The sequence below is a fragment of the Agelaius phoeniceus genome, chromosome 3, assembly GCF_051311805.1.
Source record: "Agelaius phoeniceus isolate bAgePho1 chromosome 3, bAgePho1.hap1, whole genome shotgun sequence".
Classification (NCBI taxonomy): domain Eukaryota; kingdom Metazoa; phylum Chordata; class Aves; order Passeriformes; family Icteridae; genus Agelaius; species Agelaius phoeniceus.
This window is the reverse complement of record NC_135267.1, coordinates 59,122,536-59,699,251: the sequence shown is the minus strand read 5'-3', so window position 1 is coordinate 59,699,251 and position 576,716 is coordinate 59,122,536. Positions and strand designations below refer to the sequence as shown.

Here is a 576,716-nt window from a genome sequence, read left to right as displayed (position 1 = left end):
ATATCAAGTAATTATTTAAAAATATTTTCCTCCAGATTTGTCTTCTTTCTCAGACTAGTTTGCAAGAACCAACTGAATGATGCCAGACTGAGCTGCTTCTGGCTCCTTGGAATATGAGGCTTTTCTCCCTAAAATTCATAAAAAGGAGTATTTCACCCTTGCTCATATCCATCTTCAAGAAAGCATTGCACAAATTTATTTTCCATTTATACATAGCATTATTCTGCAAAATGGAAGAAAAACAAAAACAAATAATATATTAAGAAAATAAATTGCCATATTTTTAAAATCTGTCTTTTTCAGAAAAAAAAAATGCTGTCTAAATTCCAATTACACTATTTAGTCAGAAACAGGAATAGACATCTGAGTCACTGAGTGTAATCCTTGCTACCAAACCCTCATCACCTGTAAATGTAACTCAGGCAACTTCCAGAGCCTGTTGTAAACAGCAACATGTCCTTGCCTACCCTTCTGATAGGAGGCTGAACCCATCTACTTTTCCAGCTCCAGTCTGAATTTATTCACAGTCACCTGTTTGAATTTATGTTGGCAATTGCTCTCAGGATGAGTGTTCCAAATCTCATCAAGATAAATAGTCCTTCAGCAAAATCATCACCTACAGCATTATGGCAGAAAGAGATTTAAAATAATCTTCCCAAAACACAAGTCAAGCTACTGGTTTTTGCCATTTTTATTTAAAATTATATCCATGTGTTAATATGAAAGGTATTACTTGAATGATCTACACCTTTTATGTGCATTTTATGTTACTTTTTCTATATATTAAAAAATAATTAAATTTTGTTTACTCTTTTCTCTGCTTTCATATTTCCACTTCCTACCCAGTAATCTCATGTTCCCTTGTACCCACCACTCATCAGGTCTCTAGAGTACAACTCTGCATACAGTGTATGGGACTGGGGCCTAATGTTTTTCATCAGCCTCCAAGGGCTCCTTGAGATCTGCTTCTTCCTCCCTTCCTTCCACAATCCCTGGGACAGCCTGTGCAATCTACATCCCCTCCTCAGCTTCTGGAGATGACACCGAGAGATTCAAGTAGAGTAGCGAGATGGGTGTAAGAACTCACTCCGTGTTGGTTCTGTCCCTTTACTTTCTACTTACACTCTTCCCACACTACTTCCATTAATTTTACTCTTTTCTCATTCTCTTTTCATCAGTGTCTCCTCAGTGCCTGAGGAAACAGCAGAAAAAAGACGTGGGATTCAAGACTGCTGCCTGGAGTACCTTGGAGTAGCTGCTCTCAGTGTGCCATCCCTCACTGGGCAGTGACATTTCAGGCAGGGCCATGTGTGCTGGGCCACGGCAGCGAGACAAACAATGGCTCAACTGAGTCATTCAAAGTTGATTCTCAAATGATTGAATGACTCAACCGAGGAGCAAAATGACAAGGTCTGAACTATGAGAGTGACATTCTAAGATTAAAGTCTACACGTGACCTTTGATCTCTCCCCAGAGTAACAGCACTGTCTATGGCTCCAGATGGCAGAGGGGAATTCTGAGACTGGTGGGATCACTGTGGCTTGGAAGGACCTCAGAGTGCCTGCCATGCAGCACAGCCCCCTGCTCAAGCAGGGTCACCCACAGCAGGTTACTCAGGATCAGGGCAGGGTTTGCTTGGGAGTATCTCCAAGGATGGAGACTCCACAACCTCCCTGGGAAAGCTGTGCAACTGTTTGAATGTCCTTGTTGCCAAGCTTTTTACTGTCCACCATCCCCCTTTTTTATTTTTTTGTATGCTCTTTTTTCTCTTTCTGTATGTTCCTTTTCAGAAGCAAAGAAAACCAATGAGCACAAAATTAAGAAAATAAATCAGCAGGGGACAAATATAAAAAGAAAATAAGTGATAACATAGACCTTCTAATTTAACTCATTATATTTCACCTATCACAATTTCTCTGGTTGCCACAAGATTGGAACAATTCTTAGGCTTGTATTCACAAGCCTGAACATTATGTTGTAGGAAGCAATAGGAAATCCAGCTCTCAACTGCAATCTCAAAATTCCCATTGTTTGCACATTGGTACCATGCAAACTCATTAAATGAAAGCAAATAGGCAACACTGGGTTATATATCTATTGGTTTATAATCTAATGGACAAACATTTTTCTCTAAATCATTATAAACAATCTTCAGTCCTGCACATGCTTCACTTTATTATCAAAGACAGCAACACAAACCTCTAAACAAAAGTTCTGTAAGACTGGCTCCTAAATTTCATCTGGTCTGCATCATGAGTATGGCTTTTTCTAATTGTTTTCAGTTTCTGAGTCAGATATTTACAGAGAGATGCTGTTGCTCTTCTGACACTGCAACAATTCAACCAACACAGAATTTGGGACATTTTTTTCCAGTGCCTATGATGATGAGAACTGAACTGAAAACCTAACGTGCTCTTTCTACTTCAGTGTAACCATTACATGAAATTTCTCTGTTCCAAATTAATCTGGGGAAGGGGGAAAGAGAAGAAAGTCTTCCAACAGTCCTTCATTTATTACCTGATTGTTAAGGTATAGATCAGAAACACAAAGAAAAGAAAGCAATGTTCAGTAATGGCCTCTGCACCTCCAAGTGATGTGGTAGGAGGTCCATGCTATAGGTCATGAAGGGAAATAGAAAGATTCCAGCTTATTTCATTACATCTTTTTCCAAACACTCATTCTCCAACTTTTGTCTGATATCAAGGCATATCACTTAGGGACCCAAGTTTAAAATAGGCTTAGCAATACCTAAACACTATCTCCAAAACTTAAAAGTAAACTCCAAAAAGAGCATGTGCAATTTGGAAGAAAGAAAAATGAAAGAAAAACCAAATGAAATCAAAACAAAAGCCAAAACCCCAAAACCAGAAAATAAGTAAAACATATATATCCAACCATGGGGGAGAATGATTTTTGGAAAATCATATTTATCCAAGAAAAAAAAATGCAGTTACAGAAAATCATTACTCAGTAATTACCAAGTAAATTCTACCAACTGAGTTCAGAACCTCTGCTGAGAAATAGAAGGATCAGACTCTTACTTTGTACCAGGAAGCACCCTTATGATAAATCTCACTAAATACATGGTTTCAATATCACTTATGAGTATAAGTATTGCTCAGCATCAGCTGAGATCGAAATACAGTATTTCACTTCATTCATACCAGAAAAACAATACACTGCCTTGGGTGTGACTGCCCTCTAATTCAAGTAAGTCCTTCCCCATTATGTCTCAGCCAATTGGTAAAGGCACTAACATGTGATTTCAGATAATTTTATCTACTATTGTCTTTCTACCTCCATGAAGGATTTTGACTGAGGGGCTGGAGGACGGGACAGGGGGGTCACGTTGTTCTTTCGCAACGGCAGCACATGATTTATGGCACTGTCTATAGCACACATTAAACAGAGTACTACTACACCTGAAATATTCACCTTAAAACACACTTTAGGCAACTTTTGCAATGCCTGTGGCTTGCTTTCTGTTGCTTTTTTAGGCTTCTCAGAGACACTGCAGGACACAGGAAAAAAAGGGACATATTAAGAAAATAACGTCTGAAAGAGTAAAAACTAAATCCAAACCAGAACACCCAACTTCTAAGCATTTCCATAGGTATGACTGGGTGTGCCCAGCAAAGGTTCAGGGTAAAAGCAGCATTTAAAGTTGACTGTGAGGGACAGAAACTGCAAAAACCAAGAGTTTTTTCTGACTTACATTGCTCCCAGCAGGCTGTTGCCATTCCCTCTGCGGGGCTCTCACTGGCCGGGGGATCACATGACACTGGGAACCAAAATAGAAAAGTCTCGGGAGCAAGGAAGCTGAACCAGAAACACATTTTCAAGGAAAGACCTATCGTGTGCATGATTACACGCCCTTAGGAGCAGGAGGTGGTAAATTTAGATGGGAACCTAGGCTCTGCTGAAAAATGCGTAATGCCTTGAACTCAGCAATCCGGCATCAGCTACTCTTACAATACATGGGAAAGATTCATAAATCACAGCCTGTGTCTGTACCTAACTAAACCTGCTAAGTGCTGTAGTAAATCACCAGGCTTTAAAAGAAAATAAGATCAAATTTTAAAATTAATCTACTGAAGTTTTAAAATAGCCTCCCATCATCAGAACCATTTTCTTCTTAAGGCTTAGGTTTCCAGTTGTTTGTAGAGAGGAAGCAATTTTTTTAAAAGGATATGCTCTTAAGATAATTGGGCAAGCTGTAAACACATCTCAAAGATCGCTTTCAATTCTTTCACAAGTGAAAAATACGGTTGCAGACCTATAGGTTTGTAAAATGTCACTGTAAATCTATAAATCTAATAATTTAACCATGAAGATATAAACAAAAATGCAAAGAATTTGAGTCAAAAGCTGAACAGATGAGTTAGTGACAAAATGCAAGTTCCATCCAAAAATAAAATATCCTCTAACTATATTAAGGCTGCTGTTTAGTTATCCCTGTTAGAAGATTAACTCTTTCAGTTTTGTGAATCTTGTAAAAAATAAATTCCAGCAAAATATTATTCTTGGGATTACAGGAAACACAAGTTACCTTCTGTAACAACTAACTTTTTCATCATTTCCTAGTCATTCGAAATTAGATTGTTACAATTTTTCATTCTGTATATTGTCCAAGTTTCCTTGTTTCCAGGACAGTCATTGTAGAAAAAGGCTTTACTGAAAAATGCAAACAGCAGTAGAGAATCTGTGATCAAGGAAAGGGAAATATGCTGCATATCTTAAAAGGACAAGGACAGGAAACAATTTCATGTCCTAACCTTTAGGTGCAATCACTCTCACCTTGCAGTCATAAGATAAAAATATTGCAAATCCCACCCTTTCAATGCAACTGGCTCACAAGACCTTCTGGATAAACAAAGGATAGAGAATATAATTCAAAATCCTACATAGCAGACTCCCAACTCCGCAAGAAAAAAATAATATGAACATGAGTTAAGAAACCAAACTGTTCCCCTTTCATTAAGAAAAAAAGTAAATATAAATAAATGAAAGGAAACCCCCCCCCACAAACACACAAAAGTTCTTAAGAAAATCTCAGTTTAAATTTCCCAGAAGAAGTGTACACATGTATCAAAAGATATACAATATCAGATAATATCTTCAATCAAGAAGATAATTTGGTATTAAAAAAAAAACAAGATCTGCTTTATTCTGCAGGATACCCCAACACATTTTTTCACAAAGTGAAGTACAAATCCACATAAACATGGTAGCATAAAAAGGCTCCTCGTATCTTCCCTTTTCTTGTTAACAAGTGTGAAAGGAAATTTGAGCATTAACTTGAAGTAGTAGTATAGAAGTAGACACCAGAGCTGTTGCCATTGGTTATTTAAATATAAAGAAAACCTTCCTAAAACTACAAATTCTAAACTACTTGGTGGGGTTTTTTTAGGAAAGTAAAAAGAAAAAAAGCATTTTGAAAAGCATATTACTGTGTACATTCTTCCAATTACTCTACCAGGTACATGACTTCTGTCACTGTGATTTTAGGAGAAGTTTTGCATTACTGAAATTGTGCCCTTTTGCAGGTGATGTGGCAGAACTGAAGTGGATGGAAGCTTGCCATTGACCATGGTGAGAGACAAACCAGGGCAATGATATAAGTACACAAAATACACAGAACAATAGATTTTGTCATAGCTCTTAAAATTACTACAGAAAATTGGCTTCAGCTACCTCTTGTTTATTGCTTTCAGAAACCTGCATGAAAAATCATCCCTTGGATCAATTTTAAATGTAACAGTGGCCTGCTTTACCATGTTTCAGACAACGCCTATCTAAGTGGCAATATTTTTCTCAGGGTATTTTCACCGTACATCCCAAGCATAGTGCAAATCATGTCAGGAACCCCTCTATGCTCAAACACATAATTGATTTCATTTGCTTTGTGTTATACTCTCCTCTGTTTCATTTATCAATTGAGACCTATGAAACCTGCAAAACACACTGCGTAGTGGGGGCTATGCTACAGTATTCCATCACAGGTAAGTCAGTGGGCTGAAATGAAATCATATGGGGAAAAAAACTAAAGGCACAGACAGTGAAAATAAATGGCTAGAGGAATGCCAATTTAGGGAAAGAAATGCACCCATGTGGGATAAAAGCACAGCGAGGAGGATGTACACCATGTAAAAGACAGAGTATAAAGCCTTGGATAAAAACAGAAAGAATGTCAATGTATCCTGGAGCTTAATGCAGAGTGAGGGAGACTTGAGACAGAGTAGAATGTCTCTTTACACAGCTGGCATCAGTGTTATTCCACACAGTTCCTTCCTCCAGTTTTCTTAACATTGATATATAGAATCATAAAATCATTTACATTGGAAAATATCTTCACAATCATCAAGTCCAACTGTTAACTGAGCACTGCCAAGTTCACCACTAAACCAAGTCCCTAAGTGCTACATCTGCATGTTTTTAAGTGCCCCCGGAATGGTGACTCAACCACTTCCCTGGGCAGCCTGTCCCAAGACTTGACAACTCTTTTGGTAAAGAAATTGATCCTAATATTCAACCTGAACATCTCCTGGTACAACTGGAGGCCATTTCCTCTCATCCTGTTGTTTGTAACATGGGAGAGCAGACTCACTGCCACCTGGCTACAACCTCCTTTCAGGCAATTGTAGGAGGTCCCCCTTCAATGTCTCTTTCTCCAGATGAAACAACCCCAACTCCCTCAGGCACCAGACACGTGCTCCAGACCCTTCACCAGCTCCGTTGTCCTTCTCTGGACTCGCTCCAGCACTTCAGTATCTTTCTTGTACTGAGGGGCCCAGCAACCACACCAGTGCCACGTACAGGGGGACAATCATTGTCCTGGTCCTGCTGGCCAGGATGCCATTGGCCTTTCTGACACCTGGGCACAGCTGGCTCATGTTCAGCTGCTGTTGACCAGCACTCCTGGGTCCTTTTCTGCCTGGCAGTTTCCACTCTGCACCCAGGCTGTAGCACTGCAGGGGGTGGCACTTGGTAGTGAACTGCTTAAATAGACATGCATTGAATGAGCAATTTGACAAATATTGCATTTCAATACACCACTTATTTTTTAAAATACAGTCCAGTATATATCTCTCAGTTTATAAAGTTTCTGCTGAAAGTATATTTGGGACAACCACTAATATGTTGATCTGCCCTGGTAGTACATTATGATTTCCTAAAAAAGTCAATTCATCGATAGTTAAAGAACACTATTTAAAGCAGTGTGCAGAACAGTTTTATCAATTTAAATTGCTAGAAACATGTATCTCTATTTTACCTTCTTGGCAGGTAGCTTAATTCTTGAGCCAGGAGAAACCAAGTCAATATTTTCAAGCTGTGAGCTCACTTACATGTCAGAGTAGGACTACATTAAACCAATTTTCTGAGATTGTCTCTGTATATTAATAGAATACTTAATAAGAGAAGTAGCAGGGCCAGCAAATTATTCCACATCCATGGATAAACTCAGTATTTGGACCCTTTTTTATTCACAATACTAATACATCCTCAAAATAGTTTTCTTCGCCACCCCCCAAAAATTTAATTTGGACTGCTATCACCAAGTTTCCATATGTTCTAAAGGGACAGTTTGCCATAAAGTTCATGGGAATTTTTAGTATAAATAAACAGAAATAGACTAATAATATTTTTATTCTTCCTTATGCCTTCAGTTTAGAGCAAAAATTTATGTTTTAGTCTTAATTATTCCTGCAAACAGGAATAATTACTTTAATTGCTTTAACTTCTTTAATTCCTCTTGAGTATAATTGTAATTCACAGCCATTTGAACAAAGTGTAGTAATCCCAGTGCTACAATTGCACTGGGATTTAAGAGCCTAAAGAAAATCCTTTGTAACAGACAGTCACCCCAATTCACCACACGCATCTTTGCAAATTTACAAGTGTGTGGTAACACACCTGATCTCAACACTCACATACATACCTTGCTCACAAACCATTCTCCTGGCAAACGTCATCCTCATGCAAGATATTTCAACTCCTTTAGTGACTTTCTATGATTGAAGATTCCAAGTGGTGATTTAAAAAGATCATATTCCCAACAACCAGGAAAAAATAGTTTCCAGCATGTTCTAATGTAATAATAAAACATAACCCTCCTACCCCAGTGATTATTGCTTCTGCTGAAGACTTTTTTCTCCCTAGCAGATACAACGTTTCTGTTTCCCTAATAGAAATACAGACACTGAAAGACTAATTCTGTGCTTTAAGGGGAGAATGAAAATAAGAGATGTTTCTTAAACTGTTTACATGCATGATGAGACTTCACATATAGAAGACAGTAGCCAGTTTTATGCAGTCCCTATTTCTGCTAAGGGAAGTTAAAAAAAAAAGAAAAAAGGAAGAAATGTCAGGTTACCCAGCATTATCCACTGCATGCTGTGTCAGCCATCAGTATATCACAACTACTATTCTACAACTATTCTACCAAATTGTTTAAAGACTAGAGATATACATTCATTTTTGACTTTTTTTTTAATAATGCTACCAGGCTCTTTTTCAGTTTAAACAAAATAAAAATATGCGTATGCAATGTTTGAAATGTAATTAACTGCGGGTTATCTTGATGCAATGCAATTTGACCAAATATTTTGCGATAGTAACTTACATAAATTCAATCTATTTAATAGAAAAGGGCCTTTATTTCAGTCACTTAACATTAGTAGTTAATTTAGAGTATATACAATTGGAATTGAGCCTTTAATGCAGGACTAAAAATGTAATTTCAGAAAAATATTGTCAGAAGTGTAAGCACCAAACAAGTACATGTTTAAGCACCTGGTCAGGGTCAATAACATCACAAATTTACAGAAAATTTGGCACAGATTTATTCAAAACAGATATCCTTGTGATAAACTTAGGTTCTTGCTTGATCGTCAGCAATCAAATATATTACTTAGGCCTCATATTTCCCACATGCCATTCAAAAGCATCCTCATTGCCATCATTACCACCATCTGTTCAAGAAAGGTCAGGATTTATATGAACATATTAAGTCTTAGAAACATAATATTAGAAATGGTTTTAAATAAATTAGTTTCAAAAGGTTAAACAAATTAATTTTCTTGCTATGGCTGTTGAGCATTAAGAGAGACAAAGTACATTCAAGCCAGTAAGGAGATTCCTTTTCCTCACAACACTCTGCAGCAGCCTCAAGAGTACCCAGAAGATCTCTATGCACATTTTCTTTTGCCCAACCCCAAGATCCTTAGGGCCTAGTAGAAAATCAGAAATTTGTATTGGTTTGAGCAGAGGTACCAAAGAAGGTGAATCTGCATGATTTACACTGCCTGGGTTTCACTTATGAAGTGTCCAGTGAGAGAGTATTCCTTTTTCCTTTAAGTGCCAAAACTTTAATTCAAACCAGTTTTAGTTCAAAACTTTCCCTAACACTAAGCTGATGTTCCAGGAAAGAAAGGCCTATTTTCCTTATCAAATCTAGAAATCACCTTACCACTAATGGACAAATCCCCAAGGCTTACCCAATTAGCCACTAGGCACTTAGTGATTTTTTTAGTAGTTCAGAATCTGAGTACACATTCAGGCACAGATTAAATAGGTCTCATTTTCATACAGTTATAAACATACAATCCATGGACGAGACACAGGAAAGAAAGTCTGTAAAGCTGAGCAAGCAAAATCTTACTCTGGAAATATGTATTACAGAACAAAATTAGGGTTTCATTATTATTTACAGAATATATGATTTAACAGGGAATTCCTCCATTTCTAAAAAGCATAAAAAAAGAAAATAGAGAATGTGTTGATTAAAAACCTGCATACCATTGCAGGAAAAGAGACCAGTTTAAAATTGTAGATAATGATCCACCTTCATTGACTTCTCTACTATCTTTGTGTATGTCTCTCTTTCTAATATTAGGAACTGTCTGAAGTCATGAAACTCAAATCTGCTATGTTGAACTCCTGCCAAAAACAGATGTTGTCATTATGAGTGACAGACTAGCAATATATTGAGGTCTCAGCTTACTCAATACCTCCAGGTTAATATGGGACTATTTATTATGACTAAAGTACATAGATGTTTTTTTTGTTATTATAACAAAATATTGTGAACAACTATGTTTTTCCTCTAATTTTTGAACAAGAAAGGAGAAGAAAGAAAAAAAAGCCATACGTTCCTAACAATCAAATAGAGGAAAATACAGCCTAAAGGATGCAATATTTGTAAAGAGATAAGAAAATTATAAAAAGAGGTTATAAAAGATAAAATTTTAAAAATTTCAACTACTGTAGGTATTGGAATTCACAGTTAAACTACAGGAATAGTAACCCACACAAGCCACCAATTAATTAAGGGAAAACAAAAACACAAATATTTTTCAGTTGAAACTCAATGATCACAATTCATTACCTGTCCTTTAACACTAGTAGCATATTTTAATCACAGATTTGTTCTAATTTTGTAGCTAATTCTTAAAAAAAAAGGCTTAGTAAAGTAAAGGGTGTGGGATGGAGTAGAACAAAGAAAGAGGAAAGATCAAGAAAATGCAAAAGGTATGGACTACCCATTTAGTAGCAGGAATTTAGGGAAAAGTAAAAGTATCGTCTCTTCTCTCTTCTGCCCTCACTCTTCCAACTTTTCACTTAAATATGAGCACCAGATGGAAATGCTGAAATGTTAAAGTACAAGAGCGGCTATCAATAGATAATCAAAATATTTTATTTCACAGAAAGGAAGTGGCTACAAAAATATTTGAAAAGGAAAAACTATCAAATATCATTAAAGAAATTTCAAAACAAAAGCTTATTTTCTAACAAAATATAAACCTTTTTAATCATTAATATAAAAATCCAGAAAGTTAATGATGTTTCATAATGCTTTTTTCATGATAAAGTTTTAACTGGAAAAAAATTGATGGGACAAGAATGAATTTTATAAATACATTTTCAGGTCGACATTGGGCTTTCTTGACATGAATTTCATCCCTCTTTAAATGTACTAACCAGCCTAGCTAACTCTAGGGACAATGTGAATGTAAATCAGGCACAGAATTAAAGCATTTAATACTGCATGCACACTATTCCAAGAACAATGTTAACCTGGATCAATGTGCAGCAAGATGATCCTTGCAGAAGCTGCCCATGTTGCAAATTTAGAAAATAAACTCAAATTACACCAGAAAAGCAACAGCACATTAATAGGAAAGCTCATTTGACTCACATTGTCTATATAGGAAAAGGAAACTGTCACTAGCTATTAATGTCAACAGTTAGGTCAAAAGGAATTTTTAATACTGTTGTCATTATTTAACTTAGCCTCAACAAGATCAATATTTAGAGGGCACAATCTGTTTAAAATGAAAAATAGCTTGAGGTTCCAAAATAATATGATGAAGATAAATACAACAACAAACGGTACAACTTCAAGCACATAGCATAATCACCAGCACCTAGCAGAAAAAACATTGGATCTAAATATTTTGATTGTCATGGAACTATAAGCACTTTTAAACATTGATTTACCTGTTTATGGGTTGTACAGGAGCTCCCAAACTCTTACTTCTTTCCCAGCATTAATGGGAAGTGCTGCCAGCTCTTCTGGCCTTAGACCCAGGGCAGGATGGGTGCAGCAGCCAGGGAAACCAGCAGGATGGACACCTCACCTGCCTGGGCACTTTCCCTCTTCCTGGGGAGGCTGAGTTCCATAGCAACCTGTGCCTCCTTCCATTGGCATGAGGCATGTACTGCCTCTTCCACTTCAGATCCACATCCTTTTCCAGACCTATTACTTTTATGTGCCAGAAGTCAGGTGTTAAAGGAGAAGAGAGGGTCTGTAGACAGGGAACAGTAAAAGGATTAATGGAAAAAAGATGTTGTGCCTGAGTTTTCAACAGAGGAACAGAGAAAACTCTGAAAAAGGAAAGCTCGCTGTTTTGCTTCCAAAACTTTGATTCATATTCACTAAATCGGAATTTTACCAGCTGAGAAATTTCTGCTGCCTCTCACTGCTTGCTTATGTCCTGTTCAAAAGGAAGGGATGAGCTGTGACACACACTTGCATCCATGAGTGCAGTACACAGGTTAATCTGTGATTTGCCAAGCAAAACAGCCGCCACCCTACTCCTGAACACAGAGACTCCTGTGACTTCTGTAAGGAAAAATAGGAAATACATTCTATCACTCAGAAACCCAGCTGTGGCTGGTCCTAAGTAGGTTGAGGAAACCAATGCACATAGATAGCCAGAAACCAGCAAACATTCACATTTGTGAATGTTCAGACAGCACAGTGCTGCTAGTTTAATATGCACCATATCTGATTCCCAGTTAGGCAACCAAAAAGACCTCTCAGTCTTGGCCTGCATCTTCCACAGGCCCAGCACTCTATGCCTTAAGTATGAAATAGTATCTGAAACCTTCAGGACACAGGTGAGAAAAACTAAGCACAAGAGTTCAAGTTTCTCTGTTGACATTTCAAGGTTGCAGACCAAGCTCGTAAAAGTATTCTCTTGGTGCTTGAGTCAAACCCTATTTGTAATGATTAGATTTGGAGGGTACATTGGCAGTGGAATGTGCCATGAGATGCTTCTGTCACATCTTTTCTCTTGATAGACTGAAGCTACCAAAGTAATTCAATCATTTTCCCCTTTGAAGACTGGGCAAAATTAATTACCAGCAACTGAGCCTTACACATCCACACCTTAGCGGATGGCTCTCAAGAAAGCAGATTTCCAGCTGGATGCCAGGGACGTGCCATTGCAGCAACCCTCACCCATGAGTCCCTGTGGAAACAGTGCTGGAGAGCAAACCCTGTGCTCCACATTCAGGGAAATCCAGGCCATCAGGCAGTAGATAGGGCAGGCCATGCTGGGTCAGACAACAGCCCAGTAGCAAGTTTCCAACACAGCTATAAGCAGGTGGCTTGGAGGAGCAGGTAAGCTTCCATGGCAATTCCCCCCACACTTAGCCATCTCCAGCTACTTCCATCTGTGGAGGTGGCTTCCTGAGCCAGATGCAGCTTCCAAAAACCAGAATACATGTATGTTTCTGGGAAAGGTTATTCAAGTCACAGGAACCCAAGTACTCCTCTCTTAGCTCTGGCTTAAGATGCTGTATTTTCAGTAAACACTCTTGAGAAAAATCTACAAAAAGCCTAAACTGAACAGAGAAACCAGAAAGATTACTAAAACAAGGATCTTCTGTCCTGTTCTAAATCCTCTTTTGCAGAACACTTTGGCAGAAACTATCAGTAAATTCACCCTTAAAAGCACTCTATATTTAAATACATATTTAAAACTTTTTTAATTAAAAATGAAGGAAAAAAATCTGGCACACCTCTGTTTAGAAAACAGGATATAAGAAAATTAGTGCTTTTAGTTTTTAACATAACTTTTAAAAAAATAAATAAAAAGGGCAAAAAATATTACCACCTTCTTGTTTTCAGATTCCCTAAAAACATCAAAGAACAATTATTTTGAGACTTCAAACAAATAAAAAGGAACATACTGACAAATTTACAAGGACATCCAAACTGATTTCTAAATTTGTGGGACTGGTATTCTTTAACTGGCATGAAGAAATGAATGCTTCTTTAACACAGAAGCCAAGAACATTCCTTGAATCTTGTACCCTAAGAGGTCACTGCTGATGGAAAATGAAAAAATCTTTGTTCTTTATTTGGAGTTCTCTGAAATAAAGGTGAATTGGAGGGGGAAAAACAATGCATTAAGCTTATTAAATACTAATAAGTTAATTCACACTGCATGAACATAATAGCCACCTTGCTCAGAGTTTTTTATGCATTTCTATCCATGCAGCCATCCCACCAGGCTGCTGAGGGATAAACTGATCCAAGGAAGTCCAACTCAGGCAAACTTACTCAATCAACAGCACCACTGACAAACTTACTTTCACAGGACTCTGTCAGAGAGAGTGAATCCTTTAATGGCACTTCACTTAAACCATAAAGCTGCCCTTTCACATAAATCTTACCGAGATTCAGTTACCTGTTTTTCACCACTAACCCTGCACAAAATTGCCTGAAGGCTTCTCAGAAACATGGGCAAGTGAGCTCTGCAAGAGGGCTAAGAGTGCAGCCAGAAGTTCAGCAAGAGAAAGAGAGAGGAAAATAAAGGATAAAGCAAGAAGCCCGGCTGATGTAGAGCCCTAACTAGCCAGCCTTGCTGCTCCCTGGCTGCCTTGTGTGACCTTACCTGTTAGAGTTCAGGCAGACTACAGCTACTGGGACATAATCTCAGAGGTTCTGGCTTATTTATCTGGACAAATTATTACTTCACATATCAGTAAGGTTTCTAGTCTTATGATCTAACTCACACAGAATTCAGAAATACTGTCTTTGCAATCTTAATTAGTGCAGTAGTAAGAGGTTCTTTCTCCAATACTGCCATATTTCTATGTCAGAGGGGTCAAAGAAAACCAAGATGTGTGCACCTCAGCAAGCACTGTTAGGTGATGTAATTCTGTCCTTATGCACTCCTATTTTCATCTCCTTCAAGCATATCTTACTTTAAAACAAAATCCTCAGTCTTCCATGTTTCCAATCTTTGGTTGTTTGTCTCCCAAAATTGTCATTCCACATAACTGCTAATCCTATATATCCAAAAGTCCTCTCTTGTTTCAGGAAAGTTATGTACTAGGGTTTCTGGTGGGTTTGGTTTGGGGGATTTTGTTTTTACCTTTTGGGCAAAATTTTATAACTGATCAGTGCATTTGTGAAGAATAGATGCTCACCTTTAAGAGAAGAGGAACATAATGCAATCATATGACTTTGTCCTTTTTCTAATTAACAAAGTTCCTGTATTGTGAAAATCACAATAAAAGCCTGAGGTAGCTGGCTACAAGGCATACTCTCCAAGTCTGACACTTGCCAGAAGTCCTATCTTCCTTCCAGTTCCTCCACATCTGTTCTCCACAGCCACACCTCAAGTTCATGTCCAGTTCTGAGCCCCTCACCTCTAGAAAGACGTTGAGGTGCTGGAGCAAGTCCTGAGAAGGGCACTGGAGCTGGTGAAAGGTGTGGAACACAAGTCTAATGAGAAGCAGCTGTGAGAGCTGGGGTTATTTAACCTGGAGAAAAGGAGCCTCAGGTGAGGCCCCTACAACTGCCTGAAAGGAGATTGTAGCCAGGTGCATGGTCAGTCTGTTCTCCCAAGTGACAGGACAAGAGGAAATGGCCTCAAGTTGCATCAGGGGAGGTTTGAATTGGATATTAGGAAAAATTTCTTCACTAAAGAAGCATTGGAACAGGCTGCCCAGGGAAGTGGTGAGTCACTATCCCTGGAGATACTTTAAAAATACATAGATCTGGCCCTTAGGGATGTGGTTTAGTGGTGGATTAGAGAGTGCTGGGTTAATGATTGGACTCAAAGGTCTTTTCCTACTTAAATGATTTTATGATCCTGTCCTCATGTCAAGGAAGATAGTCCAGACCTCTTGAAACTTTGATGCCCAAACCCAGAAGTTTTGTCTTCTAATTCCTGGACTGTGCAGACAGTGACTCTGCACTTGCTTGCTGTCACATTTGGGCTAACATCCCAGAGGCTGGACATTTCAAGACAGATCACAAAGCACCATAGTAGAGAGCTTTTCTGGATTTAATTGGGAACAAGGACTTACTCCTGCATAGGTGTGAAGCCCTCAGTGGGGAGAAAACACAAAATATGAGCTGCTTGAAAATTTACTACGTGTGCAGTACCATCTAATAAAAGAGTCTGAATGAACTTGGAGATTAATTAAAATTTACTTTTTTTTTAAAGTAATTTCAAATTTACTTCAAGAGCTTAATTTTAATTAGTGATTCAGCTTTGAACTGCATGCAGCGAAGATGTCCCAAGCAAAGCTGAAAACCAGGCACAAGCAATAGGAAGGATTAGCTTCCTCCCCTGTGCCAAAAAAAAATAGCAAGGGTGACACAGGAACAAGGAAGAGGAAAAGGAAGAGGAATGAAATCGATGAAAGGAATTCTGTTTACTTTAAGCTAATGGGTAAACATCTGTGAGAAATGCAACAGGATTTTAGACTAAGCTGGAAAGGGGAATGATCTGAAATAGAAAAAAACTGGTGCTTGTTCTGCACTCCTCCCTTTCCTTCCACTCTTCCCAGGAGCACTAGAAAATAGTAACAAAGAGGAAATAATTAATTGCATGAAGAGGGAAGTGCAAAGAAGTGCAAAAAAAGTTAAGATCTCGGGGGAAAGATTGTGGATTATTGCCAGATTTAAGAACGTTTACTTTTGCTTGCTTTCCAGGTGTAATCGCAGATGATAAAATTGATAATTAGGAAGAAAAGAACAACCTAGAGAAAAAGCAGAGTGCAGTTCTTGCATAACTGATAATGACAAAGAATTTCCAAATTCATTATTCATTGAGGATAACCCGAAACAACACCTCTTAGAGATAAAGACTTGATAGATTATACCCTAGGGCACTATTTGAGGCAGCCAAAGCAATCTTTGTCTTGTTAATCTGGCAGCAGGGCAGTTGCAAAAGACACTTGGCACTCCTTGGCACTTCACATTAAATTTCCACAGTGATCCAGGCACTTTGCAATGATCTGATCACACCAATTAATCAGAGGTGGGGAAGTAAAAATCTCGGAGTACAACATTTGCAGAGGATTTAAAGGTTGGTCATCAAACATATTTGGATCACTTTTCAGAAGTTATTACTGAAGGCCAGTGCAAAGTATCTAGGAATGCAGGTCAACTGTGGTTGAAGACACGGCTTTGTCCCATCAAATCGTGTGAAAATGTTCGAGTGACCCTGCATGATTTCTGTCACCAGAAAGAGTTTTAAAGAGTCCGGTATCCTGGGCAAGCTTGTTCTTCAGCTCACCCATCTGAACAGCGTGGATTCCCTACGTGTGCTTCTGGCCTTTCCGCTACATTATCCCTGGGATAATGACCCCTACCAGCACGGCAGCTAAAGCTGCAGAAACCGGGCGCATCCATCCATCCTAAAGCTCACACTGGATCTCAGCTTCCCCGAGAGCACAGGACCACGTTTTTTCCCACAACACTACAGATGCTTTCATTCCCTGGCTCTGCAATTAGAAGGAAAAGCCTGCAGGAGAGCAGGAGGTAAGTGGAATTGTGCATCTGTACATAAGTGCAGACAGTTAATCCCATAGCAAATTCTGAGCATTATCTTGTAGAGGAGATCTGCCAATCTCCTAAAAAATTTATTAGTATTTAGGGAGATACTGGAAGAAAGGAGAAAAATAAGGAAATGGCATTAAAAAAAGAGAAAAGAAAAAATGCAAGAGGGTACTTCTGGTAATCTTCCTGTAAATTTATCTTCATTGTTAAACAACAAATGGAACAAATGCTAAAAAATTATTTACTGGCTAGCAATAGGTTTATGTGAATCAAAGAGTATTAAATTATAGAAAAGCTTGCCAGAAATCCATGTCCGTTTCCAAAAAACCAATTATCAAATTAGTGAAAGAAGTGAATTACCATGTGACAGTAAGAAGAGCACTAGATTTCTTATAAAATCATATCTTAAAAATTAATTCCAGCTGGTCTGGATAGCAACGTTGCCAAATTCAGTGAAGTTATCTATAGTTACATTGCTATGACCATTTAACATTTGCAAAGAGCAGAGAATTCGATAATAATATAATAAGGTAAGGTTTAAGGCATGTCTTACTTAATATTCACAAGACAGAAGAGACAGCATGCTTGTTTACTTATTGCATTAATGCCCTCCAACTCTATTAAAAAAAGAAAAGTCTTTGAGCCCTGTGTCAATGGACATAAGTAAATCAAACACTGCATGATGATGTTCCTCCTTGGACCCCATGAGCTGTGCACTAACCTCTTGACATACTAACCTCTTGCGGAAAAAACTCTGTTTAATTCTCCAGTCACCTTCCATTCCTCTTTAGTTGATAGATAATTCAGGCCAGCTTGTCCATGGTTACCACTGACTCACCATGAACTCTGACAATTCTCCCAGTAGTAAACAATAGGGGAGGAAAAGAAAAAAAGGAAAAGAAGCCAAAACCAGGACAGGATCCCATACTACGTCTAGAGAGGACAGTGCGCGCTGTCAGCGCTGGCTGCACACTGCATAGGGTGCCCTGACACGTGGAGGGGTGGGAAGAGGAGGGGCCAGCCACTGAGGTATAAGGGGAATACCTTGTGGAGAGTATATCTTTTGGGCCAGCTGAAAATCCATGCTACTGTGACTCTTTCAGGAATTAGCTAGCCCAAGGATTGCTAAATCAAGAGGTGGACACTAAAGAGGTGCTTTCACTGCGTGGTCTGAGCTGGCTTCTCTATCTACAGCTCCAGCACTGCTCTACTGATGAGCTGTGAGGTTTGGAGGGGAATGATTTGATCTTTTGAAATGTGTAGCAACAAAATGAAAAAATGCTGCATGGACTTCTACAATGGGGCAATATTCTCTTAAAGGCTTTGGGACATGGAGGCATTATATGAATTTGGGGGAACTATTTTTGTCATAAAGATATTGACAAAGAAAATTTCCCATTGGAAGACCAAAAAAAGAAAAAAAAGAAAAAATAAACTTTAAAACAATCATACTTATGGAAAATATGCCATCTGAAGTAGCTTTTCATCTGTTTACTTTTTGTTTAGTACTTTTTGTAAAGTACCACATTACTCCTTAACCAAAAAATTCTAGGAGGATTAAAAAACAGGGAGGATTAAAACACAATTTGCACTGAAGTCTGAAGAACAACTTTGCTATTTCTTGTACCTTGAGTTCTAAATTAGAAAGCTTCCACAACCTCCATGTAATGAAGATCAATCTTCCTCTTATCTGATTGCCAAAGAATAGCCATCCTGAGCTCTGCCTTTTGTCCTGAATTTAAAAATAAACTATTTTCCACAAATTCTGTCCAAACATTCTACCTTGTGCTGTATGGCAAACCCAATCTCTTAGTCCTTTATGCTAGACAGAAAAGAAGGCTGATCCTCTGAATGATTTACTGCCCTCTCTGAGTTTTTCACTGATACAAAAATTACTTTGTCTGTATTTTTTCAAAGAATGTTTGTGTGCAACTCCTCCATGCCCATGAATGAGCTTAAGAAGTGCAGACAAATGCTTTAAAGTGCTATCTGTTTTCCAAGGTCTGAAACACAGATGTCTCTTTTTGGTAATGCTGCGTGCCATTGACCTTACTGCAGATTTGATGTCTTCCACTGGTGCACCAGACAGACATGATTTGTTAGGTAAGGGGGTTGGATTTTGTGAGGGCTTTTTTTAGAAGCTTGTTTCAACTTCCAGCCTTCATTTAAAGTTTATCCTAATGTTGTCTTACTTTTCAACAAGTAATTTATACACAAAGGTACAGACACTTGTCAGATTATAAAGGATCTTAACTAGCAAAGAAGGAAATATTAAAGTTATATCTTTTCAGTTTTCAGTCTTTCAAAATTTTTTTACTCAATTAGCATCTTTCATTTTACTGCCCTTCTTCCCTTCCTTTGTTATTGTATCCATACTTTGCAAAGAAAATTTGAAAGAACAGATTAGAACTTACCTGTATGATATGTATATCACAGCTACACCTAATTCTGAAATGCTGTCCTTTGTTTGAATAAAGCTTGCACAGAATAGAATGGTTAGGTTTTTTCCTCTTCAGTTTCTCTGATTTTTAGTATATGCTTTCTGTAACTTCTTAAATCACAATTAATGAAGGAGAGCCCATTTTCTTTCCTGTTCTGCTAAATCATAATGGTATTTCATATATTTGATTTCATTCTTTGCCACTCATAAATTGCTCAAACACATTCCCCTATGAATATCTCCTTAAAGAAAACATGTTCAGAGGTAGGGAGATAGTATTTCTCCTCTCAGGGGAAAAAAAGTGAGTTTCAAACTCTGGTGAAAAGGCAACACTCTTGGGAAACTGCCTGGGTTCCTGGTAGCATGACAGCACTGGAACTGGTCCATTGGTGCAGACAGGTGCACAGACAAGGCAATTCTAGTGTCATCTTCAGAGCTGAACAGAAGCAGATGCTCAGGGAACAAGTACCCATGGTATTTCTGAGTACTTATTGTGCTCCAGCTATTTCACTCTCAGAGTATTTTGTGGAATGGATCTGGTTTGTCCATTTACTGACCCTGATTTATCCATTTACTAACCATGTACATAATACTTTTGGCAAACTTATTCACAAGTCCTTGAACATATGTAAACTACCACACATATAAATTAGCCTTAACACACTTTAACATTTACTTGCTGCATGACTGCTGCATTAAAAACAAACCCATCTTCTTCTTGTTTTGAAGCTGGCTTCTGTTATCTTTCATGTACTGAAAGAAATTATAAACTGTTAACATCATGCATAACTTTGAAGATTTCTATCAAACACCCCCTAATTCATCTCTTTTTAGTGCGATGAGTCTTAAGCTTTTAAACTGTTCCCTATTTAATCTCAGTGTATGAACAAAACTCAGAAATCTGTGACTTAAGAGACACTGCTAACAAAAGTCCTCCTTGCAATTGCATAATTTTTTGTTAACAAAAATACTGTTTAAAAAAAAGATTATTCTTTTAATACTCAGACCCATGTGTTCTTCTATTTGGGGCAGATATTAATTTCTATGTTTTATATTAATTTTACATTATAGAAAGATTATAGAATATAATCAAATGCACAAACACAAGAGAAAGAATTTTTGAACTAGGCAGCAAAAGCTATTGATTGCTATATTGTCACTGATGGGTCCTCAGATGAAGAATTAATTTTATCCATTCCCAAGAAAAAAATTAAACAAATCAGAATCCAGAGAACTGTAACAGTATTAGAGGATTTAAACAGAAGGGGTGATGAAAAGATAAAAAAAGACCGTGCTAATTGGGTTTCTTTTCTCTGAAGTGAAGGCTGGGACCAGATATGACAGTGATCTTACAATAAGTAATAGAGCTCTATAAAAAGATGCTAATCAACAGCTTGCAGTGTCCACCATGAGAAAAAAAAATGCAAAAATACTAAGGCTGGATATTACAAAGAGTTATCTAACAGAGAAAAGAAATACCAAAATAGTCTAAAGAGTTCTGGAATCTGCTCCTCTGAGGGCTTTTAGTATCTTCTAGGGTGGCATGCTCGATCCTTTCCCAGTCTATGAAGATAAAAAAGCAGTCTTCTAAAATCCCTGTCAGCCCTGCACTTCTATGGTTCCTTATTGATGTGATGTAACATGTGGCTTTAATGGGACACAGCTGCCTAAAAGCATTTTATGAGTTCTGGTAGCTAGCCAAAGGAACAATATATGGACCTACAAATAGCAGGAATAGGACACAAGAGCTATTGTTTGTAGTCATATGGTTTCATTTGTGTGTTACTTGGTTGGAAAAGTTAAATCTTGCCTATTCACATCTTGCTGGTTCTGTCTGTTTAAGGCATGTAAAGTGGGAAAATAACAGAATCAAAGCTCTTATTTGGAATTCAAAATTTCCAAATTGCTAAGTGCAGCTAGCGGCTATTGGCACAGAGCAAACAGAATTTGTTCTTGGGAACATGCATAATCACAACTTTGTTCCAATTAAAATATATTTTTCCATTGTTGTCTCTCCCTTCTTACCATTACAATCGCCATGACCTAATGGGAATTCAAGCTTGAGTTTAGTCGCCAAAAACACAACCATCCACCTTGTAAATTACAAAATCACACACCTTCCACCTGCCTGTGGCTGAATTTGCTCTGATTTTGGGAGGTGAAGCATGTGGGCCCTCTGTTGCAACTGATGAAAGGAAGGCTCATCATTAAAGGCTTCTCATGGCAGCTCTGCCCTGGTGAGAGTGAACAAGACTGACTCCAAGCAGTAACAGAAGACAACCAAAATACATCACACTGTGCACATCTCATTTTAGTGCCACAGCTAACTAGGGAAAGGAGGTGGGTCCTAAACAGCAAATTAAATCCTTTCCATTGAGGAGACAACCAGAGACCATTCCTAAGAGGCGCCTAATTTAGGTGCTCACCTTCTCTGGGCACAAGCTGACAGCATCTGGTAAAGAATATTGGAATACATGAGGGGTTTGTTCTGTAAGGGAGCTCATTTACTGCTTATTAAGCTGGCAAAATCTTCAAACAGAAACAAACTTGCAAAAGGTTAGGTACACAAAACACTTAGTTCTTCCAAGCAGATTCAAAAGTAAAATAAAGCTATACGCACAATATAGTGCATATAGCACTATGGCAATATTGTGACGGGGAGAAAAAGCACCATATTTTAATGCACATAATTTTAATTAAATACTGATCTTTGGGTGAAAATACACCCATCAGAGTTCATGGCAGTAATTCAAATTCACGTGGAAGATATACACAGCCTTTAAACACCTTCAGGTTGTGCCTAGAGGGGCAGTTTAGTGACTCCTGTATTCATTCCTGGGTCCTGATCCAGTATCATCCACTCTGCATGAAATATTATAATATTTTTGGACTGTCTTGTGGAGAAAAGCAAGTAATTTCTCCAAGAATTAGAAGAACATTACAAGTACAGAGGTGTAAACTTGGGCATTCAAAGGAAAGGAACATCAAATCTTAGCCTAGTTGTTGTTATTATTTCTATTTGTAGATTTCTATTGCCACTTTGCTGAATACACTTTAACATAGGTTTCATTTTCCTCTTGGTTCCAACAGAATAGCTCAGATTTAAAAATTATTTATTTCATAATCTATTCTAAAATATCATGTACTGTTTAGCTCAGGGGGACTTTGTGCCAGCTAGTATAATATATTTATCAAAATCCTTTGCTACTAAAATGACTGTGACATGAACTTTCATAGACTATTCCATCCCCCTATTTTGTGCATGTGTTAGGCAAAGGGAAACATTTTCTGGACGTAAATAAGCAAGGACAAAATTAAGGCTGCATGGGATGGGATATTTTATCTCTGGAATCCACTCATTCTGAGGTTTTGTCACTGCAGAATTGCAAAAACACTTAGAATAGGTGTTGTGTACAGTTGTTTTGGTCTGAAAAACAAAGTAGCATTCTTTCAGTTATGGACGTCGTTGTGATCCATCGATTCATGTGAATGACTGGAACCACAAAACCATCTTCTGTCCCTTCTCTTATTTTTTCCTTTCTTAGGCTGGTGCCTTCTCACACCTAAGTCTTCCCATTCTGTCTTTCAGAGCTGATTTTAGTGTTTACTGCTTAGCCTTCTGATTGAAGTTCATCTTCTCATAGACATTACAGTGGAACTTTTTTTCACTATTCCAGTCCCTCCTGCAGTTTCCCCCTGCAGGAAACACCTTCTTTGGCTATATGGCCCACCAGCCCCATTTCTTCTGTTCAAGGGTGGTAAAATAACCTCTGGCTATGCCTCAACTCCCTTCCTCATTTTTTGCCCTAATCTCTTTGTCCAGTTGAACCAAACCACTAAATCCTGGTTGGTTTTACTCAGCAGAGTAACCCAAACAGTGTTTTCACTGTTCCATAGGCCCCCAGTCCCTGTATTCTGTGGTCTTCTACAGCCAGATCCCTTGTCCTAGTCTCTTGCTTGGTCTCTGGACCAAGGTCTCCTTTGTTATTCTTTTAAATATTATAATTTTATATTATAATTTTATAAAGCATTGGCAATGAAGAGAAAGAGCCCCTGATCTTTGTGATGATGTCCAGGGCCAGCATAGCCAGCAACAGTTTGAGAACTTCAGTTACAGGAGACATCTGCTCAGCCTGAACTGTCCCAGCCTGGGCACACAGAGATAAACTATAGGGAATAAGGCTGGAAACATCCAGCAAGCACAAGCATATTGGAATTACGTGTTCTTTAAGCAGCTTACAGCTTTGCCAGATTTGGTCTGATTTCATGGAGATAAAAGCTGTCCTTTAGCCAATAGCCACTTCTCTTCCAAGTGTCAAGTCTCCACTCAGAAAACACAGATGCACTCAGGCAAGGAATGAGAGCCAAATAGGCTCAAACTTTTAAAATACCTTTGACAGCCCACACAGTATACGTGAAAAAAATCCATTAGGGTCCACATTTTCTACATTAATACAAAGCCTACACTGACTCTCCTCAGACTAATGAGATCATGAAATCATGACCTGCAGATCGAAGATCACACAACTACATTTAGAGTTCCACGAAGAGGGGATTATCTTCACTGTGCAAAACAATTTTTCTATTCTTATTTTTAAAAACCCCAAACCAGGGGAACTTTTTTTGATTAATTTTCACATGAAGCACTTCAGCACACCAGTACAAAAAGTCAGATTTCAACTCAGACAGTTATAGTTTGGCTACTTTGAAAACAAAGTCTGTAATGGGAAGTGTCAGACAACTTTAATAGGTGGGGCTGATACAGCCACCTTATCAGAGGGAAGCACACAACACAGGCAGGGAGATCAGCCATAAAATAACCTCCTTCCCGTTATTGCCCTGCAGGTCCAGTAGCTCTCACACTTCAAGCCACTTGAATTTTGGCAGCCCAGTGACTAACAGCCAGAAGCACAATTTCAAGCTGATGATAAAACACGGACCTCTCAAAACAACTCATAACGGCTTTTCCAGCTTGTCATTTTCCATGGGTGAAATGAACAGGAGTTGTACACTTGCTGCTACACTGTATGTTCCAAGTTATCAGTACTTTCTGGAAATTTCTCCAAAGGTACACCTGTAGCTGATAGTTTCCCATATAATCAATAACCCCACTGAATACAGACAAAAAGTTATTAAGCATTACCAAGGGAAGGTTATCTCACAGGTACCTCCCCAGCCCAGTGCACAGTGTAAAACACTGCTTTGGTGCCAGTGGGTATTTCTGCAACGTGGAACTTCACAGGGAGCTGTATACTATGTATTTTACTTGGAGTACAGTAGATAAGCTGTCATTTCTGCTTTGGGAAAAGGGCATCCCACATCTTACTGATTATTGCTCCAAAAGCCAATTCTCCCAAAAGCAGGCTGAGACAGAGTGCTGCTCTCATAGTCTAGAACACAAAAAATGCACAACAGGTATAACACATAAAAATCTACATTGACTTACTGTACATGTAAGTAGAGACATGCAATTAAGTCACAACAGATATAAATCAAAACAGAAACAACAAAAAAAATTAATTACCTACTTTGACAGATTCATACCTGCAGTCTTCTCATTCTAAAGGAAAAAGCCAGGAGAGAGAATATTCAAATTTCTTGTCCATTTGGGTGGCTTCTTTGCACATGTTCCTGAATTTTCAGCTATGATGAGATCCGCTCATTGGCAGTCACCAAGAGGCTGATATGACCATGAAATGAGGAAACACAGGGAATGAAAAATAAGGTACTAGCACCACCATTTGCTGAGGGCTGGGAAAACTAGCAAAAACTTTCAGAGCCCAAGTAGACCTATTTCTATAATGCTAGCTGCTTTTAACTCACTTACCATTGCTGCTAGTGGAGATGCTTGATCAAAACATGCTTTCAGCATTAATTACTTGCCAGGAAAATCTTAATGAAATCCAGATGATGATTTTTATTCCCAGCACTATAAATCTTTATATGTAGAAACAGTTTCAAACAAGGGGTTATTTTTGCAATTTGAGTTAAACAAAGATATAATTGGGAGCTACCCATACATTGAAAGGGAACATAAAGTGGCTGGCAGAGGTGGACTGAGATGGTTTAGCACAATTTCTTTCCCCCTTGAAAACATATATTTTATTGTTGCTCCTTTTCATCCCATCACTAAGAAATATGGGGTTTCTGCAAAGTGACCCTGGAAAGGATGAGCTCTCCTCAGCCAGCATGGCCCTTCCCCACTGTCACATGGTGTTTCCATTTCTGAAGCCTCCTGTTTCCTGAAGGAATTTAAGCTTGCTTCAAGGAAAGAGGAGGCCTATGAAGCAGAAAGGAGCAGAAATCTTATTTAGCAATTTAAAGGAGCACAGTTTGATTTTAAAATGTACTGGTTAAGAAATAGACTGCAACACCTGCATTGCAAAGTGTAAATGAGATTCAGATAGACTTTTAAAATCTAATTTTCTTCTGGCTTCTCTGCTGTCTGCTAGCTTAATCTTGCTTCTCTTGATGTAGATGATATAAACGTCAACAATCAAATCAATTAATAAAAATTGATGTATTAAACTTTCCACAATTTCAAGGAAAAACTGCTGTGGAGGATAAATTCCTTAAAGTGCAGCAAAAATAGCTCTACAATTACTATTTTCTATAGATTTAATAGAAACATTGCTATTGCATTTACATGTTGATAAACTTTTGTGTTATCAAGACATTACTGTTGGGCCAAATGACCTAATGTGTGCCCCTTTTACGAAGTTCTTAGAGTGATATGTTTAATTCCTTACTTTGGTCTTTTCCTCCTTTTTGAAAAATAAAAAAAAATTGACTTAGTTCTGTGAAAAACAAAGAGCAAGAAATAGCTATTCCATCTCCTCAGGATGATGTCTGATATCTGCTCAATGCAAGGTAAGTTCAGAAGGCAGTGAGGAAGAAAAGCTGAAGTGTACCTTCCTCTTTTTTTAACTCTTTCTTGAAAACTATTTAGGCTAGGCTCACCACTCCAAGTTTATGATCGAAAATCTATAGTTTAGTGCATCAACCATCATCACTCTTAAGCATTCTTGCTCAGGAGGAAATCAGAAATCAGGCTAAAAAAATCACATCATTAGGAGCTTCTGTGCTGTTGCTGGTTTTCCTTTCTCACTTTAGGATTTTTTAGGAGAGGCTGTGCGTTCCTGAACCTCTGGGATTGGTGAGGGAAATACACTTGCAATTGGAAAGATGTGTTAGTCAGAGGGAGCAACTTCTAGAGGGATCATGATGAACAAGCCCTTCCTTCAGTGCCACTTGTCCTCTTGGGACAGAAATCAGGGTGCCAACATTCAACTTCTCTACCCACATCCCTCTGGTGACACTAAGGAGAACGATAGGAAAGAAAGAAAGATCACACAAACCCCCAGAGGTCTGTCAGACAGTGGAAAGCTGGGAGAGAGCAAGCTGCCAGACAAGCATGCTCTAGGCACATTGGAAGAAAGAGGTTGATGTGATAGCTAAAATTCGAGGCATCAGGCTCCCCAATACTGCCACCTTGATTCATTTCAAACCACTTTAGAGAAGTCAGCATCTCCTTAGTAAACCTGTTGCTTCACACACACACGTCTCGGTGTGTGTGTCAGCCCCACAAATGTCCACAAATACTGCTAATATGTGCTTACATGCTCCTCTGTGCACTCACAGCACAGAGGCACTGCATAAACTGGGGGGGAAATGCCCTCTTGCTTATATGACATCTTGTGGGTATCAATTTCTTCTCTACAGTAATGCTGAACTAGTGATGATTCTGCTCAAACAAGCACATAAACCAGAAATAGTTCTGCTTATCTCCAGCTTAATAAGGGAACAGAAGTACACAATAACACAGGGATTGAACAAACAACAATAAATTTGTATTTTCTAGCTTCTAAAACTGGCAGCATCTGAGCAACAGAAGAATTAGCAGCCATTTTCGGTAATCGCTTATTTACTGGAATCATGTAAGCAGATACATTCAGCATTATGATTGAGGATTTCTGTGCAGTGCTTTCACTTAGTATTTATGTAATTTATTCTGTAACAAGCTCTCCCATCTCTATAAGGAAATTATTATATCCTACATACAAGTCAGATTAAATCTTAATTCCTTTAAGCTTTCTTTTTTTTGAAAGGTAGAACACGGATGTAAAAAACCATCACCCTTATGAAAGAAGTTACTGCAGATAACAGACACCAGAACTGAGGCAAGTGAGAGGACAAAAGAGATAAGTGGCTAAGACACCTGCAGCTTAGCAGGGGGAGCAGCTTCCCTCTTTCAAATAAAAAATGTACATGTGTGGTACTTTTGAAAAGAAAAAGGGATGTTAAAATACTAAGTACATCATTTACGTATTAAGAGAGAACATCTAATCTGCATGATAGTTTTACTGGCAGATGTGAGTTCCTGAAATTTCTACAAAACCAAAAGGTACCTACACATTGCAATGCTATTTGTTCCCTGGCATGAGGAATGCTGCAACACTCAAAATGCTCCCTCTGGGCAGACATGGCAGGGAGAGATTTAGATCAGTGTGGTGATGCAACTATTCAGGCTGACTCCAAAATTAAACATGTGTCCAGCCGATGGTCGTGCAGGCAGCCACATTTAGAGGATGATATCTTTTTTAATTATTTTCTTAGGAGGGATATAAACAAGACTGCAATAAATAAATCAACTCCTAACCAAGAAAATAAGGGAATTTCTTTGTAGTAACTGATAAACTTTTCCTGTGCAAACTTCTTTGCATAGGAGAGTTACTCTACAAGTTTCTGTGGTGCTCAGTCCTGGCCCTTTCCTTTGGTGAGCATCAGCCATGCGAGAGCACCAGTCCAGGAGAGCTGGCTCCACTGCCAGGTCCCACAGCCAGGTTTGCTCGGCCAGCACTCTACAGAGAGTAAAACCTGCTTAAAATATTTTCATTCTTAGGTAATTTGAAAATAGGTAAGCAACAGTTAAAGTTTCATTCTACAATCTAAAATGTGAATCTCTACACAAAATAATTGTCTATCTTAGGAATAGTGGCCATATTCCTCTTTTCCATCCCTGACAGTTTCATTCAGCCAGTTTCAGTCTTGGGAAGAGTTGTTTGACTAAAATTTAAAGTAAAAAACATTTTGAAGGACTTCAAATATATCATTTTATTTAAACTAAGTTTGTGTTGTCAAGATATCCAAAGAAACCCCAATTAGCAAGGAGTATAATTAAGAAAGTTGATAGTATTATTTCCACCATAAAATTTCATTAAAGGTTTTGTAGTTGATGCAGAACAGATGCATCTATGAAAAAAGTGTACTTTTCTTTCAAAACAACAAATGAACTTCTGACTGCCTAGGTCACTTAGTTTGTGTACTGACAGACTGGGTTTTCAGTAGTTGACCTTTATCAGATTGGCAGACTGACAGCAATTTGGTCGGTCATTCTGTTAAAGGCAAATGTGTACTTCTTTGCCCCAGAATAAAAATGTTAATTGGTCAGTAGAATATCAAGCCCTATTTCAGTTCTGTACTCTTCTGTTGTTGGGTTGTTGTTTGGCTCAAGTACCTTTATCTTGCTATTCAGCTAAATCACTAGCAATAAAATGAAAGAAAATTTGAATCAATAACTGTGTTCAGAAAATTTGTACTAAAGCTATAAATAGAACGAGTTGCTTCCAACAGGGACTAAAGCTTGCAGAGTACTCAAAGAAAATTTCTACTCCATTAATAACTCGGCTGTTCTTGTAAACAGCCACATTTTCTTAGCATAAGGAAGAAGATTCCACAACAGGACTCTTTTTGATGCCTACATTGATACCGAACACAGTATAATGTTCTTTACAGGTCAAACTCACCTGGCCTTAATGGGGCAAATTCTGATCCTCTTGGGATTGGATGTGTTCAGCTCTTCAGGATGTTGCTTTCCAGAGGCTTTTGCACTGAGCAGGCAGCAACTGCTGGGTAACAATGCTGGACTCACTTCTTTGCATCTGACAGCTGACCTAAACCAAATCCCATTGGAAAAGGCAGCCACTTGATCTGTCATGTGAAATAGGTTGATTCTTTAGCTCTGTGATAGTGACCAACTGATTGAATTAGTTTGTCAACCTTTTGAAGCCCTGACAGAGCATCTTCACAGGTACTGACACAAGACCGTTCAGCAGCAGGCTGCACATCCCACTGCGTGACAGCAACAGCACTGGTGGCATTTTGCCTCCCAATTCTTTTGGCCATTCCATGTTTACACAGTCAATATTTTCCCATCACTACTTCTGAATTTGCATTCTGTCACTGACAATTTCTGCCTGCTTCACAAAAAAAAAAGCACTATGCTAACTTTTACCTGTCAGCTGCAGCGTTTTAGTTGCAAATTGCTGGAAATGTGTGCATCACATCTCTGAAAACAAATCAGATAAGAGTTCTCAGGCTTTTTCCTACAAAGGCAACTCCTAAATTATATTATGCACTGGCATTCACCTTTCTTTATTATTCTTACCTTCTTATGTTTCCCTGCTTCACACTAGCCTAGCCAGTAAAATACAACATCTGCAGTAAGTACCCATTTCAGTTTCCTGCTAGTATTTAGTAACAGACTAAAACATACAAGTACACATATAATGTAATTTGTTAAAAAACTGCTCTTGAAAACTTCAGGCTTTTTTATACCACCTAATTTGGACTACCTAGGTTTCTGAGAAGAGCAAAGGACGCTTAGAAGCAGTTAAACAAGCAATTCCACAGTAGCCAAAGTATTTAACTTTTTCATAGAATATAATTTCCTTAAATTTTAAATTGTCAGCCTTTTTTGTTTCTCTTTTAAAAGCTACAGTGTTACGCTGTTATGGATACAGCTTTAAAAACAATATAAATAAATACTTAACTATAGCTTCTATCTGCAAAGCTGAGGATATAAACAGGATGCCAAAATAGTGCTATAGCCATTTATGTCGTTGAAAATATTACCAACCTTGGACAGATCTCTGATACATAACTATGTACTTCTGGATGGACAAAAATCCCCCTGAAATCCATCGGTTCCAGTCCTTTCTTGTAATAGGAGTGATCAAAGTCTCTCCAGACTTGTGCACATATGATTGCCCCACTGATAGTCCTGTCAAACCTTGATCGCAGGTACTGCCATGAGTTTGTCAGATCTTCCCAACCTTATTTACCTTATTTCAGCAAATAAGCCCCTCCTTTTCTGCCTGTGTGTTGCTGACCTACCCATGTGCTTTTTTTTTGCAAGCTGTTGCCATTGCTCTACTACAAGAGAAACAGGAATTGACACTTAGTAAATGAATTGCCTCCAGTGGGAGGATGAAGCACTAGAAGGCACCACAATACCCAGAAAAAAATGTCATTTGTTTCAAGCAGGCATTTCAGCTGGATTTCAAGAGTAATCAAACAATCAACATCAAATTGACCTTACATGTGAACTGCCTATAACTGAGGCAATGGCAAATATCAATATGGCAAACATCACTTCATCTTACTTGATGAATGCACACCACAGGCTCAGGACTGGGAATTGTTACATACTAGAAAACAAAGACTATCGTGTGTCTGGATGTGTATAAGGAACATACATCATAACTACATGGAGGCTTCAGTAATTTGGGTAATTCTTCTACACCAGTTTGCAATTTGGTCCCATTCCCTTATTGCACACCTCTGTGCCAACCAGCATGCTGATCCCTCAGACCAATCATTCCCACTCCCTCACAGCACTTGGCTCCTGCTGGCTGATATTTTGGGGCTTTTGCAACTCTTCCCTTTTTTTTATAGACATATTTTGGTGTGAAAGAGGTATCCTTTTCTTTAAATTGAGGCTGAAAGTTTTGCAAATGTTTTTTACATCTCCTGTTGTTTATCATGTGGAACTAAAACCAACATGCCCATCTGGAAAATTACGGTAAGCTTCCAGGAGAGGCAAACCCAAATATATTCTGTGGGAATTAGAAGATCTGGGATTCTTGTATTTTGACTACTCTTAATTATAATTTCAAAGTCCCCTGGTGTAAATGAAAACAGGTTGCTCCAGAAAAATCCCACACAGGGGTGTTTTCTCTTTGCTGTCACTTCCTGGTTTTATTTCTAATTTCTCTTAACCTACTAATGCCAAAAAAGCACCCTATATTTATGATCATTTAGAACTATTTGTGGCAACGATATTCAGATATTTTACAAGAGAGCGTGAAATCAATCTTAAAACCACCAAACGTAATTCCTGCATGATTCCAACCCGCTTCCTATACGGTCCATCAAACAGCCTGGAGTTTAAGTGATGGCATTCAAGCTGCAACTGAACTGAAATGCTTTTTCCTTTAGCAACTGTTAAATTGGAGGGATTAGTGTACTGCAGGAAGATCCATACTTTGTCCGGAAATGCAGCTGAGAAATGAGCCCAGGAAAAGCAGGGAAGTATCAGGTCCAGCTGCAACACAGATGTGCAGCTTGGCACAAGGACAGAATGAGAGGATACAGTGATCCTTCTGCCTTGCACTTTATTGCATTTTTCAACAAGTTACTTCATAATGGGACTGCTGAGATGTCCCATCTTCCGCTGGCATGAAATGCTGGGAACATTTTGTACAGTTGATTCCATCCTACATTACCTTGCTTCCTTCCATTCTTCCCACTTTATTTGGAGATGAGAATGCTGATTTCTCATACTGCTCCTGGGTTTCCTGTTACTGCACCCAACAGACTCAACCTCAGCCTCTTGCCCTTGGCTTCTCCTCTGTCTTTCATCCTGGTCTACGACCAGGAAGTTCTGAAGTGCTCCCATCCTCACCATTGCCTGCTGCTTGCTTGCCAATCATCAGCTCTCCCAAACACTTGTTCCCAAATCCCTACTCAGCTACTCATACTCTCTCCTTTTATTTTTAATTTTTTTTATCTTACAGCATACCTTTACTGTGCCTTTCCCATTGAACTTCCCTCCCTCTTCTCCTCCCTTCCCTGTGAAACCTGCCATAACTTCCTGAGTCGGTTCATTTTCCTTCTGGCTTGGAGACGGTCCCCTCCTTCCACTCCTGTTTATTTTTAATGAAAAAAGCACTGGGAGAAGTAAAGTGTGTCAACCTTTGCTCTGCTCCAAAGTAAGCCAGGAACACTTGCTACAAAGAAACTTAGTTTTGACTCTGGCCTGAATTGCTCCAAATTGCCACATTTTTTGTTTACAGATATAGGGAAATTATAGGTTTTCCCTTAGTCTTGTTCTTAGGAAGGGCTGAATCATTTTGGCTTGAATTTTGAAATAAATAAATTCTTCCATGTGGCAAGGAAGACTTCCATCCTCCTGTAAATAAAAGCAAAGCATCATATTGCATTACAGGCAATGATACTACTTCTACAGATACATGTGAAAACTGAACTTCCAAACCAGCTCAGTCAACAATTTCTTAGGAAAACCACAGAGAGAACATTTCTTGAGAAATACAGCCTCTTCTTTGACTAGGCCAGGAAGTCACTATAAAGAGCTACAAAGTATTTGAACGCTCACCACTTAAGAATAAAAGAGCTGTTGTGAAAGACTGTTATCCTAGCTGGGGGGATTTTGGATCTCTATCACTTGCTGGTGCAGACATTGCCATTTGTAGAGCTTCGGGAGACTGTGAAAGGAAGCTTACCTGTCTTGATTCGAAAACCAGCTGGGCAGCAGTCTTCAGGCACTTAGCCAGTCTTTCCTCCCATTCCAGCTTCCTTTTTTCCCTCTACATCACCAGCAGATTTCCAAGGGCAACTAGCTCCTCTTGTTTCTATCCTGAAGTTCACCCACAAGTCAGGAGAAGTTTATAAAGCCTAGCAGTTAAGATTTATCACCAGAGGATTAGTCTGTGCAGTTCTGAACCCATGACATTATTTTCTGTTTAGGTCATTAGTCTAAATCCCTGTCTGTTTACTGGTTGCTTTTTCAAATATTTATTCTTTTTGATTCCTACACTCTCCACAGCCTCCTGTCTCGAGCTGTTGAAATGAATAGTTCCTAATTGTAAATACAGAAAAATGTCTTCAGGCATATTTTTATCCACTTGGATCAATCAATACATTTTAGCTCCATGACTTTGTGAGGTACATCTCAGACACTCTGTGTTCCCAGCTCCTTCCACAACCCCTCAGGCAGCTAACTGTCATCAATACATGCTGAGATCCAGATCCCTGTGTCCTATGTGAGTCACACTGCTTCTCCACTCCTGCTGGACACACCCCAGTTCTGTTGTCTGTCCTCTGTTCCCAGTCCATGTTTTCAAAGGCAGGCAGGACTACATAGTGGTGTCATATGCTGGAGCTAATACCATGAAAGTATAATTCTAAATATCTCTAATACCAAACAATATCAAAAATAGTAAGCATCGATATTACTATGATAATGTCAGTACCAGCCTAGCACTTTTCTGTACAACTTTGCTTGGACTGATCTCTAAGGAAAGCTCTTAGGGACTTGTACTCTATAATCTTCAGTATTCCATCCATCTACATTGAGGGCTGCAGTACTTCTGCTATAAAAATCACTGCAGTCCGCTTCACAAGAATCTGCACCTGTCCTGGCTTGTCTGCTGCCATCATTTCACCCTCGTGTTATTTCTCCTTCTCGCAGCTCCAGCTCCCCTGCAGATCCCGCAGTACATATCTGTCCCCTTGTGGCCGTATGCCTGACACAGCCCTGTTATTTCATAGGATCCTCTAAGCTGACCAAAACCTTTCAGCTCTTTCTCCCACCCACACAAACATGGACTCACTATCCCTGCCCTGGCAGCTCCAGAAAAATACTTAAAAGGGATAGGAAGCATCTAAAAGGCACTGCAGTCTTATACAAGAGATTCAGCTGTGTCTTGGTGTCTGCCGAGTGCCACACAGTGTGCAGAGATCACACCCTGGCTAGAGACGACGTGCAGGAGGAGGCTGCCAGGTCTAAGGGATGGAAAGTGGCAGCAGAGCAAAACTGTGGACACATTTCTCCAGCAAACCTGCACAACCCAGCTTGACCCATCCTTGCAAGGTGCAGATGTGAAATCTTGCTGGATGAAAACAGGGCTGAGCACTTGCTGCAGGCAAGTGATCTGGGAAAGATCCAGGTGAGAAAGGTACTGTGAATGACAACAAATCCAATACAGCATGCAGAGATGAAGAAAAAAAATGTCTTCAGATAAAGGTCTGAGAGTTGTTGCCAGTCATGTTTTTCTGCTAGTCCTTTGGGATGCCTGTTGGTTTAATCATGAGTCTCTGACCTCCTCTAAGAGCAAGAAGTCAGCCAGAGTGGCTGACCATATCAATTCATACAGTTACTTTATAATTCATACTGCATATTTTTACATCGTTGCTGCAGTACGAAGGGTACACAGAGGAAATACTTTGAGATATTCAGTGAAATAGTCTTAGTGCTAGAAATACTCTTTCTGTTCCTTACTGCATGCCAGCTTAAGCCCAAGCCATCAATCAAAGCACGTTTTCAGGCTGCAGGGCAGTCCCTGTTGGGAGCAGAGGTGCCTCTTTGGTGTGCCCAGATCTTCATTTGCAAGGCTCCCTCCGTGCCCTGCCACAGCCCCCAGAGCTGCTGTGGTGGCCATGCTCTTCCTCACAGTGCAAAAACATGACCAGGAGGGGAAAGGGCTGAGTCAGCTCTGCTGGCATGTTGCTGCCAGCCCCGGGGAAGGTCTTCCAGCATTCCAGGGGTACCATCACTTGTTTGTTTTGTAATCAGAGCTCCCAGTGTTTTGTGGGCAAGATTTTTTTTTTTTCAGATTAAATTGCATCCATTGGCCTGTTTAAAAACTGTATTAATAGAAAACTGAATGTTTTGTTTATAACCAAGCACTTAACCTCCCCACCCAATGTACTAACATTCCTTAAAAAAAAAAAAAGCCCAAATAATTTCACAAAAACACTGAATTATAACAAAAATTATAGAAGGTGCACATAACCTGGGGCTGAAACCTATCCAGCCCCCAGAGAATTCCTGCTCTCCAGCCCCATCCCCAGCATTACCAGAAGCCATCTGATACTTGGAATCTCTACCTGGAACCTATTTGGAGTCCACTGGCTCACATTTTGCAATCTTCTTTGTTTTATCCAAAGTGTAAGTAGTCACAGGGGAAAAAATGAAATAGCATATCTCAACTGTTTTATTTGTTCCCTTCTGAAAATAAGTGGTTTTCATTGTCTCTGGACTCATTAACTGACTTTAAAACTGACAGAAAAGTAAACTATTTTGTTCAAACACATTGTTATGTTTCATAGATTTTTTTTTTCTGACTCAGTTATTCCTCACTAATTATGAGTGCAATCTAATAAATTCATCTGCCTTCAAGAAAAAAAAAAGTACTTCCATAGAGGATTCTTACTTGTTTTGACCAAAAAAAAAATCTGAAATCTTCCATTTGAAAAGGATTATCTTTGAACATTCTTTCCAGTTTCTATTCTGGCAAGCTATCATTTTTTTATTTTCCACATAGTTAATTAATTTTGTTTTGTATGCTTCAGTGATACAAGAAATCCCTTTTCTCTAATTTTCTAGAGAATTTCACTTCATTTTGCTTCATTCTTCACCCTTTTTATTTTAGATGGTCAAAAGAAAAAGTCACAACCTGTAGTCTTACAAAACACTTCAATTTCACATGAAAAATTTGATAGAATACATTACTTTTTCTCTCAAAATGTACCTGATTCCTCATCTGCTATTTTTAAACTTAAAATCCATTATGATTTGGGTCTTTCATAGTTCCCTTCTCCTGCACCATCATAATAGGCAAAATTATGCAGTAACAGAACAGCTGCAGGAAATTGTGCATGATGCACTGAAAATGTGAAAAAGAAAGCAAACTGCTTTATTCTGTAATAATAAACCACAGAGCAACAGAAGTCAAAGAGTAATTTAACATGATCTGTCTTGATGCATCTTAATTCTAATTTAGCAAGTACTTGAATCCTTTTGTACTTAATTTCATTGAGGAACCATGGTTCTACTATATTAATATCCTGATATATGGTTCTGCTGTGTTGCAAATAGTGTACTATCAATAATATGATGCATAGGCAAAAATTCAGTTCCACGTACTTTATGAAACTAAACACTCATTTTTCTATCTGCTTTGTGATTTTATTTTTACTCTGTTTATAGCATATAAATAATTTCACTTTAATATCTACAATTGCAACATTTTACTTTATTGAGTTTTGCCTTGACACTTAGTGAAGTTGTCTTCATTGGAGTTAGTTCAGCTGTTATTGTAGTTCTGTAGCTGTACTTTTCTGTGAGTTAACATATTACTTCTATTTCAGAATGCATTCTGTTGATAAGTCAAGAATTTTATATACTTTACCACAATAAAAGAGTAATTATGAACAGATAGTAAATTCTTAATTCCACACCTTTTTAATACAGACAAACCTAATAAAAATAACCTATGGGAAAAGGGATGTCTGCTGACATAACTTTAATACACATTTGCTATGCCTGTCTTGTCATGAATGCATCTTGTTTTAAAAAGAAGAAAACATTTGAAACAAATGTTCAAAACATTCATAAACCTCTTGGAATTTTTCTATTTTTCTCCCAAAAGAAAAATTTACTTCAGTGCTGTATGGAACAAGCCTTAGAAAAAAAGTGAAAGTCTGTGTTTTCAGGGCTTACTTAAGTTATATAGGTCAAAAATCACCTGAACTTTGTTCAAATCAAATGGCTTCTTATTTATTTATTTTATTTATTTTTCTTTGGCTAAGTGGAGAAATATGTCCACGCTCTTCCAAAAGTAAAGCAAATACAGGGAATATTAGTAGTCAGATAATAGATCATATTCCTTTGTGAACATGATGAGCATTAATACTTGAGAAAATATAAATCTGTTGGGTTAAAAAAAAAGCATTAGAAAACCTTTATTACTTATTCTAACCTTTATTACTTATTCTGGCTTAACACGCAAACCCCTGATCAAGCATTGCTGTGAACTTCATGTGAAAATCTGCCTCCTTTGAAATAATTTAGAGACCCATGTTGGTGGCTTCTGTGGGGCTGGAGCTCCACTGCTGGTGCCAGGGGATGAGGCTCATGGACCTGACAAAAGACTTCAAGTCTCATTGGAGACATCAGGAAATCATTTTACAATGCAACCTTACTTTATATTTGTCACTCTCAGAGACTATTTCTTAATGTTATAAATGTATTATCTAGGCTGCATGGACCTGAATTTGTAATTCAATTTACTTAACTTTCAAAATATGGTAAGTCATGTTTCGTATTATATTTATTAATGTGGATGAAGAAAATGGGTTTTGTTCTTTAGTAACAAATCAAAAAGAAGTGCCAATAAAAACAACAAAACACAAAGTGAAACTACTTGTATTATCTCACAAAGAATTAGAAAATTATTGTATCCTTTTCCACCCTCCAAATCCACAGTCAACAGATCATGCCTAAAAATTACATCTCATCCAGCCTTGAACACTTCCAGGGATGGAGCATCCACAACTTCTCTGTGCCTCACTGCGTTGCTACCATATTGCAAGAGTTCTATTGTGATTACATTGCAAGGGTTCCATATTGCTAGAGTTTCATACCTCCTTGATGTTTCTCGTAGGCAGCTCCTCTAGGCACTGACTCTTCCTAGTCCTCACAGCAGGCAACTAACTCCAGTTTCCCCCCTCAACCACCCAATCCACTCTTTTATAGCACTCTTCTTATTATTGGCTACAGCTGCAGCCTGTTAACATCAGCCCTGTTCCCAATCTCTAATAATTGGCTCAGCTGCAACTCCTTAATGGGGTAAGATTACTTTCTATACTACCTTTACTTTCTTATATTGTATCCCCCTACATCACTGCCCACACAAAAAAGAATTTTTTTCTAATATTTAATCTAAACCTGCTCTCTTTCAGGTTGAAGTCATTCCGCCCAAAGCAATGTTACATTACAAAACAAAAAATTAAATTGATTTTGATCCAGTTACCCACAGGAGTATAGGAATTTATGCAACATTTATTTCTATCTTCTCAAATGACTGATTTTACAAAAGCTTGAGTGTTTATTTCTTTATTTTACAGCAAGTCAATGAGAAACAACTCTTCAGAAGCCAATGAAATAAAAACATGTTTTGAGTCCCCAGCCAGATACCAAAATTACCACTCTTACTTGAAAAAGTGTCATTTTTCTTAAAATAGTGTGTTCGGTTTTACTGAGTGGGTCGTCATTTGCTGAGATGCTGTAGAAAGCCCACAAATGGTCAAGACAAAAATAATTAAGTCATCTTTACTGTTCTACACAACCATACAAAACATATAATGGGAAGAGAAAACTAAAATCACAGAATCAAGTTTGAATGTACTATTAAAGCAGATTTATTGTCTATGTTTATTTTTTTAAAATCATGATGTTTAACAACACTCAGAAAGCAGTTTTTACTACCAAGAGGTAGTTTTGTACACCTCATCATCACTTCTCTGAAAATAAACACTTTAGTAGTTCAGCTATTTTCTGTAGTGAACAAGAATTCTAAAATAATTTTTCATTAACCAAGAAGAATTGCCACTGTGGATTAATTGCCCAAGGAATACAGCAGCTGGAAGCAAACTTTTCAAGACATCATGACCAAGGCCAACACTCAATTTTACCAAATATATTTATATGAGGCACATGATGGGACCCTGTGACAAAGCCCTTGCCGCAAAAATTAAATTTTTTGTTTTGCCATACAAGCAGACAAAAGAAACCAACAGAAGAAAAAAAATCTATTGTTCCAAAATTAAGATAATCATCTAACTTGTAGACAATTATCTTGAAGCTAAAGCCCTTATGTGTAAAAATGCAGAGATGTCCCAGGTGGCAAGAAGAATAGCAGCAGAGCAACCCCTGCTTGATTTCATCCTTGTCACCTAGAGGTAAAACACAAGGAATGCCACTTAAGTAACTTCTCAGTACTTCTCAGTAACTTCTCAAAACTGTGAGCTGACCTTGGCTGACCCATGACTTCAATGTCTCTGCACTGTAACTTGAGGGCATTGTTGATGTGTTGCCTATCATTTTCATAAGTGAAGTATTAAGCTGCCCAGGGATTTTCTGTTTGCCATCTCCAGGCTGTTGGCTTGACTCTACCCATTCCAATCAGTCTCCCTGTTGAAGTTCTAAAAATCAGCCCTAGATGGTGTCTCTAGAGTAGGGAACAGAAATAGGGATCTGTTTTCTGTGGAGGTCCAGCAGGTAAGGAAGCAAACAGAAAATTTTACTTTGTTCCATCTCGTTCAGTGAAGAAGCTGGAGGTTTCTTTGCTGCTCCTCTGGGGTCCTTGCCACATCTCTGAGGCAGACACAGGGGAAGAAGTGGTGCTGATGGGAGTGGATCAGCCCTTCAAGGCGTGAAATAATTTCATAGTCAGGAAGAGCCAGGCTGGCAATGTTGAGGCCCAGCATGCGCGAGACCACCTCTCGGAAATCTGCCAGCTGCAAGGGCAAACAGAGAGGAATAAATCAAATGGGTAGCAAAGGAGATGTCAGGGAAAACATGGACATATAGGCATATGGACAAACACAAGCACTTGTGCTATCAGTGCTAAATATAGGCATTTCAGCTGTTGCTCAATACAGAGAGCAGAAGAGGGCAGAAACAGCCCTTTGGGGCATGCATCAAATCACAAAGCACAAACAGATGAGATGTCAAGTATCTCAAACACAAAACAGTTTCCAAGTGTTTCTTTAGTATCTTTCACAAGCATATCTTCCCTGCTGAGTGAACTCCAAAAACTGAGGAAAACACACTTTTACTTGACCCAGATGACCAAAAACTATGCAAACTGGAAACTCTGGTGGGCACTTCCCAGAGCAGAGGTAGTTGCTTGTCCTTGACCACCATCTGCCAACTCTCCCCTCTACCCTGCACTTTCTTGAGAAAAAAGAAAGGAGGAGGTTAGAAGAAAGGTGGACGTTTTTGGCACATCCTGCAGTCTGACTTTGATTTGAATCAGGATACAGCCCAAATTCAAGATGCAGCTCAAGAAAATGCTTGTTTTTCTTCTGTGCATAGCTGCTGAAAATGTCATAGGAATAGTATTTGGTAAAGTAATTAATTAAAGACACCAGCTTTCTCTTTGCAGTTCCAAATGGATAGACATGCACAAGTGGCTGTCATCACTGCTTATTTACTCTTCTCAGCTCACGATATGTACCATTATCAAACTTCAAGGCCTCTTGAACAGACAATAAATTACACAGGCAAAATGACAAATGCCTTAATACTCCTTATCAACACATAAAAGAGGAAAATGTTACTATTTTAGGAAATATGCTTTTCTTGTTCTCTATTTGAATGCCAAGATCCCCATTCCCAAGCAGGAAAGAGACTCAAAATGTCACAAAATCATCAGAACCATTAAGAAACTGGACTCATGTTCTGATGTGGCAACATCCTCACTCCACCAATCCTGCCAAGGGCTAAGGTTAAGGAGAAGATGGACAGTCCTGAAATGTCTCCAACCCCAAGAACACTGTGCAGAATTCTAAAGCAGTTAACTCTGTGAGGAAAAGGGTTTGCAGCTTCCCTGAAAACAAGGTCTCCGTTTCTAAGACTTGGCCAAAGGCAGTTTGTTTCAAACTCTGAGGAGCTGCCATTGATTCAGAAACACACCAATACAGAACAGAGCTGAGGTCTGGGGTCCTCAGCACAACACAGACATGGACCTTTTAGAACAGTTCCCAGGAAGAACTACAGAGATGATCAGAGGGCTGAAGAACTTCTTCTATGTAATCAGGGCTGAGAGAGCTGGGATTGTTCAGCCTGGAGAAGAGAAGGCTCCAGGAAGACCTTATAACAGCCTTCCGGGACATCAAGGAGGCTTACCAAAAAAAAACAAAACAAAAACAAAAACAAAAACAAAAAAAAAAAAAAAACCAAAAAAAAAACCAACAAAAGGGAAAGCAACATTTTACACAAATATACAGGGAGAGAAAAATGGAGAAGGGTTTTAAACTAAAAGAGGAGAGATTTAGATTAGATATTAGGAAGAAGTTCTTTACTGGGAGGGTGGTGAGACACTGGAACAGGTTTGCGCAGGGAACTTGTGGTGTCCCATCCCTGGAAGTGTTCAAGGTCAGACTGAATGGGGTTTTGAACAATCTGGTCCAGTGGGTGGTGTCCCTTCCTGTGGGAGGTGTGTTGGAAGTGGATCATCATTAAGGTCCCTTCCAATCCAACCCATTCCATGATTCTGTGATTTGAGAATTCAGTCCCAACTATCTGTATTAGGCAATGAGAAGTCTTGGATCAAATGTTGGAACAACGTTACACCAAAACCCCTAAGTTCCTGTATATTATATTATATTATATTATATTATATTATATTATATTATATTATATTATGTTATGTTATATTATATTCTACACTAGTTCAGGAGGTCACTGATGCAGGGGTTTCACAGTGTGCTAGGCAAGTAGTATTTAGCAGAAGGTAAAGATTTTTTTTAAACATCTGGATCACAGACAGGATAAAGAGGCAGCAAACCTGGAATTTGTTTCCATACAGACTTTACATTGAAAGATCAAGGCAGCTCTCTGCAAAGATCCAGCTTTCAGATGAAGGAGAGAAATAAACAGCACTAAAGACTCAAACACAAAGGTATGCTGCAGACAACAACACTCCTGCTACATTTTCTTTGCACCTTCCATTCAGTCAGTAAAATTAGCAGAAGTAAAAAACAGGAAATTAATGCAACTTGGAGCATTAACCCAAGATATTGGGGTTTGAGGAAGTAAAAAGCAGATGCTATATTTAATTTTCACACTGTAACTACAAGAAAGTAGAAGAGGTCTTATTCCAACAGAAAGAGACCAAAAAGAAAAGCCCAAAGAATATTCCAACAATATTCAAGTGTTTTGAAACCCCTTGGATTCAGATGGTAAAAAGTTAACATTTGTATTTGTGCTTTTAGCACAATACTCAATGTATAACTCCATGGAATAATTTCCTGCATATAATTAATATCTTCTCTATGCCAGATGCTTTGTTTCCTCATGAGATGTATGAAGAAATTAAAACTTCCTTTCAAACTTCTAACCTTTGTTATAAAACAAAACAGTGTTAAAGATTTCCGGGGGGAAAAAAAGATTCCCAGATTGTTGGTCTTCTCTTCACAAAAATAAAAAATTTTTTCTAGACTAATTTTCTCAAATAGCATTCTTAAAATTCATCCAGAGTCACTGTTAAGGCCAACATATGCCATAAAATTTTTAGCTGGGAAATCTAATAAAGTTCTAGGGAGAGAGGGGTGTTTCTTGTATTTTCCAACACTCTTTGAATTTGTGGCCTAGACACAGTAACACAGGCTTGTTGCATCAGTTAGGCTGGAAAGGACCTTTAAGATTCTAGTCCAACTCCTAACCTGCATTGCCAAGCCCATCACTAAACCATGTCTAGGTGTCTTTTAAATACCTTTAGGACTGGTGACTCAACCACTCCCCTGGGCAGCTTGTTCTGATGCCTGACTATGCTGTCAGTGAATAAATTTTGCCTAATATCCAGTCTAAACTCCCTCCCCCCCAGCACAACTTGAGGCTGCTTCCTTTCATCCTATCACTTAATCTGGTTGAATCTCTTACAACTGGCAAAGAGAAAGTGCAAGAGATGAAATGTGTGAGAAACAAAAGGAAACAGATGAGAAGTCGGTAAGTTTTATACTTATGATATTTGGAAAAAGACATACCTTAAGAGAGATGCTAGGATTTTACAGCATTTTAATACTTCTCTAAAAGGTGATGTAATATTTTGTGATGAGCAAAGAAAATGATGCCTGTATTTATTATTCTCGTGCAAAACTTAACTTGCAGAATAGCTTTGCAATCACAACTGTCACTGTGGTTCACAAGTGTGAGCTAAAATTTCCTTGTTTGATCATGTTTGGAACAATTTAAAGCACAGCTGGGTAGCTGCTCCAGATATACCATTTTCCTACCCTCTAAGGAACACCTAGCACTTGTCAAATACCTATACACCTACCTGTCTCTCTCTTTTTGCTAGTTCTGCAAGGGTTGTTTTAAGCACCTTCATCTCACTGGTAACTGCTTCTAACATATTTTTGTTCTTTTCTTTATCTTCAGTAGCTTTACGGTCCTTTAAAAGAAGTTCTGATTTGGCAGATCTAAGTTGTTTCTCAGCTTTTTCTTTCATTCTTTCCAATTTATCTTGAGACTTACTGAGTTCTTCTATTGTTCTGTTCTGCTCCAAAGTTTTGATCTGCAATAAGATAAGGAAGTGTTAAATTTGTCATACTTTTTCATCTAACTTGAGCAAACAGTAAAAATATCAGGAGTGATCACAAATAAGCACTTTAGTGTGGTTTCTTTTGGGTTCTTCATTAAATCATCACATGTACATGTGAACTGAAAAGTTATTTAAGGAGACAGGCCTATTTCAACACAATTAACAAAAGGATTTTTCCTTCAAAGACAGTTAATTCTCCGCAGGTTTTGTGAAGAGAGGTATCTGGACAGAAAAGAAAATCCACAGTGAAGGTTCACTCTCTTTCCTGGAGAAAGAGTACTAAAAAGAGTTGTCAAAAGTTTTGCTGGTAAAAAAAGCCCAAAAATTTACATTGTGCTTTGCAGATGCTACTTAGCATATCAAGACAAATTGTAAAATATTGTAGTATTATATTTGTTTTTGCCACCTAGATTTGAGCAGTTCTCCATGAACACATTTATTTTAAATTAAGTCCAGCTGTATCCAAATGGAATAGAAAAATGGATGGAAGTACAAATGTAATCTTTTAACTCACCTTAAGTTCACTGGTTTCAGACAGCTTGGCTTTGAGATCAGTATTTGTTTCCTTTGCCAGATCAAGCTGCTTCTGTAGCCTCTCTATCATCTTATGTAACTTTCTGACAGCAAGATTGGCCTCATCCCTTTCCACAGCTAAGGCAGCCCTTACTTGCTTCTCTTCTTCCAGCTGGGTTATTTTCTGCCGCAGAAGGTTCATGTGCAGCTCTTTGCTTTCAAGCTTTTCTTTCTGAGCCTTCAACTTGATTCCCAAATACAAGGGCATTTGAAAAAATAAATGTGAGAGACTGTGGTACTACATAATTGCAAATTTAATCCTCATGTTGCATTTATAACCTGAACTCCTTTTCCTCTCTTGAAAACTTTGTGAAGAAGTATCAACATATATACCCTAACTTGATACTCCTTGTATTACAAATTCATTGTGCTTCTCTATTGTTTTAAACCTCAAACAGACCCAACTCACAGCTCTATACCAGTCTGACATGCCTGAACCCAAAAGATTTCCCTATGTCATAACAGGATGATAGAGGGTTGTTTGACCAAATTTGAACAGCTTTGTTCCTGTAGGAACAACTGCATGAAGGAACAGTTCTTGTTGGAAATGTTGCAATTCTTGGTGAAGTACAACCAAGACCCTACCAGTTTCTAGAGAAGTTTGTGTAATGTGCCTCCCTCCTTGGCAGATCCCTTTAGATTTAAATATTACTGGCAGTTGTTTACAGAACTATAAATGCATACTAAAAAGTAGTAAAATATACAGATATAAACATCCATTCATTGTTCTTTTCTTAAGAAGTTGTGAAAAGCAGTACCACATTCAACTGACGGGTTGGTTTAGTTATTTCAACATGCAGTCTTTTTGCACAGTTTGCAAACATTCACTATCTTCTTTTTACATCATGGATATCTTTGAAATTCCTTGCACATATACAGTCTTCTGCCTCTAGCAAGCCACTACAGAAACACAGCCATATGTTTATCTTTGAATGGTATGTCTTTTTGCATACCTTCCTTCTGAGGCTGTATGCCAGAGTCTTGTTCTCAACCACTGCATCCCCTTCCAGTTTCACCAACTGCTCTACCCGGGCCAGAATCACATCCATGGCCATATCAAATCCAACCTCTGCTGCTAGACTGTCCAGCTTCATCTTCTCATTAAGTTGCTCCAGAAATTTCAGATACTGAGACGTGGGAAAGTGGGCAGAAGAATAATAAAATTTCATTGAAAGTCGTGAAGTACAATTTAAAAGCAATCTCCACTATAGTGTCAGCCAACAATATGTACAAGTACACCACAAGAAATAATACACTGAAAGGGTGTAATTGGGCACACTCCTGACACAACTGCAAACTCTCCATATGTTCTTTTCTTAGTCAACACTTACTTTGTCCATAAATCCCTAGATCTACTGTATTTATCTTCTTAGCAAGAAAAATTGGGCTTTGCTTCTCTGCAGCAACAGGCAGGTCCCTGCTTCTGACTCCAGTTCCTGTCTGGAGCTCTGTTGTTTTACATGGCTGTGCATGGGCAGGGAGAAGTCAGAATGGGCAGCTGTGTCCTAACTAATGCTGCAAGTGCTGGGATTGCCCCATACTGTGAGGTTCCAAACAGAGGGAACCATAACCAGTGGTGCCATGAATGACATAAGATGTAGTCTGAGGAGATGCAGGTTAACACCTGCATCAGCCTTCAGCCCTTCTTTGAAACAGCAAGAGATAATTTACTGGTTTACAAATTGCTTTTAAGGTTATTTTAATTGAATCTCTATCTGGTTTACTGATGTGAACACATACAGATATCTAATAGCATTTAATCCAATTTTTCCTTCTTTCATCCTGCTCTTTAAAAATTGCTTTAGTCTCTTGCTCTCAATGAGCTTCTCTTGCAAAATCCAAAACCCTCCTCACTAAGAACTGTTTCCCTTTGTCTCTTCTTACTTCTGGTGTAAACCATTATCTTTGCACAGAACCAACAAAATAAATAAAAAGAAAAAAAAAAACAAAACACCAACAAAACAGTTTCACCACTTGTTCATTACCAAGAATACCTTTTTGTTTCATATTTATGATTCAAATAATTAAAAACAGCAGCAGCAGAGACAAGCACTGCAGTTATTCATTGACAGGAAAAAAATTGCAAAAAAATCATTGCAGCAAAATGTAGAGAATAATTTAAGAATCTAGGGCCACATGTTATTCACAAAGCAGAGTGGAAGGAACAGCTCCTTTTTCTAGTTTTCTCCCAATGTGATGGATGCCTCATTCAAAAAAGTTATTTTATCATAGTCTAAGACAAAACAAATAGCACAAAACTGTTGATTCCTCTAAGCACTAATCCTGGCCTGGCAACATGCTGCAACTTTGCTTTTCATAGCTGTAGTGTTTGGCTTTCCAGGTACTATGTCATTTTTCAAACTCTTTGGTATGTGAATGAGTTATAGGCTAACAGTGTGTTCATTCACAGAATTAGACAAAAAACCCTAGTAGTCATAATTGCCTAATAATATAAAAGAATCAAAGACACAAGATAAGATCTTGAGAGACTGCAGACCATATTATGGTTTAGAGAAAGATATAAAGATGAGAGAAATTTTGAGATCAAAGATAATTGAAGGACTTCTGATGGGGTATTGACAGGGACTTCTTTTAAACTGGTTTTGGGGTTTAGTTTAGTTTTGGGGTTTTTTGCTTGGTGGGTTTGTTTGGGGTTTTTTGGGGGGGGGGAGTCGGGTTTGTTTGTTTTGTTTCACAGTAATGAACTCAAAGGCTTAGCTACATCTTCCAATTGTTGGTCAAAGACAAGGTATTATTACTCCCTACACCTGACTTTGCTATTTCACATTACTTGCACTGCTCCAGTAGACCAAAGTAATACAATGAGCTGTGCCTCTGCCTTTAGTGACTTCCATTCAAAAGTAAATAATGTGTGCAACTACTTTTTGTTTCTCAAGCTTCAAACCATCTTGCATCAGGTCTCCATTTAATAATTCCTCTTCCAAGTGCTTCAGTTGATTGTGGAAATTCTCAGAACATTTTTCAGCTTTCCTGCTCCTCTCCAGGGCTTCATGGTACAATCTGGTCTGATTTTCCAAAGCTTTAGTCAATTTAGCTAATTGTGTTTCAAGCTGAGATACCATCTAGGGAGCAAGCAAAACAACAAAGCATATGGGCTTAGGTGGGAAATGCTAAAAGGATATGAAAGATAAATCACCAAATTATTAAAAATAGGGCAAAATATCTATCTTTAAAATATATGCCTTTAAAAATCAAAAAGAAAAATCTGTAACCACCAGCAAAAATTGTAGAAGTGGAGACACCCAAAAATGAACAGCAGATACTATAAATAAGATGAATCAAATACAATTACTTTGTATTAAAAAATCAATACAAAGTAATTCAGACACAAAGTTTCCAAAGATGTGGGCGCAGCAGCAACACCTGGTAGTCAGCTTTCATTCCTTGAAATAGGCCAAAGAAATCACTATTCCATTGAGGAGTTGATTAGAAAAAGAATGTAAGTTATTTAGAAAATACATGCAGCATGTAGGGGAGAATGTACGTATGGATAATTAGGTCTCAGAGGAGTGTTTCCCAACTGGTAACTGTTAAGCAGTGTTCAAAAGATTGTGCTTTAAAAAATATTAGTAATAATAATTTCTGTAATCTAGCCAGAGCCCAAGGATAAAAGGAAAAAATCTCAAAACAAGCAATTAGAACAATTTTGAAAAATTTCTAATTCTTGTTAACTTTACAACACCTGCATATAATGAAATGGATATTAAATTGTAAACTATTTATAAATTAAATACTTTAAAGCATCTGTTTACACTACTGCCAAATACTGAAAGGCAGTTCTATACACCAAGTTGCTTGTTTCCCTCTGTATTCTTCTTAATGTCATATAATTATTTGGTTACATAGTTAACTATAGTGCATTTGAAACTCAGTGTTCAGACACTAATCTCCAAGCAGCCTCTTAATTTTAAACATCTTGTTGGCTCCTGTTAATAAAATTAACAGTAAGTACACAGAGCTCTCATTCATTTTAATGGCACTGAAAGGTTTCCAACTCAAACTGCAATTAAATACAGTTTGCCCCCAACTTGCCTAAAACCACTGAGAAATTACTGATGCTTGTGCAGTAGACAACACTAAACAATAATAAATCTGCAAGAACCCACAAACATATTTTATGCTGTTTTGCATTTCACATCAGCCAACAGGAACAAGAATTTGTGACCACAGATGCACTACTGCCAGGGAACCTAGAGCCCCTTTATCAGGCTGCAGAGGGGGTTTTAGAGGCTTCAAAGATCCATAAACATGAGAAAGTGAAGGACTATACCACAGAAGCAGAGTAGAAGCTGTCATTTTATGATCCTGGGGCATCATGGTGTAACTTTCATCCTTGGCTTAGGGACAACCCACAAGGTAGGCATTTCCTAAAATGAGCTTTCAGCTTTGTTACCCACCCATGCCTAATCCATCATTTTATAAAGGCTGCATTTTTGGTCCTGCAGTTCTGACCTCTACAACTTCTCATTCCTAGGACTAATGCAGCTTGATCAGTCAACCTGCAAAATAAAAACCCCTTTCCTGCTTTTTGTTTTAATGTGGCTACTAGATAATTTCAGACGACAACCATTTTACATGTGACACAAAGCAGGGTCAGAGTATGGATCTGCAGGAGGGTCGGAGGGCTCTGCAGAGGGATCTGTGCAGGCTGGATCAATGGGCTGATGCCAATGTATGAAGTTCAACAAGGCAAAGTGCCAGTTCCAAGTGCCAGGTCCTGCCCTGGGGTCACAACATTGCTGCAGGCTGGGCAGAGTGGCTGGGAAGCTGCGTGGTGGAAAAGGGTGTGTGGCTGCTGGTGAACAGCTGGCTGAAACTGAGCCAACAATGTGCTCAGGTAGGCAAGAAGGACAATGGCATGGGGTTTTGTTGGGGTTTTTTTGTGGTTTTTTGTTTTGTTTTGGTTTTGGTTTTGGGTTTTTTTGTGTTTTTTGTTGTTGTTGTTTTTGTTTTGGTTTGGTTTTTTTTTAGTACCTCACCAAAATTCACAGAATATTTTCAAGAACTATTTCCAGCCTTGGACAGAATACAAAACCATTTGCTGCTCACATTAGCAGGAGATGCTAGAATTTCAAAATCTAACAAGAATATTAAAGCTGGTTTTTCCTGGCATTCTGATTCACCTTCCTCCTGAGCTGTCCCTTCTCTATCTACACATTCAAACACACCTTTGCAAACCACCAGCCCAAATGCCTCAAGCCAGAGACTTCCTTTTGCCTTCTTTGGATGCTGAATAATGTTTAGATGTAAGTGCAAAAAGAATCTTTATTTTTAGGTGCAGGTTTTTAGGATTGGAGGGAAAGAAGTTGCCTGTGGCAACTCATCAATTATATTTGCTTTGAGAAAGAAGTCAGTTCTTGAAGTCACCATTGTAGCAGCAAATCCATACTTGTTCACAGGTTTTACTAAATCATAGCAACCAAATAGCCACTTTTGATGTCTGCTGGCACAGAAACCAAATTTCAATGTTGCAACTGAAAGACCACTCCAAGTCTTTTCTTCTTAACATAATCTATTATTACCTTAATTTCTGAACTCTTCCTGTTTAGTAAAACATGGATGCTTTTCCCCTATTAACTTAAATAAATAGACAGCAAAATTAAAGTTTTCTGTAATTCCAAAACCTAAGCAGAAAGAACCAACACTCTACCAGATGAATAAAATTAAACAGAACCCAAACAGAATAAATACACACATTGGGCAAGTGCAGTAGTTGCTGACTTACTATTTCTTTATTCTTCTCTTTGCAATTTATTTCTTGGATCCTCTCCAAAATGGCCTTCTCAGAAGGTTTAACTATTGCAGACCCACAGCTGAGCAGGGTAGCAATTTCTTCTTTAAAAGCCTCTAAAGAGCTCTGAGCAGTCCTGGCCTCTTCTCTGCTACTCTTCAAGCTTGCATCCAACTCGCTGGAAGATTTCTTCAGATTGTGCAGCTCCTGCTTTGAGGTGTCCAAAGCTTTCTGGTTAACAGTCAGTTTCTCTTGGAGGTTTCTGTTCTCCATCTCTAAACTCTGCCTCTTTATTATAGCCCTGTCAAGATCCTAAAATGCATGAAAAATTAAACAAGATTTTTTTAGAATCAGTTATAAACCCTCTCCACAACACACAAATTAAGGAATTAATTGATTAAAAATTAACTCAGGAGCAGGTACTGCAGACAGAGAAACTAGGACCCATATTCCTGATACTTGCTCAACATAAGGGTCTCATAGGGGAACTGCCACTGAAATTGATGAAAACCTTAAGTCTGCTGTAATCACACTAAAGACTAACCCCTTATATTCGTTTGCAAAAAGGAATACATAAATAAAATTTTCAGGTGAATGAAACCAATTTTTTTTTGTAAAACTATTGAAATCTTACTTTTCCATCCAGACAATATGGCCTGAAAAACAAGCAGTGAAAAAGATGCATCACAAATAAAGCCAAAGTACTAAAACTGAGAGAGGAAAGGATGGGATAGAACAGAATATTTCAGTTGGAAGGGACCTGCAGTGATGATCAACTCCAACTGCCTGACAATTCAGAGCTGACCAAAACCAGAGACACAATCCCTGAACACGGTGATAAGAGGTGACCTCTGAGATCAGTTTATCTCACAAAAAGTTTATGTGACAGAAATTCCTGAGATTATTTATTCACAGAAATGAGAAGTGAGGGACCAGACAAACCAAGGCTTGGTTGGGAAGGAATAAAATATAGCCAGTACATATGTATCTATATCATTTGTATATAAATATTGACCTAACAGGTCAGACCAGACAGAAAGAACTGTGCATCCTGACCCATGACACCAAAATGAATTATGACAGAAAAAATAAAGAAAAATAACCATCTAAACATAAAGAATATTGTGTGTCTCTCCTTTCCACACAATACCAATATTAAGAGTGCTTACACATACATATACAGGAAAAATATTTGCAGCAAGACCAACTAAAAGTACAGCAAAGACTAGGTCTTCATTTCTCAGGGCATTTATTGATTGAGAAGAACAAATGGGAAAGAATATTATTCCACACATGAAAAAAATTACTACAGAGGATGGAATATTTACAGAGAGGGACTGGATTCCCCCGGAGGTCTCAGTGATAAGTAGAGGCTCAGTAAGTGGACTGATATGAGTTAAGGTTGTGCACACTGGAGTTGGAGAACTGTTCCTGAGCAGTTATGAATATGGTGATTACTCAAGGGTCTGTGTGTGCTTGCTGTGGAGCATAGCATGTCATTTGTACTAATGGTATACCTGCCAATCAAGCAGTTAAATCTGGGAGCATTTCTGTACATCAGCAGGGAAGATAGCCAAAAAAAAGGAGTTTGCAGGGCACTTTTAGTAAATAAAATATAAAAATACAATACTAAAACCACTAAAATTTTTAATAGCAGTGAAAAGGCAAACATACAAAAGCATAAATAAAAACAACCCCTGTCATTTAGGAAATTATTTGTTATTTCACATTTCTGAAGTAATTTTAGAATTGTTTTAGAAACAAATGTTGGCCTGATTCCTTGCCAATTTCTCTTTTTTATTCTAGACATGTCCTCTTAATAGAAAATTCCCACCTGTGCTCAGAACTACATTATGGTAATTACAGCAAAGAATAAAGAGTCATTTATTTCAATTACAGTTTTCAGCAGTGTGTATTTTTCCTTTCAGAAAGGCAGTGCTAAAATGGCTTGCCAGTACGAGGGAGCTTACCTAATCACCATCTTGTTAAATTGTGAACATCTGAAAACAAACATAGTTCATTAAAAAGATCAAAGTCTAAAATAAAGAAGTACAAGCCACCAAACAGTGGCTAGGAAACTGCCTGGCATAAAAGCACCTGGGGGTGCTGGTCAGCAGCAGCTGAGCATGAGCCAGCTGTGCCCAGGTGGCCAAGAAGGCCGATGGCATCCTGGCCTGGCTCAGCAATGGTGTGGCCAGCAGGAGCAGGGCAGGGATTGTCCACCTGTACTCAGCACTGGTGAGGACATACCTTGAGCCCTGTGTTTTCTTTTGGGCCCCTCAGCTCAGGAAGGACACTGAGGTGCTCTGGTGTCCAGAGAAGGGCAATGGAGCTGGTTACAGGTCTGAAGCACATGTCTGATGAGGAGGACCTGGAGGAGCTGGGGGTGTTTAAACTGGAGGAGGCTCAAGGGAGACCTTATCACTCTCTACAACTGCCTGGAAGGAGGCTGGAGCCAGGTGGGGGTCAATTTCTTCTCCCAGTTAAGAAACATAGGAAATGGCCCTGAATCGTGGCCAGGGGAGGTTTAGATTGGATATTAGGAAAATATTCTTCATCAAAAGGGCTATGAAGCACTGGAACAGGCTGCCCAGGGAAGTAAGTGGTGGAGTCACCACCCCTGGAGATATACTTAGGGATATATAGGATATTAGGGCACAGGATACTGTATACAGGATACTTAGGGACATGGTTTAGTGGCAGGTTTGGCAGTGCTGGGTTAACAGTTGGACTCCATGAATTTACAGGTCCTTTCCAACCCAAATAATTCCATGATTCTATTAATACTGACACCCCAATCAGCAGCATGCTCTCAATAGACTAAATTCAACTATGTATACATATACAAAAAAGAGCCCAGATTACATTAGTAGTAATAATAAGGTATTAAAAGAATGCAGGTATTTTCCAGATCAATTCTTATACCAGCTGCACCTCCAGTTACTACTGTTAATACCAGAAGGATTGCAAGCTAGTTTGCTCTTATCTCCTCTCTTCTCAAATTATTGTCTGGAAATATCTGTGATTCCTGCTGAAACCTGCCTCTAATATTTTTTTAATGACATCTTATAAAACAAAAACAAACAAACAAAAAAAATCCAGGTTCTGAGAAACTCATTCCTGTATTTATCTGTTGGGACAAGAAAAACCTAAAACCATTTGGCTCTCTCTCCTACAATCTAAGTATTTTGGTATATTCAAAATGTAGCCATGTTTCTCAAGTGCAATCAAAGTCCTTAAATAAGGTTTTCATATTTTAATTAACTCTTTTCATAAAATGGATTTTATTTTAATATGTTTATATTGATTAGAAACTACTTAGCTCTATTTTGTTCATTAACATAACAATATAAGCCAATATTGAATACTGTAGAGTATTTTCTTGGTTAATTTTGCATCAGTAGTACATGCAGATACATTTGTATTAATTAAAATTGCTTGCATACATTTCAAGTATGTTCTTTAAAGGTTTTGCACAATGCACATCTTTGCAAAACAAATGTTTAAAATAACACTTCAGAGGGAAATCACAAATATTTCCAGGTTGAACCATCAGCAAAAATGTGAAACAGAACAAGAAGGTTTACTCGTTCTTATGGTTCATCTGTGGCAATGCTGTATTTAAATTAATCTGGAAGAACACATGCATCCTCTTCTATATCTTAGGTAAATACCATAGAGGAATTTATTAAATATTAAAAAGAAACTTGCTTAGAGTAAATAAGACATTTTAGAAGACCTATAGACACTCTCAAAGAATGCTATAATTCTCTAATTATTATTAGCATAATCAGTAATCGCTCTCTGGAAATACAGAAAGAAAGTTTGGGTATTCTGATCCTCAGTCTAGAAATCTGGGCAGGATTTAAAAGTTGTTTTTCATCAAATGCAAATTTGATATTGAATGCAGCCATAATAAAGGTATGCACAATATTTACAGATTTCCAGAAGCAAAATTTTGCAATATTCTATCAGAAGCATGAGAAATTCAGAAACAAATAGAAGAATATATTCAGAAATAAATAAAAGTAATGGATTACTTATTGAATGTTTGGGTTTTTTGACTTTTATTAGCTTCAGGAATTATTGGCTTTTACTCTCTGCTGCTTGATATTGTCATGCATGGAGACTGAGAGGGGAACAGATAAAATGATTGTTCACTTGTTAATGTTCCTCAAATGAAGCCCAGCTAACTGCAACAAATACTCAAGTATTAAACATGCTAAAGAATATTTTAAATATATTAGCCTTAAAATGGAATTAACTGGCTTTCATTTTATTCAGTAAGAATTTTTGCATAGAGGCAGCTACTTCCTCTTGGGACATTTAAAAAAAAAAAAAAAGCACCTGATCAAGAGAAGGAATTCATAGAATTCCTAAGGAATGGGAGTGGAGAACTACCTGGCAATTAAAATAGGCAATTATTCAGAGGGGTGGCAGGGAACAGTGTGATGGCCAAATCTTGGTGGAGATGACAGACAGAACAGTGTGATGCTCTCTATACACTCAGGAAGAATTTTAAGAGAAAATTGGGGGAAATAGTGAAGATGGCCAAAATGTTTGACCCTGAGAGCTGCTGGTACACACAAGCAAGAGTCACTTGTACTCAGCCTTTGCTGGGTAAATTCACCTACAGGCAATTCCATTAATTAAGTCCAAAACCAGCCCAGAAACACTCAGCCAAGTATGAGTCTTCTGGCACAGGAGCAGTATGGATTTCTGCTTCTCACCTTGACAGGGGAACATGTCACAGCACATGCAGCTCCTTTCATGTGCTTAAATTGTGCTGCATGAGGTACTTGGTGAAGTCAGACTGCCTTATGCCACTGGTGCCCCTCCTGTAACCAAGCCACACACCCATCAAGGGAACAGAGGATCTCACACTTCACATGTGGGATCAAAGCATTTTTTGTCTTTTGCTTTCTTTTTCAGTACTGAACTTCTTCATATGATTTTGTGAACACAAAACCTCCTCAATAGATTTACTCAGTGTCTGCAAATCTGAGTTGCTAAACTGAAATTGCACTGGAGGAATCTGCAGCCTCTATGCAGATGGGGCTTTTCAAAGGCAATGCTTTTGAAAGGCAATGCTAATAATTTAGAAAGATATTTCTGTAAAATTGGTTAAATAAATTATGTATTTGGCACATGCAAAATAACGATAGGAAAATATTTTTCAGAAAACAGCTCAACTTGGTAAATGTTTTCAGAGTCAGAGTAAACTTGAAAAACAAGCCACAAATGGAGCCCTGATCTTGATTTAAAACATCTCCTGATTCTGGTTTACTGAGAAAACTACACGCTGTTCTTCCTCACACACCTGTGTTTGAAGTGAAGCATGAAAACAAAATGTTCGCAAAAAGGACCTATGTAAGTTTTCGGTGCAGGCTCTCTCTCTGTTCCATTGAGTCTTAGAAAATTGCACACAGCTTGGTAAGAACTATTTTCAGCAGTAATAAAAATTTATTACCCTTGCGGTACTTACATTTATCTTACGCACAAATTCTTTCTTTTCCAGAGCAGGCTGCCAGCTATTTCTCATCTCCGAAGTATTTTGCTTACAACCAGATCAGAACACTAGATCCTTCAAAGTGGATGGTGGGTGTCTCTTCTTCAGGAAAAGAGGAATGCCAGGGGTGGGGAAAATGCTGTACTACTTTGGAAAACTCACTTGCACAAGGTTGTCTTTATGTTAAAAATTCCTACAAACTCAATCACACACAACTCAGCTATGCATTTGGCAGTCTGACTTTCTTATTTTCTCACGTTCTGGCCATCAGCTTTAACTGCTCTATTTCACCTGCAGGAAATCTTCATTCTGGCTTCACTAAACTGCTTCCTTTCCACAGACATCATCCAAAGTGCAGAGCAATAAGGAAAATTTCTACAGAAATGCACTTTGTTCATCCATCCTTTGAAATATACGAACTCTTAATGGGGAGTGCTCCTGGAGCAATTCAATCCTTAAATCACATCCTTCACAAATCATAGCTAGGTGAATTTGGAATACCTGACCTACAACTTAACTTACATTTCTCATCTGACCATCCTTCCTGCTGCACAGATTTCCTCTAAGGCTTCCCAACAGTGAAACTTCTTGCTCTCCTGCAAGAGCCATTCTATTGCTACAACTTTTGGGCTATGGTTATGAAATACAAATTTATAATGCAGTGAAAAGATAATCTAGGGTGTATGGAAGCCAAAACACTTAACCTGCCAGTGCTTTAAGAGAAAGAATAGTGTCCAATCAATTCCTTTTAATTTCTCATTAGAATTTTTGTAAAACTGAGTCGAAAAATTCTCAGAAGACTTGCAGTATCAAATAAATATTATTTTAAAAAGCATTTTTCACCACTTCATACTTGTGCCTGAGATATTAACAATATACACATTAATTTATTTACATGTGTGTGCAAGCACAAAGGTTACAACACTAAGAAGACAGCAAAAACAGAAATTTGCAAACAGCATTGAAAGCCATCAAATCTACCTCAGATCTATTTTACAAATTGTTATTGTTTAATCTTCGTATCTCACTTTCAAAAAGTTGAAAATAACCTTAGAAAAATGTCCTTTTTAGGAAAGACCCTAATCAACGTAATTTTTTCTCATGTAATTCCTATTGAAAATTAATTTGAAAACATTTGAAAACCAGACAAGCATACATGCCATGCAATTATGTACCTTACTAAGTTTTTCCATGTCTTGGTAGTGTCCTGCTGCCTTTTTCTGCTCCTTGGCCACTTCTGAAACCAGCCTCATGATAGTTTCTCTGTTAGCTTTAGACTCCATCTCATGGACATTCACAGCTTCTTGAAGAGCAGCAACCTGGTGTTTTAGTGTCACATTTTCTTTACATATTTCAGAGACCTTGAGAAATAAATCAAATATTAGTAGCTTCTTAAAAGCTCTTAAAAATTAAAAATATTCATCCCAGTTATACCTGCTCCTAATCATGCCAATAAAGACTCAATGTTTCTGGTGACCCCTAGGTCGGACTTATAACTGCACTCGACTGCCCCTTTAGAAAAAGAGTAGAAAGACAATTAAAATAATAGAATTATATTCCCACTATAAACGCCCACCTTAGCTAAATGTGATTCAGATTTGCTCCCACACAGACTTTATGATGTATTAAACAGGTGGAGAGCTACTGCAGCTGCATGTCCATGCTTGACACGAGGCAGGTCAGAAAACAGACCTTGCAGCTCCTTCATGGGAAAAGCAAACCATTCCAGCCTGGCTTTCTAAGATGTGTGCCTTTCATTTGGAACAAGAAAGCTGCAATTCATGCTCAAAACTTTTTAAGCACCAGAGGTTGGAGTTAGTAACAGATATTTCATATGCACATTCAAGGACGGGGCCAAACCTGGTGCGCTGACATTATGAGCAGCCAACACCTTGGAAAAAGGAGTCCTTTCCAGGAGGATTCCAGGGCTGTTTTGGTACACTATGCTATTTCCAACCAGTGGAATAGACAAATGCGGGCACTTCAAAGAGCGAGCAAAAAATGTACCCTGATTCCTGCTGGCAAGACATTTGTTAAGACTAAAACAGATCAATTCTGTCTTAAATAAAACCATAATGTGGAAAAGAAGCTAAATAGATGTGCCAAGACCCCAGGAAAACTAGTTGCTAAGGTTTCCTAAGGCACAGCTTTCAGCACAAATTAGATTTCCCAACTAGATTTATTACTACTTTGTTAAAAGACATGAAAATATGTTTTTTAAAGCTCTAATGATTAAGTTATTAATTAGTAAAGCATGCAAGAGTGCATCTTGCGTGGCAATGTTTTTACAGCATCTATTAAAATTTCAATGTGCTTGTAATATTATGAGGGCGTACACTCACTGGGATACATACCTAGATAATCTTGATTTATTAAGACTGTAATCTCACAATGACATGAACATTATGAAATAGAATTTCTCCAAATATCTATTGTGCTCCAAAGTAAAGAAAAATCGAGATCAAAGAGTGGACAGAAGATGAGTCAAATGCATAAAATTAGAATAAAATTACTTTCAGCAGCACTGACAGATGTTAAAAGAAGATACAAGCAACTTTCTTTTCCTAAATGGAAGCTTAGTTTTGGAACTTCAGAAGTATTCTGAAGAGAAATTATAAATTTTTATTATTAAGTCTCAGAAGCACCACAAAGTTATTTACAGCATTTTATTACAGAACACAGAAAAGGTTGTTTTAGGGCATGCCATTTCAGATGTTTGTATTTAATGGCATGTCAGCTCAAGATAAGAGATAAGATCTAGCACTACAGTTTACACATCACCTGTTGACCCCCACATTAATGTTTTAAGGAAAGCTTTTAACCAAGTATCTAAGCAGGGCTGTATGTGGGAACTACAGGCTCATAAATTATTTATGCAGATAAGGGAGACTGAGTTCACTGAGGCCTATTAGTCTTCAGCACCTTTGAAAATTAGCCCAGTAGGAAAAAAAAATTCATCTTTAAATGATAGCACTGTCTGCAAACCATAATTAAATACCAAGATCTTTATTATTTGCTTTACTTCTGTGACAACTAAATATTTTTCTGTTAAATCACTGTAGAGAAACATTTGCCTACACAATCACCTTTGATGTTAAATCTTCTTGTGGTTTCTCTTTTTCTCTGATGTCTACGTCCAAGAATCCAGAAAGATGTGTAAGGAGCTCTTCATAGTTTTTACTGATTTTAGAAGCTTGAGTCATGTTTTCTTCACACTCATTCAAATATTTACTAACCAGACAGAGAAAATATACACGTCAGGATGAATGTTCCCTGAAAAAGAATTCTAGGCAAGATACATTGTCCCAAGACTATTGCTAGCTTCTGCATACCACCAAATGAATTTTAAAAGTTACATTTAATTCTCTATATCTGTTATGTAATACATATAACTTTTGCAGTTGCCTTATGTGTAAACATCTCTTCATCATTGCTTTTGATAAACACTTAAAAAAATCTTCTATGATCCCAATCTCATTCTCAGCATATTTGAATAAAACACAAGAACTAAGTGACATGAATAAATAGTGCCCTCAAGATACTACAAGCAGAAATTGCAAGTAAAACCTTAGAAAAAGTAAGTGGGGGGAGAGAGTGATCAACTCATAGCAAAAATATGCAAAAAGCACATCCCCTCTCTCTAAAGAAGCTGACAGAGATGATTACCAAAGTTCAAGTAAAGAGAAGCCTTTCTGGACCAATGGAAGTGTAAGACATCCAGAGTACCTGTGAAGGGAAGTTTACCAGTAGAAGCAGAGATGGGAGACACTACTTTGCTGTGCAGTACTCTGAAGCACTACTTATGAAAGGGATGTATTCAAAAAGCATCTTTTGACTACCACAAAGATATTAAGAAAAGGGAACTTTTTGCCAGCAATTTCATCACAATTTTGCCATCAATTTCACTCAACAGGAGCCTATCACATGGATGCATATCCCACATGAAATGCGTTCTCAGCCTTAAGAGCAGGTGTCAGTTTGTAAATACTCTACGAGAACAACAACAAATAAATTAACAGTGAGTTTAATATAAATGTGGTTACATTCCTTCCCTTGCCAGGGACAACAATGGGTCCAGCAAACAAGAACCACCACAGTCTGATTCGGTAGGAAATGGAGGAAAAAGTCTTGCTCATGCTGCTGAAACACACATCACTTATGAAAAACTACAAACAGGATAGCAAAACCAGCAACCAAACAGAGCTCAAAACAACCACTACTGTAATCCAAATGTCAACTCCAGTACCTCTCACTAACACCCACGAGTCAGGTACTTAGTGGAAGAGTGCAAGACATGGTAGATTGGTAGTGGTAAATTTGCAAGACAAGCTTCCATTTGAAAAATAAGGTTCTTTCTAAAGCAAGTTCTTCACTCTAGAATAAATCAAGACCTGAGATGTAACCAAATGCATGCCTAGAGCAAAAAATATTTTATTGAAACTCATTTGCTTATCAGAGTGTAGCACTATTGTCAGTTTTTAAGGTGGGTCCAGTAGTCATTGCTGGACTCATTCTTTTCCATGTCTGATTTCTTACTCTCTCAGCTGGCATTTAACAGGAGCCCACAAGACTCCAACAGGAGATGCAGTGAGTGCAAACACAGTACATTGAATGCTTATAAATCAGTAAGCAAAACAGACAGTCCATGAAAAGATTTAACACATAACCTTAGGAGGGGGATCAGCACAGCTGCTGAAACCTGCTGCAAAGTGAAAGACAGGGGCAGAATAAAGAGGGGAATGGAAAACATTCATTACTGCTCTGGGCACTGTGAGGGCAGTTCCACATAGTGCTGCACAGTACACACTGTGAGCCAAAAGAGCTCTGCCTTCTGCAGCAGACACTGTCACCCAGAACACAAGCACCCTCACAGCTTCCTCACCTCTGGGCACCTTCCTTTCCTCTGTAGCCCCAACAAAACTAAACCATGAGATGATTGCTGAACTGTTGTTGTGAGGAGGGATATATCAGAAGTGAAAAGGTATTAGGCTCAGACGTGCCATATATGCATGCCTATATGTCAGAATATTATGTAAGATTGACCACCCACAACTGTTCTGTGGCTCTAAAAAACTGAGGTATCCACTAACAAAACCATGCCTGCTGCTAAAAATAAAAAATGTGAAGTACAAAGCACTCATTTGATAACTTTACGAATAATCTAATTACCTGCAGTAGGGCCGCAGAGGTGTGAGCCCCTAGAAAATAGGCAATCAGGTACAAAAAAGTAGAACACAGCTTTTTCACAGTTTTGCTAGCTCTTCAGAACTAATGAGCAAAGAGAAGGGAAGAAAAAAGAAGAAGAAAAAAGCTTTTGACAGTTCACACTCTAAAAATACCATGGCAATAGACATGTCGAGCAGAAAAGCACCATTTTCAGTAGCAGAGGTGCACATCCTGGAAGCCAATCAGAGAATTCACCAAACATTTCTTACTGTATCCCCAAGGTATAGAATGTAAATATGCACTTCATGTGTGTTGGCTTGCTCTTCCCTCTCATTAGTGGTTTTCAGTGAAAATCTTTTTTGAACACCTAATTAGGACTAGTCATGTGCCAGGCACTACCAGGGTGGCCAGAATAAGGGACTGAAGTTCACTCAACACATTGGTTAGTGTGAAGTGACACATGTAACCATCAGCTGAGGACAACAAAAAGCTTTGGAAGCAAACACTGCATATTCATGATCAATCCAGCATGTTTGTTCCTTCCAAATGAGCAGAGTCACTATCCCTGTATCTCTTCCCCTTTGCCAGAAGTCCAGTGGCACACTCCAGGTGCACAGTGAACCAGAGCTGGGATTGGTAGAGGTGGAAATCAAGCTTTTTTTTTTTTTTGCTCACTTCTCTCTTCGAGCAGTCCCCTGATCACCACGCATCAGCACAAACAAAACTGATTACACAAGTATTGTATGCCAAAGAGAGCAGCCAGGACTGCTCTGGGAGTGACAGCAGAGATTTATGCCCCTAAAATTGATTGTATCACTTTAATTGCAGGCAAGTATGAAACACAGTATTCCAGAAGTTTTCTCCCAGTGAGTTAGGCAAGCAAACAGGACAGGAGGTTTTTCTTCCCTTTCCTTCTTCTTCTTTTTTTTTTTTTCCCTGAAATAGCATTTTAAAGAATCTTAACAGCCATTATGTAAAACTGCACTCTCCAAGCAGGGCTTTTGGCAAATTCAAATTTCAGCACCTTCCACACACACAGGCACTGTAACAGAATTCAGAACTTTTTCTATATCGACAAATTCTTTTTCTATATTGACAACTGTACCATTCCATCATCCTACCCAAAAAAAAGTTGTTTCTTATCTCACGTGACTCTTACTTTAGTTCTGCACTTTTCTCATGGAGCTCCTCCTTCAGCTCCAAGTTTTCCTTACATGCCACCTGAGCTGCCAGCTCAGCCTGGTTTTTAGAAGCAGCGAGCACGCACAGCTCTTCTTCCATCTCCTGGATTCGTGTTTGCAAAGAAAGGAGGCGAGACATCAGCCTAGCATTGTTTTCCTTATGGCTTTCAGCTTCAGCCTTCAGCTCTTGAAAAGAAGCTTCTTTAGAGATCATGCTCGACCTGAGTTTAAGCAGCTACAGATAGAAAAGGAGAAAATTAATAAAGAATAGTTTTCTCAGCCTGAAATAACATGACTGTATTATAAGCTTAAAACACATTTCCATCACTACAAGACTGAGTAGAGGGACACAACTTTACTTTCACATAACTAGGAAAAAGCAATGGAAGAGGTTTGCAAAAACAAAAGCTGCTGTTGGGTAACACAATACAACTTTTCAAGACAACATCTTACAGGAAAATAAGTTTATTTACTAATTCAGAATTTAGGAAAAGTCTAACTTAAGTTCTGCTGCACAACCTTAACTCATGTCTCCTATGTATCTGCATTACAGCAAAGTTATTAACACCACTATTCCCTCTTTTTTGCCTGCCGCCTGCATGCTTCCAAATCTGGTGTTCAATTCCACAGATAATCTAGAGCCGCAGGGAGTTGTAACAGCAAAGTATGCTGCTGTATGAGTGTGGGGCCTTTTGATGGCTTGAGGCATATTCAGAGGCAACTAAATTTTTGGAGCATTGTATGGTAGGCACCCCCTTCCCATCTTATGCAAATAGTTATTTTTGGGTATGATAATCCATAGCTGTATTTACACAGAAACAGCAACAGAGCCTTTTAAGGAAGGGTAGGAGGAGGAAAATCACCCTAAATGTTAGAGACCTCTTACAGGGATGACGTTAGAGCTTTCCAAGAGCCCATGGAGTTCAGTAGATTTTTCTCTCTCTCTTTGTTAGAAATACCATTTTCCATTGAACTATTTCTATTAGAAGCTTCTCTAGGAGACTGCACTTGAGGGAGACTCACCAGACAAACAAAATTTCCATATGATTTTTTGTTATTAGGAATAAGTAATTTAAAGTGGACTTTTTTGTCACAAGAAGTGTTAAGGCATGTTTCAGCTTTCCTGACAATTCCAATTAAAAGCAGCAAGATGCAACCTGAAGAACTTCTGTCCTATCATACAAAATTAACAGGCAAATAGTTTAGCCAAGTTAACTGTTCTTTATGGTGAATGACCGAACTTCTAAACTGTGGCAAACATTTTAAGGGGAAAAAATATTTAAGATATTGAACTGCAATCCAGAACAAGGGGAAATTCACTTCTCTGTTGGGAGTCTTTCAGTATGACCCAAGATACTCAGAGAAATTTGAGAGCCAGGTGAGCCAGCAGAACAGCAAATGCCTTGGAAAAGGGAGGTCCTGCTTCTCCTCTTTCCAGCCACGCACGCTGTCCTCATCTCCCTCACACCAGCTCTGAGTTTGTCTGACTCCCCTACAAACAACTTCAATAACAACGATAGAAAATAGCTCACTTCTTCTCTTGCAGAGGAGAAGGAGAATCACAGAGCAAAGGCTAACACTGAGAAATCAGGGAGGAGGATCAGCCTTGCAGCAGCAGCAGCACAGCCTTCAATAAGTTTATGCTTCACGTGCAAGCACAGCTCTATCAGACACTCTGGAGCAGCACTGAGTTCAAGAAAAGCAGCTTGGCTTTTTCCCGGGTTCGTGGGCTTCATTTCCATACTCCACCCTCCTCTTAGTGCTAGAAGAAGCACTTATATGGCTACAAGGTGAAATAAGATTGGCAAACTGATCTGGCTAAAAAGCAACTCAGAAGGAAAGGAATTATTTCTCAATTGCATGGACACAGCAGTGCACTGTAAAAACTAAACACACATCTGTGCTGGGACAAGGGGTGGGGCAGTGTGGGGAAGGAAATGAGCAGCTGAAGGAACAATAGCACTGCTTTGCTTGGCAGCTGGACCAAGCTATGGTATCTTAGAGTGTTCATAACCTTAAAATTTCTCTGTGGTTCAACTCCCCATGTGATATTTTTTCATCTGTCCATTGTCTTTGTGGTCAGTTCCAATAGCAGAAAAAGCAAGAATAATCCCATATCATGAGTTTTACAGAGCGCTCAGCAGAACAAGGCTCTGACCTCAGCTGGGTCATGAAGGTCTTTATTAACCAGAGCATGAACAGCTGCTTTTTTGACTATGCTTTTGCAAGCACTGTCTTGAAAAATCTATAAATCAGTCAGATGTTCTGGCAATAAAGCCATTCAGCATTTCCAGTAATAAATTCTTCATATGAGAACATTAGATTCTGTATGGCTTCTTAAAATTTAAATTTAAGGCACCAGTTCTGGATAAATGTTAAATGTAGGGGAACCCTGCAGTGACTGCAGGATCAACTGATCAAATTAAACCTTAGCCAACAGCCACTTATGCCTGTAGTTCTGTATGTGAATTAATGTAAGCACTTCATGCCTTCTAAAGGCACATTTTACTCCACTTTAAAACTGACCACTGCCCACATTGCTGACTCCAATCAAATCAATTTTAACCAGTTATATGTTTAAAAAAAATCACTTGTGGAAATAAGGCAGCTCTAAAAATTACCCTGTAATAAATCCTCTCATTAGAAACACCATCTACAGAGCAGGAAGAATAAAAAATTATGTGTATGTGTTCTTCAGCCTCTCTAGCTACAATCAACCTCATTAGTACAAACACAATTTCACTGGTCACAAAAGCAGAGCACATTTGGAGAGCTATAACTTGAATAAAAAGGAGACATGAGTAAAGATGAGCAGCTAGATCTTAATTCACCAGCAGGAAGAGGAGGATATCTATCTGAATGTTTATACAACCACAATTTAATTAATTTTCAGCTTTAATATAAACAAATTGCATTTAGATGATGATAAAAAGCTACACTGCTTCAAGTCTTCCAAATACAAACTGTAATCAGTTCTCGATCACAGAAGGAAACAAAGTAAAACTCACACAGACATTCTAAAAACAAAAATCCAAAAGTTCTGTAGGAAAAGCAAGTTTTGGAGTTTCTGCAAGCTTTCTATTCTCCACATAAGGAAACTGCAAAATATCCTCAGGTTTGGAGAAGGATTTGAAATTATTTTTAGCTGTACCTCTGACTGGGCACAGTCATACTTCACTGAAAGTGCTGCAAGTTCACTTTGAGCAGTTTCAGCTGCAGCTCGATAATGATTCATCTGCTCTCTAGTGACAGGAATATCCAAAAGAACGTGATCATGAGATTCCTGTGAAGACAGAATGAATACAAAACCTTTAGACATCACATTTTTGGAACATTTCTCCTTCAGTGCTTTTTCATTTGATTAAGCTGTTCCAGGGCATTATTCCAAATGTTGCCAAGTATTATTCCCAGAGTAACACACACTTACTGAAAAATAGGTTAAAGACTCGCTTTTCTATGAGTCTCCACCTTCATCTCCAAGTTCAGCCACCAGCACCAGTGCTAAAGTAAGATGGTCCCCCTCAACACTCCCATGACCTCCTACTGCTTGCAGCTCTGGCTATTTCCAGCAGTTTCTGTATATTTAGTAACATTCAAAAGGCCCCTTTTCTACAAAATTATGAAGTTACTCTTTCAATCTGTATTAACTTTAAATCCAAAGGGAGTCCTCAGGGGTCTCTTATGCAAAGAATCACTTTGGTTTTTAGACTTCAGTTACACCGCACATCCCCTCATTTTTCTTTCAGAAGAAATGTTGAAAAAAAAGCAATGGCTATCCATCCTCTCTGTGCCACTCATGATTTTTCAGATTTCTATCATATCTCACATCCACAGTCTCTCTACCAGGCTGAAGAGCCCATGCCTACTCAGACACTTGTATCTGCTCCTACAAGTCACTTTTTGGCTTGCCATTTGCTTTCTCACTTCTAATCCTTCAAGGTTAGAGATCCTTTTGAACTCCATCACTTGGACACAACTTCAGCTTCCTGACTGATGCTTTCTCATTCCCAGCCACCACCATAATGACTACCTTTCATTCTTTTTCAAGTCCTGATTCCATGGCAAGCACTGCCTCTGTCTTTCTAGTACAGTCTCCTTCACACCACTTGTACAACCCTTTAGCTGTACCCTTTAGATTTTATAGTAGGCTTTCTCCTTTTTGTGATGTTCTGCTCTTCTGCAGTAGAGAAGGAATGTGCTGGATGTCTTGGCCTTTGTTACTTAAGTCTTTCAAGATGAAAATTCAGACCTGAAGTCTTGGTAGAGTTTCATTAGACAGAACTTTTTTTCTTTTTTCAATCAATAATAACTAAAACCGATGAAATGTAACCTCTTCAGAACAGAACTAAGTTTAGGCTATGCTGGAAGCACACATGGCAGAGAACTGAACATGAGATTTGTTCTCCATCAGCTTTCACACAGGACTAAACCAAGACTGCAATCCTGATACATTTGAGTATTAATTACAAAATGCAAAACACCCCCAGATAATGACTGCTTTTGGAAAAAGGTATTGCAATGGAGACAAAAACATCTTCTCTTCATGTTTTAATACATCAGCATCAATTTTAAAGGTGAGATAAATTACAAGTTCAGCCCCTACCCATTCCAACTAGGAAAAAAACACCCTGAAGAACTTTCCAAATATGTGAACATCTAGTAAAGTAATTACCATGCAACACATGGAGAAATCCCTGAGGAATAAGGAAAAACTACTAGCTTAGACCGCAGCAGAAGACAAATCACCTTGGATTAGTTGCTATAATATCACCAGCTCTATTCTTTAATCTTTCCTCCCTGTGTTAGTTGACATTAGATTAGACCCATCAAGTTTAATTGCATTCATCTCCTTCAAAGACACTGAGCTGTGCTCTTCCACAAAGGTGCTGCCACTCTCATCAAGCCAGACTGACACACGCAGAAAACTCACGGCCACATAGAACACAGCACATTATCTTGGAGATAAAGGGGCTGCTAATTTTCTCAACACTTTATCATGGTTCTGAGGGAGTGAGGGAAAGCATGTGCCATCTCCTTGCTGCTCCTGTCTTACTTTTGTTTCACTCTGCTTATTTCACATGTACGACCACATAAAATTCTTTAATGTAGAGGGCATTTTTCTTGTTCTGTAATACACCAGGGCTGCAAAAACATGGATGGAGATTGCAAACAGTAACACTGGGTATGATGGTTATGTATGTTATTACATTTATAGTACTGCAGGAATGCTGGTTTTTCCTTTTCTTCCCAAAAGAAACACAACTTACGACTTTACAGAAAGAAGGCGTACATCTCAAAAGTGGTGAAATAAATACATTTCAGAGCATAGCTGAAGAAAAGAAGCCCTGGTTCAGCAGCAATAATCAATGTAACAGTTTTAGAGCTGAAACTTCCAAAATCTATGCATTTCATACAAATTAGATTTTTAAATTATGAACACTTTAAAATGCAGCTACACATCCAGAAGGATTTAAAAGAAGTTTAAAAGAAGCCAGGTGCCAAGGTCAACAGGATTACTGTTTGCCTCATCTATAGTTTTAGCGAGATTTGCAGAGGCAGATCTCTGCATCCTCCAGTGCCTTGGTAAATGTAAAACTAATCATGGTAGCACCACCCTAGGAAAGTTGATATTATCATCATACTTTTAGCAGGAAACATGCATGCTCTAAAATTAATAGTTTTCTATGTTTCTGTGGGTTGCCATCAGCCAATCACAAATCTGATCTTTAATCAGACCTATCACAGAACTCAGTTAAATTCGCATGACTTTACTATAGGGGTAGAATTTGTAATGCAGATGTGGTATTTTTCTATCTGCGGAAAAAAAATCAGATTTTTGATGTTTCATGAGTATTATGTAATCTATACTGATTTTTGTTAGGAAAATAGAATTAATGAAGTGTTAAAAGAATTAGAGAGAGTAGACAGAAGGAGTCTTAATATATTAACACTTAATCAGCTCTAAATAACCTAGGTTTTGGGTGTTTCTCCCACTCACATTAATTTTTTTGATCTCTTTCCACTTATCTGCAAGAAAATAAAGCTTTCATCTAACTTCATATGCTAAACAAAAGCTAAGCCCATATTTACAATACTTAAGAGCAATATCTCTCAGACCTTCAGATTTATTAGTAATAGGTGTTCTTTAGAAGATCAACAATATATGGTGATTTTTATTATTGTTGACCATTTTGTTTTGACATTTTTTACCAAATAACTGCTTTTATCTCCCAGCCTTTAGTTGGAAAACTTCATTTGATTCAGAAACAACAAAACTACAGCACTGTTCAGTAGTTTTATACTTATCCATGTACTTTGAAATCAGCCAACTGTTAAAGTCACTCACTCCCATTCTGCTTTTGGCAGCTTCTCCTTTATTTCCTGTTGTATTTCCCATTTCAATGCTGCCAAACGCCACCACCACTGCCATTGCCTGCACACAGCCCAGAGCCCTCTCCCAAAACATATAATTTTTAAAAACCTTTTTTGAAACTGAAAGCCCCCAGTAGGCATTTAAACACCCATCACCACCCTGAGTGAATTGTCAATGCCCTGTCATAGACTGTGCTCAGGGCAGGGATTTCTTCTTCCCATTCCCAAAGCACCAAAACACATAAGGGTTGACATACCAAAAATGATGACTCACGAACCTTTGTTGACTTCATTCTTCCTTTGTTTCTACAGAACAAATATGGGGAGGAGGGAAAAAAGGTTGAAAAATAATGATTGTAATACAATGGCATATGACATTCTTTTTTCACTGATCTGCTTTACTAAACTGTATCATAGGTTACCATCAGCAAAATTGGGCATGCAAGCAGAACACCTTGGGAAAGTTTCTCTAGTAGCCTATGAGCTCTGATTGTCTCCACAGTATTCAAACACACATCTAACCAAAAGAGGCACATTCACGTTGGTTTGTCCCGGGTACATTCACCAGTTCAGCTACACAGGCAGCCTTCATGCAGTGATTGCTTCCTTTGCCACTGCTTTCCAGGTGCTCCAAGTTTTTATATCACCTCTCCTTTTGTCCTGCACCTCTTCTATACTGATACATTTTAAAAGGATCTGAGTGATAACACAGGATCTATCTTAACTGAAATACATCTTTTTTCCCCCTCAGATGTTAAGGTAATCAGTGGGCCCTTTTTACCTACATATTTGTATAGGAATTGGTACAGTGGTTGGACTCAGTGAGCTATTCAATGATTTTTATAAATCCCAGTGTCATAACTTTTCATATTCTGAAATCAAACAAAATCAGATATCCCAAATCTGCAATGTTTTTTCTCAAGACAATGAATATTCATGAGTGTATACGTGCATAAAATTGTTCTAACTTCTGAAAATAAAATGTAGCAGCAGATTATTATTATTATTTGTTGCAACCAGAAAGATGACATCCAGCATGAAATACCTGGAAGAATGGGTAGTTGAAAAATTTTCACACTTGGCTGCTGCAGATTTTTCTTGGTATCAGCCAGCCAGCATGCACATCATCTCAGAAAAGCACAAAGCTACAAACAGCAATGAGTATGAGAAGGTTCAGACACTATTCCACAGTGACTCAGATTTTGCTTACATCTATAAAAACAGACTAAAATGAATCATACATAACTGATGAGGCTGGAAAGGACTTTTGAGAACATCAAGCCCGACCTGTGACCAAACACCGCCATGTCAAACAGATCACGGCACTGGGTGTCATGTCCAGTCTTTCCTTAAACGTGTCCAGGGATGGTGACTCCACCGCCTCCCTGGGCAGTCCATTCCAATGTCTAACCGTCCTTTCTGTAAAGGAATTCCTTTCAATGCCCAACCTAAAATCTCCCCTGGCACAGCTAAAGACTGTGTCCTCTTGTCCTGTCACTGGTTAGCTGGAATAGGCCAACTCCCTGACTGGAGTGACTTCAGGGGGTGGGAAAAAATGGGTTCACAAGTTAACTGTCTTGTATGTATATTCTGGGGCTTCTTTATAGATAATACTTTGCCCAATTTGCCTATCAGGGATCTCAAAATTATATATTAACAGAAATCAAAATTTGCAAGTAATATTTCATAACTATTTCAGATCTGTCTTGCTTGAACATTATAAAGCAAGAAACACCCAAATACTTTTGATTACTACCCACTCAGTAAAGTCCTATTTCCTCTTGTTGATTCCTTCTTGTAACTAGGCCAACTCACTCTTTGCAGCATTTTTTTTCTTATTGTTATATACCAATGGAGTTTTTCTGCATTAGTGTTAATGTAATCTTCCAGAAACATGTAAAACTAACTTAAGTGTTTTCAGCAGCTCAAATAAATTACCAAAGAGATTTTCTAAATTCCTTTCAGAAGGGTACTGCTCAGCTCTACCCTCCTCCCCTTGCAGTAATCATTGAAAAGTATTACTGGAAAGATAAAAATCACTCCTGCTGTTCATTGGCCTCAAAGAGGCCAATTTTGAGCTTGATTAATGGGCCCAAATGAGAGCTCCATTACAAGCAAAATTTTAGTCTTACCTACTGCTACTACTACAAGAAGCAGTTAAAGCATTTCCATCTTGTGTTTTTCTCTTAGGATGAGGTGACTTTGCATCTAAATATAATAAATGTATTTAATGTGATGAAAGACAACAGTCATCTGAAGGCAATTAGAGAGATACATCACCTACTATAAACATTACTTAACATGCTTTCTGGTTGACTTCATCCTTTGTCTGTATGAACAAATTAAGGAATTTGGAACTCCCCTGACACTTTCTCTCACAGCTTTTCCAAAATGATTAACAAGGAGCTGCTGTGTTTATTCCCTAAACAATAAAAAAGGTAATTGCTAAGACAAGATTAAGTGCTTATGCAGGGATTTGTGCAAACAAATTGTTCTACTGTTTTTACTTTATCAATGCTAAATAGAGTTAAATAACTTCTGTAATAGAACTACTTAAATGGTAGATATAAAAAACAGACCATCATGCACTGCCAACAGCTGCAATTTTCCTATAACGCCTACTATACTTTACTGCAGTCAACAAAATGAAAATATTTTAGAAATACTTAAGTATATTGGCATATACACAACTAAAAACTGATTAGTGCTGTAGCTTGATTTAGCAGTTGTAGCTTACATTTTATAAACATGTAATTTCTAGCGTGTTTTGAGTCCCAAAATCAACACACAAACTATTTGACTTCTGGTTGGTTAAAACGTGGAGCAGGTTACTGTCAACTCTGTCGCTAAGCAGTGCTAGCAAAAAGTTTGTAATTGAGTCATAACAGTTGTATTTAATATAATGGTGGTTGGTTTTGCCACCACAAACTACCAAAATTCTGTATTTTTTTGTCTCAGAACAATACAGCTTCATTACAAAATTGATGTTCAACTAAATGAACTCACAACTAAATGATGCTCACACAAATAAATTGTTTATCCTTTGGAACACAAAACTGTTACAAGGTTCCTATTATATCTTTAGTACAAGGGTTTGATCCCTCCAAGCAATATACTCTAGTGTCTCCCTTAAATTCACATCAAAGCCAGAAAACCCCTTTCAAAGGAGGAAGAAATGCAAAGAAGAAATTCTTAAGATAACTATAAATTCCTGCTCTGTGAAAGCTACTCCCTTCTGCAGCACTTAGTAAGAAAAATCTTTCTGGCCTTGAACCTGCAAAGATAAGCTATAATGATCAGCTGGAGTTCATGGGGCTTCCATCGCACCAGCACGGACCACCGGGTACAGCTCTGCACCTGCAGGAGCTCTGCTTTGGGGTTGGGGCTTTTTGTTTGTTTTGGGGTTTGGTTTGTTTGTTTGGGGTTTTTTTTGGGGGGGTGGGGGAAGGGGTTTCGGGGCGATGGTGTCTAAAGGCGAGAATCAAATTGAATGTTGCAAAGATGACTTGCAAAGGGTGGTTACAGCCAGCCCGTGTCAGCCTCTACAGCAACACCGACAAAAAGGGGGGTAGGAAGGGGGTCACATTTCCAAAATGGGGGCTTTATTCCCTAATAGAGGAACTGCCAAAACAACCCCAAGCCCTATTTAGACCAACAACCCTCTCGGCCCTTTCTGCCTCGCCCCGTCCCCGGTTACCGCGGTTCCGCCGCGCCGCTGCCCCTGCCAGGCCCGGAGCCGCTCCCGGCCACAGCCGCGCCCCTGGCAACGCGGCCCGGGGGAAGGACCGAGGGCGGCCCTGCTTAGGGAAAGAGGAACAGGGCTCGGTGGCTGAAAACGAGCAGTCTTCACAAGGGGAAGCTCACAGAAACGCCGGGGTTTGTTGTTTTTGTTTGTTTGTTTGTTTTCACTTCAAATAAACATTTAGCTGAGAATATTTGCTCACGTTTTCTCTCAAAAATAAAAAGTCAGAAGAGGCGAGCAGAGCAGATGGCACCTTTACCCAGCCAGGGTTTCCTTCTCCCCCCAGAAGCGGCCAAGGCAGCACCCCCGCAAAAGCAGCCTTCCTTGACGGCTGCTGAACTGCCTCCAGCTGAAAGAGCACCTCCTCCTCTTCCTTCTCACCTTTCATCCAAACAAAGTGGATAAAAATGGGAAGAGAGGAACTGAAGGTTGCAGTAGAAGAAAGTTAGACCTCTGGGTGCACGGGAGCTGCACGTCATTTTCTCTGAAGACCCTGTGAGCTTCAATCAGCCTCTGGGGACAGTGCCATTGTGCACCATTTCTGTACTCAAAAGTCAAAAAGTACTTTACCTTTTTCAGGAATGCTGACCTAATCGTGTTTTCCAGAGAAGAAAATAAAGAAACTAGGGATAGTACTAATTTTTCCTGTCCTTGTCCCTGTGTGCCTGCTACCATTTCACTGCTGCTGCCGAGGACACAGAAACCCCCAAGCAGAGGGGGGGGTTTTGCCAGTGTGGATCATGCTGCTTCAGGGTAACCTCATTCTGCAATCCCAATCTATTATTTTTGATGGGTTAGATTTGTACTGGGCAGTCTTACGTACACCCAGAGGAAATTCTGGCACGTTTTACTATCCACTGCAAATTTGAACAAAAATATCACCTTGGATTTGTCCAGCATTCGACTACAGCCTAATCTGTCCTACTACTGGAGTGGCGTGCAGATGCAGGAGTAAATGCTTGTGAAACTTTGTCCGAACTCTCCTGAGCGTCTGCTCAAGCACACTTCCCCATCTCTAGTCCTGCAGTGCCACAGCTGGTTCGGGAGTTACACTTTAGCTGCTTCTACACCCTTGGTGATGGGGAGGGAGTGCTTATACAGCTCTGTACCACACATCTCTGAAGTTATTTGCCCTTTAGAAAACACACTTTATTCTGATGAACAAGAGTAACAAGAAAAGAGACCAAAAAAAAGGATGAAGTAAAAACATCATGTAACACTGAAAAAGAGCAGGTGCAACACCCACTCTTCAAGCCATTTGACTGAGGAAAAAATACCTTATTACAAAATCCTCACACTTTAAAATGCTTTACTCTTGTTTGCTAGGATTTAAAAGTTGAGTTCTCAAAAGAATTTCATGTTTCTTTTTCCTTAACAGGGACAGGAAATAATTTGGGAAGGGTTAATTTGGGATTTTTACTTCTAAATAATTTCAAGGAGTCATTTTCATTAATCAAATTCTTCATGTTGTGTTTCATAAAATATGTGGAAAGGATGTTCTCAGCCTTTCTGAGCAAATCTCCTGAATCTAAGGACCTAATAAAGCTACACCAACTTTTGAAAGAAAAAGTAATTTTAAAATTGCTACAAACTTTCCCTTCCATGAAAATGCTCAGTGTTGAGAAAAGATGCAAAAATTGATGGGTGTTATGAAACCCCAATTCCAGCATCCAGTATATTAAAAACTGTACCAGCCGATATTCTGTGTCTATATGAGAATGGATGTGTAAAAATAATTTCAAAACCAAAAGTCACAGGATGATGTCCCTGGGATCCACAATCTTCTGAAGGAAATAACCTGGTTTTACAACCCTGGACTTCCCCCCTGGACAAAGGGAGTGGTGAAAGTGCAATGCACATATGGGGGAACTAATCAGGCTTGGGAAAGAAGTGGGAATCTGTGTAAGGGAAAGCTGCTGGTGCTGATGTATTAGGTTGTTTTCAGTTTGAGGAACTTAAACCAGACACAGAGTCCTTGAAAAGTCTAAACTCAACCCATGCAGCTACTTTGCAAATCCACTGTATGTGGATCTTAGGTTTCCACATATGTATGAAAACTCCCTGATTTGCCCCAAGCAAGGTAGTTCCTGCTAATGCTTCCATCACAATCCAGCAAAGCAGCAGCAAAACTTCCAAGGCCCAATCTAACATCATGGAGGCAAGTCAAAGTTGCATATCCAATACATGACAAAAGCACTCAAGTGTAGCTCTAACTCAGGATTACCTGAAAACAAGACTACAACCAACCATGGAAAAATGGCCCTTCACTGCAAGTTGTAGGCCCTTCTCAGTCTGGAGGAATTTACCTGTCTCCTAATTCCCTAACCTTAGCCCAGGGGCACACACACCTTGAGTGCTCCTTGAGGGAGCGCTCCTGGACCCAAACCCTTTTTCCTAATGGTTCTGCCTTTTACATAGGTCCTAGACTAAAATTAACAATTATATGTTATATAAATCATCTAGGACCAGAACTCAGTGCACTTCCTCACCTATGACAATTAATGATATTTTTTTGGGAAGTGGGAGATAAGAGATGAAACCTATTCTGAATGCAACTGCATGAAATGCATCATCAATCAGTCCCTTCATAAGAGTCACTTGGAAGGCATCAGCCTTACCATGGTAGTGTGAGACCAATCAATCAATTAGTTAACATTACGAAAGCAAATTAAAAAGCCCATATCTTGATGTATCTTACCTCAGCTTTTAATCTGTTACTTCATTAGACTTGGAAGAAGTAAGCAGAATCCCAGGAAAAATAAACTTCTACAAGGATGAAAATTTTTCTTCACAGGGAGTTTGAAAGATTATTATGATGTCACTCTACTGAAAAGTGATACAACAGAAGCAGCACACAAGTACTGAATATGTTTATTCACTCTAAGTTATTGTAAGAGGACATTTTATATTTCTTTCACACTGAAAACAAGGTCAGATGAGCTAAACCTCACAAAAGCACTGTAAATAAAAATCCTTCTCACAACATGTCTGAAGAATTCACAACTGCAAAGCTGAGGCAGAATGTGGATTAATCCATAAACTAACTCATAATTCAAGTAAAAACACATGTAAACGGACTTTTTATTTTCAGGCTGTTAGAAACAGAAGTATATCAGCAAGAATAGAAATGTACAGAAGTTTTCAAAACCTTTTTTAGGAAAAAAAAAACCAAAACAGAAGCAAACAAGAAAACATAAACAGTCCATGTTATAGGATGTTTTCCCTCACATGTGTTCTGCCACTAGCACATGAAAAAGAAAGAAAAGGACCACTTTAACCAGCACATTCTCAGTTTTATTTTAAAATCCTTAGATAAGTGTTAGGTGAATTTCAACTTACATTTTGCTTTAAATAAAAATAATTATAAGCTTTTGTTCTGTAATTTTGGGTAAACAGAAAGCTGGTAAGCAAACAAACTTTAGTGAAAAAAACCCAATAGTTCTGTACAAGATTCCATTTTGGAATTTTTATTTTAGACACAATTAAGGGTTTCTTTTTAGATTAAAACCATTTCATAGAGTAATTTTCATGCAACAGAGTAAACTTTTTTCCTATGCTGTTTGACAGCACAGGAGATAAATGTTCACATAGAACAAGCTGTAACCATGAATGCAAATAACACAACTTTAAAGAAACTGTTTCAACAACAACAGTTAGGGTTTATGGGAAATCAACAAAGTGTGTAAACCAAAGTGTTTTGGAAATATTTTAGTTACAGTACGAGTAAAACCAAAATATTTCCATTTTTACTGGAATACATGAAGCATCTATCAGTTCTAGAAGTGGCTTTGGAAATGACATCATTTGCTGCACCAACCTTAGTAAGTAAGTACCAGATACATTGAAGAGATACGCAATCATTTTTAAGGTTTTGAAATTTTAACAGGAGTACAAGTAGCATAAAAATTAGAAAATTCCTTATTATTGTCCTGTCTTGTTACAGAAGTATGTTTTATGATACCTATCTCTTGCATCTGTATCTTTCAAAACCTCATTGAATAAATACACTTTAGAGGTTTATGCATAAGATCCATTTCCTAAGAAAAAAATTCAGGAACTAAGACCTGAATTACTTTAAATTGGTTTCCCCAGCCACTGAAATAGTATAACAATGTCTGACTTGCACAAAATTATATAATTTATTTCAATATTCTTACAGTCTTCTACTCATACAATCAACTTATTTTCCACATCAAGCAATTTATTTTAAGAAACCTTATATACATAAGAAATTATTGTAGATGTCTTACAGGATAACTTACCAAGTATTCAGACAGATGTGTGTACTGCTTTTCACTGTGCCTGTGGCATTATCTTCCTCCTATTTCCTCAACAATGAAAGTCATCATCAAAAACTGACTTACAAATACAGTTGCTCAAAAGTTAAAAGACAAAAATAAAAAGTAAAAAACATTTTTTTGTTGTGGTCCTCAGAATTACTGAAAATGCCTTTGGCTTTTGCCATAAATATTCAAATGGCATATGAAATGAAAATCTCAAAAATTTGAATGTACAAATCAGTAGCTCCTGAGTTATGCTGTAGAAGCATTTTGGGCAATCAGTTGTAACACAGATGTATAGAAGGAACTTTCAAGTAAAAAAAAAAGTTATATTACAGCACATGCTAGTTTTCTAACACATGCTTCAGGTTATGTTTTTAAATTCCACCTAAATCCAATAGGTTCACGTTGGCATTTCATGAAGCTGTATTACAAAAGGTAATTAACACTGAATAACTACAAAGAGTTTCCTATTTTTAAGTAAACTGTAGCAAACCCATCAGAAAAGCACTGTGCCTCACTGGAATATGTCTTCACAACTTTGTTGTGTCATGGGAGACTGTAACATTGCATTTCAGCAATACTGATGTTATTTTTTCTTTTTTTCATACAATCAATCAAACTTTTACAAAAATATAGCTAACCAACAAACATAAAAGTATGCTGCATATTTAGTTCTGCCTAGAGATAGCACTTTGCAATTACAGCTATAGAAGTCAAGCATTTGGAAGTTATGGCTGTACATTCCTTACACAGCCACATAGTCACACTGTATTACCACATAAACTTCTCTTTGAGAGGGGCAAAAGATGTAAAGTGCACTTTTAATCAACAGGAGAATGAAAGACTTTTTTTCAGTATGACATCATGTCATACATTAGCTTTCATATGCTAAGCTAGGAATTACATGTCTTGTAGTAATTTTCATGACTCGGTAATACTGAGCAAACACGACTGCATCTCCTAATTGATTTTGGATTTTGTAGGACTGTATTTGTTATTAATTCATATTATTAATTTACCCCAATCTGCATTGTGAGTTCCCAGAAGTAACAGCATGAAAGCAACCTGGGCACAGGGACACAGTAACAACCAGTAAAAAACTATATCAAGTTTCTCAGCATGTGTAAGGATTGTGTAAGAGGCAAATCTATTTGTCAAGGGTGGCCTCAACAGTGACTTTCTCTTCTTGTTCATTATATTCCCTTACACCTCTCCAGCAAATTAAGTCAGCACTTTACAAACAATCTGAGCACAGGCAAAGCATATTCCGTCCCCAGTTGCTCTCTGAGCAAGGTATGATGTTCTCACTCCACATATTCCACAACTTCCATCTCTCTGTTCTTGACCCAAAGTTGTTGCTTCAAAATGCATTTCAAACAAGCTAACAGCATTTTCAAAGATGAGACACTGAGGCTCCAGTGCACAGACTCATCCTGTCGTTTACATATTTGATCAAAGCACTAAAGCTGGAGTGCTGTTGAGCTCTCTCCAGTCAGAAACCTTCAGCAGTCTGACCTTCAGCCTTCTTGACTAGATTTTTCATTTCTGCAGTTCAATCAGGTGCCTAAGGATGAGGATTAATTCACCCTGGAGGAGTACTGTAGGAGTACTAAGCCAAAGACACAAAGGAGATAAGACCAGTAAACCCAGGCCTCAAAATTATAACCCTCCCTACAACTGCCTCATGAAATTCCTTGCATCTTTGTTTTTGAATACTTGACCTTGGAACCTTAAAATACTCTTTCATATTTAGGAAGAAAATAAACACAAATGATCAAAGTCATCAGCATTTGAAACATATTTATCCACTGTATAGATCTTTGTTCTATGAACATAACAAGCAGCAGCTTTTGAGACCAGAGTAGAAGAGTAGAAATGAGCACCTAACAACTCCAGTTAACAGGAACCTGTATGGCATATGCTTCTCTACCCTGTACTCCTGTGCAAATGGGGTTGTGTATCCTCCCTAAAAATTAAGGCATCCTTCTTAAAAAACAACCAGCCAAACAAAAACCCCCAAACAAATACATTTGGAAAACAAAGAGAATTACCACAACAGAAGGAAGCAGCAGGGCTTGAACCTCATACTGCTGACAGGCCACCTGCAGATCAAGTCTGCATTAAATCTAAAGTCCAGTTAATGCAACTGCTTGGGTTTCATTATTATTTTTTTTGTTTGGAGAGGCTTTTCTCTGTGCTTCCTTTTTGGTAGAGCTTTGTAAATAAACAGTATCTTCAATATTCTTAAAATGAGATTGTCCTTTCTCCCACTAATCTTCCTACCAGATGGGACAACTCTCCCACAGGCAAACTGGCTAGCAACATTCACTTGTGCTTTAAGACTGAAATTCAATTTTCAATTCTACATGAATGTTTACAAGCTGCTACCCAGTAACTTATTCCTTAATGTAACGCAAACTATCCTCAAAACATCAAAAGAATCTGTCTGTAATTAACTTCTGAATTCTCTAAAATTCTAGCTTTCATGCAATGCATGAAATTACATGGAGCACAAATTATTCCAAAATAAGTAAATTCATGCTAATGTGGCACTGGGGAAATTGTTTCTGAAGCAAATTTTTCACTTGTAAAGCTTTCACTCATTAAACTCATACTCACTGATGAAGAAAAAATATTATGGACAACTAAATATTCATCTTAAAGATCTGCTGACTTTGGACAATAGGAAAACAAAATGTATTGAAATGCAGATTGAATTATGTATACAAAGACCGTTTATAAATATGTGCACAACATTAAAGTCTTCCACAGGACAAAACCAACAAATCACTTGGGATGAAAAAGTGCAAACAAAAGAGAATCTTTACCGAAGCAAAGCATGGAACAGAGAAAATAGTTGAAGTCGGACTTAATGTCTCTTTCAGAATATTACAAATCATTTAACTAGAGACCAGCATCAAACTGAATTACCCCATATTTTCCACTTACCATCCACTCAGGTTCAGAAGCCTGAATTTGCTCACCTTGTCCAGGTTTCAGGCCAACCTGAGTGTCACATTTCAATGTTCTCAAACTACAGAGAGGCGCAGGATGAAACTTATTCAAGGCTTGATGAAACGGGACACTGTATTCCCATTTTCTATCTCCTGTCAATTTTCTATAGTTTAGATCACCTTTGAAGAGAAGCAAGTTTGACTTCTGTAGCTCAGCATACAAGTCAGGAGCAACTTCACTCATATTGGAAAAATCATGTGGTAAAGTCCAAAACATGTGGTCACAGAAAACCCAAACTCCCTTTTTCAAATTGCCCTCCCAGTTTACCCCACATCTAGACATCCACATATGATTAGCTGACCCCAGTTGTTTAATAGTCCAGTTAAAATCATGTTTTGTGGTATCTGATACATACCATGGAATACTTTTTCCATGAAAATAGACTTCATCAGCTAGCTTTGACGACAACAAGAAATCAGCCAACACAAGATCACTTACAAGTTCAAATCCAGCATTATCCAGGATTATGTCAACTCTAACATTACTTCTTTCTGTTCTATTTTTTTTGGCATTTACAAGTAGTGACCAAACTTTTTCCATATCATTCACTAAGATGTAAGGTACCATGTTTTCCAGGGATTGCAAAGGACTAGATTTCTGAGAGCTGTCTTCACCAGCTGAAAAAGAAAGGTCACACTTATTGCCCCACAATGACACCTAGAAGGAAAAAGAAAAATAAGAAAAAGAAAAAATTACTAAGTCTCACTGTAGTTACATTCTCAACTTCACATACACTGAAGATTTTGTTTCCTTGTTTTTGTTTTAGGTAATAAAGGCTCTAACTCCAAATATTCTTCCAAGCTTTAATAAAACTCAACTTCTTGTACAGGTATATCAACATAGACAAGATTTTGTGGAAGAAACCAAACAAAGGTCTGTATTTATACAAGCATCAAAAGTGACAAAGATGGAAGATTTAGATCAACGTAAACACATTGATCACACAGCTCAAAACAGAAATATTCTCCATACTGCAATTCCAAAAAATATCAGCGGTAACACAGGAAAAGGAATAAAAAAAAGCAGATTTATTTTTTATTGCATGCAGCCAAATAATTATTTTAGATATATGTATTTTAAGCACTCATTAATGGGCCCTTTGTGAAGATCCATCAAATACTTGGAGTACACTGTTGCCAGCTACTGGACTTATATGTAATCCTACCATACTTTAGGGTTTCTACCCAAAGGCACTGTATTCCAAGAATAATGCTGTAAAAAAGCTTTTAAACGACTTCTGACCCAGACTGACTTCTAATTTTTCCTCCAAAGAAGTCAAAAAACATTTAAATTGACAACTAAAATTAACTGTTTTAAGAAATAATAGGTAAATATCAAAAAGGTCATCTGGAATTTGACTTAAAATGTTTAAGAGGTACTGGTTTTGAAGGAAGAATTGCTGGGTTTTCATATACACAATGAAGACCAGCAGTGAATTAAAAAGCATTGAATTTAAAACAAGTACCCAAAATATAAATATTTTCAGAATAGCAGCAATAGTAGTAGGGTATAATAGTAGCAAAAGTAGGGCTATCAGGACTTCATCACATTTTTACAAACAAAAGATCTATATTTTAATTCTCATATGAAGTTCAAATTCTTTATAACCTCAAATTCTTGTTTGTGTCATAGGAGAGATATTTTCAATTCTTGTGGTAAGCACTATCAGTTTACCTGCAATAGCTTAAAAAGTTCCTCCTGAAGTTGCTTTTCATCTAGATCCTTGATGTTCTTAAGAAGTTCCTGAAAGTAAGTGCATAAGGCAATAATAGCTTCTTGGGATTCAAAGAAATTTTGAGCCTTTCCTTCCTTAAATACGTCAAAGTTGTCAATAGGTGGGCTAAAAAGAGAAGAACAAATATGTTGACATACTTCCCACATTCTTCATTACAGCACATGCAAAGGAAGCTCAAAGGTCAGCCTCTTTAGACTGTACTACAGGCCTTAATTAGATTTTCCACTTCTAATTTGTCATACTGGATTTTCACATATCTCCATAACAGCCTAATATTGCATTTTGGTAAAACAGACGCTATGCAAGGCATCTTTATATAGCAATATATTCTGAAGGTGAACAAGTATTCAATCACAAATACTCTGGGAACTGCACAGACAGTGAGCATTTTGAACTCCAATCTTCAGACAAGAGATTTAAAACTGTAACATAGAAGTGAGCTAAAGTCAAGAAAAGCTGGCCTGATTTTAAATGTGTTACTGTGTGCTGGAGTGTACTTCCCATACCAAATTCTCATCCAGTTAGGAAGTTATTCCTATGAAAGTCTTAACTGGGATTCTGGAAAATTACCATGACAAATGACAATGTTGTAATATATAAAAATTATAGGCCAACCTATTATGAGACGTATTTGCAATATGACCTTTCAACAAATGACTGAACTTCCATCCAAGCATATGCTTAAGAGCAACTAAACAATGGAGATCAAGAAAGTTAAAAGTTAAAAATGAAAAGTGTCTGCTCAGCTTTTTAAGTGCAATTCAGCGGATCAGCCTCATATTTGAAGCTCTTGGTTCAAGAGTTCAGATTACACAACATACCAGTGGAAACTGAGTCCCATTATTGTGTTTGCATCTCCACAACACTAAGGGTAAATCCGGTACTCGGGGAGCTTTCAAATTTTTTTGGCAGCAATGGGATCTTAAACTGTTCATTCCTACCCCATGACGTTGTACTGGCACATCTCCATGGTACCAGCACGACAAGTTTTTCCTGCCCAGTTATTTTTAACCAGTATCAGCTCCCAAAGTTCGATGCAACACATGGGCTGCAAGCACTGCTGTAACTAAGAAGCTGGTGTAGAATGAACAACAGGGGCTGCTTAAGATGGGTCTACTGCTATAATAAACAATTCTCAAATGGTAACTTCAGATTGCAAGCAGCAACACAAGTTAGAATACCCAACAGATTTGTGGCTCTCATATTCTGTGTTTAATGCTGAAGAGAAAATTCTAGACCAACAAACCATGTAGAAATGCTACATGGTTTTCATATCTCAATTTACATTAGTCTGCAAAATCAAACTGTACAGTCAAGCTCAAGAGTTTTCATGTAGACCAACTACCAAAACTGAAGCATCAAGCAAGGTTCAAATTCTGCTAAATATAATAAGTAAAGGTATTAATTTTAAATCTGATGTGTAAGCTGGGGAAAAGGCGGTATGGCAAAAGCTTAAGATCTTCCTTTATCTTACTCCTCAGCTGTCTTTTTCCCAAAATAAAAACGGGAAAGAGCAATGTTTTGTGAAGTAATATACCAAGCCAGTAAATACTTACTTCTGTGCTAATGCTGCATGAATTCTTCTATACATGTAACACTCTACGTACAGCCAAGGGGACTGAAACCAACTTGGTTCTCCATTTCCATTTGGTAAATTTCTTTGGTAGTCCAGGTATTGGTTCCACAGCACAGCATCGGGCAACTCATCTTCCAAAGGGGTCACTGGCTTGTCTGTTTGCAGCTCATTCCGCAGTTTGGAGAGGAAAGATATAGCTCTCTTCTCTGCTTCAACACCCTTCTGAAAAAGTGGAGAACAAAAGTTCCTATTCTGTACCTTTATTCCTGTAAAAGACACAGATCAACTGTTCATGGAATGTGCAAAGTTTTAATTGCCATATGAGAGTCCCTGACAAATCACAGCTTGATTCAACGAAATATATTTTGGTGAATAAAGCTCATTTCAGATCCAAGATCCTAAAATGAATTCCATATGGAACTTCTTTTCAGATTGGACTTTTTGCTAATTAGAGGTGAAGAGAGTGTTGAAACACAGTCATGTTCAGAAGGTGTTACTGTCTATCACACACTGCATCAACACAAAAACCCAAGTAAGTGATGCAGTTGCATAAGTGACAGATCAGACGCAAAAGGTTAGACAGAAAGGTGTGTTACAGAACTAATAAAAAATAGCTACTAGAAAGAAATTATTTTTTTTTTAAATCAGACAAAAAGATTGAGACAAGCCTCACCAGTAAAAACAAGGCAGAGTAAAGTTTTCAAGGGCTAGAGGGGAATAAACATCACAGCAATAGGGACCTTACTCTTACCTCACCATGTTCTTCAAAAAATTCATTTTTATGTCGATGCAAAGTATCAATAACTTTTGTGAGGATCTGGGGAAGTCTGTCTTTAATTGTAAAATATGCAAAGGATCTAAAAAAGAGAGGATCAGTATTTTATTATTGCAGCAAAGGATGAAATTGCTTCAATTTTTAAAAACAAATGCAAGCTCTTCGTACTACTTTGGACTGGGGTAGAGTTAATTTTCTTCACAGTAGCTGATATGGGGGTTGTGTTTTAGATTTGTGCTGGAGACAGTGCTACCAACACAGGGATGTTTTCCTTATTGCTGAGTAGGGTTTGCACAGAGCCAAGGCCTTTTCTGCCTCACCCCACCCCACCAGCAAGGAGGCTGAGGGTGCACAGGGTGTTGGGAGGGGACACAGCCAGGACAGCTGACCCTAACTGACCCAGAGGCTATTCCAGACCATATGGTGTCATGCTCAGTGGTGGAAACCTGGAGTAAAAGTTGGCCAGGGAGCCACTCCCACCAGGGAGCCTAGGCATCAGTAAGTTCATGGTGAGCAATTGCTTTCATTTGCCTTACTTGGTTTTCTTGGGTTCTATTCATCTTTGCTCTTTTCATTACGATTTATTCTCATTTCAATTATTAAACTGCTCTCAACGCCCAAGTTTCCTCATTTTTACCCTTCTCATTCACTTCTCCCCACCCCGCTGAGCTATGTGGTGCTTTGCTGCCAGCTGGGATTATAACACAATTTGTATTAAAAGTCACTTGATGTGCCCTTAAAGCAGTGGACAGCAAAAAAAAAAAAAAAAAAAACCAAAAAAAAACAAACAAAAAACCAAAACAAAACAAAAAAAAACACCAAAAAGAAAAAGATTTCAAACTGGTCAGGTTCTTGTGCCTACTTTTGCAGAAGATTATAAAGAGCAGCCTTTTCAAGGAAGAAAAAGCTATATGACTGGCCCTGACATAACAGCAAAAAATTACACTTAATCCTAGGCTAAAACGCGACCTCTACTGCTAAGATACCCAGATGCAAAACCTGGGAAATGTAAAACTAAAAGCACAGATAGCTGCTCGAATTTTATCACGTATCTCATCAACAAGAAACGCTGTCTCCATTATATACTTGATTTACATCTTCTCCAAACGCTCTTTATGTACGAGGCCAACAAGCAGAACGCGGCCAGCGGCACAGAGAGCGCACACCGCCCCGGAGGACGATTTTTTCTGTGACATTTCTATGCGCCGGGTTGGAGCCGCGGAGCCGAGCGGCTGCACAGGGAGCCCGGCACCGCCGCCGACCCCCCCTCAAGGCCGGGCCGGGCCGGTGACTGCGACGGCAGCGGCAGCTCCGCGCCCACAGCGCCGCCTACAGGCCCCGCCACCGCCGGCGCTGCTGTCCCCGCCCGCCTCCCCGGGCCAAGAGCCGCCCCCCGGCCCCACCCGGCGCCCGAAAACCTCCGCTCCCCGGCAGCGGGGAGCCGGACGGCCCCTCAGCTCCCTCCTGCCCCCCGCCTTGCTGCCGGTGACGAGCGCGCCAGGCCATGACGAACCCCTTAAACCTGCCCGACAGGGACACCGGGAGCGCCGGTACCGCCGCCATCTTGCTCCGCCCCCCCTCCAGCCGGCGCACCGCCCTGCCCCCGCCCCCTCCCGGAAGCGGCCCCGAGCGGCAGCCGGACGTTATTGGCGCGCGGGCCGCGCCCCGCCGCGCGGCGACGGACGGGCGGGGCGTGTCGGCCCGCGCGCCCTGGCGGGGCCCGGCGGGCGGTGGGCGGGGCCGCGGCTCGCGCGGCGGAGAGCGGCGCGCCCCCTCCCCCAGGTCAGTGCTGGCGCGCGGCGGCGGCGGGAACCGCCTCGCCCCTCCCGCCGCGGCGGCGGCGGCGGGCGCGCGCGCGGGGCGGGGGAAGGGAGGGGAAGGGGGGCCGGGCCGGGCCGGCGGCGCAGCGGGTGCCCTTGGCGGCCCCGGCCGGAGCTGCGGCGCAGCCCGCACTGCGGCAGGGGAGCGGGGCGCAGCCCCTCCTGGGACAATCCCGGGGCCGCGGGGCCTGCCGCAGCGCCTGCGGGAGGGGTGTGGGCGAGCCGAGACGGCCTCGCCCGCCCTCCCCGCCACCTCCGGTCGGTCCTGCCGCGGCTGGGAGGGCACCGCTCCTTTCCTCGGGAGGAGGACGCAGTTTTGGGGCGAGCGCGAGCCCCGTCCGTGGATGTGAGGGGCGATTCCCAGTCCCGTGCTTCCCCCCACCCCAGGATGCCGCTGTGGCGGCCGGAGCGGGGCGCCCGCCGGGCGGCCGCCCCGCCACCCCCCGTATTTAGGTGTCGCCGCTCGGGGGTGACGCAGCGGTGGAGGCCGCGGGCCGGGGGTGGGGGGGCCCGGCCCCCCGTGCGCTGGCGGCGCTCCCTTCCGCGCCCGTCAGGGGCGCCCGTGAGTCGCGCGGGGCGGGGGCGGCCCCGGCGGCCTTGCTGAGACCGCGCGGGATGGGCGGCCTCGCCTTCCGATTGGTCGGCTTGCTGCCCGCTGTGCCCGCCCCCCCCGGCACACAGCCAATAGGAGCGGAGCCCTGGCGCCGCTGGCTCCCTTCCCCCGCGCTTGCCGCAGGGGCGGTGCGGGCGCTGTTTGCCTTGGAGCCAAGGACGGCAGGGAAGGGGCGGAGTGTCCCCGGCATCCGGGGCTGGCGGGCCCCGGGGGCAGTCTGGAGGCATCCGGACTGCGTGGGCCGGGCGGAGCTCGCGGGCCGGTCTGTACCGGTCCGGTCCGGTCAGCCCGCCGGCGGAGCGGGCCCGCCCTGCCCGTATATGTCGGTGGCTGTGCCGCAGCAAGCCGGGCCTCCCGGCCGGGGAGACAACGGGCGTGGCTAAAGTGTGCCGTGTGCTGAAGAGACGTTGGAAAATAAATCCCAGTTCCGTGCCTGCTGCTCGGAGGTGGCGCCTCCTGCCCTGTTGTGGTCGCCCTTCGTCCCGCTTTCTTCTTGGATTGCTGCGTTCCGCTCCTCCTGGCTTGGCGCCTGTGGTGCCGCAGGTCTGGCGCTCAGGCCCCTCGATGGAATTCGGTCTATATGATCTCTCTTTGCTTGCAACTCACTGTAAGCCGGTACAGTTGAAAAATCATTCCTGGCATTACTGATCCAGGATGAGGTTTTGTTGGCTAGGAACGGCAACAAAACCATTTTGAATCTCTTTCTGCCACTTACCACACACTACTGGAGACTTTACCCCTTGCACCAGCTCTCCACCACCTGGGTTGCAGTTGCTGAGTTTCAGCTCTTTTTTTATCCAGGAGGTATCAGGCCTTTAAAAAGGTAAATATGCCTTGTCCTGGACAGCATTGCTTTTTAAATACAGACCAAGTTTAAAATAATATTTTATCCCAGTAAGTATTCCAATAACAGGCTTCTAAATTGGGCAAAAAGGTACAAGTGAAGAGCACGTAAAGATACAAAGTTAAGCCCAATATCAGTTCGTCAGGGTATCCTTGTCAGGATGGAGGGCTTGTTCCACAGCACACACTATGATTTGCTCTTTAAATAAAATGTTTATTTGAACTATTATGTTAAATGTATTTTTAGTATTAAAGATCCTCCTTCAGTTTTTGAAAAGTATTCTAAAATGGGCAGGTTTTTGAACTAGGCAGCTTGAGGACTTTTTGTTAATAACTTGCTGAGGATGGATTTTGTGTTGTAAGGGAAATGTTCTTAAGAAAGCCAGATGAGGGTAGGGACTAGGGTAGGTCACTGAGCTTTTCCAGCAAATGAAACATGTCCACTGCAGTATTGAGTGTGTGAATATTTTTATTTTATTAGCTCACACAATGTAGTGCAAGTATAGAAGGGTTGCTCTTAGTCTGAGCTGCCGGCATAAGGACACTGTTGTGTTTCAGGCTGCCGGGTGGCTCTGCCGGCAGGCCTGGTGGTCCCTGTAGCACCAGGATGTACTGGCAGGAGCAAGGCTGTGAGTCGGCTCCATTCTCTGTCCTGTGGTCAGGACAGATGGCTGGGGCTGGGTCTGTGCTCGGCTGTTCATGGCACAGCAGCTGGAGCTGGGGCTGAGCAGTGTGTGTGTTCTGCAGGTGACATTCCCGTACAACCACGTAGTAATCTAATTGTTGCTTTTATTATGTATCACAGTGATTCACAGCGTCTGCTGTTCTCTTTAACTTGTGTGCTTGCTCACAAGCAGTGGAGTTACTGAAAGTGCAGACTGCTGCACCAAATGAGCAGCCAAAGGAAAAGATGCCCTCTTGCATATTGATACAGCAGCCAGTTATATTTTTTCACCACTTGTTGCAAGCACACAGATGTGTTTTGATCTTAGAGTGTTTCCATAGGATCAAAAAAATCTTTTTATTCCCACCAGTGTCGTTTGCTGAGGAGTTCTAACACATGCAAGAGTAGTATGGACCACCTTTTAGATAAGAGGGAAATAATATTATTTCTTTCTGCAATGTTGACGGATTATTTTGTTTGTTTTAAATACCGTTCAGAGGGAAGAAATGAGACTGAAACTTCTGCACCTTCAGATGAGATCTTTCCACTCTTTAACAACAATATGCCAGTGCCAAAGCTTTAACAAAACTGGATGTCTACTATTAAAGCTGGATAATGAAGTTGAAAGAGCAGCTCACAGAACAGCAAAGTCTTGGGATTTGTATGCACTGAAACCTGCGTTCCCTTGGTTGACAAGTCAACGTGTGCAAGTCAGGAATCAGCATTTTCTCCAAGGATTTCTGTCCACTTTGGAAAGAAATGTTTATTATCAGAGCGGGGAGGGTTTTTTCTCATCTTGGAGACGTTTGGGGGTGACAGTGATGGAAAACTACAGGCTCAATACAGAGTGGATCAAAAAGCTTAGGAACACGTCATCAAGATTTTATGCAGTTGTATCAGCTGGTAAAACTGTCCCCAAAGCCAATAACCAGCCAGTTAAGAGGCCACCAAAGGCACCGAGGACCAAGCAGCCATCCAGAGCGAACCTGCCTCTCTCAGACATGGAGGTGAAGTATATCATATACAGTCTATGTGACATTAAGGGGGGTGCATCAGTTTAATTTCCATTCAGATTTGGGTTTAGATGAACATTTTAATGAAATCAACATAATTATTTGGTGAGAAAGACTTCATTATTTACACTAGTGTTGGAGCTTTGTAAATAGAAGCAAGCTTGATAGAAATTTGCATGTTTGGTATTTTGAAGGCAAAATGGAAGTTTACTTGCAATGTGTTAACAAAAGTATAGGAAAGATGAGTGGTTACTATAAAGTGGAAAGGTGAAGTGCATTAAAAATAGTTTTGACCAGTGCTTTCAAATGACATTTTCTATTGCGAAACAAAGTCTAGCTGTCAGAATAATTTAGCTTTCTCTACATCTCTTTGTTTATCCAGATCTACCCAGTTTTAAGGTTTCACTCAGAAATAAAAGTGAAAGTCAATAGTATAAAGCTTATATTCAGATTAAGTTTCAGACGGGTAGTGAATGTGCAAGTGTAGCCTGTGTTACCTGAGAAAGATCATTCCATGTGTAGAAATAGCACCTTGATTATCAGACTCTGATGTCTACAGAGGAAATGCAGCAACACACTGTTTTAGATACTGTGAGGTACAATGAGGAAGAACAGTGCGTATTTGCAGCCAGATCTCCTCAAGATAGTTCTTAGCCAAGCCAAGCCTTAGGTACACTTGAATATAGGATTCCCATGGTGAATCCTGGTGTCAGATGTGTTACTGTTCTCATCAGGCTAAAACAACTGACTTTCAGGGTATTGTTAATAAAATAGTACGATAGGTGAGACTAAAACAAGGACTGTGTCTTTAGAAATAGTTTCCACATTGCAAAGTATACCTGTTACATGATCTACTGAATGTGAGCAGAGAAAAATTTTAGTGCTTGCCTTCTCATATCTAAGCTAATGATGAGTATTTTGTGTGATAAGCAGGTGCATGCCATAGTGTAACATAAAGAGATAGTTATAAACAATTTAGTTCCCACTAATATTTTCATGTTGCTTTGGAAGAGGAAAGTGAAAAATATTAGTCCTGGAACACTATGTAACGCTTCCAGCTTTTTAGTCATGGTATAACATTACATTCAGAGTTTGATTCTCCTTGGTTTTGGGTGAAGTGACAACATTTTTGAGGCTTTTAAATGACAGCATAGAATGCAAACAGTTTCTTTGTTTGACATTTTCATATATATGTGCAAGTAACATACAGTGCTATTTTAAATTTTTTCTGTTGTGAAGAAATGGAGAAAATACCATCTGATGCCCTGACATAATAATATACTTCCTGAGGAGGCTTTTGCATGGCAAAATGCTGGGCCAGAAATTACCTCTAGTGTAGCAGGGCCTAGCACCAAGGCCATTGCCTTAGGGACATCTCCTTCCCATCTTTTCCTGCCTCTGGAGACGGCATTTGCAGGCCCATTCCTGAGGTTCTCAGTGTGAGAGCCCTGAGGATCTGTGGTGTTTTCCCTCTGGGAGGGCCTGACAGCTGACACCTTTCTTTTGCAGAGCGCTTGGTGAGCGAGGTCCTTCCCATCCTCCCCAACACTGGTCTTCATGTGTTTTTACAGGCAGAGGGCAGGGCACCAGCAGTGGTAAATCGTTGTACAGCCAGTTTTTCAGGATAGATAGAGGATTTCCTTGGAAGCAGTTAAGTAGTTTAGTCAGTCCATCAGTGAGTGGTACCACTACTTGGATAACCTGGTATGATCTGATGGCAGGAAAAGCCTCTGAGCTAACTCTTAATGCTACAGCCATCTAGCATAGAAATAGTTTGAAATTCAGGCATAGACACAGTATTTACTACACTTCAGATAAAGATTGATTCCTGTGGTGATATGAGGACTAAAATTCATCCTACAGGCTTTCTTTTTTAAAATTTTTTGTATGCTAAAATTGGAAGAGATGGGCTAAGGGGAGTTATGATTCCATGAGCCTGTACAGTTGTTGGGGGCAGGATGATACAGAAAATAAGTTGTCAAGGTACTTAGCTGTCCTTAGGAGCAGCCATGCTGTGTGCTGCTCTGAATAAAATCTCAATAATGCCATAGGCAGAAAGGAGAAGGGGGTGGTGAGTAGCTCAAGTTCCTTTCTAGCACCAGTACAGGTGCTGTATTCTGGGGTTTTTGAAGTTTGCAGGTGAAAGTGATGTAGCAGAAAACATGGCATTAAGGTTGATCAGCCAGTTAAAACCTCTATTTTAGCATTAACTGAGTCACTGATTAGAGTAGATTTTTTGTCTGTGTCTACACCAGCACCCATGGACACGTATTATAGGTGTCTTAATCACAAATTATGCCTAAGCCAAATGTTCTCTATCAAACATGATTTTTGTAAATATGTAAGTGAAACAGTACATGGTAAAAAAAAAATCCCCAAACCTGAAAGTAGTTAATATCCAAAATGCTTTTTCAAGCATGTAGCTAAATGGAAAACCTCTGGTTGTAACTAAATGAGAAATGTAGCCATTGAAACTAAAATTGCAGCTGTAAGACAGAAAGTCAATCCTGTAGTGCCTTGAAATGGAGAATAGCCCAAGTAATACACTGTGCAAAACACAGAGCAGGATAGAGGTTTTCAGATTGTATACTAACTACAAGATGAGAATTTGCTCCCTTAACTCTTGACAGAAGAGTTTCATGGCAGAGCATGCGTACTTATTGTAACAGGAGCTTTTTGGAAGAATCTTCAGATTCAGATGTATAATTGGCACTGGTGATTTAGTGATTGAGAATGGATTTATACAGTTGAAATTATGATAATGAAACGATACTTTGAGGGAACTGAAAGCAGAGTTCTGTTCCACTGTTAGTTCAACCTTCTAGCACAGTTATGGGAATATGCCTACAGAATTGCTCTCTGAATATTATAATTACTTTGGAAGCTTATTTTCTGCTAGTGGTTGCTGAATTAAGATGATGTGTAAGCAAAGCTTTGGCTGTGATGGTAGAATGTTGACATTAGAAAAGAAAAGTTCAAATGTGAGGTGGTGATTCTAATGATTGCTGACAGGCCCCCCGCAGGGAGCAGAGCCCCTCTTGAAGCCTTGCTATCTGACAGTGTATGAGTGCTGCAAGAATGTAACTTGTATTTTACATTCAAGTGTATTGTGGACCTAAATGCCTGCAGATGAGCACAGTTCTTTTGTTCATTTGTTGTTAGTTACATCTCCATTTGTATTAGTTACAAAAAGCTGGGAAGTGACTGATCCACAGTGAGACATTGCTTTCTGGATGTTTTCCACTACATTGTACTGAAAAACAATTTTGTAGGTTATACATGGTATCAGAACAAAGAAATACACTTCAGATGAGTAGTAGAATTTGCAAAGCAGTGTATTGTGACTTGTTTGATTAGTCACGAAAATCTCACATCTCCTTGCAAGTCAGCATCATTTTTCCATTTACTTCTTTGAATAGGACATTTTAGTTGTTTAGATTGTGGGATATTGGGGCATGCTGGCCATGTGTACTGCTCCACTGCTGTTAGTGCAGGATGCAGCTCAGGTTGGGGAGAGAGGCTGGAGCTGTGCAGCACCTGCAGCTGGCCCGGAAGGTCGGTGACTTTGGACTTTCTGTGCTGCAGTGGCTCAGCCTGGGCAGTAGCTTGGTGCATGGCAGAACACAAAGCTTGTGTTTCGAGCTTCTGCTTGATAAACACACTGGGGTAGTCAAACTCCATTTATCTTTAAAACACGGTATTTTAACTCTTATCAGGGGTGTCCTGCCTCTGGTTTCAGTGATCAGCCAAGTGTGTCATAAGCTGCGGGATGGGAGAGCAGCAGCAAGTGCAGCTCAACTGTTGAAGTATTTGATTGGCTCTCAGGGAAGAAGAGTCGTCTTTGAGGCTCTGTCATAGAGATTTTGTTGTGACTTCACTCATGCCACCTGACTTGTTCTCAGTGTGTGATTTGCTTTCCCAGTTAACGAGCAAGTACTCTTTGTTAGTATATGTATACCAGGTAGAAATCATGGCAATGATACCACAGAACAATGCATAAATGAAAATTGTCACTCTCTTAATAAAGTCAAGCAAACAGTTGTCTTATTACCATCTTGCTTCAGCATTGCCCTAACTCAAATCTCTGTTCCTTTGGCACAGAATCTGATGCAGTGCACAGCCTTTGCAACAGCAGATGAATATCATCTTGGTAATCTGTGTCATGACCTGACTTCACATGGATATGTTGAAATAACAAGTTTGCCTAGAGGTAGATTTTTGAAACATATTAAATGCAATGTTATATCTGGGGAAATAAAATCTGGGTGAGGGATATAATTTTTGTAACTTTATATATTCTTATTCTGATAATATCCGAGAATATATCATATTGCCTGTAAAATTATTGCTTTGCTTTAAGATTCTATTTACCTAAAAGTCCCCACAACAAAACCTTTCAGAACAGCAGTGTGAGTAGCTCTTGCTCTTACCCTCTGATAATTTTTCCCAACATTACAATTTCATTAGAAGTATAGAAAAATTACATGCATGCATGAGAAATAACTTTGGAAATTGACTGATACAGAGAATTTCTACAGAAATTTACTAACTGAGTGTTAGTTTTTGAATGTTTTATTTTAATTAATCCTTCAGTAGTGAGGTAGTGCAAACTACAGAATTGTTTTGACAGACATCAGTTGTCAAAACAATTCTGTAGTTTGAAGTGTTGCATCTCCTTTCTGTACCTCGATTTCTATTAATGTAAATCAGATTTGGAGATGAAGGCTTGCAAGAGAGAATCTTGCTGACTAAGTGAAATGAAAAAGATGCACACATAAGTGTTTAGTTCTAGTAAAGAGAATGCTGTTGATACTTCTTTATTGGGCCAAGTATATCTGAGCAATTGTTGAATGCTAAACTTAGGCTTCAGCAAAATAATTGATTCTGGTTTCTATATGAAATATCTCTGCAGACTTGGGAAAGTATGGCTTGGAAATAGCTGCAGTATGCTACAAAAGAAAAACAAATTGATCTTATTATAGCTTAAGGAACTTTATGCCCTGGAACAGCTGTGATTTTCATATGTCAGTAGTAGAATACCTTTTCTTCTTCCTTTGAAAGAACAGATTATATGAAGCTAGGAGAAGCACTGGCAGTTCATGGGCATTTCAGTAGGGGTTATCAGGAGCCTGTCTGCCTGTCAAATAATAATCTAAGTGCAGTGATACTCCAGTGGGTTTCTTTCAAGCACAAGACTTACTAATGACTGTCTTGTTCAGAAAGATGAACATGAAAGACAATATCCACTAGAATATAGACTTCATGTTTCTTTGTAGTTTCTTTGTATTGAAACTAACCCTGGTTTCACAGCTTTGGGATAGAAACTTTGTACAACCCCCAGCATGACTGTGAATTAAATGTTACTGTTGACATTATTTTACCCTGGGAGTGTCAGTTTTGCCAATTCCTTTTATTTCTTCATGGTGTTTTTGACTCATGAGTACTGTTTATCAAAGGTTTGGAGGAAGTAATGATGAAAGGATATTGGCTTGTGCCAGCAGATCTGAAGTGTTGTGATGGTTGGCATGTACATGTAGCAGTGTTTGGTTACCAAGCCAAACACTGAATTTGGGAGAATAATTTTTAAAAATATTTCCACATAGAAATCTAAAACAGCAGTTATGGTGTGAATTTGTTGCTTTGCAGTGTTTTTCCAAAGCATTATTCTTGGTTTTGACCTCTTTAAAAACATTTTAGAGGCAGATCCTGCACCTCCACATAACGTAGACCAAATTCTCTTCAATTGTGTGTGTTTTGGCTGGAGTGGATAAATAAAGATATGGCTGGTATTTGAAAAGGCAAATGAGAAAATGTAGACAAATGTCACTTCCATGATGAACTCAAACTTCACACCTAAAATCCCTCTAGTTATTCATCCAATTATGTGTTTCTGAACTGGACTAGCAAGTGGAAGAAAAGTCTTTAAGGGCTCATTCAGACCAACCGTGGGGTCCCAGTTCAGATATTAGCAAAATGTATCTGGTACTTGGTCATGTCTCTCTGCTGCCTCAGTCTACCTGCCCTCTATGGCCTGAGCAGTAAAGGTAGAATTTGTACACAAGCAGAAGTAACAACTTTTGATACTACATCACTTGACTTGTGATTTTCCTGAAAAGGCATTTAAATTTTTAAGGCTTAGCTGTTAGGCCCTGCAAAATCTTTGTGAAGTCTCACTTTAAATAGAAGTAGGGGACTTTCCTGGTCTAGCTTCCACTAGTGCTGCAACAAAACAAGTCATGCTGGTTTGAAACCACATCAGGACTTACAAAACTCCATCTGTATTAGTGAGTGGCACAGTGGAGAAGATTTGTAGAAGAATCAAACCCCTGTTTTGAGAACCCAGCAACCACATTTTTTAAGTTTGGAGATATTCTACTTGGACTAGCTCTGGTCTAATCCTTTGTAACAAATGCCCAATTTAGTGGTTGGAGTACCACAGCAGCATTTTTTTTATCTTCTCTTTCATTTTGATTTAATGCAAAAGCCCTCACATTTTATGTACTGTTGTGCAGTGCACATCAGAAGTGTGGTAAGGGAGAGTGGGTGGAAGATTTATTTCAAAAGCACACTTCTGATGTGCAGGGAAATGCAGGTGTAGGCTCTCCTGTCTTGGGGGTACTCTTTCAAGTTTCTGACTGGCAAAGCAAAGTCAGCACAATTTGAATGTAGATTAATCCTTTAGTGTATAGAAATGAAGAGCTTCCAGGCAAGCAGATTTGACTGGTAATTTCTATGCAACTGTGCAAAACTTCCACAGTTCTCTCGCATTGTATGTCCATTTCTGTGTTCTGTTCCTGGTTATTTACAATGTCTGCATCAGTTTTCTCCTAAGTCTTTTGTTCTTTAAGACTACTATCTTTCATTAGCTGAAGATCTGGTGAGGTTCCCAGCTGAGGCCCAGTCAATCTAGAATGTGTTCTCCACTTCAGAGATGCAGTGTAGTTTGATATTGTAGTTGGTCCCTGGCAAGCATTTCTATCAGAAAAATAAAATGTGGAACTGGCTGATGTGTTAGTATGCAACTGTTGAATTACATGCTTACAGCTATCAGCTGCCATGTTTAGAAGTTTGACTAAATAGTCTATTTTTTTCACTTATTTCAAACCAGATGCTGCAAATGTTTTGGTGGTCAGTACTGAGAAATCTGCAAAAGAAGATGATCCCGGCATGATTTTTTTCTTCAGGTAAGCAATAAATCATGCTCAAAATATTACGTCATTAATCACAATGGTGTGAAGGAAGCAGTGCAGCTTGCTAGATCTTGCATCATATTACCTCATGAAACTCAAGGAATAACTGTCCAGTCAGAATGATTTAAAAAAAATCAGAATTATTTAAATGATTGAAAAACACCTTCTCATGATTTTTCATTGAAGTCTGGTTAAAAAGCAACTAGTATGTAATTTCTCTGAAGATAGTTTTAAGTTTCTTGATTCACAATGACAAAATTTGCCACTGTACGATTTGAGTATTCCATTAAAATACATTTAAAACAGTATGATTACAATCAGTTTTTCCTTGAATTCACAGGGAAGGGGCTGTTGTATTTTGGAATGTGGAAGAGAAAAGTGTAAGTAAAGTGAAACTTGGTTAAAACTGCATAAGCAGGTATTTTGTCAGTCTCACAAAGCTCAGCATGCTAGAGGTTTGTTTGGGAGATTGATCTTTCTGTGAAGGAAAAAAGCTGATTGATTCTTCTCCAATGAGTGCAGGTTCTTCCCTGCTGCTGCCCTCAAGTGTGTGGGCTGCTGATACATCACCTTTGAAATTCATCTACTTAAGACAAAAATCTGAAACCTTAATTTAGTGAGACTGACAAAAAGAATATTCTTGCAGGTCTACATCCTGAAAGAGTAGATCAGAAAAATCTACCTGTGAATGATTATTTAAAAAGTACTAATGTAACAGAAAAAAAGAATTATAAGCAACTCATTAATACTGTTCTGTGTTTTTTACCAGCCAGCAATTTTCCTGAAGGAAGCTTTTTATTGATTGGTATAATTATTAAATATGTTGCTGACATATTATATTTTGGTGATCTTTGCTGACCTAGAAGGGTATGCCAGAAGCATATCTATTCTAATGAATACATTTATAGTTATTTAATGTTTTAAATGTATTTTTATTACGGTGGTTAAGCTGGATTCTAGATCCAAAAGTATTGACCTTATCTGTAGACAGACTATGTGAAATTAAATGGTGTATTAAATAGATGATACTGAGATGCATTGAAGTTCACAGGAGGATTTTTCATTGGGGTAAATGAAAACACAGAGCAGTTGTTTCCAGATGTGAACAATTTCTGGATTCTTCTGTTTCAGAGCTGAAATATTCCCGATTTCCTGTCTGTTTTGGGGGGTGTCAGTGTATCAGGTGTCCTAAAAAAGATACCAGTTCTCCCTTGCCTGTTTAGATGCTATGGCTGTAACTACACTACTGATTCACAAATATTACTGAAGACCAGCTGCTTTAACTCCTGATGATCTTTGAGATGAACACCTTAGCCCACCACTCTGAAAACTCTCCTTTTGTTGTACAAGCTTAAATACCTTTGAAAATTTGATACCATGTCTTCCTGGTCAATACTAGTATCAGTAATTGGCCCCTTTCTAGCTTTATTTGTAAAAGAGGAGGAAAATGCCTCTTTCTGTTTATTGAAATCATAGTCAAAGCTTTAACTGCCAAACAACTTGCTCAAATACAGGAAGTGTTTTTATGGACATGCTTTAATGAACTGAGATGAAAGGAGAAAAATCTCAAACTGGTCTGTAGAACAGAAACTGAAAGTAATTCAGTAAAACAGAATGTAGAGTGTCACTGCAAATGGACAAAAGTACCCCAAAATTACTAGTAGGAGAAAAAAAAATTAACAGACATTTACCAGAAGAAGTAACAAATACAGACTGATCACAAAAAGAAACTTAAAACAAAAGAGCAATTTTAAATACCTGAGTAGGAAGGTTGCACAGCAGCTTCCTTACCAAAATAGCAAGGGCAAAAAGAAAAACCAGCTCTGAGGTTTTTTTAAAAGGAAACTGTGTGACGCAAGTGCCCATAATAGCAAGAGTTTGCAGCTAGTGACTCCAGAACATCTCTTCTAATTAATTTTACTGTGTCACAGCTAGTCCCTTCTATAAAATTTGGCTGGGCCTAGAAGCAGTGTGAGGTTTGCACTGCTGAACTGTCCCTGGACACTGCTGTTTTGCTGAGGTGACTGGCCTCAGAGCAGATGCTTCCTATGTTCTCATACCCTTTTTTATCACAAGACTTGAATTGTATGGTAAGTCTTAGTCATGCCAATATTGAATTCAGGATTATGAAAGGAGCTGTTTCAGCTGTACAGTTGAGGGGTTTTTTTCAGTGAAAAATGTTACTGTGTTACATAGATAGTATCACCAAAGTTCTTGAAAGCAATGAAGAAAGGTAGCAGTGCAAAGAAAATCCCTCTTGCAGGTGATCCAACAGATTTTTTTAGAGTACATAACCTGGAAAATATGCTTTATGAAAAATTTATAGGGTACAGTTGTGTGCTAAAAGATGAACTATGAGCTTTTATTTTAAAAGGAGAGTGCTTTTAAGTATGACTTAGTAGAAGATTGAACTCTAAAGAATTGAGGCATCAAAAGTGTTTTGTGGTTTTGTGGTTTGGTTTTTTATTGGCTGTTGTGTATGTGTAGCTAAATGCCTTTTAAAAACACATAGGTGAGTGCTTTTTTTAGTTCAGAATTTGTTCTAATTCCAGATGATTTTTTTGAGGGGAGCCTTGTAGCATATAGAAAGGAACAAGGATGAGAGATCCTAAGTCAGATGTCAAGAGGAGAAAGTTTTGTGAGAGGAAAGGACTCTTTCTTCCTGCATCAGGTTTTAGTCTGCTGGAGAATAAAGGAGCAGCGAGATTACTACTGCAAGTAAAATTGCTCATTTAACCACTTACAGGGATGAATGTGGCAGCTGAAACAATTTTTCCAGATTTTTGTAGTGGTAAAGGGTTTCTGTAATACAACTGACCTCTGGTAGCTGAAACAAGACTACTGATTTAGCAGCAAACTAGTAATTTTATCAGAAACATTCACCTAATGTACTTCTCCTAAAGATTCATTCCCACACTCGGACATCTGCCAAAATCTAGTACAGCTCATTGTTATAATACTGAATATATCCATGTTGCCCTTACTGCTGCCGTGGTTAATCCTTACCCTGTTCCATGTGTGCACATATAAAATGACATTTCAGTTTTCCCAGATTCCTTGCAGTTGTTTATAGCTACAAATTCTTCTCAAACCACAACTAGTTTCAGATGTAAACTATGTTAATAATAACTTCATTATTTAGCACACCTCTTCATTGTTAGGTAAATAATTTCAGCATGAAGGTTGCATTCATCAGCCTGCCCTGTGCAAGTTCTTTGCAGAGTGATAATTTGCTGCATGGTAACTATTGCTGCAATTGTCTCCTTCTTAGATGAAGAATATCATGCGAGTGCTAGAGCAGCATGAAATTCAGCCATACGAAGTTGCACTGGTCCATTGGGAGAATGAAGAGCTGAACTATAGAATAGGAGAGTAAGTATCTTCAGGTGGTCTGTATATAAAAGCTAACAGACACCTAAACCAATTTCAAGCAAAAGTAATTCAGCTAGTAAAAATATACTTGTCCTTACTTTTTTTCCAAATGAGTAAAATAAAGAAAAAACCTATAAATCTGTGTGGATAAATGTTTCTGTCTTGGTAAACTTGCAAGTAGTGGCCTTTGTGATTTGCTTATATGATAGATCTTGTAAATAAGAAGCTCCCTGCCCACACAACTCTTCAGCAATCTCAAACAGAAACTATGTATGTCACAGCAAAAAAACTAATAAGCATTATTGAGACGAGTTTGATTTTAAAGAGGATGCTTTCTATAAGCTTTCACCTTGTCCTTGAGATTTGTATACGAAGATGTAATTTCTGCATATACTTCATTTAGTAGGAAAGTTACAGCTTGATTATTATGTAATGATAAACCTGGCAAGTTATCTTTCCTTGTTAAATAATGTTTTCTCATCATAGAAAGAAAATTATCTCTACAGAAATATTTCACACTGAAAATGATTATATATATTACCTGTAATTTTCCAACAGCACCCAAAAGCAACCCCTAGACAGGACACTTTTAATAGGAATAGGAACTGAATGAATGATGCTCAGCTTATTTAAAGTAACTTGATAAGGAGACGGCTGTTTGGTTGTTCCTGACCATTTGAAAACTGCATCTACTATTTAGTGTAATTTGCGATTCTTGACATGCTCCATTTCGCTTCTGCGTGTTTCATAGTGAGATTGACACGAAAAATTGAACAAGTCTTTTGTCCCCTTTTCGTTGCTCCTTGCCCCCTATGCAATAGATGTTTTAGGGAAAGCAACATCATAGTGGGGAGGGAGTAAGATTGGTAAGAGTGACAGTGGTAAATGAAAACAGAAAGATAACAGAGGAGCTAAAGAGCAGGAGGGAGGCCAGCATCCTGCTTACTCTGAATAATCTGTGTGTATGCAGCAATGCTACAGTTACCATCACAGTTTGCTGCACTTGCATTTACACCTAGAAAATTTGGCCATATTTGTCTTAGACAGAGGAACTAATTTTCAGTGATTTGTTGTGAATATTGTCAGGTTGAACATGAGTAAAATGCAAACATGGGGATGATACCATACAGACATGGCATCCTTTATCTAAATAAACAACCAGCCTTTCTTGCACTGTTGATTATTCTTTAAATGTTCCTATGCTGGTGGCTCGATCAATGAAGATGCTTCAATCTTGTCTTAACAGAGGTCAGTCAAAGCTCCATAAAGGACAAATATTGTTAAATTCTGAGCTGGATAGTGATGAAGTTGTTCTGCAGAAATTTGCCTTTTCAAATGCTCTTTGTCTTTCTGGTAAGTTAATATTGTTCGTACTATGTAGTCTATGCTACAGATTTTGTGAAATGTCATTATAAGTGGTACTTGTACAGTGACAGGCTGGAAAAAACTTGGTATCTGGTTTAGACAAACTTTGTAAAGAGTGATTGTGCTTTAGATTGAGAGGATTTGTTTTCAATGCTTTTACCATGTTTTCTGTAAATTGGAATTGCTTTATTGAATGGAAACCTTTTTAAAGCTGAACAAAGCACATTAACAAACATGCTTTGCAAAAGATACACATTCTACTGGGCATCCTGTTCCCCACCTTTGAGAACTATCCTAGGATAACAATGAGTGTAGAGTTCAGTATTAGAAACCTCTCAGTAATCTTGAGTTATTCATACTGACATCATTTCCTCTGACAGAAAAAGCTAGACGCCAGCTAAAGACAGGGCAGCTATTCCCAGCTGGGGAGGTGTATCAGTAACACATATGTGGACCAGAGTCTATGTTTTGCAGGCTTATTAGCCATGGTGGCAGACAGTGTGAGGCACTGTGAAGAAGTCAGGTTCACCAGTCATCCTGCTGCTTGAGTAAATAACACCTGTCTACTGCTTCAGACCTTGAATGATGGAGGGAGTGGGAGTTAGGAACCAGCAGCAGTAAGGCTGTCCTCAAAAAGGCCTTTTAAGGGAAGTCTGGTCTGTCTACTTCTACTGCCTTTAGGGTAAATTCCAGGATTCCAGTAGTATTTTGGGGAAGTGCACCTTTACACGGGAGAGAAACAGAATGCACATTTTTGAAGTGCTACACCATTTCATCAAGGAGTGCAGTGTAAGTAAATGGTTCTTGACTGTTGAAGGAAGAGCTGTTGAGAAAAAGGCATATTGTTCTCTATAGTTTTCTTATTCATAAAGGCACTGTATGGAAGAGTAGTGCTTCCTAAAAGGGAGCAAGGGATTTATTCCCAGGAGATAATGTTCAGTAAAAATAAAGGATGCAGTATAGTCCCTAGTCAAATTTATGAATGGCAGAAACCAGCCTCTGTCAAACAACAGGTGACAGATGAAATGCTTACTGGCTGTTGTTTTTTTCAGGGGCTAAATCTGAAGTAATTTAAGTCAGTGACTTGGATTAGGCCTTTGTATTCAAAAGATGAGTGTGCAAAATGCTCAGCGTTGGGTTTACTGGCAGTGTCCTAACCAGATGATACTATTGATTACTACCACAGAAGAGATCATTTTGACAATTAAATCTCCCCTGATTAATTTTTTCAGATTGAATGGGGTTTAAGTTTTGATCTGTTGCTACTTCTTTCTTGTCTGGGAATCTGTGGACTAAAGAACAAGGCCCAAGTTATATTATCATCTTGCAGAAACATTTTACTAGGTTCAAGCTGAGGCATAGCAGAATTTGTGTTGCCAATGCCAGTGCTGAACTCAAGCTTCCATAGAACAGAAGTTAGTATCTTCAGTAATAGTACACTCACCTAAAAACAAAGTGGGAGATTGCTCAAGTTTGGATTGAGCTTCAACAGGAACAGGTGGTGTGTCCATACAAGCTAACTCTGGTTGGAGCACAGTGCATCAATACTGCACAAATGGAGAACGAGAGCTGTGCAGGACACTAGAAATGCAGTGGAGGCTCTTGAGGTACCACATGAAGTCAGCCTGACGCCAGCATAGCTCGTTATCTCTGGCCTCCTTGGAATGTAATTTGCAGAGGGCTCACACATCCAGTAGAGCACTTGGACACACAACTTGTGAGCTGAAGCAGAAACTCTCCAGGATCTGAACTGATCACTTGGAGAATAAAGGTGCACTCATGGTGAAGCTAGTTCTGTGTCAGTGCCCACCCCAGATCTGCCCACTTGTACATGAGCAGTGATTGTATGGTACAAACTGTAACTTGCAAATAATGTCTGTAAGCATCGACATGTCCTGAAGCAGCCTGTTGGCAGATGTAAAGTTAGAATTACTTGAAAGCATATGTACTTCTCACAGTCTTCTGCTTTGTTGTCTCTGTGTTGCAGTGAAGCTAGCTATTTGGGAATCATTACTGGATAACTTTGTGGAATCTATCCAGTCAATTCCTGAGGTGAGGTCTTGTTCCCCTCCTTTTTTCCTGTGTTTTGTAAAAAATCAGTCCATATGTAGCTGAGGATAGGGAAAAAGCAATTGAATGTTGAACACATTTGATCATAAATCCATCAGTGTAGAGAAGCTCAGAACACCTGCAAAGTGGTCGGACAAGAAATCATCAGCCTTTAAAGGGCTGGGAGTGTGGTTCTGCATTGTAAAAATGTTTCCTATGTTGTGCCACTGTCACTTGCTACAGGTGAAATGTATGTGTAACAGGAAAAGCAGCATTTAAAAACCTGGCCAAACACAGAGTGTGCTAACTTGGGCTGAAAATAATGTGCTTTGACTTGAACATAATGAAGAGTTTGAGCAAATTACTTAAGTTTTTCATGAGATGTAATTACAGTACAAAGCTCATATAATGTTGTATATAAAATTGAGAATTGTAGGGTTCAAAAGAGAAAATGTTTGGTTTATTGTTTTTATATGAAGGAAATAAATGGTAATACATTGATTGTTATAAGGAGAAAGTCTATCAAAAGGCTAAGGAGTGGCAACAAATCATCTCTTGTTCAGGAAATCACTTACAGAAAATGCCCCAGTATTTCCGTAGCTACTGGTGACGTACTCAGTGATTTATTGAGAAGCCTGGATTAACCAGTTGCACGGTGATATTCTTAGAAAGCTAGAGAAGCAAGGCACTAAGCAAACAAAACTGTTAGTAAGTACAGTATGCATTCTAAGATACTTCAGGCTGTAAAACTGTGGACTTAACTACTAGTACATGTTACTTGATCAAGCAGTGAAGAACTTCCTACTTTTCAGATTCTAAAGTCACGAAGGAAGGTAAAACTCTCCCATGCAGATGTGATGCAGAAGATTGGAGAACTCTTTGCACTAAGGTAAATTCTTTGGTTACAACCAAGACATTGTATTACACAGAATGTAAAAGTTACATTGTGCAGTATACAAAGAGAAGAATACACACTAAGTAGAGCAGGGTGAGACACGGTGGGAAAATTCCTTATTTTGACTGGAGTCTGTGTGCTATTTACATTAGTAAGGGGACCCACTGTTTCACCACTCACACTGGCATTTTAACTGCAGGCATTAAGTAGGCAGTATATCATAAATGACCAAATGCCACACCCTTTTCCTTTCCTGAGTCCAGCAGTAATTAAACCAGTAATTAAACCAGTAATTACAGTAGATAATCTGAAAGGTGGGTAAGTGTAGAACTGTTAACTACAGCCTAGAGTCGGTAAATATCTTTTGAGTTCTGTTCTTCCTTTGACTTACTCAGAAACCACTACTGCTAAGTCATTGTATTTAATGTTTTTTCCTCCCTCAAGTGAAATTTGGCCTTTGACAATACAGTCCATTACATACTCAAAAAATAAAATAAAAAAGGAAAAAATCCCACCAAAATCTCCAAGGTAAAATTAAAAAAAAATTCCTGTTTCAAACACTGGGGTACTTGAAGGACTGATCAGTAATCAACAATGACATTCCAGGTATCCAAAGGTTTGTTAGCAATATGTTGAAGGCAGGAGATTTTAGCTTTCAGCCTTTATGATGCTTAGACCATTGCCTGATTCTGAGGGGTGTGCTGCACACACATATCCAGCATGCTGCACCGTCACATTTACGAGTTCTGTATTGTTGCTTCAGTGAGCCACCAGCATAGTCAGGGACCTCTCTACAGGTATCGAAAATTAAGGAAGGTCACAGGTTGAGGAGGCAGTGATGGCATAAGGAAAAAGTCATTCATGTTCAAAAGAGTTCCACAGTAGAGTATTTGCAGAAAAGTTTCAGGAGATGTGACCAATTTGAAGTAATCACTCCAATTGTATTTTTACTATGAAAGGAGATTCTTTTCATAGTGTATGTAGAATTACAGGAAAAATTTCTTACTTCATTTAACTGCATGTAAATATTTGCTCCTATATTCACCAAGAGGAAGCCTGAACTACAGTAGTGCCCATTCTTTTTAGACACCGTATAAATCTGAGCTCAGACCTGCTAATAACACCAGACTTCTACTGGGATAGAGAAAAACTGGAAGAGCTTTATGACAAGACTTGCCAATTTCTCAACATTAATCGCAGAGTTAAGGTGAGTGTTTTATTGTTGTCTGAATCTTCCATGCTCAGATCAGTTGTCTTTGGCTCAGCAGAGTCACAGATTGCTCTGTAAATGTGCTTTTTTTGCAGAAAGTGAATAAATAAGGTATTACATACTCTCCCCTTTTCCAGGTGTTATTAGCCCACTCGCACCTTTACCTGGTTTGGGTTAACCTGCCTCACATAAATGAATTATTTCCTGAGCCACTAAATTAAGCTTTAAATAGAAGAACTGAGAAGTAGATTCTTCTTACTGACATGATTGTTGGTTCTTGAAGGGTGACATAATGTTTACTGCTGAACCAGAATAAGAAGCATGAAAACTACCTCTCCTGGTGGTACAGCAATCATAAATAATCAATTTTTAGGCATTCCAGAAAGCTGTATCTTCTTTTGCTTATGACTGTTTTCATGAGTAGGTATCACCCAGAAACACTTCAATACCTGTAGATGCATATCTAAATTTGTATTCTTTGGGGAACCCATTGAAATAACAGGTTCATTTATACTGAAGCGTCTGTTGGTTGTGCATGTTGTCTTACAGAATTTTCTGTTCTATTAATTTTCTATTCTGTTTTGCAGAGGTGTTAACCCTTTCTAGTTCTGTGGAGTATGTTTCCCTATTTAGTGATCTGATTCCATTGGAGTCCAGATTTGTGATGTTTGTAATTGCTTGCAGGTAATGAATGAAAAGCTCCAGCACTGCATGGAGTTGACAGACCTAATGCGAAATCACCTGAATGAAAAGCACGCACTGCGCCTTGAGTGGATGATAGTAATACTGATCACCATAGAGGTTGGTGGGGCTTTTTTCACTATTAAGGACATAATAACAGGTGCAATTTCTATACTTCATACTTTGAGAAATTAGATTACTGTATTAATGTGATGTACACAGGGATTAGTATTTGTTCTTTGCAACTTTCAAATTGCAGCTACAGTTACTTTTCAGATTATCTGATTTATACTGTAAAGTGGTTTAAAGGTTTTAAAATAAAAATTCACACCAATGTGTTTGCTGTTCCACAGGTTCTGTTTGAACTTGCAAGGGTAGTTTTCTGATGACAGAACAAACTCAGAAAGAAGAAAACAGACAAAACAATAGAAAAGACAAGACTTGGAAAATTCCGATCAGATACTTCTGGAGAATAATGAAATTTTGTCTCCTGATAAATCTCTAAATCTTCTGCTAAAATTAAGAAAAAAATTCAAAATCAGTCTGTGAACATTATTCCCAGCCACTGTACTAATAATGGTAGAGAGGGCTTAACCTATGGATGAATCTCATGTGTGCTGACTGTATTTGGAGAAAGACTCTACAGCTTTCCCCCTTAACAGTTAAAATGATGCTGAATAAATGGCTACTTTGTGTATTTCTGATAAGATGTTTTCTCCCATGTTTACCAGCTCACTCTTGGAGAGCTGCAACACTGTCCCAAGCTTGGAGATGGCATTACCACTTGTTCTGGCATGATTTTAATATATGTGGCAGATATATTTAATGTTATGTTCCATCCCATCAGAAAGTGGTGTTTGTATACTTGAACGGGAATACATTTATTGAGAGGTAGTACTATTTTCATTCTTTTTTTACATTTAGTATTTATATAGAAGGGGAATCAGTTGATCCTAGAAGTCACAAGGACCTGTAGCAAAATGGTAAACTAAAGGAAGATTCACAATATTTCTCTGTCCACCTTATCATGCTATCTGATTTTCATCAATGTAAGTTGCAAGGAGTGAGTTAGCATAGGGCGAAATGTCTTAATTATCCTTTAAGGTAAAAGTTTCTTCATTTTTATTTTTAATCTGTTCCTAATCCACAGCGTGCTACTTGAGAGGATGAACGGAATTTTTTTCCGAGCAACTTCTTTTTCTAAATGTATTTTCAGAAACTGGTCCACAACTGCTGTTTTATCACCTGTTTCAAATTCACTTTAGTCCAGTGTATTGAATAAGGAACAGAACCTAAAGATTCTGTTAAAAGTTCCTGGAGCATCATTAACAAGCCATGATGACTAAATTCTGGCTAAAAATGCAACTACAGTTGCAGTAGCTTACTGTTCTCTGTTCACCTGAGAGAATTATTTCTGAGTGCAATACTGGACTCCTGTTGAATTCACCAAATAGACATAATGGAGATAAAAATAAAGTCAGACACAGCTAGCAAAAACATCTGACTACAAACCCATCCTTTTCCCATAAATTACAATACAATGCCATGGGTGCCTCTGAAGAACCAGCCACTGCTCTTAAGTGGAGGCTTTTTCCACTGGAATCAGAACAGACTGTAACTGGAGGTCTTGGAATACCTCAAGTTCCTCTTCTCTGAACAGTCAGGTCCTGCTCAGGGAAGTGAATTGGTCAGAACAGCAGGGTGACAAATACTTGTCACTGTGGAACTGCTCTGCATCCGTAGCCTGACTTACAGTGTTGTTGAGAAACAGAACATTACATCTTTAATGCAGCAGGAAAATTTAGCAAGGACCACTTAATTTTAATAACAGAGAATTAGGTTACATTTTAATTCTAATTTTTCCAGCAAATATTTTTCAGGCTTCTCCCTCCCCGGCTTTAAGGTAATACTTACACTCAAGGACATTACTTCCCATTCATCTCACATGTAATGTTTCAGTGTTTCAACTAAATTGCTAAAATGTAAATATGCAGACCAACTGCATCAGTAAAAGTGGTTTTCACAAAGTCATTGGAGGACTCCTGAATGCTCTTTAACAGCATGAAGTGTCTAGGCTTGATTATCTGAAGTATTGTCTCAGGACAGTAAGAATTACCAACAACTCAAAACAAAAGAAGCGCAGTTACTTTTGAAACTGTAAATCAGTTTATCTTGGCACATAAAATCACAGGCATAAAGTCATACTGTGCTTCTTGCCAAGCCCTCAACCCTGCTTACTCCATTGAGTGGCTAGTCACAGTTTTAAAAAAAATGCAAAAGCTTCAGTTAAACCTGAACAGACCTTTAAAAGTTTGTATCTGTTTTTTCGTGGGGTACGCACAGGCAGCTGCATCCAAGCATGAGGGGCTTTTGTATTAGCAGCTAACTCTTATAGAGAATCCTCTTGCTATATTACACATAGAGAACCAAGCTGGGAATTGAATTCACCAAGAATGTAACTTGAGCTTTCACTGCACGGTATACCAGGGAGTAGAGCCCTCTGCGACCACACAACACGTGGGAAACTCTCCCTGCCTACACTCCCTGCTTCTGCTTCAAGCCAGAGATCCCCTGGGGAGCCTGAGCACATGGCCTGACTAGGGGGAAGTTTTATGGCACAGGCAGGATGAGACTCAAGCTCCAGAAGCAACACAAAACTGCCTTATTTGTGAGAACACACCCATTTTTGCCTGCCTCACCCACTCCATGCTCTCCTGGTGTAATTGAAAACAACCATCATCACTACAGTTTGCACAGTTTGAATCTCCATCAAAATGGGTCTACTCACTTGAGGGGAAAAAAAAAGATGCAATAGCAATAAATACAGAATATGCAAGGAAAACCAGCGAGGAATCCTAAAATACCCAGGACTCTGAAATTTTAACCTTTTTAAAAAAATTAAGACTGAACAGTAAAAATCTGTTCATATGGAGCCTTGTTAGGCCATTCTTTGTAAGGATCCCAACTGTGCAAACTGCTTCTATCTCTGCTTTTTCTGTCACATAAGGTAAAGGATAACTTACACATGATTTTCTTTGGCACATCTGCTGGGAAGTTGTCACAAGAGTAGCTATTTGTAAAACAGCAAGGAATGCTGAGAGCTATGACTCAATTCCAGACCTGTTTTTCTGGGGTGACAGCACTCATGGTTACAGAGTCAATCTCTGCTCTCTGCTGTGCTGTTCACATCAGCTCTGCTTGCTGGATGCATACACACACCTCCCTGGAGCTCTGTCATTGAGAGCTGCTTCCTCTGGAACACCTCACCTGCATGGGCATTAAAAATGCACTTGGAAACCACTGCACTTTGAATCTTTTTTTTCTAAGGAAAACATATGCAAGTACATATACTGCTGTAACTTTATAGGCAAGCTCCACTAAAAATGTTGCTCCAGCCAAGAGGACATGGTTATGTTTGATTTTACCTGTTAAAAGTGGGCAGGGCCCATGTAAAAGGCTCATTTCAGACTAAGCCAAAGGCAGAAACAGATGGCTAATCTGCACTGCAAGAACTGTGTTAGTTGGGTTACACTAAAAATTTCTGACAGAAAGGAGTCTCTTAACAAGAAAAACTATACACACAGTTAAACTATTTCCTTAAATGACATATATTGTACTGACAAAAGGATGGTTATAATTATTTACCCTGGTCTAAATTGCAGCTACTCACATTAGGTGTAGAAACAATTCCTAATATCCCAATACCAGAAAACCATCTTAGCCTACAGAACAACAAAGATCCATTTCTTCATCTTTTCACCTCATACAGCCTACACAAAAGGTGGCTCCCACACCGTGGATCTCCTTCACCTGTCAGACCACCAAACCTACTGGCAACAAAAATGTGAAAGCTCAGATTTCCTTGGGGATGACCACTCACCTATTAGAAATGTATCTCAACAGCAAGGCAAGGAAGAGTACAGAAGCCAAGGCAAAAAAAGCAGAGCCATTCCACTACTGCTGCTGGGCCTGTACATCAGTTTTCCCAGGGATCACTTTAACATTCCTACAATGGTGTCCAAAAGATAGGTGAGACTTGGACAAACTATGTGCACAATTCTAACAGGGGAAGGACAGAGTCCTGGATGAAAAGACTGGAGACTCTCAGAGGTACAATGTTCTAGGAAGAAGCTATTGCAGCTGTCACACTTGCCACCAAGCCTTCTCACCAGCATAAATCCAAAGCAGAAGTGTTAGAAATGGCAGCTGTGCTAATAAAACAGATTTGCAGCATTGACATAAACTCTTGGTTTACTACAGTTGTACCCATGTGAAATAGGGTCCCACACCTTCAGGGAACAACTCCCACGCATTGCCTAGGACATGCAACTCCCAGATCCCTGCGGCTTCTACTCCTCTGGGAGTGTGTCAGCAGTGCTGCAGGGAGCAGTGAGCAAAGAGCTCTTCAGAACAGACTCTGCTCTGTTATTTTTCAGAAATGCTGAGAAATTTGAAAACTCACAAAAAATCTTAGCACTTTGAGCCTAATTAACATCACTGGAGCTGATGAGGTTTTGACTATAGCAACAAAAAAATCTGGTATTCCACTCCAGATTTCAACTGAACTCATCCAAGAAGACACACTTGCAGGACTTGAGACTGGATCAAGTTCCTCCCACTGCTCAAGTGACTTTACTCAGATTAGCAGACACTTCCGTCATCCTATTAACACTTATATCATCAACAGCATGCTCATTTACAATGTAAAATATGATCTTATCAGACAAAATGCTGCCTCTAATCCAAGTACGTGCAGACTGAAGTAAAACCCAAAACCTAGGGACTGATCCTGTCATCAACAGCATCACACCTAACTAAGAATGTGCTCAGATGTGTGTAGCACTATCTCAAACATTCTGAACAGTCCTTTCAAAAAGTCATAAAAGTGGGAAAGAAATCCTAATCGAGTACACCTCTAGAAACTCAGGAGGAAACTCAGCACATAAAACTAAAAGCAAGTAATGCCACTTAATGAGACCTGGATACATTTTTATTAGAATATCAGGTGCATGGATTGTAACCTAAGACAAACCCAAAAATCTGAAGAAGAGATAGAGTAATATTTTAGATTCACATGATAAGTTAAGTGTCCCAAATTCATCAGGTGAATGCTTATCACTCCTTGTGACACAGGTGACACGTCCCAGGTGACAGTCAGTACTGAGGGTCTGAAGTTTGGCAACATTACACTCAACACAGCCATCTTTCTACAGATTCCAACAGGCCTTGAATCCAACAGGCTTAGAAATTGCATTATTGCTGGATTCAAGTATTTCAGTCCAAATAAAGGTGATTTACAGCTGAATTATGAGCTGTTAATAATACAAATAAACCATAGCTAAGTTAATTTTTCTCCAGTTTCAGAGACAGCACAGAGGAGAATCCCACACAAATGCCAACACACAAGTAAGCAAGTGCAGCATAAAAGAGAAAAAGAGGCCAAAAAGCCTGCCAGATATCTGCCAGAAACACACTGGTTTTCCTAAGTAGCTCACTCAGTTATATTAAAAATTATATCACTTTTTCAATAGCTTCTAGGAGAATGAGACAGATCATCAAACCACTAAGTGACTTGAATTCAAATGCCCATCTACTCTCTTTACTTTGTATTTAGCTTGCAAAACTGAACTGCAAGGGAAACCATTCAGGGGAAAAAATTGCCAAGTAGACTGGTTAAATACACTCTATAAACTTTCTGACACATGCTCACATAGCAGAACTCAGAGAGTTGTGCTGAACTACAATGGACATGTTTTTAAGATCTCTGCTATTTGAGATGGGTCTTAAAGATTAGGTTCTGTTCAGATGCTTATTCTAAGTATTGGAGCAGCAGCAGACAGTTTCAGCTCCATTAAAATTAAAAGTTGTTGGGTTTTGGGGTTGGTTTGTTGGGCTTTTTTAAGACTTTGCTAGTCTTAAAAACCTGCACTTTTCAAATGCAGTTTAAGCTGGGTAAATAAATTAATATTCATGAGCTATTTGATGCAAAGACTCAAGATGTGCCTATCAAGACATCCATTAATTTCAGTGAGAGATGGCTTAGTCAGATGGACTCACATAAAACTGGTCTAGTCCTTTATCAATTTAGATCCCATAGAAGTTGCAACAGTCTGGGATGGCTGCAATCATCTGTGGATATACAAACCAGACAAGATACAAGAGTCCTCCCCCCCATCAGCACACCTGCTGTCAAGATGCAAAGTTCAACGTTTGGGCCTTTTTTTCCATAGTATATCTTATTAAATTTCCACAGAAACAACATCCCAGGCACAGCTAGGTCCCTAAATGCTGGCTTAAATAAGTACCCTGAAAAAGGTAATAATCATCTGGACCTACTACAGACAGTTGGCATTGCAGCGTGTGCTGTTCCCCATGAACAACGAAAAGCACACTGGAGGACAGCAGAAGCAGGGCTCCAGGGCAGGGGGTGCAAAGGAACCCCTTTTACCTATTGCTGGCCAAACATCTTCCCACAAGGTATTGAACAACAAAGTTTCTCTGAAACTTGGTTCTGTCCATGCCACTGCTCTGCTTAGCAGATGTATCCAGGCTGTCCCTGGACTGACTCCCTGCCCGGAGAAATCACATCCAAGGGCCTCCCAGCCTCTTGTAGAAGACGGCATCCCTGCTCCATACTAACAGCTCTGACTTAGTAACTTCTGCAAGACCGACAATTTTTTTCCAGGTACGCCTGCTGGTGTATTTCTTTATGCAGTTTTATAAGCATTCCAGCATGCCCTGGATTTGGGTAAAATGAGGCCTTGCTACAGCTACCGTCCCTCTGCACTCCACCACAACCAGATCTGCCACTGTGGGAAGCTGCAGATGTGATTTTTACATACGGCAGCTATATCATCCCTTAAAAAGGCAAGTTAAGAATACCCGCTTCAAAAAACCTGCGTCCAGCTGAACAGACCGCCAGCAGACCCAACCTTTCCACGTTCGTACTCTCAATCACTCTTTTTGACAACTGAACTTGCAACCTCCCATCTGACAGCTAAGCCACGGCGTGCCCAGGGCAGTTTCACAGAGACCGGTCCCACGCCGCCCCTTCCCGACGCACCGGAGCGAGACTTGCTATAAATGACACCTGGACAGCAGCCAGGGTGACGCGGAGGAGGGCACCGGCTCTCAGAGTTCGTGCCCGATAGGCCCGGGACACCGCGTCCCGCCGCTGCCGGCCGTCCCCGTCTCCCACAGCCCCGGCGACTCCGCGGGAAGCGCCGGGACGCACCTGCGCCCGTCACTCCTCCCCGCCGGCATCCATCCCTCCGTCCCACACCCGCCACCAAGCACCGCCCGGCCGGAGCCGCTCGGGGCCCCCCGGCGGCGGCACCGAGCAGCCTCTGCCGCCACGGCGAGGCCGGTCGGGCGCCGGGAAGGCGGCGGCGGGCGCGGCACGGCACAGCACAGCACAGCACAGCACAGCACCGCACCGCACCGCACCGCACCGCCCCATCCCATCCCATCCCATCCCCGCACGCCGCCACGATCCCCGTTATCCCGCAGCGCTGGAGGCGGAGGGGGTGCAGGGGAGCTACACCGGCCTCCGCCGCCCGGGAGTTTTAAAGGGGCAGCGCGCCTCGCTAGGACGGGAGCAGCGGCTCTGCCCCGGGGGTGCCCGGAAGGCGGGAGGGCCGCTCCCGTTCCCGGTGCCGGCGGTGGGGCGGGCGCAGAGGGAGGGGCGGGGGCTGGGTGTCTCCCGCTGCCGCTACAGCGCTCGCCGCCTCCCCTCCCCCACGGCGGGGGCTCCTCGCCGCAGCCTCTGTGCTCCGCTCCCGGTCATGTGACCCGAACGTAACCGGACAGGAAAAGCCGCCGCCGCCGCCGCCGCGCTGACTCCGTTGTTGCTGCTGCCGGGCGCGGAGACGGCGGCGGCCCCCGCGCGGCGCCACCCGGCGGCCCCCACGCCCCCCAGGTGAGCGAGCACCGGCCGCGCCGCGCCCGCCCCGCGGGGCAGCCCGGCCCCGCCGCCCGCACGTGCGCCCGGCCCCGTCGCGCCGGCCGCGGCCCGGGCTGAGGCGGCGCCGGCGGGGGCGCGGCGGGGCCTGCTCGGCCCTACCTCCGCATTGTGTGTGAGGGGCTCCCCGGGCCCCGCCGGGTCCCGCCGGGTCCGAGCGGGCCGAGGGGCTTGCGGGGCGGGAGGTGGAACTGCCCGGTGAATCCCCGCCGGACCGGGCCGGACCGGGCCGGGCCAGGCGGCTCCATCCGGGACACGGTATGGGGTGGGGGGGGATGGGTGCGCACCGAGGGTAGGGCCGGGCCGAGCCGGAGGGGAGTGGGTGGGTCGCGGAGAGAGAGGAAGAGAGGGAGGAGGCCGGGGGGGCCGGTGCCGCCCGGCGCGGGGCTCGGCTCGGCCGGTTGAGGCCCGCGCTGCCTCCCTCCCGCCCCCTCCGGCGGCGGCGGTGGCGGCGGCAGCAGCAGCAGCAGCAGCAGCGGGATCCGGCGCGCGCGGGGCGGGGCGGCCCCGCCTGTCCCCCGCCCCCCCCCGGCGGGTTGGGATGGGCCGGCCCTGGCGGCGGCGGCGGCGGCGGCTCTTCCCGTCTCGCGCGCCCTGGCGGCTCCGCTCGCGCTGCGTCTCGCGCGCCGTCTCGGTCCCGTCCGTGCGCGCGTGGCGTGCGCGGGGGGGTGGGCGGGGCCAGCAGGAGGAGGGAGGGGCGGAGCGCAGCCAGTGAGAGCGGCGCGCGGCCGCCCGGCCTTCCGCCCCGGCGACCAATGGGAGCGCGCCGTCCGCTCCCGCACTGGGGCCGAGCGTGCTCCGGGCATGGAGCGGGCGCGCGGCCGGACACGCCCCCGGCTCGGACAAGGCGGGAGCGCCCCGGCCGGGGGGGGGGGCTGGGAGGCACGGAAGGCCCATCCCGGCTCCCCGCCCGCCGCCCGGGCTGAGGGCGAAGGCCGAGCGGGCGCCTGCTGCCGCTGCGGGAGGTGCGGCGCTTCCGTGAGGGGCCGGGGCCGCGCCGGTGCCCTCTGCCGTCGGAGCGGGAGCAGCGCCGCGGGCTCGTTGCTGTCCAGGTTCGCTGCCCGGGGTGCGAGGGCAGAGCGGGAAGCGCCGTGCCCGAGCTGCTCCCTGGCAGCCCGGCTGGCTGCCCGTGCCCGGCCCAGTCCCTCGGTGCGGTACCGGCGCAGCCCCGGTGTTATCCTGGGCTGGTGCCGCCCCCGTGTCCCGGCGGGGCCTTCCGAGCGAGCGCCCGGCCCGAACGGGCTCGGCCCCGCGTGGCGGCTCCGGCATCGCCGAACGGATCCGGTAACTTGCACAGGCAGAGCGGGGCCGGCCAGGGAGGCACTGTCCCCACGGGTCTCCGGGCACAAGAAGTGTTTCACACACTTGTTGAATCGGTCAGAACTGAAATACGGCCTTGCCAATGTTAATCACCGCTTCATTTAGCTAAGGGTAAAATTCCTGAGCACACACATGCCTGTAATGTGCAAAGTGCTTTTCCTCGCTCTTTTCATCTGCCCTGTCATTTCCTTAGAGTGTAATTACTGCAGTGCTTTTAGCTAGAGCGCTTAGATATCATCCAGATACATGCAAAACACAATGTTGTGCACGTGTATCATTTTTTTAAAAGTTCAACTCAGGTCTTTAAGGAAGGGCTTGCTGTTCGGGGTAAGAGTGAAGCTCCAAACTAAATACACTTAGGACGGTAATAACTAGAAAGAATGCTTGTCTGGCTCTGAGTGCCTTCACATCGGTGGTTTGCTCTGCTTGGCAAGTTTTGTTCTCCAAGCGCAAACCAGACTGATTTTTAAAAATTAATGTGTAGAACACATTAATAATCAAAATTAAAGGTTAAAAAAAACCAAACCAGTGTGTTTTCTCTAATATCACCTACATTGGGCATCTTGCAGAATTAAATAACACCAAACATGACTTTTGTTCCTGCTGACAGCAAGTATTCCCTCTTGTGGAGAGAGAGAGAATCTTAGCATATTGTATCTACAAACTTAGTTATCCAAACATTCATTGAGGGAGGAGAATATGTACTTAAAGAGAGCTGAAACCTAACTTCTTTTTCTCTTATTAACTGTAAGAAAATAATCAGCTGTATCTTACACTGTATTTCTTTCTTTGTCTTTACACCCCTGTCTCCAATGAGTTCTGATCTCATGTGAATGCAAGGGAATGCATTTGGTCAGCCTGGTTATTCCTTTAAATACGAGGGAGTTCTTCCCTGTCTGGCAAGCAGAAATACTTGCTTCTCCAGTGACTAAACATACTGGCGTATGTGAAATACATTTCTGTTCTCTTTCCCAAAAAGCCATGCTCTCACTGTATAAAAGAAACTAGCTGCTTAAACCTGACTTAAATTCCGATAACTTGCTGTTCAGTTTAGAGGGGAAAACACTTTTTATAATTTTTTTGATCCACTTCTAGTTTCACCTTCTCTTTCTGTTCTGGGCATTACATGGCCAGGAATTTTGTTGGCTTTTCTTGCTGTTTTATACAGATGTTGGCTTTTCTTGCTGTTTATGTACAGATTTACATTGCTTCATACTTTCACTTTTGCCCAAAGTTCTATTTGCTTTGATTAAGTTTGTTTCCACTTGCTGATCTTAACAGCCCCATATTCATCCATCCATCCAACCATGGGTAACTGTCCTGATGTGTTTTCCTGTCTATTTTTTCCCCCCAAAGTTACCAATTTTTGCTTCCAAGACTGCCCTTGAATCCTTGAGAAAAAGATAAAGCTCTTAGGTAGTTCTTTGTGGGCAGCCTCCAGCATCTGGTACCAGGAGGTGCCCAGGAGAGCGAGGGGCAGTGGAAGCCCTGGCCTAGGGGGGCTTGGGTCAGTGCCACATTGCACCCATGGTTATCCTACCTGGTGTGTGGCCAGTGGCCAGCCATGGACAGAACTGCACCTCCCACCCTTTGAGTTTCTTGATTTTCTAGGCAGGCATGAAGACTTTTTAAAAATGCTGTGGTGGCTGGTCTCAATAAATAGATCAATAGTTATTAGGTGAAAAGGTTGACCCCTCCTGTATTGATAGTCCAGAGGGCTTGCCAATACCTAGAATGAATTCACTGTTTGAGCCTGGGAAAATTCAGGTATGTATCTGGTATTTCCCAGGAGAGGGCATAACCATAACAAATGTTCAGTTATTTAATGCTGGGCTTGGATTCAGCTGGATGGACTCATAACTTTTAGGTAAAAGATACACAGAGACACTGAAATTCCAGGTTAAAAGTATCTAACTTGTCTTTTATTGGGTTGTGTCACTCCCACTTGTGTGGGTGAGTTGACTGACATCAGAAAGGAAGATCAGTTTTCCTATTTGAGCAGACAAGTGGCAACCAAAACACTTCCTTTTTCCTACTCTGTATAGGTGTTTTTACTACTTGTTAATATATCTTACTCTTTCTTAGCTATTTATATTTCTATATCCAAGTACCCACACCCTGCCTTTCCAGAACACTTTGGTCCTGGTTCTCCTTTGCTCTTTAAGCCTTGGCAGATCACTCACACCTTTGTGAATCACATTTCCCATCATGAAAGAGAAATCCTTGCCTATGTGTAAGGTATCTTTTATACAGTAACTTAGGATTAAGATGTGTTACTAAAGTATGACATCTGGATATTGGAGAAAATATCTGTTATGACACAGCTACTGTTGCATCTGTGCATCTACTGTAAAGTTTTACATGCAAGTCATTTGCTTTTCAGAGTGTAAAAAAATGGATTTGGCCAACCATGGACTTATTCTGCTGCAGCAGCTAAATGCTCAGAGAGAGTTCGGTTTCCTGTGTGACTGCACAGTTGCCATTGGGGATGTCTACTTCAAGGCACACAAATCTGTCCTCGCTTCTTTCTCCAACTACTTCAAGATGTTGTTTGTTCATCAAACCAGGTAACTCTAAAAAGGTTCACCATTTAAATGTTGTTCAGTTAACTAACCTAAGGGAGTCTAGCAACAAAATGTTCTTTTTGCTTCTTGTTATGACATAAAGAGCGTCTTAACTGCAAACAGTCGTAACTGCAAACTAGAACCTCACTTTCAAACATATTAAAGTTGAACTGTGATTCATTAACACTAATTTTATAATTTAGCACAAGTTCTTTATCCTTAAAAAAGCGTAGAAAATTGAATTTCTACTATTGAATACTTCAAGAATCCTGTCTTCTCTCCTGCACTTTCCTTCCCCCACTCACTGTCCTCTACTCTGTCTTGACACTGCTCTTGACATTTGTGCAATGTTACATACAATCCAATAAGTACTTGCTAGGAGATTTTGAGAAATAAACTTAGAAAAGAAGTAATGTGTTTCATTTCTTTGCAGTTTATTGTCAATTAAATAATAGAATACTATGTAATGGTGGAAAATAAGGGGGTTTGTGGTACCTTTCTTTCAGTTTTTTTTTTTAATTATTTCTGTACCACAGGCTTACATTGAGGAGATGATTGAAAAGATCACAAGAGTGTGAGACCACTTTAAAGATTTTTTGGTCTTTTTCCAAAATACTTTAACTCAAAAAGTTAAAGTGATTCACACTTAACTCTTTGGCTAAGAGTTCTTAGCCAGAAGTGAACTGCTAGGAGAGAAGTGCATTTGCACTTCTGAAACAGGACTGCAGGCAGATGTTATCAGCCTTGGTCCACCCTCAAGAGCACACAGTCATCTTTGAAAGACAGCATGCAAGTTTACTTTTGAGTCATATATCTGAATTCAGAAGCGGTCACAGAGAGAGCTCAAGAAGGGTGCACCTCAAGAAACAGAAGAATTGGCTATAATTCCCTCCTCAGCTTGGTAGCTTACTGTAGTTAGAGCATTCAGACCGCAGCACGTAATCATGTCCATTTCTGAATTTCTGTGGTTTATTTATGTTTGTTTTTAATAGAGGAGCTACAAATACTTATGAAAAATAATTAGAATGCCAGTTCCTCTCCTGTTAACTAACTGATCTCACAAAGATGTTCCCTGTTTCCTTTCTTCTTCTGTGAACCTTGCCTTACTTCTTGCACAGAGATACAGCCTCAGCTAGAGCAGTGGTAGCTGTCTCAGTCCAGAGCATCGTAAAGGTTGATGCATAGGGCACTCTCTGAGCTGGAGGGTGATGTTGGTTTCAGTCCTCTTGGGCTGAAAAGGGAGAGCCAAAGCATCTCCCTTTGAGTGCTCTAATCAGGGGACTGCTAGGCTGATCAGGCAGTCCACTGGTGCTGCTGTTTTTCCCTCCGTATTCAAGGAAAAAATCTGCTGTTCTGCTGTGTAAGAGACCAGGATTCCAGGGGTTACACCTGTTGCATGAGATCCCTGGGTGAATTCGCACTCTGTACTGCATGGTTGCTGGATCATAATGCACTTGGGACAAAGCAATACCTCACATTTGCAGAACTATAGCTGTAAACCCTAGTAGGACATAGAATCCCAGCAGGCAAGTGCCAGATGAATTAGGTGTTTTCAGGACTAAATACTGAGAAAAGTTTATTGGACTGTGAATTTAGAGTCCCGTGCTAGCAGGTTGTAATTTAGCTACAGATGTGTTTGAATCCAGCCAACAAAAGAGGGAAAATGTCTTCGCAGTTTACAAAATATATTAATATGTGACAACACATTTACAACATAACAGCAATTTAAAATGGTATAGGTCACAATGGGACAGCTTTTCTTTCAAGCCAGTTACTTCACTGAGGAAAGAAGTAATCTTTCAAGTAGCTCCTAAGATTAGCTCTTTCACAGTAAAGCATTTCCCTTAATATTTATTGCAGATTCTGTCTTTTGAATTTAAGTAGAAACCTCCTATTTTAACAAGGCTTGAATAACCTAGAACTGGGAAAAAATCTTTTCCTTATGTCTTATTTATAATTTTGTTTCACCTTTCAGTGAATGTGTCCGTTTGAAAGCGACCGACATACAGCCAGATATCTTCAGTTATCTCTTGCATTTGATGTACACTGGGAAGATGGCACCACAACTCATTGACCCAGTTCGACTAGAACAGGGAATAAAGTTTCTGCATGCATATCCACTAATTCAAGAGGCCAGCCTTGCAAGTCAGGGAACTTTTTCTCACCCGGATCAAGTCTTTCCATTAGCATCTTCATTATATGGCATTCAGATTGCAGATCACCAGATAAGGCATCCCACTAAGGTTACATCAGCGACTGACAAACTTGGGCGAGAACCACGGCCTCAGACGTCCCGAATGAGCCAAGAGCAGGCTTCTGACGGCTCACAGCTCTCGCAGTTGGGTGCAAATCTGCCACAAGTGACCCGGACAAATATGTCTGCTTCTGACCCATTGCCATCTTCTCTCTCTCCGGAATTGGTATCTGCTGCTGGTAATAATTCACCTTCGGGAGAGGAGGCCAATATGGAAGCATCTTCTTCAGATGAACAGCCTGCCTCTCTCACAATAGCACATGTCAAGCCAAGCATTATGAAAAGGAATGGAAGCTTCCCAAAATACTATGCCTGTCACCTCTGTGGTCGCCGGTTCAACCTGCGCAGCAGCTTGCGGGAGCACCTGCAGATCCACACAGGAGTTCCCTTCACATCTAGCCAGCAGGGAGAAAGTAATATTTCTTTGTCTCTCTGTAACAACACAGCTGATAAAGATGCCATGGAAGTGCCTGAAGCGGGGATGATTAGTGACAGCGAGCTGCAGCAGATCTCAGACTCCCCAATAATTGACGGGCAGCAGCAGTCAGAGACGCCTCCCCCCTCCGATATCGCAGATATCGACAACCTGGAGCAGGCAGATCAAGAGAGGGAGGTAAAGAGACGGAAATATGAATGTTCCATCTGTGGTCGCAAATTTATTCAAAAAAGCCACTGGAGGGAGCACATGTACATACACACGGGCAAGCCCTTCAAGTGCAGCACTTGTGACAAAAGCTTTTGTAGGGCTAACCAGGCTGCCAGACACGTGTGCCTAAACCAGAGCATGGACACATACACGATGGTGGATAAACAGACTCTGGAGCTCTGTACTTTTGAGGAAGGCAGTCAAATGGACAACATGCTAGTACAGACCAACAAGCCCTACAAATGTAACTTGTGTGACAAAACTTTTTCAACTCCCAATGAAGTAGTCAAACATTCGTGCCAAAATCAAAACTCTGTCTTTACGCTAGAAGAAGATCGCTCCATTCTGTTAGGTGGTGGGGACACAGAAGCCACAGAGACTGATAACGCAGTGTTAGCCTCCATCAAAAAGGAGCAGGAAGCAGTGTTGTTAGACTGAATGTGAAACCTATATCAATTTTTTAAAGTTTCTTTACTCATTTTTTATTAAATCAATTTTTTCCTCCCCCTACCTCTTACCTCACTTACCCCTACCATCTTTTCCAGCAACCTCCTTCCCACCCTTTGTCTTCAGCAACCAGAACTGTACTGGCACATTAAGGAAATTGGACTTTGCCTCTCCCACCAAAACAAACAAAAAGCTCTTGCATCAAACCACAACAAAATTGATTTTAATACAAAGGAACATGTGGAAAAACAATCCAGCTAACTATGTTGATAGTATTAGTTATTCCAAATTTAATAGATTTTAAACAAAATTTAGATTGCTTAAAAGTGTATTTAGATACAATGATGAGTGTAATGAGAAACAGAGTATCAGTTTGGTAAGCAAAGGATATATGTATTTTAGTTTCCCTGGTAGAAGGCATTTTGAGATCTGGCAGATTAAACACCGTGCTCTTTACAAGTCCGCATGCAAGTTGATTAAGGTTATAACCTAAGCCCTCAGAGCTTTTCCTCAAAGAATGCAGGAATCTCTGTTCATTGAGTTAAAAAGAGCTGAGGGTGTTGGTTTTCTTTTAGCCATATGTTTTCCTTCAAGTATGCCTTTGGGTATCTGTTTCAGAGTCAAGCCAAGTCGTTACTTAGTCAAATTCTGACTTAAGTAGCTGTAATAGTAATGTGATGGCAATCTTTATATATATATATATATAAATACTGTATATGTATAAAGATTTATATATATATAAAGTGTCTGTGTGTATATTTGGTACAGGTAAATAAATGCACACATCCTTTTTAAGTAACTGGCCGTCTGCTCTCAGATTCAGCCTGGAATGTCTTTTAGTTGTTTGACAAAGCTAGTCATTGCACAGGTTGCTTTTAGCCAAATTTGAAATGTCCTGAGCTGTGTGCATTTTTATTGACCTGTTGAAGCCAGTAGGTAAGTGTTGTCACCCAAGCTACCAAGGAAACTAGAGAAGTGGCATACTGGTGAGCTCTGCACCATCATTAGTGCAGCACATGTGTTGTTAGCTATACAGAGCTTTGAGTCATTCTGCATGAAAGGAGAGAGAAAAAGCTTTATTCCCTTACTCAGGCAAGGAATGTCCATGATTTCATTTGGTCTAATGGCATGAGTTAAGAGGAAGGAAAAGCGGTGTTATAGCAACAGGTGATCATGGTTGTTTTAAAATGAATCTGTAGTGCTGGCTGGGAAATTCTGCTCTATGAGAGTCCTGTTATTTTGAAAGCCAAGACAAAGCCTGCAAAAACTGAAAGGGTGAATTCTGTAGTTTTAGTTACTGCTGATGGTAGTACTGCATCTTTGTGTTAAAAATCAAGTTGTTGATTTTTATTATTTTATATAGATGCCCAGATTTTTTGCTGGTAGCCTAAAAACCTAAACTGACAGCAGCAGTGAAGCCCACTGAGCAATTACTGGGCCAACAGAAGGTCTAAGTGGACAGAAAAAGTGCCCCATCATAAATGGAGACAGTGTGTGTTTGGGGGGAGGGGTGGGAGAGGGCAAGTCACAAACCACAGCTCTTCTCTGTGTATACGTTTAAACTGAATATCATCTTTTTGTGTATAGTTAAGTTCTCAGATTTGTAAGTTTTTATACATCATTTCATTGAATAAAAACTGAATTAAATGGGATATGATTTATTGAGTTGAAGGTGAAAGGTTGTTGGTGTTTGGTCTTCCTGGATGAACTCTTGCTGAATCAGTTTAAAAGCCAAGCAGTGTATTCTGTTTATCAGACTAAAACCTCCATCACACAGGTGAACAATGAGCTTACTAAAAACTCGAGGTGGATTTAGCACAAAAGGTCTCTACATACTAGATTTTTTTCCCAGCTTATTATAATGTGACCATTATTGTAAAGTTTATTGTAAGTGCTATTGATTTTATTATCTCTCTTTTATTAGAGTAATAGGTTTAAAATCAATTGACTTCAAAATATAGAAGTCTTTTGAGGTAAAAAAAATAACATCTTAGAGAATTATTTTAGTGCTGCCCATTTTAAAACTTTAGGATCTTCATCTACCAGTGTAATTTCCTTAAATGTGGGTTTTATTTCATCTTTCTTAGTCCAAAATGCTCTGAGAATAGAAAAAACAAAAGAATAAACCTTTCCTAGTTCAGGGTAATGTCCGCTTTTTAGGTATCTGTGGTTTAGGGGATAGTCACAAGTTCATTTCCAAAATGACTGAAGCTGCTAAAGGTGCTACCACGTCAGCTGTTAGTTACTGCTTAGATGCTTTTATTTTATTTGTTTTTTTAATCCAGTGCTCCAGTTCTGCTGTGGGGCAAAGTACAGCAGTTCAGCTCAGCTCCCCAGATGGCTGGTTGTGTAAGGGTGCACGTGGCCACAGCATTTATTGTGAGACATTATTCCTGCTCTCACTTCTCCTTCTCCACTGTTTGGACATCATGATATTTTCTAGGTCACATGTTGAATGGACTCAAGCAAAAAACAACCAGTCTTAAAAGAAGCTATTTTTCTCTCAAACCTGTTCCTTATTTTAGCTCTGCAGAAGGTTTTGAACAACTCACAGATTGTGCAGAGACAGAGATGAGCTGGGAAGAGCCTTACTGAAGCCAGCGTTGCTGCTGGCAACATCTGGGATGTAGAAGATTGGAAGTGGTGACTCCCACTGAGGCAGGTAGCTCCTCTGGAGGGCAGAGTGGCCTTGCAGGCTGGTGTGCTGCCCAGCAAGAGTGAGCAGGGTGGGGCAGGGAAACAAGCAGCCATGGAAGGAGTTGGTTATGATGGTCCTGTTGCTACAAGGAATGTGAAATTGCAGGCTCAGCAGAGATACTTTCACCTGTTAATATTTATTCTTATGAAATAACACTGTCAGGTAAAGAGAAAAAAAAAAGCCACAATAAAGAGACTGTTTTAATATGTGTTGAGCTATGATAATGGTTTCTTTTAAATACCCTTTTATTGTCTGATGCTCCATTGGGATATTTAAGTCATTGCCTTTCAACTTCGTGAGCAGTTTTGTTCCTTTACAACATATTAGAAACAGTATAATTCTGGTTAACAGCTGCACAAGAATTTGGGAAATTGCAGCACAAATGCAGTTTTGCTCAAGCTTCTTTTTCTAAACCCTCTGCATTATTATTACAGTTAGAGATAACTCTGGGGTCTAATTTTCAGTTTGACTTGGAGATTCGTGACTGAGTTGCTCATTGCTCATTCAGTCTGCTCACCTGCTGAAGTTGGGAATTTTCTACCAAATAAAAGCAGACACCTTAGCAAGAACTGCTGAGAAGTTGGTGAAAATCTGCCATCATTCAAGGCCGTGGGCTGGAACTTCAGCTCCATGTTTTTCCAAAGGAGTATCTTCAAAGGTAATTTCCTAGGCATGTCACTTGGCATCTCTGCCTTGACTTCAAAAGTACCAAACACCTACAAATCTCTCTGCTCCAACAGAGGATTATCACTTCTGAAAGTGAAGTTTGCAGTCCATTGCAGTCAATATTTTTCCATCAAGTATCTTCTCCATCACTGGTCTGATAATCATTCTGCTTCAGCAGAGGGAGAATTTATCAGAAGACACTTGTTTTACAAACATTGGATGCTTAAAATTGCTCCTGTTTGTACTGCAGAGCCTACAGTTGCTGTCTTGATGTTTAAAAAATCTGGCTGGCTCTTCAGCTCCAAATCCCATAAAATAACAGCCTCAGTCACAAAAACTTGTCAGTTGCAAGAGGAAAAAAAAAAGAAACCTATTTCATTCTGTTTACTTTAAATAATTTCTTTGGCATTGCAACATCTTTTGCATCTTTTTTTAAAGGAGACCTGGTTAGACTTGAGCAGGTGCTATGGTACCTGGTGCCTGCTGGCATCACAGTCTCTCAATGATTTTTTCCCAATCTGCTTAACTGGAGGATTACCTTGATTGGATATTTTGCCTTTTTGGAGAGTAATACAATTCTTTAGATATTCTTGTACCAAACACTTAAAGATCAATCAGATTCATTCTTGACCAAATTCAAGAAATTGTCCTTGATTGTATTTCCACACCTTTTAATCTTGAAAAGTAAACACATATAAGGGAAGTTAATTTTGGAGTTCTGTCATTGATTCTCCTCTTTATTGCTTCCCAAATGTCAACAAGTGTTTTAAGATACTTCATAGTTATGAATGACTAGGAGTAAAATGGTTACTTTAAAAAAAAAATTAAAACCAATTAGATTCCTACTTCAACACCATAAATGTTACACTGTTAATTATAGCAGCATACTTTGGTTAATGAAATCTAGGTGACAGACTACCAGTGGTGATGGAGGCTGGCTGTTCAGGTAGTCCAGCTGTTACTCTGAGACAGAATGTTTCCACTTCTACAGCTCTTGGTTTTTTCACTTGTTTTTATTTGTAAAAATGCCCATTCCCGCTGGATAATGAAATCCCACTCATACCAAAAGTAGAACAAAATAGAGAAGCAAGAAATCTTTTGCAACACCATTAATGGGCATTTGCCAAATTATCTGTGATCATCTCTAGAAATAGGAGGAATTCACTGTCCTTAAATATGGGCTCCTCTCAAGTCTGCCATTAAGAAGGACCTATTTAGATGGAATTTGGCCAAAACCACATAACACATTTCCTGTGCAGTACAGCCCTGGTGCTGTGATGTTGGTGCATCCATGCTTTTGAACAGATCATGTGTGCCAAGATGCAAGAGCTCAGCATGGCCTTGGAGCAGCTGTCAGTGACTTGTCATTCCTTGAGGAATGAGTGCCAGTGTTTCAGTGCCAAAGGAGCTGCCAGCAGGACTTCCTCATATTCAGCCCATGCCTATTGCCTTGGCCAAAGCTGAAGCCTTCCTGAAACCTTAGGAAATCTGCTCAGGGAAGAGAGAAGCAGAGCCACAAAATGAAAGTTAACACAAATGTTCACTTACTGTACTGCTCTGTGCAGTGTGGAGGAGGCACCCACCACTCCACCATGCCTCAGCACAGATCCACAGCCTGTATCCAATCTGCTCACTGTGTCAGGACTCATTTTGAAGCAGCTCATACACTTTGTAAGGGAGCTTCCTGATCAATCCATTGTCTCCTTCTATCCTTAATCTCTCAACCATATGGTTAAAGCACTTTCTATTTTGTTACTATCATATTGTGCAATTCCAGTTTCAGCAGTGAATTATTTCATATATTGCCATTGTTTATTTGGGTCTCTCAAATTCACAGAGCAATGTACTCTGTCAATCAAGATTTATTTCATGAGCTTATTAGGTAAAAGTCAAACCAGGCTTCAATCCACTTTTGAGAAATTAGTCTGATCTTTCATTGTGTTGCTTCAACAATTCACACATCCATTAACTCAGGAACTGACTGAAGCACATGCTTATGAGCAAGAGAGTTGCCAGGGTGAGGGTCAGGGTGCTCATCCTTCCTTTGCCTCACGCTGCAGGTGTCCCCTCCATCACCCCGGGAAGCAGGAGAGCCTCAGCAGCCTGGCTTCTGCTGGATCTGCTGCCAAAGCTGGCGTATTTTGGGGTAAGCTGGTGTATTCCTGTATTCCCAGCTTCAAAGCCCGGTCTGTACCTTCCCTATGGCTTGTTGCAGCTCACTCCAAAGACTTCCAGGCTCATCAGACCTGCCAAGCAGTCACTTGTGCCACTGTTCCTGCAGCCACAGGCACTTCTGCCAGCAGGGCTGGGCCTCGTCAGGGGCTGTACATGGGGGAGCACCGAGCAGGAGCCAAGCCAGAGCTGCTGTGCATCCGGGCCCCTTCTCTGCTGCTGCCCTCTCATCACCTGACTTGAGCCAGTCTGGCACCAAATACAGCAGCGATCTGGAACTCTGCTGCAAGCACAGCTCTAGATAATGAAAAGTTAACACAATTAACAAAAGTTAAAAATTAACAAAAGTTAACACAATTTACAAAAGCACAGGCTTTAGGGCAGCCCTGAATATGGACACTGGCCACAGCCTCTCTGTTGGCCTCTGACAGCATGAAGGTCCCAACCCAGCAGGAGCAGGCCTTTCCTGAGTGTCCCATAAAAGGGTAAAGTCTAGAAAATGTGGAAGGTCAGATCCTTGCACCCCAACAGTAGTGCTCGAAGGATGGGAAGTGAAATAGTCTCTCAAAGCATGTGATTGGCAGCTGCTGAGGAAAGGAAGGGATGTCCCATCACCAAACCAGCACTGCTCCGGCTGCTGGCACACAGACAGACATATAGACAGAATATAAAGTAATAATTGTTCAATAATAATAATAATAATAATAATAATAATAATAATAATAATAATAATATTGTTCTTCGATATAATTGCATTCTTACGCCAAATTAAATTTTTTTAATCTCATTTTGAGGCACCTTTGCAATACTGATAACAGAATGGGGACCCAGAACAAGTCCTGATTTGTAGAAACTTTATCCTTGTTCGCTGAGTTTATTAATGTTCAAAATTTTCACGCCCTTTTTAATAAAACTGTAGTATGATATTAATTTTTTAAAAACCCTACTACATGCATGACTTGAAGGATGTAAGTGTTGCTGTGCATCACTCTCCTGTCATATAGGAAATGTCTCAGAGCAAAGGGCCACAATATCACCAGTTTTTTCTGAGTTTATCTGCTGCAAGTGAAGCAAAAGCAAAAATCAGCAGAAGGAATCAGCTGAAATATGGATCAGCTTTCATCTGTGTGCAGAGCTGTGCCACATAGAGTGGAAAGCCAACGTGGTGAAACAGCAGCTCAAACTAAATGGGGAGAGTCTGAAAGGGCTGAGCAGTTATTCAGGAAGCAGCCACCTAAGCTGTGAAACTGTGATCATGCCTGTAAAGACACCACCTTTCCTGTTTTGGGGTGGGGTTTGGGCTTTTTGTTTTGCTTTGGGATTTTTTTGTTTTGCTTTGGGATTTTTTACATTATATTAACTATTTCCTCTAAGAAGAGTGGTACACTTGTCCCAGGGAATGGGAGCACTACCTTCAGTTCTCGTTAGCTCAAGAGTCAGAAATCTCTTAGCTTGGGATTTGCATTTGTGTCTTAAAAGAGCATATTAGGAATTTGGAAATGATGGCTGTATTAATGCTTTTTCCACCCTTCCCCCCACCATAGATAGCTCCTCTTTCTCCTAAAGGAGATGTTTTGTGCTTCTAAAAAGAAGTTGACCTACAGAAATTAAAAGTAATCAATTTCTGTATCAATGGTAGACCCATGAGAAAGTCATCTAGTGTTGCAATGCCAAAGAAAACCTCTCCCTGCTTCTGATACTACTGCAAGGGAGCGTGAGCTGATGGTTTACTCTGCATCTGGCCATGCTGGTGGGCTCCCTCAGAGTGCTTACAGGAGCTGAGGTTTTGCATGGTGAGAGGAAAAAAGTGCAGCTGCTGCTGCCAAGAGGATTTATTTGCTCTGTCATGCAGCTGCCAGTAGCGGTACTCCCTTGCAGAGCCACACCTCCGTGGTGACTCTCACATGAGGAAATGAGCACATCTAGTTCCTATTGCTGCCAAGGGATGTGATTAAACATGGCTCTGAGAGCTGGGAAATAGAGATCCAATGACAGTGGCACTTAGCACTGATGTCTCTGCCACTGAGCACAACCAGGGTTTCCAAAGCAGTGACACTCCAGGCTTCCAGAGGTCTCCTGGACACAGCTGAACTGCTCTGCCTGAAGTGAAACAGGAGGTTTTGCAGAAGGGCCAGCTTGCAAAGTGCTACAGACAAGGGCAGTTCCTCAATCTGTGTTTGAAACCTACCAGCTGGGTGGCAAAATGCTTTTTCAGTGTCTAATGGGACCAAGAAGACGCATTCATTTCTTGGTACCATCCTGCAGTGGGAAATGTGTTAAGATTTCACAGATGAGTTGCTCCAGCTCTCAGGAACCCAAAGGAGATCCCAGGGAATTCAGGCACCCGCAGAAGTGATGGTTAGGGTCCAGGAATGGCACTGCCTCTGACAGGGACTGTGGTGGCAAAGTCGCTCTGCAGCAGCCGTGCTGGGCCTGTCAAGAGGGCCACCACCCCAGGACTCTCAGGCAGTTCCTGTCCTGGCCGTGCTCCCCCTCAGCTCCTCGTGCTCCTCCTCACTGCAGAGCGAGGGGAGCTGGGATGTCCTTGACTTGGGGCAAGCACTACTCGGCAGCAACTTCGTCACCCCTGCGTTATCAACATTATTCTCACACTGAGTGCAACACATGGCACTGCACCAGCTGCTAGGCAGGCAATTAACTCTGTCCTAGCCAGAACCAGGACAAGGATGAGGGTTAGGGTTGGGAGAGAAAAGAGTGGTAACCTCCCACCAGAATGGGGTTGCAAAAGAGCTGCTGAAGGAAGAGAGAGGCTGTAGAAAGTCAGTGTAACCACAGGTGGAGAGTGCAGGCTCAGGACACTGCCTGTTCAGGTGGAATGACACCAAACAAGTATTTTAACCACTGCAGCCACTAAACAGAATGTGATTTTCTCCCCTTCTCACTCAGTCTTCTCTAATTTCAGCTTCAGTTTTCCCTTTCACTTGAGAGCATGTGTAGGACATGCCCTTGTTTCTCTCCCTGTCTCATGATAGGAAAAGGGAGAAGGAGGCAGAGGAATCCTTGATGCCCTCCATGAGGGGAGTGGGTTGAAATATCTTCCATGATCTTGGCTCTGTTGTGCAGACCATGGCATGGAGCACACATCTAGCTACACTAAGCATTAAAGGCACTGCTTTTTATGACCATGACAAAAAGGTAAGGTCTTCAAAGAGTAACTGTCAGCACTTCTGAATGAAGCCTCATGGATAAAGCTCCTGACTCTGCCACAACCTTGGCAGTTGTTCTCCAAGACTGGCATCTCTCCAAATGGCACATGGATACCCAGTGTATCTGACAGAAAGAAGAGAATTATTAAAGTTTTATTAATGACAACTTACTCTCTCAAGATTATCTTATTTTCCCAAGCAGTTCTTAGAGATGAAGATAAAAAGGTCTCAGTTAAGCAAATGCAGAAAATGGTCTAGGGAGCAGCTACACCTACCACCTTTTCTGATGCAGATTTCACTGAAGTGTAAAAAGCTTTGGGAGTGAGGCAGCCCATGCTTACCACAGAAATAAACACTCATGCTCTTTGCTTTTCAAAAGGCTTTATTAGAGGGTAAGTGCACTTGCCTTCATGATGACCCCACTGCCCAGCTTCATGACCTTCCTCTAAAACCATAATCTCTGGCTTCCTATTCAAAATAATTTTTCTTTTCATAGTTATTTTATAACAATCTTATTGTTACATATGATTGCATTCTTACATTCTATTTGGAACCCAAAGTGGCTTGATGTTGCATGTGTCACTCTTGCTCCAGTCCCCAGCCATATCCCTGGATGTATGGTGAGGGGGGCCACATAGGGCAGATAAGTCTCAGTGGCTGAAACACATTGATGCTTTTCTTCAACAGCACTAGGGCCTTCTTATGTTGTGGGCTCCATTCCCAGATTGCGTTTTTCCTTAGTAAATTATGGAGTAGTCAGATTATTATACTGCATCCTGGAATATGCCTCCTCCTAATAGTCTCTGGCACAGCACATAACTAATTTCTTATTCTGGGACAGGGATAACCTTTGGATTTATTGTAGCACCTGTTTGTCTCCCACCTGTCCATCTGACTCCCCAAAAAGAGTTTGTGACTGGGCCCTTTTTCCTGTGCTGTGGTATCTCTACCCCAGCTGACTGTAGCTGTCTTGTCAGAAGCATCCATAGTCTTTACAGGTTTTGTGAAGCAGCCTCGTCCTCCATCACTGATGCACTGCCTCACAGTGACCTCTTGTGGAAATTTTAACATTTCCAGCTCTTTGGGCAATGTAGCATGAGCTACACACATGCTAGGACTACAGTTTAAGCTTTGGAATAGACAAGTAAATGTACAGTGAATTCTCTGGCAGATGAAAGCAAACCTCATCTGATCTGCCCCCAGTGCTGGGGTCACAAAAAACATTTCTTTCACGTTGATAGTTGCCATCCATCATTAAGAGGAGTGACTGTATCAGCTATACTGGGAACAGATGCAGTGAGTGCTTTGGCAGCAACTGCTGGGCCTCCATGATCTGCTGTTAGTTGCTACTTGCCATGCAGGTGCCCAAGAGACCACATCCCTAAAACCCTCTGCCTTGGCCATTACTTTTTTTGAAGTTGTACTTTGAAGTTGTACTTTGTCACCACAATCCCTGGGTATGGATACCAGGGGATTATTATGAAGAAGGAAATTTAGCTAATTGATATAAAACTGATGTTGTCTGTACATTTAACTGACTTAGAGTTTGCTCTTCATCTAGGTACATTTTCCACAACCACTTGTATTCAGTAGTGCTTCTCTATTTCCCCAGTTTGCTTTCTCTTTTTCACATAGAGATAGGCTGGCTCTTTTCCTTTTCCATTACCTTTATTTTCATTGAGGTTCTCCTCTGGTTTTTACCATTTATGGTACATACTGGGTGTATCTGCAAACAGGCTGAATATCTTGAAAGATGTTGCCACTTATCCTTGGCTAATGACTCCAGTGCTCGCTCACCTTCCCTTGCATCACACTGCAGGTGTCCCCTCCATCACCCAGGAAGCAGGAGAGCCTCAGCAGCCCAGTTTCTGCTGGATCTGCTGCCTAAGGCTTTTGGGGTAAGCTGGTATATCCCTGCCTCCCAGCTCAGAAGCCCAGTCTGTACCTTTCCTGTGGCTTGCAGCCCACTCCGAAGACTTTCAGGCTCCAAAACCAGCAGCCATCTAAAAATGAGCTTGCATTTTCCCTTCAGAGCCCATTAAAGCAGCTCATCATTTCTCACGTGTGTTTTGTGCACATACATCACTAATGCAAACTAATACTCTGCCCTGCTTTTTACTCTTCAACAGAGCAGGGTGGAATTTCAGCTAGCTGGGAAGAAAACAGCTAGAAGTTTCTTCCTTTGCCACATCGATTTCTCCCCCTTTTGGGATTTTATGAAGCAGGAGATAATGCTTCTACGCACACGGAAGGTGCAGCCTGGGTCGGTTTTTCCTTTTGGTTTGTTTTTGAGAGAAGCCCCAGCTGAGCCTCCTCCCGGCCGAGCATGCAGCGGTGGTGTGCAGGGACAGCACTAGATGGTGCCGTCACACCAGTGCAGCCACCCGGCCCTCCGCGGGGCAGCATCCCCGGGCAGCATCCCCCGGCAGCATCCCCGGGCAGCATCCCTGTACAGCATCCCCGGGAAGCATCCCTGTACAGCATCCCCCTGGCAGCATCCCCGCACAGCATCCCCTGGCAGCATCCCCCGGCAGCATCCCCCGGCAGCATCCCAGCACAGCATCCCCGGGCAGCATCCCCCCGGCAGCATCCCCGGGAAGCATCCCCCGGCAGCATCCCCGTACAGCATCCCCGCACAGCATCCCCGCACAGCATCCCTGCACAGCATCCCCCTGGCAGCATCCCCACACAGCATCCTCCTGGCAGCATCCCCGGGCAGCATCCCCCGGCAGCATCCCCGGGCAGCATCCCTGGACAGCATCCCCGTACAGCATCCCCGCACAGCATCCCCCTGGCAGCATCCCCGGGCAGCATCCCCGCACAGCATCCCCCTGGCAGCATCCCCGGGCAGCATCCCCGTACAGCATCCCCGGGCAGCATCCCCCGGCAGTATCCCCGCACAGCATCCTCCTGGCAGCATCCTCCTGGCAGCATCCTCCTGGCAGCATCCCCGGGCAGCATCCCCGTACAGCATCGTCCTGGCAGCATCCGCCTGGCAGCATCCTCCTGGCAGCATCCCCGCACTGCATCCCCGCACAGCATCCCCGCACAGCATCCGCCTGGCAGCATCCCCGGGCAGCATCCCTGGGCAGCATCCCCCGGCAGAATCCTCCTGGCAGCATCCCCGCCCAGCATCCCGGGCAGCATCCCCGCACCCAGCGGCTGCACTAGAAAGCCAAGGAGAGGGGCAGGAGGGACTCCGGCAGCCCTGTCCCGCAGCGGGCTCATCCCGGAGAGCAGAGCCTTTTCCACGGCGGGCTCCAGAGGCGGTTCCGCGGCTCCACTGAGAGACGCCAAGTCCCGAGGCTGGCAGGGGCAGGTACACCAGGGAAAACACGCCTCGAGAGGATATTTTGTGTCCCCCACAGAGTGGCAGCGCTGCCAGGAGAGACCCGAGAGCTGATAAGCAGGTGTCAGAGAAATTTCAGTTCAGCGGAAACACCGGCATGTCCCTGCACACCATGTTCCAGCTGCGCCAGGGAAGTGCAAGGCCAAGGGGAAGCAATTGTTTGAGCTTCAGTGCCGCTGCTGAAGTTCCCTGTCCCCAGGTCCAGAGAGGGGACAGAGCCTGAGCACGTCCTCACCAGAGGGAGGGTGCATGTATGCACACGTGTGTGTGTGCACACGAAGTACACAAATGTCCATCTGCTCCTCCAGCCCAGAGCGCTGGCTTAGGAAGGGATGAAAAATATTAACTCCCCAAGCATCACCAGTAATACTCCCTCTGTTTAGTCTGCCTCCTCTCTGCTTAAAAGCACTTGTTCTCACTTTATGGACACTCTGTGCTCATCGTTTGGTTACATTTTGAGATCACAACAGAATCAGAAAGAGCCACAGATTCTTCCCTGGAACATTAAAACAGTCTAACCTCAGCACTGCTCACTTGATAGTCTATTTAAGGCTCTTCTAAGCTGAGGAATCATTAATATTTCAGTCTCAGCCCATTTAAAATTCAAACATAACCTTCTAAACTTTGGTTTGTGCGCTATATTTAGAGTAGGAGCCAGGTAGAGGGTTTTGGTTTCTCCCTTAAGAAAATCGGTAACAAGCAGGAAAATTGAGCTTTACACTTCAAAGATCATTATTAGTTAACCATGCACTTTCATGTTTATTTCTAGCAAATTTTTAAAAGCCCTCTTACCTGTCTTTCCTCTTGCAGAAAGGAAAGCACTACCTTCACACTCTTTGGTTCATTGGTAAGTGTTATGTTAAAGCTGTCAGCTTATCTTTAAAGTGAAGATACTCTTACTTCAAATGTTCATATGCAGGTATGAACATGTTCTTTAAAGAGCACTTCATCCTTGAGAAGCCACAGTGGCCATATTATCTGCATTCCTGCACACAGGTCACAAATTCATGTTCAATAAAAGCAGTCTTTTTTTTTCTACTCAATTAAATCTTTTCCTGGATTTGCAGATTGTGGAACCTCTCTGATTTTTTTCCTAATTCCAAGTTTGTCACAATAAACATTCTGTTTCCAGTAGCAGCAATCTCACATCACTTGATGCATGTTGGTCTCTGCTCCTGCAGTCCTCCTCTCCAGGGAAGCTCTTCTGCTTCCCTGCTTGTTGCCAGTGCCACCCACTACCACTTTCCTGCTAATTTTACTTTGTCTCAATGGGAAAAAATAATCACTACCCTGCCTAGTTTACAATTCAAAATTCAAGTATTATTTTTTCAGTGATATGTCAAGTTTCCTGATTTCTGTGGTATAATATAGAAGTATAGCAGGTTGCTTTGTTATAGCACATCATCCCTGTGTTCCCTGTACATTAGTTAAAACTAAAATAGGATTTTGAGAAGTTTTAAGCAAAACAATCTCACCTGCTTAGATTGCAAGGTTTAATGCTACCCAAGCGATCCAAGCTCTTAACTGGAAAGTGAAAACAAAATGTGATGCCTCTTCTATTGGAAAAATAAATAACTAGTAACAGGAACGTCCAGAGCCTTGAGACGGTTCAAGGGATATTTACAGAAAGAAGTATTGTCTGTTCTCTTCATGAGCAACTACTGCCTATGAGTGAAAGAAAACCAAACAGTAATTTCAACATAGTCAATATACTGCCACGATTAATATGAGCCCAGAATGAATATGAGCCTGCTTCTACCAACTGGTGCCAATAATGGCTCAAGGGATTTGTCTGTTTGTGTGGAATTTTTAAATTAAACATGCTTTTGTATGACAAACTGTAAGCAATATGCCCAGCCTTTGCCACATCATTCATACCAAGGCAGGTTCCCCCCTTGCATCTGCGAGGCATTAACTGGCTCTGCTGTGGGGAGGAGAGAGGATGTATGAGCTGGAATCCAATTGCAGGATCAAGACAGATTATGCAAAAATCCAATAAAAGCATTTTCCCAGCAGGGAGATGTATGCCAAAGAAAATAATGTTATTTTCAAGATTATTCAGCAAATACTCTAGTTTAGAAGAGTTCATGTCAGTTCCAGAATAATGGACAGCTCATATTTGTCCTTCAAATTCTTAATCATGCTCACGAAATGATAATGAAAACATTATCTGGGAGATTAAAAAATAAATGTAATTGGGCTAAGAAAACTTCCTCTGAATAAATAATGTTTCCCCCTTGCCCCATCTTCACCCAGCAGACTTTCCTTGGAGCTGTAACCTCCCAGCCTCCTCTACTATAAGTGAACCAGTCTTGAAAACTTTACTCCTTTTTGGCCCTGGGCATACACTACCCTCAAACACTGGCTGAGCATCACCTCTGTCTGTCTTTTTGTTACCCTCATGGCTACCCTGGAATAGTGAAAGGAAGACATGCTAGTCCAGGTGGTTGTGTGTCAGGATTTCTGTTTCATACAGCTGCTTTTATGGGAAATTACAGGTACCGCTGACTGTAACGCTGCCTCTGGGACTGTCCCATGAAAATCTCCCAGAAATTCATTTAAAGGTTCACCAGGAACCTGCTTACAGAGCAGACACAGCTAGCTCGGGTAGGGAGAGAAGGCCATAGTACTGCAGCCTGAGGGGACACAGAAGAGCCTCCCAGGGGAACACTTCTGCTGGGGAGAAGGCAGGGATTGCTCCCAGGCTGCTTCCTGAAGGCTTCCTGGGATGTCTGCCTTCCAGGGCAGCAACTGGCTTGCAAATGCCTTGCAGTTCTCCACAATCCCCTCTTGTCTAGCTGCTCAGAGAAAAGGCATCACATTGGTTATCCTTCCTGTCCTTGTAGGAGGGACAGAGGTCTATCTGTAGAAGAGATGAAGAGGACAGGGTGAAGCTGGCACAGAGACCATCCCTAAGGCACAGCTCCTGTGGCATATCAGACCTCTGCTCCCCTCATGTCATCAAATCATCACTCCTTGCCCTGCCCATTGCAGAGGGGGTTGGAACCAGATGGTCTTCAAGGTCCCACCTGTCCCAAATCATTCTATGATTATTCACAGCCTTTTCAAGCTCTGGAAGTGGATGTCATTTTCAAGGGGGAATAGGACATGCTTCCTAAAACCCTTCTTCCTGTTCTAACGAGTTGACAGTATTTTTTCAGGAGGATGTTGAAGCAAAACAGACACATGCTAACTTTACAGACAGCAGAACAGACACCAGACCCCTGACTTTAATTCTTACTTTTATAAAGACTACATGTCGTGCCCAACTAGAGATGACAGCAGCCCTGTACCAGGTGTTGGCATTGTGGTGGCTGTTCCCACCTTGTTAGGAGTATCTCAAAATGTTCACAGAGCAAAGTCACCCCTCCTTTATCACATCATTCTTCCCCCTGCCAAATTAGAACTCCAAACCCCATGTTGCCAATTCCACTGGCCTTCTGCTCCACATTGCTCCTCATTCCAAGCCACATCCTTCCTTGTGAGCCTCCTCAGGCCTGCTCCCTTCCCATGTGGCAGCTGCGAATGACAAACATCCAGCGTTCAGCATCCAGACATGAACATCTCAGGAATCCTCTCTGCTTTTGGCAAACCTCCTGCCCATCCCCAAGCACTTGCTGTATCCAAGCTGTGCAGGTTCCTCAGTGAGCACAGCTGCCTCCCATATGCTCTGGATTGCATGGGAAAGCCAGATCCACTTCCATAGCCTGAGCTAACAGGCAGGATACTTGAGCAGTTGCCAATAAAACAACCCTGCAAGAGGAAACAGCATACAAACTTCCTCGGGGTGCAAGAGGCTTGAACTCCAATCCCTGGTTAGATGCCTGTTCTGAGATTTCACTAACCAGTATAAACGCACAAATCTTGCAAAGGGGGCAGCAGAGGCTGTGTACACCTTGAGCACAGTGTCTGGCAGGAGATGCTGGTTCAATTTGTACCTCCAGATGCCAAAAGGGGACAGTGAGATCAGTCCCCTGCGGTGTGAGCCCTTGACATCATGCCAAAGCAAGAAGAGAGACAGGCTGCATGCAGTGCTCCAACATCCCTGCACTTGCTGCAATCAGCACAACTAGGTATTGGCAGATACAGGATTCAGCATTTTAGCTGAGGATAGGAAGGCACCAATTATTAAAAAACTAGTTCAGGTGTGAATCTGTCTTGAGATACAAACACTGCTAATCAGCTTCAGCCACAGAACATGAACAGCTGGAAAAACTTTATGTCTGAAGTCCAAGGTTTGCTAAGATAATTAACAGGCACACCCAGATTTCTGGTGCCATGAGTATACCCTTGCTAAGCAGAGGTGAGGGAGCCTAAAAGATACCAGTTATGAGCCTAAGACCCTCAATCTGCTAATCTATAACAAAGGTTTTGTGGACATTTAGGTTGTTGCTTTGTTGGAATTTTCTATACTTAAGTCCCACCAGCAAGGCATATGATTTACTAATTTTTCATTCTGGCTCACAGAATGCTGTTTTCTATCTTGAAATTAATTGAAGTATTTCAGTCGTCAGGAGTACCCTATTCTTATTCCTTCTGAAATATGCACATTTTATTGAAACTTAGAGCCAAATCATAGTTTAATTCTGTAATTAGCTTCTGTAATTCATGTCAAAACCTGAATGTGAATTTTCAGGAGCAAATCCAACTCCCTGAAGATGAAGCAACCAGCAGAAAATAATTTACACTAAGCAAGGTGAAAAAAAACTCACCACATACACAAGTTAGAACAAATTTGTAGTTGCATTTTATTTAATCAATGAAATCTACCTTAAAAACACAAAATCAAATTTAGTAACCCAATACATTGGATTAGAGGAAGCTTCAAGCTTTTAAGCACAAGCCAGAAGTCACAGTCTCAAGGAGAGTTTCAGAGGCCAAAGCAATACACTGGAACAAAGTAGTGTCTTTTTGTGGAGACATGCTCCCTGCACCATTAGCGTGGTTTTGGGTGCAGCAGGTATTTTTAGCTGTCAGTTATAAAAAGATTTTTTATTTGTTTTATAGTTAGGTTTGTTGCATTGCTTACCTAGGCCCTGGATTAATGAAGAGAACAGGCAAGTTAAAAGCCCTTGCCTGCTCAATTACTACCAACAGACAATTTACATTGTGGTAAAGCTAGCTTTATTTAAATGAGGATCAGACAAGAAGTAACTTTACATATTATTAACAGCTTTGGAGCTACAAACGTAAGAATCAGGATTACACAGGTCATGCTTTTGTTATTTTGTTTTACCTGCTGCAGTTATTGCAATATGGCTTAAGGTACATAGGTATACAATTTGTACAAATTCAGCCAAGTTTGCACTTGTGAGGTGTTATTAAGAGCATCATTACCTTGCAAGCCAATCTAAACGCGTGGAAACCAACTGAGGTTTTTGGAATCGCCCAAAGCTAAGGGGGAAAGCTGCCACTAACAATGGACAGAGATAGACTGGATTGTTTGAAACCACATTGTTTGGCTTTAAATATTTATATAATTCGCTCTGAGGTAAGGAAAAATCTTTTGATGCTTCCACGCAGGGCAGCACCAGATGGTGCAATCACACCAGTGCAATCAGTCACATCGCTTGCTGGATGTGCAGCCTCGAGGAGAGGCCAGCACCTGCCGTAACAAGAGCATCTGTACACTAAAATTGATTTTAAAATAAATTACTATACAGGTATGAGAGTGAGTTATTGTTCAACTTGATGGGCATTGGTTTCACAATGTGTGATCTGTAACCTTCACTTTGGAAATCAGAGCTGAAAGTACTGACTTGTACCCCTTGTTCGATTTTAACGTAAACAACAAAGGAGAGGACCAATTCCTGTTGGGGACAGACATCCCAGGACTCTCAGTCCTGGGGCTTCTAAGCATCTTTATATCACCCTACCCATTCTGGTCTCACCTGCTGTCAATCCAATCCACCTTTCATGAAGCTTTTTAAGACCTCAGGACCCCAAAAATCTCATCAGCTTTTTGAAATTCAAGGCAGAACTCATTACCAAGTCCCTTTTTTCCTCTTTTCTACTCCTGCCTCAGAAGAGACAGAGAATTATCAGGAGTGGGGATAATTTCAAAAAACGGTGAGGTGGGAAAACAGTTCAGGCAGGGATTGGGAAAGAAAGTGTGTGTGCAGGGAAGATGTTAAGACATTATAGGGCAGGGAAAAGCTTTGCATCGGATGGGGCAGTCACCAGAAATTAGCAGAGCTTGGAATCAGAGGGATGAGATACAAAGTGGCACAAGAACAAGTGGTGGTGTCTGGAGGGTTCTCAGAAACCGGGGAGGGCTGCAAGTAGAAGTGAGCAGTGGGTCAGGTCAGGGTTCTCCTTTTGTCATTAGAAATATCATAGTTCTACATTAAAATCAGAACTGGGTTTAGGGTATACATATAAATATTCAAAGCAAGACAGCCAAATTTTTTGAAAGATTTTACAGGGGGAAAAACCTGGAACAATAAATAGGAAACTACATGTTATCAATTTCTGCTCCAATAAGTATCAATTTCCTCTCCAGGCTACTCTACAATATTCATTTAAGGGAATGCCTAAACAGTACAGAAGTATCATTGCTCTACATTAAAATCAGAACTGGGTTTAAGACATACATATAAATATTCAATACATTACAGTCCAGTCCTGAGACCTGAAGTCTGGAACAACAGAGGAAGGGTATTTTCCATCTCCTTTCAAAGCTACACTGTAGATATAATTTCTGACTGAATCAGGCCTGCACAAATACAACTGAAAGATGGACAGAGATACCTGAATGGGACTGAAAGGCAGCAAACTTGAGCACCTTGCTCAAACAATTTGTGCGTGATCCAGTTCCTGCTGTTTGACAGACGTATCCAGAAGTCTCGTGTGTTCTCATCAGTCAGCCCTCCTCTTCCCCCTCACATACAAGCTGAGTAGCACCTACAGCCATTCACAGGTCAGATCAAGGCAGCTATAAAAGATGTGATGGGAAAGGGAGACTGCTAAAGAAGGGAGGGAGACTCAGGGACAAGTGAAGGGATTCAAGGAGATTGGACAGTCAGGACACACATTAAATGAGGGGACAGTAATAACCATGGCAAAAATTCTAGTGGTCTGCCCAGTCACTGAGTGGTGCAGCTCCAGTCCTAATGGATTATTTTGGGCAGAGACAAATAACCTTCATGGAACACAGGTATGGATACAGCCAATATTAAAGGCATTGTTTTTTAACAAAAATGGCAAGGCGAGGTCTTCAAAAGAACAGACGTTAACATCCAAGAATAAAGGGTAGTGAATAAAGCTCCTGGTTCTGTGGCAGGATTGTCAGTTGTTCTCTAGGACTGGCATCTCTCCACATGCCACATGGATGCTTAGCACATCTGAAAGAAAGATGACAGTAAAAAAGCTTTAGTAATGACTGCTTACTTTCTCAAGAATACATTATTTTCCCAAGCAGTTCTCAAGAGATAAAGGTCTTATGACTTAGTGAAGCAAGTGCAGTATATATCCTAGGGAGAGACTGTACTTGTAATTTCTGACTCAAATTCCTCTGAAGTGCAAAGAGCTTTGCACGTGAGGCACTCCAAGTTTACCATGGAAGGCAATACTGACATCCTTTAGGATTTTAAAAAGAGCTTTGTTACAGAGTGGGTTTGCACATTAAATTGAATATATTAAATGTGTCATGTGAGTTCCTACCTAGGAAAACTGAAAAATACATTACTACCTCCCAGAAATACCACACCAAAATATAGGCCAAGTCCAAGGCCACTGAAGTGAGGGCAGCCCTTCAGCAAAATAATTAAAAACAAAACTAACAACCACAACACATTAGAGAGGACAGTTTAGAGATCCTCACAACTATCTTAGAAAAAGAAATAAATTACTGGCTAAAAATGCTACTTACATTCAAGGCGTCAGAGCCACTGAGTTCTGACTTTGTCTATCACAAGATGTTCCTTCTTGACAACTGTCATCCTCCCACATTTGTGTTTTCCCATCTTCCACTGGAGGATGATATAGTTGTTCCTCACTTTCTCTGCATGTTTGCTGTCCTGTATGTTGGTCTGAGATTTCCATAATGTACCCAACCTCTTTTTCCCTTAATTTTGGTGTGTGTATGTCTAGGGTGTCTTTGGTTGAATCTTCTGAAGTACTTTGTTCTAGGGTTGATTCCTGAAGTCTCACACTTCCCCTTGAAATTTCTTCAGGGCTTGTCACAACTGTTAAAGAATTCTGACTTTGCCCATCTTTCAGCATCTCAGAAATTAAAGGTATGTCCTTTTTTTCCACAGTTGCATGGATTTCTGCAGACTCAGTTAAGGTAGCAGTTTTCACTATTCCTGTTTGCTTGAGCTCTTGTTCCTTACTTTGCATCTCTTCCTCTTTTACTGGAAGCTGTTGATCTACCTGTGTACTTTCCAGAAGTTCAGGTACAATTTTATCTGATGGGCTTTTCCCTATGGACTTAATGCTCTCCTCTGACTCAAGGGCAGCCGACTCTTCTGTTTCTGCAAGTTTGTGAACAGCTGACTGGATGGCATTCAATACAATTTTTGTGCTCTGGGACTCTATGATCACAGACTGAATAACATGCTTCTGAAATTCAGGGTGGCTGGGAGACAGACTGTGACTGGAAGGAATGCCATTGTGTTCAGCTTGCCCTGTGCTCTGGGGCCGCTCTTGCTCCTCTGATACTCCATTCATGGAAGCACAAGTTACTCCAGGCTTGGGTGTCTCCACACTACCAAGCTCTGCAGTCCCACAGCCTGAACAGTCAGTATTAATAACTGGGACCTCTTCAGAAGCCATTTGCTCTGGTGTAGTGGCCAAGTGTACAGTTTTGGCTGTCACATCTGTGCATGTTGCAGTTTCTGCCACGACATGCTCTCCACCTGCTGCAGCTGCTAGAGCCACAGGTGTTTTCAGAGCCCCCACGCCTTCAGCCTGTGGAAAGGCTGAGTCAGAGCCTTCCTCTTGCTGGACAGCAGTTGAACATTCATCATGTCTCACAGCTTCCTGTTTTCCATATTCAAATACTTCTTTGGCTCCATCCAGCAATTGCTCATTTTTCTTATCTTCTTTCTGGAAACCTTGACAGTTCAAGGTTTCTACAAGTTCTTGTCCTTTTCCCACAGTCTCTTCTCCAGCCAAGCTGCTGGGTGTTTCACATTTCTTAGGACTTTTATCAGTGATAACAGCACTTCCATTTTCAACAATCTCTGGGCATGCTGATGATAAATTAGATGCCCCATCTGCTTTAATCTGCACGGGAGCCTCAGCAACGATGGAAGTGCTCTCCAACCGTGTTTCAGATTTGAGCACAGCACCTTCCACTTCATCACTCTTGGAGGGGGTTTCAGTTGTTTTGTCTCTACATTGTGGCTCTGTGACAGGCACAGAATCTTTTGCTGCAATGTCCCTGTCACACCCATTGCTCATGCTCTGCTCAGCATCTGCAGCTGCTTCTGAGCCAACTGTTTTTGAAGGAAGGGCAGAGGCTTTTCCCTGGCTCTGCAGGAGAACCTCAGGAACAGTGACTTCTGTGCTTTTTACTCCACTGTGCACAGCATCATCTTCCTCTCCCCGGGCAGATGTCCTGCTAGGAACTCCTTTAGTACAAACTTGCTCTTCTGAGTCAGGAACTCCATCTTGTTTCTCAGTTTCAACAGTGACAACTGCTTCTGTGCACTCTGATCCCACAGTGAGCGTTCTGCCCTCTCCTTCAAGCTTTTCAGCTGTAAGCCCCAAGGATGAGGTTTCGTCTTCTGTCTTGTCCTGAACCTGTGAAGAATTGCAACAGATCTGTGAAAAAAGGTACAAGCAGGGAGTGACCAGCAATGTTCTAGGTGAAAAACCGCAACACCCAAAAGGACAAGTGTTATGGGAAGAGCACACAGTGAAGACACAGGGATTAGTACCTCATCAAGATCCCATCTTGTGTCATTTCTGAGGACATGTAGCTCATTAAACAAAGGGCAACCTAAAATTAACTAAAGGAAGGGACAGCTGGCAGCACTTGAAACAAAGACTAAGCCAGAAGATGAGGAGGTAGGGAAGAAGGTGGGAATGTGCCAGCCACAGCAACTACAGCATTTAAAGCTGGAGATAGTGGTGTTGTTTCCATGTCTTCCCTTTGCAGAGGTACCTCATCCTCACCTGTATTTCTGCCCACAACTGAAGATACCATCCAATGTGTATGGTGTCACATGGATCACATCTGTATCTCAGGTGTTCATATAGTATCTTCAGTCACTTTGTGCAGTGCAGGAGCCCTAATGACAATCATTTCAGTACCTCTGCATCTATGCACACTATCTCCCACTCCATTATTGCATCCACCTCACTCTGCACACAAGCTGCAGTGCCTGCTGCTTCTAGACATCAGTGTATCTCTCACTGGAAATGAACTTCAGTAGCCTCAGGCTACACAAGGAAGGTCCTTGACAGTAATATACCCATAACCTGGTTCTAAACAAGGTATCGTACCTAACACTTGCTGACTTTTACTTTGACAAATGAACCTTTGTGTTATATGCAATACTTACTGCAGGCTTTCCTTCTGGAGCACATTCATCTCTTGTCTCATCCAGTGTCAACTCTGTAATGGGCAGTTTCTCTTGCTCTGAAGGCTCCTGGTTTGCAAGCAGCTCTTCCTTGGGAGTGGTGGCTTTGATGCTGTGAAACTCTTTGTCATGTGATAAAGTTTCCTCTGTTGTCATCTGCACTTCATTTCCTTCTTTATGGTCTTCTACATATCCTTGACATCCATCTGTGCTTTCTTCCATCACAGAAGGTATTTCACTTTTCTCTGAACCTTCAGGTAATACACTCTCTTCAACTCTGTTTTGGCCCTGAATGCTCCCTGCACTTTGCTGGGGCTGGGAGCCATCCTCTTTGTGTTCTTTTTCCAAGGACTGTTCAAGCAGAACGGTTTCCTGGCTGACAACATTCCCATCTTTAGTAGCACCTTTCGCTTCTGACTCAGGTCCCTGTACTGCTGTAATTATAGTTTCTGTCACAGCTCCTTCAGTAACAGCCTGTGTTACATCTGATTTTACTCTTTCAGCAACTTCATGAAGAACTTTTTGTGTCTGTTTGTCCAGTTCTTTCAAATTTTGTTCAGTGGCCTCTACTTCTTGAACTGGTGTAGCTTCCTCTGTAGTATCTGGGGTTTCTAACAACTGTGAAACAGCAGAAACCATCTCAGTTGTCTCCTCAGCAAGGGACACTTCCATAGTTTCTTCAGCACAGGAAGCTTCTGCTGTCTCCAGAGCAGTCACAGCTTCAGAGGTTAGCTCCAGCTCACTTGCTGTGGTGTCATCACTTACATCCTTTCTAGTCTCTGGCACTGTCTCAGCAGCTGCCACTGCATCCTCCACAGTAACACCTGGTTCAGCTGTTTTCTGAGTTTCTTTCTCTTCCTCTTCTCTCACCTGCTCAATGCACTCTGTCAGAGCAGCAGATATCCATGATGGTGACCTTTCCTCAATGCTGCTCACTGCCCTTTCTTCTTCCACAGTGGTAACAGCAACTGCATGTATCAGCCCTTCTGATCCTTGCCCCGTCTTCAGGGTCTCCTTTTCTGCTCTCTCTTCCTCTGAGGTTTTTTCTCTCGTCGCTTCAGCATCTTTTGCTCGTTGAGCTTCCATTTTCTCCTGTTCTGCTGCTTCATATTCAGATAAAGGAACAACAGCTGGAACATCAGAATCTTCCTCAGCTGTTTCTGCCATGTCTTCTCTTGCTTGTTTAAGATGAGCTGGTTCTGGCTTTCCATCTGACTTTTTCTTCCTGCGCCCAGGCATCAGTTTTCTAAATGGAACCCATGATTCATCTTTTCCAGGCTCACCATCCGATGTTGAATGCTCCAGGCTAGAACCCACAACAGAGTCTTCACTTCTCTCCTCCATTCTGGTTTTGGATCTCCTTCTTGGAGTAACTAACCTTTTAAATGATTCCCATGTTGAAATACCTTCACTTTCAGATGGACTTCCAGCCTGTTCTGGGGAAGAATTCCCTTGTCCTTGGTCACTCTCCTGAGAGCTAGTAAGAACTGCATCTGTTGCGGTTTCTTTGCTCTGTCCAGACTCTTCTACTTTTTGGCTTTCTTCATCAGATGATGATGACTTCCTGGCTCTTTTCTTTGAAGAACCTACACATATAAAAGTTTCCCAGGAGACAGAGGTATCAACTTTTCTTCTGGGCTCTTCTGTAATTTTCTCTGGTTTCTGGTCAATCCCATTTTCTTGTATTTCTCCCTGATTTTCATCAGCAACATTTTCAGTTGCAGATACTGCAACATTCTTTGTCTTATCAATTTCTTCTTCTTTATCACTTTCAGAGGGCCTTCTGACACGTTTCTTGGGAGTCACCATCTTTTTAAATGATGCCCAAGGTGTAACAATTTCTCTTTTTCGCTCCATATCTGTAATTGTGGCGTCTTCACTTTCAGTGACCTGCATTCCATCTGCGGATTTTTCTATAGAGGGAATTTCATTCATCTCCTCAGGAGAAGAAGCAGAACTCTCCCCCTTTTGCTCCTCTGGGCTATCTGGGGAATCTGATAAGTGCTGAATTGGTTCACCCTGTTCCCCTAACTTAGATTCTTCTCTTTTACCTTTTTGCTTCTTTCCAGACAGTTTTTTCAATCCAGTACCTGTAAAGAGTTTCTTTAAAGGGCTACCTTGTAATTTAGTCTTTTCTTGCGAAGACAGGAGTTCTGCTTCATTTGTGATACCTTCTGGAGCTCTCTTTCCAGCTGCCTCTTCAGAAGTTACTTCCATGGTTGTTTCATCTTGTTTGACAGTATCAGTTGTATCTGTGCCAGGTTTTCCCTGTAGTCCTTCATCAGCAGGTTTGACTGACTGTTGATTATCCTCTGTGTCAACGGGTTGTTCAGAAGTAGAAGAGAGTAGAGTTGACTTTGTTTCATGTTCTTTGCTTTCTTTCTTCTCTGTGGTTCTATCCAGAGCTTCTCCCTGTGCAACATCTTCTGCTGTGGGTGACATTTTTAATTCTGCTTCCTCTGTTTTTTCATCTAATGTCTCTTTCCCAAGTAGAGCATGTTTACTTCCTTCTTTTCCTTCAGATTTTCTACACTGATCACTAGAAATTTCCATTGCCACAGATCCAGTTTCACATGTCTCTTCAGAGGCTATTTCAGTTCTGTCATCTCTTTCACACTTTTCCATTGACTCCAGTTTTTCTCCCACAGGTAGGCCTTCTGAGGATGCTGTCAATTCTCCGTTCACACTGTCAGTGACAAGAGGTACCACTGACTTTGTTTTTAGTGGTTTCTCTGTCACCTCACCTTCTTTCTCTCCTTCTTCAGTTTTTTCTTCCTCTTTACCAAGATTTTCTGGGACTTCCACCAGTTTCCTTTCTTGTTCATCTTTTTTTACCTCTGCACTTTCTTTTACAGCTGCTGGGTCCTCTTTTTGTCCCTCCTCATCATGCTTGACTACCTCTTTCTTTTCACTTTCTTCTACTCCTGTGGCTGCCAGAGTCTTTTCTGACTCCTGCACTTCACCTTCAGTTTGCTCCTTTTCATGCGCTTCAACAGTTACTGCTGTCACATTTCTCTCTTCATCTTGCTTCTCAGACTCAGGTTTCTCCTCCTTTTCACTGATTTCAGTTGTTAATGTTGTCTCCTCTTTTTCTATCTCCTCTTCTTTCACAGGAGACTGTTGTTCATCTTCTTTAGGCTTCCTAAAACTTTTCTTTTTTCTAAATCCAGTCCACCCTTGAGTAAAAAGTTTTCTTAATGGTGATGCAGTTTCAGTGGCTAAGGCAACTGGCTGAGAACAAATCTCAGTTGCTTCTGATATTTTAGGAGATTCATCTTCTGTTTTTTCGTTTTTCAGTGTATCTTTGGTATTGTCTTCTGCAGAGAGTACATCTTCAGGCACTGCTGTTTCTTCTGAGGCAACTTCTTTTTCATCATCAGCTCCTTCAGGGACCTTTGTTTCCTTTTTCACAGTAAGCAGCTGAACTGGTTCTGATTTTCCTGTCTTTTCCTTCTTCACTGTGAATCTGAACCCAACAAATTTAAAAACCTTTTTAAAACCCAGATCATAAGACTGTGGCTCTGCCACCTGGTCTTCTGCAACTTCTTCCAAAGCTGGCAACTGCTTAATTGAATGAGCATCCTCCTTCTCAGCATCTACACTGTCTGTGGTGCCCGAGTCAGATGGATTTGTCTCCATAGTTTCAGTGTCTTCCTTCACAGTTACACTGGAATGTTCTGTTTGTCCAACTGTTTAAACAACAACAAAACCCCAGTTAATTTCCTTCTAAATTTAATGTTATAATATACCTTTATATATTTTTCATTATTACTAATTTGCATAAGCATACACGTTCTATTATTATCGGCGTATCTTTTCTATATGCTACTAGTACATTTTTAAGAATTTGTTTCTGTTCTATCCCTATTATAATTATTTTCCTTCTTCATATCATTCTACAATTCTTTCCACAGTTTATTTGCAAATACACCTTTCAAGCTTATATTCTCTTATTCTATACCCTGATTTTGCAGTTCTTGTTGTGTGGCTTGTGGTGTTTTTTACTTTAAGGCAAACTTAAGTAAAAAAAAAAAAAAATCATAGACTATACCGAATAATATATACAATTATTCCTGAAGCAAAGCTCAATAAATACTTCCATGCAGACAGACACATCTGAGGAAACCCAACGAACAAAAAAAACCCTGCAAACAAACAAAGCAAAACAAAACTCAAAAAAGCCTGTTGACCTAAAATGATGACAAAAAAAGAAAGCTTATTTTACAGCTCTGTCCCAAAAGAATAGTAAGATGTGAAAACGCCCATGGGAAATCACCTGTTTTTCTGAAAACTCACAATCCCTACAAAACAGGTAACAATATATTGCTTTGAAGATCATGAATCTTTGGAATTCTTCTATACAATATATGTATGTATTCAAAACATACATAGCATCACCATCTACAGCAATTCCATGTTGTTTAGAATGAATAAGGTTGTCACTATGCAAGAAGGTAAAATCCCCCACTGCTCACATGTCTGTTTGCATTATCTTTTCTTTGAGGACAGTTTGCATTTTTCGTTCAGGTCACTGGCAACCCCCTCTCTCAGTCTTGCCAGGATAATTTAAGTATTATTTCTCCTCTGGCCAACTCAAGTTCAGAGACTGGCATTGTAAATTACATCTATGGCATATTCAAGACACCAAAAGATTCTTGGGCTTGGATGCTGCCAGGATTTCAGTTTAATATTCTCCTTGACCCTAGATTTTGTGCAACAGGCAAAAGTGCAAGGCCATGAAGGAACATACTCTTCTCTCCGACCAAACCTGTTAAGAGTGCCAATACAAAAAAATAAAATTATTTTAAAATGTTAAATGTTGAACAGCAACACCCTAAAAGAAGACATGGTCCCTTTCTTTTAAGCTGTACATGTGCTACTTCAATGTTCAGAAGCAGGAGGAGACAGCTTTACAAAGCACGGAATCATCAACTTCCCCGAAGTGATTTGGTTTTTATTTGAACCACCTTGAAGCTGCCTCTGACTCTGCAGCTGGCCTTACTTTGCTGGAACACCGCATCTCCAGAAGTCCCTCAACGCCTCTTGCTTTGCCCGGTTCTCCCTTTTTCAAGGGCTGCTTCTTCAGAAGCACACAGACAATGCAGTCCAGGTAAGGGTGCAACTAACTACACAATAAGCAAAACAAAATCTACAAGGATAATGGCTTCTAACTGCTATGTAGAGGGCAAATTATGTTTCGCTATCAGCAGCCTACTGGTTGTTGTTTCCAAGTCAACATAAGCAAAGCTTTTTGTTTTTCATTTATCTAACAGTGCAATATTATTTACCTCAATTGTTAACTCCTAATTCAATTAAAAGCCTGACCTCTGCTAACATGCTAACTCCCCAAACATTTCAGACCAGAGAAGTTTGAACTGAGCCATTTGTGAGGGCAAAGGGCAAGACAAAACAGACATTTTGAAGAAGCTGCCAGCATTTTTAGTCTATTGGTAATATACCTCTTGCAAACATCAGTACAATCCACAAGCAAAATAACTCTTATCAATCAAACACTTTTGTTTATTTCAAACACATTTTGTTTATTTAGTTTTATTTTGAGACTATAAAATGATAAAGCCAAGGAACCACTCTTGTATTTGTGTTCATTTATTCTTAGGTCTGGAAATAAAGTCCTTGTCATTTCCATAAAATAATGTAATTTAACAGAAAACCATCAAAGGCTTAATGGGAATTCATCAAGTTAGAGGCACTTCTTCAGAGACTATCTTCAAAACATCACATATTTTATAATTATTTGGTAACAGGTACTTTAATATATTCTTAAGCTTGTTTACACTAAAAATTATTCTTTTGGCTTAGCCAGCTATGAATCTGAATGCTGATCATTAAACATTGAATAAAAATTTGCTCAGGAGCAAGGCCTCTTAGCATCTCTGCTGGAAACAAGGTCCATAGAATCTTTCTGTTTGTCCCAGCCCTGCATTAATGCAACAAGTTTATTCTTAGACACATGAAAATCTCCATCTGACACGAGTTAGATAAAGGTAGACTGAAATACAGGGCTGAGAGCAAGTGGGGAATTCTGGGTCTAAGTGGGAAGGACCAGAAGTGCAGGAAGGCAGAAGGGAATGGAGAAGTCAGAAGGGCACCTGGGACTGCTGAGCAGCCAGAGACATGGACTTCTACGGGCTCACCTTTCCTCTTGCAAACACTCCCTGGGAATGCATGCCCTTCAAATATTGAAAAACCTGAGGTTTCAAAAAATTGTAAAAAGGTGACATTTCTTTTTTAATTTATTCATAATGTTTTCCTAATTCCCTTAAGAAAACATCCCTTTGGAAGTTTCCTTCCAAATTTCCTTCCAATTCTGTCCAAAACCAGAACAGGTGTTTAGTGTAAATTCAGTGTTTAAAATGAGTTTCAGGTATTACAGATAAATGGAACTACTCTAAGAGTGGAATGATAAAGAATATGAATAAATGAGGCATTCCATTTCCAAAGAAAGATAAGATGTAAAACCAGTATAATAAAGGCATCTCTTCATATTTAAGATAAGTATTCAAAGGGTTTTTGCTTATTTTGTTTATAAAATGAGGCGTTCATAACACCCAAAGATAAAGACCATGTCTCTGTAAAATGTTTTGCAGGTGAAAAGAGCAGTGACTATTACAAAATCTGCAGGTATGGGTATGCATTACAATAGCAAATGCAATCATAAAAATAGAGAACACCTAGTTTAGAAGCAGTGATAAGCTTTCAGAACTGTTAAGTCAAGCTGACAATAATTAGGTCTTCCTTGTGAGTCCATCCACCAGACATGCTACCTTGCAATACTTCACTAAACACAGTGCAAAAGGAAAAACTAACAGAAATATTGACAGACTGAACACACTAATACCAGTCTGGAAATCACAGCTATGCTACAACACACCACACCTGAAGTTAAAAAACCACACCACACCTGAAGTTAAAAAACCCTCTATCATGGTGCACAGATGATATACTTAAGAGACCTTGCCTGAGCACTACTCCTTCAATTCCACCAAACAATTTAACCTGTCCAGAAGGTATTTCATCCCCAAGATAACATTCCAGTGTCAGCTGTTAAGTGACATGCTGCTGCTGCACCCAGTCTCTACTTTGTCTCCTTCTCTAACATTTTAAAACCCTGGAAGATTCTTTAAAACTGAATTTCTGATGCCCTTCCTCAGCATTTGAGGAAAAAGGTGCCATTCAGGAAATTTGCCTGCATGTTGCCAGGAGGCTGCCACTGTTGTGTGACAAAGCTCCAGTGCCACAAATATCCAAGCTGTACTGTCACAACGTAAACACCTGGAACTTTGTATTTAGCAGTTGAATTCTACAGTCATGTTTTTATTAATGATACTTCAGTGCCCAAACACTGTGAGGGCAATTCTGAATGCAGAAAGGTTTGGAAGTTACTTACACAAGGCATTGCTGGTCAGAGTTCTGTAGCATGTCACTACCACAGGTATTCTGGCAAGACAACCAGCACTTTCTGAATTAATTCAGTGGTTTTGAAAGCACCTTTAAGAAACACCAGACAGGTTCATCCAAACAGCTACCAGAAAACAAAACAAAACAAATAAAGTAAAATACTGATATGAATAACATTTCCTTAGGTTTCTCCTGAGCAGGGCTATACGTTACTAGCTATGTGCTAGCCAAGGAATAGAATACAACAAAAATATACCTAGAGAAGGTGATAAAGATCAGGGGTGATATCATAAAATTAATACACTTGGCTGTTTAAAATCCACTGTGGCTAAGGACCAACACTGAAATTCTATTTTAACTGCTTACATACCAGTTAACTTTTCAAATATTTTTAATTGAGTCAAGGTGCTGCTCGTGTTTTATTAACTGCAACTTTTATTCTGAAAGAAACCTTCAAAACTGACAGTCCTGAGGACTCAAAGGTGCTTCATTTCACAATTTGATAGGTACTTAGTCCACTGTAAGAATTTATTTCTATTTTATTAGGAGCATGCTGATCAGTTGTTGGAAAATTAATATTTTCAGAATGACTGAACTCCTGTCTCATCCCATTAAAAATAAAATGAGTAATTAAACTCTTTTTTTTTTTTTGTAGACTGACAGACATAGTTGGCAGTGCAACTTAACTGCTCCCAGCTCTCGTCTCTCTCCAGAAGTGAAAATGTGTTTCTCCCCCGGTAGCTGCCAAAGAGTTAAAAAAAAGCACGGTGACTGCAAGAGTTAAATCTGCAGCACTTCATGGGCTCGAAGTCAACCATGTCAACATCTGGAGTTGGTTGACTTTTCCCCCTAAGGATTTGCAGCACAGCGCTGGATTTTTTCCATGAATTCCCTACATTCTCAATCTCTCAGATGGATGTGACACACACCCAGCGCCCACCTCGCAAACTCCTCTGGCCACTGCAAGGCTCCAGAGGACTTTGTACTGTTTTCATTTATTCAGTGTTTAGGGCCAAATCATGCTGCTGGTCACATACACAACTCTCTCACTAGGTTTGCATGAGCAAAAGCAAATGCTGCAGCCCTGAGGTGTATTTTACAACAATTTGCCTTCATTGTGTCTAGTTTTGCTACAAATACAACTTGTAAAAAAGCCACCGACAAACCACCAGCTACTGCTCTAAAACTCATATGATACAAACAGAAGGCTGTTAAAAAAATCTGAACCAAGCCTGTATTTGTCAAATGCAGTTTTCTCTTAACTGCACAATTCTTCTAATTCTCATTAGAAACATTAATGACAATATAAAGAAAGGACAAAATTGATACAAGTAATTAAAAAACAAGACACAGCCTGAAATTACAATATCTGTGAAAAACCTACCCTGAACAGATTTATTTAGAATAAAGTAGTTATTTGGAACTACTTGTGAAATTGAGCACTTTAGCATAATAAAAAAAAGAGGGAGAGCAAAAAAAAGAAAACTAATCTGTGCTTTTAAGTTTCCACTGCAGAGTGTACAAACTGGGCATTATATCACAAATTCTGATTATTTTAATCACAAATTTCAGAAGGTTGAGTTTAATAAATCACACACACCCCTCACTTCACAGTAACAAAATAACACAGAAATATGATTATGTTTTATCCTTCTAATGATTCAATTTTTTTAAACTACAATTGTGACATTGCTGCTTCTTAACAATGTATTTTTCACAAATTCTTCCTTCCTTTGCCTGCCACACACCATATTTAATTCCACTTCGATGTACAAACAATTCTTCCATAGAAAGCACATACTACATCCTTCTCCCTTCTATTCACTCAATTTTCCAAGGACTGACTTGTCATGTTCATTGCAGGGAACAGGTTCTTTCAGATTAATTAAATAATGAGGGAGGATTTACAGAGATTTCTGCATGCTAAATCTCAAATGCATATCCATGCAATTCATGAGCTTTTTAACCATGTTGTTATTTCAAAGCTTTTGAAACAAGTACTATTTAGTCTTCAGTTCTCTGGTACTTTGGTGGCAACTGAAGAGTTAGGTTTTAAAATCTCACATACTTTTGTGATTATTTTTAAAAACAGAAAAAAGGAACAAGCTGCAAAATACCTATTATTTTTTCATGGCTTAGAGCTCCTTTAGAAAGCAAAAGCAGCATCCCCAGAAAACGACATCATAGAAAAGTAACTGAACAAACAAAAACCTCAAACACACAATCATTTTGACTATGATACTGTAGCATTCTAACATTCCCCCAAAAATCTTTATTTTTAGAAGATTTTGATTTAGCTGTACTTGTCTGCTCCAACCCAGAGCTTCTCAAATTCCAATTCTGAGCCCAGCTTCTCAAATTCCAGCAGGAGAAGTTATGTATTTCCTTTATTCAAGATTAAGATATTTCTTTTTTCATTTCAGTGTTTCAAGAAACAGCCCTAAAAACCAGAAAACACTGTAGTTCTTTAAAAACAAATAAAAGCCTTTTAAAGCCAGAAGTGTCACTAGCTATGGCTTGGGTATAGTTGCTGTAGTTAAAAATTCTTCATTAAATACACTCACAATAATAAACTGCTCTCAGACCAGCACAGCTGTTCTGTTTGGGAACCAAACCAGCATGCTACAAATATTTATGAAATTTCATGGTTAGACATGCTGTCCACATCACACGTTCAGTGACTTGGTTCTGCTTCTTAAAATAAAATTTACTCACTAAGCGTAAGATAGACGCAACTCTAGCACTTGGGTCTTTGAGGGGAAAAAAATTCATGGCTCCATAAGCAACAAGGATGGGATAAGCAATACAGGCCAGTAAACCCTGGGACATTTTTGAGAACCCCTAATGATTAATGAACAATGAAAAGCAGATTGAAATTTTTTCTTTATCAAAACGACCACATAAAGCCTAATGTAAACATCACAAACTCACCACAAAGGAGATGAAGCTGCATCTGCACTAATTAGACACATGACAGCTTAATACACTCCTGCATACCAATAAGCAGAAGTTCCCTGTCCCTTCCAAGAAATGGTAACACATACCACAAGCTAAATGCAGTTCTTGGGAAATGTACTATAGAAGCAGCTGTGCTGCAGTGAAAATCTAAGGTTCTTCCACAGGAATTATTAAATAAGGAAAACCTCAAACAATCAAAACTCTGCAAACCTATAAAGACATTGCTTTTGAAAAACAGTTTAACCTTTAATTGCTAACAATAAAAGGAAATAAAAAAAATAGAGAGCCCTTGAGGAAAAAGACTCAGCATGTGATAAGCTCATTAAGCATCGTGTTTAATGAAAACCCTATTGTAAACAGCAGTAGGATATCTCCTCCACTACTCACTGATTCAAATCACGTACAGTCCTCCCCAGGGCCCGCTCCAAATGGAGCCGCACTTCTACAGGCTTTGTTGTCCATATGTATTGTAAAGTTAGAGTATTTTGCATGAATAAACTCCCCCTGTTTGTTGAATTCATTCACCGGCTCTAGCAAACAATATACAAGAGAGTAATTATTAATACAATGAAATAAAGATTTCCTAGATAGCTAGAGCCATATATCATCAATCTGATGAGAGAGAAATTGTGGTGCAATTTAGCTATCTTTAGGGAAAAAAAAACAACATAAAAAATCCGGGGTTTGTTTATTTAAATTTAATAATAGTACTTTGTCTCCCACAGAAAGACATGTTTGTCTTTCTTTGACATAAGTTTTTTGAAAAAACGTAATGTTTTATCTTTTAATTCTTTGCTCCTCCAAAAGTCATCTTTTCAGAAAGTCCAATTAGTTTACAGTATGCTTCAGTGGCTTGTGTGCCAATTCCTTAAGCAAGATGTGTGGAGTTCAGCACACACAGCATTGAGTTTTTGGTACTGCAGGCTGGGATCCCGCTGCCCCCCCTACACATACTCCCCTTTGCCACTGTGCTAATCCCCTCTGAATTTTGCTTTGTTAAGATAAAACAGCAATAGAGCAACAGCTTCATTTCTCTCATGCAAATATTTTTACAACATATTAACGATGCTAACTTCCATATTCCCTCCAATTTCACCAAATTTAGCTCTTAAGGTATTTTACTGCCTTATTGCCTGACTGATGTAGCACCATCAGTGCAGTCACTATCTTTTCTATCCATTCCTCAATTTCAGATACCAGGTCATAGCCCCGTCCCGCAGAAAAACACTCAGTCAAGACCTCCACATTCACAAAGCCACCATCACAGGTACCACCACATCGTACGTCCGACTGAGGCGATATGACACTTCCTGAAGTTTCAGCAGCCTTCGCTTGGAAGCGATTCTCACCGAGATACAAGTACTTAAGGCAGACCTTTTAACTCCTAAGGCCCTGCCAGAATTCCAGAGTCGGTAACGCCGGGGGCTCGGCGCTCCGAGGCTCTCGGGCAGCGGCGCACGGCCGCAGCCCCGGGATGGGGATGCTGCTGCCGCCCGCACAGCCCAGGCGCTGCCGAGCGCAGGGAGCAAACCGCGCGTGCCGGCAGTGCCACACCGCCTTACCCGCCATCGTCACTGTCCCCAGCATGGCCGAAGCCACACCGACACCACCAACTCCCGCTCCCGCTCCGAGGTTCCTCCCAGCGGCGCGGGGCAGCCCCAGCCCGCGGCAGCGGCGCTTCCAGCCCCCGGCACCCGGCTGGCTGGACGGACGGACGGCCGACAGAGAGCCTGCCTGATGCAAGTCTGCCTGTCGGAGGGCTGGGCTCTCCCCCGAGCCCCACGGCCGCTCCCCCTCGTCCCGGACAGCCCCGGGCCCCGCCCGGGACCGCCCCCCGCCCGCCCGGCTCTTCCCACCGCTGGCCGGCACGAACGTGGTATCTCTCGGGGTCCGGCTCGGAAATGCCGCTCCGAGCCCTCATCTCCCTCTGCCCCGAAGGGAACAGGCGCCGGCCGCCGCTTTCGAACCAGCCGCCCGCTTCAGTTCCCGCTGTTGTAATGCCTTCCCGATGCAGCTTCCCACAAGGCATCCACACCCAACCTCAACAGATGCTGCTAAAAAGCCCCATGGATTTTGTCCCTTATAAACAAAACCATACAAAAATCACTTCTGTTCTTCCACACTGAAATACTTGCTCCTTTGCCTGTTACTATGGGATTGGTTTGGGTTTGTTTTGTTTTCATTTGTCTGAAGGGTTTTTTTAATTGGAATTCTCTACAACCTAATTACTTATAAATTGCCTCAAATTCTGCTGTCAAGAGTTTCATAGACTCCAGATACTTGTATAATAATTTAATGCTCCTACTGATAGTAAAAAAGGGATGCAATATAATAAAATAAAATGTAAAGGCTCAGTATCTAATACAGGTGCCCTCCTATAATAGCAATAGTATTTCTCTTTTGATTACAACTGATTATGTTGAATATTTCCAAAGTTCTGATGATACTTTGAGCCTTCATCTCTCTGACTGTCAGAGCCAACTTCCCAGCAAATTTACCAGAATATCTGGTTAATTTAGTTTTACAGTGGCAACTTTAATGAGTCTAAGTCATCTCTCAAGTGGTCTTCTGAATGCAAGATTCATATAATGATGACAAGAATCAACCAAACCAAAAAACTTTTAATCATAAACACTTATTTACTGTAGGCAAACACTTGTGTTGTTTCAGTGCTTGGTGCCACAATACTTCTGAGTTTAGACTTGCAAGCAAGGTGAAATAAACAATGAGTGTAGAACATGAAGCGTAGCATTAAAATGGGAGATTTTTCTATGTGGAAAGATATGTCTGCATGAAGCAACTAAGAGATACCTCTTCTCCACCTTTATTCATCTGCCTAAGGACAGATGAGGTGGACCAGACTAAGGTTCAGAGGAGTGGACAAAGAGAAACATCTGAACATGACCTTTATTTGAAAAACTCTTTTCAGTGCCCAGTTGGGCATGTTTTATTTGTCTCTATAGATGATGTCACCTTCATCTATCATTACCAGCAAATACATGCTGCATCATCTTCATAAAAGGATTTTTCACTTCAAGAGCAAACACATAGTACTGTTTTTCCTTTCACATAAATAACGCTACCATGTGGACTTGGCTCCACTGTATAGGAATATCACACAACCACAGAGAGATGATTCTCAAAACAAAGCCAAAATTTTTCAGGCAGCCTACTCAAATCCAGATTCCTAATGTTGTGTATGTTCACATCATGCCATGCAACTGGTTACACATAATTACCTGCACTCAGAGGAAGCTTCTCACCTCTTTTTTACATATCCTACGAATGTCATTTCCGAACAACTGAAACTACCCAGGATTCTTCAAAAATAATTATACTCTTTGACTATTGACTTGAAACTCATGCCCTTTTGATGGCCTTTTCTTTTACTTGATCGAGAAGCTGAGTATCAACACAAAATCTTCTGACACTACTTCCAAACATCAAGTATTTTCCTTTGTGACACTGTTTGGCAAGTATCCTCCCCCCCAATCCCTGTCCATTTAAGAGTAAAATTTTAGAGAAGTGGAGTTTCATGAAAGATAAAACAAGTTGCATTCTGTTTCTATAGTGTCAAAAGTCCCTCCTGATGCGACTTTTTAAAAAAAGGCACAAAAGCTCAGGATAAAATATGGTAGCCTTCTACAGGGATAATAGTATTATGGTAATTAATCTGAAGATGTGACAAAGAATTGCTTTTACCAGGTTTCAAACCCTAGAGTACACCACAGGTTACACAGGTGTCTTAAGGCACTCTGCAGGCTGATGCTGAAGATAGTGCTCCCCCTGTCACCATCCTTTCCCAGCTCACCACCAGCAGCATTGGATGCCTGCTCTGACTGAAAAGCCCTCCCTCTTGCCATCCTGCCAAAAAGGCAGCAGGACTGCTGAAGCAGATCTCTCAACACATGCCTGTGAACGAAGCAAGAAGAGGCTGATGAGAGCAGGAAAGGTGCGCTGCCAGATCACACAGGAGAAAGAACAGCACATTCCTGACTGTGCAGCAAGGCAAGGGAGACATTACCAAGACAGAACACACTGGGATGCCTATGATGAGAAAGGTTTTGTGGTCCCAATGCAAATCCAATTAAAAGCTGTAGGAAAGGGAACTTTAATCAAGGTAAAACCAAAAGATTAGCAGCCTGTCCTTTCTATGAGTACTGAATCATTTATCATTAATACCACTGATGAATTAACATAAAAAGAATTTCTGCCTTATGAAGGAAGGGACAAGCCTATGCAGCAGGAACAAACACAAGAAGTGGAAACTGAGTTGTTCCTAACAGGTGGATGTCCACTACTGACACCAACACCTCCAGTCCGCAAGCCACTTGTCATGTTAACTCTGTCCTACAGCGAAAACATCTCCCACAAAACAGTGCCCAAGAAGCACCTGAGCAACAACAGATCACTTGAGTAATACCTGCTCAGCAGCAGACAGCTAGTCAAGCCCCATTTCTATTTCTCATCCCATTCAGCATGCAGGCCTCTATGGTAGGTCCACTGAACACACATTTGTACTCACCATTTGCTCCAGCAGACTCCGTTTGCTCTCCGGGTGGTTCTTGGAGCAGTGAAGCCACCTCTGACTGCTGCCCACCCTCTTCCTTAGATGCTGTAACAGCTCCCAGCTGCACTGGCTCCTGTGGTGAGGCATCATCCTTCAAATTGTCTTCACTAACATCAGGTACTGGTAAACTTGCATTTAAAGCCTGTGTGGTCAAATATTGATTGAAGGATGGTAGTACAGAAAGATAGAGAAGGAAAGAAAAAGAAAATGTCAGTGTTAGGCTAGATTCCTCCTCAACCCCCATAGAATATTGTTCTTTCACTCTCATTTTGAATATATACACACAAGCAATTTTAACTTTATTAAATAAAAGAACTTCTGTGAGGGAAAAAAAACCAAAACACATAATCTGGGACTATTTATCTATTCATGCTCTCCTGCATGAAATACACAGACGAAGCAGGTCTTACAGACAATGGCTTATAACCTTGTGTAGAAATTGGTTTCTTCCATGAAGGAAAACTCCAGGATAAGGTGAATCTAGCTGATGGAAAGAAATTCTTCATTCAAAGTGTCTGGTACAACTGCTCTGATATATGAATGAATACTCTCTACAATATAGCTTTTGGTATTGCTCCTCAACTGATGTGCTTATCTTATCACCATCAACAATATAAAGAAACTGAACTATTCAGGACACAAAGCAGAAGACATATGGATTTCCCATGAGGAAATGCAGTGGAACTGAGATTAAAACTAGAAATTTTGGACCTCTGTTATTAGGCAGAAACTATTCTTACAGGAGGAAAGAGCTCTGCAATTCTTTGGGACTCAGCCCTATAGCATTTGAAATATTTTTTCTAGATTTGCTAATATATGCAAAAAGAAGAATCTGTTTTTCAGCTTCCACACTTAACACATTCTAATTATTTTCAGAATCTGTATTGGTTTCCCCTATAAGAAGAAATATACTTTCACAAGCATTTTTTTTAAAGCATGGAATGTGTTGTGGTCATTATAAGATACTTAATTACCCTTTAATTTATTGATTACCCTTTAATGAACTAGTTCTCCAACTGATTCTATTACCTTCCAACAGAAACCATTTCAACTAATTAACCATTATTCCTGAAGCGAAGGTTTGAAGTTCCTCTGGTGGAACAGCAAACTTTAATTACGTATCATTGTCTTATGATTTGTCTGTACTCCCAAAATACTGCCACTGAAGCCCTGTTAATTAATCAAAGGTACCACAGATACATTACACCCAAAGATGGGATCTAACAACCACAAAACCACATGCCTGAAGCACCAAACTGGGATCAGGAAGATGCCACATTCCTGACAATTGTCTTCCAGCCCCCTCCCCCCGCCCATAAACCTTCTGAATGGGGAAATCTATTTATTTCTTTTTACTAGTAATTAGCCTGCTGCAACAGAATTTCAAATCAACAGACAGAGTGCCAGGAAAAGGGCTTTCCTCTTAATCATCAGATTCTTTTCACATGCTGGGTGAGATCTGGGAGAAGCGCCGTACCCCACTTCCACAGGCATTGAAGTGTGTGCATTCAGGTTCCCAATTTTCAGTTCAGAAGCCCTTAATTAAGCCAAATTGTTTCCACCCGGCGTTGTTGCGCTCCTCAAAGCTGCCTTTCACAGCCACATAATCCACCTCACGAAAAAGGATCCCATTCTGCTCCACTGCCAATACCACAGATGGAATAATTTGGCTTTAGAGTTTTCACATGCTGAGACCAGATATTAAATAGAAGAAATACGGAATGGCTCAACACTCAGATTACATTCCCGCTTCTCACATCATCCTTCCCATAAATCTAAAACACAGGAACTCAGGAGGGATAAAGATACCACACTACTGAACAAAGGCACGTAAACCCTGGGAAGCTCCTCTGCAGTTGCACACAGCATTAGCTGAATGGGAGTAACCAATTAAAGACAATCAAGAAAATCAAGACATAGAAAACAACAACCTAATTCTGAAAGGGCTTTAAGATTCTTCAGTACAAGTTCAGTAGAGGACCATTACTATTTTTTAATAAATAGTAAGTTTTAATGATTCGTTCTTGAAAGACACCTGCTAGTCCTGCAAACACAAGAACAACCTTGATTTGACTGGCTCTCAGGAAACTTGTCTATCTGAAGAAAAAGCCATGGATGACTATTTCAAGATGACACTCTCAGAATTAGCACCAAAAATTCTTTCAAGTCACAAGAAAGGCAACAGCACTGAATATCTTAGCATTCCTCACGTTATTTAAAGATTTCTTTGCCTTTCTTTCCAAACCTCCCGTGGGCAGCACACCATTTTAAAGCCAGACCCATGTATAGACACACATGTACAGACACAGTCAACCATTTGCCTGATAAGCACCAGTGGACTCTGCAAAGAGCCAGAGTACAAAGGTACTGGGTACCTCAATGTAGTACAGCTTGTCTCTTTTTTAAATCGAGCACAGACTGTTAGGATAAAATATTAACAATGGTAGTACTTGCTATTACCCCAGCTCTGAATTTATTCTATAGTTTTGGTGCATTCAGGAAAACAGTGACTTTATATAATCCTAAAGATTGGTGATTTCAGACCAAAATTCAGAAGTCACTGGGTCTAGCAGATAACCCTTTGATCTGTTAAATCTGCAATACCTTCCAGTATGAAAAACAGAATTAAATATAAAACATCACTAAATTTAAGACTATAGGCAGTTTTTACAACCAGCCAGTATAATTATAATCCCTGTTCACCATGTACATAAATTCAGTTTTGGAAACAGGATCCATCTGTCACAACTGAGTAAAAAATGTAAATACATGGAAAAACCTCAATATTTTCAAATCTGACCAGACCTGTAATATAACCCTACCTTTTTACCCCAGTCTCTTGGGAAAGAGTTTGATGTGATTCTTGGCCTTGGGAAGGCAAACTTAGATTTTCAAATCAAGTGTTCTGCTTTAAATAATTGAATAATCAAAACTAATAAAATAGTATTTTTTCCAAACATGCAAAGGAGAAGAAACCTTTGGGGAGTTTGTAAAGTGAAAGGAGACATAACAGCATCATTAGCTTAAATAAAGAAAAAAAAAATTGTTCTAAAAAAAGTTGCTCGGGCTCTTTATGAGGGTCAGTGCAGTCTGTCCCACTGCATTAGTCCTCAAAAGAAACTAATTTCAGTTTTCCTTCACATTAACTGCTTCATTTCTCTGAAGGGATCTAAACTGCAGTTTAGTCCAATTATATCTAATTTGGTGAGCAGTGCTCTTAATTCCATTGAGAATAGTTGTAAAGCCTAGACAAATACAACAGAGTTTAGAGAGAGATGGGTGAAAACAAAATTTAAAAAGACAAAAATTAAGAGTATTAGGAATCTTTCTGTTCATCTTTACTCATTTATCTACAAGTAATGAGACATTACATTTGGCAGGTTTACCAACATTTATCAGCTTTTTGTGGCACACATTCATTACACTCCTTTGATTATTAATTTATGAATGTGTTGTCTCATGAACATGGGAGAAACCAAGGGGAACTGGTTATCCAGTTCACTGATCTTTCAGCTTCTTCATTCCCAAAACAAAGGGCCGTTAGCAAAGCAACACTCCAGTTTCTGTCACGCCACTACTGTACATCCTGCATATATTTTTTAATATTTGCCTCACATTCACCACAAAGATGGAAGCAAAGGGCAGACACCCAGCTAATGAGACTAAAATGCACAGGGCTTGTTGCCCACATCACTCTAACCAAGAGCAGCTTCTGCTCCATCGTGCATCCAGCAGCAAGCCCAACTGTTAGATCCCATTAAACGCACACGAAATTGAAAATGGATAAATTAACAGGACAAATTGAATGAGATGTGGATGAACTGCAGGTCCCTGATCTCACTATACATTAGTGGATGCTTCCTTCAGGCACCATTCCTGAGGGGTTCACAGCACCCAGCCTCTTCCCCCACCAGCTATCACCATCATTCCCAACATTCCTTGTACCAGACCCAAATCATTCCAGGGATTCCTCACACCAGGCCCAAACGTACCAGAGTTAATTTTGCTTCATTCTGTTAATCCTGCTACACTGATTCTACATTAGATTACTAAAATAGCCAGATCCAGCTGTCTGAACAACTGAGCAAACTAACATAATGGTCTCTAATATTTTTCCTGAAGTTTGATTTTGAAACTCTGGGAAAGACTGTTGCTGTGCTCAGGGGGTCTGCTTTTAGCACATGCTGCTTCATTAAAAAGAACTTCAAACACCAACACTTGGGAAAAGAAAAAAAATGGATCATTCTAACCCTTTGTTCACAGCAGTTTGTCTTGTTTTGCATTAGCTAAACATTAGAGACTTGTGGGATACTGCAAGTTCCAGGTGAAGAAAACACAAGGCCCTTCCTCTATAAGGCACATAACAGCACACTTAACTTCATTACCTTATTTCTGCCTCCTGCAGACAAAGCCAAGAACTTGCTCCACACCTTTCAGCTCCTCATTTACCCTATTCTCCCCCAATTCTCAGCTTGATTTCACTGTGACACCTCCTTACGGATGACTACCCTCGAAATCCAAATGGATAAAACAAAAGTCAAAACACCAAAACGTTTCTACACCCAATTCATCCCTGTGATCTCTTTTTGCAACCTGTGAAAGAAACACTACCCCCAGTCTGTTATTCTGAAGCCTGATCCAAACGGAGCTCCTTCACAGGTCTCCTACCTTTCAGCTCTTTCAGACAGCACCTTATGGAAGCATTTCACAGGTACAGCTCAGCCAGGCTCTAAGGACCAGTCAGAACAAGGGCTGAGCACGCAGCACGATCCTCCCCTCTCAGCAACCACACCCAGGCTTGCATTTCCAACCTGGAGGACTTTCAAAGTCCCGACGCTCCTCTTTGCATCTCTTCAGCCTCCACCACATCAAACACAAGCTAATTGCCTCGTCTTTCAAAGTGCCCGGCCACTCCCTCCACCACCTCCCTCTTATCTCCTATACTACTAGGGGGCTATTTCACGCTTTTGGTGCCGCTACGACACCAATTTCCATTGTGCATTTTTTCTATTACACATTTTTATTCTTTCACCCCAGCCACTCCACAGGCATGGTCAGCCCTCCAAACCTTACCACTGAATTGTACCAGTCTCTTCCTCCCCAGATGGAAAAGAAGCATCTAATGGGAATCAGACCCTGCTGAACCAGGGGAACCCTGCAGCCTGAGACCAAATGTCTCAAACTGGGCTCCCAGAGACACAGTCTAGGGACTTTCCTTGTATAAGCTTCGTTTCACCACTGCTAACATAGTATTTTCAGGCTGACTCAGCTTCACTCACCAAAACGCAGTTGTTTAAACAGCAGATGTAAGTCTGCCCCAGCTGTTATTTGTCAGGCACTCGGACAATAAGACACTCTGACATCTCAGCTGGTAACCCCTTTAGAAGAGACAGTTCCAAATATTTACTGTCTAGCACACACTTGCTCTCATTACAACACAGGTAGCATAATCAAGTTACTACTCAGAAATGGGAACCATCACGAAAACACTGTTTGAATGACTTGCTGCTCAAGTGGGCGCCCTTGCATGCCAGCAATCCACCACACTACATCTTCAAGCCATCAATCCCCATGATTGATTTTGATGTAAGAATAGCTTATAAGCATGCCCGTATTTTTCCAAATTCTCTCTCTGAAAGCTTCCCTACACTGTTTCAGGTAGCTGTTCCAACAGAGCTTGGCTCCTTCCACAAGGCCATGGAAAAAAAAAAAATAAACTGTATTAAAGCTGGCACCTCAGACTTCTAAATAAAATGGAAGTGGCACATGTGTGATTGTCACTGTTAGCTGCAATGCTGGTAGGATGACACTGCTATCCTGGCATTGCCCACATGGCTTGAAGTCACCTTCTGTCCCATGGGAGGGCACCATGCCGGCACTTTTTCCTATCTCTCCGATGCTTAGCATCAAAAATGGAAGTTGGGTGAGAGCCACATCACTGCTGTGAACAGAGAAGGTGCTCACAAAATGGAGATGCCCAAACCAATCCAGTCACATGCTGCCACCAACCGAAGTGTGACCCAGCTTCTTGTTGAACTCTGGACACGAGATCTTGCCTGCTCCCCTGTACCTGCAGCTTCTGCTGAGTCCCAGAAGCTAACACATCTCGCTCAATCAGTAGAGAATGACCTTGCCAAAGAACTGGAACAGTTTTCCAGGGGCTTAGCTCCTTGAATGAGCTCACACAGTACCAGATGCAATAAAGGAGAAGATGCAGGTGCTCTGGAGAGGAGGCAGGAGCACATGAACCACCTCACCAGACATCTCCATGGCTTTTGTCAGTTCAGGACATCAAAGTTTCGTTTGGCCTTCTTCAAGACCAGAAAGATCTTGTTCCTACTTCTATCACTAGTAAATCTAGTAAATCCTTCTCAGGCCAAGCTTCAGGCCTCCATGCTGTTCAGGACAGTCTGCCCCTGAGGTTTCAATGAGTTTTCACCAGCTCACTGCTACCAACAGGAGAAGTTTTTTTTCATTTCACCTCCTGCCCTGCTGCAAATGCTTGCCTTGTCCTGGCTCTTGGTCTCACCTCTACAATGTAGGAGTCAAATGAACTCACAAGCAGATCAGGAAAATGGTCCAGCAAGAATAAATTTCAGTTTCCTGAAGGGTTAGTGAGTTTAATCTGCTTATAGAAAGGCAAGGTTAGGACACAACACAGCCAAGTGAGACTGTGTCATCTGAGGCAAAACAAAGAAGAACAGGGGAGGAAGAAAAGGAGGGGGGAAAAAAGCATCACTGTCACAACAGCAAGGAGGTAACTCCATCACAAAAATCAGCCTTCTGTAGAACCATACCCTGCCTCTTGGTTTCAACAGGACCTCAGGGGTCAATTCACAGATCTGATTAATTCAGTTCAGGCAGCTGAATGGATTAGTACCACCAGGATCTCCCACACCTCCCTACAGAGGTGGCTTCCCACAGTGGTGGCTATGCAAGATAAGGAGCAGCCCCTCCACTGCCAGAGTTTAAGTCTTGTCTGCTACAGTAAAGAAATCTGCCCATTTCAAGTTCTACTACTGTGGCAGGCTGGAAACTTTGGAGCTGCTTTATGTGTAACTCACCAGGAACTTTTGAGAAGATGGGTCAACAGCTGAGGTACTCACCACAGGAGCCCACATTTAACCCACCGTGTTCACAAGCCAGGGCCCAAAGCTCTGTAGACCAAGTGCTTTCCAAGGTCCCTAGGCTGTAGAAGTGAGCACACTGAAACGTACACCCTCCCTTTTTTTAACCAGGACACTCAAAAACTGGTACCTGGCCAAAGAGTCACACGTGAGTAACAAAACGGCTTAATGACTATAAATTTTTTCCTTTCTAGAAGAAAAGGCGAAAAGGTTTTCATCTTGTAAAAAATGCAACTACATCATGGAAGAAATTTAATTAAGTATTTCAAGGATTTTGCATCACAAAAGAAAGCACAACTTCTCTGGGATTTTATATCCTGTATAAGACTAGTTGCTTAGATAGTTTATTTGTAATTGCCTTGCCAAGGCTCACTCAAGATGGATTCCACTGAAGTAATTTTCCAAAGTTTTTTCTTCTAAAAAGGTTGTAATAAGCATTTTAATTTGGAAAATGCAAGATAGAAGACCACCCTCCAAAAGATTCCCTATTTTCCACAAACATATTAGTTATCTGACAGATTTCTCCAGGGACATTGCAAGACCTGGTAATTTTCAAATTCAAAGAGCTGGAAGGAATAATGATGAAAAACTGTGTCACAAATCTGCACAGAGTTACTTTACTTTAGTAAGACAGACTAAATGAGACACAAAAAATGTATGACTAAACTTCATTAAAACTGATTTTTCTTTTTATGTAATGTAATGGAAGGCAAAACCAGCTGTTTTATGAGAACAGCAATAATAAAACTTCTTATAGCAGTGAAATGGTAATAGAACCTCCCCAATTTTAAACAGTTCTACTTGGATAATCAGGCAAAAATCTACTACAAGACATTTTTCCTAAAGCTCAGAAGACATAAAACACAGTATTAATAATAATCTGTACTTGAGAACAGTATTACCGTGATTCCCTTTTTTTAGAAGGCCTTAGTTCCCATAACTGGATAAACATGGCTATGAATATTATGGCCCTTCTTCAAAGTCGCATTATCTTAAATTTTAAACAACCACAATAGCCAAATGCTTGCCTGATATAAATTCCCGCTTTTCTAAACGTCAGCATCTGAATTCTAAAATTGCCCGACAAAACTGCTAAATACTTTGTGAACCAACATCAACCCCCAATGCTTATTTAGTTAAAAAAAACATGAAATACATCTTAGTTAATTTAAAGTTCATTCGCAATGTGGTTTTCAAATCTGTCAAAACACGCACAAGGAGGTCTAGTGGCAGCCAGGAACTATGGGAAATTCAACTTGAAAGTTAAATCTGAACCACAAGGTCAAAGAAACAAAGTCATAACCGGTTCTCAAGCTCTAATACACCCACGCACCAGTCACAGAAACTTCGGAGTCTCCCTGCTCTGAGCACCCAAACTCTGAAGAGCCCAAAGAAGGGGATCTCGGTAGAACGTGGCATTATTTCTCCCCTCACTAACTCCCGAAAGCCACGTTATGTAAACACCCAGATGCACATAACCTCCCTTTCAGTCCCAAAATCCCCTAAACGCGCCTATTCCAGAGGGATAAATGGGTTCATTCATAATCTATTTTTAAACACCAGACATGTTTTAAAAGAATTTCTTTCAATTCTTCAACGTCTTTATTTTAAATCACACATACCTAGAGCTCCTTCGCTCCCCACGGGCTGGAGTTCGGGAGTCCCTCCCCCTTTGCCCCCTATGCGGTACGACAGCGGGCCGCACCAAAGGCATGGCTCCAGCCCTCGCCGCCGACACCGCCGCCCCTTCCCCGCGGCGGCGGCGGCCGGGGGGCGGCGGCTGAGGTGAGCCGAGCCTCGGGGTGCGGGACGGGGCGAGAGAGGGGGCACAGCGCGGCTGGCGCCCAGCCGAAGGCACTGCCGAGCCGCGCCCCGACGCACCTCCCACCTGCTCCCTCGGGAGGGGAGAGGATGGAGTGGGGGGGCTGCGGAGAGCCGCGGGAGCCGCGGCGATCCGGCCGCAGGACCGCAGTCAGGAGGCTCCTTGGCGCAGACCTCGCCGCGGGTGGGTGCGGCTCCTCTCGCCCCGGCCGCACACAAAAGCGGCGGCGCCCCCGCAGCCGCCCTCGCCCCCCGCCCCGCCGCTGCTGCCGCCGGCGGGAGTTTTATGACTGCGGCGCCGGCCGTGGCGCAGTCCCGGCCCCGCCGCGCCCCGGCTCCGCGCCCGGCCCCCGGGGGGTGCCCAGCGCTGCGGCAGGTGGCCGCAGCCGCGGCGGGAAAGTTTCCCCGGCTCGGGGGTGCGGCGGGAGCCGCCGCCTCGCGTCCCTCCCGCCACCTCCCCGCCGCCCCTGCCTTACCTTGGCGGGCTCCGCCGGTGGCTGGGGTTCCGCCGCGTCTTCTGCCGGCAGCGGCTCTGGGGGAGTGCTGGGGGGCTCGGCGGCGGCCTCGGCCCCGTCCTGCGGGGCGGCCGGCTCGGCAGAGCTGCCGGCGCCCATGGCGCTGCCCCGCGGCCGTGCGGAGCCGCGGGCGGGGGCTCGCGGTGGGCGGCGGCGGCGGCACAGCCGGGAATGAAGGACCCCGGTTCTCCGCAAACTCCTTTAGGGCGCGAGAGGGGGGAAATTTAAAAAAAAAAAAAAAAGAAAGGGAAGGGAAGAAAACAAAAAAAAAAAAAAAAAGCGCGAGCGAGAGCAGCGAGGAAAATCACCTCCTCCCCTGGTCCCCCCGCCCGCCTGCCTCTTGCTCCATCACATGAGCAGATCCCCGGACACGCCTTGCAGCATCAAACCGGGCTGATAAGGAGCGGCCAAGGGGGGCAGCGCCCTGCCCGCCGCCGCTGCCGCCTCTCCCCGCCCCTCCCGGGCACCGCCAGGGCGGGGGCGCCGCCCGGCCCCTGGCCCTCCGCGGCGGCACCGCGGCGCTGACTCAGCTCCTCGGTCCCCTCGCCGCTTTCCCGGGGCCGGGACGAGCGCCCACCCGCCGGCACCCTCACGGGCTCCGGGCCGGGGACCGCGCCCCCCGCCCGGCCACGCTGCCCCTCGCCCCCCGCGGGGCTCCTGCCGCCTCCTGCCCCGGGCGCTCGGCTCCGCGGCCAGCAGCCCTCAGCGCCGGCTCCGGACCTCAGCCATGCTGGGCCTGCCGGAGGGAAGGACGTCCCGGTTTCAGCTGATGCAGAAATGTAAGGTCCCATGTCTTAGGCAACTTTGAAGAAACAAAAAATTCAAGCCGCCTGTTTGTTTTTAGGACTTCTTTTTGTTTGTGGGTGGGTTTTTTTTTTGTTGTTGTTTTTTAATTGTCGTGCAGGATAGATTCCCAGTTATTAATTCATGCCAGATCCTGGCACAAGCAAGGAAAGCCAAGAAGAGGGTAGTTTCTCTCCTGCCCAGAACACACAAAGCATCTTTCCCGTGCCACAAATGCAGGACCAGCATTTATGTAGGCATGCTCTTAAGGTACTTTCAAAGGTATCATCAGCGAAATAGTGCACAAATTAAATTAAACTAATCACAATGTGCCCAATGGGTAGCAAACAGATTCATTAACTGTTCTTCACCACAACTATAAATTTTTTTTCTAAACATGTGCATGTACCTACCCTATACAGAGTTCATGGTTAAAATCAGGACTGGTCTGAAGAATTCATAGTACAGACATGATTTCTTTCAGAACATTTAAACCTCACCCACCATAACACTGTTTCATTCAGAAAAAAAAAATCTGAAAAAATTCCATTCTACAAAGAGCATAATCTTCACGTGCTAGTCAGTTTTTTCCCTAAAAAAATCAACACACATCAAGTCAATGACTGAAAAAGCATTTTCATCATCTCCTTTAGCTAACGCAAGAACCTACTGGAATTGTTTGTGTTCAGCTGACCGAAACTGGTGTTGTGGGTCACAGAGTTGGGATAAATATCTCCCTCTTTCTGCTTAGTCTTCATCATTTTCAGAAGAGAGAGGAGATATAGGTCTGAGCTTTAAGTAGTGCCTAAGCCCCTGTAGTGGAACTTACCCATAGCCACCCAGTACTTCTGGATCATCCACCATCCAGCACTCACAACAGGGAGCAAGGAGCCTGTTCCCAGCCTTTCCTGGCTGTCATCCTTTCTCCACTTGGTCTCTGGTGGAGAAAGAACCAGCACCACCTCCATTCCCCACCCAATCTGCCTTTCTCCCTGCCTTCAGCTGCTCCTTTGCAGGTGCAGCTGAGAATGGAGGCCAGCCCAACTGCTGCAGGGCTGTCTTGGCTTCCCCTTCAGCCATGGACCCTGGGCATAGACACAGAGGACTCCTGGGCTTTGGAGAGGGGAGGGCTGGCTGTGGGGCTCAGTGGCACACAGAGAGGTTGGGAACGACCTGTGCCATGGGGAGATCAGGGTTTTGCCAGAGAGTTTCTCAAGAAGGGAGATGTGACATAATTCAAGGTCTGTGCCGCATCATTTCTCTTTTCACTGGTCATTGACCACAAAATGCTTTCTCTGCAAGCAACCAGAGCACTGCCTCCTTCCTCCCATGTAAACTTGCTCTCCAGTCCTTTTGCTCTTGCCTGGCAGCACCACCTCTGTGCCCAGCAGTCTCAGAGCAAAGATGCTGCAAGCACTGCAGCTGAGAGAGACATCCCTCAATGCCCATTCACTGGCCATTTTCTGAACACAAATTACTTTCTTTTGGCTGAAAGTCTTTGGTTACATCTCTTCAGTGAAATAAAACGTGCTGGGGATGGCTTTCTGGTGATAAGGTTGAGCAGCACAGGATGGCTTGTGTGTACACTCCACTTGAACCACCACAGTTCTGCAAACTTGTGCTGCAGACAGCCATGAGCTGTTGTCTATCCCTGTGTAATCCCTGAGATGGGCACAGCTTCTGTCTCCTTTCTTCTTGCATTTGCTTTTGTTTTCTTTCCTGGAGTACATCTAGCATAGGAACTTTTAAGAGAGATATCCAGAGGGTGGTCAGTTCCCAATTTGCCATTCTTGATGGTCTGCACCCTGCCCATACAGAAAGAACCATGATGAATTACAGGTGTGACTCTGGCATTTGCCAGCCTGTTTCCCTGCCTTCTGCCTGTGTGCTGAGGTGGTTATTGCCCAGACCTTTACCCTGAACCCTGCAACTGCCTCCTGCTGTATCAAAGTGTTGTTCAGGCACTATGTCTGTTTCTAATGACAGACTTCCCAGAGAAGTGCAGTCACATAACCTTCCTCTGGTCCTCTTGCAAAGTCATCAAGCATTGGTGTTGAGGTAAGAATATTCAAGCTATTGACAAAAGTATGCATGCACACTTTTTAGGATGAATCCAAGGAATCAAGAAAGATAATAATTAAAGCTCTACTGGCATGTTATCTAGAACTATTCCAGTGAAACATCTTTGAGGAAACTCCTACTAAGAGGTGCAAGCACAGACCTTCCAAATGGCAGGACAATCTTTCAGCATTGCAGCTAGCGCATGACTGTTTTAAAACTCCCCTGAAACCTGGATAACTTTCATAATGATATTTATAATGCAGAGTCTGTAGACAGGGTTTCATTTATTTACTTTTAAAATTGCTTCTTTTCCAAAAGCATTTATGATTGATGTAACCACTGATGCTTTTGTACAGAAGAGATGAACCAAATGTCTCAGGCTGTGAGCCTGTGTTGATGAAATATTTTCCTGCTGTCTTCTGCCCCATCCATGATTTTCCCCATGCACTCCTTCCAGCCTTGACTCTGTTAGTCCCTGCAAGTGGCCACAAGCTTTGCTGCTGTTGGCTGCTCTGGCTGATCCTGAGGAGCAGCAGGGTGGATGGAGAGCCAGCAGCAAGGTGGGCATGGGAGGACTAATCCCCAGCATCCACGATGGGGAACAGGGCTGCCTGCCCAGCTGGCATGCCAGGGGCTCCTCCATATCCCACCCAGGCTGGCTGTTCACAGGTTTGTGTGAGACAGTGGCTGGGAGCACCAGCAGCTGCCTGGAGCCCTGTTTACATGAAGGCTCTTGCTTCCTTTATCAGTGGTGGAGCTGCATTGGGATATTTTTGGCATAAAAGCTAAGTGGAAACATATTGTGTAAGTGTTCTCAAAATGGGAAGCTCTCAAGAACATACCTTAGATCTGGATAGAGAATATGGTGCTCTGACTGCACCTCAGCTGTGTTTACTGCAATCTTCAGCTTTTTCTCCCCTCTCTTTTGTCCAATTATGATAGGAAATTATAGGATGCTGTTAGAAATACATGGATATGCCTAAGGAGCTAATATGTATCAGATAAATAAAATAGTAATGAGTGTAAAAAGAAGAAAATTACAAAAATCTGTGTAAAAATACTTGTTTTGCAAGCAGAATTGATAATGCCATAGTAAGAAATAAGGAAAAAGGAATAAATTTTGCTGGTAGAAGACTGTTTCTTTACTTCCCAGGAGTTCACATATCCCAGAAAAATCACAGTAACAGATAAAATGAGCAGAATCTTTACATCTAATAGGTTGACATCACAGAGGTGATCTGTATCAGAAAAAAATCTATTCATGGATAAGGACACACATCTATGTGTTGCACAGAATAAAACTAAATTGGCTCCTCACACTGTGCAATTTAAAAATAACGTTAGTAGCAGAAATTGACTTCAGTCTTGAATTTGATGGCTATTTCAGTAAAGGCCACATATTTGTGTAGCAAGTGTGTCATTCAGCGAGTAGTTGCACATTTCTGTAGCACCCAGAGACCCTTGTTGGACAACTCAGAGCTGTTTCAGGAGAGAGAGACCCAGCCTGTAGTTTTCTCTAGTACCAGTCTGTCTCTACTACCACCCAGCCTGTAATTTCTGATTTCTCTGTAGTTTCCCTGTGGTTTCTCTCCTTACCAGTTCTTCCCAGGAGGTGTTGGACAGATATGTTAAGCTTCAGGAGCCTAGCTGTTGTCATCTGCCCACAGACAGTTCTTCACTGGGGCATGGGACAGGGCAAGAGACTGCAAAGGTCCATCCCATTGGGAGTTTGGCTGAAGAGATTCACAGCAAGTCCTGGGCACAGCCCAAATGGTCCCCTCTCAAACCTGTAAGAGCTCTGGTTACTGGACAGGCTCTGATCTGTCTGTATAGTTATATTGGTGTTTCCAGGAGGCAATGTTTGGATCTGGAAGCTTGAAGGCAACAGTGGATGAATTTTTTTTCTTAAATGAGGAAGAAACATAAAATTTGGCTTTATAAAGAAGGAAAAAAAATACATTCTCCATGAGTACTCTTTTCATAAGAAAAGAAGGAATAAGCTCAAAGGACTGTGTTTCATCATACCCCTATAATGCCAAGTGTCCACTTTCCAGCTAAGGAGGGGAAAGATACAGTGAGGCTGTAATTTAGTTTCATGTTATCAGTATAATAGCCATGCAGTGCCATAGGAGAATAAATAATGTGGTGTGCTGGTGCAAGGGGACACCAGCTTACAGGCAAGCTTAGTCACAGTGTCAAAGATGGAAGAATGTGACCTCCACTGCAGTGTTTTATCTGCTGCACAGATAAATGCATCTCACCCAAGAAGCCTTTCAGGCAGAGCTCTGAGGAAATTCCTCATCAAGGGAGGAATGCCCGGAGGAGAGAGATAAAGAGGCATAGAAGGTCCCCCTAATGCCATTATCCCATTGTCCCAGCAGCAGGTGAGTGAGGCTCTTTTGTCTTCAGGAGGAGACCCCTGTGGCTTGGGACTGAGCCCAGTGACTGTTTAGAAATGCCTTGGCACTACTGATGTTATCAAGAATGGCAGAGTTCAGAGCCAGCAGGTGCTAAAGCACCACCCTGAAAATTAAACTGGAATCTGGAGTGGACTTAGAGAGTAAATTAGACTGGGGGGGATGCTCCAGAGGTCATCTAGTCCAATCTCTTGCTCAAAACAAGGTGAGCTTCAGGCTTAGATGAGGTTGTTTAGGGCTTTGTTCAAGTGAGTCCTTGTTCCTGCTCCCCTACCACCCACTGCCTGCCCCCCGTGTGCACATCAGTAGGTAAAGGAAACACCTTCTCTCTCTCACCAGCAGCAATATGCATCCAGTCACTGCTGCTGAGGGGTCCCCATCCCTCACAAGCTTGGCTGTCACCCTGGGATGCCCACCCTTTGCCTGTGGTCTCTGCCAAGCCTCTGTATCCCCATCTGCTTTCCCAAAGGCTTGGTGGCACAAGCAGGCTGTATCTCCCCAAGGGAAGACACCCACGGCCACCCCAAAAGGCACCCAGCTCTGCCCACCTGGACAGACACATCCCCCTCAGGAGCCCGGTCCCATAACTGCGAACCAGGCTGTGAAGCTGCTCGGTGTGCTCTCCAGACTGCCTGCCCCTCTGGCAGTTTCTCATTGTGTTTTGTGTGAAACTGCATAAGCCATGAAGTCCTTCCTCCCTCCTTCTACCCTGAGCAGGATCTCTGCACCTGGGAGACCTTTATAGCTGCACATAGGAAATGGCAAAATGTTTGAGAACAAACACAGACCACTGAGATTGTGTCTCAGTACTGTCACATTCTTTCTCCGGCCTGAGCAAGCACTGTCCTGCTCTGCCAGTACCCACCCAGAATAATTTCCCTAGACTGTCACCTCTTGATTTGTCTATTTGCATCTTGCCTCTGGATCTCCACCAAGTGTGATTTACTTATCTTTGGCTTTCCCATCTAAACCGATCATATTTATAAGTTATCTTTCAGTTCTGGCAATGGTCATGACTATCCACCTCCTTCATTTGCTTTTGAGATTTTCAAACGGGAGCATCTGTGCTATGTCTTATGCTGCTCCTAATGCCTGGAGGCAATGTCCTTCAGAATCTTCATTAAATCATGCCTTTGACATGTCATCTACAGAAAATGGGACAGCAGATAGGTAGCAGTGTGGCTGACCTATGACTACTGATTACTCAGTAATGTTATTTTTTTATTTCCTTGTATTCCTTCATGGGCCCATCCCTACCTATTGCAGACACATCAGGTTTCACCTCTGAGAGTCGGCCCTTTTCCCTTAAGCCCTCACCTGCATGGTGTCTGTCAGCCCAGGCTGGCAGGGGGTGTCCAGGCATAGAGCAGCCCAGTGTCCTTGTTGGCAGAAGCGTTTCACTGGTGAGCCCCTCATGTCCAGGGGTGCAGAGCCATTGGGTGGGCAATACCTCCTCCCTTTCCTGGACTGATGCACATGGCCACTGAATTGAGGGAAGCCACAAGATGTGCTGTTTACACTACTTTGTAGTGGGATTGTAAATTTTCAGATGCAAGGAAAGTGCTTTTGTTCTGGCCAATAAAATGCCAAATGTAAGGGGGGGTTCTGGTGTGACTCAAAAAGCCTATTTCTGAATCAATACAAACAAATACCCCTTGGTCATTCATAATTTTTGTTGTGAGCAATCCATGGAAATTCTAGTCTGACCACTTGACTGATAAAGTACAAATCAGCGCTTCAACTTTTAACCAGAGATTTTTAACTTTCTGCCAACGTGATCAAAAATAAGCTCACTCCCAGAAAAATAGCCAGAAGAAAGATAGCCAGAAAGATAACCATCATCATTCAGACTTCTAAATAATGCCCAAATTGGGACTTGAGCTCAAAGCATTTTTAGCCCCTTTGTTGTCAAGGCACATAGAAAAATCTTACAGATGCAGAAAGGATGCAAGAAGTAGAGCAAACATAGGTCATTTCTATAGTCCCGGTTTTGTCTTAGTTTGTAGAAGAAAGCACTAGCACACCTGACAGGCAAAAACATTCAGCAGCAGTGAGAACCATCTTCAAACTTTGTGTGGGTCTGTGTCTTGGAAAACAAAAAGTAGAGAGCCTCTGGTATGAAGACAGGAGTCTTTCAGTAAGGTACCACGTACAGATGTAAAATTTAGATCAACTTTCCCAGTTTTTACACGTAAAAAAGTAACAACCTTTTCTCTCTGGGTCTCCACCTTTATGAATTTATAGCAATAGTAGCACAGATTTAGCCCAGCCAGTAAATGGTCTCTGCACCTCGGCTGTAAGAGGAGGGACAATGACCCAGCTGGTGTCATTTCTAGGGCTGGTCAGGCTGCCACTGCACTTGAAGTGATCCTTGATAAGATTTCAAGTGAAAGGAGGGAAAGACAGAAAGAAAGGCAAGGAAGCCTCCCCCACTTCAAATTCTTCAGGCTGACCTGTCAGCTTCTATGTTACTACATTTGGACTTGAATTTCTTGCCAAGGTCAGAGCAGATTAGAAGCTGCTTTCATATCTGACAGAAATACTACTCCCTGGTGAACAAGGGGGTGTAGCTCCAGCATCTTTAAGTGGAAAGGAAAGTTCAGTCTTCTCCACTCATCAGCGTGGAGTGCACAGGGGCCTCCCCATATTAACTCTGGTCAGCACCAGCGGGTCATCTTCTCTCTGTAATCCCACATTCTCCCCCTCTCTGCTTGGATCTGAGCTGCAGACTTGAAAAGCATGACTGAAAATACCAGAAAAACAGTGAGATTTGAAGGATCATATGATCATCTCATGATCACCAGTATTTGTTTCTTTTTATGCTCTTTGTGGGAAATATATACTACTTTTGTCTAAATCACCCTTAAAACACAACAGCAGAATTATGTGCAGCCAGGCAAGAGTTTGATTTCAGGACTGACCTCAGGACTCACATTTCCTCTTGCCTGAAGCTCAATTCACATTTGTAGGGAACTTGCTCAGTGGGAGACATGTTTTTCTTAAATGTTCAACAGCTGCATGGAAGCTAGGCAGCAGGAAAAACACAGGGGCAGGCAAAGGATAAAAATAATAGTGTATTACCCCCTTGTCTTTTAAAACTTTGTTTCCCTCAAATAAAATGTAAGGAAATCTGGAAGTCCTGATGTGATGAGACCAAGGCACACTGGATGACTGGCTTGCCAGAGGTTATAAAGGAGCTGAACAGAGAACAACATGCATCATTCAGCCATGTTTACAAAAATGTCTAGCTCCACCAGAATTAGTAATTGCATGCCAGAATGCTAATTTTTTTTCAGTACAGAACTAAAGAACACAGGGCTGAGAAAACACAGTGTGAAAACAAAAGGGATTATAAAATCTTTAGAGCAGACTGGCAAAAGTGAGAGGGTTTGCTGAGGAAAATGTCTGGAGAAGATTTCAGTACCAGAAAAGGGAGGAGGCTGTAGTAGTCAGCAGGTGAGCACAAATCACTGAAGATCAGTGTTAACCAGAGTTCTCCATTTGGCCACTTGACTTCCCATATGTCATTTTACACATCACAGACTGAGCTTGCACCCCTTTTTTTCTCTGCCTCAATGATAGTTTGCAGCAGTGAGAAGGGCTGCTCAGAATAATTCAGAGGAAATATTTCCCTGGTTTACTTTCCCTGTGTGGGATGCCTCACTTGGCTGGAAATCAATCTTTGTGCATCTCACAAGCAGGAAGGAAGAGGAAATTGAGAAAGAGAAGATACAGAGAAAGCAAAGAGGAAAGAGAAGCAAAGAAGTCAGGAGTGGCAGAAATCAAGAGACACAGGGATGATGGTTATGGACTCCAAAGAGAGCAAAGGGCAGGTAGGAAGAAGCAATCAAAATCAGTGAGACCCAGAGAGAGCAAGGAATGAGGGCAAAGGAAACAATTTTTTTCAAAAATATAGTGTTTGGTTGAAAACTGAATGCAAAATAGTCACAAAAGTTTTACCCTAAACTGGTATCATATCAATAAGCACTTTTTGCACAAAATCAGGAGCTATTATTGCCACATCAGTGTGCCCATAGCCCTTTGCTGGGTCTGTGGGCTGACCCCTCTCTCTGTGCCTGCCCATGTGAGGTGGTGGGGAGGCATGAAGATAATGCTGACGGAAATTAGTCCCTCTTTATCTGGCCTGGCTCTGGCTGCAAGACTAAACAAGCTGAAAATACTCCTTAAAGGTGATAGGTCTTCACAAAACACAATTAACAACTTCAAGATGCCCTTCCAGGGACCAGCAAGACAACTTGGAGCATGCAGGGTTGGTTTATCCTAAAAGGAGTCAGTCTCTCAAAACACATAGAACTCAAAAGCAGGCATGTCTGTCAGGCCATGGGGAGGAGCATCAGCAATGTTCCTCTAGCCCCATGGGGGAATAGGTGCTGGCAAAAGCCAAGACTGGGGGGCAGAAGGGGGCTTTATCCTTCAAGTGGTTCATAAATAATTTCCACCTGATGCTGCAGAGGCAATGACTTAGGGACCAGAGATCTTTCAGAGAAATACTTCTTCTGCATAGAAGTGCTGCATATTCCAGCCATGGCAGCAGCCCTCTGAGGAAAGCCAGACCAGGCACCAGCACGGGTGCTAGCCTGTAGCTTGTTTCTTATTGAATTAGAAGTTGTAAAATCACAGCTGTAATTGTCAGTTGTTGTCATTATAGCACAAGAGTTCTATTGTCATTACATTGCAAGGGTTCCATATTGCTAGAGTTTCATACCTCCTTGATGTTTTCTGTAGGCAGCTCCTCTAGGCACTGACTCTTCCTTGTCCTCACAGCAGCCAACAGATGCTGGGTCCCCTCAACCAACTCACTCTTTTGTAACACTCTTCTGATTGGCTACAGGTGTGGCCTGTTAACATCAGGCCTGCTCCTAATCTTTAGTAATTGGTTCAGCTGCAACTCTTTAGGGGATAAGATTACATTCTCTCCTACCTTTATTCACTTATGTTCTATCCCCCTACAGTCAGTAGTGGCTTGAGTCTCATTCTGTGATGGTAGCATAAAAAAATCTTGCCAGAGAAATATGAACCCTCTTGAAAAACTTAAAAGCAGTCCTTTTGTATGATTCTTCTCCTTATTTTCAGACCTGTCCTCAGATTTAAGTGGCATTATGCAGAAGCTTGGTAAATCCCTTTGGCCACTCTATCCAGCAACCTGCAAACTGCTAATTAAGAGTACAAGCAGTTAACATGGACACTACATGATAACAAAACTCTGGTGGACTTTACTGAAGTTCACTCTCAAAAGCAATCAGTCCTGAACTGAATTCCTTCCCAGAAAAGCTGAGTGTGGTACTGGAGCATTCTCAGAGGACTCTCAGCTGCATTAGAGACATGGTCTGTGTCTGGCAGGTGTTTCTTAGCATGAGCTCTTCACAAATGGGTGCACACATGACATGGAAGCCCATCAGTGAGCCAGTGGGTCTCCTGAAGTCTATTCCCCATGTGGGCAGAGCTGTCCCTGTCACCTGGGCTGTCCCCTCTCCACTGGCACCAGCACAGGTCCAAGTTGTCCTTCTAGCTGGAGGCTGGGAATTTAATGCCTCCTTTATTCACTAGCAGTCTCTTCTCAGTGCTAAAGTTACCCAACCTATATTGAAATAAGTTATTATTAAAACTTGCAATTACTCTTTTCAGGTCTGAAGTGCTGGGCACACCAGAAAATCAGAGATGGTAAGTCTTGCTTTGTGTGGAATTTTTATTTTTATACATCTTTTCAGTACCAACATGGGCTCCCACACCATGCTTCAGGGGCTAAGCCCTGCATTTAAATGATCCCTGTGAGCCTCAGTGTGGCTACGTGCTGCCCATGGAGCTATAGACAGGGATCAACCAGTGTGACAAAAATTACAGGTTAAAGCCAGCCCCTCTGTCAGCTTGTGACTGTGAAGTCAGGAGCGATGAGAGCAGAGGCAGTGTCTGATTGGATCACACTAAAGTCTCTTCAAGTCCACAGTGTGACATCGATGCTGCTCAATACCACATTACTACAGGGGAAAAGATCTCTTAAAGAATGGCTATGAAATTGCTTTCTTTTTCATAGGGTATGGTTTTGCTAAGCTCTGTTGTGTAGTGGCTGACAGAATCACTAGGTTGCTTTTATTTTTTAGCTTACTGTGGATTTTAAATCTGATTTCCAGAAACAATAAATATATTTGGAAGCTACCCCAGATTGAGTTTTTGTGGTATCTGGAAATGAACCTGGCATTAGAAAAAGTGATAATATTTTCTAAGGTTTTTACTATCCTCCATCTAACACTATGTTAGGTGTGGGGTTTTTTTATTTTAATCTCTATTTCAGTGACTGCTACATCTGATTAAACTGCTTTGAACATGACTTTAATTTCAAGTCCATTGAGCATTACCCCAAAGCACTACCTGCCATACCCCAAAAGTAATGTGAAATGGGGGTATAAGCCATGTTTTTTCTGTCTGAATATCCACACTGCAGTATCAAACAGATATTCAGATAACTCCTCTGTCCCAAGGGGTTTTTCCCATGATTATCTGATCCCTTTCAATCAAGCAGGGTGTATGCATCAGTCTCAAAGGCAATGTAAAGCTGACCAGAGCCATATTTCTGCAGATTCCCCAAAAGGCACATTCTTTTCCCCTCTGAGGATCAGAAATGCTGCAGGAGTTAATTGACTTTATATGGATGCTGCAGGCTTCCCATCCATCAGCAATAAGAATATTTTTCCAGGGATGGATGGTGGTGCAGAGGTAGAAATTCCCTGCAAATAGGGTAGGGCTGGCAAAAGGATTCCCTTCTCTCATGTTCCCATTCTCCATGACAGAAGTACATGCAGCATCAGTGGCACCTTCAGTATAAAAGTATTTTCATATAAATGTCTTAATTCTCTTGCATTGTCCTTGTAAGCATAATTTTTTAGCTCTGTGAATTTTTATGTGAGGGAGGCAGTACCCCTAGCTTTTGTAAGAACTGCTTTTTGACTATGAAAGAGAAGTTTGGTTATTTGATAACTTTGTAGATGTAGGGTAATACTGCATGAAAGAGCAAATGCAAAGGGCCAACTCAGAGATGCATATGATGGTTAACTGTATGTAGTGTTGGTTATGAGATGTTAGTTAACTGTAGTGCCCTGTTGAACCATGGTCCTACTCCAACCATGGAATCACAGGAGTGGAAAAAATCATATAAAATCACCAACTTTGCCTCTCTGACCCAAGGGAGGATCAACTATAACTGAGCTATTCTTGACTGCTGCTCATCTGTCCGGTTCTCAAAGACCTCCAGAGATGGAAACATTTCAGTTTCCTAAAATAATCCCTCCACACTCCGCAGTGGAGCCTGGAACTTGCACAGCACCCCATCCACTTCTGTGGGAGGCCAGAGATCCACCCCAGACTCCGCAGAAAGCTTTAGAGAAAGGGAGTAAAAAGGTTTTCTGCTCCTGGACTGTGCTACAAGACAGTACCACCACTCTTGTTCATAGCTTTCACTCTCCTCCTTCCCCTATCTCCTCTGCCAGAGCCCCCCACAAGATGATATATTGCTCCCCCTCAGCTTCCTGTCATGACTGTGATATGAACTGGATCCCTGAGACCACCTGCATAAGGAAAACACCTGCAATTCCCCTGGCCAGTGGCAAATAGGGGTCATGGCCAGGAGTAGGGGAAGGGAATGGTGTCCAGAGAAGGATGGTTGAAGTGGTTTCACTGCATTTGCTGCCAGGGTAAATGGTCATGGAAGGGACTCTAACATTTCTCACTAGGTAGCCAAGAGCAACTGGTCTTAATTGGAATGATTCAGAGATATTGTTACTCTTCATCCAGTCCTCCAAAAAGCCCCTACACTTGTGCTTCAGGGACTCCTTCCCCATGCACGTGTACAAGGATCAGTCTGAGCCTCAGCCTTGATTAAGCCACTTCACATCCCTTTTACAAAGGATGCTAGTCTGTGTCATGAAGCAACCCATTATTAAAAATACCTTAAATTAACTTTGATCACAGAAACTCAAAATCATTGAGGTATTTCTGAGTACCCAGATTTGCTATTTTTTCTTTTTCTATTGAACTTTGCATAACCTTACAAAAAACAGAACTAACTTAGTTTTAGGAAAGTGAGAAATAGTACTGCCCTCAAACCCCTCCTGTGGTGCTTTCTGGTGATGTTTTGTTCTGTAGGAGTGTTTCACAGCAGAGATCTGATCCTCAGCATTGGTGTTTACAGTGGAAGAGCTGCCAGAGCCATAAATACAGAGACTAACGAGCACAACTGTGCTCAAAATGTTTCTTTGTGAATCACACATAATTTTCTTATCCAAACTGAGGGAACATCGTGTTGCTAATGCAGTACACAAGGTCACCTCAAATTGTGAAGTAAAACTTATTTTCCCTTTGCTGGTTTTGCTTTCAATGCCATCATGTTCCAGGTCTGAACATTGTTCTACAATGTCTCTCTTGCTAGTTTTTCAGGTATCCTTGATGGGAGACATTTGGGAGACTATCCCTGACCAGAAACAAATAGGTTTAGTCAGAGATTATCAAAACAATAAAGATTTTTTATTTTTTTAATACCACAAAATTTTCTGCTTGAAAGGAAATATTCCAAGATGCTTTACATGCATCAGGCATGTCCCTGCTCTTCTCATTAACAGCTGCAGCATAGCTAGAGGAGTTGCACAGGTGAGTGAAGCTAATGGATGGGTTAACATGTTTATTTTTATATCCCTTCACTCTTCAGCCGCTGGGTTGTATGAGATGGAAATGAGGGTGGATTCAGCAAACGTTTTCTCAGTTTGAACCATTTTTCCAGTATGTCTGGACTCGATAGGAGTATCCATGGCTCTGTGCTTGAGCACATGAAGCAGATGAATAATTTAGTTGTTGGTTATTGAAACCTGATGCAAGATGCAAGTAAAATGGTGAAAAACCAAACAGCTGAGTACCCTGTTTTTCACAGGACATCCTCAGTTACACTGTCCCAGTGTAACGTTCTGTGGTATCTATCCAGGGAGGAAATACTTCAGAGCATTTCATTAGATAAAAATATGCAGCCAAGAAGAATTCCAGCAAATGGTAATGCTCTGCTACAGATATGTAATATGAATAAAAGGCATTGTTCAGGAGGGTCTCTGCAAGAGCAATCTAAATCCTCTTAAATTTTCGGGCTCTTGATACCTCTTCTTTCTATAAACTTAATAATTTTTTTTTAAAGTATTTCCAGTGTTGTGGGGTAGGATCTCTGGAGACAGTGGAGACATGAAATAATATGGGGCTACTACAGATGCTGTTAGTCTTCAGTGCAAGGATTTGATTAGTGCCTCTAAGAGCTCTGATTTTATAATGCTGTCCATTTTTCAGAGAAAAACCCTTTCATAAGCTCTGACCCAATTGTTACAGAAGCCAAAGTGGAAAACTAAACTCTGAATGCACAGAATAAATATGGTTCTGTGTATTTTTTCTTGAGTGACCATTAGTTTCTGGAGATTTTCCTACCAGTTTTTCTGTCTTGTGTGAACAAACATGGTAAGGGAGTGCCACATAAAATTTAACGTCAGTATGATTTAAAAAAAACCCAAAGGTTTAATTTTTTTATCTCTCTTTTTCTTTGGTTTTGTTTTGTTTTGTTTAATTTAGTTCTATTTGTTTAGGTTTCAACAAGCTTTGTTGTGCTTGCAAATGCTCACACTGAAATACTGTTGGGGCAAGAGAGCCAGAATTGGCAGGGACTGCAAAAAGTTCAGTTACAAATAAAAATTAACCTGATGTCTGTTTACAGAATCTAGGCAAAATAAAAAAAGGAAATGCGGAATATTATGAAATAGTAATTAAACTGTCAGATTAATTCACTTTTAATAGTCTAACAATATAAAGTTTTTTAACAGAGTCTTTAATCTGGCACCTTCTCTACTCAGGAATGTACTGCTGCAATCCAGAAACGCAGAAAAGCATTACATGTGTTAATAGTTTAACCAAATCAGGGAAGATGTTTGAAGATATCTGAAATATTAATTACATGAGATCAATCTGGCATTCCAGGCAAAGCACAATGATCTTGTGTTGCTGGAAATATTAGGTCTTACATCTTGGTCTGAGAGAGCTACCTTTTGCACAAACTTGAATATAATCACCTGTGGTTCACAAAAAATAAACTAGAAAAGAACATCTTCTGAAAAGGTGAACAGAGGGACAACTATAGGGGCAGAAGGGGGCATGAGTGTTTCTACAGCTAGTTTCAGGCAACAGTTTGAGATGTATGAGGAGGATTATCGTATGATTTTGCAGATATCCTTCAGCAATGTCTTTCCATCTCATAAGAATTTGTCTGTGAGTCAGTTTACTTTTATTAGCTTGCCCAGATAAATATTACTCTAATACTATTATTCTACATACATTTGGATACTCTTGTTATACTCTTGTGTGCTGTGTAGTGGTTTTTATGTTATAGTCATGATAGTTTTAAGAGTTTAAACAAACTGTGGGTTGAAGGGCACAAGTACAATTTCATTAGACTAAGCAGGTCTTTCATCATATAAGCTCCTCTTCAGAGCTACATGATTTTTTAAATTAAAATGCCATTTGCAGTTAAATGTTTCTCTTCAGCTCTAGTAATTATTATATGACCCATGTTGACAAGATAAAATATTTACTTCTGTTCCTTGCATGTTTATGGTTGTAATATTCTCATGCCTGTCTTATATCTTGCACTGATTCTATTGTCAGTTTGACCTGAAACTACATAATTAAGCCTGTGCAAAATTGTTGTGATCTCTCCTTTGAATTGGACTTACTTAATTTGGACAGGTTTAGGTAGATGTTGGTTAAAGCTGAAGTGAAATAAATCACTCTCATCTGATTTCATAAAGGCTTCCTAACAATGTAACTGCTTTGGTTAGTGAGTCTTGGAGTTTGTTTTCCCTTTTGCTAAGATACCGTTTTCATACAAGCTTTCTGGCAGGTGTAAGCATGCCCACTGTGATGTGCTTGTGATGGTGGCTGTGCTAACCCAACGCTCCTCTACACCTGCAAACTCTGTCCCTGGCACTGACCTACTCAGACAGTGCAGATACAGTGGCCAGATCGGGTTTTACTGACGCAAGAGAAGGTGAAGGGAGGTGCCACTGCCCTCAGCCTTCTCACCATGTGCTTTGCCCCTGCAGCTGATAAAGGAGCAGCCTCATCCCCAGCATTCACTTTCAGTCATATCTGGCCCTGTGGGAGCTACATCTGCCCTGCAGACATGGGGGATGATGGCTGTGGCAGCCAAGGGGTGTGAGGAGCTGTGAACCCACATCAACATCCCTGTGTCAGCAGAAGCATCTCACGCAGACCAGCCACGCTGCCAGATCATCATATTTATCATCATATTTACTGGGGTACTTTCTTCATCTTAGGGAAGGACTGCTTGTCTTACCCACAATGTCATGCATGATTTAAGAAAATGTTCAAAGCTAAAGCAGCTTTGGTAGTGAAGCTGCCAAGGATTTAAAACATTCCTGTGCTGGCGAAGCACTCCAATTGGAAACATATCAGTATATGGAGGAGTCCTGTGCACGTGCTCACACAAGTTAACATTGATCTACTTAAATTGATATAGCATGTGATTTTAGCTCACTCATAGCTGTGTCACGGCTGAGACATCAGAACCATAATCACTCTCCTCTTAAGAGCATCACTGGCAGCATGAACTCTTGGTGAGGAGGAGTCTGGTCTGTCCCTGGGGAGACCTGGATGCAGTTCATTCCCAAAGTGAGACATACACATTTGTTAGCTTATGCTGTGATGCATTGCTGCTCCTGCTCTTTGCATGCAGCTTTTGCAGCCATCAGTGTTCCCTGCAGCAATGCCCAGCACGAAGGTGGCCCAGCTCAGAGGAGCAGTGTCCCTCCCAGCAGCTGCAAGTACTGCCTACCACATTAAACAAATGAAATCTCACCCTTTATCATGCAAATGAGCAAGGTTAATTCCCTACCACGGGAAAAACGTGAAATTCCCGTGTGACATCCCTTTCCCTCCTCCCTTCTCACTGCAACCAAGTGGTGGAAAGGGACAGCCCATTTGGTGCAGCATCTAAGAGAAGGGGGGAAAGCAAGCACACCCTTGTTCTCCCACGGGAGCTTTCCCAAGGGCCTGCCCTGTTCCTGGCAGCATCCCAAAGACCCAGGCGCTGCAGACCAGAGTGCCTGCCTTTGATCTCTCCATCTTGACCTCAGAGCAACCCTGCTGCCACATCAGCCAATACTCCCCACTGGAAATGAGATAAAGAAGAAGCTTTATAAAATATTTTTCCAGCTGAATTTTTGTTCATCTAGAGTAGGGGCCATTTGGTGTGTCTGCCTCCTGATATCTTCAGTCTCTTTTTGGCAGCAGAGCAGGTTCCTGGGCCACAGCACAGTGAGAGAGTGTCAGGAGAGTGCTGCAGAATCAGCAATCTGCCTTGTAGATGACACGGGGATCCCCCAGACTGGGAAATGAAAGTCCTACCTAATGACATAACCCTATTTTCACAATTGAAAGAACAATGGCATTTGATTTAAACATAAATCTGCAGTTCAATTACAAAGAGTTTCAACATGTCTGAATTCAGAAGGTGATACTTTCATAATGGAGCTGCAAGGATCTCAGCTGTATGAGAATATGGCCCCAGGGAATGCCATCATCTTCATTATTCATGTTGCCTGGCCTATTTTCTCCCCTCTTCTGGAAAGAACATGGGAGTGTATATGCACATGTGTGCGTGTGCAGGCGTGTGAGAGACAAGATGTAGGTAAGTTAATGTTTTTCAAATAAAGTAGCTGGAAATTGTTGCTGATAATTAACTGTGTATTTGGCTTGTCCCACCCACCATAGAGTGCAATATCCCCAAGCAGAGTTGTGGCTGCATGACCTCATGCCATAGAGGCATGAATTCCTGGCAGCTCCATGGCATCCACATATGCTGCCATGGAGCTGCTGCTGATGGGAAGATTACAGACTCCTCTGCTCACGGAACAGGAGGGCCACATCCACAGGTATCGTGGCCACTGGGGACTTCCAGGTACAGAGCCCTGAATCCAGACATGGGGAGGAGCACACTCTGGGGCTTGTCTGGGCAGACTCAAGGTCTGCTAGTGGGGGAAGGGTCCACACAGGTACCGTGAGGATGTGCCTCCCTTTTTCCTGGGGGCTTATTGAGCCCTTGGCAGGGCAACAGTGCTGTCACGGAAGGGATTGGCCTCTCAGCAGTGCCATATCTGGGTGATAAAACCTGTAAGCAGATAAGTTATTGCATCCTGAGGGGATAGTGTTATTAAATCTATTTAGCATCTTGTTCACAGCTTTGAAAGGTTTCACAGGTATGAGTTATGCTGAAACAGTTTCTACCCTCTATGCTCTGGAAGCCAAGGTGTTGTCCTGATTCAAAGATCTCTTTTTTTTTCCTTATTCTGCATTCATCATGGGGACTAAATTAGCAGAGATAAACGGGTGGCAAACACTCCTCTCCTCCCCCCACCACACCACAGCTGTAGTTCTGTTTCTGCTGGGTGCCAGCAGCTCATCCCTACTGACAGCTCCAATTTCTTGCTCTTGACTAAACCATCCGCATATGAAATGGTGGCACTTAATGGTTCTCTGCACAACCTGCTTGGCTTTGACATGAAACTGCTTTTTAATGCATGTAGTGGAGATGTCTAACATTTCTACATGAAAGTATTGCACTTTTATAGCATTTCAAAGTGACACATACATTTATATTAAAAAAAAAAATCCACAAGCTGTAGTTCTGAGAGGAAAACAATTCCAAGCCATTATCATGCTTGTCAGTGGCAGCTTTTTATCTGTAGGGGCAGTGGGCACACACAGGTTCTGGTGGGGTGTCAGTGGCTGCAATGCCTCTGGGGTGCACCCATCCCTGGGCAGGTCCAAGGGCTCACGCTGTGCTAGCAGTGCTGGCAGCTGGGGAACTGTGTGTGTGTGAGAGAGAGAGAGAGAGAGAGAGAGACACTCGGACCAGTAACTCAATCTGATGTGAGGAGTCACCTTTCTGTTTCTGAATCACACCTAAACCCTTTGGAGAAAGTAATCATTAGGCTACTTGCAAGGGCAGGGGCCACTTAACACAACGGTTAAACACAAAGCTGGAGAGATAAGAGGTAAAGATAGCGTTTACTCATCATTCAGCCCATCTGGATTTGGTTTATGGTACACATTCCTCAGCATCTGTACTAGAGACCAGATGATTTCCTTGTTTCCCTCAGCCTGTATCTCAGCCACCCACCACTGCAGATGCAGTATGCTGTGTAAAACCTTTCTTTAAACTCTGTGTCCAGGGGAGTCACTTCCAAACACTGCTGGATAAGGATTCATGTAAGGACTGAGCACCATCCTGCCTTCTTCCCTGCTGTTGCTGTGCTTTTTCTGCCTTTATCCACACGCACACACATGTACATTGATCAGGGACTAAAATCTAAAGTAGGGAGGATGCATCCCCAGTGCTGTCCCTGGTCGGAGGTTTGCCAAGGCTGGCCAGCTCCAGGCACTCTCTGCCTGCTTCTCTCCCAAGGTGGTGTAGCAGAGGCTTCCTGCTGCAGCTTCATCAGTGGCTCGTTTGGTGTTAGAGCAGCTGCTGCTGGGCCAAACACCCTCAGTGTCCTGGTGCAGGGCCCTGAGCTGGTGCCTGTCAGTGCTGCCAGCTGAGCCTTCTTCAAAAGCTTTCTCCAAGGGGCGGCGGGCAGGCTGTTTGCTGGATGGTGCATTGCCTCCAGGAGCTGACAGAGAGCCAAACCCAGAAAAACACAATGTGCTCTGACTAATGTGACACAAATACGATGCCAATAAAGTCTCACATCCAGGTGACCCGGCAGTGCAGGGAGGTAATGACTGAACCACGGTGGACCCATGTTCTGACCCGCTTCACAAACACACACCACAGATAGTGCTGGCCAGGGACCCCATCGAAATCCAGGAGCAGGGGAGTGGTGGTTAATGCCTTCCTTCCCTCAGCTATTGGCAAAGCAGGATTGCATCCACCGGCAACATTTACCCTGAGTCTGCAATATGCAGATTAAAGGGATGATAGCCATCGTAGGAGTCCTTCACTCCTTGGGAATACTCTGAAGCAGTGACTGACACACCCACTCCCACTTACTGCCTGGGGTACTGTGGAGCACTTTTATCAGCCTGCTCGTGTTGTTTACAACTACTTGAGGTTTGAAAATGCCCTGCTAAATGAAGTACAGAGCTAAGCTGAGAAAATGCTAAACAGATTCCTATTCTGTAATTGGCTTTATCTATGGAAATCTAGATCATTACCCTAGCCAAAACTTTTTCAATAATAAGATTAAAGAACATGTTTATATTTTGAATTTTTACATTTAAAAACAAGCATAAATAAATGTTAAAGGATAATACATGAAAGAACATATCTGTATCTCTGGCCAGAGATGGAGAGAAGGCATCATGAAAGTGACCTTCCCACTCCTGCAGACCTAAGGACACTGTTACTGTGTTATTGAAACCCAAGGTGTCTGAGACCAGAGAGGCTCTGTAGGAGCTGTAGTCACCAAGTGTGGGGGTGGTTCGTCCCAGTGGCATAGCACAAGCTGGTCAAAATATGGCTTAGGATCAGCAGGTTAAGTGATAATCACATCTACACTTATTTAAAAATAGCAAAGTCTGAGGTCACTCTGCAGAAACTGGTGTTACAAATGCCACAAAGAATAATAAAGACCTGTGAGTCTGGTTATAAAAAGAGCAGTGGAAGGAAAGAAGGCAGCAGAAAGGTGGAGATTTATGAAGACTTCTTATAAGGCATTATGATGAGAGCAGGGAGAAAAAACAGAATATAGGTAGAGACACAGAGGGTATTTTTTAATCTCATATCTAAAGATGCATGTGCCTTACAGACAAGTGATTGCTCCAGCATATTGGTAAGGTCACATGCAGACAGGTACATACATCTGCAGGCATCCCTTCCCATTCAGTGCTATGAGATACATGTGTACCTTTCCCTGTAAATGCAGCATCAAAAAGCAAGGCTCTTATTGGTACAAATCAAGATTGCTCCATTTTGCAGATATGGTCCTTTGTGTCTACTTGCAGCAATGCCTGTGTTTTATTAGGCTGTTGTGTGTGTTTTATAGAGGCTGTGGTGCAGAGATCTGTGCCACTAGCAGCAGGAGATGGGGGTGCTGTCCGTCTGTATGGCCAGCATAGCAACCTTAGGTAACTGAGCACTAAACTAATCATCTTTTTCCTGTCCTCGGGTGATGTAGAGCAGGCTCATCACACGATGCAGCAAGCAAGCAAGCACTGCTGGCTTGAAAAGAAGGAGAAGAGATGACATGGTGGCGAGTTTTTCTCACTGAGGTGAGATGGTCGCCTATCTTTGCTGTGTTGAGGCAGGAGATTTGGTTATAAACCTAAGTGAGAGGTGGTGATTGATTCTCAGCTGGTGAGGACTTGCTGTTCAGCCTTAAGCAAAGCATTTACCCTTTTGTTCTTGCTTGTTGACACAGCAAAAAGGGAATATGGGATTTTTTTTCTGGTCTTAGACACACTGTTAAACAAAACTGTCTGTGAGATGCTCTGAGAGGATAAGATGTAAAATGCTTCAGGATTGCCATTGTTGTTAAAGCATTGCCGAAGGACAAGGTCCTCCTGGCTGGGAGGATTTAAAACTCCATTGTGAAGGCTTCAATGGAAATTAAATACCATCCCAGCATTTGGGGTTTGCCCCCCCTGCTTGAATGGTGAGCTCGATCCTGCGGATGTGTCAAACATTAAAGCATGGTGGGGCTGATGCCGAAAGCCCAGACAGAGGTGCTGCCTGCTGACAGACCTCTCCTGCCATTCCTCCTCATGGGAACACGTGGAACAGCCTGGTACCAAACTCCAGTTGGGCTGGAGAGAAATGGGGGGCGGGTGTGGGGGGGAGTGGGAAACTCTTCCCCTGTCTGTCTGTTAAGGCAGGATGTGAGAGTGCTGCCTACGCTTTGTTCTTGCTCCCTGCCCGAGCATCTTTGCATAAAGTCCCTGTGATCAATACTGATTAACTGTCTTCAGAATAAAGGTCCTTCCTTCCTTTGTTTCTCCTGAGATAAAAAGCATCCCGATCCTGCCAGCCTGCCCTGTGGGAATTGTTAGATACTTTGCAGACTGTAAAACCAAGCGATAGGTTTTGCACTGGACAGTGCACAGCTCCTTAGACAGGAGCAAGGTTTGTTCTTCCAACTGATACAGATGAGAAAGAGGATGAATTATTGAGCTGAGAATCTTTTTGTTTCCAGATGTTGTAGCAGATCAGGTAAAAAAATATCTTTGCTGCGGGTCTGGCTTTTCTTAGTCTTTAGGCTTTGTTTAAAACTGGTAGCACCCCTGGGATTAGTTAATATTTAATTTAAATGGGGAAAGAAACTAAAGGCAGGCCACAACAAATGGTTCTAGTGCACAAATCTCATCCAGTGACACAGCAGCTGAGAAACAAAGCCAGTCACCCAAGAGCAGCAGTTAAATGGTGAGGGATGGAGCTGGAGTTCACTGCCTCAGTGAGATTTATTTCACCCTCCCAAGGAAAGCTAACCTTGGGAAAAAATAAAACAGTAAATACTTATTTCTCCTGGCTGACAGTTTACAGCTTCTGAGAAGCAGTGGTTTATGGACAGCAAGAGCAGTGGACAGACTGCAGCAAGAGGTGCAGCAGAGAGAAAATGGGAGCTGCTGTCAGGAGAAGGGAAGGAGAAGGAGTGGGCAGGGCCACCCTTTCCAGCAGGAGTGATCCTGCAGCGAGGGGAGAACATGATTTAGGTTAAATTTAACATGGCAGACAACTACTTCAGTTTGGAGGGCTGTGCTAATGTGGACCTAGAATGGGTGATATCATTCTCCCTAATGCATCCCCCCACTCTTGCATGCACACAGCTATGAGCACCAGCAGGGTTTTCGTCTTGATTTTTGAATGCAATTTTTTCCCTATGAACTGTAATAATTTTTCATATGGGTGTGTACTTTGTTTTGTCTTTAAATGCTGTGTTTATTTGATTTTCCATCTGGAAAATCATCCATCTTGATTTTCCTCAAGTTAGACCATTATTTTATGTATTGGTTGGGGTTTTTTAACATTACAGCTATAATGAGACCCTCGTGAACCTCACACATGCTAATACAGAGGCTTTTTTCCCCAGTTTAAATGATACTGTAGCATCCTGGCACATTTGGAGGTCAGGCAGTGTGGCAACACGATGAAAACTCCTGTTAAATGAATCATTTGTCCTTTTGTAATTGGGCTTCTTGGCACATCTTGCTGAGAAAGTGAGTTGCTTCAGCCCTGAAAAACTCAAGTTCACAATGTTCACTCAAGTATCAAATCAGTATCTGTGCAAAAGTGGAACAAGCATTTGTGATATTAATTCCCTTCTGTCTAGGGACAACTGATACATCTTCTTTTTATTTGCCTTTTTCTTTCCCTGCAGCAATATGTTCCCTGTTACCTGAGTAGGGCAGAATGAATGGGCAAGAAATTTTAAATCATTACCCAAACTTGCAAAAAGGCTCAAAACCGCAGTGTTTAACTGCCACTGTTTATTTGTGAGTCTTTGCACTTCAGAAATTTGGCCCAAATTTAAGGGAACTCAGTGTGAGAGGTCGCTCGTGGGATACTTTTGACGTAAGAAAAGACTGGAATTTACTTAGAGCCCTCTGCTATTGGAAGAAGTTGTATAGGTATTTAAAATTTCATGTCCTCAGTCAACCTTCTGGGCCTTTAGAAGCTTGCCAGAACTGGAATATGGGCTGTCACTCTGTCAGAGAACATTAAGCCAAAGTGCAAGCTATTTTCAAGATAGAAATAATAATTCACCCCCAGGATATAGCAGCTTGAGCAGTGGTTCCATTAGCAGCATGCCAAGCTCTTTGGGTCTTGTGGAGGCTGTGTACCACCCTGGGTCCTAGGCCAGCTCTGGAGGATGCTGCAGCCACAGGTCCTGTGGATCTGCCTCCTCCCTTACAGTGCTCTGAACAATTTTTAGTGGTCATAAAGAAATGGGTGGGGGAAAATACCAGAGAGAGAATAATGCTGAGTGACTCTTTGCTTAGGGTATTCATTGTGAGTAAGAATAATAATCCATTCGTCTTTTTTTCCCCCCTCAGTGACTGGAAAAACAAGTGGTATTTCAAATGTGATACCAGATGTTTGGAGTCCCTTGTTCAGAAAGATTTCAAGGTTTTTATTCAGTATTTTTCAGAATCTCCTAAGGAAATATCTCTATATTATTAGGTTGGAATTAAGAGGTACCGCTCACAATGAGCTAAAGTTTGGCTTGCTTATTTATATTTCCATTAGTTACATTTTTCATACTCCCATTAGTTACATTTTTTGTACTCCCTTTTTTTAGTTGCATATTAAACTTGGGACCTTTAAATCCACTTTTCCATCACATATAGTACCTTTTTGTTACTTATGTTTTTAGGAAGCCCCAGACTGACTTAAACTTCGGATGTGGTGCTGCAGATACAGCTCATACAGTGTTGGTGCAGCTCATTGGGTAAATTATTATGTGGCCTTAGTTTCATATTACGTTAGACTAAAGCCATAATTGCTGGTAATTCAATATGACAAAGGAAAGGAAACATCATATTCAGCAAATTAAGCTTCACATGACGGCATTACTTACGAAATGAACAGTTGGTCAAGGACTTTCAGGGACTATAAATAGCAGGAACCTGTACATTCAGAGTGGAGTTTTTAGTGATGGAAAGCAGAAGCATTGCAGCTATTGCCATAACAAGGCAGAAATAGCCCTTCAGGAAGTATCCTTCAGGGCTGAAGGGTGAAGTAGGTGGATCACATTCATTGAACATATCAAGGGATGGGTTTTGTTTTAAAAATTTCTGTACTTCTGATCAGTGAACAGCAGTGCTTCAGGAGTCACGGGGGTTTGCTCCCAAATTAAAGTTCAATAATATTTCTGGGTGAAAATCTGCCTCTGCTGAGAGCAGCAGAGGAGCTTTGCTAATGATTTGGCACGGGATAAGGTCTCAGCAAGCATGGCAGGGGAGGGAAGATCTTCTTGACCTTTCTTTTGACAAACTGAGAATGTAAAGAGGGCAGAACAGGTCTGCACCAAGACCCTTCCCAGGACTGCTGAGCTCAGTGAAAATTGCTTTCCCTTTGTTCACGTTTCTGTGTTGAGGGCTCACTGGGGGTGTGGAGGTGGCAATGCAGCAGGATTTAGCATCACCAGGGGTCTCTGGCCTGAGCTGTGTCCTTCCAGAGAGCTGCTCTCACCCCCCACGTCCTGCTGCCCACTGCTGTTGATGGGAACTCTCGTCATGCCTTTTCTGAGGAAAAGGATTAGGTTTTGCCACACTGTGGATATTTTAATCCTTCCTGATTTTGATGTAAAAATGAAAATCTAAGTGCTTGAGTTCTGACAGAAAATTTGGCTCTATTGTGAATTTTAGGGTTTTTTTTGGTCTCGTTCAATTATTTGTCCATTAATGTCAGGCAGGAAAATGTTTTTAAGACTATTCAAAAAATGATAGAAATCCAACCATTTCCTATCATTTCCCTGTGGAAAACATAAAAAGCTGAGAAAATAAATCCTCTCCCATTTCAAAATGAACATTTGGAGATCTATTTATTTCCATTTTTCATCTTGAAAAATAAATTTCTGAAATGTTTTGTCCTGTCTGCCAGATGCTTTTGCTTGAGTCACACATTTTCTCTAAATAAAACCCCCTCAAACATTTGACACATCCTGTAGAAGCAGCAGCGCTTCTTACGTGCCTTTGATAATGAAGACCTCTTACCTACCAGCAGTGACTGAGAAATCTCTTGGAAAGGAATCATTCCCATCTTTCAAGAACAATATTTTTTTTATCTTATCTTAGAGTCTTAGATCAATAGGATAAAATCGACATAAGTCTTTTATCAAGCCTATACATTTTATCAAAGGGCTGATCAAGAACTGAAAAGGGTTTGGGTCAAAATCTAAGCAGAAGGATGAAAGACCATGGGTTGTGACATGTCTATCCCTGCCAACAACGGTCTATGTTCAAACAAAAGACCTCATTCCTGGTAACCTTGCCACTGATTTTATCTTTAAGCACCTTGTCTGTAGTCCCACCTTCCTTTCTTCCCCGATCCCAGCAGGGCTGGGTGGGTGTCAAGGCAAGGGCTCCAAACGGATCAATAGACTTTGGATCAGGGTATTGGTGATTACAGGGCTGTAGTAAAAGATTTTAGGTAACATCTAGGGTGTGTTCAAGCCAGCTTTCTTACAAGACTAGGCAAATAGGATAAAGATACAGATAATTTACCATCTTGTATTTTTATTTCAGTATGAAAATGTCATCCAAAACTCCAATTTACCTTTGCCTTTCAGTATTTGAGATGTAACTGTTTTATCTTACAGTGTATAGTTTTGAAATGTACTTTTTAAATTTAAAATACTTTTAAAAATTCTCATTTCAAAATTTCAAAGTTTACACACATATTTTTTAATTCACCAGAGTATTTTATATAGTTTAAACTATTTTAAACAGCATTGAACCAGTCAGAAGTACTGCTGTATTATTTCTTTTGAACTGAAAAATCAGATGTGTAAACTTCTGTAATCTGAATGCAACTATTTCCACTGATGATGGTGCACAGCCCATTTAGCCTGGTGTCTCTTTTCCCACTGTTCTCTTGCTTCACCTCTGCTTAAGAATTTTGCAAATTTTGTGGCATTATTTGAATTCTTTTCTCATCTCTCAAACTGTGCTCCAGCAAAGACACAGAAGTACAAGGAGAGTTGCAGATTTCTCTTACTCTCAGCAATTTCAACAGGCACCTGAAATGAGCTATTCTTCTGCCTGGCATTGCTTGGTACACACAGAAACGCCAATCTACCCTGCTGTGCCTCTCATCTTCCCACCACATAGAAACAGCTGCAGCATTTTGTCTCCTCCAGCAATTCCCCTCGGCCTAATTTTTTGCTCTTCTGTCTCCTCAGTCCCTCAATCCTGTGAACAGTAAGTGTTTGTCAAGCTGGCTTTTACAGTCACTAAATGGTTTTGCAATAAACATCAGGATTGTAATTAAAATGAAAATATTTTCCCTTCTCTGTGTCCTCAGTAAAGTAATAGCAATGCTGTAGGTCAGTGTAGAGCTACACAGCACACCTGAACCAACCGTGCAAACAGAATTTTCCAAGTCTCAAGTTGTGTGATGGATCTGCCTTTTCCCACCTTGCTTTGTGTGCAGCTCATATACAGCAACATTTTTCTGTAGTAGCAGCAGCAGTAGCAGTAATGAAGACCTCGGGGGGTTCAAGTGAAAGGCACAAGTGTGCCCTGAAGAGCTGCCAACGTTTGCTCACCCACAGGTGCGGAGGCAGTCTGTCCTCTCTAAAAAACAGCTCCTGAGCCTTTCACCAGAGGCAGCCAAGACATTTCTCACCACTGCAGCTCTTGAACTGCTGGGCAGCATTTACCCAGAGCTCTGAGAAGCTGTTCCATTGTGCCCTAATAGTGCCCAGGTATTGATCCCAGGTAATTGCTAATTACACACATTCCCATGATTAAAACGTTCAGGCTGAAATGTTGTTTCTAAATTATTCTCTTACACAACAGAAGCATTTCCCTGTTGCATCAGACCAAGGTGCTCCCTCCCCAGAAAGAGAGTCCTGCAGGGGTATGTGTCCCTGGAGCTGCCCAGTTCCTCCAGGGGCATGGGGAATGCACAGGGCATGGCTGGGGCATTGCAGAGGCCAGTAAGCAATAACACCAGCTCTGCTTTCCCAGGCACCACGGAGCAGATAAACAAGGATGGACCTTCTCTTACGTGCCAAGAAAAGTAATGTAATTATTAATCTCATTTCCTCACAGAGAACAAGGGGTGATTTATTTGGTATTTTACTTCTATAACACATTCAGTGTGTGAATTATCCCTTTGATTTTACACCTTTCCCTCTGCAGCTGCCTTGCACCACAGAAATACTGTAGAAGTCTCATCCTGGCCACAAAGATAAATGACTAGGAGTGAAAGTCTGGGTCTGATGATCATGGAGTAAAGCATGACCCAGCAGCCCGTGCTCCTGGGGGAAGAAGAAACCATGGGGACACAGGGAAGTCCCCTTGCTGGGGCATGTGAGAGGGACCAGCCCTGGGGATAGCACAAGGCCACAGGTCTGGGAAGGTGAGAGTCAAATCTCAGTGGCTGAGCCTTGGCAGGCTCCCAACAGTGGTGGGGAAAACAGTAATTTGAAAAATGATGCCAAGATTAATTTTTCTTATTGTTCCAGGAAAGTATAGTTTCTTAGTGTCTGTCCAAGGACTTGCAAGAGAAGTCCTGCATTTGTCCTTCCAGTATGGGCAATTAATAGTTGGAAACTGAGACTTTTGCCATGCGTTGTTGAAACTTTGATGGAGAACTTTCCTTGCTAAAATAAAGTTGATGTGATTTGAGTATCAGAGTAGCATTGAGGTCCTGAGCTTATTTTCTCCTCTAAACTAATTTTTTGCTGACTCTCAGTCTGTACAGTTTAAAAAGTAAGTGAAGTCAGCTTGCCCTATTTTGAGTATTTTCTATTCATAAGATGCAATAAAGAGCACTGGCTCTATCCCCTGTTCAAACACCCATTTTCAGGGCTGAGTAGGGCCCTAACATGTGAGATTGTAGCAATTTAGGATTTTATGAATATTATATGGCTTTGCAACAGATTTACAAACTTAAAGCAAAATGACTCCTGATTCTAAAATACAGCAACAGAACTGCAACCAGAATTATGAGTTAGTTAAAATATTACATCTAACGAAAGCATAGCCTGGCAAGAAGTGAAATTGCAAAGTTTGTTCCTCATAAATTTCTATATCACCACGGAAAAGATCTTATCTCTCTCCTGTGTCCATTCCACTTAATCTCTCACTGTCTCTCTGCTTTCATGAAATCTACAGTCATTTACTTGTCTGTCAATTTACTGCTTAGGGACTGATTCAGTATTAGGGGATGGACAAACATGCAAAATATCATGGTCACATAAAATCAATTTCCTTGAGAAAGAATAAAAATAAGGCTAGGAAGCCCCTTCACTACTTAGTAAGCCTTGGGATAATTTAATATATGCAAATGTATACAAAGTGCCATGGAGGATATAAATTTTATTGAACATTAATTGGAAGTGATCTATGGTATCACACAGAGGTATGAGTGGGCAGGCCATTTCCAGTTTGCATTTATGTGTGTGAAATGTGTGTGTGCACACAGCCCTGGCAGTGATTACCAGTGCTGAAAGCAATCACACGCTGCAGCTGACAAGTCAAAGATCAAGTAGAAGTTTTTTTGTAAAATGGGGGAAATCCTGCTTTGAATAACCAATGACTTGACCTTTGTCAGCTGTTAGTCTAGTTGGTAGCAATTATCCAAAGGAGATTAAATTATCAGTCTCACGGCAAGGTACTTTGCATTTTGAACAAGACCGGGGATTAAACACAGATACTTTCTGAATACCAAGGGAGTTTCCAGCAGGATAACAATTTCAGAGGAAAAGCACACTACTGGGAGTAAATTGCAGTTTTCTTCCCCCTTCCTTGCTCCTTTTCCTTAGCTTGAGAGCCCTGAGGAAGTCTTAGCATGGGCTGGCAACGGCACTGCTGGCTTATCCAGCAGGCTGCAAGTAGGACAGAGACGGCAGCACTTGCTGTGCTTGCAAACCAGGCAGGTGGTGTGTGAGTCCTGCTGTGGGTTCACAAACACCTGTGTGCCAGGTCATGGTATTTTGTGGTTGGATGCTGATTTCTAAGGCCTGACACCCATTCCTGAATACCATCTAGAATCCCAGCTACCATCCACCTCCTCAGGAGCACCAGGCATTTCCCCAGGGACACAGAGGAACAGGGACACAGGCTGGGCTGAGGGACAATTTGCCTCAGGGCTACCTGTGGAGCTGTGACTCATAGCACTGCCAGGACAGGTGGCACAGTGGGCAGAGCTGGCTGCATGGCAGGATTCAGCCATACCAGCTATTCCCACCAACCTTCCTCAGCAGTGGAGTGGTTCCTGCAGCATGGTCCCACCCACCCTGGGGCAAGGCTGCCTGCATGGGCTGAGGCACCCAAAGCTGGTGGTTTAAACCCATCCATCTGCTTTCATAGGAGGGGGCTGTGGAGGGGCTGCAGCTTTGATACCTCCTCTGGGCAAGGGTCATTCTGGCCATTGATCCAAAGACCTAAGTCCATCAAACACTGTGAGACCAAAACTCCCAGGTAAGGACCTGGTGTGAGTAGGTGTTGCAGCAGGTGCTGCAATTGAGATGGCCACAATGCACAGAGCATCATCATACAATTTCAGAAGGCTTCAGCCCATAGAGAGCAACACCATACTACTTCAGAAGGGTTCCAGCATCTGCCCATACAAAAATAACACCACCTCAGAAAGCTTCATGTACCTGCTCTTCTTGTCCTTCAGCCCAACCTTTCATACCCCTGACCTTATATACATTGCACCTGTGTGTCCCTTTTGAGATTGGTCAGTGCACCTGGGCACTCCATGTCTCATTGCTGTCAATATTGTTCACCTGTCCTGCACAGCTGCAGCCCATTGGGGATGAGGCTCAGGGCACCTGGGCACTCCAGGTCTCATTGCTTTCAACACTGTTCACCTGATTTTCACAGCTGCAGCCCATTGGGGATGAGGCTCGGCTGCAGCCCCACTCCCAATTACTCCAAACTCTGCACCTACAGGTAGGCAGCACCTGGCAGACCTCATTGTTACAGAGAAACTTATAGCACCTGAGGGCTGGAGTGAGAGTTGGTTCCTTTGAAGGTTCAGGCTTTTTCTTCTTGCTTTATTCAAGTGCTTTGAAATAAGCAATTAGGCCAGTGCTCTGAAAGTCTGCAGGATGTGACTTGGACTGTGATAATTCATCCAAGAGAATGAGCAGGTTAGTGGTCTTAATGTGGCTCTTTGGGGGTTTTAAGGGAATAGCTGTGCCATGCTCCACAGTCCCGGGCACTGGCTGGTTCTGGCTGTCCTACCTTTGCAGCAAGCCTTTGGTTATTCAGCAGCATGCATGAATGAGCAAGTCCTTCAATTTACAGCTGCTAAGCAGCCCTATGGCATGTGAGCTAGTTCCTAAATCTGTACATGAAAACACAAAATTACTTAAAGAAATTTTGTTTAGTAATAAATACAATGTTGAGCATATGGTGGTACCTGGTGAGCTCCAGAGATCCTTTCCATCATGAGTGGTTCTGTGTAAGCAGTGTGGATAGGGCTAGCATCTGTACTCAATCTGAGTGAATTTTTAGATTCTAAAACATTTTTATTAGAAAAAATACAAAGTTATAATCTGCTGGTTCTATACTGAATTCCTCACCTCTACTGAAAATATATATATAAAAAAAAAATCTATTTGCCTGCTGGGAGCTGATATTTAAATAAATCATGTAGAATTTAAAGCATGTGCTTGAATTTTTGAGTCCAGCATTTAAGTTTATAAATCTTGGGAGAGGTGTTTTTTTGGGTTTTTTTTTTTTTTTTTGTTTTTTGTTTTTTTTTTTTTTTTGTTTGTTTGTTTGGTTTTTTTTTTTACATCTGTCATGCACATCTTTCCACATAGTAAACACCTACATCTTCACCTGGTGGTGGGCTGCAGGGAGCAGGATTTGCCCTGTTTGTAGGGTGAGGTGCTCTGGCCAGGCCTTGGGCTTGGTGGCATGATAGCAAATGTCTGCAGTGAGTCCAATGATCCAGTGCTGATTGTGTCTGCAGCATCCCCAGACATTGGTTTCAAGATCCAGGCAAGGTTTCCTTCTATCCTGCTGCAGCAGATGGCTGTAAACATTTCTGTAGCTGTTCAGGCTCAAGTCAAGCTGGTTGAGGCAATGTAGAATTCTAGGTCAAAAGGTGAAATGCTGCTAAATTTAAGGTTCAAGTTTATGTAGATGAGTAAATGGTTACTTGGACTGTTTCCATTTCAGTTGCACTAAGTAAGGTATGGCTCTCCCAGCATGTCTCCCTGCCACAGCTGGGTTTCACAGCCACTTCAGGAGTTATGAAAAATGTCCTCCCCAAACATGTTTTCCCAAGTATGCAAGCCTAATTGCTCCTGTGCATCCAGGCTTGTCTCTCTAAATGTTTGGATTTGGCTTTGTGGGTTCACTTTATCATCCCTTATACAGGATTAAACAGTGTATTCTTCTGTCAGTTTGTTCCTACCACTTGTCTTCAAACAGTGGAAAAACCTGAGCATTAGAGAGGTTTGGGGCAAGAATCCACTTGCAGATACACAAATATATCTGATGGGATCCTCTCACTGGGAGAGAGTCAGGTTTTGGGACTTTTTTCTTTTGTCAGAGCTTAAAGGGACAAAACTGGAATGCCAGCAGAAAAGCAGTGTTTTAAGGAATGGTTTTTGCACTCAAGTACTCCTTCCCTAAGCACAGTGTTGGATGAGGATGCTGTTGGTCCTTTCTGAAGGGTTAGAAAAAGAAACCATCTGTCTTTTAAACAGCTCGTAAAACTCTTGGTTTGATAATTGCAGGTTGTCTGCGCAGCTCCCAGACGTGTTTAAATCATACTGGGTATAACTCTTCCATTTCTGCCTCCAGGCTGGTGTGTGGTTTGTTTGTTGCTGAGTTACTGCAGTTATGGGATAGAGATGTCCAAATTTAGCCAAGGTGAGGTTATCTGTTGCAGTGACCTGCCACAGAGAGGAGGCACGTATGAGGAGGACTCAGTAAATACAGGAATCTGTTCCTGGAACCTCCCTGTCCCTGGGCTCCATGGCAAATGCTGCCACCCCTCTGATCCCATGCAGTTGCTGTGGGTAATGCCAGGCACAAGCTCAATGCAAGATCTTCCCGTCTCTGGGGACCTGGTAATCCATACTGTGAAGAAGAATTGATGGGAAACAGCCTACAACACCTTGCTATGAATTGACTCTTGGTCATCTCCAGCAGCATTAACTTTCCAAGTGCATTATTATCACAGAAGCTATTTTAGACTTTTTTGTTTTTAACTGTCAACATTTTTCACTCGCTGGTCATCTCTTTATCTACTATTTCCTAGTTACACTTCTATACATTGTGCTGATTTAGTGTATTTCTTTAATATCAAATTAGTATTAAAAGTTCCTTTTTCAGCAGCAATTTGCAGTTAAATGCACTTTTGCTTTATATATAGCCTTCTTCAGAATTGTTGGTGCTGAGTTAGATACTGCTCCACTAAAAGGAATTTTTTATGTGAGATTTAGTGAAATTACTTCTTAGACTCACCTTGATTTACAACTGCTTTCATACAAATCTGTCCCAAAAGAGTGAACTTGATTCCTATGCTTTGTTCCTTCATTTACCATCTTCATCATTTTTCTTCTTTTATTATTTTTCATTTCCCCCATACTATTGAGAATTAAATAACTTGGATACTTGGTTATTACTGACAGGACTGAGGTTTAAGGTCTGCCTGACTTTCAGTAGTTCAAGAAGCAGACTTAGATACAGGTTTCATCCTGGATGACCAAGCTTTTGCCAGGTGTTAATGTCTGACACTGAATGACAGCAGTTGAACATTCTAAACATAGGGGAAAAATCAACCTCTGTATGGCACTGATGTGCAGGGCCTTGTTCATTAAACTGCCACCTCAAGCTCATGTCATAAAGAGCAGATGGGAGTTAAGATGTTGGTTTTGTTGCTCTCCCCAGAAACCTCCCTCAGGGAGAGTTCACTTACCTCAAACACTTGGAAAAAAACCAACAGGTTAGCAAATAGAACTTTTTCTGACTGCAATGGAGACAGAAGGTGATGGAGATGAGCTGGAGCTGAGTGGGAATAGGTGTTGCACCCAAGCAGAAAACCAGTCAAAAAAGGGATTTTGTGTCCTTGCAGATTGTCTGACTGAAAGCTGTGTAGGGGCTAGTCTGCTGTTCCAATTCAGACATTCTCCTCCCCTTCAGGCTTTCCTCAAAAAAGAAAATGGAAGGAAATATCTTGGAGTTCATATTGTGGTGCAGCTACATGTCATGTACATAATACACGTTTTGTATAAATACAGCCATAATTGTATTTTTCTGGAGAATAAATATAAGCTGTGTGTGTGATAAGAACATGCAGGGCCTGCATTATACAGGCAACTAACAGGCTGTATCCTGAAAAGCTGAAACTCTTCTTTGGCATTAAGAACATAACTTTGACCAGATGTTGATGGTAATTGAGTTGAAAGAGCATGATGGAAATTGCCCAGTGGGAAACAATTTAGCTTTTAAAATGTCATAACTTAAACCTTGATTTAGGGTATTGCATAGAAGTGGGCATGACTTGTATTTGATACATGCTATTTTTTATTAGTAGTCTGCAAAGTGAAGTTCTTAAGGTGCCTGTGTTGTGTGTGTGGTGTATTCCAGCCCTGGGCTTCCTCAGTACTAACTTTTTCTGCTAATATCTCAGCTCATAGGAGCATAGAACAGTTTACCTTGGAAGGAACCTGGAGATCACCCAGTGCAGAGTTGATTTAAAAAGGTTTGTCAAGGTCTTGCCCAGTTGAGCCTATGCTGGTATGTAGCAGTTGTCTCCTCCCAATCATTACTCAAAAGGTTTAAGTTAAAAATTTTACTGGGGAAGCAAATATTGAAGATTTTACATAAAAGCTGCATGCACAAATTGATTCTTGCTCATGCTTATGTGTATGTAATACATGACACTCAGCTACATGGAGTAGGGGAACTATTATTATGACACACTTGTGAAAATATTTGAAATTAGCTTACTTTATGTAAACACTCTGGCCTTAACTCCATGGTGAATGGTAACATGTATAGCACAGCAGTCCTGTTCTCAGGACAAATGCCTGAAGGAGCTTTCAGTGTTTCAGTGTTTCCAACCCTCTCAAGCAGGGGGTCATATCTCGGCCTAAAAATTTTTCTCTAAAATATTTTCTCCAAAGAAAATTCTATGAAAACCTGCATGTTTGAAGGGGGAACACCCTCCCTCACCACCCTAGCAATTCAGTGGAGGGGAGAGTTTGCACATGCCTCCCACACTCACCCCTGGCTGACTGGGTGGCTGTCAGCAGGGCAGACCCATGGGCCACCAAGAACAAACCCAGTGCTTGAGACCTCTTCCATATGGGTAAGGTCCTGGCTGAAACACTGCAGAGAAGCTGCTTGGAAATCTAGCTAGGAGAAGCATGTTAAAAACCCAGTACTAATGCAAACCACATGGCTGGGACTTCATTTAGCTATTTAGAAAACAGGAGCACTGTCCACTATGTGCCTGCAATGCTCGATTTATTCCTCCACCTTCCCCATTTTATTAATTTGTGCTCCCAGGATGTTTTCTGCTCTGCTATGGCCTAATGATTTAGCACCCAGAATTCCTGAAGCTTTTGCATCCCTTGTGTTTGAATCCTACCTTGAGAAGCCCACAGATAATATTCCTGTACCTGACACCACTTCACACAAATCCAGCTGACAACAGAGAAGTGAAAAGTGTCCAACTGACCCTTGCATCTGACCCAGCCCTTCACGTCAACGACCAAAGGCAGCAGCAAGATTATTTTGGGACCAGGACAGGATGTTAGCCTAGTGTGTCCTTCCCCAGGCACAAACCAACTTCAAAAGGACTGTACTGATGGAGAAGAACCCATGGACAACCTCTAGTAAGAGTCCCATGCTTTGCCCACATCTGCCTGAGCTCCTCTCCTTGGCATAGCTGTGTTTAGCTGGAGACATGGGCATGACAAGACTAAACGGCTTATGAGGAATTACAAAAAAAAAAGGAAAGTCACTATTTAAGTAGACAAGATCATAGAGAGAGAACAATATTAAATAATGGATGTATTTATTAATGAATTCAGACAGGCAACCACTTGTGCAAACTAAACGTTAGCACACAGACTTTATTTTCGTGTTCATAGCAACTGAAATTCTGGAAGCTTGAATTTCACACTACAAATGAAGAAACTTGTTGAATGTATTCTGAAGTATTTCAATGTCATTGCAGAATTAGTTCAGCAGTAGCAATAGCAAAGTATTCAGTCACTACAGAAAGCAGATCTTCTGACAATAAACAACCACATGGTGCTAAACACACTTCAGCAAACGCAGGGATAAGCTTGGCAAGCTGCCTTATAAAGCTCTGGTTCTGCCATGTGACAATGTTGCTCAGAGTAGATGCAAAAAACAAAGGAGTTCCACAGTCACATCCATGTAACAAGTGACACACATACCAGTAACACTGATCTTTAAAAGTTTTCATGTTAAACTGTCCCGGAGGAAGCAGCTCAGCTGGTGGCCAATAGCTCAATCCCTTTGGATCAAAGGACCAAAAATGCAATAGCATGAGAGATTTTGGAGCTAGTTAACTAGATGGGGTGGGGAAAAAGCTATGACAAAAGTGGCCATTTCAGCTGTCTTTGAATTACTGAAGCTATCTAAACAATATAACAAATCCTGTGCACATGACAGTAGAAAAATTACAGAATGTTTGCAAACTCTCAACTAAATGAGCTGGAATGGTGTTTTAGGGAGAAGCTGCTGGGTCAGATAAATGGTCCCAGCATGTGTGGCCTGAAGGGATGAGATGGAGACAACACTATAGAAAGTATCAAACAGCAGCTTGAGATAATTTATAAAACTTGTTGCTCAAACATCCACATCCATACAGAAACTTCACAGGCAATCAGACAGTGCCACATTTAGTATCCCACACTGCATGGGGACAATTCCAATGCAGCTGCAGGGGAACCACAGTGACTCCAAAAAAGGCAAAATTATGTATTTTTTAATTTCTCTGGACAAAATAGAGGGAAAACCTTGTTTATTTTTCTTGTAAGAAAGCTACTAGAAAACTAAATCTTGAAACCACACTTATTTTCTTCCAAAACTCTTTGGCTATTTCTTGGCTAGAAAGATGAGTGTGTGCAAGACCACTTTACAACACTTTTGTGTGTATGAATAGCATTGAGTTGTATTTTGTGGCACAATTTAATAGAAAATATAAGAAATCTCTCTTCCCAGCAGCTCTGAGAGCTTGAATCTGACTTTCTACTTATCATGTTTGTCATGCCCCACTGTAATTAAAGCATCCACAGTCTAGGCTGCTATGAGCTCTATCGTCTAGTAAGGATAAAATATTAAATTGCTCTAGTTTTTACACTTCTCTTCACAGCAATCCCTGTGGTGCTGGAGGACCATGCTATGAATAGCACTGAAATGCAGTCAGCAGACATTTCCGTGCTACTCCAGGGAAGGCACAGACAATTAATTGTCCCCAGTTTGCTCTACTGTCCATAATTATAGTTTTGAGTTTATAAATAACGAAGCATGATTTTAAGACCCAAAACAAACCCCTCAATTACTACAGAGTTCCTGAGATAATTAAGTCTCCAAATGTGGCTCTGTAGAAGGGAACCAAGGCTACACTGCAAAAGCCCGTAACATGCAGATGTGCGTAAGCAGAGCAAAGCGACAGGATGGAAAACGTCATCAGGAAAATAAACTCTCTCATCATTATTTCACCGCTTTTTACCTAAAAAAACAATGGCCTATTGTCTCGATTCACCCTATTGTTCTGTCGCATTTTTTGTTATTGAAGGAACCAACAGTCAGTCAGTGAGAGTTTCCTGAGGAGTAGCAGTTTGGAAAGTTCAATGCAGTATCCTGTGCCTAAGGCTTGTTTTGCTACAGGTTTTAGGAAAAGCCAGGAAAGTAAAGTTACTGAGACAAATGGAAGCACGGGGTTTGTAATTCAACTTGTTTGAATGCCCCTTCAAATGGAAATACTCTCCACTTGTACAAGTGTGGCCGTTAAAACCTGCAAAATGAAGCAGAAAAAAGCTGTGCCCTGTCTGCATCCCCACTTGATGGACGTTCCTCTGTTGTTACTGGGCCGTTGTGTACTGCCAGGGAAGAGCTCTAGGTCGGGAGCCAGCACAGCAGGAGGCTTCATTAGCCACGAACAGGAGCAAAACAGCGCTTCAGAAGGAGCAGTGCCCTGTCTGAACAACCAGCTTCACCACAACAAGCACATAATCAGCTGGACAGCCTGTAACACACGCTTCGGATAAAGACAGACCTATGGATACAAGACAGGCACGGCTTAAGTGTTTCAAAAGATCTTTGCCCAACAAGGAAACAAATTATACATTAAAAACTTTTTACAAAATACATGCTCTGTTCTTTCTCTGTTTGATATCTTCCTTGCTTGAAGCTTGGCTGTTGCCCAAATGCATCCAGAGCAACGCTTGATGATAACTCAAAAATGTGCAGTTAATCTGTGTGTAGTTTCAGCTCTTGAATTCCAGGAGCAAAAGTGTACTTTTCAGAGAGAAATAGGCTTGGTCACACAGCATAATCATGTTTATGCAAGGTTTTAGTAGATAGCCAAGATAAAGGAAATAGTTCTGTACACTCCTCTGAGAAAAGACAAAAATTCTGAGTTGAAAAACTGCTCTTTTTCAGTGTCATTTTATCCACAAACAAGCGTAAGCCCTAGTAGAGAGCTTCCTGCATTACAGAGAGTAAAACTTTAGCTTGCCATGTTTTTTTTTTTTGTTTGTTTTTTTTTTGTTTTTTTTTTTGTTTTTTTTTTTTTTTAACCGTACAGCTATATTTCATCACAAAAACTAGTTTGAAGAAAGACTAAACTTTTGCTCTTTGGTCTATCTTGACATTGCTCCAGAGACACATAACAGGAATATTTCAGATTCATTTTTTGTCTCCTACTTGCAGGAAACGGGAAAGTTGGAGTTCTTAATTTTCAGGCTTCTGAAATGACAAAGATAAGAAATTTATATATTGAAACAAGATATCTTTGCTTCCTTTAAAGAAAAAAAAAAGGCGTCACATTCTCAAATGAGTGCTTCAGTGAAATGGGATATTTTTGCCTTAACTATAATAAACAAAAATGTATAGTTATGCCATATGCACCTCCTATTTATTATCTGTGCAGCCCTACTAGGTGAGAAACAAAAATCTGTACTAGTACTGCATGATACAGACTTCAGAGTGCACATTACTGTAGTAATTGTTGCTGACTGAAAGCTAATACTGTGGAATGAGGCTAAAGGAAGTATTTTTTTGGTCCATAGGCTCAGTTTAATGGATGTAAGGGAAAGGTCTTAAAACACTTTCTATTTGTGTTTGAATAAATTAAGATGAAAACATCTAACAAATAGTTTGCAATTTTAGAACACCAGTTTTGGTCTCCTCTCTCTTTAGGGACTTCTTTATGGCCATGAAGATGCTCACAGGCAGAGCCCTGTGACTCCTCTCAAGTTCAGAAAAGCTCAAAGTATCCTGAGCTTTTTTTTAAGGCTGTGTATTCAAATAATTCTGATGCTGTGCCAGTGTTGAAGAGTGTGAGAATACATGTGGGCAGTGGCAGCCTTATGAAGTCACAACCAGCTGAGGAGAACAATTTCCCCCTGCTGCCATCAACCCAGATACTCAGAGCCTGCACAGTAAGAGCAGGCACCGACTGCCACAGATTAAACTAGAGGGATCCTTAGAGCTCACAAGGGTCCTTAAGAGACTTTACTTGTGGAGGTTCAGTTTGGGACTTCCCCCCACTGAGCAAATATTACTTTTTTTTTCCTATTGGGAGTCTTGCCTCCACGTAAGTCTTACTCTGACTGGTGCTCTCTACAGACAGGTCCTAAGGAAACAATAACAATTTCAACTTTCTTAGTGTATGAGTTGGGCAGTATAATTTAAATAGGACAGTGGCCAGTGACAAAGGACTGGCCAGATTCCTTTGGGTTCATTTCTGTATATTAATGTTTCATTTTTTTGATAGATCACGTTGCTCCTACACAGAGACTGCAATATTGTCTACCCATTTATTGGCTATTTGTCAACAGAGGAAAAACAGAGTTGACTTTTATGATAAGGTTTTTGCTTCTATGACTTTTTAGAGCATGTTCAAATGACTGGTGTGAAGTGGTAGAGAAAAATCAGTGGCAAATGACACCCAGTGTTTTAGCTCAGCCAGAGCCTCACACAGCATCCTGAGAAGCAGGAACTTCTGCCTGTATCTCTTTCACAGGTCTGATGATAAGCATTGCAGAGGAGGATATTAACTGCACACTAAAACAATTGTTCTCAGCTCTACAGGCATGTTTATAATGAAATAGCTGCAGCTCTTCCACAAATTTCTAAATATTTTTCAATTAAAATGTCTTAAAGATCTGAATCAGCCCTAATGACCTGGCAAAACACTATATTATTGATAATATTACATCATACACTAAAATGATGAAGAATTAAAATTAAATGGAAAAAAATCCCTTGATTTGCCATCACAGAAACAAACCCACAAAGACCTCAAAAGCATAATATCACCTACAGTGTGGGTTCACTTCAGTGTGTATGTGAAAACAAAGGATACTACTAAACTTCTCCCCAGAAAGTTGGGAGTAAAGACTACATGGGAATATTATTTCTCTCTTCTTCCAAAATTAGCAATGTACAAATCTAGCACATGAACCAGATGAATTCTAGAGCTAATGAGCACTTGACTACTTTGTGTGGTGCTCACTGGGTATTACCATACTCACAAGGCATTTATTTAGATTCTTAAAGGTAGGAAGACAGGTGAGCATGTGCCTATATTGGTGAAATATATATATATATATAGTCAAGCTGTTTTTTTATTTAAAAGGCTTAAACTTAATGAATCATTCATCTATCAGATGCCAACAATACCTCTGCAATGAAATTAAAATAATTTATTAACAGTTTGCTATATATGTTATTTCCTACCTATTATGTTTTTGTGACTTCATTAGCATTTCTTTTTATATCTGACAAAACACCATCACTGACTAAAAGCTAAGTTTAACATTTTTATTTCATGCACAGCTTCCAATGAAAGGTCTTCACAGTTGGAATGGAGTATTTTGTCTGCTTAATTACTGTTGTTCTTCCAAACTCATCAGTCCCTGGTTTGGATGGATTTGTGTAAGACTAGGCAGTAAACACCCAATTAAGCAGGCAATGTGAATCTGCATATAGATTTTACATTAGGATTCTACAGTCATTCCAAATGATTCAGAAGCAATTACATGGCTGACACATGATGAATCAATATGTATGCATGAAGCTGCCAGACATATCATGTGTATCAGTAACAAAAATGGGATATGTGCCAAGGAGTGGCATGTGCAATGCCACCCAGCCACAGAACAGGCAGGGATGGTTTGCATACAGCTAATTACCTGTGCATGCAGGTTAACTTTCAAGGTAGGTGCTTTTTACTTGTCCTGACTGGCACACACACACAAACTAGTGGAATCTGCTCTCAGAATCTCTTATTCTCATGAATATTGTGGCATTCACGTGAATGTGTGAGCAAGTGAACAGTTCACTTGGTCTGGTTGGGTTGTGCAAACCTCTCCTCTCCTCCAAACAATCCATCAAAACTCAGAAATAGAAAAGGAAAGCCCTTTCCCTCAGTCCACAGTAAGAAAGGACTGGTAAAGCAGGGTTGAAGCACCTGGGCACATTCACCTCAAAGCTGTGGCTGATCTGGGGTCCCATCACAGTCCTATTAGCTCATAGTAATAGTGTTGTTCTGTCTTAAAAAAGAAAAACCCTTTTGCTCTCCAGACCAATCTATTGGGGGAGAGAGCTAAGTGATGAAAGGAGAGAATCCCATGACAGGCACACATGGTTTGTTTCAGTCAGGGTTACATTCTCTCTTACTCCACTTATTATGTTAAAAGGTTAAAGTGGAGGAGCATGAAATATTTTCATAACATCTTGTATTTTTAAGTGAGGAACATGTGCTGCACAAAATTAAAGCAGGACACCAAGAAGATTAAGTACTTAGAGAAAGGGAGGAGGTGGGGGGGAACTGCAACCTTCGAGGAAAAGGGAGAGAATCCAGCATGAAAAACAGGCTAAGAGGAGAGCTTTGTGTTCCTGAAATGCTTATTACCATTTGAGAGAGATGATAACAGTTATGAAAACAAAACATGAACAAACAAAGCAGAGCTCATGAACAAACAGAAATATCTTCCTTGATACCTAGGTGGTGACAGATACACACTGCCACGTGAGTGCAGTATCAAGGAGTATTTCTTTTGAGGTGACTAAGTTGACATGGTTCCTTCAGACTGCCTTTTTCCATAGCCAAGAGCCATACAGTTGCAGAGCTGGCTCCTCCTGATGCCAAACTGACAGTGCCAGGAAATCCAAAAGGCACCATTAGTGGACAACAGCAAAGTGCCAGTCACCATTCAGCAAATGAGAAACCCACGTGATAAATTACACATTATGAAATACACCTCCAAAGCCTCTGAAATCCTTACTGAAACTAGAGCCCAGATAAACTCTTGACAACCTTTCTTACACACATGCTAGGCACAAACATCCTCCCCCAAGCTGGAACAGGAAAATAAAGGCTGTTGACTGACCTGGATTTGGATGTCACTCTCAAAACAATCCTTTCACTTGCTCTGTGATGGGGTCAAGGTCAATGTCATAGAAGCACGGCCTTGTGGGCAGTCCTGGCATGGTGCTCATCTGTGGAAACAATGACATTCAGTTATACTCCTGCACCTGTAAGCAGATAATCAGTCTGCCCTTGCATGTAAACCTTAGATTAAGAGAAAGGTTGGATTGTTCAACACAGGCTTGACCACAGATGTGATCTGTACCACATTTTTTGTTTCTGTTAAAAATGTCAAACTTGGTACTTTTTTTGATGAATTTTTAAGTATGAGCTTCTAAAAGACAAGAAAGAGAAAAAATCACAGCAAAGGGCAAAGATGTAATTGTCTGACTTTACCTGGTATATGAAGGTGTTAAACTCAGACCTCTCCCACAGAAAACCAGAATACAGAAGCAGAATTAATTACAACATTTACCTAATGTCAGGAGCAAATTGAAATAGTTCTACTAAACATACAGGAATTACAGCTGAATCCTAATTTAGTAGTTAGAATTAACAGGTTGAGATAGTGAGCTAAAGCAACCCAATTATCTCAAACTATGCATAATTAAGATCCTGATCTAGCATAAGACGCTAGCATCTGCATACTTTTAAACATGTCAATAGTTTCATGGAATTAAATTACATAGTTAGCTACAGCTCTGCTCAGGCTATTTATACTATTATTTGAAATTGGCATTTTTAGCAGCAATTAAAGGCACATGACTGACATTGAAATCTCGAAGTGCCCCACAACAGTTAAAGTCCCTTTAAATCAGAGGTTCCCCCATTTCCCAACTCCCTGCCTCAGGATTCCTCGCTTCTCCCTTGCAAAGGAGATGTCTGGAGAGCAAGTTTGGCAGAATAATGCTGGTTTTTGATCTGCTTCATTTTCTCCTGTTTCAGCCCCTTAAGCCAGGAAGGGCTTCCCTACTCTGAGTGCCCTCACTGGCACAGTATAAATAAAGGCTGTGCCTGTGGGGCAGTTTTAAAACAGGACCAGTTTGGATCAACTTGGGTCACTTTGGATTCACACCCTGAATATCTCACTATATTTCCACTAATTCAAGGAACTCTAAAAACAGCATTTGGGCTTAATGACTCCTTAAACCCTTTTGATATCTTAACCTCATAAGTGGACAAAATGGAGAATGCCCCTGCTATAATAGGCCCTATGTTAATACCTAAATTGATGAAAGACCTTACAATCTCTCAAAACAAACCTGGAATTCAACTTTGCTTGACTGTTGGCTGAGAGTCTTTAAGCATTAAAACTTATTTCCTAGATTTTGAGGAACAAACTTTTCACCAGAGCAAGTCAGCAGAGTTCATGAAAACTGGTGGTTATCCTGACCACAGGAGGTAACCTTAAAACATGGCTGTGTAGGAAAACAATTATGCAGACTTGAGTACCAGAAACACTCCAAACACAATAATCTACACAAAGGGTCAGATTAGGGTATGTCTTTGTGAGTGAGCTGAAACAGCTTGCTGGAAGAGGGAAATTTCACCCTGGGAACCCTTTGAATGATTCTGCCTCGGAGCTGGCTCTGGCACTCGTCTTACTGCAACCAACCTTGTTCAACACACTGAACTGATGTCAGTACATGTTTTTCTGGCCAGGGCTGGTTGGCTGATGAACTAAATCTGCTTACCACATGACCAGATCACCTCCAGGCCCCAGGCTGTACCGGGGGGAGCAGCCAGAGTACACTGTGGCCAGCCATCACCTCCCGCTCTCCAGCAGAGAGCTCAAAGCCAGGCAACCTCCTCCCTCTATCCTCCCTAATTCCCCAACAAGCACAGCTCAGCTACAGTGTTTGCTCTGGCCAAAGGCAAGCCCTAACAGGATAATTGGCCTCCAAAGAGGAAAAACTTATGACCACCATCCTAGCAGCTCCAGAGTGCCAGGCCCCCCACGCTCTGGGTCAGACTGTGTTTCATTCTGTCAACCCCAAGTGCTGCATTCTCGGTGAGGGGTCAGCATCTCCCTTATGCTTCAGCCTTGCTCCCAACACTCACGCAGTGACTCCATCATGGGAATACAAGTAACGTGTTAAACCTCCCCAGCACAGTCCCATTTGCTCCAGGGAGGAAATGCTGCTGCCATTTCAGAGGTTAATCCCGTGCTGAGGAGGGGGAAAGGCTCAGTGCTGGCGCAGCCATCATCTCACTTGAGATCTAGCTCAGAGGGAAAACAATGCAACAAGCTCTTCTAGTGGCTCAGTACATTTCCTCTGTTTTTAAATATAGTTCTTCCTGATGTTTTGTTATCGTACGTAGTAGGATTAAAAGACAAAACTGTCAGTCTTTAACCCTGCCTCTGACTGCATGACATCATTTATTGGCTGACATTACCCTGGCATCTTAGCTAAGTACTAAAACACCTTGCTACTATTCTTTATCCATTGGCCACGGTAGTTGGACTACTACATCATTAGGGTCACTTAATTATTTTCTGTCTCAGATTCCTTCCAGTTTCTGAGTTAATGTTTTACAAGGAACTGCCTTAATGAAATTCATCTCACTGGGAGGGGAATGATCAAATTGCCAAAGACAACTTTCTGGTTACTTTGTGTATAGCAGTTCAACATCTGAAAGCAAACTCCCAAATTCCAAGGTGGTGGCTTTTTTTTATTTTTACTTTTATTTTTTGTTGGATTTTTTTTTGAAACAATAGCTAATTTATAAGAGTTTTCCTTTTTTTTTGGGGGGGGGAGGGAGTTTGTGGGTGGGGTTTTTTTTTGTTTGTTTTATTTATTTTTGTTTTCTAAAAGAAATGTTAAATACAAGTCCTACATATCTATTTTGTATTTTGGACTTGTTTTTTTTTTTTCTTTCATATGCACAGTTCTACACCAGTATAACTCTACTGTATTAACTAATGAAAAGTTACTACACTTAAAAAAATGAAATGATCAAACCAGTTTATTGCTGGTTTGGGAAATACAGCTATTCTCATATTGAAAATTGAAGTCAACGAAATGGAATAGGTTCATTTGAATTAAAACCACTGCTGCATAAAATGAAGTACAAGGCAAGAAAAAAAACCACCTCTAGAAGAAACACTTTGGAACAAACACTTATGTGAATTACAGACTGAAAATAAACTATGTACTGTCATTTTTCCCATGGCCCAGACTTTCAAACAGGCAAAGCCATGCAGATTTATGATCATTACTCTCTGCTCTCATTATCTGTACACACAGAGGTAACCTGCAGAAGAATCTATCCCTTTTTCATTGCTTCAAGGTCAGTAGGAGGAGATGGCTGCCTGGCTGAGGAGAGTACTGCTGATTATTCCCTCTGCAGCCCTCCATTTCTCTCCTTCAACCACAAAGGCAGGAAAGAAAAGAGGGCTCAGTCTGCTGCAAGGCTGCAGAGAGGCTTCACCTGACTGGCTTTCCACAAGGCTGCAGGCTCAGGATCCTCTTCCCTCTCACCACTTTCTGTGATGCTAAATGAAGGCTTTAATAAGTGAGTTGGTCTTTACTCCAGCAGGCATGATCCAGAGGGATCTCTCTCCCTGACCTCAGTAACCAGAGCCCAGATTTTTCTGCATGGAGAGGGAAAGCCAACCACCCCTTGGCTGTAGCACTTTCTGTACCTGCACGGTGCCCAGCAGACCATCTCCACCTCTCTTGCTGAAATAACTAATTACTAAAATTACTTCAGTTTTCAAACTTGAAAAAAGCAGAATGAACAACGAAAGTGAAAATATGCTTAAAATGTAAATAACTTTATTAGCAGCTATGTACAGCATGAGAAAAACCCACAGAAATTTATAGTCATGCAGAGCTTGCTTAGCATCTCATAAAATATACATCCTCTATATATTGCCCAGAGAGCAACAAAACTCTCTCCACTCTATTGCAACAACATTTGGGTTATAGATTGGTAGCTATGCAACATTGCACAGCGTGGCTGTGAGAAAAGAACAGGGTAAGAAGTGGAGAATGACAGCACCTTATCCACTGAAAATCACAAACTGGATTTAGATGGCTGAAATAATCAGTACTTAATTTGAACAAAACTGCTCCTATCACACTTTTCCTGGGAGAAGGATAATATAAGGAATAAGCTTGGTACCTTAAGGCTTAATGCCATTCATATGAATGTTTCATGCATGGAAAAAAAAAGTTATACAAATAATTTAGGAATTAATAGGAACTAGCTTTCTAGGAACAGACCATTTTCTCTACAAACTGTGCAACTGTCCATACATCCATGAGAGCGAATCAACTGCAGAAAGATGATGTGAAAAATACAATGCTATTTGTTACTATGGCTCTCTGTGTTTAGAGCAGCAAGTCTTATAGCCAGCTTATCCTAAGGATCATTTAGACTCCTGGAAATGCACAGCTGGTGGAAGATAAAATACAATTTTAGTTAAGAATGCCTGAAGACAACTGTTATATTAGGCATTTATGATCCTCCAGAAGTTTACTTACATGACTGAACAAAAAAAGCATAATGAGCTTCCTTACGAATGGAGAATGCCAGTTATTTTCAAGAAAGCCAAATGAAAGTGTTGCTCCACACCCTCTCCACAAATGCTTCCAAAGTTACTGGAAGAGTAACTAAGTTTCATTTAAATTACAATTGTGTGGTGACTAGTAATTTGAGGTGGCCATAGATAACAGTTGTACACAGTCAAGCACCAAGACTCTGCTCACCAGGTTTGTTGTGGTCCCATGAGGAACTGTGCTGCTTAGCTTCCTTTTTTAATCATACCTATATGCCTATCAGTGCTTCACATCCTGCCTTTGAGGTGTATTCATCCATATATGTATCTGTATTTTTTCATTTATCTATATGAAAAGATCCTAATAGAACTTGAGGTTGCCTTAACAGGGTTAGCACAATGGCACAATTTGCAAAACAGATGGTCCCAAGGACCACATCCAACTCATGCTTAGTGTCTTTTTCACCTATAAGACAAGAAGTGTCTGTTTTACAGGCATAACATGGTTTCCGTTGAAGAGAAAAAGAAAATCAGAGGAATCTGTGCTTACATAAAGTATGCCAAACAACTTACTAGAGAATACAGAAAAATCAAAAAATAGCTTATAGAGGAAACCTCCCTTTTCTGTGGCTTATGGAGTTAACATTGTGTTTGACAAAAAACACAAGTAATTCACATTTTTTAATTGTATCCTTTGTTAATTAAATGAGCTGTAACAACTCAAAACCGTTTCAAACTTGAAATACTGCAGAAAACAGATGTTGTTTCTCAAGAGAATCTAGCATGCACATGACTGCGGATAACTCCTCAATAAAATCTGATGGGATGAATTGCATATCCCACACTCCCTCAGCAAGAAACAATACAAGAGGAAACTCAAGAGATTTATAAATAGTGCTATAAACCTGTATGCATTATGGTCAGCATGCCAGAACTTGCTGGAATCCTGAGGCACAGCACGAAGGAGCAACGCTTCAGGGTTTCCTAGTGTGAGTTAGAGCCCTGGAAGACAGATCCACCACCAGAAATTTGCTCAACTTCAGTGCATCTGTCTGTCTCAGGGCATGCAAAGGTGAATGGAATAACTTTCTGAAGAAATCCTTCCAGGTCTCCAGTCCTGCCTGCCCTTAGGTGTGCTTTGAGTGCCCATTATTCCCACTGACACGTGTGGTGCTGGCCACGCACTGGGAGCTGGCACCAGGGGAGCTGCAGTCCATGGAGCAGGAGAGAGAGATTAACAGTCACCTCACTGCACTGCATGGCTGCAGAGGTGACTGCAGATCTCTTTACTGGATCCCTTCTGGTCCCTGCACTCTCCAGTTCAAACCTGTACTTGGAAATACTTCATGAGACTCTACAAGCAATGAGGGTTGTGGGTAGGGCTCCAGCACTCTGAAGCAGGCAACTGTGCAAACACCTCCAGTGAGCACTCACTTATTTCATCTTCAAACTGGACTGTCCTACAGCACACAAAGGCACTCGGTGTGAAAAGGTCACAGAAAAATTAGGGAGCATGCACTAAGCATTTCCAGAATCATCTTGAAGTCTGTTCCACAGAACTGGAAAGTTCCTCCAGTCTACAGAGCTCTATCACTTCAAAGGTAGCTCAGGTTTTGAATGATGGAAAAAAAAATGCATGAAAATAACAAAAGACAATAGTTAAGAAAACAGCATTTCCACACCCCTCCTGCCCCCCAATAACTACAAGAACATCAGAACCAAATGGCCAAAACAAAAAAATGCACAATATAGTCTTCATCTCATCCACCCACCACATTTTACAGAGGGGAATGATACCATACCAAAGCCTGAAGTGATATTCAAGTTACCTTTCACCACCTCTTAAAAGCAAACAAACCTCCACATCTCATATTAGGAAAAGCAGATGCATAGTGGAGGCAAGTTCGTGCTTCCTTCAAAAAATATCAACCTTTACAAACTAATAAATTCAGTTTTGGAAATGGCAAAGTTTTTTAAAAAATTACTTTAATAGCTACATAATGTTTAAGAAAATATTATCTCATTGTTTTTCATTGCCTGAAGATAACAAGGATTTCTGAAAGCAGCTAACCAATGTTCTTTAGTTACTGTTTAAATAATGGTTTACTTTTAAGTTTTAATGAAAATTTGCCAAACCTGATGATGGCAACAGGAGTTAGGGAGGGCGAAGATCCTATTTCCTTCTCAGGAAATCTCTAACAGGAAAGGATCTTGCTGCAATGTCTAAGAACAACCACAGCAAGAAACTCAACACTTCAGCAGCCTTCAAAGTGGTTAAAATAATGTTTGAAAAGATGCTGATGCCACCCTGACATATGCTGTAGTGTTTCTTGCAGTAAACGTCTCTTTTTCACTGGCATGCTGACTGATCTCAGGTGCAGAAGTCCATCTGGCATCAATTACTGTATTGTAATTGCCTCTTACTTTGATGTTTTACACATTCTTGGCAATTGTTCGATTTTTGTGAAAGGATTTACAACAACAAAATGTATGGACATTGCTCCTCTGCTCTCAGCATCTGGATGAAGTTATAAAAGTTCTGAATATCGATTATACAATCCAAATTGGCCTTGCTGCCAGGTGCTCAAGTTAGGCAAAAGCAACTTGTGCCCTGCTACATCCTCTGAAGGATGTAGGACCCAGGACCCAACAAATTACTCATCGTGAATGGAGATGATCTGAACCCAAAAGTGACCTCCTGGCCACCCCAGGGAATAAATAAAACCCACACAATAGTCCACATCTATCCAGTACAACTTTTGGAGAGATCTTTGGGTGCATATCCCAAAGGAAGCAAGGAATTTCTTGGTGAGTCAGTCAGTAGAACTCAAATGCTGCTGTTAGTGATGTGCTGAAGGACTAAAGACCCAGAAAGGACATTTTTCTAGCTATTAAATAAAATATTTAGGAATAGATGTAATCTGTAACAAAATGAGCAATTTCCCCAATTAAGTAAAATATTTATGACTCTCATATATGACTGCAGTTCCTCTTGGCACAGTTCTCTCAACTTATTTTCATCTTAGAATTTATAAAACCACACTTGAAGCAGAAGAAAATGGTCCCCGTTATAACAGCACAATGGAAACAATATATTAAATTTAAATTGAAAAGTACACCTCACTGAGGTAGCACATCAGATGGTGTTAGTTGAGTGAACTGTATTCTATACAATCTACACCATGTTTCACAGAGCATTCTGCCCTGCACAGGATAATTGATAAAAAAAAAAAACTACAAAAATGAAAGCTACAAATACTACAAAAATGAAAGCTACAAATACTACAAAAATGAAAGCTACAAAACCCAACTTAACCAAACAAACCCTCAGAAAAAAACCCCAAAAAACATTCATGAAGGAAATGAAGGGGGTGAGAAAAAAATGAGACTACAAATTCCAGGTGACTTGTTCCAAAACACTTCCTTCATCCCAGCCCACTCAAATCCATTTCCAGAAGTAATTGCTCCCTTGACCAAGGCCTGCATCCTGATTTTCCTTTCCCCCTTGGGCTTTAGACAAAATCCCTGGCAGAGGACTATTGCTCCCTGCCTTCTGTACAAAATCACCTCCTCATCCAGGAGAAATCCTTCCCTGCAGCTCAATCCTGATGTCAGATGCTCCCTGGGCTGTTCCCATTCTTGAAAAGTGTCCAATATATCAGACAGTGCTGGAAGTGGGCCTCTGAAGGAATAAATCCAGAGGATAAAGGTATTTTTCTCAAGTGCTTTAAATAATATTTATTATTAAATTTAAAGCACCTGATGTTCATGGGTAAATAATTCTCGTGCTTTGTTCAGAATTCGAGTCTCTTGGTAAAGAGGAGGTCTCCAAACTTTGCCAGCAGCTCCATTTCTGCTGAAAACAGAGCAAGTTTTGTGGTATTTGGAGGAGAGAGATCTTGGGTGACCCATCTCAGCTGCCCTGTATTTGCTCAGGGACTGGGCACCCTTCCTTTCCTCTGAAACCCGTTTATTTTGTACCAAGTGTTTCTTTAGAAGTGCTGCTCTGCAAACTCTGGGAGCAAGTTACACTTTGTGCTGCTGATCATCACTATGACATTTTGGTTAAAATCTTCTGAGAAAACCTCAATTACAGCCCAGAAACTGGAGATGGTGGCAGCAGTAGATTATGTGAAGCAAATGTGTGTGCTCAACACGCAACAAACTTTAGCCTTCTCAGCACACCATACTAGAAGAGCACGAGGAGCATCATGCAGTCATTTCATGGCTAATTACAATGTGGAAAAACCAAAAAAGATTCTATAACTGTGGTGAATAAAAGCACATTAAACTGCTGCTATACTAGCCCTTTTGGTTACAATTAACTGCACCCACTGATTCCTGAGTAAGTAAAGTTTCCTAGGAAATACCATCTCAGGCAAAGATAATGTGCACGCGTGTGTGCATATGTGTGCGTATATACATGGGAAAAACTGCTTCCAAAGATCATAGAGCTACAGTGAAAAACTCCTTAAAATCAATTCTTTTTAACTGTTAAATTGCCAAACTGGCTTGGTCTCATTACTTGATTTAAACTAAGTGCCAGCGGTGACCTTTGTGGTACCAAAGGGTATTAGATTTTTGGAAATCACCTCAAAACAACAGAAGTGGAAAAAAGTGGTAGAGGAGGTGACTATACTTTGCTGGTCCCAGCTAGGTAGACACAATCTAGTTTTCAGGGCTGGGAAACAATAAAAGCTAGCATGTGCACTTCACAGATGCAGTTCTGCTTTCTGGTCTGTAGGTATCACGGGAAGAGTCAGAAAGGAGAGCCTGGGAAGCTTGTCTCCAAAGAATAACCAAGCATGATGGGCACCAACAGCATCAGTCACTATCACTGGACTGTCATCATGAGGCAACCTTGACTTGTGAACATCTCTAACCTCATTAGTTCAAGTTTCTATATCTACTTTCTCAAGTCACTTGTTTGGATAAACAATCTAAATTATTTGCTCTTTACAAATTAAACTCACCACACACTATTTCATGACAGACTGAAGCAAACAAGAAATAGACAATGACAAAAAAGCACTGGATGTGGCTTTCTCACCCTACACAGTTTTGCTCTCCAGACAAATTATTGTTTTGATATGCTTGGTCCATGCATTCCATCTTAGGAATGATTCCACTGAGGAATTAAAAAGCTTTCCCCTTCTATTTGTTCCTAACCCAGAAGATCAGAATGGATCCAGCTTGGATGGATACAAGGATGCCAAATTGTTAAACTGTCTACGTAAATCAGATAGTCTGAGTCACAATTCCATTGCAGACCTCTGGCATTACACACTATTTAATATAGTGTGTCCTCTAGAATCATGCCAGAATGTACTATAGTCTCCTTTGACAAGGAACAAAATAGAAAAAATAAGGATGTCACTTAGATCAGCAATTTTCCTCCTCTAGTCTATCAAACCACTGTTTTAAGAAGTCTTCACAAGGCTGCTGAGAAAAGCAAGCCTTGAATAACCTATGCTAGAGCTCACACTTCTTCTGGAAAATAAAGGAACATAGAAATACTTTGAAAAAGGCTGAAAGTTACTGCCTTGTGATGAACTCGAGTGTTCAGCAGAGCCAGCTCTTTTGTAAGCCATCTTAACAGCACTAATAGTTGTAAGGAGAAAGGAAAAAATTCTACCCATGAATGTGGGACTTAACTTTCTTACAGCAGTACAGATTTTCAGAGTTTCTCTAAGATACTAAACCCCTAACTGCTGCTCACTTTCTGTTAACCATGAGTTAACAAGCTGTCAAGACAGATTTAATTGTCAAAGGAAATACAATAAAATTTTCTTAACTGATGGAGAGCACAATCTTTATCCCACAAACATGTATCCTTACATAATATAATAAAGATTTATGTATTTTTTATTTATAAATATAATTCTCCTCAAAGTACTTACACATATGAATGAAATACTTCAAGTACATCTGGGAAATAAATAAAATAAATCACGAGTTTAAATTGTTAGCTAGGAAGCAGAGAAGGTTAAATGATTTGCCAAAAGGAGCTGAGGTGCTGCCAGGATAATGGAACTTGAAATTGGTAACTGATTCATATCTTAGTCTCATATAACTGAAATTCAAAAATAACACTGCATGCAACATCTTCTTCTATTACATAATGAATGCTGTATCAGCATTTTTATACAACTTTCTCAATTTCTCACAATATGTTCTCTATGAACTTGCAGTAAGTCACTTCCCTAACCACAGTTTCAGCAATAAAACAAGGGATAACAATATATTCACAAAAGCAACAAAAATGTTGCTAATCCATCTCATTAAAATCAACTCTATTTGGAAACACATTTTTTCAGTCTGAAAAACAAACCAACCCCCAAACAGATGTTTTGTGGGTAGTATTTTTCCCAAATGAAGTATATGAAAGGACAAAGAAGAAAAGGGAAGGTAATGAATTTCTGCATCCCAACACAAGTTAGCACAATAGTTTTTTTATTCTGACAAACATCTCGTACAGTATATGGGAACTTCCTTCCAAGCACTAGAAAAACAGTAAAAGTGTCACCATCATGGAAAGGTTTTTGTGCACGTACAGAATAAATTCTAAAAAGACTAAAAGCAAAAAAATTTTAACACAGAAATCAAAAACCAGTTAAAATATAATCCCTTCAATGCCAAAGTGAACAAACTAGCAGGTAAAGCCATAAGCTTTATTTACTCTTATGGTATATCCTCTCAACTCTTCCTAACCAAAACAAGCCCAGTCTGTAATGAACTTTCATTTTTGGCAATGAAATCATTTACAACTCCACTACTCAGCCAAGGCATAAAAACCACAACCCGTAACACAGCCACTAATGTCCAGCCTTCCTCCTTCCCTCCTGGCAACCCCACGAACACAGATCCCCCCAGGATGGCACCCCAAACTCACCTGAAGAGCTGCAGTGCCCCAGCAGTGTGCTGCTACCCACCTGCCTGGGCACTTGCCTTGAGCAGAGGCTGCTGGTGAGCAAGAGCGCTCTCCCTTGAATGCAGCCTGCTGCAATCTCATCAGCAGCATCCCCTCCAGCAACTGGAATTCATGTAGTCATTCTCATTTGAAAATTGCTTGTTGTTTATTTGTAGGAAAACGCTGCTTTATCTTTGCTTCCACATTGCATTTCTCAGACTGTGAGAATAAATACTGACAGTAAAGCTACTTTAAAGTTGATTTTATTTCTGTGAGTTATCAAGAAAATTAGCTTTTTTCTTTTTTCCATAGAAAATTAAAGAGACAAAGAGCTTCACAAACTCAGAGGGAGCTTATTTGTGCTGTCACAAGCATTCCTTGATCCCATTCTGGACAGATTACCTGCAGAGCGCTTATTTTCCGTGTCTACTCTCTGCATCACATCTTTTCTACAGGTGCCAAATACAATGGCATTGATGTTCTTTCCTACAGTCTGGAGCAGAGCTCTGCAGTCAGCACAGCTCATTCAGGGTCTCAGACACAAAGCAAATCTGACATAGGCAGTGCCAGCAGTGTGATGTTTCTCTCTGGTGCATACAGACAAGGCTTTGCTCTGCTCCCTGTGCACCACTGCATGTTCCCTCTCCATTTTCCTGCTGCTGTGCCTCAACTGTGCCTGACCCTGCAGGATAGTGCAGAGCACGTGCCTGGCCACAGCTGAAACACAGGAATGAGAAAGAGCTGTCGAAGCTAGTAGAAGGAGGGGAGTCTATATCCACTTTGCTTTATTTGTCTGTCAGCATCAGCTTTCCATTTGATTCAGCACAGTAACAGAAGCTCCCGGTGCCTTGCTGCCTACAGGCACAGAGCAGCAGGGCGCTGTGCAGGCTCAGAAAGCTGTGCAGTGATCAATGGTGCAGGAGCTGCACACCTCAGAGCAGCCAGAAGGCTGGCAGGGAGCGTGTCCCTCCCACGGCACGGCAAACGCGCCTGTCCCGGGGGGCCTCGTGCAAGGGCTGGGGCCAGATGCTGCACGGAGAAAAGCTGAAACTGTGGAGGTTGACAAAGCAATCTCTGTCCACCTGGGAGCTGACAGATGAAGAGCAACTGAATCCTTGAACACCGTACTTAGCATTTTTTCCAAATTACTTACTTGTTCTAATTACAACCCTGTATATTGTTGATGGCTATAACCTCTCAGAAGTCCTGTTAAATTCTTGGACTCAGTGGCTTTCCTGTGTTAATGACTTCCACATTTAAGTCACATGTGAGAAAGTATTTCCTTCTTTTATAGAAGTATTAATATAAATGCCTGGCAGCATCTCTTCACCGACTGAAAATATTTTTAAAGAAAGACTAGTTTCCAGGTGCTATGGAGACAGCTTCAGATAACCTTTAAATTATGTATAACACCACAGGGACACAATACAGGTATAAACACAAGTCTATGAAATTCACAAGACTTTGGATTTACAGATACAAATTCTATGTGAACATGACAACTTAAAAATTCTTGGCTTTCTCAGTACTTCAAATATTAGAAACATGGTAACATGTCAAGTGTCTTAAAACTGTTTATGTGAAGAATGAACCAAGAAGTTTTCATTAAATGGAGAGAAAGAAAGCAGTCAAGTTGCTAAAGAATATGAACCTTTTGCCAAATTGATTCAGGGATAACAGCAGAGCTCTGATAACATCAATCAGCTCTAAACACACATTTTAAGTCAGCAAGCCTATGCAAAATACTACATGTCATACTGTGTGCAAGCTGATATTTAAAACCCAGTTCAGTATTTTGTTTTCAGAAGGGAATGGCCACATATTAATGTGCAGCTGCATGACAGTCTCTGTAACGTTGTGCCTTTCAAGATTACTGTCTAGATACTCACCCACCAATTCAAATTTTAGCTGAAAAAGGTACTTTACATGAATTTTAATTTTTGTGGGATCCAGATTATAATGTAGAAGTAACCAGGGTTATGTATGCCTAACATATGTGATGACCTTCACAACTGAAAAGTTTCTCTTTCTTGTGAATGGGGTTGCATTGCTCCTCCAGTTATAACTTTTGAGTTTTAACAAGCCAGCTGAAGTGGCTGCAATGTCACACAAATAAGGATCTTTACTTTTTTGTGGACCTGCTGGGATTACTGGGGAAGGTGATGAAAAGCCTGGCAGACACTGAAAAAACTAGCACAGGCCAGAAAGTAATTTCTGGGAGCAGATGTTTGTTCTAAGTGCATTTACAGATGGATGCCATACAAGGGAAGCTGGCATTTAAGAGGTCCTGCACTCATCCATTTCACTGTCATTGAGGCTACTATTAAAAATATATATAAATAAAGAAGATTCAGTGAGAGAGAAGGGAAAATGATGACATATCCAGGGCACAACTCCAAATAACGCAGGAGATGGTCTGTGACGTCCTTATTACTCATTTCCTCTCATAAGATTTTGACCCTTGCCTACCTCATGCTGATGTTTAAGGCTGATGGTCTCTTTGCTAGTGAAAACCCCTTAAAAAGAAAACCAAAGGCAGCCCTTCCCACTGCTGTTCCTCCAGAGAGGGCTGAGGCAGGCAGGGCTGGGAGCCTGGGCTCCTCCCCAAGGCAGCAGTGATTTACAGCTTCCAGAGCACAGGCTCCGACACCCAAATTGCTGCCAAGAGGGACACATCTGCAGCCTGTTTGACCACTCCCCCGATCACCAAAGGACTGCACCAGCTTTAGGACTGATCAGGGGACAAGGACAGTGGCACCTGGAGCTGAGACAGACACTCCTGCTATCCCTCCCTTAGCTCTTGTTACTGAAATACCTCGGCTACATCTCATCCCGGTTTCTGGACAACCACTTTTTTTTTTTAGAGTGATATAAAGCAAAGTGAAAATACCAGAGGCTTACCTACAAAACACTAAATACAGCAAACTGTAACCACTGTGGAACTGATTCACAAATAAATCAGATGTTCATACACCCAGGGCATTGCCACCCCTCAGAGAGACAGGGGCTGACACAGCTCCAGCAATATGATTTTCATTTGTAGACACATGTCTGTCAGAACCCTAAACCTCATACCATATTAGCTTTGTGACTGATATTATGTGGGTCTGGAAATAATCAAAGGGCAGTCAGTTGTCTTGAATTTGATAATATGTAAGAATTTTTCTTACTCAAGTGTCAAAAAATATTAACATAACTTGTACTTTATAGAGGGGAAAGATTCCAAAACCAGGCAGTGTTCCATGTACCTGCAGTGATAAGTAGAAGAATGGTTAGCTATAATATAGACCTACAAAAAATAAAACTCCCTTGTAAGTTTCTTTTCCATCTGGGAGAATACTGCAATTCTCCATGAAAAATGCCAGCAGCAAACTGTCATGATTAATTTTCCTCTACAGTATGTATTTGATTCTGAATCAATCCCACAGAGGACAGCAGACAACATCAAAACAGAAGTCTTTAACTGCCCCATAAAATGAAGATTACTTTAGACCCCTAAAAATGAACTTTTATGAGTATATCCCTGGAAGATGAAACCACTAGACATTACACTGCAGTTATCTGGGATTCATCTCATATACTACTATTTTTTTTAAGCTTTACTGGAAATCATACTGAAAGGCCTACAAGAAGGCACATTTTTGGATTTATCATGGCTTTTGTGTCTGGGAAACACACTTTAGAACATATCTTTAATGAAATGGCCCATTTGGTCTAAACAATCCAAGGAAAGAAAAAAAGTTGCTTTCTCTTTAGAAAATGTGATTTTAAATGTTTTCCAGTTGCAAAAGTAAACGTAGGCTGAGCTAACATTTCAGAGCAGATTCAGTTTACCTAGAAAAAAGCACTTCTATCCTGGAATAAAAATGCTTGCAGACATTCTGTTTAAATTTTGAAGGTACCCCATTCCAGCATGACCCTTGCATGTGTGTGGTAGGTGTCTGTGTCTATATTCACCAGATCCCCATCATGGTCCTCCTGACTGGGGAGTAAAGCAAGTCTCCCAGTTGTGCCTATTTTGTAAAGTGCATGTAAACAATTAGGAAATGGCATTTAAATGATTTGAAATGATTGCTGACATTTCCTTCAGAAAAAGGTGAAAGAATCTGTTGTTAGTGCAGACTCTGCAGCAGCATATTTATCAGTAATATCAGGAAGTGTGGTCACTGACTGACACAGCTTGCTCACCTACCAAGTTTCTCATGGCAGATGGTTTTTCTACATTCAAATTAGGATAACCTGCTGAATAAACCAAGGGATGGGAGCTCTGGAAGACAGGCCACATTCACTAAAAGGTATTTTTTAATGGAATTATATCAGTGTATCCTACCAGCAAGTTATCCTAAAACAAATTCAAAAGGGATCTGAAGGGGCAACCTCAGGAATACCAAGAACTCTCCAGCTCAGTGCAAACACAGCTGTGGGACTTGATGATCCTTATGTTACATGGGCACTTTGTGTTACTGAACATCTGGAGCTATTAGAAAACTTTATTTGCTTGTGGTCCCCACTTTTTTATGCCCACCTTTTAGGGATTTGTGGGTCATAATGCCACCATGGCTCTTTCTCCTGAAGGAGCCTTCTCTCTCTCTCTCTCTTCCAGTGCACAGGCATTAGGATAATTTTTATTTTATTTTTGATCGAGTGTCTGGGAGAGGGAAGCGGAGCCACTGCACTTTGGAGGCACTCATGATTTCATGTGTTTGAATTTATTTTCTTCCTTTTCTACTGGCTTTGACCACTTGAATAAGTTTCAGTATTGCTCTGAGTATCTTTCTCCCTCTTACACATAATCCTTTACAGATTACATGTCTTGCTCAAGAGCACAGGGAATATTTGAAACAATACATCTATTTGTATAGCTCTGCCAGACATTCTTCCTATGCTCTTCCTGTGCTGTGTTTGTAATTTTATCTGTCTTTCAAAAATTCAATTAAGGCACTGTTAATAAAAATTAATTAAATTAGTCCTCTGACAATACAGAGCAGCACCACATAGATGACATATTACCAGTTCATGATGGTGCAATGAGAAGGAAGCAGCAAAGTACCAGTAAGTCTCCTGCATCCCTCAAAATACTGAAGAAGGATGCTCTGAAGTGGCTTGTTAGAAAGGATGCCATGTGATACAGAATGCAAAACAGCTGCTGCTTTCTATAAGGCAGGAGGGAAGCTAAAAATAAAGCAAGCAGAAAGATAAAATGGATGAATCCTGGATGCATTCTCCTTATTCCTAATGAAAATAATTCACATCATTTTTTTGAGAAACAAGGGTGTAAAATATACAGAGGAGGGTTAAGAAAGACTATGGGTGAAAACAGCTAAAGGAGGATCCAAATAAGTAATAAACAAGCAAGCAAATAAATAAATACATCTGCAACATCACAGAAATAATTCTCCAACTGTCCAAAGTGTTTTATTTTCCAGCAAAGATGCAAAAATCCTAAAATGCATTACACTGTGGATCGATACAACTTTTGTATTTGATTCTAATCCAGCACGCATCCCATGTACTGGGGTGGGGAAAAGAGATGAAAGGAGGAGGAAGGATGAAAGATACTCTTATCTGTGCAGGGTATCTGGAAGGGAGCCACTCTGAAGGATAACTAACTTATTTGCCAATCAAAATGAACGTGAGCATACACAGAGGAATTTTATCCCATGAATGCTTATCAGTTGCTTCTGACTGTAGTCAAAGCATACAGATTCTTGACAATGTAACCTACTTGTGAACATTTCTGAAATTTGGTCTTGATTTCTCCTGAATATGCAAATCCAGAAGTGGAAGCATCCTTAATTGCATACTACAACTAAAAGTGTGTAGTGTGCAGGTAGGTGAGTATGCCCATATGTGTGTTCCCACTATTCTGAATTCCTGTGAAGGAAAAGTTTTCTTGTCAAAAGGAAGCTATTTAAAAATAATGGTATTGCTGGTTTTATTCAATATTTTCTGTTGTTTTCCCATCTTGTTCACATAAGTCTTCAGTTTATGATTTGAATTTATATGAGACTTCTACTTTGTTTCTTTCTTCTGGAAAGCAGCTATCCCAAAGCAAAATGATGAGTGACAGGCTGAATTGACAGGTTGACTAGGTTGAAATGCTCCCACCATTCCTGGCCCGCAGCACCTGCAGTTCACAGCACATTAGTCACAATCTGTGCTGCAGAGTCCATGCATGCCCCACCTCTAGGTTCCAGCACTATTAATTGAATTTGGGGATGCAGCCAAACAGCTTAAAACTTTCCCTTTCATATACAAGGCAGTACTTTGTCTTGTTAGGACAGGAACCTTGGGTGAGCTTGCTCAGGCGCTCTGCAGAGAAGTAGCACTGGGAACAGCACGTGGGCTGAGTTGGCCCCAGCCCGCCTTCCTGACACTTACAGCAGGTCTGCTTCAGCAGCCACATTTCCCTTTATGGTAGGGCCTTCCAGAGCATCCAACTGCAGACATGTAACCTGTCTGCGAGGCAGGGCTGTGTCCAACACGGCCTTGCAGGGAAGCTGATCCACCCCTCTGGCACTTGTCCTCCCAAGTGATGAAAACAACTTTATTTTAGAGTCCAATGAAAAACAATAAATTTTGACACTTCCATTCCACTCTTCATATGGTCTATACAGAAAAGAGGAAATTAATATGGAATATAAATGTGCCAAACCAATTAGAGTTGATCATGCACATCAGACAAGGACCTTTCAGCATTACCTGCTCCTGGATTGTCAGCCAGACATCTTTCTGCTTAGCTCGAGAAGAGGACTGTGCCCAGCACAGCAGCCATTCACAGCTAACCCAAGGGATGAAAACAAGGAAGAAACATTGTGCTTTGAGCTACTGCTCTTAAAATGCTTCAGAGCAAAAGAACTACTAATTTGGGGTTGAAGAGTGAAGGGGGACTGAAAATCTCAGAACTGGGTATTTCAAGAAAATGATAGTCAAATAATGCATTTAAATACAGTCCAGTACAGTTATGTTGTAAGAAATCAATTAATCTTCTTCCAAGTATCATAGGATCTAAGGATTCATGAAATCAGTTAATAATACAATACTTCATGCTAGTTCATCAGGTGCTATTAGTAGCACACTGTGTTCTACCATAGTTCCATTTCCACCTTACCACAGACCAGAATTGAGTATCAATATTTTTGTCATTTGGGTTAAAAACAGGATTATATAAAATTGTAACTTAGTGTTACTAACACTGACTAAAAGTTATGGACAGTTGTAACTACAAAAAATTATGGAACCACTATAAGCAAAGCAATTGTTACTAAAAAAATTAAAGCACTTATTTTACAGCTGCTTTTTCTCTGATCCACTTTGGGTGTAAATGGATAATTTCATCTGAGCTCTAGTCAGAGTTGCAGCTTGTTGGTTTACTGTGGGTAACCAGCAATAAATTTATATGATCAAACCCACTGAGACACAACTGTGATAATTTTGATCATGATGAAGGAAAACAGCTAACACAAATTTTATAGCTTTCAATAATCCTGTGTGCTTCACAGACCAGTCATATGAAACTAATAACTGATGATGAAACTTTTTATTACGGAAAATCCTTGCCAAAGTGAAGGAAGATCTACTAATTCAGGAAACAACCACAGGGGGAAAACCCTCCACTAAAAGCATATTACACCTGAGACTGAAAATAAATGGACTTCATAGCATGATGTGAAAGTCAAAAACCCCATTCAGCAGACAGAAGGTGTGAGTTGCCTTCTCAGCAGCACAGGCAGCATTCCCCAAAACCAGAGGGAAGGCTTGTCCCTGGCTGTATGCTGGTCCAGAACTGCCTTCCTCCCTGCTTGTTCATTGTACCCATGCTGACAACACCCAGCTCAACATAACATAAACGTGGCAAAGCACACCCACAGTATCTTTGGAAGCAAAAGCTAGTCATATATATGTGTGTGTGTGTGTGTGTGTGTACATATATGTGTATATATATGTCCTGCTCATGGCCATCCTACCAACTTGGAACCACAGGCAATCCTTCCCATGCCTGGTGTGCCATCCATTGTACCGTCACAGATCTCCATGCTGCACTGCACAGCATGCCATGGGCTCCTCCCACTCCACAGCCTAGTAAAGTACCATCTTCAACGCTTCTCAAAAGTATCAAAAAGTTAATCAAAGGAAAGATTAAAAAAGCCTAAACACAGAGCTTTGGGGAAGTTTGTGCTCTAGTGATAAGATTTTGGCCACCTCCTTTAAAACCATTGATGTCTCTCACACTGAGTTACCATTATGTTAATTTAACATAATTTTTCTTCAGTTCTGCAAGCCAAAATCAATATCATAGCAGTGGCTATAATTCTCTTTCTCACATCAATATACTTGCAGTCCCACTCCATGAGCTGGGAAACCAAATAAGAAACCACAGAAAGAACTGTTTCATTGCCAAATTGGAAGGACACTAGTAAACAAATTCTTGAAACTATCACCTTAAAAACAGACTTTCAAAAGCCTTAGAAGCTTTGGTTCAGTGACTAGACTACAGATGCTAAAAATTTGAGTCAGCTTCTGAAGCAACCAAAAATGTCCGTGCCTATCAGACTTGCAGGACCACACTCCTTCTTCCCCTGTTCTCCCCATAAAGGCACATATGCCTGCCCACTTTCGTGTCTAATACCTTGGCCCCATTCCCAGAGCAGTGTGTGATATCCTCCTTCCACTCTTTAAAGATGTGACACAGAATCCAGCTGCAGCTACCCCGAGATTTGGATACAAATACCATGTGCAGCATATCAGTTGCTGGAACTTTCAGTCTGACATACAAAGCAATGAGTTATGATAGCTAAATAAATAAAATTGTAAAACCAACCTACTTCCTTACAGGATTGTGCAAGCTTCAAATGAATGCTGCAAAGTACTTTGTAAAAAAGAATCATTGTAGGAGTCATAAAGAAAGAAAATGGATGGGGATTGTGATGACAGAACCAAGTCCTTTGTCACACTGGCCATAGTTTTAAGAACTAAGAAATAGAAAGGTGCGTTCCAGGAATAAAATTCAAATGTTCAGCAAGAAGAAGATTTTCCAAGCTTTGTGACATTCAGATACTGAGCTGCCCCTAAAAACAACATGAATTTTATAGTCATTAATTCTTACCTAGCTTTGTAACACATGACTCTATTTATGCTGCTCATTACAAGAATAATTTCACCTGTATGCTACCAAATCAAATTTCAATAATACCTACTTTAATTTCATTAGACTTTGAGGGGCTATGAAAAATATTTTAGCTGGGAAGAAGCCAGAGGAAATCTTGCTAACTCTCAATGTTAGCAATATCCCCAAACAAGACACCAAAAGATTTGCTTCTTAATTGTGCTATGCAGTTCCTTTGACTGGCAGCCATCTCCTTCCCCACCATTTCAGCCCATCCCAAGAGAAAAATTTATAGTTTTCCTGAACCAGTTGTCCCATGATGCTCACTGGAGGTTCAGCAGCAGCAGTATGTGCACAGCTGTAAAACATCTGGCACACAGGTGTATGAAATGGCATTTGCTTGCTGTCTGGCTAGTCACATTTTTTGGAAAGATAACAAACAGTTATTGTGCAAAAAGACAGATAGTACTGCCGTGCTCACTATTGTAAGTTGCATTTATCTTCAGTGGTGTAATTTCCAGGGAAAGGAATAAATGTTAAGAAAGAGAAATTTTATGGAAGTTAAGCATGGTCTTTCACGTTGGTACTGATAATCCAGCTTGGATCCAGGTTTATGTCCAAGCAGCAAGTGAGTGGGCCTGGAAGGCACACTCTAAATAAACCCTCTGACACTGTCTGAAATGGAATGGGAGCAAATGCTTTCCTTTGGCAGCTTGAACTTACAAGTTAATGCCAGCAACATTACAAACATTAATCTTAAATACAGCACCAATGACAGACTAAACACAAACCTCTACATAAGAAGTAAGCCTGTATAAAAGCAAATTTGTTACACAAAAGGCAGCTTACATAGAGCAAAGAAGAAAATGCATTGCTTTCAGCATCAGACATTAGATATTTGGAAAAAATACATTAAAAAATGCAATCAATGTCACATTTGCCAAAGGTGTTGATTGGACAAAATTGCTAACTCCAGTGTTCTACTTAAAATAGCACAAGACAGACCTACATGGCAAAACTGAGGAGGTAACTCATGCCCAGTGCCCACCATGAGCACACAGGCACACCTGTGAGATTTAACACAACAGGTGCAACACTAGCAATGAAGATTTTAGCATGGGCTGATTAAACCACAGTGAGAATCCCTCAACAGCTTGCCCTACAAGTGGGAGCTGCATCTTCATCACTGGCACCACTTGGGTATGCCTTTGCTTACTCACAGTACAAACATCTTCGATTACTCCTCATGTATCGGCGATGGACATACAGTGGCTCGTGTTGTGGATAAATGGAAGCAGCGCCTGCTACATGCTTCTTCTTTCCCCACTAACTCATAAAGAAGCTTGATGAGACTCTACTGGCAGTAGGGCTCTTCCTACCTTCCTACCTGGACCAAGTTTTCAAACAGCAGTCCAAGGAACAGATTCTCTGATTTACACGCTATTAAATATAAATTACCAGGTCTATATGACATGGCAACATCATGATTCAGCTTGCAAACTCAACGTCCTTACCATTGCAGAACTCTCAATTTTCCTCTGCTCTTATCCTTTTTGCATTACAAAGAGAATATTCTTAATATTCTACATATTCCACAGCAATACAGCACCAAACTCTCAATGTGGGCAAGGCACACAGAAAAAACAACTGTGTAATCCAATCAAATTATCCAAGCAATGTTGAAACCACAAAACACTGACTGGTCTTTTCCATGCACTGTCATACCCAAGAAAATGTTTGCTTTTTCTTTCTATGTTAACTTTCTTCAGAAGGTTTTCTCCCTAAAAGAAAAGGCTCATCACATCTCTCAAAAGCCTACAGTTACTGAAATGAAATGGAACAAGGATGATTAGATAGATAGTTACGAAGACAGGAAACATGAGACAGGCATTTTAGAAGGAAGGGCAAATCTTTGCTATAAATCAAAGCTTTCCAAATGTTTCCAGCACCAAAATGGATTGGCAGCATGAGGTGATAGGTGCTTTGGCAGAGATAAAACTGACAATGTGAAATGAAATATGTGTAGGTTATTAAAACAGTGAGCTTTGCTGGCAGCTGGGGTTTGTTGAAATTCTAATCAAGTTTCCAAAAAGAATTCATATTTGAAATTAGAAAGGAATGTCTCATCTATTGGCAGAAGCTTTAAGCCCATTTAATTAGTCCTGAAAACGAATGGGTGCAATATTTTTCTTCAACTGATGTTATGCAAATGCAGGTATGTTTCAGTTTACCTGTGCTTCTCAAGACTTCACACTTCTCTATCCTTGCTGTTGAGGCAGCTGGAGTCAGTGAGAAAATATCTACCATTTTGATACTCAAACAGCAACTCAACTGTACCCACAACTCTTTATTTACACTGCCTCCATTCTCCACTGAGTTATCAGTACAGGACCAAACCCTCTGAGCATGTTATTGGCAACTTTCTGATTCAAAATAAATGCTAAAGATTTACTAGGAGAAGTGAATCTATTTTTCCTCTTGCAAATACTCTGTTCCTAAGGTGGGAAAGGTCCCTCTTCAAATACTTCCAAAACAGATGAAAAACAACAAAACCCTTTCTTTTTGCTTAAGAGATATGAGTAATATTCTGAGATATCACCTACTGTGCTGAATCAGCAGTTACCTTTACCTTTTGATCATCCATAAAGGACAACCTACAAAAGATGAAATGAAGACCTGAAAAAGACTTAGCTTTTGCTAAATAAGTGGTAAGGAGTCAGAGGCAATATTCCATGATAATCATTGTGCCCTAATGCATCATCCACACCGTAGCAACATTTCATAAACCATTTCAAAACCAGGCTTTGCAGCTGCTTGGCCTGGAGGGGAGCATCATGGGATCAGTAAACAAAACGAAAGCAAAACAAATACCTCAGTTGCTGCTAAAAATTTCTCCTGGAAAATACCAAGATTTTGTTTTCTGTTTTGTTAAGAGATTGACAGATCCCTCCAAAAGATTGCAGATAAGCAGCTAAACTTTAAATTACTACATTTAAGGTGGATGTTTTTAGCTGTTTATGGTCTTCTTTTTTCTAGTTACCGTAACTTTTTATTATTTTATTAAAAATAAGTGAAAACCCAAACCAACAACTTACACATTCCTGTGTTCAAGACCATCTGAACATCAGGGAGTGGGAAGGGTTAACCTGTGTACATTAAGATAAACAGGCTGGAAAACAGTACTAAAGAATAGATACTCGGTACAAAAATTAACACAACCCTGCCTTCCTCACTTTGGTCTCTTTCCTACCCTGTACTTAAGTCTCCATTCTGCTCAGGGACTCCATCTCCTCTCTGGAAGGAGAGGACTGCAGCTGGAAGGGGATGAGGCTGTCCCTAGGCACAGGTCCATGTACTCATGTGCAGACTGCAGCCTTGTCCTTGCTCATCCATGGCCAAGGGGATGGTCCTGTGGGACTGCAGGAGCTTTGTCTTAGCTCTGTGTAGGCTAACTTGGGATTGGCCATCCTTCTCTGATGTGATAAGCTTGAATTTGTATACACACTCAGGCCAGCAGCTTTCTAATATCTGCACATTTGTGGCATCTGCCAGTTAACATGTGGGTCACTAAATGTGCCCTGAGTATTAAGTGGTTAATCTGTGCCTATGGAAATGTTTTGGTATGAATATAACCAGCTTCAACATCTCAAAGGATTTTAAGACTTGGGTTGCATCGTGTTTGCGGGGACCCTTGCGGCGGGAAGGAATGATGAATCTGACTCCATGTTCTCAGAAGGCTAATTTATTATTTTATGATAAATTAAAGAATGTTAAACTATACTAAAGAATACAGAAAGGATACTTACAGAATGCTAAAAAGATCATAATGAAAACTCGTGACTCTCTCCAGAGTCTTGACACAGCTTAGCACTGATTGGCCAATGAGTGAAAACAGCTCACACCAGAAACCAATGAAACAATCACCTGTGGATAAACAATCTCCAAACACATTCCACGTGAGCAAAACAGAGGAGAAGCAAATGAGATAATTATTTTTTTCATTTTTTTTTCTCTGAGGCTTCTCAGCTTCCCAGGAGAAAAATCCTGGGCGAAGGGATCTTTCAGAAAATGTGAATGTGACAGGGTTGCACTGTCATTCAACCAAGGCCTCAAGTGGCACATGCTACTGCTAGCAGTTCTAGCTTGATTTCCACAGAAGCCAGGTAATTTCCCAGTTGTGTTGCTTTTGATGGACAATTTCCTTCTCATCCAAGTACAAGGATTGTACCTAACTTGTGCCTCCTCTGTGACGCGTCAGAAAATTAGTGGTGAAAAGCACTATAAAAGAGTGTATTACTGCAAATATACCACATGATAGCCTATCAAATGGGAAAAATGGCACTGCAGATTGATTTTGAACAGCACATTTGGGAGCTGCTAAGGATGTCCATTGTACAGTAAACATCTACTGCCTGACATCTCGCTTATCTGTCACTGACGACAGATTTTGTTCCCATTAATGAACAACTCCCAAAATACACTTTTTGCAGCCTTTATCTAAGAGTATGTGAAGTAACTTGTGATGTAAGTTAAATAAACCCTTCAAAATATGCAGCCCCCCCCCCCAAATCAGTCTCCTTAATGTAAGGTCATTTCTGACATAGCTTATTTATCTTTCATGAATGCCTCATGGCATTAAGTAGGTACACTAAGAAATCAACAACCACTTTTACAACTGGGTAATTGAGTCTGCAAATTGCAGTTAATATCCTCAATTCCTGGCTATCAGCTGAAGGCATTATTCAGAGGAGATGCTTGATCTGAAGGGAACAGATGAGAAAGACTGAAAAATGGCTAAGTGTGCATGTGGCATTCAAATGAACACAAAAATTTCTTTCAGAAGAGAAGTAAAACATTGCTTGGAAAATTTTTACATATTTTGATCAATGGAGATGTAAAACAGAATTATTAAATAAAAAAATCAAAACTTTTGAAATCTATCAGCTGGAAGGAAAAACAAAGATTGAGAACATGACTTTGGAGACAAGATAGAAAATAATATGGCACCTATGAAATGATATGTAAAATGGGCAAGTAAGAAAGGGGCCCTTCACAGCAAGAGAAACAACCAGATGCTGTGAATCACAGCGACTCTGAGATGCCAGCAGGGTGGAGGGCCAAAAGACTATTTGTTACCTCCTGCCAAAGGGTATAAAATAAACCAGCACAGCTAGAACCAACACTTGGTGCCTACTCTGAGCACACCTGTCTTGATGCCTGGATGCTGGAGGTGATGTGCACAGGTGTGTCTTGGTGCTTGGCAGTATGTGGCAATGACAGCCAGAGTAGCTGAAAATTAGTTTATTTTCCCATCCTAATTTTGCCTCAACATTTGCTGTACTGTTGCAACATTATTTTTTATATCTAGGAAAGCTATTTATTCTTTGAAGGGACATGTGGGAAAACAGTACAGGGAGAAGAAACAAGTGCTGTGAGGTGAATGAGATGGCCTGGAAAAAAATAGGGGAAATATGTCCTGTGCAAACAGGGATGGTACCAAAGCCACTTGGGAAAACATAGCAGGAAGCAGAGAAAAACACTAGCTGAACTAACAGACAGATCTCATCAGCAAAATGCAAAGAACAGAGGCACATGACTTCAGAAGATAGTTGCTAAAAGATAGAAACAATGAAGCAGCAGTAATGACATTATAGAGTCCTTATAGCTCTCTGAGACCTGAGAATAAATACCATTTATAATGCAGTACAAGCAACATCCATCTCTGTAGCCTGAACTTCAGGAACAATTTTGTCCTGGTGCCTGTGAACTAGGAGAAATTCCAGTTTTGAAGACCTCAAAGTCTAAATAGCCAAAGTAAACAAGGAAAGGAATTTAAAGATACTGAGGGTTTCTGAGAACTGCATTTTTAAAGCTGCAGTAAAGAACTACTTATTAAGAATTTATCATATGCATCTTAAAACCCATTCTCAGTGGAATTAGGAATCAATATGCCATTGCATCCAAAGCCAGATAATTTTAAATGTAATTAATCTTTTCTTCCATGGAAATTATATAGAGCTGTTAGAATTAGGTAGAGCTGAAAATAACATTATTTAGAGGTTGTGAAAAGGCAGAAACAGCTGATTGCCTTTCCCCCCTCTTTTTTGGAAATGGTTTTCTTTCATTATTTCTACAGATTAAAAAAAATAAATTTCAGCAGCTAATTTCCTCTGAAAGTCTATTCCTCCTACAGTTTCTTTCACAGTTGGACTGAAGTACATCACAGGATACACAAAACAGAAAAAGAATAGGCCCCAGATGCATTTACCTTAGGCATGTTCTTTCCCATTTTATCTTTGAACACAAAAAAGTCAATTAATTCTTAACTTAGTTATTTTTCCAAATACCAAAATCCAGAGAGTTTTTTAGTTTTCTGTTGGTTTAAAACAGCTCCTCCAGCTTCATTCATCATTTGTAAGAAACTGCTGTCCTGTAGCAGCTGCTTTTAACACTTCCTCAGTAGAGTAGATTTATCTTGGGAATTTCTCACTGCAGTAAGTTGCATCAGACTTATTACACAGATGGAACAGAACTAATACAAACTATTTGGCAATGCCTCCCCATGACCTGCACTAGAGATGAACACACTAATCCATCTATTTAGAAAAGCAGACCTAATGACGGCATCACAGAGAGAACAGATTCAGATTGTCTTCCTCTGAATCGCTGGGGGTTTCTCCTCAATTTACAAACAAGTGTAGCAATTTCAATTTAATGTGGTTCTGTAGGTAATTTTACCTCATGCAAAATGACACTAATGCAACACAACCAACAGCACTGGCCCAAATAAGAGCACTTCAGTTAAAATTGATTTAGCTGAAGGTATGAATTCATTTTACAATTAAAGCAAATGTATTTTATGCACTTGGCAATCTTTCCTCCAAATTTTCCTTAAATTTGTCAACTTTTTCTATGAATTTACCTACAAGAAATTCTTTGAGGCTTCACACAAATTGCCCTTCTGCTTTCTTTTTGTTGGTTTTCACTAAACTGCAGAGTAAACTTTACTGGAGGGCAAAGTACAATTTACCAAAACAATTTTAAAAAGTGGGAGCCTATTCTGCGGCAAAGGCTAAATTATGTCTTCCAAGAATCACATTTGGCCGGAGCCTTAATACAGCAGACTGCCTTGGTTTCCAGAGGTTACGTCTGAGTTAAGAGAGAGCCAGCAACACCAGCCCATAAACAGCAACACAACATGTGAAGGAGAGCTGGAGCAGAGAGCTGAAGATCACGAAAAGTTCAGGACTTACAGAGATTGAATTTAGGATGTAAAAGCTGCTTACTGCTCAAGCAAGTACTATTAAGAACACACCTTTCATTCAGTACATTCCCTGGCTCGCTCATGCCTGGAAGAAGCCAGAAGTCTCCTAACTGACCTCCCTCCCCACCCTCTGTCCTTTCTGAGGAGCCTGGAAGAACAAGACATAGTGACACTAATGGAAAGGGATGTAGCACTTCATACTCAAGGAGTAAAATGGGGATTTGAGTGACACAGAGATGGGGCCAGCAAGCCTCCCCTTTACAACTAATCAGGCAGAAGGAAGGAGGCAACAACACACATTTTGAGGGTATTCACGCTCCTGCTCTTCTGCGCAGGTGTTGCTGGCACATGGAAACACCTCCATTCCTCAAATGAACTCAGGAATATTGGCATGCACATTTTGAAATTCTGACCACACAGAAAAATCCCACATTTGGATACACATGCTTTTCAGTGCAGGACTGATCCCAAGAAGTGCATGTATGTGGTTATTGGGTGGTTTTGTTGTTTTCGGGGGTTTTTTTGGTTTTTTAATATACAGCTTCCTCTTGGCTGGATCCCTAAAGTTGTAAATTACACATTCTATGTTTAATGTATGCCATAATCTTGTTTGCCATTTTGTTTCCACAAAATGTTAAGTTTTATGGTTCCAACAACATAGCTAAATTCTCTCCACTTAAATAAAGCCCTTTAATTGAAATTTATTCTCATGCATATCCTGAACTGAAACCGAAAACTATTTATATTTGAAGAACCAGAAAGAATATTCTTAATTTCTGCAATGCAATGATTCAATTTTTCTTCCTCCACTAGCTTTTCTGCTTCCCAAACTGGACACATCCCATCCTTTATGTCAAACACATCAAAATAAAAACTGCCTCTAGGTGCCAAAACAGCTCCCATGGGAAAAAAAAAGAGAAAAAAAAAAAAAAAGAGATGGAAAAGGTGGAATAAAAGAAGGAAAAAGATTAGGCTTTTGACCACTACAATGCAGATATGATAGTCATCTATAAAATCATATAAATTTAGACATGTACTAAAACTGAACACAACAAAGGCATGGTTTAATGGGTAAAAAAATGCATACATTCAATGCAGTCCACAATCCAAACAAAATGTGGGTAAACAACAGAATGATGACTCCTAATACTCTCAACTGTCAGCAGAAATCTCTCCAGTTAGAGAGAAATTTTCCACAAATACCTGATTATCAAACTAAAAGCACCCTTCTATCAACAAATTCATTCCCACAATTTACATTTTTCTGTACTTATAAGGAAATTCTTCTTACATCACATGTGACTGCTTCATTCATTGCACTCCACCTTCAGTAATAACATTATGAATTAAGTCAAACATGTATAAACCAATGGGTGGAAAACTGCCTTTTCAACATAAATACACAGAAATCCTTAAAACACTTCCAACAAGAAAGAGATACCACTCAAAAAATGCTGGTCAGTGGCAAAGACGAATAGGAACTGATCTGTATAGCAAATACATTTCCTCTGAATAGTGATACAGTGCATTCAAGAGCAGGAATGCTCCCTGTTGAGGCTGGGTGTGAATGGGCATTTACAGAAGTTCAACAAGGTTCAAGTGCCGTGTCCTACACTTGGGTCACAACAAGCCCAAGCAGTGCCACGGGCTGGGGGAACAGCAGCTGGAAAGCTGCCCAAACAGAAAGACCTGGGGGTGCTCATCAACAGCAGCTGAATGTGAGGTGGCCAAGAAGGGTCAGTGGCACCCTGAATCAGCAATAGTGTGGCCAGCTGGAGCAGGGAAGTGACTATTCCCCTGCAGTGACGCCACACCTGGAGTGCTCTGTCCAGTTCCAGGCCCCTCACTACAAGAAGGACATTGAGGTGCTGGAGTGAGTCCAGAGAAAGGCAACAGAGCTGGTGAAGGGTCTGGAGCACAAGTCTGATGAGCAACTGTGGGTGTTTAATATGGAGAAGAGGAGGCTCAGGGATGACCACCTGTAGCCAGGCAGGGGTTGGCCTCTTCTCCCAGGCAACCAGCAACAGGATGAGAGGAGGTAGCCTCAAGCTGGAGAGGTTCAGTTTGGGTATGATGAGAAATTTCTTCACAGAAAGGCTGATTAGAAATTGGATTGGATTGGACTTCCCAGGGAGGTGGTGGAGTCACCATCCCTGAAGGTCTTTAAGAAAAGACTGTAAGAGGCACTCAGTGCCATGGCATAGTTGACAAGGTGGTGTTAGGTGGCAGGTTGAAATTCATGATCTCAGAGGCCTTTTCCAAACTAATTGATTCTGTGATTCTATTAAAACTAAAATTATAGGAGAGCAGAAGCACTATTTATATATCAACATCCTTTCAAACAGGCACATATCCTGCATAGTAGTAACACTTTTGGAAACTTTGAAATTGGATCTGAGCCAAAACGATGAGCTGGATGGTGAGAAAAATCTGCAGAACAGCCTTCTGAACAACCACTGGCTGAATGAAGCCTGAAGATGCTCACAAGGGAACTCTACTGTGAGCAGGGAAATCGGGCATTTATAATATAATATGAACAGTACTTCATATAAGATACCAGACTAGCTTTTGTTTTCCAGGAAAATAACCACAGACCCCTGTATTTTGGGCTATTTCATGAATCAAAGAAAGGTAAAAGTCACAGCTTTTGTCATACAGCTTTCTTGCACAAACTCTCAGATTAGCAGTGAGCCCCAGCAGTTTTTGAGAGCTGTGCAAATGCAGTAACTTCTGAGCAGCATGAGGCAAATGTTGCAAATGGAACTGGTAAAAAACAACTCAGTGGTATCACCTATGTGATGTTAACCACTTCTTTTTCAGGGGTGCATTTGTCATATTATGTTATAAATACCATTGCCTAAAAGAAAAAGAAATGTAATATAAATTAACACCACTGAGATTCCACCTGTCTCAGGTGTCCCCAAGTACACTTCTCCAGAAGTACTTCTGCCTCTCAGAGCTGACTGAAAATAAGGAGTCAAGCAGGAACTCTTAAGTGGTGTTGAACTTCATGCTGTTTTGTCAAAAAATATAAGTAAAAAGTAAAATCAAGCCAGGAGACTTATTTTCACTTATCTAAGTTAATCTTAAAAAAGATTAGGAATAGTACAACAGGTTTCTACAGGTGACAAATTGTCATAGTTCTTCCAGTCTCAGTCTACTGGTTGTTTTTACTGAGTGAGCAAGTAACAAACCCAGATCATCTCAGTGTAAGAGCTTACTGATGATTTACTAAAAGGCAAACACATTTTCTACATTTCTCTGCTGCTTTTGCTTTTGGTATGTTCATTTGATTGCGACAGTGAGACCAGAAAGTCACCTCAAGACACACTCAATATTCAGTGTTTGTAGGGTGTCAGCCTGGTAGGTGCTTTACAAGATCCAAAAGATTTGCCACTTCAGTGAGAGTTATGAAGCAATCCTTTCCCATGCAACAATGCAGCTTTCTCATCCACACACACACAGTGCTCCTTTATACACTGCTTTTGAGTATAAAACCAGAATTTAAGGAGATTCAGAGCAAGATTTTCTGAAGATTGAAGGGGATATAAATGATATTTCTGCAAGTATCACAAGCCTCCACATATTTAATCATTGATGTCTTGGTTGCTAAATGATCATTGAAAATTAGTATCTTTATGTAATTTTGCATATTTGTAAAAAAAGAGAAACAGTTGATTTGGACTCAACCATGCTTTTAAAATTGCTGTAGACATGTAGTCTCCAACTAAAAAAAAGTGAAGTAAAAAAACTGTAAAAAAGTGACATCAAAAAATAGTCCCTGAGCAGCTGTGCAGAAAAGGAACCATGACCTGATTACCTAATTCTCACTAGTTTTCCTGAAAGCATGTACTCTCACTGAGGTTAACTTTAGACTCAAAGTCTTCAGAGCATTGCTGGTCTTGAAGTAGGACAGCTCGTGCAGAACTTCAACATTTCTAAAATACTTTCTTTCCAATTGCAACATTCTTATTTATGACTGAATAGCTCATTCTGAATTTCTTCATGTCACTACCTTTTCTTATTAAGCCTAAAGCCCAGCTCCTTATGTTGTCTAAAGAAACATGGTTATTAAACAAAGATGCTGTGGTCAGGCACTCCAGCCTAAAATATAATGCAATTATAGAATTTTACCTTCTGAAAATATGGAGTCCCTAGAGAGAAACCGTTTAGCCTACTAGCTCCAAATTTTGACATGTTATTAAAAAACATTATTAAAAATGTGAAACCAGTTAAAAAGACTGTTCCATTTGTATCAGGCATTTCTATATGACTTCAAGAAAAGCTGAATGTCCAGTTGCCAGGCATTAACCTGTAAAGTGTCAAGCACTGGTATAGCTAGCATGGGATTATCATCCACTGGATGGTTATGGAGGTAAGAGTCAAAATGATCTCAAAGAAGCCAAACTTTGCTGTCAAAGTGAACACCCACCCATCTGGTGCCACATCTCAGATCTTTTGCAGTTGTCCCAGATGGCAGCACTATCAGGCACATTTCATTGGGAACACTCTCCTGACACTCCTTCCTGCCATTCCCTCGGGCCCTGGCACTGGCCACCAGAGAGAGGAAGTTGTAGACTGCCATGAGGTCTTCCCCTCAGTCTCCTCTGCTGTTCATTTCAGAAACCAAGTGATTTCAGCTGCTCCTCAAAAGGCTTCTGCTCCATACCCATCACCATCTCTCCTCTGGATGCTCTCTAATAGCTTTATAACCTTTTTTTTTAATGTGGCACCCAAAACTGCACACAGGACTTGATGTGAAGCCAAGTTGGTCATAAGGTAATGCTCTATTCATGGCCTTTCATCATTTCATAAGTAAAGAAAGATAGCTCTTTTCAAAGCAAACCCATTACCACTTATCAAAAGGAAAATTCAGCATGCCAGCATTTGTACATTTTGTATTTTTTAAAATAAGGACACATGAGAAATATCTCAGGAAATACTTTAGGATTTTTATGTGGGGGTGTGGGTGGGTGGAGTAGGGGAGGAGTAGCAGCATAACTTTATCTTTTAGCATTGTGCACAGAATGTAGGTCAGCCTACTCCAATGGAAACACCCCATGCTGATTCTTCACATTCTTAGACATAAACATCTCATGATTTTGTAGGCCAGGAAATTGTGAATTTTATTCATGGTCCTGTCCCAGAATTGTCAGGGGGACCTTACTCTTTGTACCTCTGGACTCCTTATTTTAAAATAAAAGTAAAAATTTTGCTTGTCTAGCAAATTACTAATACAAAGAGAAAGTATGTAAATGTTGAGTATTGCAGCTTCTATAGTCCATGTCACAACATAATAAATCAGAGAAGCTCAGTTTCTAATTTCTCAGTAAATACTATTTTGTGCATAACAAATGCAGGATGCATTTATTTCAATGTAAAACAATCTGGAAAATGTCCTTCCCTCCCTGTAAAAGCTATTTGTTAACTAATAATAGATATATATTTTACTGTCTAAAATTATAACCTATTTTTAACCTCACATTGTCATACAAAGTTTATGGAGAAAATACTTAAAAAAAGGAAATCAGAGTCCATTTCCTGTTTTAACAAGGATAATCCCTTGACCAGAAGGCACAAATATTCATTCCTCTTTTATGTTAATTAGCACACTGTTTATTTTATATGTCACAATTTAACGAAAGAAAGCAAGTTGCTGGGAACATTATTAAGTTCAAAACATCTTTCACCTTATTTATCCAGAACTCAATAAAACTGTTCACTCACAGACTTGCAGCCTCCAGCTAGGTTCCTGCTATTAGCCCTAAATCATTTTTAGAGTTTCAGTAACAGTAAGTTGCCAAGCTCAAATATACAGCTATCTACATCTGCTAGATAGTTTGTCTTACTGGACAGGCTGGAAAAATTTCACTCACTTGATCCAAACTGTAAAGTTTCTTGCTGCTATCGAGGAATCAATCTTTTTAAAATTTGCAAATCAGCATTTGAAAAGTGCATCTGTATGAATGTTGAAAGGATGATGTTTTTTTTTTCCTTTAGGTGAGCACAAGATAGCTTCTCAAAAAAATTGCACATAGTTTAAAAAAGTAACTACTTATTCCTTAATGAATGGCTGAATCTCTAAATTTTCCATTTGAGCCATAGAGAGCCTTTTCAGAAATTTCAGTTTCTTCAACTGAGGAAGCTAATCAGGATGAACAAGCAAAAATAGGGAGCATGAAACATAATTTCATTTTTTCCCTATACAGAGGAACAGCAGAAAGCTGGAAGTGACAGGATGGCTGCTGCTACCACACTGAACCATGACAGGCAGCAGCAATACCCAACCTGCCCCAAAGCAATCAGATTCAGTGACTCTGCTGTCTGGCAGCATCAGCCTCTTCCCACAGCAAGTCACCCAAAATATCATGAATGGGGGAAGAAATACCTGGCTGCCCTCTCTAATGCTTAAGTCTGTACATCTTCCACATGGATAGCATTATCTAACCCTTAACACCGCTGTTTCAAGGCATTCCATACACTGATTTTTGAGCTCTTCACATCTGATCAAAGACCACACGTGCCAGGCTGATTGGATGAGCTCTAAAGCAAACCCATTTATCTGCTCTGGACACACATCAGGTGTGCCAACCAGCAGGGTCAGAGCTGCAGGCTGGCACCAGGGTGGGCAGGCAGCACTGCTGCACCACAGAGAGGCTGCCACGATTCACCCACCTGCTTCTCTCTTTGCCCTGCAGAACACCCAGCAAGAGGCATTCACTAACTGCTCAGACTTGCATGTGCCTGCACTCCCACTGCAACATCCCTATTTCTTCTCTGAAGTCATGCATAAAATCCAAGGGCAGTTGTCCAAAATTGGTGCTGGCTTCTGTCCAAATTGCACTTCCCACTTTTAACTGATACATCTTTGTTACAAGCAAGCCCTGAGCAAATAAGCTAATGTACATCATTTAAAGAGCCCTACTCTCCATATGGAATATCAGCATCTTGTTTTTTCCTTAACTGATGCAGCCATATCCATTGTTACCGAGGATCATGGACTGTAAATCAGAGACAAAGGAATGAAACAGAGAGAAGACATACCCAAACTGGTTATGATCACAGGTAGGATCTTAATGACTCCCAGGCCCCCTGAAGGCCCTGAGCAAAGGATGCCTTCCCAGAGGTGTGCCTTTGGCTCCATGTGCACTCCAGGTGATTCCCATTTGCCTGCACCGATGGCATCTGCAAGCCTAAGCTGCACTGAGTTCATTACATACAACTTCCCAGCTCTGATGAGAGCAAGGCATTCATAACCACCATGAACAAAACTGTTCCAGAGCACAACGAGCTCTCTTGGTTCCTGCATTGTTTAAACTTGTCTGCACTGGCCAGGCACTGCCCGTGATCAGTGAATCCGTGCTGCCTGGGCTGCTGTGCCGAGTCAGCTCCTCTTAACTGAAAACATCTGCTCCAGCACTCCTGAGCCTGGCACACCAGCTTGGGAAATTCCTCTGCAGCTGCTCTGAGCTCTGATCCACCATGCCTTCCATGCCCTTTCACATGTAAAGCAAAGGAGGTTAGGTAAAATTCCCTCAAGAGATGGGAGACCATCAAAATGCATTTTCAGGGGATCAGTCTGAAACTTTTTCTGGCTAAAGTGAAACATGAAAGTCACCTCTTGTACTTGTAAATAAGTTTTAAGTTTACCTATTCAGATAAACTACTTTAGGTTAACACTGACATGTTTAAGAGCTTAAACATAACGTTACATTTCTATGGATGTATTTAATATAAATATACTTGGAAAAGATGACCAAGGAAACCTGATTGATACAAGAAATACACTTGGTTCATTTTTGTCACTAAAAAGTAATTTTATTTAAAATCACATTTAACATTTGCATAAAAAAAACCTCTCTGACATGGTAAGATGGGAAAATTATTTTGGAAAATAGTGGACACTGGATACAAAGAAATAATTTCACAGGAGTCATACAAGAATTGCTTAAAATGGAGGTTGTAGTAAGAAAAAATCTCATCAAAACTAAACGTTAAATAGCTTACCAAACCACAGGGTCTATTTTCTTATTTGATACGTTATTTAGTGATTTCATCCTGTCCCAAAAAAACAGGTTTTCCTTCAGCAATTCAGTTCACTGAATAACACACACACACCCCTAAAAAACTTTTTTCTTCTTGGTAGAAAACAAATGAAAACCATTCATTCATTTCTCTAACTAAAGTGCTGGCCCTCAAGGAATGTAAGATTAGGTGGAATAAAGCAATAATAAACTACAAATTTAATCTGGCCAGCAATGGGACATGGACTTTCATTCAGAAGAGGCAATATATGGTACATTATTATGATGTAGGTTAAATAATGCTTACTAGCAAATGAACAGCAGTCAAGAGTGACAGCATGAACTATATAGGATCTAAGTGTCTTGTCTTTATTATCTGTCAAGACACTGCAGAGGAGGAAGAGAGGCTGGTTTGTGGGGTTTTTTGGGTGTTGTTTCAGGTTGTAAGAGAGTATTTTACCATATGCCTGTGTCACAGCCATGGCATGGAGGTACAGTGATCCAAAGCAAAGTATATTTACTCTGTATTTCCAACAAGCACTGGCTTATCCACATCACTTTAAAACAGGTGAATTAAACAGTAAACGCACAGACTATATGGAAATTTCTACCGTTTAAATACATTCTTTTCTATTCCCTTTCAAAAGTTACAGAAATGATAATGATGTTTTCAAGCCAGATAAACTCTACTCTTTTCCTCTTAAATTTAAAAAATCCTTAGTCATCAGCAAGGCATGTTCTGCTCTCCTGTAACTACATTCATTACTCACATGACTTCTTCCTGCCCAGATCTTAGATCATCTCATTGTTTTAACTAATGCTTTTGGAACATCTTCCAAGCTCTTTAACCCTTGTGGCTTTTATGTCAGTGTCCTCTTCCAGTTCTCCATGTACATCTTGGATGTGTCTCCAAATCATTTCACAGGTATCTCTTCCCATCAGTACAACTCTCAGTTTCTTCCTTTCCAGCCAATCCCAACTCTCCAATCCTGCCCTCAATCTTCTATTCCCATCTTCTGATCACAAATGGACACTGCCATCCTTGAATTTTAACTGCCTCATAGCACACACAGGTGGGATGTTTGCAAAAGCAAACCATTCCGTTATAATCTACAATTTTTTTCCTCAGCCCTTCAGCTAAATCATTCACTTAGGACTATTCCTGCCTCATCTACAGAGACCATCCCCTCTCTGGCCAGCCCAATACCATCACAACCACATCATGCAATCCACCAAGGGCCAGAAGTGGATTTCCTGCCATTACACTAACCTCAGCCTACTAACTAACCTCTCAGCCTTTGGCTTTTAGACACAACAGTCTGAAGGTGATTGTCCCCACCCTCACTTCCAGCCATCAATCATGTCTATCTGGTCACCCCCAGCCCATCAACCCTATCCTGAATAACCCCTCAGCCTTCCCCCAAGTAGAACATCATTCAGCATTTCCATGTGTGCATAGCTGGTCACTGGACAGGAATGATGCAGCCTTTGTAATTCAGAAAACCCCTCTCCCTCATCTATCACCTACTGTGATAGATACAAAGGCACAGCATCTAACAGAGGGCAGCTTTTCTTTCCCTGTTACCAATTTCCAATTTAGGACTAAACAATTGTTAACCTACTTTCCTACATGAGTTGAATTTCATGGCTTTCCTTTACTCTCACTGCTTACACACTTCTTGCAGTTGTCTCAAAAGCTGCCCACAGAGTCTGTGAGCACCTAGCTTTCACAGCTAGCTGTTCTGAGCACTGCTACAGCACAGCAACTATACAACACCAAAGGCATTTGCCAAATGCCACATCTCCAAGAACATTTTTTGGACCAAGAGTGGTCAGAATACCTAGCAGAGCTTAAATCCTTTGTAAACAATACAAAATTGAACTGTAAGCTAAATGTTTTACAAAGCAAATATAAACCTCACCGTCATTTATGTTTTTGAAATGCTACCCTGTGTTACAAGATCACCAGGATGAGTTGAGCAATCAGACAATTATTATTCATCTGTCCCATAAAAGCACCTGAGAAAAGTGACAAAATGACAGTTTGGAGGCAATCTGAGCATCATGCACTACTGAAAACCTGCAATTTCACTTCAGGTGGCCTGGACTCCAGCTTATGTTCAATAGACACTCTCAAAACTTAATATGCTCCTAACCACTAAGAAAGAAGAAATTAATTCAACGGGGAACAATATTTTCCTTCTGCAAGTAATAATAAAAATATTTACTTATGAGGTCTTTTCCCTCTTACAATATCCAGGTAATATTTTGGCAGGGCAGTCCTGGCTCTCACCCACAAGTGAGCTAGAGCTTTGTTCTTTCCATGCACTGATTTCAAACTGCACTGGGTCACCCCAAGAGTTCCTTCCAAGGGGATATAGTTTCAGCACTAGCTCCAGAGACTTGAACTTCTTTCTCTACGAGGAGAAAAATATTTCTGTAATAGGTTGACCTTTCTTCAGATATGTTGATATCTGAAGGATGTCAGTTCATTGTGAGAATTTGGAAGCTGGCCATGACTCCAAAGGCTCCACATATTTTCAGAGTGACCATGCCTGTAATTTTAACCCATTGAAATGAAAGTGCATGGCTGGAGTAGTACATGCTTAAAAATCTCACTGTGACTCAAACACTGATTTATTTCCTGCAGCAGTGATTTGGTAGCATCATTTCCCAAAGGCAAAAGGCAACAGGTTTTATTTCTATGACCTTCCTGCATTCTTGCAACTCACATGAAAAGGAACAATGGAAATGTAGCTGAATGTGAGAAAGCACCAAACTGCTATGGCTTTTTGGGTGGGTGTGGAGAGAAACACACAAACTACAAAAAATCTAATAACTCCCCACCCAAGCATTGCTAGTGAATGACCTCACTGGTTTCCTACATGTACTCCAGCAGCTTTCCTGCCATCACTCTGTTAAGCCAAGCAATGATGTCAACAGTCCACCTGCGAGAGTGATGTAGCCCTCTGGGTCATGGTCTCAGAGAACTTGGATAAAAGCTGTGCCAGTGTTAATTAAATGCACCTCTTGTTTCACTGCTGATTTCCTCTGATAAGACTCAGCTCATTTTTCCTGGAAAGACTTCCATGCTGTATGGGAACTGGAGCCAACCATAACACAAACCAAATATTGCTTAGAGAATATGAAGACAACATGCTAAATATTTAGTTTAAAAAAAAATCACTGTGTATCAGAGCTGGGATAAATACAAATCTCATTACTTTGCATGTGCTAGTGACAAGGCTAAACTACAAATGCTAGTCACTGTAGATAGTTTATTATCTTTCAGCAGTACTTACCTCTCTTATTTGTAATGCTCTTACCCATTACATTGGAGCAGAACTCTTAACAACCTGCTTTACTGATCAATTCTGACAGGTTGGAATATGAGAAGTTTGCCTGGTAAAAAATATGCTCTGAGAATGGCGTTTGACATTTAATTAGCATCAGAATTATCACTACAATTTTAATGAAAAATAGCATTTTTTTCCTGCCATCAGAAAAGCCTTAGCTGTAAGAAGGTTCTGAGCAGCTTAGGTATTAAGGAGCCTCTCCATTAATACAATTAGCCAGCAAGCAGTGGAAGGGAAAAAAATTTTGTACTGCTCCTTCTTCTTTTCCTACATAAAGAAATCTAGTCCACTGTCATGACTGGATCTTTTCACCATAGGCTGTCACTGGGATTTCTGTAATCCCTCTACTCACAACATTGACTTCCAACCATTCTAAGCCTTCAGGACGTGCCCTTTTATACTTGCTTTGTTCTTGTAGACATTTTCAGATAGCTTTATTAAGAGAAGCTATTATCAGATAGCTTTCTGTAAGAGAAATGCCAAGGGAAGGTTTTCAGTTTTGAAGCTAGACATGAAAAATATTTCTTCTTGCACCACTTAAAAAGTAACACTAACCCTAAGACATAGTTGCTGACAACAACGCACACAAAAAATCTGAAGGCGACAAATTAGAAAAGTGGTTTCAAAAGTCATGGTGCAACTACATTATAAAAGTTTGTTTCATGATGCTCACAACTCTCCACTCTGAAAGGCAGCAAGTTGGACCTCTTGCTATAAATTTAATTCTAAAGAAAGAACTGTGTGTTAACGATGTTAGGAATACATTCAAATTCATTCATTCATTCTGATTTGTAGCAATTGTGATGGTTCCAAGAACTGTTCTGTCCCACATTCCTGAGCATTACATTCCTGAGCATTAGCAATATTTTTCTAAACAACCAATGATCGATGTCCATGTATTTACATTTTTACCTCTTGGGGATCTTATGTTTATACAATACCTCGCCTACAAACTCTCTTGGAATACATAACACAGGCTATACTGCCTTCCCAGCTCAGGATATGGGAGAGGTTCCATGGCTAATACTGCTTCTCACCAAAGTCAGGCTAACTAACTTAGACGTACTTTTTACACTCTCCTCCAAAAAGAAATCTCATATACAAAATATCCTTCAAAAGAACTTAATTTTTTGGTTTCCAAATGGTAACAGAAAGAGGTAATCCTTGAACTGGTTTAGTTTATACTGCTCCTATGGACAGTTTCTATGGATTTATGACACCGAACTGCAGCTAGTTTATAGCAAAGCATGCAGGGTGTGACTCATTCAGAAAGCTCAACCCAAGAATATTTCATTCTGACATCCAACAGAAAAGCTCCCTCATGGATTTGAATTAGTTGTTGCCCATTACTCACATGCACTCCTTCTCATAACTTCATGACACACAACTTGCAGTGCAAACTTGAATCCAGGCCATGAAGGAGATACTAGAAGTTCTGACAAATTTTAACCCTGTCACCAGTAACTGGAATTTGGTCTTACACAATTTAAATACACAGCTGTGCTCTGCTTCTGGAGGATGTGCATAATGTGGTCATGCAGAAGGAAAGCGTATCCCCAAGTCCAGTGACTTAAAGTGACACAGTTTCCTGAACTCCAGGAACCCTCCTGGTCAAAAAGTACTTCCTTCCTCATTTCAAACACTTGATTGTTTTGGAGGGAATTCAGGACAATAGATTAGAAACTTTCAACCTTTCCTAAGTGTACTGCTGCACAAGGAAATCAGGCCGTGCTCTGGGAAGATGAGATAACATTGGGAGAGTACTCTTTCCGGAAACGCAATGGCTTTTACATCCCTTCTCCAGCACCATCCCATGAATCAGCTATGTGTAAGTAATAACTCCAGCTAGGAGATGTCAGATGCAGTTCAACTGCTGCTTGGATTAAGATGTACGTGGTTGGCAGAAGGCATGAGCCAACTCACTTCTCAGCTATTTCGATAAGGCCTGCAAGGGAAGAAATATCAGGAGCTTCCTAATCTGAGTCTGTACTTGTAAGGAAGGATAGGAAGAAAGGATGATGATTGCCTCTTTTTATCACCTCATTGCTTAAATCTCTAATAAAGGAGAAGGAATGTGCTATTACTTCTGCAGTTAAAAATCTACCCCTTCCCACCATAACTTACTTTTACAGCACCACTAGTGATGTTCATAAAGATTGGGAGCAGAGCAGGCTCATCAGCTGAAGAGCAATTATTTTAAGCATACTCTATTCCCCAACACAATTCCTTCAATCTAAATGCATTGAAATGGTTTGTAATGATGGATAAAAGATTTAAAATTTAGAATAATATCTAGCTAGTTGTTTACAGGCTACAATTTGAATAAGAAAAGGCAACGACAAGTAAATTAATTTTTCTGTGGCATTAGGGTGCCTAAATACCCTAGACTAACCTACAAACAACAGCAACAGAAACAACAGCAAGAGCCATTCTCTCAGACCTGACAGTCAAAGCTCTTATATGACATTGCATTTTCTTGATTATCTTTTCCTATCAATGCAGATCTACATAAAGTTTGAGGATAAGATTATCACACAAAAGCAAGAACTCACATGGTTCTACACATTTATTTTTAGAGGCAAACAGGAAATGCACTTCCCTGTCAAGCTGGGTGAAAGGGGAGTTAATGAGTGGAATGCTTTGCACTCACCGTTCCTACCAGAGGGTAGATGAATCCAGCTCCAATGCTGGCTCGCACATCGCTAATCGGCAAAATGAAACCAGTGGGAACACCCTTCCTCTCAGGCTGATGGGAGAGGGATAGGTGAGTCTTTGCCATGCAAATGGGAAGATTTCCAAATCCCTAACAAAAAAAAAAAAAAAAAAAAAAAGGAAAAAAAATAAAAGGAAAATGTTTTTAAAATCACAGTAAAGGCACATTATGTTTTTGTTTTGTTATCAGTATCTTCTAGAAACCTCTCATACAGCAGTTCCCTTTGGGCTCTAATGACCCGGTTAGACAGCAACTTGACACCAGGATTCAGAGTCCAAAATTTTCTAAGGGTATTAATGTCTTTGTGGGGGTAAACACAGATGGTGCTCATGATGCTTTCCTTTCCTTTGTTTTTAAACAAGAAAAAACCTGCATGAGGCGATGGCACCCCCTTCACTAATGTCAGTGCACTAATTACTGAAAATGTGGGAGAAAATCAGGAAAAGTGCCTCAGCAGCTCCCCCTGCCCATAATTTATCTCCAAGTTATGGATTAATCTTGAGTCAGGCACCTTCCACTCTTCTGTTCAATTCTTTTACAAACAGGGCAGGAGGAGAGGCAGCACTTCAGGGAATTGTCTCTGCAGCCCAGTGCTGACAACTCTTTAGGTGACATTGTAAGAACATTTTCTAAAATACTAACACTTAGACTGAAAAACGGATTAGAGAATCACAGATGAAAAAAAAAAAGGCATGGATTATTTAGCTTCAAGTACACTAAGAAACCTTCTTTTCCATTTAGAAAAATCAAATTAATTCTCAGGAAGTTTGCATTTTAGGGAAGATGGCTGTCCACCTGTCTGACCAAGGACTTCTGCTTGTCTGACCAAGCTGCTGAAGTTTACTCTGGAATTTTTCCTGGACATAACATATTGTTTCTATTTTCTGACAGAAAGGCTCCAGCCACATTTATGTTCAGAAGCCATTCCACTACAAAAAACACATTCACCTCTCCACATGGTCTCAAAACTTTTCAAACTGTAACATGCTCTCACATGCTTTAGGATAGGTGATGTATTTCATGTTCTAGTATTCATAACTCCTTGAAAGTAATAGGAACAGAAAGAAATCAGAAGATTTTACAAATATTGGGACCTTTATTATCAATGTGTATAGCTGTGCACAGGTCTTACTGTGTTTGCAAACTCTTTTTTGAAGGTAGAAATGAACACTCTCATGCTAAAATTGGTTACATTTGCTAGCAGCAACTTTTGCAGATACACAGTTGTCAGGTTTAGGAGAGTAACCCAAACTGCACAGAAAGTACAGTTTCATGGACAATCTCAGAAGTATTCTGAACTCCATTCATATCTCACAGGAGATGGCCTTCAAGGTTAAAACCATTCTGTTCTACCAAATCCAAACCAACCCATACTGACCTCCACAGTTCACCACCATGGGTAAGCTCATGCCTTTCAGCAAAGCTTGACTTAACACTCCAGTCTGAGAACATTTACACCCTGAGGTTTCCCAAGACTCACATCCAACAGGTACCTGCCTGCACAATTCCCTGGTGCTCTTACCTGCCGGGTGTAACGATCAACCTGAGACTGGGCAGCAGGAGACAACTCGATATCCTGAGCTCCATACACCTTCTGAGCAATGATCCTTATTTTTTCAACAATAGGAAGCTGCAGAGACAAGGAAACAATACAAGGATGAACATTGGCCAAGAGAAACTAGGATCTTGTTTGCTGAGTGAGGTCTCTGAATCTCTCATCTATATTCATCCCTGTTAAACAGGCTTGCTAAAGCACAAGAACAAGTAAGGAGCAGTGGTGATGCGTATGATACACAGCTACAGGTACATGAACTAACAGCTGTGATTTCAGCTACTCCATCATTTGGAAGCTGCACAATTTTTGCCTTACAGAGTAGACAACATGAACTTATGCTCACCTGAAGTGGAGGGAGAAAATTACTGCCATCTAGTTATGAGAGTGAAGAGATAACCTGCACCTCAATCTCCACTGGGTTAACAGGGATCACTAGACAGAAGAGTTTCATTTCAGAATAAAGATAACCTACATGAGTAGACAAGGCAAGGTAGGAGGCAGCCAGGGAAGGTTCCCCTGAGAAGTGAGGAATTGTAGCAGAAAATTCCTGATCACTGCTCCTTTGATTGTGATTTTCTTTCATTATTATTATTCTTACCTCCCGTCCTTTCTAACAGGCATATTTTTAATTGTAGCTTTGATATTGTAAAGCACTTTGGACACTTGAAAAAATAATATGAAAGAATTCTAGAATTCATTTTGAAACCCCAAGTCACTAAGTTTAATGCCAGTCTCCAAGAGTAGTCACATCATGTTATTCAGCTCAAACTGAACAAGTTCTGTCTTCACAGTTCTATTTGAAGGCAGAGGCAGACTCTCACATTCAATCTGTTACAAAACCCTTAACATATTTTCAAGAAACAGGTTTTTGTGGTCAGATCAGGCATTTACTTTTTGTGCCATCATTTTTGTGTATTTAGAGTAAACAACTCTTTCCTATTTCCTTGTTCTCTTTCCTTTTGTTTTTAATGACCCAGAAGACAGCAATTGTGACTCCTCTGGCCTATTTTAAACAAGCCATTCTCTGACTTCTTTCAATAGGAACAGGATGACAGAGGAGGGATCTTACCATGAGTTCAGATAATTCTGTGCTCACTATAGATGGCCAGAGATGTGTGCAATATTAAAGGGAATATCTCATCAGTAACTTGTAGAATATTTAATTAACAACACCCGTGGAATAAGTGCTAAACAAAGTCTAGAGAGATAATCACTTGGGGAAGAAGACTTGGTAATACAAATACAATCCAAAAAGCAATACAAAAAGCACCAGGACACAAAATAGAAGTGTATCATTTTATTCTAACAAAGGCAAGAAATTAATTAATTTGTGAATAATGAACCCTATCTGATGCATTTATAGGAAGTTCCATAGTTAACCATATTTTTGCAATACCTGTCTGGAAGTAGTTCTTTTTCTGCAAAGATACACCAGTTGAAAGGTTTGTGTCAGGCCAATCTTTTTTGTATTTATGATTAATTTTAGAAAAATTAAAGCTTACATTAATAAAGAACTTCAGTAACAGAGGTATCACAAGAAAAGAATCTCTCCAGACTTCCAAGTACCTTAAATGTAAGGCAGTTAAAAGCTACTAAGGCTCAGATAAAATTCCCCCTCAGATCTGAAATTACAAAGACAGGTTTAAAGAAGCTTCACAAGGCACTTTCTGAACATGCTCACGATACAATTACTGCACCTTAATTGGGTGGAATAATGTCACTTTCCCAACATCAGGCTTTTTACAGGAATCTAAGCAGTGCAGGAAAATCTAATCAGGACTGGAGACAGCACATTGCAAATATCCTGGGTATAATTCCTGGCAGCAGCAAGCTGAATGGAATATTTAGTGTCATGGACAGCCATCACAAGATGAAATTTGTCTCAGGGTGATTATTAAGTACGTTCATATCCATGGCAGTTTTCAACACAGTGGGAGAAATGCAAAACATGTCTGCTAATTTGACTTCTGGGTGCTGTTTGCTTGCAGTAAAGGACTAACAGCAATGGCAAATGGAAAGGCAAAAGGAATTCCATTCCTTGTTGTCAGCAGGCCAACATGGAAACTAACAGCTTTCTGCTTAAACCTCAGTAAATTCACTGAGATGGAGGTGGACATTTAGATTCAACTTGCATTTGTGTCAAAACATTTTAAACTAATTTGACAGCAGTATAACTACTGCGCCTTCAGCCCCCTTCCAATGACCACAGCTGTATTTTCCAAAGAAACCCCGCAGGGCTCTGGATAATATCAGAGGAGAATGCTTTAATGACAGTGGTGGCACTTTGCTTCTCCTGGGATATGTGCAGTGTTGCATGGCTGAGTCTGAGCTGGACAGTCAAACCATATCCCTGTGGAATTATGGTTTGTGGTTTTTTCCTGGTTTGTTTTTTCTTTAACCAGAATTTCAGATACTTTTTGGGTCACTACCCACACCTCGAATTTTGCAAATGTAACCTCAGAAGAATCATCAATGAGGAAGGGGTTGTGGGAATGTGAATAGCAAAAAAAAAGTGGTTTCCTGAGCCTGTCATGTTCTTGCCAGGCATGCTCACACAAACAGGTGAGACAATGTGTGCATGGTGTCAGAGGAGAGTTTGAGCCTCAGCAGAGGCAAGATCAGTCTTGGCTGAGCCAAACTGAGACAGAAACCGGCAGGAAGGCACAGATGTGCTATGGACATCAACATAGCCCATGCACATGCACACTCTAAGATATGCTTCCTTCCTGAAGTTTCAGGAGTAGGGAAAGGAGTACACTACACCATGGTAAGGATCCACCTGTTTCCTAGTATTTATTGTGATTTATTGTGATTTTTTTTCGTAATTTATTGTGATTTTTAAAGCATTATCTATTTAGAATCACAGTGTATCAGGGCATTTCAAGCGAAAAAGTTTCCTGTGTTTCCATTATCAAATAATACTGCTAGGAAACTTCATTTTAATTTAAAGAAATGTTTTCCAAACTAAAAAAAACACCAATGCTTTACACAGGAAATAAAAATCAATTTTGCTCGAAAGTGCCATAATGTTATTTTAACAGAAAAGAAGTTCTACTTGTTCAAGAGGCATTTTACATAGCAGAAGCCTGGATTTACAAGACACTTGTTTAGCTTTAGGTTTTCAAAAAAACTGTTGATTATTCAGCACTTCACTATCAAAATAGCCTCACTGATGGGCAAAGACATCCACTGTATGTAGCAACAATACTAATTCACATGGAGAAGGGGGCTGAAAAGTTAAACCCCTACTGCACAAGTAGATAAATCATTAGGGGATTTTATGCTGGATTTTTGCTCCACCTGATACCAGACTTACCTATAAAAAAAAATCACGTGAACTACCTGTTTGTGCCTTATATACTTTGGTCAAATGTCTGCCAGCAGAAACCACATATCTCAGATACTTAAAAAAAAAGAGTAATTTCACATCTGCTGTGGTTTGGGAATGGTACTCTCCAATTCTTGGTGTCCCCACCAAGACTCTCCAGGAATTCCTTCTCCCAGGAAGCAACTCCTTTTCCCCTGCCCCCATGATGTGACATTGTATAGAATAACCTCCTGGTCTGCCCCCTTTGTACTGCTGCAAAAAATTAACCCTGTCCAGCCAGAAGTAGGACACCATCTCTCACTTTTTCTTTCGTCTGAGAATTTTTTACAATGGCCTTAGGAATTTCCTGAACTGGTTGTTCATTCCCACTGGCAAACTCCAGTGCTGCACCCTTAGCTGTGCTGATGCAACCACTTGCAGGCCATCACCAGAAGAGTCTTAAGGAAAGGAGGATTAAAATTCTTAATGGGGACTGTTGATGCACCCATATCAACAACAACTTGATTCCACAGCACCTCTGCCACCTGGAGAGCTAGGGTGAGAAGGAAAGCTGTAAAATGTCTAGGGTGTCAAAAGCATGAATGATTTATGTTCAGCAATAAAAGCTGTCCCTCTTCTCAGTTCCCTTATGTAAAGTTGTGACTGTTGCACAACTAAGTAGATTTAGGTGAAGATTAGGTGACAGATAGACAATAGACACTATAGATTTGGATACAACCTGACTTTTATAGATATGCAACTACCTATCAGTACCACTGCTGAAGGAATTATGGCAGCTTCAGAGAATTCGTTCCAAATTCAATTTCAGCTTCCTGAGAAAATGATGTCATAAAATACTTATGTAAATTTACATTGAATATAAGAGGATGCTTCAGGGCCACACAATACAAATATCTGCAGACAATTCATTAGGATTCTCTCAGAAACAACCAATCTTGCCACTCCTGCCAGAGAGAATGTTCACTTCTGAAATCTCACACATTTAGAGCTACCAAAGCCATATGCTGCTTTTCAGGCAAGCACAAACACACATGCTTGCTGAGGCTGCCAAGCACCCACACCATAAATGAGATTATCTCCTAGGCTAAAGTATAACAAGTGCTAAAGCACAAACTGCTTTCACAAAAACAGTATATATGTACCTGTACATTTCATTACTTGACAGAGAATAATTAAACCATGAAATCAGCACTGATAAAGGTGAGAGCCTGTCATTCCCAGGATTGTTTGGAGTATCTAAACTGAATCACACCGATAACACTGATAACACACAGTGTTATCATCCAGCCATACTGCCACTTCCAGTCCATCTCACTTGCAACACATGATATTAGTGCCAAGTGGTGGTGCTTATTACAAAATCTTCTTTCTTCCCTTACTATTGACAGCAATGTTTTCACTAAAACATAATTTATTAGTGCTTAATTTCTGCTAACCTTTTCTCACATTTCCTTCATCTCTTCCTTCACTTCTAACAGCTGACTTCAGATTTTCTGTTTTTCATGTAGGGCTTGATAAGGATTTCCATGGACAGCAGACCAGCTACAATAGATCTTCCTTTCACCCTTGTATCCTCTGCTGCTCACACTCACCCAAGTGCCAGTGCAACCGAGGCAGCAGCGCTGTTTGTGCAGCTGCACATACCAGAGACAGTCAGCCTGGCTAAAACATAGCCCAGGGAAAAAACCCTATTGCAACCCCATATCAGTTCACACATCCACCTTATCATAAAGGCAAAGCTCATGTGCAGCAGGAAGAATTGCTCAAACTGTTCAAATCTGAGCACTGAAATGTACCAGCAGAAAAAGTGAGCTGGGGCAGGGACACACACCTTGGCTGGGATTCCTGAAATCAGTCTCACTGCCAGAAGTCAGTATTAAGTGAAACAAAGCATGCATATTACCAAGCATCTGGTCTGAGACTATGCTCAAGATTTCCATTTTTGCATCCTAATTTGGACACCTGACTCTTTAAGCTCTTCACCTACTGGAGAAAAGAGTTAATCTTTTTAACTCCCCACAGCCAGTCCCTGAGACTGCTGAAAACAACCCCTATTTCCTTCCTCCTTAATTTCTTCTGCTTTTAAATATCCTCCTGACTTCCTCACCAACAGAACACATCTCTGTAAAGCCAGAGACAACAGCAGTGAGTCCCTAGTCATACTACATTCCACTAGGTTGCAGGTAAGTCCCACTTCCAAGAGAAGCCCTAGTCTAGTTTAAATTGAGTACCATAAGTGAATACCCATCAGTGCAGCACTGTCTGACAGGATCCCTTCCCATTTATACAACATAAACACTTAAAACTACTTTATTCTCCAACAGAACTGTGATTCTGTTGAAAAAACATGCATTTAACCAAAAATATACAAAAGCACTATTTATTTGTAACTTACACATCTAATACTTCAAGTATCTCAAACATTCACTTTAGTCTCAATGCTTATTTTTAACTATGACATCACCAGTTTAATTATAAGGTGAGAACCTCTGGGCTCACTGTTACTAAGCTGTTTGTGTTTTAGCAGAAATTCTTAATATAATTTGAAATGCAAGGCAGTGGCACTTTTTTTTTTAAACTTACACATTCACTGAAAGCAATAAAGAAGAATCGCTGGCTGGCTAAGTGAAACAGTATGCAGACATCACTCATTCCTCTTCTTGGGAAGGCTGCCAAATGAAAACATGATGGGAGTATGGCTGAAGGTGCTGTGTGGGGTGACAGAGTGCAGTGCTAAAACAATAGCTGACTCTGCACATTCAAACTCCTACTTCTAGCTTTTCCCTTGGATAAAATAAAAACACATTTATTAAAGTATCCGTATATTCTGGTTCCAGAAGATCTGTGGCTGACAAAAGGATTTCCAAGTCTTTAGCACTCCTCTTCCTTTGCTGGCACAGGACAAGAGTTGGTTTTTTTAATTAGTGGAAAAGCATTTTCAGTCAAGCTAAACAGTTTGTGAATCAACACCTAAGCCTGTGGCCTTGGAGATTTATTTTCCATTTCCCCAACTTTGAAATTCCAGCTGTGTGTAAGAAAATTGTTCTAAGCAAAGAATAGGGAAATAATGAAAACAAACATGAAAGTACAGGGCTGTCAAGAGCCTACATCCACAAATAAAGACATGGAGTGGCAGAAAGACAGCTTCCAACCCTAGAATACCCAATTCAGTGAAACAAGTGTCCAGACTCCAGAGAAATCTCTTTGATGGGAGTGGGAGGAGTGGGTGGTACAGACCTATGGAATTCCTCTTTAATGTGGCTTCATTGCTAGATGTCTTACTGGCAGTAGAAGGGAGGGGGGAAATAGTTTCAAGCTCAGTATAGGGTGCAGGGCAGCACAGCCTGCATTTCAGGATGAGAAATGATTGCCATCAATTATTAGGAAAAGTTTCAGTAAGGATAATTTCATTTATTCCCACCCCAGCAGTACTTAAGGACTTTCCATTAGGTCCATACATGACTGAACTCTGTGCTGTATAGAGAACAACACAGAAGCTATTTGCTTCCTGGACAAATGAGCAGAGGTCTGCTGGGCTGCTCTGACAGCAGATGCACAATGGATGGCTTTCCTGGCTTAGCAGTTCCATGATATTAGTAGAGGAAGCAGAAAATACTCCTGTTTACACACAATAAGAAACCCTCTGCAGGTTGGTAGCCTCAAACCACAGGCCCCAATGAGCCCTTCTTGACTGTGCCTTCCTCTTTGAGCTGCTCCTCCTCTTGCAGTACATGCACCAAGGAGCCTTGTCCTCCACTGATGGGGCTCTTCCTCCTCCATCACTCACAGCTCATTCTTGCTTTGGGAGACCATGGATTGAAGAGAAAATAATGCACAGAGAACAGCTGCTGGCAGTTTTCTCTGTTTCCATGCTACCCTTAGACCCCACTGAGTGATCCATTGTCTGTGACAGCTGAAGCAAAGACTGGAGGGAATGAGATAAGTGACAGCCCACACCATACTGCCACAGCAGAACAGAGGCAGGGGCAGACAAAACTCCGGACTCAGATGCTCCAGATTTGCCCAAACTATTATTATGCTCCCAGCAGGGGAAGAAAAACACCAGGGCTGAGGCTGCTAACTGCTTGAATGCCTCTCTGAGAAGTGCTGCTACTCAACCTTGCTCCCAGTGGATGGTCCCAAGCTAAGAAAGCTCTCCTTTGTCCTGCAGGCTGGCCAGGCAATGCACTGCACCCTGCCAAAATATTTGTGCAATCAACTTTCACTGTATAACCTGGAAATATTTTCATTTGTCACAATATTACCTAAAGGCATAGCACTGTCAAAAAAAGTTGTCATCTGACAAATTTGGAAGCTGGAACAACCCCTTCCCTCCCATTTGTGACTTTTAGAGTCTCCAATTTAGTTTTCCAGTGCAGCGCCAGCATAAATCTGGTGATTTGAGGCTCTGCAATAATATTTGTCAGGTTACCATGTCATTCTTTTAAGAGGACAGTGCTAACTCACTGACCAGCCAGATGTGCTGATCCTGCCTCATGCCAAATGTCTGTCCTTCTCCTTTCTTCCATCTCCCCAGTGCCCACTCCACTCCAGCTGCTTGCAGGACGGGGCAATGGATCTCTTTAAAACCCAACGCCTGCCTTTCTCAGAGCTATTCTTCCCATGCCAGGCTGAGGAGGGCTGCTCTAAGGCAAGGGAGAGCTCACCACAGCAGAAGAGAGGAGACCAGGAGAGTGAAGGCAGGTCACTCAGCAGGCATGCATTAGTGAGGAACACAGCTTCCCCCTTCTCCTGATCAAGAACAGGCACTGGAGCCAGGGAAATTTGGGAACGGGATGCGTTTCCATCCTCTCCTTTCCTCCCCCTACTTATCTAAACTTACTTTTAATGGTTCAGTCAACTTTATTTTGAGTAATAGCTTTCTGCTGCAACTTAAAGACCCATACTTCAAGAAAACTGAACCCAGAAGGGAAGTCAACAGCGATAAGAGGATTGATATTTTGATATTTTCCATATGTAGCAAGAACATATATTAAAATAAACCTCCACAGATGATTTCACAAAGAGTTCAGGAGGCCTTTTAAACAAACCCATCCTTCAAACACTGAAGAGAAACACTCTGCAAGAAACCAACTCAACAGTAACTTAATAGAGATTATTGTGCAGAGGGGGCAAAAATCCATACTAAAACCACACCATGACATAGAATTTACTTCAATTACTGCCAATAATATTTTAAGCTATGTTATAAACTCTGAAGTCTATGATATGAAAACTCATTGTAGCTCCTGAACCAATCCCCCTGACCTGTGCAATTCCTAATACTGTAAGTATTTCAGGCTACTCTGTTTCTGTCCTCTTCTTACACTTTTACAGTGGAGATGGCGCAGGATTTACTTGTCATAGGTCATGTCTTGTATTTGTCCACGAAATGACTGCCACACATATGCACTCCCAAAACCATATATGAGGTATTCTGTTCTCATTGGAAGCCCCCAAAAATATTTGTTCATCTCATACCAAACGTCCAACAAATCCTTGCTATAATCAAAACTAAAAAAATGTCAAACTACAAGCAGCTGCCACTAGGATAGAAAAAAAAATTGCCTGCTTAGAGAAACAAATAAAGAGAACCTAAAAAGCCATCTAAAAGTGGGAGTATAGAAGAGTATGTCATGGAATGACTCTCAAGGAAGTTTAAAGAGACCAAATCAGATGCTTCAAGGAATAAAATGAGCACAGTCTTCTACTTAGACTGGCTTGCTATGATACTGAACAGGAGCAGAGCCTGAGTCCTGAACTCACACAACTGTGTTGTGTCCAGTGTCCAAAATTGCTCATTTGGCACATGCTCAGGTTTCACTGGACAAGATGGTAAAAATGTATAAAGATACTTCAGAAAAAACATCTGATCCTCAACTTTTAACCAGCATTTGACAGATCTAGAAAATACTTTCTTCTAGTGTTCTTTTCACGCTATACACATTTGAAAACACCCTTCAAGGAAGCTTTTGTTTTTAAAGATATATTTGGATATTTCATAAAGCACTACAGAGATTAAAGCATTTGGAAAAAAAATGAAATAAAGAGAGCCCACTTGACATGGGCTATCTTCTAAGTATATGTCTGACTGCACACTAATAAGATAGCTTACTGCAAAGTTTGTTTGAACTAGAAGGAAAGGATATAAACCAGTTTTACATATAAGGGTTTGAAGCTTTTTTTTTAAAATACCCTGGGTGTTGTTTTCTAACAAAAGATCAAAATATTGAATGAATCTGTTACAGCTACAGTGGTCTGTGCTGTTGGAAATTTTTCTAATTATAGCCAGTTCTGGAAGCAAATTCTGATGAAGTTTTCCAACAGGAAAACAAGGTGCATAGACATCACAGGATTAAATGGGGACGTGGAGTAAAGGGAACTGTAGAGCAATCTCATGAAGACAGACAGGTATATGAATGAAGTGGTAGTGGTTTTAAGCAGAGTATTTCCCCTCTTTGACCTTCCAAAAGGGAAAGAAAACAGAAAAAAACCCCAACCACAGTAAATCCTGTGTAACTTGAGGCAACCAGGATTTAATATTATTCAAGTAACTGGACAAGTCTGACAATCAGATAAGGGATGGAACTATGTCCTTTCACTTACACCCCCTTTAGGCACAATGAGGGGGGAAATAACCTGTCTGAATCCCATTTTACTGCTTCCTATCATCCTTTAATTTCTTAATTTTACCCCTTTGAACAGCAGAAAGCACACCTCAAAATTGCTACAACAACCCAAAAAAAAAAAAAAAACCAGGGCAGGCTTATTTGGGAGAGGTGGCTTTCCTTCACTTCTCTGTGAGCCTAGTAACCAATTGACCTACATACTGTAAAAGTGGCAGCATTGCTGTTTCACTCTCCTACTTCCAGCTGCTTCAATTCCCATCCTTTGCACACTAAGGATGAAACAGAAGCCTGAACTTTATACTTCACTGTTTTTGTTGGCCTGAATGTACTTTTTTACAGTATTTAAAAATCTTTATATGTTTTTATAAAATCCCTTCAACGTATTTTTGAGGCTTAGAGTACTTGTGTGAAGTTACAGGATACTGAGTTGATGTAAAGATGTGATTCATTCCCTTTGTGCTCATGCTGCTTATGCAACACAGCATAAAACGATGTGTCTGGGAAAGACATTAAAGTGGAAATCAATCTGATTTTCTTTATAGGCAGAATCCACCCCTACCAATCCTTTTTACTCACTTGAACCACCAGATTGTAAGCTACACAGTGGATAGTAACACCAGAGCTTTGGTATGAGCCTTGTCAAAGGTTAATGCACGATCCCTCTAACACAATTGTCCAGTGAGGAAAACTGTAACAAGTATTTCTCAAAGAATTTTTTTCCCCATTTTATTACACAAGCCCCATAAGATGACAGCTTCAGTTTTCAGAGCATCTCAGTAGAGACAAACTTAGAAAGGCTTATACATTGTCCATTTGTCAGCTGTAAAATTGCTGCATGGGCAAAATGCCTTGAATACATGCTGCAGCACCAATATTCCCAACTCATTTCCATCTATTCTGTCAGGGCAGGGGTTAGTACTGATATGGGTTGGCTGGATTACTGACATTTTGTGAAACAGCAGGGAAGGTGGAAAGAACAAATAAAATGGGGGCAACAGATACAGGGTGCATATCAAAGAGAAGAGAGAACTAAAGATGACCATAGGGCATATCTACCTCAGGCTGAACTTTTTTCTGGAGAGAAGAATCAAAACAGGAACTTCCAGCCATTTAAAAGAATGAAGCTAAGGTTCTGTTGTAAAAAAATAGCACTTGAACATTTTCTAAAGGAACTTAAGTAGCATGGGCACAGGATCTGAAACTTGACAAGGGCTTCCTTGGAGCCAGAGAAGTCTGTTTGGCAGTTCAGATTTAAACCCACCCACATTTGGATAGCCAGGAAGGCCCTGAGAAATCATTTGTATAACCTCCTTGGCAATATGTCCCTCCAAATGTTCTGCCAGCACAGTGGTACCCCAGCACCTCCAGTGCTGCCAGGGGTCCAAGCTCCCCTTGACAGCTCACATCCAGCTCACAATGCTGGGATGTTACCTTGCAGACAACTGCAATAACAGTCTCCAAGGCATGGAAAAAGAGTCTCTAACTCTGGCAGACAGAGCATTGAAACTTGGACCACACTGTCCTTTGTTAGGTTATCTAAGGGCTAAGCAAATTAGCCCTAAAGCCCCAGCAAGGATCAGAGGAGCAATGATAGGTGGAGGAACCTTCTGTAATGTAATCACTGGAAAAACCTAATCAGAGAAAATTAGAGCACCCTGAGCCTGCTTCCTATGACAATCCAAGGGGAGGATGAGACCATTGTCCTTGGTGTGAAATGCACCAAGATGGGTCAACAGGGAAACTCTTTGATCAAAAACCCTTGCAAATGAAAGGAAGTGATTGTGTACAGCAGCATAGGACTCTATGGGATGTATGAAAAAGCAGATTTTGGGACTGTGTGAACCTTATGATGGGATTTTCAAAGAGGATAGTGGGAATTGTCTAAAGATTGTTTAGTGGAAGGAGCAAAGATGGGAAAAGGGAGCAATCAAGGTGGATTGAAAAGATGTAAGTGAGGAAGGAACATGAGAGAATAGAGGAAGAAGGGGTCAGTTGTGTGTAAAGTGTCTGGCCAGTAGTCTGACTAACTGAGCTATGTGCTTGAGGACCTCTCCATTCTTATTAAATCTGGTTTCTGACTGCCTTTTGTGTGGGTGTGCTCTCTGCTCTGCACATGAGGACAGAAAGTGTGAGGAAAGGGCTGTGCCCAGCAGCTGTAGTGAGCTGCAGTCCTCAGGGGCTTGTGGACTCTGGTGCCATCAGCTGGAGCAGGACAGAAGCCCTGGGGACTGCTCCTGCATAGACTGAGGGCCTGGGGCCAGCAGCAGCAGCAGTGACCTGTGTATTGTGTGTACCATATTGTACTGGCAGACTCCAATCTGATCATTGGAGAGAAGGAACAGGACTGGGTCACCTTTGTGTTCACCTGAGAGCTGGCTGTGCAGGGAAGGGCAGGTAAGGACAGCGCCTCCTCTCTGTATTGACCTGGCTGGGCTGGGCAGATGTGTGGGATGTGCTACCTGCCACATCCTTCTCAGACAGACAGTGAATGCTTCAGGAAGCCACAACCTGGTGCAGTACCTGTGACTGTGGGACAGCAACTCCATCTCCTGTTATCTGACCAACAGGACAAATACTGTCACTGTGACATCTTTGGAGAAGTCTCCCAAATTAATCAGTGAGTGTTCCATCTGCATATGTACCTTTATGTTAAACATACCTTTATGTTAAACCTTTACGTTAAACATACATATCTTTATGTTAAAATATGGTACATGAAAGTATCAGATCAGTGTCATTCAATGCACTAAGTAACAATCATTACCAGGGAGTATCCTGCTCCCTGATTAGACAAGCCACAGATTGCTTGCTCTCTCCAGCTTTAAACCAAGGCAAGTTCCTTTCCAAGTATTTTGGATAACTTTGTTTCAATGTTCTCAATGTTCTTCTTGTTTAAATCCAACTCTGATACAGAATGCATTCATTAAAAAGAAAAAAAAAAGAAAGAAAAGAAATCTTACCTCCAAGCTGTAGAGATATTTGAAACTGGTTTTTTGATTGGCTGCCTTTTCCACAGCTTGAGCTAATTTTACTGCTCCTTTACCACCAGCCGACCAGTGATTGCAGGGTACAGCATCAAATGCTCCAGACTCCTTTGCAATCTTACACACCAGATCAACCTCAGCTGGAGAGTCAGTTCTGCCAACCAAACAGTCCTGTCTCATTATTTTGTTTCATTTGTTCTCTGTTACAACCTTACAAACTTACCCTTATTTTACCATTAGCAGTGGTAAAGTAGATGTATATATAGAAATTGTACCATATACATAATGTTTTTATGTCCAGCATATATATTTACATGCTTCAAGAAAATTTTGTAATTGTTATAGCTAATTAACATGGAAGATTATCAGCTCTGTACTTCTTTTTGTTGGTTTTAGAACATTACAAACAAGCTAAAAACTTAAATATCTTTATATTCATGATGAAAAAATGAAATTCTTTAATAGCTTCTTTGTTCACACCAAATAGAATAATTTAAAAACCAAGAAAAGTGAGGAATTTGAACAAGAGTAATGAAAGAACAGACTTACTTGAAGACATTCAGAGCAACCACAACAGGAACTCCAAAGAGCTGAGTAATTTGAATCTGTTTCTGTAGATTACAGCAGCCATCAGCTACCAGCTGGAGGTTCTGTGCAATTAAATAAAAATTAATGGAAATGGTAAGATACATGAAGTCTTCTCCAGCCAAAGATATTTCCATAAATGTAAGTAAACATAAACAATGCTGATCATGACAGTTGCAGGCAAGTGAAATTCTTCCAGACAAAAGTGTTCTGGCACTTATTAATTCTCATTCCAATTAATAAGCATCAGATATATTTAAGTAACTAAGCAGTGTCCAAAGTTTGTACATGAACCCATTGCTCTCTTCTGAGACACAGGAAGATGGTGCAGCTGATGAGTTGTTGCTTGTCATGATTGTGAAAGGGATGTTGGTCTGCTGTTTGCAAAGTTTATAAACAGACTGCAGTAGTGGGGTGGGGTTTGACATACAGATGTGTCAGGTGCAGAGTTCATATATGCACATACATAGACTACCCCAAGCACATTACTGGATTTCCTTGTTTACTCTTTTACCTCACACTTTGTAGGCCTTGTCTTAATTGTAACAAAACACATATCCTTAGCCTCACACAAGCAGAAGATCAGAATTTGTCTGGAGTGAAGTGACAAAGAAAACAAACCAGCAGAATTCACTCTTTGTTTGAAGAGTCACATCCCACCCCATATGTGAAGCATAAACATATTAAACTTTCTTTTAATGAACAGGTTATGCTATCATTAATTTCAGGGAGTGTCCTTGACCCCTACACCATGCTGCTCTTGTGCTTCTATAAATGCCTGTACATTGATCAGTCTGAAAACTTAGTGGCCCTGAAAAAACTATTGAAAAAAGGTTATTTTTCAGTTATTTCAGTTTGTTATTACAATCCATCACAGAGTCACACACACCATACATCTAAGAGGGGTAACACAAAGGGGCTGAGGGAGGATGAGGTGGTTTTAGTTGTTGGCATGCCCATGTTCGCTGAACATCAGCTTTAGAGCATGCTGTTGTCAAACTTGAGGCTGCACACTCAGCCAGAGCTAGGAGAAGTTCTGATTCTCTGCACACCATATTATTTTGTTCCTTTAAACAAAACCCTCTGTAAAGTTTTATAACAGTTCCTCTTACCTCTTCTGTGTATTCTTTCTTCAAGGGGGCACCAGCAGTTACCTGGGATCAAGTAACAATAAACAAGCAAAATCATCACAGGTTGATACTTGTCATAACCCTAAAGGGTCTGAAGTGCAATTTTGCTGGCTTTCTGTACTGCCAGTTAACCCATATCAGTGCACACAGCATCACAGCCTGACTGCAGCTTGTGTTTTATTCCCAGTTGCACCAGCACACAAACAATAGCAACACCTCCTATTGTATTTGGGTAGCAGGACACAGGTAGTGCCTCAGCAATTAGCTGCAAAAGCCTACTAGGAGAGGCAGCTGGATCTCATTCCACATGTTGTTACAGCACACCAGCAGTGCAAAGACAATAGGCAGCAATTTGCAACAGCTGAAGAAATAACAGCAACACAGAAGAACATCATCTTTGATGTTCTTTAATTACTGCCCATGGCAAGGAACTGTATGCAAGTAATTGGTTGGAAAGCACAAAGGTAGACATGCAAAGTGCATCACAGGGGTACTGGGATACTGTGCTGAGTCTCCAAGGAGCACCTAACGTCAGTCCCAGGCACCAGACTTACTTTTGTCTCTAGCATTAGTCCTTTTTATAGTTAACCTCCCAGTAAAATTATCTGGCACTCTACATGCCTCACTGATGAATGCATCACATTTGTAAACAAATGAAACCTTTAAACTTCTAAGGACACAAGTGAGACAGAAATAGAGACAGTTATTAAGACATATTTAAGTCCTATTTTTGCTAGATTGAGTGATAACACATGTGAAAATATACCTCCTTTGATAGCGATGGAGAAATATAATTCAAAATAAAGAAGACATCCATGAGAAGTGTACTAAAATGATAGAAAATTGTATCATTACATCAGCCTGAAAGACTGAAAAAGGGTAGCTCAGCTTTAACTCTTCGAGAAGATTAACTGTAAGGGAAACCATGCCTTCTAAAATTTTGTGGCTGTGGAAACAGCTCTGGTATTTTCCCCCAGTGTGACTGTTTCCCTGGCAGCATCACTCTCCAGCATGCTGCTGGGCAGATGAAAGTGCTCCTAGGAGTTAAGTGTCTCTCTGCTTGGCTAGCACAGTCTGATCTGACTGCACATTCGGGGAGCATTTCTACAATCAGTAATCTGTAAAATCTCTTTGTGGCTTAAGACAACAAAAAATTTCTTGGTACACCCAGAAAACACTTGCAAAATTTCATCAGTTACCTCAGCATCCCCGAGGGTATTAATCTGAGCAAAATAAAAGGACATAAGGAGTACCCATTACTGGAGTGAAAGAAATGTCAAAACCTTGACAAACAATGTTCTCTGTTTCCACTCACAAACTACAGCTCGAACTTGTCTCATTCCTCCTTGGCTGTCAAATTTCCCAGCCTGTGACGACTTCAGTGCACTTACAAATGCTGTTTCAAAAGGCAGGGAAAAGAATATCTATCTCTTACAGCTTTTTTTAAAATGCAACAACCTTCTCTTCCTCTGCAAGATATAGTACTTCTTCAGAGCTCTTTTGTCCCTCATCTTTCATTTGTGGCTTAATTTTAGAGACAGCATTAACTTTAGTGATAACATCTATACTATGAGGTATCTCAGAAGGGTTATCTAAATACTGCCCCATAGACTACCCCAAGTATTTCTTAAATCAAGGTCTTTTACTTATTTCAAATATTAGCAACAATTTGATTTTTCCAAGAAAGGTGCAAAGACTTACATTTGGCCCACCTCCATGCATCTTCAAAGCCCTCACTGTAGCAACAAGCACAACCACACTGGGAACCAAGCCAGATGCTCTGCATTTGATGTTGAAGAATTTCTCCATCCCAATGTCAGCACCAAAGCCAGCTTCAGTTACTGTTAAACATTAAAAAAACAAAACAAAACCACACATTAAACATGCTTTTGGTTAAACACTGGAGGATATTTCTACTTCAGCATACAGTGCACTTAAAAATACACACCAGTACTCAGTTTTGAATGAACTTTTAAATAGAGGTCTATTTACATTACTGAGTCTGATTAAAAACCAATTCTCAACTCAGAAATAAGTTCTCTTATTCTTATATGGACAATATGCCATCAAAGGCAGTTCCATGGGTGGGGGGGGGAAACCAAGCAATCTAAATTAGTTTGAATCAAAGTACTTAAAAAATACATGGTCCTCTAAAATCACTGTTTTGGTGCAATTATGTGTAAAATGATTGCAAATTCTCAGATATAAGACTTTCCTATATTATTCCTTCTCCTTTGATTTCACTAAAGATGTGCTTTCATCACCATTAATGGACCTAAATTCTCCTAGGTTTGCAGAACTTCTGGTGATCTCTTGCTTTTGTGGAGAGGATGTTTAGTTATAAACACAAACCAGCAGTTACTGCCACATCTCAGTGTTGAATATGCTGTTAAATAACTAATTTAATAATGGGATTTTGCACCAAAGAAGTCAGACATGAATGTAACATGACTCAAGAGAAAAATCTGTGCAAAATTAGGATACACCTGGCAAAGCATGTTTAGAGGACGTACAAATAAAGAGAAGTAATCTGTATTAAAGGATACCAGTCTCTTCAGAGTGAATTTGTTCTGATTTGTCATACAGAAGTTATTTTGATTGCTTCTTTTAAAATCTAAGTAATTTCTTTATATTAGACAAAGACAAGCACAGAGCAAATAAAAAAAAAAAAAAAGGGATCAGATCTCCTGTTGGCTGAAAATTTACTGATGCAACGATTTCCCACCAGAACACAATTAAGAGCTGGGCTCAGTGCACACCTCTCAAAGATGTGAAGGGACTTTCAGGTAGACAAGTCAGGGCAGGAAAACAACTTGCTCCAGAGGCTTCTGGACCTGACTCCATGCAGGGCTGGTAATATGTTCTCATAGCCCAAATCAACTTGCAAGAACTCGTAAATTCCCTTCTCTTTCCCTCTTGCCAGAAGTTTTGTTTCTCATACTCAGGAGGGGAAGGGACCACAAATGGTGAACATTTCAAAATTGGCAACCTTCAGCAGGGTCAAGTTGGAGGACATACAGATCTGCTCTATTGCTGTGGCAGAAAGCATCTCACTGTTGGCAGCTGATGTACTTTAGGATGTCCCAGCATTTGTCCTAACCCCACTGGTCCCGTTCCACCTCTTCTTCATTTTGCACAGGCTGAAACAATTGCCTGGATCTGCTCTAGGGAGGAAATGGCTGCTGGGGCTGGGAGAGGAAGCAAGTAGTAGCAAACAAGGGGGAGGGCCTGCCGGGGGGAGCAGGGATCTCTTGAAACAGTAACATGGCAAATGTCATGATTAACGTTCTCTTCCATCACTGTAATAACTATATCATCTTTTTCTAAATAGCCCTGAGAAAAACAGACACACCAAACAAAAAAAAAAAAAGATGTTTACACAAATGCAGTAATTCATAGGAGCAAAGCTAATGCCAGGATAAGTCACATTAAAAGCAGAGCCAGGGATCACATTTCTGCTTTCCAGTAACCCTCATTCTTCTTCTCCAGTCTCTTATGTGGCATAGGGTGATTAATGGGAACCCTGAATTAGGAATATATAACCACGATCAATCTTTAATATAAACAACAGATAAACTACCAAGTGCTTGAGAGGGTGGGAAAATAATTTGTCTCTTACAGAGATTGCCAGCACATATACATAGCAGTCTCCTAACATTTCCAAACAAAGTTTCCAGGGAGTTAATCCATTTCATGCCAAGCCTTTTCAAGGGTCAGCTTCCCTCTGAGAAAGGGGGGATTGCAAGTCTGCCTTTCAGTGGGAGAAAAGCAGAGATGTCAGCCTTCCACAGCAACTGCTCGCACAGCAAGCCACCCTTCGGGCAGTCCAGGCAGCCAGGGCTGTGCATATTCCATATTCTTTGCAATCTTCCCTTTGATACAGAGGATAAAATTCACTTTTGCCTAAAGAACCCAAATACTGTGTCAGAGTTCACCAGAGTGGGTGCTACAACACGGAGACTGGGATTTTTTCATTGGAAGTGGAGGAAAGGGAGACAGACGTCAGTGCTTTCTCCAGCGTGCGGAAGGAAACAGGATGTAGTAGAAAAGCTGCCTGGATGAAAGTTGCAACTTCATTTTATTTCCTCCAAGGAATATTAAGAAGATAGAATAACATGCCAAGCTATTATATTTTAAAATCTTTGTGCTGAAACACTTAATAGAATTACTTTCAGATTGTTTCCTGCTTTCAAATGAAAGCGTCAATGAAAAACACAGACTACGAATGGGAAGTTTCAAACTACTCTACACTTCATGATCATGAGATAAACCAGCTAATCACTTTAAATGTAGCAACAGAAATTGAAAGTAGTACGTGGTGAGCTAATCACTTTACATGTAACAACAGAAAATTAAAGTACAAAGCAGGTCCATTTATTTTGACAATAATTTCTCATACATAGTTTGTCAATAGAAAAGAATTACAGGTGAACTCACATAAATTTTGGGCAACAAACATGTACTTTAGTAGCTGTGGCCTGCTGTACTTCAGCTGAAGAAAAGTTTGTGACTCAAGCACCTCTACCTGCCTCTATATTTTTGCCCAGTTTCAGCTCCCCCCCACCCCCAGATGCCTCTTTATCCCATGCCCTGCCAAGCAACCATTTCCCAGCTCCATGAAGCACAGCTACCAGGGCTGCTGCCCTGAAAGCAGGTAGGGGGTTTGTAATAGGTACCAGCATGGTGTTAATTGCTTGCTTTGATTTCCAGGCCACAAACACAGTTCCAATGCAGTTTTAATGAAAGTAAAGAGGTAAATGATTTGCCTTCAGCAAGCTCACAGAAAACACACACAATAATTTGTGCTTCCAGGCTGAGAACACAACTCCGTGGCAAACATATACTAGATCAGTGTTATTATAGTCCCTTGTTTTGCCTTTTGAATCTCCTCTTTGCACTGACAAGACTCAATGATGAGCTGGACAAGTGCTAAAATATTATCTTCTGAGTACAATCTTCAGTCAGTACAGTTCTCTGGACTCTCACTGTGTGGTCATATAAAATACAAAACCTAAAGTGCAAACCTGTTGTTTGATTTTGTACTTCAGTTTTAGAGCCTAAGCATCATAAAGAATATTGGAATGAGGATTAAAAATTAAAATTTCATGTATCAGCAGTGCTGTTAGGAACATAGGAACTGAGTTTGTGGCCTGGAAATCAAAGCAAATCAAAGTATCAGCACTAGCATTGCATTACTGTTAAGAGTGGGCTATAGGTCAAACCTAGCAATTAATTTACATATATATCAGAAATAAACTGCATCAAAATGGTCAAATAAGGTCAAATAATTTGTTCTCATAAAATATCCACATGAGTGTGACCAAAAGCAGCTCATTCTAACACATCTGGGTAACTGTGGGATCTTAGGTCAAAAGCCAGTAAGCAAAACAGAACACACAATTGCTACAGGTCTTTCTAGAGATAATTTATGTGACATCTACTTCACCCACTCCTGCTATCAAAATCATCAATAAACCATAGTTTTCTCTCAGAGCAAGAACCCAAAATATCAAAATAAGGTAAGGGGAAAATGGGGAAGAAGAAGCCCATAGGGGTGAAATTGGGCAATAGAGAGAAGTCTGTTGGGTGGTGCAAAGTCAAAACAAACTCTTTTCACTGGAGTCTTTAATTCTACTTCAGGGTTCAGGCAAATGAACAAATCACTCTCATGGTTTTGTTTCTTGTTTATAATTATCATAACCTCCTTTATGTAATTACTGTCTTATCAAAGACATCTGGGAATCACCTACATGTGACATTAGCTTAAATAGACAGTGTCGTGTGTTAAGCAGCTAATCAGATTTCACCATCATTCTTAATACAAAATCTAATTTTTCTCCATCTAAAAATACATCTGTCTTGCTAAAGCTGCACAAAGTGGTTCCACATTACTCTTACATTGATATAGTGCTTAAAAACCTTACAGAAAGTGATGCTTAGAATATTTTTCAAAAAGCTATTTCACCCACAATTGAACTTGATACGAATTGAGGGTAATTTCTAATGAAAGTATCTTTTCCCTAGTCAGCCCTTTGTATCAACAAATCAATGTCAAAATAAAGCATTTGTGCTATAAAGGGCCAAGTCAGACGCACACACATGAGGCGAAGCTTGAGGACGAGTTGTGAGCTTGGATTCCTGAACAATGTAAAAGGAAATGGAAACTCTGAGCTGCAAGTTGCCATTTACTCCCTGCATGTAAACATATCTGTTCTAGTGCAGCTGTCTGCTGGTAACCTCAGGAAAGGAAGAGCTCAAAGTCACAGAAGCACATGAACTGTGAACCTGGAGCAGGAGATATGCTAGCTATAATGTACTGATATGTTCTTTTTAAAGTGAAAAATACCAAGGTGCGTTATCGCCAAAATAAACCAGGATGATCAGTGATTTCTCTAACAGGATATCATATTTTTGTTAGTATAGCTAGGGATGAATAACCAGATGTTTGCCCATTCTGACTCTAGCAATTATTTGCTGTGAACTTCCATTATTATGACTGATTTTGGAATGTAACAAATACTTTCTTCTCCCCCTCCCCACCCCCCTCAACAGAGGGAGTTTTCCTGTTCATTTTTCTTTCCATGCATTCTCAGATGTCATGGAACACAGGAACTCACTGCTACCACTACTGAACACAAAGTCCAGCAGAAAACTACACATGAATATGTTAAGCCTGAACATTTTTCCATGCCATGAAGAAAATATTTTGCACCGGTTGTTAAAATTTTATGTTGTTGTTGTGAAGTCTAGAAGAAAAGGTAATATGAAAAATATTTGCCCCTAAGTTTAACAGACCATAAGCTAATTGGATGTAATCTGTACTTTCCATCTTTTGCTAAAGAAAGATGCCAGGGCAGTATTTGCCCTGCTGACATCAGGGAGGTTTCTGATTGTTGACACCCAATCCATGCTTTTGACTGAACTAGCAGATATGGCAATTCATTCTGCCTTCCTTCAAGGGAGACTTATTATCTCCTTTGGCTGAGCCTCAGGCCTCGGCTAACAGTCACTGCCTGCTGGCAGCAAGGGCTGCATAGGAAACTTGGCTCCCAGGAACACAATTTAAGTGCTGGTTCCCTTGGGACTCCATAACAAGCTATTTCAATCTTTTCCTCAGAAACATTTATTTTCCATAAGAAAGTAATTTTACCATTGAAATGCAGGGCAGCTTTAAATGAGAAACTAAAGGTTACCTCATAACCTCTCACAGTTACTTACTTCTAATATCAATTGCTGTTAACTTTCCAAGAGCATCCCATACATTAAACAAAAGAATATTCACAATGATTCATACAGATCATTCCCAGACTAAAGACAAAAAAAGAAGTACAGAAAATTAATTTATTTACTCCAAGCCAGACAGGTGAAGAAAACTTTTAAATCTCAATCCTCTGACAATTAAGGACACAATTCCTTTTTGTGGGTGTGAAAGGCCTGTTTATGTATGTATGCTGCAGATGTTGGACTCTAAATTCAGGGTGGGAATCAAACTGAAAACTCCAGGAGCTGGCAGGAGTAGCACTGTGTGACAGAAAGCATGCTCTGAACATCTCCACAGCTCTGCTTGCTTCCCTGTCTTGAAAATATGCAGAAGTGCCACTGCAGTGATTCCTGCCTCCAAACCACCAATTTAGGGCATGGTTTTACACCGTGGCTGAACCAAATGAGCACCCTAACTTGCTGAAAGGGTAATTCTTTTCTATTCTTAAGTCTTCTACCTTTCCCTCCTGCTCTGTCCCCGGTGCCCAGATTTTTTTGGCATCCATTTAATTGGAAGGTAAACTGTTGCAATTTGCTAAACAGAAAGCAAAAACATACAAAAACACACAGACAAAAAAAGTTGCCAGTTTTTCCACTAGGCTATATTTGAATTAGTTGAAGTAAGACCAGACAAATATCTGAACATGTTCAAACAAGCAATAGAAGCAAGGGAAGGAAGGAAGATACATTTCAGCAGCGGAAAACTTAATTCTTCCCTAGCCACCTTGTCAAACCATATTCTGATACTTCAAATGTAAAATTTGACATTTTCTTGCAACTCACTATAGTAATGAGCTCATTATTTAAATTTATTACTAGAGATTAAAAACAGAAGATGTCTTACAAGTCACAAATTATTCATTCTAATAGAAACTAAGTGAGCTGAATATGGCTTCATGGCTACACGTTTCTTTGAATGGCTCTGCTAAGCCTGCTGGGTTTTACAGTCACTTTCTCTTAATTTCTGTGTCCTATACTCATGTAAAGATCTCTTAGGCTAAGTGTCATGAACTGCAATGCATAGCTGAATACACTAACCAAATATACACAGTTCCCCCCCCGCCCCCCTTTTGTAACTTCCTTCTGTTACAACATTAATCAGAAAAATTCAAACAAAAGAACTGTGAATTTTAGGTTGCATCCTTTCATCATTCATAGCACGTTTTCTTTGAGGTAATGGAGTAACATTTGCTCATAAGACAGATGACCACGTTTGGAGCACAATTAATGGCACAGGAATAAGGCAATTACATTACATACTTTAAAGATCACCATGGTCTTTGGCAAAAGAATTATTAGTCTTCTGGTAATTACAAAATTAAAACCTCACCACCTCTCTATTTAGAGTTGTGTGGAAGGAATAATTAACAGCAGCACTGATGGCTCTTCATTTAAGACCATTCTTTTACAATTCTGCAAGGAGTACATTAACTTATGGTACACACAGTGTTTCCCTATGGGCTTAAAATAATTTCATCACACTTAAACCATGTTACTCAATGCATATCTCACTACCAGACTTTCATTTACTTCCACTTTTAAAAGATCCAGTTGGCTGAAGCACCTTTCATCAGAGTGAAACTGCTTTCTCTTGAGCTCTCAGGTTTTGGGTCCTTCTACACTCCCCTTAAAAAAGCTACTGAAAATGGACTTCCAACATGCTTTGAGAATTCGTGTTACAAGCATCTGGAAAACACTAACTTCAAGGGGCAGGCAGAGAGCCTGAAAATTTCCTCCCTGGAAAACTTCTAAGCATTTCATCAAACGGTCATGAAGCAAAATATGCTTTAGCACCAATACTGTACTGTTTTGTGAGAAAGAAAAGAAGGGATGCAAAGAACCCTCTTCTTGAGACAAACCACCATTTCAGCACATGCTCTGGAAGAAGACATTCTGAAGGGCAGCAGAAACACAAACGGGCAATGAGTGATGATACAGGTCGTGATGAGGAACACAGAATTTTTGCAGCCAGACAAGCTACCATCAGAACCTATCACAACTCCGAGACAAAATCCATTTAGGCAGCATCTCCCACCACATGCCGGGCTGCGGGTGCCCAGGAAATCCCTCTGCCGACCGCCCGCGCCGCTCCTGGCCCCCGTCACAGAACAAAAGCATCTCTGCGCGGACAGCACAGGAGCGGCGGGGCCGAGGCTGCTGCGGCCAATGCCGCACAACAAAGGGCCGCTGAGCCACGATGATCAATGCTGCTGTCACTGGCGCAGCCACCCGAGGCACGGCAGGCATGGGTCATCCATCACCGCCCTGTGAGCCCACCCTGCAGTGCACGCAGCCACCCGCCCCGGGCAGGACCCCCGGCTCTGCACACACTCTTGGAGAAGCATTCTCCAGTCTGCCCTTCTACAATCCGGGAGCACTTGCTTACTGTGATAATGATTTTGCCCATGACTTAGGCACTGTCTTTTCTGTGTACCCGTGTAGTGCATCCCTCTCCCAGAAGGACGAACAGGTTCTGGTTTTATTTCATCCCACTTAAGTCTTTGCTAGGAGACAGAATGCCTTCCTGGCATGATTGGCCTGGGAGAGGACACCAACAACACTCTTGACAGCACAACTACATCTTTTAGAAATTCATGGGAAAGGGCATCTCCTGTTATGTATCCCCAGGAAGAAGAGTATTATTCCCCTGCATGAGCAATTTGTCTTGATGTAAAAATGGCCTAGTGAAACATCTGATGCAGAGGCTGTAAATTACTCTACAAGACCACCCCAAGAGCTTTGCTGGAGAGTTCTTTGAAAGTGGAAATTATTCTACAAAGAGTGCAATATGTGCGTATTAAGCACATACAAACTTTAAGATATCAATAAACAGAAAGACGTTCCATGGAGACAGAGAACACCAGGTACTGTTAGTTGTATTTTAGGAGACAGGAAATGCCTAGTGGTGAGAACATCCAGCATAAGCCACAGGAGAGCAGAGGAAGGTAAAAGAAGAAAAAGAAGCAGGCAGGTAAAGCCCATGGTGCTGCACAGACTTCATGCAATAGCCACAGACATGAAGAAATGCAACAGAAGCAACTTCAGAAATCATGGAAGCTTTTCATGGAAGCTCTCCAGTACTTTTTGCGGGTAGGCGTTAGTTTGGTTGTAATCACCTGCATTTTTAAAATATAATATTCAAAACTGGTATTTGAACCTCTACTCAAAGTGTAAGATTGATGATCTGTGTCAAACTTATTAATATATATTTGCTGTTTTCCCTATAATTTTTGGATAAGGAAAAAAACCTCAACTGGGTCAAACTGCAGTGGAAAATAATTGTGTCTGTTAAATAATATGATGTCATGTGTAATTTATCTTACAGAAAGAATTACAAGCTGAGGAGAGAGACAGTACTAAGGTCACACACCAACAAATCCCATCTTCCTACATGGAATTACCAATTAAAAAAAAATGCAGTCAAAATCAAAATCAAACCAAACCATAATTCTGCTGGTTTACATGACAAATCCTTGCAACTGCTCATGGCTAAATCAATTCTTTAATGCCTATGGTGAATTTATCCACTTAACCACAATCCATGTAATCAGGGTAACAGAATTGCCATTGCAAACTACCTATTACCATTTCTGAAATATTTCTACATTATTAGTTGTGCCTCCTTACTACAGATTACAAATTTTTTTTTTTCAATTCCTCTTCATAATTGCCCATCATCTTGTCATCTTAGCTACTCTATCTTCCTTTAGCCCTCCCCCACATTTTTGTGCTTTCTTGCTCCTGGTGCAGTGAAGAACCCCAAAACGTACACTGAATTCCTAATGGGCTTCTGGGCAGGCTGAACCTGCAAGCCTTGATTTATGAAGCTGTTACTCAGTCCCTTGGGAGCTCTGTTTGAGATGCTGTAGATGGAGGCAGCACAAAGATACCATGTCCTCATGCATGCAAAATATCTGTTTGTCCCTGAAGCTTCACTCCCACTCAGGGCTTGCAGCCAGTGCCAAGCTGAAAATATTTTAAAAGCATGTGCCTTATTCCTGCAGGTAGCAAAGTTGAAGAGCTTGAGACTGTCAGCTTCAATAAAGCTGTCAGCATAGAAAGACAACAATAAAGGGACCAAAAAATAGGCCCACAATGTAAAAGAGAGGTAGGCCACCCAAAATTTAAAAAAGGCTGTAACCTACATTTTCTCTTACTGTAGTAATCTAATCTGTTTCCTCAATCAAATCAAATTAATTAAACAGCAGCTTTATAAAACTGCAAAAATTAAATTACAAGGTCAGAGCATTAAACTGACCCTGAGATACCATTTTGGATATTAATCTTTTCTTTTAATGTATTATTTTATAGAACCAGACAGCAGCATTCGAACACTTTCAAATATTGTCAGCAGCCGACCTTCAAAAGCACCTTGCCTCTTTGCCAAAACACCACTCTTCCCATTAACAAATCATACTGGCCATACATAACCTAGCATAATTTGCAATCTCATTAACATGTTTAAAAATGGTTTAGAAACAAATTTACATCCCTAGACATGAATTCTTGAACTTTTCTTTAAAGTTAATCCAATTAGATGATAAAATCAGATATGTAAACAAACATACTTTCTGTTCTGAAAGAGAAATAACTATTTTTCAGTAATTATTTTCTGTTAAAATACCCAGCATACAATAAAACATATAGTTTGTTGCCTGAAAACTAGAAAATCCCAACAAAACAACAATTTAAAGTTAGTATATTTTCAGAGAAATCACAGTATTTTTCTTTTACATTGTATTACCATAGGGTACTTCATTTCTGAGGAAAAAACAAAACATCTGTAAATAAAAATATTTGGAGCCCTTAGCATCTGCACTTTTCTTCCAGGAACATCTAAAGACATAATCTTAAAATAATGTGGTTTGGGGAAAAGGTTAATTGGGCTCATAGAGAGGGCAGCACAGGATGAAAAGAAAACATATCAGAGTTCTGATCCTGAATAAGAAAACGTAGCTTTAAATAATGGTTTTTGAAACCCCTGTTAACAGAGCTCTCAGTGTGCCTGAGCTTATTGAATACTAGAGGAAAAGAGAAAATCAACTCTGTAAAATGCAAATTTGTACTAGAGGCTATGAAAACTTTGCCTACTATAATTCTTGTAATTAGAAATGGAAATACATATATTTATGTCCTTTTCACATTCCATGTTTGTATTGACTTCTCTGGAGCCTTGATGAATTAAGTCACCCGTTCCAAAAGTAAATATACAAAACAAATAAACAAACATTGCAAACATTTCAATATCTGTACATTATTAACAACTTTAATTATAAAAGCTTTCAGAAAACAAAACACTTCTGCCTGCAGATTCAGAATGAGTCAGAAAATGAAAAGCAAACACTGGTTTCTCCAACATGATGTAGATGTCTGAAGAAAACTAATTCTTACACAAGTTGTGCATAAAAAGAACATTAGGTTTCAGGATCAAAAGGTCAGTAAACCAAACAAACAAAAGTCTAATAAAGAGCTAGCATTTTCAACTGATATTAAAAATAAACCATCCACTAAAATTAAAATTCAGCCTTTGAAATGGGACTTGAACTCTTTATGCATACTCTGCCCTGCTGACCCTTGCTAAAGGGTGTAAGTCAATATGAAATACTCACAAATGGAGAGAGGATGATGGATTTTCTGCCAAATAACCCTAAGCAAAAGTAACGCTGTTAGCTGGGGAGCCTGCTTTTATTTCCTTTGCCAAGTGATGAATTAAAAGAACTTCCTAGCATACATGATGTTTTACTGCTTGCAATTTTTTTAAACCCTGGTTCTTTTCTTCTTATAAATAAAAACAATACAACCAGTTGGCAACAAGAGAACAAAAGGAACTGCTTCTTATGTGTTGGGAGTTTTAAAACTAGGTAAGATTGCTAACTTGGGGAGGGAAGGAAAATGAACAGAAGTTGCAATGTCATCAGTTTCTACTCACTAGAATGGTATTTTATTTATCAGGAACTGGGCAGTGCCTCTACTTTCTGAATGAATGACAGATCCTTCCTATCTATTTTTACCTCTGGGTAACTATCCTGAGACTGAAAATAATGGATAGCCCTTAACAGTTGTACACTCCATTTAGTTTATGAATATCACTGCCAGAGGAAAGAGTTGTGTTAATCTCTAACATGTTGCAGAAGAGGTCAGCATACAGGACATTAAAATACCATGTCAGCTTGTAAGAAAATTCCTGATGCATGTTTAAGTACTGGCAGCTGCTATGGCTCTACAAAAGCCCTGTTACCTTAAAGTTCGTGTTACAGCAATGCTTGTCATCTCCCCTTTTGCCATGGCATGACAGTTTTTGCCCCCAAGAAAGTTCATAAACTGAAAGAACACATCGAGAAGAATGGGATTACATGTGCAGCCACAGAGGCTGAAATTACTTGCTTAAGGCCAGAAAGCCAGTGAAGGATGGAGGTGGGAATAAGATGTATGGCTCCTGTCAGGCACTGCAGTGCCACAGCCTCGTGACAGACCAGGAGGTCTCCAGCAGAGACCGTGTGCTGCTGGTGGCTGGCGATGGACTCAGCAGCTTTGTCTCCTTGCCTTCCACTGGGCCAGAAAGAGGAGACAGAACAGGTTTCCTCATGCATCAGCTCCTTAGGAGCCCAGCCAGAAGGAACACTCACATGGCCCTTCCTGCCTCCCCACCATCATTGCAGCACATTGCCCAGGTGTGCAATCCCATCCCCATCTCACCGCATCTCCGTTCTGCTCCGAAAACCCATGTGAAGGGAAGAAAACATGGAATTCTCAAATAAGCTACACACGTCTGGTTCTCTGCTTGTCTGCAACCCAGTCAGCTCAGTGGTGGTGTGACACTTCATCCAGCATACAGCCAACACACATGTGCCCCTGCACAGCTCCTAGTCTGTGAGAAAACCATTTAATTCCTTTTCCAGTGAGGCACAGAGCAGCATCCATCCACCCAGAAACAATAAAAGCTCCATTGAAAATAACTGTGAGAAGGCCACGATCTCTCTTAATTATTTTCTGTCATGTAGCCATTAAAATTTCTTTCTTCATCCTGAAATAACCCATTAATTCAAAATTCTCTAAATGTACAAATTAAAATGCCTGGTCTCTCACATGACATCTGGCATGAGAACAGTGGTAACTCCTGGTCACTAGGAGGAAAAGCAGTCAAATAAACAGCTTTGCTATCCTGCAGGGTTAACTTCTTGAGTAGAAGATAATGTCATTATTAATTACATAAGCTCTAAAAGGGAGGAAAAGACAGAGTGAGCTGCTATGCTAGGGAACAAGTGTCAGAACCTGCAAAGGAAATGCAAACAAATTACAAGGGTCTTCAGCCCCACAAATTAAAACAGCGAAGCTAATGATGTGAGGATACTGTAATATATTAAAAATGGAATTAAAAAACCAAAATACACAAGAGCTGAATGCACTTCTCTTAATAAAGTGTGAATCGGAATTTTCAAAATCCCGGAAGAAGAAGAAAATACAAACCACAACGCTTGTATCAACATCTGAAATAAATTCCCTTTCTTTTGGTGCCTTGTGCCTAAAAAGTATCAAAACCTATATTCAAGTAATGGGGGAAAGTCTGAGTGACTACAGACTTGATGGTTTTCTAACAGATTTTTAAGAAAAGAATAACTTTAAAAAAAATGAAATAAGTAAGAAATATAACTTTGTCTACCAAAGGGAGGCCATGCCAGATTGAAAGCTTTCTCCTGTGATGAAAATACAACAAAATCTCATCACTGATGAGGAACAAAAGAACCTGCTACAGCAGTACCTAGGAGTCTGTTAACCAGGCTAGAGGAACATTACTACATGATTAAGGGGAGAATAGGCAGCCACCACACAAGAACTGTGGGACAGGAGAGAGGACCAGCCCCAGGGCTCCCATTTAATATTTGTTAAACCACGTCCACAGAAAGACTGAGGAACACTGATGGAGTTTATTGGCAACAGCAAAGCTTGAAAAGGTATCACGGGGAAAAGGTTTCTGTGGATTTACAAAGAAGAGAAACAGAATAAAAACTACTTGCAGTAAAGAGTTACTGCCATTGGAGAAAAGTGACAAAAATCTGACCTATGATTTGGGAACTTCATACTTGCAAACATCAGGGAGGGGTTGGGGAACCTAGCAGTATTAAGTCAATCACGGTCATGTATGGAAAATGCGTGCTTGAATAGTTAGAGTCAGTATTACTAAAAAGTATCACTTGAGAAAGAGGGGACTAAGCTGTAACACAGTATTACAAAAAACAGATCAAATGAGTCCCAATTGGCCATGGCAAGAGTTAAAAATCCTTGCTGGTTTCAAACTGGAGCTAAGTCAGTTTATGAAGGAGACCACTTGATATGCTTGTCAGATAAAGCAGAGAACTCAGCTAAAAGGCTGATGATTTATAATCACATGTTATTTTATTCCTGTAAATTGCCCCTTGCAATTCTGGCTATAAACAGCAGATTTGGGAACAAATATTTACAAATATGCTTTGTAGCAAGGAAAGACTAAGTGAATTTCCAACATGTTTTTTAGATTTTTTTTTTTAATGAAGAAGGTAAAATCTCACTACAAGACAGTCCATAATTTAGGAGGCTTTGTCTTCAAAATAGCACCACCTCCCTGCCTGGGAAAAACATAACTTTTTTATGCCAAGTGTGATATTTGTCAGACATAATTCAATTGTTCATGATCAATACCAACTTTCAGTTTTGAGTCCAGCTTTGCATAATTTATAGGATTTCAAATTAATTCAGCTCTGAAATACAGTGATATATGATAATGAAGTCAATGCTAGGATGCTTCCTTATACACAAAAACATTCAGGACAGCTCTCTTCTACTCAATCTTTCTTCTGAAAAGAATTATATTGCAATGTATGCTAAAGAGCAGAAGAAAAAAATTATAGAAAACTGCAGTGACAAGGTAGAGTCAGAACTTTCTTAAGGACTCTGAATGCACAAAAAGATAAGAAAATATCTGTTTCTCATTTCACATGATAATTAATAAATTATTTCAAGACTGTTTTAAGCACTAAAGCATAAATAGGTAAAATTTAAACCATTGTCACCTGATGTCCAGTTGCAGCAAGCTACAAGCAAGCATGATTTGCATCTAGATTATTTGTGACAAGGCAGTAAGTAAACTCAGCACCCAGGAACTCTGACTTCGTGCCAGTGAAGAAACACCCATTGCACTACATCTCATCTCTGAAGACTTTCCTGCTTACTGGCAAGAAAATTTGCTAAGATTTTAAAAGCATGATTTTTTTTCCCCCACTTTACAACAAGTGAAAGCAATTGAGTTTACTTTTACCTCAGCAGCTGTGAGGAAAGTAATAAAAAGGGCAGCCTGGATGTGAATGGCACCACCACTCACAAGTGAAGGGCACAGATTCACAGATCTTCTGGCAGTAATGGCACCTTATTTTGCAGTTTGTGGTACCACTGAGACTTGTATTATTAGACCATGACTTTAAGAGCCTCACAGCAATACCAGCTAACACAGTATCACCTTCCCTCCCCCAGCCCACTGTCACAGCTGTGCCCAGCACAGCTGCTCGAGCAGCTGCACTATGAATGGGGTCAGAGAAAGTACTGTAAAGTTCTGAACATCCTTCTTCTAGTTTGCAGTACACAAACTAGACCAGAGTACACAAACTAGGTCAGAGTAGGCAAGCAACAGCTACACTGATAACGCTCTCAACCACCCTGTACTATGAAACCTTAGCTTTGCTTTAACACTTTAACAAGAACAGCCACATTGTTCAGAGAGCAACATCCTGGAATGCAATCACACTAAATTTTGGGGTTTTTTGTGAAAGTAAGAGTGAAGAAGTCAGAGATTAAATAATGCAAGCTAGAAAGATGTTGGGCAGATTCTTAAAAATTAAAGCTTTCTGGAGGGTCACTGCATGGAATCCTCTTCTAATGATATCAAGCAAAAAAAATATTAAAAATAAATCCTTGAACTTGACATTAAAATGTAATAATATCACATTACTAGTGGCGCCAAGAGAAGTTTAGCCAAAGTATTTGGGCTTTATTTCCTTTTTTGGAAAAAGAGTACACAAAAAAATGGATTGAAGTATCTTATGACATTAAAAAAGAAATCTACTGAAGATTATTCACTTAGTGTATTAAACATATACAGTTTTTATAAGGTGCTTTATAAACTTGTTGAACAATGTCTGCTCTGAGAGTATGTAAAATGGATAGCCTTTGAAATAAAACTTTGTATGTACTGAGATACTTACAACAGCTAGCATCATTAGCTTACTCTAACCAACAGAGTACCAACACAATAAAAAGAGTCAATTACTTGGCCTATAAAAATTTACTGTGTCTACAAATTCTTTCCAATTAAATCAAGTGTACCAACTAAAGAAAGGAATAGAAAGTGGACTTTTCTTAAGTCAGCAGCAGTTTGCAATAATTCCCCTCTTGTCACCTGATAAAAAACACCAGGACAAAGTTGCCCAGAGCATGCTCTCAGCATCAAATGTAATATGCTTCTCGAGAGTAGCAAAGAAAACAATCGACAACCGCAAAGACCAAACCTGAAAAACAAACTTGAGAAGAACTTTGCTTTGGAATTCCAAGGATCTGCTCATGCTTCGCTTGTCTTCTGATTTACAATAAACCCTCTCTTCAGCTGAACACGAAGGGACGAAAGAGATGGAGAGGGCAATCTGCTGAGTTGTATAGCGCAATAATTTCTGACAGCTCAGGAAAAGCCCTGAGTTCAGAGAGCCACAAACCCTACAGTTTGTAGGGTGTGATGATAGGTACATTCACTGTGCCTCAGTGTGGGTGCTCCCCATGCAGGAATTGCCTGCAGCCCTCCTCAGTGGGCCACTCCTGCTCTCAGCAGGGCCAGGGGGAGTGGAGTTTCCCAGCAGGGAAACACCAAGAGGCTGAGAGGACAAACAAGTGCAAACCAGGCAGTGGCAGCTACAGCATGGCACTTAAAGTTCAGGAGCAAAACGCATACCAAGAACTCACAATTAAAGCAAAAAGGCTGAATTATTGGTACACAGCAACAAGGCTCAGGAAAGAGAGAAAGGAAAAGATGAGCTAAAAGGCATAAGCTATTTAAACCTAATGAAGACCTGTGATTCACTTGGATAGCTGAAACTGAAGCAGGGAATGCCTTCAGTTAGGGAGAGTTCACAACAGGACTCAATGGTTAAACGTCATTTATATTTTCTTTAAAGCAGACTGCCTACATCACTGTTACCTGACACTACTCAAAAGGCACAGCACGATGCCATTCCAGCTGAAAGGCAAGCAGAGAAACAGGCAATGCAGGGTAGAGAGAAAAAGTAAGGTTTAAAAATAAATTTTAAAAGAACGCTTTGAGAGTGTTTCTTTTTTTCTTTTTTTTTTTCCCCTTGGCCGTGGCACATGGTCACACAAGTAATTGGATCTACACAACAGATTGGTTTCTCACTGCTGGCTGTCCCAGCTCACCCTCTCCTGCACCAGCTCTGGTGTTTTTGTGACTCTGGGCTGAACTGCTTCTGTGTTAAGTCAGCAGAAACCTAAGCCAACAAAAAAGGCAATAGGTTTCTGCTGGGATGTCATGCAAAAGCAGTTGAGCATAGGCTGAGAAAGGAGACAGGCTTAGCTGCCCTGGCAATGCAGGCTCAGTCTGGTCAGCTAGTGCATCCACAGTAGCTTTACTGGCACTTGAAAGCTCCAAATGAAGCTTTAATACTATAAATATTTATTTCGGCAAAAACACCATCTTATGCGGCATTATCTCATCTTCCCCCTGTCACACAAAGCTGTTTGCCCAGACACTGTCTGTTGAGGGGGAAGGAAAGGCTTTTTTTTGTTGTAGCTGTTTTCAATCGAGACCAAGCCTCCAGCTCAGCTTGTCACATGGCTCTGGGAACAGGTGTGCTGCTGAAACAGAGGGGCTGCAAAGGACTGGAAACAGGCAGCTGCAGGAAGGAGGGTGCTCAAACCAGGACAGAGAGTTAGAAAAGTCTGTGTTTGTAAAACTGTGCTGCAAATTCAAGCCATGCTATTCTCCTTAGTACTGTCCACACACTTAACAATTCTGCTCTAAAATAAATATGGTGTAAGTGGAAAAAAAAGAATTAATAAGAAATAGATATAAACACTAAATATATAAAACAAATATATGAATTATATATTTTCTATATCATCATCCCATCTCACAGTGAGTGAGCTAATGTATGTACATTAAGATATTGATTCTACTATTCAGGAAATTAATTTAATTGCTGAATATGTCACACATTTCTAATGTTCCTGCTTTGGATGCAGCTGAGAGTAATCTCATAGCCTGTGGTCCCTCAAATGTCTCTCCCAGCCACATGGTTCTGCAAGATACCTTACTCTACTCCTAGCACCTTTTGAATTCTTTCCTGAGCTTATACAACTAAGCGACATGGCAGGGCTGTAATCACTCATACAAGATTTAATGAGTGCCAGAGCTAATGCAGGAGAACACTCCCAAAACAGAAATGTGGAACAGGGAAAACTTCTACTTTTAGCAGGAGTGAATAAACTTACTCAGCTACTTCCCTAACTGCAGCATAGCTGTCCTGCACCCTGGCTGTCTGAATTAACTAGAGGATCAGTTTTCCCCTTGGAATTTCAATGGCCACAGAAGGCTCAGGCAAACTCCTGTGAGCAGGAATGCAGTGGATTTTCTTGCTACCTGCTTTGCTGTGCAGATTCACAAGCACTGTGCCCTCCATCTGTATGGATGCCACCTCAGTGTGGACTGGTGAGCACTTTGGAGCTGTCATTTTAGATTTCAGTTGTGTAGGGTAGGACAGGACAGTATTTAATAAACCAGTGTTGTCTCTGCCCAAGTGCTCTGACTAGTTACCAGAAAAAAATGTATTTTTTTAAACCATAAAGCTTATGGTAATTACAACCATTAGAACCAATATTTACACTTGTGACTACCTGAAAAGTTTATTTAAGTAGGCCACTCTAAAAACTATTGCTTTTAATATTCTAACAAAGGACCACAAATCATGCTGAAGTTCCTGGCTCTGCAGAGCAAAGCCTGATGGCAGTCTTATTCTGAAGCCAGTTTCATGGGGATTTGTGTTCTGTGGAATAGAATCTGAACAAGAGCCTTTAGCTGGCAACACACAAAGGTTTTCCTATATTGAAGCTACGCTGCTTTGTCTCCCAGCAGAGAAACTGGAGCCAAAGACAAACAAAGCAGAAAAGAGCGTTAAAGACAAACAGGTGGATAAGACTGAAAAAAGCACAAGAAATACAAGGGCATGCTCTCTGTGCCTGAGGGACACACTCAATGGAAGGGAATCCAAATCTAAGGCAATACATTTTGGACTCTGAAACCTGGATCAAGACTCAAGACTGTCGCCAGCATCCCTTCATTCAATTGATACACAACCAACTCCTCACTTGAAAAGATTGCACACTACAGAAACAGTCACTTCACATGGCTTATGAAAAATGTTAGCTACCCTAAATTATTTTGCTCTTCATTCCACAAAGCCATATAACAATGAACATGGCCCAATGAAACAGGAATTCAACTGTCATTGAATAAATGTATTCAGAATGCAAAATGTTCCTCTTTGAATGGATGTTTGATTAATAGAGGGAAATAAACAGACCTTTAAGCTGTACAACACTGTAAAAAACAATCCTTTCCTGTACGTAGGTATGACATAAGCATATACATGCATGTTTCTCTACTAGTTTAAGGGGACTAGCATAATAAACCTCATTTTTCACATTGCTGCATCTTTTCAAGAGCATTTTTCCACAGATACTCAAACCTGTTCCACAGGTACTAAAACTTCAGCTTTAGGATTAATGTAACCCAACCTCGGTGTTCAGGACTCAGAAAAGAATGGCTGCAGCAGTGCAAAGGCATCACCAGTGAAGGGGCTGCAGTGCCCCCTTTTATTTAATTAATTCTAAGGTTTAAACACTCGCAACAATTTTTATAAAAGCTAGTTCATTGTTCAGCTACAAGTTTATTTTGCCTGCAACTGTAAGCTCTTTGTGTCTATTGTTGCTCGTGAAGGCTGAATTCCCAATATAAAAAGAGTCAGCCCACTCAAATGCTTTCATGGGAACATAAGGGCCTCACAGTGAGGTTTGACAATGCAGCTGGACCAACCGAATGGCTCACAGCCACCAAAATGAGGCAGAGTCAATCTTTTCTCTACCTTGCCTCTGCACTGGCTCAGGGACACCTGACCTCTGATTTGGCTGAGTTTACTGAACTGGTAGAGAAATAATTCATCAGGAAAAAAAGAATGGTTTCTGTTGGTTTATCAAGTGAGGCCAGATGAATGCTAATAGAATGAACAACAGGACACCTCTTTCAATGCAATCCAGTCATTTGACTGGTTCAGCCACCTTGTGCAGTGAACAGGTCACTTGTGAGTCAAACATGGTGACAGGACCACAGTGACGGGACTTGAGACAAAAGGCAGGGTAAGAGAAGTGGTTTTGTCTTATTACACATTAACTTTAAGATTATTTTATACTGATATTAATAATGAAATAGCATTCTTACCTTTAATTGCTAATTTTTCCATTCATCTGCATCATTGCCAATTTACTAACAGATCATAATACAATAAACTGAATATTTACTTACCCACAAATCCTTTCTCTCCAACTAATTTAAGAGCAATTTTATCTGCCAAAACAGAAGAATTTCCATGTGCAATGTTAGCAAAAGGCCCAGCGTGGACAAACACTGGTGTTCCCTGGATGATAAAAAAAATATATGTAAGTATAGAATTATGGTTTAACCCCAGCCAGTAACTAAGCCCCACACAGCTGATTACTCACTCCTCTATCAGTGGGATGGGGGAGCAAATCAGAAAGGTTAAAGTCAGAATACTCATGGCTTGAGATAAAGCCAATTAAAAAGGTAAAGAAAAGACTGCACACACACGACCAAAGCAAACCAAGGAATTCATTCCTGCTTCCCATGGACAGGTAGGTGTTCAGCCCAGGAAAGCATGTGTAATCATGTGTAATTGTTACTTGGGAAGACAAATGCCATCACTCAAAATGTCCCCCCTTCCTCCTTCTTCCCACAGCTTTGTATGCTCAGCACGATGCCACATGGTTGGGAATACCCAGTTGGGGTCAGCTGTGTCCGACTGTGTCCCCTCCCAATGTCTTGCCTACCCCACAGCCTGCTTGATGGTGGGGTGAGAGGCAGAAAAGGCCTTGACTCTGTGCAAGCCCTGCTCAGCAATTACAAAAACATTCCTGTGTTACCAACACTGTCTCCAGCACAACCCAAAACACAGCCCTGGACTAGCTGATGTGAAGATAACTAACCCTATCTCAGGCCAAACCAGCACATTATGTAAGCAACTCAATAATTTTTCAGACTTATCAAAGTCACAAATAAATCAAAGCACATATAGCAAGGAAATGCTATTAGACAATTTAGGGGAACATCTCAGGTGCTTGAGACCTCATTTATCTGCTTCATTCCTAGAAAGGTAATAAACAGTAGTGCAAACCTACACAACTTCCTCACCCCACCTTGTACTAGTTCATGTTTCATATTTCCACAGCTCTAGTACTGTGGTGTGCTATTCTGGCACACATCCTGTTACAAGCACTAAGTGCAGCACTGCAGATACCCAAGGAAGAGCCCAGCTCCAACCCTGTGTGCTCCTGTTTTCCTCACTGGCTGCAGCAGCCATTCCTGCACTGGCAGAGGAGCCAGCAGAAGCTATGAGGGACCAGAGTCAAGGGTTAAGGAGCTGGAGAGGGAGATGGCAAGGGACATGCTGGGGTGCAGTGGGGATACTGACCCAATGGAAAACACATTTACTGCTGCTGGAAGCCCAGGTCTGCACTAGACACATACAGGGAAAACGGACAAAGTTGATTTTCCCTGTGTAAATACAAATACATGTGTCTATGTCTAATGGCATACTCCTTGTCTTTCCTTTCTCTGGTTTAGATTGGTTTTCCAATCTAAACCAGAGAAAGGAGAAGCAAGGAGTAAGCAAATTAGCTATGTATATGAAATTTGTGAGGTAGAAAGCAGTTCTCAGCCTCCCTCTTATATTTTTGGCAGGGATCCAAAGGAAAGGAGAAATTAGAAAATAAGCATTCTCAGAAAGGGATTAGGATTAGGTGAGATTACATTAACTGCTGTTTTTTCTCTAAAACAGAATACACAATCAGACAGAAGAATGTCACTTCCGCTGTTCTACTACAAAATAATAAGGCAAACAAATACCCATTGCTGTGTTTATGCATCTTAAAGCACCCAGCTGGTTAAAGAAAAGGTAAGCAGACAATTTCACATTATTTCCATTGATGTCCTTCTCATATTCTGTACTAGGAAACACTGCCAGCCCTCAAAATTTCAGGCAGCCTACCAGGCAACCTCCTTCAAGTTTTGACCAGAAACACCAGTTAAGGAGGACAGAGTTCTATGGATCAGCTGCAGGGCACATCTAATAGTCCCCTGAACCACAGCTTGGAAACTATTAACCATAAAATACAAGTTGATTCTTCCTCCTCCCTTCCCCCATCCACCAGTGTCTTAAGGAAACAACCTACATAGGAAAATCTCTATTTCATTACTATAATCTAAGTGGTGTTTTACAGAAAACATGGACATTTTAGTAATGATGACTAGAAATCATATACAAAAATGATATATCAACAAACAGCATCTCTTCTTACAGCTTCCTTTGAAGTAATAGCATATAATTAATTGTTTTGCTCAGAGGAAAGACAAGCAACTTTTTAGCCACTGCCACATGCACACACATGGGTGGGGGCTATTCTCCAGGAACAACATAATTAAGCTACAGCTCAGATAACTCTGCCTCGTACATGTCAGAGTAGAAAGGGGAGCCAAAAAAGTAAATGAAGGAGAAATCATGCCCTGTAACAAGAGAATTTATGTAGATCACTATAATCATAACATAGTGCTTACTATGGGTTAGCTTTTTTTTCTCATTTTCTATCTGCTAATGGACACATACTGCAAAATCAACTGAGATTTTACACAGGTACACAAAAACTTAACATGAACTACAAGTGCCTTCAAAGCTTTTAATTTGGGCATCAGACTAATAGGTGCCATGCAAAATATGTTATCCCTATCCCAAAGAGCTTGTAACATAAAAAATCAAATGCAAACAACTCTCACCAAACTAAGTTGAAGGTTTACTTCTACTTTAATCCACTATTTGGCATTCAAATAAGTCATAAGTAGGACTTATGAGTCAAATAAGTAGGACCACAAATTTCCAGCTACCAGACTCAGATCCATAAGGTTTATTCCAATTTGTCTTTTATTACTCAGTAAGACTAATTTTACTCTTCCAACCCCTAATTTCTTGTGGCAAGAAATCACAGGACTGGTCTTATGAGAGCCCAGAGCACACACTGGGCAGATGTGATGCACGACCCACAGCCACTGCCAGTGACTGGGCAGCCCAGCACACACTGCAGCACCCATGCAAAGAGAGGTGCCAGAAGGGTCTCCTCCCACATTCCCTGTGCTACTGTGCTTCCAAGAGTTCATCCACACAACATGGATAGGAAGGGAATGTGGACTGCAGGATCCAAAATCCAGAATATTGGAAGTCAAGAGGCTCCCATTACTAACTTGAAGTCCAAACATACTACTAAATCACTGGCATAGACAGATGATCCCCTGGAGCTCTGAAATCCACCAGAAGGAAAGGAAGAGCAGTTGGAATGTTTTCTTACAAGAGCAATGCTGGAAGAAAAGTACAGTCTAGGTACTGAAGAGAGTGAACTCCAGCAGGACCCTGGGAGCCTCAGGCACACCATGGAACAGGGACAACAATGTCTTCTCAGGCCAGCTTTAGTGACTGTGCCAGTCCATCTGTCCCACTTATTTCTGCTACACTCTTAACAAACTATATGGAGAACCCAACAGTGGCACAGGGATGCATTCTGCTGACTGCTTTCAGTACAGAAAACATTATTATCCAAGTTTCAGTAAAAGAAAATAAACCCTGAATGTCAATAAATATCTGAAGTTATCTGGCCGCTAGCAGGATGTTTATAATACTTATTACCATTCTTCTCTCATCTTTACTATGAGTGGCACTTCAAAAGTAACACAACAAACCACCCCAGAGCAGCCAGCCTGCAACTACAAAGGGCTGTCCCATAGAGCAGCTGCTCTGTTACGCGTGGTATAAATAAAGGCTGAACATTAAGGGATCAGTCGACAAGAGAACAAATCTGTCATGAGGAACAGAGATAAACACTATGAAATCATTATGTACATTCCAAACAAAGTAATCTCAATTCTACAGCACTGGATATAAGTAAGCTCCACCAAAGTCTGTGGTTATTGTAGATGGAGTGCTCCATGTCTCCCATTTTTAGATTTTTACTGTCATTCCTGCATATAAAACACTGTCAATCACTAACACTTCCAGGCAGAATTTCTGGTGTCAGAGTAGCAGGACTGTGACAAAAAGCAACTCACCACGAAACCTCTTTAAAAAGCAGCAAATTAAACCACACATCAATTCACATATGAAAAAAAGCACTGACATAAGTTGCCAGTTCAGTTCCACGCAGGACTGACTTTTGGTAATTTTTGATTTATGACCTTCTAAGCCCCTTCTCCAGTGCATGCAGACATCCATATGAAGTTGGTGCAAATCTACTGAGCGTGTTGTTCTTCTCCCTTTTCACAGGCCCTTAGAAGCAACTCCCCAGACTTCCAAGGCTTAACACAATTCTCATCCACAGGCTTGTGGCCAGACCACAGAGGGGTGCAGCTGCACTGGCTACTTCTATCTGGCTGCTCTCTCTGCAATGGCTCCTTCCAGTCACTGCTACCCACAGCCACTATGGCTTACAAATTATGTCAAATCAACTGTCAGTTGATTGTCAGTTGTCATCCAGAACTCCTGCTCTCCCTCATCCAGCAGTCTTTTTGCCATCCTCCAAAGTGATCTGGAAGATCTGCTTTGGTGAACAGATTAGTTTCATGCCTAATTGCCAGACACGTCCATGGCACATTCTGAGCTGTATCTGTGTTCTCTGTAATCATATTATTCTGTTTTTTCACCACCTATGTGCTGTAGGATTATTTCTAATTTTGCTGTTGTCAAATCATGGTGCTGTTGCTAAAGGTCCTTACACTTTTATGAAGAACTCGTTCTCCCTAAAGGGATTAGGATTATGTTGCCCAATTACTACTGGTAACCTCTTTGGAAACTTAAGATGCTAACTTTTGGATGCTACTTATTAGGTTTATTTCAAGTGTAATGTAGGCTTCCATTATCCTCATTTCTGATTTGCAATTCACACATTCATCAGAAAGATGGCATTATCTATAGCAGAAGAAATACTACTACATCTACCACCCCAGGGTATACTAGGATAAGTTTGGCTTAAAATCTGCCATGCTAGAGGGCTCTAAACTCACAAGTGGAGCACTGGAGTACATTCAAGTGTGTGGGGCACAACATCCTCCTTGTTCCCCTCCTTTTTCTTTTTTAAACTGAAGCTATTGAAAGTAGCACCTCTTACAGTTATTCAGATGAAGAATTAAAAATAATGAAGAGAGCTCAAGAGCAGCAACAGCACAGGCAGTAGTAGAGTGGGCCACTGCATCCCTAGGAAGGTGAAGGGTGTCCTGGGGGGCATCAGGCACAGCATGGCCAGCCAGGCAAGGGAGGGGATTGTCCTGCTCTGCTCTGAGCTGGGGCAGCCTCACCTCCAGTGCTGGAGGCAGTTTTGGGGGCCACAATGTAAAAAAAGACATTGAGCTGTTAGAGAGTGTCCAAAGGAGGGCCATGAAGATGATGAAGGGCCTTGAGGGGAAGTAATTTGAGGAGTGGCTGAGGTCACTTGGTCTGTTCAGCCTGGAGGAGACCGAGGGGAGACCTCACTGCAGTTACAACTTGCTTGTGAGGGGAAGAGGAAGGGCAGACACTGATCTCTTTTCTGTGGTGACCAGTGATAGGGCCTGAAGCTGAGTCAGGGGAGGTTTATGTTGAATACTAGGAAAAGGTTCCTCACCCAGAGGGTGGATGGGCACTGGAACAGGCTTCCCAGGGAAGTGGTCACAGCACCAGCCTGACAGAGCTCTAGAAGTGTTTGTCCCAGGCTCATGGCGTGGTTCTTGGGGTTGGTGCTGTGCAGGGCAAGGAGCTGGGCTTGGTGATCCTTGGGGTCACTTCTAACTCAGCAGGCTCTGTGATTCTACATGAGAGCAATGACACAGCCCAAAAGGACGTCAGCCAAAGCACAGCACTGTCTTGGAAAATATTTAGATAAACTGGGGATCTCCGTTACTTTATTAGGTGACTCATATTAGCCTGGAAGCCAGCAACTATCCAAAGGGTGACAAAAATTCATCTTTAAGACTCAAAGTGGAGGAGTGGAGCATGAAGCAGTCTTCTGAGCTGCTTTGGTCTGCTGTTTTAAAAATAACTTTGTGAGAAGAATATAGGGGCAAAACGAATCTTTGGGTAATGTGGTCAGGGCCCTGCTAACAAGCAACAGTGTTTGATGAAAGGTGGCAGATGTTTCAGCCATAGCATAGATTAGACTAGAAAAGAATACCACATAAAAGGCAGGAATTTTATTGCATAGAAATGTGAATATAAAGAAACGCAGGGAAAAAATAAATGCATGCATGTCCCAGAACCAAATGCCTATCGATCAAAAGAATCTCTTCTGACATTTATAATTGTCTTTCAGAACACTGCAACAAAACCAACAGATATGCAAAGTGCAAATAGAGTGACTAAACAGTCAGAATCAAAGCTACCTTGTCACTGGTGCTTAACACACACAATGTTATCTGAGTGGTGATTATAATACTGAGCTTTGGCCATGACATTCTCAATGCTATCTGACCTCCAGTTTCTGCTATTGGATGTTATATTAAAATTATCACACATATACATACATTCTTCAGACAGCCACATGAAAGAACAGGTTTCCTTTGCAGGGGCAAATAATTAAGATGGTTATAATAAAATAACATAGACTTAAATTCTGTTTTCCTAATATTCCCCGAGACTAGGAAGTTGTTCCCGTCCAAACTCAAAAGCAAAAAGTAGTTATCACTTCAACATGCTGTACAAAATGAGACATTTTTATCAACTAGTGATTGCACTGGTATCTTTCTGCATTCTTCAACTTTTCATCATATCAAGAATCATAGTGAAATACTCCAGCTATGTAATTTTGACGGTCAAATGAAAAAAAGATAGACACTGCTTTTTCTCCAAGTGCATTTTTTTCAAAGATGCTTCATTATTTTCTCATTTTTCTTTCTCCTTCTCCCCTTGACTGTTGCTCATCAGTTTCCCATCAAAACATCAATACCAGACTGCCCAGGCACAAGGTTAGCTTGCACTAATTCTACATTCTTTAAACTCATGGAAGAAAGCTCACTAGCGTAGGTGTAAAACATCCCTCTCAGAGCCCATGAAAGCTTAATTTAGTCCATGAAGGCACTGTGGCAAGATAGGGTGGCTGGGAGCCATCTTTCGAAAATGCATAAACAGCTGAAAGGACCCTCCTGTGACTTTGAATGGCACAAACTGTAATACAGATTAGAACGGCCACAGCAAAGCACCTTTTCTCCACACAAAATGCTGGGCTGTGGGAATTGTCATGAGAACATACAAAGAAATACACAAAAAAGGACACTTCCCCATGAGAACAAGGTGGGAAATAGTAAATCTGTGACTTAGAAGATGAACCTGCCTCCCATTGTGCTCAGAAGCAGCTCAACAATGCACTGCAGCTTGTTTGCAGCACTAGGTAAAATTATGACTATAGCCAGATCTCAAAAAAGGAAAAGCACCACAAAAATATATAAATACAGGCAGAGTTGAACAGTTAACATAAAGAAATGGATGTTTGCTAGAATGCCTTTATGGATCAGACCCTGGTTTGAATGTTGAAAGTCAAGCACAGCTGCTGAAGAGAAGCATGATCAGCACAGTATGGAATTTGAAAGTTGGAGAAGGGCAGGCATCATAAGCCATACTTACCTCTAATGTCTGCATTAGTGTGGGTTTAATTGCATCTTTCATCAAAACTGCCAAAGCACCAGTTACTCCCTAAAAGACAAGAGTCCACATTTTAAGGAAGTCAATTCTAAGGTGAAACATTTCCAAGTTATATTTATAGTTTAAAAATCCTTACAGTTCAAAGCAGTGTTGCAGTGATGCATAAAGAATTTATTTAAATATTACCTCAAGACTTCTAAAATTTTGTATTTACAGTGTGTCTAAAACAAAAATTATTTTATTCTGAATACACTTAAAAGGCAACAGGCAACTTCTTTGTCCTATTTTATGGAAAGATCAAAAATAGAATTAAGTGATCAACATGAGGATGTTCAAGGTAACAAAAGATGAAGTGCCAAAGGCCACTGAGACCTGAGAAAGCAAGAAGGCAACAGTTTGCTAAATCTACCTAAAGAAATGACAGATGTATTTCTTTCATGACATTATCTACAGCATAAATCAATAGCTAGCAACAACCAGAAAGAGTATTTTTCAAGACATGTACAAATATATACATAGCAGATACAGGATGAAAGCAGCCACAGAGTTTACTAGGGTCAGATAAGAAATACATCACAAGTTAAAAGTTAGAGGTGCCTTACTGTGATGATGAGATCACAAAAGGAATTGAGCAAACTCCTGAATTTTGGTTGCGAAAAACTTTACTCCTCCCTAAAAATTCTGTTGAAATATAAATTTCACACTGACTGACCTTAAAAACCTTAAAATAAATAAAAGTCATAACAACCTCTACACCAAATTTCAATGCTTATTCTAGGGAAAAAAAGAAAAGGCTACAGAGTGTGCACATCACTATCAGATTTTATGAAGAGTGATATCTAGAAACCAACAGCATATGTTCAAATTTATTCTTGTATTACTTTGATTTTGAGATGATGGTTTTCGTTTTGAAAGAACTAGATCATGCTTCAAAAAAACCACAGTAATGTTATAAAAGGTGGCTCATACAATTGCCAGAGAAGAAGAAAAAATATATTCTTCTTTTTTACACTTGCAAAAAAGAAGAATATATTTTTGCATTGAAAAGAAATATGAAAACCAAACAAAAATCCTAGCTGCTGTAAATTGTTTAAACTGAAGATTAAAAAACATGGGTACAATATCCAAGTTGCCTATAAAGAGATGAGCAATAATATTCAAATAAAGAAAAGCAATAGAAATAGTGCCTTTATAATTCCCAACACAGCTTTTGTCAACTAACCCCAAATTTGAGAAATCTGCATGAAAATTTTGACGGCAACAGATAAGACATAAAAGTATGTGATGATTAAGTGCAGTATTTTATAAAATACAATTTTCCCCTTTCTGAGCATCACTTCTGAGCACAGACTTTAGAGGAAAAAGACACAGAATATTTGGCCTCAGATAAAACTGAATTGAAACCAAAACAGTAAAACTGGCTCCTACTGATGCATAGATCAGTAGTAGTGCAAGTGTTTCCTTGGAGGGCTGTGAAGCAGAGAGAGGGAAGGAAAAGATTTTTCTTTGCACTCTGCATCTTCCAATTTTTACAAAACCCAATGGATCCACAAAGATATGAGAAGCTGATAGGAAAACAGCATGGTTTTTCATCTTCTGAATTAGATTGCTGCTTCTTAAGATGTAGATTTTAGAAGCTAGGATTAAAATGCAAGGAAACATAAGCACTCCAGCTCTTTCAAAATGGTGAGACACCACCACCTCCATAAAAACAGCCTGGTGCTATGTTGTTTATAGACCCAAATACTCTCATTTCTAGAGGAAAAAAAAAAGCCAAATCCAAAACTTTACATCTGGTCTTTCAAGTGGTCAACAGCAGGAATAACTACCTGAGCAGCCACAGATCAGCCCTACTGGAAAGAAGGCTTGGGGGAAGAAGAAGTGAAAAATAAAATCAGGACATTTCTCACCTAGCCTCCTCCCCTGCTTGTTTTCTGATGTCTTCACCAATCTGATAAAAACAGTGAAGTAAAAAACCACTTCCTCTGCATTTGAACTTTTTGGGAGATATTACTTATGCTTTATTTCAGAAATACTAGACACACCTTCTGGACACAACAACTCATTTTATCTGAAGCTGAAAGCAAAGAAAAAAGATGTAAATAGTCCAATAGGCATATCTTGTGCCTCCCATGGTTCTTAACCAGGTTGGGTGTCAATAGCATTCCTTAAAAGCTAAACAAACTTTTTTCAGGTTTTCATACCTGACACAACTGAGAATGTTTTCATTTCTCTGTATACTCAATCCTCCAAGTATCTAATATACAATTCCTACAGCTCACTCCAAGTCCTGGATCTGATTCACAAAGCTGTTTAAGGAATCAAGTTCCTATTTCCAATTCAGAACAGGTAAACTTCTTATAAAAGAATTAGGGGCTTTGACACTTGCACACCAATTAAGCTTGTGAGAGCCCAAAGATCATTAGATTCCCACTAACTCACTGTCAGAGGAAAGAAGCAGGGCTCTGAATCAATTGTATACAGATGTTCAACTTTTCTGGGTTCCTTCCTGGAATTGATCACAGGTATTCCTGAAAATAATGCTCCTTCCATCTATCCAGCAGCCATCAGGGCAGGTATGCTCCCCAGGACAGCACAGATCACAGAGCATAAAATAAATTATACACGACATAGGAAAGGCAAACTTAGATGAAAATCCAAAATACTTTCAAAGCAACTTCCAGTGGAGCAGTCTCTGAAGTCTATCAAGACTGGAAATGAAAGCCAACACCAGATGACAAGGAAAGTGATTGAAAGTAACTACTATGAAATGAATAAAGGCTACACAGACTGAAGGGCAGAGAAAAACCCTTTTCTTTAAAAGGAAAATAATGAAGTACTTGCAACTTCCCTTCAATTGAAACTATAGTCTCTAACAAAATAATAATACTTTCTATAATTTCAGTCCTATAACAAAACTAAACCTTAAACCATAATGTGAGAAGAACTGCAACTCCTTTTGTTTGAAGTGAACACTGTACACAATGTTTCTGACGAACCAGAGAACAAAATCTCACTAGCTGACAGATCATTTACATAAGCAAATACGAAGCTATTTATTTTTTTCTTATGGTTCCAGAATTACTGAAAGCGAACAGTATGGCACAGCAAGTAAGCTGAGACGAAGTCTTATTTAAAAAAAAAATAGTGACATATTTATTTAATATTTTTCATATCTGCTGAAATACTGATCTTGGTCATATATTCTGATTTAGCTTCACATAAAAATATGGTATGTGTCCATCAGAATTCTACCTCACTGTAAAAGCCAAAAAGCAATTAAGTCTTCAAAATACTGTACAATGAGCACCACATTTTGGCAAAGAGTTCAACATATTCCATTACAGAGGATAGACATTTAATCCATTACTCTTGTGGAAAGAGTCTTCTCAATTCATGAAATATTCAATTTATCTTTTTTCTATTATTCCTAGCCTGTCTCTGCATATGGTTTATATCTGCCAGTGTGTATGTTAGGTTTTACTATTGTATTATGATAAATATATTGCATATAAAGTCAAAATTAAGAGCAATTGTATTTTTGTGAAGTATTTTGTGTGTACATCTGGAAACAAATCACAGAGAAAGGTTTAGAGGTTTTGGTTCACATTGATTTCAAAAAACTAAAGACTACTGTCAAATATTTAAACTTGCATAAATTCAATCTGTGTAGGACATAAACATGAACCCCAGATTTTTTTTTTTTTTTAAGATAGGTAGAAGTGACCCACTATTCAGGCTGTGTGGTATTTCTCATGATAAAAGTGCCTTTAAAGTTTCTTAGAACTATATGCAATTGCAGTTCTTTGGGCTAAAATGTTCCATGTCAATGGACGATAGATGATAGATGATAGATTCAAGCTTTTGAACTTGATTTTGTTTTACAAAAATAGAAGTCAAAATTATTGAACCTGGATTGAGAGCATTCTAGCATCTTGTAGAGTGTTCTCCCTTTGTTCAGCTGTCTTGAAATCTTCCCTTACTGAACTGTAGAGCTTTACCTCTTCACTGACCCTGACCTGAAAGAAGGACGGAAATTCAGGAGCAAAATTGCTTCACATCAAACCTCTTGATGAGTGTGAAAATTTTCCCAAGAAATAATCCTTGGATTATATCAACAGAGGCAGCACAAGCTGCAGGGGAAGAGGGGAAGAGTAGAGACTGCATTTAAAGTCTAGAAATGGTAGGTTTAGTTGCAAGCTACTCAAACAGACTGACCACCTGTGGGAAGAAACCAGCAAAGGAGAGAAAATGCTGCATGAAAGAACAGAAATTTATCTTCTTCATGTATATGAATTATGACTTGTTACGGTTTTTGATTATACTTCTCCTGCTGTTGTTTCCAGAGGATTCAACTTTATACAGTAGACTTTCACCAGTGCAGTATGGTTTTTCATAAGATCTCTCCCCCTGTACAAAGTAAGCATTATTTAATTTGGTACAGAAATCATAGAGACCCCACTGCTAATTTCTTTTGACATTTTTTAATCCCAACACCACAGCATCTGACTTCTTCAGCAACATTAGTAAGTCTTCAGAAATAAACAATTGCTCCTGTTTTTCAAAAGAGAAACCTGCACACACAAGAATCAAGCTCAAAAATATTCACCAATTTTGGATGCTCAACCTGAGACAACAGAAAATAATTTCTCCTGGTTCAAAGTTCTTGATGGAGTTTCACTCTTTCCATAAACTTCAGTTGTTAAGCTCCCTAGTATTAAACCAGACTGAGGAATGCCTAACTCCTTATGTACTGTAAGAATCAGTTTGTGTGGACAGAGCACCTCATGAAGTTTTGCTAAGAACAGAGGAATAGAGCTCTCCAAAGAGATGCTTTACATCCTTAACCATGAAATCATATTCCTCTTATTCCCATGGTTCTCATACTCATTTTTAACACACTGCACAACAAAAGAGGTAGGAGTTCCTGCACTTCCCAATCATGACATGCACCCAAGTCTTCCCTGTGCATGGTATGGAGAACCTCCAGAAGGAAAAGAATGCAGCAGCATAGCTGCAGATGCTCATAACACATGTCCTTCAGACTCTGATGACTTTTTCTTTCTAGGCAGGTTTTTTTGTTTTTTTGTTATAATACAAAACACTGCTTTAAAGAACAACTAGAAACATATGTTCAGTACAAGAAAAACTATCAAATGATTGAGACACTAAGCATAGGAAGTTTGTTTTAAAAAAAGCCAAAGAAAACTGAATTAGTAATAGACATTTTGCTGAGAACTACTTTCATTTTAGGGACATGGTGGAAAAGTTCTAAAATTCTTTTGCCCCAGTGGAAAAGCCATTTCTTTCATTCATCAAGCTGATTAGCATTAAGTGTTAGCAGGTCAAATATTTTGCAGTGCTAATAAATAAAAGTACCTTCATACAAAAGAAGTGTCAAAATTAAAATCACGCACTACAAATGCAGTTTTAATTCTAACACTAAATAATTTTAAAGTATTTGCATATGCCTTATAATGTAACTTATTCCCCATTCCTTCCCCACTTGGCCCAGACAAAGTTATACAATTGAAAAGCAAAAGCAAAACTTCAACAGCTAGAATATTAAATCCAGTTCTTCATGTCTCCTGCATAATTGGGAATAGATGATTTACTTTGAATTTTAATGACGACCGAAGTTGAAATTTTTAACCTTATCTTAATTTCATTCTTAAATCCAGGCACTCTAGATATCACGTTTTCATTTCTTTATTAAACTGGAATCCACTAAGGCCGTGAAGGTGCTCCTGACTTGCAGATTTGCTATCTTTGCTGACAGGGCAGGATACTCATTGCTTTACTCATTCATTACTCAGTAAATTTGAGCAGATGTTCACAAAACAGGGAGAAACAGGAGAAAACATACAGAGTCTGCATGATACAGGCAGCCATCAGAGATGGGCTGCCATCAGACTGTTCCTGGCATGCAGCTGATTACAAACATCAGCTGGTAGCTTCTGGCTGCACTAGAACCTGCCACACACAACCTCACGTGACCTTCCAACCACTGTTCAATGACTCACAGCCCAGATACAAGGGATAGAATGTGATTTAAAGAAAAAACATACTGGTTTTTTTTCAGAAGCTGAAATAGGGAATGAGGAAACAGCAACTAGTGAAGGTAAAGAAGAAAAAAAAAAAATCTAATGACAGATAAACCTGTCCCAAGCACTACCAGCAACCTTTGAATTAAGAACAGCTTGTTTCCATTCTGATTCAGTGGTACAGGCATTCATGTGGTAACTATCACTGCAACATCTGAGCAGACTCTAAAAGCACAGTAGCAAACATTACCAGCTCTCTCTCAAATAAGAGCCCACACTTTGACTCCCTCCAGCACTGAATTGTTTGCCTTAAGAATTGCAGAAAATGATCCAAGTAGGTTATGGAGACCAGAGGCTTTCTGAGCCAGATGTTACCAGAGTTGAAGAAATGAGTTCTACATCTTGTTCTCATTCTCAAGCAGGTTTTGGCCCAGAAGATGATCTTACTTTGATATCTGACTGTGCTGTTCAAAGCAAAATCTTTGGCATGTACCTGCCTTTTTAATGCTTCAAGAGGCAAAACAAACATGTCTGAGGTTATTCACAGGTCTCTACAGCACTGAACATACCAAATCCTCTGCTGTTACTGGTTGTCCTTTCTTGTCATTAGCCACCACCATTCTCCCCAGTCTTTCTTTCATATCTTGAAGGCTTGTGGTAAGTGCCAGGATGGCCATAATCTCACTTGCAACAGCAATATCAAACTGAGCCTGTAAAGTAGAAATGAGAATCATGAACCAAATCAAAGTCAGCTGAAATACTCACAGGGGATCATCAGGAATAAACTCAGGAAAGATAAATTTCACACCGACATTCAAACAAGTTCTAAATGGTAACTTACAGCTTTTGAGATTACTTAATGTAGACTAACTTTACATACAGACTGGGCAATGAGCTGTGGGAAAGAAGAGCTGCAAAAAGGCACCTGGGGGTCCTGGTTGATGACAAGTTGAACATGAGCCAGCAGTGCCCTGGCAGCCAGGAGAGCCAGCCCTGTCCTGGGGAGCATCAGGCACAGCATGGCCAGCCAGGCAAGGGAGGGATTGTCCTGCTCTGCTCTGAGCTGGGGCCCGCTCACCTCCAGTGCTGGGGGCAGTTTTGGTGCCCTGATACAAGAAAGACATAAAAAGATGGGAAAGCATCCAAAGGAGGGCTAGAAAAATGGTGACAGACCCTGAGGGAATACCATATAAGGAGCAGCTGAGGTCACTTAGCCTGTTCAGCCTGGAGAAGAGGAGACCAAGGGGAGACCTCATCGCAGTCACAGTTTCCTCATGAGAGGAAGAGGAGGGGCAGGCACTGATCTCTTCTCTCCTGACAGGACCTGAGAAAATGGCCTGAAGTTGTGCCAGGGGAAGTTTAGACTGGATATTAGAAAAAAGTTCTTCACCCAGAGGGTGGTTGTGCAGAGAGTCCCAGGGAAAGGATCACAGACTCAAGCCTGACAGACCTCAAGAAGAATTTGGACAATGCTCTCAGGCATTAGGTGTGACTCTTGGGGATGGTCCTGCACAGGGCCAAGTCTGACTTTGATGTATCCCTTTTAACTCAAGATGTTGCATGATTCTGTGAACTTCAAACACTTTATATTCCCTGGTTAATATTCTCCATTACACTACATTTATTTGAGGACCAGTGTTGCAGACCGTTTAGCCCCTTGGCTCACATTATCCTTAGAGAAGCTCCCTGAAGGATCAAGAATTTTCTTTTTTTGTGGCAGAAACAGGAAATCATTAGATGTCTTTTGAGTTTTACTGGCCTGAGCAAAGGAACACTGCATTGTGGAGGGTTTTTTAATTATTTTTTTTTCTGTAATGATCTCCAACATGTTTTTATTCTGCTTTCAAAAACATTCTTGTTACATTTGATCATTCTTTTTCTACTTAAGCTCAAAATTTAGAGTCTATGCTGTTAAGTCTTGTGCTTGACCTATGAAAACATAAAATATATCTCTGCTTTTTTTTTTTTAATTAAATGAACAAATATGTAAGCCAAAAAGCACAAAGAATTATATGTGGCATCAGTTCTATTGCTCTTGTAGAAACACACCCATACTGTGCAGCATTTCAGCACAACATAAGCAATAGTTTTTACTTTTCTTGAAGAGTATAGATTAGTAGTACTTGTACTTATGCACTATTAGTAAAGCTCAGGCCACATGCTGTCAGAACATAAACAGAGAAGAACAGAAAAGCCACTAATGCATTATGTGATAGGAATGTAGTGTTGGCAGTGATCAAGAACTGCAATTTCTTTGGTAATCTCTCCATCTCCAGCAATTAAGGACTACATAAAGTTTAGTAACTGACATCCTACTGCTATCTATGTAAGAAAAAAGCCCAGGACTGCTTCTATCAGACCTCTGGCAGATGTATGCCATACTAATACCAAAGGAATCTGTTCAAATTGAGAGCTTTGTCTGTTTTTAAGAAGCATCTACATAGAACATACCCCCTACCACTCTTGTGCATTTGACTAGTACTTTAAGAGCTTCTGCCCTTTTTAAATCCATGTTCCTGCTTTTAGTTTTTGACAGCTACAGTCCAGAGCAGCCCTATTCAGACTGACCTCTATGTACCCACTTGTTTAGTCAAAACATCTGAAGACACCTGAGCACTCTTCTGCTGTGGACATAGGGAGAGAGTCCTACATACCACAGAAAAGAAAAATAGTTCTGTAACTGAGATTTTCAGCATAGTGATTCAAGTGAAATGGTGAAATCACAAAACAGATTTTCTGCATTCTTTGGAAGCAGTTCTAAATGCAATGAACTTTGTTAGCATTGTGATGACATGGACTCCACTATCTTTTCTGAATTTGAGAATGTCCTCAGTAAGTCATTGCAGCATATGTAAGACAAGAAATAAGCCTGAGAAATCTATGTCCAACCCATATGGTGAAATACTTCTGATTTACCAGAATGTTTATTGGAGGACCCCAAAAAAGTTTTTATCATTGTTTCTTTATAAAACCATAAGGACAGGAAAAACATTCCAGGTAGATGCTCAAAGAGTGACATAAAATTTAATTGAAGAAACAGGCACAAAAGATTGTAGTAGCAGGTGCTATTTTAACTCTAAATAACCTTTATACACCTATGAAGTGCTGACAGAAGTCTTAGCTGCAAAGTCAGTTTTTTATTGATGAAAGGATCCACCCACATGGATTCAATTGCAGGATCAAGGGCATCAGTCATGTAATACTCTTCAGAAACCACAGCATCCCTGTTCATTAAAATGCAGACTTTTGTGCCTGCTGTGCTCTGCCATTTTACACAGGTGTCATTGATTTTAAGAGTGCTAGAACATCACTCCAAATATTTATAAAATGCATCTGTTAACCATGAAGCCCTGTTTTCTCTGGATCTCTAGCTAGGCTCTGAAATGAGTTTTCCTAACTGCTAACTCTATTTCTTGAGTCACTAAGTCCATATTAAAATGTGAATGGATATGCATCAGTCCAACATCTCAAAACTGAAAGCATTAATTTTACCTGAAAAAGTACAGAAGCAATGTTTGACAGCAATATTGTCAAGTACTACGCTATAATAAAATAAGTCACATTTAACTCAGTAGTACAATTACAGTGGTAAAACACAATAAGGCTGGCAGAACCCAGCTTAAGACTAATAATCATATTGAGTCACTGAAACAAATCTAAAAGTATGAAAAGGTCTCAAGTGTTGAAGGAACTCACACCAAACATAATGTTTTGTAGTCCCAGTCCTTTATCAGAAATGACTATTAGCTAATATTGAATTTTCTGTGAGCTGCAGACAGAAAAAAATCTATTTTGTGCATTCAAAACCAAAGAAAGTGAGAGTTTCTAGTGGAAGGCATCCCTGTTTAGGGCAGAATTGCTGGAACTGGATGATCTTTCAGATCCCTTCCAACCCAAACTGCTCTAGGATTTTATGATTTCTCTTTGAAGTTCTTCTCTCCAATTTGGCTTTGCTTTACCTGCTGCAAAAACACAGCACTATGTTTTGGTCTCTTTATTTAGGCATACGTAAAAGAAAATGTTGAAGAAATGGTAAAGAAAAATTAAAGCTAGAAATTCCAAAAATGTGAAAGCCTTATCTCTACCACAAGAGCTGTTCACATCAAAATAGTCAGAACCTCATGAATTTCATGATCCAGGATGTTAAATTACAGGATCTTCATCAAATTAAGAGCCACACCACATCAGCACAATGAGTTTACTCCTCCTGATGCTGCTGTTCCATGCTGGGCTGTTCCAGAAATTCATTTACCTACATTACACCAGGAACACTTGTTCAGGTGGTGTTGGAAAAGTCTGGCTTTCAATTTATCAGTAAGTTCTTTAATAAACTTCCATAATTCCCATTACTCAACCTAGTAAGGCAGGTTAGCTTTTTACACCACTGAAAAGTATGCACATACTCATTTGCTGAACTATCCCTTCAAGCCCACACAGCAAAAGCAAGCACATGCTCAAAGTTCTTACAGCTCAGCTTCCAAAGCCAAGATGCATGACAGGCAAATGAGAACTCTGAATAAAAAGCTTATTTTAAAATAATTTTTAAAATGAAATATAAATGTAATTTGAATTATGTATGTCCTACATAAATTGTTACAGAGATTTAAAAAAGAAATTAAAAGTCATACAAATTAACTTTATGAGGGCATAAAGGCATCTTGTCATAGGACAAGGTTAAACCCCCGACACATGCAGTTTTTAAAGTGCTTTTGACACATTGTAGAATATGCATTGGTTTCTGCTTCTGAAAATTCAGATTCACTTACTCACTAACACGATCAGTTTCACTGCAGGATGACTATACAACAGCAACAGACATCATTATTGCAATTCAAAGTATGCTGAAAGAACTACAGAAACCCTCAGCCTCTAATGCAAAGTCTGTCCAGAATGTGATTTATTAATGCCTTTACATACCTGACGGACAAATCCCTTCTCCGTGTTTGCCTGCCCGACTGTTATTCTGCGCAGGAATCTGTCATTTGTATCCACCACTGAAAAAAGGGAATGGCAAAAGCAAAACATGTTAACAAGGCCTCAGGAACAGGGGTTTTTCCAGGCATACCTGTATTCTTTGAGATTCAATGCATATGAGATTCAACTGCTCCAACAGTGTAACCAGATGGCCACACTTCTGCCCATCAGCACTGGCACTGACTTGGTTGCTCCCTTCTAGTTGATACCATTTGATGACAGGTTGAAACAACTCAAATACAGTTTATTTGAACAGCATTTGAAGCTAACAGATTCTTAGTATTCTAACATACTATTTAGCATTTTACCTACATGAGAAAAATCAGTCTTAGTAGATACAAAGCACCAGATCTACTTCAAATCGCCTGCTTCATTGCTGATTTGTTAAGAACTGACTTTAAGGCTGCATGATGTTGGTCAGATTTGGTCAGTTCCTATTTTGAAGGATGATTATGCTGTCAGGTTGGTTCTTCCAGACAAGTATCTTCCACACACATCACAGTAACTAACTAACTCCACACTCAGCTGCACAGCATGAGGATGATCAGAGGGCTGGAGCACCTGTTATGAAGACAGGCTGAGAGAGTTGGGGCTGTTCAGCCTAGGGAAAAGAAGGCTCTTGGGAGACATTATAGCATCTCCCAGTACCTAAAGGGTCCAAAGAGGGACTTTTTACAAGGGCATGTAGTGATATGACAAGGGGACATGTCATTTCCTACAGAATGAAAAAATGGACTCTCTTTTTCTTAGGCTCTGTAATCCTAGACATGCTTATGTTTGCACCAAATCTAAAACAAGGGGTGCAAGGTACTAGCTGGCAATGAACTCAATCTTCTGGTAGATTTGAGTCCTGTTCATTTATAAGTGGAGACTCCAGAGAAGCTGTCAGCACTCAAGGTGAGCTCCTTCCACTTTTCCCGCTGCTTTTGGAAATTAAAAAAAGTTCTCTCTTCACAGAAAAAGATGACATAATTACCCAAGAACAAGAGGGACTTTGAACGTTAATTAAACCCCAGTTCAGGGTTGTGAGTGAGCTGGGAGAAAACCAAGATTTAAGCCACTTTCCCCCTTCCTGGGCATTTCCCTTGGGGCTGTTATAAATACCACACATATCTTTTTCCCTATGCTCAGTCTTTAGGCCCCTAATTTCTTCAGGAATCCCATTTAAGGGATGATGCAACACAGATTCGGCCAACTCATTTTGCTTTCTACATATACACAGCCATACTCTAAAACACTACACTGCTGGCAGGAATTGCAGAACAGAGCCTGGTAGATGGAAGCTGTAGCCTTGCACCAAGCTGTGGTACCATATGGCACAATGAAGCCATATGGCAAGCTGATCTCTCCTGCACAGACTTCTCCCTTCTCTTCCTTGGAAGCTCAGTCTCACACCTAAGCAGACCTAAATGTCTTCCCTGTCTACACAGGCACTCCTAAGGGCAGGAACTTACCTTCCCACCAGCCTGGACAGCCAGTGAGCTGATTTTTTATCTGCACCTTCCTCATGAAATCATGTAACCTAAACACCCTTACCATGAAATTGTAACTGCTCCTGCAACTCCTGGTCACTGAGATATACTTACTGTGGTCACTGTGACCAATTCTCACTGTGGTCACTCACTCTCCAACAAGTTTCCAATAGCTGCATTAAGTAGTAATAAAATAAGATATAACTGGTTTTGCCATAAAAACGAATTTTCCTTCTCCAAATCTTCCCTCTTCTTTACCCAAAGTAAAGCTTTCACTAAGATTTAGGTTCAAATAAGTGTTAGGTTTAATGTATCCACTTCCTTATCCTCTAGAGATGTAAACAGAATCTGACTATCAGGGAAAGACAAAGAAGGGGGAAGCTTTCCCACTTTTCAGTATATTGTATGTTTTCAAGTCAGTGTAAGCTGACCATGAACTGAAAGTTTGTGATACTTCTATGGAAACAGGTCCTGACTAAAATTAATTTTCAGAAGATGTGATAGCTTAGCTCTTTTTCCTTACAAATTTCCTGGTATGTAACAAGCTTCATAGACATATGGACTGCAGAAACAGTCCTAAATAAAACATTCTCCAAGTTATCTAAACCATTCCTAAATCCAGGGTTTTTTTTCTAAAATGTTTAAGGTATGTACATCATATAGAGCTGTGTGGAATAGAAATTTCACTAACATCGTTTGAGATTAATTAAATACCTCCCTTGAGGTTAACAGCTGTTGAGCAATGTTGCCTTCTCCCAAACCCATGCTGATAAAAAAGAGGAGTCATATTACACTAAACATTTATATTACTTCTTTATCCTAATACAGGTCTCTTCCAGACACACTGTGTGACTAATAAAAAACATCTTACGCCACATCCCCAGAACTGTCTTGAGAAAAATATCCCAAGCCTGGGATGACATGCACACAAAGGGCACACCAAAGCATGGCCAAGACCCCTCCCTTCTCAATAGATTCACCCTTTTTTCTAAGCATCACAATACATTCCATTTAACAGTGATAACTTCATTGTTTGAGAACTAAGAAAGAAAATAAAATCCAGTGGTATTTATCTCAAAACTTTATGCAGAGTTTATTTCCCTAAAGAAGAAAAAGATAGGTACAGAAATTGAGGTAAACACTGAAATTTGACCCAGCACTACAACTGGAAAAAGCAGAGGGGAGTTGTCTAAAGGTATCAGAGTGGGTATCAGTTTGCTTGGCAACAGCACCACATCTTTCATCTCTTTTTCCAAATGAAGCAAACAACTCAAGAGACTTCAAAAATCAGAAAAACACATAATCCCTTAAGCCTATTAAGTCTCTTGAGCTACCCAGGCGTCTGAGCTTGGGAGGATGAGGGACCAAAATCAAGAAGGATAAATTCAAATAATCTAGAACCACAACAGACACAGTTAAGAAAAGAATGGCTAAGATTTGAAAAATGCACAGAAAAGATACTTTCACATGTCTGGAGAGGTATTACCTAATGTGAGAGTGACTGGGAATGTCTTTAAACTGTCAAAGAAACCTATCTTTCAGAATTCTAGCAAAGTCTCTTGAATTATTGCAGATACTTGACCAAGTTTAAAGCAACATGCTGCACCTGCATTTTTTATGAACCCACACTTCCCACTTGCAAATTGGTTACTCTTGCTGTCAGCTCTGATTCAGGTGACATTAAGCAAACTAGGAGATAAGTTATGATGAAATCCAAGATAAAGTGAGGCTTTCTGACTACATACCTCTTTGCCATGTTATGGTGGATGGGTCAATACCAAGGCGCACAAATTTGCTGATCTCCTCTTCTGTTAAAGTCTCAGGATCAGTCTTATTTATTCCCAGCCTCTACACACAAAAAGTTCAAGAAATGCAATGAAATGGCTTATTTGTTTCAAATGGTGTAGCTGCTCTGGCTTATCAACCCCACATATGTAAGTGAGGTGTTTCAATCTTAGTAATCCTGTTTTAAGAAAAATGCAACCTGATCCCACAGTGATTTCTTTACAACTCACATCTTGTTAGATATAAGGAATCATTACACTGAGAATAATTCACAGCAAAATAATTCAATTATATTGGAAATTATGATTCATATATTTGAATGTTATAAAGCCAAATGTTTATTTACTCAGTTGCAGCTCATGTGAAGAGAAAAATCCATTTCAAATGTAGAGATAGTTGGTATTTCATGAATAAAGCAAACACTCCTCCTCTTTCCCTGACCTGTTTTCTGTAACAGCGTAAACAAGAACAAACTTAAAATATCCCAAAATTCCGATGGAACAATCTCTGAGCCTGACTCTGCCCTAGAGTCAAGCAGGTATCAGCCTCATTTTAGTTGACTGACATTCAACTGAGCAGCACAAAAGCTGAAAATGTTATGAGGACTCTTTTACCCCCCACCAAAACAGAAGCTGTCACTACCTCTATCCTTCTTTCCACCCCCAAATTCCAAGTGTGCACGTGGCAGCTGCCCATTGCCATCCCATGACTGAAACACGGTCAGTCAGAGCTCAGAAGCCAACAACAAACATGGAATTGGCCACAGAAGAACTGGAGCTGTCCTTAGGGGTCATATCTGAGAGGTTCATATTCTCTTTCTCCTACACTGGTGGTCTGTGTTCCTCTCTAGGTTTTTATCAGAATGGCACTCTCAAATCCAGACATGTTGAACACACATGAATTGCACAGGAAGCTCTTCTGGAAGCATTCAGGAAGCAAGATGGGATGCAAAAATACACTGAGCATACAAATGTATCCCTTGAAGGAAAAACACTGTCAAACTGACATCAATAAAACCCCAGAAGTATATGCTATATTAGACTTTCAAAATCAGAAAATATTGCAAAACCAAAGAATGTGAGCTTTCAAATGTGCCTATACCATAATTGGAAAAGTATTTAAAAAACTCTGACTTTAATATTTCATCAGAAAAGACACAGCATTTAAAAACATTACTGGTTTATTTCAGGAGAAAAGAATAGCAAAAATGTTAGTTATAAAAATAATATCAGACCCAGATCCTATTACTCCAAGGATGATGCTTTCAGAAAAGAGTCTAGACTTGATATATTTATGAGAGTTTATACAAACTCAGTCCCATACATCAAGTAATTTTAAACAAGTTGTGTAAGAGAATACATTTCATGAAGAGGCACCATAATAGAGGGGAGACAGAATGCACAACTTACTCTCAGGCGGGCAAGCTGAATAGCAGAAAATCCTCTCACGCCATTAACCACTGGAACCAGCCTGTTATACAAAGACTAGAAAAACCACACAAGAAGTTGAAGGGAAAAGTTATAAAAAGCTAATGCTTTTTTAATTTATTCCACCTAATTTCAGTAAGAACTTCCTAACCACATAAGTTGTGGACTTCTGATTAGAGACTTGAAAAACAATTCTGAGAAGGCAGCAGGCTTCTGAGCCATGTCTATGATTTAAGTCTAAAATCCAATTACCAGAAATCATTGGTTTTCTCTGTTTTGGCAAAAAAATTATATATTAATTTTGAAACTGGGAACCTTTTAAAACTTCAACCAAGATTCAAGAAAGTATTTAAACTACAATTAAAATTTCCAAACTGGCCTAAAAGTACATTGACCTAAATGTACATTGTGTACAGATGTACTAAGCAAAGGGTACAACCTTGCTCAGTTTTAATGCTGCAGACAACAAAAAGAGGCTCCTTCTTTGATCTTCTCCCTTCCCTTTAAAGCCCCAAGTTAAGATTTGTTTAAGGTCACAATATATTTAGCAGAGGGACAAGGATCTAGTTTATTTTCCCCATAACTCCTTCTTCTTAAGGTATATCATACTCAACCACACATCAGAAATAACAATTTGTAACTTTAAAATGAGTCTTCAAATTACTGAAAAGAATAGGACTAGAGGTAGGGAAAATATGCTTTATTACAGTATTTAGTACAGTCAGAAATAGTTGTCAAAGTTCTGGGCACGGGATCCTTATCTTAAAGACTACCTTATGATAGCTATTTGCCAGAAAAATACATTGTATATGGAAAATTTCCCAGCAGAAAATAAAATGGCTTCAGCAACACTTACTGTTCACATAGTGAAAATATAAAGTGATAAACAACATGTTTTTCTCTGAAATGCAGTTTATTGAAAAACAAAAAATAAAAAATGTCATCTGGATAGGAGAAAATAATTCTCACCTTATCAGATTGAGTATTCTCATGCAAGATCCTAGCATCAATAGCAGCAGCCAGCAAATTATTTGCAGCAGTTATAGCATGAATATCTCCAGTCAAATGAAGATTGAACTAGAAGGGGGAAACAACAGGATCTTTTTATAAGAAAACATATAATTCAATTCACTAAGACAAATTAGCAGCACAAATCATGGCTATCTCCTTGAGACTGCAGCTCTGATTAGTCAGCTGTCAGGGCAGGCTAAAGAACTACAGGTGAAAGTACACTGGGCCATATGAAGGACTTGTTTTTATCTGAGTACATGGTAAACTACTCTAAGTGTAGCCAAACAAAGCCAAGAACATCTTCATTCTTTGCTAAATGACTCAAGAATAAGAAGCCAAGAGTTACAGTTCCACATCATGAATATGGAATCAGTTTAGCATTACTAACCACTAACTGGCCTGGAGCAGAGGTGTGCATTACTGCTGAATGTGCCCCAGAGCACAGCCTGCATCCTGGCTTTGGGGCCATAGCCCAGCTTTCTGTTAGCTGCAGAACAGCCCCATACCTCACAGGCATGAACTTTGCTGATACAAAATTTGACAAACAAAGTTTTGTGAAAACTCTGAAATGAGCGTCCCAAATTAAAACTTGTGTTACACAGGTACTGTATTTTTTATGTGTCTGACAGAAGGAGTTGGAAGGTCAGTTTTAATGGCACTTCAGGGCTCACATTAGGACTCTGCTTGGACCAGCTGTGCCCCATCAAGGTGGTTTCTCACCAGTTCTAGCCATAGAGAGGTTTCACTGAGCTCTAAATTAGACTCTCTCGGGGTGAAACAGCCACACATTTCCAAACCAGCACTGTGAATGTCATAGAATCATTAGGGTGGGAAAAAACCTCCAAGATCATCAAGTCAATCTTCAGCCATGAACACCACCATGCCCATTAAGCCATCTCACAGACTGCAAGCTGAGGCTGTCTCACCTCCTCCATGGGGATCACTTGAGCATATCCACCTCCAGCTGCTCCACCTGCACAGGGAAGCACACAGTCACATCAATTTTGGAAAAAACCAACCATCTTTAAACACACTAAGTGAAACACACAGCAATGATGACACATTTTTGGCTTTTTGATTTCTATTAGAAGATCAGTGATGTACCCAAATAAACATGATTTCCTTAATCTTGCTGGCTTTTTTTTTTTCCCCCAGCAGATAGCAAAAAGGGAATTCTTGCTCTGAAATTAAAATCTACACATGATGATTGGTGCAGGGTCTGGCTACGTAAATCTGCTCCTGCCCAGATTTAGGACACAGTCATGCACATGCAGCTGCTGGGTGGAAAGACAAAGCAGTCACAAGCAAGCACTGCTTCTGAATGAAACCTTCACACCCTCGCCTGAGCACTCCTTCCTCTGGACATGGTACAGGCAAAGAAATTTGCTGTTGCCTACACACAAGTTGAGTGGAGGGATTAAAGCACTCACATGCACCAGTCTTAGCTGAGAAGCACCAAGCACCAGGAGCCTTCCAGCTGAAACAAAACTTGTTAACTTAAACTTCAGCAAAGCAAAGCAGAGCAGCTGGGGGTGCTTGCCCAGTTAGGCACCAATTTCAGCTGAGAAATGGCAAAAAAGAGATTGCATTACTTCCTATCATCAGCATTGAAGATGGGCTTGAAATCTGGCTGGGTCTTACCTGGCCCTCAGGCTCTTACAGGGTTTCTAGGCAAAAAGGCAGCAGCCCACGATTAGAGGCGACAGCTCAGGAGAACAGAGAGAAGAGGTTCAGACCTAGCCAAATGTGTGCTGCTGACACAACTGAACCACAACTGCTAAATTCCTTGTATTGCTTGTGAATATCCAATGTGGACTCTTTCTCAAGGAGTAATTAGACAGTAATATTTAGAAATGTATTTTAAAGAGTCTCCAAGTAGAGGGGTGGCTGGAAAGGTGTGTACTCACATAAAATTCCTCATGGCTAATTACATCCCTCTGCCTTTCCTTATGTTTAGGGTTTATCTGCATTATCTGTACATGTTAAGTGCAGGAACAGGGGTATGAACCTTGCACAGGAAGTCATGTGCAAGAAACCTTAACCTATTAGTTACATATGTATTAAAAAATCTAATATGCTACTACTGGGACAATTCATTGAGTGAAGCAATTAAGAAAGTAAAAAAGAAGAAATAAATTTAAAAATGCAGAAAAGCAGCATTTCCTTTTAATCTGAAAGAGGTCATAGGTTCTGCAAATATTATGTACCTTTCACTCCAAAAGTAGGTCCTTGAGAAGGTTGTCTCAGACAAGCAAAGGAATTAATGTTAAGGTGTGCAGTAAGCGCCTGAACGAGACCAACTGTGACTGTGCTTTTCCCCTCTCCTAGGGGGGTAGGGGTTATTCTAGCAAAACAAGAAAAAAGATTAATCAAATTCTTTGCTGATGTCAGCCTGGCTAAGGATATCAGAACTTAGAGCTTTTGATTTCAATGAAGAATATTTGTACAGCAAATTTCAATAAGATTACTTTATCTTCACAAAAATACTGCCACAATGTTAGTCCCTAGCTCAAGCTGGAATGCTAATATACATGTGTCTTCTATTTAAGCAATTTACTATGATAGCAGAAAAAGAGAAGATTATTTTGGCAAAAGTTCTAAAAAGAATATATTGAATTTAGACATTTTTATTACAGCACAAAAGTCTCACCAGTTTCATTAACAAACCATCCATCATGATACTCTAAGCATGTATTAATATTTTTCTGCAGTAATGCATGAGATCTTTTATTCCCACTGTTCAAACTTTGAATGAAATAATAGAATATTTTAAGTTAAATAACCAACGCTTTTCTTTGTAGAACTCAGCTATGCCTCTCCAGCTTCCATGTCACCATAACCCTCAACAATGACAGAGCAACTGCTTTTAAAATATAACAGGACACAAAATCCACTATATTCAATTGAACATGACTCATTGTACACTTCTTTGTACACTCATTGTACACATTGTACACAGAGATTTAAGGGCAATAGGGGACAATGACTATCGTAGTCCATACAAAAGCTCAAAAGCCTCATGCTACAGCTCCCATATTTAGACCATGACTGAAACAGGACAGAATTTTAAAAATACCTGCAAACTCAAATCAGAGACTGTAACCTCCACTCTATTCTTGTCCCTAGAGAAGACCCTATTCTTGCCCCTTTAATAAAGGGACAACAACAGCTGATTTTGCAAGCAGAAAACTTCATCAGTCTTCAGTGAACAAGAGACACCTCAGTTTAAATGATCCTCTCTCTACTTTCAACATCAGCACATTTGTTTATGATCCATCTTAAAAGTGTACGTGGTGCTAGGGTTTTTCTTCTCTTTCTGTTTTTCTTTCTTGATGTATGAACACATCTCATGGCTCCAAAATGCACTTCAATTATTCTTTTGAGGCAGCATTTCTTTCTCTGATTGGCAAAAGAAGAAAGCCCCAGTCCTTTTTCCATTCACATCACTCTCACACAAATCTTCCTTTTTGGCAAAGAGTAACCATTCATATCTTTGGTGCCTTTTCTACCTGCAGAGAAGTACTTTAATGAAGCTGATGTAAAAACTAATGTTCATTCCCAAAGAACTACAAGCATGCACATGGATCTAGTCAAAGGGGAACCCTTATCTTGTGACCTTTTCAAAACTTGAGCTGAAACATCTAGCTCTAATTAGAAACACTTCCTTCCCCAACTAGTAATTTCTCCAAGATATTCCTATCTTCAGATCACAATTCAAATGGCACAAAAACATTAGATTAATTGTAAGAATCAGCTTAATTCAGTCAGTTCACAGACTGGGAAAAGCACTTCTTCGTCCCACAAAAGAAAATAGATGAAAACTGTTAACTTTTCATAAATCTATCTTTCACAGCATCATCAGATCCTTGGCTTTTACTTTAAAAAAGATGCCCTGGATAGATATGTCTGGAAAAATGTGAGCAGTTTGGAAGCAAGTCAAATCAACATCTTTATATTGTTCTAGGGAAAAAAAAAATTCAGAAAAGTAGTCTTTTAACTAACATTTCAGTGAAATCAATGGGGTTAAGCACATCTATAAGAGATTCCCTGAATTCTTCACTTTGAACTACTCTTGTGTGACCATGGGCCACTTATTTGGGCACTTGGTTTTAGCAGTTTTCTCCCACATTTTATAACACTGTGTTCACCAACCATCAGATTCTAAAACATCATCAGTAACTTACTATTCATTATCCTAGACTATTTAATTATCCTAGAATGGCACTTCTTTGACTTAAAAAAGAATTCACAGAACTCTAGCAAAGTATCTATGTAGAGCCAAAAAAAAGGTGAGAGATTTAGAGCATATCCTTTATCTCAAAAGCAGTTTTGGTCCCTGTCATTTTTTTTATCCATACTAGGCCTTCTTATTTCCTTCTGATCTACTGCAGAAGTACAGAATGCTACCTAATTTCTTTTACTTTTAGGTTTGCAGCCCCTAGAAGAAAGGATACTTTTAATCTCTGCATTGTCAGGACAAGGAGCCCTCAGGGTTTTACAATTGCCACACAGATAGCTTCCTTTTTTCCCACCACTCTCTTTCTCACCTCCTTTTTGTCCCAGGATCCTTACTTTTGTACAAATGTGTTTCTTTCAGAGGATCACAGCCAGGTTAACTCACTTTTACTACTGGTTTCACCTTCTGACTACTGTTCTAACACTGGTTTCCCCAAACCCATTCAAGTAATTCTTAGCATGGTTTCTCCTTACCCCTTGTTCTCCTGTACTATCTCATTCACTTTTGTCTATTGTCCTAATCTCTTTTACTTGATCTTCTTATTCCTGTGCATTAAAATCAGATTTAAAGCATATATGAGCAATCCTGAGGCATTACTGTGTTAAAAGCCTTAAGGTAACAACTCATGAAGCAATCAATTATTTAAAAATAATAACAACAAAACAAAAAGAAAAACAATAAAGAAATACCCAAAAGAAAAGTATTCTACTATGAAAGAGACACTTATAATTGCTTAGTGGAAGTTAGCAGTAAAGAACTTTCCAAAAACTCAGTGCACACACTGGCTGCACTACTAACAGATAAAATTGCATTTGAAGGGCATCCTGTTGGTGGCTACCTCTAATTTTGAGCATCAGGCATATGAAGTTCACACTCAAGAGAATTCAGAGACACCATCCCTAGTTATTTACTTGGCTTCAGCTCAAGATGTGGCAGGTGGCTGACCTGGCATGCACAGCAACACAGGGACTCTTCACTCTTATGAAACAAGTAAAATCAAAGATGCAGCCTTCATCCAGCAAAGGAAATGAAATTGCAATTGACAAATGCACAACCAGAATGCATGTTGGTAGCATAAAAAAGAATATCTCCTTGTCACAGAAGAAAACAACACACAGTCAAGTGTCATGTTACTAAAATGCTCTGGTAACTTGACTGGCCTACTCTAACATGACACTGTAATATGAACCAGAAAGCACTGAGAGTTTTCTATGAGACAGATCTTTTTCCAGAAAGCAAAAAGAAACACACCACTGCTCTTTGATTAAACTGGGAGGAAACCTCAAGAGCTAAACAGTTATTTATCAGTTTCAACAATTACCAAAATCTCAGCTTTAAACATTAGTTAAAAGAAAAAGAAAAAAAAACACCTGGAATTTAAAGAAAATCCTATTCCAATAATTTTCCTTTGAAAGCTTATTTTAAATATCTTCCCTTTTGTACCTGCTCTACTTTGATTGAGGTTCATAAATAAAATAATCCACCTAATCTGTTTTGTGGACATTGAGCTGTTTTTGCTGGCTACACTACTGAGCCTACACTCTTGCAGCTTAGGTCACTTGCTCACATGGGTATAAAATTACAACTGCCAATGGCTAACTTTAGCTCAGTTGTGCAATTCTGTGCTTTAAACTTATGCAAATTAAAGGAAAATCTCCTTTAAAATGCAATAAATTTTAATGAACTTCAAGAGACTTTAACAGCCATTTGCATTATTCTTCAAATTTCTTTAGTATGTTTTCAATCAAAACACAGAAATCCCAAAATAATTTTCCACCTTAAACTTTGCCACCTACCAAGCAGTCATCAGCTCCTTGGCAAAGTAAGTTTTCCATAACATTGGAAAGCCTTCTCTCTTTATGTATATCAAAACAAAGATAAGAATATGCAGACTTTTTGTTTGTTTGTTATACATCACATTAGCTTACAGCAGAGCTGTTTCTGTGGGAAAGCTACTCGAGGTCTCCCAAAGAGAAAATAAACAAACAGGGAGACATACACTGCACCAGCTGTGACCTCCTCACAGCTACACCAGCCACTGTGACTCCAGCAAGAACTTTACTGCATATGTGACAATTCTCTTTCAGACTTCCTACATTCAACTCATAGGTATCAGCAGATTCAAAGATTTTAATGAGTTCATAATTCATGTGATCCACATTGAAACCTGCAAAGCCAGGCTATGGAGGGCATGGGCAACTGAGCTCCCACCTACAGACATCTCCCATCCTAGATTACAATTGTCAGAGATGTATTTCTGAGCACAGAAGTGCTGCAACTGCTGTCACCTCATCGAGATGAGGTTATGACAATATTGCAGCGGCATCCTTGGGTTGGGACTGGAGCTTCCAAATACAAAAGCACAGAGGTCACTATGAAGCTACAATGACTGAACAAAGACAGGAACAGACTGAGGAATCCTCCACTACAAACTCTCATAATCCACTACAGACTCGTACACGACAATCCCAATCAGGAGCTGTGTAATGACATGACCAATACATGACAACTGTCTCAACTATGACTTTACCTTGGACTGTCAGACAATTCAGGGCATCAACACAGGGGTATTTTTCCCTCTTATCCTTCCCTGCATCTTTCCTCAAATTTTTATTGTCCTTTTCTCTTAGCTTTTAAGCACCTTGCAGCCCAAGGGACACAGTAAAAAGAAATACATTTTTTTTCCCTCCATTTTTACCTTACTGAAAAGGTAGTTCATCACGGAACAATCTATTACTGTTAGGAGAAAAGTACTGATTTTAAATTTTCCAGCATTCAAAATCCAACACACATCTTGTTAAAAGCAGAATTGTATTTCATAATTTTCCCACTTTTTATTCTTCCTCATCTTGCATTTTTGAAGTGAACAAATTTCCAGAATTTTCCGCTAAAAGCCACAACACTGGAGCATTTAGAAATAAGACACTGAAACATAAACACACACACACATAGACATAGATTCTAACAAACTGCAGCTGTAATTTCATATTGTGTCTGTAAATATGCCATGTACATGTTTGAATACATGATTAGGTTACCCTGAACACTAAACTTAGCTCCTAGGTCAAGCACAAGCTGCATTCATTTGCATGCTCTCAGCTGGCAATGAGTGGAGGCAGTTTGAGTTAACAGATCCTGTGACATACTATTTAGCACACTAAAATCCTGTTTACAGGCAGTTGATGCCCAAGAACCAATTACTCCATGATAACTTGTGGCTCTGCCCCCACAGTGTCTTAACATGAGCCCTAGAGCAAGCCAAACACAGACAAAGAAAATAAAAAAGCAAGAATGAAAAAAAAATAAAAGAATGGTCTCCATATAGAGGTAAATGGAATTTATGAAGAAATAAAGTCTTAACCTTATTTTCAGGTGTCATGATCTGTTCATCAAACTGCATACAAAGTTTATAATACTTCAATATACAAAGTTTATAATGGATGAGACACTTAGCCATATTTGCTTGCATTTAGAAGGAACAAAAAAGACTTTGCAGTTAGCAACTTTTTAAAGAGCCATAAACTGTATGTAGAGATTAAAAGGTACATTTCAGTTGCATTTTCCTGCTCAAAACAAGAAGTTTGGTCTTTAGCATATCAGGAATAAACTAGACATGCATTTGCAGCAAATATTTATAAATTCCTAGACATTGTGAAATATTTAAATCTGAATGTGCAATTAAAGGCACAAATGTTACTGGCATCATGGATGGAAGTTGGAGGTTTTGCAGTTTCTTGAATAGACACACACACTTTACACTCTTTTCACACACAAGAAGTTCCCATCATACATTACAAATATTTCCACCAGAACTGTAAGTATAAGCATCTTAAATATTTCCTCTGAAGCACTGAAAATTTATTCTGAAGGCGTACACTGCATCATTCTAAAAGAATTTTTAAATATCTTTGGTTATTGTGAACAAACATAATCCAAGTAGCAGGTTTTGGTTGACCTTGCCTTGGCAAAGGAGAGAATGAAGGCAAAGGAGGATACTATTTCACTCCCCAGTTTCCACACTTCAGTGATATTTGATTTTCATTGCATTGAACACTTCCCCATCAGACAGAGTTCCCTGCTTTTCTTAAAAACATTGTCATCTGCTACAGCCATTTCAGCAAGGGAGAGCAGCTGAGAGCATATAAACACACACTACATGTATATTTTATATGTACTATATTTCAAAGTCAAGCTTTGAACTCTCCCAGAAGAGAATGTTCCCACTATTGTAGTTACCCTGCCCAGGCACTCCTCCTGCAGCAGATGTGGCTTTGCACTAACTCCACAAGATGCAATGACTTCAGAGATGTTGCAAATAGCAACATATTGCATCACCAGCTTGGCTAGGTACCAAACCCAGCCCTTTGTTTCTGAAACACCATTCTGTATCGGTACATTTTAATGTAAACTTAGAAGAAGATACAATTTTCTACTTTTTGCCAGTTTTTTATATTGATGGTCAAAGCTTCTGCATTTCTTCCACATGCAGAAACCAGCACTTCTTTCTGTGACAGCTGCTTGAGATACCTTCTTTGAAGGAGAATGGGAGACAAAGCAGTGCGAAGAAATGCACTGGTGCATGCAATCTGACACAGCTAAACTCCACCCAAATGGGGCTCTGCAACTTGTGCTATCTTTGCACCTCCAGACATCTTCAAATAACCTCTTCTGAGAGGTTTGTTGCTAGGCAAGCCTGGATTGGTCTGCAGCATGATGACCAGCTAATGCTGTTGACATCATGAGCAAGAAAATACATGGCAGCAACTTTCTTCAAACTCAGTCAAATGCTGAACCTGTTTTTGTTTCTCTAATGCCACAAACATCCAAACCAAAATAAAACTATACCAAAGGAAACCAAACTCAACAAGCTATTATTTCCTTCTCTTAACTGCTTCAGCATCCTCCAAGAATATCTTTAATGCTGGACTTCCATCACATAGCTTTGAGGAAAGCATCATATCTTGCCTGCCTCAGCTTTGTGACATCAAGTCAGACTACAACAGCTCCATCTCAGTGCCAGAAATCCAGGTTGTTCCCACAGGAAGACAGTAAAGCAAACAGTTTGAGAAACATCAGCCAAGGTGAGGAATCAGTAGGTCAAGGCGGTTAACAACAGCCTTCTCCTTCTGGATCAGCCAAAACTGCATTTTAAACCTGACTCGGTTTAGCTAAAAGGAAGCAACCAAAGATTAACTCAGAATATAAAGACACACTGCAATTTAAATATTAATGAAAACCTTCACATGTCTGTTCACAAGTAGAAGTTTCCACTTAGTAAACCAGGTGAATGAAAAATTGTGTCACTGAATGCAAGAAAAACCTGAAGCTCTTCAGAAGAGAAGTGCATAATTCCTGCTGAGCATTGCATTTGCAATAATCGTGGGAAAAGCAAACAGGATAAGCCTGCCTGGAGACATGTCTACATTTCAGAGAAATAACATGGCTTTTTAAACTTTGCAATCTGTTCTTCAATAAGAGAAGTATTTATTGTTAATATGAACAGATTAGCATCTAGCTTCTGTTAATGTTTGTTTATAAACAGCCACAATGCAAGCAGCCTTAAATATCCAAGTTAAACATTTAAAATTCTGATAAAACAGTAAGAAAAACTCCACTCACCAACATTTCACAGAATCATAGAACAAATTACCTTTTATAAAATATACTTTAATTCAGTAATAAGAGTTTGGAAGAAAAGCTGTGTTACTTCAAAGGAGTTAAAAACCTGCTCACTGTCAGAAAAGAGCAACATACAGATGAAAACATTCAAGATTCTTATTTGTACAGAGTATAAAAAAGATGTAAGTTGCATGTTTATATTAATAAGAGTGGAAACAGCAGACATTAATGACATTGCATAGCATTCTTACCCAGCAACTAGAACATATTTTCCATCTGGTTGATCCTTTAACCTTTCCAGCAGGGACAAACGTACTTTGGCTTTGGTTTGACCATAGATCTCAATTTCATCTGTAAGCAATCCTATCTCCTTGGCAAGTACATCAACAGCTTTTGGACTCTGTGCTCGGGAAATCTCAATATCACTGGAAAAGAAAACAAATAGGAGCCAGGAGATTTCTCTCAGCTTAGGTGGTCGACAACAGAGCACAAAACAACAGCAAATAATCCAACAATGGAGTTATTGTAATGAGTTTTTTAATTCCCTCTTACATTTTATTAACCAAACCTAAATATTAACTAACACCTAATATAACATTGAAAATCACATACAGAGTTTGTTAATTGTTACAATTTCACAGAGAGCTCTCCTTTAATCAGATTCCAAATATTACGTAATGCTTTCATATCAAGCTAGGAACGTGTCTGCTGGATGCTCAAGCATGTCCCACTGGAATGGATGTTTCTGGATTTGTTTTTCCCTTTTGTTCTCCTCCCTCACAGCATATTTCAGCACATACAATTTACTAAAAAGTGCATGCATTCCTTGGCCAACAAACGCATTTGCTAAACCCGAAGCTTGTGCATGCAGTGCCTTTCATCCGAGGGCAATGCCAACATCGTTGCTCCCCATGAGGGCACCAAAGGAAACAAGGCATTTGAAGACCAACTCATGCACTTCTAAAACACAGCTAAACTAAGAATGGCCACAGAGCAGGAGTCTACAGCACAGGGTTCAATCGAGACATCCACTGAGCTTACGAACTACCCCCAGCAAGGGTGAGCAGTAGCTGAGGCAAGCCACAGATTCCTGGAGGGAATGTGGCTGTGGGGGACACTATTGTACCTGCAATTCCTGACCTGGACAACCTGAGGTCTTTGGATTTAATATTCCATCATGGATTTTGCATTTGTGAGCTTGACCTAGTTGCCCATTATGTCCACATAATTGTGTGGAAGCTGTAAGCTCCTGCAGCATGGAAGCCCAGGGGCTGGGACACAGGATGTGAAGAGTTGTCTCCTTGGGCTTCGAATTGCTCACATTACCACAAAAACAACTTCAAAAATTACTTTCAGCCTAACCAGGCTAAATTTCTTCCTGTAGTTTCAGTTGATCACAGTATTTTTAAGACAGAATCTGGCAGTGGATGAAAGCTCATGTCCTGAACTTTCAAACATTCTGCAAGACCTTAAATATCGACCAATGAACATAAAACTACAACCAGATCTCAACTCTGTTTGTGGACTTCAGCCATTCTGCATCCACCGGGCAAATGATCAGTCTGTGCCAACTTAATGGCTTGGAATTCTTTGAGAAAATCCTAAACTGGCTCCATTATTCATTTACAGCTCTCAGGTATCCCCCTTTTGCACCCTGCAGCAGGTAAGTGAAACCCAGAAACCACTCACCCAAGCAATGACATAATCCAGTACTACAAGACAAGGAGTTAATCACAGTACTAAGCTGGAACTTGCTTTCTTTCAAAGACATACTAAGTGCATCCTCTTTCACAGAAGGATATACCTTTGGCTTCTTATGTGTGACTTCAAACACTGCTAGCCATAAAAATTAAATGAGAGCACAAGACAGAGTGGCTTACAAACATCACATTGCAAAGACCATCTGAAGGTTTCACTTAGAACTTCCAATATATAAACAACTTAAGTCCCAGAAAACTCTTGCTAAGTTGGTGGTTGTGTGGTCCTTTAAAGATCTAAGAAAATTTTCAGGGTGACCATTCTCCTTAAAATAATTGATACATTTAGCAAGAGGAGAAAGATACAGACTAATACAACAACATTACTTTACATTTTTTTCCTCCTCCTAAATATATTTTCCCAAGACACAGAAAATTAAAGACTTGGTTATGGACTTTAGAAGTCTATATTTGTTGCTGACTCTTTTAGTCTGACAAAATATTCTCTGTATTGGAAATACCAGAATTATTCAATATGTTATGCTATTCAGTATTGCTGGAGATGTACAAAAGTGGTTCTTCTGCATTAATGAAAAGTGTTAAGCAAGAAGTCCACCACTGACAATGCTAAGTGATAATTTACAAAATACAGAAAAATTTAAAAGACGGAGGAAGGCTCTACATCTACTGACCTGACATTTCTTTTTTACTGCATACTGTAAGAAAATTTTCCATTCCATTTCCAATATATTTGGAAATACTTCAACCCAGATCTCACAGAAATCAAAAAGCAGATGTTCTTAGTTTTAGTGCTTAAGCAGCTTTGCCTCACTTTCAATGAATACTCCATCTGTTTCCACACAACGTGGTGTATTACTGAAAGCTTACATTTTATTACAGGATACTTTCCATCTGAAGGGATTTTTTACATTTAAAAGAAAAAAGACAAAGCTATAGAGTTAGCAGATAAATGCAAGTCCTATTACTAATTATATAATATTTATTATACTATATATATATTATATTATGGTGTGTGTGTATATATATATATACACACACCATTATTTATTAATGATGTAATTATTGATGTACTAAACACACAATGTCATAGAGAGAGGGTTGGGAATACCTTTTTGTGAGGTTTTTTTTTACCATCACCCTCATGACATCATGTACTTAAACTTTTAATTGTATTATTTAAGGATAGTTTTTTAGGCTTCAATTCTAAAAACTGAATTCTAGAATTCCAGAAAAAGCTCAAGCATTTCTGCCTCCTTGTGTCCCTGGTCACAAGAGAAAACTCATTCTTTTGGCATCTCTGGTTTAAATTACATTTGTGTTCATTCCCATTGAACTGTTGTAAGAGACAGTGAAAAATAAATCAAAATACAACATTTTGTCACAGCTTTCCAAAACGACACCAGCAGGATTCAGAATTACAGAATCACAGACTGGCTGGGGTTGGAAGGGACCTCTGGAAGTCATCTGGTCCAACCCCCCTGCTCATGCAGGGTCATCCAGAGCTGGTTAGTTGCCTATGTCCAGGTGGCTTCTGAATGTCTCCTAGGATGGACACTCCACAAATACCCTGCACATCTGTGTCAATATTTGGTCACCCTCACAGTGAAGAAGTATTTTCTGACGTTCAAATGGAGCTTCCTGGGTTTCAGTTTGTGCTCACTGCTGATGGTTCTGTCCCTGGGCTCCACTGGAAAGAGCCTGCCTCATTCCTGTTTGTATTACTGTACATTGTATTTAGACACATTGGTAAGATCCTCCTATCCTCCAGACTATGGAGTTCCAACTCTCTAAGACTTTCTTCTGGTGTGAGGTTCCTTCAGCATCTGCAGAAGCGGGCATATCAATAAGCACAAAAAAATGTTGACACTTTCCTCACTTTCAAGCCATTGGTTCCTCTCTCTGTCACCCAACACAACCAACACACAGCAAAGCACTTTAGTGCAGTGAAGAGCTCAGACTGCTTTAAATATCAGAGATGTCAGCAATCATGCCAAGGCAGACCTGAAATCCCTGAGACCCAGACATGGGCCTTGGGAAGTGAATGACAGGAGCTGATTGAAAAGATCCTGGGTATGAGAATAAATATGCCTCCTGCTTTGCACACCCACACAGGAATTTAAAAGTCTAATGCAGAAGAAAGTACTTCTGCTGAGGGAAGAAAATAAATACAAACTCAAATGCCACTGAAATCACTGAGCCTTAACTAAACACCTTCCTACATCAGGGTTCAGCCATTAGGAACCTCTTGTCTTTTGTATTTCTGTTGGTGCTGCACAAGACTTCTCATCCCTACATCAATGAAACCTTCCAGATTTAGGTCTTCACTAAATAAAGCTTGGCTCCAATGTAAAAGTCAAAGTAAAAATTAATATCAAACAGAAGCACATGATCACGATGAAGCATACAAGAGAATGGCACAACATATAGTCCACATAAGATTAAAAATTAATTAGGCACAGCACATTTTTAGGTTGTCACACTTGCTTGCTCTTTTTAAAAACATTTTTCACTTTTTTTTTTCTTTAAAAGCACTTATTACCTTGGCACTGGGGAGAGGGGCTGCAGTTTCAAGCTGTGGAGGTCCCACTTCCTGTACTGCTGGGACTGGATCCATCGCTCCATGTTTTTTACCATGTTCTGGTTTTAAACAAGAAAACAGCACACAACAGCTGCATCATAAATGCTGAACAGCAATTTCAAACAATCTCTAGAGTATGTTGAAATAACTTCCACGGCAAAGGCTAACAAAAAGCCCCAAACTTAAAAATTTTTCCATTTCATGGTTTTAGAACAAAGTAAGAACCACTTTTCTATGGTATGACCACATTTCAAAAAGAAACAACCCCACTAACACATAAGTGGCAGAGAAGATTCTCTAATTAGGCAGTTGGACATTTTATTCTGGTCAAGACAGAGAATTATTATTCTTCTCTCACACCTTAAAAATAATGGAAGATACTGACTGACTCATGCTGCTTCCAAAATTAAACAACATACTTTTGGACCCTCTATCCATTGTAATGCAAAAATGCAGATACAATTAATCTTCTCAGTCTTACCAGAGTGAGTGACATTAGCCTATTGACACAAGTGCTTCTGGCAACCTTTATGTATTAACCACAATTATGAGATGTCTGATTTTTAATTTACCTTTCTCTAATTAAATGCAATAGGTATCACTCTATCTGATTAAGAGCTGCTATTAAAATGGAAGTCATGTAAGATGGTGAAATGAGTAAAACAAATACAAACTGTAGAAGCAATTTCTGCAACTTACAGAAAGAGCAACAAAGCTGCAACATTGGTACAATCTACAAACAAAGGTACACTAACCTGCATTCTCATTGCTACTGCAAGAGAACCAACAGTCTTCTCAGCAGCAGGGTTGTTCTGCTGACCATAGCTGTGTTTCTCTGAAAAATATAAGTATTGCAGTTATAAATCACAAATCTTCTGTGAGTGGGAGCATGTGTATTTGAAAGTTACATCCAAATAAAAATTTTCAGAAGGTTGACTTGAAATTTAACAATATTACTGACAAAATTATAAGTGGCTTCTCTAATACTTCAAATGAAACCACCCAGAAGAATGAATAGACTATGAAAATCAGAGAGTAACTGTATGCTCTGAAACATATTACACAAACCCATACAAATAAAATTCACACAGCTGTATTTGAAAAGCTACATATGTTCTTAAACAGAACACCTAAATGAGCATGGTAAAGACTGTCTTCTCTTCGACACACACATTACAGTGAGCGAGAGCAATGAAATGATCACAAATACCATACAGGATCATTATAACTTGGAAACAGTAGATGAAAATTTTTCCTGAATAGCAACAGTTATCTTCATCAGCATGATATTAAAAGAAGGTATTCTGGAGAGTCTACACAAATCAGAGTGACTTCAACTTCAGAGACAGTTATAATTGTTTCTAGTGGCAATATATCAAATGATAATCATACATTAGCTACCCCAACTAAACATTTTGCTGTTTTGTCATTTTGCTGTAATCCTTCTTCTGGCTTGTTCTTCTGTTGTTGCTCATTGACTTTTATCTAGACACAATTTCTCCAAAATTCACATCCTGGTCTCTGTGGGCATATCAAGGCTGTAGCTACATTCTGAAGGGCGTAGATATAATTGTAATAAAAAATAACAACTGTACGCTGACAGCTTTAACCTTTCTGCCACGGGGGAACTAAAGTGCAAGCCCTGACCTGGTCAAGCTCTTGCTCTGTTCACCCCTTCTGTACTGGTCATAAAAGGCTCACGTTTCCTTGCACAATCACCCCTCCCAACAAGGTTCCCAGAGCAGCAGGGCACAGAACCCTCAGACTGGAGATAGGGTGGCAGCTACAGCCCACTCTCCCACATCCACTGCTGAGAGAGCAGGAGACCCTCTCTGCAGAGCCCTCAGCCTCACTCCATGTGTTTCCTGACCCCTTCTCAAACTTTCCTGCCAGCAGGCATCCACACATCAGTGACAGAGCTAATCAAGCTGAAGGCAACAGTCCCCATATTAAACTCTAATTAAGAAAGTGTCTGAAAAGTCCTTCTTCTTGCATTAACACTTGCAATTAAAACAAACAAACAAACAGACAAAACCCCAACAATTTCTTCTGGAGATGCTCAGCTTTAGATTTAGACAGCGGAGTTTTACTGGAATAGTCTATTACAGTCATAAGCTGACTCTTGTTGCTTTGAGACCAGGATGGGAGAGCTGCCAAACAGACAAATGAAGTAGGAAGAATGAAGTTTAAAATCCCCTTTCAGACAGCTGTGCTTTACAGAAACATTTTGACTTTTTATGTTATTTGGCTTAATACGACTATTTTTATCAGGGCAGAGCTAGCATGTGTGTAAATACATATTAGAATTAGACAATTCCCTTCAATAAACTATTTCTCTCAGACTGCCTATGCTACAGTCACCCCCACAAATGACTAACCAGGCTTTTACAGGGGTGAAGGTGAAGCTAGAGGTGAAAGTCATGCACACATGGAGTTAGTAAGACAATCACAGGATTGCAACAGCTCTCCTACGATAAATTTTCCAGATGGAAGCTGCAATAGCACTCTCTGCTTCAGACTATGGTCAGATCAGCTGAAATTCAGATATTGTGCTCCCTCCTCTGACTCATACCCTATTGTACAGATGAGTGAGAGCTCCTGTCAGGTGCTACCTGTCTGCTCAGGCAGCTTAGAATAGAGAAGAGGTGGGGAAATGATTGAATTTACCACTAACATACTTAAACCATGTGGGCTTCAGCTTTCAAGTGACCCCAAAGGAGTTGGACATCAAATCTCAAATAATTCTGGCATCCTTAAGTTTTGTTCAGAAAGTTATTTTCATTTCCATAAATTTACATATAAAGTATATTCCTGCAAGACTCTACCAGCACTCACCTGATTTCAAGATTGTCAGTGCAACAGAAGCAGATGTTACTAGAAAATTGCAGAATGTTTTAAAATTGTGATAATTTAAAAATCTTTGATTAAAAAAAGCCCTTGAAAAATAACTGTCACTTTGGAGTGAGCACTTTTATCTCGACTCTCCTGATTTACAACATTACATTTCCCCAGTTCAGCTACATCCTTGCAAATTCTGAGTGCTTTTAAAACATGCAAGTGTGTTAGACAACACGTACACCCACACAAGTTGGAAATCTAGCCACCATCTAGCAAGAACAAATGTTACTTCATGGCCATTATTGCTTTCAGGCTTCATTTAGCTCCTGAGACCCCACAGATGTTAAATCGGACATTTCTAAAGCAAGAAAAAATCCAGAACAATTTCCAAGCACCTCAGCCAGATTCCATGGAAGTCAAGAGACAGTTATAAGACTCAGTTGTTTCTCCAAGGTCACAACTACTCCACAACGGGCTTTCCACAAACATCTTGCATCTAAACTAAGTGCATTCTTCCTGTCAGACACCTGTGTTTCATGTTCCTCTCTAGGAAGCCTTGAGACCAACATTTTTATAGCTGGTGAAATGCATTTCTGCTGTAATTTTGGAGTTTCTCCAAAGTTCTGACAACCTCAAAAGCATTACCAAAAGATAGATAGACATTTGGTAGATGAGTTCTAGCTAAATTATCTTGATAAAAATCTCATGCTGCCTTTCCAAAAAAATGCAGTACTCAACAGAGCACGTTGCTACAATTTGAAAAATGCAAAAAAATGTATATGCTTATGCAAATCTTACATTTCCTGCATTAGAAATGAATGTTACTGTGGTGTGTAATGCAATTTTTCTAACACTATTTCAGAGAAGGGAAACACTAGTATTATCTACAGTTCTTTAGAGCAACTAAGGCATGAAGACATTTAAGTCTTAAGATGTAGCATGCAGTTATACTGCATAACTTTCAGGCCTATGAAGGCTCAGACTCGCTTCTCAATGCAGAGAATTAGGTGTCTGAAAGTGGGACTTGCACCAGGCAGCACAGAGTGCTGGGAGAGTCCAGTCACTCCTGGAGTCCACTCCAGCTGCACAGACTGGCTTATCTCACCCTGTCAGAACTGCCCCAAGTCTGTCACATAAGAGGTTTCTACCTTCAAGATTAAAATGAGGAGGGGAGATTCCTTTTTATTTATTTATTTATAGGTATGACTGCTGTACCACCACTCCCTCTCTTCTCTATTCCTTTCCCTTTCTCCCCCATTCCTCCTTCATATAAGGCTGTGTCATACTAGTAGGCTGCTCAAGAGACCTGTGTGCCAAGCCCTGCCCTACAGATACTTAACAATTATATCCAAAAATCCCTAGGGGAAACAAATGGGCATTAGAGATGCAAGGAGCCTCTTTGTCACTAGTCCAGGAAAAATATAACATGTATTCTTTTTGGACAACTTGTGCAGCATCAGGAAGGGAAAAGGCTTGGTACCCACCCTTGAGATCCTCAGCAGGATCAGAGATCTGCTTTGGGAGGCAGACAGTGAATGTCCAAATGCCTTCAGACAATCAAGTGAATAATAACCCAGATCTCCACACCTGCAGTGTCCGTTCAAGTCAAGAGTATATCATGAAAGACAAGGAAAGAAATCTATTGCTAAGGCCATGCTTTGCATGGGAACAGCAGCTGCTCTTTTATGAGCCTGATCTTGCATTAGCTCTGCATGGAGTATCTGCTTCATTTGCCCTTAGGGAATATCCCTAGTTTAAAATCCATGCAATTAGGTTTTCTCAGCTTTATGCCCATTTCCACAGTTTTGGTCAATACATGTCAATCTACTGCACTTGTGATAAGATTTTAAAAAACCCCAGATTAATCAGTCATGCTACCCATGTACTTCCTCATTTTCCTATTCATTTGCAGCATAATCTCATTGGGATGCTGAGCAGTCAAATTCATATACACACCAAAACTCTAGAAAATATCTAGAGATCTTCACAGAATTTTAGAAATTTTACAGGAGACGTAAAATTACATGTTTATTATTATTTCTACACATTATTCTAGCAGCAGAGTAACTTCTGGGAAGATTTCTTAATTTTATTCCCAAGAAAATTCTGTAACATTTTTTCAACTGAGAAATTATTGAACCCATACACCCTCCACAACAAGTTAGGGGAAAAGAAAGGAGATGAATCCAAACCCTTTTTTGTTGGAAAAATGACTGCAGGAGACGTTCTGCCTCTTCTTAACTACACATGATTTCTGTACTCCCTCCTGCACCACTCTCAAAGTTCCACAGCACTTTGCAGTTGATGTTTCTTCCCTTCTTCTCCTTTTCCCATATTCCAGGTGAGTCCACAGAAGTCATAGGATAAGACACTATACAAAACAGCACTATGTAATAGCTCATCTGAGGACCCAGATGTCTTCCCTGTGAACTCTCTGGATCCATTGGGTCATCACTTATCTAACCATCTTGGTATGAAGAATCTGTTCCAACCTTTCTTCTCCCACCTAACATCTTTTCCCTATTTATACACCGGAGAAAGGTGTACACCTGCCCCGTGCCCACTCCTTTAGAGGCCCTCCCAGGGATGCAGCTTTTAACCGTGCTGCATTGTCACCAAGATGCCACACGCATCTCAAAGGCTCACTGTACACCTCTTGCAAGAACTGTTACCTTTTGTCACCTCTTACCTGGCAGAGGATCGTGAGCACAGTTGATGATGGTGGCCCCAGGCTTTGTGCAGCTCACAGGAACATCGTGGGGTTTCGTGCTGCCCAACACCACCGCGTCTGCGTGACGGAGCTGGGCACGGCCCAAAGCACCCCCAGAAACAAAACAAGCACTTCATCTTAGAAACACACACTTGGATATGCATCTTAAAAATATTCAGACAGCAATAGCCTTTTGAGCAAAGCTTTTACAGACAACAAGAGCAAAAACTGATCCAAATTATCCAAACTGATAGCTTGATTCTTACCTGCGACAAAACTTAATAGCATTTAAAATTAAGTCAGGTAAACAAAATGTGAGATCAGGTGAATGAGGTCAAAGTATCAATATTTAATGGGAATTATATCCTTCCAAATAAAAAGTCCTACAATTATCCCAAAGTCCAAAATAACTTGGAGTAACTTAAGAAGGGTAGAAAGACAGTAAATAGTCATTTATAAAGAGTACAGTCAGATTGTCTGACAGTAGAAAACCAGGCCAGCTGACAGGAATGCAGGATGACACCTTCTGCAAAGATCAGTGCCTTTGAATACCAATTAAAGCACTTTTTTCCTTCTCAGCTCATGTCTGCTAATCACTGCCCCTGATTTAGCTCAACCCAGCAGATGCTGGAGCAAAAACGGTTACCACAAAAATTCTTATAATCAAAGACCCAAGTGCCTTTCTTTCCTCACTTCCTCTGAAACAGGGTCCTTTCCCAGTTATTGGAATCACCATGAGATAATAGACAGCACTAGAGGCAGATGTATTAAGATACACTAAAAAAGTAAAACACAGACACAGCATTGCATCAAGCCTGACTGCAAAAATTATTTCAGAAATACAGCAGCTTTGGTAATATTTTGGATAAATGCAAATTAATTCCAAGTGTCACAAACTCAGTGAGCCACTCTGTGAATTGATTTGTGACTGATAAGAGTTCCAGCTTCTTTTTTGGCCAAAAGTGCTCTGACACAACCCTGCCCACCACTCTTGCCAAGAAAGAACAGCTACAAATCTTGTCAGGATAGCAGGTTTTTGGCACAGCTGAGCATCCAGGAGGGGAGAAGAACGTAACTGCTGCGGAAAAGGCAGAAAACTAAAAAAACTCCATCTTCCCCTCAGAGGACCCAAGGATGGCCTAACCCTCCTTAGAGATCCCCATGTGGAAACAAAGCCAGCAGTGTGGGAGAAGATTTACTTGCTTGACAAATGACTAATGCAATGAGCTGATTCAGGCTTCAGTCACATGTCCAGCAACACTCCTGTGATTGCCTGTGCACAGCCATTCAGCCTGATTCAAACTGGTCACACTCCTGAGTCTGGTGCAAATATCAGCTTACATGCCACTCCCAGAGGGGCACATAAGTCATAATGCTTGCCCAGTGTCAGGTCAAATGATACTGGGAAATCTGCAAGGAAATCTGGATAAAAAGATGCTTCAGTGTCTCATGTACCAAGAATACCACGTTGAAGGCACACTTTGCCCTGCAAAAGAAGGAAATCTCTGCTGTAACAATCAACATCAACACAGAGAAAAACAGTGATTTTTCTCAGTTACATGATCACAGCCTTTTCTTTGCAAGGAAAAAAATAATTCATATTCTAGCAGTTATAAATCATATACTATAAGTCAAGATGCCTTTCCATGCAAAGCCTCTGGGACAAGGACTAAGAGCTTTGCACAGTGCTTAGCATCGTGAGTTGATGAACAAGTTGAGAGCTGTATGCAACAAGTAATAATTCTGATGAATGTTCAGCCAACATACTTATGACAGAATTGATTCAATGTAACTGTAATGTCAGAAAACAACTGATGGAACCAAATATTCATCTCTATGACTACCGACCCTAATGTTGAAAAATGTTCTTAACAGCTGAACACAATTATTTTTGTAGCCAACATTAACAGTGGTTCGGATAGCTAACATCACACATACCCATAAATTTTAGAGAAAACCAGCTGGACCTTTCATCTCATTTCCCTGCCCCACCTCCTCCATGAAAAAAGTTGTATCACATGGCAGCAAAGAGTTGTAACACAGGTTCAAGACACAGATTTCTCAGAGCCTTCTCCACTGTGATTTCCTTACCCTTATTTCACAAAGAAAACAATATTTTATGTGCAACTATTGAAAAAAGTTCCTGCAGAGTCAATAAAACATATATATCACAAACATTTTAGAGATTTTTTTCCCCTGTGAGTATTTTTTAAATGCATATCCAGAAACTGGGAGAGCAAGTCCACTGAAAGCAAAATACTTGTGTACAGAATTTTGGGTATCCTTGGAAGAGATTTATGTGATCTCCATCAGGGAATTTTAGTTTCACTTGCAAGAAGTTGTACCCATGCCTCCTTTGCTTTTAGATTTTTCTCTCTTGCCATAACCTACCCTTTTGACTGCCTGTTTAATCACTAAAGCAAGAAGCAAGCCTTGGCACACGTGTTCAGGGTCAACTCCTACATCAGAAACCGATCACGGACGTGAGAGAGGGAAAAGTCCTATGAAATAATCACAATTAGCCTCCCTTGGCAAATGCACCAGAGTCCCTGCACAGAGGACACAGAGGACACATCTGACAGGAAGCAGATGTTATAGGCAGCCATAGCAGAAGGTCAAGGAGATACCCATGAGGGAGAACATGTGGCTGCCTGCCTCACGCTTCCTGGACAGCCAGGCTCCATCCCATCAGGCTGGCCAGAGGAAGGAATGACAAGCAGCAGGCCAAACCCTCCCTAATGCACTAGGCAACTGGCTGGAGACAAAGTAAGCCAAGAGTCCAGTAGTATCCTGCCTTCTCACCGGTAAATATTTTTTCAGTTGGGAAGAGCTGTGCCAATAAATAATCTGCAACCTTACCTCATAACAAAATATGATCCCCTCCACCAAGATTTAAGTTGAAGCAGATTAAGAGGCACCACCCATTCCCAAGACAGAACACCAAATGTTAAAACAACAATACAGACTTTCCAGCCAAGTATTAAATGATAATGGCACAAAGTAGCTGTATATTACAGATCACTGAAACTCCATTTTGCTGTGAAGACTGCATAAAATTTTCATTTACCCATAGTTAAAATGGACTGCTACAAAAGCCATTTTTAAATGCATGATCAAACAAAATAAAAATTAAAATTACAAATTGAAATTTGTAGACCCTCAGAGTCCTGGGTATGAAGCTAGGCCATATAAAATTGAAGAGATAGAACAAGGAATAGGAATTTGATTAAAAGTTTTTTCACAACTCTCTTTATGAAAGAAGTCTCTTTGCACATCAGTTTACAGATCAGGTTCCACTTTAACCACAGCAATTCTAATTTCTTTCTGAAATCTTGACATTTTTTTCAGTCAGTGACTAGTTTCAGGTACTTTTTCCACAAAGGCATGTACATTATACAGTTGCTTCCAGCTTTCCCTGCCACATCACCCTGGATGCACTTGCCCTACACAGTGCATGTGAAAATCAAGCCCACACCTTTGCTGTGGGCTCAAGCCTGCCACTATGACCCACACTTTAGCAACTGCTCCTCTAGCTTGCAGACAGGGGATACAGTTCAAAATTGGAAGGAACAGAGATGATGTGCATAAGATGTTGAAGTGGAAATACTTTGTCTACATCATCATCATTAGAAACACTCATGGAGCTTCCGTCTCCTCACCTCTTACAGGATCCATGTGCCTGGTCTCCTGTTCCTTCATGCTTACAATACAAAAAGTGTTTTTCTGCCCATAACAAGAGTATTAGCAAGAAAGCAAAACTAGGAGAGCAAATAGCTAAGAGGTGTCTAAGAGTTTGAAGCTCAAGTGTTGGCTCTAAGGAAAAGCATACTGTGGCCAAAAGAAGCTCTTTTTGAACCTGAAAAGGAAACTCCCATTCAGTACTCCAGCTGAACTACTCTCATACTTCTTAACCTCACTTTTGCAAACAACTTTCCTATTCCTAATTATACCTAGACAGACCAATGCTCACTTCTTTTACAATAAAATTGTAAATGATAGCAGCTCTCTTAAAATAGGCATGATGTGGTTCACACATGGGTAACATTAAAGATGATGTGCTGAAATAATGACTGACTGAATTTAGATGACTGAAACAAAATTCTGTTTTCTTACAGGTTCTAAGTATTACCTATATTTTGGCAAGAAAATAATCAATTTTTTTCAATATTAATCTACTTGACAACCTCCTTTCAAACTAGAAAGCATAATTCTGACATAAAAAAGGATTCAAGACATCAGCTCCTATTCTTCACATGTAATACAGAACTGACTTTTGGGGACTCCCATTTTAAAATTACAGGGGACATGTCCCTAAAAGTATGTCACTAGGTCATATCTCAGGCACAATGCAGTGAATGTGCTTTGAAGAGCTATCTACACAAAGCTTAACATAATCAACATCAACACAGAGATAACATCTTAAGTATTTTCTCTAAGATGCTTCTGTCTTTATCTCTCACTTTATAACTTCTTTTACATTGAACCTATCCATGCAAACAGAACAATGTTTCTTCATGACAACTTTGCACGGATGTGCCAGAACCTTGTAAAATGCTTTCTTGCATTTGTGAACTATTAGAAAAACCCAGGAAGCTCAACAGTTCTGAAGGACACGGCTCAGCTGTGCCATGAGAACTGAAGGCAAGCAAACCCAAAATGGAACAAAAAGAAATATTAATAATCTGCTCAACTTAACAAAACATGAAGTGGGGAGGGAAAAGAACATTGAGACTGTGTCCATTATTTCAGATCAAAGCAATCAAATGAAAATGTACCATTATTTATTTTATTCCTTTTTCCTGCCATAAGACAGAATAGACTTGCTTTAAAGGAGCACATTAAGTCAGATGGTAGATGGCATTATGCTGTTTGTTAGGAGATCTACCTCTATATTTTCAAACTTTTCCTAAGGTGGATTAAAACACAGTTCCTCTTGATCATTTTCAAAATATTTTTGCAAAAGTGCACAAATGAAAAAAGCAATAATAAGTCCATAGCAATACAAAACCTCATCCAAAAACCCTACAAACTTAGTGTTGTGTAACTCATTTAAATTAAAAGAATTTCCAAAGGAAACACTTGTTGTTATGCTGTCCTTTTTAAAAAGAAGAACAAATTAGCAGAGCTAGTCTAAGGTAATGCAGTAACCACTTAAGAAATGCATTACATGGTTAGGGTCAGGATTAGTGCCTCAATGCAAATAGGCCTGGCCAATGGATTACAACAAATAACATTCCCCTACCCTTAAGATAAAATTGTCCTTTCCTGTTATATATTGCAAAACAATGCATCTCAGTGAAAAAATCGTACTCTTCATAAGTTTATCCCTCAGTTCCTAAGTGAAGTTATTATGCTACCATAGGTTATACTTCCAAACAACAGCACACAAACTGCCACTGTAGAAGTGTCCTATTCAGAGAAAGGAAAAGTTAGTGTATTGTGTAGGAAAACAAAACATGAATTCTTGATTCTTTCAAGTCTTTGAAAAACTTAAACATCAACTAACACATTTTCTTACTTGAAATTCAAATAACAAAAAAAAAAAAAATCAAGAGAAGAAACCTGGTGAACATTAAACCTGTTTTTCATAATCAGCATTTTAAACAAGCAGAAGAATATAATTTCTATAATCATGTTATCTAACTACATTGTCATTCAAATACAGGTTGCCACAGTACTTCATTGTTTGGTTAGAAACTTGTGCTCAGTTTCTGACTCTCCAGCTTCTGGGAATATGAAACAGGATATTTTTCCCTGCATGCATTAGATTTTATCAAGGAACTAGAGTTAACAATCAGAGTGACATCCAGACAGGTTCAGCACAGCTCTGGGATTACTGGTGACATGCTGCTCCAGGCTCACAGGTGAGGAAGAGGAAGGTAGGTTTCCCCTGGGCTCTGCTGATTAGTCCCACAGGCAAAGTACAAACTCTTTTACTGCCAAAAGTTAAAATGAACCTGGGAAGACTTAAGTGCACAAAGCCTCAAACTTAGGCTTCCCATTCTGTTTCCCATCAGTGGCCTGCTCCAAGAGGTAAGCTATGGGGAATGCCAAAAAGCAAAGCATGATTATGGGAAAGCATCTGGATGGAAGGAAGCAGAATTCTCTCCAGCTATTGACAGCACTGCACAAGCAGCTCCGGGCCCAATCCAGATTTTTTGCTGTGAACCAGTGGAAACACCTCTGGCCACCCTGTCACCCACCCCATCCAGCCCAGAGCAGTCCTCTAGCACAGCCCCAAGCAATGAGAAATAGCTGAGGAATGAGACATGGCAAGGATCAAGTTCACAGCACTCCATCTCCCAGAGCACCATATGTTTCCTAAGTGCTGTCAGTCACTTAAAAGCCTAGAGCTGAGACAAGCCTGACAAAAACATCCACAGCTGTGAAAACACGGGTGTGCCAGAGAACTTTCTATCGCAGCTGCTCGCATTTGTTTCCTCCTCCTGTCTGCGCCTCCCAGGCCCGGAGGTCGGACACCATCGATTTGCCTTGGCTGCCACCCTGTGGGCTCGGGCTGTCCAGCACAAGAGCTGTCCCCAGCATCGAGCCTGGGCCCTGCTGCACATGCCCCCACGACAATGCCACCCCAGCTGGAGCGTGTCTAAAAGCTCCGCAAAAAGCAGCCAGGGAGATCGTGCAAATCCTTTGGTTTAAGGCTCCTGAATTTCTTTGAATTCTTTTACAGTTCTCTTCAAAGATAAAGATTGGGAATTTCAAAGATAAAGATTGGGAATTTCTTTGTCCCAAGAGCAGCAACACTTGCAAACCTTTAGGACACAAATCCAGTGGAAGTAATTTCATGCAGATGACAGTATCACAGGACAAGAAAAAAAGAGGGCATTTCTCTTGGACAGTGAGAAAGCAAAAGGGAGAGCTAAAACATTTGTTTGTTGGATTCCCTTGGTGTAAAATAATGAAGTTAGAGCAGCTGCTGTTACATGTAATATTCTGGTAGAGGTCAGTATTTGCACTATATCTGAGCAAGTAAGAAGGAGAAAAGACCCTAACCCACATTGGCTACCAGCAACCCCAGTGCCACCTGTGACTGCAGCGAGGAGTCTCCCTCTTGGGAAGGGCAGCTAAGGGCAGGATTGTCAGGTGGACAGCTGCCAGGGATGGGCAGGTAGTGGGGATGCAGGATGAGGCCAGGCAGACAGAAGAGCACTCACCTCACTCTGCAGCTGTGGGGCTTCCCAGTGGCAGCTGAGCACGGCGGCTCCGCGGCGCTGCAGCACGCTCTGCAGGGCAGCTCCCTCTGCCCCGCGCGCTCCCACCAGCAGCACCTTCTTCCCACCTGGGTGACACAAGGCACATCACTCAGCCACCCCCTGCACAGGGCACCAGCATCAGCAGCTGCATGGAGCTCCCCCCAGGCTACCCAGGGCTGCAGCACTGCAGAAGGGGCTGCAAAGGGGCTCAGAACAGGACAGTGTTCTGTTCTCTCAGTGCCTGTACAAGCACAGCTGGCACTTCTGGAGCCCGTGCAGTGACAGCAACCACAGGTCTTAAGGAGTTTCCTGGTGACTCTCTAAATTCTAGTAGGCAAATACTGTTCTTCTGGCTTTCTGGTATTTTGCACAAATCCTTTCATTCATGTTTGTTATTAAGTACATTTAACCTCCTGTTTACAGTTCTGCTACAGAAATCCTCGCTTCACCAATTATGAATCACTGTAAGAGTGACAACTTCTGACACACTGCCTTAAACCAACAGTGTCTTCAAACACAATAAACCTGCTTGTTTAAATCTGCCATTTCAGTGTCAGCACTGACACAGCACAATCCACACCAAAGGATTTGCTCAGCACCAATTTACAGGCAAACCTGGGCTTCTCCAACTCCTCACACTAATCAAAACAATCAAGTGAAATCCCCAAGTGATGCCTGTATTTTCTGTTTGGAAGACTCTCATGTCTTGTGTGTCTTCAGTGAAATGAGACCTGCTGATGGCAGCTAACCCCTGTCTAACACCCAAAATCTGTAGGCCTGAGACCTGTTTCTACAAATACAGCATTCAGATGTCACTGAGCAGGAGGACTCCTCCTCACTAGCAGGAGACAAATACGTGTCAGGTGGGAAAGCAACACAAAATAGAAAACACAACAAGGTCGGATTATACCTGGCTCCCAGCCAGGATTAAAACTGAGTAAAACAGGCCAAAATTAATGTAATGATTGTGATAGAAGTGCTCACCTATATCTTCAAGAAGTTCCATCACAGCACACACTGTAGGAGGAACTAGACAGTCACAGACATCACCATGTACCAAACGTCCTAGGTTTACACTGGATAATCTGCAGTGGAAGAATATGGCAATTTAACAAATAAAAAAAGAGCTTGTGTAACATAAATCCCCAGCAATGCTTGTAACATGGCTAAGAACTAAATCCCAGGAGCAAACATCTCTCACAAAAGCAAACCCTTTGATAGTCATGTACTGCAGCTAATTTGTATCATCCCACACCTCAGTTAGACAAACACTGAGCCTCAAGAGAGGCCAGGAAAGGGATCTGAGTAAGAATGAGTAACACAATCCCAGGATACACAGGCAGCTCTTTACTTGTCACCACGTCACCCACAGCACATTGGCCACAAGCATTTCAGTGGCTGCAGTGAGACCAGACCAGTGCTGCCAGAGCCAAGCTGGCTTAGGAGGGGGCAACCCAGGTGTTCCCACACTGCACTCCATTCTCTCTCACAGCAAAGGATGCCCCAAATTTCCCATTCTCTGAAAATCTCCTGTACTCCACATAATGGAAAGGCTTTTGAAGGATTTTTAGATATTTTTCCTTACATGAAAAAAAAAAAATAAGAGAGTGGGATAAAAAAAATGGTAATAGCCTGCAGCTAAGAGCAGGAAGGCTACAAGAGCAGCAAAATGATAACTCACAAACCTAAATTACACCAGTGGTCTCTTCTGAGAGCAGTACAACTCAACACTGATTGGAAATCTGTGCTAATGGGTCCAAACTATTATAGCTTACTCTCTCACCACAAGAGAGTGCTGTAAGGAAGTTAAAACCTCTCTGCAATTTTTCCATCAATCCTTCTTGTGAAAATTCAGTACTTTGTACCACTTGTATTACTGAAGTGCTGAAATACCTTAAGTATCGCCTGTAAATCAAGATTTCATTTTTTATTTCTTTGAAAGGACTATGCCCTAAATGTACATTATGTAAAAAATAAAAAGATAATGACCAAAACTACTTCAGCAAAAGATTTCTCATTGATTCAGAGGCATCTTTTATCATTGCTCAATAGCACAGCTAGACACATTGACTGAGGAATCCATTAATGAAAAGAAGAGGAGAAAACTGATTTTACAGAGCCATCAGGCTTGTGCCTGCTAAAATTATTTCTCAGTGCTCCACTTACCCATCCACATCCTTCTCTGGTTTCACAGCATTTAATACCTTACTGCTATATAAGCTTTCTGGGAGGTCAAGAGCAAGGCCCTGCACGTTAGGATCCTCATTGAGTCTCAAGATTTCACTGACAATCTACAAAGTTAATAGAAAACATTAAAGATCAGAACAACAGATAAAAGGAGAATATGATTAGAATGAGGTAAAAACTGTAATTTTTTTAAATTACTTTATGGCCACCTTGGCTTCCCTTGCTTATTACAGCAAATTCTAAATGAAAAAGCTCTACTCAGTTTATTATCAGTGGCTGAACAAATTAAGCCACCCTGACTCTATTCTAAACATCTTGCGAAGCAAATACATATTATGTGACATTATGCTGCCAAAAGCAGTTTTGGTTTCAGCACTCCAAACCTCAGCAAAAGCTTGTCACTGTAATGGCTTCTGAAGTTGCTTTCAGACACAGGACATCTGAGTTAATACATAGTGCAAAACACCACCAGATCACATCCCAATAAAAGGACAAAAAGCTGTACCACTTGAAAGAACAATTATACAAGAAAAAACTCATTTTATTATACCAGCTTATATGGTTACCAATTGTCCTTCTCAAAACACCCTGATCCTAAGAGCTGGCAATTGCCTTGTGAAGAACTGTTATGTTGAAAAGGCACCGCAGGGAAGTTTATCAAGTTCAAGTACTGAACCACATGCAAGTTCAAGTGATTTGTAATTGGGCATATCTGACATCTGAGACTGTCCTACCTACCCTTGATTCCTTCCTCTCTCCATTCTGCTGTGACCAGAAAGAATACAAAGGAACCAAACATGTCAAAGCTTTTTAAGGTGAGAAATATGTCATGCAAGCATGTTTTCCCATCTCATCTATAAAACCAGTGTGCAAGCATCACAAAGCTTTATAATAGAATTGGATTAACATCCAACAGTAAAGGATTATAAGTGGTTTTTTTTCCCCTCAACTAATACTATGCCTTTTTAAAATGCTTTTCTTGTAAACTACTCATTGTAATTGTGAACTCTATTACCCGAACACTTGATATGCAATCAACATTAAGCTAGGGGAAATAGGCAGGAGTTAGATTAGCTGCAACTCTGAACCAAGAGAACAAACCACTTTCATGCTAAACACAGATTACATGAGCATGTCACTGGTACAGAAATGCCTCTTCAGTTTCCTGACTCCTGAGGCAAAACCAGGCATATCTCTTAAGGTCCTATGGCACTTGACAGCAACAGGACTGGTATACATTGCACTAGAAACGATGAATGTATACGGACATGAAAATATCTGAATTTTTCTTTAAAAAAAACCCCTTTGATATGCTACAAAATGCTGAGGGCCTACAGAGCAATTAAAAACTCAAGCTGCATTTCTGCTTCCTGGAAAAGTAATTCAGTTTTCCATTTTAATTGCATCTTACTTTAATTCAGCTTCCCATCATCACAGCATTTAAATTACTTATAAGTCATGCAGGGTAAAGCAGTATAGTATTAACTTGCCCTTGTTGTACACAGGAAGTTATGGCAAAACCCAAATGTGCATGGTATTGAAATCCCTCCCACCTTCCCACACCAGGGAACACAACTGAGATGTGGATTTTAGTAGATTAAAAAAACCTGCCATAGTGAGTAAGCAAGACAGTCCGCAAACCATGATAAATTTTATTGGAAATAACTTCATTTAAATAAAAGAAATACCCCATTTTTCTCTTTAAATACACAGCTAAGCCACTTCTAAGATACAACTTCAAACTAACTGCAACTACTGCTGCAGTTCTTGAGATTACACTGCAAGGCAGTAACATTTTAAGAACAAAGTGTACCAAAAAACAAAAGAGTACACAGAAATCACAAGCCTGCAGGATTATCAAACAAGGAGGCCAGCTGATAACAGATTCATCTTCTACTACACATTCCTTCACTGGTTTAACTTTCACATGGTTTTCTGTATTTAAAACATAATTGATATTAAGTGCTGCACCTTCAACAAGGTAAAGAATTCAGGCCTCTAGTTATTTGGGGGGATGTTTGTTTTTTAATACATAATTGAAACATTAAAAGATCAATAGACAAATTCAACACCCCCTTCTTCCCCCCTCCCTTCCCCATACAATCATGTAATCTTTAATTTCCCTGAATAATCTGGGCAATAATCAGGTACAGTCACAAGAGAGACTGCAGGAGACAGGATACCTGAGCTGGTGTGGGGTTAAACACCAAGCACAAACCCATAACATTACTCTTGATTCTACCTCAGCTTGCCAGGGAACAGCAGACATGCCCATTAATTCTCTTTTTTCACTCTTGCCAGTAAGAGGATAATATTTGCTATTTAAACCAAGGCAATCCTAAGCCTAATTTGAGTTACCAGAGGTCAGTCTAAATAATAATGAATGTCAGTAATAAATAGAAGTTTATGACAAAATGGAAAAGGAAGGCTCTTTCAAGTGCTTCAGTTACCTCATCTTTGGTGCTGCCTTCAGGAAGACAGATGTGAATAACACGTAGACCAATCTGTTAAAAGAAAATACTTAAAATTACCCAAGGCAAGTAGCTCATGATTATTAACACATGTATCAGCTAAAGCTTACCTCTTTGGCAAAGTTCTTGTTTGCTTCTTGAATCAACTGGTCATTATGTGCCTTGGGGAACAAAACAGTAATTGAGTTTTAAAATAATGCATTTTAAAAATGAGTACACTAATGCACATGTCTATGCAAGAAACATCATGACAATGTCTGTGTCTAAAGGTATTCAAACTAATAAGATACAATTCTAAGAAAGAAGCAAAGGCCATCCCTGTTAATCCCAGATAGTTCAAGACTGCTGACAGTGAAAAAAAGAGTATTAAAAAGCACAGGCTTCATGGAGAGGCACAACTCCTGTTAGGGAAGGAGGGCTTGCCCTCTATCCCTCCCTGCACTGCCAGCATTCCTGGCACTGCACTGCCAGCATCCCACTCCCCAAATGTGGCACCTGGTGCTGAGTGGCAGAACAGAAGCTGCTGCACTGAGGACACTGTGCAGAGCTCACACTGTGCCAGGGAAGGAGAGACAGGTCTAGGGACAGCCCAGCAGCTGCTCCCCTGTGACAGTAAATGTGGGACTGTGTCCCCACACTGACTGCTCGAGAAGTTTAACTGGGATGGAGCAGCCAGTGGTACCACACTGCCCCCTGTAATGTCCTGCTGCTACAGCACTGGCAGGTGAATATTTACCTTGTGTAAGTGCAGACAGTCCCTGCCATAAACCAGCTCCTATCAAAACCCACTGAGCAGCACAGGTGAGGCCAGAGCTCAGCACATGGGCTGGCAGAGTGCAAGGGCAGGACAGGAGGTGCAGGGGAGCCAGAGGTGCTTTGCTGAGCTTTGCAGGGCAACAGCTCCACTGTTGAGCATGATCCTGATGCTTTATTTTCCTTTTCAGCATCAAAAAAATTAAGAAGCACCCCCCCCAATCATTTTTTGCTGTTGCATAGCTTCAACCAAGGTTCAACATGGATAATAATAAGCAACAGAGGTATCAATTTTGGCATTGATTCAGATTTAGTTGACTCAAGAGGAAAAGGACAGTCCTAAAATCATTCCACTGCAGGTTCAACCTGCAACTCCTCATTCCCAGTCCTGCAGAAGAGGCGGTGCCCTGTCATGCCAGCTGCTGTTACCCACAAGTAAAGGAGGTAACTTCCCTGCCCTCCCTCTGCTCCTCTGGGCAGATGTGGCACATGGGGAGCAGCACACATCTTAAGGCTCTGCCCACATTACTGGTAGAGCAGTGCATCACAAGAACATCTGTAGACCAAAGCAAGTTTTCTTTGCACCAACAAATACACATTTTAAATGGGCTCTGCTTCAGTCTTCGCAACCAGATCAGAGGTAGGGTGACTGGAAAGCTGGAGAACAGAGCTTGGGTGAATTTTACCCAGAGGGATCTGGGCCACATGTTCCTAGAGCCACCTCATGAGGCAGACCAAGTGAGGTAAACAGGGACAAGAGGGACATCCCTTCCATTGTGCCAGCACAAAGCATGCATGTGGCCATGCAGAAAACCAGATCCAGGAGACAAATGTGGTTGAAAGGAAGCCTCTTTAAACCCCTTGGGCTGGAGTAGATCCCAGTCCTAGTCCAGATCATGGTGCAGCTGGATGGAAACTAACAGGAGTGAGAAAAAACAGGTCACTGCTTTCCTATCAAACCTTAAGCTTTAGCCTTAGAGGGTTCTGTGAAAATGCAATTACCAGGAAGGGTGAGAGATGAGAGAGACTGTTCAGATATCCTCACTAGAAGACCTTTTGCTGCTGCTTTACTTAGATTCACTATTAGTACTTAAAAAAATACTTGCAACTGTGTTTTAAACTTAAAACCTACTGGATCAGAGTTTCTGTGTGTGCCCACTCAAAATCAATACCACCATCCTAGGAAACAGGACAATTACATTTTTGCCAGCATGGCAGTGGGTCCCCTCTGAATGATAAACATCCCTAGTTTTGTGGCTTTCAAACCTTCAGAAATCTAAGGATGAACATCTTTCAGCTTTGCAAAGATAGCAATCCTCATCTCTGATTTTGATTGCCTATCAAAATTGGCACCATCAGTGAAATGGAAAGCTCTTCACAGCATTAGTGAAACAATGCTTCTCAATTACTGCAAGATTCCTTCACATCAGAAAGTGCTGCTACTCCTACACGATGCTGACACTTTACACTTATTTTACACAGACCCTTGACTGGGACTTTTTAGTGTGGTTTTCCTCTCCTTAGAAGAGCAGGAAGACATTGATAAGCTGTAGCTAACCAAAGGTAACATGGCTGTCAGGAAGCAAAAAGGTCTTTCATTAATCCTGGCATTGTTATTTCAGGGTTTCAGGGGTGGGAAGTGAAGGGGGCCCACATTTTCAGGAACATAAGGACTTTGCTCAGGATTGCAAAAAAAGCTTCAAGCTAAATAGAGGTTTGAGAACACTAATTCAACTATTAAGTTAATCAACTTAGACAAGCTGTGAGAAAAACTGATCCATACTTAAAATTAGGAAGACTACATTGGCAAAAGGAAGAAGAGACAAAACTGTTCCTTTCCTTTGCAAAGCCTTCCCAGTCTGAAGTTTGCTGTGACTGTTTCAGGCCTGAAGAAGGGCAATCCACCATCTAGTGGAGCTATCTCATCCTATTGCTTTGCTTTATAATAAAGCAGACAATATTCTTTATTAAAAAAAAAAAGAAGATTAAAAGTACTTTCTGCAGGGTGTGCTTCTGAAGTTTCAGACAAGTAACAGTACCAAAGGAGATCTCTCACAGCCAGTGAGTGCACAGACATACTTTACCTGAATAATGGCAAGCGTTGGCTCAAGCCGAGGGTTTTCTCTCTTAAGAGAGGCCAAGGAATTCTTTGCATTGTCAGTAACTTTGCTGCAACACAGTGACAAGCAAATCTTTAACAAAATTAATCCTCCCAACATTAGTGGGCAGAAACCAGTATTAGTCAACAATGTAACAGAAACGCTTGGGCTTGTGAATTTTCAATCTCCAAAATTATGGTTGGACGTGAACTGTGAGGGCTGGTGCTCAGCAGGTAGGTACAGAAAACCTCAAAAGGCCATTTTTTTTTTTAATAGGTATGTGGGGCATTGCTCTGGCATGCCCAAAACTTTATAGCTAGGCTGTGCTAATTCATGAGAAGGCTTGTCCAGCCCCACCATGGGAAGCACAGCAGGGAACCACCACCCTGAGCTGTCTGATCAGCTCTGGGGTGAGGTGGGTCCTTCACCTCCATACCCGCGGCCAGGGCAGTGAGAGATGCAGAGGCCTTTACAGCTGGGGCTGCCACAGCTTAACACGGGCTACACCAACCCCTGAGCAGCAGAGCAGCCACTTTCATGGATGTCTTTAAAAACCGCTGGCAGAAGGGAGACAAGGCAGCTCTGTTCCCCACACTGCTTCTTGGAAAAACTAGTGACAGCCAGGCACTGGGAATGCTTTCTGGAAAAAAAATTCTGGGTAAGCGGCGGCCAGCTCTCCTCCGTTACCTTCTGCGTGTGCAGGTGATACTTACCCAGCTGGGCAAAGAGGAGACCCCCTGAAATATGTCTGTCTGTCTGTCCCCCATAGCAAGGAAGACAAACAGAGAAGAACAGCCTGGAGTGGATTTTTGACAGTTCCTACTCTTGCAGAAGCCAAGGACCAGTTCCATTCAATGCCGTTGCAAACTATCCCGTCCAGGGCTGAATCGGGACGGGGAGGGACCAGGGACACGTTTTTCCAGGCACACATCTGCGCACCGCCTCACCTGAGCCACCGCCACATGACGGCAGCTCTGCCCGCTCTCAAAACGCCACCAAAACCAAAACCCGGAGCAAATCCCGCCACCGCTTCTGGGGCAAGGGGGGCAACTTTACTACGGGGTACCCCAAAAATCCCACCTCAAAAACCAACCCGACGCACCCGGCGAGGGCGCATCGCCCAAATCCCCCTCACCCCTCCTCCCTGCGTGCCCACACCATCGCACCCCCCGGTTGCATCAGCCGGCGCTGCCTCCCCACGTGCGTCTCTTACCGGGCGGCCGCCGCCGCGCTGCCGGCCCGGGGCAGCGGCGCGCTCAGCCCGCGGCGCGGCGGGAGCGGCGGGGGCGCCGCGGCGGCGAGAGCCGGGGCCAGGCAGCGCCGCAGCGCCGCGCTCCTCATCGCTCCGGGGCGCTCCGGCAGCCGCGGCGGGCACGGGGCAGGGGCGGGAGCGAGGCCGGGGGGCGGGCGGGGATGGAGCGCCGCCTGCCCCCGCTCCCCGCCCCGCCGCTGCCCCGCTTTCGCTTCCGCTTTTTTTTTTTTTTGCAAGAGAAAAACTGCATCCAAATCACCCCCGAGCAGCAGCTCCGACAGGCTGAAGCCAATAACTTGTTTCTTCCGCGCCCCGCAATGAAAAGCACCCAAAGCTTTTTGTATACTCAACGTTTATTAAAAATAGTATGAAATGGTCCCTGGGAGAAGTTACAATAGTAGTAGAAGTCCCTTTTTTCTGGTTGGTTGGTTGTTTTCCCCTCCCTCCCAATTCCACTGATTGCATGAGTTGCGAGTTAAACATTCTCCTAAAGCCGTTTAAACAAATCTAGATGTTCGCCCACAGATTTACCTTCTATCCATATTTACAATACTTTACAAGCTATATTAAATAAATATGGGCTCTGCTACACCTCGGCGTCTTAAATATGTACAACATTATTTTTTCAGTCGGATTTTACTAGATAGATAGGGGTCCTATCACAGGGGTTTTGCTGACTGTAACAAGTATCCCTGTGGTACGAGCTAGTAAGTACCATGACCAACCAGCCCTCAAAATAACAATTCCTAGCCAATGCAAGATACGTGTGGTAAATAATTTAGCCAGTTCTAATAAATTCAAGTCCTCAAATCTTGGTCTACAAGTAGTTAGCTGTACACTGATAACTTCAGTTTTTCCTCATGGTAACCTCTGTAGTAAATAATCAGCTGTTCTGGAAGTACAGTGCTCTGTAACTGAAGGGAGTGATATGTGGTTAGTAAAAACAGTATTTCAATGAAATTCCTTTGTTTATTGATATGTTTAACTCGGTACTGGCTTTATCCATGTAATCTGAAAAATGTAAGCACCAAAAAAGAACAGTCACACAAGATGATCAGTGTAGCTGTATCTAGGCTTTCCTTTCGGTACAATGTTTTCAAGTAACAGAATCCAAAACTGTGCAACAAAGATGATGAAGGGGAGTTAAATGTCGATGGTACTGGAAAGCCTGTCCTTGCTCTAAATGGCAGCTTTTATTCTATACACTATTTGCAAAAGAATGGAATGTATTCTCATTTTTAAGCTACTTTTTTATTGTACATAAATTGGATTAGAGTCAGCACTGACTGATTTACAAAAGATATCTTTTACCTCTCTCTGTCAGGAAGGGTCACTTCCTCCTACAGGAGATGCACGCCCTGGGGACTGCAGCTCATCACTCAACCAGCAGTTTCACTGAACCCCTCTATGGGCCAAACATGCCCCACAATTGGTATTTCACCCAAGAATCTGGCCAAACTTCATTGTCTCACAGGGTTACTGACACTGGGGCTTGAACAAGCGCCTAGCAGCTCACTGCATGTAACACACAGCTTTGTTTCCAACTCTACCCAGCAGCTTTCGACTGCTGGGTGCTGAGCTACAAGATACTCAGATCTGGCTTGCATGTCACAAACACCACCATCACTGGAGGTACCAAGACTGGCCTAGCCCTCTTGACAAGCAGTGCAGCTCCCCTTCTAATGCCAAAACCATTCCCCAGGCAAGGACTGTGTCACATCCACAGGTTCTCATAGAGCCTCCACTGCCTGTCTTCTGCCTCCTACGCAGTTCCAGTAAGTAGAAAAGAGGCTTCAGACACAGAGCTATCAGCCTGGCACAAGTACTAGGACTAGATTTTCTTTAAAACATAAGAAGCTTGCTCTAAAATAATGTAGCATATGCATTGGTCCCACACACTTGGAATCTGCCTGATGAAAAGTAACGTGCAAAAAGGTGTGTGCAATTGCACACGTAGCCTGTTGGTGTAATCGCCAGAACCCTGCTCAGAAATCTGCACAGTCACAGGAGCAGCTGCCCAGCTAAATGCTCCTGTATGTAAGCAGAGTAATCATACAGGTATTTTGGATGCAGAACACTGGACACCAACTGGAAAGTCTAAATACCAAGGTTTCCAAATGATAAAATGGCTTAAGAATCAAATGTTATTACACCTGGTTCGATGGCAAGAATCAGGGGGTATCACACCTAAGAAAGGAAGAGATGTGAAGGTTCAGCAGGAGATGAGAAGTTCACATGTTCTACAGAGAGACCCCAGACAGCGCACACGTGGCCTTTTTCACATCCAGGATTCTAAACCATTTTTGAAAAGATACGTTTTGCATCTATTTACAACATTATTGCAATACAATGCCTGATAGTGTAATATTATGGAAATACGTGATGCCAGTACTGATTGTCCTAGTATATATTCTGTCATGATAAGGCAGTACAGCTAGAAATTACTGAAAGCATCAAGCAAAGCTACTTGAACTGAGACACTGAAACTTTTCCCTTAAAGACTGGACAATATTCTGCTGATTAGGAGATGGTACTCTCCACAGGTAGTCATTCAGTTTATCTGAATCACTGTAAGCAGTCAGATATGGGGTAAGTGCGTGTTTGCTGCTGGCAGATTTTGCAGGAGTACAGGAGACAGTTTTGCCACAGAATATGTCAGAAGGAACAGCATCTGTGTTACGCAGTTTAGGATCTGATTTTCTTGTTTGGTTCTGAGAAGTCTCTAAGTCAGATCCCTCATCTTCAGACTTTATTTCAACATAGTCATCATCATCCCCTTCTCCATCTTCAGAATCTTTGAAATTCGAGAAATAGTTCTGAGTAGCCATTTGTGCTGTCAGAGGGGAAGCTCTGTTCACTCTCAGGACCTTTTGAGAATCCTGCAGAATCATATCTGAATAGCTTTCAGGGATCTGCTTTCTCATCTCTGGCGCTGTATACCCTGAAGCAATTCCAGGAGTTTGATGGCTGTTGAATCGAAAGTTCCTATTCAAATGGAGCCTTTTGTTATCAATTTCATTATTATATACAATTGATTCTCCAGACCTGTTGACCACTATTGAGGATGAGGACTGTGACCTGCTGTATGCCTGTGGTTTTACACTGCTCACTCTCCTCCCCAGCGAGTTATAGACGTGATCTTGGTGCAAGTTTTCTTTGTTTGGCTGGCTTATAATGGCACTCCACCTCTGCGCCGGGACATGCAAACGGTTGGAAATTTGAAGGGAAGGCACTGAGCCAGCTGATGGCAACTGCTTCGAATTGCTTTTTGTACCAGCTTCTGTAAATGAGTTCTTGGACTTTGGGTCCTGGGATTCGGAGCACGGAGAGAAGTCGGCCAGCTCGCCGTTACTGTAGGTAGAATGCAAAAGCCAATCTTCTGCTCTTGAGCAGTCATAGGCAGGCTGGCAACGGGGAGGAGATGTGGGGGTGGAAAACCTCCCAGCTGAGGGCTCCTGGGGAGCAGCCCCGGCTTCCTTTTGGACCTTAGGCGTACTGTCTCTGAAGACAATTTGGTCATAAAGCTGGGAATATTCAGCTATTCTGGCACCTAGAAAGAAGATAGAATTAACTTAGCAGAGACGAGGAATCCATTTCAGCAAATCATACAGAAATTTAAAAATCTCAAAACGCTTAGTATTAGAAAGCTCTTGGAGAAGAGCTTTCAGTTGTGTCAATAAACAGTTGGCCTCTGCAAAGTAACATGAAACACTGGAGGCCTTTGCATCACATTTCTGTACACTTTGTTGAGAAAAAGAAGCATAAAATATCTTGCTACAGTGAATAGCCATGAAGGACACAATGCAGCACACGGTTCCAATAATATGCTGCTTGTTTCATGTTAAAATGGAAAAGAACACTCTAAAAATGGCCTGGTAAATAAGATATTTAGGGGATTTTAAAAATATCACAAGAAAGTAAGAATGACACTCTGGTGCATGGAGTCTGCTGGCTCCACATCTTCCATTTGTTTTAATTGATCATGGACAAAAATGGTTCCAGACCGATTGCATATCCATGACTTTGCACATTCATTAGCTAATAGAAAGATTATCAGCTCTTTCTTATTTGACCACATTCCTTATGCTTATAGGCATGATTCTGAACGAAACCTGAGCAAATGTATGTGACTTGTTAGAAGGCAGACCGACTTGAAAAAACACTGGCTTAGTCAAACTCTAAAGATCACTCTATTAAAGGAAATAACTGCTTTTCTGTAGGGAGGCCAATAGTGCTTCAGGCATGATTTCTACTTCCAGCCTCAGCCGAATTGCTCTTTCCTGACACTGCCCTGCTATTTCTTCCCAAAGTTATCAAGTAACAAGAAATGAGATATAAAGGACCATTCATGTTAAAGCAGTCTGAGAAAATTAATTTCTGTTGTAACACAGAAAATACAATCCTGATACTCAATGATCAAGGTGAGAAAAATTCATAATCTTCCAGTTCAGAACACAAGTTCACTGAAAGTTACTGAAGAAATGTATCTGTACAGAAATGTTTTTAACATACCAATAGCAGGACCTCCTTGTTTTTTCTCCTCCAGAATAGCAGCAAGATCTTTGTGTTTCAGTTTCTGTTGTCTGCTAGCTGGCTGTTCCTGCTCTGGACTTTTAACTTTCAAAAGCTGGTTAGCCTTCTTAATTTTTTGACTGTACTGTCTTGCCATCATAAAAACTCTGTTCTTTGTTTTATCCATAACAGCCAAGTCATTTTCCACGCCCTCTGCAGGTGTGCTGGACAGAACACTACTGACGGGCTCATACGGAGTGTCTACAAAAGGCATCTCACTGGAGAAGGAAGATCTGTTCAAACTCATGAAAGAGTTCTCCTTGCACGGCGTAGTGTCTTCAAGCCTGAGATTAGCCTCACTTATGGTGGCAGCCCTGGGCTTCACAGTTTTAGGGAAAATAGGAGTTTCTGGCAGAGAGAGAGTAGACAGTGAGTACTCTACATCTTTACTCAGTTCAGGTGTGCTACCAGCATGCAGCCTTTCCTGCATGTCATCTTTACAAACAGGAAAGGCTGCAAGGACACGGTCTCTTGTCTTTTCCTCATTTTTCTTGATGTAATTCTCCAGGTCATTCCAAATCTCATCTACTTCTTCTGAGAGTTTGTCTGCCACAGACTTATGTGACAGTGAGTCAGAGTTGGAGGAGCTATCAACTAAGCTCAAATAGTCAGTGTCAATGGGCACACGATGGTAAGGGCTTTCATCTTCACTGAACTGCAGACTCTCTTCAGAAACAAAATGTCGTAGATTGTCACAATATGCAAAATCTTTTTCCAAAAAACTCCTCCTTTTAGAGGATTTTGAGGGGTCACATTTAAAACTCAATAGAGGTGTTTCTGGAAGCCGTATGGTGTCATAGATGTTGTCTTCAATAATTCTGAGCTCATCCAAACTTGAAGTTGGTGCTTCTTTGCTGAGCAGTATCTCCTCCCTGCTAGCATGAATGGAGGTCCTCTTTTGATTTGCTGTTTTCTTTTTGGAAGTTGAATCTGAGCTGCTTTTGTTTTCAGCCTCATACAGAGAGTCTCTAGCTGATCTCCGGGGACCATGGTGTGTCTCCTCCCTTCTTGTCAGACCCATCAGTTTTAAGTCTTCATAGCTTATATTATCATAAACATGTTCAATATCATCGATAGTCAGCTCCTCTGAAGATTCAGGATACACATCCTTACTGCTCCCCTCTGCTGTCTTCACTTCCCTCCGAGAACCACGCTCCCCTGTTTTACACCTGGCGCTGGCTGGACATGTGTTGCTTTCACCAGCACTGCTGGCCCGTCTAACGATTTTGTGACGAGTGGGGCTGGAAGTCTCGTTTTGCTGCGCTTGCCCCAAGTGCCAGCTGCATGGACGGCCAGAAGAACTCCTCCTTTCTCCACCAGGAGCTGAGCTTGCGGTGGATGTAGACACTGATGGTACAAACATCTGGTAATCGTCTTCATCGTCCTCGTTCTCATAAGGTGGGCGCCGGCTGGGGAACAATGCCTGCCTGATCTGATGGTCCGTCCAGATGTTTCTGACAGAGGTACTTCCCCCCAGGATATTCATGATCAGAGAGTTGCTCTGGGGTGTGCTGAACTGTCTAGGAGACTGTGGCTGCCTAGCTGCGCAGGAAAATGGAAGATCGGTATTCAACTGCATTGACTCTTCATCTGAAGGGTCCTTGGAGCTCTGTGGAGATTTGAAATTTGCAGGTAACATTAGCATACCCCTGTAATAATACAGCAATTCCCTCTTTTCACAGGACTGCCACAGCGCCAGTCTGTCCTGCAGCAGAGAATCATGTGCAGATGGGCAGGGCAAGTGCTCTCTCCCAACAGAGAGTGAGGGAGCCAGGGTGGCAGTGCCAGACGGCTTTGCCTCCTAATCCTTACCATGGCTCAGAGTTCACTCTCGGTGTTTAATAACATCTTACTTCAAATACAAGACAGTAGCTTATGTTAATGCATGAGTAATTAAAGGCAAATCTGTTTGGCAGGAGTTGGATTAAATCTTTTATGCTAACTCTGCAGTTTCACAGTTGGATTAAGCTAATCTGACTCTGGGTTTGTGCCAAAAGTTTTGTTCTTCTCCTTTTCCTTGCCTATAACCCTAGCAGAAAGGAATCTTATGCTCTCTAGCACATGCCATTGAAAATGTCTTTTTTTTTTTTAGTGTAAGTTTTCACCCAGATCTAATTTACAGCAAGGCCACGTGCTCCCTAATGCCAACATAAAGGATGCTTTAGATGTTGCTGGCCAGAATCTGGGGGAGAGAGGGAAAGATAATTCCTTTTGTCTTCAGTTAATGCTGATTGGTTTAGTTAGCTACTTGTTTTTCCCAGCTACCAAAAGAAATAGTCTTTTGTCATAGACATGAATATTTTAATGATATGAACACTGATAAACAGAAGATGATGTATCTGTCAACCTAGGGAAAACATTTCTTTGCAATACCCATGATGCATAGCAAAATAGAAGTAAAAAATAATAATTACTTACCTGCATTTCACATTTATTGAGATTGAGACTTCTTCGTTTTTCAACATTTTCAGCAGCTTGACTATTAAGTCTTTTTCTTCCCCCTTTTGATTTCTGCAGTGAGTTTTGCTGTGGTTTTAAAGAAAAAAATATGAGGGGTAATAAAACCTACAGTTCTTTGTACAGTCTGGTTCAGAGGAATTACTAGAAGCTACAACAGTTCAGGGACCTATACTGGGAGATGAAACAGCTTATGAGTCGTTAGCACTCCACAAGAATTATTCAAAGCTTATAAAACCTGTAAAAGTACAATTGCCACATCTAGTAGTAACCACTAAGCTAATAGTATCAATTGTTTTGTGATAGTTTTTGTGCTTACTCATTCTTTCGTTCTTACTTATGTTGGCAAGAGGGGGAATTACAAGTCACTGCACTACACTGGTACAAGATAATACTATTTAATGAAATATTTATAATGCAAATATTGTCATTTCAAAGAGGAAATGCAATCAGCTTCAAAAAGAATCCCAATCACTGGTTTCATATAATTCACAAAATAGATGAACTACACAACGATATGACCTCAGTATCCACTAAACCAAATAAACTTAAAATCTAGATTCTTTAATACAGCTGCATTTTGAAGTTGGATTTTTAGTCTTTCAAAGGTACTGCATATGTGTGGAAACATCATACCAAGTAATAAAAAACTATAATCTGTGCAGTAGTAGGGGATAAAGACTCTCATTTTCATAAATAGTACTCAAAACTTCTCATATTCAAGTTCACACATTCATAGCTACTGCCAGGGGGTCACAGATCAAGAAACATCCCATGACATGCAGCAGTGTCTGAATCTCAATATAATATTCAAGTCCTTGCTTTGAAAGCACTGTATCTGCATGAGGCCTAAAAAGTTTTTGCATGGCATCAGCTGAAGAAACAAGGAAAAGCCAGTTGTGTGCAACAGGTAAAACTTTTCTGTAACAACCAGGTTGGAGGACTGCCAAGGAGTAAGTAAAATTCAAGTAGTGGGAATTTCTCCCTCTGTGTAGGGGTTTTTACATCTTCTCTGTTAAAATGAAAGTGAGTATTGTGTGAAGCCTAAATTAAAATGTTTCTGAGGAGAGGAAGTTGTAAACATTTGCAACACAAATGCCTGTTTTACATATAATTTTAATCCTTCCATTCTCCACAAAAAAAAAAAATATTTTTCCCCACTTTTTCCTACCTGTTCAGACTCTTCTTCATCATCAGCATCAATCTGTTCTGTTGCAGAAGTCTGAAGAGTTTCATCGTGATCACTACTGTAGGCTGGTTCAATAGACTCTTGAAACTGGCTCTCCAGCCCACTGGATTCCAATGAAACCTTTTTCCTAGAATTCAGCAGGGCTTCACTTGATCCTAGTTTGGTGGCTTGAGATAACAGGGCTCCTTCAATGCCCATCCGCTTTAAAAAAAAACCCACGAAACTTTGATTAGAAGTTTTTAGAGATTCTATATTTTAGTAAGATCCTCTTACATCAGACTCACAGGCAATGTTTAGCCCACAGTCAGTTAGCTGCACTGAAGTGAGATTTATAAAGAAGTAAGTACAACAACCAGTACTTTTCCATGTAATATTTAGAACTGAAAAAATATATGCAAAAGACCCCATTCACATCGAATCCTGAGCTTCAATATTATGGCATGACAATGAAGTAATACCTAATGTACTCTGTTTATAACAGACACACACTTTTTAAAATTCCATCTTAAATAAAACCCCAAGACCTGAAATTCAAAATGAGACTTTCAAATTGCACTGGGAATTTCCATACAAATTCTTACAGAAAATGTAAAAATTACAAATGTTTGTTACAATCTGCTCAAGGTGCATGTGCTCTGTTTGGTGATATATCATATATATCATTACATAAATATATATATATATATCTACATATATATCTCTACATATATATATATCTATATATATCTATATCTCAGACTAAGTTGAAACTTTCCAGTCGTATTTAATAAGGTAATATGAGCCAAAGAATAAACACTATTTTTATACTATTTTTATACACTGCACTTCCTTGATTCTAGTGGTATTTTTAAGTATCCTGTAGCACTACTAATTGATTGGACTGTATTATAAACCACAACCATATATGGATTGCTGATTTTCTTCTTTATTAAATATTCCCAAAATAGTAAGCTGTATTTCTACTTTTTTCATTCCAGTAATCTTATTTGAGATGCTAAATAACATTTATTTGTTTGATTTCATTCTTAAGGTCAACACAACCAAGAAGATACAGATTCTCCAGTAAACACTGGTGCTCTAAAGTCATATGAATGGGCTAAAACAAGGAATTTAAGAAACGGCTTACCTTCTGCATGTCTGGGCTTACATCTGAAAACAAAAACACATCAATGAATAATCAAACTGGTGTGAGGCTATGCCCGTTTTAATACTACCCCAATTATGAATTCCCCAAAGGGGGCTGAATGAAGCAGCAATTGAGCAAACAGACTATATGGGGATTTCTGATAAAGCAGAGACAGCATAAGCTTTACCAGAGCTCCACCTGAGGCCCTGATTTTGCAGCACTGCTGTGATTTGAGGAACTGTTCACAATCGCCAAGACTTGGTGTGTTCAGTTCCTAGGATGTTTACAGGACCCATCCCCAAGTGTGGAAAAGAAGATATTAGATTTAAACACTAACATTTTGGGTTTGGCTTTTTTTCCCCCCAAAATTCCTCTTCATCCCCTTAATGTATTTAGGGACAGTTACAAGAAAAAAGATTCTGTCTTCAGTTGTTTTACAAAGTACAGGAGCACCAGGTCAGTAAACAGTACACAAAATATCTTACCATTTGACTTCAAAACTTTATGGACTCTAGATGAGGGTTCTGAAAAAAACAACAACATGTTTACCTACTGTGGTATTCCAAAGAAAGCTGTGGGCATCCTGAACAACTTTTTTTAAACATGTATATAAAAATTTAAGTTTCTGAGCCCACACAGTGAAGCCAGATTTTAATTTCTTTATTACAAAATTTCCTCACAAAGATGATCTGTTGAAGTATCAAATCTACAGCTGTTACCAAAGCATATACTTGTTTCTTAATGCAATAGCAGTTGTCCTCCATTCATCTAGGCATACATACATTTTTATCCCATGCAAAGATTCCTGCTTTCAAAAGACCGTATCACCTCTATTACAGCTCTGCAGTGTTAGAGGTTTTCTATTTGAAATATGCATAAGGTACCAAAGTCTTAGATGGGCTTAGAAAGTGTAAGTAGCTGAAGGTTACATAGGAGGCCCTTTGATCAGTAGAAACATTTTGTATTCTTCCTTTCACAGAAAGAGCAGCACCAATGCAACAAAGGTGTGCAAACACCTCAGAAACAAAGGAGAACATACCTCAAACATAATTAGAACTTGATTGCTTCTCAAGCACAAATGTTGCTGTATGTTAAATCATTACATCAATACTCTCATGAGCCTTGTTTAAGTTATTCCCAATATCCAACATTACACACCAAATTGGAAAAGTCTTTAAGGACACAAAGAGGGGAACACAGGGACTGCAATATGAAGTCACCCAACTACAAAGACATTGGTAGTGTCTTTGAGAATAATTATAGATAGATGTTTGAGCTACGAGGGGACAAAAACCCCAGACTCAGCAAAACCACCTCTCAAATCTCTATTATTCATAAGGCAAACATGACACTAAGTATAGATAGTAAACATGTTTTGAAATAATAAGCCTTTCATAGTCAGGATGGACCACTTCTGAGACAATAATAACTGCAGTAAGGAGGGATGTCAAATTTAAATAATGTGACAGGCCTTCCTGCATATGCACTTTAATCTATTAGAGAGTACCAACTGTTTTTTATACATTCACAAATGTATATTCCTTAAATTAAATCCAAACAGTAGGTAAAAAAATAAATTACAAGAACAACAAATGGTTAATAAGATACTTCATCCACCATCTACTGTACCACTTTAATATGGTACAGTATTGGAGAGATACTGTACCATGTTAAACTGCCTGAGTGAAGATTAAAAACCAATTCCATGTACCCCGCCTAATCCAGCCCTAAAACAACCCTGCTTGTTTTTCCTTTTGTCATCTAGGGTATAAATTCGTTAATTCACCTGATTTCCGTCTCACTCTGTGAGGAGCAGTGCCTTCCTTAGGCTGGTATGATGATTTCATTTCTCCCTCAGGGCTATAGTGGAAGCCTGGGTGATCTGTGGAACAAGCAGAAGCACAGGGAATAAGAGAGTGACAAGGATGGCACTTCACACACCTTGGCAGCTCTCTTTGGAGGCAGTGCCTTCATCCCTTTATGCCTAATCCAGTTGCACCCCATCAGAGCCTGAAGCTACACAAGCAAGCTATGCTGCTAGGGTAGCTGGCTCCCAGGCAGCCATGGGAATGCTTTACCCATGTAGCTGGGCCTGGCTCCAGAGGGCTAACCCAGGAACATTTATCCACCACCATCAGGTTTGTCTGCCAGTTTCTCAATCAGCCTTCCCAACAAACTCCACAGGATCTGCATCTAATTTTGCCTTTTCCAGGAGGGTCATAATTCAAGGAACATAAGCCTGGCATTCTTCCATCTCAAATGACATCAACAGCTAAAGCCAAAATGTTGAAGATGATTTTATTAATTTTTAAAACAAAAGGGAAAAAGAACCAACTTACGTATGGCATCCATTTCGAGAATTGCCTGCTTGGCCTGCAAGAGAAAAAATAACAAATGAAGAAGTTAAAACTGTTCGTAGCAGGGCAAGTCACATTGCATATTACAGATAGTAGTGAACTTATATGAAAATAACAGCAATTTTAATTTGGGAATTAATAAACATGGTTAGCAGCATTATTTTTTTGTTTGTACTTTTTGTTCTTTTCTGTGTATTGGACATGTTTCATATGGGGAGGAAAATTTTGGTGGCAGGAACTCAGCAGAGTTTGTCTCCAGGTCTGCACACAAAACCTGTTGTTCACTGCCCCCAGAATCTTTGTCTTGCGTGCCCACCTCTGCACAGGTAGTGCGAGGAGAGGAAGAGCGTGTGCCAAAAAAAATTCATAATTTACTTTAAGTAAGATTGATGCAGGATAAAGAGCATCTGCTGATTGCTTAAAATTTGTCCCTTCTTTAATAGGAAAAAAAAATCTGGATGTTTTAGGAAGCATATCAGCTACTAAGTAAGAAAACAACCTAAACTGAAATATCCTGTCTAAGATGCTTGCCCTTGTACAGGTGCAGTTTGGTAATTTTCCACCAGGCGTCACATGTGGACTACTATTGCATTCTCCAGAAGCTGGGCAGACAGAAGCCTCACAACAAGCAATTACCGGTTCGACAGGGAAAAAAAAATTAAAATGTGCAGATAACCTCAAAGATTTATTTCATTAGACTTTTTCTTTCTCAAGTGAAGTTATTTCTCTGAGAAGAAAATATTTTTGATTTCACAGTTTTTTTTCTACAGATAAAATAAAAATTGTGTAAGAAATAAGAAAAAAATTATACAAAGGCCAAGATCATGCTGTATTTTTTTAACAACCAAATAGAGTATTTACAGTGTAAATATGGATACTAGCATAAACATTATACCTTCAATAGACTTTGTTAACAAAAAGAGGAGAATTAGCAATAGGACCTGCTAGTGCTTTTTTCTTCCCTAAGTCTCTTTTTGTCACACTGTTGAAAATGCATGTTAGTACAGTATGGTGCATGTCAGTCACAGGTAACATTTTTTAGCCATTACAGCATAAAACTGAGTGAAAAAACGGTCAGGGAAACTGGAAAACCAAGAGTAAACTCAGTGCGAAAAAAAATCCTGTTTCCACACCAGTCAATGTCTGCTGTGTCTTGGCAAGCATTAACACGAGTTAACCCACTTTGAGAGGTGCTGTATGTTACACTGGCAGACATCACCTGAAGCTCTAAGAGTGGATTCCATAAGTAAGAGGAGGAGATTTCCTCTTTCCAAGATATTATCGCTATGAATATGATATCAGTGCCTCATTTTTTCTGCCATAAAGCTCTCTAACTATCCCACTAACAAGGGCCAGATGCCCCAGCTAAGGATGCTGGGTTGAGGATGGGTGTGTGTAGTTGCAGTGAAGTGTGTGCTGCCGATGGCTTCACTGCTATGATACCTAACCAAGTCTGATTAAAAAAACCTACAGTACTGCAAATACTGCACCCCAGTGCTCTGCAGACAGGCAGCATCAAGCTAAAATGTGCTCCTAGAGTAAAGCTTTCTGACATTGCACCTCCATTACTTATGCCTTGGCAGGCAAATGCTGCTAACCCATTCTTCTATTCCCATACCAAGCCCTGAAGACAATTACAGTGTAACTATATCATTAGTTCTGAGGAACTTTTAAAGATATAAGGAAACAACACATTAATTAACATCCTGGAGTCTAAACTCTCTGTATATTGCATGCATCTTGCAGCTAACAGTGTTTTAGGTTAGTACCCATACAAGGAGGGGGTCTTGTGATTTTGTTTGCATTTTTTGTTTGGTTAGTTTTTTTACCTTGGCAGGAATTTTAGCAGGATGATTTTCTAGAATTAACCTTTTCAAGTGAAGAATCCAAAGGCGCTTGTCTTGCTGTGACTTCGCCTGATAAAAAAAAATTGGGCACTATGAGAAAAATGCATTCCTGTACTATGCAGGGCCATAAACACCATATGACCATGAGCCACATTACCCAGTGGGTAGGGGGTTTTCTGTGGTACCTGGACAGTATGTTGCATCTTAGGATTTTTGTAGTGGAAGACACTAAAGCTAAGTGGTTCCTTTGGTATTACTTCAACAAGCATCAGGTTTCCACACTGCAACAAAGAGACGAAACAATGTGAATAACAGAGGAGTTTTAGGGAGACCTGTAGACAGCACATTACCACCTGCTCTCTGACATACCAGTATGTGAGCTTTGTACGCAAACATTTCATCTCTCTTTTTTGTAATTAGCAGCATCTTGTCAAAGAGGAACAGCGTGCGCTCATTTTTGGCTCGCTGAATGCGGAACGTTCCTTCTAACACCAGCTCCCCGTAACTCGTAAGGTCTGGCCCTTTCCAGTTAGTGAGCAAACTCTGTATCTCCTGCAACAGATCAAAGAACAACAAGCAAAATTAATTTCAGAGATCTTGCTGAAGCAAAAGACCCAAATGATCTGCTGAAGCCATTCACACTCTCCTATTTAACGTTTAGCATCCAACAGTGGAAAGTCACCAGACACCAATCCTGAGGCTGGTAGGTTATGTGTAACATTGCAGCCAGGTGCTTGGAGGCTCACTGCAAAGCCCACATTAAAACATGCCCTGAGTCCTGGTTACTGCCATTGCACGGACCCAGCAAAAAGCCCTGAACTCCCTGGGGCAGCCTGTAATGAAAGAGCACAACCTCTGCTCCCCTTGCTCCCAGAGACAGAAAAATCTGTAATTCAGTCATCAGTCTCTCTCACACTCTCCTTCATGTCCCCAACCAATCCCTCTTAACACTTCCCTCTCACCCTGGGTATCCTCCTGAAGTTGTGTGGTCTCCCACTGAATTAATTATAATGCCATGTCCCATAGGCCCATGACAGAAGACACTTCTGTGAGGCGTTTGGATTGAAGAGATGATTCTCAGAAGACTAAACAACCACAAGTGATTCAGTCAACTGAGCATCTGAATATTTGCTTGTACATTAGTGATTTGTATAGATACCACAGATATTTCTCACCTTATTTATTATTTAGGGAAAAAAAAAGGTTGGAGAAATATCTAAGAACATCTTCACAAGACTGTGTCACTTAGCTATGACTATTCTGTTTCCTTAAACTGCTTATGTTTTCTGTCAATGGCAATGACATAGGACTTAAGCATGGGACATCAAATTCTAAAAGCAGGCTAAACTTTTAACTAGGGAACTATTTAAAATCATCCATCAGACTTTAAGCCTGCCAGCATTAGCAAAGCAGGGACAGATTGCCTCATCCCGGGCTGGTCACTCTAGAACATTAGACTTTAACAGAGCTTTCAGCTAGAAAACATCCCAGTCCATTTGAAGCTCCAATGCTGGCTAAAGCATTCACAGGAATAAAACTCCAAAGCAGCCCACCTTGGACTATAGAGACAGTTGTTTAAAAAAATAAAAGGCAAAAAAAAAAAAGATTTAAAAAATGTTGCATTGTATCAGATCTCTCCAGAAGCTAGTTAATAAGTCAGGATATAACACAGGGATCAAGTCCACCACTCTTGAGGGACACTTTGTGCAGGAACTGTTGTTGCAGTACTTGCAGACCACATTGCAGTGTGAGAGCCCACAGAAGGCCTATCCCTATGGCTGCAGAAGTAGGTTTTACTTTTTTAAGGGGGAACCATGAACATAAACATTTTCCACAAACCCAAACATCTGCCAGCTGAGCTCAATAAATAAAAAAAAGCTTTTGTTTTTTTCCAAAAGCATTTAACCCCTATTTATTTCTGAATATAATTACTCAGATTTATAGCAGACTGTTGTTAAAAGTCATTAGCATGCATTTCCAGCAATGCGTGGCAAAGGTTACCCTGCTGCGGGCAAGACATTGTAAAATTTTTCTTACACATAAACAAAGGCAACACAAAAAATAAACAATCATTAAAAAACCCCCAAAATAGAAAAAAGAAGTAAACCACAAAAAGGGTAAATAAATTTAATGTATGTTACAAAAAATGGGCAAAGAATTACATTATACCAATTTCTGAAATGGGATAAGCTTATAACTCCATTTTATAAACTAAAAAATCCCCTAAATTTTCTTAAAGTGATATAAATATTGAAAATGTAACATAAAAGTGTGATTCACTGGGAACCAGGAAACAGAATGAGAGCATAAATTCTACAAAAGAGCTTGCTCCTTGCTCTTGATGACAAGAACTACTGAGGGTGTAGCTTTTGTTTCTTCTCCCCACAAAAATCTTCATTTGAAGTGAAGCTAGAGTTTTTCCAAGTATCATCTTTCTAGGTTTATGCTTTTCACAAAGCAACTGATAATGAGTTTTCTAAAACCCAAGAGGAAAGTACTTAAACAAGAATCAGCAAAAGAAATGCCTCAAAACAAAATTAATCAGCACAAAGGGAAGAAATCGGAAACCACAGGGTTTCTGAACAAAGCCATGCCCTAGGGTTGTACAGCAGTGCTGTACAATTGAGGGAAAGGAAGAAAGAAGAGTTATCTGAAGTTCCATATTACTGCAAAATAAATGCTTTACAGGATGCTGCTTGTAGGTTAGAGATGTCTGATATTTTCCTGCAGCAGTTATGACCGTGGTTTCCAAGATCAAACAGCCACAGGCATGCTCAACAGGAGTCTAAATTATGACTGACAAAGATTAAAAGAGAAGATAAACTAAAAAATGTTAATTGCATATATATTGACAAAACCAGCTCACAAACACCCATAAAATCTCTCTGGGAACTCACCTGGAGCCTGATGGCGTGTTCATGTTTCCTCTTCATGTCATTTATATGCCATGCCACTCTCTGCATGGTATCTATGGCATCCAGCACCACATCATAGCCCTCCGTGTCCTTGTCAAGGTGGTTTTCTATTTCCTAAGACAAAGGGAAAATAACCAGAGTCCTCTTATTCCTAAGTGAACTTTCCCAGTCAAATGCAATACTGTGTTTTTATCTGTACTGTTTTGTCTGTGCATCGCAACGTTCCTGCCTTTGTTAGTGATGCATGTTGCTATCAATTTAATTAACACAAGATGACAAATGAAGTCAAGCCTTTGGGGTCAGTTTAGCAGCAAGGACACTTGAAGCAACTAGTGTGACCAAAGAGGCACAGAAAGAGAGCGCAGCACACTGACAGGAGAGCTTTCAGACAGCATTTAATGGCTTTCCTACAATGCAGAACATTTCTACATACTTACAAAACCCTGATGGAATTACACCAGGCTTTGCTTTACCATTGGAGAGCAGAAAAGCACTAGGCATTTAAAATAAGGATCAGTGTCTTTACACTTCACTAGAACATGACTCTCTAATAGGAAACATATGTGGAAAAATGTTAACAATAAAGCATGAATTTCTGAAACTTGCTTAAGTCAATTGACTGAATGTGGAAAGAGTTCCCACTTCCTCCATCATTCCTCTCCACAAAATTCTTAGCAGTCAGGGTGTTTATATGTATTTAGTCCTACTTTCAACCACCCCCAGCATTGCAACATGTGGAAAAACATTGTTCTCCATTGGAACAATAAATTTGTGTACCAAATATTTAATCATGACAAGAATTTTCCAAACAACTTCAGAATTACAGACCAGCATTCAAAAAAAGTGCTAATTATTTGGATGCAAAGACTGATGCAATGTGTCTAAAATAATTACCATAAATTCTCCACTCCAAATAGATGCATATGGTGTGAAGTGACAAAGACAGAAAGCCTCCACATGTTGAAATCAAATACCCACAAACGGATGAGCATTTAAGGAAAACCAGAACCTTTCTAACCACCAAGCCTCCTACCAGAGGAAGGAACCCCAACGTGCAGCAGCCCAAAATGAAATACATTTCTTACGTGCAGAAGCAGGTGGTACTTGAGGATGCGTTGGACAGGTTTCAAGAGGTAAGAGCCCAGGGGCAGAGAATGCTGCAGTGCTTCTTGCCGCTCTCTGAAGAACTTGGCCAGTGCCTTGTTCCTCATGCACTCTGTCAGCACAGCCACAGACCTGAAAACATCCACACACGGCTGTAAGACACTCTGTTTCCTTAAGTCTGTAGGTAAAGAATTGCTTCCCTTTCAGCTTGTAAAAAGGGGCAGAAGGTTCCCATTCCAATAACTGCTGTTTCTGCCGTTTGGTTTGGCTTTTTAAAAAATTATATTGTGCATTCAGCTATGCTCCCTCTTGACATGCAACCAGTCTCTCTTACTGGAAATTCTATAAGCAGCATTGCAGAATAAGACCATCATTTTCTAAAGAAGGGTAAAGCAGTGAACCACAAGATTAGATGAAGCAAAACTCCATTGTTTTTTTTTTTTTCTTTTTTACATAAAAGGTAAATTCCCTCCAATTCCCTCCCCCTCCAGGAAGGGGAGAAGGAAGAAAAGGAACCCGTAATTCCTACCTTGGGTAGTTGGTGCAGTACTGTGTATATATGTGGAAATCTTCACTCTGCACAGGGAGGAAAAGTTTGCATATATTGAGATTTTGTCAAACTAGCAGCTAACATGTGCAAGATAAAGATGATGTCAAGACAACACTTCCTTCAGCTCCTGATGCTGAATTCTCTATGTTCACTGTGATAGTCCTAACACAACCAGAATTTAATTTCATCTTTTTGTGGGAGAGATTTTTCCTTTACTTGAAAGAAAAACCAAGAAAACCTACACGGAGATAAAACAAGTGACTTTGCAACAAAGCCTCCAAGGTACCCTATGAAAATCTATGCATCTCAAAAAAACCCCAAAAACCCAAATTCCTGACCAAAACACCATCAACACACTTATGTCCTCCAAACAGCTGGTTGAACTTATCTAGTTTTTTTGTGTGCTGAAGCACACCCATATCATAGAATCGTAGAATATCCTGAGTTGGAAGGGACCCACAACCACCTCCTGGCCCTGCACAAAACAACCCCAACAATCACACCATGCACCTGGTGTATTTACTGGGAGAATTAAGTTCTGCAGGTTATGTTTGGTGTGCCATTTCCAAGCAATTATAAATACTTTCACATGTGAGCACAGTCTAAGCATGAAATTAGAAGCCACAAAAGCGATTTTTTTTAAGAAGTAAATTATGTGAAAGCAGACAGCTATTACCCCAACAAGTTGTAACTAGATCTGGGTGGGTTTCCACACTTGCCTGTCACACTGAAATTACTCAAACTTAATGCTGATAAGCTTCTCAGAGCTGAAGTCTGAGTTTCAAGTCTTTCTTCCCTGGCCTAAGATTTTTTCTTAATAATCATAATTTAATTCTATGCAAGAACAGATTTCCAGAAGTATTCCCATGTGCTCTAAGTCCACAGCTGCCTATCAACTTCTATCCCAAACACAATTTCTGCAGCTTACTGGAGTCCTAAAGGCTAAGAAAGCACTGCAGAATGGCAAAGTGCTCCCCGTATCAATCACTTTTTCTTTCATAAGCCCTCAACAGATAAAACACAATCCTCCAGCAGTGAATAAGACCCCAGTTTCCACTCCAAGCATCTTCAGAATGGGCTCTGGCATTCTGCAGCACAATAGCTGTGCTCCATGAGGGGCTGCCTCCCAGGGACCATTGCTGGTGAATGGCGAGACCAAACATCTGCATTCACAGAAGGCACAGTGCTCTGAGGAACACCACCCCTGGGGAGAGGGCTGACACAGGCTGTGGCTTTTGTTTTTCACTGTTGGGGTTTGGCTGTTTTTCATTCAGCCATTCATCAGAAAGAGCCATCTCAGGCAGTGCCCTTTGCCAATTCCAACAGCACTGGTCCCGTCCTCCTCTCCTGGGGGTAATGCAGGTTGTGCCATTCATCTCTGCACTGAGCAGTGATCCATAAGGACCCCGTATAAAGTAAGATGTTACCCTGCAGGAGTACAAGTCATTGCAATTCATTTCAGTATGTCCTATTGGATTTCAGTATTCACTGTTCTGAGAAAAATAACTCAAGCAAACTTCTAATAAATGTTTCCCCAGGGGACTGTGATCCCCATTTACTCACTGGTGGGCTGTAAGCTTATTAAACTGCTCTTCTCTTAGAAACCAACAAATCAACTAAAAGGAGTCTTGATACAAATACAGTTAAATAATTTATCTTGGTTTTTCACACTTCAACTAACTTTGTCATCTCAGCTACGTTTTGTCATGGTGTTATCTATGGCCCATGTCCACATGCAGAGGAAGTGAGCCTATGTCACAGACAGTTCCTGTCCATGCTTGGAAACATAGCCACAGCTCCAAACCCTCTCCCCTCAAAATGAAGAATTAACAAACCTCAGAGAGCTGCAGATATTACACTGTGTAATTTTCTTTGGCAATCACTACCAAACTAGCCAGCACTCATAATAAGTCAGGGTGCTTAAGAGAGAACACTAAGGTGAAATTCAGTATGGAGAAAAAATGTAATTTATTTTATATATGCATATATTAATTCAAAGTTTTCATTCAGGGGATTTTGATAAAATTTTAATATATTCCCAAAGCTATCCTAGCAGAATAATACAATTTACAGAATTACTTCATAAGCAGCGTGAAGAACATTTTGAGCCAATTTATTTTTATGTTTTTATTCTGCTCATATCACATGATTAGTCTGCTTTTCAAACAAAAAGGAAAAGAGTATCTCTTGTGAAATTTTAACCAATGAAAGTACTATCTGTAAAACAAACAAGGCCAAACACTTCAGGCTTACAGAGTAGGCTGTGTGCACATTCCCCTCAAAATCAAAAGCATGTCTGAAATCCCCAGGAGCCTTTTCACACTCTCGTTCTTTGGTTTGGTTTTTGGTTTGGGGGTTTTTTACACAAGGTCAGAACTAGTTTTAATGGGGATTTTTTTTTTGTTTTAAAAGAACTTTCGTCTAGCTATTAAATGCAACAAATTTGTATAAAAAAAAAGATAGTTTCTTATGCCCTTGATACCTCTAAACCTTAAGAATGGTTTCACTATCACCCCTGCTTTCTGAGCAGACATAACACCAAATTCCACACTGCACTTAGGTGTGTACTCACTCCAGTGAGCCACAGCTCATTTCACCACACAGAACCATCAGAGAGCATTTACTTTTACTGAGCAATGCGAGCATAGTGCCAGGAGAAAGTCAAGTACATGTGTTTTGCCTCCAGGATGAGATTGTTGATACGCACTCAAACTTGCAGATCTCTTGTGAATCAACACCATACACCTTGCCCAGGCATTAGCTGGATTCATGTGTACATGTTGGGAAAGTGGCCAAGAGAGCCACTTCTAAGAGAAGTTCTTCCTCATCCTGACAAAACTGCACTGCTCAGAACAGGAGCAAGAGAAAAACCAAGAACTAAGATGGTTTTATTATTTTTCCAACTACTTTCACAACATAAGGAAAACACCAGCTATGCTCACCAGTATTTCTTCTGACATTCTAAAACTTACCCAGCTTGAAAATAGTTTTTCACATCATTTTTTTTTCACATCAACTGTCTTCAGACCAGATTAAAACTGATCTCTGCATGGAGACTGGAATTGCTCCAGGGATCAGTTTAAATCTGGGGGCCCAAAGCTGTTGTGGTAGAAGCTGCAAAAACCTGAGACTCAAGCTGAGAGTTTGTTCACAGACTGGAAGTTCCTCTCAAGAGCAAAGCCAAGTGTGAGCAGACCCCAGCTATACTTAGACTGGTCCCTCACACTGGAATCAATTCACTGCACATCTCCTCTACATATATTCCAGATCTTCCTTCAACTCTTAGTTGTGCTTTTATATATAGCCATAAAAGGCACTTGAAAAGAAAATGGAGACTGAGAAAATGAGTGGAGTCAGTGTACAAACTGAAGCCAATTGCCTGGATCTCTTCTTCACTAATGAGATGCTAGATTAAAGTAATTCTCCCTTTCCCCCTGGTTAAGCTGTTAAGTGTGCCTTGCAGAAAACATATGTTCTGAATTTCTGGGGTGCTGAGTGAGAAGAGTGATGTGCCAGAATTCAGCTCTCCTTTAAAACAATTCACTTAAATGTAAATGTACAGAATACTGAAGTCAATCTTTTAATTAACACTGGCATCGTTACTATGAAAATGAAATGGACTGGCAAAAAAACCTTATAAACAGTCTTCTGTGTGAATAATTAAGCCATAGCTAAGCTTGCACTGGAACCTTTTTATTAGTCTCCAATTAGTTATCAGCAATATGTCTCCAAGAACTTTTACATCTAGTGCTAATACAGTTCTTCTAGACAAAGAGAGAGGATCAGAACTGGTATAAACTGAACTAGTACAACACTACCCTCAGAGGCAGGTTATTTCCCTGCAGCAGCCATCCCACTGTAAAGCAAATATCCATACCCATACCATCTGCATCTTCAGGCAGAAAAAAAGACTGCAATTCATTGGACAGCAGGTTTTAAAATAAGTGTGCTTTTGTGCCTTTGTGTCTATCTGCCTGTGAGTTATTAATATATTTAAATATTTGGAAGCAGAGGAATTCAATACAATGTTGTAAGTCGATATTAAATATTTCCATTTCCATAAAGTCATAGCTTTGCATCATTATTTTATTGGTTAATGGATTTTATGTTACTGGCTAGTTTAGACTAAAAACATTGCCGAAGTCTGTTAATAAATCAAAGCTGCCATTTTAGGGGCTATTTACTTTGGGCTCTCAGCACAAAAATGTTAAGATAAAGATTCAAACCCACAATGATGTGGTTTTTGTTCAAATTACACTGAAGTGTGTTTTGATAATCCTTTCCCTTAAAAGTTACAAAGCTTTTTACTACTGAAGCATGAAAGTTATACATAGGAAACACAGTCATGTATGATTGTGTGAGAGAGGTATAATATGCTATACAAGAAATTTTATTGAGCTAAACCAAATAACAAAGTTCAAAGAGAATGATCTAAAACTTCAAAAATCAAGCTCCCCACATCTTCACAAATATAAAACATTTTATACAACAAGCTCCAGAGTTACTTTAACTGTAACTGTTGTTACACTGCAAACCAAATTCATGTAATTTCACATGAATCCTAAGAAAGAAACAACTTTTACTTTATGCAGTTACTGAGCTTCTTAAGAGTGGAAAAAGCAAACACAGTAACTACAGTGAAAACTTGGTTACACCTTAAGATTTGCAACACCTACAATATTCAGTTGGGTGAGAAAATGGCACTAGGTCCAGAGCTTGTTGGACCTAAGCACAGTTCCACTGGAAGCATTCAAGAAGCTCCAGCACAGCCATATCCATTAGCTAAGGCTGTGAGCTATGACTTCAGCATGATAATATCCCCGTGCTTAACTCACAGTGAAGATCTAACAGAGCAATGAAACAATAAATGGCCAAAGTCCCATAAGACTTGAAGGAGTCCATGCTGCCAAAAAAGGCAGTTTTATTTCCACTTCTCGGCGCTGGGAAGACACAAGCAACCAAGAATGGACAACTGGAGTTTGTTAAGGCAGTCAGCAGTTGCTGTAATGAAATCCTCTCGGCCAAAACCAGAACTGTGGGGTATTTTGGTATTGTTTGATTTTGCTTTTAAGTGTTTGCACTTGTCTGGATGGAGCTAAAAAATGCTTGTTAGTACTGCAATCTCTAGCAATTTCTGAGCCATCAGGCAGTTGCCTGCCAATAATACAAATGCTAAAAGCATTTGACAAGGGAACAAAAGGCACAAGCAATGATATGCAGATGGGTTTTGGAACTAATGGCCAGAAAGACTACCAGACAAGCCCTTTCAGTTGGCCAATTTGAAAGAGAACACAATCTTTTCCTGGACTTCTTATTATCAGTTGCACCATCTCTGTTCTGCATCCCAGCAGGAGCAGTCCCAGCTATAAGCAAGCAATACAGCAGAAATATCTACCAGCTCCAAACTGTATTATCTGTAAACACCCTGAAGGCCTCCCAGTTGGCCTTCACTGCACAGGCACTCTACTGACTTACAGCTTCTTGCCCACCAGGACCCCGGATCATTTCTACTAAGCTGTTTTCTAGTCAGCCAGACTCAGCAGGCACATGGGATTATTCTGTTCCAGAAGGAGGACTTTGCACTTGCCCTTATCCCATTCTCTCTCTCCTTCATTTTAATTCAATCCAGGCTATCTGTAGCAATAACAACATGCCATAAACCCCAATGCAATGGGGCAAAAATGCATCTTACTTCTGCATTAGTAGTGCCAGCACTAAGGTCTCTCAGTGCTTACAAAAGACCAATTACTAGATAAATTACAGCTTTCTCAAACTCAGCTGAACCAAGAGATCTGGTGAAACAGCAGCAGTTAGCTGGTATCATCACTCTAATTTACTATAATATCCCTTATGTCACAACAGTGCCAAACAAATTACTGAATTAATGAGAGGGTGGTCCTGTTAATCCTAAATCCATGTGTTAGACTTATTACATTGAGTGCTTGGTGCTGACAATGCTGAGTTCAGGACAAAGTATAAAACATGACAGCCTTTGGCTTTTTGGTTTCTTTGGAGTTTTTTCATGTTTGTATTTTTTTAATTCTGTTTTTTGTTGTTCTTTTTTTTTTTAATACAAAAAGGCAAACACACCTATAAAGCAATTATTCAGCTTTTGACAACTACATGATCTCTCTTCTTCCAGAAAGACCAGAGAGATAGAATTAATTTTTTAACACATTTGGGCTCTAGAGATTCAAGACATGTTGATTCTCTGGTGAAGTCTGCAGTGAACTAGCATCATGTGTAGCCCAAATTATTTAATTTCTTGTTGTCCTACTCATTGCAGCCATTCCTCTTCTCCCTGACTGGCTCTATGTGTTTCCTACAATGAAGGTCACCTTCTTCCCTGTATTTCTGCTGCATCTAACAACTTCCCATACTCCATATTTTTGGCTTCAGTATTGTCCAACAGAATCAAGATGTCCTATCAATGTTCAGAAAATTCAAAGCATTACAGAGAGAATGGGATGTGAATCTTAAGGCTAGACTTTGGGCCATTCCATTTAAAAAGAAAATTTAAGGTATAGTTGTGGGTTTCAGGAAAAATTCTCAGAAAACAATATGGGCACATTTTGTATGTTAATGGTATTGCCTTTTTTAAGAATGCAGCCAAGTTTTACTCTCTGTTTTTAAGCTGACAAGGAATAACCAGAGTACCACTTGATCATCTACATTAACAGATGCAAGTAAAACAGAGAACCCCTGTAATAGTTGACAAAAAAACCTAAATCCTAAAAATGAACTCAATAAATAGCTCCACCAGCTCACATACACTTATTGAAGAAAATGACACCTTTGTCTTATTTTTTTAGAAATGCAAATAAGAGGCATATCCCTATCAATTGCTAAGAGAAAATCCTTCCCTTTCCATAGATTTGCTGACTTTTCTTGATTAACATTACACAAGCTGTCAGGATTAGGTCTCAAAAGGTCTCTCTTATTTCCCCCACTGCACTCTGAATCTGGTGCTGCAGACTTACCTTGGAAACAAAACAATCTGCTATAGCCACAGGATCATTTTCACAGTTTTCCAAATCTTGCAGAAGTTCACTAAAAAAAAGAACAGGACAATGTAAGGCAATTATGGCACACTTTAGAATAGACACAATTGTATATTCAGAATCAGACACTGCTGTGCTATTCATGGCAGCACTTAATGATGCAGGGAGTCCTACAAAGGGAACAGAAACACCTTTGATGCCCTTCCCCCCCCCCCCCCCCCCCCCAGCTACTGGGTATTTTTATTTGCAGGCAGAGGAGAACTATAAGGAAATTGTATTCCCACTATTTTGAAATTAAAGTCATCAGGTTGACCATGGATTGGTTGTTCTGCTAAGCAAAGCTGAGCCCCTTCCTTCAGGTAGATGAAGATCCTAGAAACAATCAAGAGCAGGTTGGATGGGGCTCTGAGGAACCTGATCTAATTGAAGATGTCTCTGCTTATTGCAAGGAGGCTGGGCTAGATGACCTTTACAGGTGCCTTCCAACCCAAACTATTCCATGACTCTGTGACTGACAGTTCTTTAACAATAATCTTAGTGGTGCAGTCAGACAGTTGTGTAGCTTGTATATCAATTAACATGATATCAAACTAATTAACTAAATAATTAAGAAAATTTAAAAGCTACTGAAGCATGTGCACTGTCCTATAAAGACTTTTTGTGTTTATAAGCTTTACTTGACCAAGGAAAATGAGGAACTACTCTGAAAAATAGTGGTGAGAACTGGGAACGTATTTCTCATACATGAAGAATGTTATGTAGCTCACTCAGGAAAATTAGTCTACTTCTAATGTGTTTCTCCATCAAAGATAAAACGGTTAGCCGGGAAAAAGTTTTAAAGTTTTCTGTGAGGGACTATATATGCATATATGTTCTACATGCATAAAAACAACTCATGAGAGGATTTTATAATTTTTACATGCCGGAGAGAAGATTAATTCATTTGAACAGGAGCAAAGCAATAACGGAGCCTGTCTGCTCTTGAATTAAACTCAGTTATTGAAACTAAATTCAGTGAAAGAAAGAGTTCAAGTAGAAGAAGAAAACCTCAAATGTTATCTCATTGATGCAAAGAGTTTTTAGTCTTACTGAAGGACATACTCAGAGAAGAAATTGAATTTTCTGCCAAATTGTTCCCTAAAAGAATTTTCTTCTTCTCCTCCTCCTCACCCTCTTCCCCCCCCCGACCCTTCCCCCACCCCCCACACACACTCACACAGATGATTTTCCATTTAGGGACACTTTTCTCTCAATTCACAGCTGGTTCCCTGAACAAGTTTTGTCTAAGAGTTCCTATGCCTGTATCTAGGGATCTACCCTTTTCCCCTGTAAGCAGACACAATTTCCCTCTGCATGTACAAAAAAGAGTAAGCCAGAAGAGTTTCCTGACTTGTTCCTTGCTTCTCTAATTACTAAAGGAAGGAAAGGGAGAAATCAACATGCAGTCACAAGGAAGAAAGACAGGCAAAGACCTTGGGTTCAGCAGTCACTAAGTCACTTTGTACAATGACAATTTAACCTCTACACCTCAATTTCTCCCTTCATCAAAATGGGAATAAAAATATGACCCTTGCTTGATACCCCACCCTCATGACGCTCATTTACATCAACAAAAGAAGCAAGCTGTAGCAATGGTGACCACAGCCACCAGTTATACTGATTGACTGTGTCCCACACACAAGTTTTGGAAATAACATCAAACATGCCGAACAGGCTCAGAGTCAGAAGTTCTGTCTGGCAGTCAGAAGTTCTCCTGATGGCCTAAAGTACACAGCATATATATATATATATATATATATATATATATATATATATATATATATATGCTGGACTGTCATTTTATTCCTACTGGTCTTCTCCGATGAAACCACATCATTTCTCCTTCATGATAGAGAAGAGGAATACTTAAAAGATTGTATGTATTCATGCAATTGAATCCATGTGTATGTGTTAAATGCACTAGTGGTTTGTGTCTTCAGCACAAGCCCAGAGTGTAAGGGCTGTTTTTGAATGAGTTTGTTACCTATACTGCACTCTGCTCTGTCTCATCAGGATGGTATGAAAAGGATTGGTAAGAGCAGTCTGCTACTGTAAAAACAGTAAAACTGTCATGCTCAGGCACTCTGAAAATCTTAAATAAATTTGTATAAAAGGAAGCTGATGTGAAAAAGTATGGCTTTTGTTATAGGCTGTATTTAAGTACCTGGCAGGAGGCAGAAAGAACAAAGGAGAAAAGTGCTGGTCCTGTTCACCTGAATATCCAGAGGTTTTCTGCTGGTCACAGTTCTTGGCCTCAGCAACTGGCTCGTGCCAGCCAGCCAGGCAGGGAGCAGGAGTGAGCACTGCTGGAGGAGCTCTGTGCTCTTTCAGCTGAATCACTAAAAAGATTCAGACTGAAACATGACACAGGAGCCAGGGCCAGTGAAGACCATGTACTGAGCTATATATCTTGGAAAATCTGAATCTGTACGAACATCATTGGGAGCTTATGCTAACTCCTTTGGGATGAGAGAGGGAAGCATAAAGACTGACAATTTTGCATACAGTGCATTCATTGTCTTTTCAAGTCAAATGAATGTTTCAAGTCAAATGATTGTCAAATGAATGAAAGTCTTATTACAATGCCTTTTAGGATATTTTGATTTTTTTGATGAAGCTTTTATGATGGCTTCTCTTCAGAAGAAGCCAGACCTTACCACCATGAAACTCAGAAAGAAATAGTTTTTCAAGAAGAGATCATAATCATGAAGTAGCTAGCAATTACCATGATCACCACCATTTTTGCCATTCAACACACCACTTGAAAATCCTAGGTAGTTTAACTGAGAGAAATTCCCATTCACTGAAATGAAATTTCTCAGATCTGCAAGTCTGAAAAAAAAATCCAGACTGAAACCTTTGATTATGATTAACAGTCAAATTCAAAATTGAGAAAAACAAGGTAATTCTAAATCTATAAAATCATGCTCACAAAAATGACTAACACAGAACTGCCAAGTGGACCTTTTTCTGAAGCTAAGGATAAATAAAAAAGGCTCTAGAGTATGTTTAGGACCCAAAAGCTACATGCCAAATTTCACACAGGAGTAAACTTAATCCTTGAAGCTATATTGCTATATTGGGATCTACAGTGAGCGTTCAGTTTTAAGAACTCACAATTTCCAAGCAGAACTTTATATCAGAAGGCCTGAAATACATCAGTAATTTACTAGATGCTTTGGACAACTTTCCAGTAGGTTTTAACCATTCTAACATATCTATCTTTAAAATTTCCCAAAACTGCTTTTCTTTTTTTTTTCTTTTTAACTGCTGCAATTTTTTTTTTTACACAGCTCAGTAATTCTGTATAACAGCTGATCATACTTGAAAGTAGTTTTAGTAAGCAATATTTGCAATGAAGCTGGCATAAATGCATCCTAGCTATCACATCTGTCATTTTCTAGCACTTGAAGGTTCAGAAAATATATAATGGCCAGGACTGTATTTTTCCGCTCTGTGACCACTGGGAATCTGTAAGCTCACAATCATTGTCTCATGGCTCTAAAACAGTCCATGAGCCTGTTTTAGCATGCTCTCACTATGTATTTTCCAGCTGTTAGACATTCAGTAAAGTCAGTTGTTGTAGCTGAAGCAGGACACAGCAGCTTTCTAGTTAAGCATATTTCCATTACCCTGCAGTAGCTATTTTAAGCTTCAGGAAAAGACTTTAGATTTCATCTTTGTCCATAAATTCTGAATAGATCCATTCTCACTCTTTCCTTTGACACTAAACAGCAATCCCAGCGGCTGAAGCCCTTAAAAGTAACTTCCCATGATGATGGAAAAACATTGAAGATGATCTTTGACACAAGTGCTCCGCTTCAGAACCCTCTTTTGATTCAATTAAATTATCTGTTGCTCTTCAAAGAACACAGAGGTTTGGGAGATGTTTTGTCAACTAAAGCAAAGCTAAGAGAGCTTTTACAGGAGTATTGGTATGTAAAAGAGGTGGGAACTTTATGTCAATATATTTCCTGCATCGGTTGAATAGTCAGGTTTTCCTTAAATGCTAAGTTAATAATTTTTTATAGTAACAGAGGATTCAGACAGAAGTAGCAGTAGCATGCTCCTCAAACTGCAGATACTGAGATCCCACACAATGTGGCACTAGCTATGCAAGCAAGACATTTTACTTCAGGCTCCCAATACACACTAGAATCCCATCTGCAGAGTTTTAGAGAAGGCTGGAAAGACACTGAACAAAAAAAGGAAAAAAATTAAGGAAAGGTACTTGAATACAGGCTTGAGAAATTAATTCAGGGAGCACATAGTAGCATAAATCACTACAAAAGCCAGATCTGGGTGATGCACATAAGTACACAAAAGGAGCTGATATAATAGGAATAAAAATCTCTTCATTAAGGAAAGAATTTCTTCTACAGTGGTCTTGCATTAAGATCAGTTAGAGCACAGAGCAGATTAAGCTAACATTCATCTAAATACCCAGCATAAAAGCAAAAATTAACATGGAGACCGTCTTGGTGCATCAAATAAACAGCTAAAAAAAGCTGGTGTCAGCAAACCAACTTTGCTTAGAATTAAAATTAGATAATTTCTTGATTCATAGATCTTGGCAGTTTAAAAGTGATAAAAGTGAATTTGGCTGGTTTCCTCTTTGCTCCCTCTCGTTAACTCAGGCTATTGAGATGTTTCCATTCAGCTAAAAAGGAATTTACCTGTTGAAATGGTAGATATCCCGTATGTTTCCAAACAGGGCTGATCGCTCCTCTGTTCCCAGGGAGAGCTTGGTCTGATCAGTGATACAGTCAAGGTAATCCTACAAGAGAAATGAGAGGGAGGTCTTCAGACATTTCCTCCTTTCCTAGATCAGTAAACAGAGCTATGTTTTATTGTACAAGATGAGTCTCTGAATATCAGTTTCACCTTATTATTACAATAAAGCCTTCAGCAGCCCCTCTGAGAACAGTCACTCTATTATGAACGGTAACAGTACTTACTGTTCCCTGAAACCAAGAAAATAACAAAAGGCTGAAAGCTAAGTTATACCTCTTAGACGGCACAGCCAATGTTTCTCTCACTACTGATAAACAAATGTTTTCAAATTTCATTCACAGTGACAGTTTAATCGATCATTTGTCTGGCTCAAAGACAAAAAAATGTAAGAGATGAAGAATGTCATTTAATGCAGTCTTAGTAACAGAAAAGCTATATAATGAAGAACAGAAAGCACACAAACAAGAGAGGCTCAAAAAAGCAACCACTGAATAAATTTTTAAAAAATCACGGTTACCAAAGAATGCAGAGTATGTAGAAGACAGATCTCAATGTATCTATGTCCATGCAATTTACAAAGCATAGAGTTACACTGCAAATTACATTGCTATATACTCTAGCATAAATTTCTTTTTGCCCTTACAAGACTGATAGATTCTCATCCAGGGATTTTATTTGAATAAGAACATGACAGGTAGAAAAGCTCAGATCAGCAGTGTTCTGGGAGAATAACTTTCCCACCTCTTCCCTCACTTCAATAAGAGCTAAATGTCACCTTTTTTCTGTTGCTGCTACAGTATTAAAACTCTCTCATAAGGGCAAACAAATCCAGCAGGCTATTTAACTACAGCTCATGAAACAAGAAACCTGATGTGCTGCCACATTCACAAAGAAATTCTGCTGGAGTATGGAAATAAAAGTGAAAACAGCTGAAACAATGTGAAATAAAAATAAATAAAATCCTTTAGCCTGTGGCTAGACAATGTGGTGTGGCAACCTCCCAAAAGCAACACAGCATTCCAGGGTGCTGTGGGGAAGGAACCCAGTGAAATGCCAAAAAGACCATGAAAACTTCTAAGATGTAACTGTGTTCCTGTGTCACATAGAAAAAGGTATTATAGAACACATACACTGGCTAAGATTTATTCTGTTCAAATTCTGTGCAGACAAAGGGTTTGAATCAGCCAAGGATCTGACTTTTGGTTTCAAGGTGTCCTCATAAGGAAGGTTAAGAATTACAGCATTTAAGCCTCCATGCCCATATCATTCTGTTCAGCTGAAGCAGTGTCAGCAAACTCAGAGGTGTCGCCAAGATTCAGGTTTAGGTATCAGCAGAATTTCCTGTCCCCTTCCCCTATCAATAATCCACACTCCATCATCACCTACAGTTAAAGGTAGCCCTCATCACTCCCAAAACTCAGTATTTTTTGCCAGGGCAAAGCAAGTAAGTCGATTCCAAGGTATCCTCAGTGTCTTTAAGAGGAGCAATGAGTAGCAATAGACAGGCAAGTCCCTGGAGATCTATGTCATTTCTCCTGTGATAGCATCCAAACTTACTCTACCTTCCCTCCTGGCTGGCAGCAGCCTCAGTGCCCACCCCTGACCTTGAAATATATTTGTGCAGGAAGTCTTTGGAATCACATCCACACGCTCCCTGAATTTCAGCTTTTTATTTATACTCAGAAGCTGCAGAAGAGTAAGAAGGTTCAGGATGGTGAGGCAGACAGGACTGCAGCAAGCATTACATTGGGTCAAAGGCAGAAGCAGATAATATATTCAGGTCTACTCCAGTAATAGTACTAAACAAATAACCGTTTCTGACCAGAGACGCATCTTCATCATATAAAAGCAAAGAATAGAAAAACTTCAGTGTGATTGTGACCCTCTGAAAACATTTTCAGCACTGCAGGGACACTGCAGCACCCTGAGCTGATATGACAAGGCTGGCCTTCAGAGGAATGGAAATCCTACATTAAGTAACTCCATACAGCACATTTAATGAATAAAGAGGAGTTCTTTTCCAATTCATTCATCTCAACATAGCCAAAGTTTGGGTTTCTTCAAAATAACAAACAGTCCACAGTTATTTCCAGTATTGTAGACAGTGTTACATGCATGACCTGGTTTCTGCTCCTTTTGTCCTCTTAGCCTGATTTTCCTCCACATATACCTACTCTTCTCAGTCTTTTACCAATTATTAGTAAGAAAGAAGGAACCAGGTACCCTTCTAATGTTGCTGCCAAGCAGCAGCCTGCAGGTGCTTTGGCAGTTTTCCTGCACTCCTGTAACATATGCCAGTATCAGCCTGCAAACACCACACACCCACAGTCTGTGCTCCCTTTTGCTAGAAGTTCCTTCAGACTGTGCTTCAGGCCCCCTTCTTCATCCAGCCTCAGATCAGAAACAAACTAGAAACAACTGGGTGGATTTGTGCTTCCCTAGGGTAAGGCAAGATGGCTATTTGTTCAAAATTCTTGGGATTCAGAGTTACTTTATACATCACCTCATTTTCCTGCTAGGAAATGACACAATCTGGGGACTGCTGTCCTGGGTTAGCTTTCTAACTTTGTCAATATTACTGACTTGGGACTACTGACATGTTTACATTGCTGTTATTGGTGTAAGCAGATAGACACACAGCAAAAAGCTCCAGGTATTCAAGTTTTTGTGAAAAAGGTGGACTTGGACAGTCTTAACACATTGGTGTCCTGCAGATCAGGCCCTGCACAGCAGCACACTGCTTGCACTGGCTCAGCCAGTGGGACCTGTCTGATTATACTGCTTTATAGGGCACGTGTGCTCTCATAAAGGCTTCATGAACTCATCCAGGAAACAGATGCAGTATTGGCATATAACACCTTCTGCAAGGACAACACCACAGGCAGATCAAAGCTACCCAGACGTGGGGGTTTTCCTCATTATTTCTTAGCAAATGGTACTTTACCCCCATGGTAGTCACAGCCGTGTATCAACAGCTGTTATCATCTGGAGCCATAATGAAAGGTTTGGAGCTACAAGATAACAACAGGGCAGGCTGCAAATGTAATGACATGGTGCAGAAATCAATGAAATTTATCAGAACAGAGTACTGGCCTTATTCACTTTATTTGTTTCTTGTCAGCATCTATGAACCCTCTGTCGGCACCGAATGATTTGTTTATAACCTTTGCCTTTTACTGCTTCTCTGCAGTTATGGCATAAACATCTAGCTTACTTTACAGGAGAAAAAAAAACCCTCACAAATGTCCATCTCCTTAGATTGATTTATGGACCATGGTTTGCTCTCATGGTATTGCACAATTTTCTCCTCCCTTTTCCTTGAAACTCTCCAAAAACTAGGAGAGTCTTGCCAGACTGCCCTGCCTTTCTTGCCGGGTTTGATGTTCTCCCCATTTGTCTTTCATCATACCAAATCTATCAGAAAGAATGTCTGCTAGAAGCTGCACAGCCTAACTACCATCTCCTCCTCCACAATCACAAAAAAAAAAAAAAAAAAAAATCTCTAGAGGAATAAAATTATGAAAACACTAACCTTAGAGGCTAAAAAATATGAATCAGAAATGAGAGAAAACTGTCAAGAAAACCACAAAATGAGCAAAATATTTTCACATATTGATTAATGTTTTCCATGGCTAAACTTTAGAAACCAAATGCAAATGAATGGGACCTCTTTATCTAGCCACCCTGATTCTCCTTTGAACACATACACACCCCTAACTTTAAAAACTCCATCTATTGTTGTTTAGACCATAGTATAAATCAGTCATTACTGCGGTAATGTTAAAATTGCACATTAAAAGGGATAATGTTAATGCTAATATTAACATATTAATTCTAAAATATGGGTAAAAAAACAGACTGCCTTGTAAAATGAGAACCAATTTTTATCCTGCTCTGCAAGAAACATATATACTATATACGTTCATAGTAATCCCTTTACAGGGCAGGAGTGTGCATATAGAAATATTACAAAAGATAAGCAAAATTGTTAAAAGGGCAGTGTAGTGGCACAGGTACACCTTTGCCAAGAGGCAGGCCCACAAGGCACGCAGGACTGAAAATCTGATTAAATATCAATACCAAAAAAGAATCAAAAAAGGATTCTATCCACTAGGAAACTGCTTTCTAATGCCTAAACAAGTTGCAGGAGAAAGCAAAGCTGCCCTATGTCTCTGATTTCAGCAACACACTCTGGGTTCAAGAGCTGAGGACTTACATCACAAAACCTCAGTCTCTGACCTAAAAATATTTAAAACCAGGTATTTATCAAAACTTCAGTGGCTTCTAGTAGTGTTGCAGACAGAGGAAGGATAGGTAATATTAAATCAAGCAGGACATGATCCAGGCAGTGCCATAGCATCACTCAGACCCTCAGTTTTCTTATACTCCCTAGATCTGTGCTACTAGTACAGCAGATTTTACTCCTAGGTACTACCCCATACTCATGGCCATATTTTTTCCCAACTCCACTCTACCCAACAACAATGTGTTTGGCCAAAATCAGATGTCTGTGGAGAAGAGGAACCACTGAAACAGCTCAGCAGCCTTAGCCACCTAAGCACTACTTCTACACCACTCGGAGGAAAAAGCTGCAGGCCAGAAGGAAAACATGCCACAGAATGGATCCTATTTGTAGCCTGCCAGCTTGAGCCATGCTGCCCCAACCAGCCACACACTTGTACACTGAGAAAGCTGGGCAACAGATGTACACTAGGATAGACACTATAAAATGCTTCCCAGTGCTTATTCTGCTAACTATTATAGGTAACTATAATATAACTTTTGCCTGATTTTTTTTTTCTGTTCTTTTTTCCCCATTATTTATTTTATTTAGTAATTTATCCAGCATGCATAGCAGCATACGCTGAATGTCTTGTGGTTCAAAGAATAGCATGCTATCCACTCAACAGGTGGCCAAGGATGATGAATTTTGGTCAGGGCAGCTCATTGAAGCTCTTTTCAATTATTTAAAGTACTGCTTTGCTCTGCAGAGGCAATGTACATTTGTATACTAAGCATACTTTGCTATCTTGCTCTGGTTCCTTTGGCTATATGAGTCCAAGGGATTGAAACCTAAAAATGCTTGCACTGTCCACCCTACAGATTCACTACAAGCAAACCCAGAAACCTGAATAACAAAGAAAATTTATGTGAGCATGTCTTTCTACTTTCTGCTTTTACTGGTATTTGGTGGGGTTTTGTATACAAACATCTGAAGCTGGAAAAAGCTCACACAGACCAAAGCATGGACAGGTCCGAAGGACCAGCCCCTACCCGGGGCTATGCCCACTAAGGCACAGCACAGTGCTGCCACTGACCAACAGCCTCAGCCAGGGTCCTTCTGAGGACAACGCAGGCTTGGAGACACAGCCTCCTCTGCTCCCTTCAGCAGTGTGAGCAGAAAGCTCCTGTGCTCTGTGTGCTTCCTCCTCACCTTTTCCATTTGCTTTATATCCCTCTGTACCTTGCATGTTAGACTGCCACTTGTCAGCAGCAGCAAAGCTCTGCCCTGTGGGAAATGGGCATGCCAGGCCTTGCAGGCGGGCTTGGGAGGACATGCCTACACATCCAAGGACGTGCTTGGAGAGCACTAACTCTGCCATCAAGGGAAAAGGACATGGAGGAGACCTCCCAGCACTGACAGCCAGCCCCCCTCCAAACGGAAGCAGCCAAGATAACCCATCTGCTTTACATAATCTGACACTAGATGTGGTTTGTGATTTCCTCTCCAATATCACTGCAGTAGAGCTGAGTCTCTGAGCTGGCAGAAGGCCACCTCACCAGCACCAGCCCTCTCCCTGGGCAGATGGTGGAGGGTCCACACCAAGCTCACAGCTTCCTGGGAAGTGCCAAGTGCCAAAGTGACACGTGCAGCTGGCTCACACGCAGCCCGCGGGCAGCGGCAATAAAGCGTGACACGGTAAGGTGATACTCTGCTGACTGACTGCATGTAGGAAGGGCAAAGATTGATGGTGGGAGCACTCAGGAGAACAGGGCATGAGGAAAGACTAAAAATAGAGAAAGCACATGTAAGTTTTATTTCCACTGTTTAACACAGCAGAGTAAGGTGACCATGACAGAGATCTCCCTACACTTCACACAGTTAGGGGCTTGTAAATAAATTAAGTTAACAGTATTAACTGAAATTTTTCCTAGAGAAGTGGATTTTAAAAAAAAAAAGTACTTTTTTCTATGTAGCTATTCCTGAGGGGCATTGAACTTCCTCACCTATATTATAGATATTAAAACACTGTCCCATTTGCTTCTACTAAGGCCTGGAAGTAGTGACCCCTAGTGACCCCTAGTAGGTCCCCTTGGCTTCATCCACATGCATGGAAAGCCACGGGGGGAGTTATGTGTCAGCCAAAATTAGCAGTGAGAGATTCCTTAGTCCTAACACTATGCCTTGCACCTTGGAAACACACGCTTTCTTTGGTTTAGGCTGCCTTTGAACAGTTGTGCCCATGCAGACATGAGCACAGGCACAGTCCTATACAAAGTTAGAAATTTCTAGGGCACATCAATGTCAACAATTTAACAGTCAGGAGATCTTGTCACAGGACTTCAAGCTGCCAGAGCACAGCTAATCTCAGGAAATGAACTAAAGAATTTGCCCTGGAAAACTCTGTCAGTGAGAGGTCCCTCAACATTGTTGCACTGAATCCATTCAAAGGGGCCCTGGGCAAGGACAATTGCCTCGCCAGCGAACATGGCTGGGAGATAGCAGAACAGCTTCCTGCAGCTCTGGGTTCCCCCTCACTGCTTTAGAGCCTGAGCCTTTAAAGCAAGCTCTACACATCCTCTTGCCCCTGCCCCAGTGTCAGAGGATGCCTGTATCAATTTCCAGCTCTGTCCCACAGTTCCCTCCTAGGACTGGGGTGGGGCGACTCACATGTCCTACAATGCCTACTCCACCAGTCAAGGTTCTTATGTCCTCTCTTTCTGCCCAGTGTATGCTTTCTTCTTGTGTCCCATGAGATGTTTTAGCACAAATGCTGTGCCTATAAAGCTCTCTGGGAGGGTTAAAACTTGACAGCAGCTGATCCAGCATTGAACTGTCAGCCTGCCTGGATGGACTGCCCTCATGGATTTTTGCCTTCTTTGTTGTAGTGAATTTTTGCTCTAATGAAACATGGTCAGAGTTTAATAATATTCCCTTGTTCAACTGCAGGAATTCCATGCTAAAATCTCCCATCTTAAAAAGACACCTTGAAAGGCAGGCTGTCAATTAAATCAAACTGTAATTTTACAGATGCATTAAAAGCACTCACATTGAAATTGTGATTGATGGCTTGTACATAGACAAGTCCTGTAAATGGTCCAACATCTGTAAAGATGATTATGGGTAAATCACCAGGAACAGAAACTCATGTGAAACCCCACTTAGACACTTCAGCACACAAACTTATTTAAGTTGAAACCCACTGATTAAAACCATGTCCCACATTTCTCTTCAGTTATCAGGCAGCACCCACTGCCACATCAGAGTTACAGGATTTTTTTCCCAGAAGGCGGCACTCAAAATTGCTGCTCAGAGGTGTGGTAAGGAACAAGTTCAGAGCACAGGTGGAGATCACGGAATTACAAATGCCATCAGTAGTTTACTGACATGTCATTAAGGAGTAATGTGATGCCCTCACCTAATGCCTTTCTGAAGTTAAAAGGAAACACAGAAGAAATAAGAACAGTAATGAAAACAGCCAAATGAACACAATAATAGTAATATTAGTAGCAGTAATTAGGATGTCAATTAGTTTGAGGTTCCCAGGCAGATGAAGTGCTGTAAAGATTTCTAGATCTATATCATTGGTGTCCATCACCATCATCATTCAATAATCTCAATCTTACTCAAAAAAGAACCAGCTGGAAGTTCTTAGTAATTATAAATTTAAAAAAAATACTAAACTTCATCAGGACATCTATAAATTATTTTTCACAACGCACTTTAGTGGGTCTGATTATAAGGTAATTGAACCATAATCAAACAAAACACTGAGAATTATTTAGGCATATTTGGACTTCCAATATATGAATTGCCTAGGAAAAGAACCTGAGCCTTGTGATGTAGACCCTTGCCCTGTTAAATAAACTTTCCCCCAATTTGTAAGGCAAGTGAATGATAACATTTTTAAAAGAGATCTCAATATGCTTACAAGTTAAATGAGACATTCCAGAAGAGAAATGTTTATTTTAAAACACAAGAAGGGAAACTGAAAGAGTCTGTTTTCCAAAGAATATGCAAACCCAGCAAAATGGAGAAAATCTGCACACATCCTAAACACACATTTATCTTAACCCTAGTAACCACATGATTACCAGAGACTTCTGGATGGCTTTTCTTATGAATATATGAAGAGCAATGAAATGGAACTTTATAGTGGGTGGTTTGCAAGGAAAAACTTTGTTCAAGTGTCTTATTTGCAAAATGGTCTGCTCATGAAACCAGGAAAAATAGCAGCTACCTCCACACCTTAATTTGCAGGAGTGGTAAGAGCAGAAAAGAGATACTACTATGTGGTTTGTTAAGCATTCAGGCTTAAAGGTCATGGATCACTAGAACACTCTTCACTGACAAGTAATATTTAATAACAGTGATACAACAACTTTAAAAGTAGTCAAATGTTTCCACGGACCAAAATGGAAATGAGTATATACACAAAGAAAAGTCCAGAAACTATGGCCTGGGTGGAAATGCAGAAATTTTTGCCTTTAAGATACCACCTCCACATGATGGAATTTCTTTACAGAAAATCCCAATTATTCTGCAAAAAAGATATAATCTCATTAAACATTGTAATGCTTACTGAAAATTTTGCAGCATAAACTGTACATCCTCTCCCTGCCTCTCCACTCTCAGACCTCTTCTTCACAGTTTTCCTGCCTATTCTATAAACTTTTGTAGAGCTGCTGCTGCTCTGCTCTGTGGAGCTCCTTATCCACGGCCAGTAAGCAACAACAAGACAGAGGGCAGAGGTGAACAGATCTCTCTTTTGTTACTTCCTGAATCCCAGAAGGGCTCCATGCATCCCCCTAGGCAGGGATACAACCTCCTGCTCCAGCCTCAGTGCAGTCACAGGAAGGACGTTTCAATCCTGGAGTCCCCTGGCTGCCACCAGCACTCCTAAATGGCACACTCCATATTTAAATTACATCTTCCCCTTGCCTCCCTGCTCCCAAAAGAATAAAGCTTTCTGGAACAGAAGATTAACTTCCATCCTTTAATCTATGTTCATTCATATTCAGCAAGTGGGTAGGAGGTTGCAGACAGCACGGGTGAATGATTTACACCCTGCTGCCAGAAAAGGGAGGACAAGAGCAGCAGCAGCCAGGCTTTTTGGCAATTCTGTGGCTCCCTGGAAGAGCAGCAGCCCTCCCTGCTGCTTCTCTCCCACCCACAGCTTAAGAAAGGCTCACTGTACATTTATAGACAGCTCATTTATTACTGCAGTGTAACTCACCCTTCTGTGCTGTCCAAACACAGAGCTGACCTTAAAACAAACCCAAAGCTATGGCTATACATTTGTGCTGTCTTAATGTCTGCAGTCCCAGTCAACCAGTGAAGCTCTGCAATCACCTGACAAAGACAGACTCTGTCCCAGCAAGTTTCTACAATGCAGCTGTAAGATAAGAACTGGATGCAAAGTACAGGTGAAGGAAACAGAAGGCAGCAATGATATTTTATTCAGTGTCTTACTTGGGAACATGCTGAATGAAAGAAATTTATGAATGTTGCCAGCAGAAATAAGACCGAAGTAGTGATAATGCAGATAAGAAAAAACGTGAATCGGTATATTTAACCCTGGCTTTGTGTATTTTCTGTGAAGTTAGTTTACAAACAGCTCCCTGTTCATGCCACAGCATAAGCAGATGCTTACACCACACAAATTGTTTATTAGGTTACTTCTGGTTGTCCACAACACACAATATTCCTACTGTACAGCTATAAAACCTCTTTCTCCAAAACCCAGAACCATTCCCATCCTGCCCAGAAGCAAAACGAGGTTTGGGTTTTGCCTCTGCTTTTGTTAGGCATCATTAAAGGGCACATATGATGAGGAGTTTACAGCATATGTAGCTGGCAAAACACTTCTGTTCAAGATCTCAGAGCTCCAGAAACAACCGCATCTAAAACTATTTAAGACACAAACACAAAACCCAGTTTGTGTATACTTCCACCACTTTAGGTTGCTTAAGGATGTTTAATATGGCTCACATACAGGAAGGAAGAAGTCCACAGGGAAAACTGAACTATCTCTGAAATGCATCAGAGAAAGAAGTCTGATTTGCTTTTATTTAAAGGTAGCCAGAACAGCTATTTACACCTGTTTGGTAACTTACCCTGTGATGTTCCTAACTACCTCCCTTCCCAGCAGCCTGCACTGGTCCTGATTCATAACAGCAACTCCAGAAACAAAACACAACATTACTGCCCTCTAATAAACCTATTTACAAATTCATTACAAATTATTAAGTGGAACATTTTTCTGCTCTGATTTATATGGCTCTGTTTAAACTTCACAAACTTCAAGAAGGCCTCTTGGACATGTACTGAGATGCTTCAGTTTCAGCTGTGATATCTCAGTATCACTGGACAAAACCTCCCTTGCTTTTAAGCCAAGCTTTCCCTTAAGGAGGTCAATCAGAATTTGACACTGCTCTTTCTTCATGTATAAAAGAAAAACAGTGAGAAAATTCAGCTCAAAAATTTAACAAATACTAATCACAATTAAACTTATCACTGTTGCATAATCATACTGCATTTATACAAAACATAGTATTTGTTTTTCACGTAATTTAAATTGTTTATCCAAATTTTCACATGCAACCTATGTCAGTGACCCAAAGGTGTCTTTCTCAGGGATGCAGGTTAGCAGGCATAGAAAAAGAGGTCACGTGTAGAAATTAACTATAATGTGGGAACAAACATTATGAGTTGCCTTAGCTATATGGCAACTCCCAGAGAATTAACTTTCAGAGCTACATTACCCAGCAAACCCAGAGCACAAGCAGCTATGCTTTTACTAGCACATCACAAGTGACAATGTGCACACTGCAGTCTTCAGAGTGGTCTTTTTAACTAACTGCTTACAACAGAGAGGGAGACGTCCTCTAGCTGCAGCACCAGGAGACAGGAAACAGGGAACAATAACATTCCGACACTGACTTCCTCTCAGAAGGGTTTCCCTTCATCACTGGTGCCCCAACACGTATCTACCTCAAACATCCAACATTTCCCCTTGCAAGGCTTGCCCCCAACCCCACAAGGGGTATACAGCTTCAACAGACATGTTCACCTCAGATGAAGCTTTCCATGCCAGAAACCTGCCTCCCTGCTGAGCTGTTCCAGGAGATTTCAGCAAAGCCCTTCCCCTGGGGCTTTTTGAGAAAGAATGCCCTTTTTTCACTCATGTTGAAAAATTTTGGTGACCTTTCCCCTGAGAAGACAAGCACCCCCAGGCTGACTAGCAGGGACATGAACCATATCCTCGTGTCTCAGGGAGAGAACAGCAGCAGATTCAACATAATGGAGACTTTGTTTCTCAGAGTAGTGCCTTTTGCTGCCTTAATGTAAATTCCCCTATTTTTGACCATACTGGGGTAGGGGGGAGAGAAACCCTCCAAATTAATGTATCATCAACAGGAATCTCTAGCAATGGTCCTTTGCAAGGTTCAGCTCAGGCTTCACAAGGCCTTAACCCACAAGTGCCATTCTCAGGTGCTGCCAGTGATATCTGGCTCAGACCTGATCTTCTGAGGCAAGAGCATGGAAAGGATTGTTCCCACATCTCAGTGACTCTCTGCAAGCCATAAACAGTATAGAAAAGCATGCTGTGCAATTTCAGGGCAGAGGAGACATAAAGGAGTACTACAGAAAGATAGGAAGGACAAAATGGGAACCAAGGAAAGCCTGGTGGACACCCGTCTTAAATTCTGTGTACTTAAGAGGGCAGAAAAATTAGGAATGGTGATGAAAATGTTGTCAGGCCTGCTGAGAGAACTATGGAGAGAGCTCTGGAATCAGCAGAAATGAAGAACATGAGAAAGTTTAATACTGAAAAGCAAAAGATCATGTAAGGAAATGAGACAACATACTGATGGGATGCAGGTGGGATTTACTGAGAGAAGACTTAGGACAGAGAGGCAGAAAGATCACAAGCAGGAGATTGTGCAGAGGGGAATGGGACTTTTTCAAATAAGGAGACTTAAGTATAAGAGGAGGGGGCCAGGGACCAAAGATCTGGAGAGGAGAAAGGACAAAGACTTCAACTGGTACAGTGGAGATGCTTTAAAAAAGGAAGTCACATTTGGGATTAAAGTGTAGAGGAATCAATTCACATAAGTGAAGTCTCCCAGATTTTAGACAGAGTTCAAGATTTCTGAAGCTCAACCTATGTTTACATCAATATATGTGAAATACACTGACAATGCACACTTTAGCCCCTTCTAGTCATTCTATAGATACCAATGACCTTTTAATAACATTTTTATACTGACAGGGGTGCAGATGCAAGTATTGTAATAGTGCATTTGCATCGTTCTTTTATTTTGCAAAGGTAAAACAGAAATGTCTATGTCTTTCTACAGTTGCAAGCATTTATACACATTACGAACGGGGGCTTCTGACACCTATGAACTGCAAGGGCAAAACACAGATTTTTTTATAACTTCAGGGACTGCTTTTTACTCAGGGGAAAATAAAATCACTTCAGTAAGTGACTCTCTAATTGAAGTTTAGGTCTATTATAACTACATTACAACTTGAAAAAGTCAGGCTAAGTCCTGAAGAGGAAAAGGTCAGTGAGTTCTGTTCTGGCCAGTACACCTGTCAGCATGACACAAGCAGGAAGCAGAGGTATCCAATTTCTCATCACAAACTTGCCCAAAACAAGCTTCAAGCTGCACTCATACAAAATTGTAATTATCCTTAACAGATCATCTGATAAAACATAGCAAATGGTGGTAAAGTTCACTCTATCCTTGTTGCAATGCTTGCCTGTGCAAGAATCACAGCAGCGTGCCTCAAAACAATGCTAACCCAACTGTCCTTCCAGGTCACAGGCAAAATGGCTGTACTGGCTAGAAAAGCAGTTGGTTTTTAATGCTTATCCTGGAACAAAGGTGCCAAACAGCACCTGTACAGCCTCCTCTCACTCATCCTAAGCCTGCCAAATACTTCTTGTCAGCAGTTGGAAAGAAAACTGGAAAACATCAGCAGCTCTCCAGGATCACTTAAAAATCACATTAACCACATCCCATGAAGTCAACTTCTACTTCTGTGTAACAACCTCGCACTGTTAAGATCACCCAGATATTTAAAAGGCAACAGAATTTATGACTTTATTTACTAACCAATGACCTAACATCATTAGGTCAATATGGGCATAAAAAAGGATGAAATTCTATTTTGCCCTATTCCTCCATAGTATTTTACTTCAGGCATGACAACTCCATGGTCTAAGGACAATATAGGCTGGAAAGGACACTGCCCAAAATACTGTGCTAGGCTAACTCTTAATGAGCTGACTTTTGACATGACTAGTACCAGGATCCTACATGCAATTTCACAATCATCCACGTTAGTAGGTCATTTGTGCTCAGCTAGCCCTGGAAACCAGTTCCTGGCACACTAAAGACAAAAAGGTAATGAGCAGTCATCAGGTATTCACCAGGGGAAAGTTGACCAGTCTGATAACCTTTTAACTATGAAATGACTGGGTTGGTAAATGAATGGAAAGCAGTGAATAGTGTCTACCTTGACTTCAGGAAGGCTTTTAACTCCCTTAACATCCTCATGCACAATCTGGAGGAGCAGCAGTTGGATAAGCAGACAGAAAGTTTGACTGACAACTGGCTGAACTGACAGGACCCAAGGGTGGTGATCACAGGCACAAAATCTGGTTGGAGGCCAGTGGTTAGTGGCATACACTAGGGGCTTATTCTGCCTTCCATCCTGGTTTATGTATTCATTAATGATCTGGCTAATGGGAAAGAGCGTGGATATAAAAAAGAAATGATCAAGAGAAATAAACGAAACCAACACCCCCAATACCACCACTGAAACTAATACAAAAAAGCTCCCACCCCCTAAAAATCTAAAAGCCAAACAAATAGCACTCCCACCAAAGGAAGGGAAAATACATGCAAATTTGCTTTGCATTTTTATACCAGAAATGTAGAGAATGTAGATTCATGGATGTGAGTGTTGACACCCTTTCAGTTCCAGCCCTGAAACCTGTTTGAAAGTCCTGGAAACAACAGTGAGAACATATTCTTTTTAAGTATGTTTCTACTGCCTACAGAGAACTCAGCAAATCCCTCTACTAGAGGACAAAAAGCATTAGATTACATCTCTAATGATAGTTCTTGGATGGGGTAGAGGGTGATTAAAATAGCACCTATTGATTTTTTCCTTTTTGTTCTTATGCTGTTCTCAATCTGATTCCTCTTCAGCTTTTAGCTCTTTGTATGTGGGTTGCCCCCCTCCTCTTTCTCCCTCCCTCTGCCAAAAAAAAACTGCACCCTGACACAGAAAAAAAACCCCAGCCCTCCTTACTACTTTTAGACTCTGCACATAAGCTTCTGGGGGTCCTGGTGGACAACAAGCTCTCCATGAGCCAGCAGTGGGCCCTTGTGGCCAAGAAGGCGAATGGTATCCGAGGATGCCTTAGGAAAAGCATTGCCAGCTGGTCAAGGGACAGGATCCTGCCCCTCTAATCAGCCTTGGTGAGGCCACACCAGGAGTGCTGTGTCCAGTCCTGGGCTCCTCAGCACCAGAGACATGGAGCTCCTGGAGTGGGTCCAGTGGAGGACAATGGATATGATTAGGGCACTGGGGGGGTCTCTCTTACAATGAAAGGTTGAGAGAGTTGTGCTTGTTCAGCCTTGAGAAGAGGGGAATTTTGTCAAGCAAGCACCTGAAGAAAGAGTGTTAAGAGGATGCTTCCAGGCTCTTCTCTGGGGTGCCAAGCACTAGGGTGAGAGGCAACAGGCAGAAACTGATGCACAGGAAGTTCTACATGAATATGAGGAAGGGAGACTGAGCACTGGAACAGACTGCCCAAAGAGGTTGAGGAGTCTCCCTCACTGGAGGTATTCAAGGACCATCTGGACACAATCCTGTGCCAAGTGCTCTAGGACAGCACTGCTTGAGCTGGGAGGCTGGATCAGACAGTTTCACATGAAGCTTTCTAGATTCTTTATCAGTTGCTGCAGGAAACAGGCTTGGGCATTTCACAGGTTCACAACTCCTTCAAGTTCTTCCATAACTAAAAATGCATTTGCCTTATTCACTCTACATCTACTGTAGTGATGCTTGAAGTATTTTCCAGAAAACACTTATTGGTATTCTTGCTTGTAATTGGAAAATCTGTTACAAGATATTCATTTTAGTTTTCAGTTTCTCAAGTTGTACAGTTCACAGCATAGGAGGATGAGTGAGGGCTAAGGAACCAAAACCATGGAAGTCATGCCTAATGGGTGGTTACTATACACAGAAACTGACTTGGTTCTGCAATATATGATAACCTTAAGCACTCCAAAATGAAACTCAGGCAACCGTTGAATGTAGTGAAACAGCACCAGCTATGGAAACCAATGAAATCTTGGAGAAGCAGCAACCTTTCTCAGAACTTTGCAGGGTGGGGTGCTGCTGTTTTAATCACAACATGCATTTTAGTTATCAAAGCCTTCACATTTTTCCCCTGCTATTGTGGGACCATGCAGCTTAGAGCTGAGGGTGGGGAAGAGTGTCTCCAGCTGGCTGATATTTCCTATCTCAGATGGCCACATACACCTACCTGGAGCTCCAGGTTCTACAAACAGCACACTAAGCACTTCTTTGTGTGTTAAACATGTAGGCTACAAACAATAGCTAAGGAAATCAACTGTCATCTTAAAAAATGCAAAGCAGAATGATGCTGATGACACAGACACAAGTACAGAGTGAAAAGAACAATCCACAGAAGGACTCATCCATATTTTTCTCTGTACTAGAAAGAGAAAATGAAAGGTACTGTTAGGCTAGGGATTGGACAAAAACTCTACTGCTGCTAATAAATGCTACAGCCATTCAGAATAAGCATTAAAGAAAATGTGATTCCTTCATATTACAGCCAACAATCAGTATTTTCCAGCAGATACATATGCCATATTAAACACTACATGCCAAGGAGAGAGAGAGAACAGACTGCAGCTGTGAGCTGTATGAAAGGGACAGGGAAAAAGGCAGGAACTTGCAGGGCTAGGACTCAGGGAAGACTGGGAAAAATCAGTAAGACCCTTCAGATAAAGCATATGAAAAGCAGTTAGATCCCTCTTGCTTCTTACTATATATTCTAGGACATTCTAATTTTTTTTTTGTAAATATAAAAATATTATATTTTTTTACTACAAAGCATTTATCACTCTTTGTTCACTACTGCTGTCAGCTGTAGGATGTTTTTTTCTGTTACTTCTTCATGAACACACAGTAACATCTCAGATTTATCTAATCAAATAAAAACTAGAAATACATTTGAACAATGATGTTACACTAATTTATAAAGACCAGCAAATGCCAATTCCATTGTCAAGTCCATCTGGCCCACTGTGAAATCAAGCAATGTAAAAAATGGCATTATGGAGCAGTCAACACTGTGTTAACCAAGCACCCTACCTTGACAATGCTTTTTAGATCCTGCACATACATCCTCTCTGTCTCCAGAATCTCTTGGACGACTCTGTCTACGTAGAGGAGCTTTGGACTGGTGGGCTCTGTGACCAGGGACATTGCACAGTTCTTGCTTGCTCCTTTTGGTTCTGCTTTCCTTGGCATGCTTGGCCTTTTCTCAAGGCTTCCCTCAGGATCCTCTTGCTCCACAGCAGAGTTTCTGCATGTCTTGCTGCTGGAAAATCGCCTGGCTGGGACCAGTTCTAGCTTGATGGCACCTGTTTCTTTATCCTGGTTAAACAAACCCAAGTGGCTGTTTGAAACCAAGGTCATTCTGCTTCCAAAGGAGCAGTGGCTGTCCCTGGAGGATGTGGAGGAGGAAGTGGAACTAAAGCTGACAGGACGGTCACTGTCTGACAGGTCCATGGTGTTTTTCTCACAGTAGCGGAAAGTTCTGCTCTCCTTGTGCAAATCTTCCTCCTTCTTCTTGGAGTCAAGGGCCTCTGTCACAGCTGGTACAACATCAAGAGGTAAGTGGAAGTCATCTAAACAAACAAACAAACAAGAAGTGGGTTTATTGTTCCTGCTCCATGCAACGCAAAAGTTGACGGCAGATACTTTTAAAGCTTTTTGCATAGAAAGCAGCCAAAACTCAATTTAAACCAAAAGACAACCAGAACAACATGGTTTGGGGCACACTGTAACTCTAATGCTTTTTAGATTGTGGGGATCCCCCAATAAGGGCTACAACACCACATTCCTCCCGCTCACACTTCTGCCTCTGGCACATCCTTCTTCTGCCATTGTGCTGGGCTTGTCGCTAGCACATCCACTGCTCAGGCTCAGCACAGGAGAAAAACAGAACTCAAAACATTTTCTCTAAGGTTATAAAAGACCCACATAAGTTTACTGGGAGCAGTCCCTGCTATCTCCCAGCTGAGCCCCGACCCTGGCTTGGGAGGTTTGGAAACCTCAAGAAACAGACAGTGATTCCAGAAAGCATCTTTCATTTTGAATCCCCTAAAGCCAAAAATCTTAAAAAACCTAAAAGCAGTTATCAATTACCAGCTCTGTGGCTTGCACAAAAATACTAAAAGCAGAATGATTTCCCAAAGAAAATAATGTAGTGTCTGAAGAAAGAGTCCCCACCGGAAAGAATGCTGCCAAATAATTCAGTTTTCTATTGGGAAAAATAAGTAATTCTAAAACTGTTCTGCTCAAGCCAGAATATTACCCCCTGCTGAACTGACCCTAAGCTGTTTTTCAGATCATTGCAACAACAAAATAAGATGTCTGTCTTCCTGTTGGCATTTCAATTCTGCTTTATTTTCCTTGCCAAACTGCCCTGCAGGACACTGTCCACGATGCAATGCAGATTTGTCTCTGGCCAAGTTGTGTGTAATACAGCATAAGAATCAGCAAAAGTAGCTGCAGGTAAATTCAATACTTCAAAGTTCTGTTTCAGTAAGAAGTGTCATCCCCAAAAGAATCTTTCCACAAACTCATGGAATTTCATAATGCCTGTCCTGTGAAAAAAGGGAAACTTGCAACAATTTAGGAAGAAAAGCAATACTGAAGCTACCCACAGAACAGTAGCTTAGTCCTTATTTTAGTCCAGTGACAACTTTTCAAAAATTCATACAAGTAATTACAGCTCTTGACAGCAGTTTCAGTAAAGAAACCATAAAGCTGCAAATCAAACCCGCCCAACCTTTAAGGTGGCCCTTCTTGAACTGAGTCAGACTTGCTGTGCAATTACAAGCAGAAACCTCCCCGACACACAGCTCCTGCAGCTGTCAGAGCAGGGGGAGGATTTCATACAAAGCTGAAAGCAACTCTCCCATTTTTCAAAATAAATCCAAAACAAGCAGAAATAAAATACCAGAGAAGAATGTTTCGATTTATTTGGCCTATCTTGAATGCATAAGATTTCATTTGTATATGAGTATTACTAAAACCATTTCAGTCATGATGGGATTAGCTTTCTATTAAGAAGAAGTATTGCCCTCAAGGTGTTGCAAAGAATTAACACTGAGAGTAATTTGCTCAGTACAAGGGTTAGAAATTGGCCATGAGATTAAAAACCTAATTCAGAAGGTCTGTACCTCTGGTTTTATCTTGTAGTCTGAAAATCTATAGCCTTTCTTTGTGCCAGTTTCTTCTAGTTTTGAAGCACAGAAGCATATTTTCATACCCTTTTTGAAAAAATCACATCAAGTACCAATTCAAAAATAAGATATAAAGCAATAAAATCGGGGAAAATTAAAACAGAAAAATGCAGAAGAAATAAAAGAGAAAATTGAAATTCTCTTGTTTCTATGTGGGTACAGAAAATGATGTGTGCGTTGCTATTACTGGTGATAAGAAAGAATGTATTTTCGTTATCAGCTTTGGATCATTTTTCACATTCAAGTTAGAAAGCACAACACTGCTGAACGAAAAATGCCCCCTTGAAAAATGTGCAGGATAAACAAGATAACAGGAGCAGCACTTCCGGTAAGTTACTTCAAGGTATTTTACTAAAATTACATGACAAAGAAACACCTGATTAGCTACATTTAGAAGGGAAGTAAAGGTAAAAGTCTTATGAAATTCCATTACCTCACATTCTTTTCTTCCTGTTTCATTGACATATGGTCTGCCTCTCAGGTAATAATGCAAAGGAATTAATAGTAGTATTACAAAAATGCTTCACAAAAAGAAGAATTTTTGTAATATTATAAAAAGTAGCTTCACAAAAATTTTCAGTAATATAAAAAATAGAAGCAAAATACAGTTCACATCAATGACAGTGGAGTCAGAAAAAATGGTAAGGTAGTTTTACATAGGACACACTTGTAGCCAGAAGCATTAGGAGAACCTAACATGTTTTAGAAAACCAAATTAAATCCACTTATTCTCTTGTTTAATGACAGTGTCATTGCTTTCTAAAAAAGCTGAGGATTAGTTGGAATAGTAAAAATGGGCTTGCTCTTTAACACCTGCATCCCCAGTGACCTTGGCAAACCCCAGGCAACTGCAAGGCATGGCTAATTAATTGCATGCAATATGGTTGATCCAAGTTCCTCTATTTTTTATACAAATTGCTATACCTGTATGTTTCTACATAAATTACACCAAACTAGCTATTTTCTACTTGGTCTGTTGTGTCCTCAGAGCCTCATCCTGACTCTTAATCTGAAAAGTTACTTTTTACTTCATTTTTACTCCTTTCCCAGGCGGATATAAATTGTCATTTGGCTTCTCTGTAGAGAGTTCTGTTACAATTTTGTGCACCGTGTCTCCAACCAGTAAAATATGTTTCTCAGGGTGCACTGTGATGGTTCCTGCAGAGCAGCAGGTAGGCACCTGGGCAGCTGGCACACCTGGAAGAAAGGCAGGGCACAGCAGAGTGGGGATTTCAGCATGGCACGGAACCAGGAAGCAGCTCCCTTCCCTCAGCTGGCAAGTGCTACACCAAACACCCTGCTCATGGAAATCAGGGCTTGGGGGCACACCCTGCTTCTGCCCAGCTCTCAGTTCCTGCCTCAGGTATAGGGAGCTGGGAAAAACCTATAGCCCTTCCCAGTAACACTGGATCTGTCAATCTTCCAAGGCTTCACAAGTTTGTCTTCAGAAACCCATCTGAACATTGTAATTGGCACTGGTGAGGCCACACCTCAAATCCTGCATTCAGTTTTGGGCCCCTCACTGAAAGAAAGACACTGAGGTGCTGGAGTGTGTCCAGACAAGGGCAACAGAGCTGGGAAGGGTCTGGAGCACAAATCTTATGAGGAGCATCTGAAAGAGGTGAGGGTATGAATACAAAAGGAGGTTCAGGGGAGACCTTATTGCTCTCTATAACTACCTCCCTAAAAGGAAGTTGTAGCCAGATGGGGTTTGGCCTTTCCTCCCAAATAACAAATATTAGAACAAGAGGAAACAGCCTCAAGTTGTACCAGGGGAGGTTTATATTGGATACTAGGAAATATTTCTTTACCAAATGGGCTGTACAAGAATTACTGTCTCAAGTGCCCTCAATTCAGACCCAGAAAAACCAATGACTGTGGTACCACCACAACTGCACTGGAAGAGGGTACACAGGGAAAAATGGTGGAGTCACCATCCCTGGAGGTATTAAAAGGATGTGTAGATGTGACACTTGGTGACATGGTTTAGTGGTGGAATTGGCATAACCACTGGGCTAACAGTTGGACTTGATCATCTTAAAACACTTAGGTAGGAAAATAACCTCTACAATTACCCTTGCTGTTAAAATTAGGAAGAGTTTTTAGATGATTTCTGCAGTCACAAGGGCATCAGGACAGAGAGCAGTTGAATGGAGTTCACTGCCACAGCCACATGCTTATCCTCTTTTCTCTTGTCAGCATCTGTATTTGGCTTTTCAGAACTCTGAAGAGTAGTTTTACTCTGCAGTTGTACCACTAAGTAACTTCACCCTCGCACCAGCTACCTAAGGTCTGTAGCAAATGCCTGGTGAGAAATTCACCAATGAATTAATGAGAGTAAAGAGAGAATAAACAGCCTTCCCCAGGATTGCTCTCTATGAATCATAACTGACCCAGTGCCTTTGCAAACCCTGTAACCTCTTGCAAATTTCTGTCTTTCATAGAAACTTACTATAAAAAGCAAGTACTTTGTCCCATACCCCGTGGGACTGATTTACAAGCCCAGTCCACCCCAACCTCCCAGTTTCAGCAGCAGCACCAGCAGGTAGGTGCATACATCAAAACTCAGTCTGCAAATACTGTGTGAAATTGTAGGTACCCCCAGAGCCCACAGAGGCACACACTCTGAGCAAGTCCTCTATACCCTGACCCATGTCTGGCGTGGTTCACTGCTTTTTTTGTTAGGCTTTCTTTTGGTTACTGAACCTTTTCAAGGATGAACCAAAATAATATTGAGAACTTTTGTCAGTTGTGAATAACGGTATTTAACTCAGTCTGGGGAGAAAAAAAAAATCTTCAATTTGCATACTTTAATTAAGGAATAACAGTAATTACTTGTTAGTTCAGCACTGAAAGGAGGATAATTACTACTTGTCCCTACTCATAAGGAAACGTGCTCCCCAAACAAGGTCATTTCTTGTTTGTGCCTTTGCATTAATTCAGTTACTCTCTCCCCCTTCCCAGCCCCTGCAAAGCTCCCTGCTCCTGTGTCACACACACACTGGAATGGCACGACCCCAGAGTGCTCCCCAGCAAGAACAATGACACGTCCCTTGCTCCACAGACATGCAAGGGCAAGGAATACTACTGTTTCATCCCAACAGGCAACTCTAATATTAGTTACGGGGCTGAAGGCACATGCAAAACAACCAGCTTGGCAAGTCTCGGGTTTTCACTGTGCAGTCATAAACAAGTTCTCACCAAAAATGCATAACCTTCTTCTATCACTTGCTTTTCTTTAACAAAAACCTCCTTCCTGTAATTATATTCATAGTAATGATAAATGGGTTTCCATTATCTCTGCAGCTTTGGCTATGCTAGAACATTAGTATACAATGAGAGATAAAGTGCTTTGTCTTAAAATATAAAAGTGACTTAAAGTTATCCAAGTCCTATCTAAATATACGTGTTTATTCCTCCAAGTTGTTTACTGCACATGAAATTTTACGACATACTGCATAAGTAAAAACTCCAAAGTTAATTTATATTCATGATTAGCATTGTTGTTGCCTTTCTCCTGGCAAGAAAAAGAGCACCTCAGGTGTTATCTACAAAGTCAACATTACCAGAAATTACAGTCCTCACAACCTCTGGAGTTTAGCTACCAAAAAGCAATGAGACTACAAGAAATATCTTTCCTGGTTTTTTGCCCTGAGATATCTTCGTATTTCAAATAAAGCATTCATACTGTGGATACAATTAAGCAAACTAGTTGAGAACAATTTCTACATTCAGTATCAAATCCAAAATGCAACATTGGAACTGAGAAACAAAAACACTCTCCAGCTTCCTGAGAAAGATTAAAATCCATCCACTAACAATCCCAAATGATCTTAAACACACTCCCTATCTTCTGCTCTGAATCCTGTCCAAGTGAAGGTCAGCAGATTTTTAATCACTAAATTTTGTATATGAATACATACCAGTTCTAAAACTAACACCCTCTGTGAAAAACAGCACACTAGAGAGCTGCAATATTTGCAGGATTAGATTTCTAGCCTGGACTGTCACAAACGATCCTCTGCCAAGTATTTTAAGTGAACTTTGAGGAACCCCATTTATTAGAAATCTCACAACGAGGGAAAAGAGTCACCAACTAATGTGCTTCTCTCAGTCCAACTGCGGTCCCCCCACCCCCACTGCCTGCAGTACGTAAAGCAGAATAGCCTCTGTCACAACCCAGCACGCCAATACCCGAGAACATTATTGCAAGGGAAAATCCTCTGCGACAGTATCTCACCGCTGAGGAATGTCTCTGGCTCCTCACACCCGGGCTGAACAAGTCCTCTCTCTTTTCCAGTCCTCCCCGAATGAAGGAAGAGCCCAGGACCTACCTGTGCGGCAGAGGGGAGAGAGGCGCGGGCTCTGACTTCAGCTGCTCCCGAATTAGCTCATTGGGCACTCAGGTAAAATGAGAAGCTCTTACTAGTCTGTACAGCTCCTTCGCCAGAAATATTGCATGAGTCAGCTTTTATCTATCAAAACCCTAAACACAAAGGCTTTACAGAAACCTGATTCACAACTTTCTCGTCGCTTTTTTCCCAGTGCACTGACAGCCTTCGGCATCACTACAAGCTTTAAATGACATATGACATCATGCAATTCAGGGACAGGACAATGGGCATCGCCGTGGGTAACTTTAAAATGCACACTTCACTGAGCAACACCCACTAACTTCCATTTTTCCAGGCACAACACAGAGAAAACATCAAATAGAGCCCCCACTTCCACAGCATTTGTTTGCTTGATTTGTAGACAATATTGATAAGCATGTAAAGCAAATAAATCACTTGCTGTTACTGTGAAATTTCTGTGTTTACGTTAGAAACTTCCATGAACTTGCAATATAATAGGACGATGCTGGGAAATAGAAGCATTCTGGATCTTATTCTGCCCTAACATAAACAGGAACAGGCTTTTGCAGAGTGCTTGCTAAGCTTCAGTGGTTTTGGGTTTTTTTCAGGGCAAAAGAAATTAATTTCAGAAGAAAATGTGAAAACCATACCATCAAGTGTTCTGTGCTAAATCACAGCGAAGACAAGTAAAAGGAAAAAGAGAAAAAAAAGGAAAAAAATGAAAGGAGAGGAGACAGTGAGAGGAGAAGCAGGAGAAAAGAAAAGATGAAAAACAGAAAATAAGAAAAAAGGATATAGGCTGGTGCTAACCTGCTAACCCATGAGAAAGCTGACATCTCCTTTGCCTGCAGAGGGTGTGGTGGCATTTCCATCTTGGAGCTGGGAGGCAAAAGAAGTCAGAAGAGCTCCCAGCTACTGGCACCACTTTCCAGGTGTGCTCTCACAGCTGCATGCTGAAATGTAGCCCACAAAGAGGCATTCTATCTTTAAAATTATACTTGAAATCCACTACCTATGTCCTTGCACATGGCACAGACTCAGCTTCATTCAGAGTATTCCTAAAGAGCACAGTCCTTGAACAATGCCTTACAGCAGGAAACTGGAGGTAGAAAAGGAAGCCTTGAGACCATTGGCAAAGCTGTGAAACACTTTGATCTGAACATCAGCACTCTTGGGGTGAAAGTCCTTTTACCCAGGCTAAGAGATCAGGTGTTTACAGCCTGCCATGTTGACATCACAGATCACTGAGATATGCTCCCTCCTGTATTCTCTGGATTCTCCCACAACTTCTGAGGATTTTTTTAATACTTACATATTTACATTAAAAGACCTTTTTGCAAGACCTGTGCAAAATACTTTACAGTGAGCTGCCACTCACTGTGGCATCTGTAAGTCCTGGACACACTCAAAGGCACAGCAAGGACAACACTGGTGCCAAAATTTTCATTACATCTACAGTGCAGCACCCAGCTACTCAAATCACTTTAATATGGCAAATATACCATACATTTGCAATGTTCCACATGCACACATATTTCTGGCAGGAGCTAATGATTTACTCCTCTGGACCTCTGCTTCCTCACACCTTGTGCCCACCTTGCCTACAAAGCTTCTATCACCTCCGAGTCAGAGGTTTGAACTAATTCCTGGACAGACCTGTAGAGCATTAACCAGACATAGAGCACTACTTGGTCAATTCTGTGAAGTCCTAAGAAATACAAGTAATATAAGCAGCTTCATCATTTAGTGGTGACAAAGCTCCTGAACTCTGAAGTCTCAATGACAGAAAGTGCCCTACATCTGTTTCAGTGGGCTGGGTAAAATCAGGGGCTGCAGCTCTGCAGCATGAGCTTCAGCTGGTTCAGTCTGAACCGGCACAGGGAGCTCTCACGAGCACTCCTGGGGGTAGAGGAAGAGGGAAACAGAGCTGAGATCATTACTTTGCTCTGTCTTGGTCTTTCATCTCTGCACACCCACACCTGACCTTAGCTCTCCCTTTCATCCCCATGTATAAATCAGCAGAATTTTCCCCCACACGTAAGAATTTCCCCAAGAACAACTGCTCAACCTCCATCACTTTAAACATGCACAGCTCTGAGAGCTGTCAGGGCAGAAGACTGGAAAGCAAAAAGCCTCTTGTTTTACTGATGTGCATCACAAATGGAACAGTACACAGATGGGTCAGAAAAACAATGGGTTGGCCCCACTTCTCATTTTCTGATATTTCATGCATTTTGTTTATCTGCATTATATTTTAGGAGTTGCATACTTTTCTCTGCCCCATCTCCTGCTTCCTTCTATTGTATGTACAGTGGCATAAGATCACATTTTTAGTGTATCAGGATTAAGATTTGAGAAGGGTGACCTGTTCTTATTTTGGAACAAGGCTTTGATTTTTCTAAACTTCAACAATAAGTGAAGTTTATAGATGTTAAGAATGACGTTATTTTATAGTTCCCAGCTGGCTAAGAATTTATTCAAAAATAAGTTATCCTCAGTAAAAATTTTTTTTAAAAAATCACCCCTAACTCAACCACAAGGTACATTCAGGCTAAAGGACACAGTGACATCTTCCCTGGAAGTGCAATGTAATGTATTAATAACTCTCTGCAATGCAGTAGCTATTTAATCTGTACACAGTGCTGCAGAGACACCTAACAAAAGGAACAAGCCATCACATGCTGCTGATGTACTGCAACACAAACAGAGCATATGGATCCAATCGTCCATTTATAGGCCTTTTAGAAGAATTGTTTTGCATCTCCTTGTCAATTTTGAAGGCTGGCTTTTCTCCTCTTTAAAAAGAATTTTAAAAAGGCACAGTTCAATTGTTTTCTAAATAATTGTGCTTGGACACCACATTTGGTTTTTACTTCTTCCTGGACTAATCTACTGCTCTGGGCAAATGTCCTGTCAGGCCAATATATAACACATTACTATTTTCAACTTCATCTAAGCAGCCTAAAGCTGCTACTGAAGTTCACAATTTTTCAAAGCCCACTGCAGCATGAGCACACAGAAGGTCTTGGTTCAGCCAACATAGCACACAACGTTTGTTGCTTTACCAAGAACATTGGGAAGTTTTTAAGACTAAAAGACTCTCTCTCACTTTAAAGCAGGTAAAAGAAACTTTAGAGAGTGAGACACAGTTTCAGAAGGAAACGTAGCATTGATGAATCATTCTTACTAGTTCCCATGAAAAACTTAATTGTGTGACTCTAAAGAAGACATTCTTTTACAACTCACCTCTTTCAATTTCAATTGTAACTACAGTGTCTAGCACAAATAGATTAGTTCTTTTAAACTAATTTTAACAGTTTTTTGTTTGCTTCTGCCTCCAAAGTCTCTGTTGACTCGCAAATCTCTCAAGTGAAAATCCTGCATGAAGCAAAACATATTTTATAAAAGCCACTTCTCTGATACAGCAGACAATGTTAGATGCCAAATAGAAGTGAGTTTCAGAAGCTTTAAATAATTGATGGTTTTCTTTAAATACAGCTAAATGATCTCTCCCATTTGGTTTCCAACTAAAGCCACTTACTGGAACCTCCTCTGCACCTCAGGAAGCAACCAGGATTTTGAAACAGAACTGAAATAGTAACAGCAGGCTCCTCCTAACAGATGTTCACATTTACAATGAAATGAAAACTTTCTTCTGTGTTTCCTCTCTTGAATAAAAATGTAAGCTGTAGAAAGCACTATTCATGTCTGCGTCTTGGAGAGAAGAATCCTTAAATTCTACACAGGTTGGAACTAAGACATATTGGTGGTCTGGCTGCACCACAGACTGGCTCTGGCATTTCAAGTCAGTTGTTTTCTTGTGCTCATCCTCCTAAAAGGGAACATTAGGTCTTATTTTTAAGGTGGCATTACAACAGTCAGCTAACAGCTCTTTCAAAATCCCAGTTCAATAGGGACATACACAATGACAGTTAAAGGACTCTGGATTTAATAAATGACTGCAGTAGATTTTTACAAAATACAATAATCAGTATTTTGACATCTCACAAACCTTTAAATGAAAAGAAATAAAAAGAAACCAAGCAGATGTTCAGGTTTAAAGGAGTTTAACATATACAATGTCTTTTCACTGTATTGCTTCTACAGCTAAGTGTGGAATTTTACATAAATAAGGTCAAGTAGACTAAGACTGCTAAATGGCAGAGAAATAACTGGTCACAGCAGAAAAATCAAAGGTGTCTTGTTGCTGCCACAAACAACAGATCCTTAAAAACGTAGCCATCCCAGTTCTTAATTTTTTATTTTCTACTGATGACCCTATCTCATCAGGACTGCTGTTTACCTTGATTTGCTCCTTCCAAATTACCCCTTGCAGCATGGGGAGAACATCTGCATTTTTAAATTATGGGAATCATGTTTTACACCTTTCCTCTCAATGTCCTTGCCTGTTGCAATACAGAGAAAATACAGTGCTCCATGAAAATGAAACTTCCCTTCCTTGTCATTCCCTCCCCTTCCCTTCCCTGCCTTGTCAGCTTTTCAGGCTTGTCTATGAAAGCCACTCCAACAGATCCAGGTTTGTGATGAAGAAGCCTTCACAATGCTTTCAGAGTTGCTTTAAGGCCCTTCTGCAGCATCTGCAATACCTCCTACTACTTCTTTGCTGTTATTTCATGAAGACAAACCATTGAGTGCAAAACTCCTATCCCAACAAGCAATACCTTCCTTAGAGTTTTTGTATTCAAGAAGCAAAGCATGAATTGAGATGGAAATCTCTGCAATGTCAGTGTACAGAGCAGTGCAGCCTCTGCACCCATATGGAGATGGTGTTAATGCCTGCAACACTTATTGACATATCAGAATTCAAGATTAACAGTGACAACAATCACACTTCAGAAGCCACAGGGCAAGAAGCAAACAGATTAGAGGCCCAGACTTGGTTACAGAGAACATTTGGTGCATAATTCACAGCAACTGACTTCCTGAGTCATAAGGCTTTCTCTGTGCTTTCTTATCAGAGCAATAAAAAGCTTAATTTGAACCAGACAGTCATTTTATTAAAGCTATATATATTGCAGAATCCCTGTGCCTTCTTTACTAACAGCTACAGAAAAATAATCCTATTGACTTCAAAGTACCAAAACTCTCTAACATTCCTATTCAGGGGTATATCCATTGAATTTTATAGACATGTAACACCATACAAAGAAAGTTAGTAAAAAAGGGATCTTCAGATTTCTTCTGACCATTGGATTTATTATGCAATTTTTTGTCAATCTGGAGGGAAAAAAAAAGCCTTGACAAATACAAACAAGAGAGGGGCATGAAACCTCTTAAAAACGTACCAATTTGTGGTTCACAGCAAGGTAGCTGAAATTTAAAACATTCATGAAAAGACATCAGATAACAACAGTCTGCTACTATCTTTCTGCTTTTTTGGCTTTTATAGCCAGTACCATTCTACTTCTTTTTTGCAGCCTTCAAGCACTTCTATATAGGCCAGCTTTCAGAGTTCTTGTTAACTACAATAAACAACATCTAAACCCATTGGTATTTAGTAAACAACTCAGATGAATCTTCTCAGTGTTTAGATCACAGACAGGGAAAACAAAAACTTAGACTCCTATTTAAATCCAGTTAGTACAGCTAAAGCAGTTACTTTTCTCAGATTTTTCCTTTGCATTTTATATTTCTTCCAGATAGGGACATTCAGTCCCACCACTTTCCTAGTCTGGGTTATCCACTTGCTTGTTTTCTATGAGAAAGAAGTAGCAAAGCCTTCCTTTTTAAAATATTAGAGCCAGAATCCAAATCAAATTCTCAAATCCAAAATACACAGACTGGACTTGGAGAAGCTTGGCCACAAAGGCCAATTTTGTGGTCTAAAACAGGTGAGGGTGGGGGGCTGAGAAGGGGAGGATGTATTAACTCTGTGGTGGAACTGCAAGAACTAACAAGCCATTCTAAACCCCAATTCTTTTTGTTATTCCTGTTTATAGAGAGAACATCAAAGCTTTCTCAATTTCGTGGCCTACACACATGGGAACTTACCAGGTAATTCTAAGAGCCATTCTCATGACTTATCTAGAGTCTCTTTATTTAAGAAACATCCAAACCCCCACACAGTTAAACATTTCTCTTCTTCCAAAACCTATGACCAAATTCAGACCATTAAGGTGTAAATCCTCAATAAAATAACTTCTGTTACGTCTACGCTTTTCCTTAAATTCAAATGCCGTCTTCCAACTTCCCTCGGGGAAGCTTTCACTTAATCAAACATTAAACGCATCACAAGGGGGAAAAGATCCTTCCCCTCTCTTCCATGCTGTCCCACGGGCACACTGCTGAGCGGTGGATCCCCGCAGGGGACCCGCACAGACCAGCACGAAGCTGGCAGAGCAGAGCAGCCCTGAGGAACGGCCAACTGCCCCCAGGCTTCTCCCAGCCCTCTGACAAGGAGGCTGCAAGTTGAAAATCAGTTTCCCTCGGTCTGCCCTGCCATCCCCAGCGCCCCGAGACTCTTCCCAGCTGAACAATGCTGCGCATTCACTATTGAGCTCCGCGGCACAGACACACCAGAGACGCACCGAGAGGCCGCTGCGCCGGCATTGTTCCGTGGCCCTCAGCCTGCTACCACAGCTATTAGCTGGCATGCTCACTTTTCAAACCCTCATCTCTTTGGAAACCCTGACTACCATTATTTGATTACAAAAGAGGCACAGGTTAAAAGAAGTTTAGCTGGGCAGTTCCCTACTCTTCCCTCTCTGGCATTACTTATAAAGTGTGACTCACAGAGGCAGAATTTCATTAAGAAGCATTCACTTTTACATTTATATAGAAATTCTGTCACTATTGAAGTGTTCCCTTAACAAAGATCTTGACAAAAGATTTGTGAAGTTTTTGTAATTAAGTCAGTAAGAGAATGCAAACAGATGACCAGCCATAACAATTTAGTAAGATGATGAATTTATTTGCAAGCCAGTTCAGTTCAAGTAACTTTATTCAACAAAAGAGAAGGATGGTGGGTTTACTCAATTTTTTCTTCTTTTCCAGTAATTTCTAAATACAGCCACGGATGAAATCAGCTATACTTATTTCTGTATCCAAAACCATGTATCTCTTAATACCACAGGCCATAAGGATGGCTATATTCTTTGCCAGACCAAGTTAACATGAGAGTACAAGTCCCTTTTACAATTGATCAGTATCACTTAACAGAACAGCAAAAGATACTAGAATTTCCTCTTCAATGATTTTTCAATTAATACATGTTCTTTATAATGTAAAACTAACGGACTTGAAACACTTCAAACCTTTAAACTACGCACAGACCCTGCCAATTACAAATTCATTGCAAAATATTTTGAAGGTTAGAAAAACAATCTGGGAGAAACATTCCCCTCCTGACAAAATTACAGCAAAGTTCTTTGAAAATAATGACAAAGCCATCTTGCACTGAAGGCCTGAACATTTCATAGCAAGAATAGCCAAAGTGACTGTGGTCATTTTGCTGCCTTTTGCATGGCAATTGTTACAGCTGATCTTGACTCAAAAAAATGCAACATCAGAAACTGAAGAGTGCCACAGCTAAAATGTAACATGAACGTGCACATTGATGGAAAGAAGGGAAGCTGCCAGAGGACCACATGGGTAAGAGATCTTCAATGGCAAAATTAGCAGAGAGAGACTGGTAAAAAGCACCTCCCAACAAGCACAGTACAGATTCACTGAAATTATTAAGAAGAGGCTTCCCTCTTTGCCCTTTAAGGTGTAATAACATGAAGTCATTTTTAAGATTCAATGAACAGCATTGACACAATCTGTTTCTAAAAGTATCTGCCAGAGGATTGTACAAAATCTAACCCAGTTTGATCACTACATTTAACATATATTGATATATATTGGATTTGTGATTTATTTACAACTTGTTCATACCCAGGGAAAAAAAGAACATTCAAGAAAAAATCCTGATACAGCTGACAATGTATTGATCATACTTCTGCATCTGCCAATAACTCTGAAATGGAAGAATACTGCACAGGGAGAAATGTGAGAGGATGAAAGCCCAGGAAAGCAAGAAGAGAATGCCTAACCACTCAACAGTGTTAGCCAGTCACCACTGCCAATTTGTAAGATTCTGAGTTGCCATCTTCCATTTTATGGATTTTCTTAGCAGTCACAATAACACTGACATACAGAGATGGGAGCAAACTAGTATCATAGGGATTTGGCAGATTTTTAAGTGGAAGGATCATGAGGTTTTTTCATTATCAAGTTCTATTTACTATGAAAAGGATAGTTCAAACTCCAAGCCTCACTATGTCAGCACTATCTCTCACATCCAAAGGTGGCAAGAAGCATATTTAAGATAAAAGACCTGATAATCACCATTAGCAAACAGGAAAACAATTATGCAGTATGCACTGAGTGTGTTATACTGGAGCCCACCATTCCCCCCTCCCCCAGCCCCTGTATTGATACTCCTTCCTCTTATGTTTGCTTTCCTCTTTTCAGACTAACACAGTTGGTTTAGGAACATATCACTGATACCAGTGGTTCTGCTTTGAGCCTGTAATATTACTCTGCACATAGTGATGTAGCTAGGAATCCCTCCTTAGCACTCCCACTTGCCCCTTTCATTTATCCCCTTTGTTACAGAGATGAATGGGTGTGGGCCGTGACAGCTTATACTTTGCACAAATAAAGGTAGTTCACTATGCAACTCCACATTCTTATCTGAAATAGATTCATTTTAAGGAGGGAAATAAAAAAGAAAGAAAAAAAGAAACATTTGGACTTGCCAAAGCAGTACAGAAGGGATGCACATGCAGCATATCAGGGTTTTCAAATTTCCAAGTGCTTAAACATGGACTTTTTCCATGTGAGTTTTAAGGAAACATTTACTGCATTTAAATCAGAAGCTAAAATAGCCACTCTACTAAAATGGGGGGGGTGGGGGAATGATACTTTTCATCTTTTCATTAGTAATTAGTTGCCAGTAACCCATGAGAATAATGTTTTACACACTTAGCAGACAAGCTGGATTGTCTGCATAACCCAGAGGTGATGCTGCAGTGTCTGCCATCAGCCCTGTGGTGAGGCATAGCTGGCTCTCTGCCACAGATTCCCAGTCCCACTGGTAACAGAAGCCCCAGCTAGTGCCTCTGTAGGGTCCAGAACAGGACTGCACCCATTCTGGTACTTTTGCTGCTGTAGATAGACCCTTAACTGTTCCTCAGCTCAGTGCAGAAGCCATCTCACACGTGCTTGTAGCACATGTAATCACTGTGGTGTCCTTTGGCACTGCAACACATTCAGATATGGCTTTTATGACATAAGGAGAGGGAAAAACCTTTCAACTTTATATTTTATATATATATATATATGACATAAATATGTGCATCATTATCTGTTGCCAGATGATACACCTTGTTTTGAGAAAGAAGGACAAAGCTGGATCTGTTGTCACAATTACAACTCTCCACTCTTACTGGAAAAACACAGGCAAGGTTAAATAGTTTTGATATAATGGTTATGCTTGCCAAGTGTGATAAGAGTAGGACTGGCACTGAGTTGCTGAAGCCTGAAGGTTTGATAGATGTAACACTCTGAGACAGAAGACAGAGCTACTTCTTTCTTCAGCACCTACATGCACCATCAACTTGGGACACTCCTGAGGCTAGGGTCAGCCATGAGAAAACACTTAGTGTGCAGACCCTGTCAACTGATTCCTTTCTGAAATCCTGCATTTCCCTGCTTGTTACAACAGCAAAGGCATTTTAGCAACTTCACACAGGGCTCTGTGGTCTTGACTTTTCAGACCTGTCTCACTTGCCACATGAACAGAAGAAAAAAACAGTTGTGAAAACTGTTTGTTAAACCTCCTTTTATAGTGGAGAATCAGTGGTCTAAACTTTTTGCAAGTCAATTTTACAGTCATATGTCCAAGAAATGTGAATAAAACTTTTAAAAATGAACTTTTTGTTACACCACATGAAAATTCAACAGAGAATCGCGTGAAGGAAGAAGAGGGTCTCTTATTTTTTCTAGAGTTCAAAAATCTTGTGTAAACCAGTAGGTTTATAAACCCCTCACTGCATTGGGCTCAGTTTACACTCTGATCATAACAAGAGATGTTTCCTTCTGTTGTTGTTACTCTATACTTCAATTCCCCATCACAAACAGCTGGGCTTGTAAAAACAGACAAGTCAAAAGGTTAAGAAATGAACAAATAGATTTTCCCCAGCTGTAGGAAAGTAGCTGACAAACCCAACCTTTTGGACCACAAGAAAAAAAGTATTATTTTATACTAAATGTCTGCTATCGATTTAAAATGGAAATAAAAGAGCAGATTAAATTAATCTAGCAAGAAAAGTAAGCAACTGCATGGGGAAATATTTTCAGTTTGAGAAAACTAGATGATTGTTAAGTAGGAAGAAAAGCATCTTAAGAGATTATTGATCTGGTGTGTGCTTTATTAATCCAAAGCAAAATCCATTATAAAAGTACCCTGTTTAAGAGACCATTATTGAAATATTAACTACAGTATATTAGTAATAATCATGTATCAGCATAAAAGTTGTTCAGCAGGGACTAAAAACATTTTATCATCTATTCCAGAGGTTTTATCAAATTTGTAATGCTCCTGAATATTTGATACTTTGCTTTCAACATTTGGCTTTTATGAAGGATGCAAAATGATCTGTATTTTTTCCTCTGCTTACAGCCTTTAAACCCAAAGAAGACTTAAACAGAAAGTTACCTTCTTCTGCAGGGTGGGGAAAGGGATTTCCTAAAGCCTTTCTTTTCTCCTCTTTCCTCTCCACCCTCCAGTAAATGTAATTAAAGGTCAGTAAGTACTCAGTGCAGTGGAAAGCCCCAGGTTACAAAACTAAATGAATTACAAAAAGCTATCCAAGATTACAGTAACTGGACATGTATTCTCTAGACTATTCCCAAAATCCAGACACAGCTGTGGAAATGCACAAAGTATCTGACATTGCTAGCAAACATGATTAAAGTATATCTACATGCATTGCAAAAAAATCCCCACCATACACAGGAACCACATACCTCCCCAAATTTTTGCTCTTGTCATTCAAGACATTAATTCCTGAAGGAAACAATAATATAATGCATTTTTTATCTGCTGTCTGTCTGTACTCTAAAGGCACAGGAAAAATGTATCTTTAAAAAATATTTTCTTAATAAATAGTCTTTAAATATTTTCTTACTCCTTTTGACAGACTGCAATGAAACAGTTATCTGGTTTATATGCCAATTAAAATCCTTGCAAGAGGATTAAATGCTAACACATAAGGATATAACTGACAGAAAAATGTATTTATGATCTTAATTTTCAGACAAGTTTAGTCTCAAAGCACTCTAAGGGAGTCACTTTAAATCCCTGTTAAGCCCACTGGTGGGCTTGCCTCTCTCCTCTCACTCTGGATCACACACCCTCAAGCTCACTAAGAGCTCACTCCAGCAGTAATGGTCCTGTGGACACTCAGCTCCTTTCCACCTGCATCAGGCTTCTGCTCAAGGTGGGTTGCTGCAGGACTGTTCCTGCCATAGCACAGAGCCCAGGGGCTACAGGGGGAGGAGGAATTATCCCCTCTGTCACTGCAGCAGAGCTTCCTCTGTGTTTGGAAACCTCGGGGGGAACAAAGGTGCCCGCACTGCGGAGCTGCACAAAAACCAGGCTGAGCTGTCCCAAAGACTGGACAGATGGTTTTGCAGGTTCAACTAGAAAACATGCCCATGCCCTTGCCTATCAAAGGACCTCTGGGGAGGTGTTGTGGGTTATTAAAAAGCATAAGAACCTGATGACAGACAGACAGATAGGCAGACTGACAGACCATATCCTCCTTATATCCGCATTTAAATACAGACTTCGGGTTCAGGCATGCAGTGTCATTGATTAAACTGGAATTAAGAAATCTAACAACATGTGTGTGTGTGTGTCTGTGTGCATGTGTGTGTGTGAAGAAATGCATACATGGCACATTAGTTTCTGGATAGACATCGCTTCATGTCAGCTGATTCAAACAAAACCAACTTGCAGTAAGCCTCAATGGTTTCACGTGCACTTTTCAGGACTTTCTATCTCTTTTAGAGGTAGTGCCTTTGGAGAGTGTTAAATATACCCTTTTCCTTTTTTCCCACATTCTCCCACAACAAGCATAGTTTCACTTCCATCCATCCTTTGTAGATCACTTACATGGAGGCCAAGACATACAAGTTACTTATTCTGAACCATAGAAAGGTAAATTGTTGAACTTAAAAAGTCAGCAAGCTAAAGGAAAAATGCTCTGGAAAGCATTTTTCTCCTGTAGCTATCAACTTTTAGAGAGAGCAAATCTTTCAGTCACTAAGGGAAACTAGAATGATATATGAGGCAATGATCTCCTTAACCTTTAAGTAAAGACAACAACTACTTGTGTTTTCACATGTCTGCATATCACACTTCCACAAATCAATCTCTAGAGATAAAACAACATCAGCAGTGACAGGAATAGGATATCATGCTGACACCCAAAATAAAAAAGACTTTGCACTTCTATGGTTTATGTATAAACACGTCATGAAGCATCTCCAAAACACTCCAAGTCTGCAGTGTCTCTCTCTATCTTCTGCTTCTTTTCCCCCATCTCAAAGACAAATGGCAAATGAAACATCCAGAATAATGCATTTTGGGTTGTAACACAGCTTTTCATTCTTATACAGCTATGTAAGCCCATACAAAATACAATTACCATGATGACCAAATCAGTCCCACAGCTGATTTGACATTTGGCACTTAGGTAGTGAATTAAAGACATTCAGGTGCTTGACTGAGATGACAGAACACAAGCACACAGAGATGGACCTGCTTCAATGGCCACAGTGACTGGTCATCCCAGAGATGCTCAACTCAGTGACTCAAAGACCCTCCTCTCAAAATTTAGTCATGAAAATACAAGGTGTCACTATTTGTCATTTTTCTTGCTATTTCATTCTTAGAAATTAGCTTTTCATTGAAATAGCACAATAAATCTTCTATTTTAAATGACTCAACACTCAATGCTTATTGCACTACATTATATAGCTGGTACATGAAAAGAAAAGATTAACAAAAAAAATGCCACGCATAGTTTTAAAGAACAGCATTATCAGAAATTTATAAAATATTCTGGTTTTAAGATCTTCTAAGAACTCTAAATATTCGTGAAAACTCTTAGAGGAAGCAGGCAAAAGAGAGAAAGATGGAAAAGGTGAAAAAAATAGGAAAAGCTTACCCCAAAAAACTCTTCCTACAGCTAATGCAGATTCATTTTCTCTGGAAGCATAACTATACACATCATGCAGCCCAATTCAGCCAAGAAATAGCAGATAATTAGGTAGTGTGCTTCTCAAATATCCTAGAAATGTTATTGTCCAGAAACACACTTGCAGAGTGAGCTCTCCGCGCCACCCCGCCGTGATTACTCGGGCACTTGTGCAGCCCCGGTCACTCTCCTGGAGACCTTCAGCACAGGATTAACGAGTGGCTAAGAGCCATACTTTCATTCCAATTTTAAAACCGCAGTTTTGATACTGAGCTGGACATCTGCCATCACTGCAGGCCTCAAAGAGGAATAAGGTTAAACAAAAAAAAAAAAAGAAGAAAAGCGTATTTCATTCTTTCGGGAAAGTTCTTTTTCCATGTCTGCTGCTCTGCAGCATCTTCAGCCTCCTCGGGGAGTGCGTTTATTCCACTGCCAGTTTTACATTCCAATTCCAGAGAGCTGCAGGCACAGCAAGCTGTATCCTTCAGTTACTTAAGTTTGGGAGTCCTCCAGGATTGTTTTCCATAAGCTGTCTAGGAAATGCTGCTTGATAAATTCACACTATGTTTAGGAGTCAAGCTCCTTGTATAGACTGCAGAAAAGACTGACAGAAAAGACTTTTTAAAACAGTAACATCCCCACCACATCACCAACCTAGACCCATATAATCTGGCAACAGAAATAGGAAAAAAATTCTATTTTCTGCCAAAATAAAATAAATTAGTTGTATATTAAATTCATTATAATAACTTAAGGACAAAAGCAGAATCTTCTCAAACTTCTGAAATGCACGTCTTTACATATACAACATCTCTTTCTTTATTCTCCCTTCTAGACACATGGTTAAATTACTGAAGTTACCAAACAGCACCAAAGCCATAGTGGACATCTCTTTACTAGAAACAGACTTAACTTCTTTTCCATGGTGTGCATGAATACTAAATTTTCTTCTCTTCAAATACAGTCATGGAGAGACAGAGCTATTTTCCATTTTGTTTTTGGGGGTTTTAATTATTAATTTTGTAAATATTATTTTTTCCTAATCCAAAACTGAAAGCTTGCAAATCTTTAGAAAGAGCAGAAACAACAGGAAAAGAGAGAAAACACTATAGCCATGCAGCTATGTAAGCAAGAGTCTTCCTTTTTTCTAAAATTATTTTGAACAAAAACACTTATGGTATATGGTACCACTTGCTAGCAAAGCCACACTCACACTAATTGCAGGAGGTCAGTTTCACACATAAATAATGTCAGTAGGTAAGCAAAGGGTAGAGCACTGTGCATAATAAGGAACCCACACTGACGTTTGAACAGTTGACTCTAGTCCTTAAAGAGTACAAGAGTTTAGGTCCCAGAAGTACCAATTAGCTGTTCAAAGGGCAGGGCCAGATGTGCAGTTACCACATGTTCTAAAACACCTATTATTGCTCACTATCACTGGTTATATTCACTACTGCTTGTATTATCAGTAGTACAATGCATGCCTCAGTAAAGTTGTTCATAAAGAGTCAAAATATTACTTGAAGTTATCCTAGCATTAAAAGATAAATTCTAGCTGCTTTGGAGGGCAATACATACACTAAGTAAGTGCTAAGCTGAATAACAACTACAATTGCATGCTCCATCAGTGTTTGTCAAACAGCTATGTGCATGCCCAGCAATAAATTTGCAAGAAAGCTCACTGTATTTTCCAGAACCTAACTTCAGCTGTTATCACAACAGCAACTACGTGCTTCCCAGCATTTATTAAAATACACCCCACAAACCTAAATAATATATTTCATGGGTGGGGGTCAACAGCCTGCTCATTTGAGCTCCAGGTAAACTACCTGTCCCTTCTTTCATGTGTTCTGACCAAATTTTGCAACAAGGAAGCTGCAAATGGAAAGAGACTAAGTAATGAAGGTTTTTCATTAATTCTTTTTCACAGCTGTGAGAATTAAAGATAAAGCATGTTTACTCCCTAGAAATCATATTAAAGTATGAAGTGAGTCAGGGCCCCTACAGATAAGAAAATCATGTCTTCAGATAAGCTTTACAAAGCTTAATTTTAAATTGAAAAGACTGACAAATCCTGAGATTTAATTAGTACTGGCAGGTCTGAACCACTGGGAACATTTCCATAATTTCAATCATCAAAGTAATTATTGAAGGTTTTAGGGCTGGATGGGGGAAAAGGGAGCTGGGATAGCAAAGAGGAAGGAGCAAAGGAGGCAGCTCGTTTCTCATCATCAGCACAGCAATTTTTAACTTTGCAGTTCTGCACCTAACCTTGATCAGAAAAGAAAAATAAACTCAACCCAATGATAACACTTAAAGCCTCTGAACAAACAAGCAGAAAACTACTTTCATCATCTTCCAGCTCCCTCCCTCAAGCAGCACTAAGCAAATGAGCTACATCTTCCTGAACTAAAATTCACGAGTAAATACATTTGTCTTTTCAGCTCTTTTCTGTATGACCAGGAACAGATTTGTTCCTTTCATTACTGTAATCAGCATCCAAAAATTGGAGGTTTTATATCACACTTGTTCAAAAATGAAGTTATTTGACAAATTGCATGCACCTTTTGAATACACATGAAGAATTTGGAGAAAGGAGGGTTTGATTTTCAGCTGCACGTATCAAAAAGTACTACTGTGTCAGGTAATACTCAATTTGATTCCAAGTTTCCCATTTTTACAGGCTTGGCTTTGGCCACTACATTCAAATATTAATAGTGGCTCCAATTCACCAAACAGCAATGTGTACTTTTATCTTTATCACATATGCTTAACTTTGTTCTTCAGAGCAAAGAATCAAGGTCAAAGCAATCTCACTTGTCCTCTTAAGCAGAGCTCCTCATTTAAATATTAAGCATATCTTACTTAGAAGTTATATGTCCATGAATTCACTCAAAGCATTTCCTACTCTTTTTGTTTTGTTTTTTATTAAAAGTTCTTCCATCACAATTACACAACCTGCTTAGACTGTGACAATGTCACTGCTCTGTTGTGGAATGTATCAACCTACAGAGAAATTTTAGTTCTTTATGTAAATACGCATTTTTACAGAGTCGTGTTAGAGTGAAATTACAAAAGGGATTTCCCTAAAACAAATAGAAAGGCCAGAGACCAATACATTAAAGGCAGCACTTTTAGACACACCAAGGAAAGGACAGATACAGTCACATGACCACCTTAGCTATCGATTTTTGAGCAGGCACTGACAACACCCTGTTGCAAATGTAGCATCAGAAGGGCCACCAGCTCTTTTGACATTACTCAGCTTAAAGGAGGAACAGCCACAGGACCACCAAGCCCCCAGCATCACTGTTGGATTATATTCAATGCTAAATAAAAGACATACTGCCAGTATGGTCCAGATATAGAATCTAAGTGTACAATATAGATTACTTGCTGCCTTGGTAGTATGATTTAGAAGTCTTTTCACAAAACTAGGATCAAATGCTAAGCAAGGCTTTGCATTTTTGTTCACTTGCTATATTGATTAGAAACACCTCATGTTACTTCACAATTTATCCTTACATAGACCTAGCAAGTACAAATAGATGAAAAATAGTCAGTGTTGTATATGGACTGTAGATACAGTCATTATATTGGGCTAACATGAAGAGAGCTCAATGATTTTATAAACAGAGGAAAGTGTTGAATTTTAAGCATTTACAACATTTTCAATTTTCAGTAAGTTAAGGATCTAAGATCTTTTACTGTTTGCCTTCTATAACCTAGAGGAGTAGAAACAGAAACTGCAGTAGGTATATCCTTCTAAACAATGTCTTTGTAATCTTAGATTAAGAACTAGTTCAGACTAATGACAGTAACATAAAATAAAACCTATTCCCCGACTTCCTCATAGCTTTTATCTGCCAAAAGCAATTAAGAGTACTGCACCTTTGGGGAGTCATGAGGAAGGGAGGGAATGCTTGATGAGGTTATGACCCTTTCTCTGATAAAAAACAAAGATCTGACTCCATTCCACAAGAGACTGGATACCAAAAGCTGTTATGCTTTCGATTTTCCCCTGGAACCTGTTCCCTCTTAAAGTCTTACCAGCAGGATCAGCATTACATTCAGATGTGCAGATTGTTACATTCAAATAACAGTAAAAATAACAGCAACATTAAAAAATTTAAAAGTTGAGCTCTCAAAATCTGAGTATTTTGGTTGAGTTTCGCCTTTGATCTGAACAAGTCAACCCTGAATTCCGAGTTAAATGCCTTTGAGCAGGCATATTCTGTACTACCGTTACACGTTAAACTTGCAGCAGAAATAACATATTCATGAGCACTTGCTTTTATTGGACCTAAACCAGCATTTTTCTTGCACTCTTCTGCCAGCTGGAGCCTGGGTGATCACTTTCAGTTCAAACACCTGTGCCCATGGCCATGACACCTGCTTGAGGGTCCATTCCCACTAACTCCCCCCTAAAGCTCAAAAAAGTTTTCTGCTATGGGCATATGTAATCCTTCCTTCAGAGCCTAAATGCAGGGAGTATGAGAGAAAAAACAGGCAAACACCCTCCATTCCACCAGGGAGATATATCAGAGTCTAGCCCAATTTACTCCATTATACACTAATAGCTATATTGCTGTTGCTGCAGTATCTTGAATAAGAGCAACAAAACAAACTCAAAACAGATCAGAATTTATTTTTATGTTGTAAGGAAGGCCCACACCATGACCTAATCTGAAATGGCGGGTTACCTGACTCTTGGGTTAAAAAAAAAAAGAATACGAAGGCAGCTTTTTCAGGTATGATGTCTAGAAGCTTCTTTTACCATGTAGAGTATAGTTAAGCCAAAATTATGATTTCTTTACTTCTGTTTATTTCAACTTCCCTACACTACTACCCTTCTTTCAGTATGGGACAGGAGAAAGCAGTAACTTCTGCCATACTCCTTGTTCTCCTCCTGTGATGGGATACTCTCAACTAACCAGTTGTCAGTGCAATCATATACTATTATAGAACCAGAAACCTGAGAAACAGAATACAATGGTTTTACAGATTTTCTTTTTCAGCCACCACTATCAGGATTCTCTAGGATTACCTTTAATCCTGTAATCAGAAAGACCATTTCACAATGGGGCTAAGAATTTACCAAAACCAAACTAAAATGATACCTTTTTTTTTGCCAAGGGAGCCAAGTTGAGCTAGTACGATCATTGTAAAAATGGAAATAGGCTCCCATTTTGTTCATGCTGAATTGTAGCATACACTGTGATATCAGCTTGCTTTAGACTAAGAGATCCAAGTGCCCACTAGGATTTCACATTGCGATTGCTATCGCAAATTAGCCATTGTCATCGAACAATTCCCTCCTTTGGAGCACTGAAAACACAGCCTTGGACACTTGATTAACAAATTCAGTCCTCCAATGCATAAACAAAAGAAAAAGATTCCTTTATAAAATGGTACAACAAAAGGTAACAAACCATATCACAGGCATAAGCACATCACTGGCACTCCTTCGGAGGTTAATCACAGGCATCCAACCTGCCACCAGTGAGAAGAAATTTACATTCATCTGTATTATTAATTTGCTTACCAGCAACCTCACTGTTTACCTGACACTTTGTTCACTTCCATTTATACTTTGGAGAGGTTACAAAAAGGCATTTCGAGGGAAATTCCAAAGCTCAACATAAATAAAGGATTAGTTGGTGGACACTACTTTCAAGATAAGGAGGTATATGCCAGCAGTAAAGGCACCTGAGCTAATTAAGCCCTTCTAACCACAGGATGTTTACTCTGTACAAAAATTGGCTTCACATGTTTTCAATGTGACACTAGCAGCAGAACAGCCAACAAAAGTACAACCTGTTTGCACAAAACAAAATGAAAATGGGATGACAAAAAAACCTTGTCTGGGTTTGAAACTCCAACTTGTTTGACTTCAGTATTAAGTTACTCAGTTATGAATGAGGGATGAAACAATGGTAGCCAGACAGAACATGCCCAATAAGCAAAAAAAACCCTTTTAAACAGGATTATACCAACCACTGAGCAAATATTGTAAAAAAAAATTAAAACCCACCAAAAACACACCTTAAAATCAGAGCTCCTGTTTGCTCTCCTTCAGAAAGATTAGAGATTTGAAGAGCACAGATCATAATCACAGGCTTTATTTAAATATCAATGTACAAAGAATAGTCTGGGCACTGCATTCCAAACACAACCAAGTAATTATACCAAATAATTGGTAAATATAATCCCAGGACTTTGAAAATTAGCACTTACTCCTAGAAAGCCCAGACATTTGTGGTGTATTTTACAGGCAAATCCATTTTTCTACATCATTTTCCAACCCTTCAAGTATGGATAAGGTCTCTTTTCATCCACCCTCAAGGGATGCAGTTTCAGAGGAAACCCATGGATACCTTTTTTATTCTTCTTGGTGTTTATGTGCACATTGACCCCTTCAAACTGTCAGTAAAATGACACTTGCATTTCTCCTACTTGTGACATTGAGATTTTAATTTTTTTTTTTAAAGAGTATGTTTCATGCTTTTTGTTTTGGATTGTAATCTGCAGTTCAGCAGAGATCCTCCTGGATTCTAGAACCATGATGCTTTTCCCCTTTCATTTGAGTGGAAGAGATCTGTGAGAGCTTGAGAGCTGTAGTGTCCAATTATCACTGTAAAAATATTTTTAAGATTATATTTGTTTATGATAACCATCCTCTGTAAATCCATAACCAAAGGGTAATTATCATTGTCATTTAATCTCTCAACAAAATCTGCCAACGAGCTTGTGTTAGAGTATGGGTGAAGCTTCACCTGAAAAAGAGCCAGCCACTACACCTCAGTTCTGTGTCTGAGTCAGAACTTACATCCTTCCAGCTCCAACCAACTACCTCCTGTAACAAAACAAGCAGTAGTCATTAAAGAGCCTTACAGCAGCAGTGAATAGTTACTGCTTTATACAAATAGGATTATCAGCAGCATCTTTTTTTGCCTTAGGATAAAATCTGGGACTATAGGGACAAAGAAGAGTGGTAGGCAGAGTGAAACATTATTAAATACTAACCATGGAGGAGAAAAAACAAAAATTCCCCTGAGATGACAGCTTAAATTCTTCCCTTTGGGTTGCCTAGAACACTGTCAAGTTCCTATCAGGTTCCTTAGGCAAGTCAGGGACTTGTTTAAGTACTACAGGCAAGGAAATAAACAGACCCAGATTTCAAAGTCTCGTCCCAGAGCCAACAAAAACGCCACTTTCCCTCTGCAAGCTGTGCCTGTTGTTCTGTGTAAAGCTATCAATTACATCCTTTCCCAACTTGGCATTAAAAGTATCAAATTGCCCTGGCTGGATGAGAAACAGCCTCTCATCTGCTTCAGAAGTGATGTTTTTATTGCTTGAGTCCAGAAGTTCCATTATTTCATTAGCACAGAGTTAACACCAGAGTGAAGGGAAAATGAGTTACAGCCACTTTTTCAGCATGCATGAAGCAGAACATCTTACTAAGGCCTGAATAATGTTGAACTAAGCCTTCACATTTAATAAAGCTGGGCAAATCCACTGCACCAAGTATGATTTACCCTGCAAAGCATTTAAAATGAACACGGATGTTTAGCAGCAAAGCCCAAAGGTAAATGGGCTCAGGCATGGTTAATTGGTTCACATGAGAAAAAAAACCCTCAAACGAAAAGAAAGAAAATTACATTCCTGCTGGTCTTGCTCCTGCAACACCTTGCTCCTGCATGCTGGGTGAGAGCAAGCAGAGGTAAGTGAATATGTAACTAGACACAGGATGGGACTGTTCCTTCTTATGGTACTACTGATAAATCTGCTTAGCTGTATCAAGAAATCATAGCTCTTTTCCTGCAAGCTGGAAATTTTAATGTGAGCACTTAGCAATGAGCATGCCAACTTCTCTATATCTATGAATCCTTCATGAAGTTACTCATTTGCTTAAATGTCTTGTTCTGAGAGCTTTGTATCACTGAGTCCAAATATACTGATTTCTGATTCAATAGGCACTTTAAAGTTATGTTTTCTCTATGCTAATATTAGAATTGCTGCTATTGACAGCATAGTTTATGGGAGGTGTTTCACAACTAACTTATTTTGGTTTTTGTGCAGAGGAATGGCATTCAAAGTACACCTAAGCTTTCCAGACATTCCACCCCCACACCTAATTTAAACACAAAATATTGCTATGACATCTTGACATGAAGATCTCAGAGTATCTTAAACATACTGAATAAACTTCTGTGATACTAACCACAATTATTCTGTAGTTACAAGGACACAGCACAGTAACATGAACTGTGAGCCAACTACCTATGACCCAAAATAGAAAACAAATCGATTTTGTCTGTCTGCGCCTGCGTATTTGCTTCAGGACACAGTTCTTCAGGGATTGTTTTTGTTGATGTCAAACTGGCAGTCCACAAATCAGCCTAAATTACTCACCTCTCCAGAACATACTAGTGTTTCAAAAGGGACATATTTTAAGCAGAAATTTAGCATTAAATGCAGAGTCCTTAGAACTTTTAACCATAACCTGTATTTATTTACCACAGTGGTAAATAAAGCCAGTGAATCACTGTATATTTCAGTTTCTTTTGCATTAGGCTGTTTGACACTATACTGTTTTCAGTATTCAGTACTGATAAAGAGGACTCTTGGCATTTTAGAAGAGTAATCTCTTGTGAGAATCTGAAGAGTTGACAAGGGATTTCTCAGTAATATATCATAATTACAACCATGCCAGCAAGCAAATTTGTGAGTCATTATTTTGATCCCCAAGTCACATGCACAAGGTTAGTAGACATAATATGCAATAACACACTTGAGTACCTTGAAGAAGCAGATACTATTGTGTGCACCCATGTTGATAACTAAGCAACTATTCAACATTATAGAAGAGGTAGAGGATTTTTTTGTGTTTCTGAGAACAGAGCTCTCTTACATAACTTTTAGGAAATCCTTCACTGATGACTTCTGAGCCTAAATTACAAAATCCCACTTTGCTTGAAACAAATCCATTTCATTTTTGAATGTTTCCTAATGTTCTTCTGGTAGGTAAAAAAAAATAGGAAAGAAAAGAACCCACAAACCACCAACATTCAGGGTTGTATTACACACAGGAACTAAAAACGTATTGCCCTTTTGTTTGGTAAGTAGGCCACAGATTTCTTTTTCTTAATTCTGAAACCCATCCAAGCTAAAAATCTGAGCTCTTTTTGAAGCTTTGATTAGTGGTTAGATTTCAGTGGCACATATACAAAACCACCCTAGAGCCCTCCCTTGCATATTAATATTTGCAATATAACACACAAAGAAAGAAAGGTGGGCACCTAGGTAAGAGAGAGACCAGCCCTTAGCTTCCTTCCAGTCTACTTTAGCAACAGCATCTCTCCATCAGGAGGTACTTCTTTGGCAAGGAGCTACAAAAAGCAGTCCCAATCCTTCTCTCCTTTCTAACTCTCAGCCAATCTGATTATCAGAGTTTTCAAGTACTCTGCCAAGGTACTGAGAAAAGATCACAGGATAAAGTCTAACAGCTACAACTGTGTGATTTAAGAACGAAAGTGACTTTAAGTCATCACTTCAGTACTGTTTCCTCTAATTACTGGATCATTTCCTATCTGGACATTTATAGTTTTTGATTATACAGCTGCTAAGATACCTGTGATCACAGATGACTGCTATATTCAACAGCATCCAAAGTTCACAGCAACAAAGTGAGCTCAAAGTAGCTTTTATCTTCCTTTCTGCTTAACCCTTCTAACACCCTGCACTATTATATGGTAATGCAAGTTACTGCTTCTCTGCAAACTCACAATACCAGGGTGGGCAGGGAAGAACATTACAAAAAAACCCACCCTGGATTTAAAAATTACCTGTAAAAAGGGCTCTGTTAGCATAGTTTTACTCTGTAACCTCAATGCCATTCAAAACATTTATTATAATTTTGGACTAGCTCAGAGATTTAAACCAGGGACTGCTCCCTTTTCCCTACCAAGAGAAAAAAAGAATAGAAATGTAAAAAAAAAAAAAAAAGGAAATAAATTAAAAGAGAGATTTAAAAAGAAAAAGGGAAAAGAATGTGCATTAATTACAAGGTACTGACTGACCTGGATTAGCCTTTATTCCATGTCAGCAGAAAAGAATTCCGAACATCTGCATCAATTACAAGGACTGCTGTTCCAAGTGAACTTCTTGTGAGAAATAAATGAAGAAAATCAACTTTTGGCTTGTTCCTGTGCCTAAGTTTAACCCTGTGTAGTCTACTAATGAGATAGTACCTTTCTTACAAAGTCTTTCACATTATTTTAGGAACAGAGCAAAGAAACTCATCAAGTTTCTGTCTGTATACTTTAATTCCAAATGGCAGGGGACCAGTTTTCCCCTATTTATAAATAATCCTAAGCATCTTAATCAAGTGGGAATAGGGAAAAAATGCCTTCTAGACAAATGAAAAGATGTGCAGGATTTCAGTGCACTCAAGCTCTAGCATTTCTAAAAGAACATCCAAGAATTGTAAAGATTGCAAAAGAAGACATGAGAAACATGTGCTGTCAGAAATCCTACACTGTGACAACAGGCAAAAGAAGCTCCTCTGTTCAATTTACACAGTCAACAGGTACCTGTCTGAGGGTCACAACCATTTCTTCAAACAAAAATTTAATAGTTTAAGCTAAACACACAGACATGTTCAGTCTAGGAACAGGATTGAACTGATGTCACAATTAGGGATAAAAATCTTTTTGTCATGGTTGATTCTACAATATGTTATTGCTTAAGAGACTAAATCTCTTTCTAAACAGTATAAGATCCCAGAAATAAAACCTTTGCAATTCAGGTCTTCAGCTTCCAAAGATCACATTTTGCAGGGGATAGGCTCACACACCTATTGCAGTACTTCCAGGTTTTAGAAACTTCTAGACACCTCTCCAACAGGTGCAGATTCAGTGTTAATTCTCTTCATCAGGAAGTCCACAAAACTCCTGTGAGGACACAAAAATTCCCACTTTTCTTCATACACTAAATCCAATAGGTAATACGTGTACTGACAAGCAGAATTACTGCTGAAATCAGCACTGGCCTTAGAAGAAAGACCAATTAACATCTACAATCAAACCATACAGTTTTCATTACTTTTACTTTTATCATTTTAAATTTCAGCTTTATACAAGGGATGGAACCATCAAAGATATTCAAATACAGGAAGTCTCATATGTAATGGTTTTGCAGTTCTTCATAAAATCAAAGTTAAGACAACAAAGATGTCATCTCTGCAGGGACAGACTGTGCATTAAAGCCAGATGAAACACTTAGAAGCCAAGACCTGGAAGATGTTGCTAATTTGAAAAAAGGTAGAAACAATTTAGTGACTTGCCAAGTGTTACTGTACTTTGTTCAGTAGAAAGAGCACATATTCTGTAAAACTATGAAGTGTTTCAGGTAAAATACATAGTAGCAGAACTTGCTTAAATGGAAAATGTACTTCCAAATACATAATGTACTGGTAGAAAAATTATATCTGATGTATAAAGTGAAATATCAATTAGTTGTGCTTCTTGACAGATTGTAAAAACAACTATGGGCAGAAATGTTTGAACTGGGATTTTCATATATCTTTACAAAGTAACAAACTAAGTCAGACAAAAGTCAGACAAATACAGTACTTGAATACATCCAGACTTGAGGAAGCTTGCCAGAATGTCGAACTTGGCAGAAAAAGATTAAGCAGGATCAAGTCTGATCAACAGGCAGTATTTTCAGCTCTACGAGACTCAGGGGTGTTTTTGGTTGGTTGGTTGTTTTCTTAGTTTTCTGGTTCTTTTTTCTCCTTTTAATATGCATTCATTTTAAAGGAATTTTAAAGGCTTAAACTTGGAACCAAGAAGCTTTCCTGTACATCAGTGCTTACAAACACATCTGCTGTTTTATGTCAAAGGCAACCTAAATTTATTTTCTTTAAATTTAAAAATTAAAAATAAAAAAAGGAATAGACATAAACCCTATATTTTTTCCCCTCCATACAGTATCTTCAGTGTGATTTTTCCTGCCCCACAAGCTTCCCTCCTCCCCATATTCTCTGTATTTCACATTAAAGATTTCCTGGTATGACATTATCAGTGTGGCCTTTCCAGCTCTTTTATTCACATGCAGAGAAGGGTGTGGGTAACTTATAAAAGTAGCTGTAAAGTAAACATGCCTATAAACTCTGACAATTTTATAAAAGGCAGTTATTTGTCTGTATTCAGAAGTGACAACAATGCAGTGACATTCTCCCACAATAGGTAAGTGCAAACTTGGTTTTGGGTATCGTGGTCTTCAGTCACAGCAGTAATTCCATGACTTTTAAATTTGTGAACTTAAAAAGCTTGGGCAATAATTTTTATTCTTAGTAAGACTTTGATTTCCCCACCTCTCAAGAAAAGGGTCCACAGAAGCCAGCCATCCAGGTAGCCCAGCTGTCTTCTAAAAATGTGAAAATCTAAATACAAGTTCAGCACCAACAAAGAAGTAGAAAATAAAAAACCAAAAACAATCCCAAAAAACTTCTCATTTATAAACAGTAAAAAAAATTCACCTCTATCCAAACAAAGTCTAAACCACTATCTTCAGGCTGTTCACAAGAAAGAGGGCTCAGCAGTTAAAAATGTGTTGCATTTCTGGTGGTTTTGGCTCACTCTCCTGCACCCTGATTACACAAACACAGCCCCAGCTGGGGCCAATGCTAGCTCTGATAGGGTCATACCACTCCTCCCTGGTGGCCAGGAGAGCTCAGTGTAGCACAGGGCACAGGAACACGCTGGGACAGCTGGATTTAGATCACAAAACTACTCCAAAGGCATGATCTGAATCATATCCACACGTCTGCATCTGTCTGAAAGACGTGTGGCAAAAGGAACTGGAGCTGCTGTATTAATACTGTGGATTCCAGGCAGGCCTGAAGTGATGAGCAAGTCATGGTCTGTGATGAATGCACAGCATCCATGTAGGATACAAAAGTTTAAGTCACAACAGAAGATTGCAGAGGTCCAGCTGTATACAGAATCAGTTGTTCTGATTCTAAAGCAGAAACTCTAGCTTTCTGACTTGACATAGAAGTTTCTGGAAGCAGTGTACAGAGCAACTTCCCAGAAGCATAAAGCACTGTGAGTTCCCACTGCTGCTTCTCCAAATCAAATGAAGCTTGTCATGTCATCACGAGCCCTTCAGCTTTGGGTGTTGGCCAAAAAAACAGTACTTTCAGTACACCTGAAGCCTTGGAGAGCAGATAAACTTTATTGCTAGAAAACCTTAGGCATTAATGTAAGACCTGTTCAAAAAAGTCATCAGTCCCTGTCACCCTGGTTGTAGCCACATCTTGCAATAAGAGCTGAAGAACTGTGACAAACACTGGAACTCAGGTTCTCAACAGCATTTGATTTCTTCAGCATGTTAGATGGAGGCATCATTTTTCTTCAGCATTTCTCTTATGAAACACTTAAAATATTTCTAGGCACTTCATTAAATGCACAACATTGACAGGAAATGTGCAAAGAGACAAATATTTTTATTTGTAGGTCCTAAAATTACTGTTTGAAGATGTAACCTGAAACCTCAGTGCTGCAACGCAACTCACCATATAGCTCCTCACATCCACTGATTACTCCATAATTACAAGGAGCCACCTCCTTCCAGGATTGTAGCACAGTGCTCTTTTAAGACTAAATTCCCAAGAAATGGGGTCCAGGTATGTAAGAAGATGCAGGTGTGAGTTTTTTCCTTCAAGAGGTTGAAATAAGAGGGGGTGGCAAGCAGCAGAACTAGCCAACAATCGCTAATAACGAATATGGATTTAAAATACAATCAGGACATTCTTCATTAATATTTCTGAGGAGAGAAATGAGCAACAGTTCATGACAGACTTCACACTCAAAAAAGTCATCTTTCTGTCACATGTCTTCTTTCTGTCACAAGGATTACCTAGCTAACAGATGTCAATGGAATGGGTCTTTAAATACTTTGCCTGTTTCAGCAGGTCACAAAATATTTGTGCGGTGGGGTTGAATAGGGCAGCTTTGGGACTCCTTCAATTTCCTATCTGAAATTTGCCAAATGCTGTAAGATTAGACCAGTGTCTCTAGTTAATATTGCTACTTCTCTGAAGGGGAAAAGATCCTCAAAATTTTAGACAGTCTTTAAACAAAAATAATGTATTTTACTACTACTCAGTTGCGGAAAAAAAAAATCACTAATGACATGAGAAAAATTCCATTTATACATGCCATACTTACAGTGTGAAGAAGGGTCTCTGTGTCTCTTTTTGAGTGACTACAGAGCTCCTAGGACTGGGATCTAATACCAAGATTCTCACAGGGTAGGTATCCTAACTGGGGCCAAACCTTGAATGCAGCCATTTGCTTTTTGGGAGAGTTGTAGCAGCGTCTTATCTTCCTAAAGGATTTCCTGTTGCCTACAATTTGTATTCATATGGCAAAACCACAAAACATTCACGGCAGGATGTTCCATCTTTAGAAACACTGGCTGACTTCAGATATGACCAGACAGAACCAGCTCCTGGCCAGACATTAGGCAAAATTCCCTAACAATTAGCCTCACACATGACTTGTTTCTTCCAATATTGCTTTCCATTGTGAAACACATACCCTCACAAGAGATAAGATTTAACCATGAACATGAAATTTTTATGCAATGAAAAGTACAAATACACAAACTGATAACCACCCTTCTTAACAAACAGACATTGAGAGCAAGCATGTGGTTTATAACTATCTTGACAGAAAGTAGACAAAACAGAACCCAAATAACTTGGACTGCCTGGCTTTCCTGAACCAGAAGAGTCCAGATTTCCTAGGACAGAGGTTAAGCTCAAATTCTTACCACCTTAATAAATTTTTGGTCATTCCATCATTTGAAGCACAGGCTACATTGTGTGCATATGGGAAAAAAAGTGTTTACTTCACCTGGAAGCAGTGTCCCTTTTGAATTATTCTACAATATATATGTTGGAGGAACCATTGCCAAGATGTATGTAATGGAATTTCTCTTAAGACTCACTCCACAAAAGCCACAACTAAGAACAGATTGGAAAAAAATAAAATAATTAACTTCTCATGTCCTGAACTGCACAATTGGTTTTGCAGTGTATTCTGACCAAAGAGATGACCAGAAACTAATGTGGATATAATTTGAAGAATTAAAGTATCTTGTTTGCTCTTTTGCCTGCACCTCTAATGGATCTGGGCAAAGTACAACAAAAGCAGCCTCCCACCTTTACTCCCCTTCCCTGCTCTCCTCAGCTTGCTGACTCTTCAAGAAGTTGACTTCAGGAGTTTGACATATTGCCTCAAAATTTTTTATTGCTCATAAAACATCAAAGCTACCTCCCCTTCAGGTTTATCAGCAAGCAGCATTTACCCCCCTTTTTAAGCTAAATAAAACTACAGGGAGCCAATTAAAAAAGCAAAACTACAACTAAGCTTTCTTCTGTATATATTAATCTCTCAAGTTTAAATTTAGCATATCAAGGCCTCTCAGCCCAATTCTAATGTCAGTGGAATAGTTTAAAATTACTGCTAGACATATAACTGGGTAAATAACAAAAAATAGTGATACCTACTACTAGCAGGCTTACATTTGCTATCTATATAGCACCTGTCAAAATTCTTCAGAATCGAGTGGTCAATAATGGGGAGGTACCTGTGCTGCTGCAACTCAAACAGCAAAATGTGGTTTTATCTTTATTTTTACTACTTTGGATCTTTTGGTTTTAAGGATATGGTCAGCACAAGATGAAAGAATGTAACCTTGATGTTGTAATTTATCTTAAGAGTTGCAGCTCACTTTAATTGGTAGCACTTAATTCATTTTTTTCTGTTATCCTTCCACGTCCTTTAAGTTACTTTGGAAGAAATATGGCTGGGGAGGAGGTGGAATCAATGAATCTGAAAACAGATTTCTGGCTTGTCACTTGAATAAAGCAGCAAGGCAAAATATGACAGAAATTCCAAAAGGGAGGGAAAAAGTACAGTTCTGGGGATGAAAGCTGATTTACATTTAAGAAACTGTTGAAAGACTAACTGTTACTATTACTTATTTTCCATATATTAACACTGTGCAGTTGCCAGCAATCTGGACTGTGTTTCCACACAATGACTTGAAATATATCATAGTAAAGAAAAACACCTCAAACCACCACCAAAAAAAAAAAAACCAAAGCAAAACAAGCCATTATGAAACTGGCAAAGGAAACTACTTTAAATCAGCATTTTTAATAGGACAATTTTCATTATAACTGCCTTTTTAGGCTGTTTCAATTATTGCAGAATGGCAATTTAACACCTAGCAGCTGCTTTAACAATAACTGTTCTGTTTGGGGACAAAGTCTTCCCAATAAAGGAATCTCAAGAGAAGCAATGGCTATCAATCTCAATCTAGAAAGAGCAGATGCAAAGCATACTGCTAAGATCTGTAATCACAGAATAGTACATTTATATTTTTACACCAGGCCATGCACAGCTAAGACTCCAGTATTAGAGTGTAACTTCTCCAAAAACTATTATGGTACTCAAATTATTTTTAAACACGAAAAGGTAATTTAAAACTGCAATAGCTTATTTTAGGATCAGCAGCACATTTCTGAGGTGATAAGCAAGACAGATGCTAAACATAACACAAAAATTTAAAAAACCTATTTATAAAGGAGTGTTCAATCAATCTTTTTGTCATGCATTTTATATACACAGCTAAGCTCAAAATAATTAATAAATTCAATAATTAGACACTCTTTATCATTCCTGATAGGAAAAGGAATTTTTACACTTCAATACACAGATAATTAGTATGCCACTTCTTTCTTTTCTCTAGCAAGGAACCTTTGCTCCTCCAGGAATGTTTTGTTTTAGATTTCTCTCGATTTGAAAGATCAATTTAGAAATAAATTAATAACATTAGGACACAGAAGGGCTTTAAAGAAACTAGCTGGTTTTCATCAAGATGCATCACATTTGATTGCTTCATGCAAGCCACACTTAGCCTCCCTATTTCGAACTACCCCAAATTGGTTATTTAATATGTGCATATTATGTGTGAAACATTATACACATAATTTTACATTGTATGTAATTTATTGATACATAAGCATAAAAATGCATCAAACTCAAGTGCTACACTTCTTAATTGCTTGAGAACTAAGAATTAGTTAGCATTGAAACAGAAAAATATAAGTAATTCTTTGAAAATGGGATCACTGATGTAAAAAAATACTCCATCATTTCCAAACCTCAAGGTTAAGCAGTTCAGGCCACATAAACTTTTTATAATTTGTGGATGACTGGTACACTGATCTTTGGCAGGATACCAGCCAGTCAGGACACCAGGGAAAGTGCTCGGCATTTGAAGAACAAGCCATTCTACCTGTTAATGACCCAACCTTTGTAATCAGTGACTTAATCACCATGACATTACAGCAACTGCATCTTCATTTCTGATGGGGAGCAGGCTTTACTGTACTCAGACATTTCACAATGTTCAGAACAGTCTGCCTCTCACTGCCCTTCTCTGCCCTCGATCAAGACAGCCACCACCTCCTCCTCCTCCTCCTCTTCACTGAGCTGAGGAAGTTTAGAAGCCCATCTGGTTTCAGCCTGTTGGCGACTGAGAAAGAAAGTGGGACCCAGGCAGAGTGGCTCAGTGACTAAGGCAGTTGACCAAAGTGCTTTCAGGAAAATAGCCAGTGGATTCCAGGCTGTGGTTTAACGCCTCAGGCGCTAGCAGAGAACACGAGCTGTGCTGCACACCGCAGGGGCTGCACACGGACTGGCTCAGGCTCTTGGGAGCCCTCAACTTCTGCGGCCTGGAGGCTCACCCACGTGTCAAGAGTTATGACAAGAGTCATTATGCCTTGTGACAACAGCCTTCAACCCCTTTTTCAAAGGAAGATGTGCCACCCTCTTGCAGCATGTATAGGGAAGCCCACAATTTAGTGAGGAGTCAGAAACAAAATACCCAATTTCATCACCCTTCCAGTTCGCTTTTCTCCCATTTCCAATCAGATTTCAAATCTACTTAGGCTTCATCACCTCCTTTTATAAACACTAGGGGTTAAGAATTTCAGATATTGTCTTTATACAGAGACTTCCTCCTCCATCAAGATATGATTCTGGGGGCATTACATGCTGCTGCAAAATGAGCCTATGAATAGTAACTAAGGAATAACTTGGCACAGAAAGATTAAATTACTGGGGATAGTGAGGATATAAAAAGCATGTACTATGTTTTCCCCATCACTTTTCTAGCTTCCAACCATTTTCAGCTAAAGGTCTTTCCTTAGTTTACAATGGCTCATTTATTTGGAGCTGTCTTCTCTGGTCTCCCTTTCAACTCATGAGTTTTTAAAATTCACAATATTATTTTGCAGGGAAGTCCACAATGTCCACCATCTTCTGCATAAGTAGCCAAGGCCTTTTATGTTCCATTTCACTGACTCAGTGTCAGCACACAGATTTTTTTGTGCCCATCTCAGCCCAGTGATGTACCATTAAGCCTACAAGTGCATTATCACCACAGTTTCCTATAACTTCACATGCACATAAGATCTGAAAAAGCTTTAGATAAGATGCTTCATTTTCCCACCTATTTCTGTGTTTCTTTAAAAGGGGTGCAGTTACAATAAAGTGCAACAACAACTTTCTCCATTACACATGATGCACTGAAAGCCCACACAGCACTGGGACAAAAGGCAGCACTTCCTAACCCATACAACCACACCCTGGCATTCCTGCCATGAAAGAATTAGCCTTGGCAAAATCTGGAAGTAGGAATACTGATGCTATTTTCTTCACTGCACTTGAAGTGTATGATCCATTATGGCTGTGCTTGCATGTTTTTCCTGTGCAGTGTTGCACATTACAGCAAAAATAGCACACAAACCTAAGTCAGAGGAGTTACAAAATGCTATGAGACATCACAAGCAGCAACAGAAAGAGCTGGCAGGCTCCCACTAGTGCCATCAGGTACACAATGCAAGGAAAACCACTGCTTGTTGCTGTAGGATAATTTTACAATGACATAAGTTTGTTGTCCATAGGGATTTGTCAGTGGCTGTTTATAAAGTCCAGGTGTAACATTCATTTCCTTCAGGATGCAAGTGTGGACCATGAAGTTAGTAAGAGAGGATCCAGCTGTGGGAAGTCATGCCTCTTACTTAATGAAAAAGTTGGTGTGGGAAGAGGGAAAGGAAGAAGATTTTGTGGGAGTTTAACTTCCTCATGTCTTCTTCAAATATGCCTACTTTAAGGCACAGAAAAACAACCAGTCAAGGTGACTGGAGAAACTGAATAAAGGTTCCCACATCCATATATATTTTCTAAGTGTTTTGCATAAAGCTACTGCTAAGGTAGCACTTGACTGATATCCCAAAAACTTAGAGTCTGGGAATCTTCCAAATAGATACTAAGGTAGACCTCATCTGGTTTCTTTGAGGCAAGCCTAGCTATGTTACGAACAGCTGTTCATGGGTATCAGGACAAAAAATATTAATCCACTATCCACAGGATGAAACACTTGTGTTTTATGAAAAAATTTTCAGTATCATCAAAATTTTGTTAAGCTAGAGAAGGTTTTAATCCTATAAAACAGATAATTTGTAGTGAAAGAATACTACAATCATTCCCCTAAATTTTTGCAAATAAGTAACTCCACAGCTCCAGATACCATCATGAGCCACTGTGAATCACAATCAGCCTCTCTAAAGGAGAGAGCAGGAATTTGAGCTGTGGCTAGGGTGCTCCTGTCACAGCCTCATTTCCAGTGGTTAACTATATCAGAAGTTTAAGAGTGATTTTTCAGCAAACACAAGCAGAAAAAAATGCCAATTCCTTTGCAAGCTAAACCAGAAATACACTCAATCCACTTCCTGGTATTGACATAGTACATTGTTCTAAATGCATCCATTGTAAATAGAATATAATAGCTTTGCCAAAGGAAAACGGTTAAGAAATAGTTATACGTGGATCATGGTAGGAGTTTTTTGTTTTAATTTGTTTGTCTACCACTCCTTGATAGCTAGACAAGCTTCTTGAAAAGTATTTTTCCCTGTGTGATATGCACACACTTCCATCTTTGCAACAACCGAATATCCAGGTCCTGGGTTTTTTCTCCTGATAGCACAAAGCAAGCATTGACATTTATAAATACAACTGTTGACTCTAGAAGGTTTGACAGAAGAGGTGGCAGAAAAGCAAACAGTCTGCCCACCCACTGGGGACCCTCGAGTCAAGGACTAAGTTACAGTAACTTAATTACAGGAAACTCTCAATTGTCTGCTCCTGTGTGCTTCATGGCTTAACTGGAGTATACGGAGCAGTGGGTCAGGGGCAGGGAGGGGCACTGCTAGGTTAAAGCAACACTGGCTTTTTCAAAGTTTCCAGATAATCAGTTACTTGCCAACACTTTGCTCAACCCAACTTGACCCTGATGAACACTAGAGGTTAATTGTTAGAAATCTGTAACAACAAATACACCTTTTTCTTTTCTTTTAACCAATGACTGCAAGAATATTTCTTTTGGGGGAAAAAACAAGCAGTAATAAGTTGTTATGATTTCTGGAAATAATTACAAAAGTTCACATAAATGTTTATGCACATAAGGAGCATTGCTATCTTAATCATGAGAAATGAAACACCCACTTCTCAATTCTGACTCAGTAATACCAGCAAAATATTTCTACATACCAGTTAGCTGTAAAAATGCTAAGTAAATAGAGATGTATATGATCAAAGACTAACTATGGAAGTTTATCTTGTAATCCATGCTGCAGCAGCCACTGTCATATATGTCTGATCTTTTTTCAGTAAGCATTATCATAACATCTTTGAATGTATTTATTACAATAAACCAACACAAACTCTCATTAACTTCCAGCACTCATGACTTCATATCATTAGAATGTTTTATCTATAATAGAGCATTTTCATCAAGACATAAGTACGGGTCTCTTAAGTGCAGTTTCATCATTACTCATTAGCTCATCTTTTTTTTTTTAAATCTAAAAATTAGTTCCTAAAGAGCAATTAAAAACAAAGCATCCAGATTAAACCTGGATAAAGTTTTGTTTTAGTAAACATTGCATTTGTTAAAGCACACACACAAAATCACACAGAATATTCTGAGTTGGAAGGGACCCACAAATATCAGCAAGTGCAACTCTAATGTGACCAGCCCATACAGAGGCTAAAGCTGTGACCTTGGCATCATCAGCATCCTGCTCTAACCAACTGAGCAAGGATATTTCATACTGACTCTGGAATAACTTCATGACCTCTTATCACAACAAAGAAAAATTATAACTGCAATTTGAAGATGAAGATTCAGAATAATCTCATCATTTTAGTTAGCTATATTTTATTGTAGGCTTTTCCTTCAAGTGAACTCACTGCAATGCTTTTAGCATAAGCATTTATTTATAAGGACGACACACAACATGTGCATCAGAGAGAGCTCAGTCTTTAAAAGACTAGCTGTAATTGCTTCTCCCCTTCTGTGGAGGGGTTCTCCCAGTAACATATTAAGCTTTACAGTAAATTTTAAATGTAAATTTAAATTTTAATTCTCCCTTTACATGAAGAGAATTACTTTTCTCTACTATATTTGATGCAATTCTTGAAATTATTATTGCAGCTTGCTCCTCCATGCCTTTCAAATGCCAAAACTGAGGTTCAAAATCTACAAAAATAGTTAAAACTAAATTTTGAGACCTCTGTCTTGAGGCATAGAAGAAACAATCCTGAGCTGTAAACTTTAGTCAAACTAAACCACACATTTTAATTAATATAGTCCTTGTGTGAGGACAGCAATGATCTAGAAAGCAAGGATATACAAGAACTACTATAGTTTAGACACAATACTGTCAGAAACACCTCAAAATGAAATAGCAAATTTCCCTTCACATGAAATAGGAAATTTTTATAAAATGCTTTAGCGACCCATCCACCAGTGATTCTGGAGAAGGAATCAAGTTAGGCAGGGTTACAATTGTCTTCAACGAATTAATTTTCCCTGAAACCAAGTAACAAACCTACAGATGTGGAAATTTAAAATTAATAAACCTCAAGAGGAAAGAAAATTGTCTGACTGAGCATTTCAAGATTCCACTGATTTAGTGAAAATCTCACAGACAATTCCTCCTTGTATCAATCAACCCACATCTACAATGTCAGCTTTGGTTATGTGAGGCTCAAGTATCCCATACAAAAAACTGGCTTCAGTTAACAAGATTTCTTTAGCAAATGGGACAAAACATCTCCAATGCTGAAATCCTAGCAGTGCACTTCCCCATTATTATATATTTTAGTACAATCATGGATGTTGGGCTAGGGAGGGATGAAGAGGTTACCCAAAGACAAGTAAAAATTTCATGCTATCTAGATAAACATGCATATATAATACTAATCCAGCTCTCCTTTAAAATTAAGGCCAGCAAGGGAAACTCAGTCTTTAACTTCAAAAAATTCTTCACAGAATCCAAACACTTCTTTTTTTTCAATAGACAAAAGAATGGAAGAAAATTACTAACCTTCACTTCTGGGCACAGGCTCTGTAGCACCTGGTGTTTTATCTGGCATCTCTGCAGACACAAGCTTAGTAGAACCTGATGGACACAAAGCAAAGGAAGAGTTCTCCATCAAAACCAGCACGTTTCAGCAAGGCACTCCCCTGCTCCACAGCCCCTGTGAAGGATGGGTTTTCAGCTTTCATCGCTTCTGTGTCTGTGTGTAAGAAGTGTAAACACACAAACTTCTCTCAGGATTAACTGCAGTACCATTCAGGAGGCTCTCAGTTGGATGTTCTACCAGGTAGGCAGGCACAAAAGGACCCTCTCAGACCTGAGAGCACTTATTACATCTGGTGAACTTCTGCCTTTGATTTCACACATTTTTCTGCCTCAGTTAATTTCAAGTGAGAGGTCTGAACTGGGATGGAAGAGCTGCTTACACTCAGGTACTGCTGAAGTTAACCATGGAGTGACCATCTGGAGCGTCACAGCAGCCTGCATCAAACAGAAAATCCCCTAACTTAAAGCTTTACACCCTGTAGAGCACCAATATTTCTTCCAGCATAGCAGTGGGCAGAGAAAAAAAGGCTTCTCAGGAAGGCAGTGAACACGTCTCCTCTTACAGCAACCTTATGTACCCTCTGTGGTACTGGCCAGTGGTCAACATCTGGCCACCACACACTGGCTGGGATTTTGTATCCTCCTTTCCAGCACCTTTGAATATTTTCCCATCACCAGCAATGCTGACAACTCCATTTTACATAATGAAAGCCTCAAGATCAGACAGGATGCACCAAGGCCAGACAAATCAGAACAAGGATGATTCTCTGTCTGAAGGAGTTTGTCTGGGACTTCACCTCAGCTGACAATTCACACAGTTCAGTGATGTGCACAGCACTGTACAGAGTGCACAGCATCAGAAGTATTCACAGTAAAGCCCTAATTCCTAAAGAATTTTGAAGATTTGGCATGCAGTTTTCAAGACAGCCATTAGATCCAGAGTTATTGGAGACCTCACTGGATAACCCTGCAGCAGAACTGAGACTGAACTCAAATAAATGGCCCTTTTTTCCTCCCTTCTTAAATTACTTTGCTTTCAAATTCATATAGCTTGTTTTGAATCCTATCTTCAGACATAAAATGAAAACATTTCTGCCCTAATGTCCAATAAAGATCTTAGGTTTACATTACAACCAAACTATACAAAATTTGTAGGATTTCTTAAGCTGTTTAAGTTGTAAAATAGTATTTCCGGTGTGTTATCCAGGACAAGTATATTTGTCATATTTAATTCAAAAATATGTAAAATACTTAGAAGTATTAGACATACACAAGGCTATAATCCACTAGCACTTCTTAGGGTAGAAATTAATTTCTATTTAGCTGATGGAAATTCTACTAGATTTTCTATATTATTTTCTAGATCAGCCAATTCATCTCTTCTCAAGATAAAATCCACCATGTCTTACTCAGGAATTACTTTGTCCTTAACATAGATATTTCATCCACACAATAGTACATATAGTGAAGACTGTGAGCTAGCTAAACATCTTCTCTAACTCCCCCAAATTAATAGCTGTAATGCTTATCCACCTGAAGGTCTGGGTTTATGAGCTCATAAAACTCAGCTGGACATTGCCACAAACTGAACAAACAAGTGTGACCACAACAGAGGCTTAAACAACTATAAAAATCTGGGGGTCTCCAAACTCCTCTATAAATCTGCTGTAAAACAGAACCCGCTCTCCACAAGACAATTAAAAAATTTATTTGTTCTTCAAACGGATTACTCAAATTTAATTATCTATGGTTATCATCACTTAACAGTTGGCTAGAACAAATACACCAACTAATTCTAAAACTTGGCAAGCTTGTGTCTAACTCTCTGCATTCAATGATGCACTACATATTCTCTGAACATTACACAGGTTTATAAATCAAATTTCAGCTATCCAGTGACTTACTAGTAAAGTTGATAGGAACCAGTTAATTACACAATATATTTGAAACAAAAAATGTCATCAATAAATACTGTATTTACTTTCTGTGATTAATTTTAAAATACAAAACCATTTTATTTAAATTTTAAATAAATCATTTAATATAACTTATTCAGGAAAAAATATGTTTAAAATGGAAAAACACAGATATCCACATATTTGTTTTCTGGTTTTGGTTGGTTGGAGTTGCACAGACTTGAAATAAATGTTACGTAAACTTCACCATGAAAATGCTCACAGAGTCACTTACTAACATATTAATGACAAAAAAAAAAAATCAGTAGTCTCAGAAATCATTTTGGGCTTCTTCACTGACATTTTGTAGAGGTGCTAAATAGAAGCAAGAAAAATGACCTTTTTTCCTTGCCTCTTCTGCCCTGATTTTTACTTACATAAGTCAAACCTTTCCTTGTCTAAAGTAAGCTAGCATTTTCTACTTGGCCTTCTAAGGAAGTGACAGCCTTGATTTTCTGCTATCTAAAGTCAAAACCAGAAAGCAATTTTACTGCAAGTAAGACACACCCTAACAGTCATTTATGCGAATTTAATGGAGTTCCTGTGCTTATCCCTTGCTATGGAGTATGACCTATCATTCCCAGTACAAAACCAAGTGGGATTCAAATGGGCGTTGAATGACCTTGTCATTTTTAATAATGGAATAGTAACTTGAAAGCTGGATCATTCAATTACTGCACACAGACCAAGGTATTTATTGAACAGGTTCAGACCTGCCACTGCTACAACAACTCTGTCTCAACAGCTCATTTGGATAATCCATGGCAATTTTAAAAACTACAGTCCCACTAATGGTTTTCTACAGACTCGCCAGTTTAGCAGCTCTGCATTACAAAACATGATAGCAAGGGCTTAACATACTACTACAGTTTAAAGAAAGTCGGCTTCTGTGCCTAGAAAAGTGCATCTTCAGAACAATGTCTCAAAACTCTCACACCTCCAAGATCCCTCAGTCCAGCTGTTAAACTGACACTGCCAAGTCCACCCCTAAACCATGTCCCTAAGTGCCATGTCTATGTGTCTTTTAATCTCCATGTATTTCCAACTCTTCCCTGGCCAGTCTGTTTCAATGCTTGAAAAACCCTTTCCATAAAGAATTTTCCCCCCCAAAGATTCTTGCCACTGTCTGTAATGGTTTTCAGTAATGAAACAGTCTGAAATTTGTTGCTGCTTTTTCTAAAGCTTACAGGAGATTAGTTGTACCAGAATTGTACAACCAGGTGCAAACATGACACAGTCTTCAGCTCTTTTCCAATTCAGTGTCAATTGAAAACATTACATCTAAAAACTGAGGTCCAGTAACGCGGCACAGAAAAGTGTTTTATTAATTCTTTAAAAAGTACACAAATCTATATATTTTTAAAAATACCTTTCCCCCTTTCTGTCTCATTAATGCAAACCAGTTCCCTGCTAGTGCTAGAAATTGCAGAATATACTAAAAAGCTTAAAAAAAAAGAAATAGAGAACTCTGCTGCTGTTTTCTGCAACACACCAAGTTTTGAATTATTCAAAAAACAGAAGTCAATGTTGAGCATTCCTTTACTTATACAATTCCTCCTTTTAATCTAGGAAGAAAATCTCTGATAAAAAGTATTAACCAGATGAGGAAACTAAATCTCCCTCTCTCTGCAGTAAGGCCAAGTTGGACTCATGTAAAATTCGGTCCAAAAGAAGCATTTGGGGTACAAGCTTGCTAGTAAATGTAAAAGGAAATAATGCTTGCTCACTTCCTATACAAATAATTTCCACTTATCCAGACAATCTTAGTAGTAGCAGTACCCTAAAGCTTTTAAGCACCTTATAAAAATATTCCAGGTAGACCCTTCTAAATACTCTTGCAATGTTATTATTGAAATAGTTCTAGTTTTCTCTGAACCTAAGGCTCAGCTATTCTAGTAGTCCATGAGGTACCTTGTATTTTTGTATTCATCAGTCAAAACTGCTACCTATTGCTTAGAGCACTTTTTCACTGAACATCCTAGTAAGAGAATTTGAAATACATATGCATTGATAATTTATGAATAAACACAGCTATACTGTTTACATTGCTCAGTTAAGCAAAATTCTTTTAACAGCAACCAAAACCAGTCAGATGTATGACCATGCATTTTCATGGGCCATAATCAGCCAGGGCCACCCAAACAGGCATACTGGGAGGTCCTAGTTCAAGAAATTTTTTGTTCCTACCAGTAGATTGATTTGCTTTTAAAATCCTGAGCTGCTAAAAACTGCAAATCAGCTTTAGCGTTATGAAAAACATAAGATCCTTTAAACAGAGCATCTAAGCCAATAGTGTGCTGTAGGTGAATTAGTAAAACATTCAAATTTATAGCACACGGGTGGCTAAAAAATACTTTAAAAAATCACCCTCACAAAAACTATTTTACTTGTGTTTCACAGACAAATATATTCCTTGCCTCTTTAATTAACTGTACTTTGCAAAAAAAAAAAAAAAACCAAACAACCAAATAAAAGAAAACCATCAGTAAGGGTTTCCAACTATTCAAAATCACTATTAATCATAATTTTCACATTTAAAGTTTCATGGACCAATTTCCATTGGAGAGAAGACTTCTGTTCTACTTTCATTCTTTGAAAACTTTATTTCTATACTCTCAAAAAAGCATTCAGGTGCTTGAAATAGACTATTGTTTGTCACAGGACTGTTTGCAGATGTAACTATGGAGCTCAGCTATGTATTTATGTTGAACAATGATCATCACTAACCAAAATCTAACCTGACCCTCCTCCTTTGTGTCAAACCCTTGGCCCTTAGTCTACATCTGTTCCAAATAGGTGGAAGTGATCGTATTCAAGAAAGTTGGTTGGATTTCTTCAAAAACTTGTCAAATACAGTCACTTTTCAATGACAGACACTGCACTTCTCCCCCATCTTCCATAGGCACAATCAACATTAATATAAGATTCTGCTATGGTCACTTTATTTGTAATCAGAATACATGTTCCCTTATAATACTTTAATACAATTTTAAATGCAGGCTTTTTACAGATTAAAATTAAACAGTCAGTGCTTTATACACACATGAATACATGTAAAACAACTGAACTCCTGAAAATCTACATTACATACTGTACTGTTAACAGAAAAGCTGTCTGTTGGATTGTTTTTAAAATAGTATCAAGATGAGTTCTTTCTGCTGCAATAAAGAAAAAAGGTGCAAGGAGGGTAGAAATAAAATAGATATTAGTAGGTTTTTTGACATAAAACATTTTGTAAACAAATAAGGACAATTAGATGCCCAGAGAAAGCCTGCACAGCCAGCCCCCCTTCTTGGATGAATGGTACTGGATGTTGCACTTCTGAATGCAAAACAACTCACAGAACCCCAAAACCAGCACTTACATTCTCAGGTTTCAGGATGAACTCCAAACTCCAAGGATGGCTACAGTAAAATTCATCCTCACATCAAAACACTCAGACTCTGACATCTGAGTGTTAGGCACTGCATATTATCTTTGTTAGAGAGTAAGGACATCTGTCCCTGATCTAGTTTTTGCCATTTGTTTGCCTACAAAATCCCTTCTGGAGCAGATGCCTTGCTGCTCTGAACCCCATGAGAATAGCTTTGATCCCAGGTCACAGAAACCATAAAACAAGTTCATATGCTAACACTAACACAGCTCTTTCACATGAACCAAGAAGTGACACTGAATGAAACCCTAAATAACATTGACCTAAGGGATAGCAGTTATGAGGACATAAACCAAGCCCTCATTTCTGCTCCTATTCACCACCACCCCTCAGCCTTCCTAAGTAATATGGCAGTACCTGTTTAAGATTCAAATGTTATTTCAAGTTCATAGTTATTCCTTCAAAAATTGCACAGAATTCTAATGGCTCCTTTCATTTCTTTCCAGCAGCACTCTGTATGTGAGTTACAGCTTTCCTTCTTCAACAATGTCCCACAAAAATCTTCCAGTCTTTTCTTCCCTGCACATCAACACATACCAAAATGTTCCAGCTTTGAGGGGTTTTGCTGGAGCTTGGGGTTTGGATTTTGTGGGCTTTTTTGGTAAGATACTACAGATTTCGTTGATATTCCCAAACCATGCCATCCTTTCACTTTCTTTTCCACAGAAAGGCAGTAACTGTGACACTTAAGACAAATGCAGCAAGAGATGAGCTGGTTCAAAGAAGATCCTCTGATCTATATTGGTAAGAAGGAGCAAAACCCTCTCTACACACTTGCCCATTGACGAAAGTCACAGTAACATCACTCTCCTGCCCACCTCTTCAAAATATATTAAATCTACAGCATCCTCTGCCTAGTTTCTGGAGCTAATCATGCATACTGCAGCTCCAATCCAAAACACTTAACTTTTTGCCAGCAGGCAAAGACCAAATCACAGAATCCCTTTGTCACTTGCATCCTGGTTTACTGCAATTCACAGTGTTTGAATGTGAAAAACATCATGAATGTTCTAATGTAAGGAATGAGCTGTCTGGCTCCTCTGTGGTTTAACTGCTAAACGTTATGTCTTCTTCCTCCTCCCATCTCTCCAACAATTTTGAATCTATTCCCAGCTCTATTCCAAGGTTTTGGTCATGGTTTTCCAAACCCACTAAAAGATCAAGTTCAGCAGCTAATCACCATGTTTCAGTCTGCAAGGCATGACAGCGTGTTTTTTACAAAGTAACGCCGGATATGAGGTCTAGAAGGGCATGTGACACAGTATTTTCTCCTTCAAACTTTGTATAGAACTTCTAGAAAAGATGAGCTATACTCAACTTTTGGTCTGTGTCCAACCACATTGCAAGGCTCCTTACTTAAAACAGCATATGCTGCTTCTATGCCAAGTGAAACAAAGAGGAAAACTCCCCACAGGGTCTTGTGGGAGGAGGAAGAGGGATCAAAACCTTGACTGACACTCCCCAAATACCCTTGTGAAGCATATGCTCAAAGCCTAAGCAGAAAGACATCCGCTTTAATTGGTGAAATGCATGCATTTCCTGCATGTATGCATTAACTCTGTGCTGATCACGGGAGTTTCTCAGCTCAGGGAAAGCACTGTCTTTCAAACTCAAGTCATCTCAGTGCAGTTTGTAAGAAATTCCTCACTATGATTAACCATTGCTATTTCTCTTTCTGTAAAATGGAACCACTGAGGAGTATTTTTGAAAGTATTTTTAGTACTATTGTACACGCAGCTTTGCCCAAGCCGACAAGGAATCACGCTGCGCTGCCGAACGCGGACAGAAATCCACCCAAGGCGTCGCTCCGTGCGCGGCGCTGGCAGCGGCGGCAGCGCATCCTTGCCGGGATGCTCGGAGCCGCCGGGCACCGCTTCCAGCGCAGCTCCCGCAGGTGGCACTCGCCGCTGCTCCGCCCGCTGCTGCCCCACCGAGAGACAAAACTGAGCGCTTGCAGCAGAACCTGCTTCTCCCTCCCGGTCAGCGTGTCGGACGAGGGGTAAAAACCATTCTGAGTCGTCGTACCCATCACTCGAGTCTGGATTTGGGAGTGGGTAGCCTGACAGCTAAACTGCTCTACCACCTTTTCCTTATTTCAAAACTCCCTATAATCAGAATGAACAGAATTATTTTGTAAAGCACTGGGCGTTTTTCAAATTATGTACACATATTGCTTCTCTCATGTCTTTGTACAGTGCAGTTAATCTCAGCAGCTCTTCCAGTTCTTCATTAAAGTTAAAAAACCCCACATGAACAGAGGAAAAAAAAAATCCATCAAAAGATCATGTTTCACTTACATACAGAAAGTCTGTCACTTCAGACACTTTCTTTTGAATCTAAGCTTGAGAAAACAGACAGGCTTAGGTAAAGTGGCTCAGCAGAGGACATGCCTGACATACACTGATGAAAACCAAGGAAAAGCAGGATAAGCAGGTCAGTCCTGAGATATTTAGGGACTTAGAGGCAAGTCCCAGCACAGACCACTGAGAGTACAGCAGCAGCAAGTCATAGCTGCCAAGAACAGCTATCGTTATCACAAAATACTGCTGTCATCTACTCAAAGAAATCTGCTACTTAACAACCATACAGTGAAGCACACAATGTATTCTAAGCAAAGCATTTTCTGAGCAAATTAAGAGCCCCACATAATGCATTACATGTAGTTACTCTGCAAAAACAAACCAACAGCATAGTTTTCTTTATTGGCTCTTAGAAAGATAGAGATAAAATCTTTTAACTGAGTTTTCCTTATATTGCTTCCTGATTTCATTTTTTAGATAATAGTACTTCTACTGTTAAGTGCTAATTAGGGCCACACAAAGAAAACTGAATTTGAAACAAACCTATTTAAGAGAAACCCAAATGCCTCAACATAGACAAGAACTCACAGTTCAACATTTTCTTTATTACAAGAGCTTATTTCTAGCACCATTAATTTGTAGCTCTTCAGTAATGCATACACCAAGTACAGAAAAAGCACAAAGAGCATGTACTATGCACATAGACCAGTTACATCACTGAAGAGACTACAGGATTTAAGGGTACAAGTCTTCACATTGTGGTAACAGCCAAACCCATGGCCAGAACCCTAACAGTTGCCAAAAAAGAATACAGACTTTCCCCTCAACAAATTCTCTGTCACTGTCAGAATTTACACAGTCCTTTTACCATGTCACCCTAAATACAGTCTCTGGATTGTTGGGTTTACAGCTGCACTTCTGCCTAGCTCACCACTCACTCTGCCAGCTAAACACTCCAGGTAACTGTTCAGACTTTGTGGGGGAAAATAAAGTTTAAAGTATTTTTTTAAAATCTACATTAGTTATTTTGACTGGTCACTAGCATCCCCTCTTCTTGAATCTTTCTTAAGAGAAATACAAGTACAAATGCATTAGGTCTTGTATTTTGTCAAAGAAAGTCCAGATGAGGGCCATCGAGTTTATTAGAGGGATGGACTACCTCTCCTAGGAAAAAAGGCTGAGACACTTGGGGTTTTCCAGCCCGGAGAAGAGAAGGCTTCAGGGTGACCTGATTGTGGCTTTCCAGAATGTGAAGCAGGCCTATGGGAAAGCTGGAGAGGGACTTTTTTACAAAAGCATGTAGTGACAGGACAAGAGAGAATGGCTTCAAACTGAAAGGAAATAGGTTTAGATGAATTTATTACTGTGGGTGGTGAGGCACTGGAAGGAGCTGCCCTGAAAAGTGGTGGATGTCTCATCCCTGGAAGTGTTTAAGCCAGGTTAGGTGGGGCTCTGAGCAACCTGGTCCCATGGAAGGTGTCTCTGCCCAGAGCAGGGAGGATGGAACTAGATGAACTTGAAGATCCCTTCCAAACAAAGCTATTCTGGGATTTCATTCTAATGAGCTGCAGAGCTTAAACCTCACTACCAGGCCAAAAGTTTTGGCCTAATAAATGAAGAAAAAAAATTCCAAAACATTCCACAGCTGGATGTGAACCTGTCAAACCTCTTCAGTAGCAGAGACTGCTTTATAGTGCACATGGTTAAGAAAAGGAAACTGAAGAGGAAAGAATTTCAGCATTGTTTATCAGAGAATTACTCAAATTCCTTTCAAAGCTCTGAACTTTGCTACAATTAGAAGAGATGCTGATTGGGCTAATAAACAATCAGAGGGATACACACATGCAAAGAGTCCTTCTTTAGTCCTTTTCACATTCTGTCCCCCTTTAGTCATTTTTATATTCAAGCCTCCGGTGCTCAGCAACTACAGTTTTAAGATTTCGGGTTAAAGACAAGGACTGCTGCTGCTGTTCCACTCCACTCACAGATATTAAAAAACCAAAGAAGCAAATGAGCAATAACCCAGCTAGCATCCTAGCATGCAGCTTCTTTTAGTCCCATTTCTCTTTTATACAAGAAAAAGCAAGCAAAACAAACAAACAGACAAAAAATCCTCCAGACTTGCATCTGGCTTATATAGTAAAGAGCACCTGGTACCTTCTTTTACAGGCTGTAAGCCTCCTCCAAATTGTATTTCCTATTAGAGAGGTTGTGTAGCACTTAAAAAGACACTTCTCTTTTCACATGATGCCTGTGCTGGGGGTATCACCAAACAACATCTTGGAAAACACCACTGATGGGTAAATGCATCATTTCATGGAAGAGATAAAATCAAAACAGGCTGAGAGGAAGCAAAGCTGTTGTTAGAGCCCAAGGAATCCAATTACAGCAAACAAGTCAAATAACAGTGAAAATAAACTATGATATGCAAAGCCTTAAATTACTTGAATCTAGTCCTACATGCTGAATAAATATTACAGTGATGGATAACATACCAGTGAATCCCAATACATCTGAAAAATTTGACCTAACAATGGTAGAAACAATCTTACCATGTCTGCAAGTGTTTCACCCTCTGACACTTCCTTTTTGTCTTTTTCATTTCTGCTTCAGGAAGTTTCTTGACACCCAACTAAAGTTCACTAACTTTGTCACACTCACTCAGAAGAAAGGAAACAACCTTGCCATCTGCTTAGTAAGGACATCAGGCTGAGTCTATTACGCAGGGTAGCTTCTCTTGAAATCACAGGACTATGAAGGTTTTTCTGGGGCTTGCTTCATTTTAAATTACAACTTCATAGCCCTCTTACAGAGAAATTCCTTATTGTCAAGGTCAGTAGAAAGCTATTATCTATGGCAAGAATGAAATTTGTATGTGTTTAAACTCTGTATAGGGCCAAAGTCAAGGCACTGAGATAGGGAATGACATCTTCCTCAACTCACATAACCAGTATGCAATGTAAACCCTGACAACTTGACAGAGATAAGGTGCATCCAAAAGCAAATACTCCAAGAGTACTGAACAGCCCAATGCTTTTCAAGGATATAAATACAGAAAAGTGCTATTCAAAATCAGCTGTTTCAGGGGTATTTCTTCTCTGCACTTCAACACATTTCTGGAAGCTCCTCCCCACCCCCCAAAATAAAAACAAACCAAAAAACAGCAAACCACAAAATGCTGCTCTGCACCAAATTAAAATCACAAATTTATCCTCTCATGCGCATATTTTTTAAAAGCACTGCTGTTTTTCTTCCAATTTGGCTAACAGTAGAGAAATTAGTATGCATCAACTCCAATTAGGTTGCTACACCTCTTCTGTAAAATACTTGCAATATGTTTGGATTCACTGCAAATTTTCAAAGAAATAACTTCAGACCTCATTGTAAAAGAAAACCACAGAACTTCCAGAATAAGGTCATACTGATGAAAGACAAAAATGTCAGCACTGTCCAGAAAGTCAGTTTACTTTCTTAAATATTTTCCTAAACAATTTTAATTCCAAGTAAAGAAGAGAGAATGATATTTTCCCCGTCAAGTGCAAATTCTTTAGGAGAGTTAAAGCGGGGGGGGTGGGGGGAGATACAAAGGAATGTTTGGTTTGGCATTGCTAACAAGGGGAACGTTCATGGAGGGGAAGCCTACTTAAAACCAGAATAATGGATAATTATTGCTTTATATGCAGATCCTTCATTAGTTTTGTCTCCATGACACACAGTGACACCGTTACATCTATCAGGAAAGACTCAGACACAGATGCACCATGAGGAGAACGGGCCCCTACAAAGCCCATTTGTGTGTCTCCTTCAACTGCAATTGCCTGAGTATGGCATTACTGCTGAAATGAGAGGTTTAGACGTAGACTTTATAATTATTAGACAAGTAATACTCAGTTGGCTTTTCCAGAAATTGTCATTTGAGTGGCTAGCCAGAGTACAGCCATGCATAACTACTTAGGCATGCCCTCTGAAACACGTTTGTTGCGGGCTTTTTACCCACAGCCATCAGAAAAAGTCCATCTAACTTTCTGACTGCAGTGAAGTATCATTAATGAAAATTTTGGGGTTTTGTTTTCATCACAGAGTATGAAACATTAGGAAACAACACAGCAAATCACATAAAAGAGTCAACAGTTAAAGCTTTCTGAGCCCTGACATACTCCAGGCTCCGAACGCTGCCGAAGCTGGCAGCCCCCCAGCCCTGGCTCAGGCAGCTGACTGTAGGACCCTTTCACATTCCTCCAGCTTTTCCTTCACCCTGCTTTGGGAATACATACATCTATGTGTATATATGTATACATATTTATATACACACTGTGCACACATGTTAAAAAAGAGGAAATTAATAACAGAAGCTACCAGCATTGAGTACATTCCCTTGCAATTTACCCAAATGAATGGCCTCATAACTCAGATTGGGACATTTCCTGTAAAAACACTTCACTATTTATCAAGCCACTCCAGAGTGCAACTGTTGAAGCATGGCTTGCAAACAACATGCTTTCCAGAGCCAAAGCCTGCAGTCATCTATAGAACACTGCAACTAGTGGGGATGGAGAAGCCAGAGCCCTCTTGCTGTGTATTAGCTTTGAAAAGTATGTCCTCAATTTAGAGTTCTGTAACTGCAGGCATAGTCCAACTGGCTTTTGTGGCACTGAATTGCATATGCAGAGCACAGAGAAACTACAGTTTCAAATTACATTCATGCTTCATCTTTGACAGAACACATGCATTTATATAGTCATTAAATACATTCATTAGAAAAAATAAGGAATATTAGATGAAATAGGACTAGAAATGGAAAGGAAATTATTTCAGCACTTGTACTTGATCAGCACAAGTACAGAGTCTAGGAGACTAAAACTGGTAAAAGGGAAACCACTCACAGTAACAATCTTTAACCTGCCAGAATTTCCAAAGGAATTTGAATAACCATTTTGACAGAAGCAGGTGACAAGCTGTTGAATTAACATTTCTTTTGGGTTAAACTGCTGAATTTTCTAGACATGGAAACTCCTTCTATATAAATATATAAAGCCTCTTATCTCTACTATTCTTTCCCAGAAGAGCCAAATTTCTTATTTAAGATTGAATCGCCGAATGCAAACCTTCACTGGCCCCTGACCAAAATATTACTTCCATTCAGAAAAAACACATGGGGAAACAAATAACATGACTTAAGAGTATTATAGTTGGAAAGGCAGTTTCCTTCAGATGAATGTTTTTCTCCTTTCTACATCAGTCTAAGAGATATGGTTTCATCAATCAGTTGTTTATAAGTAATTCTCCACAACTGCATGGAGTCTGAGCTGTTGTGCACCTTGATACTTCATTCACCTTCTCAGAAAATAAAATAAATAACTTGGACTTATCTTTCAAACACAGAAACAAATACCTATAGCTATAGCAATACCACTGACAAGTCCAAAGAACCTATTTTTAAGAAAACAGCTTTATATTTCATTGGTCATTTGATCTAGTACTGGAAACCAACAAAAATAAGGGCAGGGTGTGAGCAGGAATCTCTAAACAGGCTCGATTAAAGTAAATATTCAAAGGGATATTACTCAAGTCAGTACCAAGAGCTTCAGCCAGTTTCCAAAGCCTTTTGAATTCTCAGAGCTAAGCCCGGTGAATTCAGATGAAAGTTCCTTTTCTTCCACTTTTAAGGGAAGAAATAACTTATGTGAACTTTCTGCAAAACACCCTTCTGAGTTTAGTAAGTGGGGAACAAACCTAAAGCACTGCCAAGACACACAACTAACCATTTATAAACCTTAATGTTTCATTCAAATATTAAGCACTGATCTACTGAAACAACACAGAAGTATTCCAATAATGCTGTTTCAAGTTATGTAATACCATCCTTAGTACATAAAAACCCCAGCTCCTCCATTCTTGCTGCCTAGCCCATATTTTGTCCTCTGAGGAACACAGGCACACAGGGTGCATACTAACAACACCAGGTTCCCACTTAACCCAGCAAGAGGCACAGCAGAGTGAGGAAACCACCTGGCCCTGCCTCACTCTGAGACTATGCCAGCCTATTCAGTGGGGCTACAGGAAAAAAAGAAAAAGTCCCTGTTGCAATTCAAACACACACTAAGAGCTATGTATATTGCCACAAAAAGCAAGGAATCACTCTATCTGATCAGCAAATGAATTTCTATAGCCTCTAAGCCTTACTGCATTTAAGCAAGAGGAGTAGGGGGTAGCATTTGCTCCCTTTAAATTCAATGACAGTTACTTGATCTCCTCCTCATCCTGTCACAGTTCCCACAGCCTTGCAGTATTCCCAGAGATACCACCAAGCTATAAACACTTTTCCCCCAATGGTCACCACTATGTGTTCACCCACCAAGGCATATCAAAGTGCCAAGTCAGTTCCAAACTCTTCTGTTTCCTCTTTCCCAGTTCCAAACTCCTCCATTTCTCTCTACAAAGCAACCAATCCAGAAATTCACTTTGAAATAAACAAGAGCAATTCTGCAGAGTAAACTTACCCAAGCAAAGAACTAAAAATCTTCAGAGAAATGCTGACTGAGAAGATGTGCTGACATCAAATAAAACGTGACCCTTGATCTTCCCCACAGTGAAAACACTCATGGGATTTCTGGACCAACCTGCAGATTCTCTGATGCTGAATAAATGCTGAGGTCACGTTGCAGGGTTTCATAATCAGAAAAACTAAGGCTATTCTTAAATTAATGCAGTAGACGTGCCCAAAAAGTGCTCCTGGGTGCAAAAGCAAGCTGGGACAGAATAAGACTTCTGCGGTAATGAATAATCCTAGTCTCCAAAACAGGGTACATAAAAGCCATCTCTCAAGTGATGGCTGAACTGCACTAGGGACTGAGTCATGCCTAGAAACTGTCTGTGGAGAAGGCTGTCATTTCCCAACATCACACCAGCACACATGGCCATCACAGACCATCTTCTCTCAGCCTGGGAACACTCCTAGGCCCATCTGAATTTTACACTGGTATAACCTTACAGCATTCCTCTCTCAGGCCACCTATGCTCATAAAAACTTACTGACACATAGTTTAGAACAATTTTTTCTTAATTGTGTATTATTACATACTTCAAAGATTTAAAGAACTCTGACTGGAGACAGAGACAGAAAAACGCTGGCATAAAAAGCAGAACAGGGAGAGAAGAAAGAAAAAAAAGACAACCATACTTTCTGCAGATGAGAAAGTATAATTACATGCAACTGAACTCCTCTTCCCCTATGCATATGCCACTGGGTCAGGGTTTGCTTCCACCTTTCAGTTCTGACCTTTAAAACAGACCAGATACAAACCTTTCATAAAGAAGCATAATTTTCTGTCTCTGTACTTCCAGAAACCTCTCTCTGCAACTTTCAGCTCCAGTGTATCCAACAAATGGTGGATGCCTCTTTCCACTGTGTCAGAGCAAGAGATTTTTGCACAAGCAGAGTTCAGGGGCAGTTGCCCAGCTCTCCTGTAGCAAGCCAAGTCCTCTTTTGGTTGTTCCATACACAAGTTTAAGTCTGGGCATCCTTGTGCTATTTCCAGCCAAATGCCAGCATGAAATGTAAAGCAGATCCTTAAGGGGAGAGAATTTTTTGTGCTTTGGGGGCTACAGATTTTCTTTTTAAATCCAGTTATAATATCGTTTAAGCAAAAACCATTAAAGTTTGGGAAGAAGTTGCAATGAATCACAGTTATAAAACAAAGGCCAAACTTTTAAAAAAACTGTTCAGTCATTTTAGCATCTACCCCAACTGGTGGAAAACAGGAACCCAGGGTACTTAATAAAAGCAAATATAGTGAACATTAAGGCAACTACCAAACTTCAAAATTACCTGTTATTTTTGACAGCTTTGAGTTTTTACCCCTAAATTTAAGAAAAGTTTGATCTATTTTAAAACATGTAAACTATGTGGTACTTCTTTCAAATTGTTCTTACTATCAAACGGGCAAAAAAACCCTAAAAACAAAACTACAAAACAAAGGAACGAGGTTTGAATCATGTAAACTCTGATGGGTTGAATTAGCATAACCTTTATAGTATGTCTAGATTTATTTTGTCTTTTTCCAAAGTTAACTGTTAGCAAAATTTACACAGAAACTCAACTATTTTATTAATTAATTTGCTACTAAAGTTACTAGCTAAAACAGATTACCTATAACTACCAGCCTCAAATCTCTGAAGCTGAAGATTCAGCATATTTCTCTAAGGAAATAAGAGAACTGCTCAATTTTTCAGAGAAGTAACTACAAAAAGATATTTTTCTTTCACAAATTCAAGCATGTATTAACATGGAAATAGATAATAAAGTCCATTTCAACCACACACATGTTTTGCTTTTTTGTTTTGCAGTTTTGCTCTTTTTCTACCCTGCAAAAACTCCATCAAAGATCTACTTTAACGGATGCATCAGAGTGCACACTTAGCAAGATCATAAGAAGATACCAAATGAAAAAAAGACTATCAGTCTTTTAGCAGCAATAAAGGAAAAGAAATCTCTTAGGAAGAACACTTGAATGCTTTACAAATGCAGAGCCTGAAGAAGATGGCCCACAGCTCTCCCAGTGCCTGATTACTGGGTAGTGTTTTACATTCCACTTTTTCTCTGGGATACTGGAGCCTCCCCCAAGAAGGCTGCACTCCATCTATTCCCAAGTGGGAGCCTGCTACTGTAGACTGCAGGGAAAACCCTATACCCAAACTAACACTTCATACAAAGTATGAAATATACTTTGAAAATATTCCACCCAATCATATCAGAACACCATGGATGCTGTAATCTTCAAGATATCTACCATGAGCAGCATTTTTGGAAGTAGAGGTTTGCAATCCTAGATTAACATATAAGAATCATCAAGGAAAACTTATTTGTTTACTTCTAGTGATAAAGATCAATGGCAGGAAGCATGATACTATAGAGATATTAAGGTATTTGTATGATGCCTACTTATAAATAGATGTGTGTTTACATTATGCTTTCCACATATACAGAAAGAAGCATGCATTTTTGTACCAGTACTGCCAGTTCATTTTAAGGAAAACCCCCCAGCTACTAATCTCATTTCCAGCAAGCATGCAGCAGTTTATGTCACTCACCTTGAAGACTAATATCCAAGAAAGCAGGGAAGGAAATTACTTGTGCAGGGGAATGTCATGCCTCCCTCATTTATACAGTTATTTACACTACAGAATTTACTCAAGTATCTTTAGGTCTCATAAAGGTGTGGGTAAGACAAAATATGATTTGACAATCCCAAGAAATGTACACCACTCTTGGTGCTGAAAGGCTGTTAAAGAGCTTCATGAGGATTAGAGTTTCAGGCAGATAAACTACATCTTGGGAAGCCATTTAGGTGCATGGAATGAATGGCAACAGGGATGAAGAGCTGGGGACTCAGTTTATCACATATGCACTGTTGCACCACAGGAGATGAAGCACAACAGCACGTGTGCGGGGCTCCTCCAGTCCCCAGAGTAAGAAGCATTTGGGTTTTTTGCCTCTCATCTCTCCTGGCTGGTGGGGGAATCAAATCAAGCTGTTCTCAAGAATGGAGAATAATAGTAAGCTTCAACCCTTGGAAGACAGTCCTCTCACTCATGCAAAAATTACCTAAATTTTACAGTTTCACCCATCTTTTGTTTCCTTGTTCTATGCTTAGTAACAATACAGAAATTAAGATTTGCCCAAGCATGTTACCACAGGCGTCACTCTGTCTCTTAAAGCCTGCTGGACATCAACAACCCAGCAGATGGTCATTACTCCAAATTCCCCACCCTCCATCATCATTAATTCAGGAGCAAACTCATTTCAATGGGCTAGCCCCAATTCATAAAGAACTCATTGTCCTGACCAAATTAATAGCTTTACATCTTGCATTACCAGATGTGCTTCAGAGACACAGTAACATTTTATATTATAATGTGCTGTTTAACTGCACTTCAATGTCATTTCTCATAAATACTGCTGTACAAGGCAAACGTACAACTACGAACCTATTCCCAAAATAAACACAAAAACTCTGTATTTTTGGTTTAGATCCTAGACAGATTTGGCACAAGCATTGCTCAATTATCCTGCAACCCACTTGATCAAAAGCTGTCTACTCTGATACACAGTCTTTTGAAAGGCTTTATTTCACCCTGAAGATTAATAAACCATCAACCCTGGCATATCCAGTAAAGAGACAGGCACTTACAGTGCCTATTACATAAGCAACACAGTTTAGACCAATCATAATAACAACAACAAAAGGGACAAATAAAATTTATAAGAATTTGGAGTAAGTCTTAACTTCACTGACAAGTGACTGACCAGCAGATTTTGATACATGTCAAATGGGGAATGAAAAAGAACGGAGGAAATAATTTGTCATGACTTGAGTCATGCCACGTCTGCCATTTGTCAGCAAGTTTGCATTAAAACAATGGAAGACTCTTTTCCATAGGAACAATTTCCAAATATGAACGTCAGTAGACTAGAATCAACTAGGAAGCCATCTTTCCCACTTAATGAAAAAATAAAAAGTAGAATTTTGAAAATAGCCGTGTTCCTTGTGATAAAGAGTTAGAGAACATTGAAGGACTCTAATTCAAAAAGAAAGTATAATTAAAAATAGAGACAGAGCTTTCCAGAGAGATAGTATTTGCTTGAGTTACATTGTTATTTTTCCATGGAACTGAAACAGGTTTTCTTACAATCCTGTATCTGAAAAACTTCTCTTCCTGATAGTTTTGTCAAAAACTGCTTGCGTGAAATGTTCTGTTTTCAATAAATTGTTGTTTTCCAACAAAATATTTTTGGCTGAAAAATTCCTAACTGGCTTGACTTGTAAAATAATTTCTCAAGTGTAACATTTCATTAAGTCCAATGCCTTTCCTTAGTTAAAAGGCTGCATTGTGTATTTTAAAGATATCCACTCACTCTCATACCAGCACAAAACAAGTAACATTTGTGTTTAAACCTGTGATGCATAGGGGGCATTTTTCCTAAGAAGTGTATTTCTACATAGAAGAAATAAATATAACAACTACAATATTACAGTCCGTTCTATTCTACGTTGAAAACAGGATTAGAATCTACATCTCCAATAAACCTTAACCTCTGTTTGATCACAGCCAAAACATATAGCTATTTTTACTAAGTAACTTTACACATTTAAATTATGTGGAAAGCAAATATCATCCAGGTGGATTTACCCTGGAAGTGCAGTTTACAGCCATAGCTGAACGAAAGGAGTGAGGGCTGAAATGTCTGTGGTTTGACAAACATAATTCTGGGAGGGAACAAGGGAGAAAAAGAAATATTTTCTTATTAAAAGGAAAACAAAGAAAAAGTTATGTCTCTTATCAAATTCCATACTGGTATAATTTTTAATACAATAGAAAGTCATTAATCAAGAACATGAGATCATTTGATGTATTGCACTTCTGTAACTGAAGCTAAATATGCAAAGGTTGGGGCTTTTTCATTTATTAAATTTTTTTTCAAATTCCTACATAACATAACTAATAAAAATATTTACTTTTACAAAGGGTCAAGTGGACAGAACATAATTCTCCCAGAAGGAAACCAGATGTTCAGTTTCTTCAAAGCGATGCCCGTACTGATAAAAGCAGTAGCTAATCTTTCTTTTAGAGGTTGAAGGTCTTGTTGAAGTTTCTTTTACTGAAGAGCTATGTATCAAGCTTTAATGAATAGCTGCCTCAATGGAAGAAGTATTTTTAATTTTTAATAGGATTTTGGCTTGTGTGTATAGTCATCAATGCATATGTACTCAAAGAGCTGTCTCTGAAAATTTTGTAAAACAATCTATAGTCACGCTCTACATCATGTTTTGCATCTTAAATTCATGATAAAAGAAGTCACATCTGTTCTCAAAGACAAGATTCGATAATAAAACCATCCTGGCAAACTTGTATATAGTAATTTGAATACATTAAGTGACACAAATATTCAAGTGTTTCTCACAAGTAATTCAAGTGGTGCAGAATAATCTATCAATGTAGTGCTCAGAATTGTAAAAAGCTCACATTAACAATATATTATATTTCTTAATAATGCACTCTTTATAAAGCTCAATATATTAAGAGATCCATAAAACGGGATTTACAAAAACTAGAATAAATACATTTTAAATTATTCTGTAGGTTTTTTCCTGTATTACTTGGCTTTTGCCATGACTAATATTTAGCTACACCATAATGCTTGCCAAGAGATGCAAGATAATTCTGAAATCCTATGGGGGTAGGCTAAATGGTTAAAAGGCTTCAGAGGCATGAACAGGGTCTTGTGTATCTCACTCAGAAAGTAAAAGGATTACTTAGTTGCTTAAATTACTCTTAGATAAGTCTTTGGGGGAAAAAAACCCCCAGTTTTACCATGGGTAGAAGGAAACCCCACCCAATTTAAATTTTAATTTAAATTTGGGTTTATGTCACCTGCTTTTTCATCTTCTGAATTCTGTTCTGATCAAGGAATGACTAAAGGTTAACCTGGGACATTAACTGCAGCAGGATTCACTTCTGTTATCACAAATTTTGTGTTCAGCCATGTTCATGTGCACCTACAGAATGCTCTCTCACTTTTCCCATTTCTAGTGGCCAGGTGCATCTGTTATTTGAAAAACCTTTGAATGGCTGTAAGCTTCCAGCATCGTATGAATAGAAAGTTGTATATCTCAACATACCCTTTGTTGAAGGATCCTCTCCTAAGAGGACAGGGACAAAGCAGTTCACGGGATTGCAAGTGAAAAGAAAGGGCTGAAAAAAACCCCTATTTTATCCAATACCCATCAGAAACCCCCAAGGAAGAGGGCAGCACTACCCAGTTCACTGACTTTAGCTAAGCAGCTGCATCCAAGCCCAACACAAACTGCCTTAGTTCAAGTACCAATGTGTTTAGTCTGTGCAAAAGCCGAGTACTGGCACCTTACAAGAAATAGTGCAATTAAACAGGATGAAAGAAAAGGAAGGAACAAAGAACAACTAAATAAGTGGTAAGAATTGAGACTCACAGAGCTCTTTCAATTAATGGTTTTTCAAGCACTTTGCATGGCAAGAGAGAACAAAATGGTCAAGAAGCACACTCAGGGTTTGCATAGAGTGCATACCATTTTCACATCTTTATAATACAAGAGTTAAAAAGAAGTTGTGGAAAAATTATGGCTGGTATGATGGAAGGGACAAGCTGTGGTACACTCTGCTACCATAACCTACTTCACCCAGCTGATTTACTGGCCTTCCTCAATCATTTCTCTAGACATTTGTCTTCCCCAGCATCAAGTCTCATTCTTCTCTCAGGGCCAGACACTTACCAATAGCTCACCATTCATCTGTCCCCAGAACCTCTTTCCCTGTCATCTCTAAAAACAAGTAAGGAGCTTCATAAATGCCCAACCTCCTCTCTGGGAGAGCAGGAGCACACTACAGAGCTCCCCTGTTTGTTTCTCAGCACTTCTGAGAGCTATGCTGCAACAGATCAAGCAGTAGATGCACAGGCAAGAGCTGGACAATGGTATCACAGACTTAGAAATGGCATCTTAGAAAATGTAGTGAAAGATGTGTGAATGTTTCAGCTTTTGGGTGCTTGGTATGAATGCTGTCTTATTTCTCCCCTTCCCCAAAGGAAGCCATTTCCAGCTTGATTTTGGAGTATTAAATCTACAAGGCAGTCAACTATGAAGACAGGACTCACATGCAACCAATACACAGCACATCCATAAAGATTTTGTAATATTGTGTGTGTGCGTATGCATGTGTAAAAAACACTTGTTTGAAAAGTCAGTTATTTTCTTCCAGTATGCAATGTGTTTTTCTGCTCTGGCTATACCTGTGATAAAGGAACGACACTGTCCCTGTACCCTCTCTATTAACTAGTCTTGAACAGGATAAAAAAACAACCAACCAGCAAAAAAACAGCCAAGAGAAAAAAAAAAAGAATAAAAAAGGGAAAAAAAAGTAGTCTTCAAGACAGTTTCACTGCTGTACAGGATGCTCACCAGAAAACAACAGATGTGCTATAATCACTACTGCCCATTCATTTCCTTTTTGCCAGAAAGCAGCAGTCATCAATTAAGAAGCTCTATCTACAGGACACAAAAGGAAGTGTAGACTTCTCCTTGGTCACTTGACCACAACAATAGGGGATGGAAGCGGGAAAGGACTCAGCGCTCTGAGCAAGTGTGGCGGGGGCAAGCAGAGAGGCGTGAGTAAGCTGGTTTCTTTGGATTTAAAAAAAAAAAAAAGAATTTTTGTTCAACACTTTAATATAAAAATGTTTAAAAATTAAATCACTTTGCCTACAAGTTATACAAAATCCTAATTATATTATTTCTGATTTTTTTCAGACAATTAATTTAGTCCTTTTCACAGCAGAAAATCCCAAACATGGGAACTGACAAGAGAATTAAGCAGCCTCTACCTGGAAATGCCATTTTATCAATTAACAAAGGCTTTTCTGAAACAGTTATCACAGTTTTTAAAAAACATTAGTCTAAATGTACTAGGTACATAGAATGTCAATACATCACTGGCATAAATTATTTGGATTAGTATTTTTTAAGAAGTCTAGCAAGATCTGTGAATCCTTCCATTAAAGATTGCGTTTGCTGGTCAGCTTCATCACTCTGAAATGGAATGACAGCTTTCATAAAACTGCCAACAACAGAAAACCCTAGAGATGGGCTTTATATTATGTCTGTTCCACAACTGTAGTCAGCCACAAAGGGTTTGCAGGAAACTTATTAAAAATGTGAGCCTTAATTAAGGTATTAGGCCCTAATCTAGCATGCTAAATTAAACTCCAAATATTCCCATGGACACTAATGCAACTCCTCTAACAGCTTGGTAGGCACTTCCCACAATAGGAAAGCTTTTACAGGCCTTCACATTGCAACTGAACCCTTATTTTCACTCTGTACCTCTGCTTCATTGCATACCAAAAATAGACCCAACTTACAGAAAAGCTCATACGTGGGCATAGGATCATTCCTCTCCACCCCCACACAGATTTGCAAGCACTCACACCACTAAAGGCATGACCTAAACAAAGCATTCAGTGATGCACAAATGCTCAAGGAATTTTTTAATGTATTGACTTTTAGGATAAACACACTGCATATTAAAAGTCACATGGAATTGTCAGAATAAAGTATATTGAACTAATGTTTCCTTCCCTGCAACAACATGTTATGATTTAATAGATGCTGAAGCCCTTTTTAATCCTTCTAAAGATATTCTAACCACCAACTTATTGAAACAATTAAAAACAAACAATACTGTTATGTAAGTCAAATGGATAATAATGAAATAGAAACAAATTTCATAAAACATTTCCCCCCACCACCCCCAAAAGTTTTGCAGACTGAAAATATTCTTAGATGTTCCAGATTTAAGCCTGACATACAAAGAAAATTTGGAAAAATTACTGGCCGTTATTTGGTAAGATTCAATATCCATCCCTCAAAGCTGTACCTGCCTAAACAATTAAGCTCCTACTTTTTACGGAACACCAGTCCTTATATTTTCTGTTTCTTCTTAATTTTTTCCCACAAAATTAATGCCTTACAATATGCACTTCATCTAGTCCTTGAATGCCTTATCCCCTTAGCTGATACATTCCCACACACTCCAGCTTTGTTGACACAACAATTTTTTGAAGCACTTCACAGTGAATGCTTGTCTGCCAGGGATCCCAAAGAATCTTAGGAAATCCTCTGCATCTTAGGCCACAGGCACAATCCATGTTATCTCTTCTTTCAGAAAAGAGGTTATTTGAGTCTGCTGGTCTGGTTAGCTTTTCTGTTCATCATGAAAACACAATAAAACCACTGCAACTCAAAACCAAGGCCAAGCAGCACACTTGAAATGAAATGGAGATCAGGAAAGGGGGAGAGTTTGTGCAAATAATTCACTCTAAGGTCACTAGGCAAATACTTTGCATGCATTTGGATATGCACAAACTTCAAGCTAAATAAATAAAATTATTTCCTGTGTGGAAGATGGGAATGTACAGCCCCTCCGCGCTTGTGGATAAAAAAATATGCTAGCAATTAACTATCACCAAACAAGACAGAGAACTAGTGTACTGAATTTAGGTCATGTCAATTATTTTTCTCTAATGCATGTTAAAACATGTAACCTTATTCAAATCTTGCTATTTTTGGAAAAGGCTGAAGAGGAATTTCTGGTCTTTCCTCTTGCAGTCTCCACAAAACGTTTTTCTACTTACAGAGACTGTTCTCCTTTGGATCCAAAGGAAAGTAAGATCTTACTAATGTTTGTCAGATGTAAGCTTTAATCTAGTGTTCCAGAGTCCTGCAAGTGTCTCTCTATTACAGTTATGCAATCTCAAAGCATTGGAGTCAAAATAAAGTTGCCATTCTTCTAAAATTTCATAAACATTTGAACATAATTGCATCATAAATACATACTACAAAATTATATTACAAGCCCCACTATCAGTAAGGTAAAGGAATAAATATTACTAATTAGTGGTGTAATATAGCATATTAGTATTCCCTCTGCAGGTCACAGAAGCCAGAGAGTCAATTAACATAATGAACCTTTTTTATTTTCTTTTTTAATAAACTTATCTATGCTACACTGGTTTCAACAGTAGCACTGCAAAGAGTGAAGTAGATTACCTATAAGGCATCAAGTTTTTCCAAATAGCAGTGTTTGAGTTGTCAGCCACTGAATGTCTGCTTTTATCAGAGAGAAGAAAAGACTCTTTTAGGTTGGCACTACGAATCTTTCTTGTTGGAGGAGGAGAAAGGGATCTTGCCTTAAGCTCTCTTATTTAATATTTTCTGTAGATTCTCCTTCCAGCCCTATTGAGAAGTTTTCTGGAATGTCGATTTGTTTCAGATAATCAAATGAGTGAAATCAGTTATTGCAATCAGGTTACATTTCCATGGCATGTAAACCTGCTTTTCCTACATTCCCAAGTTTCTTAGATGCTCCAAGACTGCCAGGCAGTGAGATTATATAAACAAAATTAAATCACTAAAAAATAAGCTAAAATGACACAGACTAACATAGGAAATCTCAGGAGAACAAAGTTGTCCTGGATCTCCCCCTCCCCACAGGGACACCATTGCTACACCATGAAAGTGGCACTTTCACTTCCAAAGGGAGAGGAATCAAGCAACAGAACAAAATTTCAGCTACAGATCTTTAGCAAAACCGCAGTTTCAGAAACAAAGGCTAAAACTGAACAGTTAACCTCCCCTAACTGCTAAGGTGCCCCCAAAATTGAATTTAATTAGCATAAAACCCCAGTAGCATGCACATGAGGAACACCCTCTCTCTTGGCTAACCCACATGCCAGGCCTGTTCAGCACAGTGACCTACTGTGGGTTTGGATACTAAGCAGCCTCATGGTTAACCTGAGGCACATTCACCGTACACCAATGGTAATCCTCTCAGTCAGAGGCACACCAAAAATCATCTCACATTTAAAACAAAGTCAAAGAAAAAGAATTAAATAATAGTAAAAAAATTTACCTGGTAGAGTACTCACCAAATATGTCGCTATTAGGTTGGGCAAAATGGAGTCACTTTTCCTCTCCTCTGTTGAGTCTCTGGCATTCTGCAGAAAGGAGAGTGGAAATTAAGGAATTAGGATAAAAGGGAGCTCAGCTGCACAGCTCAGCAGGGGTCTAGGCCCACCTTGGTTTATTCCCCCTAAGTCACGCTCGCCGTACATACACCTCCCATTCTGTCCTAAAGAGCAGCTGAATAAAACATAGCACGGGCTGAATCCAGTTCAGACAAGCTAAGGAGTCAGATTTTGAATAGGAATTAGACACTAATGTGATTCTGAAAATCCCATTAAGAGCCTTTACCACCTCTGCCTACCTACATATCTTTAAAAATCTAGATCAGGACAGCTTGCCTGTGGTCATTCTATATGCCTGTGCTGAAGCAAGGAAGTACTGGTGGGTTCCCAAGCTCTAAACCCCAAGGGCTTCTGGCCACACTCCTTCTGGAAATTGTTAGAGCTGATTTTCAACTTAATTATCTTTAATGCCTGGAAACCTCTATCCAAATGAGCCCTCACTTCCCTGGTAAGCAACATCAGTGGCCTATAAAGCACATCAGAGACATGGGTCACTGTGATCTGTCTGGTTCCTCCATCAAATCTAGGTATTTTCACAAGGTCAACAAAGCATGATAAATATCTGAACAAAAACAGTGTTTCTCCTACCAAACCCAGCTATTTAGGTAGAATTGCGGTGCAGCTTTTTCTTAACAAAATTTATTAGCCTGCTTTGAAGCCTAAAAATGGAGGATTTTTGATTTAACAAGGGAAAGAGCTCATTCCCTCTGCTAAACTTGTAACCCCTCCCAGCCTCAGCAGAATATCAACTGGAACTGAACAAGGATACCTTTTTTATTATTTTCATTTCTCTAAGACATTGCTTTACGTTTCCCTTTTCTACAGTATCCAACATTAATTCACCTCTCCTTCTGTGCTATTTTCGTGCCATGGACTGAGCCAAAGGTGACAGTGAAGAATCCACAGAAACTGAACATCAAATGTTCCTGTTCTTAACTTTCAAGAAACTATTTAATATCTTTCTTCTTTTTTTATACCATCATAAGGCCTGTTTATATACTTGAAATGGAAACAGTGCACATTCAGCTGCAATTGATTTCCTGTATGGCAAAATACCTCAGGCATTCAGCTGGCTGGGAACACTATGGAGGCCTCTCACCACCATCAGTTTTTTGAGACTGGGAAGCTCTGCCCAACGCTTGTTCTTATGCCAGAATAAATGAGAGACCCTGCTAAGTGTCCAAGTTAATTTGGTCTAGCTGACCCAAATCATAAACAGGCAAAATTTTTTATTTCAAAAACACATTTCAAAAATACTGGTCTATTTTTAACTTCAACAGTAATGCCATCAATTCAATCTTGCTAATGGGGCATAATGTTCATCTACAGATGAACACATTTTTAAATACAGAAAACAAATCCATCTGAAATTTTCTTTTAATAAAATATCAATATATTTGCCTTCTCCATGCTATCTTTATAGCAATAAATTAGCAGACAATTTCACAGACTAAAACAGTATATTTTTTCTTTTGATATCACTGAGTGACAACTACAGCAATAATTTTATTTCCTTCACTTAGTTTTTCCTTTTAACAACTGAAGACACAGAGCAGTCTCCACTAACATTTCGAGGAATCTGAAGAAGACTACATGAGTAGTCTCACCAAATTTCTGTGATCAGACTGTAACAGCTGTAACATTCAAATACCCAACCACCTGACTGTACTTCGGATTGTAAATTAAGCAAAACAGAAATGCAAAGTGCCCTATAATTACCATCCTACTTTCCACTTGTCATGTAAGTTTCCCTAGCCTCAAATCCTCCAGAGTCAAAGGACTCAACTTCAACTGCTTGAGAACCCAGTTTCTTTAAGAACCCTAGAAAAAAAAAAGGACCACAATACCATTTAATTATACACATTTTGTGTGTGTATATATATATATATATATATATAAAATATACATTACATATAAATAAATGAAAATCAGGAATCTAGATAACCCCAAAGAAGCCTAAACTTTTTACTGGGGCTCTCTTGTTTGACTGTAGTTTCATCAACAAAAGTTTCTTAATTCTAGGGTAAAATTATTTGCCAAAAGCTGAGATATTCTCTAACCCCCAGCACATACAATGGCCTTTCAAAACCTCTCAACTGATGATCTGAGACAGTGACATCCAATTTGACTAAAGTACAAGATCTTGGATGCTACAGAATGTTCTATCAGCCTTCTTTAACTTTTCCAAGAAGGTTTTCTAATGATTTTACTATCCTCACACTATAAAACAGGTTAATCTGTAAGGAAAAGGAATTTTTTTATGCTGTGAAATTTTTATATCAATTCAGTGGTTTATTTCTTAACCATCAGTATAAGAAAATTGAACACTTTTGTACTAGAAAAACTACCATGAAGAAAAGATGTTGCATGTTTCCTTCAAGAAAGTGATTAACAAATATACCATCATTTGTCCTGTAATTTCCATTTCATTTTTTAAAAGTTTGCATGATTTAAAATAGTCTTAGTCTAGAAATATATTATTAACAGTTATTAACAAAAAGCTTTACTTCTTAATCACTTTTAGAAAATACATAGGGTTAAAGCATCAAGCAAATAGCAGCTTAAGAAGTGAAAGCACCAAAGAAACCTGCATTCAGATATTTAAACTGACTTGAACCATAATGCCTGGCTCTCCTGTGAAAAACACTTTGGAACTTGGGGTTCACACTGTAATGTTAAATTAAAAGCCAATAAGATTGAAAACTATCTTTCAAAATGCTGTAAAATTAAGGTGCTCCTTTCAGGTATACTCTAGTATACCTGGAAGGCAAGCAAAATAATTTTCAGTAAGAGGATGGGTGCTTTACTTTATCCCTTAGGAGTCACTGAGATTATCTTTACCTCAGTTTCCCTAAGAAGTGTAAATGACACATAACCCTTGTGTCCTACTGACTCTCTCAGTGTGGTGAAAGCTAACATTATCACTTTAGTCCAGTTAACGGGCTCCCTCAAATCATGAGGTCTGAGCTTTGAAATCTCTGCTTTTAAAGAATTTCCTTATCCTGCTTCAGCCAGGCTAAAAGACTACAGTAAGCCAGAGCCACTCAACTACATGTAATTGTGTTCCACAAACTTACAGGTGGGAATTTGCTTCCATTTCAAGAAGGATATCAAGACATTCATTCCATTCATTGACATTCCTGCTCTCACCTAGTCCCCAGCCACACCTCACATCCATACAACTCCATCCCTACAACTTGGATTTTATTGTGCATTGGACTTAATAAAATTGTGTCAACACATACTGTAGCATTTTAAAACAAACACTCTTGCTGAACAATTCCACATACTGACCCTCTAAAAAAAGCTCAGAATAAAATTCTTTGTAGATGTTCACATGTGCTAGACAGCAAACCATTGTGTAAGTTTAATCACCAGAGAGGAGAACTAAAGTAAAAATTTATTTGACATGACTTGTACTGAGCTATGTGCCAGTTCCTAAAGCCCAGCTTTTCTGGCTGAGGAATGCAGTTTGCGGTTACAGGAAGGCCACACGCTGTAGCACCTTCTCACTGCACGACAGAACCGATTAACAGACGGAAAATGCGCCACATCCCAAGCAAACGGATTTATTCCACATGCAATCAGCTGAGAGCTTTCCCAGACACATTAAGCTAATTTCATGGACTAAGTTCATGCAGCGCTCCTGGAGTTCCCTTCACTCTACCCATTCACAACACTGAATAGCACAAAGGTGAGTTGCATGACAAGGTCAACAGCTGAGTGATTCTTTGCCAGAACTTCTCCAGACCATCCCTGCTATGATGACCTCAAACTGTCCCCTGGAAAGAAGTCAGCACTAGACAAGTGACTGTGACCCAGATACCAGAACTAATCACCCCCTGATATGACTCAATATTTATAATTAATAAATAAAAGGAACCAACCCAGTACATTTTCCTGAAATCATCAGAGGATGGGCATCACTGATCCTCTATTAAATACTGAAAGAACTCTTTGTGCAACACTGACATTGATTTAAAGGGCAAAAGGGAAAAAAACCCATAACATTTAGTGGCAGACTCCTTATCGGTACAAGACAGCAGCAATGAAGAAGCATCCAGATGGCCCTAGCATCCAGACCCTGTGGAAGGTCCAGGAGCTCCATGATGCACACAGCCAGGGTGGGCAGGTGCATCTGTCAGGTATGTGTGTCAGCACTGCTCCCTTGAGATGAAAGAGACTCACAAGCAACAGATCTTCAGTAACAAAGGCTGATGACCAGCTTTTCTTCTGAAGAGAGCAAATGAGATCATCAGGTTTTGTTTTTTCAGAATTCTTCCTTGAAAAGCAACTACAGCCCCTATCCTATCCAAACGGCATGCAGTAGTGTCTGGAAGAAAACCTTTCTCCTCCATACCCTACCTGTGCACATCACAGGTCCCAGTCACATCAATGCTTCACCAAAACAGGGCAGAAAAACAAAACAAAAAAAATCACCTATTCTTCTTACTTTGACCCTGTGGGAGTCTGAGTCAGTACTTATTCTGTGCTTTGGATGAACAAACTGCTTTAAAGGGGCCTGAGGAGTGCAAGAGCCAAATCTGTGTTTGAGAGCAAAGGTTGTTTATCAGCAGGATCCTCTGCTGCAAGGTTGCAGAAAGAACCTCTTCAACATGGATCCTTTTGGATCTGCAGTGTGCATGACAGCAGCAGGACAGCCTAGGTCTAAGATGAAGAACACAAGTGACCCTGCCAGCATGCACAGCCATGAGTGAGGAAGCACACCTGTGCTGGGAACAGGCCACACTGCCAAGGAGAGAGCTGCTGCAGGTAAAGTGGCAAAGTGCAAACTGCAGTAACTGAGATCACCAGGATGAGTAAGCACCAAGAGATCAGCTCTAAAATCTGCCCAGCATGGCTTGTGCCTTAGCAAACCACTCTGTCCTTCACAAGAGAAAAGTGGGGTTTTCTTAGTGCTCTGGTCTGCACTTCCCTGCTGGAAGGCTCTAAGAAAATGGAAAACAATTCCTGAAGGGAAGGTCTGCAGAAAACTTGTCCTTTTCACCTCAGAAATATGCCTAGCACTGACTCTCCTAGCACAGATATCTCCAATACCAATTTAGGAACTGTGTCATCTAAAGAAACAGAGGAGCACAAGCATGCCAAGATATTGCTCTATATATCAGAAAGAAACCTTAGAGATTAAATGGTCATTAATGCCCTCAGAAATCACTTACTTCCACTTAATAACAGATCACAGTATTCTAGAGTGGCCTGCCAAAACATCTACACTGTGCCTGATGCTTGGTACTGCAGGTAGAGTTTAAGAAAGTCAGCAGCTTTGCCCCAAAAATCTGGCAAAAACTCAGAAGATTAAATGAGTTCAAGCTCAGGAGGAAGAGATGATGGAGGCAATCTCATCATACCATAAGGCTCACAGTGCAACCAACCTGATAAGGCAAGGATTGTCAGAGGCTATATCCAGTGAGGAGTGGACTAAGTGGTCCTGTCTGCCAGCAGGACACAGACAGAAACCCTTTTCAAGGCAGGAGGAGCACAGAATGACTAAGATAAAGCAAATCAGAGATTTATGACTTCAGATTCATCCAACATGAGAGAGACTGACAATTACCAGAAGAGACTGACAGAAAGATGTTACAAACCACATGCTGGTAGAGTATGAGGGAAGGCAAACTATCTCTCCAAATTCAGGAATGATTTATTGTTAAATACATCTTTGTCTACCACTCAAATAGGCTGACTGCTGATTCTTCAGAGAAATTAGTGCTTCCACAAGCAACTGAATGTGATGTGACACAAGCAAATGAACTATGATGACATCACTCACACACTGAGGTGTGACAGCTCCCTGAGCAACTTCACAAGGCCTGTTATCAGGAGAGTGAGAAGGAACTGGAAACTAAACAGTGAGAAAGCTTCATAAGCACTTGAGTATGAAGCAAGCTCATCTTGGCAGCACCAATACTGCTTGTAAGCCAAACCCAAGTTTCTGCTATTTGTAACTTGGTTTCAGTTTAAAACAATAAGTGGAAAGCTCAGTGCATACTGAAGTGATAAAGATTACTGACATGCAAATAAATAGTTCTTCATCTCACCTATTTCCGAAATTATTTACAAAGAAGGAACTATCATTTTTCCCCCATATCAGACATCAAGGACACAAAGCACTATGTTACTTTATACTGAAGCACCACAGATCAGTGGCAGCAGCAGAAAGGAAGCTGCTCTGTCTCTGCCTTTCTGAAACATGTTGGGACATCAGCTATGGATCTGGACTCACTGGGGTAGACAATGCAAATACACAAAAAGAAACAAAGACAGAAAGAAAACCCCCAAACAACACACTGATTCCAGTACACAATGAAGCTGCAGCAGACTGTGTATCTAATCTTAGGGGACGTACATGAGGGTAAACATTTTCTAAATACTTTAACAAACCAGAGTTTGCAGGAGGTTAGGGAGGAGACTTGTCTATGTTTACAGATAACTGCATAACACAAAGGGAAGGACAGGAGAAAGTACAAGCACTAGAGCCTATGCACTAAATCTAGGAGCTAGAGACTCCTTAGGTGGGCTAATTAAAAGGCATAAGTCGACCTTGGAGCCTACACCCAGATGACAGTGCTGGAAGACGTCAGCCATGACCATGAAAAGAAACTGGCTGTTACGCTGTTCCCAATACCGCTCCTTACGACAACCCAAACAGCCATCCTCTCCCCAAGGTTTTATCTCCAATGGCTGTGAGCAAGCAAATGAGCAGGTGATTCAATCACTCTAGCCATGACACACTTTTTATCTCTGCTCTGTACTTCCAGGGAAAGGAAGCACACATCTTATCAGCAGAAAACAGCAGCTGAGTGATACTTATGCTTGGAGCGTGATCCTGAAACACTGAATGGATACGAAGGTTCAAATATTTAAATGTTAGCATTCATTAAGTTAGGTTTTAAAACATCTGGGCAGGGCTCACAAGCAAGTTTCTACAGAATGTATGCTTACAGGAAGAGGCTTGGCACCACTTGCAGTCTGAAACTCGGAGCAGGCAAGCAAGGCTTAAAGGATTCAAAGTTAATTAGCACTGCTTCAGTTTAAAGTTTACATGGGAAACTGCTGCCAGCTCAATTTATACCTGTTCATTACCCTTATAAAAAACACATGCAGCCTCCACTAGCATAATCATCATGGTCCCAGAGAACATTAGGAAGCAGAACTAGTGGAGCTCATGTTGAGGAAAGAAGAAAAGAATCAAGTCAAATGCATGAAGTCACTCTTACAGATAAATTTTCAAGGTGTCACCTTGCTTTGTATTTTCACAGCAATGCTCTGCATTGTGATTAGTGAAAACACAGGTAGTGACCACTCCCACATGCAGGTACTTCAGCAGGCACCCCAGTCAAGAGATGATAGTGGGTTTAAGAGTTGTAACATGACTTAGACAACTTAGCTTCTTTCAGGCCTCCTTGATAAGTATAAGTAGTTTTCCCCTCCATTTCCTTCCCCAGTCCTCCCTGACTAGGCCCCTTTCTCTTCCTGTATTTGTAATCAACTTCAAGTTAAACCTTTTTCAGGCCAAGTTCATATAAACTCAACTTTTGGTGAATCAGCCTAGACTAACCTATTTGATACAACCACCATAACTAAAAAAAAAAAATAATGGATTTGGTAGACTTTAAGCACTAAGAGATAGTTTGTCACACACTTTTTTTAAAAATTAATTAATACCAACAGGCCATACTGGTACTTTTAGTTATTATTAAATCTGTTCACATTCATCTTTTGTATTCTTATCCACACATATAAAAGACTCCTGTACTTAGAGTAGCAAGTGTTGCCACTGCACTAAGATTGACTTCACTCTTCATTCCCTTTACTCCTGTTCCCAGGCCAGTTTTGTGGTTTCACCACTCACTGTGGTGTGTGAGGCTTTTCTAAAGTGGAGGGGAAATCTAGGCTCCACATCCTTTGCATTCTAAGTTTACAAGAATAACACTTTCTTCCACTTTTTCTTCCTCATTGACAGTCCTGCTTTCTATGTGCAGAGACAGTAATGCAGGTTCTCAGAATTAACCATTCAGCAACAGTTCTGCAAGCCTTTCAGTCACTCCAGACTTTGCTGAGGGCTGCAAAAATTCTTTTCCCCCACCTCCCCCTCTTAACTCTACAGAAACAGAATGTCATTTAGAGTAAGTAGTGGTAAGACATCCTCATTGTCCCCACCAGAAAAAAATCCAGTTTATTATAAGAGGATCACCATCTCTCCAAATGTCTTCAGTCGACATTACATTATTAACTTACATTTTTTCATATTTTATTATTCTATCTTCTATTATATATTCTAGATATATTATCATCTAGATATATTGTTATTATATATTCTAGATATATATTATATATCTGTTCACTATATTAGGCAATTAAGAAATTTATGGCAAAGTAACTTAAAGCCATAATTAATTTAACATGTCAATAAAACACTTCTTTAACACAGCAACCTTCCTTCTCAACGTAACTGAATGCAAAAAAGCATCAGATGCATCAGATTAATTCCTTTGTCCTAAATTATAACTGCCACAGCTCTATACATGTCTAATCTGAGAAACACTTCTAAATGGAGCCTGCAAATGGCTCCCTTCATCAGCTTGGATGTTCCCATTATTTCCTGACCCAGCACATCTGACCCTATGGAGTTGGGGTGCATGACAGGGCCATGCTGCCACCCAGAAATGTGGTCCCTCTTCTTCACAACCCCATGCTCCCAAGACCAAGAGCTGCAGCTCTGGCTTGGCCAGTAGAAACTTAGTGGTGCCCAGCAACTGCAACTGCTGCAACCAAGCATGAAGAAAATTAAGAAATAAATAAATAAATAAATAAATGCCAACAGTTGAATGAATCTCTCTACTTTAACAACTGTGCTAAGTATCTGTTAAAATATTGCTATTTTGGAATTCTTAAAAAAATGAAGAGATAAAATAAAAAAGCTCCATCCATTCTGTAGTATCCTTCCCTAAGAATTGCTTTGGTTTAGGATTGGTCCTTTTTAGTGACAATTTTAGAGATGACACCTCTGTACATAACCTTTTTTTCAATAGCAGTATCTCAGGCTAATCTGTGGAACTACTCTTCAAAATTAGTAACAGCAGAGTCTGTAATTGTCTTCTTGATTTCCCCATTTTTGGGTTGATCTCAAAAGTACTCACCAGTCTCTAAAAATTGTATGGGTGATACTACCACAAAGCAAGATAAAATGGCAGAAGCCAATGTCAAATTACAGTTCTGTTAGTGTTCTATGGTTAGAGAAACAGACCAGCTTTGCATTGCTGAGTTTGCATTCAAAGACAATAAAGCACTACTTCAAGTAAATGCCTTTGTCAGTTGCTACAGCCCTATCTGGTTAGCAGGGCTTTAAAAAGCCTTTCCTGAACAGGAGCCAAGAAATCACAAGCATATGAAAGGCAGAGGACAACAGGTATACAACAGCCCAATCCAAATAAATGCACACAAGGAAGCTTTCAAACATGCGTACTGCTCCAAATGACTTCACAGAAATACTATCACCGGTGCCACATGAAAGACTGTGTCAGTGAAAGGTTCAAACAAACCAACCTACACAAATAACATTAGCAAAAAGTACCCAAGCTCACTACGTGCCACTTATTAGGTAAGTAAGCAGGTATTTTCACTTCCCTTCTAGGGAACAACAAAGGTTTAAAATAAAATAACAAAACAAAACTACATAGAAACCCAAAACACGACCCCATAAAAAAACCTAGACAAAAACACCCCACTTCCACACAGGAAGGTACCAAGCACTCAGTTAGTTAGTTCCAAACCCTTTCTACCTTTTTCCATGGTCTCACAATCAAACACTTTAGTCTCAAAGTATGCCTCTAGACAGTTAATTCGTAGTCTCACATCCTGCCCAAGGAAGAAGAACACATTAGCAGATGTCCTGAAATGATGAGAGCTGCCAACAAAGTAGGTTCACTACTTGAAGATTTCCACTTAAAAATCAAGTCAATGCTGTCTTTGCAAGATGTTATCAAGTAAGACTATCAATTACAAACTGATTAGGCTACAAACCTGTTTTTTTCCTTTCTCTTTTTTTTTTTTTTTTTTTTTGGAAAATCAAAAGTAAAACAGCAAGAAAAATGACACCTTAACACCTTGTGTTAGAATCATAGCATGCCTTCGCAGAGATGCACTAAGTTGTGTGGCCACAGGTCCACATTGTTTGCTTAGGGCTCTCCAGATCTGTGAGAAACAGCCAGCATTCCCGTAAATGAACACATTTAAAACTGAACCTTTTATCAGAGTGTTTTGCACTATTTCTAGTTTGCCAACTGAGAACACAGAGCAGAAGTAGAGTCCAAGTTTAATAGCTAAGCATCTGCATAGACCCGAGAACAATACCAATATTCATTAAGAGGCCAATCTCAAACTGCCTTCTCATATTTTTGAGACAAGCACTCTATTAATACATTTCCTAACCTTAGCACAACTCTTATGTTTTCATCCCAAAGCACCCACACACACATTGGTGAAGAGTTCCCAAAATTATGACAACTACGTGCCCTACACACACCAGGGGGAAAAAACCCTAAAAATAAATCTCAAGGAAGCTATATATTGTGCCTTGCCAACCACAGTGAATTGTACAGCCAGAAGTTGCTACATCCAGATTTAGCTTCACACAAGCTAACAGGATTCCTTTATAAATTTAGCTAGAGGCACGGGCAACAAACGCTTGTGGAAATTCGAACCGCAGCTCTCCAGCAGCAAAGACTGCTCCCTCCAAGAACGAAACAGTAGCAAAAGATGACTATTAGTAGGCTCTGATTACACAGCTTTCAAAACACCTTAAAGTCATCAGGTTCTCTAGGCAGGGTTATTAAACCGCTGAAGTACCAGCGAACATTAAAGAAAAAAGCAAGGCCACAGCTCTTTCTGTGCCTGCCAATTAATAATCAAAGGAGGAAAAAAGCCAACTAGAGAGAGACCGTATTGGAAACCAGCTGAACGTTCGCCTAAGTTTGTTTCAGGTCCTTTTCCCTCATACTTGGAGCAGTGTGGCTTGTGAAGAAAGAAGGAAACGAGTGCCTCAGGTCTGTCAGTGGTAACTGAAGGATGAGATATGAAGGGCTTCTCTTCCAGCAGGGGCGACTGGGACACACGACCCGCAAAGCAAGGAAAAGATGAGCACAGGATATGGGGAAATGCACACAGGATCCTATAGGGCAGCTCTGCCCCACTGCCTCGCCACAGAATCAAAGCTCCTGCTACTTAACAATAGATCAATCATATTTTTAAACCTCTTTAGGCCATACTTATCACAATCCCATTAACTTTAAAACATTTTTAAAAATAGAGGATGGGTTTTGGGGGTTTGTTAAAGCATCCCCACAAAACCTGAGGCCCTATGGAATTGTATCATATTTTAAAAGAAGTACCTTCTCCCTCGCCGCAGAAAGTCGATGAAGCCCCCAGGCTCGGGCTGAGCGGGTGCAGCTCGGCCAGGCTGCCCCGGCGGAGCACAAAAGCGGCGCGGCGGCCGCGGTGGGAGCCGGGCGCACGGTGTCTGCGGCGGGCAGCGCACAAAGGCTGCGCTCACGGAACGCTCTGCGCTGCCGAGCCCCCGGCGCGGTCTCGGGGGCTGCGGGACACCGGTACCTCCCATCCCGCCCCGGGAGCCGCCGCCGCCGCCTCCTCCCCGGCGCGCCCCACCGAACAAAGCCCCCGGCAGCGCTCACCGGCAGCCTTTCGCCGTCTTCTGCCCTCTCCCAGCGCTCCTCCTCCCGCTGGAAATCCAGGCGCAGGGGTGCGGGTGGAGTGCGGGAGCTTACCCCGCTCCGCAGCACATGCAGCGGCTGCCGGGTGTCCGCCCCGCAGCGCCCGCGGCCGCGCCCCGGCTCACTCCGTGCGCTGCTGCTCCGGGCAGCCGCTTAATCGCCAAACTTCCTCCTCCTCCTCCTCCTGCCGGCTGGGCAGAGGAGTCTGTGAAACTCCCCTCCTCCATGCAGCTCCCGCAGCCCAGCCGCTGCCTCAGCCCCTCCCCGGGGAGGCCTGGCCCGGCTCTGGGCTGGTGCTTGCTCTGCTCTCCTTCTCCTTCCCCTCCCTGCTCCGCCGCCCCCCAGCCCCCGAGGCTGGGAAAGGGGGGAACAGAGATTAACCACTCGGATTTGTCTCTGGAATGGAGCCAAAGAGAGCAGTCGGATTACAGCCCCGGGAAGAAGAAGGGAGGAAAAGGGAATGGGGGATGAAAAAAAAAAAAAAAAAAAAATCCGCTACTGTTTTCACGGAGGGAAAAGCGCTGGGCTCTCCTGCCCTCCCCCGTGTGTCAGGTCACAGCCTCTCCGCCCGGCTGCGAGCCCCATCCCCGCTCGCCGAGCTGCCCACCGGCTCCTCTCCGCCACCACAGGTCTGAAATTCAATTCACATGTCTGAGAGAGCTTCTGTAAATGAGTTGCCAAATTGCCAAAATGCGAAGGGGGCAAGGCCACCACGAAATACAGACCCGTAAAAAGCAAATTCCAAGAGGTTGTAGATAGAGATTACACCTGCCTCGTGGCAGGCTGCTGGGTCGTCTTCTTTGGAAAGGTGTGTTAAAAGTTACACAACATTAAAAACCAATACATTAAAAAAAAACACACAAAAGAGAAAAAACTGGCTTAAATAAAGCCTGAATTCTTCATACATGTTCAGTGCTCCTTTTTCCTCTGAGCCCTAACAAAATCCTTGGTTTCCTGTAAAACCTCATTCCATATTTCACATTTAGTAAAGCTGTATTGCTTTTGTTCTATAACAGTTTCTCCCTCTACTTGTGCTAATAACACAGCATGTGGAATGCAAGGAAAATTGAGAGGTTAGAACAGCTCATACTTTTCAGATGTCACAAGAAGTAATTACAGCAGTAATTCAGAAAAGCAAGAAGTTTCAGTGTTTGCCCTCATCTTACCTGTTCTCATTGGAATCCTGAAAAAGCAAACCAAAAAGCTCCCCCAAAACCACCAAAACACCTTGGTCGGTCTGTTTTTCTGTCATTGATTCAGAAGCCCAGAGCTCTTTTCCAACATACACACTGAATATACTTCAGACCAGTGCTGAATTTTAAAAAATTCCCCCATTTATTAATTCATTTTGGCCACATTTCTACACTAAAGTTTGTGTTTAATAAGTGGGATTGTATTACGTTTTCAAGAAAAAAAAAACCTCAAATGGTTTAATTGCAGCTTATAATGTTAATTACAGCTTATAATGTTATTATCCATAACATTTATTGACATTGCAGAATTACAGCATAGTTATCATAGAATCACAGAATATTCTGAGTTAGAAAGGACTCTCAAGGATCAAGTCCAAGTCCTGCTCCTGCAGAGCACAGCCCCAGGAATCCCCCTGTGCCTGAGAGATTTATCCAAATGTTCCTTGAACTCTGCCAGGCTGGTGCTGTGACCATTTCCCTGGGGAGTTGGTTCCAGAGCCCAGCCACCGTCTGGGTGAAGAACCTTATCACCCAGGGGTAAATCTCACTCCACTCCTATTTCCTTGGGAGCCACCACTCTCCTACCAGGCAGGAAAGGCAGATCACAGAAGGCTGGACTCCACAGTAAATACCCTGGAACAGTATTCTACAAAGTTGCTTGACAGGGGGGCAAGTGGGAAAAGGGCAATTTCAGATGAGATTTAGTAGCTTCACTGAAATCAGCCCACTGATCTCCTGAACTACATACCTACTCCATGTCTGAATTCAGCATCCAGCTGAGCACACATCCTTGCCTCAGCACGCTACACTCTGGCCTTGTGCTGGGAACAAAAAGTGAGCCTTCATTTGCAAGTCAATAGAAAAAAAAAGAAAAAAAAAGAAAAAATCAAGAAAAAAAGCAGCAATACTTCTCTGATGAAACTGCTGGGAGAGAAGCATTTGTAACTCTTTCCCATTTGGGGAATCAGGGAATGTTTTTCCTTTATGAATAGATCTTTGAAAGATGGTAATAAAACAAACTACTGCTTGATGCATTTAACTCGGTCCAAATTAAAACAAATGAAAACTCACACACATCCCCAAATGGGAAATACAGCAAAAGCCCCAAACCACAGACTATTCCAAGTTCCTTTAAGAAACTGTATAGTCTCTCCAAATATGTTTTAAAGGCCTTACATGATCTGTTCCATATGGAGTTTGTTTTTCCTCAGTGCTGTGACTAACAGGAAAAATCTTCAAGAGGAGAAGTCTCTTCCTCTCTCTTCATCCTTCTACCTCTGTTTCCCCAAAGGACTGATCATGAGTCTGTCTGGTTTCTGTTTGCTTGTGCTAAAAATAACATTACAGTGGACTGACAAAATACCCTGAGTTTTAAGGCAACTGACTGATAATGTAGGATTATCGTCACAGAAGGAGTGAGAGAGGTTTAAAGGCCAAGTTTAACAACAGTGTAACACAACATAGTCTATCTGAAGAACCACCCATTTTTGGAGGAATTAAATACATGGACCAATTGTAGGAACTCCTGTCTTTGAAGCTAATTCATGTAACTATTGGTAAAAGGGCATGGGTACCAAGGAAGCTGCAGGCAGGTGAACCTTTCTCCTGGGTTTTGCCTGTGCACCAGAAGGTCACTGGCAGAGGGGGAGCACCAGTTGTTGTCAGTCACCCTCAGCAGCACTCCTGTGCACAGGCAAGAAGCAAGTCCTTGTTCCCCCAGCTCCACCTTTTCTGACACACATCTTTTTCTGCTCACTCTCACAGCATGTCTCATACTCTCACACTGCAGGATCCCTGTGCTCCTCCATACATAAGGTGGGATCCAGCTCCATCTGCCAGCTCTTCACCTCTATCCTTCCAGCTGTGCTGGCAGTCAGAAATTTGCACTGCTAATGAGTTGGTGTCTTTCACAATGGTGGCCAGGACTTCCCTTCATGTACTACTTGAAAGTGATTTGCTTACTGTGTTGGGCACCTATACCTAAAATTATTTTCCTTCTAGGCCTGCTTATATCAACTGGTCTACCAGTAAGTTTGTACATATGTTCTCAAACATCACAGCATATCTTTATGTCACCGTCTCTGAACTGCACCAGTCATTTGTTAATGTTTTCCTCATTCTGGCTGTGACTCAGCAAAACTGTAACCAATGCCTCTAAATGTACAGAAATCACTGTCACTTCAGTTTTGCTGATTGATGATTAATTTCAGCATTCACTTGAGGAGAAGCACAAGTTTATCTGTTCTGAGTTAGAACCTGGGGAAGGGGGAAAGCCTGTCCATATAATAAGAGAAAACTGCTACTTGTAAAGACACCCCCCACACACACTTAAAAGAAAAGGACACATCCCAGAATTGATGGTTTGGTGAGGGGGAGGATCTGTAGAAGAAAACTGCTTCATCTATTTTCCCTGTTTTACACAAGGGTGTAAAACAGGGAAAACAGATATAATGTTAACCTGAGCACTCCCCAGTCAGCAATAATAATAACAACAACAATAATAATAATTTTTAAAAATGCAGTGTTCTCCTTGCCTTGTGTCCAAATTAATTATTCCACCCACAATATAATTTAATTGGCAGGCACAGGTACACTCATTTGCTTTGCAAAGCAATATTATTAAGTGTAGGGGGTTTTTAGAGCTGTGCTCCTGTTTCATGGAACACACTCTTTCATGTACACTAATGCCAAGGAGTACACAACCATTCCCGTAATTATATGTTCCAGTAAAACCATTAATATCAAATAAAATGCTATCATACCTACTTTATGCCTGTATCCTGCAGGTATTCAATTACCTCCAAGTTGATGAGATACCTGTGTGAAAAAAAAAAAATTGGAAGCCTATTTAAGTCTTTACAGCAACAGCTGCTAAAACATTTAATCACAAAGTTCAAAATAACTTACTCCCAATCTTACTGTGGAGTTTAAGTGGAAGTACTTTAAATACAAGATGACTTTGCATGCCACTTGCCCTGGGAAACAAATAGCATGCATAAAGAATGGGAGTAAGAGGAAAAAGTTTAGTGGTTACAAGTATGAAGACTGTCAACATAAGAAAAGAGCAAAATATTGTACAGAAGGAAAAGACTGAATTTAATCTTTCTAGGGAGAGGGTTTGATTCCTTTGTCTGGGAATATTTCCATGCAGAAGTAAACATCTTTGAGATGATTTGCTTTTCCACATAGCAGCACTGCTTGGATCTTCCACAAATGCAACTGTATTTCATAAAAAAAGCATGGAGACCAGCTGCAGTTTTCATGAAATAGGCTTCTGGTAAATTCAAAAGCTGGTGCAATTATGTTGTCAGCTCAGGTCTCAAATTCCTTACAAGTCTTGGGTCTTAAGCACAGCCTCCACCATGATGCTATTTCATTGTGTTAAAGAATAGCTATCTACATTTCCCATCTGTTCTTCTACAGAAAGCTTTTCCTCTCTATTATTCCTGAAAACATTTGCATCTACACCCTTGCAAACAAAAACCATGTTTCAGTCTTACAAGGGCTCATCTTCTTCCCAATTGAATTTTCTTTGGAACATTTTAGGTTATAAAGCTGGAATTGAGCCATTCATTTCAAACTTTGGCCTGCAGCCATCTTGCTCTAGAAGAAAATGCCCACTAGTTCCATGCTCCTCATAACAAAGCCACAAGTTAAGGATGACTTATTGCAACCCCTCCAGGATGGAAGATGCTTACCCCGTTTTCTCCTGACAGGACAGTCAAAAGCTCAAAATAAAGCTGGAGCAGGATCCCAGCCACTTCCTCTTCTCTGTTTAGTTGCTTGCACAGCAAACAGCCTTACTGGGCACACAGGAGGTGCTTGTTTCTCAAAATTCAGCTGCCTCTTCTTGGCTTAAATTAATTATTCACAAAGAGTATTAGGATGTCACAAGGAGGCCTTCATCTTGTGTGTTTTATTTAGGGTCTGCAAGATCATGCTCTTTAAAAGGGTATTTTCTTGTTGCATGCTTTGTGGTGAATCTCTGTGTACAAAAAAGCAGGATCAAGTCCAAGGTCTTCAGAGCACAACAAGGACTATATTAGAGTTGTTTTAAGCAGCAGCTAAGAGTTACTTTTCAACACTGCTAATACAGGTGCTCAGATGGCAGATGAACTCATCTGATTACAGGACTCCAACTTCAAGGAAACTCCTTCAAATATAAGAAACCACTGGTTTCTTCTTGGTTTCTTCTGACTCATCTAGGTTATTTACAAAGAACTTTTACTACTTACATGGAAATCTTGTGGTTCCCTACTTTCAGCTATAGCTTTTAAAGCACAATGCTCCATAATAATTAGACTAATTGTTTTAAACTACCTTCTGAGTAATAAGTAATAAACGTGCTTTTTTTTCTTAGGCAATAAACTAAATTCAGCCCCTAACTTCTTCAAGATCACCATCCAGTCCCTGGAGTATTTTCCTCAAGAACAACTAGTCCTGGATTCTTCCTTGCATTTATTCTGGTTTGCTGCCCATCCGAGAGTGAGGACCCCAGAGCAGGAAGATTGCAAGGGCAGTTCTCTGGGCATGCATCAGAGAGGATCCCAAGGGGCAAACTTCTAAGAAGGAGCTAAGAGGACTGTAATCTCCTTTGCTGTATCGCTGTCTAATGCAACTCGCAGTCCAAATCACCTATCAGATAACTGTTTGGCCACTGTTCAGCCATCCCAATCCTCATCAAAGCTGCATCCCATGCTGTCCTAACCTACTACCACAGCAAAAGATTTTTCTCTCTCTTAGTAAATTCTATGAGTGGCAAAAGCCAACCAGAGCATGGGCAGCGGACATAATTCATCCCAACTCTCAGGAGGTTTGAGTAACACTCAAAAATTCACTCGCAGCCACTGCAGGCTTGTCGAGGGAAGGTGATATTTCAGATCCTGTCAAGACAGAACAAAGATGTAACAAACTCACTGTAGTTCCATTCTGCACCTATCTACATGAGTGCAGACAGGGCAGTGGAAAAGGAAGTCTAAAGCTTTATCAGGATTTGTAACAACAAAGGCTGTTAACCTCTAAATGGGAACTTGCATTGAGCTTGGTCAGTGCCTGTCCAGAAGAAGGATGCAAGCCCTGAAATGAAGATCTGTCATTGACGAAAAGACAGAGAATCTCTTACAGTTTTTAACAAATCCTGCTACCTACAGTAGGGATAGATGATTTCAATTTTTAATGGTTGTATATAGAAGTGTAAAAGTACAAAATACTATAAACAGAAACAAGAAAAAAGATAGTACCTCAACCTTAGACAATGGATATTAAGAGCAGAAGAGATACCTCAGTGAACTAATGAAATAAGGAAGAAAACCAGAAGAAAATGAAAAAGAAAAGTAAAAAAGGAGACCCAAAAATCCTAAGGTGTTATGGTCAGTGTTGTTAGTTCCTGTTATTAACGTAGAAGTCTAGTACAGGAGAACAACCCCAAATTAAAATCAGAAACCATATCATTTAGAAAAGGCAACGTGTTGCAGCATTTTGTAAATTCTTGTTTATATGACATGACACAGCCTATGCATACTGGTTATTCTATCTCTTTTCACAAAGCAATTGTCCATATAAAAAGTATGACATTTGAATGTTAATGTAACCAAAACAGTTCCAAATTATTCTGACTGAATGTCAATTATCACTGTTTTGAAACAATTCCATCAGTCAAGCAGCCAGGAAACTGTAATATCATTACAGATTCAAGAGTTACCAAATAAAGTCACATCAAAATTGGAGTATTTGGAAATAACAGATCAGAGAATCCCAGAATTTTCAGAGCATCTCAGCGACAATAGTGCCCAACTTTCACTGAATACTGTTACTAGATTACTCTGATATCTCAAGATATGACAGATAAAATCACTTCCATAGTATCTTTCTCACAGCCATTGACAAAAGTCTGTTCTGTTTCCTCAAGCCTTCAACTTTGTGGTACATCTGTCCCAGGACAGTGTCCCACTACATCACTTTGAACAAAAAAGCCAACAAACACTTAAGTCTGTTAACTGCCTGTAAATCTGAGCAGCTGTGTTGTGAGTCATTTCAGGACTGGCTAATAATTGAATAAACAACTGTAATTGTGCTCCATGAAACTCCCATGTTTCCTTTCAGTCTTGGCTTCTCTTATGAAAGCTGTACAAGTTTGGGTGCAACCACAAAAACTCAGTCAGTTAGGACAATGTTTACCTCATACCTCTAGTCTACCAACCATCATGAAACACATCCTGCTTCTGAGAATGTAACAGTAATCATTTCCAAATATTCCAAATCCAGTGAGGAGAAGTTTGCTTACAGAGTGATATTTTTGAGGACCCTCAGATAAAACTGCCATTTATTATTTATACTGCAATAATGTTCACAAAGCACAGTAACCAATGAACTGAATGCACATTTGTAAAAAAGAAGAAGGTCCCTATAACAGGGAATTTACAATCTAAGTGATGTTGAGAGTGTTCTGAACTTTTGAGTAAAGGTAGCTTAAATTTCAGCTGGAAGAGAGGTCTCTTTTTCTAGATCAGTGGTCTTTAACATGTGGTCTACTCCTAGGAGACCTGGAAAGATAACTGAGCAAAGAAAGTTTGCTTCAGTGGACTTAGATTCACTTTACAGGGGTCCACAAATTTGAGACAGCTTGAAAATACCAATCTTCCTAAAGATTTGTAAACTATACCAAAGAATTGCATTTGTGCTCAATTATTTGATGGGATCATAACCACACTACCAGCTAAACAAGAGAAGTAGTCACTCTGGGAAGTTCACTGAGAGAGACAGGAAAGGCAGCAATATTCCTGAGCCCCAGACTTCTTTTGCCTTCCAGCCAAGCCTCCAGATTCATCCATGCATGCTGAACATTTAGCAGCAGCATCTGGGAGAAAGCTAACAGAAGAGCTTAGGAGCCAGAGGAACTCGCCTTAGATTTGAAAAGTGTTGGAAAGAGTAAAAACAAGCTCTAAAGTCTGTAAATATCTATAGATTTTACTAGTATATAAAGTAATTCCTATTAAACCTCATGAGGTTTATGCAAAAAGTTTGTAATATGAAGATTCCCTACTTGTGAGCAGATAGCTTTGCTGCTGTGACTAATTCAGCCTATGATAGCTTTGCCAAGCTATAAACAAAGTTTCAGGCTGTTTTATTGACAAGGATACTGCTGGAAAAACCTCTGACACCCTCCAGCTGCATATTTCTTTTCACCTACAAGACACCGCTATAGCTTGCACAGTATCAGGGCAAAAAAAAAGAAAGAAGCACTTGTGTCTGAAGCCTGGATTTGCTTTGATAGTAACAGATAGTAACTGATAGTAACTATCTGTTTTGTCATTCCTGGAGGAATTCCTTTCATAAGAGCCTATGTTAATAAGGTTAAGAGATATCCTAGTAGAGCAAGAAATTCAGAAATGCAGAGTCAATCTGGGGCAAAACAGAGAAGCAAAAAGCTAAAAAATGCTCTCAAGCCTATATATTTGGTTTTGACATGCAGAGTGAAGATCTGTTTTAATCACAACATGTTATTATGGCCAACAATAGTACAATTATTTTTCTGAATCTTATGGACTGGTATGATATAAAACTGTTTCACTGGAAAACAATACCTATGGATGCAGACACTGTTTTTTTGCTTTTGTGTATAAAAACAAGAGAGTCACAAAGAATCTTTCTTTGCCTACTAGGCAGCTGATATGCATGGTATACAAAGAAAAACTTTTTTCAGCATGTTTCCCAGAATGAGGTCCCTTTTGACAGTGATTAACAAGCAAAGAAACATCTTTATTTAAATACACATTAGAGGCAGAATATTTTTCTGTTCTACCCTAATCACTTGAACTGTGTAAAGTACTCCTTTTTATTACTTTCTGTCTTTTAATTGAAAAAAAGCCCCACACTTTTATGCTGCCTTTCTTTAGGCCAAAGACCTAGGTTTTGACTGGCTGAGTGCATGGTATGTGCCTATTGTATGCTTCCACCAAAAAAACCCCCACCAAAATTAAGCCAAATGTTTGTTAAAATCAATTGTTCATTGTTCCTGTCTGGGACAAAAGATTTAGCAAGTGGGGAAAAAAGAGAATTTTCGCACAATACCAAATAGCTTGATCAATCTCTCTTACTCTACAACCTTTTTGCCACTTTTCTCATTTTTGAAGTTCTTTCTAATCATGTCTATCCTATCTCTGCATTCACTGATGCTTAGAGGCAATTTTTTTTTTTGCATAGAAGGATAACACAATTTCCTAAACATGAAAATGGAATAAATATCCCTAGAAAGAAAGAGACCTCTGATTTTATCTTATATTGCTCATCTTGTTTCTTTTACATATTGGCAAACATATAATGCCATATATTTTAATGATAAAATACTGAGTCTAGGAAACACTGTGCTGCAAGCAGGTTTTCTGTGTAGAATACAATGCATAAAGACAATTAAGTGTTATAGCAGGAGGGTAGTGATGGAAGAGGAATTTCTTAAGAAAAGGGAGGAAAACCACCATCATTTCTGACCTGCCCCCATCCCTTTTCAGAAGGCTGGGAAGGCTGACCTCTCCACCTGGGAAGGTACTCCAAAGCAGAAAAAGTAGTGGAAAAAAATTATTCTTGGAAGGGCAATCAGAGAGTGAACACATACACACATCCTTCCTTTTGAGTAGACATTTCTGAAAATTGCTTCAGATGTCTCCTGAGCTCTCATGGAAAGATTTTTCCTTTTTATTAAAAAAAAAAAAATCAAAACCTTCCTCTTTGTGTTTTGGAGCCAGCAACTCTCCTCATTGGCAGCAGTTTCCAAACTGTTATTGAACAAACCTAAAAAAGGTTTACACTGAAGGAAAAGCACCTGCCTTGACTGGGACCTTGGAGACAACAGCTTAGGCAGCAATATTCTACCTAAAGCCCATCAGTAATTAACATGCAGGCACTCATCACATCAGTCTCTGCCTACAGACAGTTCTCAGCAGCTTCAGGTTAAAGGAAAATATGTACTCATTGTAGATGTCCTGCTTGGGTTTGCTGTAGTAGACTAGTGCTGAGCTATAGGCATACATAGAATGAGGAAAATCAGAGGAAAATTTGTATTCTTCCATTTGAAGAACACTTTGGGTTTGGACAAGACTGTTAAAACAAGTAGTAAAAGGAAATTTAAATTAGCACTGGTTATTTCTCTCAAGAAGTTCCATTGCAAAATTCCAATGAAAATTGGCTTTGACCTGGCAGATTTATGAGGCTTTGAAACTTTCAGTTGGAACCCAAGCAATAGTTTGTTTTGTGTTTAGAATAATAATACTCCTTAACTGAGGCAAAGAGTGGCGGTGACACCACTATTTATGGCTTGTTGTCCCTCTCAGGGAATGCAGCTGGACTGGTTATTGCTTTTACAATTACCACATGCTTTTTGTATTGGCAGCCCTCGTGTATCGAAAAACTACAAAACTGCTCCTCCAGAGCAGAGAATTAATTAAAAAGAAGAGGTTTAGGAAAGTGATGTTTTCAGTTGTTGTTGCTTGTCCTCTTATTTAAGCCATTTGTGTGTGTTTGTTTCAAGTTTCCAAGTTTTTCTCCCCCAAAGCATGAATACTAGAAGCTGAGATCTTCATACGATTTAGGGTTCTGTCATCTGAAGCCAGATGAAAAGCACTAAATATCATAGTATTAGCAATAAACTTGACAGTCACCAGCACAAAAACTTGAAAGAGCTGTTTTGTCTTCTCAAATTGCGTTCTTGATGAAAGATAAAAATACCTCAAAAAGTTTTCACAGCATTTTTGACAGGTGGACATATAAATCTAATTTAAAATTTAGTGTTCTTGCCTTTCTTCTAGAGTTTGTATAGCTTTAAGCTGAAGTTTTCTTAATGTGCTGGAAGCACTTCTTTCTGTACAACTTTAAAAAAATTGGCTCAGTAATGTAGTTTGCCTTTTCTAAGTGGAGGTATTGAATAAAATGGGATTTTTTTTCTCTCCCTATTGAAAAGGCAAATACCATTGTTTTTACTCTTATACAAGAATTCAAGAGCTGCAGAATCAATAGGCTGTTTCATATCCCATCATCAGCAGATACTGGGCTGAAAGCCAGTTTCTTCACGATGGCTTTGTTTAGCCTAGAGTTTTGTAATTCTAGTTAATTGATTGCTGGTTTGTTTGAGTTAGCACAATTGAAAATGGTAATGTAGACATCCAAGAAATATTTGGGCAGAACAGTTCATTAATCAAAGTTAGAGCATGCCCAAAAATTTGTAACAGACCAGGTTAGTTTGGGTATAACCTCTCTCACCTCTTTCACCTCTCTCCCCTCTGACACTCAGGAAGTCCATCCACATCTGCCTGGGGTCTGCTGCACTGAAGGAAGACAGCTCTCATAAGGGCCTGGGTGTAGTACACCAGTCTTTTGATTACGGGTGAAAGCAAACAGATTCCCTGCAAACAAAGCAAACCTTCTACCCAACCCCCAGCACCAAAGGGAGACAGGATGGGGCACTCTGTTCAAAAGCAAAAGCAGCAGCACTCAAGCACCTTACCCCCATTAGTGCAAACAGCTGAAGCACCAAAGGTTACTGCAACTAAACCTTTCCTTTCACCTCTACTTTACATTTGAGTGTGAAAGCAGCTGTTGTTTTCTTCCATTTTCATACATAATAACCACAACATAATCCTTGGTGGTTCCTCATGCAGGACAGAACTGTGCAGAGTAGAACCTTTCTTCTGCAAAGAAACAAAAAATATGAACAGACACAGTTAAATTTATGCACCCAAATTCAGAAGGGTGTAGGTCATTCTAATGTGAATGATAAACCAAAGTACTAGATTTTTTTAGCACTACCATATAAAAGATGGCAGTTATGAAAAAGCATAACTGATCTAGACACCCACTACAGCATTTTGGACTAATATAATAAACTAAGTGATAAAATTATACTAATATTTAGGATGTGTGTCCCTTGCCCTCAAATAAAAGGACTTGCAATTCAGGATCCCATGGTGCAGTTGCAGTCCTACTGGTGGACACTGTAACAGAGATGGGATTTGGATGTGTTTACTATTCCATTGTTTAACTTTATCCCGGCGTAGCATGGTTCACTGTGTCACACAATGGTTTGAGTCTTCACTGCTGTTCAGCTTTCACCACCCATAGAAGACACGACAGAAAATTGTAACTTAGAATTTCATGGTGTAATGAGGCTGGAATTTGAGCACTGGTCCCAAATCTTAGCTATGTGTTTTCACAGCAGAACTATGCTGTTCCCCACTGGTGAGCTTGCATAGTAGCTTATATTGATATTAGAAGGCATGAAAATAATTAAAAAGCTGCATCTGACTTCAGACACCAGATAAGAGTATACGCACCTCTCCTAGTGAGTGTACATCAGACTAGTGAGTGTACATCAGATTTGACCCTGTTCCTTTTTTCTCTGGAATGGCTGACAGCAGCTTGCCATTGGTTCTCCCAATGGTCAGGGAGAACTTGCATTTCTATCTTTCCTGTTATACAGGACAGTGAAAAGCTTTACCGTGCTTATAATAACCTGAAATAGATCTGGTCCCTGCTGCCTAAGCTGTGCCATAAGCAGATTTAGAAGCAGCTTCCAAAGTTCAGACTGATTAATGACAGCTCAGCATGGGGATGCTGAGACTCAGACTCATGACTGATGGATGTGAAAAGACTGATGAACAGGGGGTGGTCAGGTCTGAGAAAACAAAACCCACCACTGAAATTGCTGAAAGCTGCTGACAATTGTTTTTGCACACACAGGCTATTTCTAAACATGAGAAAACTTACTGCTACTAACTGTTCTTCTGTGTTTCCCCTTCCTATTGTCACAATCCCAGTCGTCCTGCCACGGTTAAAACGGAAATCTGGAAGTAGGAAACAAGTCAAGAGGCAGCCCCACCTTTATATAAGGAAACGTCTATGTTCCATGGAAGCGTCATTCTTACAATATAAGGAGTGATTCTAGTTTTAATAATTTTTATTAATTAATTAACCTTCACTAGCCAACCATTATATTGATCAGTGTATTATAGTTTATATATTTGACCTCCTTGTCCTAGGAGATTAACACCCCAAAACCAGATGACATATGTGACCCTGAGAGTTCATCTGATGTGAGGGGAGAGAGAGCAGATAGTTAGAGGGGAGATGAAATAAGCCATGATGTTCTAAAGCCAAAAGTTTTAGACTGTTTATCCATTATTCTATTGTTTTCTTCATTTCTGTCATACAGGTTTCTCTCCTGGGAGTATAGCAAAGAATATACCAAAGTCAAAGAGACAAAATCAATGCTGTAATAGAAGAAGATTGGCTAAATGAAGCTAATACTTCTTCCCTTGAAGCCTCAGTCCCAAAACACTTGATGCATTCATCTTTCTTTTTCACAGTCTAATGTTAGAAGGGGTGCCATGATTGGTACAGCTTCCTTAATAAATCAGGAACTCCAGAATAAGGAAAACATGAAGGAACAACAGCTCCATGTCAGACACTATCACTCAGTACTTTTACTGTATAATGGCAAAAATGTGTGCGATATACATTGCTCTAAAGAAAAGACCATGCAGAAAGCCAAGACAGCACTATTTTTTCCCACAGTGAAAAGTGAATTTTACTCTCCGATTCACAGTTCATGTACCTTCAAGAAAGGTTCAGTCCCATTTTCAGTCACTGAGGGGCCTTCAAATGTCTTGGTCCTGGAATATGCCAGGAATTTCCCCTGTATTCACAGAAGCTACAATGAGCCGTTATCCCAGATATTGTAAGAAGAGCTTGTTCAGTAAATGTGGCATAGAAAAAAATCACCTTGCGTGGGAGCCAGCACAGTGTATCACTTGAAACAATGGTCAGTGGCCCAGCCAAGTGCATGCAACATGGATGGGAAATCCCAGCCCTGAGACACCGGCCTTCCTGACTGTCCCTCACCCATGAGGGCAAACCTTCTGTTCCACTGAGCTTGGCAGTTCCTTGCCCTTTGTCATTAAATTACTTCAAGGAAAACAGATAGTAAGAACATATGTTAAGCCTGTTTGAGAAAGACCCTGTCCTTATTACAAGATACTACAGGGAGAGACCCACATGCTATATATTATGGAAATCATCATCATTGCTTTGAAGCTTCAGTTAATAGCAGTGTTTCTGTCACATAGTGGGAGAAGAGTTTTTTATGTTGAAAGAACACAGAACTCGACAGTGAAGTTAAATACAGTAGGGTTTTTTTTTTGAAACATTTACCAAAGTGATTTTTGTTTAGTGAAATCCATGACAATTTGTGTACAAGCAAGGTTGAGTATAAGAATATATTCTAAGAGAAAACATGCATGTCCTTCATAGCATGTAAGTCATTAAACAGCTTGTGGTTAAAACACCATATAACAAGATGGGTGGAGTTTTCCTGGTGGAGACTCTGAAATTGTTTCCTCCTAACAAAAGTTCAGAATCCATTTGTCAGCACATATAATTTCCTGTGCTCCTTGCTGCATTTCAAAAGCCAAAATATGCATCCTATTCTAACAAAACTCCTAGTTTACCAAGATAAACAAACAACAAAACAGATCTGCATGGTGTCTGAACTCCAGGCAGATCTTTGTATTTGTTGGGAGATCTTACTGGGTTCGGAAACAGTAATTATTTCTAGGCAAATTCAAACATTTTCAGCAGAGGTTGTGATGAAAAAAATGTAAGACCTTTTCCTCTGCAGCTGAAAAGTTGAAATCATCAGTAGTAACCTTAAACCTGACCATAAGTTCAACTTTGTCTCATGTTAAGCAGCTAGGCAAAACAAAGTCTGTTGATAAAATGAAAACAGTTTCTTAGAATGCCAAAACAGACTGCTCCCTCCCCACAGAAGACAGTCATCGCTCCAACAGTGCAGTATGTTTACTAATCTGTGTCATTGTTAACAAAGATATACTGGGGACACAGCATTTGAATTAAAGCCTCTGGTAAATGAAGAGATCATACTGCATGAATTCAGAAAGAAATCGGGCCAGCCTAGAGTTGTAGAATCTTCTAGGCCTCCAATACACAACTGGAGACAATTTAATAGTTTATTAAGCTGAGGCTCTATGGACAACTGAACAAACCTGGTGCCCTATGGTGGCCAACAAAGGGGAAGTGTGACCCTTGCCTGGCCTCTCTTCTCCCCTGCCCTGCTCCTACACCACACATGTGACATCTGGACTCTTCTGGATGCTGCCCTAACCTTGTAGAAGACTGCCCAGCTCTTCTGCTGAGTAATTTATGCTGCTGGACCAGTCACTTACACTGCTCTAAGCCTGGAAATAAATCAATAGGAATGGACAGGATGGCACGTGCATGGACAAGAACAAGACTCTCATGTCTTGGAATCTGGGAGTCATTAGCGCAAGGAACCACTGCTCAGTAAGTAACAATATGACAAGACTCAAAGAGTAAGGACTCACCTCCTCTGCTAAAAAGGACACTTCCTGCTGCTTCAGCTAACTAATTCTGGCTAATTTCATGAATTTACAAAGTGCATAAAGATATTCTGCAGGAAAGTTTAGGAAATCTCTGTGTTATTAGGTTTGTAGCAGGGAACATGACTAGCAGACATCCAAGAGAGAAGGAGAACTGCATTGTGTTTGACTACAAATATGTAGCAAAAATTGTCTTCTGCAAATACATTACAGCTGAGCAAGCCAAACAAAATCAGAAGTGAAAAATTACCATGTCTAAAATACAGGTCATCAGCAATTTCAGGATTCAAATCCAGGTCCCTTGAGGCAGTCCTGGATCACTGTCATGTACATCTCTCTTGTTTTCTCAGTGCCTTGAACCTAGTAAGAGCTCCACTATGTTATATTGTAGAGTCTTTAACTGTTATTGGTCAAGAGTCAACTCCACCAAGCTGCATTAAAAAAACATTCAAATTAGCTTAAAATGCATACTAGACCTTGGGCTTAAGAAAAAGTTTGTTTCAATGACCATTTTGATTCCAACTATATAGTGTTTTCTCATAAATATCAATTGCTAAAAATACCTGTGGGATTTCCCATTTAACAGTTTCATTACAGATTTGTGCAGGACTGAAGGGACAATAGTTGTCTTCTTCTGAGTTAAAACTGTGGACAATATTCCTGCTTCAACGGAGTGAGACTGGAAGGCAGTTCATCTCTCAGTTCTGTCTAAATAGCACACACAGTAGTTAGTATCAACTTAGGTGCACTACTTGGATGTTTATTGACCTGTGTATCTACTGTGCTAGAGCCAACTGTATTTTACTGAAGCCTTTTGAACTCTTGCTTGTAGCTGTGGTTTGCAGACCACACAAATTTCCCAAAATAAGGAGAACCTCCAACACATTTCAATTTACTAAACATGTGTGGCCCACATGAGAAATGTATCCCAAAGGAATGGGAAATTATAGTTTGCACATGTGTGGATAAGAGTCAACTGGTGTTGAAGGTAATTAAATTTTTTCACTAATTATTTTCAACCAACAGTGTGCATTAATTAATCCACACAATGCTCCTGTGAAAGAAATGAAGAAAGCTCTCAGGCTGAGGGTTTGTTGACGGATAAAAATTGATGTATAATAGGATAGGGAGACATTTTTAAATGGATAGCTGCTTCAGACTGCCTCTATGAGTGAACATTCATATTCTGGAGCAAGTTCTAGCTTGCTTAGTCCAAATGCAAAGCAGCTTGAACTCATTTAGAAAGAGAGATGAAAAAAAATCACCATTCTATTCAAGATAAAACCAACCAAATTCCCAAACCAGTTACTCATTAAATCTATAGACAAACCACAAATACTATTATTTTATGTCCTGGAGTACTTCCATTGTTGCACATTTTTTACATCTGGCAAGCATGTTGATATGATGATGCTCCCTCTGAAAGGATACAGTAGAACTTGGAGTACTCTGAAGGGGGACAAGGGTGACTGCAAGTATGGCTCAAGCAAAGCAGGCCATCTTTCTTCAGTTCAGGATTGTGTGTGTGGGGAGAGGAGGTTTAGAAAATCATAACTAGGACAGAGAAGATGAATAAGGAACAATTGTTCATTACTCCTTGCCATGTAAACAAAATAATTTATCCAATGACAGGTTTAAAAACAGTTAAAACCAAAGGGAACAATTTTCCACACAACAAGATATTGAGCTGTATGACTCACTTCTAAATTAAGTTTGGATGTGAAAAATATTAGCAGGTTGAAAATGGCATTAGGCAAGTCAGTTGGAGAAAGGTCCATCGAGGATAACTAAACAATGGCCCTAATGTGATATCAAGAGGAGGAAATGCCTGCAGCACTGATCACTAGAAGAAAGGAAGGAGGAATGGATCATTGTTGAGTTTCTTAGCTCTTTCCCCTGAGCAGTTGGTGCTGGCCATTGTCCGAGACAGGCTAACGGGATGCTCAACCAGCATGGGATTGCTTAAACTGGTGTTTTTATGAGTTTCCAGTGACATCTCAGCTTGAATGGGTTTCAACACTACATTTAAAAGAAGTAATGGTAAAATATTACACAGAGAGTGCAGGGCAGCAGAGCTGGGTTTGGATCTTGTTTTGAATACAAGCCTTTTGTGTTTTCTCCTTTTTAGTAGCAATTCTGATTACTCAGTCTATGTCTTTCCTATCTAAGGAGCTCTGCAGCTGTATGGGAGGGATGGCAAGCTCTATCACTATGAAATAAGAAGAAACTATAAATAAGCCAGTTCCTTCCATGCCCTATATTTCAGACTAAAAAAAAAATCTCTTGATATAAAAACCCAGATGAGTGAAAGATTTCTTTATGAGGATCTTGACATTTTGGTCACATCAGATTAATTGAATGCTATGGTCATCATTCCAGAGGCTGTATATTGAGAATGAATTTGCCTTGTAACCATCTGGCTCCAAAACTTGATCAAAAGACACAATGAAGTCTTTATGGCCTTTCTGGACTCTGACAATTTTCCACTTACCAAAAACTATCGACAAGAAACCCCTCTTGCTTTTCAGTTTATTTCCACATTTCACTGTCCATGTTTTACATGTCCTTGTTTTGCATTTTAAGAATTAAAACTCTCTCCAACCTATTTTTCCATCCCAGTGCTATTAGTGTAGATTTTAAAAAGAGGTTTTCAGGTAAGGTTTCTTTTTTGCCTAATTTTGACCTCACAAAAAAACCAAAACCAAACAGAAAATCAAAACTAAAACCGGATAAGATAAAAAGTTCAGTTTGACCTTTGTATGGTATTAATAAGAGAAAAGCCAATGAAAAATAGATTGCAGTGAAAAATAGAAAAGAATTCAGAAAAAAGAACATGTCATGAGGACATGAACCCTAAGATCTCCCACGCACACTGAGCCAGTTTCTGTGGAATGGTAGACAGTCTGCCATCTCTACTCTAGCATGCAAAGTTCAACCTACCAGAAAACCCTACAACCAAACAACTGAAAAAGAAAGCCAACAAACCAACAAAAGACTCCAATGAATATGGCCAGGGGGAAATCATAATTTCAAATTGCAGGAAAATGTAATTCATGGTAATTATGTCAATAAGAAGAAGGGTGATGAGTAAAGTGGACCACACTTTTTGCCAAACCCCAAGATTTTTTTAAAATCTAGCTTTATATAAAGTAACCACCTGGTGGATGTTTTCTATATCTATTGTGACATTCAGAACAAATTTAGAAAAACAACAATATGAAATTGTGGAGGGATTAAAAATATACTCACCAAATGGACTTCTCAATTAAGATTGTAAGAACAAAAATATAGTGCACAGAATTATAAGCCCTCAGTAACATTTTAATTACATTCTGTAAGTGCTATGTCATTTAGAATTAATGTTATACATATTATAGGTCTTCTAGCATTCAAAGTTTTTAGAAATGAAAATGCCAGATGCCATTGAAGCAGTCTCCATAAAGCATCTCTGTTGAAATTTAAAGACATTTAACAAAGGGACAGTATTGATGACTGGTTTCTAGTATAGTCTGCCAATCACCTGGGAGTTTGCATCAACAGAAATGATCTTAGAATTGTACTGTAGTAGATCTTGTTTAAGAAAGCAAAATTTGTTTATTCACTAATAATAGGCAAGAGAAAAAAGACTCTACAAAAATACAGCAAGGACATAAATTTTATGAATTACATACCTAAGTGTCATGCATTTGTTGGAAACATGCCAAAAAAAGAAGATGCAAATAAAGCTGAGGAATTCTGTGTTGCACTGAAATAGTCATCTCGTGATGCTATTCACAAGTTCACATACTATATGTGGGCAATTTATAAACGTCTTCTAAAAATAAGAAAGAAGCTGTTTTTAAAAATTCTGTGGATAGTAGACCCAAATGAATACTTTCCCCACACCCACCTCACCCCAAAAGTGCTCAAAGAAATACCAAGAGAATTACAGCAACAAAAGTAGAATAGTTAGAAGCAAGGGTTCTTGGTTATTTTCCAGAAAGCCAGACATACATGATCATATTTCCCACTCCCAAGTATTTGGGGGGCTATAGAAACATTTCTGTCCAAGATGAACATAAGCTAAAAGTCTCCAAGATAATCATAAACCCACAAGCTTTATTAAGCTAGAGGTATGATAAGCAGTACTTCCTTTCCCATGGTAGAAAAATATGGAAAAAACTGTTCTAGATTCCCATTCCAGATCTCCCATTTAATGCTTACATGGCTGCAGAGCAGCCACGGAGTATCATGGGACAATATTACTGCACATAACTTCTTTTTCCCCACTGACTTGAGGATGTTGCCTAGGTACTGGAAACCTCAGTTTGGTTTCTTCCTCTGCTTGAGACAACTTGAACATGTATTTCTAAATTTCATGAGAGGGCTCAGACCACAGGTGTACACAGCACAGTTATCTGAATTTTTGGACTATACTCTATCCAAAGTAGGATGTGCAACACGGAACCTGAGAGTCCTGCTTCCCAGGGGAGCAGCCAAAACTGAGGTCTCACTTGCTCAGCCCTGATGGGGCAGTTCCAGTAGGCAGGACCCAGGAATCTGCCACAGCTTGAGAAGAACTCTCCTCTCTGAAACATTAGGAGGGGATGGCCTCTCTGAGGAGAATTGCTTCAGTCAGAGAGGAAACATAAACTTGCATCCCAGGACAATGTTCCAATGGATGAGCTGTAAGATAAACAGGAAATCCTTCTGATAGACTTTTCAAAGTCACACTTTCTATCCCTGCCTATTTTTCTCATCTCTCTTCTACCACTTCCAAAACTAAAATGTTCCAACAGCAAAGAACTCATTCTATGTTGAACACAGCAACTTTAGTTTCTCATTCCCTCACAGTCTGTACCACACAGTGCAATCTGAGATGGCTCTGCTGGGGGTTTTGTGTCTTCTTTACACAATGAACACATTTACATACAAAGCTATATGAATAGCAGTGGTCTGGAAAATGCACTATTTCAGCTAGAGATGTCAAAATCTTTTTTCCCACATTGTGTCTTCAATCAATGATGAAATACAGAGAAGGCAGAAAGAAATAGCATTAATTTGCCTCTCTGACTGCTTTACATATCCACTCATATCTCAGTGTGACTTCTGGAAATAATGCAAAGCCTCTCCTCCGGTGCTTGATGTGCAGTACCTCCAAATATGACAGGCAAGCTCTACAGGCAATAAGCAGGAAAATTTGCATAAAAATAGAAACTAATTTCTCTCTCCATACAGTGAATATTCTGTGTCTGGCAAGCTGTATGAGCCTGAATTTGCATACCTTTCTTTGCAAACAGTACTACAGGCACTGTCACATCCATTCTGCTGCTACTATGATAAAAGCAAACAGCATTTAGCTCAACTGTTACATATTGTTCAGTGAAACAGGTTGTTTCAGGACAAAACAAAAGACCTTTTGCAAATGTTTCTAAGGATAAACATGTGCAAATTTTTAGAAGAAAAACCTTTTTTTTCCAACATATTTTTCCATTTGCTCATCAGCTTCTCGGGTTTTTTTCTCTGGAATAGCAAAACAAAGCCATGCTATGTTCTCAGCAGGGCTATTTTCATAGTAGAACAAGTTTCAGAGTTGTGACTTGGTACTCTTCCCTCATTAAAAACATAAAAATAAAAAACTGATTCCTTGTCCTTCCTTCAAGGAAGGAACTGGAAGACACAATTTCCAGTGGTATTCCTGGTATCTCTGTAAGCAAAAAACAACAATAGCAAAAGTTTAGCATACATAATAGAGGAAGGAAGAGACAATGAAAGCAATGTTTGTGTTTATTTTCTTCAGTCTATGCACTCAACTATCACTGCCTTCAATGCAAATACCATTTTCCACAACATATAAAGAATGAGACTGATTCTGTAGGAGCCATACCCTGAAGTAGGAAGCACAGGAAAAAATCAACCAGGCAAACAATCAGAAGTCTGCTCTGAAGCTACCACTGTGTGGGGTGCCAATGTACAGACTCCTTTTGCCAAATTTGCCTTATTAGGAGTTTTCCCATATACTCTTCTGTTCTCATTTTGCTTTTAAATAAATAGAATCCTAATAGAAAAGCAATAGGTCCCCTAGCTACAGTAAACACAGGTGGACAAAACAGAGTAAAAGTTAATTTCTTATGATCTTACATTCAAAGAAGATAAAAAGCTCGTGCTGGGACTTGGTGTGGCCTTTTGGAACACAACTTGCTTTCCCAGCTTACTTGTCTGACCTCTGTACTGAATGACAAAAACTATCAATACAATGTGCAGAAATGATGTCACCCCTTTGGTATGAAGGGTGAGGGATGGCTCATTTAGGATATTTGTTTTAATGATATCACAGTCACACATCGTGTGATTTCAATCAAATTGATGTTTTTGAGCTTAAAAAAAACTATTGATCTATCTATCAAAATATTTTTTTGTTTTTGGTACTCCACTATGCTCACTAGCACTGTTACCATTTAAATTACTTCATAGCTGATGCAGTAAGCATATCCAAAGATATAAACAGCTCAGTTTTATTAAAAATTTGAAACAAATAAAACTATCTGTCTCAAACAGCAACAAAGAATTAAAAATCAGTTCCCAGTAACTGCAATGGAAAGTCACAAGTGGCATCTACAAGTTCTCTGTGAATCCAAATCATCTATCAGATCATCATCTGAACCAGATCTGTCAGTAAGACTCATTTGCTTCACAAGAACTGCACCTCCAAAAAATAGTTGCCCAGTTTATATCTATGACCATAATAATAAAAAAAGGTGACAATCATCTGTATCATATATACTTCTGCTGTATTTACTGTGATCTATTAGCATTGCAGTGATGCCTGCAATATCCTGCCTAGTATTAATCTACATCTAAACAGTGTACTGAGAAATATTATTCATTATACTTGCATTTAACTGTAACTGTCACTTGGTTCCAAAAACTGCACCCTGATAAGAGCAGTTCTTAATTTAAACCAACTGCTCTCTGCATGTGTGAAAAAGACTGTCACTATGGTACCAAAACACCTGGGATAACCTCCTAGGCCATTGAAAAAGCTAGTTTTGCCAGTAACTTCAGGAGACCAGCATTCAGTCTTCTGCTTAATAGAACAGCAGATAATGAAGCTTTTGTTAAGTGTTCTGGCCTACCTCTGCTCTCTGGCGGATGTTTTCCTTGGTAAATTTGCCACCTGTATCAGAAAAAAACCAACATATTCTTACCAAAATAAAAGACAAGACCCTATATCTTTACAACACATGTTTCCTCTAATACAAGATAATGTGTTTACAGTCTCTGTGCTTCCTCATCTTGCTTGGACTTCATCACCTTGGCTTATCTCCATGCAACTTGTGTTTGCACGTTCAGTAGTTTACACTGGAAACAGTGTAGTCAAAGAATATTCTTCATTACACTGGCAGAATTTCATATGTGTTCTGTATTGATGTCTTTTCCTGCAACCAGAAACAAGGACACATAAACCTAAGTCTTTTGGCACTCCATTGGTATAAAACTACAGCATCCCACTTTTGAAAAACAGTTCAGTCACTTTTCTGAATGAGTTCCACACAAACGAGAGAGCATGTTTCTGATGTAAAACCCAGATGCACAAGCCATCCCTCACTGATGAGAATCCAACACTGGCCAAAGTCTAGTCCTTAGGGAGCAGAACAATGCTGTGTAAAACATGGACAAATAATACAGGATTACAGTAACAGTATTAATGGCAGAACACTACTTGCTTCTTATGCCAGACAGACACAGAAAACACTTGTAGAGGCTTAGGAGATCCCCAAACATCCAGCCTAAAATCTGAGCAGCTATTAATGGTTTGGACTTATTTCTGCTGTTGGTAAGCACATTGTTTCTAAGTCTGAAATCATTAGAGGAGTGTTCTCAGCAAAGCAGATGCAAAGAAGCAGCACTTTTCCCCACTGCATACCTGCTCTCTGTGTCAAGAACTCTTGTGGCCTCTCTAGGTGACTATTCCAGAAAGATGGGCAATACAGCTAGGTTGCTGTTCCTCACACATCATCAAAACCTCAACCCTGCCTCATGGGTGTCAGAGATAAAACTCAATTAAACCATGAAGGGATCCAATTTCTCAAATTCAGCAAGTCACTCCTAGGAAAATGCACTACAGGTGGAAGTAGTCAGGCTATTGTTGAGGAGGCGAGTTAAGGCAGTCATGACATATGGTTAGGTGACCTAAGTGGACAATTCTATGGTTATTAGCTTCCCAGGTGTCCCCCAGTGGGCATATTGTCCTGCAAAACAGGCCTTTCAAGACATGAAAGACCCTGACAGCTTTGGCTGTCTTCTCTCAGGCTCAATAGAGGATTGATAGTTTAAACACAATGTTCACAGCAATATAATTAATAAAATAGGTGCTCAAGGTTAATAAGTACACACAGCTATCTCACCCCACTTGCAAGTGAGTAATGGTTATTTCCACCTTTCAGCATTTTATAAGCAAATGGCACTCTCATTACAGCTGTCCCCTGAATTACTACTACTGCCATCACTACCAGGACAACAGCACTGGTTTTACAAAGCAGCTCCTGACTTACACTGTCTCCTGTGCAGGAGCAGGCATTTCCCATACCTGCTGCAAATCAAAACCTGAGTTACAGGTTCTCACTACCTATAAAAGTCAAGTCCCAGACATTGGCTTACATGAAATCTCAGTAAATCCTACAGAAAGCTACAGGTATAAATGTTTTCTTTCAAAGAGGGTAAAAGAAGAGAAGGAAGAACAAAATTTCATTTTGATCACACTCTGCTGTTGTGGCTGGATGGAAGTGCAAATTGTATAGTTGTCCTAACCAAGTCATTCTTACTTTTTTTTGTGGGGTGGTGAGTTTCTTGGATAAAGTGTTCATGATTTTGTCTCATTTCTGTGAGTTTTACACTAATGGCTGTTCCTCAACATAGCACAGAACCTGAGTGAATCCATCCCATAGAACCACTAACAGTAACTTTTAACTGATGCAAGCATTTGGGATTTGCAGTTGCAGAGAATGCGCAGAAAGCAGAAAATACTCAGGTAGGTGTGAGATACCAAGATGTCCAGGGAGTACAACACAAATTTTCACAGTAAAATACTGCAAATTCTACACAGACAACTTGCAAGCTCATTGAGAATCAGAAGAAAAAGAATGGCACTGAGATAGAATGACAAGGGAGAGATTCCCATACCACTCCTTTATGAAGAAATCTGAAATAGTGTATTGCCCTGATGGGAATTTTCTTTTAAAATGGCTGTAAATAAGATGCAATTAGCACAGAGATAATAAGGTACAAAATACCCTCTTTTATGCTACTACTTTGGAAAAATTCCAGCAACTTCACAATTAAAAAAAAAAAAACAACCAAAAAAAAAAACAACCAAAGAAACCAAACCACAAAAGTGTATGCTAATCTTCATTTTCAGTTTTGTGAATTTATGTATTTTTCCTGGAATACTAATCTCTATTTTATTTATTCACATCAGAGTGATTTCAAAAATTCCTCCTCAGACATGTCTCATCATGTCATAATTATTCATCATCATGAAGGCTTCTAACAGCCTCTAGTTACAATGCCATGAAGTTTTCTAATAAATTATAAAGTCAAAGGATAATTTAGTCTCCGTAACCAATTAATCTTTGGCTTCTTAGCAAAACTTAGTTCCAAAAAAATAATGTGTCCCCTAGTCTCGGGAGAGATAGACTACAGCAATCAGTTCACTTTACTCTTTCGCTGGAAATAATCAACTTTTCCAGTTCCAACCAAACAGGACAAGGCATAAAGGGCATATGGAGAGTCTGAAGTAGCCTCTTTGACCTCTCAGGTCTTCAATGGGAGAGCAGACCAATGACTTAAAATCTCAAAACTGAGACAAAGGAAAGACTGATCATGCCACAGCTTGATTTGGAGCAGGACTCCATGCATTTTCTGCAGACCTTTTGCTAACATTTCCTGAGATCAATGGAAATAGTCCATTAATTTCATGGCTACTGATGTGCATATTAGGAGGGGAGACATAATGTTATTTTATAAACAACAGGGGCAACCAACATAAGCAATTGGACTTGCTACAATAGAATCAAGTTGACAGCTGTTGAATTGTGGGTATATGAGCCTCAGGAGTAAGTATTCTTAAGAAAAACCTAGTTTTGTGGATACTACTCTAATCTGGATCAACCCTTCATAAGACTAAATACTGGGGTTTCATTTATTTAAACTTAGGTGTCTGCAGTATCTACAAATATATTCTACTGTATGCAGACAAGGTCAGTGAAATGTTTCAGGTGTCAAGGGGGAAGCTCTCACATTTCTGGAATGGTAGAGGAAAGATTTATAAAGTTTTTACTGGCCTGAAGGAAAGAAAGAAAGTAAAAACATCTGCCAGAGTCATGAGTGGATTGTTGGCTAAATTCATTCAGCGGAGGAGTCTGAAATAGATCATCTCTGTCTTAAGAAGTAGGCGTTAGTGGAGTCATCAAAAATAATTACTAGAGAGGAGTCCAGGACATACCTACAGGGAATAAAACTAATCTGAAAATGTAAATTAAATTCACAAAGAATGGATAGAAAAGCCAGGAGTTCTTACACTCCTGGACTCACACAATGTACCAACCTTGCTAAAGTCTTATGAAACAATAACAAGTATTTTTCATTTGAGTCTGGGATAGTACTTATGAACATGTCCGTAAAAAAGGGAAAGTTGCAGACAACAGAGGTTGCTACAAATACAACTATGATCACACTACCCAGATCTTCACTGTTATAAAACATCCATCCAAAGAGACAAGCATGGATTTCATATAATCACAAAATGTCCTGAGTTGGAAAGGACCCACAAGGATCAGCGGAGTCCAGCTCCTGGCCCTGTACAGGACAGCCTGAAGAGTCACACCATGTACCTGAGAGTTTTGTCCAAACACTTTTTGAACTCAGGCAGGCTTGGTGCTGTGGTGGCCTCCCTGGGGAGCATATTCCAGTGTCTGACCACTCTTTGGGGGAAGAACCTTTTTGTAATAACCCATCTAACTCCCCCCCAAACAGCTTCATGCCATTCTCTTAAGTCCTGTCACTGGTCACCAGAGAGGAGAGATCGGTGCCTGCATCCCCACTTTCCCTCATGAGGAAGCTGCAGACCACCATAAGATCTGTCAAGTCTCCCCACCTCCAGACTGAAGAAGTGACCTCAGCTGCTCAAACTTTGGCATTGCCTGCAATGTTTCAAATGTGCTCTAGAAACTCACTGGCGCAGAGAGAAGTAAACATAAGTGGGTGGAAAAAAGGTTCAAACAGCTGAGCAGCAGTGACAGTAGTACAAATTTAAACAACTCTCTCCCTTTTTAGGTTTTGAAGAAGATCAAAAGGAGTTCCTGAGGTGCTCTGTCACGAGTGTGTTTGTGCTTGCCACCTGGCACTATTGTATAAACAGCACACAGTACACCACAAGTGATGCAGCCATTTCCCACAGCAGCCCTTTCTCTCTCCTCGTAAACAAACCCAAGGCTGTGCGTATCCTCTCCAGCTGCCCCAGCCTCTCCTCAGGAGCTCACATGAAACCTTTGACTGTGTTTTGCATTAGTTTGCTTCCAGTGCCAAACAGCCTCCAGACTCGCCAAGCGCCTGCCACAAGCCCCTGCTCTGGAAGGGCAGAGAGCTGGGCCGTGCCAGGCTGTGCGAGGCCCACAGGGCCGGCAGAGCAGCCAGGAGCCCTCTGACTGTACCATGGATGGATGGCCAGAGCTCTGGCTCCAGGTTATCTGCAGGATTCGTTCCTACACCTGCCCTGGAGCTGCCAGAGCTCAGTGGGATGGTGACACTTGCAGCCAGAGCTGCTTTTTGACTCTGGATGTTAACGCCCGGCCTTCCCCCTGCACTGACAAGCTCCTGTGGTTAAACTGGTCAGGCACCAGGCACGTGATTTCTTCTTAAAATTGATTAATCCCATTTTGGCACTGGCCAAAGTCTTACAAAATGTTGTACAGGAATTGTTTTAGTTCTTTTCTTTCTGAGGGCCTGCTCCTCTCCACTGCCCCTCCACTGCTCTGGCTGCAGGTGTCTGGCCCCAAAATAGCATGAAATGGGTTTGAGCAACAAGAGTGTGGAAGGAGTTCAAAAGTATGTTTCTCAGTCTGGGCCTCCAGAGGAGGGCAACTATAAATAGATGCAAAGGCAAGGATAATTGGCATGTAAAATGAATAATGCCGCAAGCTCACCCTAGGAATTTTAGCGAAATAAAACTTTTGTGGCAATTCCACCAACTTGTATTCTGGTTTTCCTCATCTGATTTTTTCCAGATGTCTCACTTTCCCTTTCTTTTTTGAACAGTAGTACCTTTCCCTGGAGTCCCAATACCATATTGTATAAATTAGATGTATTCCAGCCTCTAATAAGTTTCATAGATTAAGCAAAGAAATGACCACATAAAAGATGAATAATCCTAACAAGCTTGATGCTTGTTTAGCTTTTTAGGGAAAATTAGGCATGTTATTAAGTCAAAAAAACTTCTTATCTCATGGTCTATATGGGGACTGCTTTTGGCCTTGGACATGTCACTGTGAAGAGGCACCTTGAGCCCAGGTAGTTTGGCAGGAAACTAGAGTTGTAAAAGCACACCTTTTTTACCTCATTCACAGGTAGTAATTTGAAAAAACATGAACTTATGGGGCAGAGTAACTGATAACCTACTGCCCATCCAGACTTTCTCCAGGAAAACAGCCTGAAGAAGAAATATGTGGGACAACAGAACTTTCTTTTGAGAGGAAACTGGAAAGAAAACAGTTAACATGATCTCTGTTTCTAACTCATACCACATTTTGTTTTCTGATTCTTAACAGACGCCCACCTCAGACTTGGATCCACTGAAAATTTCCATGGATTTCATAAAAACAGGATTTGAAACTCTTTTGCGGCAAAAGTCTGATATAAAAAAATTTACAAATTTGTTTCTAAGAGCCATCAGATTAATTTCCCTTTTGGCTTATGCTAAATCTTGGGGGCGGAGGAGGAAAAAAAATAACTCCCATAATTGAGCTCTTCAGAGTAGGACTTGAAATTATGTCCTGACAACTCACAGCAACCAGGCAGGACCAGCTTTCATTGCCCCTCAGGAAAAGGAATAAACATGCTCCAGAAATCAGAAAGCAACCTGAATTATCAAGAAAAGTTGTTTTGGGTAAGGGCAGGGAAAACAGGGTAAGAAACAAACTGTTTGGTCAGGTCAAGAGAAATTATCTGTATCTGAAGTATGGAAATCCACTGCCGTCTATCACTACAATTTTTTTTTTCCCAAAAGTAAAACCCAGAGATATGAAAAAGGCAAATAATTAAACCACAAAGGATAAACTGCTCTGGCAGACAGAAGACCTCAAGGAGAAGTCTCTCCATCAGATTGTTAACAGATAGAACCCATGAAGAATGAAGTGCAGGTAGATAGAGGTTGAAAGCAGATTAGATTGTGTAGTGTGTTTCAGAGACACAGACATCATCTTCAGGGTGGTGATGAAAAAAAAGCTAGTCAAAATTCAGAGAATGGAAAGTAGCTCTTAGATATCAAAGAAGAAAAGGTCAATTATTTTAGTTTGTCTTAATCTAAATCAGTTACAGCTATGAAGTGACAGACCCTCTTCACACTGATGTCACATTCCAGGTCTCAGCCTTCTATGGAGATTTGCTCCAAACAGAAAACAATTACAAAAGAATCTATGTCTGATCACAGCGTCCAGTAAAAATGCACAAATCCTTCTGAATTCATAAACCAGCAAGGTGACATGAGAAGCTATTCTAATTATGCGTGTCTAATCTGTGGAAAAACACGGATGTTGTTAACTCTTTACATACAACTGAGAATCAAATGCCCTGTGTCTGACCTGGCTTTCTTCCTGGAAGGGATGGCTGAAAGGTTCCTCTGCAAGCTAAAACTGAAACCCTATGGCACGGGTCTACTCAAGAACTGAATTTCTTTGCACATGCAAATTCCAGGAGGACTTTCACTAAATAGTGGGTAAAGGATGCTCTGAGCTCTTGCCCCTGACAAATCAGTGGGGGAAAGTCTGTGAAATTAATGCAAGGCACAGAGGAGCTTTTCTGCATTACAAATGGTAACTTCAGAAGGTTAGGTCAATAAACCTGAAGTATGTCAATAAGCCACTATACATTTTAATAGCCCCTACCCAAACAAGACTATTTCATTTGAATATTATGCTATCAGAAGGTCAACAGTTTAAGTGCATCACCTAAACAGCAACCCAATTAAAGTTACCTCAGCAATGCATAGATACAGTTCAAATAACTCTCCCAAACAACAAAAATGGTCTTAAAATGGCACCCTTTATAAACACAAAAGAGATCCTTGGGTGACCATCAGAGAGATGAAAGGTGAATGGCACAGCCCTTTACCCACACAGTCTGCTTTTATTGCCTTTCAAAACACAATTGTATTGCTTTTAATGCTTTGGCAGGTTCTCCAGGTTGGTTTTTTTTTTTTTTTCTGCAGCAAGATCAGGCTACAGGAAGAAAAGCACTGTTAACACTGCAGTGTCTTAAGGGCTATTTTTACTTAAGGGCTATTTTCCTGATTTATTTCTGACCTCCTGATTTTTTTTTTCTGTTTGACCTTTTACATGAAGACAAGGAAAAGAGTACATTTCATCTGCCAGTTGAGAGCATTTTCTTTTCTTCACTAGCAGAATTATAGGGTTTTAAGTGAATGTCAGCTATTCTGCCTGCAGGCTTTTACTTCACAGCAACTGTATACCTGGCCTTTTCTTTCTTCACTAGTAATAGCCTTTGTTGAGTAAGGCAATGTTTACTGAGCAAAACCTGCACAGCCTCTGAGAGTTGAGCTGAATGACAATGTTTTGCAAATCAGTTTCCCTTGGGAGTCAAAATTGGTGACATGTAGCCAAGTGTTTTCTTAGTGCTATTGGCTTGTTTACCAAACCTGCACATTTCCTGTCAGGGGGTTCCTCTGAATCACAATGAATGTCACACAAGCCCCTTCCCAATTTTGTGTTGCCTCCTGACCAGAAATTCCTACTTTCTGTTGTCTCACTTCACCACCAATTCACTCTACAGCTGGAAGTGTATGATCCAAGCCAAGGTTAATGCAGATAGTTGTGTGCTCAAAATACCCATGTACTGAGCTAGAAGAGGCAGACAAGGTTTGAGAACATCACCATTGCTTTACCACCAGGGCTATGTTAGCAACCTGGCATGTAGGAAAGCTGAGAACAAGTCTCCCCCTCCTCCTCCTTTCCCTTGCTCTCACAGTTCCCTAAACTGTCAGCCTTCAACAGTGTCCTGTGCCCTGTTGTTCTGGTTCTTATACTTGCATCCAGAGCTTTGGGAACAACAGGAACAGCAGAAGAGTCATAGGTGGGACACTAAACAGAGGTGGATGTTGCACAGGAGAAAACAGGTTCAGATCTCACCAAACAAGGCTGCTGCCTCTAAGACTTGGGGCTGAATAGACCATGGTGCAGCCTTCACCTTCCGACAGCATTCCCAGTAATGAGACACTTGAACTCAGTCTCAGCTATCACCACTGCATCTGTGGCCTCCTTCCTGGCAGCTGTGTTTGTTTCTGCTGCCTATGCAGGCAAAAAAGGTAGAACTTTATTCCTACTATCCTATTTCAATGAGGGACCAATGACAGCACTGGCCTGAGACAGGGAGGCTCTTTCTTGTGGTTAGAAGTTGCTCCCAGTACACCACATTCCAGGATCTTGGCACTAAGGGGCCTTGAAGCCATATAGAGAAGCTGTTAAGAGAAAGGAGACCAAGGTACTAGGGAAGGTGCTGTGCAGGTTTGCTGAATTTCCTCCTTAGGATTCCATGTCCTTGTTAGGACACAGGATACACCAGCATGAGGCAGGGGAGTTTCAGCAAGTCTTGAGGAGGAGGTATGGAGGGCTTCCGTGGCTTCTTTCCCCTAAGGTCAATATTAGTCAATAGCTATGGACGCAGATATTCAATAACCTATCTTAGAAATTTACTTTCTGCAGTTTGCACTTGTCCTGCTGACCAGCCTGAAGGCAGAAGTGGCCAGCAACTGACATGATCAAAGGCTTATCTGTCATTTTTCTTGCTTGTACCACAACGGAGTATCCAAGAAAGTTAGTCTGTGCAACTTCATCCTCTCCTTGTGCCCAACAAATTACTTGTAGCTCATTAACTATCAGAGAAGGGATAGGATCTTACTTCATCCTCATTACAGAAATTAAAATAACTGGAAAGCTTCCTCTTCTCCCTCTGCAAGAAACTTCACCCAAGTTTCTTGCATGCTGGTGTCTGCAGTGTGCAAACCATTAGGGTCTCCTGCCAAAATTATAAATTTCCACTCAGTCTTTACAAAAAGCAGTATTAGTTTCCTAATCAACAACTGGGAAAACAGGATATGAAGTCCCAGTTAAATTAACTTAGCAGGTATCCACAGACTAATAAAAATTTCCTTATAACAAATTTGAATGTCTCCGTTTTCCCCTCTGTTTTCAAAATCCAAACAGCATTTCTCTTTACTCAAAACAAGTCACTGAACTCTCAAACAGGCAATTCTGCCTAAAAGGGCATCTTTGTCATATGGAATTTAAACATCTGACTTTTATTTTGTTATAAAGATTGTATCAAAAATATCTTCTACTGCATTTCTGTCTTCAGAGCAAAAGATAAACTGTTGGTTCAGCCCAGCTGTTACTGAAATGCCTTTTGCTGCCTCAAGCACACAGAAAGACAAGATCCTTTTGACAATAGTTAAAACAGTACAAGATAACACCATCTTCTCCAAGTGTAGAAGCAGTAGTACTGGTACAAACGTGCCCTCTAACAGCACAGTTATGAACATTAAAAAATTAATGGTGGATCAAAAATGGCATCTAGCACAATCTAGCACTGTGCTTAACACTGGCCAGCAGTGGACATCAGCGAGGAATAAATTAGCATGGAAAGCTCAGACTGACATTCTGCAAGATTTCATACTTTGTTTCCAGGGATTGGTGTATGACAGACACCTTAAGCCATGGTAGGTATATTTGTGCCTGTTAAATCTCAAGCCATCTTTCATCTGTGAACCTTCAAAGCCAGTTTCTGAAGCTCTGAGAACTTCTGAACACCAAGACATGCCGTGGCCAAGGATTGCATAACTTCAACATGCAGTAGCCTGTGAAGCAGCCTGTTATCTCTTGTTTGTTTAGAACCTGACACCTGATGGTTTCATGGCACACTTACCTGCTTTGGCAATGGAAGCAACAGTGATAAACGCTTTCATAATGACTTTTTCCTTCCTACTCTGAATTTTATTGACATCTAATTTAAGCCTCCTCCCACATCCATCTTCCCCACTGCAAAACCACACCCTGCTGCTTCTGGTAAAGAAGCCTCATACAGAAGGGAAGAAACATTTTTCAACTAGAAGACTAAGAATATCAAAAATACACTACGTCACCTGGAAAGTCACATTTTTCAGGTTGTAAGTAGTAGTGCATTTGTGCCAGCTACTTTGCATTAACTGCCTATTTACATGCCACTTCTCTGTAGTAAACACAATGTACATTATCCTTCAGGGAGAGTGAATCATCACTGAAACAGAGATAAAATTTATCAGGTAGTAAGAATGCATACCCAGGCAGGGACCAAGGAGCAGCTGACACCCACACTGTATTTATATCTTACTTCAGCCACCAGTATTCAGGCCCAGTCCAACTGAAGGGGCCTTGCATGGAGATGCTGTGGTATTGCCTGGGTAAGCAGCCCACTGATATCCCAACCACCAAAACCACTTCAGCCTCTTCTGCCTCTTCTCCTTGAGCTGTAGCACCAATCTGCAGACTAGCAGGCAGCTCTTTCCTTCCTTCTGCTCACATTCATACTCCCAACTCCCTGCTCTCCTCTGCCAGAGCCTGGTGTCCACACCCTCCCCCAAAACAGACCCTACTGAAAGGCGCAATCCCCTGCCAGTTGCTATAAACTCTATAGGAATGCCAGGGCCTGAGAAAATATCTTTATGGATATTTATGGTTGGTTTGTGATCACATTGGCTGTCCTTAACCTGGACAGAAGATCTGGTTTATGGGGAGAGACACAAAGAAAATTTCCATAGTTAGGATGGCAGGCTAACATGATGACAGTGCTCTGATCAGAAGGAGGAAGGGAATATGGTGAAGGCTGCTTGAGGAGAGCAGAAGCCTGATTTCTAAAATAACCAACATTTTGTAGGTATCACAGGCTGGTTTGCCAACAAGCAAAGCTATATACTGAAACCTTCACTGAGACAAGATAAAACCTTTCCTCTTGCAATACTGGAGTAAACAGTTGCAAGGTAAGTGCATCACAAACAAAATTCACTGTTCTTCAGACTGCATGTCTTCCTATTGAAATATAGATCTTTGTACAAAGAGGTTAATTACTTGTAGGGGTTAATTAATTTATAACAAATCACTGGATCACTTCTATCATATCCTTTTCAGTTGATCATGGGCACATCTGTCGAAAACCTACATATTTTCTGTTTGCTACACAGTTGATTTTACCTTTCATATTTCCTTTCTACCTTCTTTCCTTCACATGATGCTAAAGCAAACAAATTTTAACCAATTACAGGAGAAAGAGCATTACTGAATGAAGGCCAAGGTCAACTAGTGCCATGGAATTCCCAGTAGGAGATAAACCCACATGATCTTTAAGTATAATTCCTGCCGAGTTCTTCAGAGTAAAGCACACACACACACCTGCCTCCCATCTTCTGTCCTGATGAACACAAACTTCTGGTTTTCATCAGTTATAGCCTTCAGAAAGCACCTTAAATAAACTGGACTTTACATGTCATCTCCAAAGACAGGATTCCTAATGTCACTCTTCCATTTTTTGAGTTTATAAGGATCTAAACCAAGAAACTCCTTTCTTCACACCTGCCTTTCTGAAGGTTTACTTAAATGATTTACTGCAACTATTAGGAAGTTAAGCTAGATTATCCAGAGGTGTTTAACCATGTGGTCATGAGTCATTAGGTCATGCAGTAAATCAGGTCAAGTACTTCTTGCAGGAGCACACCTGTGTGCTAATTTTAACATGGGTTCTCTGCAGTTCCCAGTCTCCTATGAGACTTTTCCCATTAATGGTTTGTTAGCACAGATTATCCACTGGACTACTCAGTCCTGATCACTGCTGTGCAGCCATAGAGAAATTATGTGCAGAAGGCAGTGCAGAATCTTAAATATGATCATCAGTGTGCACCAGCAGCTAATTGAAGTTCTCCTACCTTTCTAACTCTTAGTGTTGACAGAGGATATCACCTGCTAAGCAACTTGAGTCATGTAATTGTCACAGAAGTACAGCAAAGAAGGGACTTGCGAGATAGTACAGATCAGGGCCACACACAGAGAGGATCAATTTTATCTGGATTGTCCCAATTGATTAAAAAGTCTTCTGAGGGTTCTGCTAAACTCGTTCTTGACCCCAAGGGGTCTAGACAAATTATGTCAATCTGATGTTCATCCTCATCTCATTTTAGTATCAACTGAATCATACTTACATTACAATACTTGAAGTACTCTACTTTTGTTATTGTTCAAACCCTCTATGATCTATACAAGCTTGAAGAACCTTTCAGCCTTTTCTAGAAAATTCAATGCCAGTCTGTTCTGTTTGTTTCACACAATTGTATCAGCTCTTTGGAAGTGCTGACATCACTGCAAATTAATTGATCAGAGATACTGAAATAAGCTGAGGCACTGAAGGAACTGAAAGAGGAATATCCTGCATTTGCCTTTGAGGCCACAAAAACAGCAGCGGGAAGGAAGAATGTCATGTGAAAGCACGTCTCCCCCAGACAGCATCTCCCCAGATGACAAAAGAAATTTAAAATAAATGTTTATGCCACAGGAAACAACAGGAAAACAGGAACTCTCCTGCATAGTGTCAGGGAAACAAATGCATGTTTCAGAAGAAGGCTCTAATTACAGCTTTTTAGCTATTTGAAGTCTCCTTAAGCTTGCAGTGTCTCAAAAGAAGAGGACAGATTGTTCAGTCCAAAAGATACATTACATTTAGGCTTTTTCCTTTCTGTGCCTTCTCTGCCTTTTCTTTATAGTCTGGCAACAGCTACCCAGGATGTCTACAAATAAAGTAGTGTTTCCTGGCACTCTTATGCAAGTTAGGCCTTTTGAATGGTGTTCAGATGCATAGCTTAGATGTGCATTAAGTGCCAACAACCACAGCTGTACCCCAAACATTTGCTGCTTCTTTAATGTTATCCTCTCACAGAAGTTTTCACTCCTACCATGGGCGTGACTAGAACCATACACATACCTAATGTATGCAACTACATTTGCTGTATATTACTTCATCAAAGTCTCCCTAGTTTGTTTTTTTTTAATACTGTCTTTGTAAGTATCTGAATATCTGAACAAACTATTTTAATGGCCCCCCCAAAAGATAACCATACCACATTTTTTATGGCATTTTTATGGCACTTAGAAAGCACGCCAGGGCATAACTGCCCTCAAAATTAATTCAAAGTAGGCACCTATGTCTAGACAGCTTAAATGCCAATGCATTGCTTCCTATAAATCAAGCTTTTCTAAAGGCCTACAGACAGAAAATGTTCCTGAGAAATCTCTCTCCTTGCCTGTTCAACTTTAACCATTGGTTTCCACCAATAGGTCCATCATTCCAACATGTAGCATTGTTGCAAATTGTGACAGCTTCGGGTGAGACGATCTTCTAAGCGTGACCAATGCTCCAAATTACTGAAAAAGCAAAAATCTCTTAGTACTAAAAAGTTGGCTGATATTTTTAGGACTAGTTGAAACTGTTTGAGTTACAACAGAAAAAAAAAAAAGGAAAAAATAATAAATTTTTAGGCATATTATGCTTCCACAGTCAAGTCAGGTTGAGATTTTTTCCTTTAAAATGTTTTCATGGGGTTCTCTTCAAAAAGAAGACCAAAAGGATGGAGATGGTTAGCAACAAATGAACAGCAATTCAAAGAAAGTGACAGAAACCATTTTGAACTACTGCTGTTAAAGTTTAGCCACTGAGCCAACTTCTCTTCATGCAGACAAAAATGTGCTGAAGCCTGGCAGGAGGCAATGCTCCTTCTCCAGCAAGCACACTGGGTGTCACCTTCATACCTTTGCCATCACGAGTCCATGACAGCTTATGTTTTCCTCTTGTAGATCCCCTGGGATGTCAAACAGGATGCAAGAGTCTTGCTCTGTGTAGTCAGGGACATCCCGAGTGTGTACACCTGGAGATAGTGCTCTGAAAGTCAGACTGCTTCTGTCAGCACATATTCAAAATGAACAGATGAATCTGTGTGTGTCAGTATTTTATCCATCAAGGCAGGAAGCAGGAAATTCTGCCTCAGAACTAGATCTGTCAATATTTCCTGAAATCGTTGGCTTATGAAGTCTTGTACATGTTCTGGTTTTTCAGAGGCTGCTGGTAATTTGTCCCTTTGAACTAGAAAGGAGGCAAGAATTATATTGTTAGACTCTAAATAGATTTTATTTTCTGTTTCTTCTTTGAAAGTTTTATTACAGAACCTCTCTCCTCTTTTTACCATCTGACTGATAGGAAATCAAAGGATTCTAAAATGGAAAACATCTGATTGTAGAAATGAAGCAATTAGCTGGCATCAATACCAACAGCTTATCTTTACTGACAAAAGCATAGCTGCAACCTAGGACCTTTAAAAAAAACATTAAAGAAACAAAAGTGCAGCTGCCAGAGCTAAGATCCATTCCAGCTTAATGGGAGAAAGCAATGGCAAGCTAACTGATACTAGCTTTACTTATTACAATGGCTTAACCCATTTGCTCTTTGCCCTTGGAGCATTTTATTGCATATGATAAATACATAACAAGTAAACACTTCAAAAGCTTTAATAAAAAAAATCAGGTAAAGCAACTGCCATGCCTACTGTTTCAGCATTTAAACTATTAAGCTTAATGTTCCTATATTCACCTAATGGCACTGCATAGCGTAAAGGCTACCCTGTTTTGCACATAAAATACATAAAAACAGCAACTTCATTACTGACCTTTAGAAGATACTAAATATATTTCAACAAATAAACTATTTGAAGACATAAAGATGGATTCTGAGAAATACTGTTACTGACACTCAATAGAACAGTTTGAAATTATGTCAGGGAGGTTATCAGAATTAAGGCTGTTTTAAAGACTCCTGTGGCAGGAATCAGTGAGGTGGCTCTGAGCCTCATCTCTCCTCTCTGCATAAGGCTGCCAAACTCCTGTTTCAGAGTCAATGATACAAAACCAAAAGTTAAGTCTTGCCATGCTGACTCTGAATAAGTCTTATGGGATCTTTGACACAGGAATTAGGCTACAAAGCTCTCACATGAAAGCCATTAGGTCAAAATCATGTTTTGCTTGGAAGTGTTTTTCAGTTCCCAGGAATTTATAAGGGTTTGTACACAACAGTAACAAAACAGCAGTAAGAGCTCTGCAACTAAATCACTTTCCTTAGCAAACCAGGAAGAAATAACAGAATGGCCTTGGTCTTTGATGTTTGACTAAAAACACTAAGAGTGATCCCTGTGGCCATATAAAATGGCCTTGGTATAATCAAGGCCCAAGTATATCTGTTTGCTTCGCCCACATTATGTGAGATCTCCACGTGACAGGCAAAAATGTGCCAGTCTGCTCAGCTGAATTCATTACTGGGAATAAGTGGCAATAGACTCAAGGGGGAATTTTTGAAACATACAGGGAAAGGGTAATAAAAAAGGAGGAGACAATTTTATTCCTTGCCTTGATATAGCATCACTTACTGCATTACTTTTTTCTCTTCTAAGAGAGTAACATCTCTGTTTTCCTAATGGAATAATTTCAGGCTTTCTCCTGCCCCAAAAGAGGTGGTTATGAGTTCCTGCTCTATCACCCTAGAATACATAATAATAGAATACATACATGTAATTACCCATAATAATACAGAGCAGAAAATATCACTCATACATTTGAAGTTTTATGTCCTGTCTCATTATGACTTCATGCAAATTACTTAAATTAGACCATTTCCCTGGGCACCATGGAAATCCCATCCTCTCCCCTGCCTAATAATTCCCTCTCAACTGATCCTTGGTCTGGCTCTTCAAACTTGGCAGAAGTTGGCTGTCTCTTTTCCTTCACACCAGCTCTCACCCTAGGCTCTCCTGCCCTTGGGAAGAGGAAGGGCTGGGAAGGTGACAGACAAAACCGGGCCTCCCTCCCATTGCCCCTGGTATCTGTAGGAGTGGCAACTGCTGTAGGAGAGGAAAAGGAAGAGAAAAGTGCTGAGGAAAGGGAGAGATAAGGAGAAGCTGCAGTGGATCACAATGCATAAACATGCAGGTGTGTAAACTACTCAGACAAAATGCTCAAAGGCAGGAGGATTAATAGGAGGCATCGAGGTAAAATTGGGCCAAGTGGGATGACGTCTCTACACAAAGAGACCTAACTGAACAGCTCTGTATAAAAATAACAACTTGCCTTGCCAGCCACATTCTGCCTTTGGCCCCCAGCTGTTTCCACTTCCTTAACATATGTTGAACCAAATAATTTCCCATACAGCTTTTTCAAAAAACACAAGGCCGGAAGAAGGTGAAAAAGACCAGGCAAGAAGAACAGAAGATAAAACTAAAGTGTTTAATCGGTGCATTTCTCTGGGTTTTCTGCAGGTCTCGCTTAACAACTTCATTACCAGAGCTGGTCCCAAGATGAACAGCCACAGTTACCAATTTTATGGAAGCCAAGTGGATGGCCAAGGCAAGAGATACCAGAATGGGATCTGTTCTTTCCCTGACTGGCTAGTAATGATCACAACAAAAAACTAGTAACTACAACACATCCGTCATTCACATTCTAGAGGAGGTGCCTGAATTGCAGCCCCCTGCACAGTCCAGATGCAGACAGGAAAAGCAGTTTTTCCCAGTTTTCTCCTTTTAGCAATTCTAATAATAATAAAACAGTCAAAAGCTTGTAGTGTATTTGCTGGTTCTCTATCACTCTTCCATCAGCATAGCTCAAGGATAATTAATGCATGATTCCCTGGCAGCAGTCATTCTGTTTATTCATGAACCCAAGTTAATAACCCAAACCAGTAATTCCAAACTGCTAATTCTCACCCACTTGTATCACATAAACAGGAACAAAGCAGATTTATTCACTCAACAGTGAGAGAAGGGAAGAAATGAGACTGAAATGAGAGCCTTGTTCATATTCAAACACTGCATAGGGTGCTGAATATGGTGCAGTTGTGCACAGCTGGTGTGCCTCTCTGCCCTCTTCATATTGATGCAGCTAGCTGCAAGAACATACTGTACCTGTAAGTGAACCACCCCATCTTCATAAAGATGTTCACAGCCTAATCTATTCAAATGTAACTGTTTCACTCAGTCATGCTTTCACAAGGTATTTAAAAACCAGTGAGAGAGCTCCAGGCATCAACTGACCACAGAAACAAATTTCCCCTCGTTCCTTTTCTCATGCTTTTCCTTCGGAGCACAACTTTGATGGAGCAACAGGTAGCACAACAGATGAGATGAAAACTGCAATTAAAAAGTAATCCTGGGATTAGCAGGTTTAATGAGTCAAAATCCCTGGAGATTTAATGAAGTAAAAACCTGGAATAGTAGCATGCACCTCCAGTCTACACAGAGGTGTGTGTTGAGTTTGAAGCTTCAGCATTTATTGTAAATGCTTTGTTTCCTACTATCTCCTGCACCTGACATGATTCAGTAAATGAGGGAGAAGAGCCTTCTATTGTAAAAATTTTCTCAGCAGGTTTCTAATCAGAATGCAGCAACTACAATGCAGAATAGGGAAGAATTCTTTTTCTGTTGTAAAAGTGAGGATTTTTGTTGCTCTCACATCTGCTGAGCAAGAGGGGCAAACACCCTCATTTGAAATCTCAGTTGATAGCTCTTCAGTATAAATCTGCAGCATCTGGGTAAGTAAAACCTATCAATGGAAGTACAAGGAATACAATCACATTTCTTTTTTATCAATTAGAGTGACTGCTGCATGTGAAGAGCCCTGCCTCCCTGCCTTGGCATGCTGCTTAAGGTCAGATTCTCTGGAATCAGAGAAAACACCAAGAAAATGCAGAAATACTGGACTTTTTCCTTCCTCTTTCCAGTTACTGATCATTCAGTTGTCAATGACTTCAGCACTGCAGCCTAAATGAGGACATGGGTAAAGGAAATCTCCAGTGTCCTTATCCTTCTGTTTCCTGGTATCACTGAAAGCCAACTTGACTTCCAGTGTTTTGCAAAGCAATTTCATGGCTGCTCTGATTCATTCTCATGCACCACCATCCAGAACATGATACATTCCAGCCATGACCCTTCCATCCTCCTCTTGGCACTGTGGCTCTACAGGCAGAGCAGAGATTCATTAAGGAGAGGATATCCCCTTGGGCTTTCTTCAGTACCTCTTGTTCCTTCTCAAGGGTGGTAAAAGAGCCTGGATAATGAGCCCCAAAGAACTAATTCACAGTAGCTTGCTATGGGAGGCAGAGTGATTAAAAAGGACTGAAAAGCTTACACAGCAGCTGCCAGCCTAGCAAACAGAAGTTTTCTCCATACTGCAAAATGTGGAGCACAGGTTTTAGAGCTCCTTGACAACACAGCCCTCTATGGAATAGAATTAAATAGGAAAAATACAAATACAAGCTAGTTCACTGCTGTAGTTAAGATACTTCCTGCACCAGATGCAAAGGAGAAAAAAAAAAAACAAAAAAACCAAACATATGCTATAAAAGAGTGGACTACATTATATCAGCCACTAGACACCCCATATATGTCCCCATTTAGCCCAGACAAGTCCAGTCTTCATCTTTCATCTGAGAACCACAGCCTATTGCACTGCACTTTCTTCCATTCTGAATCTGGTCAGAAAAATCTCTCCAAAAAGTGGTGCTAAGGAATACCATATTCCCTGCTTTATTTGACTCTGAATGATTAAGGCTCTTACCAGTTGCACTTCTGATGTGGTTTATTCTTAATCGCTCTGACATTGCTTTGATTTTACTTCCACAACTTCTTGATCTTGCACTGACTTGTCCTCCTGTGGCATTAGTGTTAAAGCTCCAGCCTTCAATCCCTTTTTAATTTATATGCTGTTAACACATTCTTAAAACATTTCCAGCTAAGGAAAGGCAATATCTCTAAATCACCTCAGCTTATAATGAGGAAATTATCTTAAGGTCTGTCATGAATCTCAAGGGCTACAGTTTAGAGCCATTTTTAAACTGTCTTGTTTCTACTGGGTAAGTCAAAGAGAGAAAGCAGGATGAGTTTACAGAGGCAGGAAAACAAGCACTGTTGCTTACTTCCTCCAGCTTGGTCACGCTGGAACAGATTTGTGTCAAGTTCAGTGTGTTATAGGAGCAGCCCAAGGCTGTAAAACAATTTTCCTGAGGAGCTGAATAGATGGTAACAGAACTGTACTAATTCCCAAACAGTAATTTATATTTCTACAGAGCCTTCTAGCTGTGCATCACAAAATGCTCTGAAAAGATAAGCTAAATAAATTGGCAACACTGTATTTCTAAAGACAGGAGTACTAACCTCTTTCCTAACTAGGTGAAACTGGGCACAGAAGATAAGCTGGCATCTCCAAGGTGGGTCATGCAATCTCCAGGCCAGGCTTGCTATGCAACCTACATTTCTTACATTTACAAGCCTTGCTGTGATCTTGTGCTCTGTTCAGAACTCTCCTTTCACTTTGCTTTACAACTCCTCTGTGATTCTGTTTTTTGGTTGTTTTTTTTTTTTTGTTTCTAAAAATTCATATAGTTTTAAAGCTGTTGACAACTAATATCTATGCACTTATCAGCCCAGAACTGTTGCAGTATTTCAGAAAAAACATAGGGTTCTATAGAAGTATCTGAAAACGTGAAGTTTGTGAGAAAACGTGACTTGAAAAAAAATACCTTGCAGGTAAAAGCTAACAGAGCTCACTAAGAATATAACCCCCCAACTTTGTAGCCACTACAGTGGTTCTTCCAAAGGGAGGAGACACATGGAAGTTGTTGGGTTACACAGTGTCCTTGCTGCGCTCCTGCTGGGAAGACAGGTGACCTAAGTGTTTCATAGCAGTGACGTGCTAGTGCCCCAAGGGGAAGGAAATTATTCATTCCTCATTTCTCAGCTGATTTATGGCCACCTTGGCCGTGACGTAAGTGAGGAAGCTTGTCAAGCAGAGGAGGGAGAAAAAAAGATAAGGGGGTGGGGTGACTAAAGGGGTAAACATGTAAAGAAGAAAGTAGTATTACAAATCCAAGCTGCTATCCAGACAGCACTTGTCTTCTGCATATCCATATGGTCACTAAAGTCTTTTATTTTCCCATGATACTAATCAAAGCTCCCACTGCACCATCAGATTGCGCTTATATTCCCAGAATCTCTCCTGTAGTAATGATCCTAGTTTCTCAGTATCCCATATTCCATGCTCTAGCCCTGATTCTCTCAACACTTCTATTTCCCTGCCAAATGTTACCTGTTTGACTGGGCAAGAGGCAGCATGAGACACAGCTGATTTAGACCATTGAGTGCTGACAGCAACACTCAATGGTCTAAATTTCACTCAAATTTTCTTTTGTCTTCTTCCTCACAAGGATTTTTCATTATATTTTTCTAGGGACTTATCATCTTAGATGTTTCAATTTCTGCTGAATTTTGTTGAAATTTAGAATTTATTGGTGAAATTGCAGAGCTTGACGGGGCCATACCTAAGCCTCAAATTCACTCAAGTTTTCCCATTTCTGTATCTCTTTTGGATCCTATGTTGATCCCAGGTTTCTTTCTATAACATAAACCTGTTTCTTTCTATAACATAAACATGAAACAGCCAAACAGAAGACAAGAGATGGCAAAAAAAAAAAAATGTAAAGGGAAAAGAACCAGCTCAATTCAGTCTTGTAGCTAATAACATTTCATAAAGGAGAAAATCTCTAGTCTTGTTAGCTTCCAAACATGGGAAAACTCTCAATAGTAGGGGAGTCACTGTGAGACTTTACCACTTTTTAATTGATATGGGCACAATAAAAATTGCTGTCACTTGCTTTCTTATTGACTGTCCTAAGCCCAGAAACATACCCGGTGTCAAGGAGGTGATGAGTTACCACAGGAGAATTGCTAGACTGCTTCTTCAAATAAAACCAAGGCCAGTTACATTGGAATGTGATTTTCATTTTCATCGAAGAGTTTGAAATATTTATTCTCACCTTTTCACTTAATAAATAATGTTCTGAAAGAAATGGCATCTTGCCTAAAAACAGTAAGGAAGGGTAATTTCACCTGTAATTCCCTTTTTATCTATCCTATTGTCTCACTCATTCATGTCATGAAATGCACTGTCCTGAAAGTAGCTGTCAGGCCAACAAGCTGAGGTTTAATACTTCAAAAGCAAATGCTTTGTGTATACAAAGGATATTTTTTCCTGAAATATGTTAGTGTGTCCCAGTATTTCATTTGTGGGAATATGTAAAAGGTAAAGCAGGTACATCAGTAAATATTGGCAGACATTGCTGGTAGGCAGATACAAAATGGATTCTTCTGTAGAACCAGTAAGATTGTTTAAAAAAAAAGAAAAAAAAATAATGGTATATGCATTTTTTTCGTTTCTCAGCCTTGTGTTAGTAATGTGTCTGGGAAGATATAAAATTGAGGAAGCTGAGATGTTTTGTCATACTGATCTTGAGGTCTATGACAGGTCACTAAAGGAAGGTTATTATATGTCAGTGAAAAGGAAATTTTTTTTTTTAAATAGCTATTTTTATATTTCGTTCTGTGCACGTGTAAAATGATAATATGTGATCAGCCTGCTTTGTTTTCTCAGTGCTGCCAAAGAACATCCCATGTAATAAGCTTGGCAAAATCCTCAATTAAATCAGGTCAAAGGAGGTCAGGGCCCAGCAACCTTTCCACAAAAGCACGCCAGATTTTTTTTCCCTACTGAACTAGAGATAAATCACGTACTGCTTCTCAAAGAGGCAAGAAGCTCCCACCTGCCATATGCTCAAAACTGTACATTACCTCTGTGCACAACAGGAATTTCCATCTTTCAGGAGCAGAGTGTGCCTGGAAGTCACAGTCATCCCCTGAAGGCACAGCAGCTCCCATCTTTTGTCCCTGCCCAAACCCTGGTGGATGCCATTCAGAAGGGACTTGATGTTTCCGATTTTGGAGTAAAGAATTACTTGGAGGGACAACTCCTCTTGCAAAAAATACACAGCTTCCACATCTAGCCTGTGGGGTGAGTGCTTTCCTTGGCATGTTCTTTAGTTTTGATTTCATGACTGTCTGACTGCACCATGGTGAAACCCCATTCAGGCTCATGTGCTTGAGCTTACTCCTAGAAGCTTGAAAGCCTGAGCATGGAGAGAAAGGTGTGGAAGCTGGCTCATGAATGGAGTCAAAACAGAGCTTGAACAGAGCTACTTATGCAAGACTTGGGAATAATTCCCCAGTCTTCCAATTGGTTTATCCCTAGCCTGTAACATCACACAATCATTACTAGGAATATCCATTCTACCATGCACTGAGCAGAACAGTGATGTGGGAGAAATCCACATTACACAGACTCCTGTGGACTTTGTGACATGAGGTCCATTTTAGCCTTGGCATCTTTTTCAGATGATGCAGCCATACATGGAAATCCCTCAAATGTCACCACAGGAAACAAACAAAACCCTGCTAAACCTTGGTTTAAAAAACAAGCAGAACAAGTTTGTTAATGTGGTGTATAATAGTGATACTGAGATCTAAAGAAAAAACTCTAGCTATGGTCTAAACATGATAGGTTTCTGTCCCCTCATATTATTTTCTAACACTGTTTAAAGCTTGCACAAAAGCTGAGTGAAGGTGGCATTCAATTTGGTGGTACTGCATAATCCTTCTTCCTTCTCTCCATTAAAAGCCGGACTTCAATCTACTCTGAAAAAGGCAAAGGAGGAAAGAAGCAGTCACTAGTCAGCAGGTAGACTTTCCTGTCTTGTGCTGGTTATTCAGCAGGGAAGCATATACATGAATCACCAGATCCAAATCAGGTGTCACTAAGAATGAATGATGCATTGGAAAAGATAGTGGAAGAGGCAAAAGGACAGCAGATGGGGCTGAAAGAAAAAACCTACACAGAGAAGCAAACAAGCAGAATCATGATTTGCATAGGCTGAAAGAGAATTTGGCCTTCATGGTCCCCTGCCAGGAAGGCAGGACTGAGTGGCAGTAATCTCACCTGAAGGGAGACAAACCCATTTCTCTGCAGCGAGTTCCTAAGCAAGAGTGAAAGCAGGGATTCTGGCCAGCTCCCCTGCATCCTCAGGAGCATATCCTCTGCTGACTCAAAGCCCATGTTCAGAGGCCTCCTTCTGCACATTCCAGGTATGCTCAGATTCATAGAACTCTGCTATCATGTCCCCACACTCAAGTTTAAACCTACAGTGAAGAAGGGTATAAGCCCTTAAGGCAACACTGACAAAGATTAATTTGGTAAAGCTAAACAAAATGCTTTCAGGGAAGAAAACTACCCTTCAGTGAACATCTAGGTACAGAGCAAAGCAGTAAACTTCAAGTTCCCTCAAACAGCTTATGTCTCAGAAGACAAAACTCTGACTCATTCATCTGCCTGGCACAGTGAAACCAGGTAAACTGAGACAGGTATCTTGAACATGACAATAGTAAAGTATTTTTCCAGAGTGGTATTACAGTATTTTTCCAGAGTAAGGAAGGAAAAAAAAGTCAGAGACATTATTCAGATGGAGAAGAGTTGTAGCACCACTACTTATGAAAATTACACAAAGCAAAAAATGAAAATTCTTGCTTACATTATGTGTAGTAGTCAATGCTTTGAAACTGAATGTACCAGCTAAAATGTCAGTTTCTGGTTTAATTTACAAACTGGAACCACAGAAGAAATTGTATTCTGAATTATTTAAATTACAGTATATTGTGCTAGAACAATACACCATTTTCAAGCAAATGTTATCTCCTGACAATACCAGCCTTAACCAAAATGTACTTCCTTTCTCTATATTGTAAAAGAAATTTTTATCTCTACCATTGCATGCCAGAAAAGATACAGCTCAGATTGCAAAGGCAATGTCTGGTACCCCAAAGTTCTCTGATGTTTGCTGAGATCCAATGGCTGCTTAAAACAAAGAACCACTTGAACTGCATCCATGGCCCACTTCAGTCCCTTCACTTTAGAAGCAGCAAAACCCCAGAAGATCAAAACCTGGCAGCCTTTCTTAGAATGGGACAGTGCACTTGCTAGGGAGGACAGACTTCCAACAATATTATGGGCAATGCCAGGAGATAACCAGAACATCCTGGTTATCTCCTAGCTCCTGATGCCTGTCAGCATGGCCTGATGCTGATAGCAACCATGCCACAATGCACTGAAGCCACAATCACTGGGGCAAGTGAGACTGATTCTTTAAAAAGCATTTTTCTTAAAACTACTGCTCAGAATTTCAGAATTGACATCCAGTGGTCCTAGCTAATGAAAATGTCTTTAAGTTGCTGCAGTGATTGGATTCAGTAACACAACTGGACAAATACCACAAGGACTATTTCCACCAGCAGACAAGCAAATTTGAAGAGTGTACCTTCTTGTTTCTACTTTGCTGAAAGTCGAGTCAAATGCTGCCAGACTGATTGCTTGCCAAAGCTTGTTTTGAAGCTACACATGTTATTTGCTGATGTCACATTTAAAGTGTATATTAGAAAGCTTATATATACCACCTAATAGGGCTGCAACAGCATGGTTTACCTGGTCACTGCCACTGAACAAGAGCTAAGCATTATGGTCACAAAATATTGCCTGATTTCAAAGGAAGTGTTTACCTTTTATTTTTTAAAAATATATTCCTCTATCAATGAGATTCATGAAAATTAAACAGGTTTGCAGAGCACCTTGTATTCATTATAGGGTTCATTAAGAGGTATTTATCCGGTCCTGATCAGACAGTCAGAATGAATTTTAAATACAAAAAAAAAGAAAAAATGTTTTATGGGGAGCATACCAAAAAGCTGTGAGACATTGAAAAAGCACTTAGATTGGTCACAACATAATCCTATGACACATTCCTGCAAGTAACACACCATTACCTGGTTTCATTACAGGGTGTTTTTATGCTTATCAAAAATAAAAATGACAGAGACATGGTTTAAACTGACTAAAGTTTTTGATGTAATTGTATCCCATGGGATTTGAATTTATTCAACAGCACCATGTGGATAACCATAACCCATTAAATTTGAAACAGGCTTTTGGCTCAGTGATAACCAGTAGCCTTAAAAATTACATAACACAGAAAGTCTTCTCATCACTTTGTCAGAGATCTAATATAGTCCCCTCTCCAAGAGGGCCAACCATTCAAACATAATCCCAGGAAATCCCATTGTTTACAAAAGATGCTGTCATCCTGACTTGGACTTTACAGCTCCCTCCAGGTGTGGCTGGACACTTCTAAATCATGAAGTCACTGGAAACCCAGGCATGTGTGCAGTGTTGCAAAGTGCTTTTCTGATCTTAAACACCATAAAATAAAAACAATACATGGTCTTTGTGCTCTCACTTCATAGCAAGCAGTCAGCTGCCATATTACTGAACCCTAAATTTGCCTGCCCTGCTGGAATGCTCTTGTCCTGCACCCAACAGAGCATAAAGCATGCAAGGTTGAGAGCTGTGGCAACTACATTACACAGACTTGCCAAGTTCTGTGCCCTGAGCACGAGCTTCCCATAATGTGCTGCTTCATGCTGCCAAGGAGGGGTTCAGATGGCCACACTGCTGGTTTCAGCTCTGAGACCCTCTGTGCCAAAGCAGCGGAAAGGAAATACATGGGGAATTAAATCAGGGAAAGGAAATGGCTGAAAATTAGTGACCATCTTTAAATCCATTAGTGCATCTTTAAATCCAGATGTTATCACTATCTTGTGCCAGTGGGTGGAAGGGGGTGGAGGCTGTAGCTCTGCAGCCCATCCCAGAGTACTAGCCTAGATCTGTGATAAAGCCTGGGATTTAGGGGACTTGCTTTGCATGAAGACCTGGGAGGGAACTCCTACTGAAACTGCAAATCTTTCCCACACAGCGTCCCAGCTCCTGCCCACACACGGCGTTGGTCTCTTGAAGCCCAAGACCTGAAGGGATTTGCCTTTCTCTATCTCTTCAGGCCTCCAGAAGTTTTCCTCCCCCACTTTTGGCACTGAGCCCAAAATGCAGCTGTTCCACAGTAAGGCAACAGCTCCTCTTTCCCTCCTCCTCCCTTAGCTCAGCCTGCTATCAGACGTCAGTGTGTGGATCCCTTCCCAGGAGGAACAGGCAGAGTAATTAAGTTCTAATTCTGCTTGCAGGGATCCCAGCTCCAAAGGGAGACAGTTCAGCTGTGCAGAAACCAGGAGCCTCCATGGCTGCAGACATGCACTCCACCAGTGTGTGCTGAGTGATAATTAGAGTCCTCTTCTGCACTCCATGTATCCAAGCCAGACTACATGGTCTAAGTCTGGCTCAGACTGATAATTCCCATATTTCTGAAAGCAACTAGTCTCTCCCCTTTCATCTCTCATCTTCTTCCTGTTTCTTCCATCTTTAAAAACCAAAGCTTTCCCTTGAGCACACAAAACCCCAAGGACATCTGTGATGGATTTGAAGATGCCTGAAATTGTATACATAATCTTTTAAATGTTTGTTTGATTACTGGAAGGCAATTTACTGTATAAAAACAGGGAGTTAAATTGAAAAACAAGCTGCCTACATCAGGCAGGGAAGAACATAGTTCAGTTTCATACAGTTCAGCCATTTACCTACCATTTCTGGAGAGGGTTGTCACACTTAGGATCACTAGGCCCTTCAGAGGTTAGGGAGGAGGTCTCATCCCTCCTTTCAGATTATAAAGTAGGGTGAGCGAATACTCTAGGACAAGACTTAAAAATGTTTTCTTGTGATGGTACAAGAGCTTCCCAAAGTCAGATTAATCTGCTATGTAAGAAGTTAGAACTGTGGAGGAGGGATCATCTGACTAGGTTTAGAGGCACATTTCCTGAAGTATTCAGAAAGACTATTAGGAGAGTAGACAGACTTCAGTCCCACCTTCTCTCCACTCAAAGCTGGGAGTCCCAGTAGACTCCACTTTTTGCTTGATAGGCTTCTAAAGAGAATAGGTCTGTACATGGATTATCTGCTTGTATATTTCTTTGATTCCTCTCCCCCAAAGTTTAGTTATTAGGAAATACATGGTGCTGTTTTATGTACAAGCCTCCTCTTCTAGACTCCAAGACCCTAAGGCAGAGGATTTGTAGGGCAATACAAAACTAGAGAATGATATCAGGACTAAAGAGTCACAGAAGTCTTCTGTGATGGACTGCCACCTGAAGTTGCTCTTCTTTAGAGGGCTGACCTAAACAATTGAATAGGAAGGTAGAAGAGAAAGACTCAGATGGGGTTATACCCTAATTCCCAGTCTTGGAATGCATGGCACATATTCACACTCTTGATCCAGATTAAAAAAAAAAAAGCTTCTGTTGTCACATTGTCACAACACCTGGCTGAACCTCCAACTGTCCTCCCTTCTCTCTCTGGGGCAAACACACCCTCCCAGCCTGTTTTTCCTTCTGTCTGGGAGATAAGCCATGCAGCAGAACCAGGAAATTAGTAAAACCTAGCTGGCAAAGGGCAGCATTGAATAATACCCCACCCTCCCCAGTGCACCTATAGCATCCCCCTGTGACCAGACTGCCCTGAACAGCGTTCAAACACATTAGTAAAACCTATCTGAACAGTGTTCAAACACGTGTTCCCAAAGGGAAGGCTACACAGCACCTGCCCAGCAGCTGTGCAGCACCTTGTTCGCTGCAGCATGACAGCACTGCTTCTGACAGCCTGGGTCAGAAGCAGGGGGAACTGCAACAGTGCTGAGCAAGTCATGGGCCCAGAGAGATTAGAAAAATGAGAAAATATCCTCCCACTCTGTCCTCAGGCTCTTCTGGATACTTAGGCACATCAGCAACACTGTGTGCAGGAAAAGAGTGGTGAGAGCAGGCTGGAACCATTTTGCCCCAGGATGATAAACAACCCTCAGAGGCTATCCAGGGGATTAACAGAAAGAAATCAGCATAAGAGAAGCTAATAGGGTAAAAGCAGTGACAGGAAATAACAATTCCACCACTAACTGCTACCATTTCAGCTCTCCCAAGTGCAGCTTTTTCCTCCTCCACGTTCCCCCTCCCCCCCCACACCATGCATACACTTTTTATTTCACATCAGGATGCAGGTGTGATGGAAAGGAAAGTGCTGCAGGAGAATCCTGCTTTGCTTCTTGCAATTGTTTAATCTCTTTGACAAGCCCTTCCCTTAGGCTCACCCTCACTAAAAATAATCAACCCTTCAGTCTTGCATAGGAGTTTATCTTTAAAGACTGTGGGATCAGTGCTTTATTTCCTCCTTCAGCCACACACACTCTTCTTTCTTCACGTGGGAGAACTTGTTCCTTCTGCCTTGCACCACCACAGGCTTTGATAGATGCCCAACACCCAGCACATGCAAGCTCAGCAAGAGCCATGGGCTAGTCTGGGTGAGGTGGTGGTCAGCCCTGCAGTCCTCAGCATCACTCTGATTTCTGCTCCTTAATTTTAACCACATCAGGCACAACCACACTACCCAAGGCAGGCTTGCTCCTCAGCTCCAGGTGCAGCCAGTAAGGGTATGTATGCAGGGAGGCTGCCAAGTGCATATTATTAGCTGTATACATCATATTGCTGTAATTCATGAAAACACCAAAGAATAGTTGGTAAAGATTGCTGTGGAATTGTATCTCTCAAGTAATGCAGTTCTGCAAAACAGTAACCACCCTCTACCACATATGCCATGAATTCATAAGACTCTCTCATTGTTTAGTTCTCAGTGCTCCCTCTGCTTCAATTTCTCCCCTTAGCAACTCTTTCAAAGTAAAAACTAAAGATATTTTATTTTGTCAAAGTCAGTTTCTCCATCAACTGCTCTGCCTCTAGTGAAAAAGTGCAAAGCAGTGTACATTAGGTTACACAGCAAGGAATCACTAAATAATTGGAGAAATTTCACTCATATCTATATAGACATTATACAAACAACATAGTAAGGAGGCTTTTATTAAACTTGTATGGATCTATCTTTAAAAAATCCAACATTGTATATTCCATCTAGTTCCTTACCTTTGTAAGAAATTTTCTTCTTCTTTGTGAGTACAGGAGTGCAGAATACAGACAGAAATCCTTGCCTGGGAACACTTTCTATTTTCAAATAGACACCTGGAATCCTCTGCAGAAGTAACTGAAATGCTGAAAGCAGCATCCAAGACAAATTTTAAGTTCAAGTGTAAATTTTTTCTTCCTCAAGTGCACAAAGCTCATTGCTGCCAGCCTGTCCAGTGTTAAAATACTTCTGCAGTATTTCCTTTCTTGGTCTTCTACTTTCCTGGTACCCTTTTAGACACAACGACTTTTACAGGAAGAACACATTCGTGATTAATGATCAAGTACAGATAAGATTTAGTCACAGATAAGCTGAATATGAAATGTGGAAAACTGATGTAAGTAGCAAATTTGAGATTATCAGACCGAGATTATCATGGGCTACTCTAATAATTTCCTCCCTTCATTTCCTTTGTAGATTATCAGCACAAATCCCACCATTCATGCACTGACAGAAAAAATATGGAAAGTGATTTATCCAGTGTCACATGGACAGGAGTTCCAGCCTTGTGTCTTTGCTACCTGACTGAATCTTCCATGAGGAGAATGTTTCTTCACTTGATGTTGGCATCTGACTGATTGACTACCTGGGCACCACAGTAACTCCTCCACACCTGCAGGCAAGTCCAAGCCTACCTTCCCCCAGTACACAATTTTTGTTTTAACACAACAGATCTAGCCTGAACACAGTCGTACAGACGTGCCTTCAAACCTGTGTTCCATTCCCAGACCTTTTTGTCCTTCTAAGCTCCCACTAGGCTTCTAAGGTCACCATACTTTCTTGTGTTACATAATTCCCTCATGACTTATCCATATCTGAAGGGGAAGAAAGAAGGAACTATCTCCTTTTTCTCTCAGTCAAACAGCAGAAACTAAAAAAGTCTACGCTCTTCACTCAGAGGCCAGCCGTGCCTTGTGTTTCTCATGAGCCAGTAAGAGCCTTTGAGCAGACTGGAGCTGGATCTGCTTCTCAAGAGACAAAGTGTCTGTGTGTCATGCCTTAGCTGCTGGCCAGCCAGGATTGCAGAGGTCTGGAGAAGAGTATGAAGACCAACAGGGGAGGAAGGGAAACACATGGGGAATTAAATCAGTGAAAGGAAATGGCTGAAAATTTGTGACCATATGCTTATTTGAAGACACCTGTGCACTTGACAGTCTGCTCTATAACTAGTGGGAAGCTTTGCATCTGTAGGACTGCAAAGCATATGGCAATATGTGACTAGGTAGCCAGATAAGACTGGGTCCCTTCTACAGCAAAGAAAAGCCCCACCTATACAAGCCTGTCAGAGCTTGGATGAAGTGAGTTTCACCCTTTGCATTTACAGTCAACTCTTAAACTATTGAAGTGCATGACAAATTCAGTCTTTGTGTGTGGTCCTTTTTTGATCACAGATAAACCTCCAGCTTTTATCTCTCAGATGCATATTCCTAGATCTGTGATTTGAGTAACAGAGTGTGGTTAAAGGTAACTGGAGTAAGAGGACTTAAGGAGTCGGTTTATTTCCAGGCAAAGGTCCTCTCTTCCTAAACGGTATTTTCGTGCCATCTAGTGGTACAAAGGCGATGGTAGCAAATGTAATGGAGCACTTCATGTGTTTTCTTGCCAATTAGGAGCAGCTAGGGATAAAAAAAAAGATTGTATCTACAAAAGGTTAGGGGGAAGCTTTCTTTCCATATGAATAGGCTTTCTCTGAGAAGCTAAACCATAGAATTACATTTATGTATCCAGCCCTTAGAGAGCAGAACAGGAGTGCCAGGTTAGTTATGCAGTTCATAAACAAACCAAAAAAAAAAAAAAAGAAAGATTATTTAAAACATCATTTACTTTTTTTCTTACAAAAGTCATTTTAATTCTGGACAGAGATACTGGCCTGCATGCAATAGGGTCTCCTATTACATCATAATCCATGCAGAAAATAGTATTTCCCCACTTAGCTGCTCACAGAAGGACTCTGCTCTCCTGGATCTAAGGGACAGGAAGGAAACACATTCCTCCCACAATACAGGTCTGCTGCATGATTGTGCAGGTGAACATACACAGTCTTCAATCAAGAGGGAGTCTCGTGCTCTGAGGGAACACCCCACAGACAGGAGACTTTTATACAGAGGACCCATCGCCATCCATAGCTACTCTCCATGCAGATTTTCAGAAATCAGTCACCTTTATCTGCCCTGAAACACCATTGAGATACCACAAAGTCAGTACCCAAAGACAACTGACATCAGTACAGAGTTAAAGGCAAGAGAATTCTGAGGCAATTTTTGATTCAGACCTGGTTGCAATCTTCTATATTCAATTCCTGCAGGTGAAAGTGTAGTCTCCTACAAAACAGTGTGAATTAGTTAGCAGTCAAGCTGCATTGCTCTGTATTCTGGGTCTACCCAAATTTATAACACTGCAGTCTCATATGGAGTGAGCACTGTGCTGGCTAATTACAGCATCAATTACAAACTGTTTTCAGCTGCTAATCAAATGATCCACAGAATATCAATTACGTGCTAAAGAAATTCTCTACTAATCCCAAATAATTACATTCTTGAACTTTGCAATTTGTTCATCAACAATTTACTAAATTGAATGGGAAGGTAATATTTACAGAGAATGTTTATTCACTTTGATTTGCAGGAAAGGAGGTGCCTGCCAGATTTCTGCTGGCAGTTAAAATAGACAACAGTTGACAGGAGTTTGCTCTAACCTTTGTTTATTACCTCATTCATACTTGTGTTTTGTCATCTAATTATAAACAGATAGTACCAACAAATCCAGCTAAAAGGAAGACAAACTTTGGAGTCAGAACCACTTTTTGCTACACATCTAGTGGAGTTCAGGTACTATACCCACATAGATAAAAAAATCACAGTAAAAATATGTGCAGAAAGATGGATATCTTGCTATTGACCTGTGCTTGCTGTTTTCCTGACCCTTCTGCCAGCCCAACACACTTTGCATAGTACTCATGCTTGTTCTACTGAAGAATAGGAACACCTGTTCTTACAACTATGCTTAAAGCTCAAAAAGTACTTATAGCAAAAATGTACTGTGAGATGACAGATGTGAAATGAAGGACAGAAAAGAAATTGAAACCATAAGAATAAACAAGAAGCAGATATATATATGGTTGCTGTTCTTTCATCATGAATGCACTCAAATTGTGAGGTATACCTGATACCAGGTATCAGGGAGAAGCAATAGTTAGAGGTTACCCTGCATAAAACATTCTTATCTTCTGCTAAGAACTAAGACGCTTTTTAAGAATCCTTCTGACCTTGGTGCTTTTTTCTAAGATTTATTCCTGGGAGAGTGGCAAAACTGCAGCCAGTTAGGAAGCACCAATCTGTATGACATGAGGCAAGAACAGTTCTGCTGTTTCACAGTCCTTATCTATGCTTTATATTTATACATACGCCTTTTATACAGAGACATTCACATGTGCTTGCACAGCCAGAGTTAGTGGTGACAACAAGAAATCTTCCTGTCAGGTACCATCCATCGACCACCTCTGATTTATGATGCTATCGTAGCAAACAGAGACATTTGAGGGCAATGTATTTAAGGTTTGTGCATTGTGTTTGTCTCTCAGATCTCACTGAGCCACTGAAATGAGCCACCATGCCCTGTTCAGTGCACAATATATCCTTACTGAAATACAATAAGGATATCTGGAATCCTACACAGAGATATCAGTTGTTGCCTTGACATCCTGGCTAGTAGAGAGTTTGGAAATACAATTTTTCATTTCAAGGGCAGTCTGAAATACAGTTCAGCATGAAACAGATCCTAAATCTCTTTCAAATGATTATACTTGCATATGCTGCTTCGGTCTCGAAAGCAGTGAAAGAAAATAATCACAATTCTTTTCATGTTTCTTGAAAGTTAATCAAAATGAGTCAGTATTTTCAGTGGCTTTTGATTTCTAAATAGATAATTTATTTATAAATATTTCAAGTATTCATTTTGAAGTTTTTCTGCCCTTTTCAGGAGCAGCTGCTACTAAAGTTAATTGATAATTCACCCTAGTTAAAAGTTGAGGATGCTCTTACTTTATACCATTTTACAAAACCATAAAATATGTGATCACTTAACATTTAAATTTATAAAGCTAATGTCCATCACTTTGTTTATTGATTATGTCACCTTTTTGTTTTGACCAATATTTATATTTCACTGAATTTAAAATTATTCTTCTCCTATCATGTGCCCCATCTCCATTTTCCAGGTAAAAGGGAAATAGAGACCAATATTAAAGAATGAGCTGCTGTATTGTATTAAGTCTAAAAAGAGGAGTGCTGTCCTTCTTGACAGCAGCTAAGTCATTGCTCATTAGTAGCTTTTAACACATAATTCCAAGAATGACACAGATTTTTCACGGGTCACTTAGTCTCCTGAAATTTAGTCAGATCTAAATTTAATGCATACCAATTCACAAGCAGGAACAACCTGAATGGCCAGTGTAGGAAAGCTCTTTTTCTCCTCAGCTCTTTGACTCCTTTGTGTGGGCACTTAGCATTGCCTAGTAGCTGTGGCTTGTCTTGGTCTGTTTCTTTTTTCTTCATTCATAAGCCACAAAGAACAAGTTTACTGGTACACTAGTACTGAAAGCAAACTAAGATCTTCAGACTGAAAAAGGGGGGACTTATATCACATCTCATATTTATTTGCCCCAGGAAGGCAAAGCCAGTAGGTTGTTGTTAACCCTTCCACTTGGTAATGCTACTTGCATAGAGAGATCTTTCACAGCATGCTGCTAGGGAGCATATTTCTCTTTACCAAGAGTGGTACCTTGGCATTAGTCCCACAGAGAATTGGCTGTGACAGCCTTCTGCAAGCTGAATGGATAATTGCTATCCTATGAGTGAGCTAAAGGAATAGTTTGAAGATGTTAAAAGCCTTCTGACATTTGGACCATTTGCACTACAAAAACAATGACACAAAAGCTTCATTAAAATCCAGTGCATAATCTACAGACCCATGTCCCTACTGCATATACAACTGAAAAATGAAAGGCAGCCTGTTAAAGCAGTTCCTTTCTTTGAAGCTTTTCTGTGCTTGTTGTGGGTCTCCACAGCTGTGCTTTTGTCTATCTGATTCCCAATATTCACACTTTGAACCTGGTATTTGCAGGAGGTACTCCTCAGGATAACTTCACCAATGCTGTCACATTGTAGGGCAAAACTGTTGGACTCTGGTCTCACCCTTTCAAGCTCAGTCACTTGTGGTCTCAGCTACAACATCCTGCCCTCAAGTAGTAGACAAGAACTTACCCTCAGGCACAGGGCAGCTCCTCATAAAAAATCTCAAGAGTTTTCTTAAAAATCCTTCAAACACCTCATCTCTCAAATGTATGTCTCAAAAAACTTGCCAACTGATGCCTTGGGGTCATGGTTATTATCCATCTTGCTGATCAGCACTGTTTTCCCATGTCTTACACTGTGTGACTTGGCTCTTGGAATGCCTTTGTCGTTTCTATCAGAACTAGTTCAACTCAGTTCCAATCTGGTAGCTAAGTTAATACACATGCACAACCTGGAACAGGATGTGTATTTAACTGGTACCTTGCTGCTACACTGATTCAAGCTTCAATGACTCTTCCATCTTAAATGTGAATGGAACTGTTGCCCAGCTCTCATGTAATTTAGTGTTCTCATTATTTACACTCTACAAGGAGAGTTCTGTCTATGTGTGCAAAGGCTTGGCTCTCACAGATGCTTGATATAGGTAACGTTAGCCAAAAAAATAATTAAGTTCCTTGAGATTTCTAAGTACAGTGGCTGTTCTGCTTTGACTAAGCTCAGGTGGGTGGAAATCTTCAAAAACAATAGAGTAGCCCAACCTCCTCCTAATGATCTCCATGGAGGTCTCATCAGTGACACAACATGATGCCAAGGCTGAGCCCTTCCGGAAATAAAACTTCTTAGGACTTGCATGCGCTGGCAGAATTAGCATTTGCATTTTTATTTCTTTCAAGTCTTTTGCTGGGAGCAGTTTATTAGTGCTGTGGATTCATGTTTTGTTAGTACCTGGCATTTAAATATAGCTGATCCTGCCTTGGAGCGCAAGCTGGATTATTTCTCAATATTGATTTTTCATGGGCCCATGACAGCTATGTAGCAATTAAAGAAATAAATCAATCAGATGCTGATGGCACATCTACCTGCTTAAATGTCTTTGAAGTGCTGCAGCTTAATCAGAGCAAAACCACAACCTGAGGAAGGGGCTTGTGTCCTTTTGTTCATCTGAGGTTCACAGCACCAAGTTGATACTTACACTCAGAAGTTGCTTTACTTTTATTGTACTAGTGTGAATTTGTATTGTAAGAAATTCTCAAACACACAGCTAATAAATTATAGCCTGTTACATCCCTGTGGACCAGCTCACACCCAGTAACTGTGCCTGGGAACAATTATTTCTATCAAATTCAAGGTAACAGCACTTTGTTTTGAACTACATGTAAAGAAGCTAAATACTGACAACCTGCTATTTCCATCAAGCAGAGAGCACTGAGATGGTTACTACAGCCCAGCTCATTTAGGGGAATAGGGAAACTCAATCACATAGCTATGGAGGAGATGGGCACATAGACCAGTGGAACAGAGTCCTCAGTTCAAAAAATTTCTGCAGCATCATTTGAATTCTGGCTCACCTGTCCTGAAAAGAAGACCGTGGAGTGGGGAAGATGGTGCTGCTCCAGGAGCAATGCTTCCCTGCCTCATGGCATGGCCAGCTGGATTGCTAATGAACCCCAGCTGCAACATCCTCCAGCTCCCTGTTCAAGGGCAGACTGAAATCAGCGCCAGCTCAGTCAGCCTTGCAGTGGGAGGAGATGGGCAGTTGGCCGTGGTTCCAACAAATGTGATACTTATTCCTTTAATTATCTGGATTGTCATGCAACCCACCGTGTTGCACCTGATTTCAGGCAGTGAGAGTCCTTGAATGCACACAAATTTGTCCACAGTTCAAGGAAGTTCCCAGAAATGGAGAGAGCCAGCTGCTGTCTGCAGCTACCTGATGGAAAGATACAGGGAAGATGAAATCAGACTTCTCTTGGAAGATGGGTGGCACCAGGCCAACAGTCAATGTACACTAGTGAAAACACGGGAAAATCCATTTAGATAAGAGAAAAAACATTTTTTATCTTAAAATTGAGCAAATGCCGATGAGGTATCCCTAGTTAAATGTAAAACAATTTAAATGCTAACCTTTGTTTTATTCAACAGTGTACTGCATGGAAAGGCAAAATTTATTATTATTTAATTGTGTTTTAATTAAAGACAGTGCACTCATTAGAGAATAGTGGCAATTCCAAGTAGACTTGTCACAACAGGAGTACTAATATGATTTACAAGGGACTCTGCAGTATCATCAGCAGTAGTAATACTACTGAAGTATTTCCATTTGAATAAGCATTTTTAAGGGAGGGAAAAAAGAAAAAAAAAAAAAAAAAGAAAAAATAAGCTTATTTTACTTACATTTCACGATTCCAGAAATGCTTTTTGGATAGAATCTTTCCCATCTAGTAGGTGTGGGAGCTTGAGTTTTCAAACTACTATGTGTATCTTAGTGTCGAGAATGAACACATAGAGGAAAAAACCAACCATTAATTTTCTTTGGTGTGAAAAGGTATATTGGCATATACCAATGTGTGTTATTGTGACATTTTTTATGTATTTTTTAAACTGCTTTAGTTCTTTGCTTTTTAGTTATGAAACCACACGAGAAATAGCCTTATATATGCAAGCTCCTGCTGTTTGAAACTGAATTAATCTAGTAAAGTTTCTCTGAGTATCATCTACTTTGCAGACTGAGACTGGGCAGAAGCAATTTATTTCTGTAAGTGAGAGTTTATTTCTGTAGGAAAGATTGCAATGTGGCAGGGAATCAGTCCTCCCTCTGTTGATGTGAAACTCTGAATTAAAACACAGTAGTAACCAGCAGGTACAAACTGCTTGTGAAGCGACATGATGGGGCAAGAGCAGCATCTGTACAGAAGGAAAACTTGCAACAGTGACTTTAACATGTATTCCTGATAACTGGGCACCTCCAGGTGATCAGCCTTGGCTTCTTGCCTTGGTTCAGCCCATCCCTATCTCCCTTACTAGTTTTTAGACCTTGACAGTGTGTAGATTCAGGACTTCCTCTATTTTTTTTCTTCTTTTTATTTTTTTTTTTCTGTTTTAGATTGTGTTTGACTGTAGTTACAAGAGCTGATCTCAGACTAGGCCCACACAAGAAACTTACTGCCATAGCTGTACCATTGAGAACATGAAACAGGCCACTACAACAGATGGAGACATTGCCATATCTGCCAAATAGCAGCAAAATTGTCTGTCAGAGAAGAAAACAGTTTTTCCCACTAGATGACAGAGGCATTGACACGGCCAAAATCTGTACCTATGCAAAACTTTATCCCCTCCACTTGCTCAGCTGACAAGTGGTGGTAAATGGGATTTGACTTGTAGAATCATAGAATGGTTTGAATTGGAAGGAACCTTAAGGATCCTGTACTTTCAGTCCCCCTGCTGAGCCTTCCAATAGATCAGGTTAGACTTCAGATAAGGAGTGAGTTAACTCAGAACACAGAATATCCTGAAGGCACCCTCAAGCATCATCGAGTCCAGCTTCTGGGCCTGCACAGCACCACCCCCAAGAGACACACCGGGTGTGTCCAAATGCTTCTTGAGCTCTGTCAGGCTGGTGCTGTGACCACTGCCCTGGGGAGCCTGTTTCAGTGCCCAGCCACCCTCTGGATGAAGAACCCCTTTCTAATACCAACCTAAACCTCCCTGACACAACTTCAGGCCATTCCCTCAGGTCCTTCCTTCACCATCTTCGTTGCTCCTCCTTTGGGCACTCATTTATGTCTTGTACTGTGATACCCAACACTGGCCCCAGCACTGGAGGTGAGCCGGCCCCAGCTCAGAGCAGAGCAGGACAATCCCTCCCTTGCCTGGCTGGCCATGCTGTGCCTGATGCCCCCAGGACAGGGCTGGCTCTCCTGGCTGCCAGGGCACTGCTGACTCATGTTCAACTTGCCACTGACCAGGACCCCAAGGTCCCTTTCTGTGGTTCTGCTTTCCAGCATCTCATCCCTCTAGGACGGCTGAAGCCGATTTGGCTGAACGTGCCTGACGCTGGATGCAGCAGAGATCAAGGTGGGGAGGTGTTTCCCGGGACGGAGAGCCCTGCAGGAAGGACGCGTCTCTTCCAGCCTTTCTCCTCTCGCTGCTGGCGGAGCCGCGGCCCCACGAGGGGGCTCTGCCCGCCCGGGCACGGGCAGCGCCGGCCCTTGCAAGGAGCAGCTCCCAAATCCCGGATTGGGGCTGCCGTGAAAGCACCTCCCACGTGTCAGTGTGTCTAAAGCAGTCTCGGTTTCAGGATGTTAAACTGGTAGAGTTGTAGGTATGAACAGGATAACCAGAATAGGAGCTCCCTCCAGGGGCACGACTGATAGCTACAACATGATCTAACTGTGCCTGGAACACATACAAATAAATGGTAACAAGCAAATTATTTGTATGCCTTGTTGCTACTCAATTTCCCCCAACCTGAGACACTCGTAGCCGCAATAGTTTAAGAAAGCCTGGTACAGAAAAAGTTTTTGAAATTAATCAAGTAGAGAAATCCTACCATTGAGGAGAAAAATTCCATCTTTCTACACACAGTAAAGGGGAAGGGGCATTTAAACAGCACACACTGGCCAAGATAGGACAGCTCAGTTTGACCTCTTTGTATCTTTTAATACAACCTTCATTAAAATTCTTAAAATAACTGTGTAATGGCAATCACAAAAGTATAAAGAAAATATTCTCCAGCTCAAGAAGAGATTCATCCCTGAAATGCATGAGAAAAATCAAGTGATAAGATCATTTAAATGCCATTGTACATATCCCCTGTAACAACACCCTGGTCAGATAGGTAACAGCAGCTGTCCAAGGCCCAGTGCTTGACTGCTCACTGCTGTTAGTAGATTACGAGCACTAAAAGAAATAGAGGTGTAAACAGCCAGAGCAACAACAACAGAGGGGGACGATGCACAGAAACAGCAGTGACAACTTCAGCTGTCAGTAGGGTTGCTCTCCTTCCTCTGGCACTGGGCTCACATCACCACCATGATGTCTTCCAGCGGCTTCCGTGTCAGCGCAGGCACAGTGGCATCTTTCCTGGGATAGCCAACGGGGAGCAGCAAGAGGAGCTTCTCGTTCGCTGGCCGCCGGAGCAGCACCCGCAGCTGGGGGCCGCAGTTCAGCGGGGTGGAGGTCACTGTGTACAGACCCGCATTCTGCAGCAAGACAGACAGCAACAGAGAGACAGAGGTCTGTGCTCTTTGTTTGTAGTGGTTGTTCCCACCTGTACACATCCTTCTGTCAGCTAGCCCAGAAATGCTGCTTTGTTAGACCTGCTGCAGCCTTTAGAACACCCTGATTTATTAACAGACTCAGTGGCATCATGAAGGATGCCTGCTCTGCTTACAGAGAAGTGGAGCATTTCTCCACCACAGCAGCAGCAGCACAGTCTGTGTGCCATGCCTGTGTGCTGTAGAGCCAGAGCCTGCCTGCTGTGCCAGTGTGATGGGGAATCCATGGCCACAGGGAAGTTGAGAGGCAGTTTTGGGGATATGATTGGAAAGTCATCCCATGGTGCTGGTGATTGGACTAGATGATCTTGAAACATCCATTCCAAACCAAATTATTCCCTGATTCTACAATCTGGCTCATACAGAGAACTATTTCAGGTCTTGCCTCCATACAGCTGGCAGGAAGATGCCTTGTGAATGCTGGAGCTCCTCCTCAAGAGCTGTACCTTGCAGGGAGAGGGGACACAGACTCTGCCTCAGAAGCTGTCACAGGAGTCTGTTGGCGTCTCTCACGCTAGCCATTGTTATGGATTACATCAGAATCCCAAAATAAGTCTATGTATCACTCTTCCTCTCATTCAAAACCTCACAAAAACCCTAAAAATTCTGGGCAAACAATAAAGAGCTGACATCATCCAAGGTGTGATCACACAGCTGAGTCACTTCCTGAGAGCTGCACATGTGGTTTTCAGTCTCTCTGTCTACTCAATGCAAGCATTTTGGGAGGCTTTGAGATACAAGTGAGCCAGGGACAGGTGCCCAGGAAATGCACCTGTCATGTTTAGTAATCTCTACAATCTTCTCAAGAGGAGAAGAGCTAACAGTGATGGTGCTGAATGGTGCCTGAGGAGCAGCAATGCACGAAAGAAAGTGTCATTCAAAACAGAATGGAGGAGAAATGGCAGTGCCTGGTAGGAAGTTGGCCTAATATAAGAGGAGGCACCTTGCTGTTATCTTGCTGACAGGCCAGGTTAACTATCAGAATAGCTTCTCTATTTAACACTTGTGTGAGTACATCAGGTACAAGAAGCAGAACTGAGCACTGAGAAACCGCTGAGAAAATCTAACTGGCTGGTGTCAAACATGCTGAGCTTTAGAGATCAGTGCACTTTCAGAAATGCCTCAGGAAGACTGATTGAAATAGTACAGTGTGTTCTGTGGAAATGTCCCTGATTTTTTTTTCAGCGTTGTATACTAAAAGTGGTTTGGTGTCAAGCTGTTTTATAGAGATTACTGAAAAGAAGGGGCTAGTGTGGCACCACACAGTCGTGCTTGGGTAGTCTGAAGAGCTTGTCAGCCCCGTTAGCATAAGGCAGAAACCACAGGAGCTGAAGCCTGTGCCGAGAAAAGTGTGACAACTCTGGAAGCTACATTAGCTTTTTCTTCCTGTTAACCAGTACTGAGGATAGGAATCACCTTCTCAGATGCAGACCTGTGTAGAATAACATTAAAACTCAAACTAAGATGTATTGCCAGGAATTGGAGTAATCCAGGAGACTAAAAATGTTAAAATCTAAACTGAGTTCCACCCTCATTTGGGCAGAACAGTCTTGGTAGGTAATCCAAATTAATATATGGGCTCACAGTATGTTGGTTCTGTCAACGTACCTGCAGTGCAGCAAGCAGGATACCACAGGCAATGGAAACACTGATTTCATTGTAGTAGTGGGTCTTCTTTTTGCCATTTGGAAGCCGCCCATACACCTGCTTGAAAATTAGGATCAGATACGGAGCAGTGTCCAAGTACTCTTTGATCCAATTTGTTCTGCAAAAGAATGTTTAAGACATTTATTTTGCAACCTTTACACTTTCCTGTAAGTTACATTTACTGTCTGCAAAGGGGCACTAAAGATACATGACAATTAAAGCAGTAGGCAAAACCTTAGAACATTTACTGCAAAGGATTAAGTATTATCAGCTTAAATAGAAACATTTCAGAAAGTAAAAAAAGCTTGAATAGAGTTCTCAATTTTAACAGATTTGGCTGAGGGCTTGATGTGCTCACTCTGAAGAGTGGAATTGCATACAAATAAGAAATAGCTCTTGACCTCTTATCTATGAACTGGCCTCATGAGCATTTGCCTTTGTGATTATTTAATTCCTGGAATTTTGCAGATTTGCCTGTTACCAGCAGTACCAACTTTTTTGTCATTGCAGGAAAGCCTGCTGTCAGAAAAGTTCACAACTTTTTTGTCTAAAGTCTAAACTGAAATATATTCCAATGGCAAAAATTGTTATTCTGTTCCTGGATATTTCATCCCTGTTACAATTCATTTGGTTCCCAATTTCTTAAATGACAATCATGATATAGGGTTTAGACAAGAAAATGACTGCTTTCTACTGTTGTCACTCAAAACATAAGAACCTCTGGCAGTTGTTTGCATAGCACATAAATTTGCATAGCACCTAAGCACCCAAAAAATAGTAATATAATCAAACAAGTAGGGCAAGTCAACCCTACAAAGCTTTGTGCACATGCTCCATTTGACAAGCCAGGACTCAGTAGACATCTTCCCATTGTGTGAAGTTAAGCAAGTCAGTCAGACTTGGGAGGGCATTTGGAACAATTAAATATTGCATAATTCAGCACTTGGATAGGGACAGGCCTTGGGGCTTCCTCAGCTGGTAGCAAAGCTTCCAGTGACTTTGGGAGCTTGACTGTTTGGCATACAACAGAAAAAATCTGGGACAAGAGTTTCAGTCGCAGAGGTTACGTAGGAAAAAATAATGATGGAGCCAAGTGCTTGGAAAACTTTCAAAATAGAGAATAATAATCCCTTTTACTGGAAGCAATTTTATGAACCAGCCACCAAGGCACAGTTCTACATATATTTAGAAGTTTTTGTTTTCAAACATAGATTTTAGAAAAACATTAAAAGTGAGAGGGAGGAAGAAATAGAAAATTATAGAAGTTTTTCCTACACTGAAACAACAGCTATCTTCACACCCCTTAGGTAATTGACTTTTCGTACCTCAATCTTTTCAGGTCATTAACCCATCTGTCTCCCATCCTTTTTTTGTAGTTGATTTCCTCTTCTTCTTCTACAATTTCACGAATCTTACGTTTTAAATATGGATCTTGCACTACCACAAAGGTCCAGGGCTCAGTGTGTGCTCCACTAGGTGAAGTACCTTCATACAAAAACAGGGAAAAGTAAAAACCCAGGAAGGAGGGTAGGCAGTGAGAGATATCAGTTCTTCCTTGTGAGCTTTTAGGCTGACCAAGTGAGCAATGGGAAAGCAAGTGGATGAGATGGGAAGAAAATGATTAAGTTCTGGTGACAATCCTGTTCATTTCTTTCTCAAAGAATGTGAAATCCCGTTGAAGAACCGAGGTTAGTCCTTTCATGCTGCCATCTTACAGGAAGCTAGTGCTAAGGATTTGTAAAAAACTGCTTTTTTGGTGGTTCTTATGACAAGGCAGTAATATGGTGCAGTATATATGAATGCAGTAATGTTATTACAAAGTGCTGTACCAAAAGCAGAGCTCTGTCTGAATACACAGCCAACTCTGACACGTGGTTTTAGCTAAAGAGTGAAAACAATGGCTTTCAGGAAAACAAGGCTGAGCGATCCCCAGCAGGAACCTGTTGCTGACTGACAAAGATAAGGAGCTGTGCAACACAGACATCTGCCATAGAGTGTACAGGTTTGAGTTTGTTGTCCCAAAGATAGCTGGTGTTCATAGGTGTAGACATATATACAATATATATTATATATATATTTTTTTAATATATATTATATATATTAAATCTGTACTTGTTCACCCACCAACACCACTGGAGAAATATTTTAACTGCCTAGAGGTTAAAAGCCAGAAGCTGAAGAATATATATCTGCACAGGTTCACATATATAGACATTAAGAAGACTGTTTAGATCTCCCTGGTCCCTCATACACATTTAAAAACATTTGAAGAACTTGAATGCATACAATACTAAGGACTGGTTTTAGTTCAAGAAATACTAGATAAGCAGCTTGAACTCTCTAGTTATATGAAAATGTTTTTTATTGTGAACCTTGCCTCTCCTCAGATTTGGGTAAAAACTGATGGCATTCATGCTTCCTTTTGTTTTCTTTTTCTCTACACAGCCCAAAGCTTTCAGGGTTACTAAGTACTTCATCTGCACGCCAGGCTTGTTTGCTTTGCTGCATTTGCCAAAACATGCTCAGTGTTTTAATGATGCCTAGTTAATTAGAGGGAGATGGAGACTCTTTACAGTGTAGTAACAAAGCTGCTTACAGTTCTTAAAGGAAAAATAATGCACCTCAAATGTGGAGATTCTTTAGATTATTAACCCTGCTAAAGGCTACTGAACTTTTCTCTAAGGCAGCTTGGGAATATTTTCTATAGTAGCAGCAGCTGGCTCATAGAATAAGAGAAATCATGACAATCAAAACCACTCCTGGCTGAAGTCGATGTTAGTTAGGCAGAGATGAGATTAGGCCAGGACATTACAGTAATGATTTGAAATACATAAAATCTCAACAACAATGGTAATCCATTTCTGATATTCAGTCAAATAACCTCTATTAGGGTCCTCAGCATAACACTCCAATCATATGCAACAGGGGTCTAACACTAATGTTGGAAGGGCTGGAAAAGGTTTTTTAGACTGAAATTCTTTCCCTTTATTAAGCACCAACCATTTATGCCAACATATATTCAATATGTATGGAATATTTTACATGGCTGACACAATTTAATCTATTTGTTTGTGGAGGGACCCCAAAATGCAAAACCCACACATGATAAATATCATTACAATGCATTAAATTTTAGAGCATGTGAAGTACATATGGCTTGCCATTTTTGAGAAAACACTTCAATATTTCTATTTGAAAGATGTCTCGGTAAACCACACATAAATTTAATTTTAAATAACATCTTTTATAAGTTGAAAATTAAGTTTTTTGTTCCATGCTGTTGAAATGCTCTTCTTCCCTTGTGGGTGAACTGCAAATACAGAGAAATTGGGAGACTCCAAACGAGTCTCTGACATACAGTTGTTCAAGCTGAGTAATTTCCAATCAATCAATGGGTGCTAATTCATTCCAGCTACAGGTGAATCTAGGAAAACCATAAGCAAAATTCCAGTTCCCTTGGCTTTTCCACACCACCTTTTACACCACAGTTACAGAGTTGAACAACAGTGTTGGTCCTTTATTTTTCCCCCAGACCTTGAACCACTCAGTACCTACCTGCTGTTCTGATGACATTATCAATGACCTCCCTGGGGACTGGCTCATCACTGAGAAACCTGACAGAGCGTCTCTTATTTAGAAGCTCATAGAATGTCTGTGACCTCTTGATCATTTCAGCCTCAGAGTAGCGCTCGCCAGTGAAGGGGACATGGGCAACATTTTCTTCAAGTCCTTGCCACTCTTCCTCACCCTCTGCAAGAAAATACAAAAATACAAGTGGTTAGGGAATTTTTTTTTTTATTTTTTTTTTATTTTTTATTTTTTTTTTTTTTGCTTCAGAATGCTGTTAATATCCTTGGCATTCACACTGTAAGGCACCTTATCCTGCACTGGCATACGCTGCACTTCTACACCACTGGTAAGGCAAAGTCTGAGGTTCCAGTTGACACAACTCATTGATCCCCAGCTCCAGCTACTGAATAAACACCTTGTTTAAATCCCAAGAGGCAGGAGGGTCCTGACCTGCTCTAGCAAGTGTGATCCACAAAGAAGTCATTGCCTTCTCCACTTCAGCCTGCAAGCCTGCTAGCAAAAATGGGTTACAAGCTGAAACAGCATTGAAAAAGCGGACAGCCTTCCAGCCCAATTTTCTCAGCAGGTTAATGTGAACGTGTGTGTTCCTTCTTGAGCTGTCTAATGAGGAAAAAAATCAATTAAATTATTGAAGTTAAGGAGAGAGCTTAACTACCAATATGTGTAAAATCTCCTCTGAAGAGCTGAATGTCAACTTCTTCCATATTCATGTTTCATAGGAGAAACATTGCAAGCTTTGGCTCTGCAGAAATGTGACTTTGTGGTTAAGCTCTTTGGTTTCCCGATACTTTCAGCATAAGAGGAAAAGGATGTCAGGCATCTATATTTAGGATAACAACACATCAAATGTAGGATATTGTGTTTCTTGGCTTTAATTTAAAAACTCAAAATGATTCTCCATTTCAATGAAATCTGTCTGTTCATATCACAAAATGCATCTTCTGTTGTCTCTGAGGCCTCTTTCTCCCCCATATTCCTAGAATCAGCATGGACAGCATTTTTTGCAGCTATGATCTGGAAGTTAAAGCTATTTAAATGCTACATTTTGACTAGTCAATAGTATTGAGCAATCTGCTACAGAGAGCTGAGTCAGGAAAAAATATTCCAGTTCTTTTTCTGTTGCTATTAGGCTATTATTCCCAAATCATAGCAATCTCCAGCACAAGTTCAAACAGCAATTACTACTGTGTTTTAGTAGTATGCAGTTGCCTTAGAGACCAGGCTGGTTTTTTGTTCATTTTAAAAGCAGTGAAATAATCACGTGTGGCTCAGCCTGTGCAAAGGGGCAAAATAAATCCAGTTTCATAAATTGAATCTAAACTGAATGGTTCTGGTCCCCAAACCACCATCATTTCATTTTGTGTACAAAGAATTCACCCTGAGAATTTGTTTTGTTTAACATTTCATGCCTGTGATAAGTGCTCTTGGCCATAGTCTGCAAGGACCTGGCTCCAGGTTAATGGAAAGTAGTGAGCCCTGGTAAAAATTATTTTAGTGATCATCTTGTGCACGCTCAAAAAGTAAAAGGGTGCCTCTTGGTAATGTTCCCTGTGTGATTTACACTTGGTAAAATAGTGAGTGCTTGCTTGTTTTGTGTTGTGGGGGGGTTTTCCTGTGTAAGTAGAAGAGAAGTGAAGCTGCTGTTTGGTCAAGATATCTCAACTTAATAATAAAGTGAAAAAAGAAACGTACTTTCAAAGATTTTGAACATGGGACAAAGGTGACAGGGCCAATGAGAATGGAAAACCTCAATACACTCAACATGGGAATACTGGCTGAAACAGAAAAACCTAGAAGTGCAGGAACTGACACACAAAAACAAAACTCTCCTGGCAAACTTATTTTCTTAAAATAAATTAATCTATTATATATTCTCTTCCATCATGTGTCTACCATTCTTTCCTAGCAGTTAACATGATCCATATGCTAACTTTAAATCATTATCAGCACCATCTGTTTAGTGCATGCACTCTATATCTTTAATTGCTGTGTTTAGACACACTCCTGTTTGTACAGTCACGTTACACAATACCACAAGTGTCTTGCTTATGTCTCTTTGCATTCCACCACTTGATGGACAACAGACATCCCGCTAGCAAGTCTTTTACCTTGTTAGCCACATTCTCAAGATTGCCATCAATTCCATCAATTGCCATTTACAGTAGTCATCAAGCTTCCTGCTTTTTATGTAAATCTGGAATGATTTTGGCTCACACATCCCAAATGGAATCTCATTTTAAAAGTACATTTTTCTATCTCTATCAGAAATTCCTCTCTGGATACATTTTCGGATGATAACTATGTTCTTCCCAGCAGTCCATATGGGAGGTTATAATCAGCCTGCAAACCAAGTAATAAATTTTACCTCAGTTTGAAGCATGAGTTCTTAATTAAAAACTCATACTGAGAACAGTAAGTTGTCCTTTCACTTCTGTTGGCCACTTATTTTACCCACACTGACACTTCTCTGTGTTGCTGGCTTCCAGCTGTATGTCATTAAGACATTTCACTTTTACTCTCCTTGGTTTTATGCAAAGACCACTAGATAATATTAACAATTGATCCTGAGACTGATCCTTGAGAAACCCCAGTCAAGACTACTGCATTTGCTTTCCAAACAAGTTTCTTCTCCATAGAATTGCTTCCTGAGCATACAATTCCTCTCTAACTCTCTTTTCCAGTGTAAAGACATGATGCATAGGAAAAAAATTCAATGTATGTAAAGAAAGCTTTCACATCTTTAGTCTTAAATGCTGGGCAACTGACCCTGTGGGTTCTTTATCTGATTAATGGCACACTGCTGCAAAATGGGCCACTACAGGAATCCCAGTAGTGAATCCAGCCCTGAACTGAGTGTGACTAATAGGGAACTAAAAGAGATGGATTACCCTGCTAGTGGGTTATAAATAGTGCTTAGCAGGCTAATCCTGGAAACCTCAAGAGTGGATCAGGGATCTTAAGCAAAAGAAGTACCAAGTTGGAGAGGCACAGACCCTGGAAAAAATAACCCAGCATCAAAATATTGTGAAAATTACCTCAACTGGAATATAGTTGCTGAAAGTTTCTTACAATCTTAGGGTAAATAGAGTGGCTATTATATAAAGAGAAAACCTAGTATAAGAAAAGCTGAGAGGTAATCTGGTTGCAATCCATAAACCACAGGAGAGTATATGCTAGGGCTAGAAGAGAATCCTTTGAAATCAAGAGGATGGAACAGATTAAATAGATATACAGTAGTATTAAATAAATTTGGGCAGGCAGAAAGGTAGATGAAGGTTTTTAACCCTATCCTAAGAAATTCTGGACCATCCTTTCATCAAGGTTAAAGAAAAGGGGTGACAAAAGTCCAGTTTTCATGTTCATTCAGCTGACGACAAAGGCTGGATGTATTTGCAGCAGCAGGAAGATACACACAGTAATGCACTGTGTCCATCTGAGTCCTGTGTTCCTAAATGATACAAAACATGAACTGTCATTGAAAAGGAGGTTTAAATTGCTACTGCCTCATCCATGTCAGTAGTAGTATTATTAAGTTTTTGAAACTGGGGAGAGGAGAATGCTTTTAAGTGGGAGAGGTCTATTACAAGGAGTATCACAAGCAACTAGCAGCGCATTTTCAGGAGGAATGGAACATTTGGGACTTTGTGTGCTGTTTTGTAGTCCTTAAGTAGAGTGTATCATCAGTGTCCTTGCCAATCCACAGCATAACAATCTCTCATTCTGGATCTTAATATAAATGATGGAAAAAGTTAATAATATAAATGAAGAAAAAGGTTATGGGATAGATGGGCGTGCAAAAAAATCTGAAGTAATGCCAGTTAAAGCATTAAACAAATGGACTGAGTGCTTTGCACTTAACAAAAGAACTGAGTTTCTGGCTGCCATGAGAAACATCCATCTCCTCAGCTGTGGAAACACAACACAGACAAGCTCAGGAGCACTTAGCCCTCACCATTCCACCCTTCACTGCCAATAAGTGACCCTACTGAGTCTGCCCAAGCAGTTCAGCTCCTCACACTGAATGCTCTGCTGCTCAAAGGCATGTCCTTCTCATGGGAAACTTCCCTGAGGGTTCCACTGCAGGGAAGGCTCGAGGGGCTACAAGTGAGGTCAATGCTTTTCTGTTTTTCTAGCTGAGTGCTTCACTCTCTCAGCAAATAGACCTTGCTTTGGTCAGGGACATGAATCAAAAGACTTGGTCTTCAGCTGCACCTTCCTATTCAGGGGGCTGCTGAAAATTCAGCTTGTTCACCTGGAGCAACCTTAGATTCTAGCTTTAGAAAAGGCCTTAAGAATGCCACCGTCATGTTACCTAACTCAAATTCTCTTCAGAGGAACTTAATCTTTAAGCACAAGCCAGCCAGAGACGTTAAGTAGAACTGAGCTTGTCTGATAAAGTAAGATACATTAATAAAATAACAGAATTTACACAGAAGGTAAAGCATTCTTTAGCATTTAAAAAATCTCTTCTTACATCTATGTTTCCATTTCAGCACCTAATGCAGTCAGTGAAAATTTTAACACTGACAATAAGGTTAACATGTTTTGATCCTAAATTAAGGCTCTAGCAAAGTAGCAGATCCTTACTAACTCTTTTTCTTCTCCTTGCTACTCTTCTCATTTAGGCCAGGCTGAAGAAAAATTTCCCTATGAATGATGAAATTATTTTAATATTTCTAGAGATAAAAGACACAACTATTTTACAAAGAAATTGGTTTGAATCACACACCACTAAGGGAAAGGTCATTATTTGTTAGTAAAAGAAAAAGAGCAAGAAACTTTAATATTGGATGACAGGGTATATTGAGAAAGGTTTTATTTAAAAGTAAATAAAACTTAGTAGGTAAATAAAACATAGCAACAGTACCAACATGTTTACCTGTCAAAAATTTTTTGCAAGCAATTTCTTTTCTGCAACAAAGCTAGTACAATTTTGAATTTAGAGCCTGAATAACAGGGAAAACAACTAACACATAAAAGACCAAAATTTTATATATGGAGCTACAGCAGTGAGGCTCCTTGATAAGAGCTAATAGGTTTGTTTATGCAAAGGATCTAAATTTTTTAACTGATAGAAACAGCTAGAGTCCAAGATGGTAATTCATAGCTTATCATTTGAACTACCCACAGGAATTCTAATTTGCAGCAATTTAACTGAAGTAGTAAGCCATTAGTGACAAAGAAATTATGGAATAATTTTATACAGAATCTATTTTGCATTGAACAAAGGATACAACAGGTGAACTGATTTGTAAAGAAATTTTCTATATTTGGAATATAGTCAACAGGGTTTAAACCTTTCTCGTTTTCAGAAACTGATAAACAACACTAACTCAAAGTACACTGAACACTGAGAAAAGAGCTAAATTAGTTCTTAGAAATAGGTCTATATGCAGGACACTGTAAGTTTTAAGATTCCTAGAAGCAGACTGGGGGAAGTGCTATTATGGGGGAAAAAAATAACCCAGACAGACCCCTCAACATGTCTTTGAAACGAGCTTGAGGGAGAAAAAAGAAAAAAAAAAAGAGCTGCATTAACTACAACTTTCAAAATTTGATAGGAACAGAACTCTGTAGATTTTTATTTTACAAAGAAATAAAGTGAGTTTATGGAGGATAGTTAGGAAGTAAGAAGAAGGAAGGGTACATTTTTAGCTTAGACTTTTGTCCAAGCTGTGAATCAGAAAAAGCTAATGAAAATAAAGGACATTCTCTATGGTTTCAAATAGGCAGCTGAGTGACCAGATTATCACCACCACCACATTTTGTTCTTAAATATTTGATCAACACAGCTCTCAACAAAGCTGTCATTGACATTCTCAGGAGGCACAAATGGAGGACATTTGTAAAAACAGTAATAAACCCATTTCCAAATTTTTAGCTGTGCTGAGACCAAACATGTACCACTGAGTGATAAAGTGGGATTACTTGCAGGTAGAAACATCTGCTCAGGTCTTCCCTTTGCTCACACTATAAGACCTGGGAAGAGACTGTAGGGAATTCAGCAGGATCTCCTCTCTTTCCTTACACTGTCCATAGAGTCCCTCATAGGTCTGAGATCTGCTGAACAGAGGAAGAGACAGGAGTCTCTGAGAATATATTATATATATATATATATATTTTGCACTCTGATTTCTGGGGTCTGGAGGGAATAGAAATGTACACCAAGAGTGACATGACATGAGGACTGCCTCCCTGGCTGGGAGCTGACAAGCTCAGGGCACAGCAGCAGTGCTGCACTGAGCATTGCTGCCACTGTGGAGAAGTCCCAAAGTCTGCACCTCCTTTATTCATATCAGCAGATAATATTCAACCAACAAAAGTGTTTGGGATAAGATTTTTCTTACCTTCTTCTTCTAAGGGATGGTCAGTGCCATCTTTTAAATCTTCATCCACCCACGGGCGAGATGGATCCTTGCTTTTAGTGTCACGTTTTTCCTTCTCTCCATTTGTCTTCTTCATTATTACCCCAATCAAAACACATATAATGGCTATAAAGACTGGTGTGAGGGAAGAAAAGAGTGCCATGACTATGGAAATGTGGAGCCTTTCTTCCACGTCCAGTAGTTTCTCATGAAAAGGAGAGGCTGAAGAGGGAAGAGCAACAAAGCAGTAAGCAAAAAGGGGTGGACTCAAGGTCCAGTCCTCTACCCTATCTTGCTTCTACTTTTCAGACACCGCCCCCACAATCTCATCTGTGATGGGCTCCTGCTGTTAATAAATAGCTTCTGCAGTTAAAAAAACCTCCAGACCCAGGTTTATATATTTTCTGAGAAGAAACATCTTAAAAACAGCAAGCAGAGTCATTAACCATACATATAAATGCTGTCCACTGCAAAATAAATTTAAAAACCTCAAGGTCTTTTCAAACTCCAGACTAAGGCAAAAGACTTCTCCCTTCTTATTTTTTGTTGTTATGGTCATCCCAGTAATCATCCTTGTAACAGTGATTATGAGAAGATCCAAGTGGGAATGTGACTTTTAAAAACTAATGATCCCTCTTCAATGTTTAACTCATAAAATTAACATTTACATGTATCCTAGGAATCCAGAATATCACCAATCACAAATCAGTTTGCAGCACCACCCTCGGCTCTGTCAATGGGTCAATAAAACAGATAAGTAAAGGGGCAGCATTGCCTCTCTATAAAGCGTGAGACCATTCACAGAGCCCTGTATTCATCCTGGCTGTTCTGGGGGAACTGACAGGAAGAATTCAAGGTAATCAAAGTAAAAAATATGTGAAGGCTGCAGTGAATTTAAAAGGCATGCTTCAGCATCTTATCCAAGATTAAAAACCGATAGGATCCTGGTATAATCCAATAATGGTCAATGTCTAAATGCTTAACCCATTTTTACCTCAGCCAGCTGCTTGGGAACTGAACCAACACAGCAACACTGATTTGCTGTCTTTGTCTGGGGCTGTTTGGACATACTGGATAATGAAATGTCAGATGGCAGTAGGTGCTGAGGGCTGTGCTGGAGAGCAGGGTGCAGGAGTGTTCTCTGCATGCAGTCACCAGTGTCCATCAGCTCTTCTTAGCACCTGCCAAGCCCATCCTTGCCAAGCCTCATCTCATGCCATACAGGGCCATTTCTGATGTCCTGGCATCCATGGCAAGATAATCCACATTTTGATTAAGCCCTCCCAAGATAAGTGAGAGCAGTTGTGAGTGTAGCCCTACCAGGAGATGGTGAGTCCCAGCTGGCACCTGCAGGGAGTCATTGCAGCCCCCTTTCCTCAACATGGAAGCCAGGACACAAAGGGGAGAGAGAATTTGGGGTATGCACAGGTTCCCTCCTGACAGGTTCTCAGTCCATGCCCTACCACTCATGCCTCTCACCCCACCAGTTTTGCAGCACTGGGCACACACTCACTGCTCACATTTGACACTGTCGCTCCAAGGGCTCCCTACCTTACAGGGTTCCAGCAGATACTGCCAGCTGCCTTGAGGATTGATCTGTGTGTTGGGAAGCACAGTGACCAGATGCTGCACAAGAAGAGGAATGTGTGACCACACTGGCTGGCCACACACAATGATAGTCTGGCTGACAGTCCAGACCTGTATCCTCTGTTAATACAAGATCCTTGTGTTAAAAGGGCAAGGTCAAGTGAATTGCACAGCTGTGCACATATTGTCCAAACATGCTTAGAGGCAAAATGAAACTGCCTCAAGGCTTGTACCCAGGCTGGGCTTTCTCAGCTGCCCAGCTCAGATACAGAATAAATACTTTACTGCTGTTCACTGCATCCTACTCCAACACACAAGCCCCCAGTTCCTGCAGGTACCAGTCCTTATGGGCAGTATTTGGGATCTGTGTAAAAAGGGTGGCCCCAGTACCAGCCAAGGGATTGCACAAATCCATCAGAGATGTAATAAAGAGGACATGAGAAAGTTGTGTTAAGGTTCCTAATTTAATCTAATACAGTAAAGTTGGCAATAAACTTCCATTTTACCTCTGCTAAGAGGACAATTTTGTTGAAAATTCAAGCCACGAATTTTGTCTTTCCTACCCTCCAGTCAATTTGCGACCTGGGACGTGTGCTTGGGTCATTGATTTGGGCTGCATGTATAAAAAGCCCCCAAACCAGTACACTCTATAGGAATAGAAACAATTATCATTTGGGGGAAAAAGAAAATATGTAAATTTATCCTCACTCTCCTTGATTTAGAGTAGATATTTAAACTCATTTGTCCCACCTGCTGGCTGTCCAGTCATGGGGAGAGGTACTTTACCTAATCCCAATTAGAAACATTAAATTAATTCATGAGAATAGAGAAGGAACCTGCAATTTCATCAGACACATTTTCAACAACCTACTCTGTGGCAAGGGAGGAAAACAGCATGTGGTCTAAATGGCACTGACAGTTTCTCCCACAGGGAATGTATTAACCTTGATTATTCACATACACGTAAATTAGGATCTGGATGTTCTGCAGCTGAGAATCCATCCTATGAAGAGACAGGTCTGTGCTGAAAGAGAGAGAAGCAATACAGAAGGGTGAATTATGTTGTTTAAAATAACTACCTCTATTTGCAATGCTGGAAACTTTGTAATAGCTCACTGTTCCAGAATAAGACTTCCTTTCAGGTGATATTAATTTTTCTTTTGTAGAACAGAGAAAGAAAGAAAGTTAAATAAAAGTGACTTTGGTATTAACTTAAGCAAAATCTATGTGGTGTTACATATTGAAAATTGTTGGGTTGCAGTTCAATACCACAGAAACCCCAGCCTACCATGTTTAATTAAAATCTGAATTAGTTTAAATAGCTTTATATTGTAAGCATTTAAAACAGAAACATGGTGCTGTCTTGAGGAACTGGGGGAATGGGTGGGTGGAAGCAGTTAATTTTGTACAGTAGCTTTCAATCAGTTTTTCTGTTAATTTTTTTTTAATCCAAGCTTTATAGAAATGTGATTAATATTATGGCAAAGTCCAGGAAATTTATTACAATTATTTCTTCTGCTCTACAGTAAACCGTAAAAACTAGCAGCTGAATTTTTGGGGGTTTTTGAGTCTCAGAAAAGTCAGGAGAAACTTTACAAATAATCCTACTCCTAGAAATTAATGGAGCTTTTCTGACAAACATGGAAAGACGTTAGAAAATGTTGATAGAAGTACAACAATTGCGAACAGCAAAGTACTCCACTATTACTGCATGAAAAACATGTAAGCACTAAAAGGTGCTAAAAGGTACAGACTATCATACTAAAAGCTTCTAGTCCCAAAATACTTTAATATTTCCCATTAAATTCTGTGGATAGCTGTTGTTCTTCTGAAGGAAAAAGCAAAAAAGTACTCTAGTGTCAAATACAGCCCTTTATTTTATTTTCCTCAAAGAAAAAAGTTGTGATGAGCAAATGTCAGTATGGATGGACCCGTGGTGGGACAGTCACACAAGGATCACCCATGGGCACAAGACTGTCACGTGGTGGGCACGGGCACCATTGTAGCCTGCAAGGACACTTGAAGCCAACAAACAGCACCTGCTCATCATACATGTTTACTTTGAGAAGTCTCTTTATTGGAGAACTCTTTGGACTCCTTCTTTGGTGCTACAGAAAATTAGATCTAGACATTTGAAAAGGGATCCAACACATCTATTCAGAATTGTTTAACTATCAGAGGCAAAGTATGGCAGTTAAAGCACCTAATTTAGGAAGGCTCTGAGGCTTAGGAAGGCATGTGGAAGGAGGGACCACTTCAGGCAGTCCTTAGCCTTCTTGTTTTTCCTAATCATCTACCTTTGGCCATATACACACAGGCTACAGCACTTGATGTCCTCACATGGATAGGATTTGGTACAAGAAGTTGTTGTGGTGTAAGAATGGAATTACATAATTTAGTGCTCCCACTAAAATGAAAGTGACGACCAACTCCCCTCCTAGCCCTGCCTCCAGTGAGACAGACAAGGGCAGGTATCCTTAGTTGAGATATGAAAAATTTACTAGAAACAGCAATGAGATTGAAGACTGTGTTTCCTTCTTGCCTCTTGGTGGGAACACAGTTGGTATTTTGCTTTGCTGGTTTTTCACCATGTCCATGAGAATGTGACAACGTTCATCTTGCCATTTTACTCCAAAAACCTGAATTTCCTGAGCAGGTCCTTTAACCTTACCTTGTTTTATTGCAGAACTGGCCTTTAGGAGGATCAGGGTTATCTTCTCCGCTTTCTCAAAAACTTCCTCTGCCATGTTGCTCCATACAATGATGTCATCAAAGAACTGCAGGTGTTCTGGAGCCTCACAGTTTTCCAGTGCAGCCTGGATCAGTCCATGGCAGATGGTGGGACTGTGCTTCCACCCCTGGGGGAATCAATTCCAGATGTACTACATGCCCCTCCAGCTGAAAGCAAACTGAGACCTGCATTCTGCTGCCAGAGGAGTGGAGAAAAACACATTGGCAATGTCAACAAGCCACATCATCCTCCTTGGAAGTGAGAATCCCTTATTTCTGCCTCCCCCTGATGAATTGCATGGTATAGAGTAACAACTTAGGCACACCAACGCAGCTCCAGGCTCTGCCACCTCGTGGCTACAGCTAAAAATTAACTTGTCTTTGGCTGAAACTAGGACAGAATCTTACTGTAGCAAAAAGCAGATATGTGTTAAAGAGAAGAGTAGAAGAAATAGAAGAATGCTCACAGTGAACATACAGAAGTGCGGAGTAAGATGAAGGAGGTACTTGCAATAAATACAGCACGAGTCTATGAAAGAAAACATGGTTTTGGGTGCTGGCTATAATTCCCATTGCAAGTATCCTTTGCTGAACATCATCAGTTACATACCTGCAAGGAACACAAAGCCCCTGTTTGGACCCTCAAGTAATATACCAGTATGTGGTGATGAAAGGGTCCACCAAAAAAATCTGTGTTTATAGCTAGAAGCAAGAAAAATTCACCACTGGGTATTGTCTAGAGATGCAATAAAATACTGCATTTGCTTCAGAGGTGAGTTTCACACTGAAGCTTGTGTTTACCAAAAAAAAATAATTTCCAAAGGCTATTTCAATGCCATCCTTGGTCAGCTCCCAAGTCAGTATATGCCTGCTGTGGGCAAGGCAGAGGCATGCATGAGCTACTTAATCCAATTTCCCAATCAACACATTGAGACAAATGTCTGGGATCAGCTGAAACTTATCTATTAGGTATTGGCATTACTAAAAATATCATTAGCTTCATAAGCATCTCCATCTCTGAGACATATCTAGCAATCCCCTCCTGCCTCTGCCAGTGACCAGCACACAGTGCTTCTGGGCAAGGTGACCCTCACTTTTCTGCTGCCTCTTGCCTCTTCTTGCACTCACACATACAACTGCCCCTTGCCCCAAGACAGCTGTATGATCTCTTTATGACCCCTGGAGATATCACATATCTTGCCTTGGAGCATTAGATTTGATTATCTTTTTCATTAACTTAGCTCAGATTGCCACAAATGTTATTAGTGCTTATGAACTACCCTTTTGAAATCTAGCAGGACAGTAGGTAATAGAATTACATCCCATGGCAACAAAAGCACAAGACAATAGAGCACCATGCAACAGAGCAATTCTTTCCATTTGTCCTCAGTATAACGCCCTTCACTTGCAAACTCCCTGTGTTTATGTACCACAGGCAGAAAAAATAACCTAACTATAGACATGATTCACTAGGATCTTTCTAAATAGAATAATCCATTTATTGGGATCTGTCTTAACAGATACACCATTAGTTGTTCTCAACAGGAAAAACAAGTGCTCCTAAAAATATTTCTGATTTCAGAAAGTAAATTTAACCCAGAGACTAATTTGCCCCCCGATTCATAGCAGAACAAGAAATTTACTGTTGCTCTACCAACATTACCACCACAAAGCTGTAGGAGTGTTTCCACATGGCAGGAATCTGGTGGACATTAGTGCTACTCATTGAAGTAAAGCTGCATGGCTGAGTTTTCAGAAACTCACTAAAACTCTAAACAAAAATCGCCAAAACATCACTGAACTTACATGGAAACCACCAAGGGTCTGCAGATAACACAGACCTTGGAAGATATATGCCCCAAATTGGGAGCAAAATAAAGACAAAATATTGTTTTTCCACAATCACTTTTAGGCACAGACTCATAATAGGCTGTGTTCAAATCTGTTTTATTCTGTGAGTTACCTTTGATACCAGCTGATGGGGGAAAGTAAAGTCAATTTCTGAGTAGCCCCATGTAAGCACAAAGCCTAATAGAGGCTGTTAAAACCTCTTCAGATAGGGGTGTTTAGGGAACAGGAAAAAGGGGTAGCAATGGTCTCATCCCAATGGCCAGCAGGCTGAGAATAGCCTCTTTCAGATCAAATATCACAGGAAACATTCTCTGCATATTGGGCCAAAAGAGGGGAAGGCAGGGGCAGAATGCAGAGACAGAAATCCAAAAGGCAGATTGTGTTTGACCACACTGCCCAGGGTGTGGGGCTGAAGCACATGTATAGGTAGACCAAAACCAGCTCCATTATCAGAGCCAACACAGTTACCACCATGCCAAGGGCTTACCCAACACCAGCAGAGACTCTGACAGCTCCTCCTGCTGGCACCCTGCAGCTCCCCAGCCTTCATCCCCAGGGTCACAGAGCCCACACCTGCTCTGCCTGGGCTTCTGACTGCAGCACAGGCATCATCCCAGATGTCTCTTCCTTGTCAGGAGAACGAGTGTTTATAGCAAATTTATAGTCGTGCCCCACATGATCAGGCTTTTCAGATCATGATGTCGAGTGAGGTAACAGCAGTAGAGAAATGATAACTGGATGTCCTTTGTAGCTGATGTAAGAAACATTGCTATTGTCTTTTTGATGCTAAGAAGAAATACAGGGAGGAAAAAAAACAGAATAAAAATACAAAGTAAAAGGTAAAAGAGGACAAAAATTATCTCCCCTATTTTTTTAGAGCTGGATTTTTATTTCCAATTGCTAATATATCCTTCTTTTTGTATGTTCACAGAGAGGAAAACTGTCTTTTGTTCCATACTGCTATGACAGGACAGCTGAATGGCAGCATGGAGCATTTTAAATCAGCATTTCAAAGCTTCAGCTGCTCCAGGAATAGCTATTCCTATTACTTCACTTATTTGCACCAAATCAAAACATGGCTTAGCTTATTTGAAGAGTTCCTTAGCTGATTACATCTAAGCCTCTAAAACTTTATCTAGGAAAACAGTTTCTAGCTATGAACATGAAGGAAGCCTTGAATTCCTATGTAATCATAAATAGCAATGTTCAAAGGGCTCAGGTTTTTTGTGGGTTGCTTGTTTTGAATTTTTTTCTTCTTCTTTACGTGCTTTGAATGAGTTTCATCTCCTAGCCCCCTGAAGAAATCTATCATGAGTCTGAAGCCCTGTCCTTACTGCCAAGGGCATCCATAGCCTCCTCTCATCATTGAGGTGGATGTGTCCATCATTAGCTCTACCCTCTCCAGCTGCTCTCCTCCACAGGAGTCACACCTTGCTGTCTGCAGGGTTGGCTTGGGTGGTAGAGCAGCCACACGGGCTCCTCACCCAGCCTAACAGAGAGCATCTCCCTAAGGGGACTTTGCACCCCCCTGGAACTACCTCCAAACCCTTCCTCCCTTCCCACAGTGGAATCAGTGGCCAAGGATCAGCTAGGACGCTGGTTCACCTGCATCAAGGATGATGCTGTTCAGTGTTTCCCTCTCCCTTGCTCCAGCACTTGTTGCTTATGAAGGGAAGCTGGGAAGCAAATGCCTGTGCAATGCACAAAGCCCAGAAGAGCACATGTGCTGACCCAGCTCTCAGGTAAACCACAGAGACATCAGACACTGGGAGACATTTTTAGAGCACCTGATAATGTCAAATATTTTGGTACCTAGAGAGGGTGGGATAGTTGGTTAGTCAGGTCAGCACATGCCACAGAAGTCCTGAGGCTGGAAGTCAGTCAAGGAACCCAGAATTGCCAGTCTTGTTCTTTTCTTGAATGATCTGCTCAAAGAGAAACCCCAAGCACACAGAGAATTTAAACAATATTTCCTGACAAAGATATTTCCGCCCTTTTTCCCAAGGCTAGAAAGGAAAACATTTTTCCCACACAAGTCACTGACCTAAGAGTTCAGGAGATGCAGATCTCTTGCCCAACTCTACTGTTACTTTTAACCCTACGTGTAAATATTTGTTTATTAACCCGTCACATCAGATAATCAGCAAATCACTTCTCTGGGGTTGCAATCCGCCACCTGACAGGTTGCCAAGGGATGATTAATATTCACCATCTTCCCTCCTATAGAAAGGAGCTGCAGCTTTCCCTGGCTGGTCAAAGGAAAGAAAAAAATAAGAAAAAAAAAAAAAAAAAAAAAAAAAAAAAAAAAAAAAAAAAAAAAAAAGGCAGCCTTTCTCACAAGGACAGTTCAAAATCCCAGCACTGTTCAAAGAATTCACTTGACTCAGCTAACACTTCTTTACAGACAATTGCTCCCTGAAATTGAAACTGGATATTATTGGACTGTTTGAAAAATACAACTGTGTGAGACAATTAAACTTCTTGAAGTTTGCTATTCTACCAGCCAGTGAACTTGGCATGTGGTTCCTCCCAGTGGGGTCAGATCTGATTTATGCATACTGAGCTTGGAAATGGGCTGATCTGAAATTTTCCTCTGTATCTTTGGGATCTAAGTTCATTGAAAAGATCAGACTAACTACACAGGCAAAACCCACTGTGAAACTCTTCACATCACAGATATATTATGACTGTAGTCATTGGTATGAGGAAGAAGAAACTCAGACTCCACAGAGGTTACTTTACTTAAAAACGTATGAATGGGTATTTCTAGAAAAATACAATGTGCACCATAAATGAGTGAACTCAGAGATCCAGGCATTCTGCCAGATTCCTCACCCTCACCTTGCCACCAGTACAGTGACAGAACAGACTTCTGCCCTGCCTGATGCTCCCAGATTATCTTGCAGCAACAACAGTGTCCCTGTTCACTGCACATGGAGCTCGCTTGGGACAGCTCTGCACGCGTGGGTGGTGCTCTTTCAAAGGTTGCCAAGGTGCTGCCCCTATACCAAGTGTCTTCCCACCCTCGATCAATCATATCTTACCTTGCAATCAGTGCCCTGCAGTCCATTACAGTTAATCAATGCTGGAGCATCTTCTGTGTCCAAAGAGATAAATAAGCTCGTTTTTCAGTATTGACTGCAACTGTTTGCTTTTCAGTGTGATTTCACTCCAAAATAAAAAATAATTAGGACCTACATACTGCTTTCTCTGTGCCACAGCTTCACCCTGCCCCTGCTAACTGTGAGGTAGTCTGTCATCCTGTGCTTTGCCAGCAGGTACACACACACCCCGAGGATCCTACTTTAGAGCTTTGTCAGTGGCTTTTTGCAGCATGAGAACCCAATTGCTCATTTTAGTCAGGTTTGTCTCAGTAAATGAAAAAGCAGCAAAGCTTTATCTATGAAACCAGGCGGGGCCCCTGTCCAAGCCCTGATGTTAATTGAGGTGCCCTCTGAGAAGCCTTACCTCCCACCCAGAATCAGCTGCCTTTGAGGTTGTGCTGATAGCAAAAATAGACGTGGTATGTGACCAGCACTTGGTTATTTCCCTTTCCTCAGGCAGTGCCTTATTATACAAGGCTCTGAGGGCTGTGGCTGTACAACTAACAATCTGTGAAAGCATATTTCCCCAGCGGTTCCTTCCGAGCAGCATGAAAGTGTCAGATGAGGACAGAAGCTGGCATTATGCTACTGGCATGACTGAATCACAACAGGAGCTCTGTTGTTAACCATTTAACTGTCTGAATACATTGCACAGCACTGTCCTGTCTGGTTTCTGCCCAGCATTATTCCTATTAGAGAAGGTTCAGGGAGCTAATTGTCCAGCAAAACTGTGTGATGAGCCTCTGAACAGACACCAAACTGACAGATCCAAGCAACTGTTCAGCTGTTCCAGCATCCTGGCAATGGTGGCAAAAAATGCCTCAGATGATGCTAAGTCCTCATCTCTTTCAAAACCAGGTCCTTTCATGGCAATGGTTAAGGCAGATCACTGAAAGTATGTCAGTCTTCTCTTCAGAAGGTAAAGGCTTGAATTACCATGACCCTCTGCTTGATGGGCTTCTTGTGCTAGTAAGTGGCTTAAGAAAAGGCTTCTTTTCTGCACTCTTCATCACGCTTGAATCAAACCCTCCTGAGGACACTCTGAAAACATGCTGATACAAGCTGACAAGCTCAGCCATAGCCCAGGGGGAGGCAGTACATTCAGGCCTCACAGAGACAAGTCTCTCTTTCCCAGTGTTGTCCTCTGGGAGCTGCTTGGCAGCAAACAGCTCTGCTCATTTACCATCAACCTGCTCACCTGCTCCATCCACCCATGCTGTCCTGCTTCATCTTCCTCTCACTTTCCCTACCTCTTCCCTCTCCTTTTATTTTCCAATGTCGCTCTTCCCTTTTGAGCCTCCATCACAGGTCCAAACACCCTTTAACAGCACAAATATTGCCTTTCCTTACAATCAGGACATGAGAGTCAGTGAAACCCTAACTCTAGTTGTCTGGATGTTGGCAGAGGAGCTCACCTTCAGCGATCACCTCCCATACTATGATTGCCCTCCAGGGTGCACTGCAGGTTCCCCAGAGCAGAGCCATCTGGCCTGAGCAAAAGAAAGAAGGCAGCACCAATGACAGGTCTTTTGTGCCAGTCTTTTGTGCCATCACTCCTCCTTAAACCCATGCCCTAACTTGACAGGGTAAATTAAAGGCGACATTTGGGGTGAGATGAAACAAATTTAGGGCAAATTCTCTTTTTGCTGTTAATTTGGGGACCTCTTGGTTTCAGAAGGGGTTATTCTATGATTATTCTAACAGCCTGCCAATAAATCTGATAAGAAATGAGTCAAGCTCTCCTTTTTCCATGCCCCTGTTTACAATTATAATTGGTCTCTTTATTTCCGTAGTGTTATTGCTTAGTGCACTGCAGTACTTCCAGCCTCAGCAAGATTAAAGGTAGTAAGAATCTTAACCTTACATTTCATTGCTCCTGTCAGTTCAAGTTAGCTACACAATATCATTATGCTTTTATATATAACACAGAAAAAACAAGTTGTACTTCTAGTATTCCTTTTAACTAAATCCATTCCTTTTCTAGGCAGAAGATAGCAAAAATTAATGGCTGCTCTCATAATATTTTATGATCTTGAACATCAAATATTCCCTGGTCGCTGAATCAATTAGGATTCATTGACTCCTATTAACGGTTAACAGGGTACTGTGTTCTTCAAGCAGACATTAATAATAAGGCTTTGACTCTGTGAAACCACACTAGATAGCCAGGAAGTCATTTAAGTTACATGCAAGACTTGGTTTGCTGGAATCAAGAAACATGAATGCATTTATTTTCTTTAACACATTGATGCCAGCCAAAGTTCCCACAGCACAACTTTAAAATATGATGTCCTACTTCATCATTTTTGCATAATCCCTTTTATTATTTAGTTGTGTTTCAGGTAGACAGAAAGACAATTTTTCTGATCACTATCAGACACAAGACACGAGGAAATTTAGGATCTGTAAATTTTCAAAGGATATTTTCAGAAAATACTTTAATATTAGTGCATCATTCCTATTGGCAATTTAAATTGATACTCTAAGTGATAATAGGGATATCTTCATTTAGAATTACATATACATCTGCACATACAGTTATACAGCCTGTCATGAAAAGGCTCTGCACAATTTTGCTTGTATACACCTTAAAAACAAAAACCAACTTTGTACTGAAGCCCATACAACCATCCTTGAAATGTGATGCTAATAAAGGAAATTTTATGTTGTTCTACTCATAAAGTTTAAGAAGCAAATTAATTTGTCTCACTTGTGAGAACAGCATCACCAGCTCCAGTGGTTGTTAGCAGTGTAAAGCAAATAAATTTGGGATCCCTGGACACACTGTGCTTCTCAGAAATAATTGCTCTCTTGAAAGAGTTAAGAGCCTCTGCCCTTTCTAAATATGGCACAGTAAAAACATTGCTCTCACTAACAAGTGTGGTTCAGTAATTGGAAAGTAATTTTAAATTCTAATTCCAAGTAATTTGATTTGCAGGAAATGGCAGTTAATTGCTCATGCAAATGCCTCTGTGAGGTGTGGCTGGACTAATGCACAATGCATGGAGCAGAGAGAGCACACAGTTCAATGTGCCCCAGACAGCCTGAGATATCTCTCATAATACTAAGTAGAACAATTTTTTTTTTCCTGCAAATCACTACCTGCTGAAAGTAATTTCCACATAGAAGCTTAAATTAGAGGTGTAGTGCAACATAAGGAATAACTGTACTCTGGCCAGTTTTAACTACTCTTTGCAGACTCACGGCCAACGTGCCCCTCTGTGACAGTCCCCTTCTGTCATTCTGTGTTTCACAAGGCCTGGCCCTTTCTGCCACCCCAGTTTCATCTCCAGACCATGAAGAACTTCCAGCATGTCTGAAGCTATGGGTTTACAACCCTAGGCAGGCCCTAAAGCTCACACACAAAGGGTCAAATCAGACAAAAAATGTCCTGTTTGGAAAATCCTGCCTAGAGGCAATGTTTTGACAAGGGGAACCAGCACCTTTTCCATGAGGAGAGGCTGATCCTACTGTGCTGAGCCAGGGCTTTCCCACTCCCTCTGCACAACACATTTGGAGCATGCTAGCCCTCACTCTGTCACACAAGGTTAGTGCTGCTCCACTGGTACTGTAAGTACACTCACCCACCTACTTTTGGCTCTACTATGGCACAGATTCCAGTAGTAAATAAGGTTCTTGCTGTCTGCAGTCTACTTATCCAGCCCGAACCCTGTGAGCTGGGAAAATACCACTACACCCACAGCACATGCAGGGAGAGAGGCAGAGAGAGACTGAGCAGTGGCACAGCAGGGACTGAACACCCCCCTCCCATGTGAGGGCCCAGCCTAGCCTACCTATCTATGCTTTAATACCTTTTCTTTCCCTGAGCACACGGTTTTTCACTTGAGAACAGAACAGTGTGATGTGTCCTGAGTACTGGCCCAGGATGGGGCCAGGACACCAGCAGGGTGCTGAGCTCCTGGAGACCATCTCTTCAGCTCTAGGATGCACTGCAATATTCAGTCACGGCTGTGGGCCAAAGTGGCACCAATTCCCAAAAAAATCATCAGAAGCAACATAGGAAAAGCAGCCTGACCTCTGAACCAAGACAATTAAGAGGAATTTTATTAGTGAAAAAAAACTAGTGGTCAACTAGAGAAGCACAAGTTACTTGGGAGGATCAGAGGATGAAAAGTTAGGCTTTTATAATGAGAAGATCTTTCTTGTTCTCCCTGGAGAGCAAGGGATACACAAATCTGAAGAGAAGAGTAATTTGGTGGATATTGACTGCCTTGATTTTCAAAAACATCTTCTAAAGCATTAGAAGAAACCAAGCATCCATAGAAGGTCTTTGCCTGGTTAGGAAACAGAGTAGCAACATTTTCTCAACGAAGAGTAAGCAACAGTTCAAGAGCAGTCTGAATTTCTATAAATACACTGCTGTTCAGTGTATTTATGGAAATTTTAGAAGAGGGTGAAGTGAGAAAACTTACCAAGAAGACCAAGTTATTCAGGATAGTAAGGACTAGCACCAGCTGTGAAAAATTGCAGAGGAATCTCATACAACTGAGCAAGAAAATCCCTCAAAAGCTTTCTAGCAGAACTGGCAAATGTTCAGAGGAAGGCAGAAGAGAAGATCAAAGGTAGAGAAAGCTCTTGTACAAGGAACAAATGAGTGAGGTAGGATACATCAGTCTGTGAAAGAGGTGACTTCTGGGTATACAAAAAAAAGGCTGCAAAAAGACTGATTGTCTGCTTCTTTAACAGTACCAGCAACAGGGGGTCATCAGTTGAAGCTTGAAGGAGCCAAAATAACAGCAAAAAGGGCAGCAGGAGCTCCTTGACAAAGGGCACTACAGATGGGTCAAGTTTTTGTGGCTTCAAGGGAAGGCTGGACATGTTCTCACAGAGGGCAACTGCCCGGGACCACATCTAGCCATGAAGTCTCTGAGCTCCAAAACATGAGGGCTGGGAGAACATCAAGTACCACACATACCTGTCTTGCTCAGACTCTTCCATAGGTCTTCACCTATGGATGCTGTCAGAAATAGCACACTGGGCTGGGCAAACCTGGGTCAGGGTCTGCATCACCAATGTTATATTCTAAAATAACTAAATTCTCTCTCTTATAAGGAAATTTCTTTCTTTATGGATTGACTTACCTCTACGGTTCTAATACGTGTCAAATCTACCATTTTGCTTGGCTCCTCTCCCAAATATTTTTTTAATTCTCTCTGAATTGCATATTTTTAAAAATTTCCTACCAGAGGCAAGCTTGGTTACATCTCCCAGGCTCACAAATAAGAGCACCAGCACAAAAAGAGCACAAACATAATTACATCTTCTAGGCTACTCTCCTGATGATTTCAAGGCTTGCATAAAGCTTTACTGCTACTGCTGAAGTTCAGTTTAAATGAAGAAAGGCCTTGCAACCAGAATATCCCAGCAATGCAAAATGCTGTCTCAAGTTATGCAAAAATGCTTGAGACAGAGCTGTGTGACACATATGAGGCCAAGGAGGACATCCATGAGCTGATTTGTGAAATATATTTCAGTCATTCCCTTTGTTTAAAGCTTGAAAAAAAAAAAGTTGAAATAGGACATTATTTTACACATGAAGTACTTTGAGATCTGGGGGCAAAAACTACTAGATTCTAGTAGGAGTCCAGTCATGATATAGTGCTGAGCAAAGCCTGTGTGTACTTAATTTTTTTCTCCACCAGATTGCTGCCTGGATTCTTGAGCAAATCAGTATGCCAGGCAGGGGAGAAAGCGTACTGCAGCAAAAAAAGAGGAAAAGGAAAATAATGCTGTCATTTTCTATTTGCACATTTCTGATGCAAAAGGAGAGATATCATAGAGGTTATCCCTTAAAGCAGAGCTTGCCTGGTATTTTTGGCTCCCTTCTCACAATCCTCACAAGGAAGATAAACAAAGCATCACCAGACAGAGCTTCTGCAGGAGCAGCTGTAACTGGAAGACATCTTGCTCCTGCTCAGCAGCAACATCCTACCATTTTCCCTGAATAAAGCCAAACAAACCTCTGCAAAAACACCCCAAACCCCCAAACAGACAAAACTAAGAACCCCCAACAACCACAAAAAAAGAGATCTAAAAAAAATCCTGGTGTAATGACAGGTTCTGATTGTGGCACTGGGTGATCTCTGTAGCCAGCTGATCAGTGGCCAGCACAGCACAGGCAGTGTCCCAGGAGCATCACACTGAGCTGCAGTGCCCAGGCCCTCCTGGGTGCCTCCTGCATAGTCCCAGCTGGCCCTTCCCCCTCCCACCTGCTCCGCTCCAACAGCCCAGTTTCTTCCTGATGTCTTACTTCATTAGCAGAATCAGGGAAGGGGCTGAGGAGGGCTGCAGCAATGTTTTGTATTCTTGAGTGTTGAGCTACACATTAAAATTGTTGATATAAATTCACAGAGATTCATTCCCTCTCTCCCTTCCTTCACACAGCACTGACAAGTTGTTCCATTCCCAACAAGATTAATGAAGCTGATTTCCTGGTGATTAATGTTCTACATCCCATGCACCCTGCTGATCTCAGCACACCACCTCCAGCCTGTGGTCCCCCACCATGGTGGTCCCCTGGAACCACCCCAAACATCTCTGGCTGTCTCCACATGCCCCACCTTGTCCTGCTCCCTGCTGAACTGAGGACAGCACCTGCTGCAAGGGGTTTGAGCATCATGGAGGATCTGCATGGAGAAGCTTCTATCCTCCTGCAGAGCCTCTTTGTTCCTCCCTTCTGACTAACCACCCTGACAGAGCTTGGAACAGCTCCATGTCCTTTGAAACCCCATGCTTCCATCAGATCTGCTCAGGTGACTGGTGGGTTCAAAAATTACACCTGGGGGAGGAGGGATAGGCAGCTTAGAAAGACAGCGTAGCTGCCCAAGCTACATTTCCTTTGGGAAGTTTGACTAATCTTTCCACATTCTAGGTCTGGAATTTTCATTCAGCTATTCATCCAATATTTAACACTCTGTGAATTTTTAAAGGCTATTATTCCACAAACTTGAACACTTTCTGCTTCCGTGATGTTTGAATATACTCTGACTGCTGAGTTCAAACAAGGTGAGGTTTTGGTGAGCAAGATGAAACATTGTAATTCTCCCTGTTTTCCCATTTACTTCCCTTTATAAAATCCCAGTAAAAATAGAATTCCCTCAAGGAGGCTTCAAAAAGTACTTGAGGTCCTTTATTATGAATTGAAAGGGTCCACAGGAAAAAAAAGGAAAAAAAAAAAGAAAAAAGAAGACATTTTTCATTTAGAAAATGGCACTTATAGAAACATACATGCCAGGCTGTAAGCAATCAAGCCACATGCCCTGAGGGCCATGATTGCACTGCACCTAACTTCAGCTGAAGCCACTTTACTGGGGTATTTGATTTCCTCTAATGACTACTACTTAGCTCAAGTTTTATTAGTAGAAATCCCGTGTAATTGGGGACACATTTATCTGGAGCCGATGGACTATGTAATGTTTAACCAAGTATTAAACAAGTAAATTTAATCTCTTCTTGATTGATAGAGGAAGCAAAGATTCACAAAATAAGCACAGGCAGAATGCCTGTGTGGATTCACTTTTACTCTTAGAATTTTCTTAACTCATTTATTTCACTTTTACATTCATAGTTTTTTTAAACACATTTATATTATTTTCAGGACCTTTATGGTTATCTGTAGGAGTAAGCCTGAAGTATAGGAGGTCAGATTAGATGCTCACATCAAACCCATAGAAACTGAAGTCTGCATAATCCCAGAACACATAATTCTTCCAGCACCCAGGCATTGATGGGAAGGATCTGCATGCATTTGCCACTCAGAGATTAGGCTGGAATGCTTGCACTTCAACATGAACTAGAGAGCACCTGCCACCTTCACTGGAATCCAAGGGCTGGTTTTAAAAAATCCAGAGTCCAGGTCAGTGCTTATGTCCCATAAAACCTCAATTGCGACTAAGCAGGCAACTGCCTCTTAAACCTCAAAAGTTCTATCTATATCCTAAGGAAACTGGTTTGTAAACTAGGCTAGATCAAAGACAGAAGCAGGGAATGAGCCTTGAAGGTAGGGGGTAACAAGAGCCAAACCAGGCTGAGGTATAAACACATTCTCTAATCCCTGTAACAGTATGAACAACCAAGGAGGAAAAACAAAACCACAAAAAAAATGGGACCTTTTTCCAGATTCATCACTGTGCTGTAAGGGCACAGCTTGCTTCAACCCAGTTCCATCCCTCTCTACTGGAATTGCTCCCTCCTCGTGCCACAGGCGTCTCCAGCGGAGCCGGGCCCAGGGCCATTCCTGCTGGCTGCGGAGCCTGGCAGCTCCGTGCCAGCCTCCACAGCACAGCCTGCAGCAGGAAGATAGGCAGTACCACTGACTTGCTGTGGAAACAGAGAACACAACCTGTGCTGTCCAAGGAATCCAGAAAATTCACTGTGAAATGGAGAAGAGTTGATGCCTCATTTTCAGGGAGCACTTGTCTGTGCTATCGCAGTAAACGCGAATGGGACAGGAATGCCCCAAGAGCTACAGGCATAGATAAGAAAGGTGTTCAAAAGGTAGAATAACTCTATTTCTAGACATTTAAGAGTTACCTTAAATTAATGACAGTCCTGCAGGCCTCCTCAGCTGGGGGGAAAGTAAAAAACAAAAGAGAGACAAAAATGTCTTAACAAAGTAGCCATTAATATGCTGGACATTGCCTCTGGAAAAAGCAATTGTAAATGCAGGGTTTGTAATGAACCAGACTGGACTGAGACCCAAGAGAGCTTTACCCAAGCATACAGGCATGTAGGATGGGTTTGCTCCTGCCAAGAAATCTGTACAGGTCTCTACCATAAGTTACAATTTACATGCTCCTGAGTAATCACACTCATATGAGGGGCTTTGTTGGAATGAGCAAGGAAATGAAGTGACATATTGATGCTGTGGAAGGATCATATGGACATTGAGGGAACATGTCATTTTATGTTTCTCTATAGCCAGAGGATGTGAAATATAATCTACAGGAGAGGTTCACATTGCACTAGAAGTTCTTGACATGTGAATAGCTGATAAATAAGCTGATAAACAAAATATGTATTAAAGTAAGATAAGGTAAGGTGGGCAAAGCTGGAGTAGTTGACAACTTCAGAGTCCAGCCAGGACACAAAAAATGAAGGAAACACTGGACTGATTCAAAACATGTATTTCCTTCTGTGTCTGCAACACTTATGAGCACTGAGGCAAATCTCCACAAGATTATTATAGCCAAGGCCTTTGAGGCTCAACCAGATACCTGCAGAACTCAACATTAATATTAGATTTGATGTTGAGAGGTACCAGCTGGACTGATGAGAAGTGAGCAAAAAGACTTTATCTTTTCTAATGATTTATTTTTCATCCTGGCTTCAGCTCTTCCTTATTCCTCTACCAAGTGTCCATAAATGGATGGGTATATATCAACCTTATTTTCCTCCAGCATTTCTCTTCAGCTTCTCTTCTGCTTACAAACCATTTTTGTTTCTATTTCTCCTTTCCAACTTCTTTCCTTCTTTGTTCCAGTTTTCTCCCTTGACTGATTATTTTTCCCTTCACTCACTGTGCTTTTCTCTCATAGCCTAAAACTCCGATTTGCTCTGTTTTTAATTTCCTAACCTTTCCTGCCTTAATGTTTCCACCTCCCCCATCCAGTATGACACATATAGCACCACAGGAACAGCTTTTACCCCCAGTGGGCTCCCTCTTGATAAAAGCTTGCAAGGTTTGGACTGACTCGATTTACAAAGTGTCTTTCAGATGAGAGAGGGACTTTTGCCTTAAAAATAAAAATCCCTTGTTCCTTCATTCTCTTTAGCCTTATCATCCATCAAAGCAGTCAGCCCTTTATAGGATGAGCTGCCATGAGGGGACTCTGTTGGCAGGCAACCTGCTCTGGCTGGGAAGCTGCCAAAGGCTGTAAAAGCACTGACAAACATCATGAGAGAGAGAAAAGGAAGCCATAGCCAGAGTCTTAGAGATGGGTTAGTATTATAAATGGGAAAAAAGACACCAAGATGTTTCAGAGTTAGTGTCCCTAGTGCATAGTCACCACATTTTAGAAAAAGAGTGATTTAGAAATTATTCCTTTTCTCAGCAGTTACCAGCCCAGAGTTAGCACTTTCCCTCTCCCCCCTTCTAGATTCAAACACAACCAGCAGCTGTTCTTCAAATCCTATGATGTTGACAGAGCAATATCTTGTCACCAACCAAATTCTCCCTACTTGGAAAACCTCCTGTTCATGAGTCTTCACAAAAACAGATGTAAAGAGTCTCCCAGATGTAACAAATAGAATATTTATTTTCCTCTAATTCCTTTTATACAAAATTCTACTTGAGCGTCCATCTGATGGGCCACATCAGATGAGATCCAGGGAGAAAGTGAGAAAAGCAATTTAAAGAGGTGATGTTTGTATGCAAGTACTGCAAATCATTCACAGCCTCTTAATTACTATTTGCTTCTAGCCTGCAAATGTACATCTGTTCCCACAGCTACTTGTTCCATTCATGTTTCTCCTTTCTTTTCAGCACTTTGCTCTGTCCATTCATGGTGTCTTGGCTTCACTAGGCTCTAAATGATTTGGCACCCCCTGCCCAGCACCTGGCAAACTGGGACCCCAGCACTGACAAAAGCCTGGTGTGCTCCAACTGCATAGATAACTGCTTAAACAGAGTGATATTTGTTCATGAAAAGGATGGATCTAAAAGCCAAAACCTGAAAGTAGAACAGTATTTAACCTCACACCCATTTTTTCCTTCTTCCTTTTATCAGTGCGAAGAAAGAGGTTTGAGTGAAGCACATTTTTAGGCTGCACTCTGGGAATTTTCTGTGCTCTTTACCCCAGCATCACAGAATCAGTGTGAAGTGCTCATCAGTCAAAATGGTCTGCTCATTACCACCAGCAGTATTGAGTCACTTTGCCCCAAAGGAAGGGATTACAGAGGAAGTGAAGCTGGAGACACTTACTGCAAAGAAAACTCATAGTATATTTGGGATTTTCACTTCTCAGGAAGCTGGTTTGAACAAGCTCAGCATCCACAGGGACTACCCAAAGGGCTGTAAAACTGATCTGATTTAAACAGGAGAAACCTAAATGGTGACTTACAAATCATCAGGCTTTGAGCCCACTTTTATCTCTACAAACAAACTCAGGAATCTTCCACACACATGCAAAAGAGACCAGGAGAAAGGTCCAGGCCTTTTGCCTCCTCCAAGGGTTCAGAGAGGTCATATCACCATGTTACTCAGGTGCAGAGCCCTGCAAATGAGCACTAACCAGAGGGGAGCACCTCAGGTAGAGACTTCTGGATTTGCCTCATGTCAGATCAACAGGATGCTCCTGCTAAATACAAACATAAGGCTGGTCTGTCAGTACACCAACATTCACGTGTCCCATTGTTGTAGTGCTAAATATTTTCCCTTTCAGATCTGAAGGACAGAAGTCAGGACTCAGTACGTGACCTTTGTCAGATGTTCCTGTGCTCCTGGAGCCACTGGCCAAAGGCAGCAATGTGAAGGAAAGCAGAAGCTGAGTACTGAGTAGGTGTCCTCAGGGCACTTGAATCCCCAAGGTGAATTTCATTCAGCTAGTTGTGCTGGAATAGGCTTTCTGCCCTTTTATAAAATATGCTGAGCCTTTTTAAACATCTTCTAATGCAAGTTTCTGAACAAATAATTCATGCCACCCTCTAACAACCTTTCCTTTCTACAAAGACTAACATCCACATTGATTTGTATAATATTTAGACTATTTTTTTCTTTCAAAGTTAGTCTGTATTTAAAACAGATCATTGTGTTTCTACATATTTAATGAATATGACTCATAAAACCTATTTCATCTGGGTTTGTTTTTTTTTTTGTTATTCTTATGTGATTTTGATGCTGTTATTTTTGGCTACCAAACAAGACTATTTTGGTGAGGAAAGAGGCTCAATCTTATGGACCTTACAGACGTTATAAGACAAGATAGTGCTCATTCAGGTATACATTAATAATTCATAATGCAGCCTCATTTTTAGCACCATAAATTCAACCTATTAATTTGCAAATCCATTTTTGCATTATTCATTTTCTTCTAATTGCAGAAAACCTTAAATAAAGTAAGGAAACACTGCAGTGCTAGGAATTGTTAGAAGTTAGAAACAAATAATATTTCTCATTTAGAAGTAAGCCAAGAACTTTGGGGCTAAACACAGCTTGACCTTCTTAGCCTATTTTTTTTTGTGGAAATACACCCAGTGCAATCCCAGTGTGTGCAGGTTACAGGTTTCTTAAACCCACAGGCCAAATTCCATGAAATTTCACAAAAGAGCAAAATGCCTTTATGCAGTCTCAGTAATTTTCATCTATTTCAAGTTGTTTGAAAATAGATAATCACAATAAATAGCCACAAAGAAAAGTGACTTTTTTCTTGCTCTGGCTTAACATGCATTTAATTAGAAACTAGGGAAGTCCCATGGAAGGGAGGTAGAAATGCCCCATTTACAAGAAAAGCTCATTCAGCTCTCTTTTTAATTTCAAAGGCCGATGTCTAGAGCAGAAAGAACCACCTATATTGGCAAGCATCGACTTTGAAACACACTCAAACACATCTGGTTTTATGCTAAAGTACATCTGCACTGTATTCTCTGGAACAAGGGCAGCTACTACATGTGAAGGTCATGCCTGTGGCAGAAACTTATCCCAGTGAACTTCATCCTCTGATTTTACTTGTAATTAATTCTGTCTAAAGAGCACACAGATCAGCCAGGCAGTTCATATAAGTCCCCCAATGTCCTGACTCACCCAAGCTGTGTGTCTCAGGCCACTGCTGCTGAAGGGAAGCCCAGGCAAGCCAGGGGCTCCTGATGGGTCTCTCATGGGCCATCTACCTTAACACCAGATAGCATCAATTTATTGAGGCAATTAAAAAAACAAAACCCAAAACAAACAAACAAAAAAACCAATTATGTGCAGCTTTGCAACCAATGCAGTGCTCGTTGCTATTAAACATCAGTGAAGTTATTTGTCTCTCCCAGCACCACCTCAGAATTACTGTGTGGAGATCTTCTGCCCCCTGCAAGAAGCTCTACAGGAAATCCACAAGCAGAGTGCTGGGAAGTTTTGAAGAACTCCAGGAACTGTTTACAAGAGAGTGGATAAATACTAGTTTGAATAAAAATACTCTTGCACTAAATACTCTTGCAACAGCTCATGACTTATTTAGCATCTCAGAGGCTGCAAGATGTGTGTCCAGATTCAAACAGGGCTGTGACTGCATTCAGCTACTTTGGCAGCCAGCCAGTTACCAGGAAGGATTGATATATGTGTATTTACATGCCAGCTGTGAAAACATGTTGAAGGCATCGAGGTAGGTATCAACTGCACTTCATATCTGACAGAAAAAATAACAATAATTTTAACAGACACTGGAAGATATGCCTCAGCCTTGTGACTTTGTCATCACTGATATAAATGGCAATTGCTATGAACCTGAACAGGACCTTACTTTGGGCCAGTCATGTGTAATTCTCTACACACACTCCACAGTGGGGTCCAAATCAGTATAGCCCCTGCCTATGACATGAGAACAGATTCTCATAAGACCAAAACATTCACTATTTGTACAGATTTTGGATATCATGCTTGTAATTAATACTTTGGATTTTCTATTTGTTGCTTAGTCAAGAATAATGTATAATGAGAGTGCCTGAAATGTAAATTATCCATGTGGGTGTATATCCAATGAGAAGAGGTACACTACCTGGAATCTGGCCCTGTAGGTATCTGTTTTAAAGAAATATTTAAACTGGGAGAACTCCAGGAGGTTCTCATGAGGCTGTCACTGGCACTGTGTTGCTGCAGTGGTACAAGGACAAAGCAAATAAGTTGCCTTTCATTCCCTTCAGGGAGGCTGGAGCCAAGAAGCAGCACTAAATGCTCGTGGTCCTGGGCTAAATGCCCCTTCCCTGCAGCCTAGTCTCTTCCAGTTAAAAATATCTCTGGTTTCCCTCCAAGCAAATATTATTAAGCTTATGGTTTTAGAAAGCATTTGGAAGAAGATAAATGCAATTTCAGCACTGGGATTTTGAGGGTTAGCCACCACATTTTTTTTAAAGAGTACTGTTAATACTAATTCTCTCCCTCACTCTGCACAGCTCACACCAAAGGGCATTAAGCCTCAAGAGACACATCTAAGGAGATTCCTAAAGCAGCCCTAAAACACCAATTTCACCTTCTACGAGGTAGTATGAGGGCTACAGCCCTGGATATTAAAAAAAAAAAAAAAATTACACAGAGCATACCATCCACTCTGTCCTGTTCCTTTTTTCCTCAAGATCAGCAGGAGTAACAACTCTGAGACCAACCCCAGCACAAAGGAAACTGTCCACCAACAATGACTTGTAGGGAGGGCATCCAGGACATTCTGTGTGCACACACAAGCCAATAACTGGGTCACCACTTCTTCTTCCTCCCTTTTTTCTTCCACAGGCACTCTGCAGCATGAGGTAAAATCCTGCAACTAGATCAGCAGGATAACAGCATTACAAAACCCATCAATAGATCAAGTGCTCAGGGACACAGAGGTCTAAAACACATTGTGAGAGCCTTTTCTTAGCCAGCAGCTCCCCATTCATCTTATCTGCAGTTCAGTGAAGCAAAGTATTCAATCAGAATTAATTCTTACTATAGAAAAAGTGAAATACTGTACAACAGTTAAAAAACCTTAACAGAGCTTTATATCAATAACAGAGGCAGGCAATGGGAAGGTTCTCTACAGCAGATGCAATTAGAAAAAAAGACAAAATAACCCATAAACATTTCTAATAGCTCTTTGGAAACAGCCTTTCAAACCAACCACAATGGGCAGAGATGGGGTTGTAAAAGTGCTCTTGGCTTAGGATATGTTCCATCACCACCCACACTGGAAAAAACCCCACACAAGGGCATATTTTCTCTTCCTGATATAAAAAGGGGCAAATGAAATATTTTAGAGCTTGGGATGACTTTCTTGGAATGTGAAGGTTCCCTGGGCTGAACTATAGTTGGAAGCAGTCACTGAAGGATTGGGGAAGGGGATGTGAGAGGCTTTAGGTGGAAGCCCACAGAACAGCTGAGGAGTGCAGTCATCCTGCATCAGTGAACACATGCACAACAGCAGCACTGCAGCCCCAGATGCAAGACCCCTGAAAAAGCAGGCAGATCAAGAACAGGGGTTTCAACTGGAAACCCTGCCCTTCATCACTCAGTCATTGTTTCAGTCACTCAGTTTCCCCACACTGTTTTCCAGTCTGGCATGTGGGGCCTTGTCTTCACTAATTTCAATCTGGGTAACAGTGTTTTGCACAGCTTCCAACTTTTACTTCTGCAGTAGTCTGACAGGGGAAAAGCACTCCATGATGACTTAGCCAACTCACTGTGATGTTAGTGACAGAAGGAGGCAGGATAAGGGTGAGGGATTCAAGGACAATCCCTCAAAACATAAATGCCAGCTTGGGAAAGGTCAGCCAGAAGAGATTCTATACACAACTGAAACAGGGCTGAGCAGGTAAAGCATACATAAATTTTCTGCTTTGCTAGAGAAGAACAGAACTCTAAATCACATTTTTAGATATAAGCTTTTAATAGGCATAAAAAATAAAATAAAAAAGCTTTTCATACAAATTCCTCCACTGCACCCCTTCTTCTGCATGTGTGTCTATATGCATGTGCATTTTGGGTTTTTTGGGTTTGGGCAGGGGGGCGGGGGCAGAAAGACCAACATGGGGATTTTTTAACTCTGTAAGTACCATTTGCTGATTTTAGACCAGAAACCCACACCTAATGCATCCCAAGGGCAAGCTGAAGGTTGAAGCAGAATACTTCAACACGTTCCCTTTTCCTGCTCAATTCTCTCAGCATGCACCACACCTGTATTGTACCCAAAATCAGTGCCTGAACAAGCCTGGCACCAAAGACAGAGGGTGGAGCTCACCTTGCCTCATGGCAGTGTGGCACAGGTCTGCAGAGGCAAGCTACAGAGCTGCATCCACTCCTCTTCATCACATCACATCCAGTGGCTACCTGGAAGCCACATTCTTCAGAAGAGTTACCAGCAGCCCTAGCCAAATATCAAATCTTTGGTGCTGGGCTGTTCTGAAATTTTTCCTAGCAGTTTCTTCTCTCTGTTTAATTTGTCCTCTGTAGGAAAGCCATCACCAAGGAAAAAAATCTTACACAGTAATGAAAAGTGGAAATTACACTCCTGAAATCTCTTTCAGTCATCTACAACTTCTACTTAAAAAAAAAAAAAAAAACGAAAAAAAGAAAAAGAAAGCAGTTTCAGATTTCTGCACAATTGCCTGGTGCCATTCAGAAAGCAGCGTACACATAAAAGCACTTGTCACCACATTCAAGAGACTCATTGGGAATCTGCCTTTTGCCTCACCTCAGGTCAAATCAAGTCATTGGTTAAGATCTGAGCATTCTTTCTCTTTGAAACTTTGTAGAATTTGTTATCCTAAAAATGCCAGTCACAGCTAACTGATATATATGCATTTTACGAGTATTTTGAAAGGAGGAAAAATACAATTGCATAGAGAAATCCCTCTATTGTAAGGCACAGAGTACATGGAAGCAAAAGTATCAGAACACTCTTTTATGATGCCAGATATATTGAAGGCAAGAACAACACTCCCCTTACTTAGCATTTACAACCATTCACACAACAATCCTCACTCATATATCCATCCTTCAGGAATCTTATATTCAGTTCATAGCATGAACAAAACATGGAAGTGTTTTCAGCTTTTACTTGGGTAAATCACTGATTTTTCTCCTATTAGCAGTCCCCATGGTAACTAACATTAGTGAAGGAGGGAGAAATCCAGTCCTGGAGTAACCCAATATTTTCACATAAATGGGCAAATGAGATGAAGAGGAGACAGAGATGTTTCATTCAGCAGTGTTTGGGAGAGACAGCACAGTTCACTGCCATTGAACAGAAGCTTGTCAGGAGAATTTAGCAGGGAAAAAGGCCTGGTCACACAGCTGCATAGCCAGTCAAGAAGCTGGCACAAGGTCACTTTCTGAACACACTCGGTGTAACTTTGCCTGAAGGAACCCCCAGGTTCATTCCCACTCCCCAGGGCGCAGCACCCTGTTACAGTCAGGTTCTGTGGCTCTTGGATATTGCCTTAGCCCTAGTCTTGAAATGCAACAGATGACATTATGCAAGTGTCATTTAAAAGCAAATTATAATAATTGCTTTAGAATATAAGGCATTTGTGTAATATATTTCAACTACCAGTCCTATTTATTGCAAAACCCAGTGTTGGTGATGACCCTCACTGCAGAGTCTGGTTATTCCTACCAGAAAGTTCATCTCCAGCTCAGATCCTGGAGGCAAGCAAGGAAAAAGACTGCAGAAGCAGACAGGTTTTGACTGGGTTGCAATTTAATGTAGGAGCAAGTGAATCCCAGGGCACAGGTCCATGAAAAAAGCCACATGCTCACTTTTGAATGAATGTATTTTTCAAGCATCAACAGAGAGCATGAGACATCTCCAGGATGCTTCATGCACATCTTGGTTCCTGACCATTTCAGCCCCATGTTAACACACAGGACATCTGATATGAATTGGCTGATAAAAGGAAAACAAAAATCTAACAGCCAAGCCAACTGAATAACAGAGAATCTCCAAGTGCCCTGTCAGAGAGCTGTGGCTCAGTAGCTGTGGAGGTCATCCTGTGATTCAGTCAATGGTTGTTTCATGTCAAAACAGAAAATGCTATCAGGGACCTATAAATAAAGCATCTGAGCAGGGCTTTGCTGCAGGCATTTTCCTGCCTTGCTGTACCAACTTCAAGATCTGCAAGAAGTTGGAGAAGGTTATCACACTGACACTTCCATCCCAAACAACTCACTCTTTTTTTAGGAGCAGCCAGCTACCATAATTAAGCTGACAGCCAAATGCTAACACTTAATTTATCTAATAACACTATTGTCTATCAAACATATTCTGCACTAAGTTCAGCTAGAAGTCTGGAATACAGATGGTCTTGCAAAATCTGGAATAACTCACACTTACTGTGGAGGGAACTGCAGCCTCACTTATTTAGCAGTCATTGACTCAATATATAGCTCACATTACTTTG

At 40.4% G+C, this 576,716-nt stretch overlaps 7 protein-coding genes across 23 annotated transcripts; 2 read left to right on the top strand and 5 right to left on the bottom strand.

Moving 5' to 3' along the window:
* Positions 1–38,434: 38,434 nt before the first annotated feature.
* On the bottom strand, positions 38,435–85,016 carry LOC129118949 (damage-control phosphatase ARMT1). 4 transcript variants are annotated; one of them, XM_077175381.1, is made up of 15 exons: positions 84,913–85,016; positions 83,376–83,481; positions 82,605–82,846; positions 80,988–81,153; positions 79,248–79,970; positions 65,053–65,184; positions 61,880–62,136; positions 58,641–58,785; positions 56,730–56,915; positions 50,040–50,357; positions 47,176–47,376; positions 45,247–45,420; positions 44,235–44,477; positions 43,457–43,693; positions 38,435–39,911 (listed from the first exon to the last, which is right to left on the bottom strand). In XM_077175381.1, the coding sequence occupies exons 1-15, from the start codon at positions 84,960–84,962 to the stop codon at positions 39,714–39,716; spliced, it is 3,378 nt and encodes a 1,125-aa protein (XP_077031496.1). In that variant the 5' UTR covers positions 84,963–85,016; the 3' UTR covers positions 38,435–39,713. The 4 variants fall into 4 exon arrangements, with proteins under 4 accessions (XP_077031496.1, XP_054486566.2, XP_077031494.1 ...); XM_054630591.2 differs by lacking the exons at positions 79,248–79,970; positions 80,988–81,153; positions 82,605–82,846; positions 83,376–83,481; positions 84,913–85,016 and adding exons at positions 68,531–68,579; positions 71,971–72,036; XM_077175379.1 differs by lacking the exons at positions 79,248–79,970; positions 80,988–81,153; positions 82,605–82,846; positions 83,376–83,481; positions 84,913–85,016 and adding exons at positions 68,531–68,579; positions 69,319–70,001.
* A 47-nt stretch (positions 85,017–85,063) lies between these two features.
* On the top strand, positions 85,064–107,145 carry RMND1 (required for meiotic nuclear division 1 homolog). 4 transcript variants are annotated; one of them, XM_077175384.1, is made up of 12 exons: positions 85,064–85,181; positions 87,837–88,346; positions 92,454–92,562; positions 95,461–95,536; positions 95,883–95,922; positions 98,814–98,914; positions 100,161–100,267; positions 102,267–102,331; positions 103,141–103,217; positions 104,310–104,430; positions 105,118–105,234; positions 105,468–107,145. In XM_077175384.1, exons 2-12 carry the CDS (start codon positions 87,846–87,848, stop codon positions 105,498–105,500), a joined length of 1,347 nt encoding a protein of 448 aa, XP_077031499.1. In that variant the 5' UTR covers positions 85,064–85,181; positions 87,837–87,845; the 3' UTR covers positions 105,501–107,145. The 4 variants fall into 4 exon arrangements, with proteins under 4 accessions (XP_077031499.1, XP_077031500.1, XP_054486570.1 ...); XM_054630592.2 differs by lacking the exon at positions 85,064–85,181 and adding an exon at positions 86,440–86,655; XM_054630595.2 differs by lacking the exon at positions 87,837–88,346 and having other exon boundaries at positions 85,067–85,181.
* Positions 107,146–112,826: 5,681 nt separating this feature from the next.
* On the top strand, positions 112,827–123,211 carry ZBTB2 (zinc finger and BTB domain containing 2). Of its 3 annotated transcripts, none has more exons than XM_054630547.2 (3): positions 112,827–113,032; positions 116,778–116,961; positions 118,934–123,211. In XM_054630547.2, exons 2-3 carry the CDS (start codon positions 116,789–116,791, stop codon positions 120,294–120,296), a joined length of 1,536 nt encoding a protein of 511 aa, XP_054486522.1. In that variant the 5' UTR covers positions 112,827–113,032; positions 116,778–116,788; the 3' UTR covers positions 120,297–123,211. The 3 variants fall into 3 exon arrangements, with proteins under 3 accessions (XP_054486522.1, XP_077031498.1, XP_077031497.1); XM_077175383.1 differs by lacking the exon at positions 112,827–113,032 and adding an exon at positions 113,794–114,126; XM_077175382.1 differs by lacking the exon at positions 112,827–113,032 and having other exon boundaries at positions 116,765–116,961.
* A 13,870-nt stretch (positions 123,212–137,081) lies between these two features.
* Positions 137,082–167,707, bottom strand: AKAP12 (A-kinase anchoring protein 12). 4 transcript variants are annotated; one of them, XM_077175376.1, is made up of 5 exons: positions 167,258–167,707; positions 157,789–157,975; positions 142,869–146,575; positions 140,228–142,125; positions 137,082–139,700 (listed from the first exon to the last, which is right to left on the bottom strand). In XM_077175376.1, the coding sequence occupies exons 1-4, from the start codon at positions 167,393–167,395 to the stop codon at positions 140,230–140,232; spliced, it is 5,928 nt and encodes a 1,975-aa protein (XP_077031491.1). In that variant the 5' UTR covers positions 167,396–167,707; the 3' UTR covers positions 137,082–139,700; positions 140,228–140,229. The 4 variants fall into 4 exon arrangements, with proteins under 4 accessions (XP_077031491.1, XP_054486389.2, XP_077031492.1 ...); XM_054630414.2 differs by having other exon boundaries at positions 140,228–142,104; positions 167,258–167,704; XM_077175377.1 differs by lacking the exons at positions 157,789–157,975; positions 167,258–167,707 and adding an exon at positions 154,826–155,007.
* Positions 167,708–203,312: 35,605 nt separating this feature from the next.
* On the bottom strand, positions 203,313–349,755 carry MTHFD1L (methylenetetrahydrofolate dehydrogenase (NADP+ dependent) 1 like). Of its 2 annotated transcripts, XM_054629189.2 has the most exons (28): positions 349,605–349,755; positions 348,377–348,461; positions 345,650–345,700; positions 345,519–345,572; positions 343,048–343,172; positions 341,866–341,966; positions 340,843–340,967; positions 333,650–333,761; positions 328,878–328,957; positions 328,084–328,181; positions 324,078–324,251; positions 316,178–316,314; positions 314,897–314,943; positions 313,929–314,036; positions 312,942–313,016; positions 311,493–311,595; positions 308,219–308,295; positions 303,871–304,011; positions 297,240–297,308; positions 289,841–289,952; positions 269,674–269,813; positions 267,955–267,996; positions 266,807–266,907; positions 266,234–266,411; positions 253,284–253,391; positions 251,699–251,851; positions 209,907–210,015; positions 203,313–206,256 (listed from the first exon to the last, which is right to left on the bottom strand). In XM_054629189.2, exons 1-27 carry the CDS (start codon positions 349,730–349,732, stop codon positions 209,926–209,928), a joined length of 2,814 nt encoding a protein of 937 aa, XP_054485164.1. In that variant the 5' UTR covers positions 349,733–349,755; the 3' UTR covers positions 203,313–206,256; positions 209,907–209,925. The 2 variants fall into 2 exon arrangements, with proteins under 2 accessions (XP_054485164.1, XP_077031490.1); XM_077175375.1 differs by lacking the exons at positions 316,178–316,314; positions 324,078–324,251; positions 328,084–328,181; ... (7 more) ...; positions 348,377–348,461; positions 349,605–349,755 and adding an exon at positions 315,401–315,544.
* An 837-nt stretch (positions 349,756–350,592) lies between these two features.
* On the bottom strand, positions 350,593–475,883 carry PLEKHG1 (pleckstrin homology and RhoGEF domain containing G1). 4 transcript variants are annotated; one of them, XM_077175369.1, is made up of 20 exons: positions 475,569–475,883; positions 463,743–463,827; positions 438,517–438,591; positions 396,189–396,727; positions 379,477–379,577; positions 374,741–374,810; positions 367,740–367,786; positions 367,192–367,342; positions 366,089–366,220; positions 363,561–363,743; positions 363,377–363,472; positions 363,174–363,260; positions 361,327–361,360; positions 360,774–360,869; positions 359,473–359,511; positions 358,988–359,010; positions 357,844–358,062; positions 356,634–356,741; positions 354,156–355,824; positions 350,593–353,193 (listed from the first exon to the last, which is right to left on the bottom strand). In XM_077175369.1, exons 3-20 carry the CDS (start codon positions 438,563–438,565, stop codon positions 352,097–352,099), a joined length of 4,740 nt encoding a protein of 1,579 aa, XP_077031484.1. In that variant the 5' UTR covers positions 438,566–438,591; positions 463,743–463,827; positions 475,569–475,883; the 3' UTR covers positions 350,593–352,096. The 4 variants fall into 4 exon arrangements, with proteins under 4 accessions (XP_077031484.1, XP_054486296.2, XP_077031485.1 ...); XM_054630321.2 differs by having other exon boundaries at positions 463,759–463,827; XM_077175370.1 differs by lacking the exon at positions 475,569–475,883 and adding an exon at positions 475,269–475,392.
* A 61,229-nt stretch (positions 475,884–537,112) lies between these two features.
* IYD (iodotyrosine deiodinase) lies at positions 537,113–554,308 on the bottom strand. Of its 2 annotated transcripts, XM_077176345.1 has the most exons (8): positions 553,612–554,308; positions 551,902–551,964; positions 550,905–551,060; positions 549,336–549,575; positions 542,953–543,147; positions 540,723–540,882; positions 539,359–539,515; positions 537,113–537,675 (listed from the first exon to the last, which is right to left on the bottom strand). In XM_077176345.1, exons 4-8 carry the CDS (start codon positions 549,514–549,516, stop codon positions 537,493–537,495), a joined length of 876 nt encoding a protein of 291 aa, XP_077032460.1. In that variant the 5' UTR covers positions 549,517–549,575; positions 550,905–551,060; positions 551,902–551,964; positions 553,612–554,308; the 3' UTR covers positions 537,113–537,492. The 2 variants fall into 2 exon arrangements, with proteins under 2 accessions (XP_077032460.1, XP_077032461.1); XM_077176346.1 differs by lacking the exons at positions 551,902–551,964; positions 553,612–554,308 and having other exon boundaries at positions 550,905–551,533.
* Positions 554,309–576,716: the final 22,408 nt, after the last annotated feature.

Coding starts and splice junctions, on each gene's coding strand:
- LOC129118949 (XM_077175381.1), bottom strand. CDS start 84,962: ATGGCGGCGGTACCGGCGCTCCCGGTGTCCCTGTCGGGCAGGTTTAAG. Junction 56,916..58,640: donor AAGAAGATTTAACATCAAAG/GTGATTGTGTAG, acceptor TTATTTCTCAAG/GTCTCTGAAATATGTAAAGA. Junction 39,912..43,456: donor TAGCAAAAAGAGAGAGACAG/GTAGGTGTATAG, acceptor TTGCCCTTGCAG/CTGGCAGATTTCCGAGAGGT.
- RMND1 (XM_077175384.1), top strand. CDS start 87,846: ATGAGACTGAAACTTCTGCACCTTCAGATGAGATCTTTCCACTCTTTA. Junction 103,218..104,309: donor GGAGAACTCTTTGCACTAAG/GTAAATTCTTTG, acceptor CATTCTTTTTAG/ACACCGTATAAATCTGAGCT. Junction 104,431..105,117: donor ACATTAATCGCAGAGTTAAG/GTGAGTGTTTTA, acceptor AATTGCTTGCAG/GTAATGAATGAAAAGCTCCA.
- ZBTB2 (XM_054630547.2), top strand. CDS start 116,789: ATGGATTTGGCCAACCATGGACTTATTCTGCTGCAGCAGCTAAATGCT. Junction 116,962..118,933: donor TTGTTTGTTCATCAAACCAG/GTAACTCTAAAA, acceptor TTCACCTTTCAG/TGAATGTGTCCGTTTGAAAG.
- AKAP12 (XM_077175376.1), bottom strand. CDS start 167,395: ATGGGCGCCGGCAGCTCTGCCGAGCCGGCCGCCCCGCAGGACGGGGCC. Junction 157,976..167,257: donor CACCGGCGGAGCCCGCCAAG/GTAAGGCAGGGG, acceptor TTGACCACACAG/GCTTTAAATGCAAGTTTACC. Junction 142,126..142,868: donor CTCCAGAAGGAAAGCCTGCA/GTAAGTATTGCA, acceptor CTTTTTTCACAG/ATCTGTTGCAATTCTTCACA.
- MTHFD1L (XM_054629189.2), bottom strand. CDS start 349,732: ATGAGGAGCGCGGCGCTGCGGCGCTGCCTGGCCCCGGCTCTCGCCGCC. Junction 313,017..313,928: donor AGAATACTCAATCTGATAAG/GTGAGAATTATT, acceptor TGGTTTTTCTAG/TCTTTGTATAACAGGCTGGT. Junction 266,412..266,806: donor GTTGCTCTGAATGTCTTCAA/GTAAGTCTGTTC, acceptor TTTGGTTGGCAG/AACTGACTCTCCAGCTGAGG.
- PLEKHG1 (XM_077175369.1), bottom strand. CDS start 438,565: ATGCCAGATAAAACACCAGGTGCTACAGAGCCTGTGCCCAGAAGTGAA. Junction 379,578..396,188: donor ATCTAAAAAGCATTGTCAAG/GTAGGGTGCTTG, acceptor TTTCTCTTGTAG/GATTACCTTGACTGTATCAC. Junction 356,742..357,843: donor ATGAAGAAGAGTCTGAACAG/GTAGGAAAAAGT, acceptor TTAAAACCACAG/CAAAACTCACTGCAGAAATC.
- IYD (XM_077176345.1), bottom strand. CDS start 549,516: ATGGCACTCTTTTCTTCCCTCACACCAGTCTTTATAGCCATTATATGT. Junction 540,883..542,952: donor TAATGTCATCAGAACAGCAG/GTAGGTACTGAG, acceptor TTTTGTATGAAG/GTACTTCACCTAGTGGAGCA. Junction 537,676..539,358: donor TCCTGCTTGCTGCACTGCAG/GTACGTTGACAG, acceptor GTCTTGCTGCAG/AATGCGGGTCTGTACACAGT.